The sequence below is a fragment of the Anabrus simplex genome, chromosome 2 (genome assembly GCF_040414725.1).
Source record: "Anabrus simplex isolate iqAnaSimp1 chromosome 2, ASM4041472v1, whole genome shotgun sequence".
Taxonomy (NCBI): Eukaryota; Metazoa; Arthropoda; class Insecta; order Orthoptera; family Tettigoniidae; genus Anabrus; species Anabrus simplex.
In genome coordinates this window covers 88,332,029-88,908,744 of record NC_090266.1, presented here as the reverse complement: position 1 = coordinate 88,908,744, position 576,716 = coordinate 88,332,029, and the positions used below count along the sequence as shown (strand labels likewise).

At 41.6% G+C, this 576,716-nt stretch overlaps 1 protein-coding gene across 2 annotated transcripts; it reads left to right on the top strand.

Annotated features, from left to right (window-relative positions):
- Positions 1 to 102,356: 102,356 nt before the first annotated feature.
- sano (serrano) lies at positions 102,357 to 556,299 on the top strand. Of its 2 annotated transcripts, XM_067140178.2 has the most exons (4): positions 102,357 to 102,491; positions 224,189 to 224,281; positions 429,120 to 431,104; positions 550,380 to 556,299. In XM_067140178.2, exon 3 carries the CDS (start codon positions 429,154 to 429,156, stop codon positions 431,092 to 431,094), a length of 1,941 nt encoding a protein of 646 aa, XP_066996279.1. In that variant the 5' UTR covers positions 102,357 to 102,491; positions 224,189 to 224,281; positions 429,120 to 429,153; the 3' UTR covers positions 431,095 to 431,104; positions 550,380 to 556,299. The 2 variants fall into 2 exon arrangements, with proteins under 2 accessions (XP_066996279.1, XP_066996280.1); XM_067140179.2 differs by lacking the exons at positions 102,357 to 102,491; positions 224,189 to 224,281 and adding an exon at positions 419,353 to 419,488.
- Positions 556,300 to 576,716: the final 20,417 nt, after the last annotated feature.

Below are 576,716 nucleotides of genomic sequence, written 5' to 3'. Positions count from 1 at the left end.
TTCTGACGGTGAGATAGCGGCCTGGGTCTAGAAAGCCAAGAAAAACGGCCGAGAGGATTCGTCGTGTTGACCACACAACACCTCGTAATTTGCAGGTCTACAGGCTGAGCAGCGGTCGCTTGGTAGGCCAAGGCCCTTCAAGCGTTGTAGTGCCATGAGATTTGTTTTGTTTGTTTGCCTTGCCCTAGGAATACTTTGAATCAATTATATTCAAAGTATTGTTTATGTGCCTTGTAATATGCCCAGGGCACCTTGATCAACTGGAACGTTGATCGGAGTGCGTAAAGTCAGTCTGACAACTCCTTGGTGTGTTTGTGTGGTACTGGTGCTTATTTGTAAATGACTGGGTCTAGGACTGAGAAGATAGTGATCGTAGACTATAGGTCAGGTAAGTTACTATCCTCCAGGGACTGAACTATGAAACCACAGACAACTACTTCCAAAATGATCGAGGGTTAAAACTTATAGCATATCTCAGCTTAAAAGAAATAGTTTTTCATGTACAACAATAAAGTAAACTTGCAGTTTAAGTGAATCGAAGAAGAAGAAGAAGAAGAAGAAGAAGAAGAAGGATGGTCACACGATTTGTACCTCATCCTCATCTGCTCCTCCACATTATTAAATCATGAACGCAATTCTTGTCTTGATTCCTCCAACCTACTTGTTTCCCTAAATCGTTCTCTTAGTTACGTGCATTAAAGACAATTATATGGGGCCGATGGCCTAGATGTTTGGCCACTTTAAACAACTAGCATCATCATCAGAGAATTCTATGCGGTTGTTTTCTTAATCGTCGGTCTACGCTACTAATATTGACATCTGTTAAGAAGACCTTCGATTCATCTCCTGCTTATCCAGTCTTTTCTTCCCTTACCCGAACGTCACTATTTCCTAATACATGCAATTTGATACTGCTTTCCTTCTCACTTAGTTCCAGCGTCTTCATTTCAGGAACATCATGGATGTTGATAGCACTTTAAAGTTCGTTTGACTTCTGACCTTACCGAGGAGTTCCTGGTTTGCACAACGGAAGTAAGACTCCGTGACTCTGATAGCGCCAAAGCTAAATGAAGACATTGCTAGTACGCTTCGGTGAATAAAAAATAGGAGAGAAGCCAAGCTTGCTTATTGTTACAGTAAAATTTTACCCACAGCAGTAAGTAGGAGCCAACGGTAGACTAGATAGTCTCACCTGCCTGAGCACAACCAGTAACATGACTCAGAACATGTTCGAGGTACGCCGAACTGAGTGGCTCAGACGGTGGAGCGCGGACGTTCTAGGCTCAAGTTGGCGGGTTCGATCCTGGCTCAGTCCGGTGGTATTTGAAGCTGCTCAAATACGCCAGCCTCCAGTCTTTTCTTCCCTTACCCGAACGTCACTATTTCCTAATACATGCAATTTGATACTGCTTTCCTTCTCACTTAGTTCCAGCGTCTTCATTTCAGGAACATCATGGATGTTGATAGCACTTTAAAGTTCGTTTGACTTCTGACCTTACCGAGGAGAACACCGTAAAAAGTAGTGATTACATGTTCATTTACTCTATTTCTCTAAGTTCTGTTTTCCAGAAATGAATTTCAACCGATCAAAGATGACGTAGACCGCCACATCTCTGATGCAAGGGTTCGGACTCCACCGGTGTTCGGCTGGCCATTTTGGTTCCGAGACGAAACGATCATTGTTAATATCTGCTCGACTGGTAGTGACATCGCGTGGAGAATTCGAAGGCTGCCTTCAGTTGAGGTCACATGTGTGTTGTGAATTAGATTTGCTGTGTTTTATTTTTGAAATGCTTATACATGAAAACGTCGTTCCAAGTTATCTTGATCTTAGGTAAGTGATTGTTTTGCGTTGTGTGTGTGTGAGTGTGTGTGTGTGTGTGTGTGTGTGTGTGTGTGTGTGTGTGTGTGTGTGTGTGTGTGTGTGTGTGTGTGTGACACTGAATGTATTCACGAGTATATAAGTGACTTGAGCATTAAATGCAGATGCTTGCTGACGCTTTTTTCGTCTACACTAGTTGGAATTTAGTCTTATGTATTGTATTTACTGAACTGAACATAACAGGCTTTCGCCAAATTTCAATGTTCCAATATGCAATTCAAAATAAACATTTACAGATTATTTATAGCTAAGCACTAATTACTACTTAACTACCTCTAAATCTACTATGTAGCATCTTGCACATGGGCGGATTGCCAGCTCCACATGCAACACACCACCTCTACTTATAACTAAACTAACTACTTTACTACATTAAATATAACTAACTCTATCCTAAATCTGTCTGGCCGCGACATCATCCCTGGTGAGGAACTCCTACCACCCTTCCCTGGGATGTCACGACCAGACATGTCTCATGAGGCTCGGAAACCGATACCTCATAGACCCCTTAAGCTGTCAATGTGACCGGGCGAGTTGGCCGTGCGCGTAGAGGCGCGCGGCTGTGAGCTTGCATCCGGGAGATAGTAGGTTCGAATCCCACTATCGGCAGCCCTGAAGATGGTTTTCCGTGGTTTCCCATTTTCACACCAGGCAAATGCTGGAGCTGTACCTTAATTAAGGCCACGGCCGCTTCCTTCTAACTCCTAGGCCTTTCCTATCCCATCGTCGCCATAAGATCTATCTGTGTCGGTGCGACGTAAAGCCCCTAGCTGTCAATGTTATTTCCTCACCACTCCTTCATGTAACAGCCCACATGTGTGCGGATTGCCCAGCTATACATGTAGGCTGACACGCCTGTATTCCACTGCCGAGACGGAATCCATAACTCGGCTCATCTTTCACTGTCTCATTGACAACTTACTTCCTCTAACCTAACACTATTCACTATCTTACTCTACTCTACACGTGCAGACGTACCGAATCAACACTCTAGCTTGAGATAGGTCAGGCCTATCTCCTCCTCTTCCAACTGTACTGTGGGTCAGCAGCCAAAACACACAGACTAACAAAACCAAAGTAAAATAAAACAGGCAGACAAACAACAAACAACCTCATTAGAAGGAAGACAGTACGGCTTGCATATCAATGAACTGAATCTACTAATTAGAAATATACAATACCTAAGGAACAAGGGAACAAAACTGAACAAACATAAAAAACGAAAATAATACTAAACTTATAATTATTGTCGCCCTTACTTATTAGTGAGTTAAACTCTATAATGTTCCGTATCTGTGTATCAAAGTTGTTTTATGTACATACATGGTTACAAAACTTCGTTATTATTAACCCATACAGAGATGATACTTCAGAGATAACTAATTTCCGTATGTTTTCTTCTACTGACTATAATCAATTTTAAACTTCTTATTCAGTGTACGGGTAACTGATCGATTTGGAGTCTCCCTTTTCCAACTTCGGTCGTCCGAGCTAGGAGAGCCGAGACTTGGTTCATCCTGAAATACTAGCATGCATTGCTGTATGTGTAGTTTAAGTGTCCCATAATATCCTTTTAACCATGTGTACTCGTGCTGATTTCGCTGTTTCATTTTTTTTCAGCAGCATGTGCCCCTTCCCACATTTACCACTTCCAATTTTTTCTCCCACAAGCTTTTTACAATTGTGAATAATTTTGATACTTTCCCTGGCCTTCTCCATTCCCTGTTTATTAATTTGACAAGAGTATGGTACTCAGATTCTCTTTCCATTTTATTTATCTCTTCCGCTTCCAAGTATTTAACCCGTAATGCTCTTGTACTGTCACACTGTCTCAAGAAATGTGCATTTCCTAACTCCTTTTCACACAATAAACATGTATTTGCAACTTCTGTAAATGCCTTATTTTTATAAACTCCCACCAACCACCATATCATTCCCTTGTATTCTCTTTTGGTTAATTTATCATGTATTATTTTCATACCTGGGTATATATTCATGAATTCCTCCAGAGTTCTCCTATTATTACCCTCAGCTCTTAGCCTTTGTATTTCTATATCTGCTACCCTCTGTGCCACTCTCCCACAGACTTTTCTTTCTTCTAAATCGTTGTCCCAATAGTTCCCCACCCCAATTCCTTCTAGTATTTTCTTTAAGTTGCCCGCCCAGTATCCATCCTGATACCTCATTTGGTGTCGGTAAGCTATATCTAGAATTTCTCCCCCTCCTCCCCTTTTTAACCTAAACCAATATTTTATTAATCTCCTAATTATATCGACTTTTATATTAATGTCAGTACTCATTAATCTTGCTCCACTATTCGCCGTACATATTGGTAAGCCTGTAATTATTTTAATAAATCTACTAGTGACTGAATCGAGCATTACTATTTCCTTTTCTGTGCCCCATACTTCTGAACCGTATAGCATTTTGGATTTAATCACAGCGTTGAACACATTTCTTTGTACCCTAAAATCAATATTAGGCATCCTGTTATCTAATATTCTTATAGTAGCTAGGGCTGCTGCACCAATCAGTTTTGCCCTCTTGACGTGTTCAGACCAATTTCCATTTCCTGACATGATAATTCCTAAACATTCTAACTTGTTAACTACTTCCAGATTTACTCCTTCAAGATACCATTTTTCCTTTTTTGCTAATTTGTTCCCGTTTCTGCACACCATTACTCTTGTTTTCTGTGCGTTAATTTTCATATTCCACTCTTTACAGTACTTCTCGATACCATCAATACTTTTTTGCATTGCAACTGGCGTTAGTGTGAACAGGAGTATGTCGTCAGCAAAGACAAGACCAGGAATATCCTGATTTTCTAAACATGGCAGTGCTAATCTTTCCTCAACTTCAAATTCTAGTATATCGTTAATGAACAACAGAAATAAAATCGGTGACAAATTACACCCCTGTTTCAAACCCATTTTAGAGATAATCTCTCCTACTACTACTCCTTCTTTGACTCTCACAGTACACTTTACTTCAGCATATATCTTTTCTATAGCCCTTATCATTTTACATGACACTCCTACTTGTCTCAATCTAGTAACGACTGCCCCCCTGTTCACAGTATCGAATGCTTCTTCTAAATCTATTGATGTAATATAGAGCTTTCCACCTTTTTTCTTTACATATTTGTCAATAAGAGTTCTCACAATAAAAACATTATCTGGTGTTGTTCTCCCTCTTCTGAAACCACTTTGAAATTTCGACAGGATTGAATGTCTCTCTGCCCAGTTCCTTAGTCTATTTGCTAGTATACCCGTATATACTTTCCCCAATGTATCTAATAAGGTAATTCCCCTATAGTTTCCTGGATTTAATCTATCCCCTTTATTTCTGTATATAGGACATATTATCCCCTCTTTCGAACCTTTTGGAAATATCCCTTTCTCGAAGATTTTATTGAATATCTTTGTCAAAATTTCCAACATGACGCTTCGTTCTCCCACCTCTTTCCAAAATTCATATGTGATACCTGAAATAGCTCCTGATTTTCCTTTTTTGGCTCGTTGTAACAGGTTCCTTATTTCATGAGTCGAAATAGCCTCATCTAATTCAGGCAGAGTGACACTCAAACCCCTCGAAACAGTAATCCCCTCATGCTGAGCTCTCCATTTGTCTTCTTTATTCAATAATTTCTCGAAATACTGGACCCATGTACCATGACTTATATTGGTCCCCCCAGAGCCCGACTTCTTCTTGGTTATTTGATTTATTTTATTCCATACTTTCCTACTGTCATTGTCCTTGCCTTTTTTATTTATGTCTGCAACCATCTTTTGTTGCCATCCCGACTTCGTCTTTCTTAACAATTCTCTGTATTCTTTCCTTTTTGTTTTTTACAAAATTCGTTTCTAGCTACTTGACCACTATCCACCCTGTATCTCCTAAGTGCCTTCATAACTTGTGACTTTTTCTTTACACATTCTGTATTATACCATCCACCTTTTATCTGCGTTTTATTTACGATTTGCCTCATACCTTGTAACCGTACAACAGGGTTACAGATTCCATTCAGTATTTATTATTATTATTATTATTATTATTATTATTATTATTATTATTATTATTAACCCGATTCATTAGATTTTATATATTCTGTTTCTCATCATTTAGACTGTAATAATTAGGTATCACGTATATTATTGTATTTAATCATAGGTTAAGTGAAATTTATTTGTAATTATTCTGTATTGTAGTAAGTGAGATTTGTTGGTTTCATATTGTCATGCTGTGGCTTGTAACTCTGGCTGGATGAGCTGGCATAGTATTTTGCAATCGAGGCTATGTTTAACTGTGCAAGTAGATTTTCCGGTGACGCATACAGCTTAGTCATTCTCAAGCCGCTTGGGTACGCTTAGACAACACTTGACTGATGACATCAGTGCGTGGGCACGTGATTGCGACCAAGTGTCAGTATTCGCCAGCTACTGTATGTTGAAGTGGAAGGGATGGACAGTGAGTAGGGAGAGGAGTCGTCATCGCGAGGTTATGTAAGTCAAGGCGACGGTGGGGAGAGGTATTCTGTTCTTATTCAGTTCATATCTACTCAGTTCATAGTATTCAGATCATATCGTTCAGATCATATCGTTCAGATCATATTGTGCAGATCATATGAAACAGTCAGAGGTATAAAATGGAAGAAGTGGTCTTAGTGTGATGGTCAGAGCTAAGAGTTGTGTTTTCAAGAGGTCTGGTAATAATCGAGGAGGTCTACAAGTGGTGGTTGTATCCGAGCAGAGACGGGTACTATGCTGATAAAGAAACATCATCTTCTTGTGAGGATGGACTTCACAAGATGTTTCAATAATATTTTCAAATTTCTTATTATATATTGAGTGGACGTAATTACATTGGAGCTCCCTACACGCGTACATGGTATGTAGGCCAACTCCTTGTTATATAAGAAGATAACAGCAGACGGCTTCCGACTTCAGCTCAGAGGTTTTCCCAAGAATTTCAAGTTCAACAGCGGTGTATGCCGACATCAGGTAATTAAAGCAGCAGACATGTTTTGCATTCATACCATGAAGAAGAATGTAATCAGCGGCGATATCACATCTCATTTCAAGTTCATGCCAATAGCTTTTTTGTTTAGATTAAATTTTCCTTTTCTTAGTACCGCAAATCTCACGATATATTTCTTTTGTTAAATTAAAAGACGTCAATGATTGTTCATTGTGACGTAAATTATAGTCATAAACTCAGTTTTATTTTAATTATAATAAGTGATTCCAGTTCCATGTACAATCCTCAATTGTGGAAATGCAACAGTAATTTAATATTGTCCTGATCCATATCCCTGTATATTGCCAGATATGTGAGTTTATCACCTCACGCCTTGAGATAATTGATATAAGAGGTATGCTCTACCGAATTTTGTTGTTTTTCTTAAAAAAAGCAACTGGCGCTCAAACAAATGTTATTCATATTGTGTGGAAGATATGAAGGTATACGAGTAGTGGTTGGAGTAGCCACAACGTGTCGCCAGCAACGTGGGACTCGAAAGGTTCAGAAAAAGTGTTTCTGAATGGCAATATACATGGATCAGTTCTTTTAATGAGTACGCACATGTTAAATTCACCGAGTAATGTTAGGAAGGTCATTTTGTTGAAGTTTGTATTTAAGGGGTAATGTCAAAGGAAGTGCAAGGGGAAATAGCTTTGAGATCGCGAAAAATTAGTAGGAAACCGAAGATGGACTAGGATAGCAATATGCAGTCAGGTGATGAGGCTGAGGTTATTGTGTCCAAGGAAATCCAAGGTGGTAACATAAATAGGAAGTTGGTGACTAAGGTGGGACCTGCTGAAAGTCAGAAAATAGTAGAAACTGAGGAAAACGCGGTCACGCAAGATCAAAGTAAAGGGGTGATTGACCTTGGTTTATTTAATTTGCTGATGTCCAAAATGACTGAGCAGAATAATATCATTAGTGAGAAAATTGAATCTCAGAATAATATTATGAGTGAGAAAATTGAATCTCAGAATAATATTATTAGTGAGAAAATTGAATCTCAGAATAATATTATGAGTGAGAAAATTGAAACGGTTATTAGTGAAAAAATTGAATCTCAGAATAATATTATGAGTGAGAAAATTGAATCTCAGAATAATATCATTAGTGAGAAAATTGAAGCTCAGGGTATTAGTATTAATAAGAAGATCGATGATGTTAGTAATAAGATAGATCATAAGGTGTTAGAAATAAGTAAGCAAATTAATAATTTAGAAAGTAAGGTAAATAGGGAGTGTAGTGACATCAGAGCTGAGATGGAATTGGGTCGGAGCATTCTCCATACGGAAATAGAGCAAGTTAGTGAGACATGCATCAAACAAGGGCATAAGATTGATGAATTAGGTGCCAAGATCGAGTCTAATAAAGGAGAAATCAATGAGTTAGTAGAAGAAAGGTTTGAAAAGATAACCAATACAGTGGGGCAAGAAACTAGGAAATGTATTAGTAGGGTAGAACATGTGGAAAGAAAACTTGGAGAAGTAGGTGATCTAGAGAGTGAACAAAAATCATTATCACAGAAGGTGAGAGAATGGGAAGAAAAATTACAGGAGAAGTTAAGAAAAATTGAAGAAAAGGCTGAGGAAACATTGGAAGAAAAATTTCTGAGTTGCCAGAGAGTACTCCAGAAAGAAGTGCGTGATAGTAGAAATGTACGTGAAATAATTGTAAATAATGGTTTAATCACTAGAGATCATGATTTACCTAAGTTTTCTGGGAAAGAATTCAACCCGATGGAATTTATGAGAGTAGTCGAGAAGAAATTTGCTGTTCAATTAAGAGACAATATGATTAGCTGGGAAACTGTATTGGAGATCTTATCTAATGCTTTCGTAGGAGAGACTAAGTCTTGGTTTCAAGTATATAAAAGCTCGATGTCTAGTCTAACTGAATTTAAGGAGAAATTCATGGCTAAATTTTGGAGTGAAGGTGTTCAGAGTAGAGAGAGAGAGAGTAATGTTTGGCAGGTATAATTCTAACGAGGGTGTTAGAATGACTGAATACTTTTTGGCTCATGTTTTGGTGTGGAGAAATTTAGAATGTATTGGACCTGAGGCTGATATAGTTAGACTTATGGCTAAGCACTATCCCGATAGAATAAGAGAAGCTGTTTGTATGCAAAGAGTGGAGACTATTAAGGAAATGGAGATTTTGTTGGAAAGTTTTGATGCCTTAGGTAGTAGCTTGAATAATAGTAGGACACCTAATAGGAATGTAGAAGGAAGGGGTAACCAATCTAATAATCAGGACAGGACTATGAATAATCGTAACTACAGAAGAGAATATCAGGAGAGACCTAATAATAATTTCCACAAGGAGAGAAATTATCAAAATAGTTCGGAAAATTTCAGGACTGGGAGGCGTGATTATGGTAATCAACCAGAAGCTGGGAGGCGGGAGAATACAGGCCATAATAATAATAATAATGAAGCTAGTGGAAATAGGCAACAGGGGAGGCCGACTGAGGTGTGTAACCAACAAGTCGTAACCGAACCAAGTACTTTAAACGCGCAACGGACTGTATAAACAGGTCACTGAGACAGTCCGTAAATGGTGAGTTCACGTATAAGGTAGATAAGTATGTTAATGTCGACCAGCCTATAGTTGTAAGTGAACATGATTGTGACCTAAGTAGCAATAATTCAAATGTTTTAAGTGACGACTTAATCGTAGACAATAAATTTTACAAGTGTAATTTAAATTTAGATATAAGGCAAGATTTGTTAAGTGATCTTATATTATGTAATGAGGATAATTTAAGTAGTGTTACTGTTACACCGACGATTGAACTGCTGATATGGGGCAGAAAAGTTAAGATTTTGTTGGACTCTGGTAGTGAGAAGTCATGTGTAAATTCCAAGCTGTATGAGGAAGTTTTGAGAGAGAAGTATGAGGTAGCGGAAATTCCAGTGAAGAATACGTTCATCGTAACAGCTGTTGGAAACAAGTCTCAAAGGGTGAATAAACAGATAGCTGTCCCCATTAACATAAGTGGAGAATGTATTTTCCAACCATGCTTAGTTGCGCCTAATTTAGTTTATGCCGTTATTTTAGGTACCGACTGGTTAACGTGTCACAAGGCTAAATTAAATTTTGATCTGTGTAATGTTAATCTTATTTGGGGAAAGAGTAGCAGGGAAGTTAGTTTACCATATGATGTTTTGTCAGAAATTAGTGCGAATAAAGTGTGTTCTAGTACGGAAGGGTCTTGTGAAATTCCTAATATTAGGAAAAATATTGATGTCTGCCATGTGTCTATACAGAGAGATTCTAGAGATGAATTGTATGAGACAGTGGAGAAATGTAATTTAGCGGAGAGTCAGAAGGACGAATTGTGTGAATTATTGATATCACATAGTGATGTTTTTAGTGACCGGCCTGGTAGAACACATCTTTACGAACACAAATTTAATGTTCTTGATAACTCAATTTTTGTAAGACTAAATTGGATGAATTTGAGCTTGGTGACAAGGTTTTACTCAGAGTGCCACTCCCGTCATCAGCAGAAGCTGGTCAATTTTCTAAGTTTTTCTTGTTATATCAGGGATACTTCACCGTAGTGAAACGGATTGGGAAATGTGCTTATTCATTAGAAGACAAGGAAGGAAATATCGTAGGCACATACAATATAAGAAATCTTAAGAAATATATCATGTGAGTTTGTTGATTAATTTTCATTATTATGTTAATTCACCATATTTTATGAAGCTGGCATTGCGAACAGGACTTCAGTGAAATTAGCGTGTGTTGTGATATTAAGTGAGCACGGCAGTGCAATAAACTCCAGTGCTTGGAGACAGTGTATATAATGAAATGTCTTCGAGAATTACTTTTGAACACTCAATGAACGTTTGAAACGACAGAAGTGAGAAAGAAATGTAATCTCTGTATGTAAATAATACTGTATAATCAAAGTTAAAATGATAATTGATCAATGTTTTATATGTGTAACAACGAACATACAGATGGATGATACCATGTACCCAATTTGTAAAGGGCATTTTTATACATGTATCTATGGTGTACTCGATTTCAGGTGATTATGTATATATTTCATGAATCAATCGATTCAATTAATCGATTATTTCATGAGGGAGGCGTTCTGTAACCGTACAACAGGGTTACAGATTCCATTCAGTATTTATTATTATTATTATGATTATTATTATTATTATTATTATTATTATTATTATTATTATTATTAACCCGATTCATTAGATTTTATATATTCTGTTTCTCATCATTTAGACTGTAATAATTAGGTATCACGTATATTATTGTATTTAATCATAGGTTAAGTGCAATTTATTTGTAATTATTCTGTATTGTAGTAAGTGAGATTTGTTGGTTTCATATTGTCATGCTGTGGCTTGTAACTCTGGCTGGGTGAGCTGGCATAGTATTTTGCAATCGAGGCTATGTTTAACTGTGCAAGTAGATTTTCCGGTGACGCATACAGCTTAGTCATTCTCAAGCCGCTTGGGTACGCTTAGACAACACTTGACTGATGACATCAGTGCGTGGGCACGTGATTGCGACCAAGTGTCAGTATTCGCCAGCTACTGTATGTTGAAGTGGAAGGGATGGACAGTGAGTAGGGAGAGGAGTCGTCATCGCGAGGTTATGTAAGTCAAGGCGACGGTGGGGAGAGGTATTCTGTTCTTATTCAGTTCATATCTACTCAGTTCATAGTATTCAGATCATATCGTTCAGATCATATCGTTCAGATCATATTGTGCAGATCATATGAAACAGTCAGAGGTATAAAATGGAAGAAGTGGTCTTAGTGTGATGGTCAGAGCTAAGAGTTGTGTTTTCAAGAGGTCTGGTAATAATCGAGGAGGTCTACAAGTGGTGGTTGTATCCGAGCAGAGACGGGTACTATGCTGATAAAGAAACATCATCTTCTTGTGAGGATGGACTTCACAAGATGTTTCAATAATATTTTCAAATTTCTTATTATATATTGAGTGGACGTAATTACATTGGAGCTCCCTACACGCGTACATGGTATGTAGGCCAACTCCTTGTTATATAAGAAGATAACAGCAGACGGCTCCCGACTTCAGCTCAGAGGTTTTCCCAAGAATTTCAAGTTCAACAGCGGTGTATGCCGACATCAGGTAATTAAAGCAGCAGACATGTTTTGCATTCATAACATGAAGAAGAATGTAATCAGCGGCGATATCACATCTCATTTCAAGTTCATGCCAATAGCTTTTTTTGTTTAGATTAAATTTTCCTTTTCTTAATACCGCAAATCTCACGATATATTTTTGTTAAATTAAAAGACGTCAATGATTGTTCATTGTGACGTAAATTATAGTCATAAACTCAGTTTTATTTTAATTATAATAAGTGATTCCAGTTCCATGTACAATCCTCAATTGTGGAAATGCAACAGTAATTTAATATTGTCCTGATCCATATCCCTGTATATTGCCAGATATGTGAGTTTATCACCTCACGCCTTGAGATAATTGATATAAGAGGTATGCTCTACCGAATTTTGTTGTTTTTCTTAAAAAAGCAACTGGCGCTCAAACAAATGTTATTCATATTGTGTGGAAGATATGAAGGTATAAGAGTAGTGGTTGGAGTAGCCACAACCTTTTCCTGCCATTCCTATTAAATTTTCTATCCTGGTTAGGGCTTCCTCCACTCTATTCTCTTCTATCAATTTTACAATACCTATTTTCCAAATCTCAAAATTTTCTCCATTGAAGTACTCTCTGAATTCATTTCCCAATTCTTCTCTCCAACGATACCTAGGTATTTTCCTCTCCTGTACGCTATCGTAAACGATCTCTTGCGCTCTTATATCTTGAATCATTAATTTTATAGATACTGGCGTATGATTTGCCTCTGCCCAATCCTCAATGCTTATCACTTTGATAATTTGCAAACTATCCCCACAATATACAACTAGGTCAATTGTTCTGCCCCATTTTCTACTATATAGGTTAGTTGTCCACTCTCATCTCCAAACCACCACCCATTCAATATATAAAGCTCATCTACCGCGCATAATTCTAGTAGTTTTTCTCCATTTCTGTTACATTCTTTATCCTAGCTTTTTCTATTAACTACTAATACCCCGTCCTCAAGTTGACTGTAAACTGGTTTCTTGTCCCCTATCCTCGCGTTAAGATCGCCCATAATAATAATGCTTTCCTGATCATACGTACTTCTCATTCGTCTAATTTCCGTCGCTAAATTCTCAAAAAAAAATCATTCTGCGGAAATGGGGAGCTCAAAGGTGGATTATATATAAAAGCTATACATATTTCATTCCTCTAATTGACCCTATCTAATATTCTTATCCAGATTAATTCCTTAAACTCAGATTCTAAGAGCTGTATTCTATCTTTTAAGTTGTTTTTGATAACCACTGAAATTCCGCCCGATATCCTTCCTCTATTGGATCTCCTTGATCCATATTGACTCCATACGATACACCCTTCTATCTTTAAGTCTTTCTTGTGATCAGCCCAAGTTTCTACAAGCCCAAGGATGTCCATTTCTTCCAGTAGCTCTTTAAAGTCTTCGTTACCTATTTTGCTCCATACTCCTTCAATGTTAACACATGATACCTTTAACTCTAGTTATTTTTTACTTCTATGTTCTAAACTCCCTGACTTACTTCTAGTCATTCTAGATCTTTCCACTTTCATTATACTTCCCTCCGGAGAGAAAATAACGTCCTTCTCAGATAGTTCTTCTGTGATTTTTAATCTACTACTTGAACCCATCCCCTTCTTCTGAAAAAGTCTTTTAGACTCACTGACCTACGCCTGGAAGTATCCTCAACTCCTCCACGCGGCGCCGCTGTTGAAATCCGGCTCGCCTCGTCGTTCCTCCCACTGTTATTTAACTCCACTGGAAGATCTGACGTAGACTGTTGAATCACCTGTCCAGGGTTATCAACACCAGCACCGCACGTATACTCTGGAATCTCTTGTGTCATCACTCCTTCACCATGCACTTCCGCTGATGACCCAAACTGCTTACTTCGATTTTCTTGCTTGTCGTAAATGGAATTGTAGAACTCTTTGCTCTTGGAGGCTTTTTCTGTCCATATCGCTTTTTATCCAAATTCTGCTGCCCTTCAAGTTCCTCGCACTATTCAAAATTCGGCTTGCCATTAATGAGGAAACAAACTTAATTCTAACAGGTCTTCTTCCCCTATTCTTTCCCATCCTATACACATCATCTATCTCCCTTTCGGTACAATCAATGCCTAATTTCTCACTCATTAGCTTAAAGACTGAGCTCATCAATTCCATCTTAGATTCTCCTTCCGTTTCATCCAGTCCGTAAATAATAATATTTCTTCTCTTCTCCCCCTCCGGTCTTCTGCTATCTCGCCATTAAAGTACCTGTACTTGTTCTTCTAGCGCCTGTATCCTCTGATTTATTATAGCTCTTTCTTCCTTGTCTTCGCTTATCTTCGCCTTTATTTCTGTTAGATCTTTGGTTATGCTGTCCTTCATATCGTTGATTTGTTGGAACTGTGCTTCGAGCATTTCTTTGGTCTGGTCAGCCTGAGAAGCATCGCGGACAACTTCCTTGATTTTCTCCATATCCTCCCATGTCAATGGGCCTGGGTTCATCTCGACCCCTCCGATGACTAATAGAGTAGCCACTATAGCTGCCGCCATCAACAGTTCTGTCAGTCCTATTTCTTTATTATATCCTAATTTACACTTCGTCTTGATCCACTTGACCCGGTTGTGCCATCGCCCTATCGCACTCCTATACTGCTGCACTGTTACGCCCATATTGCTTTTCCTGCACTTCCACACCGTTACCACGCACGTCTGCTCACTAGCTCAGCTCAGCAAAGACTGATGGGAATTTAGTCTTGCACTGTGTTTTCTGTGATAAGAGCAAATTGGGCAAAACGATCGGAGAAAGTGACCACTATACCCCAAGGGGATCATAATGCCCCACGATTATTATTTTTATTCTTTCGCCATGCCTGTTTACAGAGCTTGTTGGAACTTGTTAAATTGATGATGGTTTTCCTTTCTTCTTCTCCCAAAATCTCTTAATGAACTCGCTATGTTGTTTCTTGCGTTCTTCCGTCCATTGTTTCCCCGTGGTTCTTTTAGCCTTTTCCGCGGACTCGTGCTTTGCAACCAGAGTTACAAAAGCCTTGCGATCCCTGATGGTATCTTCTGTGATGTTCATTTAAGTTCTGTTTTATTTCCTCTAACCAGCTGATTTCGACCTTCTTTGAATTATTTATACTATGCATGTTTTTTTTTGCATATCTAGTGTCGTCCATTCTACAGCTGCGGCCATAGGATTTCAATCGTCTCCTGCGTACGGTATCGGTGAACTTGTCGATTGCTTTGTACAAATCTACAGATTTTCTTTTGATCCATATACGATTTACGTGAATGGGGCAATATATTTTCCTAAGAATGTTTCGTTCTTGTTTTTTCAATTTAATCAATTTTACAGTGGCCTCCTGGAGATGTGGTTTCGAAGGCTTTTTTTGAAACAAATAATATTTGTTCGTGGCGTCGACCTCTGTAGATCTGTTGCCACTACTTGCACCGTATGATATTGAGACGTCCCCATCCAAAATATAAACATGACAGGCTAAGTCGGTGAGCTCCGCGGTACGTAGGGTCAAAATTGGGCGTTAAAACTAAAGCTAACTTCCTAAGAAGTAAATACCAATGGTATATGAATGGTAGACAGTATCGTTTATATTGTGAATAACAAGCAAATTCAGTGGTAAAATGGATTTATTTAACTAAGCATACGATAAGTTATCCATACTACTCGAAAAAGAAATATTAGAATAAGTAAAGTTGATTCAAAGTGTCAATAAAATTACAACTATGTGCCGCGCACATCTGAAATTAATTACAAATAAATACAAACAACGTTAGTCGGACCAAATGCCGAACAAATGAAAACAAATGAAAAACATAATTAAATCTTGGCAAGATCTACATCTTTCATTAGAACGACGCCGCTAAGTGAATATGCAGGTACCCCCGAAGGGGTGCTATTACACTATTGTCCGATAAGATGCTTCTCGACAAGAGAAAATCACGCTCGTTTCAATCTATTATTTACATATTTACATAAACAGATCAATTAAACACAACAAGGTATATCCAGGGATCACTACTCTTACAAGCAACACCGCTTCTATTGACAGACCATTCTGCCGCAAGTGGATCAGCACTGACGCTGACTTCCCATAAAAATTAGCTCCGGGCTAAAATTAAATGCAAATAATTTAAACAACGTTGACACAAAGATGTGGACGACGGAAGTAAGCACAGAAACACATAACAAATGAAATAAGCAAACATTAAAAATTCCTGAACAGAAAAGCAAAATCACTGTATACCTGAAATAAAACATACAGGAGAAATAAACTTCTTCATAATTGAGGTCCCGATATCGCCTGTCCCAGTCAGGCCTGGGCTTGGTAGGTTACGTCTTCCTGGCACAGCGGGGATTTCACTTTCATTCTAACTGTACGACAGCTGGAAACATTGCAACAATTCTACCTAGCAGGAAGATAACAGAGCGAGTGGGGTGGGAGGCCATTCTTACGAAGGGTTTCAAGGGCATTTACTTTCATTCACGGCGGTTCCAAACACGCCGGCCGTTCTCATAAGAAGGGAAACTTCAAATGACGTCTTTTTTGCTATTATAGCCGCTTCGCTACACAAAAACATAATTTTTTCTCCCATTCACGAAAATATTATGTCTTAACAGTAACATCAGGCCTCCATATCACAACTTAACATCCGCGCAATTCTCTATCAAAGAAGACGTCACTCAGGTCTTCTTTACTCGCGGCGTAGGAGTTAGAATCTAAACTGTATCACCGAATATCCAGGTGTATTCAAGCCTGTCTCTCAATAAGCAGCTATCACTCATATTTTTTCCTTCACTGAAATTTTCACAGGCCTCTATTCCTGTTTCAATACCCTCATATTCTTAGCCATATCTGCTTTTCTGTGCACTTTTATTGCACTCCTACCCGAATCGTCTGTCTTCTCTGCTCAAATAAAAAGACTCTTACTTCTCAACGTCGCCTCACAGTCCTCCGGCGGACACGACATACCCGAAAACGCGCTCTTGCATAGTAATTAAAGAAACCTACACTGCTTTGAATATTCTTATCCCTCACAACATTAAGGGCGCATAGCCTCGGTAATGAAGAAGCTACCTCCTGATTTTACATGTAAAATACACATATCGGAATACCCTGAAATAAAAACAAATAAGACACACTCCTATCTACACCTAATCACATCCCTTTTTCTCAACACTAAACTAACACAAAAAAATATGGGCACTAGCATGCATTAGCCCTGGATCACCAATTACGAAACCTAAAACAAAGCATAGCTCAGCTCTAGTGGGCTGACATTTAACTTTAACACAAAATCTACATAGGATGAAACTAAGCTGGCTTCTTCTGTCTAAGAACATGCTTATAATATTGGCATTTCACTTAACTTTGTCGATCTCTGCTTCCACACCAGTCACATGACTGCTGCATCTGTAGATTTACTCTGCTATCATAACACACTGGATTTTGTCACAATACACTAGATTAACACTAGATGATGCCATGATAGTCCTTGTGGATAACACTATTAGAATAAATGGATAGTTATTAACTCTTCACTTGCTCTACGTACCCGCGTACTTCACATACGCAAATATCACTCAATACAAATAATTAAACCAATAGAATATTGAGCTTCGTTCAGAGTTAATGTTTAACGGAAGATATCCCGTACCAGTTCGTATGTTAGAGCAATAATAGTATCGAGCGCACACGCTACTCCCGCGATCACGATACGCGGCCCGATGAATGTTTGCATATAACAACTGTTAAATCAGTTCTCGGGAGTGATATAGGTTTATGCCTTTACCGTCTTTTACCGTCTCTCGAATTTTAACATATAGTGTGCTTCGCGCACTTGGCATAACTGTATTTCGTCACACGGGCAGAGGTAACTGCCACAATAACGTACTGTTCACTACCGGATCTATCAGATTTAATTCGCACCAGGATGGTACCCGTTAACACAGTTCTCAAAAATAGATTCGCTGTTCATTACATTCCTTTCTCAAAGTTATATTAGTAATAGCGTCACTGTTGAAACAAAGAACACGGCAATCACGACTAACGTGGGTAACGCCAACCGACTGGGAAACGAATGATCAAGCTTCCCCTGCTGCTCGTGGCTCTATAAATTCACTTGGCTTATTCAAAAGAGGGGTTCCCAGGGGACTATAGCTTCAGGGCTCAACCGCTATCTGAAGAAAAAGCGCACAGCAATTCATCACATTGATTGAAAGTAGCCTAAATATGAACACATATATTGTATCTGTCCAAGCCTTCAGTACATAAACAAATTACCGTTGTTCACTAATATGACATTAGAATGGAGCACCTTCGGTGAGCCTCGAACTCAGCCCGGTTGTCGAAGTCTCACCCTCCCCTACTAGAATGATTCGCTAGCTGAGACGGTGGGCATTACCGGGCTGACTGGACCATCCGATGGGGCGGTGATCTTCTAATAATTTTTATAGCAGGGGAATATTAATTATGAGAGGAATACTAGTTCATTACTAATGAGAAGAGACACAATATCTTGTATAACAATTTTACTATACTAGTGAAACACATCTTATTAACATGGATATGCCATACAACGCACTTCACATATGGCATTTAAGGTGATCTTGACGTTTAAATGTTCGGTAGTCTTTCTCTACACTTCATTATACGTTCAATTATTCAAATTTAAGATGCGTTCCCTCTTAAACTATTTACACTATCTCAGACTTAGAGAGGGGTTTCCCCTCTAATTATTTCACTCTACACTTACACTGATGACTTTACGCACAAATTTTTTATCAGTATGGACATAAACTGCTATAATCCTGCTACTTGCTGAGAATTAATATATTCAAACTATAGCAGGTTATGATATAGGCCTACGAACATTTATGAACTGAAATACACTGACTGACAGTGACAATGCAACACCAAGGAGGAGTGGTTCGAAAGGGATGAAAGTTGGGGAAAAAACAGAGATGGCACGGACGAATAATTGATGTTTATTTCAAACCGATATGCAGGTTACACAATGCGCACGGCATCGACTCAGTAGGATGTAGGACCACCGCGAGCGGCGATGCACGCAGAAACACGTCGAGGTACAGAGTCAATAAGAGTGCGGATGGTGTCCTGAGGGATGGTTCTCCATTCTCTGTCAACCATTTGCCACAGTTGGTCGTCCGTACGAGGCTGGGGCAGAGTTTGTAAACGGCGTCCAATGAGATCCCACACGTGTTCGATTGGTGAGAGATCCGGAGAGTACGCTGGCCACGGAAGCATCTGTACACCTCGTAGAGCCTGTTGGGAGATGCGAGCAGTGTGTGGGCGGGCATTATCCTGCTGAAACAGAGCATTGGGCAGCCCCTGAAGGTACGGGAGTGCCACCGGCCGCAGCACATGCTGCACGTAGCGGTGGGCATTTAACGTGTCTTGAATACGCACTAGAGGTGACGTGGAATCATACGCAATAGCGCCCCAAACCATGATGCCGCGTTGTCTAGCGGTAGGGCGCTCCACAGTTACTGCCGGATTTGACCTTTCTCCACGCCGACGCCACACTCGTCTGCGGTGACTATCACTGACAGAACAGAAGCGTGACTCATCGGAGAACACGACGTTCTGCCATTCCCTCATCCAAGTCGCTCTAGCCCGGCACCATGCCAGGCGTGCACGTCTATGCTGTGGAGTCAATGGTAGTCTTCTGAGCGGACGCCGGGAGTGCAGGCCTCCTTCAACCAATCGACGGGAAATTGTTCTGGTCGATATTGGAACAGCCAGGGTGTCTTGCACATGCTGAAGAATGGCGGTTGACGTGGCGTGCGGGGCTGCCACCGCTTGGCGGCGGATGCGCCGATCCTCGCGTGCTGACGTCACTCGGGCTGCGCCTGGACCCCTCGCACGTGCCACATGTCCCTGTGCCAACCATCTTCGCCACAGGCGCTGCACCGTGGACACATCCCTATGGGTATCGGCTGCGATTTGACGAAGCGACCAACCTGCCCTTCTCAGCCCGATCACCATACCCCTCGTAAAGTCGTCTGTCTGCTGGAAATGCCTCCGTTGACGGCGGCCTGGCATTCTTAGCTATACACGTGTCCTGTGGCACACGACAACACGTTCTACAATGACTGTCGGCTGAGAAATCACGGTACGAAGTGGGCCATTCGCCAACGCCGTGTCCCATTTATCGTTCGCTACGTGCGCAGCACAGCGGCGCATTTCACATCATGAGCATACCTCAGTGACGTCAGTCTACCCTGCAATTGGCATAAAGTTCTGACCACTCATTCTTGGTGTTGCATTTGCTCTGTCAGTCAGTGTATATGAAGATTATTTATGTGTACACTCCCAAGCCTTTGAAAGTCGTACCACAACACTTCCTTAAGTTAATCATTGCTTAATAGGCAATGTAATAAACGCGATCATTTTATTAGGATGTCCATCAATACACATATCAGGACATTATTTACACAACGTTGCTAGCTGTGCACAAGCATAGAGCGACTCGAATACCAGACATCATAGACAGAATATCATAGCACTTCCTGCAAGAAATGGACAAGAACAAATACATTTCACACACACACACACACGATGAGTCACAGATGGTACAAATCATCTGTTGCTCTTAACAGTGAGTAAAAACTTTCATTGTCTCCTGGAATGAACCCAGGATCTTCTGAGACGGGATATATCTAACCTGGAACTCCCTACACGCTGTAAGTAATTAAGAAATAAATTGGAAGGATCCTTCTTTTAATACACATAGGAAACTATGCGACGTTGCCAATACTTAAATTGATGCACGTAATCGCTGTGCCGAGAGGAAAGAAACCAGCTACTTGTATTCTGTTCCCTTTTACTGAAGAAAACACTGTTACTTCGCCCCTATGAATCGGCTCATAAATCTCCCAGCTGTTAGCCTCCCATGACACGCTTCCAGAGAGCGGACCACTGGGTATTCTCTTACAATTGCTTCACGGCAATAATCTCATTCTTTCTTTCCTGGCCACAAGGGCAGTATATTAAATATCGGCTCTCGATCCGGCCGTAATCATCATCTTCGTAGCGCGGTATCCACTTCGCGCTTATTAATAACAGATTCCAAGGGAAACTTTACGTCTTTACTGTATTAGGGCTACAGCCTGCCTAACCATCACGTTCCTCCTCTCAGTACCTCGACTACAATGCTATTTAATGAGGAACCCCTGCCACACGGGTCCAAATTACCTCACGCAGTCATGAGCTAAATAATTTAACAATATATACCCCAATCTCATGTCTTCATCCGTTGTTTCAGCAGCCTTAATTACTAGTTAGGAGGACTCCCTAAGAGCTTGTGAAGTACAAAAAATCAATTACTGAGATATCTTTGATGACTCATATTTGCTATAGAAAAGATGATAACTTGAGTCATTTTTACAGAATATTAAGCCCTCTTTACTTGACAGCACTTCACACTTAATTAACCTAAGGTCCTTAGAATTAAGTCATGCATTATCGAACCGTTATAAAAAGAATGGAAGTAAAATATGGTCGCCCCAAACCATGATGAAAGCATTCCATAAAAGACCCAAAATAAAATGAAATTAGTATTATTATCCCTCTGAAATGGCATGTTAGCTATCTACGTTACGTCTACATGCTAATTTACTCTATATTTACAATGATTAACGACCTTCAAAGATATAAATACTTGGAAATGTACTTAGCCTTCAGGATACCACGTTCACAGCATTATAGGTGGGCACCCCATGAATTTACTCTGCTCTCATAACGACATCAGCGATGTGAAGTCCTTTGATGACCAACTGGCAAATCACGAACATGATGGCTTAATATCGTGCGATGTTCCAGACGTTCTCAGCTACATAGGCGAAATTTCAGCAGACAGCTAGATGTCTCGTTCACTCCGACGTTCTTGTAGATTCCTTATGTAAATGAGGGTAAGTTATCTCTTGTGAATGCGTTAATCTATGTTACACATCACAAATTAAATATATGATTGAATCTGCTCAATGGCACGAACATTCCAACCCAATGTCGGTAATGTCCCTGAAGCCCAACATTATTTCCTTCTCATTTACCTATCTTTTTTACAGACAGCAGACAGTTACTCTGGGCCCTAAATTCCACTGGTTAACTTAGAAACGTCACTGGTTAGGCCACTACTGGGTGAGCACTCTCGTGATTCACTACAATAATTCAGGCGTACTCTATTGCACTTAGTCATACGTAAGTCGAGCTCTCTACTGCATTAGGGATCGATCTAACGTGGCACTGTCCTCAATCATGTCGACAATGAGCCGTTCATTCATTTTCTTTATATTTCTCATTTATATCGAGTACACACACTCCACGCACTTAGTTAGATACGTGCCTATTTATGTTAATTGAGCCGTCTCAGTTTAGGCATATATGAGGCTCGATGCACGACTTCTTCTACACACGGACAGCGGTCATTATGGTTTCGTACCGTTCCTACTATATTAATTAGCGGCACACTGTACGCGCAAACAGCTTACTCAAATTGTGGTTATTTCCACATGTATTCACAAACTTTAATAAGTCACTGCATTACACTGCTCAAATTACAGGATGATTTCTTCATAAACGACTCACACACAAATCACGACGAACTACTAACGAACTGGCGTTGCACTGAAAATGAACTGGTGGTGTCTGATCTTCAGCTCCTTCCTATAGAGGCGAGATGCTCTTGTACTAGCAGTAGAGGAAAAACACAACCCTTTCTCAAGATGTGCTCCGGTAATACGCAACGTAGAGTGTCGAGCAGGGTATCAAACTGTAGCTCCTGTATTCCCATTTTCACTGAGTGAATATTATTGAAATAGCTTCGTAGATTCTCAAGTAATCTTAAAAGCGTCCTTTTGTCTCTGTCGGTGAATGATGACGAGCACTAGGGGAATCCTTCAGTTCACTGCCACGGTTGGGGCTCAACATCTGTTAGCCATTAAGTAGCGCCCCTGTTACGGCGTAGCTACCGTTCTTTCAGTTAAGTAGAGCACTTCTCGGTCTCATAATTATGCGTAAAATTCCCTGATTCGAATGAATGTTTACACGTGATTATCCGTTGAGTATCTTGCGATTTATAAAAATTAACAGGGAAAAAACAATTGAACTCGATGAGTTGGCAGTGGTGAATGAATGAGGGAAATAGGGTATAATGTTTGTTCTCACGTTGGATATACTCCCTGGGCTCGGCTAGTGACCTAGATTCTCTGTCACGTGATAACGCGTCTCTTTCTGTCTTGCTCGTCGTTGGAGTGAGAAAACTTCGAGTACAAGCGCTCTTGCACCGCCTTGCTGCTAATTACCAGCAACTAGATTTGGGTCGCGCGACTCAGGATACTTCCAATCGTATCCCGGAGTGGGTGGAAACATTCTAACTTGGGCAGTTTTTATCGTAGAATGACGCGGAAAAAGGCATATTTCATCTCCTGGGTATCATGACATACTACCTGTATAGGTGACGGTGTGAACGGTCACAATATGTGTCTGTAAATTCAACTACAACTCAGTATTCATATCAAAACCGTGAGCATAGGTTAAATAACAGATTTCTCCCGTAAGATAAGAGTAGGTCAGCACTGCAATAGATGAAATTGGTAGTCCGGAAAAATTTGTCTTGGGGTTCACCATGACCGTAAACCACGCCTTCTAGCACGCGATTAGTTTACTTTGAACACGCCGCGCATCAGATGATACTGCGACACTCCCTACAGACTCGTTCAAACTTTCATATTACTCACGATTTCAAGGCTTGCTACTGACTGTTCTCTAACTCCGCGCGGTCCAGAATGAAACCGTTGGCTAACCGCCTCTCACAAAAAGCTTTCCAACCAATATTCAAAAATATTTTCATGGGGCATATATAATATGTCTCAATACGAACCTGCGTGGAATTGTAATTGCGGAAGTGTAGAGTGTTGAATGCGAGGAAAGAAACGTTAAGAACGACACAAACATCCAGGCCCCAGGCCAAGGATATTAATCATTTACAATTAAAAAAACCCTGACCTGGTCGGGTATCGAAGCCGGGACCGCCGGGTGACAGGCGGACGCATTTCCCCCTACACCGCGGGGCCGGACTTTCGGAGGCATACAAAGTTTCCGGAAGAACAACAGTCTTGCAATGCCGAAGTTTTGATTTTCGTGACATCACTCTTTTATTGTAGTGATTCCATGTTATTCGGTATGCTTTCAGGGGTTTGGTGGCTCTTTCTAAATTAACTTTCCTGTCCAGTCCGGTTTGTACAATGATTTCTCCTAGATATTTGAAGGAAGGGACGTGTGTGATTATTCCATAATTTGTCTCCAGTGGGGATCGTTGGATATTCTTGTGTCCATTGGCCATGATATGAGTCTTTTTATACGATATTTGGAGGCCTGTCTTTGATGCGATCTCATGTAACTTCTCTATGGCATACCTGGTTTCTTCACTAGTCTTGGTAATGATAGGCAGATCATCAGCAAAAGCTAGGCAATTCACGTTAATTCTTTGTCCCCGAGTGCCAATGTTTATACATTCGATTTATTTTCCCCATTCCCTGATAACTTTGTCTAACACTAAGTCAAAAAGAATCGGGGAGAGGCCATCTCCTCTATGCACTTCAAAAGGCTCTGATAGTTCACCTAGAAACTTCACTTGAGATGTTGTGTCTGTGAGAGTCTGGCGGATTAATTCTGTAGTCTTCTTGTCCACACTTAGCTTTCCTAGGATGTCCACAACAGTTTGTCTGTCGATAGAGTCATACGCCTTCTTAAAGTCAACAAAGGTGGCAAATGTGGTCGTACTGTAGCGTGTCCTTAATATCGTCTTCAGGACTCCAAATTTGCTCAGAACACGACCTATCTTTTCTGAAGTCTGTTTGGTATTCACCAATCAAATGATCAGTTTGTTGTTCAACTCGGTTTAATAGCGCTTTAGATAGAACCTTGTATATAACTGGTAAAATGGATATGCCTCTGTAGTTGCTGGGGTCCGCTCTATCGCCTTTCGTATGTAACGAATGGAATCATCATAGTCTCCCATATTTCTGTTAAGAGTATATGAATTCTTCTGATGAGGTCATCTCCTCCTATTTTCAACATCTCTGCAGTTATGCCATCGTTCGCAGGGACTTTATTATTTTTGAGTGATTCGATTATCCCTTTTATTTCTTGAGTTATTGGGGGCTGTGAGCCTGGGTTTGGTGGAGGTTTTTCAAATTGTAGTCTTTCAATTAGTAGATTGCAGTTCAGTAGATTTTGGAAATAGTCAGCCAGTATCTTGCAGTTCACTTTACTGTTTGTCTCAAGTGATCTGCTAGGTCGACGAAAACTTAATGTTGGTAGTTTGTACCCTAATAATTCCTATCGGAATGTCTTGCAGAAATTACGAGTGTTGTTTATCTGGAAATCCTGTTCTATCTCTGCGAGTCTGTTTTACTCGTATGTACGTTTTTTGCGGCGGATTGTTTTTGAGGTCAGTTTTTGAGTCTTCGGGAAATTCTCCCACTGTCGACTGTTCGGTGTCCATTCCATTCATTCCATGCTTTGATTCTGTCATTGATAGCTTCATCACAGGTTGTGTTCCACCATCTGTGTTTACGTTTCCTGGGTGGCTGTCCGAGTTTCATTGCTGATGACTGTAATGTGTTGCGAATGTTTTGCCACACCTTAGGATCTTGATCGTGTATGTCACGTACGAAAACGTCAGCGTTCTTCCTCAGACAGTCCGGATCCACTCTTGGAAATCGTTGCCTTTAGGTCTGGATCTGTTTGGTTGGAACCTAACCTTGATTTGCGTAAGGTAGTGATCCGAATCGACAACTTCCTTCCGTACTTTAACATTCTGAATCTAAAGAATATTCTTTACGGAAATAGCAAAATGATCATTCTGGAATTCCTCTAGTAATTATTATTATTATTATTATTATTATTATTATTATTATTATTATTATTATTATTATTATTATTATTATTATTATTGTTATTATTATTTTATATAAAGGATTTCATCGATTCTATCCTTTTCTCTTCTCCCACTGACTTCAGTGTAAAGATGACTGTAACTAACGCTTCTAAACAATTGCAAATGTTGCTGATTTATCATTTCGACATCTTCTATTCGTAGTCATCACACTGCATAGGAAACAGTTCGACTATTTTTCTATACTGTTTCACTTTCCGGTTTGTCTTTCGTACCATCCACAACCCATCATTTTTAATTTCATGTTTTTAATCTAAATTTTGCCGGTCCTAGGAGTAGCGTGCCAGCTTCTCACATGAAGGCCCCGGGTTCGATTCGGTCAGGTCAGGGTTTTTTAACTGGACATGAGGGCTGTTTCGAGGTTTATTCAACCTACATGATTACTATTGAGCAGGGTTCGTCACACTGACCATGCGTCACCTCGTGAATGCAGGCTTTCGGGCTGAGCAGCGGCCGCTTGGCAGGCCAAGGCCCATCAGAGTTTTAGCGCCTTGGGGTTTGTTTGTTTGTTTGTTTGTTTGTTTGTTTTTGGTAATCCTAATTTTGCAATTTTCATATACTCCTACTTCTGAAATGATGGTTGCCTAGTTGCACTTCCTCTTAAAACGATTGTAGCCACCCCAACCACCACCACTCTAACTGCTGAGATTTCTAAATTTTTATTTTCAGCATTACGGTAGATGTGCAAATCTGATCTTTCTGAGATATTTTCCGTTCATTTCTGTTCCGTGCTGAACTTTCTCAATGGAGACTGTAAAGGAGTGCTCGGTTCACCCGGAAGGACGGGGCTTCGATTCCCCGTTAAGAAGTAAAAAATGAATAAGGAGATTTCCACCTAGCTAGAGGTTAACCCAAAAGGAAACCCTTTCATCTTTAAGTCTCCGATGTGACTGAGATTTTGAACAACGACTTCGGTAGTAATGTTTTGTTCGGCCATTTCAAAATTAGATGTCCGATCGTATATTTAGTACCGGTTTTGGGGTGTCAAAGTTTGCTCGTTGAAGCACTGCATAGACGGGAATGAGCGTCAGCCTCTGCAGGGGTCTGGTGTAGGTATTTTGAGTTGACGCCTTATAGACGACCTGCAAGTCTGTGAGGATGGGGCCCTATCTGTGACGAATTCTAATGCTGCAGACGACACACACACCCAGCCCCCAAGCCATCGGAATTAAACAATGAATGTTAAAATGTCCTTGGATCAAGGGTCCACACGGTAACCATGGAGCTGAACACTCGCAGAGTATAAGGATATATCAAAATATTACTCTATTAATATTTCTGTATCATTTTTCGGCTCTTTCACTAAATGGTCAGCGTAGTGGCCTTCTGTTCAGAGAGTCTTGGGTTCAATTCTCGGCAGGCTGGAGATTTTAACCACGTCAGGTTAATTTCTCTACCTAGGGGCTTGCTATTTATATATATCTGCATTCGCATACAATATATCACCACAGAAACGCGCAGAGGCCTGACTTCAGGAAAGGCACCGTAAAACTGGGCTTAATCTGCGTCTAGTACCGCCGACCTCAAGTATTTATTTTCAATCTTGATTAAATCGGGGATTTTATACATGTCCCGAAAATCACTTTAGCGATAGTGGATCAGATGACTGTAATCCGGCAATCCTACCTGCACGGAGATGAGTTTATCTTTTGCTTTTATTGTTGAACTGTCTCATTAGATTCTTTCATTGTCCCTTCAGTTGTGGGGAGGATTGTTTTACGGAGAAAAACAAAGAGTTTATTAGATACAGCCTCTTCATTATGGTACGATTTTAATGAGTATATAATTACATTTTGCCAGCCCCTTGTTGTAGGGGTAGCGTACCTGCCTCTTACGTGGAGGCTCCGGGTTCGATTGCATGCCAGGTCAGGTATTTTTATCTGGATCTGAGGACTGGTTCGAGGTCCACTCAGCCTACGTGATTAAAATTGAGGATCTATCTGACGGTGAGATAGCGGCCGAGAGGATTCGTCGTGCTGACCACATGACACCTCGTAATCTGCAGACCGTTGGGCTGAGCGGCGGTCGCTTGGCAGGCCAAGGTCCTTCAAGGGCTGTAGTGCAATGGGGTTTGGTTTGGTTTGGTTTTGGTTATCATTACATTTTATAACTGTCAAGCAAAATGTTATGGTGAACTACATTATATCTTTAATGATGAACCGTCCTAGATTAACTACCACTCAGAGGTAATCAGGGGCTGCCTGGCCGAGGCTGTAAAGGCGTGCTCAATTCACCCGGAAGGACGCTGGTTCGATTTTCCATCTGAAAGACAAAAAGTTTAAGAAACGAGATTTCCACTTCCGGAGGTACACATGGCCCTGAGGTTCACTCCGCCTACATCAAAAATGAATACCATGTTAATTCCTGGGAGAAAAGGAGGCCCGGAGTAGAGCTAACCAGTGTCGTGGTCACAGATAGTGAAAGCCTTTGCCTTCGACCCCCTCCAAGCACGTGTACGCAGTTGACTTTGCTCTGCAACATCGAAGGTTCTATGAGTATGAAATATTTGTGTGTCATATTACGATCTCCCTATATACTCTACGTTTCCCTACCTTGCTTGGCGCTGCTTGCTTCAATTCTACGCTCACCGCATGATGTAATCTGCTCACCTACTGTCAACTCGACTGATTACGTCAGCTGTGCTACACTTTGCCGTGCTTGTGTACTGTGCACCACGTGACTTTATTCTTTCTAGAACTCGCTAGTTTCTGGAAACTTCCTTTCCTCTTTAAATTGCTCTCTCCGCCCATCCATCCTTGAGTCGGGCTTTCGTGGCGGAGTGGTGGATTTACACACGCTAACAACTGTGTGCTGTACTATTATGTCAACTTCAGCTGGACATTATCTGCTACAACTCGGTGAGCAAGGCTTATAACACATTTGTTTACATTTGGACTTTACCTTCATTCTGGCATTTGCCTATTATAAATACTTTACTCAGTCGAGTGGCAATGCTTCGCTTTAAAACTTTCACATAGACTCTTTCTACTTATGAACTGCGCTACGGACTATTTGCAAAAAGAAAGCTTCTTCAGTTCTCATTTATGATCTATTGCTACTGCTAAACTATTCAATTACCCGGTGAAGAAGATCCTTTCTCGTCCTAGTCCCCTTTCCCTTCCCATGCGTCCTTTTTCTTTTCAGGGTTCTGGTTTCGATGCATATTGTGTACTTTTGTAAATGTGGCACATCTTTTTTAGATTTTTCTTCCATTTCCAAATTTTTATCTGGTTGTTAACTTATGGTTGTTAAAATATATTTATATATTATTTTGCACTGTTATTCTGGTCATCTTCTTTTGGGCCTAGTTCCTTCCTTACTGCGCGATTTTCCTTATCATAGCCTACTTCTTATTATATTTTATTAAGCACGTTTGATCACCTAACGTTATCTTATCAATTATGGTACATTTTATTTCATTGTGGTATATCAAACTATAAATATTATCATGTCGTCGCCCCGACAGTATTGGTAGCAGATCAACTCGGGTTCGATTCCTGTCTTTTCTTTTTCTTTGCCTTTTGGGTCTTTTTATGATTGCTTGTTTTCCGATAATTTTTCTCCTTATCAATCTGACACGTCTTCTACTTCTTCTTCTGCTCCTCTTAATTTGTCTGCTCCAAACCCTTTTCTTACTTATGATATACTTTCTACTAGTTATTTTTCTTCTTCTACAGATTCTGTTTCGTCTTCTGAGTTATCCTTTGCAACTTCTTCACCAACGAAAGCACCCTTTAGGGATTATACGGCTTTCCTTCCGCCTGACAAAACTTCGCTTTGTCAATCGCCCCCTCCCCCACCTTTCTCTCCCACCGCCTCCCCCTCAGCCTACACCACCACCTACTCCGTCTCCGCAATTTTTGTATGAATCTTCTAATGCTTACTTTAAAATATAATCTGAGAGTCGGGCTCTTTTACCGGTACAATATATTTGCTGTATTTTTTTATATTGTACCTTTTGTAACATGTGTATCTATATCTAAAAATTGTGTTAACTTATGAACCCTTTATTTTTGGACCGGTCCAGTTTCTTGTCATCCTCGTATTCATTTTTCTCATCTTCATCTCCCCCTCCATCCTCCTCGCCATCCTCCTTTGTTCTAGTCCTTCCCATCTCTTCCCGTTTCTTTCTTCATTGCCTCTTTTCTTTATTGGGTACTCTGTCTTTCGCCGTCTGCTTTCTGCTTCTAGCGTACGAACTTCGCTCTTTCGAGTTGGTGCCACTCGTGAAGACCGCTACGCTTTCGTCGCTCTGTCACCTACACGCTGCTACTTCATCTGCATGCTCCGTTTGCTTCCTGGATGCTCTGCTACTCTCCCTACTTCATCTTTGGACGCTTCGCTTTCGCCGGCATGTGGGAATATTATTTCGATCTCCCTATATACTCTACGTTTCCCTACCTTGCTTGGCGCTGCTTGCTTCAATTCTACGCTCGCCGCATGATGTAATCTGCTCACCTACTGTCAACTCGACTGATTACGTCAGCTGTTCTACACTTTGCCGTGCTTGTGTACTGTGCACCACGTGACTTTATTCTTTCTAGAACTCGCTAGTTTCCGGAAACTTCCTTTCCTCTTTAAATTGCTCTCTCCGCCCATCCATCCTTGAGTCGGGCTTTCGTGGCGGAGTGGTGGATTTACACACGCTAACAACTGTGTGCTGTGCTATTATGTCAACTTCAGCTGGACATTATCTGCTACAACTCGGTGAGCAAGGCTTATAACACATTTGTTTACATTTGGACTTTACCTTCATTCTGGCATTTGCCTATTATAAATACTTTACTCAGTCGAGTGGCAATGCTTCGCTTTAAAACTTTCACATAGACTCTTTCTACTTATGAACTGCGCTACGGACTATTTGCAAAAAGAAAGCTTCTTCAGTTCTCATTTATGATCTATTGCTACTGCTAAACTATTCAATTACCCGGTGAAGAAGATCCTTTCTCATCCTAGTCCCCTTTCCCTTCCCATGCGTCCTTTTTCTTTTCAGGGTTCTGGTTTCGATGCATATTGTGTTCTTTTGTAAATGTGGCACATCCTTTTTAGATTTTTCTTCCATTTCCAAATTTTTATCTGGTTGTTAACTTATGGTTGTTAAAATATATTTATATATTATTTTGCACTGTTATTCTGGTCATCTTCTTTTGGGCCTAGTTCCTTCCTTACTGCGCGATTTTCCTCATCATAGCCTACTTCTTATTATATTTTATTAAGCACGTTTGATCACCTAACGTTATCTTATCAATTATGGTACATTTTATTTCATTGTGGTATATCAAACTATAAATATTATCCTGTCGTCGCCCCGACAGTCTATTGCAGGCCTATGTCTACATTTTGGAATAAATAAATAAATAAATAAATAAATAAATAAATACGGGAAAATTAAAGTGGTGTTAATATGAACTCTGTTGCCGTCCAAAAGTTTCGAATAGATGAACTGTTCTATGGGCCAATTCGTTAATTTATATGCCATTCAATCGTAAGCGGATAATAATATGTTAAAGCTGTTCATTACACAATTTTCATTATAGAAACAGACGGTGTCTGAAAGAGTTATTTTGAGCTTAATTAGTATCAGCGGCAATGCTTTAGAACTGCCTGTAGCTAAAGTAAGAGGGAATACATTCTTTACAGATAAGTAAAATATAAAAACAGTTTAAAGTACATCGTATCATTCTGGTGTAAACAGCTGTTATTTTTGGAATTTTCTCCTCAGTGATTCGTTGTCCAAAAAAACACCTCGATCTGCTAAGATATTTATGTTTCCTAGAACTAAAGATGTCAAATCGAGAGGTTTAGTATTAATGGAAGAAGTATGAGAAATAGTAAAATTATACAACTTTCAGGTAAAGTATGAGAAATTGTATTTCTTTATTTGTTTTTTAGAGGATTGAAATCGAGTTGGTTTCAAGTGAGCAGAGGAATTCCAGCGCAAGTAATGTGTTTCGTGTTTGGAATCTGAAAGAGGATATTGTCTGGAAAGTAACCCTACCGCAGATACGTCGCATGATGGAAGATTCATAGCTTGAAGCAGACAGTGTCGGATAGATTCCTCTTGAGATGACAAACGTAAATAATATATGAACTGCATAAACAAATAAACACGTTGTGGCTTTAGGAATTAACGAAGTCAGAACCAAGTAGCGAAATGTTGGAAGAAAGCAAATATCTTTTCTTAAGAAATATCTTCCTTGCTTGTGCTAGTCTGCATTTTATGTCCTCCTCACTTTTGCCATCGTTAGTTATTTTACTACCCAAGTAACAATATTCATCTACTTCCTTTAGAATTAATTTCCTGATCTAATATTTCCTGCATCACCTGCCTTCGTTCGACTGCACTCCATTACCTTTATTTTGGACCCTGGACCATTCAGCAACTTCTCGAGATCCTCCGCAGTCACAGTTAAAATAACAATATCATCAGCAAATCTCAGAGTTACGATTTCCTTTCCTTGGATTGTGATTCCCTTTCCAAATTCCTCTTTGATTTCCTTTACCGAAACAGTAAAACGTTTATCGGTAACATTAAGGTAGTAATTATAATAATGAATCACAAATGTGTTATAGAAATGTTTAAAATATTCTTAAATAAATACTTTTCGTTGTTGAAAACATTGTATAAGCTAAAAACGTTATGAAGGTTAATAATTTATCATCTTTATTATTAATAAATTACAATCTAGAATAAGGAACGCTTCATTTAGGAGCGTTTCCCGCCAAGATTTCCGGGAGATGGATTTCTTCTCCATTTCAGGAGACGAAGACACCCAATATGCTCTGTCAACAGGTGCATGTGTACATTGACGTTGTTTTTGTTACTTCTGTGAGGTTTCCGAATCTGGTTTTGAATATTTAAATAGGGGAAGGCATATTAATAAGTCAGGTTGGGGCCGCACCGATTTTCTGACTTCATGATAAGAAAAAATGACGTTGTTTGCAGACAAGCTTGTAGTTTTACGTGACTATTGATCATAGACATGGAACTTCCAATTTTTCATGGAAACTCAACCACAGAGTAGTGACCATTCATTTCAAACCTGTCACTTTCACTGACTGGGTTCGAACCACAGTCGCCTTAGTGAGAAGCGAGTAACGATGTCATGCGGATGTCACGCCCCCCAAGTTATGCGCTGTTTGAATATGAGTTCTCCATTCTTTTTGTTCTCCTTCTCATTTTTCTTCTCCTTTTCTTCTCCTTTCTGGCGTTTTCCCAATTACGTGGGGTTGGTACTTTGTATGAATTCAGCCCAATTTTAGGGTCGGTTGTCTTTCCTGATTACTGAGGTCGTTAGGTGCAGTCGCTTAAGTGCATCCAGTATCCAGTATTCGGGAGATAGTGGGTTCGAACCCCACTGTCGGAAGCCCTGAAGATGGTTTTCCGTTGTTTCCCATTTTTACACCAGGAAAATGCTAGAGCTGTACCTTAATTAAGACCACGGTCGCTTCCCTCCGACTCCTAGCTCTTTCCTACCCCATCGTCGCCATAACACCTATCTGTGTCGGTGCGACGGAAAGCAACTTGTAAAAAAACATCTTTCCGAACGCCAACCCATGTAAAAGGATGCATTCAGAATTGTGTATTTCTGTGCTGGTTTGTAGTGTGATGTATTGTCTGTAAATGAAAATGAGTATTAAGATGAATACAAACATCCATTCCCCGAGCGAAAGGAATTAATCAGACAAAATTAACATCCCCGGTCCAGACTGGAATCGAATCCGGGGCCCGCTGAACCAAAGGCCACTTAACTGACCAATCATACAAGGAGCTGAACAGTTCTTTTCACCTGTACATACAGCAATAATAAAAAGTATAATAAATAACCAAACCTCAAGACGCTACAGACTTCAAGGGGGCCTTGGCCTACCAGGCAACCTCTGCTCAATCTGCAAGTTATGAGATTACACGTGGTCAGCGTAACATATTCTCTCGGCTGTTATTGATGGCTTTCTAGAACGCGGCCACTATATCGCCGTCAGATAGCTCCTCAACTGTTTCTGAATGGACCTCGAGCCAGCCTTTACATAATAAAGCCAGCTTACTCCTTACAAGTTGCTTTACGTTACACCGACGCAGTTAGGTCTTACGGTGACGATAGGGCAGGAAAGGGCTAGGAGTGGGAAGTAAATGACCGTGGCCCTAAGCTACAGCCCGAGCATTTGCCTGGTGAGAAACCACGGAAACAAACTTTGGGGCTGCTAATTATGGGGGTAATAATAATAATAATAATAATAATAATAATAATAATAATAATAATAATGGCGTGTGGCCTCCGGAGGGAACTGGTGCACGTCTTTTAATTTTTCGCCCGTACGCGACCTGCGCGTCGTGATGAGGGTGAAATGCTGGCAAATACAGTAGAGACAATATACGACACTTACGGATTTAGCCTTGTTAACATGGGAGACAATTCGACGGTGGCGCTCCTAGTGACTTGGCCTGAAAAGTCGCGCTAAATTCAAATATCAACGGAAATGCATATACGAAAATGGATAAATAAATTACGTCTAGAAAGAAAGTATTATTGAGATATTAACTTCGAAGTTGCCATGAAGAATTATTTAAAAGGCTGAAATTAGACATATAAACAAGATGTGAAATGGGCTGCTGCGAAATGGCTTGATCTTTTATTTATGCATTACTTTTTTTGCTTTAGCATTCCTACCTGAACTTTTACGGTTAGATTTGTCTTTTTTCTCATTTAAAAAACATTCTATCATCACATTAAGACACTTGTCAATAAAAATATCGGCACATTCCTTACACACATGATACAATGAATTAACATTTAAAAGCTGAACAATTTTCCTCTTAACATGAAGCCTACTAACAGAAAGAAAATCTATAAAATCCCGGATTTAAACTGAGAAGAGGGATAAAAGGAAGAAAAGTATGAAAATGTTGTCGATAGTGATGCTTTGAGGAATATTTACGTACAATTAGAGTAAAAATGTAACATACCCTTGGCTGTATAGTCGAGGATTTCTAAAGTCGCTGGCCTGGAAATGATCTGAACGGATCTTATAATTCTTATATAAGAATAACGTCCCTTCTTTCTTGTACACCTTATCCAAATCAGTTCTGTGACATGTCAAAACCCACGGATCACACCTACAACACATCGGTATTGAAGGTTAACTGCTGCACTATACAGTTAAAATATGGGTCGAGCAGGTCAGAAAATTATGAAGTACTATAAAAATATCTTTGTCACTGGAAAAATATATATATATACCAACACAATATTACTTACATGTTGTTGTCAGAGGGAAGCGAAAGAGAGACGGCGCATTCTTCTCTACTTCATAATTACTGCAGCCAAACACAGCATTAACCTTTCCCCTCATGATGAGAGAAGATATCAAGGAATGACACACGCTACTATTTAATGAAGTCAACTCACTGAAAACGCATAAATAACACCAAAAACTTCACACACAAATACACGTGCTCTTATGACGGAATCAGTAGTTCTCAGGTCTACCCGCTAGAGAGAGCTCTAATAGCTGTCCCTCGAAATCTCGCTGAGTGTCGCGTATTGTCTCTACTGTATTTGATGCCGGTGAAGACGGCACATACACCCAGTCCCCATGCCACGGAAATTAGCCAATTATGTTTTAAAATTCCCGACACAGCCGGGAATCGAACCCGGTGCCCCTGTGACCAATGGCCAGCACGCTAACCATTTAGCCATGGAGCCGGGCAATATGGGGGTTCGAACGCACTATCTTTCGAATGCAAGCTGTCAGCTACGTGACGCAAATCTCGCAGCCATTATTATTATTATTATTATTATTATTATTATTATTATTATTATTATTATTATTATTATTATTATTATTATTATTATTATTATTATTATTATAACGTGTTAAACGTTTCATCAATAATGCCATAGACCATAAACGATGCTGTTGTGCCGATACTTTCTTCTTAGAAGGAATCCTTTAACAGGCTATTAAATCTACTGACACCAGAATGTCGTTTTTAATCACTCTGTAATGACAACCAACTGCGCTGGGATTCGATCGCACGTACTTAAGTGCGGAAGGCGAACGCGTCAACCAAATACGCTACGTAAGCAGACTAAAATATTAATTGTATTAGCACGCACGGCTATGGACAATATGACGAGGATGGCGCAGTACCGTTCTCACTTACACCTCTATAATAGGAAGGGCTCCGCTAATTTAAAAAATGTCCTCAACTCCATGACCAATTATGGCTTGCGGATAACGTACATTGGAACGTGCAGGAAGCCCACACCGTGCTACAGTACGTGGTTGACTGGGAGGACACTTCTGACGCTATAGTAAACACCGTAAAGCACGACTTGCTGAGCTGGCCGTGGACAGTAGTTAACTTCACAGAACCTCATAACAAATTTGGTCAAAACCCACGAATTAAATATTAGGCTATATACTTACATGGAAAACGTATAATGGACCAATACTGCTATTGATATATATGCTCGGGGCATCTTTGTTATAAGCTCTGTGTATTTGCTGATAACTTGAGATTTTGATGTCTCGGTCTAGATCAGGGCCTCTCAGGGTGCATGCGCCTGGTGCATGCACTGTGCACGGTGCAAAAGACGACGTCGCTTGGTTGACCAGAGTGCAGACCCCCACTCCTGGATTTGGAGCAAGAGCGCTGTCTCTGTCTTTCCCCACGCCTGTCTCGCTCGCTCCCCCTGTCTCCCTCTTCCTCACTTGCTCCGTAGCGCTCCAAATACGAGCTGAGTTGAGCCGAGCTTAGTCGATTAGCCCAGAGACGAAGCGTTGGTCTGAGCCGACCCGAGAGGGACCGATGCACTGTGCACAGCAACTCTGCACCGCTGTTTGCACGCGTGAGATTCTGGGCGTTTGAGAGGCCCTGATCTAGATTATGAAATACTTTGTCAAAATGAGTGTGCAATGAACAGCCACTGTTCAGGATTTTAACTTTAGGTCTTTCACTGTGCAGCCCCTAAGATCTATTGTTGGCGTGGATTGATACATACATCATTATGTATTTCAGTGTTCAGTCTGCAAGCCTACGAAACCCTCAATTAGCACTGTGGCATCCACATTACTTCTACATTTCTTACCCTGAAATTATTAAAAACTGAGTATCACTTTTGTCTCCTTGGTGTCGCTCTGCTTCTCTTGCCCTCCGTGGTCGAATGCATTGTACTCCTAGTAAATTTATCTTCCTACATTGGGCTAAAATGACCCTTCCACTGAAGCTGGTTCATACAAACAGCAGATACTTCAAGTTCACTCCTAACTTAGCCTTCAACTCTTCATCGTGAGTACCCTCTTGCCATTGTACCCAGATGCGTATTATTGGCGCTTCTTTCAATTCTTATGAATAAGATGTTGAATTCATTCAGCTTTCACTCCCGTACAGGGAAGTCGGTCTAAAAAGTCGTCTGAAAAATCTTCTTTCTAACAGAATACAGTTTATCACAACTGTGAGCTCACTGCATTAGCTTTGCTACACCTTGATTCGATTTCACTTAGTGTTCTACCATCCTAGGAAAATACACATTTGAAACACTTGAAATGATCCACCTATTACAGTTACATATCTTCCATCAGACATCGATCCTCTTAGGATTCTTTTCACCGACATCACTCACACAAGAACTAGCAACTGTCGAATATTCGACACTTGGATCTGTGCTGTAGTGCCACTATCGAATATTCGACATGTTCGTCTTGCACCGCTCACCCTCTGAGTCCCAGACTAGCATTAATCTCAGGGGTGATCAGTTCTTAATAAATGTCAAAATTTAATCAATTAACAAATATGGCGCACGAATAAACACAGGGATGAACGGGGCATGCAAATTAAGGTAGGGGAAGGCTCATTCATAGATACAAATTTTAGGACTCCACAATAGGACTGGGAAGTGACAACTTAAATTCCATAGGCATACTAGACTAACTACAATAAAAAGATATGAAAACTGTTTCCTCTTGAATTTGCAATAAGGAGCAATTTATTAACTTAATTCGCAAACTGCAAGTGATGACAATTTTTACACTTTAGAAACTTCCATCCTGAAAGAGAATACATAAATTTGGATTCACCTCACTACTCTGGTAGTGTGAATAACATTTAGTGAATTTGTCCCGCTGATCACTGGGATCGAATTCACGTCCGTATGAGTGGACATTTCACCACTGGATATCTTCCTTCGGAGACGTTGGCATGAGAGTAAACTTGATTTACCATCATCTCCACGTTCCGTGGGATATGAGTCACCTCCGGATATTTACATTCTAGTAGGCCGGATTCCCACCGTGGAAATGTTATCGTATCTAAAACGGGAACTAATTGGACGGACGAACCCTAGCCTAAATAACCAGATTTACAAACATGCCAGACAAGTCATAGCTCGTCAACTCAAAGCTTAACTCAATATTTACATTTGTCAATACAACAATAACGTACGGGAAGGTTACCTATTATGCTCGCACAATTATGACATGTGCCGTCCGTGGGTTATTTCGCACATACTGCCAATTATCTCCCAAGTGGAGTACCAATGATGATACCGACTAATCCGACACAGGACGACTGTCTCTATTATATTATCCTATGATTATTATATAATTATCATTATCTATCTGATTATTATTATTTATTTTGATTATTATCAATTATTTTATTATTATCATTTATTTCGATTATCATCCTGGATGATTATCTGCTACCCTTCGCCGACGTTTCAACGAAGGGTCGTGTTTCCTCGTAATTAATCTGCACAAATTAATGATCAGTTTTGTAATAAATTATTATTATTATTATTAGGGATCATCATCTATTTAATATTTTAATTTCATTTTACCATTATTATTCTCCGAATAATATTGTAAGTTCTTCTTCTTCTTCTTCAAATTATTATTATTATTATTATTATTATTATTATTATTATTATTATTATTATTATTATTATTATTACGATAAATTAATTTTACTTGTTACACCGCAGTGAACTATTATTATGTTTAATGCATAAGCTTTTACAATGTCGATCTAGTTTGGCACTAACCAATCAATTAAGACATTATTATTATTATTATTATTATTATTATTATTATTATTATTATTATTATTATTATTATTTTGAAAATTTTAATTTTCATATTCAAGTCTTTAGAATTTAGTCACATATGTTAAATCCTCATATGAACCACCAAGATCCGATTTCACATCGGTCGGGCACAAAACGGTATTCGTAACCGCAACCTTCATTTTCGTACTGCCGTTAATTTATGGGAACACCATGTCCTCCCAAGACCAATCTCAAATCCCATGGCACCTCGTGGCTGAGAATTTACACCCAGTCGTTGCGAGTGCTAAATTATTCCACCGTTTTCATTTGAAGTCATTTATTCCACTGGAACTCTTCAAACATTTAATTCACTAATTGTCCGACTAGTTGGCTGAACGGTCAGCGTACTGGCCTTCGGTTCAGAGGGTCCCGGGTTCGATTCCCGGCCGGGTCGGTGATTTTAACCTTAATTGGTTAATTCCTACGGCGCGGGGGCTGGGTGTATGTGTAGTCTTCATCATCATTTCATCCTCATCACGACGCGCAGGTCAGCTACGGGAGTCAAATAGAAAGACCTGCACCTTGGCGAGCCGAACCCGTCCTGCGATATCCCGGCACTAAAAGCCATACGACATTTCATTTCATTTTCATTCACTAATTAATCCTCGGTGCGTCGACTCTTCTACCACTCATAACACCGGAATCGGCATATTATATCGACGTAGGCCTCGGGATTAATCTATTTCTTCATCAACATCAGTACGGCTCAATTTTCACCTCATGCCGGATTTTTGTCCCGCACGAATTCCAACATCAAAAATGGGCTCAAACCAGTCTGGGCTTTCAACATAGCGTGACCATCATATACTAGTGCCTCTATCGCTTCTAAACAAATATTTATGATTTTTATGGAGTCCAAAAACGTTAAATCAACAATTAATGTTAAAATCAAATTTACTGCCCAAATTAAAGTCTTCTACGCCACATGTTATCTCCACATTTAAATTACCTTAATTTTCAAACTCACAAAGCGTTATTATTATTATTATTATTATTATTATTATTATTGTTATTATTATTATTATTATTATTATTATTATTATTATTATTATTATTTCACTTTAACTTGCAAAACTCACAAAGCATTATTAGGTCTATTATTCATGACCTTCCGTACGCAAACACATAATTGCACACCCTGGCACTTTCATATATCTGGATGGCTGGTAACAAATATGCCTTAACTATGGTACAAATAATCACCGCAGTGACTGAGAAATCAAAATGAACTGGCTTAGCATAAAGAAAAACCTGACACTTGAAATGAACTTCAATCAATGTATCTACAAACAGCATGCATTATTTGAAAGAAATGACCCATATTTACATTTTATACAACAAACAAATAATCAATTAATTAGTCTAACCCATAATTACGTTAATGTAAATTAGTTCACTATCTAAAGTAAAATCAGGGATTCGTGAAGCGAGCCATGCTTTACGTTAAGTAACCATGATTAATTTACACTTTTCCCCGTCTTATCGCGATAACATCCCCAAATATATCAAATTTGTGTACTCATTCCTGTGTAGAATTCCATTGTCTCGTGGCGGTTGAGAAGCTTCATGGCCCCATATCCGTCTACTCGTCCATCTTGCCGCACTTTATAACATTAATATAAAAAAACACCCCTGGGCGATTACCCATTGTCAGTACCTTAACTATGAAGTTACAATAATGTATACAACAAACACTTATAGGTGCCTAAGACCCATTGCACTTTGACAATTCTTTTCTTCGCTGATGCCCGCACCACAAGCTTTGAAACTTACGACGAAGTGTCGTTTTATTCGCCCGGCGCGTTTCGCGATTTTCAACCAGCACTTCCAGAAAATATTCCTAGGCCGCCTAGTGTTCGCCACGCTCCTACAGTTTCCTGCTCCGGATAATTGTTTTCCCGTCTATCTTGAAACTTATTAATTCAGGCTCCGCACATTGCCTTCATTAAGTACTATCGGCTTTCTGTGGATTATTTATTTTCAATCACATGAAACATTTATAAGTGTATATAATTTATCATATAGTTATACTGATATTAACACTCGGTACTACTAATAATATCACTGTCCGTCTTCACTTCCATAATGACTCATGTACTTTCAGCGTGAAACCGTCTCCATGTACTCGCGGCTCTAACTGACTGACTTAGAATGCGTCTCGAGGTACTGACGTGTCAAAATATCAAACTGTTTTTGTAAGGTTCCAGGCCTTCGTATTTATGGATGATGTGCCGTCCCGCGTGGGTCATTAGCGGTCATTCCAGAGAGAGGGGGTTGGTTTTCATTAATCGGCACTTGCACGTTGATTTGGATCTCTTAACTTATCAAACTTAATAAACTGGCGATAAACAGTCACCTGTCGTGTTCTTATCTCATATCGCTCGGAGATCACGAAGATATTACTCGATTTCTGTCCTCCTCTTTTCGCGCGTTAAGTCGTCGTCTATGTCCGCGTGGAGTTTCTGACCAATAGCGATCCAACGGAGATCTATTCCTGGAATTCTATATTTTAATTCATTAAACTTACAATTAATTAACATGGGGATGATATCTAAAAATTCCCATCTGTTCAATTCGGTTGTTGGAATAATTTAATTTTCATTATCTGAGAAGGTAGCTGGAATTTATATCGTATTCTGTCATGTTGGTGCATCTGTGGGCCCTTTAGAAATTTTGTCATTGGCTGAAACTGCAGAGCGTAGTTTAAATATCTCTCCTCGACAACTTGACAACAATATGCCTGGAGACACGGGAAAATTTATTGCGATATTTCTGAGAAACTGTGTCGTACTGCGAATAGCCTTGTTCAGAAATAAACGCTCCATCACTTCCTTGTAGCAACCAGCCCCTTTGTCATGAATGTCTTCCTTCCCAATTTCGAAACTAATGGATCGGCCATCCGTGCACTTCTTGCTCGACTTAATCCTCTTAACGTTCGACATGGAAATACATCACCCATTATACAGGCTTGAATCTCCTGCTTCCAGCTTGTCGCAAACACGCCTGACAATGTTGAAATCTTTCCGTCCACTCAAGACTGAAAGTGTGTATTTATTTTACAATACCAAATCATATTACCTATAGTCCATTTCACTCGGGTACAGTATTTCTTCTCGTAATTTTCTCATTTCTTCAACAGATGTCATGACAGTCTACTTCTTGTCGTTCTCGATGTCGACTGCAGCCGTGAGTTCAGTTTTATTCGTATTTACAACAACTTTGGGCACAATTGCACAGAAATAAACGAGTGCAGTTTTCTGACAGTCTGCTTGAGCACCATTTCCGTAGTAATTATAAACAAACCTTCACGGGCTCTGCTTTGCTATTCTAGATCATTTTTATTTCGTATTTTTCCGTTCGGTGCGAGTTATTCACTTCTGTATATTGCACCCCATAGCAAAAGGGTGCGATATATATTGTTATTTGAACTATTGTATACATTTTCAGTACAGTGTGCGTCTAAGTATGGCATATTCACTTCATTACAGAAAATTAGTAATGAAATAGTGCGAAATTAGTTGAAAGATGAACGTGACGCACCTCACTTTGAGGTTATTAAGAATAAATCGACAGATTGAGAGTCAATTGGAATCTTTATCAGCTATTTATTCGCATCAAATATCGGAAATTGAAAGTGATGACAAATCTCCCATAAAGCTACCTATCATAACAACGTGCTCTATGGGCACGCCTCCAAATGATTGCATGCCAATACATTTCCACTAATATTTCAAAGAATATATATCTGAGGGTGATGAAACATTTGATAGTGTATTTCAGATATATTGTTTAAAATCTGTATATCTCAGTTTGTTTTTGACATGTTCCAGTTTTGTGTACATGTCTCCAAAATGTTATTATTATTATTTTGAATTTAAGAATGACACTTTTAGAACAGACTGTACATTTTTCTATTCGAAGTATTCATGCAGTATCGTGTCATCACTACTATCTTCTGTATATTAGATTTACGTAGATGTATTTCATACCTTGCGGAGATTTTGTATTTTATGTAGACAAGTAAAGGTTGCCAAATATGGCTGCCACAACAATATTTAACACTGACAGTTCTAAGGTTAAATAATCTTGAAAATTGTAATTTTTATATCATACTAGCTACATTTATTTTCCAGTACCAAGATACTAGATTGCTAGCTGTCAGTACAGTCTGCGATTATGACCAAGTCGTCTAACCTCTGTAACTGCTTTGAATGAGAAGTCATTCTACCATCTATTCTCACTACGGCCTGATTTTCAACACTGATGTATTTCACTGTCTGTAATAACCTTACCCGTGATCCCATCATACTTCAATATCAAAACGACTTCTCCTCTAATTCTATCATTACAGGGATAGGATTCTGAGGTACTAATAAGTTAGAATGCAAACATAAACCAAGGCGCAAGTGTCTCCTACCCGCACAACGGATCTGCAGTGAGAATTACATAAATATTAGCGATCTGAACTATCAGAACCCCTAAAATGTATGCAACTCACCAACATCACTGTAGAGTGTGTGGATGATACTTGCGCCTCGTTGAAATACGTTTGCATTCTACCTTATTAGTGCATAAAATTCCTTTCCCTATCCAAGAAACATTAGCGTACTGCACCTGTCTATTTCACTCGCAACATTTCCCAATTACTTGGTGATTACGGAAAATCTTGTAATTCGACTAGGTAAGATAAATCGCACATCTTAGTGTACTGTATATTATCACCTTATAATATTGTGGCTACTCCAACCACTACTCTTATACCTTCATATCTTCCACACAATATAAATAACATTTGTTTGAGCGCCAGTTGCTTTTTTAAGAAAAACAACAAAATTCGGTAGAGCATACCTCTTATATCAATTATCTCAAGGCGTGAGGTGATAAACTCACATATCTGGCAATATACAGGGATATGGATCAGGACAATATTAAATTACTGTTGCATTTCCACAATTGAGGATTGTACATGGAACTGGAATCACTTATTATAATTAAAAATAAAACTGAGTTTATGACTAAATTTACGTCACAATGAACAATCATTTACGTCTTTTAATTTAACAAAAGAAATATATTGTGAGATTTGCGGTACAAAGAAAAGGAAAATTTAATCTAAACAAAAAAGCTATTGGCATGAACTAGAAGTGAGATGTGATATCGCCGCTGATTACTCTCTTCTTCATGTTATGAATGCATAACATGTCTGATGCTTTAATTACCTGTTGTCTGCATACACCGCTGTTGAACTTGAAATTCTTGGGAAAACCTGTGAGCTGAAGTCGGGAGCCGTCTGTTGTAATCTTCTTATATAACAAGGAGTTGGCCTACATACCATGTACGCGTGTAGGGAGCTCCAATGTAATTACGTCCACTCAATATATTTTAAATAATTGGAAAATATTATTGAAACATCTTGTGAAGTCCATCCTCACAAGAAGATGATGTTTCTTTATCAGCATAGTACCCGTCTCTGCTCGGATACAAGCACCACTTGTACACTTCCTCGATGATTACCTCTTCAATCACAACTCTTAGCTCTGACCATCACATTAAGACCACTTCTTCCATTTGATACATCTGACTGTTACATATGCTCTGCACGATATCAACTGCTTATGAACTGAGTAGATCTGATGAACTGAGTACTATCAACTGATTGATATCATCTGAACTGAGTACCTCTCCCTACCGTAGCATCACCTTATATCTCTCGCGATGACGACTCATCTCCCCACTCACTGTTCATCCCTTCCACATCCACATACAGTAGCTGGCGAATACTGACATTTGGTCGCAATCACGTGTCCACGCACTGATGTCATCAGTCAAGCGTCGTCTAAGCGTACCCAAGCGGTCCGAGAATGACTGTACCGAATGCGTCACCGGGAAATCTCCTTGCACAGTTAAACATAGCCTCGATTGCAAAATACTATGCCAGCTCATCTAGCCAAAGTTACAAGCCACAGCATGACAATATGAAACCAACAAATCTCACTTACTACAATACAGAATAATTACAAATTAATTTCACTTACCCTATGATTAAATACAATAATATACGTGATACCTAATTATTACAGTCTAATTGATGAGAAACAGAATATATAAAATCTAATGAATCAGGTTAATAATAATAATAATAATAATAATAATAATAATAATAATAATAATAATAATAATAATAATAATAATAATAATAATAATAATAATAATAAATACAGAATGGAGTCTGTAACCCTGTTGTACGGTTACAGAACGCCTCCCTCATGAAATAATCGATTAAATTAATCGATTGATTCATGAAATATATACACAATCACCTGAAATCGAGTACACCATAGATACATGTATAAAAATGCCCTTTACAAATTTGGTACATAGTATCATCCATCTGGATGTTCGTTGTTACACATATAAAACATTTATCAATTATCATTTTCACTTTGATTATACAGTATTATTTACATACAGATTACATTTCTTTCTCACTTCTGTCGTTTCAAACGTTCATTGAGTGTTCAAAAGTAATTCTCGAAGACATTTCATTATATACACTGTCTCCAAGCACCTTAGTTTATTGCACTGCCGTGCTTCACTTATTATCACAACACACGCTAATTTCACTGAAGTCCTGTTCGCAATGCCAGCTTCATAAAATATGGTGAATTAACATAATAATGGGAATTAATCAACAAACTCACATGATATATTTCTTAAGATTTCTTATATTGTATGTGCCTACGATATTTCCTTCCTTGTCTTCTAATGAATAAGCACATTTCCCAATCCGTTTCACTACGGTGAAGTATCCCTGATATAACAAGAAAAACTTAGAAAATTGACCAGCTTCTGCTGATGACGGGAGTGGCACTCTGAGTAAAACCTTGTCACCAAGCTCAAATTCATCCAATATAATCTTACAAAAGTTATCATGCACAATCTTACCGTGTTATCCTTCTTAGGTATAATAACAAGTGGATTTAAGTTAGGACTACATAATGGTTCAATTATATTATAATCTAGCATAATGTCAATCTGCTCTTCAACAGCGCTAGCGTATTTTAACGGAATGGGATATTTCGGTCCTACAAAAGTTGAGTTATCAATAACATTAAATTTGTGTTCGTAAAGATGTGTTCTACCAGGCCGATCGCTAAAAACATCACTATGTGATATCAATAGTTCACACAATTCGTCCTTCTGACTTTCCGCTAAATTACATTTCTCCACTGTCTCATACAATTCATCTCTAGAATCTCTCTGTATAGACACATGGCAGACATCAATATTTTTCCTCATATTAGGAATTTCACAAGATCCTTCCGTACTAGAACACACTTTATTCGCACTAATTTCTGACAAAACATCATATGGTAAACTGACTTCCCTGCTACTCTTTCCCCAAATAAGATTGACATTACACAGATCAAAATTTAATTTAGCCTTGTGACACGTTAACCAGTCGGTACCTAAAATAACGGCATAAACTAAATTAGGCACTACTAAGCATGGTTGGAAAATACATTCTCCACTTATGCTAATGGGGACAGCTATTTGTTTATTCACTCTTTGAGACTTGTTTCCAACAGCTGTTACGATGAACGTATTCCTCACTGGAATTTCCGCTACCTCATACTTCTCTCTTAAAACTTCCTCATACAGCTTGGAATTTACACATGACTTCTCACTACCAGAGTCCAACAAAATCTTAACTTTTCTGCCCCATATCAGCAGTTCAATCGTCGGTGTAACAGTAACACTACTTAAATTATCCTCATTACATAATATAAGATCACTTAACAAATCTTGCCTTATATCTAAATTTAAATTACACTTATAAAATTTATTGTCTACGATTAAATCGTCACTTAAAACATTTGAATTATTGCTACTTAGGTCACAATCATGTTCACTTACGACTATAGGCTGGTCGACATTGTCATACTTATCTACCTTATACGTGAACTCACCATTTACGGACTGTCTCAGTGACCTGTTTATACAGTCCGTTGCTCGTTTAAAGTACTTGGTTCGGTTACGACTTGTTGGTTACACACCTCAGTCGGCCTCCCCTGTTGCCTATTTCCTCTAGCGTCACTATTATTATTATTATGGCCTGTATTCTCCCGCCTCCCAGCTTCTGGTTGATTACCATAATCACGCCTCCCAGTCCTGAAATTTTCCGAACTATTTTGATAATTTCTCTCCCTGTGGAAATTAGTATTAGGTCTCTCCTGATATTCTCTTCTGTAGTTACGATTATTCATAGGCCTGTCCTGATTATTAGATTGGTTACCCCTTCCTTCTACATTCCTATTTAGTGTCCTATTATTATTCAAGCTACCACCTAAAGCATCAAAACTTTCCAACAAAATCTCCATTTCCTTAATAGTCTCCACTCTTTGCATACAAACAGCTTCTCTTATTCTATCGGGATAGTGCTTAGCCATAAGTCTAACTATATCAGCCTCAGGTCCAATACATTCTAAATTTCTCCGCACCAAAACATGAGCCAAAAAGTATTCAGTCATTCTAACACCCTCGTTAGAATTATACCTGCCAAACATTACTCTCTCTCTCTCTCTACTCTGAACACCTTCACTCCAAAATTTAGCCATGAATTTCTCCTTAAATTCAGTTAGACTAGACATCGAGCTTTTATATACTTGAAACCAAGACTTAGTCTCTCCTACGAAAGCATTAGATAAGATCTCCAATACAGTTTCCCAGCTAATAATATTGTCTCTTAATTGAACAGCAAATTTCTTCTCTACTACTCTCATAAATTCCATCGGGTTAAATTCTTTCCCAGAAAACTTAGGTAAATCATGATCTCTAGTGATTAAACCATTATTTACAATTATCTCACGTACATTCTTACTATCACGCACTTCTTGCTGGAGTACTCTCTGGCAACTCAGAAATTTTTCTTCCACTGTTTCCTCAGTCTTTTCTTGAATTTTTCTTAATTCCTCCAACTTTTTTTCCGATTCTCTCACCTTCTGTGATAATGATTTCTGCTCACTCCCTAGATCACCTACTTCTCCAAGTTTTCTTTCCACCTGTTCTACCCTACTAATACATTTCTTAGTTTCTTGCCCCACTGTATTGGTTATCTTTTCAAACCTTTCTTCTACTAACTCATTGATTTCTCCTTTATTGGACTCGATCTTGGCGCCTAATTCATCAATCTGTTTGATGCATGTCTCACTAATTTGCTCTATTTCCGTATGGAGATTGCTCCGACCCAATTCCATCTCAGCTCTGATATCACTACACTCCTTATTTACTTTACTTTCTAAATTATTAATTTGCTTACTTATTTCTAACACCTTATAATCTATCTTATTACTAACATCATCAATCTTCTTATTAATACTATTTATGGCATTACTCTGAGCTTCAATTTTTTTACTAATAATATTATTCTGAGATTCAATTTCCTCACTCATAATATTATTCTGAGATTCAATTTTCTCACTCATAATATTATTCTGAGATTCAATTCTCACACTCATAATATTACTCTGAGATTCAATTTTCTCACTAATGGCATTATTCTGCTCAGTCATTTTGGACATCAGCAAATTAAATAAACCCAGGTCAATCACCCCTTTACTTTGATCTTGCGTGACAGCGTTTTCCTCAGTTTCTACTATTTTCTGACTTTCAGCAGGTCCCACCTTAGTCACCAACTTCCTATTTATGTTACCACCTTGGATTTCCTTGGACACAATAACCTCAGCCTCATCACCTGACTGCATATTGCTATCCTTGTCCATCTTCGGTTTCCTACTAATTTTTCGCGATCTCAAAGCTATTTCCCCTTGCACTTCCTTTGACATTACCCCTTAAATACAAACTTCAACAAAATGACCTTCCTAACATTACTCGGTGAATTTAACATGTGCGTACTCATTAAACGAACTGATCCATGTATATTGCCATTCAGAAACACTTTTTCTGAACCTTTCGAGCCCCACGTTGGGCGCCACGTTGTGGCTACTCCAACCACTACTCTTATACCTTCATATCTTCCACACAATATAAATAACATTTGTTTGAGCGCCAGTTGCTTTTTAAGAAAAACAACAAAATTCGGTAGAGCATACCTCTTATATCAATTATCTCAAGGCGTGAGGTGATAAACTCACATATCTGGCAATATACAGGGATATGGATCAGGACAATATTAAATTACTGTTGCATTTCCACAATTGAGGATTGTACATGGAACTGGAATCACTTATTATAATTAAAAATAAAACTGAGTTTATGACTAAATTTACGTCACAATGAACAATCATTTACGTCTTTTAATTTAACAAAAGAAATATATTGTGAGATTTGCGGTACAAAGAAAAGGAAAATTTAATCTAAACAAAAAAGCTATTGGCATGAACTAGAAGTGAGATGTGATATCGCCGCTGATTACTCTCTTCTTCATGTTATGAATGCATAACATGTCTGATGCTTTAATTACCTGTTGTCTGCATACACCGCTGTTGAACTTGAAATTCTTGGGAAAACCTGTGAGCTGAAGTCGGGAGCCGTCTGTTGTAATCTTCTTATATAACAAGGAGTTGGCCTACATACCATGTACGCGTGTAGGGAGCTCCAATGTAATTACGTCCACTCAATATATTTTAAATAATTGGAAAATATTATTGAAACATCTTGTGAAGTCCATCCTCACAAGAAGATGATGTTTCTTTATCAGCATAGTACCCGTCTCTGCTCGGATACAAGCACCACTTGTACACTTCCTCGATGATTACCTCTTCAATCACAACTCTTAGCTCTGACCATCACATTAAGACCACTTCTTCCATTTGATACATCTGACTGTTACATATGCTCTGCACGATATCAACTGCTTATGAACTGAGTAGATCTGATGAACTGAGTACTATCAACTGATTGATATCATCTGAACTGAGTACCTCTCCCTACCGTAGCATCACCTTATATCTCTCGCGATGACGACTCATCTCCCCACTCACTGTTCATCCCTTCCACATCCACATACAGTAGCTGGCGAATACTGACATTTGGTCGCAATCACGTGTCCACGCACTGATGTCATCAGTCAAGCGTCGTCTAAGCGTACCCAAGCGGTCCGAGAATGACTGTACCGAATGCGTCACCGGGAAATCTCCTTGCACAGTTAAACATAGCCTCGATTGCAAAATACTATGCCAGCTCATCTAGCCAAAGTTACAAGCCACAGCATGACAATATGAAACCAACAAATCTCACTTACTACAATACAGAATAATTACAAATTAATTTCACTTACCCTATGATTAAATACAATAATATACGTGATACCTAATTATTACAGTCTAATTGATGAGAAACAGAATATATAAAATCTAATGAATCAGGTTAATAATAATAATAATAATAATAATAATAATAATAATAATAATAATAATAATAATAAATACAGAATGGAGTCTGTAACCCTGTTTTACGGTTACAATATATTGTAAAGTGTGGGTGGGTAGCAGGTAAATAAATACACGACTGGTAGCGTTTACTCTAAGGTGATATAACTAATACCAACTACTATACAATCACACAGGCACAGAGTCACTCTAGTTAGATCTCTCTCTCTCTCTCTCTCTCTCTGGTCTCAATGTTCAAGTCTCACAAGTTATTCTCTCTGACACTTACAAACTAAAACGATTACACTATGGTCATTTCTGCAAATGTCACTCGGTCCCTAGGGCAGTTCGCTGTACACTGCACTCACTGAACTACACTAGCGGCCGCACAATCCAAAACTTATGCGCGCACACGGTCTCATAAATCTGTACGTGGTGCAGAGTTCGCACACTAACGGCAGTCTTCACTCACTATCCCACGTCGCTGAGCTACACTGTTGTCCGTCGTCCCTCAGCTGCACTGTTCCGTCAGTCCTCACGCAGCATTCCGTCGACACTGTAGCACGTCGATACCGTATTCCCAGCATTCCCCACAAATCACAGCACAGACCTCAGCTGTGCTCCACTGAACCCGTAAAGCGCTCATCGCTCTCAGTCGCTCTCTGACTGACAAGGAGACATTCCCTTCTCGTCACCACCGATTTTGCTCAAATTTGTAGAACATGCAGGGCTTAGCTAGAAATGAAAGTACCCAAAGTGGGAACTCCAGATGGCCAAGCGTATAAAAAATAAAAATAAAAATGTTGACGCAGTTCTCGCACCGTATAAGCCACTTACGTTAGTGCGTACGTAGAGCAGTTGTTGGCGTAGCGGTAGGAGCTTGGGCTAGTAATTCGATAGTCGTGGGTTCGACTCCCCGTGTGGTGAATATCTTTCTCAATTTTTGTATTATTCGTTTATTTTAATTTATTTTACTTATTTATATGCAAAAGGCATATAGGACGTCATTTTTTTAATGAGCGCACCATTGTAGAAAATTTGGAGTTGCGAACTTTCCCGACGTGTCCAACAGAAATTCTTTTTTCTCCTTTATTGGCTATTTCTCCTCCTTGGGGAATGTGGCGTAAATGTGAATGGTCGTTTCGCTGTAAGATTCGTTTTCACCTGACAAGATAATGTTGCTCCTGGCGGCTGTACACACACAATAGATTCTTGGCTCAGGTAGACAATGGCAATGAAATCCCAATTTTTACCTTTTCTATTCCTTTTGCGTATAAATAAGTAAATAACATTAATTATTCACCCCTTTGCGTAATTGGAAAATGAATAAAATAAAAGTTGACAGAGGGAATAGTCTCCACACGGGGAGTCTAACTCACGACCATCGAATTACCAGTCCGAGCTCTTACCGCTACGCCAACAACCGCGCGGCGTGCGCGCTAACGTAAGTGGCTTATACGACGCGAGAGCCGCGTCAACATTTTTATTTTTATTTTCTATACGCTTCGCCATCTGGAGTTCCTGCTTCGGGTACTTTCATTTCCAGCCAAGCCCTGCATGTTCTATAAATTTGATCGAAATCGGTGATGACGAGTAGGGAATGCCCCCTTGTGAGCTCAAACTGAACCATCCCAAAATCGTTCGGCTTGCCTTGTATAGGGAGGTTAGCACTTCCAGATATTTCGCGAGAGTAGAAGCCCCTCAAAATCTCTGGAATCAGAAAGATCTGGGTTCCTCTCGCGCTGTCAGGGAGCCCTGCGCTGATACCACGTAGCGACGTCACTCGTGGAGACAAAGGGCTAACCAATGTGCGCTAGACCCATCTCTGACTGGTTGCCTGCAGTAAGGAGAGGGCGGGGACGAATTCAATGATGTTGTCCGCCTTTGGAGCCAGCCAACGTGGAGAACGTCACAATCTATATATATAAAGTAGCTTGTCCTGACTGACTGACTGACTGACTGACTGATTCATCATCGCCGAGCCAAAACTACTGGACATAAAGAAATGAAATTTTGGAGATATATTCATATTAAGATGTAGGTGCTCGCTAAGAGAGGATTTTTGGATATTCCGTCGCTAAGGGGGTGAAAAGGGGGGTGAAATTTTAAAATGAGTGTGTCTATATCTCAAAACTTTAAAAGTTTACAGATGTGAAAATTGGTATTTAGAATCTTCTTTAAAAATAAGGAAACACGTATTTTTTTGTTTTGAGACAATCCCAATATGAGGGGCACAAAAGGGTGAAAAAGGGGTTGAATGCCTTTAATCGGGATACCGGTACTTATATCTCAGAAACTGAAGATATTACAGACATGAAAATTGGTACTTTTGATCTCTTTTAAAAATAAAGAAACACGTATTTTTTTGTTTGGGTGAAATCCAATTAATGGGAGGGTGAAAAGGGGGTGAATTTTTAAAATGGGTGCATCTATATCTCAAAACTCTTAAAGTTTACAGATGTAAAAATTGGTACTTAGAATCTTCATTAAAAACAAAGAAACACGTATTTTTTTGTTTTCGGAAAATCCCAATAGGAGGGGTGAAAAGGGGTGAAAACGTGGTTGAATGACTTTCATGAGGATACTTATATCTCAGAAACTGAAGATATTACAGACCTGAAAATTGGTGTTTAGGATCTCCTTTAAAAATAAAGAAATACATATTTTTTGTTTTTGGAAAATCCAATTAATGGGGGGTGTGAAAAGGGGGTGAATTTTTAAAATGAGTCTATCTATATCTCAAAACTTTTAAAGTTTAAAGATGTAAAAATTGGCATTTAGAATCTCCTTTAAAAATAAAGAAACACGTATTTTTTGTTTTCGGAAAATCCCAATTGGAAGGGTGGAAAAGGGTGAAAAAGCGGTTGAATGCCTTTAATGAGGCTACTTATAATTCAGAACCTGAAGATATTACAGACCTGAAAATTGGTATTTGGGATTTACTTTAATAATAAAGAAACAGGTATTTTTTTGATTTTGGAAAATCCAAATAATGGAGGGTGAAAAGGGGGGTGAATTTTTAAAATGAGTGTGTCTAGATCTTAAAACTTTAAAAGTTTACAGATGTAAAAAAATGGTATTTAGAATCTTCTTTAAAAATACAAGAACTCGTATATTTTGCTTTCTTTAAATCCCAATAGGAGGGGTGCAAATGGGTGAATAATGGGATGAATGCCTTTAACGAGGATACATATATCTCAGAAACTGAAAATATTACGGAACTGAAAATTTGTATATGGGAGCTCCTTTAAAAATAAGGAAACACGTATTTTTTTGTTTTTGGAAAATCCAATTAATGGGGGTTAAACAGGAGTGACAAACTGGGGTGAATTTTTTGAAAGGCTATATCGACAGAATATCTGAGAAACGTAAAATGTTATAGACGTAAAAAGTGGGTATTTGGAATCTCCTGTAAATGTAAAGAAAGATAGGTGATTTGTTTTCGGAAACTCCACGTAAGGGGAAATAAAAAGGGGTGAAATTTTAAAGAGCGAATTTCTACAGTATATCTCAAAAACATAACACGTTACAGAAGTGAAAAATGGTATTTTTATCTCTATTAAAAATAAAGAAACGTGTATTTTCAGCTTTCGGAAATACCACTTGGGTGGAAGGGGGGGGGGTAAAAGTGACTGAAAATGGCGTTGAATTCTTTTAATTAGGCTACTGATATCTCAAAAATGAAAATATTACAGACGTGAAATCTGCTTTGGAATCTGCTTTAAAAGTAAAGAAACACGTATTCTCGGAAAATCCAATGAAGGGGGGGTGGGGGGGGGTGAAAGAATTGAAAAATTAATTGAATTAATTGTATGAGAATACATACATCTAATAGAAACTAAAGTTGTTACGAACGTGAAAATTGGTATTTGAATCTCCTTAAACAAAGAAAAACGCGTTTGGGGGGCGGGAGTGAAAAGGAGTTGAATTCCTTTCATGAAGACACATAAATCAAAAACTGAAGAAGTTAGAGTCGTGATAATTACTATTTAGAAGATCCTTTACTATTAAGGAAACAAGTATATTTTGCCGGAAAATTCACTTACGGGGGGGGGGGAGGGGAGTGTGAAAGGAAGTGAAAATAAAGTGAATTATTTTTATGGGGATACTTATATCTCAAAACTGAATGTAACAGATGTGAACATTGGTGTTTGGAATATCTTTTAAACATAAAGAAACACGTCTTCTATTTTTTTTTTGGGGGGGGGGTGTAAATAAACTTAACGGCGGTGGGGTGTAAAAGGAGGTGAGATCAATTGATTTTACTGTTCATAATGTACTTAAGGAGCCTCCGTTGCTCAGGCGGCAGCGCGCCGGCCTCTCGCAGCTGGGTTCCGTGGTTCAAATCCCGGTCACTCCATGTGACATTCGTGCTGGGCAAAACGGAGGCGGGACAGGTTTTTCTCCGGATACTTCGATTTTCTCTCTCATCATTCATTCCAGCAATACTGTCCAATATTTCATTTCATTTGTCATTCAACGATCATTGCCCCAGAGGTGTGCTTCGGCAGCCGGCACAATTCCTATTGTCGCTGCTAGATGGGGCTTTATTCATTCCATTCCTGACCCTGTCGAATGACTGGAAACAGGCTATATAGTTTCGATGTACTTATTCTGATCATAAACCGATCATTTTTAATCTTTCCTGGGCTGGTTTTCAACAGCCATCTTTTCCTTCGGAGGACGTTCTTAGATTACAGTAGATCCTCCTGGCATGTAAATAAAAATTTAAACACATTTGAAATAAACGATAGGAATGAGATGGACCGTCAAATTGTTCACCTCTATAATAAGGTCAACAATGCACGGAAGTATGTCATTGGTATCGCCAGAAATCCCGCACACTTGCGTACGCGCGACGATGGTGCTGGTCACGTTGTAACAATGACACTGGCAGCAGATGTAATTTACCGCCAAGTAGCGATCTTGCAGCTTGCTGTGGGGTTCAGAACATCTTTTAATAATAATAATAATAATAATAATAATAATAATAATAATAATAATAATAATAATAATAATAATAATAATAATAATAATAATGTTCTGGACCGTTGTCAAATGTGCGGACCCCCCTGGAAAATGGTCCTGGACGGGTAATGACTAAGAATGCAGTCCGGCCGCGGGTTCAGTACCGCCAAGGCACCTAAGACGACACCACGCCGGATCTCCTGAAGGATTTGATCCATATTAAAAACGCTTATAGGAAAAGATGGCAAAGATTTAGGGACCCAACTGACGGGGTGGAATATCTGGACCTAGCCCGGGAAGTACGAAATCGATTGCTGGAAAGAAAGATTGAAAAATGTGAGGAAACATACCGTAATCTATTAGAAAACGAGTCAGATCGCGAATTTTGGCGGATTCTCGCAGAAAACGAGTCAGATCGCGAATTTCGGCGGATTATATATCTAAAACAATTAGCATTCAATTATAAATTTCAGTATAATATCGTAGCGAAGCACGGGTATCTTGCTAGTAACTTATAAACATAAACTAGCATTATCTACCTTAACATATACCATATTACACGTACTGTACATTAATTTCGTAAATTAAACGTAAATCATGCTATCATTTTATTATGGGACAAAGTATTAAGACAGTTATGCTAATACGGCATAATGAATCTCGCGTACCAGGAAGTTATTTCATGGATTGTATTTTTTCAGTGAGAAATGTCTTGGTAATAATATTTCATGTTCTGTATATATTTGTTAAGAATTTTACAAGTTGCTTTACGACGCGACGATGGAATAGGAAAGGGTTGGGAGTGGGAAGGAAGCAACAATGGCCTTAATTAAAGTACCCAGTATCTGCCTGGTCTGAAAATGGGAAACCACGGAAAACCATCTTCAGGGCTGCTGACAGTGAGGTTCGAACTCACTATCTCCCGAATGCAAGCTCACAGTTGAGCGCTTCTGTGTAGAACCGATAGCCGAGAGTTTCCAGCGCATGAACTCAAGTTCAAAACAAAGAGAGAAACGTCAAATCTGCGAACGAAAACTGGTACTGTTATGTAATGAGTTTGGATATATCCAGATAAGTGATGGAAAACGCTCCACATTTAAGGAAACTAAGGTGGGTTACCTATATAAGGGAATTCGTTGAAGTTGACGTTATGATGAAAACAAGGTGGGTTACCTAAAAATGAAATTCAAAGTTGAAGTTAAGATGAAAAAATGGTGGAGTGCCTAACACGGTAAGTGTGGGAGAATGTATCAATTCGGGTGAATATAAAAATGAGGGATTTAGAGAACTACCATACATAAACTCTGTACTATCGTCGTACTGTCATGTTGACGGTCACACATTTTAAATTTGTAGTGAGGAACCTTAGTGCTGAAGTTATGGATTAGCCTTATTTTGATCGAAAGTAGCATTGAAACTATCTATGAGTTGTAGTTAGTTTCCAGATTGTTAGCCTGTGGAACTGCTAGACTGTTAGGCTATGTTGGTGACAGTCTTTCGAGGATCATCAGGTTTACCAGATTGGACGGCACTTTCCTTTATCAACCAATCACCACTGGCCTGCATTTAGGGCAGTCACCCAGGTTTCAGATTCGCTATATGCTTTTACTTAGTCTTTTCTTAAACAATTGCAAGGAATTTGGAAATTTATTGAATATCTCCCTAGGTAAATTATTCCAATCCCTAACTCCTCTTCTTATAAACGAATATTTGCCTCAATTTGTAGCCATGATTTCCAACTTTATCTTATTATTGTCTATAAGCTAAGACTGTACTAACACTCTACCGCGTCAATCGCTATGCCGGCCAGTCGTGGGAAGGACTACTGTAAGGAGATGATGATATTATGCACACCAGCATAACGGAGAATGATTATTGTATAAGCCCCAGCCATGGGAGACAAAGAAGGACAGCATCGGATCATGAGTAATTGATGTCCAAACCAAATAGGGGCGCAACGATCAGCAGGCGTGAGCACTCGCCCATTACTGGATGGGAACTATATTGTTATTTCTAAGGGGAGAAATTACCACGGCTGATGTGATCCCTGTTGTAGTATAATTTTATCCTTCACATATTGCAAGTTTCTTTCTGTGTTAATATACATCTACCGAGCTCGATAGCTGCAGTCGCTTAAGTGCGGCCAGTATCCAGTATTCGGGAGATAGTAGGTTCGAACCCCACTGTCGGCAGCCCTGAAAATGGTTTTCCGTGGTTTCCCATTTTCACACCAGGCAAATGCTGGGGCTGTACCTTAATTAAGGCCACGGCCGCTTCCTTCCCACTCCTAGCCCTTCCCTGTCCCATCGTCGCCAAAAGACCTATCTGTGTCGGCGCGACGTAGAGCAAATAGCAGTAGCAATATACATCTTGTACCCGCTCAAAACCTGAGTCCCAACCAGCATTTATCTCAGGGAGTGTTACGGTCCGAATCCATCGCAACTACTACTCAATAAAAATATAATGTTTTGAGATATAAGATCTCAAACTAAGTGTAAGGGCGCCATCCAATCAGTACTACAGGGTTGAACGGGACACTCTAATCTTTAACTTTAAGGCTCATCATAAAACACACAAATATATATTTAGATCAAAGGGAAATTATGAAGGCTCCGTCCTAGGAATGGGGACGGATATTTAAACGGTCACCAAGGGTTTACTATTCTACAAGAACAAGAACCTGGAGCTGTTTCCTTGCAAATGCTAAAGGAGCATTTATTTAAGTAAACAAATAAATTTTTACACACAATCAAAATCTGTTGACCCTTGATTTGCCGGTAATTTGGCAAATTATTCCTGAAAAATGATTACATAATATTTGTCACTTTTGACCACCCTTCCATTTTGGTGGTAGAACCGTTGATATCTGAAGGTATCAGATTTACCTTCGTTAACACCATGACCCTATTTGATCATGGACCAATAACCTGTTGGCTAAGTAGGCGCGATCACATGGACCATGTTATCGCCTCTACTTTAATTGAGATGAGACCAACCCGGGAAACTACAAACTCTCCCCGGGTTCCTAACCAAGATATGCTAATCGTTAGTTGAAGGAATACGACAAAGGGACTCTAACCTAATGGTCCAGATGTAGGGATTTGCCTTCATTTACACATATTAACTTAACTTATTATTTACAACCAATTGACATTATTCCGTTAATTCGCCAGCTGACTTCCCTAGTATTATCCATCATCAGCCTCCGAAATAATAAGAAAAATAAATAAAATAAAAAATATTTTATTAAATATTATTTTTATTATTATTATTATTATTATTATTATTATTATTATTATTATTATTATTATTATTATTATTATTATTATTATTATTATCTGTGGAGATCATGATTATCGTAACCCGTAATCATCCTCGGACTAATATTTCAACTTTTCGCGATTTTATTTATTTTCATCTGAAATAAATAAAAGTACCTTCGTTGATAATTCTTCTTCTCCTTCTTCAAATATTCTCCTTATTATTATTATTAGTTAAAAATCTCAAATTGTTCATTTCAACTCCCAACATCATAATTATGTTCAAATTTAAAAAAAGTAAATTCTTCTAAAAAAAAGTACTTTTTTATTATTATTATTATTTTTTTTAAAAAATTTATTTCGCCTTTTACACGGTAGTCCACTCTTAATATGTTTAACGCATAACCCCTTTTACAATTTCTATTTATTTTGGCACTAATCAATCCAGATATGATTTACTTGGAATATTATTATTATTATTACTTCTTTCGAGAATCTTTATTTTTATTCCCCATCTTTATAATTTGGTCACATACGTTCTCTCCCAAACAGAAATCACCAAGATCCGAATTCATATCGGTCAGGACATACTAGGGTTCGAATCCGCCACCTCATTTTCGTACTGCCGTTAATTCATGGAGACCATATGCTCCTAAGACAATTCTCAAATCCCATAACACCTTGCAGTTGGGCAAATACCTCCAATCTCTGCAAGTGTTAAATGATTCCTTCCTTTTTCCATTTTGAAGTCCATTTATCCATTGGAACTCTTCAAAACATTTTCACCAATTAACCCTCGGTGTGTGTGGACTCTATTCTGCCCCTCAATACACCGGTATATAAATACAACCTCTATGTGGGCCTTTAAGATCCATCTATTTCTTCATCAACATCAGTACAATTCACTTTCATTTCGGGCCGGATTTCTGTCCCACAAAACTCCAAATCTCAACCTTTGGCTCAAATCCCTCTGGATCTTAAACATAGCGTGACCATATTACAACAGTGCCTATCTCGTTTCTACCAAGATTATATATGGTTATTATGGAGTCCAAAAAAACGTTAAATCAAACATTTTAGTGTTAAAACCGGATTCACTGCACAAATTATAATTATTCACGGCACAGGTGATCTCCACATTTAAATTACTTTAATTTGCAATCATACTATCCAACTAGGCCCGTGCCTTTATTCTCAAAGATTATTATTAAACACGCCTTTACACATTACCAAATTCTAATGTCCTACTTCGACACTTGTACAGACTATTATTATTTTGTCCACTGGCGAACTTCGCGATATTTACACACATATCAATAGACTTCATTCCGTCCCACAACAATTTAAATCACTTGGCAATCCTACCTCTGGATTATCTTAACAACATGCCTTAATATCTATAAAAGTTCCGATAACGGAACCCCACTTTGGAAGCACTTCTAAATGAATATTTACATTATCTTTATGTGAAACGTGCTCCATAATATAGCAAACAACTCAAGCACTTGAATGAACAACTCAACCCTACTATACTCTATTTAATAATCAAAATTATGGTGAGTGCTTGATCTACTCTACATATTAATTTGTCCCTTTGTCTATCTATCATTGAATTTATACGAGCCGTAACGGCTCGTTTCACAATCAAGTTACCATGATAAAATATGATTTCCTCCCCCTAACGATAGCTATCTATTAATACATTAAAAGGTACTCAACTCTGCCATTGTAGTCTGCTAAAACCGGACGAGAAGCCATAGCCCCTCCGGTTTTTAGCAATGCATCTCGCTGGTATTCATGCCAGCTTGAAGAATTAATCCTTGACCCTTTCCAACTTTACACATTCTGAATAAAAACAAATAAATTAACTGTTGCACTTTGGAATAATTTCCACCCTAAATTCTATTCACAAATTTTACACTCTCGGCCTTGTACCTAGCCCACTTAATGTAAATTTACATTCTTCATTCCTTTCCCGGACACTAGGAACGTGGGATACCTCGGGATCCCCTTTACAACGGCCCGTGCGCGCACTTGAATTTCCCGTCTCACGTCCGTGTAGCTGACCAGGTATCAGTTTAGAATCGACTGTTTACTAGGTGACATAAATACTCATGACCGTTCTCATGTAACGCACTTCCTAATCTGTTGGTAGAATCTCACACTCCGTAAGTTATGCTTTACTGAGTCCTGTCTATTTAAAACACTTCATACTAGTAGACTGCTCAAGTCCGTAATATGAGCTACATCACGTCATGAATCACTGCACTATGTAACAATATAATACTTCGAACTCTACTTTGAGTAAGTACACACTCGCACCCCTGGCGTAGTCACTGCTCGAATACACTGTCAAAAGTAGTCACGTACCACGGGCGTGGTATCCGCCCGAACACTTTGTCAGAAGTACTTTTTGCACACCACTGGCGTGGTCACGGGTCGAACACAATATCGGAAGTACTTTCGCAGCCCTGGCGTGGTGTCAGCTCGAACACGATATTAGAAGTACCCTCGTCCTAGTGTACGACCTCATATTTATACTTGTATCCCCTCTCTTCCGAGTTCAACGGAGGTCATCTTGGGGTGCACATTCCCGATCTCTTCATACGACAGTTTGCGGTTTGGCCGGTGGCTTATATATATGATCCAATGATGTAATTATGTTCTCAAATGCTCTATACCAATTCTCAACTATTATCGTTCGCTGGTAATGGATATATTCGCGAATTTAGCTGCCGTAACCCGGCTCGGGGTTTCGCGCTCTATTGTGGCGTCCTTTGCTTTCAGCCAATCAACGAATAGCGTCCATGAATTCTCAGAATTACACCATGCAATCTCCCGCAATTATTAACTTTATATAAGTTTTATGGTATAGTAAGGCTCCTAAATTCCACTTTATTGTGAATCGATACTTGACTGTTTTCTATAAGTTTAATCCACGGAGTTAGCCTCGCTAGTGCTTCTTACAATCCGAAGTTGTCGCCTTGCTTTGGTCAAGTGAATTTTTCCATTGGTCCACCTTACCCACGTGACCGGGAAGGCTCATATTTTTTTCTTCTAGTGCCAACCCCGTGTCCCACTCCGGCTAGTTACATGGAGATACCTCGCCATCATTTCTCAGAATTTTGCACACGGCTCCATGCGCTGTTGCTACTACCAAGACTGCCCCGGGCTAGGAAAACTTTGGCAACAAGCTAGCCTCTCTCTTTCCTTGTTGTGACAAATTCTGAGAAACCTAATTCTGTCCCCCCATTGTGTTTGTTAATCTCACTGGAGACAAGAGTCTGTGGTATGGTGAAACCTGCCATCTCGGCCTGGCCTGTTCTTACTGTCTGTACAGTAAGATACTATTTATTCTGAACATGAAATATATATTCCTCAATAATTCATCATAATTACAATTGCATGACGCTTATCATACCCCCACCAGGGTGCAATCTATATATACAAAATACCTTGTCCTGACTGACTGACTGACTGACTGACTGACTGACTGACTGACTGACTGACTGACTGACTGACTGACTGACTGATTCATCATCGCCGAGCCAAAACTACTGGATATAAAGGAATGAAATTTTGGGGATATATATTCATATTAGAATATAGGTGCTCAGTAAGGGAGTATTTCCGATATTCCGTCGCTAAGGGGGTGAAAAGGGGGGTAAAGTTTTAAAATGAGTGTATCTATATCGCAAAACTGAACAATTTAAAGACATGAAAATTGGCAATCAGAATCTGCTTTAAAAATAAAGAAACACGTATTTTGTTGTTTTCGGAAAATACTGCTAAGGAGGGCGAAAAAAGGAAAAAAAATGTTTGAATACCTTTTATGTGGATACTTATATCTCAAAACCTGAAGATGATACAGTCATGAAAATTGGTATTTGGAATCTCCTTTAAGAAGAAAGAAACACGTATTTCTTGTTTTTGGAAAATCTACTTAAGGGGTGGTGAACAGGAGTGACAAAGGGGGTGAATTCTTAAAATGAGTGTATCTCAAAAAAGTAACATGTTACGGACGTGAGAATGGGTATTTGGAATCTCCTGTAAAAGTAAAGGAATACGCATAATTTGTTTTCTGAAAATCCACTTAAGGGCAAGTGTTAAAGGGGGTAAGTTTTTAAAATGAGCATATATATAGTATATATCAAAAACTTAACACAGAGCAGACGTGAAAACTGGTACTCTTTTAAATATAAAAGTGACACGTATTTGTTTGTTTTTGGAAGAAACACTTCAGTGGGGTGTAAAAAGGACTGAAAAAGGGATTGAATTCCTTTTATGTGGATACTTATATCTCAAAAACTGAAGGTGTTACAGTCATGAAAAGTTTTATTTGAATCTCCTTTAAAAATAAAGAAACGCGTATATTTTGATTTTTGGAAAACCTACTTAAGGGGTGACTGAACAGGACTGACAAATGGGGGAGGGGGGTAAAAATGAGTATATCTCAAAAACGTAACATGTTACAGACATGAAAATTGGTATTTTTAATCTCTTTTAAATATAAATTAACACTTACTTTTTGTTTTCGGAAACCTCACTTGGGGGGGAAGAAGGACTGAAAGAGGGATAGAATTATTTTTATTAGGAAACTGGTATCTCAAAATCTGAAGATTTTACAGACGTTAAAATTGGAATTTGGAATTTCCTTTAAAATAAAGAAACTCTCTTTTTTTCCGTAATATCCACTTAAAGGGGGTGTAAAAAGGACTGAAAAGGGGTTGAATTCTATTCATGAGGATACTTATATCTCAAAAACTGAAGCTGTTACAGACATGAAAACTTGTATTTGGAATCTTCTTTAAAAATAAAGAAACACGCATTCATTTGTTTTCGGAAAATCCAATTAAGGGTTGGTAAATGAATTGAAAAATGAGTTCAATTATTTTTTTACAAGTTGCTTTATATCGTACCGACACAAAAAAGGTTCTATGGCGACGAGAGTTTAATTATTTGCATGAGGATACTTATATCACAAAAACGAAGGATGTTACGGACGTGAAAATTGGTATTTGGAATCTCCTTTAAAAATAAAGAAGCACGCATTTTTGTTGGAGGTGGGAGGGAATCAACTTAGAGGGGTGTAAAAGGAGTTGAATTTTTTTATGAGTATGCAAATAAGAAGTGGACTTAAGCAATACACCGCTAAGGGGTTTTGCCTACGGGATGAGGAACGATGACAAGAAAGTGCTTTAATATGAAACCGTTTGAATTACGAAGTTAAAACGTAAAATGTAGGTGTTAAGTAACAGAAGGTTTGAAGTAAGTGACACCCCTCAGAGAGTTAAACGGGGGCTAAGATCCGAAAAAAAATTGGCGTATATTAATTCCTTCCTCCGAAACGGTTTGACGTACGAAGACAAAATTCCAAATAGCGGTATACATTTTAAATCTTAGGTGTGAAATAGTAAAAATATTTTTAAACTTTCCACCACTAAAGTGTCAAAGGAGGTTAGCTCCGTAAACTAAATTGTCCATCCCTCCAAATCCGTTTGGAATACAAAATTGTAATTTTACGAGAAGGGTCTTCGTTTATGTCCTAGGTGTAAAATACCGTATACATCAACCCATTTCTCCCCTAAGATGTTTAGATGGTAGTTGACTCTCAAAAACACAATATCCATTCTTCCCAAACCGTTTCTGGCACGGACATAACTTTTTTCTATGAAGGATGGTCTTCTATATCCTAGATGTTAATAAATATTTCAACACATTCACCCCTTAAAATGTATTCATTCCTCGATTATTGTTCGACGTAAAATTTCACAGGTTGGTCGCTTTTACGTCCTGGATGTTAATTCAGATAAGGTTTAAAACATTCAAATTCTTCCGTACGAGGTTCGAGTGAGTGGTAGATTAGAAAATAACTAATCATTTCCCCAAAACCGTTTGACGTACGAACTGAGGACGTATTTTACAGACTCAGCTGTCAGTGGACTCCCCAAAATCTACAACTTTGAATAATAACTTTCATTTTAAAGCCGTAGTGAAGCACGGGTATCTTCCTAGATGTAGAATAATACAGCCTGTTAAATTCAGATAGTAACCTGATTGCATACTCACGTATATCGTTTGCAGGGGGTATTAGGTAAAGCCGAGTAAATAATGTACAGTTTTTCAGCTTTTGCGAACACTAACAGAGAGGAATCTTCTACGTTCTACCGATATTTATTGTTATCGTTATTAATATTACAAAAACTGAGGCATTTTGTGGTGTTCTCTGGCGCTCATTTACCTGTACTTTAGGTAGATTACACATTATCATGCATTTATGTGAGATCTTGTTTGCAAAATATATTATTATTAGATGAAATGAAATGTCGTATGGCTTTTAGTGCCGGGATATCCCAGGATGGGTTCGGCTCGCCAGGTGCAGGTCTTTCTATTTGACCACCCGTAGGCGACCTGCGCGTCGTGATGAGGATGAAATGATGATGAAGACAACACATACACCCAGCCCCCGTGCCGTTGGAATTAACGAATTAAGGTTAAAATCCCCGACCCGACCGGGAATCGAACCCGGGCCCCTCTAAACCGAAGGCCAGTACGCTCATCGTTCAGCCAACGAGTCGGACATTATTAGATGAGAGATGCGGAGGAGTTACAATCGTCACCAAACAGTGAGGCAACTAGTTTTGTTAAGTTACATTACTTCACAGTCTGCAGAACATGGAATCTTTCTTCCAATTAATTTTCTGATTCTAATTTCTATTCAGTGCTTTAATGTCACTGTAAAATTATAAGCAAGACAATCAACATATGTTAGAACTGTTGTATTTTTAACGAGCCACCCTCCGAAATTTGAAAAGTGGTACTATGACTGTAATGGAGTACGCCCAGTCGCGGAAGTTCAAGTGAGCAGAGGGGGGTTCGATTTCCACCTCAGCCATCCTCGAAGTGGTTTTCCATGGTTTCCCACTTCTCCTCCAGGCAAATGCCGGGATGGCACCTAATGTTAGGGCCACGGCCGCTTCCTTCGCTCTTCCTTGCCTATCCTTTCCAATTTTCCCATCGCTCACAAGGCCCTGTTCAGCATGGTAGGTGAGGCCACCTGGGCGATGTACTGGTCATCCACCCGAGTTGTATCCCCGACCAAATGTCTCACGCTCCAGGACACTCCCCTTGAGGTGGTAGAGGTGGGATCCCTCACTGAGTCCTGGGGAGAAACCAATCCTGGACTGTAAACTTACCAAATAAAAAATAAACAATACATCATTAAGAAATATAGGAAAGTTTTGTCAAATATCCCTAAGCAAAATCTTTGTGTATGGTATTTAGACAGGCTGTGATTACAGTGAATACATTTGATTCTACCAGTGAATTATACACTGAATTAACACCTTGGTAAATTAAGCCATTATAATCCATAAAATAAATTCATTGATTTCAGATGTATAACCATATCTAGAAAATTTTCTTCAGGCACTTAGCTTTCAGAAGTTAAGTCTTCCATAACTGATTTGCCGCAGATTTTTTCAAATCAAAGATTTTTAACGCTTCCGATTACACGGGCCGAATCTGACACTAGTAAAGAGGTTGTTATGAGGTTGTTATAGTATTTATCATAAGTTGTTACTTAAGTATTGCCGGCCCCACCTTCCAGGATAGCAAGCCTTCCTCTTACCCGGAGGCCCCTAGTTCGATTCCCGGCCAGATTAGGGATTTTTTACCTAATCTCAGGGCTTTTTTGACGCCCACTTATCGTGCGTGAGAACAATAAGGATCTATCCGACGGTGAGTTGGTGGACCCAAAGCCAAGAATAACCGTTGAGAGGATTCGTCGCGCTAATCACATATCACCTCGTGATCTGCAGGCCCTCGAGCTGAGCAGCGGTCACTTGGTAAGCCAAGGCCTGTCAGAGTATAGCACCATGGGGTTTGTTTGTATGAAGGTTAGAAATCTGCCATTGAAACATCCACTAGAAAACCTCTTGCAAAAACACTTTTAAAATATCAAGCAAAGCCATTTCTGTTACAGATCGTATAGATCCAATGAAGAGTGAAAATTGAAAGCTTCTGTTTACTTCTGTGCTTGGCAACCATTTTCCCCTACGAATTATACGTTTGCTCCTTAATAATCCCCACGGTCATCTGCTTCTCCAGAAATATAAGTCCAGTTTCAAAATTTCCCGACTTTCTTCCGATGAGCCAAGCGCCACCTACTGCCTCGGCTGTCCTCTGTTTATGAATAACTTCATTCCGATCTGTGACGGTGGGGGTTGAGGTGGTAGCGATTGTTTTGTAACAACGTATCATCACCATCTCTCATTTAAAAGACCCCATCAAATTGAATTGTTTCCATAAATTTCACTGGTATAGGGCAGGGGTCTTCAAATGCCTATTTTCCCGCTCCTGCATGGTTTATACGAATATGATGACAAGAGTAAGAAAGAAAGGGAAAACAATAGAATTAAAAACACTAAAAATATATAAGATAGTAATGCACCACTTATAGGCCCCTGGCCTAACACAATATTTGCTCCACAAATGGCAATACGAAATTTTGACGATGTGAGAGTGAGCAGGTATTCAATTTGCTCCACAGATGGCAGTGAGTGTTCATTTTGTTTTTCTCTAGTCTGCAGCCTTTTCCCTGCCTCATTAGCTGCTGCTTGCTCCACAAATGAATACAAAAATAACGCTTTGTTTATACACCAGTTTAATCTTTCAATTAGTTCAGACTTTCGCGTCATGAGCGACTACAAGAGACGTAAAGTGGGCTCTGAAAATCACATCTTCACACCTGAATGCGAACTACGATTCTTCTTTGTTTTATCCTGAACGTACAGACCCAAAACTGATAAGTTTAATATGCAGTCGGACAGTGGCTTTGACAGCGGCATTTGAGCGGTAGGCTAAGCATTTCAGATACGACCAATTATTTTCACTCAACAGTGATACATGAAACCGGAAAGTTAAACACTTCAAAAGCTTCATCAGACAATACATGAGGTGAGTTACCACAGAACAAGGAACGGCAACACAGACATCTTCAAATGTATCCTGGATTTTGGATGAAAATGAAGACCTACAACCCGTTTTCCAGTCATTGACCGGGTCAGGGATGGAATGAACGAAGCCCCCAACTTGCGGCGAGGATGGGAATTGTGCCGGCTGCCGAGGCCTGTCGCACTCCTCTGGGGGAATCATTAATGACTGACAGATGAAATGAAATGAAATGATAATGGAGAGTGTTGCTGGAATGAAGGATGACAGAGAAAACCGAAGTACCCGGAGAAAAACCTGTCCCAGCTCCGCTTTGTCCAGCACAAATCTCACACGAAGTGACCGGGATTTGAACCACGGAACGCAGCGGTGAGAGACCGACGCGCTGCCGCCTGAGGCACGGAGGCTTCTCCTGGAGTTTAGATAGGGCAAAAAATTCATTTGTCAGCTCTGAGACTGTAGAAGTGTGCCTTGATGAAACGGTTAGAAGGTTATTTCCAAGTGATGTGAAAGTAATTCGAGCCGCCTCTGTGGTGCAGTGGTTAGTGTGATTAGCTGCCACCCCCTGAGGCCCGGATTCGATTCCTGGCTCTGCCACAAAATTTGAAAAGTGGTACGAGGGCTGGAACGGGGTCCACTCAGCCTCGGGAGGTCAACTGAGCAGAGGTGGGTTCGATTCCCGCCTCAGCCATCCTGGAAGTGGTTTTCCGTGATATCCCACTTCTCCTCCAGGCAAATGCCTGGAAGGTACCTAACTTAAGGCCACGGCCGCTTCCTTCCCTCTTCCTTGTCTATCTCTTCCAATCTTCCCATCCCCCTGCAAGGCCCTTGTTCAGCATAGCAGGTGAGGCCGCCTGGGTGAGGTACTGGTCAACCTCCCTAGTTGTATCCCCCAATCCAGAATCTGAAGCTCCAGAACACTGGCCTTGAGGCGGTAGAGGTGGGATCTCTCACTGAGTCCGAGGGAAAAACCGACCCTGGAGGGTAAACAGATAAAGAAGAAGTGAAAGTAATTCAAGTCTCTGTCTACTGCTACTAAAGTGCGCAGATTAGAATTGTTATCAGTGAATATTCCTAACAATCTCAAGCAGAAAGTAAGAGATATTATGTGCACTATGTGGCTCTGGATGAATTTTCTGAAACCAATCACACTAAGACCAGCACCTGTCTTGTGTTGTTGTTTGGGTAATAGTCCACAGACTGGTTTGATTCAGCTCTCCATACCACCCTATTCTTTGCTAAACTTTTCATTTCTACGTAACTGCTACATCTCACATCTACTCTAATCTGTTTTCCATATTATTAGCTTGGTCTATCATGGCCGTTTTTACCGCTTATACTTCCCTCAAAAACTAACAAAACAAGACCTGGGTGTCTTAAGATGTGCCCTATCATTCTGGCTCTTCTTCTGGTCAATTTTCGCCAAATCGTTGTCCTCTCACCAATTCGATTCAGTATCTCTTAATATGTGATCGATGTATCCATCTCACTTTCCGCATTCTTCTGTAACACCAAGTTTCAAAAACTTCTATTCCCTTTCATTCTGAGCTGGTTATTGTCCATGTTTCACTTCCACACAACGCCACGCTCCAAATGAAAGACCTACAAAACGTATTTCTAATTCCTATAAGGGGCTGCCTGGCCGAGGCGGGAAAGCCGTGCTCGGTTTACCCGGAAGGACATGGGTTCCATTCCCCGTCAGGAAGTCGAAACATTTAACAAACGAGATTTCCACTTTCGGAGGTTTGCATGGCCCTGAGGTTCACTTAGCCTACACCAAAAATGAGTACCAGGGCAAAGGCGGCCGGGCGTAGAGCTAAACACTCTACCCTACCAAGTGCCGAGGTTAGGGGTGGTGGAAGCCTTTACCTTCCACCCCTCCATGGGCCTTCATGGCCTGTACGGAGATGACTTTGCTTTGCTTCTAATTCCTATACCAATGTTCGAAGTGAGCAAATTTCTTCACCTGTCTTACTCAACCAAATATTTAGACCTCGGGGTCCACTTTATTGCAATACTAAGATCAATTCGGACCCCAAGGGAAAAAATTGAAAGCCCTGGTGTAGGGAATGCCAAACATCACTCTCCGAATTTACACAATATAAGTGTCAAATGCTTAATTGGGCTTTCGCCATATTTTTGTGGTATAGCATATTAGCTATCCGTTCGGAAGGCCAGGGCTCGATTTCAAGCTGGAAAGAGAAGTGTCTTCGAACTCTACTTTTTTCATTTCATTTGTAGGAGAATATCGGCGTCGTTCCTAGAACACCGCCATTTCTTTCGTATTTCTAGCCTTAATTAATGAAAATCATCAAATCAGTCAAACAATTATGTTTATTAATTAATTTCTTTTGGCTATTGCTAGCTTGGTGCAGCCCTTGTAAGTCAGACCCTCCGACGAGGGTGGATCGCATCTGCCGTGTATGGGAATTGCGTGTTTTTGTAGGGGATGGTAGTTTTAGATGTGGTATGTGAGTTGCAGGGATGTTCGGGACAGTACATGCACCCAGCCCCCGAGCCAGTTGAATTAACCATTTAAGGTTAAAGTCTCCAGCCGAGACAGGAATCGAATCCGGGTCCTATGAAGCGAAGATGACTACGCTGACCAATCAGCCAAGGATCCAGGCAACAAGTATGTAGTATCACTTAATTGCTGGCAGTGATATTATGATCATAAACACAAGATCTCCAGTTTTTCATGATTTTCAAACTACAGGGAAGGTAATATTCATTTCGAAACTTCCTCAGCCATTGACCGGGATTCAAACGTCTATTGCCTTAGCGATAAGCCATTGACGATGTAACTCAGCTATCATGCCATTCTGGCAGAGACAGAGTTCACACGCACTACGCATACGGAACTCTTGAACACGATGATATATGTCCTTTAAGGAAAGAACAGTGACATTTGAAAGAACTGAAAATATGCTTTTTCTGTTCAGAACTCAATTAAGACAAACAAACAAACAAATCTGTAGCACAAAGAGCCTTGGCCTAACAAGACAACTGCTGCTCAGATAAATGACCTGCAGGTAGTGAAGTGTTACGTGGTCAGCGAGATGCAATCCTCAGCACTATTGCTCGGCTTTCGCGAACGGGTTCGCTACGTTTTATATCAACAGCTCTTCAGATGGTGTCACGAAGCTCAGTTTTCTTCTTTTAGGCATTTTTCTCAATATACTGGGTCGCGACTATATGTGAATTTAACCCTGTTTCGCGGCCGGGTGCCCTTCTTGACGCCAGCACTATGTAAAGGGATGTACTCACCATTGCGTGTCTCTATGGTTGTGGTGTGATGTGTGCAGATGAAGAGATGTGTGTTCAGCCATACACAAATACCCAGTTCCCGAGCCAAATGATTTAACTATATGCAGTTAAAATACCCTCTGAACTGAAGGCTAGTACACTGACCATGCAGCCAAGTAGCTGGACTTCACAAGGCTGAGTGAAAGAATTAAGATCCTTGGCCTGGTCGGGAACTGCACCAGTATCCTCCGAATAAAAGGCAGACGCGCTATCTGTACTACGGGGCTGACTAGAACGCAATCGAGCTTTTAAACAGAAACATCGAGCGTTACTGTAAGACGAGAAGTAGATTTAGCCAGATTTCCTTGTAACATTATAGTGCGCTGCATTTCCTTCGTAGCGGATAATCACGTTGTTTTGTCCTTTCAAACAAACGTCACCACCACAAATTACAGCAATTACCATAATTCGACCCTGAGTATTTCATGGAGTTTGATTTAGCCACTCCGACGTGATTGTGGAACAGACAGATGTCATTTCAACTTAATGAACACAAATAAATTGCTTGTTGAGGAGAGAAGGAAGACTGGTACCTAGATTGTAGTGCAGTTTTGACACCGGTAGCAATTTTATGGCATTATTGTTGCGCGATTTTTATTGTAATCCAGAACCCTGGTCGGTGGGCGTGTCGGCGGATCCTTCTCATATTCCAATAGTATTGATGCTGTTTGTAATGTCAAAGACTGCATGAGAATGGAGAGACGGTTAGCCGGAGCTGTTGCCTGGCAAGTTTCCAGAACGAAATTGCGCCGGATTCGTCCCAATGTTCAAATAACTGCCAAAACTTCACAAGTAAAACAACTATTTAGCAACTGCAATGTACAAGAATAAGATTTGCATATAAAGGATATAACAAAAAAGCGACAAAATATCAGAAACGAATTACTCAAGAAAAACAGTGTTACGAAAGCGAGTTGGCCACGCAGTAAGGATCGCGTGGCTGTGGGCTTGCCTTCGGGAGGTCGTGGGTTCGAATCCCACCATCGACATCCCTGAACATGGTTTTCCGTGGTTTCCCATTTTCACACTAGGCAAATGCTGAAGCTGTACTTTAATAAAGGCCATGGCTACTACCTTCCCAGTCCTAGCCCTTTCCCATCCTTGCTTCTCCGAAAAGTCTCAATGTGTTAGTGCGACCTTAAACCACTAGCAAAAACAGAAATTATCATCAATCATCATTGATCTCCAATCAGAGCTGTCATCCAGGTGGCAGCTTCTCTCTTACCTATGCTTTTCTAAAATGAATTTCTTCCAAAATGAACCAGCGTCAAATTTTGTGTACCTTATACTTCCGTAACAAAATATTAAATTTATTGTCTTATTCTTTGTTATAAACTTGTCCAATAAACATTTTGCCAATAAACTTGCGTAGTTCAATTACGTTAGGAAAATGAAAAGCAGCGCTTAGGTCAATTGTAGGGAATGTTAGCCTATCGTTTCAGCTCGTAGACTACTAGAAGCATACATTACTTGTGTGAAGAAACGGATGTTAGTTTATTTTAAGGGGGATGTAACCGAGAATGCATTGCTGGTTTTAAACGTTCACTGAGTCCACAATATAAGACATAGAAAGCGGAAACTTTGCAGAGTTGATTAAAAATGACTGGGCTGTTACACAACAAGCAATAGCTATCTCAGTTTTTTTAAAATGGCACCAGTACAGTCAGTTCAAAAAGTTTGTTACATACCCTTGTTTAGGTACACTTTACAACAAAACTACAAAATATATTAGGTTGATTGTTTAAAACATTTATGTATATATCATTATCTCTAACTTTATGAAGAATTATGTAAATACAATGAGAAATGTATTTTTAATGGCAATTTGAATTTAGGATGTTGTAAACGATAGTAAAAAAAATCAATGTAAATGCTTGCAAATTGTACAGATGATTAAATAGGAGCAAAATTCTTCATAAATACGTGTACTGTCACTCAATAAACAGTGTCTGAAAATTTCAGTACTTTAGTTCTTGTGGTTTAGAGAACATCGTACCTATGCGGTGGAAATACTGAAGTCAAGAAAACAACACTTCAAAGTTAGTAATGTACTGTTACTCATATCTGAGGTACTTTGCCTCTCAAAAACTACCACAATGATAACCCTGGTCTTCATCTTCTTATGCTCTCTTTCTGGACCTTTTCTCCATTTTGCTCTGTTTTTCCTGATGAGTTTGGGATACTTCAGCCTTGTCAATACTCCGGTTGTCAATTTCTTGGAGGGAGTGTGTAGTGAAAACACCAGGATCAATTCTAGCCCTCTTTAGGACTTCAATTCTATCACTGTTCCCTTCGTTAAAATACAGAACAGCATCATACACTGCTATATTCAACACCTTCAAACCACAAAATGTTGTTTTTGGGCATCTCAACCAAACCAGATTATTAAAACTCTTATTGTTGTTCTGAGTTTTGCCATGCAAACAACATTTCAGGAGTTCTGGATCAGCAAGAGACCTAAATCAGCGCAGGGCTCCCTGATAGCGCTAGAGGAACCCAGATCTTTCTGATTCCAGAGATTTCGAGGGGCTTCTACTCTCGCGAAATATCTGGAAGTGCTAGCCTCCCTATATAAGGCTAGCATCACAGCCTCTGGAAGTGAATTATTGTGCTTGTAGGTATGGCTATCTCTGCTGAACTTGTTTCAGGAGTTCTGGATCAGCAAGAGACCTAAATATGGGCTTGATGTCTAGCATCACAGCCTCTGGAAGTGAATTATTGTGCTTGTAGGTATGGCTATCTCTGTTGAACTTGTTTCAGGAGTTCTGGATCAGCAAGAGACCTAAATATGGGCTTGATGGCTAGCGTCAGAGCCTCTGGAAGTGAATTATTGTGCTTGTAGGTATGGCTATTTCTGTTGAACTTGTACCACCCTTCTTTGGGGCACAGATTATGCACTTGATTTTTGTCAGTGAATAGTTTGTGAAAAAAGGTAGCCCAAACATCAGTTTTCATAGCATCAACACTGCTGTTGTTTTCTCTAATTGCCTTTCCATAATAAACCTGAAAAGAGTCAATTTCCTTCTGGGTAAGTCCCCCTCTCCCACCAAGAGGTTTTCCTTCTTCTAATTTTTGGCCTTTACTTTCCTTCAGTAAATGACACAGCCTGGTTCCAACACGTTTCTGGACATGACCCACACATTCTAACTTGGTCACCTGACAGTCATATGGTTTAGTGTCAACTACAGATTTAAAAGATTTAGAATTGCCATCACCTAGGTAGTAAGTATATCTAACACCATACATATTTTGTGAGCGACAGAACATTTTCACTACAGAAGGTGGCTGGCTCCATACCACCACTTGATCCACTATAATTTTTGTAACAAACATGAGAGAGTTTTTCATGCCATTCATTCTCTAATTCAGTATTTTCTTGTTTCTTCCTAACAGAACTCTCATGAAAATATTTAGACATTGTCTCAACATCTATAACTTTCCCTGAATCAATGCTGATTATGGATGACACTCCATAGAGAGAAGTGTGCCCCAGCTTCATCCATGAACCATCGACTGAAACACAGAGATCTTTTGGAACCTCAGTCTTCTCCTCCAATGCCTGTAGTTCAATTTCTCTGTCTTTTATAATTTGCTCCACAGCCACTGCCAAGCTTTCCTTGGCTACATCACTGACATATTTCAAAACATGTTTGTTTATTTTATCAAACATTGCAGTGGTTGGTGGCATATTCATCACATCACAAAATATATTGCAAGCTTCTCTACCTTTCCCTATACATCTCATACCATAAGTAAATCTGTAATTACAGTCATAAATACCAGAGGATATCTTTGAAGATGTCTCAAGTGATGATCTTTTATTGCACAATTCACAAAAAATTGTCAGTTCACATGCTAAACCTACTCTCTTCTCTACTACAACACTGAGGCACATTGATTTCTTACAATTCGCACACAAACATGAAACACTAATAGCCTGTGACAACAATTTAAGATCAACCCGTCTATAACCAGAGGTAGAAAATTGTTCACTTTCAACACTTTCAACTTGTACCTGTCCAAGAAAATCAGAGCGAACTTTTGTAAATGAAGTTGATAGGTTATGTTCTTGAGCTGATAGTTCTTATGGCTGAATTAACTTCCTGGTATGAACATTGACTTGAATTTCTGTTTCTTGAAATAGTATTTGACTCTTGGCATGTTTAATAATTACTTCACAACTGCAGAACACAGATCATAGTTCACCAAAACCTCTTGTAGGACTAAATATCAACACATCTGTAGCGTAGAAGATTCCAAAACAAAACACACTGCTACCTAGTGCCAAAACTACACATCATATTCCAAAGAGAACCCATCTATGGAAATATTCCACAGAGAAAAATAAATGTATGACTAGTGAGTAGGATATATAATAAATATAAGATTCCGATGTGCGTTTTACCATCATGGTAGATTGTGTGAATCATTTCACATGAGAGTGGAACACGTAGATCCCACAAAAATTAGAACCAGATTGGTAAGATCTGGAGCATGCGTAAACAGCCGACCCTGACCTGGATACACACGCTGACCACAACACCGCCCACTGCGGAATCAGACATGTGTGGATTTACAATTCAAAAGATAGTTCTTCCACCTTCTTCACCGTTGGGATCCAAATTCCTCATCCGCTTCTCAAGCTGTTGACTATCTTCGTGAATGCTTTTTATTACTATGCCAAAATGCAAGGATGCCTCTTCCGCCAGTTCCACTGTACCAATGATCTTCATCAACGCCTTCACAGCCGTTGAAGTCTTCAATCGTAACCCTGAGCTGGGACCCTTACCAGACGATACACACCGGGTCAGTGTGCTCCGTGACTCACATATAGTACGTTTACATGGGGATTGAGATCGATTTGAGTACACCTACCGTATTGAATACGATCTCCGTTTACATGTAGTATTTGAGTATCGTATTGAATCCGCCAGGCAACATCGACGTATACAGACGATGCAGAAGTGTAGTAAAATCGATATCACCTCTTAGAATTTAAAAATGCCAAATGAAGTAGAAGCCCAGGAGATAACTTCCAGTTTTGAAAGTATGTGTGGTATTCTAAATGTAATTGGTGCAATAGATAGAACGCACATTCCAATTTTACCCCCAACAGAAGGTTATCGTGATTTTCCTAATCGCCAGGGCTGGCCGTCATATAATATGATTGCAGTTGCTGATCATTTATACAGGTAAATATACCGGTATTTACTGGCTTATATTTCGACAGAACTTTAATGATGATGATTTTGTCAGAACAAACATGGACTGTGTACGCAGTCGTTTTCAATACGATCTCAGTACGATCCGCGTTTACATGGAACTGAATTCGAACTGATCCCAGATTTTACCGTTTCGACCTTGAGACTCAATCCGAATTGAGTCCCCGTTTACATGGCGTTTTCAATACGGGAAGTGTACTCAGATTGATCTGAATCCTGCATGTAAACGTACTAATAGGCATGGGCGCCACTACCTGGCAAGGACTGCTTCCAAAGAGGGTCCTACCAGTATGCGTGACAGAAGGAGGATTGCGTAAACGTGGCCCACAGATGGCCGTATCGATGAATAATAATAAATATAGCATTATTGAATGACATAAAATGGGGTGGATGCAATGAATGCAATATCAGATACAAATTATTTAAAAAAATACTTCTAGTTGAGTTATGAGCTTGAAACTTTTACACAATATATACACTGACTGACAGAGCAAATGCAACACCAAGAAGGAGTGGTTCGAAAGGGATGAAAGTTGGGGAAAAAACAGAAACGGCACGGACGAATAATTGATGTTTATTTCAAACCGATATGCAGGTTACACAATGCGCACGGCATCGACTCAGTAGGATGTAGGACCACCGCGAGCGGCGATGCACGCAGAAACACGTCGAGGTACAGAGTCAATAAGAGTGCGGATGGTGTCCTGAGGGATGGTTCTCCATTCTCTGTCAACCATTTGCCACAGTTGGTCGTCCGTACGAGGCTGGGGCAGAGTTTGCAAACGGCGTCCAATGAGATCCCACACGTGTTCGATTGGTGAGAGATACGGAGAGTACGCTGGCCACGGAAGCATCTGTACACCTCGTAGAGCCTGTTGGGAGATGCGAGCAGTGTGTGGGCGGGCATTATCCTGCTGAAACAGAGCATTGGGCAGCCCCTGAAGGTACGGGAGTGCCACCGGCCGCAGCACATGCTGCACGTAGCGGTGGGCATTTAACGTGCCTTGAATACGCACTAGAGGTGACGTGGGATCATACGCAATAGCGCCCCAAACCATGATGCCGCGTTGTCTAGCGGTAGGGCGCTCCACAGTTACTGCCGGATTTGACCTTTCTCCACGCCGACGCCACACTCGTCTGCTGTGACTATCACTGACAGAACAGAAGCGTGACTCATCGGAGAACACGACGTTCCGCCATTCCCTCATCCAAGTCGCTCTAGCCCGGCACCATGCCAGGCGTGCACGTCTATGCTGTGGAGTCAATGGTAGTCTTCTGAGCGGACGCCGGGAGTGCAGGCCTCCTTCAACCAATCGACGGGAAATTGTTCTGGTCGATATTGGAACAGCCAGGGTGTCTTGCACATGCTGAAGAATGGCGGTTGACGTGGCGTGCGGGGCTGCCACCGCTTGGCGGCGGAGGCGCCGATCCTCGCGTGCTGACGTCACTCGGGCTGCGCCTGGACCCCTCGCACGTGCCACATGTCCCTGCGCCAACCATCTTCGCCACAGGCGCTGCACCGTGGACACATCCCTATGGGTATCGGCTGCGATTTGACGAAGCGACCAACCTGCCCTTCTCAACCCGATCACCATACCCCTCGTAAAGTCGTCTGTCTGCTGGAAATGCCTCCGTTGACGGCGGCCTGGCATTCTTAGCTATACACGTGTCCTGTGGCACACGACAACACGTTCTACAATGACTGTCGGCTGAGAAATCACGGTACGAAGTGGGCCATTCGCCAACGCCGTGTCCCATTTATCGTTCGCTACGTGCGCAGCACAGCGGCGCATTTCACATTATGAGCATACCTCAGTGACGTCAGTCCACCCTGCAATTGGCATAAAGTTCTGACCACTCCTTCTTGGTGTTGCATTTGCTCTGTCAGTCAGTGTATATAAGACCATACATACGGAAAGAAAGATATATTTGAAAATTTCGATTCTTTGATCCCTCTTCGGTTACATCCCCCCGTCTGTATGTTATAATAGGGGCCGCCTAGTTGTGGCGGAGAGAGCGTGCTCGGTCCACTAGGAAGGACGTGGGTTATATTTCGATTTGTGGAAAGATACGTGTCCGCCTCTGTGGTGTAGTGGTTAGTGTAATTAGCTGCCACCCCCGGAAGACCGGGTTCGATTCCCGGCTCTGCCAAGAAATTTGAAAAGTGGTACGAGGGCTGGAACGGGGTCCACTCACCCTCGGGAGGTCAACTGAGTAGCGCTGGGTTCGATTCCCACCTCAGTCATCCTCGAAGTGGTTTACCGTGGTTTCCCACTTCTCCTCAAAGCAAATGCCGGGATGGAACCTAACTTAAGGCCACGGCAGCTTACTTCCGTCTTCCTTGTCTATCCCTTCCAATCTCCCCCCCCCCCCTCTCCCCGAAAGGCCACTGTTCAGCATAGCAGGTGAGGCCGCCTGGGCAAGGTACTGGTCATCCTTCCCAGAGTTTAAGCTCCAGGACACTGCCCTTGAGGCGGTAGAGGTGGGATCCCTCGCTGAGTCCGAGGGAAAAACAGACCGGGGGGATAAACAGATAAAGAAGAAGAGGAATGATGCGTAACTAACTACTAAGTAGAACTACATACCGCAATGTATTTATTTAATTTACATTCATACAGATATTCAAGTGTTGTCATATGCAATTTCTATTATTATTATTATTTTTTTTTTTTTTTTTTTTTTTGCTAGTTGCTTTACGTCGCACCGACACAGATATGTCTTATGGCGACGATGGGATAGGAAAGGCCTAGGAGTTGGAAGGAATCGGCCGTGGCCTTAATTAAGGTACAGCCCCAGCATTTGCCTGGTGTGAAAATGGGAAACCACGGAAAACCATCTTCAGGGCTGCCGATAGTGGGATTCGAACCTACTATCTCCCGGATGCAAGCTCACAGCCGCACGCCTCTACGCGCACGGCCAACTCGCCCGGTATATTATTATTATTATTATTATTATTATTATTATTATTATTATTATTATTATTATTATTATTATTATTATTATTATTATATAATTCGCTGGGGCCCGCTGCGGGATCAGACATGTGTGGATTTACATTTCAAAGATAGTTCATCCACCTTCTTCACCGTTGGGATTCAAATTTCTCATTAAGACGTTAAATCACCGGGCGAGTTGGCCGTGCGCGTAGAGGCGCGCGGCTGTGAGCTTGCATCCGGGAGATAGTAGGTTCGAATCCCACTATCGGCAGCCCTGAAAATGGTTTTCCGTGGTTTCCCATTTTCACACCAGGCAAATGCTGGGGCTGTACCTTAATTAAGGCCACGGCCGCTTCCTTCCAACTCCTAAGCCTTTCCTATCCCATCGTCGCCATAAGACCTATCTGTGTCGGTGAGAAGTAAAGCCCCTAGCAAAAAAAAAGACGTTAAATCTTGCATTTGACACTGAACTTGGCCTTCCTTGGAGCCCAAATTGCCCTCATTCTTTGTGAGTGGCCCTGCATACGCTCCTTTGTCCAAGGGGCACCGGGTCTTCTCTTCGGTTGCTCGTCTCGGTTTAGCCGGTTCGTCAATATTTTCATGCGGAAGCGATCTCTATTAAAGGCGTCGTCAGCTGAGGTTTGTAGCATTTGCAGGTCTTCTTTGGTATGTCTAAACCAGGGAAATGTAATTTTGGGGTTTGAATCAAAAAAAGTGAAAGATCTCTTTAGTTAACTTTCTTCCGTCCATTCTTTTCAGATGACCGTAAAATCTTTTTAGGTTCGTGTCGGTAATTTTCTCTATTATGCTGTAGACTTCCTCATTGGATCTGTTTTGATGGATTCCATTTCCGTACTTTGATCCCAAGGTTCCCTTTACAATTTTGCGCTCTTTTTTCTCCTGTTCTTCAAGGAGTCATTTATTGGCATTTAGAGATAGGGTTTCGGCTGCATATAGAATTACTGGCTTCAGAACTGTTTCATAGTGACGTATCTTGGTGTTTTGGGAAAGGCATTTTTTTTTTGTAGATGTGCGGGATGTTTGGTAGGCTGTTTTCAGTTTGCGTACTCGCTCCTGAAGTGCTTCTTTGTCCAGTCCATTTTTCATGATGATCTCACCCAGGTATTTGAATTTGTCTACTCGGGTGATGTCCCCGTATTTTGTATGGAGTTTTGGTGGGGCCTCTTTGATGTTAGTTATTACTTCTGTTTTCTCAAACGATATCTGCAGACCAGTTTGTTCGGAAATTTCCTTTAACATTTCAACTTGAGCTCTAGCGGTTTCTACGGCGTTTTAGAGAACAGCAATATCATCGGCAAATGCCAAGCAGTCTGTTGTGATCCCCTTGGATTTGGTTCCTGTTCTTAGTGGAATGTAGTTGGTTTCCTGTAATCTCACCCGCCAGGTTCTGATGATGTTTTCAAGAAAGCAGTTGAAGAGTATTGGGGATAGCCCGTCACCTTGTCGTTATCCTGTTTTGATGTCAAAGGAATGCGAGGGACATCCGTGGAACTTCACCATAGATTTTGTATCGGTCAGGGTGGCTCTAATTAATGCCAACAGTTTCAAATCAACTCCAAATTCATTGAAGATGTATAGCAGGACTTCCCCGTTAATGGAGTCGTACGCTTTCTTGAAGTCCACAAAGACAGACACATACTGCTTGGACCTTAGTGTACAATATCTGATGATCGTTTTGAGATTTTGGATCTGTTCGGCTGTTGAGCGACTTTTTCTGAACCCTCCTTGGTATTCGCCTAATGGATATTCGACTTGTGCTTCCATACGCTCCAGGATGTCAAGTGATAGAATTTTGTAAGTCACGGGTAGCAAATATATTACTCTGTAGTTGTTGATGTTCTTCATGCTGCCTTTTTTGTGTAGTGGATGGGTCAAAGCTATTTTACAATCTTCGGCTAGGGTCTCCTTGTTCCAAATTTCTTCTGTTTTCTTTTGCAAGATATCAAGTGATTCCTCTGGGGCATATTTCCATAGTTCTGCTACTACTGAGTCTTCCCCCGGTGTTTTGTTACTTTTGAGACGAGCAATGTGGCGCTTGATTTCATCTCTGTCGGTTGGTCTGGAATCTGGGTACCTGAGTAAGGGTTTCTTGGTCTTAATGGGGCTTTGCGATTTAGAGCAATTAAGTAAATTCTTGAAGTAGTCTGCCAGAATGCTGCAATTTTCTTCATTTGACGTCGCCAGTGTGCCGTCCTTTCACTCAAAGCATAGAGATGGTGGTTTATAGCCAGTGAGTTTGCGTTTGAAGACTCTGTAGAACTCTCTGCTTCCATTCTTCCTACAGTGTTGTTCTACCTTTTCAATGAGAGATTTTTCGTATTTACGTTTCTCAGTTCTGAACATCCTAGCTGCTTGGGCACGTTGGGGTTTGTAGGATTCCTAATCAGTTTCTGATTACGTAGAGTAGTACTGTTTCCGCGCATTTGGGTCTTTCTTTGAGGACTGATTCGCAGGTATCATTCCACCAGGCATGCTTTTTGCTTCTCTTGATTTCTGCAACGTCTTTGGCGGCCTCAACAAGGAGAATTTTGGTGTTGTTAAAGTCACAGTCATTTGATCTAGCCTTCTCCTGGAACTCCTCGACCCTTTGCCGAAGTTTATCGTTGTCGAAGCGTGTGATCTGTTTGGTTGTCTTCCTTGTGTTTGCAGGAATTGGTTTGAATTTGATCAGAGACATATAGTGATCTGAGGCCACATTGATGCCTTTCTTTACTTTTACATTCATAATCTCAGGGCTCTTTCTTCTGGAGATTGCAACATGATCTATTTGGAACTCTCCAAGAGTTTGGACGCGAGAACGCCAAGTCATTTGCTTTCTGGGTAGGTGGCGAAAGTAGGTCGACGTGACCTGCAGGTTGTGATTTTCGCAAATGGACACCAGTCTTTTGCCGTTGGGATTGGTTCTTTTGTGAGCAGGGTAGTTTCCTATAACTTTCTTGTACTTCTGTTCACGACCTAGTTGGGCATTGAAGTCACCCAAAAGAATTTTTTTTAATTTTTCATCCAGTAGGTCCCAGAAATTATCAACTTCGTCTGGATCAGACTTGTTCTTATCGTTTGTAGGAGCATGTGCGTTAACTAGGTTTTGTTGGCGCATTTAATTGTTAGGATAAACAATATGTCATTCACAGGTTCGAAATTTGTAACCGATGTAAGGATCTTGCTTCTAACAGCAAACGCGTTTCCAAGCGTCACAGCTCCATTGAGGATTCCTCTTTGCGCTTTGCTCTTGAAAAATCGGCAGCCTTCGGATTCAAAAATCTCTTCATCTGGGTACCTTGTTTCTTGAAGGGCCATTATGGATATCTGGTTTTCGTGAAGAGTTTTGGTGAGGGTTTTCAGCTTGCCAGTTCGTGTAGGTGAATTTATGTTGAAAGTTGCTAGAAAAGTTTTGGATTTTGGCCTGAGTTTTCGACTCTTCGGGGTACACCGAGACGCTCCGACTTGTCTCTTGCATGATGTCGAGTCCCCCCCAGAATCTGAACGAGACTCGTGCGCCGTGGAGTTCCCGTCGAGGGATTTATCCGAAGACTTACCGCCTGGGGTATGTTTCGTGAAACGTTTTGCCATCATGCTTCTTGATTTGACTTTGTTTTGGACGGGTACCCATCCTTTTACAACTAGGGTTGTTAGTCCTAGAGGTTGCCTCAAGATTTTCTCTGGCTTCTGGTCATTTACCAGTCTTCGCCGTAACCCTGGCGAGGGACCGGTTTTTATTTTCACGGTGGTATTTTATTTCCCCACTATTCTCTGACTCTGCGGGTGGCAGAGCCAGCGAGCTTCCCCAGTTCCAATGGGACGCGCCCGATGGAGGTAACTGGTATATTATTATTATTATTATTATTATTATTATTATTATTATTATTATTATTATTATTATTATTATTATTATTATTATTATTATTATTATTATTATTATTATTATTATTATTATTATTATTATTTCCCACTGAGGAACGTGCTTTAACTCATTTAGCACACAGTTTCTTACTTCCTTTCTAACATCTCTTCATTCGCCCGGTGCCATGGCTAAATGGTTACCGTGCTGACCATTGGTCACAGGGATTCCGGGTTCGATTCCCGGCAGGGTCCTAAATTTTAACCATATATGGTTAATTTCTCTGCTACGGGAGCTGGGTGTATGTGTCGTCTTCATCATCATTTTATCTTCATTACGACGCGCAGGTTGCCTATGGGAATCATATCAAAAGACCTGCATCTGGCGGGCCGAACACCCGGACTCTCCCGGCACTAAAAGCCATACGTCGTTTCATTATTTTTTTCCATTCCTAAACTGAGCTTAATTTTGCGTTCTTCTGCTAATTCGATTCCTTTAGATTTCTTTCGAAATGTACGTGTGCTTATTAGGCTTCTAAATTTTGTTCTGTCTTGAATTAATTACAGCAACCATGCGGTATATTCAGAACATCACCAAGACGACTGCTGAGCCACATAATCTGCAGATACTGGAGTATCAGATGTAGAGTGCGACTTCCTCAGCTCTATAATCTGAATTTCTTGGCCGGTTCACTACTTATCTTACCAAACATCCCCTCGGTTGAAATCGTGACACAGACTGAACCCATCTCTAGCCCTAAGTCTGGGATTAAAATACTTGGACAAGCCGGAAATCGAACCCGGACTCACCAAGTAAGAGAAAGACACGCTACGCTACACCATGAAGAAGCTGACAAATAATAATAATAATAATAATAATAATAATAATAATAATAATAATAATAATAATAATAATAATAATAATAATAGCGAGCGAGTTGGATGTGCAGTTAGGGGCCCGCAGCTGTTAGCTTGCGTTCTGAAGATAGTGAGTTCGAACCCCAATGTCGGCAACCCTGAAGTTGCTTTTCCGTGGTTTCCCATGTTCACACCACTAAATGCTGTCCCTTAATTAAGGCCTCGGCCGCGTCCTTTCCAGTTCCAGCACTTTCCTATCCCATCGTCGCCATAAGACCTATCAGTGTCGGTGCGACACAAGGCAAGTTGAAAAAATATAATAAAAGCAAACCCCATGTTACAACAGCCCCTAAGGGCCTTGGCCTATCAAGTTGCTCTGCCCGAAGGCCTGCAGATTACGAGGTGTCGTGTGGTCAACACGACGAATTCTCCCGATCGTTATTTCTGGCTTTCTAGACTGGGGCCGCTACCTTATCGTCTGACAGCTCCTCAACTATAATCACGTAGGCTGAGTGGACCTCCATCCAGCCCTCAGATCCAGGTAAAAATCCCATCTGGCCGGGAATCGAACCCGGGGCCTCCGGGTAAGAGGCAAGCACGCTACTGCCACACCACGTTCGGCAATAGAAGGAGAAGAAGAAGAAGAAGAAGGAGAAGATGAAGGCGAAGCAAGTTTGCCGTGCAGTTGTTGTCACGTTGATGTGGACTTGCATTCGGAAGATGGTTGGTTCGAACCCCACCGCCTTTTGCTCTGAAGATGGTTTTCCGTGGTTGCTCATTTTCACATTAGGCAAATTCTGGGCTGAGGCCAACCCCTTAATTAAAAGTGTGGCTGCTTCCTTCTCAACCCTATCCTTTACTCATCAATGCATCGGTACATTAGTGTATTAGTTAGACGTTAAAAGAAATCTTCAACGTGTTTTCTAACTGTTAACTGTCCTAAGAAATGTCAGGGCCTCTGTATTTTGTCCCCGCAGGATGTCGTTAACGTGCCGGAAGCCAGGGACTTGCAGTTGTAGTCATATACCTCCGAATACTGCCAATCGAACCAGCCATCGCGGGGACGAAAACCCAATGGCTAACTGATAGATAAAAACGCATGTATGTGGTGATCATATTTAGCCTATTTTCGTTATTTAAAAAAAGTTATTTCGGCATATTTTTTGCTATGTTTATTTTATTTAGTCAGTAATATCGCCAAAATTAATTTCCACTTTTCAGCATAAAGATAAACAAAAGGTATTTGCAAGCATATTTGCAGTAAAACATCATATTTTATTTTTATCTATGTACAAGTAACAGAAACATGAGAGATATGCTTCTGCTGAAAACGCATGTTATGTATATCAAAGTAAGGATGTTTGAAAAAAAAAGTATCCTGCCTACGTAGTTCATACATATCAGTCTGAAAAATAGGGAAATTCATTATTTTAAAATCACATTTCATTATGCTTCTTGAATCAAAGAGTGGTTTCACATTATTTCGCCAATTGCTTAGGGATTTTGTTTAAAGGTAAATTAGTTTAGCTGGGCTCAGTGACTAGACGGTTAAGGCCCTTCAGCCGCAATTTGGCAGGTCGATCCTGACTCACTCCGATGGTATTTGAAGGTGCTCAAATACGTCAGCCTCGTGTCAGTATATTAATAATGTTATTAGCTTTACGTACCACAAACTACTTTTACGGTTTTTGGAGACGCCGAGGTGCCGGAATTTTGCCCCCGTATTATTTTACGTGCCAATAAATCTACCGACACGAGGCTAACGTGTTTGAACATCAAATACCACCGGACTAAGCCATGATCGACCTACCAAGCTGGAGTCAAAAGCAAATAATATTATCATCAGTTTCGCAATTTGAGTCAAATTTGCAAAATTCTTCAAAAACAGGTGCCTCTACTAATAGAGTGCCTTCCTTTAAAGATCATTCGCAGTGTCGGCCTTCGGTTTCCAAGATGAAAATGAAAATCCACAGCCTGTTTCTGGTCATTTGACCGGGTCAGGAATGTAATGAATGAAGCTCTCATCTAGCGGCGAGGACAGAAAATGTGCCGGCTGCCGACGTCTGTCGCACTCCTCTAGGGCAATGATTAATGACTGGCGGATCAAATGAAATGATATCGGAAAGTGTCGCTGGAATGAAAGATGACAGGGAAAACTGAAATACCCGGAGAAAATCCTCTCTCGCCTCCGTTTTGTTCAGCACAAATCTCTCATGGAGTGACCGAGATTTGAACTACAGAACCCAAAGTAAAGAGGCCGGCGCGCTGCCGTCTGAGCCACGAAGGCTCACTGGGTCCCAGGATCGTAGGTAGTCGGATTTGTGAAGGGCGAAAAGTAGTACATTCGACACTCCATGTAGTACGAGGTTGTCATGTAAAAGATCTCTGGTGACACATTTGGTATTTTTTAAACCAAACGTCATGGCACTACAGCCCTTAAAGGTCCTTGGCCTACCAGGCGACCGCTGCTCAGCCCGAAGGCCTGCAGATTACGAGGTGTCGTGTGGTCAGCAAGAAGAATCCTCTCGGCCGTTATTCTTGGCTTTCTAGACCGGGGTCGCTATTTCACCGTCAGATAGCTCCTCAATTCTAATCACGTAGGCTGAGTGGATATCGAACCAGCCCTTAGGTCCAGGTAAAATCCCTGACCTGGCCGGGAATCGAACCCGGAGCCTCCGAGTAAGACGCAGGCACGCTGCACCTACACCACGGGGCCGGCTACATTTGGTATTTACCGGACAAAATTAATTAAAACTTCGTCACAGATCACCCAACAGAGCTCCGTTTTTCTACCATCTCATAGATTAAAACGGAACGTTACAATTGGGCACACAGACAGCTTAAATGGCGTCACATATAACTGCCTGCACACAGTAGTTGAGATCATATTATTATTATTATTATTATTATTATTATTATTATTATTATTATTATTATTATTATTAATCCGCCCCTCTAGTGTAGTGGTTAGTGTGATTAGCTTCCAGCCTCGGAGGCCCGGGTTCGATTCCCGACCCTGCCATGAAACTTGAAAAGTGGTACGAGGGCTGGAATGGTGTCCACTCAGCCTCGGGAGATCAACTGAGTAGAGGTGGGTTCGGATCCCACCTCAGCCATCCTCGAGGTGGTTTTCCGTGGTTTCCCACCACTCCTCAAGGCAAATGCCAAGATGGTACATAACTTAAGGCCACGGCCCCTTCCTTCCCTCTTCCTTCACTATCCCCCCAATCTTCCCATCCTCGCATAAGGCTCCTGTTCAGCTTATCAGGTGAGGCCGCCTGGGGGAGGTACTGGTCCTCCACTCCAGTTGTACCCCTTTGACCCAAAGTCTCACGCTCCAGGACACTGCCCTTGAGGTGGTAGAGTCCGAAGGGAAAACCAACCCTGGAGGGTAAAATGATTAAGAAGAAGATAATTAGTAGTAGTTATACCGAACTAGGAGCTCGTTTGAATTTAACATACTGTTCCTTCTTTTCTTCCCAATATCTCTTAATTCGTTTATTGAATTCGTTTTTGCGTTCTTCTCTCCATCCAGTATATTTTCTTTTAGGCTTCTCTGCAAATATATGTTTGCTTATTAGGGTTCTAAACTTGATTCCTTCAAGGATGTTTTTTTCAGTAATCCTAAATTCTTCTAGGTCTTTGTTTGTGGTTTTCAGGTTTAGGTGCTTCTTTGTCAGCCAATTGTTTTCTAATTGTATCCGTTATTTGAGAAATTTCCTGTGGGTTCCTTTTCATCCTAATTCCTTTTCCGTACTTTACGTATTCCTGAGAATTTTCCTGTCTTGTTTTCGATGTTCTGTACTTGTGACTGTGTTGTTAGTGTTGTAATTTTACAAAAATTTTAATAGGCCTATAGATTTGTTGTGTATGTTCCATGCATTTTCGTAAGCTCTTTTTAATTTTGGACCTCTTTCTTTGCTTCTTGATTTATCCCTGATGGTTGAATAATGTATTCTAGACACTTGAGTTTACCACTTAGAAGTTGTTTTTTTCCAATTTGGTGATTGATGGCTGCTTGTTGAATCTTGATTTAGTTCAGTCCATGTACCGGGTATTTGCAAACAAAATTGGAGTCCGGTTTTCGCCGCCGTTTCATTAAGGTTTCTCTTTAGACTAGATTGCTTATTGTAGCTACGCGGTGTAGGTAACGTAGCTCTCAGCTTACATTCCGAGGATAGTGGATTCGAACCCTACTGTTGGCAGCCCAGAAGATGGTGTTAGGTGGTTTCTCCATTTTCATTCCAGGCAGTACCTTAATAAAGGTTGTCGGGCTGAGTGGCTCAGATGATTGAAGCGCTGGCCTTCTGACCCCAACTTGGCATGTTCGATCCTGGCTCAGTCCGGTGGTATTTGAAGGTGCTCAAATACGTCAGCCTCGTGTCGGTACATTTACTGGCACGTAAAAGAACTCCTGCGGGACAAAATTCCGGCACCTCGGCGTCTCCGAAAACCGTAAAAGAGTAGTTAGTGGGACGTGAAGCAAATAACATTATTATTATTATTATTGTTATTATTATTATTATTATTATTATTATTATTATTATTATTATTATTAATGAAGGTTACGGTCACTTCCTTAGCAGTTCTAGCCCATTCCTATCCCATCTATACCCGTCTGTTTCGCTGCGAAAGCTGACCAATGAAGGTGAATTTTGTTTTTAAGAAGTTTGCCAGTATTTATCCCTATTTTTTCTATTCATGAAGTACTTCTTCCGAACCTAGATTGAGTAGTAGGTGGGATAATCCATCTCCGTGTCCGCCACCAGTTCTGGTTCGAAACGTTTGGAAATTTACCCTACAAATTTAACAATTGATATTGTGATGACCGGAGTGGCCGCGCGTGTTAACACGCTACGGCTATGGAGCCAAATATTCGGCATTCGAAAGATTAGTGGGTTCTAACCCCACCGTCGAATATCCTAAGGATGGTTTTCTGTAATTTCCCATTTCCACCAACAAGCGAATGCAGAAGACAGTTCCTCTTCAGAGATCATCATCGATTCCTTCCACTTCTTTATCCAATTTCATTCAACATTGTTCATATTATCTTCATTAACTTCTCAACTGAGGTTGGCGACAGTAATGGCACCCGGCCGTAAAATCACGCCATATAATTTCATTTTACCTCATTCCCGAGCGCGTACCAGGAAACGGAACTAAAGTGTTGGTTAGAGTTTTTTTGATCAGTTCCCTTGTTTTTCGTTGACTTGAAATCCCTCTAGAGCAGTGGTCCGCAAAGCGGTGGGTCATATGAAGATATGAAGATACACACTTCATCTCAATTTTTGAACAATTTTTGTTATCCTCGATTTCACAGTACAGTAAGCCAGGCAAGAATCTCTTCAAAATTAATATACTTCCACGGAAATACACTAACTTGCCTTACCTAAACTATCCCAAGCGTTGACCAGAAAGGCTGTCTGACTCGTTGGCTGAATGGTCAGCGTACTGGCCTTCAGTTCAGAGGGTCCCGGGTTCGATTACCGGTCGGGTAGGGGATTCTAACCTTCATTGGTTAATTCCAGTTGCTCGGGGGCTGGGTGTTTGTGCTGTCCCTAACATCCCTGCAACTCACACACCACACACAACACTATCCTCCAGCACAATAACACTCAGTTACCTACACATGGCCGATGCCACCCACCATCGTCGGAGGGTCTTCCTTACAAGGGCTGCACTCGGCTAGAAATAGCCACATGAAATTATCATATTATTACCAGAAAGGCTGGCAATTGAACCCTGCCACCCCGAATTCGGAGATTAGTGGTTGTGACATGTTTTTGACTACAGAGAATACCCCAGCGCCCTTTCAGATCCGAACCAACAGCCACCCATTGTAGCTTAATAACAATAAGCCATTTGACAATGTTCCCGCACTACCTCGCTACGGTACAAGAATGCATTCTTCTTCCTCAGCGTGAAACTCGTTGTCAGTCAATACAAAGACTACAAGTTATTATTATTATTATTATTATTATTATTATTATTATTATTATTATTATTATTATTATTATTATTATTATTATTATTATTATTATTGCACCGGGAGGTACACCACAATGCCCCGCATTTAAAACTAGCGCCTAAATGAACTCCTCTATTAGTGAAACTGTGAAACTGAAACTACACCAACTTGGATCTTTAATCAGAAGATGTCACCACCTAAATATTGAGTAATTTTGTTATTGTGAAGTTTCCTGAACTGACTGAATTTCTACTAGTTTTGTTTGTTATCCATCAAGAAGTTTGGACATTCTTCCACAGGTGACACTACTAAAAACTATGAACATGCGCCCTGGTGCGAGGTTTAAGAACTTATGATTCAAAGAAGTTTTGTATTCATAAGTTTTTTTTATTGATTGATGTTCATTTATTTTTGGGTTGGCGGTATTTCCTTTTTATTTCCGACAGTTTTGAATCTAGCCAATCCCTAATTTCTGTAATTAATTTTCCACCTATCGCTGGCTTCTTCTTCGATTCTGAGTGTAACTTTGAAATTAACCAATAAACTTGAGAGGGTGTGGCTAGTTTAATCTTGAATGGTCTCGAACTTCCCTGCGGGTTTATAAACTGCGGATTTTCACGTTTCTTGGCGAATTGATCGTCATCTTACCGAGTGTGTGTGTCAAAGCAAGAGGCGGGCGGCCTTTTCGTCGGCAGCTAGAACTGCTACCAGGTATGGCCACATAATTCCATCTTTCTTGTTGTAGCTATCTCCGCAGTTTAACCCGAGGGAAAGGTCCGAATCGTTAACTATGTGACCTTCTTTTCTAAAAATGTAACTTTCTGCTGGCAAATGTAAAAACTTCATAAATTTTTAACTGTAAATCGGGGATAGAGAGTGGTGTACCCTGTCGAGCTCCCCCATCATCTTGGTTTGAGGTGACTACGTTTTGTAACTGTTTTTCTTCCTTTCCGTAATGCATTAATTTATCCTTATACGAGTCACCTCAGTAGTGTTTAATCGGCCTAGTGCCCTTTAGGTTTTAAGTGTTCATATCTAGGAGTGCAAGTATTCGCCTCCATTCATTTTTGTGTTCAGGCCATTAATTTAACCTGTTATTCCTATCCCACGAAGGCCCAGTAGGTTGGGTATTCAATACCCCTGTAAAAATAAGTTCCATTTGTAAATAGTGCCTTGTGAGGCCTGTAATTGTAAGATGAGGTTGCCTCGAGTAGGCTGGGAAAACTGAGAGCCTGTTCGCTTTTTTAAAAAGTTTTGTAAGATTTATGAATGCCTCTTGAAGGCTAGATGTTGTAATTTTGGGAGCAAGTGCTCTTTGAATTAGGGTATTTCTGCCCTTGTATAAATTTGTGCTCTTTTGTAAATTTGAGCTAGGAGCTCAGGAAATGTAAAGCAAGAGCTTGAAGCCCAGGATTTGTTAAGACCGCTAATCTTGTCTTTTCCTAGACTTGTTTATGATTATCACTGTACCTGATGTTTCATTTTTTATGATGAAAAATTGTTAAGTTTGAAATTCTGAAAATATAACCTTCAGTTTAAGTTTTAAACTAAATTTGATTTTGTAGTTAGACCCATTCCAGCCCGCACCTTCTTTAACCTCTTTCTGCTCCACGGGTAACCCCGTAACAATTATTATTATTATTATTATTATTATTATTATTATTATTATTATTATTATTATTATTATTATTATTATTATTATTATTAAGCTTTTCTTACCTCCCCTGATGGCTTGGGGCAGGCCATTTAAGGGGCAATACCCTCTCCCTGGCCAAGAGATGCGGGTGGGTTAAGGAGATGTGGTGGAGAAGGTATATGGCTAAAGGGATGTGAAAGATGAAGGAGATGGCTACTTTTATTTTTATTTTATGTTTATTTTATTATCTTTTTCTTTATTTTTAAATGTATTTATTTTTAATCATTTTATTTTGTTTTTATTTGTATTTTTTCCTGCGAGTTAACAGTCACTCTTTTGTACACATGAATTTCTGCGCGTTCTAAGTAGATAGTTAACCTTATTTTAGTGGTAAATGTATTGTTATAATCGAGGACAAGTAACTGATTCTCAGTGGTAATTAGCGATCCCATGAAAGTGTTCCGTCGAGTGCCTGTTCTCCCACGAAAATACCAAATAAGAACAGGATGCGAATTTAGTTGTATATTCACTTTCCACATCTACTTCAGCTCTTGCCGGTAAGTTCAATTTATTCGATAAAACAGAAGTCCACATGCATCAATATGACTATCTAATGTTAAGTTTTACTAACAATCTTGTGAATATTAGGAATGGCCGTAGTGTGTTCGTTGCTCGAATAGTTTTTTATACAATTTTGCTTTACGACGCACCGACACAGATAGGCCTTATGGAAACGATGGGATAGGAAAGGCCTAGGAGTGGGAAGAAAGCAGCCGTGGCCTTAATTCAAGTACAGCCCCAACATTTGCCTGGTATGAAAATGACAAACCACGGAAAACCATCTTCATCGTTGCCGACAGTGCGGCTCGAACACACTCTCTCCCGGATGGCTCGGATAGTTTAGCCGTCGATAGTTTGAAATCTGTAACAATTTCAAGACGCCTCCGGTCGAAACATCTACAGCATTTGAGATAACCTGTCGATATATTTAAACGTCACGAGCAACTACTGAAAGTAAATGTCACATTCCTAGAAAAGCATGCTACAGTTCTCAAGAGAGCATTATGAGCATCGAAGACGCTGCGCATCATTGGTGGGAAATTGCTTCTTCCTGCAGTCGTAAAGTAGTTCGCGATCCTGCATGGAGAGAGTCTGAAGACGATACAGCTGTCACCAGACACCAACAGTTACAAGAGTGTGAGCAACTGCAAAATGACCTCGATACTGTTGTGAGATGGATAGTAGGCAATGGTATGATTATAAACGGGGTAAAATGTCAGGTTGTGAGTTTCACTAATAGGAAAAGTTCTTTCAGTATTAATTACTACCTTGATGGGGTGAAAATTCGTTATGGGGATCATTGTAAGTACCTCGGTGTTAGTATAAGGAAAGACCTTCGTTGGGGTAATCACGTAAATGGGATTGTAAATATAGGGTACAAATCTCTGCACAGGGTTATGAGGGTATTTAGGGGTTGTAGTAAGGATGTAAAGGAGAGGGCATATAAGTCTCTGGTAAGACCCCAACTAGAGTATAGTTCCATTGTATGGGACCCTCTCCAGGATTACTGGATTCAAGAACTGGAAAAAAACCAAAGAAAAGCAGCTTGATTTGTTCTGGGCGATTTACGACAAAAGAGTAGCGTTACAAAAATGTTGCAAAGTTTGGGCTGGGATTATTTGGGAAAAGGAGACAAGCTGCTCGACTAAGTGGTATGTTCCGAGCTGTCAGTGGAGAGATGCCGTGGAATGATATTAATAGACGAATAAGTTTGAGTGGTTTCTTTCAAAGTAGGAAATATCACAATATGAATGTAAAGTTGGAATTCAAGACAACAAATTGGGGCAAATATTGGTTCATAGGAAGGAGAGTTAGGGATTGGAACAACTTACCACGGGAGATGATCAATAAATTTCCAATTTCTTTGAAATCATTTAATAAAGGCTAGGAAAACAACAGATAGGGAATCTGCCACCTGGGTAACTGCATTAAATGCAGATCAGCAGTGATTTGATTTGATTTTGATTTCCGTGTTACAATAGTCGTAATATTAAATCGTCTTCAGTGTCATCCTTAAGCAATAATAATACAGGGCCGTTTTTCACAAAGTTATTGGAATTTCATGTGCTTTATGTATTATTTAGTTTTAGTGTAAGTGAAGTGTCTGGATTTGCCCTTTTCTTCGAAGAATGCTTTATTTTGTGATCACACATAAACGTGTACTTATTAAGTTGCAATAAATATATGAATTAACACTTTATTATTTCCATTTATTAATTCTTTTGAAACTTTTAAACTAGTACAATTCACTGTTACAGGCCATAAATTATTATTATTATTATTATTATTATTATTATTATTATTATTATTATTATTATTATTATTATTATTATTATTATTATTATTATTATTATTATTATTATTCTGTTTCCCCTCCATGGCTGTTTTTCCCTCGGACTCAACGAGGGGTCCCACCTCCACCGCTTCAAGGGCAGTATCCTTGAGCGTGAGACTTTGGGGTCGGAGGATACAATCGGGAAGGAGGAGCAGGCCCAGGCCCAGGCCCAGGCGACCTCACCTGCTATGCTGAGCAGGAACCTTGTAGGGGGATGGGAAGACTGGAAGGGATAGACAGGGAAGGAGCGGCCGTGGCCTTAAGTTAGGTGCCATCCAGGCATTTGCCTGAACAAGGAGTGGAAAACCACGGAAAACCACCTCGAGGATGGCTGAGGAGGGAATCGACCCCTCCTCTACTCAGTTGGCCTCCCTAGGCTGAGTGGACCCCGTTCCATCCCTCGTACCATTTTTCAAATTTCGTGGCAGAGCCGGGAATCGAACCCGAGCCTGCTGACGTGGCAGCTAATCACACTAACCACTACACCACAGAGGCGGAAATTATTATTATAATAATAATAATAATAATTATTATTATTATTATTATTATTATTATTATTACGGGGGTACCCGTGTAACAGAAAGAAGTTAAAGAAGGTGCTGGGGTCTGGGGTGAATGGGTCTATCTACAGTATCAAAATTAATTTAAAACTTGAAATGAAGGTTGTATTTCTTCAAAAATAACAAATTTAACAAATTTTCACTTGGTGAAAATAACAATTATATCTCAGGTACAATGCCAAATAAGGGTGGAACACCCCAAGAATAGGGAATTTAACAAGTTAGGGCTTCAAGTCCTCGATTTACAATTTCTGAGCTACAAGCTCAAGTTTACAAAATTTACAATTCAAAAAGAGGGATAATTTACTCAAGGGCATAAATCCCCTAATTCAAGAGCACTTGCTCACAAAATTATAATATCTAGCCTTCCAGAGGCACCTTTCATTATTACGAAACTTTGAAATGAGCTTACATGCTCTCGATTTCTTACAGCACACTCAAAGCAACATCACATCACAATCTGGCCTCACAAGGCACAAATTACAAATGGAAATAATTTTACACAGGGGTATCTAGTACCCAACCTACTGAGGTGGCTCGCATGGAAATCACTTTAATACATTACAGGAAAAAACAGTTACTAAATCGTAGTCACCTCAAACCAAGATGAAGGGGAGCTCGAGAGGGTAACTCACTCTCTATCCCCGATTTACAGTTATAGATTTTATGAAAATTTACATGAAAAAGAAGTTTACATTAAAATGATTACATAGTTAGAAATTCGGACCTTCCCCTCGGATTAGAATGCAGAAACGGCAATAAAGATTGAATTTATGTTTATGTGGTCATTACCTGGCTGATGTTCTGCCTGCCGAAGAAAGAAGCGCCCCGCCTCCTGCCTTAACACACACACTCAGAAAGACAACGATCAATAGACAAGGACACTCAAAATCCGCAACTATATACCCTCAGGGAAGGTTCGAGATAATTCAGGACTAATCCGGACACACCCTCTCAATTTCTATTGGCTAATTCAAAGTGAGCAAGAAATGTGGGATTGGTTAAAAATGAATTACAGTAATTCATGATTGGCCAGATTCGAAACTGACGGAACGAAAAAGAAGTGTTGCCAATCCAAAAATAAATGAACATAGATTCAGTTATGAAAATCTAGAAATACGAAACTTCCTTAAGCTATAAGTTCTTCCACCTTGCACCAGAGTGCATGATCAGAGTTTTTGGTAGTGTCATCTGTGGAAAAATGTCCAAACTTCTTGATGTATAGCAAAACAAAACAAGGAGTAATTCAATCAGTTTAGGAAACTTCACAATAACACAATTACTTAATATTTCAGTAGTGACATCTTCCGATTCAAGTTCCAACTTCATGTGGTATCATTTTCACCTCTTGATCGATAGAGGAGTTTATTAAGGCACTTATTTGGAATGAGCGGAGTTGAGGTTTATCTCCCGGTACAATTATTATTATTATTATTATTATTATTATTATTATTATTATTATTATTATTATTATTATTATTATTATTATTAACAGAATATCTCGTGAGCCGGATTTTTGTGCAATGTAATGAGTAGTGAGAGGGAGGAAAGGAAGGAAGTGTAAAGTTTGGTGCAAGGAATTGTATTTTCCAAAGGGGGAGTGATATACCGTTTGCGGAAAGCTGCTCTTGTGTGTTGAACAGTGTCTGTCTATCTACGAAGTCATACTCCTTTTTGAAATCAATAAAGCCGATTACTGTTTGTTTGTTTTTTGCGTTTTTGTAGGATGACTTTTACGTTTTGAATTTGTTCTGTGGAGGATCTTTTTTCTTCGGAATTCTGCCTGGTGGTCTCTAGTTGGGTGGTTTTGTTTCCTTCTGTAATCTATTCACACTTAGTGTTTTAGAGAAGATTTTGTAGAAGACAGAATGGAGAGAATAATACTATTTGCTTAAGACCCACTCACTCTTTTTACGGTTTTTGAAGACGCCGAGGTACCGGAATTTAGTCCCGCAGGAGTGTTTTATTGTCAGTGAATCAACTGACACGAGGCTGACGTTTTTGAGCACCTTCAAATACCACCGTACTGAGCCAGGATCGGACCTGCCAAGTTGGGATCAGATGGTCAGCGCCTCAACCGTCTGCGCCACTCAGACCGGCAGAATGGGGAGAAATTCCACCGTTATTTATTCTGATTCCCCCCCTTTCTTGTCAAGTGAATTACGCACATTTATCCGTCCTGGGGAATAGCCTAAGTATGTAAGATGTAGGGCCTATTCTAAAATTTCTTGATACTTGAGGGGCCGGTTTATCATCACCTATTTTCAACATTTTGGCAATTATTCCATCTTCTCCTGAAACTTTTTTGTATTTTAGTTCTCGGATTATTTGTTTGGCGTCTTCCAGTATGGGGGTACTGAGTTTGTGTAGGTTCTCAAAGGTGAGGCGTCGTCGGAGATCATAAAAATGTAGTTAGTGGTACGTAAAACCAATAAAATTATTTTTATTATAATTATAATAATAATAATAATAATAATAATAATAATTATTATTATTATTATTATTATTATTATTATTATTATTATTATTATTATTATTATTATTATTATTATTCAAATGGGAGTTCGTTCTTTGTCGAATTAGTTTGACAGTTCCTTGAAATAATTTGTTATAAATTTAAAATTTATCTTACTATTTGTTTTCTAAAGTCCATTCCGGACGTTTGAAAGGGAGACTAGGTGCCCGGTAAATTGACAGTTCTCTGAATGTTCTGTAGACGTCCAGTGTGTTGTTACTCTTGAAATCTTGTTCAGTTTCTGCCATTCGGTTTTGATTATATTTTCTTTTATCCGATCTCATGACTATTGAGGTTTGTTTCTGGATTTTGATGAATTCATGCCAATTTTGGTCAGTTTTGTGGGAGTTCCATTTTGGCCAGGCTCTAAGTCTAACTTATGTGGCCTTGTCGCAGGTATTTTTCCACCATTTGTATCTGCGTTTCTTGGAGGGGGGGGGGGGGGATATACCAATTTTGGGTACACTTCAAGAGTGTGTTTTTGAGATCTAGACATTTGGAAGGAGAGTGGTTGGATTTAATAACAAAGAAGCTGTTTCGCTTAAGAAATTTTGAGTGGATTCGTGCTTTTCTCATTGTATTGGGTCTGTGTCTATTGGATTAGAACTTCACTTTGATAAGAGATGGGTAGTTATTGGACAAAAGATTCCATTTTCTTACTCTAACATTCATACTTTATTTTCGTTTTTACTTGGAAACGACCACATTGTCTCGTCTCCTACATGTATGTTCGGGGATCTCCACGTTTCGTTCTTCTTGTGTGAAAATGCCAGGACATGGGTTGATATTAATTTGAGATCGAAATTCTCTCAGAAGCTAATACAACTTTCCCCGTTTTTATCGGTTCATTTGTGAGCAGGATAGAGTTTCTACGGTGGTCCTGAATTTCTCTTATTTACCAATTTGGGCACTGAAGTCACCCGGACATTGAAGTCCCATAGCAGAATTTTGATACGTTATTTTAGAAGTTAAGCTGTAGTTTCTTCTGGTATTTCTCAGATATCCTTGACATGTTGGGTGTGAGTCTTTTTTGGTTGTAACTGTTTGTAGATGCATGTGCATTTATTAGGGTATAACCTCTGTTTCCTGATATGATTGATAACAGTGAAGTTCTTTCAAACGGAGATGTGAAATTTAATAGTTAGCGATATTTCTTCTGAATGAAAATCCGGGGTCGAATTGTAATGGTTTTGTTAGGGAGGAAAATAGCTGGTTTGCCTTTGTAGGTTCTACAGCTTTCTGATTCAGAGTGATTTCCATCAGTGTACCTGGTTTCTTGGGGTGCTAAAATTTGGATGTTGAGTTTGTCTAATGTGTCAGGTAGGTACTTTAGCTTGCCAATATTGAGAAGTGTATTGATGTTTAAAGTGCCAATAAAATGCTTGCACTTCAGACGAAGAGATTTGGGAAGCTCCGACACATTTTCGCATGATGTTCTCGGTCTACCAGAATCCACTGACAGACAACGTAATGTATCGACTAGTGTCTGGGGTAGCTGCTTTGTTAACTGCCCTTGCTCTCACTTTGCTAGTAAGTTAAGAGAATAGGGAGATCATCTTCGACTTCAGTGTTACAACTAAGGGCTTGAACATGACAGGTGGATTACTCCTCACTTAGCGTTCATCTCTTCTTTCTCTTAACACAGGAAGCTGAGAGATAAGAAAAACAGTGGCCGGCGTTCATGCCGGCACTTCACTCATCCCTCTGTCCGACTCGTTGGCTGAATGGTCAGCGTACTGGCCTTCGGTTCAGAGGGTCCCGAGTTCGATTCCCGGCCGGGTCGGGGATTTTAACCTTCATTGGTTAATTCCAATGGCCCGGGGACTGGGAGTTTGTGCTGTCCCCAACATCCCTGCAACTCACACACCACACATAACACTATTCTCCACCACAATAACACGCAGTTACCTACACATGGCAGATGCCGCCCACCCTCATCGGAGGGTCTGCCTTACAAGGGCTGCACTCGGCTAGAAATAGCCACACGAAATTAAATTTAAAAAAACTCATCCCTCTTCTCTCCGATGCTTCCTCAAGAACCAAATCGGTTTGATTTTGGAGCGATGTGCTTCTTGAGTGCTGTTTTGTGATTGGATGGCTCAAGACCAAGACTGCCTACTCATAATATTATCGGCCTTTGTTCACTGAAGGTAAAATATCAATATTTAATTAGTAGGCTACTTGTTTAATGTTTTCTTTATACTCCACAAATTTAATCTTTCGCTAACGTACGTGTTAATTTATTGAAATGGAGTATATATTACGTTTCTATTGCTTACGTTATTGTAATGACCAGCTTTTCTTCAGTGGAAATAGGGTTGACATGGTAGTTGCTGTACTTCCGTGGTCTCATATTGCCTTCAATTCTTTTTACCAAATAAGAATAAAGCCAGCAGTATCCCCTGCTTGTCGTAAGAGGCGACTACAAGGGCCCCCAGTGACTCTTAACTTGGCAGCGTGGGTTGGCGACCACGGAGCCCTCATCTGATTCCTGACATTGATTCCACTTACTTGTGCCAGAGTTCCCACTTCCATCTATACTATCCGACATCCGTTGGTCAATTCTTGTTCTTTTTTCGACCCCGGTCTTAGACATTCGAGGCCAAGGGAGTCTTACATTTTGACCCCCTTCGTGGCCCTTTCTTTGGACGTTACCTTCATTTTCTGAAGTGTCGGATCCCTTCCATGTTTTCTCTCAGATCAGCGTTGTATAGAGGATGGTTGCCTTGTTGCATTCCTCTTAAAACAATAATCACCACAACCACCACCTTTTAGCAAATATTGAAATGTCTGCATTCTTCTTCTTTTTTCACTTTTCTCACACTTTTGGGGGTGACGGGTGCGAACTGTGTCGCACATGTTGATTTGACCCTATTTTACGGCCAGAGGTCCTTCCCGACGCCAACCCTATGTGGAGGGATGTAACCACTATTGCGTGTTTTTCTGTTGGTTGGTAGTGTAGTGTGTTGTCTGAATATGAAGAGGAAAGTGTTGGGACAAACACAAACAACCAGTCCCCGAGCAAGAAGAATGAATCACACGCGATTAAAATCCCCGACCCTGTCTGGGATCGAGCCCGGGACCCTCTGAACCGAAGATCTCAACGTTGGCCATTCAACTAAGGAGTCGGACATTGAAAAGTCTGCAATGACATTCTTAAATAGTCGTGGAATTTCTGTGGGTCTTTCTTCACTTCCTGGTGTAAATGGTGGAATTCTCAGAAATTCTGCCTTCTCATATTAATCGGATGTGCACTGTATCTTCTGTCAGAACTTGAAATCAAGTACAATTTGCTAGCTACTGAAAGTTCATCACTAATACTACTGTATTTAGCCATTATATACACAGATAACTACGAACAGTTGCATAAAAACAAAATTACATTTAAAGAACACGTGAATAACTGGATGGAAAACGTTTTCTCTTTAATGAAGAAAGAGCGAGGGTCTCCCACCCGGTATGCGCGCCTCTGAATGAAGAGAGATAAGTGAAGAGCACTGCTATGAGCATTGAGTGAGGAGTAATCCACTCGGCATGTTCTTACCCTAAGGTAATGAGCCTTAGAGGTTGCTTCAAGATGCTTTGTGGCTGTGCCTGTTTTAGGTCCGCGAGAAGTATTTTATTTCCGTCAGATCCTCCGGAGGAATCCGATGAGGCCTACTGTCCACCAACTGCGACGCGCCCGATAGTGGAATATGCAAATCCCCCCACGGGTATTATTGTTTTTGTTGTTGTTGTTATTTAACTAACAGTGCCCCGAGGAGAGCTTTACATGTCATCTGATTATTATTATTATTATTATTATTATTATTATTATTATTATTATTATTATTATTATTATTATTATTATATAATGTGTTTTGACCTCTAAGGAGCACGTAGAACCATTATTTAGCACTGGAATTCTTGTTCCTCTTACCTTTCCAAAACTTCTTCATCTTTTCACTATGGGCTTGTCCTCTCTCTAGTGTCCAAGCATTTTTGAGTTTCAAGTTCCTGGCTGTTGGGTTCTTGGATGTGAACTTACGTGAATTGATTTTCTGTCTGAATGTGTTCACACTCCAGGGTAGGTTTCTCCCTCGGACTCAGCGAGGGATCCCACCTCTACCGCCTCAAGGACAGTGTCCTGGAGCGTTGGACTTTGACTCGGGGATACAACTGGGAAGGAGGACCAGTACCTCGCCCAGGCTGCCTCACCTGGAATGCTGAACATGGCCCTTGTGGAGGAATGAGAAGATTTGAAGGGACAGACAAGGAAGAGGGCCTTAAGTTAGGTACCATCCCGACATTTGCCTGGAGGAGAAGTGGGAAACCACGGAAAACCACTTCGAGGATGGCTGAGGTAGGAATCGAAACCACCTCTACACAGTTCACCTCCGAGGCTGAATGAACCCCGTTCCAGCCCTCGTACCAATGTTTTCAAATTTCGTGGCAGAGCCGGGAATCGAACCCGGGCCTCCGAGGGTGGCAGCTAATCGCGCTAACCACTACACCACAGAGGCGGACATTATTATTATTATTATTATTATTATTATTATTATTATTATTATTATTATTATTACGATTCTTTGGCTAATTGCTAATTTTTATATACGTTTATACACTGTAACTCAGAAGCGCAGCAGTGATATCTAAGCACTTTTAAATGCCACCCGACTGTACTGGAGTTTGATCTCGCAACCTTGAATACGGGTGGCGTGCGTCTATCAAACTGGGAGTTACATATGTAGCTGCTTGATATTTTGATGAGTAGTGCTGGGATCCGTTGTGTATTCCGGAACATTACTTTTATTTACAAAGGGTTTGGGCAAGAGATATTAGAATGAAGTGTGTGGTGTTAATTGAAGGTAAGCTGATATTTTCTTAATAAATTTAAGTACCGTAAGTCTGACCCTGACTATGATAAAGAAGAAGGAAAAGTTGACGTCCGGCGTGTACCGTTTAGAAATTTATAACATGGTACAGTAACTCCTGTGACACCTTGTAGAAGTTAAATAACTACAAAAGTCTGCAGATCTCTATATCTCTGTAAAGGAATCGAAGGTATACGGTGCATTTAAACCCTGTTTTCAAACATCGCAACACCAAACGATGATATTAAGTTTTCCCTCGTCATGACACGATAGTAACCCCGCCTGTTTGATCAATGCACTTCTTTTTTGTCATAAATAGGAGGCGTCGGCTGATGTTCAACGGTGATGCTGACATTTAAGATTATGCAAAGAGAAGCCGTTGAGCGAAACCTGGGTGACCCTTGACCTTTGATAATTATCCACGTGACATTTGCAATTCTCGCCAGGTGGCGGGGCGATCTGCGAGGTTGTAAGAGTGGCCGTCTGATGACGCTAGCTTCGCGTGGCAAGCGAGCGCAGCTGTGGCCAGGTGAACTCGCCTCGCAGTGTATCTGTAAGCGGCTAGACAGTGGGGTTGTGTTGTGGCACAGTGCGTGACCAGTGCTAGTGAGTGACAGTCGAGTGAGTGACACTTGAAGTGATTGTTTACGCCCCGTCCCAGGATTATTTTATCTCCCGGCATAAAGGTAAGTTTGTCATTTTAATATTTGGTCAATCAAATATTTTGGATCGTTATTTTCGGGACGCATAAATGTCACACCTTCGTTTACCACATTTAAGTAAGAAGCTTTTTTCCCTGTAAATTATCATGGTGTCTAAGTATTTCTCAGCAAATGAAGTGATGGACATTCTCATTCTACGAATGACTTTGTTGATTGTATTATTCTAAGAATATTTTTGCCTGAAGTTGTTGTTTATATTAATAGAATATTTGAAATAGTTTATGCTAACTAATACAGATGTACGAGGACGTAATACGAACATCGCGGTATGATTGTTGAAGCACGGTAACCCATGCAGTCGACGAGTCACGGCGGGCATTGCCCACGCGAACAGGTTGTACGGCAGTCAGTCGCATAAAAAGCTTCTTCCCGATGGCTCAAAATTACAGCGGATGTGTTAGAAACTAGTCTTACAGCCGTCGAAGAAATGCCGTAGGTTTAAACTCTGGGCCTAATAATGTAATGTGGAGGGCGGGAACGAGAAGCGATAATTCCAGTTTTCTCTTATTGTCGGTCACACACGTATAGCGGTTCTTTAAAACATGTCCTTTGTCCTGAAAAGAAGCTCAGCAAAGCACCGCTAAGTTAACTTTGATGTCCTAGTTAATTCGAGAAACTAGTATTGCAGTTAAAGACCATTTCTTTTCATTTGATGGTATTCTAGTGTATTCTAGTTAGGAACTGACAACCAGTCAACCCCAAACCCGAAGCTTCTTTGGCCTATCTTCCTGGTTCTCAAACGTGCACTGAGAAGTATCGTGGGTTCTGACAATCGATCCGGGTCGGGGATTTTAACCTTAATTGGTTAATTCCATTGGCACGGGGGCTGGGTGTATGTGTTGTCGTCATCATCATTTCATCCTCATCACGACGCGCAGGTCGCTTACGGGAGTCAAATCAAAATACCTGCACCTGGCGAGCCGAACCCGTCCTGGGATATCCCGGCACTAAAAACCATACGACATTTCATTTCAACTGACGTCGAAAATAACGCTCATGTCCGGCCATTCGAGTTAGGACAGCAGGAGATTTCCGATATGCTATGACAACATTATGTCAGAAATGTAAGCATTCTTCCGTGTAGCGGGAACGACATACCACAAAATATTGTGGTGTTTTTAGATTTTTTATACAATAATATTTTCCTTTTGTGGGCACTAGTTCGTAATACCCTTGAGCACCAGGTTCGATTTCCAACCGGTCTTGTTCTGCAGTAACAGGTTTTCTCAAGGTACTCCTGTTTTCTTTAAGCTTTTACTTATGCTACTCGGTATTCATACGTGTAGGAAATATTGGCCTGATGTCACGTGATTGACTGTGGTCCTGAGATCTTTGTTTATGCTTTCTTGTCGTTTATGAGGGTTTTTTTACAACTTGCTTTACGTCGCACCGACACAGGTAGATCTTATGGCGACGATGGGATAGGAAAGGGCGAGGAGTGGGAAGGAAGCTCCGTGGCCTTAATTAAGGTAAAAATGAGAAGCCACGGAAAACCGTCTTCAGGGCTGCCGACCGCGGGGCTCGAACCCACTATCTCCCGGATGCAAGCTCACAGCTGCGCGCCCCTAACCGTACGGCCAACTCGCCTGGTCGCGTATGAGTTATTAATCCCTTAAGATGCACGTGTTTTAACTCAAAACGTCTAATTCTCCACTACATAACGGCTATTTTAAAGAACTTCAATATACTTTTAATTATTTAAAGTTCGCACTCAATTCCGTGGATTACCGAAGTTAGAGCATTGAAGTCTCCACTGTTATATCTGGAGCATACGCTACACTATGTTTTGAAGCGTGGCAGCATCAAGCTGTTCTTTTGCAATGTTCCTCTCGTTCAAAGAGCTGGTTATTGTTAAGTACTGAGTGGAATTCATTAATAATAATAATAATAATAATAATAATAATAATAATAATAGCATTGGCGATATACATCTACGATCGAGAGACTGATAAGGTTATTCAATTTACTGCCCGACGAGAGAAAACATTAATTTACGATTTACAAGATTTTAAAACGTGTGATCATAGTCTATAGCACCTTATAGATATAACTCTTCGCGGAATTGGACTGTACGGATGCGGTTTTCTGTTGTGAAAAAAGTCACATACGTTGACCGGCCACCTTTGGGGAAGCTAGCAGGGATGTCACTTAACTATCACATCCGCTGAGAATTAATTATTAGTCATTCCTCATTTGTTTTGGAACCTGCCTATATAACCATGGGCACTAGTCAGGTTACGAGAAAATATTAGGAAATCAAAGTTAAATGGTTTGACGGCAGCGTTCGGAGACTTTTAGAGCTTATCTTAAGATGTTCATGTTTCTTCCTGTTTCATGTACCGGTGCACATTTTAGCCCTTAGCTCAGTTAAGTAAGTATACATGTTTCAGGATAGTCAACACAGTAACACAGGTTATCTGGTTTGAAACTACACATTCACTGTAATTACAGAAGACTGTGTGTACCTGGATGGCCTCACCTTTAAATGGAACGGCCACGAACAATTGCAGTACTGTATTGCACTTTCAAAATGACAAGATTGAATCAAGTAGAACATGGTTGGAATAAATAGTTTTAAGTTCCCATTGTCACGTTTCCTTGTAAAACATAGATCGTAAACATAAACAAAAATAATTCATTTTTTATTTTTAGAATTTATACCGTTCACATACTTTCTCGTTGGTATTTTTGACATCTACGTCTTTATGGAACTGAAACATGTTTAATTACTATTACATAGTCACAATAACGAACAACTGCATTAACTCGAACTGATATTTCTTATTTCGTTTAGGGTCCTACTAGCCTCTTGTGGAGATTGGTAATATTTCAGTCATACAGTTCTTACGGAATCGCTGGCGTTTGTGGATTTAGTTGCCTGAAGGTATGCAGGGCATTTGTCATATTTGTTAAGGTACAAGGAATATGTTTTCGTTTAATAACTCGGCAAAATGGTTAATCCCAGCATCAGCATGCCGCGAGTGACCGAAATCTCAACTATTGGTGGCTGTTGTAAGTTACAGTAAACTGGTTTCGAATCACAGTTCGATTGTAGCTTCGGAGTCCATTTGTCATACACAATAATACTCCTAGTTTTTCTTCTTAACAGTGATACTACCGTGAATTGTAAATGAGTAACCCCTGTCACGGAAGTAATGTTGAAACATACGGCAAACTCGTGTCGGTAGATTTACTGGCACGTAAATGAGCTCCTGTGGGACAAAATCCCGGCACCTCGGCATCTCCAAAAACCGTAAAAGTTGTTAGTGCGACGTAGAACCAATAACGTTATTGTTTATTATTGACTCTAGTTCTGAAAACGAATAGATTGTTCGACTTTGCTTTTTATGACTTGCCTTTAAGCGAAGAACGAAATGTTCCGTTAGACATTTTTAACAAGGATCATTTCCTTCTCTATAAGAAATGAATACCACCCTTCAGGAAGCTGTTTTGCACGACCATTGTTTCTTGATTAGCTCCGGCGAGCTGCCGATTGGCTTGTTTGTTCCACACTTTGGCAAACGCCATGCATGGTGTTACGATAAAGGCTGGTGCAACTTTCACGGCCTTTCGGTCGCGCATTATCTGTTATCCTTCTTTAACTATGTAGTATTTTGCACTCTTTGCCTGGACATTATTTAGCACCAACATAATACATGGCGTCATTTTATAAACATGACTTTACTGCTTTGTAACACTTTTCCTGCAGTGAAATTTATTTGTATCCAACTCCTGTTCTTGTGCTTGTACTTTCTAGATCCAGGGAGTCCTCTTTGGAGAAAAGGATTTCCATTCTCGAGGCTGTTTAACTTGCTGGTGATCACCTGACGTAATTTAGATATTCCGGACATTGTCCCTAGAACCTCTCAAACCGGATGGATGTACAGCAATAATATTCTGATCTCGTAGTTGTTTCTCCAAATTGTGATTCATTTCCTAAAATTCAGTTTGTACAAGACAGTGCAGATCTCTCTTTAGTTCGTGTCTAACACAGGTTTGCAAATCCTTTAAGTACCTACCGAGTTCTGTTAAGGTGTATGTTATCTCTCATTCTATGGTCCGCAGGGTGGCTAATTGCTGTGGATGTGTGGAATCTCCATTGTTACTCCTATAGTCGTGTTTGTTCTCTTCCGTGTTCAGATTATCTGTACTTCCGCTCCTCAAACCATTTCTGCTAGTTCTCTCTCTGTAACATTTAGCAGTTACGCAAAGTTTTGTCTCTATCCTATATTTCACATCTTCCTGGTTGTATTCATGACAGCGGACTGTTATGGGCAATACGAATGAAGTTGGAGATTGACATGTTACTAACTAGATTCAGAAGAACGAGAATCCTTCAGATGACCCAGAACTTCCCACTCCATTAAAAATATACATAGTAGTTGTTAAAACGTGGCCGAGGTAATGATAAAATTTCTTCAGTATTATGGAGTAAATCCTCTCTTCAAAGAGAGGAATATTGTGGTACCATAAAGCAACAAACGAACCTGACCCGTTCATTCATGATCTTCTATTTGGTGATTCGGTGACTAGAAACTGGACGACACTTCTTTTTCTTCGTTTTACCCTAGATTGGTTGAACTTTCGCTCAGAGTCTTAATGTACGGTGTGGTTCATTATTCGTAATGTTCTGGAAATTGTTCACCGTGATGGTTCTCTTAAAGGTAGTTCCTGCTTTCCAAGCGAATACTGGGATTGTAAGTATTAAAGGCCCCAGGTCCGCCACGTACGAAATAGTGAAGTGGAATATCCTTCAACCGTCAGTGAAATGCATAATTGTTAAGAGAATGGTAAACACAACGATAGAAACTAAGATTCTGTGGCTGCCCCAAAGTGCCTCGAAGCAGGAAGATAATTCATGAGCCCTGCTTATCATAACTAAACATGAAAGGCGGAATACGCAGCCAATAGGGTTTCGTAAATATACGTCCAGTGAAACGTTATTCTATATGCAACAGTTACTATACGTTGGGGCAGCCCTGTGTTCCCAGTACAGGAGTATAATTTGTATCTTCTTACCAAATGAAATACGCTCTTCGGCCGATTGAACAAAACGTGAAATAAGCTATACGGGTGACTAAAACGTTAGCAATCTGATCCATCAACTGCATTCATTTACAAATACTAATAGTCATGTTTGGCGATCGGTTAAACTCAGACGGCCCAGAGACGAAGTAGCTGGACTGTTTGGAAAATATAAGTTCGAATTCCGACGCTGCAGTGGTTACCTAGGAATTCTTATTTCCTTGAAGTTTCTTCGGTCGCACAAAAAAGTGTTAATAGAGGGCTTTGTTTCAAGTTCTGGGCCACCTGGCCTAATCCTGGCTGAGGTAATTTTTAAGATTCTACCGGCTCCCTCGTAGTTGGCTAGGTGCTCGTTTTCTCTAATCATAGTTTCGGAATAAGATACTAGCGCTGTAGGTGGATTTTTAAGAGATCTTAAATGTCTGAGGCCGGTGTCGGTAAATTCATGCTTAGCCTATTTCAGGACGAAATCCTGGCATTAAGGCGTCTTCTGAAATCTTTAGCAGTGGAGAGAACGTTGATCACAAGTTAAAATAATAACTTCAGCTACGCAACTCTGAAAATTACTACTTCTAAGCAAGCTATGTTAAACATATTATTATTATTATTATTATTATTATTATTATTATTATTATTATTATTATAAGAAGGAAAGTTCTTTAATGCTCCATATCCTGCAGTAGCACATGACATCAGACATGTTTTACACACGCAAGTATCCGAAGCCGATGGTCAAAGATATTGCAATCCTCTTAATCAACTGAGTGAATGAATACTGTACGTTTGTATGCACTCTACGACTTACATCACAGTAACGCAAGTTAAGTGAAAACACAGAGTTCTGAGAGCCTGATAACCAAGTAATCTCCTGCTTCTGATAAAAGCAGGGATGAATGGCAACTGTTGATATCGTTATCATAGCCACGAGACCTCCAGATTTACGTAGAATCTGAACCACAGGAATGTGACTGTCCATTTCAAAAAACCCTCATGCATTGGCTAGGTGAGAAGCCAATGAGTATACACTCGGCTATCGCACCCCTGTCTGTTTGTATGGATTGGTATTTCGTTGTCGTAAGGATTCCTATCGACTATTACTGGAATATGGCATATTTGTATTCACTTCGGGTTTTATAAAAAAAGCCTTGATAGGTCAGTGGTGTTATCGTTTGCTTTCCATCACGGCAGCTGCAGAGTTTGAATCTCATCCAAGGCTTTTGATATTTTAGAAGTGGAAATCCGCGATCTTAGGATCCAGATTACACATAAAACTACAGTGGCTAATAATTTCAGGATTTTTAGTTTTTTAAATTTACAATTGATTTACGTCGCACCGAGATAGGCCCTATGGCGATAGTGGGACAGGAAAGGGCTAGGAGAGGGAAGGAAACGGCCGTGGTTATCATTAAGTTACAGCCCTAGAATTTGCTTGGTATGAAAATGGGAAACCACGGAAAACCATTTTCAGGGCTGCCGACAGTGTGATTCGAAACTACTATTTCCCGAATGTAAGCTGATACCTACGTGACCTAAACCGCACAGTCACTTGCTCAATATTTCAAGATTTAAATTCATGTAAGGAGTCTTTTTCTTCTTTTACCGCTTTTCCCACACTTGTGAGGTCGCGGGTGCGAAACTGTGGAAGGATGTAATCACTATTGCGTGCTTCTGTGGTAGTTGATAATGTGGTGTGTTTTCTGAATATGAAGAGTATAGAATGTTGGGAAAAGCACAAATCCCAGTCCCCGAGCCAGAAGAATTGAAGAGATGCGTTTACCATAATATCCCCGACCCGGAAGGGAATCGAAACCCGAGACCCTCCGAATCGAAGGCGCTGAAGATTCAGCCAAGCAGTCGGACGAAGTTCATGTAAGACTACAGCGTATTGTTTAACTGTTACCTTTGTGACAAGTAGTCTTCTTTATACACAATAAAACTTGGGCTGGAGTATCAGCACGCAAAATTAGATTAATCCTGCACACATCATTACTCAATAGTCTAATTTTCCAATTAGTGGCTGTTTACAGTTTACAGCAATGGACACACATTTTTTGGCGTGATGGAAGTGTTCAACTTCGTTATATAGGCTACATGTAAAGATGGTTACTCTTAATTTCGGTGCATTAGACGAATGCATCCGAAGGAAACTAGCCTGTTGGCGTGATTCGAACTTTGGATTTCCTAGCAATACAGTTTCCAAGATCTGTGATAGAAAGTGAATCTTCTAAACTGAGGATTACGAGTTAGATCCTGGTTAAGGGATTTTAGGATAATATATATATATTTTTGCTAGTTGCTTTACGTCGCACCGACACAGATAGGTCTTATGGCGACGATGGGACAGGAAAGGGCTAGGAGTGGGAAGGAAGCGGCCGTGGCCTTAATTAAGGTACAGCCCCAGCATTTGCCTGGTGTGAAAATGGGAAACCACGGAAAACCATGTTCAGGGCTGCCGACAGTGGGGTTCGAACATACTATCTCCCGAATACTGGATACTGGCCGCATTTAAGCGACTGCAGCTATCGAGCTCGGTGATAATATTTTTAACGATGCCCGAAAGGCATATTATCTGCAATTACTGTCCTTTAAGTGAAAGGACTGTTGTTGAACAAGAATCCATCTTTTCCTTGTCCGTGTAAACAGCCGTTAGAAGAAACGTAAAACTGGTCACCTGCTGAAACTGAATTCAGGCTCTGGAAGCCTATTCAGTAATTGAACCATGACTTGTTAAAAGGGCTTAAGTTCAGTTTCTAGCGATTTTGAGTTAAGTATCAATACAAGGTCTACAGACCTCAATACACAATGTTATGCTAAAACAACTTTAGTTCTGGAATCCTGCAGCATAATATTGAAGATGATTTTCTGAGATGAAGTGTTAACGGGATTTAAGAAAATAACAATATCAATGGAAACCATGAAACGTTATGTCCCTAATTCTGAGAAGATAAGTTTCAAAACCTACAGAGTACATGGAGTTCAAATACTCTGCAGATATGAAAGGTTGCGTATTTACTTCTCCATACATCAGCGGTCCTGTTTGCCATACTTTCAGACTTGCACATCCAGGAGTACAGGCAAAGACTTCTGCATACCGACAGGGTAGTGTTTCCATCAACACACAAAAAAACTAGCTGATATTCAACAGGTGCTACAGAGGGGGTGATGTTAGTGACGAAGACTAATGCAATAATATTGTCACACTCATAACATCTCAAGTAGTTAGCCTTTGATGTCTTAATACCTTGCAAATGACAACATTTTATACGAACCTAATAAGGTCTTTTACCATTTGTCACATGTCTGTAAGTCTAATGAAACTATTTATATGGGTATGGTTTTAAACTATGTCATATGCTAACAATATTCAAAAATGAATTGTTAAAAGGACTTAAGTCCATGTACTTTAAACACCTTGATTGGTATGTAAAATTGCATTAGAATTAAAGAACTTATATCCTACATGTTATACATTACAGGTTGAATCATGAGAATAGTGCAATTTACAAGAACAAAATTAACCGGTTGATAAATAACGTGTTTTTAAGTCTCTTAAAATTAGGTTCTTTGGTCTTACGCCCTTTTAACAAGTCATGATTCAATTTCTGTTTTGACTGAGTTCCCTCTATGGAAGGGTGATATAGATCCCGAGACCGCCAGTTTAGATCTGACGGAGGTAGGCCCACGTGGCTCATCATTCAAACAGTTGACGCTATCCATGAAAGAATCAATATCATTTATTCTAATAGTAGTCTTTTCTTCTTCTTCTTCTTAATCTGTTTACCCTCCAGGATTGGTTTTTCCCTCGGACTCAACGAGAAATCCTACCTCTACCGCCTCAAAGGCAGTGTTCTGGAGCGTGAGACTTTGGGTCTGGGGATACAACTGGGAATGATGACCAGTACCCCGCCCGGGCTGCCTCACCTGCTATGCTGAACAGGGGCCTTGTGGGGTGGGGTGGGGTTGAGAAGATTAGAAGGGATAGACATGGGAGAGGGAAGGAAGCGGCCGTGACCTTAAGTTAGGCACCAACGCGTCATTTTGCCTGAATGAGAAGTTGGAAACCACTGAAAACCTCTTTGAGGATGGCTGAGGTGGGAATCGAACTCATCTCTACTCAGCTCACCTCCCGGGGCTGAGTGGACCCCGTTCCAGCCCATGTACCACTTTCAAAATTCCGTGGCAGAGCCGGGAATCGAAACGGGGCCTGTGGGTTTGGCAGCTAATCACGCTAACCACTACACTACAGAGGCGGACATTTAATAGTAATAATAATCCGGATAAGCTTGGTGCGTGTCTTTCGATCTGACGTCCTATAGGCGACCTGTGCGTCTGTGAGGTGGGGCGCTTCCTATGATGAGTTTTAATGTTGAAGACGGCCAAATACCCAGCCCTCCAGCAAGGGGAATTAACCAATGAAAGTTAAAATCCCCCACCCGACCGAGAATTGTACTTGGGACCCCATGGACCTTGCTAACCATTTAGCCACGGAGCCGGTCAAGGTTTCTGATGATAGGTTTTTATGTTGGAAGAAGTTGACTGCTGTAAGTAACTACAGTATCGTATAGCTCTCTTCCACATTCTTTTGAAGATCCGTAAACATCTGCAATTCGATATTATATGAAATCAAATGTATTTGTTCTCATTTATAGGGCTTTAGCTTGAAATGTCAGAGAAATATTTACTATGATATATTAAAGCCATTGTGTTAAAAACAGTGCAGTTGGTTGTATTATTATTATTATTATTATTATTATTATTATTATTACTGTATTAGCAATACTTATGTGCTAATGTAGTAATAATAATATCAATAACAACCATCCTCTAATCACTAGATATGGGAAAATCTCCCTAGGCGACATTATACAACCAAACGGGATACATCAGTAAGCAAACAAAGAAATACAGTAATTACAAAATTACAAAAAGCAAACAAAATTGTCTGGAGTAGGTACAACAAAACATCTATATCCCAAAACGCAAAGTTGCGACACTACAACACAGTTGTCAAACCAGAAGTCTTTTATGCATCAGAAACTCTGATAATTGGTGGCAGATCACAAATGAAAATCATCGAAAAACAAGAGAGGAAAACTCTCGGGAAAATCCTAGGACCTAAATGCGAAAATCGCATTTGGATAAAAAGAAAATCACAGGTAATCTATCAAGTAACAGGTAAAATTACAGCCACCATTAGAAAAGAAGATTAAAATTATATGGTCACCTGATCAGGATGGATAATAATATGCTAACAAAGAAAATACTAAATATCGCAGTATCTCTAAAAAATCACAACTGGCTTCCAGAAATAAACAAAGATCTTCAGGAAATTTTTATAAATGAAGAAATCATGCAAGACAGAAAAAAAATTGAGACATCTCATAAACAAACACAAATTTGCTGATCAACCTAAAAGACAAGCTACAGGATGGACGAAAGAACGCAAAAAGAAACACAGCGAAAGGTTGAAGAGATTCTGGGAAGACAAGAAGAAACTTTGTGCTAATTAAGTTCACACGGGCTCCTCAATTGGGCATAACGAATCAAAAAATATCAAAGAAAAGTAATATTTACTGCGAGATACGATTCTCACATCGAATCGAACTGAAAGAGTAATTATTTTACTCGTGTATCATACAGTCTTTGTATTGCTCTTGCCTTTCGGAAGGTTGCACTTTGAAGTGCATGTAGCATTATCCTTACTTGTTCGGTATGATATTGGCTGAGGGTAGGCTAAAACAGACTTAAAAGTATACATGAGGCCACACGTTCCTTGAATTAGAATTCTCCCTCCTGCTACAATGGCATGCATGCCTTGAACTTTCTTTAAGGTACATCTAAACAATTTCTAAATAAGAAGCTCCCTAGATGACAGTTCAAAGTCAGGATCATGTTTACCATATTCAATTGTACCACCACTGCATGCTCGAAGAAGGACGCTTGCTCGACTGAAGCGTTTGCTCATAGTAGCGTAGATCCGGGACACACATGGTGTACTGTGTTCATGAGGGACAGCATCGACTTCCTCTCATTTGAGATGATTTAGCTGAATTACGAACAAAAGCTTTTTCTCATTTAATTTCCCGTGGTACGAAAAAGATAGAACGTCGTAAAGTTCAGTAGGAAGGGAATGGCAGAAGGGAATATATGTATACTCCTGATAATAATGAAGGTATTTCGTTAGGACCTCAGTGGTTCATCTGAGCAAATTCGTTTCCCACTGAGATCGACCTCGTTTGAGGGTGTTTAAAAGCAACAACTCCGTTTCTTTAGGTCCGGTACATTACCGAGTTTCTGCGGGACGAACTTCCAACACTCTGACGTCTGTTAAAAATCTTTAGCATCTGATGGGCCGTTAAACAATTATTATTATTATTATTATTATTATTATTATTATTATTATTATTACAATTTGTTTTACGTTGCACCGAAACAGACAGGTCTTATGGCGACGATGGGATAGGAAAGGCCTAGGAATGGGAAGGAAGTGGCCATGACCTTAATTAAGGTACATCCCCAGCATTTCCCTGGTGTGAAAATGGGAAACCACGGAGGAAACCATCTTCAGGGCTGCCAACAATGGGGTTCGAACCCAATATCTCCCGGATGCAAGCTCACACCTGTGAATATTATTATTATTATTATTATTATTATTATTATTATTATTATTATTATTATTATTATTATTATTATTATTATTATTATTATTATTTCCGATGAGGCCTGCTAAGGACCACGTGCCAATTTCAATTCAGTTCTTCATACCTTGTTTTCTCTTCCGTTCCTTCCAATATTTTTTCATCCTTTCACTATGCTCTTTCTTTCTCTCCTCAGACCACTTCGCACCAGGCTTCTTGTTCAATCTTCCTTGGAATCCTTCCATACTTACTACCCTCTTTCTAAAAATTTCTCTGTCCATAGTTTCTTCTTCTCTCATGTTATTTCTTTCTAAATCTTTCTTTACTTCTTGAATCCAGTTAGTTGTTGCCCTTTTGTCCCAAATGTACTTGAAAATCCTTTTAGCCTTTATCTCATATAACCTCATGCCATTGTCGCTACCTGTTTGCAGCAGCAATGATTTTCGCTACTTTCAGTCTGATATTTTCAACTGAGTCTACCCAACTTTCACTTTCTGTTCATAAGTTGAAAATAACAGACTGAAAGTAGCGAAAATCATTGCTGGTGAAAACAGGTAGGGACAATGGCAAGAGGTTATAGGAGATAAAGGCTAACTTAGATGAAACTATATGCATAAAGCGGCTTCGATGGTGGGGTCATGTGTAGCGAATGGGGGAGGATAGATTACGGTACTCAGAAAAATAATGCACTCGACCATGGAGGGTGAGAGAACTAGAGGGAGACCGAGGTGACTGTGGTCAGACTCCGTTTACAGTTATTTAATAGCGAGAGGTGTGGGACTAAAGCACTAAATGAAGCCACGGAGCTACCTGCAAATTGAGGATTATGAAGGGATTTAGTTAATTCGCAGAGACTTGCAGACTGAATGCTGAAAAGTATAAAAGCCCGTAGTGAAAACATATGACGTATATTATTATTATTATTATTACGTTTGGACAGCTGACCCTGCTCCACTGCGAGACAAACGCTAAGGAGGTGATAAGAAAATCATCGAAAATGAAATAGCGTATAGCTTTTAGTGCCGGGATGTGTCCGAGGACTTCAGCTCACCAGGTGCAGGTCTTTTGATTTGTCTCCCGTAGGCGACCTGCGCGTCGTGATAAGGATGAAATTATGATGATGAAGATGACACATACACCCAGTCCCCGTGCCAGGGGAATTAACCAGTTATGGTTAAAATTCCCGACCCTGCCGGGAATCGAACCCGGGAGCACTGTGACCAAAGGCCACCAAGCTAACCATTTAACCATTAGGCCAGACAAGAAAATCATTATTATTTCGTTACGAGACTTCATTCCTTGATTATGACGTTCACGAACTATCCACGAAGCAATTCCAACGTGCATTTTAGTAATTAGGCCTACTACGTACACTAGGTGTATCATGATTTCAAACTGTATTTTTTATCAGTAAGGGTAACTCCTACGTAGAATAGCCATAAAAGGTTTATTTTAAGTATCCCCGTTTTTATCTTAAAAGATAAGATAAGCTAATTTTGGATCTTTAAGTATCGTTGCCGTTGTGAGTATTTTCACCCGGTTTTTATCCTTTATGTTCGCTGCAGGTAACGCTTGACATAGTCCATATACCATTTCTTGGTAAATTTGTTTCGTTGATTCTAAGATTCAAAGTTCGAATCACAAAAACACTCAGTTCCATAGGCAGTGGAATTAACCAGACGTGGCTACAAATCCCTGGCACGGCCGAGAATTGAACCCGGGACCCTCTGAACCGAACGTGGCTGTGCTGACCTTTCAGTCAAGGATGCAAACACTCTGGTATAATAATAATAATAATAATAATAATAATAATAATAATAATAATAATAATAATGTCCGCCTGTGTAGTGTAGTGGTTAGTGTTATTAGCTGCCACCCCCGGAGGCCCGGGTTCGATTCCCGGCTCTGCCACGAAATTTGAAAAGGGTACGAGGACTGGAACGGGATCCACTCAGCCTCGGGAGGTCAACTGAGTACCGGTGAGTTCCATTCCCACCTCAGCCATCTTGGAAGTGGTTTTTCGTGCTTTCCCACTTCTCTTTCAGGCAAATGCCGGGATGGTACCTAACTTAAGGCCACGGCCGCTTCCTTCCCTCTTCCTTGTCTATACCTTCCAATCATCCTATCCCCCACCAAGGCCCCTGTTCAGCATAGCAGGTGAGGCCGCCTGGGCGAGGTACTGGCCATGCTCCCCAGTTGTATCCCTCGACGAAATGTCTCACGCTCCAGGACACTGCTCTTGAGGCTGTGGAGGTGGGATCCCTCGCTGAATCCGAGGGAAAAACAAACCCTGCAGGGTAAACAGATTAAGAAATAATAATAATAATAATAATAATAGTAATAATTATTATTATTATTTTACGTTCCACCAACTGCTTTTACGGTTTTCGGAGACACCGAGCTGTCGGAATTTTGTCCCGCGGGAATTTTTTTTTTTGCTTTCCAGTAAATCTACCGACACGAGGGTGAAGTATTTGAGCACCTTCGAGACTGAGCCAGAGTCGAACCCGTTATCTTGGGATTAGAAGCCAGTGCTCTAACCGTCAGCCACTCATACGCAGTCCAGTTGCAGTCGTTGTTCAGTGATTTTGTGTAAATGTCGAAGGACATGACAAGACTGTGACTGTATCGATCTGAATCTTGCCTTTTACCTTCAACACGAGATAATGAAGCTCGTATTTCCGCATTGAATATGCAAATGGTATTGCGAGGATGTGGGCTAGACAAAGCCCTCCATACGTTGATTCAAGGTGCCGCTTCAAATCCGCCTAGCACATCCGTAATTCATTCACGTAAAGAACAGTTACCACATGTTGCGACATTGCTGGAAGATCTTTGGTTTGATTCCAGGAATGTTTCACAATCAGTACATTCGAGTTTGCGTAGCTCATCTCACGGCTTGACAAAGGTGCTGGGTGGGAGTGTATTACAGTAATTAGCTCAGTTCCCTGTATCAGGTCTGTGGTTCTGCTTATCGGTAACGTGGTCTAAAGCACGGTCTCGTAGTGAAATTCTCCCTGCGGGCTCTTGTTCCAACTCACTCTCTTTTCCATTAACCTGATTTGCTCTGCACTATGCGGTAGACAGAACAGTAGTTGTGCAAGTTTTAGAATACTATCTTTACTGATACTTGCATGAACTAAATACCATGTCTGCGGGCAGGAACTGTGGCTACAGGCCTTCATGAACGTGCCGATTAATGACAAAATTGACGTGTATTTACTTCCAGTGGCGTACGCAGAATTTCGCCCTGGGGAGAGGGTTTCCTTTTTAAAACTTCCTATTCAAATGCAATTTACCTGTGTTTAAATTACACTTATTATTATTGCTGATACCATTATTATTTATGGTCACAGGTGAGAAACGAATAAACAGATTCAGTTAATTATATATTATTATATAACTGGGCTGAGTGGCTTAGACTGTAGAAACACTGGCTTTCCGAGCCCAAGTAAGAATGTTCGAACCTCCATTTTTTTTTTTTTTTTTGGTAGTTGCTTTACGTCGCACCGACACAGATAGATCTTATGGCGACGATGGGACAGGAAATGGCTAGGAGTGGGAAGGAAGAGGCCGTGGCCTTAATTAAGGCACAGCCCCAGCATTTGCCTGGTGTGAAAATGGGAAACCACGGAAAACCATTTTCAGGGCTGCCGATAGTGGGGTTCGAACCTGCTATCTCCCGAATACTGGATACTGGCCGCAATTAAGCGACTGCAGCTATCGAGCTCGGTGGATCCTCCATTAGTCCCGTGATATTTCAAAAATATTAGTCTCGTGTCGATAGATCTACCGGCTCTTAAAAGAATACCTGCGGAACAACATTGCGGCGTCCGGCTCCATGGCTAAATGGTTAGCGTGCTGGCCTTTGGCCACTGGGGTCCCGGGTTCGATTCCCGGCAGGGTCGGGAATTTTAACCATCATTGGTTAATTTCGCTTTCACGGGGACTGGGAGAATGTGTCGTCTTCATCATTCATTTCATCCTCATCACGACGCGCAGGTCGCCTACGGGCTCCTGGTGAGCCGAACTTGTCTTCGGACACTCCCGGCACTAAAAAAGCCATACGCTATTTCAACATTGCGGCACTTCGGAGTCTCCGCAAACCGTTAACGTAGTTAGTAGTACGTGAAAACAATGTTATTATTATTATTATTATTATTACTATTATTATTATTATTATTACTAGTTGTTTTACGTCGCACCGACACAGATAGGTCCTTTTTTTTGCAAGTTGCTTTACGCCGCACCGACACAGATAGGTCTTATGGTGACGATGGGACAGGAAAGGGCTAGGAATGGGAAGTAAGCGGCCGTGACTTTGATTAAGGTACAGCCCCAGCATGTGCCTGGTGTGAAAATGGGAAACCACGGAAAACCATTTTCAGGGCTCCCGACAGTGTTATTATTATTATTTTTATCATTATTATTATTATTATTATTATTATTATTATTATACTGTTTTGTGTTTCAGTCAAAAAAGTCATTATTTAAAATGTTCAAGGAGTTTAAACCCGGTAATCCGTTTGCGTACGCCACTCTTTAACTGCATCTATTCCGATATGGAATATGATAGCGTCATGGCGTGAAATACACTGACTGACAGTGACAATGCAACACCAAGGAGGAGTGGTTCGAAAGGGATGAAAGTTGGGGAAAAAACAGAGACGGCACGGATGAATAATTGATGTTTATTTCAAACCGATATGCAGGTTACACAATGCGCACGGCATCGACTCAGTAGGATGTAGGACCACCGCGAGCGGCGATGCACGCAGAAACACGTCGAGGTACAGAGTCAATAAGAGTGCGGATGGTGTCCTGAGGGATGGTTCTCCATTCTCTGTGAACCATTTGCCACAGTTGGTCGTCCGTACGAGGCTGGGGCAGAGTTTGCAAACGGCGTCCAATGAGATCCCACACGTGTTCGATTGGTGAGAGATCCGGAGAGTACGCTGGCCACGGAAGCATCTGTACACCTCGTAGAGCCTGTTGGGAGATGCGAGCAGTGTGTGGGCGGGCATTATCCTGCTGAAACAGAGCATTGGGCAGCCCCTGAAGGTACGGGAGTGCCACCGGCCGCAGCACATGCTGCACGTAGCGGTGGGCATTTAACGTGCCTTGAATACGCACTAGAGGTGACGTGGAATCATACGCAATAGCGCCCCAAACCATGATGCCGCGTTGTCTAGCGGTAGGGCGCTCCACAGTTACTGCCGGATTTGACCTTTCTCCACGCCGACGCCACACTCGTCTGCAGTGACTATCACTGACAGAACAGAAGCGTGACTCATCGGAGAACACGACGTTCCGCCAATCCCTCATCCAAGTCGCTCTAGCCCGGCACCATGCCAGGCGTGCACGTCTATGCTGTGGAGTCAATGGTAGTCTTCTGAGCGGACGCCGGGAGTGCAGGCCTCCTTCAACCAATCGACGGGAAATTGTTCTGGTCGATATTGGAACAGCCAGGGTGTCTTGCACATGCTGAAGAATGGCGGTTGACGTGGCGTGCGGGGCTGCCACCGCTTGGCGGCGGATGCGCCGATCCTCGCGTGCTGACGTCACTCGGGCTGCGCCTGGACCCCTCGCACGTGCCACATGTCCCTGCGCCAACCATCTTCGCCACAGGCGCTGCACCGTGGACACATCCCTATGGGTATCGGCTGCGATTTGACGAAGCGACCAACCTGCCCTTCTCAGCCCGATCACCATACCCCTCGTAAAGTCGTCTGTCTGCTGGAAATGCCTCCGTTGAAGGCGGCCTGGCATTCTTAGCTATACACGTGTCCTGTGGCACACGACAACACGTTCTACAATGACTGTCGGCTGAGAAATCACGGTACGAAGTGGGCCATTCGCCAACGCCGTGTCCCATTTATCGTTCGCTACGTGCGCAGCACAGCGGCGCATTTCACATCATGAGCATACCTCAGTGACGCCAATCTACCCTGCAATTGGCATAAAGTTCTGACCACTCCTTCTTGGTGTTGCATTTGCTCTGTCAGTCAGTGTACTTAGCTTTGAATGAATGCTCTTGCAAACTGTTGAACTTTTTCCTGAAAACTAGAGGTGCATAAGAGGTTAGACCTTCAACATATTATAGAAATGGAAGTGGTTGTGAGAGAAATATTTACTATTGATTTTCTCTGATTTATGGTAAGGCTACACCCTACAGACCGGGCGAGTTGGCCGTGCGGTTAGGGGCGCGCACCTTTGATCTTGCATCCGGGAGATAGTGGGTTCGAACCCTACTGTCGGCAGCTCTGAAGATGGTTTTCCGTGGTTTCCTCAGATTTCTATTAGACATTTACTTCTTCCTGGCCTCTTCCCATTACTTGGGGTCGGCAATACATGCCGATTAAGCCTAGGTTGACGGGGGGCCTTTCCTGACGCCAACCCTATGAGGATCCTGACGAAGTTAAAATCCTCGTCCCGGCCGGGAATCGAACAGAAGGCCATCGAACTCTCACCATTCAGCCAAGGAGCCGAACCAAATTTTCATTGAGTAATCATGAATAACTAGGAAAATTTTATTTAATTTCTTCGTATTTTCCTTTATAGATACACACTTACTCCAGGACACTGCCCTTGAGGCGGTAGAGGTGGGATCCCTCGCTAAGTCCGAGGGAAAAACCGACCCTGGAGGGTAAAAAAGATCAAGAAGAAGAAGATACACACTTTGTGATGCGGGAGCGTGAAGGCAAATGAGCGATTTACATTAGCTACTCCTGCTACTTCCTACTATACACTCCTTTTTTCTGTTACTATTACGTGATGAACATTCTCTTTCTCCTCTTGCTAACCTCTTTAAACTCCCATTATTTCTAACACACCCGACGTCTTTATGGTCGTTAGTTAAATACAGCGTGCGCATTAGGCTCTGAAATGCAACATGGTCATAATGTGGAGAGGAATACGCTCTGCCCGCGAGGATTAACTTGTAACATCTTTAGTGAAGATTTAAATAACATCATTTCCAGTATACCGTACAATTTGAAGTATTTATGGTTAATGTCTTTGTTTTCTACTCGTGGAGAATGTAAGTTTTCTTGCTTTACTTGCCACCTCCATTCTCAGCGGTCGTTACCACTATGCATTTAAGATTAGATCCAGAATTCACAGATGTCGGAGTAATTATTGTTTAGTCAATTTCCATTTCAAAATATACTACCTGCGGGTAAGTAGTAATATTTAAATTATAGAATTCATAAGTAGGTAATTATTAGAATACCGTATTGTAATTGAAAATCCTGCAGTTTGATCAAAATAATACATAAATAATAAATAATACACAGCTAAATAGTTTTTGTGTATGTGCAACGTCCTTTAGACAGTTTCTTCGGATAAAGGGGAGAAATGAGGTGCAACAAACTATGATTGTGTGCACATGTCATCTTTAGCTTCAACATATTGTAAGAATTTAACCAGTAGCACTTTCTCGAAAATGTATTTGAATTTCTAGCTTTATCAGATTGAAATAACTTATTATGCAACAGTCCCATTGATTTCACTGAAACCCCCTGCGGGTGGGGGACGCACATATAGAATACACCCGCGGTATCCCCTGCCTGTCGTAAGAGGCGACTAAAAGGAGCGACCAAGGGCTGACTGAATTAGAACCATGAAACTAATTTTGAATCGTACCATCACGCGGGGAACACCATAGGTTGCCTGTACTTGCGAGTAGTACCACTAAATTTGGTACGAAATAGGTTTGTGATTAGTAGCAGTAAAAGCCTGGCCTGGTGGATTCCAGTACCCGTGTGTCGTACCCATGTGAGCAACACCGCGGGTCTGGGCGTAGCCTGTGAGTTGTACCACTATATGAGCAGCAGCGTGGGTCTGCGTTGCCTGTGATTAGTACCCACTATGTGAGGAACACCACGGGAATACCGGCGCCCGTGTTTAGTACACCTAGGTGGGGAACCTTCTCTTTTTGCGTTGGCTATGAGTTGCGCCATTGTGTGAGACACACCATAGGTCTGCGTTACTTGTACGTATTGCAATACTTGTGAGTAGTACCATCTTTTGTGGAACACCGTGAGTCTTCGCTACTTCTGATTAATACCCCAACATGACACATACCATGGTTCTATTTTACTCGCGACATGTACCATTCTGTGGGGCCTTAGACATGGATTTTGCACCCCCTTTAGACACCAAGCATCATTGTGCTTTATAAGTGGTTCCTTGGTCGGTAATAATGTTATTTTCGATCTGTATTGAGTCCGATCCACTGGTTTTTGTTTGTTTTGTGTTTTGTTGGGTTCCTGTCCATCCATTCATTCTTCATGACATATTTTATTTTTATTTTGGTCAGTGGATGCCTTTGAAATTTTTGTTCTTTCATTTCGTACCATTAGGGGCCGATGACCTTCGATGTTAGGCCCCTTAAAACAACAAGCATCATCATCATCTTCATCATCAGATTTCACTGAAGGTTATGGAATACTATGGACATAGAACTTGTTTTACTTTGAAGAAGTAGTCCAGTCCACCATAAGATACTTAGCCAAGAGGTTATGATTTAATCTGTTAAAGATATCAGATTTTTTCTCTGTTTCCGCAGTACTACTGTTAAATGCGGTACCACGTTTCAGGACAAATGAACATCTTCGGAGATCTACTGAATGTGAAATCTTTCTGTCTGTTCATTTCGTTCACTTTTTTTTTAACCCGAATGATCATCATCATCATCATCTGTTTACCCTCCAGGTTCGGCTTTTCCCTCGGACTCAGCGAGGGATCCCACCTCTACCGCCTCAAGGGCAGTGTCCTGGAGCTTCAGACTCTTGGTCAGGGGATACAACTGGGGAGAATGACCAGTACCTCGCCCAGGCGGCCTCACGTGCTATGCTGAACAGGGGCCTTGTGGAGGGATGGGAAGATTGGAAGGGATAGACAAGGAAGAGGGAAGGAAGCGGCCATGGCCTTAAGTGAGGTACCATCCCGGCATTCGCCTGGAGGAGAAGTGGGAAACCACGGAAAACCACTTCGAGGATGGCTGAGGTGGGAATCGAACCCACCTCTACTCAGTTGACCTCCCGAGGCTGAGTGGACCCCGGTCCAGCCCTCGTACCACTTTTCAAATTTTCGTGGCAGAGCCGGGAATCGAACCCGGACCTCCGGGGGATCCCGAATGATAATCAATAATAATAGCCTAATAATAATCTTATTTGCTTTAAGTCCCTCTAACTACTTTTATGGTTTTCGGAGACGCCGAGGTGCTGTAATTTAGTCCCGTAGGAGTTATTTTACGTGCTAATAAATCTACCGACACGAGGCTGACGTATTTGAGCACCTTCAAATACCACGGGACTGAGCTAGGATCGCATCTGCCAGGTTGGCGTCAGAAAGTTGGTGTTGGAGTAGGAGGCAGACTACCGAGGAAGTGGCTGCGAGCTTTGCGTCACGTAGCTATCAGCGTGCATTCCGGAGATAGTGGGTTCGAGCCCCGCTGGCGGCAGCACTGAAGATGGTTTTTTTCGTGGTTTCCCATTTTTTTCTTGCTAGTTGCTTTACTCGTACGTCGCACCGACCCGGATATCCCAAGATAGCGGGTTCAAACCCGGCAGAGGTAGTCGGATTTTTGAAGGGCGGAAAAAAGTCCATTCGACACTCCATATCGTACGATGTCGGCATGTAAAAGAACTCTGGTGACACATTTGGTGTTTACCCGACAAAATTCATTAGATCTCAGCCATAGACGCCCAAGAGAGTTTCGGTTTACTCGGTCTGCCATCTAGTGGGGGCCCAGAGTAAAACGGAACGTCGAAATTGACGAGCAGGCAGCCAGATGGCGTCAAATTGAAATGTCTGCACACGGTAGCTGAGGCCATACGATTATTATTATTATTATTATTATTATTATTATTATTATTACCGACCCGGATAGGTCTTATGGCGACGATGGGACAGGAAAGGCCTAGGGATGGGAAGGAAGCGGCTGTGGCCTTAATTAAGGTACAGCCCCAGCATTAGCCTGGTGTGAATATGGGAAACCACGGAAAACCATATTCAGGGCTGCCGACAGTGGGGTTCGAACCCACTACCTCCCGGACGCGAGCTCACAGCTGCACGCTCCTAACCGCACGGCCAACTTGCACGTTTCCCATTTTTGCACCAGTCAAATGCTGGGGCTGTACCTTAATTAAGGCCACGGTCGCCTCCTTCCCACTCCCAGCTCTTTCCTATCCCGATGTCGCTGTAATAGCTATCTGTGTCTATGCGACGTAAAAAATATGGTATACTAGAAAGAAACTTTGGACAAAAATTATTACAATATTCCTCATATTAAGGGGATTTAATTCTTTTTACATATTTCCACCACGATTAAATTTCCCGAAAAAATTGCTCGTAACAACAATTGTAAGGAAAAGATATTGCAAAAATTTTTTGTTCAATTAATTTTCTGATAGGACGAACCATGGCTGATATGTCCGCGTAGAACTGTTTTTATACTTCACACATTTTAAACCGAAAATAAAAATACTGGTCCGCCTCTGTGGTGTAGTGGTTACTGTGATTAGCTGCTACTCCCGGAGGCCCGGGTTCGATTCCCTGCTCTGCCACGAAATTTTGGAAAGTGGTACGAGGGCTGGAATGGGGTCCACTCAGCCTCGGGAGGTCAACTGAGTAGAGGGGGGTCCGATTCCCTCCTCAGCAATCCTCGAAGTGGTTTTCCGTGGTTTCCCACTCCTCCAGATAAATGCCGAGATGGTACCTTACTTAAGGTCACGGCCGCTTCCTTCCCTCTTCCTTGTCTATCCCTTCCAATCTTCCCATCCCCCGACAAGGCCCCTGTTCAGCATAGCAGGTAAGGCCGCCTGGGCAAGGTACCGGTCATTCTCCCCAGTTGTATCCCCCGACCCAAAGTCTCATGTTCCAGGAGACTGCCCTTGAGGCGGTAGAGTTGGGATCCCTCGCTGAGTCCGAGGGAAAAATCAACCCTGGAGGGCAAACAGATTAAGAAGAAGAAGAAATAAAAATACTGTTCTTAATTATACAGTTCGTATTCTTCTTATTCTACTTCTGCTGATGCTGCTTCCTGTTCTTTTCCCAATTACTTGGTGTCGGCATTTTGATTGGATTTAGCCTAGTTTCACGGTCGGATGCCTTTCCTGACGCCAGCCGTATGTGGAGAGATTTACTCACTATTGCGTTTATCTGTGCTGGTTTGTCGTGTGATGCGTGGTAAGTATTTGAGAATGTATATTGAGATGAATAAAGATACCCAGCTCCCGAGTAAAAGGAAACCTGGCGAGTTGTCCGTGCGGTTATGGTCGTGCAGCTGTGAGCTTACATTCGGGGGATTGTGGGTTCGATTCCCACGTTTGTCAGCCTTGAAGATTTCCTTCGTTTCCCATTTCCCATTTTTACGCCAGGTAAATACTGGGGCTGTACTTTAATAAAATTAAGGCAACGGCCACTGCCACCTCAGTCTTAGCGCTTTCCTATCCCTCCGTTGCCGAAAATGTTCGATGTGTTATTTCGACGTTAAACGAGTAAAAAATGAAAAGAAAGAAAGTAGAAGGAATTAACCAAACGCGATTAAAATCCCCGACCCGACTGGGAATTGAACCCGAGGCATTCTGAACGGAAAGCCAGTACGCTGGCCACTTAGCCACAACGCCGGGCTAATAATAACAATTCCTCCCTTGCCTATTTCATAGTTTTGGGGGTAGGCTCTGGTGCGAATGAATCCTAATTTGATGGCAGGATGCCCTTCCTGACGCCAACCCTATATGGAGGTGTTCATTTCTGCAGTGGTTGGTAGCGTGATATGATGTCTGTACTTGAAGATATGTGTTGACAATCACAAACATCCAGTGCCGTAGCTTGGTGAATAACCAAACTTAGTTAAATCTCCAACCCCGCCATGAATCGAACCCGGAGCCCTACGAACCGAAGGCTACTACGCTGACCATTCATCCAAGGAGCCGTACAATAATAATAATAATAATAATAATAATAATAATAATAATGCACAAAGCGTGGTTTCTTCCTGGGGTATTCCACTCTCCAGGTAAATGCTAGATTATTACCTTATATTACGGTACCTACGAAATATTTTAGTCCTAGTAACTACAGTTGTACCATCCACACTTCCACAACCACAAGTAGAAGTATATTTGACTTTCTCTTAATTTTAGACCTTTTATCTGTGGCTTCCGGACATTACCTGTACTGTACTCTCTTCTGTTTAGATCTAAGAGTAAATAAAACACGCGAGAGAGTAAATAACGTTTGCTTGGTGGTAGTTCGACGTCACGTCCTAACAGAGTCATCCTTCAAGCTCCGTTCCGGTCTAATTGCAGCCCTCTCTTAGTCTGTCCCAGGCAGTGTAGTCGGAATCTGGGTAGTAATTATGTTATCATTACTGTTCTGTAAAGTGATAAATTGATTGTGACAGCACGATAAGGAAGAGTCTAGTTTGAGGAGGAGCGGAAGTGGGTCGAGGTGACGCTCATGGCCCGGTTAGTGTGTGTGTTCTTCCTGTTGTAGGTTAACGTTTTGATGGGCACTAAATTGTGTGTTGTGGAGAATGATGACGGTTTATATATCCCCCTAGAGACAGATGGCTCCGTGTCTTCACTTGCTAGAGAGCAGCTCTTGAATTTCTTGAAACTTTTTCTGTGACGTTCATTATAGAACATAGCCCAACTCACGACGTTGACTTTCACCGATTTCCTGATTTCGACTGCGACGCTATTTCTGAGGAGAACAACAGAGAACAGTCTGTGAATTAGCTTGTTTGTTACACATCATGAAGGATGCGAGTTCGATTCCCCTTAGAAAATTGAAAATAATAGATACGAGACAGCCGATGCCAGAAATGAGTACCCGGTTCATTTCTGAGGCCAATGGTGGCGGGGCATAGCGCTAATCACCTTATCCCACTTAGTCAATGGTACACTTTCGGTGCACTCTTGCAGGGGCTTTACTGGCCTGTGCGGAGATAATTTTCTTCGGTCAAAGAAGTTAAGCAATACTCCTAACAAGTCATCACGCTGACACTGCGTTATCTATAGGCCATCTCACCAGGCAGCAGTCGTCTTCAGTTAGTCACAGGGTGGTTTTGTTGTTTTTATTTTTAATACGTAAGGAATAATGGTATGGGTTCAACGTTACTTTAACTCCAGATGAACTTTAGACGCGTCCGCCTCTGTGGTGTAGTGGTTAGTGTGGTTAGCTCCCACCCTCGGAGGCCCGGGTTCGATTCCCGATTCTGCCACGAAATTTTTGAAAAGTCGTACGAGGGCTGGAGCGGTGTCCACTCAGCCTCGGGAGGTCAACTGAGTAGAGAGGGGGTTCGATTCCCACCTCGGCCATCCTCGAAGTGCTTTTCCGTGGTTTCCCACTTCTCCTCCAGGCAAATGCCGGGATGCTACCTAACTTAAGGCCACGCCCGCTTCCTTTCCTCTTCCTTGTCTCTCCCTTCCAAATTCCCATCCCCCCACAAGGCCCCTTTTCAGCCTAGCAGGTGAGGCTACCTGGGTGGGGTACTGGTCATCCTCCCCCATTTTATCCCCAACCCAGAGTCTGATGCTCCAGAACACTGCTCTTGAGGCGGTAGAGTTGGGATCCCTCGCTGAGTCCGAGGGGAAAACCGACCCTGGAGGGTAACCAGATAAGGAAGGAGAAGAAGAACTTTAGACGCCGCAGTTCTGAAATTCTGACCGGGATAGTTTATTAAACTTGCTAAGAAGTCTAACAACACTGGTTTCTTGTATTTGAGCACCCGTAAATGCCACCCTTCTCTACCAGAATTAAATCACACAACGCCAGACACATAAGACATGTGCCTAACCAGCAGCACGTAGCCGATCTGTGGTGACAGATGGAGCAAAACGTCTAGAGGAAACGTTTCTCAAGAGTAAACATACCAATGAAATGTGCACCAGGGTTTTTACCTGGCTAGAAGGGAAGGAACTAGAGAATTTCGAAGGAGATCGTATCATTGACTCAGAATGTTAAGATTCCACGTGTGAGTTCTGCCACGGACTATGAAAGAGTAAAGCAATGCACTCTACACGATTGTACGAATTCAAAGTGCTTGGGAAGGGAATGAATTTAACCGAGCTTCTGAGCAAAGTTGTGTCAAAAGTGGACATATTTAAATTGTAGGCAAGTTGCTTCGTATTGTGACAGTGTTATCTGCGTCATGTGTTTCTTGTGAGAGGGAGTTCAGTTTAATGAACCTAATAAAGAACAATTTGAGGTCATCAATGGGGTCGGAGAGCCTTGATAATTTAATGTTTATTAACATGAATGGACCATCATTAGAGAATATTCATCCATCCAGAACAGTGGAAAATGGGTATTTCAGTGTTCAAATTACAAGACAAATGCATGAACATAAAGCACACTAAACACACACTGCTGCTTTGTAAAACTTCACTTTTATTGACTTCCTTTGCTATTATATTCGAGGGATACCCTGTACACAAAGGCAAGCGTATACTTTATACGAGTACAGCCTGCTTGTTTCTTTCGTAATCTGTTTACCTTCCAGGGTTGGCTTCTCCCTCGGGCTCAGCGAGGGAGCCCGCCTCTACCGCCTCAAGGGCAGTGTCCTGGAGCGTGAGATTTTGGGTCGGGGGATACGACTGGGGAGGATGACCAGTACCTCACCCAGGTGGTCTCACCTGCTCTGCTGAACAGGGGCTTTGTTGAGGGATGGGAAGATTGGAATGGATAGACAAGGAAGTGGGAAGGAAGCGACCGTGCCCTTAAGTTAGGTACCATCCCGGCATTTGCCTGGAGGAGAAGTGGGAAACCACGGAAAAGCACTTCGAGGATGACTGAGGTTGAAATCGAACCCTCCTCTACTCTGTTGACCTCCCTAGGCTGAGTGGACCCCGTTCCAGTCCTGGTATCACTTTTCAAATTCCGTGACAGAGCCGAGAATCGAACCCCGGCCTCCAGGGGTGGCAGCTAATCACGCTGACTACTACACCAAAGAGGCGAACACTTTATATACAAGTAACTATAATTTCTGTGGTGCTAAATCAGAACCCGTCATATCAAAGAACTTGATTTTTCAGGAGACGCTTTTAAAAGTTGGCAAACTCACTGGAATTCATGTTGCATTTCAATGACCTCTAAATTGATGTGGCGTAGATTTGTGAACGTAATAAAAAGAAGGAACAAGTTTTATTCAGAAATTTCAGGGAACAAATCACTCATGGCTCAATATCTATTTTGTACTGAACATAGGCCTATCGGATTCGTTATTTTGGGAACAGCGTATTCTGTGCGCATCAGAATCATATCGGGATTTGTCATTATACTCTTTGTCGCAAAATCTACTATATGGGCATTAAAACCGAGAATGTTTTTTTACCAAATCGGGTTCTGCCTTAGTACCATTCCCGGTCAGGTCAGGGATTTTTACCTGGATCTGTGGGCTGGCTCGAAGTCCACTCAGCCTACGTGATTACATTTGAGGAGCTACCTGACGGTGAGATGACGGCCCCGGTCTAGAAAGCCAAGAATAACGGCCGAGAGAATTCGTCGTGCTGACACACGACACCTCGTAATCTGCAGACCTTCGGGCTGAGCAGCGGTCGCTGGGTAGGCCATAGCCCCATTTTTTTCAGAACTGGCGCTAAGGTCAGAAGAATTTATTTGCAGCCCTGCCTGTGAATAATAGCCACATGACCAGCGCTCGAATGAACTATCCTGAATGATGGTTAGTTACTTTTGGGTTACTGGAAGACAAGGTAGGACGCGGTCGTCCGAGGTGCCCCAGATTCACGCCACGGCAGGTGAAACAGTGGGTGTACAACGAGTTGGCTAACGGGACACCATGCCGGTCTGCTCCTGAGGAGTGAGGACGAGGTGAAACTCATCTTCTCTATCAAGTGACGGCCAAAGCGTTGGTGGTGGCGTTCCATTCCAAATAACTGGTCACCGGTTGCAGTAATGACTGCAGGTATGTACTAGACCAGCTTACGTGGGAAGTGCTCACACCTACAAAACGTTTACATTTAAGGTCTGATGATCCAGTTATTGCCGTCTTTCATTGGATATCCAGGAAGACGGGCCGACAAGTTCATTCTTTGTAGGACAACGCAGTAATGCGAAATATTCACGGGTTAAACTGTTTTATTTTTCTTGCTGCTGTTCCAATTTCTTTGGTTTGGGACATAACTGCGTAGGCTACTTAAACTGCGCTGGAAATCTATGTAGCTATAGTATATTTGTGATAATTTTGGTCCTCAGAATGGGATTGTGACCTTGAGAAAAGGATTTTCTCAACAGTTTCAATTACAGTTGGAGAATCACGGTAAAATCATTTCAGATCCGGTTCTGGGAACGTTGTTGAAACCTATTTGCCCCAAGAGTTCATGAGAAGTCGGCTTAATCGATTCGCACTTATTAGTTTAAATGAGAGCTCTATATCAGGATATGGATTAGAATACCACGTTAACAAATTCCCTTTCAGTACAAAATTCCGTTACACCGCCGTGTAGTACCGTTAATCACTTAACATTATTATTATTATTATTATTATTATTATTATTATTATTCATTAGTTTTACATACCATTGTCTACTTTGTATGGTTCCCGGTGACGGCGAAGTACTGGAATTACTGTCGCAGGAGGAGTTGTTTTTCGTACCGGTAAATCTGCCTATATGGAACTAGCGAATTTGAGCACGTTCTGATGTCTACCAGCAGACTGAGGTGTTAGCAAAACCCGTCACCTTGGACTGAAAAAAGAAAACGGTGTTCTATCGTCTGAGCCTCTCAGTTCGCCCATTATTATTATTATTATTATTATTATTATTATTATTATTATTATTATTATTATTATTACTATAGGTGGTCTCTGTAGCAGGCAATGCTTTTAAGTGATAATCTGTTCATTTTTATTAGAGCAACGCACACTTAAATATTTCAGGCCTACATACGATAGGTACAAAAAGAATGCATAGGCCTTGAATCAGCATCTCGAGGGGTTAGAGCTTGATTTACCGGGCGAGTTGGCCGTGCGCGTAGAGGCGCGCGGCTGTGAGCTTGCATCCGGGAGATAGTAGGTTCGAATCCCACTATCGGCAGCCCTGAAGATGGTTTTCCGTGGTTTCCCATTTTCACACCAGGCAAATGCTGGGGCTGTACCTTAATTAAGGCCACGGCCGCTTCCTTCCAACTCCTAGGCCTTTCCTATCCCATCGTCGCCATAAGACCTATCTGTGTCGGTGCGACGTAAAGCCCCTAGCAAAAAAAAAAAGAGCTTGATTTGCGAAATTCTTCGTCCATTTGCTGGTGACATCATTCGCATTTTAACTGTCGTAAAATAGCGATAGAGTGATTTTTTTAGTAATTTAGTCAACTCACCGTAAGTACAGAGATTACTTTTTTCAATAGGCGTTGGCGTAACTTTACAGTAATGGCTATAACCTGCCAGCATAAACGAGTTGTTCTGTTGTAGGTGGGCCCTACAACCAACAGAAGGTTTCTTCGATTAAGAGTACCCGTGTCCTCAATCTTGAGCACCCAGAACCATGTCATCTGCAAGAATTCCGTTACTCACTTCTTAACATCCGTGTGACTCGCCGTTGAAGGTGAGGCTGTGTCAACAAAAGAATATCACTGTGAGACCTTGAGCGATGGATGTTCGTTACTATGTGGCTTTGAAGAAACCGTTGCTTCATTAAGGAGAGTTTCCTTAAAACACGAGAAAATTAAAAAAAGAAAGACTACAGAGTTATATTTTTCCCGACTCTCACCCAAAGTGCCTGACCGATCTCTTTCGGAGCCCCCGCCTTATGGTTATGCTTATAAGAACATTGTTTCTAGGGATAAGCCACTCCGCGGGTGCACCGGTATGCACTCCCGTGATATTTGTTAACCGCATATTGCAACAAAGTAGTAATATATAATAATAATAATAATAATAATAATAATAATAATAATAATAATAATAATAATAATAATAATAATAATGTTTCAGACCAGACTGTCAGGATGAAATTTTCAATATGCGGTAAGTAATTGAAAAATGCGGATATTTATGTTTGTGTTCCGTAGATCTAGAGAAGGCATATGGCAGATTACCGAGGAAAAAGATGTTCGCCGTACTAGGGAACTATGGGATTAAGGGTAGATTATTCAAATCAAGCAAAGGCATTTATGTTGACAATTGGGCTGCAGTGAGAATTGACAGTATAATGAGTTCTTGGTTTAAGGTGCCTACAGGGGTTAAACAAGGCTGTAATATTTCACCGTTTTTATTCATAGTTTTCATGGATCATCTGCTGAAATGTATTAATGGCAGGGAGGGATTCACTTCGGTGAGAATGTAGTAAGCAGTCTGACCTATGCTGACGACCTGGTCTTAATGGCAGATTGTGCCGAAGGCCTGGAGTTTAATATCTTGGAACTTGAAAATAGGTGCAATGAGTATGGTATGAAAATTAGCCTTTCGAAGACTAAATTGTCAGTAGGTAAGAAATCCAAGAGAATTGAATTTCAGATTGGGAATACAAAGCTGGAACAGGTAGATTGGGAATACAAAGCTGGAACAGGTAGATAATTTCAAGTATTTAGGATGTGTGTTCTCCCACGATGGTAGTATAGTAAGTGAAATTGATTCAAGATGCAGTAAAGCTAATGCAGTGAGCTCGCAGTTGCGATTAACAGTGTTCTGTAAGAAGGAAGTCAGCTCGCGGACTAAACTATCTTTTTGGGAGTGAAAGCTGGGTGTACTCAGGATATCTCATTGCTAAGTTAGAAGTAACCGACATGAAAGTAGCGAAAATGATTGCTGGTACAAACAGGGGGAACAATGGCAGGAGGGTACTCAGAATAAGGAAATAAAGGCTAAATTAGGAATTAACTTGATGGATGAAGTTGTTCGCATAAACCGTCTTCGGTGGTTTGGTCACGTGAGGCGAATTGAGGAGGATAGGTTACCTAGGAGAATAGTGGACTCTGCTATGGAGGGTAAGAGGGTAGAGAAAGACCAAGACGACGATGGTTAGACTCAGTTTCCAACGATTTAAAGATAAGAGATATGGAGCTAAACGAGGCCACAGAACTCGTTACAAATAGAGGATTGTGGCGGCGATTAGTAAATCACAGAGACTTGCAGACTGAACACTGTAAGGTATAGCAGTCTATAACGATGATGTATGTACGTATAATAATATTAATAAAATAATAATAATAATAATAATAATAATAATAATAATAATAATAATAATAATAATATACGTGCATCTTCTTAAAGACTTTTATGTCATTCAACGCTCATCCTGCAAGCCTCTGTGAATTAACTAAGCTCCTGTACAATCCTTCTTTTGGATGGCGTAAAGGGATCCGTGGTGCCCTCCTGCAAATTTTAGTTTTGGGCTCCCTAATAAATCTGATTTTCAAGACGAACATGTCCCCTTTGTACAAGACGTATGGGTCCAGACTTCATTCGTCATTTACCACGGGAAATGCTGAATGCTAAAGACTGAGCAGCATTCGAGGGCTTGGAAGTTTTGGTGTCGAGGAGCAAAGGAATGTAAATAAACCAGATGTAAGCCTGCGAACATCCCCTGCAGTGTTTCTATTCGTTCAGTTAGGTACCTAGCTGACACACCTCCACGACCTCTACTGCTACTACTACTAATTGGAAGCGGCGAAGGCGTCTAGCCTTTTTTTGCAGCAACAATATTCTACGACTTCCAATGGGAATGAGCCGGGCCGGGCCGAAGGTATAGGGGTAGCATGACTGCCTCTCAACCGGAGGCCCCAGGTTCGATCCCCGGTCAGGTCGGGATTTTTACCTTGATCTGAGGGCTTATTCGAGGTCCAATCTGCCTACGTGATTACAGTTGGGGAGCTATCTGACTATGAGATGGCGGGTCCAGTCCAGAATGCCATGAGTAACGGCCGAGAGTATTCGTCACACTGACCATGCGTCTCATAATCTGCAGACCGCCGGGCTGAGTGGCTCAGACGGTTAAGGCGCTGGCCTTCTAACCCCAATTTGGCAGGTTCGATCCTGGCTCAGTCCGGTGGTATTTGAAGGTGCTCAAATACGACAGCCTCGTGTCGGTAGATTTACTGGCACGTAAAAGAACTCCTACGGGACTAAATTCCGGCACCTCGGCGTCTCCGAAGACCGTAAAAGTAGTTAGTGGGACGTAAAGCAGATAACATTAAAAAATTATTATTATTAATCTGCAGACATTCGGGCTGAGCAGCGGTCGCTTGGTAGACCAAAGCCCACCAGGTCTGTAGCGCCAACGTGCGGGGTGGGGGTGGGGGTGTGACGTGGCGGAATTTCCTCTAAGAAAAAGTAAAAGGGAGGCCGGGGCTTGTTGCAACAGGCGTAGGTTGCAACACTTACGTTTTATTCGGAAATTTTCAATCAAGTGCTGCCACACTGTGACATTTCGTGCAACTGCTCTAGGCCTTCAGTTTGAGTACGAATGTCAGGAATATAGGTCGTTTTTTGTTGTGTTCTGAGACTTTGTTCATTTTTCTGCCTGGCGAGTAACTTTTTTTGACTTTGTTATTGTATTTAGTACATAAAACCATTTAGAGTTATTGTCGTAGTATTATATGAAGATGAAGGGAAAGTTATTTTAGTTCAAATCTGCTATAAGTGCTTTAGCCTCAGTTTTGTTATTTGTGAATGACCGCCAATTATGTCAAAGAATGCGTGGTGGGGCATTTTGTAACAGATGTTGCAATTAACCCCAGCAGGTGTTTCAACTAACCCCGACTTATGATATATGCTGCTTATGATATAATAATAGTTCTCATATAATCGCATTTATGGGCGTGATAGCTGCTGGCTTCTCACCAAGACGGGCTCGATTCGAATCCCGGCCAATGCATGTGGGAATTTTGAAATGAAATGCCTCGTCCCTGTCGTTCAGGTTCCACGTAAAACTGGAGGTACCATAGCTATGATCACGATATCAACAGTCAAAAACTAGAATCTGAGCTTGAGCTTAATCGTATTTCCTGATAGCAGGGTAATATTTAATTTAAAGGCTATTTATAGAGTTGTATGAATGTTTTGGCAAGTAACGTGAGAAAATATAAGCGGAAAACAGAAAAAGATTTGATACCATTGTATGTGATAGAGAGAACTGCAAAATTCGTTCTTGATAATAAAGGAGACGGTGATATTTCAATTAGAAAAAAAAATCAATACTATTCAATATCCACTATTCCATAATAGACGACGAAAACCAAAACGTTGTGCTACGGACACTCCAGAAAAACAGTATATTGAGATAGATTCAGGAAAAAAGGCAAAGCAGGAAGAAAAATAATGATGTGGCAAACATCGGCTCAACGAAAAGAAAAGCTATGGACTCCTGTACAGAAGAAGACAACTGTTATTGACTGAATTGCGTGAACGTGTATAAAAACGGGGAGGAATTGGTCCAGTGTGTAAAGTGTAAACAGTAGTCGTATTGGGTGTGCACTAAAAACAATCCATACTATATCTGTGCAGACTGTTCTAACAATAATGAAGACTCACATTGAGTGTTTCAGCATCTTACATGCACTGTTGCAACTTACCCCTCAAGCGGGGTACATTGCAACAGGTGACACTGATTTTACAATTGTCATTTTGAGACACATTATTACTTTCAAATTATTTTTAAAATTACGTTTTTGATAGATAAAAATATAAAGCATCTCCCGATTGTTTTTAGTATCAATACGAATATATATATATATATATATATATATATATATATATTATTATCTTAATAAAAATGAATTCAAATTATTGTTGCAACATGCCCGTGCTTCCCCAATGTTTTGTTATTCACTCAGTAAAACGTAATACTTTTACATAATTCAGCAAATTTAATGCTTGATTTTGTACAGTGTTGTAGTGTTATGTGAATTTCCGTATTCATTAAGTTTCTGAAGACACTATTTAAATTATGATCAGACATCCTATAACAATAGCTAGCCTCTAAATGGCGAGAGAGTTGCGTCATTAATGCAGACAGATATTTTATATCCAAGATTAATGTAAAACACAACCGTAAACGCACTACCAAGTGGATATACAGTATGTCCTGTGAGCTTGCATCCGGGAGATAGTAGGTTCGAATCCCACTATCGGCAGCCCTGAAAATGGTTTTCCGTGGTTTCCCATTTTCACACCAGGCAAATGCTGGGGCTGTACCTTAATTAAGGCCACGGCCGCTTCCTTCCAACTCCTAAGCCTTTCCTATCCCATCGTCGCCATAAGACCTATCTGTGTCGGTGCGACGTAAAGCCCCTAGCAAAAAAAAAAGCAAATACATAACCTAACTAACGTTGTTTCCGGTAAACATTATTTGATTGTTGATGAGCTTATCTTATACTCAAGCAAACACAAGCCGCAGTTTATCCGCTTAACTGCTTATTATGCTGGAAATGTTTGTAAGGCACTAATATTGAATAGCCGGGCTGAGTAGCTCAGACGTTAGAGCGCTGGCCTTCTGAGCCCAACATGGCAGGTTTAACCTGGCTCAGTCCGATGGCCTCGTATCGGTAGATTTACTGGTACATAAAGAACATCTGTGGGACAAAATTGCGGCGCTTCCACGTCTCCGAAAACCGAAAAAATAGTTAGTGGGCCGTAAAAACAATAACATCATTATTAATATGGAATAAACCGAGTTTTACAACCGGATGCCCCTCCTGACGCCATATCCTACGTGAAGGGATGTGTTCATTACTGCATTTTTCTGCGGTGGTTGGTAGTGTGATGTGTTGTATGTATATAAGGGCGTGTATTAAAGACGATAAAAACACCCAGTCCCCGAACTAGAGGAATTAATTATACGCAGTTGAAATCCTTAGTCCGGTCGGGAATCGAACCCGGAGCCCTCTGAACCGTAGGCCAGTATGCTTACTATTCAGAGAAGGTGTCGGACTTTATAAAATATACCCCACTTAAATATAGTAGTGAAGATTGTAATCCATAGTGCATAGTACAAAAATACTTTGAGGTTATAATTCTTTATTTTATGCGGCCAATAAACAGAAACTGCAATGAAGTGAAGTAACTACTTTCTCATAACGTAAATTATATTGAAAAATGCCGGGATTTCTGTCCTTTTGAAATAAGAATGATAACACTATTCCATTAATAAAAAAATGAACGTTCACCGTCTATACCTTCATGGCCTGTGACGCAACTAAATCACTGTGGCTGAAACGCACACACCGATATCCTGTCCGCTCGCCCGCGGGACGGCGATCCTAGAGTGAGGGAAAACTTTAAGTGTATTCATTGAGTTAAATCTCGTTGCTCAACAAGTAGTATAACGGTGTTCTTTATAAAGCCAATGACATTCCCCACCTCTTTGTACAGTACTTTGACTGAAAGCGACATTTAAAATTAAATCCAAATTATGTAGGCCATTCAGAAATTATATTTCCCTATTTCTTTTCTTGTAAAGTAAACGTATTTAGCCGGGAAATATGAGCATGCGCGACAGATCTATGACGTAGCAATCATACACCGGCCGGACAAGTCCTTCCTGGTGTCAGTAGCGCAGCAGCAGTGGCTCAAAATGGCGGCTCGTATTCTTTCTCCCACCGCCTGCGAGGTTCGGTCTGTGATAAAGTTTCTACGGAAATTGCGATGGACCAGTCAAAACAAGAGGCGTTGAATGCTCAGCGAAAGTGTTGTGCTGATCCATGGCAATGCTCGCCCACATACGGCTCGGCGCTCTGCAGCTGTTCTGCAGGAGTTCGGCTGGGAGGTGTTTGATCACCCACTGTACAGTCCTGATCTTGCTCCCAGTGATTTTCATCTCTCCTTGCACCTCAAGAAATTCCTGTCCTCCAGTCAGCATTTTCACACGGACGAGGAGCTGAAAACAAATGTCACGCTCTGGTTCCATTCCCAGGCGGCAGACTTCTAAAATGCCGGCATACAAAATTTTATCCCACGATATGACAAGTGTGTCAGTGTTGGTGATTGTGTGGAAAAATAGCTCCATCGTTGCTGTATCGGGTGCCAATAAAGTTTTTCATGTAACTATGTTGATTTTTTAAAAATAGGGAAACTTAATTTCTGTATGGCCCTCGTATATGCTGCGGTTAATAGTCCCGTGATACACACGTACTTCCCTTTCATTAACACTCATTGTACCAATACCACATGGACTAGCATCATTTCTATTAATTGTTCTTGTAGAAACAGTAGATTCGCTGGAACATGGGCTGTTATTGTCACAGTGTTCATCTGCTGTAATTCTGAAACTGATTTTCAATTGGTCCCTTTTTATTTTTTCGTTTCTGCGCACCATTCACGTGCTCATTAGTTGATTTAAGTTGCTTCATTTTGAATGCAAACAATATTAAACGCAAGGTTTTCGGAGATGGCCTGGTGCTAGAATTTTATCCCGCAGTAGTACTTTTGCGTGTCAGGAAATCTACCGACACGAGACTGACGTATCTGAGCAACTTCAGATACCACCTGACTGGCCGGTATAGAACCCTTCTGAGCTACTGATCCTAGAATGTACTGAGTCATTGAAAGTGATATTTGATCGATTTTCACAGTTTTGCGTGATGTCATATTACAAAGTGCTAACAGAGAATGGACGCAAGTTTTATCGATCATGAATATTTAGGTTTACATTCTGATCTTGTTAAATTATTGGAAAAAGGATTTCTTATCCGAAAAACCTGAAGGCCAACAGTTGTTCCTTATCTGAAGACAACGTGTTTGCCATCATCCAATGAATCGGTAGAGAGAATGTTTAGTTAGATAAAGCTAGTAAAAATTACTGCATGAATCACCTAGAAACAGATTCGATAAATGTAATTGTGTTTGCCAAACATGGTGTTTAGGACTGTGTTAACATTGAACACTCAAGAAATGTGTTACAGCGGAACTGGAAATAAGACTGGTATAGTTTAGCATTTTTAGTTTTAAAAAATGCATTGTACCGACGACGATAGAACCTTTCTAGAGATTTATAGATAAAAGATATAGATGGAAAAAAAAATGAAATGGCGTATGGCTTTTAGTGCCGGGAGTGTCCAAAGACATGTTCGGCTCGCCAGGTGCAGGTCTTTTGATTTGACTCCCGTAGGCGACCTGCGCGTCGTGATGAGGATGAAATGATGATGAAGACAACACATACACCCAGTCCCCGTGCCATTGGAATTAACCAATTAAGGTTAAAATCCCCGATCCGGCCGGGAATCGAACCCGGGACCTTCTGATCTGAAGGCCAGTACGCTGACCGTTCAGCCAACGAGTCGGACCAAGATATAGATGTATTAAATGATGTAAGCTATTTCTTTTTCTACATTCATCGTCGTGTTGGTCTCCCTCTACTTGTCTTACCCTCCATGACAGGGTACATTATCCTCCTATGTAACCTATCCTATCCATTCGCCTCACATGACACCGGTTTATGCGTATCGCTCCGTCCAACGCGCTTTCTTCCTAAGTTAGCCTTTATTTCCTCGTTCCAAATACTCTCCTTCCATTGTTCCCACCTCTTTATACCAGCGACCATTCTCGCTACTTTCAAGTCTGTTACTTCTAACGAATAACATATTAGCAGTCCACCCAGCTTGCACTGCGGTACAGCAAAGTTGGTCTAAAAACAGACCTGTGTAAAGATGGTTTCGTCCGCGAGCTGACTTCTTTCTTAGAGAATACTGTTGATCGCAACTCCGAGTTCGCTAGCTTTGCTGTACCTTAATTTAGTTTCACTTACTCTACTACCATCCTCGGAGAATACAAATACAAATTCCAAGAACTTGAAATGATCTACCTGTTCTAGTTGTGTATTTCTATTGGGATGTACAACCTATATTATTATTATTATTATTATTATTATTATTATTATTATTATTATTATTATTATTATTATTATTATTTTACGGTTCATTATTGAACTCCTTCGAGACAAATTCCCGACATCCCAAAGTCTATTTAGACCTTTAGATTATTACCAAGCGTGTCTCTAGGCTCCGGTATGAGCTACCGTCTACAAACGCCAGTACGTGGCTATTGACTATATTTGGCGTGTCCAGAGTAACACTATTTTTCGTTCATTCAAGGTTCTTTCTACGCCGCGTGGTTTGATGGTGAAGGCCACTGCGCGTCGAGACTCTCAGTGTGTTGAGCATGACATTACCATACAATTAGTGTTTTCGAACAAGCTCGACCTTGCATACGGATATTAAATGTGCAATAGTTTACAGACTGTCAGCTGATAAAAAAATTAACGCCAGCACCTGGATAATTTTCATTTCCAGGAAATTGTTTGTTGAATTATGTTTAAATGAGATAATTTTGCCGTTTCAAAATGTTACGTACGTAACAGAACCGTACAGTGCATTTCTGCTACGAAACAGTAAAACCTATGTAAACTAGTTTCTAATGAGCATTACAAATTACACTTGTATTAACGACAGCTTGTATCTGATTTCAACATCGCTGTTCTTCGTTAAAGTGGACATGATGAACCTAACGCATGCGGGAAGTTTTTTCTGGTATTATATTACTTTTACGTCATGGATAGCCTCGGTCGTGTGAAGGGAATGTGGGAGGTAGATTATCTATGAGCCGTAGAAAGTAAGAGAAAATTATGTAGATGAAACAATATTTGTGAGTTTCCTATGATTTCAAACTAAGAACCTCGACCGAGCGAGTTGGCCGTGCGGTTAGGGCCGCGCAGCTGTGAGCTTGCAACCGGGAGATAGTGTGTTCGAACTCCACTGTCGGCAGCCCTGAAGATGGTTTTCCGTGTTTTCCCATTTCCACACCAGGCAAATGCTGGGGCTGTACTTTAATTAAAGCCATGACCGCTTCCTTCCTACTCCTAGGCCTTTCCTATCCCATCGTCGCACTAAGACCTATCTGTGTCCGTGCGACGTAAAGCAAATTGCTAAAAAGCAAGAACTTCGAAACCAAAAGAGCCCACAAAGATGGCTGAAGATAGCTAATTGTGCAACCTGTAGTAATAGTGTACGCGTGAAGCAATATACTATATATGAATTTTTTTGCTATTTGCTTTACGTCGCACCGACACAGATAGGTCTTATGGCGACGATGGGATAGGGAAGGCCTAGGAGTGGGAAGGATGCGGCCGTGGCCTTAATTAAGGTACAGCCCCAGCATTTGCCTGGTGTGAAAATGGGAAACCAGGGAAAAACATTTTCAGGGCTGCCGACAGTGGAAACGATGTGAGTGAGTGGGTTACAGGGTGAACTACACTCAGCATAACCAACGAATTTCACCGTAATCCGGAATCGAACTTCTCAACTTTGACTTCCGAGTTCTATTATAAGACACTCGGCTATTAATATAAGAATTTTGGTAAGTGATAAACTATCTCATAATCATAACATTTTTGCTCTGCAAGACACCGTTTGACAATTTTAATGTTATTCTTTCAAGTAATATATTTGTAACTTTTCCTGATTTCTTTACTTTCGAAGAGTTCATTTAACGAATTTTATTATTATTATTATTATTATACATACATACACACACACATTATCATTATATACTGTTATGCCTCTCAGCGTTCAGTTTGCAAGCCTCTGTGAATTTACTAAACGTCGCCACAATCCTCTATTTGCAACTAGTGCTGTGGCCTCATTTAGTTTCTACATCTTATCTTTAAATCGTTAGAAACTGAGTCTAACCATCGTCGTCTTGGTCTCCCTGTACTTCTCTTACCCTTCATAGCAGAGTCCATTACTCTCCTAGGTACCCTATCCTCCTCCATTCGCCTCACATGCCCCCCCACCGAAGCCGGTTTATGCGTACAGCTTCATCCATCGAGTTCATTCCTAACTTAGCCTTTATCTCATCATTCCAAGTACCCACCTGTTTGTACCAGCAATCATTCTCGCTATTTTCATGTCTGTTACTTCTAACTTATGAAAAAGATATCCTGAGTCCACCCAGCTTTCGCTCCCGTAAAGCAAAGTTGGTCTGAAAACAGACCGATGTAGAAATAGTTTCATCTGGGAGCTGATTTCTTTCTTACAGAATACTACTGATCGCAACTACGAGCCCATTAGCTGCATTAGCTTTTTTTTTTTTTTTTTTTGCTAGTTGTTTTACGTCGCACCGACACAGATAGGTCTTACGGCGACGATGGGACAGAAAAGGGCTAGGAGAGGGAAGGAGGCGGCCGTGGCCTTAATGAAAGGACAGCCCCAGCATTTTCCTGGTGTGAAAATGGGAAACCACGGAAAACCATTTTCAGGGCTGCCGACAGTGGGGTTCGAACCTACTATCTCCCGAATACTGGATACTGGCAGCACTTAAGCGACTGCAGCTATCGAGCTCGGTGTGCATTAGCTTTACTACACCTTGATTCAATCTCACTTACTATCTTACCATTATTATGATTATGATGATTATGATTATTATTATTATTATTATTTACAGCCGGTGATGAACTCCCTGGTATCTTTTAACGGTATTCAAAGAAGCATGTCTGTTTCGTGGCAGTTATTATCTTGCTAACGATCATTTTCTCACCTAACCAAACATATTACAGGTTATAAGAGTTTGATTGATGATTCTGGGTGTGTTCAAAGGTATGTTTATGTTTATTTCACATTAATTTTAATATCGATAATGAAAGAGATATTAATCACACACTTTTTATAACTATACTTCATGTTACGAGTTAGTGTTTTAGGATGTTTGGATATATAGACTTATTTATTTTAAAGGAACAGCACAGGAGATTGCTTTTACCAGGTGTATGCATAAATCTTTCGCGGTTTCGCTAAGAGATGGCGCCAGCAAACAGGACGCAGCGTATGTATTTGACACATAGGCTACGTCAGTTTGTTCGTGTGACATTAACCTACCCCACACGCACGTTGAGTCCGCCAAACACTAGCGTCTGTGTTGTATCGTTCAGTAATCATGTTGACGTTTGTGCCTGTAAAAGAACATTTGCGAAACGCATTGCTTTTCTTATTTCATCAAAAGAAAAAGCTGTCGAAAGACATATTTTGCTGGTAGAAACATACGATGAACACGCTCCATCGATTAGAACATGTGAGACATGGTGTCGACAATTTAAACGCGGTGGTTTCAATGTTAAAGTAAAGTGCGCGATCTGGTAGATCAAAAACGTGGGAAGATGAGCAAAACCGGGGAAACCTTTAATGCACAACGCTGTCGCCAACAAATGATTAATTTAAATCACGCATTGATCGAAAGACGACCGGAATGGGCCAGAAGACATGACAGAGTGATTTTGTTACACGACAATGCGCTATCTCACAGAGCAAAAACTGTGAAAGACACCTTGAAATCGCTTGGATGGAACTTCCTTCCTCATCCGTAGTACTCTCTCGACCTGGCGCCATCTATCACCTATTCGCATCAATGGGGCACAAGCTCACAGAGCAGCACATCAGCAATTTCGAGGAAGTTGGAAAATGGCTCGACGAATGGTTTGCCGCAAAAGATATGCATTTTTTCTGGCATAGTATTCATAACTAACCTGAAAGATGGGCGAATTGTGTAGAAGCCGATGGCCAATATTTTGAATAAACAAAAAATCAATTTCCCTTGAAAATTACGTGTTTTTCTTTACCATAAAACCCGGAAAAAACTATGCATACACATGGTATGTGGAATCGTCTTTATCATAGGGTCTGTTTTTCAGTCTATAATAGTCGCGTCGAAAGAGTTTTTGTTTTTCGGACCGAAATTAGCATTCTCTAAGTCGATGTACTTCATGAAGAACAAGTTCTAACTCACGGATGTTCACCTCCACAACTTTATGACAATCAGCGCCACCAAGTTGAATGGAGGACAGCAGCTGCGTGCTACAGACTCCTGCAGTTCGATGCTCTTTTGTTGCTAGCGGATTAGTTAGTTACACGTTTATCAGTCATGATATCGTAGTGACACTTAATTGATCTAAATCGTCAGTGGTGCATAGTAAAGAGCCGCTCGTGTGATTGAGGGGAAGGTGACTCTCATTTTAATAAGGGCATTGGCCAATGCATCTCTGACAATTGGCAATCACATACATCTATATTGAATTCTGGGAGCGGTGCCATTGTGTTATCAATTTCAGACAGTAGCAGCGACTGTTGACACGGGTTGAATGAAACATGTCTCACGATTTACGGCATTTTCTTATAAACGTGAATATATTTCTAGGGGCCAGTTCTTGGGATCCTAGCCTTCGAAAAGAACACATAATTCTCCTACAGGTAATTCGAGGTGAGACTGATATGAATGACCTTTCGAAATAATTTAATTTATTCTGAAGTGCATATTGCATAGTTTTACCCCTGCATGAATCGAAATTTTAGGCAGGTCATTCAGAGTAAAAAATTACCATTTCTCATATTGGATTTTGACTCTATTGACCTTTTATATAATGTTCGTTTTGACTTGTAGTCTATATTTTCTTGTCTCGGATCAACTTGTAAATCAAAAACAAGGAGGGTCTCGTTCTGTCTTCATGTTTTATTTATCAGATTTTATTTTGTTCATTTATAGCTCACAAGTTCTTTGAAAATAACTTAATTGTTTGGGTTCGTTCAATGAACTCATGGATATGAACATAGTTTTTTTCATGCTGCGAGGAGGAAATTAAACATTATGTTTTCCATACAAATGGTTCGGCATTATTGCCGCCGAGAATTTTACAGTTGTAACAGTTTTGTCTTGCATATTTCGGTACATTCTGTACGATTGCCGCCATTCGATGAAAGTTCTGGGGATTGTTCCTCTAGCCCCCACAATCAGTCTTCTTTTTGTTCATGTGTATGGAAAATAACTATAAAGAAGAAATTTAAGTGAATCGTCGTAGTCCACAGACGTCCAGAGGTTGACGAAGTTGTGTGTCTTCGAAACTCTGGCAAGTTCTTAAAATAGACTTCCACAAATTGATGAACCTCCCTCCGTAGATCATAGATGCCGTCGATGATGTGTCCAAACCTTTCCAAAGGGTCGTCAGTGGACATGAACGCACTACTTGCAGGCTTTGCTTGTTACATAGGCACGGGGCGCATGACCCGAGAGACACAGCATCCAGATTTATTTTATGATGGCTCCAAATATACGGGAGATTCTACATTTCTGTGAGGTTGTGGAGGAACCCAAAGCATTTTATCTCTGTCTTTTTCAAGAGTTATGTTTTCTTGTAAGTCAATGAGTGAACGTGCATGTTAATGCCAGAGCAGAATAATTACCTGCCGTAGCAGAGAAAAAGAGCAAGGTTTAACGCTTGTCGTCGTGTGAGTGCGCGCGGCAAGCGAACACGTTCTGGTGCAGTGGCCTTGGGAGACAGCCGCCTCAAAGCACGCTAGCGAAAGTGCACTTATTAAATCCTTGGTCCATACTTCACTTTCTACCTCAAGAAACTCTTGATCCCCAGAGATTTCCCCGCAGTCGTTGGTGACCCTTACCAACCTCAACTTCGCAAGAATTATGGATATAGAAAGTTTTCATGATGTAAAACACATCTTGGATGCCTTCCGTAAATGTGTCTGTTGCCACCACTTCTAAGCCGTTACCAAGTGTAGTGCCATTAGTTTTCAGATAACATCGACTTGTGGGAAGCGTTCTCTTTCTCTAAACATCTGCAATGTAAACTGCACAGTATATTGCGCGCGTTGGGGGGTATCATCATAAGCTGTCTTCGTCGTCAAAACTGTGGGTTCCAGCACTTGTTGTGGTCGTCATTCTTCTATCCTCTTCGACGTACAGGAGCCTCATCCATATAACGATCGAGGCACTCTAATCTGGGCAGGCCATCTGGCTGAGCAGCATTCCTACGCTCCTAATGAGCTGCGCCACTGAGTTGGTTTGGAATATAACGATACTAGTGTTTGATACATTTATTATTTTAATTTTTAAATTTTTTTCCTGGTTTTCTATGCATTTAAACTATTGTAAATCCTTCAAAAATACATGGTTTCCACACACACCTCATTATATAAAGGGCAGATAACCCAAATCGCTCACAACTACAACAGTCCACCGAATTTCACCGTAAATTGTTTTTGGGTCTTTTGTTAATTTCCATTGTACTATTTGTTATTAGTAAGCAATAGTCCTCACCGTCGGCTCTCCTAAGAATGGGCGGGCCGATGACCTTCGATGTTAGACCCCTTAAAACAACAAGCATTATCATCATCATCATCATCATCATCCTAAGAATGGTTTTCCGTGGTTTTACATTCTTCTGCACTAAGGCGAATGCCGGGACAGTTCCTAGTATAGACCACGGCCGCCGACCCCCTCACCTTCACCGAACATCTTCACCGTATCATATCTCTTTGGCCCGAGAGACGAAGTTTCCGTCTAGGAGGCCCGCCTCCCCTTCAGGGATGGAATGAAAAAACTTTAGTAGAAGTAGTTGTGTCTAATCTTCCTATCACGAGGCTGGTGCTTTACAGTTGTGTATTGCATGATTTTTTAAGTAATTACAACAGTTCCTATTTAATCGAGTAACTGTTCTCAACGAGGTATCAAGTTTACTCTCTTTTTAACATTATATGCCATGAAATTTCCCATTCTTTATCCGATCTGCATCATTGTAACGAGCCACGACTTTCACTTAGGACAACTTTTATTACACAATTTATTCATTAAAACGTGTCATGATTAAAGCGTGAAGGAACGGGATTTTTAATTGAATGAATATCTCGTGGAGTTTTGCTTCTTGCGTCTCAGTGCAATCACAATGATGGATTCAAGAACTCTTCGCTTATTTCCCTACGAGCACAGAACAACACCCACTGTAAAGATGTTCGGCTCCATGCCTAAATGTTTTGCATACTGGCCTTTTGTCCAAGGGATTCCGGGTTCGATTCCCGGCTGGGTCGGGAAAATTAATCCTCATTGGTTAAATACGATGATTTGGGGGCTGGCTTCATTATTAGAATTCGTCATAGGTGGGCTCCATTCTCACAGACGCGCAGGTCACCTAACAGGCGTCAAATCGAAAGACCTGCACCAGACCTCTCCGGAGGCAACACGCCATTAAACATTAACTGTAAAGACTTTTCGTGGTTTTCAATTTCCCAGTCCTTGTCATTCACCTCATTATTCAAGCCGTTAAGACCACAAAAAATATCGGAATAATCTACATTGGTCGGAGATGCGAGGCTGGCCTATACCCTAAGGTTGCTTCACCTCAAATACACTCCATTCTTACAAATCAGGGATGTCGTCCAATTCTGGCCCCGAGTAACTTATCCCTTCGTAAGTCTAAACAGTTACCATTACCGGCACTCAAATTACCACTGACCCACTAGAACACAGATCATCAGGCATTTCCTTTCATCTTCTGTCGATCCTAAGGGTATGTCGTTGAACCTGATTTTTTTCCTTTTAAAAAAGTTCTTCAACTTTAACGTTTTACTGAAACGAGCCTGTGGCATTTAAGCACACACAAGACGTGTCAACCGACTCTGCTGGTATTCGCTCCTACAAACTTGACCATAGGAGGCGAGCGCTAAGTTGAGTAACAACAATTCTAGTTCCATTTTATCATAAATTTACTCTTACTGTTAGATTAATAAGTTGTAACGACAAAGCATTTGCTTCAGAAATATTGTGAAGAGATGGGGCGAATGGCTGGTTATTATGATTATCATTATGAATGATTTCCGACTCGTTGGCTGAATGGTCAGCGTACTGGCCTTCGGTTCAGAGGGTCCCGGGTTCGATTCCCGGCCGGGCCGGGGATTTTAACCTTCATTGGTTAATTCCAATAGCCCGGGGTCTGGGTGTTTGTGTTGTCCCCAACATCCCTGCAACTCACACACCACACATAACACTATCCTCCACTACAATAACACGCAGTTACCTACACATGGCCTGCCTTACAAGGGCTGCACTCGGCTAGAAACAGCCACACGAAATTATATATTATTATGAATGATACTGAATTAATCTGGTAATCAGTATTGTACGAACCCACCAAGAATGCTGAGGACATTTACGCCTTTCTCCTCGGTCTCGGCAACTTCCTTCGCAAACCTATCCCAGTTAATGTGATTAAACTGCATTACAGAATAGTATTATCCATTCGTTGCTTCGCTGTCACTTACTCTCTGAAGAAAGACGGAATCTCACCTCACCTCAGCGATGCAGTACAGCAGTGTTTCAGAGCTGGACACCTACAATCTGACTACATCTGGAAAGGTATCGCACAGGACCTATCCGAGATAGAAAATAGACGTTAGCGAGCGTGACTAGCTACCATCGTGACATTTTCATGGAATTGAATTGGGAATGAGGCTGATAGCCGCGTGGTATATTTACTGTCTTCACACCAAGGTGGCCGCGGTTGGAATCCCGGTCAGTGCATGTATAAGATTTGAAAAGAAAGACAACTTCCTTTTGTGGTCCAGATTCCATGCAGAACTGAAGGTTACAATGCTCTGATGACGATACCAACGTCACATAAAAATACAAGCTTGCTTTGAGACGGAAAAACCAATTGGAAGATGGCAAAGGACTGCGATATCGCACGAGGACCTTTCCGAGATAGAAAACAGGCGTTAGCAGCCGTGATATTCGCCTGGAATTGAAGTGAGAATGAGGCTGGCTCAAACACGAACCAGAGGCTAACAAGAATATGTTATTATTATTATTATTATTATTATTATTATTATTATTATTATTATTATTATTATTATTATTATTATTATTATCTAGCTAGCTAGTTAGCTAACTACTTAACACCACAGTAACTCTGGTGCCGGGCTGAGTTGCTCAGACGGTAGAGCACTGGCCTTCTGAGCCCAATTTGGCAGGTTCGATCCTGGCTCAGTCCGGTGGTGTTTGAAGGTGCTAAAAATCGTCAGTCTCGTGTCGGCAGATTTTACTGGCACGTACAAGAACATCCGCTGGACTAAAGTCCGACACCTCGGTGTCTCCGAAGACAGTAAAAGTAAATAGTGGGACGTAAAATCAATAACATTTATTTATTATTAGTCACTCTAGTAAATTATAGCTACACTAGGTATGAAAGATCCGTTTATCGGAGGGTAACGGCCGTGGCCTTTGCCCCAGAATTTTCTTTTAGTGAAAGTGGGCAACTAGAAAAAGAAATCAAGGTTACCGGTGATGAATTTCGAACCCGCCATCCTTTGGGTGCAAGCTTACAGCTACACGAAGTGAAACGTTGACAATGCTCGAATGAGACCACGTCCTAATAGCTGTTCATTTAGTTCCGGCCGTGGTAGACTTGTCACGCATCGTGTCCACGTGGAAATTTGATTTTCGGGTAGCACGGGGATTGGACTAGAATTAGAGTTGTTCCCTGCCCTCTGGATGGGATTCTACATAATGGTGGTAAGGAAATGGGAAACCTGGTAGCGCGAATGTTCTCTATTAAGTATGTGTTCGATAGCGTGGTCTATAGCACACCTTGGAGGAGGTGAATAATTAATTATGATGGAGCGTTACTGGAATCAGAATGTACGGCTGCTTGAGTGGATGATCAGCGTGATGGCCTTCGTTCAAAGGGCTCAAGGTTCTATTTCCGGCCGAGGTTTTTAGCCGCGTCTGGTTGATTCCTCTGCTTTCGACGCTGGGTGTTCGTGTTAGTATTAATGGACACATTTGTATTTGTATAAAACTTATCACACTACCTAAAAAGCAAAGCAAAGTCATCTTCGTACAGACCATGGAGGCCCTTGGAGGGGTGGAAAATAAAGACTTCCACTATCCGAAATCTCGGCACATGGTGCGGTACAGTGGTTAGCTCTGTGCCCGGCCGCCTTTGCCCCTAGGAATAAACGTGGTACTCCGGAAGTGGACATCTTGTTTCTTAAACTTTTCGACTTCCTGACGGGGAGTCGAACTCATGTCCTTCTGGATGAACCGAGCGCGCCTTTACCGCCTTGGCCAGGCAGCTCTTCTGCACACTACTTACCACTATGGAAATAGGCAACAGTGAATACATCCTATCACATAGGGTTGGCATCAATAAGGGCACCCGACCGTAAGATTTCACTTAATCATCTTGTAATGCCTACCCCAATTAGTAGGGAAATATACAGGAGGAAAAGGGAGAAAATGATTACTGGAATGAAAGTGGCAGGAGAAGAAGAAAATCATCGGAAAACCCGGTTTCTCCACCGTCGCAACCAGTTCATATTTTGTATGCAGTGGTCAATGTCTCTACCTCTGAATGTCTAACGGACCCATCGAGAATATCTTGAGGTAAATATCGTCGCCGCGCCTGCAAAAAATGCTGTTTGATAATATTGTAAGAGAAATACTGATCCGCAGCACATACACATAAGAGCGAACATTCTTTGAAATTTCTCGCTCCGGGCCGCGCAGACTGGTTGAGTTGGTTGAGGCGTTGACAGGTCCGGTGGTATTTGAAAGTGCTCAAATATGTCAGCCTCGTGTCGATAGATTTACTGGCACGTAAAAGAACTCCTGCGGGACTAAATTCCGGCCCCTCGACGTCTCTGTAAACCGTAAAAGTAGTTAATGGGGCGTAAAGCCAATAATATTATTATTAATCTTACTGGCCAAGGTTCTAAGCTGAGATATTTCACATATCAGTTTTCACTGGTGCAACGGCGATATGAGATACGATGTTCAGTGATGTCGTGATCAACTCAAATATCTCACTCACTACGATATGTTTGCCGGAAAGGACCAAAATGAGGTTATGAATTGTCATGTTCCGTGTAATGATCCGTGGTGGTAACCGTACACCCACTCATGACATTGCTAAATCAACAGTAATATGTCATGGAACGTTATAGCTCCGCTTTCAACTTCAAAATTTATTTCTGCTAAACACGTTTATCCACGGAGACTAGTGGGGTAATGCCACTACAAAGTAATGGACAGATGGCGTGACTGCATGCTGTGCGTTCATACAGCGAGCTAAGTTCGTTTCTAGGGCACTGAGGATTTCAGAAACATGGTCATGGTCTTTGTAATTACGTACAAAAGAAAGAATACAGGGCATTTTTAAAGAATAGCGAGATAAAGCAGTCACTGTAATAGTCACGGAGGGAGGTCGTTTGAACGCCAGCGTGTTTAGTGAGTATTTCATTGGTGTATAGTGTTTGGTTATCTCGTTGATATCCTGACCTTTGGTAGTTCTTCCTGGTGTTTTCCTAATTGCTTATAACTGGCAACAATGCGGGTTAATCCCATTTTTACGGCCGGATGCCCTTCCTGACGCCGACCGTTTGCCGATGGATGTATTCGCTATTGCATGTTTTTGTAGTGGTTCAAAGTGTAACGTGTGGTGTGTATGTATTAAGACGAAGGAAACATTCAGCCTCCGAGCCAGCGGAATTAAGCAGAGGCGGCTAAAATCCCCGGCCCGGCCGGGAATCGTATCCGGGATCCTCCGAACCGAATGTCCGTACGCTGGCCACTCAGCCAAACAGCCGGACATATCCTGATCTCTGGAACAATTCTAGATTAAATTCGCTACATTATCACATCTACTTTTTCTGGGCTTATTAGCTCAATCGGTACGAGCGTTGGCCTTCTGAGCTCAAGATGGTAGATTCGATCCTGGCTCAGTCCAGTGGTATTTGAACTTGCTCAAATACGTCAGCCTCGTGTCGATAGATTTACTGGTTCGCAAGAGAACTCCTGCGGGACTACATTCCGGCACCTCGGCGTCTCCGAAAACCTTCAATAGTAGTTAGTAGGACGTAAAAACAAATAGCATTATTATTTGTTCTGAGACTTCGGTATCTGCCATAAAAAACTATTCCTTTCTTCTTCTTCTTCTTCTTCTTCTTCTTCTTCTTCTTCTTTATCTGTTTACCCTCCAGGGTCGGCTTTTCCCTCGGACTCAGCGAGGGATCCCACTTCTACCGCCTCAAGGGCAGTGTCCTGGAGCTTCAGACTCTGGGTCGGTGATACAACTGGAGAGGATGATCAGTACCTCGCCCAGGCAGCCTCGCCTGCTATGCTGAACAGGGGCCTTGAGGGGCGTTGGGAAAATTAGAAGGGATAAACAAGGAAGAGGGAAGGAAGTGGGCGTGGCCTTAAGTTAGGTACCATCCCGTCATTTGCCTGGAGGTGAAGTGGAAAACCACGAAAAACCACTTCCAGGATGGCTGAGGTGGGAATCGAACCCACCTCTACTCAGTTGACGTCCCGAGACTGAGTGGACCCCGTTCCAGCCCTCGTACCACTTTATGAAATTTCGTGGCAGAGCCGGGAATCGAACCCGGACCTCCGGGGGTGGCAGCTAATCACACTAACCACTACACCATAGAGGCGAACAACTACTGAATGAAAAAAGGCAAACATTACCGCAAGATTTGGGAATTATTTTTATTGATAATCTCTCCTTTACAGAAAAAACGAACCCCATGGCACTACAGCCCTAAATGGCCATGACCTGCCAAGCGACCGCTGCTCAGCCTGAAGGCCTGCAGGTTACGATCTCCTTTATAGGAATACAGAAAATCTTTCAGGTGAAAGATATATATGTTTAGGTTTTAAAATACAAAATTCCTAAGATTTAACTTATTTAGTTGCTTAAAATAATTATTCAGGTGCCTCATTCGTAGGAAGTTTAAAATATGCTGCGGTAGTTTGGATGGCGTATCATCAAACAAGTCTAAAGGATGTTTGATATACAGTACAGCAACATTCTACGTTATCTGCATTATTAGAAGTACAAACTGTCATTGTACCGCGGAGGAATTCCTTATACAAAGTTTTTGAGGAAATTTCAATACGAAACTTTAAGTCCTCATAGGCAGTTATTGCAGCAGATTCCTTAAAACGTCACTGTATTACAATCTCTGGATCCATCTTCTACTTATCTATCTTTTAGAATCTGCTCTACGTCGCACCAACACAGATATGTTTTATGAGACGATGGGATAGGAAAGGGCTAGGAATGGGAAGGAAGTGACCGTGGCCTTAATTAAGGTACAGCCCCGGTATTTGCCTGCTGTGAAACGGGGAAACCACGGAAAACCATATTCAGGGCTGCCGACGGTGGAGTTCGAAACCACTATCTCCCGAATGCAAGGTGATAGCTACGTGACCCAAACCGTTAAGCCACTTGCTTGGTACTTATATATCTTATTAGAAAACTAGTTGTATTTTGCAACAGTAGAAGTCATTTGTAATCCATTGTTGGCAGTGTTGACAGTGATGTGCATGCTTGTGGCAAAGCGTAGTCGTCTAATGAAATGCTTCATGCTCGTGAATGAGGTATCAGATTTATCGGAATGTATTTCGAAGAAATTTGATCTATTTTTTTTTAACAAGTTGCTTTACGTCACACCGACACAGGTTTTGTCTTACGGCGACGGTGGGGGATAGGAAAGGGCTAGAAGTGGAAAGGAAGCGGCCGTGGCCTAAATGAAGGTACAACCCCTGCATTTGCTTGGTGTGAAAATGGGAAACCACGTTTGATCAGTACTGTAATTAGGTGTACGTCATCCAATACACAATGCTTTTAATTGATCTACCTTATTGAAGATTCAATTATTAAACGAAATAAAAACGTAAATTAAAATAATGGCCTAAGTGCACTACGTAATAATGGATAGATTCTAGGCCTTTCTTTGTCAATGTTGTTGTATAATATAAAATGGCCTTGGTCCTCTGGAGTTAAGCTGTGATAACTTATTTTCTGGAGTGTTGTTCGATACCTAAGTTGTTTATTATATATTTCGTCTAAGACGACAGTGGTGGGAATTTTAGTGAAATTCTTAGGTGGTGGAGGTACTGTACGAGGACGAAGTGCTATCTAAGTCGAACCGTTTCTGTTTTTATCTCCAGCTGCATTTTAAACCGTACGAAGCTTGAATTGTAAGTACTCTTTAATGCATTAACGGCGAGTTATTTAAGATATGTTTTTGTGTTGCTCCTGTAACTGGTCTTGGAACGTTGTCAACGACCGTGGTCGTGTGAAGGCCTGGTGTTATGCGACCTTCGGGCTCGTTTTGCGCTGGTCTCCGCTCTCTTGCATTATTTCCGGGGCTTTGCTTGCTTAATTCTAGGAAGCATAGTGATATATGGTCCCTTTACGTAGCCTCATCATGTCTGAATTATATATAGATCCCTTTCCCCAGCTTTCTTCTGCTGGCCTTCTTTCCGTTCAGCTGTGACGAAGTAGCTCGGTTTTCTCTCCCGCATGTTGTACCCACGTGTATTATGCTAACCTTTAACCCCTGAATACAAACGATTACGACCTTTTTTACCTTAACATGAAATCAGCACAGACGCCCATCCATGACGTTCCTTTTTCAGTTTTCAGTCATATTTGACCATCAACCCGTATACTTGTGTTTTGAAGCTCAACCTTGAACTTCAGTATTGTCGAGTCCTTGTAATGTGCTTTAATTATTTCGTCCAAAGTGCAAATGAAAACGTATCAGGGAAAATGTATCCCGAAAGAAATCACCATAACTGTTAATAAATAAATAAATAAATAAATAAATAAATAAATAAATAAATAAATAAATAAATAAATAAATAAATAAATACTTTTCTCTCCTAGCGACCGATGACCACCAACTGCGGAGAGAGTGTTCGTTTATTGTAATCTAAATTATTACACGGAGTTAGTTTTTATAGAACTACAAAATACCAAAGATATTCCAATTCGCGAAATGTTACCAGAATGTTTGAAATATATGTTACAGTACAGACCCAATGCATATGTTACAACCTTGTTTATACTACATATGAATGAACAGAGACAATGGACAGCAGCAACCCGCCCCACCCCCCCACCCCCAGTAACAGATGACCACCAACCGAGGAAGAGAACATCCGTCCATCGCAATCATTGCAGTCACATGCAGCCAGTATTGTTATTTTTAGAACGTATCAAACATATTCCTAACATACATGAATGAAAGAAAACCACGGTCATATCCCCACCCCCAGTCACGGATAACCACCATCCAGGGTAGAGAACATTGCCCGCCGCAATCCTTGAACTCGCATGCAACCTCACTGGGTGATGAGACGGATAATCCCATCCTGTATAAGTTGGCTGACTCTTGGCGAAACTACTGTATGCCTGTACCCAGTCACATTCGTAATCGTCCAACGTTTATGTTACCGTAATTTTGAATGAATTGCAGATTTCCTCTGTGGATTTCTTGACGAAATTCACTGTGACTGTTATTTCTTCTTTTTAAAAAAATAGAAATTTACTTTAAGTTACTTTTAATTGCGTTACTCAACAGAACAGAACCTGAAGGTCATATTAGCACGCAAGCGCGATTCTCGTGCCGTACATTCATCACTGGATATCAGACATTCAATAATTTCAGTGCAAGTGCCTAGAATAATGTCTCTCAATTTCCAGATGAACTATAAGGATTAAAAATAGGGCCTCTTAAATACGTTTACATTATATCTCCAATAAAATATGTCCGCTTAACTGGCACAGTATAAAAGGGAAATAGTTTTGAACAATCCAAAGAGGAAAATTTATGTTTTGGAAAATGTTCGTTCGCGTATTCCTCATAAGTCATTTTATGGAGATGTTTCATTTTTTCATGTTATATGAAAACTATATTTCTCGAGGGTCAACGGAGTTTACATGTATTTCTACATTGTCATATCTCTCGCACGCACCAATTTCCAGTTAAGCATAGAACGATCCAACAATTGAAGTATATCAGAAATATGTTTATATTGCATGAGACTTTTTGAGTATTCACTGTTTCTTCTAAACCATCGGTTGTCTGGAGTATGGCTTCGTACATTTCCATTTAGTAGCCGGGCTGAGTGGCTCAGATGGTTAAGGAGCTGGGTTTCTGAGCCCGAGTTGGCAGGTTCAATCCTGCCTCAGTGCTCAAGTACGTCAGCCCCCTGTGGGTAGATTTATCACCACGTAAAATAAGGCATGCGGGACAAAATTCCGGCACCTTGGCGTCTCCCAAAACCTTAGAAGTAGCTATTGGGACGTAAAACCAGTAATATTATTATTTCCATTTATCCGGCTACGCGGTCTATGGGTAGCGTGCCTGCCTTTCATCCGTAGGTGGCGGATTCGATTCCGGGCACATGAGGGATTTTCACTTGGACATGAAGATTGGTTCAAGGTTCACTCAGCCTACAATTGAGGGCCTATCTGGCGGTGAGATGGTGACCACGGTCTAGAAAATCAAAACTAACGGTGGAGAGGATTCGCCGCACTGTGCCTGCTTCACATCGTACTATGCAGACCTTTGGGTTGAGCTGCGGTCGCTTGATAAGCAAAGAGCCATCAGGGCTTTAGCTCCAAGTTTTTGATTTCCATTTACTTTCATGACAGATTGACAGATGGTGTGCATGGATTGGTGGTTTCTGTTATAAACACCAATAAAACGGTAACCCTAGAGGTTGTACAGAAGACATTTTTCAGTGTTGCCTAGCCGAACGTTCAGTTCAAGAAAAACTTTCCGGTCGGTCATCACTTGGTAATATTACTATAGTACTTGAAATCGAAATACTTTTGACAGATAATGCAATCGTTTTTGTAGTAGAAGTGTGTACAATTTGTTGCAAACGTTTGTTAAGCAAGTTTGTAAATCAAAAATCGTTAAGTCATTGTAACCGTGAAGCATACTAAATTCTATTGTTTACGGATTTGAAAAACAAATAAAGATAAGTACTGTACTTCTTACCTCCTTTCGTAAGATTATTAGCAGGTAAAGAGACTTTAAGCGCTTCGTACCCTCTTCGCTGCAATGTTTTTCTTTCTCCGAGACGTGACAAATCAGTGACATCATCCCTGGATACTCTCCAAGTTGTGTTTCGTATCCTAGTCAACTGATCCGAGATTTTCGGCGGAACTTATGTTCCTATGGTTCAGATTCTGTATAGGAATTTGTCTCCTGGTTATGACTATCTTAAGTTCCCGTGAGTATTGATACCTGTTGCCTCAATAGAAAGGACCTGTCTGTATTTCGATTACATATTGGTTAGCCTCGAATTCTTCGATTATCTCTTGGTCCAGAACACAAGTTAATCAGAGCCTAACTCTCATAGGACCAGGGCCGCTTTATATTATGCATTTTTTTTTTTTTTTTTTTTTTTTTTTTTTTTTTTTTTTTTTTTTTTTTTTTTTTTACCTTTAGAATATACTGATTACTCTAAACTGTTACCACATAGCACTTGCGATACATTTTGTTGCAACGAGACCTCGATGTATGAGTTAGAAACGTGAAGCTGATTGATGCAAGTAGTCGAAGAATCACTGAGCGATTGACAGGTCACGACTTCATGTTCCCTTTTCCTGCAGTCAGCTCATTGCTTGAGGAAAGTCGGTTGACGTGTCTCTACAATGGTAGTTGTATCTTGCTATGATATGGTTCTTTAATGCAGCTTTACCGGGCGAGTTGGCCGTGCGCGTAGAGGCGCGCGGCTGTGAGCTTGCATCCGGGAGATAGTAGGTTCGAATCCCACTATCGGCAGCCCTGAAAATGGTTTTCCGTGGTTTCCCATTTTCACACCAGGCAAATGCTGGGGCTGTACCTTAATTAAGGCCACGGCCGCTTCCTTCCAACTCCTAGGCCTTTCCTATCCCATCGTCGCCATAAGACCTATCTGTGTTGGTGCGACGTAAAGCCCCTAGCAAAAAAAAAATTAATGCAGCTTTTGTTCGACCTTGTTTTGCATTTCATGTTAGATGAATGTGTCTGATATAATCTTCTTGTCTATTGATTATCGTGCCCAATAGGCAGTTATTTTACAGTATTCTTAATACTATGACGTCACCATTAATCTGTGATTCTAAACCCTACCAATATAACTTTTTAAGTGCCATAATATCACAAAAGTAGTTTGTGTGTGAGACCACATATTTCCCCACCAGTGTCTGTTAGGTTGAGGTTGACAGAGTGAGTTGGCCACGCGGATAGGTTCGTGTAGTTCTGAGTTTGCATACGGAAGAATACCACCATCGGCAGCCCTGAAAATGATCTTCCTTGGGTCCCCATTTTCACACCAGGCGAATGCTGGGGCTGTACCTTAATTAAGGCCACGGCCGCTTCGATTATCTCTTGGTCCAGAACACAAGTTAATCAGAGCCTTCCTTCCCACTCCGAGTCCTTTCCTATCTCATCGTCGCCAAAAGACCTGTCTGTGTCGGTGCGACGTAAAGTCACTAGCAAAAGGAAGTCGGTGCTGGATGCAAACTACGGATCTTTAGGAACAATATAAAATCTACCTTTGTATATGCCTGTGAATCTTGGAAGATAACTGACAAAAAAAGTTCTGACATTCGTCAGCAAATGTTAGGCTTACACCGGCCAGACACAATATCCATTGAGTAACTTTGGGAGAGATCGCACCAGTTAACGATCAACTAGCAGATGATGATAGAAGTAAATGGCAACGGATTTGACATGGATTGAGATTACCTGGCGACAACATCGCCAAACAAACTCTTCAGTTGAATCCGCAGAAGAGGAAGACCTAAGAGGTCGTGGAGGAGAATGAGCAGCTGGGTTAGGGTTGGGGAGAGTTCAATCGTATAGCTCACCATGGTACCAGGTAGCGAAACCTGATTTTAGCTGGATGCTCCTCTTCAGGAATGTAAGGAAATTATGAGGACGAAATCACCGCCGCTAGATGGGGCTTCATTCACTCCATTCCTGTCCCGGTCGAACGACAGGAAACAGGTTGTGGATTTTTGTTTTGAGGGCTAATGACGTAAAAGTTAGGCCCCCTTTAAACAAAAAGCATCATCAGATTTTTTGAAGAGGAAGAATAATGTATTATATACGTGTTACACTAGAGAAAGTAGTGGTAGCAGTAGAGGTGGTCGTAATCGACCGAGCGAACTCCCCAGGATGTGAATGTCTGCATCAAAATTACTATAATTACCACTGGAAATTATGCCTTTACCTATACTTTTTCGCCTTGATCGAATGGGGCATTGGCTCCTCGATACGTAATTTAAGAAGTTAAATATAAGTAAGAGCATGACGGATTGGTAGATCTGTAGAGGAAACATATCTGTTTCGCGCAGTGCGGGTGGGTCTGAAATCTTGCAGTACCACAGCAGCGCGAAAATGGGCATCTTAACTTCTTACGCTCATTCGAATGCAGGCTTTTATATTCTGGTTAGTTGGCTCGTTTCCGACCACATTGTATATTGCTGATTCCCATCCAGATAGTCTGACGTCTCGGTAAACACATCAGTCGTGCACACAGTGCTCCTCAGCAACCGTGAGCTTTCAGGGGAGAAAGAAAATATTGTCCCGTACATTAACGCAGAAATGTGTCACTCAGTTTGTGGGTGATATTGTTATACCAGGAAGTATCTGACAGCAGCCTGTATCAGGTGAATTCGACCACGTACCAAATATATGGAGCTTAAAAATACCTTAAAAGCTTCCCATCCGCAGGCAAATAACTTGATCAGGCCATAGTGATAAGAGATTCAGTTTCCCCTAATGCTCTCGATATTTTGTAAATTTCAGCACAGTTCCGATCATCCGAGGTAGGAGGTTATCCGAGCTACCTTTTTACCCCTTTTTCTTAAGTTAAAAACTGTATAGTACCTTAAGGTATTAAGTAATTGTAAACTTAATGCATTGGACTGAGTGTCTCAGACGGTAGAGCATACGCTGTGTGAGTTTAATAATAATAATAATAATAATAATAATAATAATAATAATAATAATAATAATAATAATAATAATAATAATCCCAAAAACACAAATTCGATTCTTCATCGTAAAACAAGATATAGCTGAGATGGGTATCACAAGAAACGAGATATTAGATAGGGTTCCGGAGAAAGACAAAAAAGCAAAGGAAATGTATCCGGACGGAGAAAAGAATGGAATATAATGCAAAAATGAAGAAATACTGGAAAGACAGGAAGTCAAGGAGAGAAAGAAAATCATGAAGTAACTTCGCGTGGTCCACGGCTGGCCAAGGTCGAAAAAAGAAGAAATAATAATATTATTATTTTATTTTATTTTATTTTATTTTATTTTATTTATTTAATAATAATGATTTTCGTTTTATCTCTCTATTATTGGCCGGGCTGTGTGGTTCAGACGGTTGAGGTGCTGGCCTTCTTTTCCCAACTTGGCATGTTCGATCCTGGCTCAGTCCGGTGGTATTTGAAGGCGTTCATATACGTCAGCCTCGTGTCGGTAGATTTACTGGCACGTAAAAGAACTCCTACGGGACAAAATTCCGGCACCTCAGTGTCTCAAAAAACCGTTAAAGTAGTTCGTGGGACGTAAAGCAAATAACATTAAAAATGATTATCTCTATCTTTGTGTGACTAAGCTGTCCTAGCTTCCATATGGTGAAGAAAAGTAAGTCAGCGTGTAAGGAGATGATAATTGACCTGCCCCTCAGCTGTATGGCATGTTAGAAATCGAAGAGTAGCACCTGAATTGGTCCTGACTTAATAAGTAGACCACATTCGATTTCACTCGGTGTTCTGTTGACGCTACGTGGTGGGTGGAATGCCGTCACGTCAGTGTGTAGTACAGTATAAGAACCTGCAGCAGCATATGCTGACCTAGTCTCTCGAACAGCGATACAAGAGTGCCAGCTACGAGGCCACCCTCATGCGTACACCTACCGATACAATAAGTGATCGGCTGAAAACGCTTACTCCCCGAGTACAAGCACGACCGAAATGAAAGAGCAAATTATCATTGCTATTTATTTTCTAATGAATACGTGAAGTATAATAAAAGGGTACTTTTAGAACGAGTTTAAGTTATAACATTCGTTACTTTCTTACTGTAATAGAACGTCACATGTTACGGTATTGGCAAAGTGTAGACCTATACGGAAATGAGTTTTTGTGTCAAGTAAGTTTACATATAACCTCAGTTAGATTATTTTTATTATTATTATTATTATTATTATTATTATTATTATTATTATTATTATTATTATTATTATTATTATTATTGAACGAAGTCATGTTGTTCCTTGGGTAGTATAATAGCTAATGATGGCAGAGTTAGGGAGGACATAAAATGCAGACTGACACAAGCAAGGAAGGCCTTTTTTAAGAAATGAAATTTGCTCCCTTCGAACATTGATGTAGGAATTAGAAAGACGTTTATGAAGAGTTTCGTCAAGAGCGTTGCATTGTATAGTAGTGAATCATTGATGAAACCTAGCTCAGAAAGAAAGAGAAAATAAGCTTTGAAATGTGGTGTTACAGAAGAATGCTAAAGGTGAGATGGGAAGATCTCACGAATGAAGAGATACTGAATCGAATTTGTGAGAGGTGAACGATTTGGCGAAATTTGACGAAAAGAAGAGATGGAATTATAGGACTCGCCTTAAGAGAGGCAGGACGTGAAGTGTATTTAGTAAAACCGGCAAAGGTAGACCAAGGTATGAATATGTCAAACAGATTAGAATAGATGTAGCTTATAGTAGTTACGCAGAAATGAAAAGGTTGACACAGGATAGGGTGGCATGGTGAGTTTCATCAAACTAGCCTATGGACTGATGACCCAAACAATAACAGTAGTAGTAGTAGTAGTAGTAGTAGTAGTAGTAGTAGTAGTAGTAGTAGTAGTACCTCATTTTATCATCACCACTACGTAACTTAATATCAGTGATTGATAATTTTCTACTATGTACTATATATCACTAAAAATTACTAATAAAAATGAGTACAATTGAACTAGACAAGAATGACTGAATACATGGCTATATTTCTAGAAAATATAGCTCAAGAGGGTTAGAGAGGGTAGTCCTGTAATCATTAAGACGGGAATTCCTTACAGCAGTATTACTAGACCTTTGTTTCCTTATACACGTAAATGATATGTGTAAAAAACCGGATTGTTAGATAAGGCTTTTTGCGGATGATGCTATCCTGTATAGAGTAGTAAATTAGTTACAGGATTCTGAGCGACAACTAAAAGACCTTGACAACGTTGTGAGATGGAGAGCAGGTGAATTATTACTCATTTCATGAAATTATTTATTTTCAAGATGGTAAACGGGGTGAAAAGTCAGGTTGTGAGTTTCACAAAGAGGAGAAGTCCTCCTAGTTTTCATTACTGTGTTGATGTGGAAGTTCCTCGTGGGGATCTTCTTTGGGGTTGTAAGTACATATTACAGATCTCTTCATGTGATTATGAGGGTATTTAAGGGTTGTAGTAAGGATGTAAAAGAGGGAGCATATACGTTTCTGACAGGACCAAAATTAGTTTGTATCCGGGAGACAGTGGGTTCGAATCCCAATGTTGGCAGCCCTGAAGATGGTTTTCCGTGGTTTCCCATTTTCACACCAGGAAAATGCTGGGGATATGCCTTAATTAAAGCCACGGCCGCTTCCTTCCCACTCCTAGCCCTTTCCTAACCCATCGTCGCCATAAGACCTGTCTGTGTCAGTGCGACGTAAAGCCACTAGCAAAAAGAAACAATTAGGATATGGTTCCAGTGTATGGGAACTCGCCAGGATTTCTTGATTTGAGAACTGGAAAAATCCAAAGTGAAGGGGCTCTTTTTTGGGTGATTTCCAGTAAAAGAGTATCGTTACGAATACGTTGCAAAGTTTAGGCTGGGAAGACTACGGAGAAAGGAGATGAGCTGCTCGACTAAAGCTGTTCCGAGCTGTCTGTGGAGAGATGTCCGCCGCCGTTGCGTAACGGTTAGCTCCTTCAATTACCGTCCTTGGAGGCCCGGGTTCGATTCCCGGTACTGCCAGAAATGTAAGAGTGGCAGGAGGGCTGGTATGTGTTTAAAATGTTACATACAGCTCACCTCCATTGGGGTGTGTCTGAAAAAGAGCTGCACTACCCCAGGACGAGGACACGAGTTTACTTTACTTTTTCGGAGAGATGGCGTGGAATGACATTAGTAGGTAAATAAGTTTGAGTGGTGTTTTTAAAAGCAGGAAAGATCACTATATGAAGATATAGTTGGAATTCAAGATGGCAAATTCGTTTATAGGGAGAGAAATTTGGAGGGAGAGGAATTTGGGATAGGCGTAATTTACCAAGGAAAGTGTTCGACAAATTTCCATTATTTTGAAATTATTTAAGAAAAGTCTCGGTAAACAACTGATAGGGAATCTGCCACCTGGGCGACTGCCCTAAATGCAGATCAGCGGTGACTGATTGATAAATTACTAAATATGGGCAAAAGCTTTTAAAGTGTAAGACAGGAACAAATGTTCATAACTTTGTCCGAGTAACTCAATCATCTGTCTATCCACCCCGATTTTCTAGTTGTCGGCAATAGCGTGAATTAAGTCCGGTTTTACAGGTGGATGCCCTTTCTGACGCCAGCACAATGTGGAGGGTTGTATTCACGGTTGTATTTTTGTACAGAAGTTGGTAGTGTGACGGATATTAATGATCGTGTATATTAAAATAATCACAATAATCCAGGCTTGGAGTTGAGGAATTAACCAAACGTGGCTGAAATCTCCGTCCAGGTCCGGAATCGAACTCGGCGTCCTGTGAACGGAAGGCCACTACGGTTCAGTACAACTCACTGCTGCGTCCTTTATTCGCCTACGCCTTTCCAGTCTGGGGAGGGGCGGAGGTAGACGACTACAGTCATTCCTAAGTAACGTTTACCTTATCTTGATGCTCCTTGGTACGTTCGAAATACTTAATTACACCGCGAACTTCAGTTAGACACACTGAAAAACTTGATCTCAGCGTAAACTAAGACTTTCTTCAGGAAGTTAGAATATCCTGGTGATGTGTTCTTCACCCTTAACTATCATCGCTTCCACGCTGATTTAAAGTAGACTTCCTCGTGATCTTTTACTTCCGCCATGAGAAGTATCTGGAAATGTGTAGCGCACGCTCTTATGAATCAGTTTATTTATTTCAACTCGTGACAGTTTTAGTCAACTACCAAGTGAATTATTTCTCTTCTTCTTAATCTGTTTACTCTCCAGGGTACGTTCATCCCTCGGACTCAGCGGAGGATCCCACATCTACCGCCTCAAAGGCAGTGTCCTGGAGCTTCAGACTCTGGGTCGGGAATACAACTGGGGAGGATGACCAGTACCTCGTCCGGGCTGCCTCACCTGCTATGCCGAACAGGGGCCTTGAGGGGGGGGATAGGAAGAGGGAAGGAAGCGGCCATGGCCTTAAGTTAGGTACCATATCCCGGCATTTGCCTGGAGGAGAAGTGGGAAACCACGGAAAACCTCTTCTAGGATGGTTGACGTGGGAATCGAGCCAACCTTTACTCAGTTGACCTCCCGAGGCTGAGTAGAGCCCGTTCCATCCCTTGTACCACTTTTCAAATTCAGTGGCAGAGCCGGGAATCGAACCCGGGCCTCCGGGGGTGGCAGCTAATCACACTAACCACTACACCATAGAGGCGGACGAATTATTTCTCAGAAATAATAATATTTGCTTTACGTCCCACTATCTAGTTTTACGGTTTTCGGAGACGCCGAAGTCCCGAAATTTAGTCCCGCATGAGTTCGTTTACGTGCCAGTAAATCTACCAACACGAGCCTGACGTATTTGAGCACCTTCAAATACCACCAGACTGAGCCAGGATCGAACCTGCCAACTTGGGATCAGAGGGCCAGCGCCTCAGCCGTCTGAGCCACTCAGCCCGGCAATGAGTACTCATTTCGTGTAATTATTTATTTTCAACGTAACATTTATTACAGGAAAACTGCTAACTGGAATATGAGAATTGATTGTTATCTCTGTGTGTGTATTTTTACAATTTGCTTTACGTTGCACCGACACAGATATATCTTACAGTGGCGATGGGATAGGAAAATGCTAGTAGTGAAAAGGCAGCGACCGTGGCCCCAGCATTTGTCTGGTGTGTATGTGGGAAACCACTGAAAAATATCTTCAGGGCTGTCGACACTGGGGTTCGAACCCACTATCTCCCGAATACAAGCTGATAGCTACGTGACCCAAACCGCGCAGTCACTTGTTCGGTGTATGTGTGTGTTGTGTGTGTGTGTGCGTGTGTGAGCACGCGCGAAGAATTGTAATTTACCGAGCTCGATAGCTGCAGTCGCTTAAGTGCGGCCAGTATCCAGTATTTGGGAGATAGTAGGTTCGAACCCCACTGTCGGCAGCCCTGAAAATGGTTTCCCGTGGTTTCCCATTTTCACACCAGGCAAATGCTGGGGCTGTACCTTAACTAAGGCCACGGCCGCTTCCTTCCCACTCCTAGCCCTTTCCTGTCCCATCGTCGCCATAAGACGTATCTGTGTCGGTGCGACGTAAAACAATTAGCAAAAAAAAAAAAGAATTGTAATTTGTTCAGCTTATTTTCTGTTATTAAACTGTGTTCTATTTTATCGTTGCAGAAGGGCCTATAGGAGTTTGACTTGATATCAGATCACTAGAAAAAATGTAGCTTAGTTTTGTCTTGTATTTTTATGGTACTAGATTTTTGTTTCTCTTTCCTGTTTTGTATTTCTTGTCAGCGTTATTCTGAGATAGCAGCTGCCTATGCTGAACGATTAAATACTCTCAAAAAATTCTTCTGACTTCCCTCATAGGACTGTTGACCTCGATGTCGCAAGGTACAATGTGATGCTATGGGTTTGTCCTTGGAGACCAAAGTTTTACAAAGATCTGATTATTTGAATAGGACGAAATGCTTGCAGTATGTACCTTCACTCTATCAGGGCTCTCGATGTTCCACGAAGTACATATTACCAGACATTCAGGTAGAACTTCGGACGTGCACAGCGCCGCAAGTTAATGAAATACAGACAGCGCTCGCCGCACGTGCTTTGCATTTCAAAACCGAATAGATTGTTCATAACCGTCTTCCTGCAGCGTTTGAAGATTTGAAAACATCAACGTTCAATTGCACGAAGAAAAGCAGTAAAACAGAGACATTCAGAATGTTTTCTTCTTCCAAACGCCTGTAAAGTTTACAGAAAAAAAATAGTTTATATCGGTTCAACGTCGCGCTGTTCTGGTAGGTTTCCGGTGACGGTAGGATAGGAAAGGGCTTAGAACTGGGGAGGAAGCGACCGTGGCTTTCATTAAGGCACATCACCTGCATTCGACTGGAGGAAAAGGTGAAAAGTACGTCCCAAGTCGCTTGATGCAAAATTTACTTTCACAGTGATTACTCTCTAAAGTACCGGGCGAGTTGGCCGTGCGCGTAGAGGTGCGCGGCTGTAAGCTTGCATCCGGGAGATAGTAGGTTCGCATCCCACTATCGGCAGCCCTGAAAATGGTTTTCCGTGGTTTCCCATTTTCACACCAGGCAAATGCTGGGACTGTACCTTCATTAAGGCCACGGCCGCTTCCTTCCCACTCCTAGGCCTTTCCTGTCCCATCGTCGCCATAAGACCTATCTGTGTCGGTGCGACGTAAAGCCACCAGCAAAAAAAAAAAAAACTCTCTAAAATGGCGTTCTAAGGAACATTCCCTTAACTGAGAGAAAATTAGATTTTGTGGTCTTCCTCTCATTGGTTCGTTTTCGATGTAAATAACCATTCTTGCATAATGATCAAATGTCTTCGACAAGAGTTTATGGTCATGCAATTGGGACATTTTCGGGTCCTGAACGTCATGAATTAACACGTAGCTTGCTGAGCATTATGAAGAAACTACCGGGCGAGTTGGCCGTGCGCGTAGAGGCGCGCGACTGTGAGCTTGCATCCGGGAGATAGTAGGTTCGAATCCCACTATCGGCAGCCCTGAAAATGGTTTTCCGTGGTTTCCAATTTTCACACCAGGCAAATGCTGGGACTGTACCTTCATTAAGGCCACGGCCGCTTCCTTCCAACTCCTAGGCCTTTCCTATCCCATCGTCGCCATAAGACCTATCTGTGTCGGTGCGACGTAAAGCCCCTAGCAAAAAAAAAATGAAGCAACTACTGCACTTACGATGATTCGATCCGTAATTAACTCAAGAAGTGTGTAAAAGTGCTCACAACTCGAAATGTTTTCTTAGGAATTAAAAAAATGAAAATCTTTAATGTTTAGGGTAAACATGTATTGGCAGTTGGGATTACGAGGATACGAGCTGTTTTGTTCGTAGCCATTTGCGTTCAGCAGTGAACATAACATCCCAGTCCGCAACGTGAATTACTTAAATATTTTTGATGTGATTCCCACTTACAGCGCTCGATTTCTCTATAATAGCACTGCAGTGCATAGTGAGTGATGAGAATAGCGTTTTTAATAAACGACTTTGGCAATAGTGACCACGTGGATCCGTTCGTAATGGCCCGAATCGTTGTTCAAACCGGAGTGTATGCAAACAATAAATCTGACAACCAAGTTCGCGTCGTGCATTAGTGAAATAAAGTAAAAATATGTTGTTGGTTTATGCGATTCTCTGCCGCCAGTGATTTTTTTTCGCAACAAGAGTTGTGCAGTACATATTACATGCGGTTGTATAAAGATGAGACCGCGTGTTTTCAAATGAACCGATAACATTTTGGGAACAGACTAAAAGGTCGAGCAGGCAATTTAAAGTTCTGACAAATTTATTCCATTTTTTCTTTGTATTTCAAACAATATTGAGAAACATTACTCTAACATTATTTCACATGGTTGTACATATAATGTGCGATATGGGCAGGAAGAGTGTGGGTGTAGTTATGTGTAAACGGTGCTCTGTGTGTAGTTGCATTATGACTGATTCTAATTGTTTTGTCTTGCAAGCAGTTTTGTGTTTGAATCAACTGCTGCCTTCAGGGACATAACCAGAAAGATATTCTCTTCCATATTAAGCCTATTTCTTTATTTTTTGCTAGTTGCTTTACGTCGCACCGACACAGATAGGTCTTATGGAGACGATGGGACAGGAAAGGGCTAGGAGTGGGAAGGAAGCGGCCTTGGCCTTAATTAAGGTACAGCTCCAGCATTTGCCTGGTGTGAAAATGGGAAACCACGGAAAACCATCTTCAGGGCTGCCGATAGTGTGGTTCGAACCTACTATCTCCCGAATCCTGGATACTGGCCGCACTTAAGCGACTACAGCTATCGAGTTCGGTCTTTATTTTTCTTTGGTCTGATTAATGTATTAAAAATTTTGCCCAGCCATCCACTATGCAAGTAGGCGCAGGCTCTCTATAAATTTGGCATCAATCTTCCTAAGCCTGTTTTACTCTCGGGCCGCTGTAGGTTTTACAGAGTTGTATCCGGAAGATTTGCAAGTAGTCATTCAAAATAAACTCAAAAAAGGCCAATGGCAAACACAAAAAACATTGTTTACAGATAAATAGTATTGTAAAATAATTAAATAATGCAAGTTATCGACAGTATAGGCAGAAAGAATACAGAAACAGTGAATTCCTATCCTGATTGTTTCGTATTTCGAAGATTATTGATAAATATTATTGGAACATTGTTAATAATCGTTTCTTTCCTACTTAAAGCAAAGTTGGGAAATATTATTATTACATTATTTTACTCTGGTGGTTCTGCATGTTATGTATGACATTGATAGAAATAATAAGGGTGTGGGGTGTGTTTCAGTATAAGTAGAACTGCTCATTGGTTAATTGTGCTAGTCTACCGGGCGAGTAGGCCGTGCGGTTAGGGGCGCGGAGCTGTAAGCGTGCATCCGGAAGATAGAGGGTTCGAGCCCCACTGTCGGCAGCCCTGAATATGGTTTCCGTGGTTTCCCATTTTCACATCAGGCAAATATTGGGTCTGTACCTTAATTAAGGTCACGGCCACTTCCTTCCCCCTCCAAGACCTTTCCTAACCCATCGTCGCCATAAGACCTATCCGTGTCGGTGCGACGTAAAAGCAAATTGTTATTGTGCTAGGTCTGATTCTAAGTTTGTTATGTATTTCAAGTAGTTTTGTGTTTGAATCTACTGCTGTCTTCAGCTGAAAGATATTTTGTTCCGTACTTGACCTATACCTTAATTTTTCTTTGTTCTAATTAATTTATTACATTTTCAAAAATTCGTCCAATAGGGAAGCAGCTATTGCTGCTCCTGGCCACTAGTTGTAATATACTAGGATTATCTACACTTGATTCTGTATATCAAAGAAGTATGAAGTAAAAATCATTACAAATGAGTCTAGGTCCATGGCTGAATTGTCAGCGTAGAGGCCTTCGGTTCAGAGGGCTCCGGACGCGATTCCCGCCCGGCTAATTCCTCTGATTCTGGAGCTGGGTGTTTGTATTCGTCTTAATATAGCCTACGTCTTCATTTACATAGAATGCATCACACTACAAACCACCACAGAAATACACAATATGGAATACATGTCTCCACATGGGGATGGGGACGGGAAAGGCATCCGGTCGTAAAACTTGGCCAAATCCGTACAAGTTCTGACTCCGAGGAATTTGGAAAATTTAAAGAAGACTCCTTGCACACGTGTCCATTCAACATAAATGCTGACAAGGTGGGTGGCGAAATTGTTTCTGACGATCGAACTGCGTGTATTCGTTGGTATAAAGTGATAGTGCGAGAGACCCATGTCTGTATATTTTCCAGCACCACACCGCACGGAATCCCTTTGCAGAGCAAAATTTGAATATTTAGCGACCAAATGGATGTTTAACCATTTTTCCTTCAATATTTGAAAGCGGTTGAACTAATCAAAGCATTCCACTTCACTTTTGAGAGCTAGTGTTTTGCATTGCCGATACACTGTCATAAATCTGTGTTTTCATTATCTCTTGTTGATTTCATACTTAATTTGACAATTGCTAATGCAGTTCCTCAACTGCGCTATGGCTAACAATACAATATGAGTATCATTCATTCTCATCACCTAATGCAAAGGAAACAGGGTGATGTCATCGACTGTGTAGTGTAGTGCTATCAGGTTGAGGAATTCGGTTGTTGGCGCCAGGAAGCACATTCAAAGCGAGCCTTTGAACCTCCATGTTAAAATGCATTTGTCAGAAATCTTTGTTACATTGGAATGTAGACGATGGCTTTACCTACGTGCCTCTCCACTAAGATAGCATTTATGAATTCGGTTTGTTGTTATTGCCTGTAACACTCTGGAAGACCAATAAATATGGATATGTCGTAGCCGATAAAAAGTGGCTTTTATTGCTTGAAATCTTGAAAGAAAGAGTGGGCCAGAGTGAGTGCCTCTGTGGAGAGGAATCCGGTTGATAACCTCCGGTCATCGTTACGTAAGTTACACGTTCTGTTAGAGATCACAGTGCATTGACTTCTGTGGTGGAGAGTGCGCCATGGAGGATCAGGGTAGGGTGGTCAGTCGTGTACCTCGACCACCGAGGAAATCTACCAATACAAGACATGTTTCCGGAATCTCTTTCGGATAGCTGGTCAGAAATCTCTTTGAAGGTGGAAATAAATACTTAATTGCCTTGACCAGGAATTAAATTTCAGCCTTCCGGTTGGAAAACTAACTCCTTACCTGTTGAGTCAGTTCGACTCAAGAACTTTTCCATCATTTGACAATAGTGAGCGTTAGTTGGTCTTCGTGCAGCCATGCGTCTCATGATCCTGGCCTACGTTGACTGTACGTGGGACAGTAATCAATTCATTCTCAAAGACTTTCTGAGTTACTGTGAATCTGAATAGAGTTCCTAGTTCCTCTCACCTGTGCCTTTTTCATGCACACCAGCGAATTTTATCTTTAAAAATCTCTGTCTTGGCCGTCATGGCTTGAGCCTCTGACCTTTAGCATCCCCACCCCCCGACTGAATTCACCAGATTTGATAATGGTGTCTTCGAATAACCATGCGGTATTTCAGCAGGCGCGGTTCCAAATATGCACTTTTTAACTGTTGTTCGTTCTCTACTCCTTGAGTTATCATTCTGTACCTTGGAGAATAACACTCCATTAGTTTTGATTAGTATCGGATCAACGTCCATTCGGAGCTAATTTTCTAATTTGTTGTTCGATCGTCAGACGCCATGTTAATTAAATCATGAGTGCACAGTGCTGACTGTCTTTATACTTCAAAGTGTAGCCATCGCCTCTCCCTTCCACATCACCACCACCACCTTCCCAGTTCTTCCCATGCTCCTTTATCATCTTCTACCCATTAGTCCATTAGTCTCCTTGGTAATGTCTCCTTACCCATCCGCTTCAAATGGCCATACCTGTTACATCAGTTAGTAGACTAAAGTGATGTATACATACTCAATGTTGGTCCTTTAGAAAAGAATTTGTCTGAGCATTGATCTGTCTGTTGTTAATTTGATCTGCGAACTTTAAATGATCCACCTGCCTCCTACTTGACATGTGATCTTCTTACGTCTTTCTCCGACAACTTCCTGGATTTCTTTTCGGTCATTTAGACGCGATAATGGGAGAGCTGTATTGACAGATAGATTGCCACTTCATTACACGGTTCTGTGTGATATAGTCAGGCCCATATTTATGCACGGGCCACGTGGGCCCAGGCCCAGGGCGACAAAATTTTTAAATTAAAAAAAAAGGTGATTGAAGTAAATCCAAGTGCAGAGAGAGGCAAGAGGGTGAGGATTCGCTGCTGTAGCATGATATAACTTCAAAAAGAAATTAGGAGAATTTAATTGAAAACAACGTTGGTACTACTACTATTCTTTAATCTCATGTTTCGGAAGAGCTTGTAATATACTGTCCCCTTTGTCTGTTTCACCGGCTCTTTTATTTCTCCTCATTCTTTGATCTCATTAGCTGTGAACAGGCAGACTATACAGTCAATAGAAAAGTAGCCTACTTGACTGAAAAGCTGAATTTTGAAACTGCTCTAAGTCTGATCGCTACGAGAAAATCATTTGCCTAGTGGAATTCCATGTTGTTGCAGTAATCAGTTGGACTTGGAAGCTTGGTACCAATATTGTAGTGTACTTCTTTCTTTGTTGTTGTTGCTGTTGTTGTATTTCGTTGTTTTAATGGTTTGCGTCTTTATTTTGTTTCCCAAACCCCTTGTCATGTTTTGGTATGTAACAGCCTTTTATATTGTGTTTGCTGAGTTTATATCTGCAGGCATGTACAAATGATTGGGGACGGAACATTTTATCTGGTCCAGGGGTGGCAAATACCTATATACGGGGCTGGCCACAGATATGATATTACTTTGAGTACATGACGTACACTAGCAGTTTATGGAATCTCAACAATTCTTGCGACAATAATGTCGCCACCGGGCGAGTTGGCCGTGCGGTTAGGCGCGCGCAGCTGTGAGCTCGCATCCGGGAGATAGTGGGTTCGAACCCCACTGTCGGCAGCCCTGAAGATGGTTTTCCGTGGTTTCCCATTTTCACACTAGGCAAATGCTTGGGCTGTACCTTAATTGAGGCCACGGCCGCTTCCTTCCCATTCCTAGGCCTTTCCTGTCCCATCGTCGCCATAGGCCGCTTGAGTGGCTCAGACGGTTGAGGCATTGGCCTTCTGACACCAACTTGGCAAGTTCTATCTTGACTCAGTGCGGTGGTATTTGAAGGTGGTCAAATACGTCAGCCTCGTGTCAGTAGATTTACTGGTACGTAAATGAACTCCTGCGGAACTAAACTCCGGCACCTCGGCGTCTCCGAAAACCTTAAAAAGTAGTTAGTGCGACGTAAATCCAATAACATTATCATTACTATTATTATTATTATTATTATTATTATTATTATTATTATTATTATTATTATTATTAAAAGGTCAGCACCCTACCGCCTGAGCTACCCAGTCCAGCCATAATTTTTCTACATATATCTCCTAATTAGTCTGAAAGGATAAAAATAGGCTGAACAGGTCTAAGTAAAAGAATCTTCACTTCCGTCATTTGTACGGAAAGGAATGAGTAGACTAGCTTCTATTATACTGATAATTTAAGCAACATTCAGTAGTTACTGTAATATAGTCAAAAGCAGACTGAAGCCTCCGGGAACCGCATGTGAGGTGCACAGACAGTACATATCAAAAGTTGTTATCTAAAGCATTCTTGATCCACGTTCGTTGCGACTGGCTAATAAACCTCATAAAGAAGAGAAAAAGAAAAACGGACATGGCATTTTAAACGTTTCGTGATTAGCCAACCGATTTGAGTGAAGAAACGTAAGCCATGGGCGGGTGGATCATCTTGCTGATTGCACGTTCACTTTACATTCCACTGGTGACGCAAGTGAACTAGCACCTTTTGTCTAACCGGGGATTTGAATGTGAGTCATATTACCATGTTCGTTGCATCGGAAACCGGTTTGGTCGGTGAAAACAATGGATGCCAAAAGGTGTGCAGTAACCTAGCGGCTTCTTGCCTGCTGGGTTCTGGACGGAACCCGTCCTTATCTTCCAGCGAGGGAGAGGTAGCAATTTACGAATACCTACTGTAGAAAGTTCTGTGTTAAAAAAATTTCCTTGTCCTTTTCAACCTCAGAATGAGTGTATTCTGCTGTAATGAACGTACAGAGAATAAATATGGAATCAACATTTGGACTTTAGAAATGACAACTTTTCTAAATCTGTTTTGGTAAATCGACAGTAGCGAAACAAATGACGTCATCCTAATATTCATAATTTAGTTGGTTTACCGCTGGTTCCGATACTCAGACCTAACACAAATATATTTTAAAGCATGGAGTTCCCGTGACATACGGTACAGTTTGTACTGATTTATTTACTTAGCATTATGAAGGATGCAATCAATATAGACGACGCTCTCTGCCGATATTCCCGCATGCTGGTGGTATCGCGTGAGCGACTGTATCTAGTGTTGTCGCACATGTGGTCTGGATGCTCTTCGTGAAGGTCGCATTCGTTTGCTGCGTGTTTCTGTGGTACTTGGCACAGTTGGTGTGTTGTGTGCAAACGAAGACGTGTGTATAAAGAAAAATGCGCTGTCCTCGAGCACAGCTAAAATCACCAGCTAAGCTGGGAATCAAAACCGGCACCCTCTAAACCAAAGGCCTTTCAGCAGAGGAATCACACAATAGTAGTACAAATAAGATTTAAAGTTAGCATATTCAAATTTTAAATGCAGCATTAATGTTTGGTACAAGGTGAGGTATGTTTGGAAATAACTTTTTTTTTTTTTTTTTTTTTTTTTTTTGCTAGTTACTTTACGTCGCACCGGCACAGATAGGTCTTATGGCAACGATGGGACAGGAAAGGCCTAGGAATGGGAGGAAGCGGCCGTGGCCTTAATTACGGTACACCCCCAGCATTTGTCTGGTGTGAAAATGGGAAACCACGGAAACCCATTTTCAGGGATGCCGACAGTGGGAATCGAACCCACTATCTCCTGGATGCGAGCTCACAGCTGCGCGCTCGGAACCGCACTGCCAACTCGCCCGGTTTTGGAAATGATTCCCTGTGTGTTAAATCATTGTGTGCTGGCTGATAGCCTACCTGAAATCACTAACAGTTATTATCCTATAACTCAGATATTGTCGTTGTGTTTCTTCTGATGTGTCAAATGTATTCTGGTACCAAAATGTGCGAAGTGACTCTGTATAAACCAAATGGAAATCATTGGTGTTTTTATTCGGATCGGGATAGATGGTGGTGTTCTTCCCACTTACATATTTCGTAACGTACAGCCAGCGAGTGAGTTGGCATTGCGGCGAGGGTCGCGTAGCTGGTGATGATGATGATGATGCCTGTTGTTTAAAGGGGCCTAACATCGAAGGTCATCGGATCAATCGAAAACTGAGTAAATGCCAGAATGTATAATGAAACGTATCGTGGTCCCTAGTTGACCGATTAGTGAATAATACATAAATCAATGATAATAATAGCGATGACAATGACGGCAAGTAAACTGAAGGATTAATTTAGAGCTAGCAAAATGCTTGTCCACTCATATAGCCTAGAAATTAGCTTAACTTCCGCTCGCTCGGCTGGCCCGAGTTCGATTCCCGCCTCTGCCATGAATTTGAATATGGTTTATGATCCTCGAACATGGTGCTGCCAGCCTCAGGCAACAAAATAGTGAGTAGTAGTGGGATTATTATTATTATTATTATTATTATTATTATTATTATTATTATTATTAGTTGATATCCCTTCGATTACTGTAGATTGTAAGATGCACGCCAATGACAGGGAGAAGTCTCATTTAAGCTTGGACTGCGCAACTGAAATCCATGTTTCCTACTTCAGCTGCAGACGAATGTGGGTTTGGTGTCCAACAAATAAGCTAAAACCAGCTACTTTCCAAACCTAGCCCCAATTAATTACACTGTGTACACTCAAGTACAGGAATCACTATACACACGTTATGTGATTTACCTTACACACAGTTCTTGACAAAGATCTAATATAATTGACTTCTGACGTGCAGCAACAGCAGCAACAATATACCAATCTAGTTCTCCATGATAATAGATTTAAAATCACTGTTCCTAGGAAATAATAAGATAAGCCAAAAAATTAAAGTCTCAGGGGAAGCATTTTTTAAACAATACGAAATCACTGATTGTCACCAAATGTCGCTAAAATATTCTGTGTATTCGGGAGATAGTAGGTTCGAACCCCACTGTCGGCAGCCCTGAAAATGGTTTTCCGTGGTTTCCCATGTTCACACCAGGCAAATGCTGGGGCTGTACCTTAATTAAGGCCACGGCCACTTCCTTCCCACTCCTAGCCCTTTCCTGTCCCGTCGTCGCCGTAAGACCTATCTGTGTCGATGCGACGTAAAGCAACTAGCAAAAAAATATATATTCTGCGTTATATGAAACAGCTTTTTGAATAATGGTTGGGTTTGATTTCATTTAATTTCAAAAATTAATTACTTATTTGCTTTGGATCGTGACCGAAACTGACTTCTATAATGACCAGGCATTATGTTCTCATGTGGACCAGTCAAAACAAAAGCGGCGTAAGTCACGTTTTTGTATTGTTAGCTAGCAAGATTTAACAGTTTTCATTAACAAACACAGCTGTGTAAATTCACTACCAGTAATAAATTTACAATATTTTAATGTCCACATCCACCATAACAACAGGAAAATATTATTACACACAAAACGCACTGACGTATCTACCTCAGCCATTTTCATTAACGACATTCAGAAAAAAAGCAAGATAACTTATCTGGTTCTTATCGGTGGCTGTTTTGTACTGTGGAAGTAAAATTAGGCTATTTATTCAATACTAGCAAGATACCCGTGCTTCGCTACGGTATTATACTGAAATTTATAATTGAATGCTTATTGTTTTAGATATATAAACCGCCGAAATTCACGGTCTGACTCGTTTTCTGCGAGAATCCACCAAAATTCCCGATCTGACTGGTTTTCTATTATTTTACGGCACGTTTCCTCCCATTTTTCAATCTTCCTTTCCAGCAATCGATTTCGTACTTCCCGGGCTAGGCTCAGGTATTCCTCCCGGTCAGTTGGGCCCGTAAATCTTTGCCATATTTTGCTATAATATTTTTAATATGGATAAAATAATTTAGGAGATCCGGCGTGCTGTCATATTGGGTGCCTTGGCGGCACTGAACCCGCGGCCGGACTGCATTCTTAGTCATTACCCGTCCAGGAGCCGTTTCCAGCGCGGTCCTCACATTTGACGACGGTCCGGAATATTATTATTATTATTATTATTATTATTATTATTATTATTACTATTATGTGTTGCTGGAATGGCTGATGACAGGGAAAACCGGAGTATCCGGAGAAAAACCTGTCCCGCATCCGTTTTGTCCAGCACGAATGCCACATGGAGTGACCGGGATTTGAACCACGGAACCCAGCTGTGAGAGACCGGCGCGCTGCCGCCTGAGCAACGGAGGATCCTTATAAGTACATTAATAACAGTAAAATCAATTGGTCTCACCTCCTTCTACACCCCACCGCCGTTAAGTTTATTTACCGCCATCCCCCCCCCCCCCCAAAAAAAATAAAAGAATGCTTGTTTCTTTATGTTTAAGGGAGATTCCGAACACCAATGTTCACGTCTATTACCTTCAGTTTTGAGATATAAGTATCCCCATAAAAATAATTTAATTTTTTTCACTTCATTTCACAATAATCCCCCCCCCCCCTAAGTGAATTTTCCCGCAAAAAATACTTGTTTCTTTAATAGTAAAGGATCTTCTAAATACCAATTATCACGACTCTAACTTCTTCAGTTTTTGATTTATGTGTACTCATGAAAGGAATTCAACTCCTTTACACTCCCGCCCTCCAAGATGGTTTCCCCACCAAAACGCGTTTTTCTTTGTTTTTAAAGGAGATCCAAATACGAATTTTCATGTCTGTAAAAACTTTAGTTTTTATTAGATGTATGCATTCTCATACGATTAAGTCAATTAATTTCTCAATTCATTCACCCCCCCCCCCCCCCACCTTCATTGGATTTTCCGAGAATACATGTTTCTTTACTTTTAAAGCAGATTGCAAATATCAAATTTCACGTCTGCAACATCTTCACTTTGAGATATCAGTAGCCTAATTAAAAGAATTCATCACCATTTTCAGTCACTCATACCCCCCTCCTCCACCCAAGTGGTAATTCCGAAAACTAAAAACACACTTTTCTTTATGTTTAATAGAGATAAAAAAATACCATTTTTCACTTCTGTAACATGTTAAGTTTTTTTTAGATATACTGTAAAAATTCTCATTTTAAAATTTCACCCCTTTTGAGTTCCCCTTAAGTGGAGTTTCCAAAAACAAATCACCTATATTTCTTTACATTTACAGGAGATTTACACTCACTTTTTACGTCTGTAACATTTTACGTTTCCAAGATATTCTGTAGATATTGTCTTTCAAAAAATTCACCCCAATTTGTCACTCCTGTTTAACCGCCATTAATTGGCTTTTCCAAAAACTAAAAAATACGTGTTTCTTTATTTTTAAAGGAGATCCCATATGCGAATTATCAGTTATGTAATATCTTTCGTTTATGAGATATGTGTATCCTCATTAAAGGCATTCAACCCATTTTTCACCCTTTTACACCCCTCCTATTAGGATTTACTGGAAACAGAAACAATACGTGTTCCTTTATTTTTAGAGGAGATTCTAACTACCAATTTTTACATCTGTAAATTTTAAAGTTTTAAGATGTAGACACACTCATTTTAAAATGTTAACCCCCCTTTTCACCCCCCCCCCAATATTTGGATTTTTCAAAAACGAAAAAATACGTGTTCCTTTACTTTTAAAGTAGACCCAAAATACCAATTTTCAGGTCTGTAATATCTTCAGGTTCTGAAATATAAGTAGCCTCACGAAAGGCATTCAACCAGATATTCACCCTTTTACACCCTTCCTATTGGGATTTTCCGAAAACAAAAGAATGCGTGTTTTTTTATATTTAAAGGAGATTCTAAATACCAATTTTTACATCTATAAACTTGAAAAGTTTTGAGATATAGATACACTCATTTTAAAAAATCACCCCCTTTTCACCCCCCCCCCCATCAATTGCATTTTCCACAAACAAAATATACGTGTTTCTTTATTTTTAATGGAGATTCTAAATACCAATTTTTACATCTATAACCTTTAAAAGTTTTGAGATATAGATACACTCATTTTAAAATATTATCCCCTTTTCACCCCCCCTTTATTGGGTTTTCCAGAAACAAAAAATACGTGTTTCTTTATTTTTAAAGGAGATCCCAAACACCAATTTTCAGGTCTATAATATCTTCAGTTTCTGAGATATAAGTATCCTCATGAAAGTCATTCAACCACGTTTTCACCCCTTTTCACCCCTCCTATTGGGATTTTCCGAAAACAAAAAAATACGTGTTTCTTTGTTTTTAATGAAGATTCTAAGTACCAATTTTTACATCTGTAAACTTTACGAGTTTTGAGATATAGATGCACCCATTTTAAAAATTCACCCCCTTTTCACCCTCCCATTAATTGGATTTCCCCCAAACAAAAAAATAAGTGTTTCTTTATTTTTAAAAGAGATCAAAAGTACCAATTTTCATGTCTGTAATATCTTCAGTTTCTGAGATATAAGTACCGGTATCCCGATTAAAGGCATTCAACCCCTTTATCACCCTTTTGTGCCCCTCCTATTGCGATTGTCTCAATACAAAAAAATTTGTGTTTCCTTATTTTTAAAGAAGATTCTAAATACCAATTTTCACATCTGTAAACTTTTAACGTTTTGAGATATAGACACACTCATTTTGAAATTTCACCCCCTTTTCACCCCCTTAGCGACGGAATATCCAAAAATCCTCTCTTAGCGAGCACCTACATCTTAATATGAATATATCTCCAAAATTTCATTTCTTTATGTCCAGTAGTTTTGGCTCGGCGATGATGAATCAGTCAGTCAGTCAGTCAGGACAAGCTACTTTATATATATAGATTATGAAGAAATGACTTGTCTTGTTAGTGTCAAAGGATGGAGAGTACTGAACATAGTAGGTTACCGCAAAAATAAACAAATCGGGGGGGGGGGGAGATTGGGGGACTTACTCGGTTTTTCCGTGGGGTGAGTAAAATAATCTTGAAGTTTATACACTGACTTACAGAGCAAATGCAACACCAAGAAGGAGTGGTTCGAAAGGGATGAAAGTTGGGGAAAAAACAGAGACGGCACGGACGAATAATTGATGTTTATTTCAAACCGATATGCAAGTTACACAATGCGCACGGCATCGACTCAGTAGGATGTAGGACCACCGCGAGCGGCGATGCACGCAGAAACACGTCGAGGTACAGAGTCAATAAGAGTGCGGATGGTGTCCTGAGGGATGGTTCTCCATTCTCTGTCAACCATTTGCCACAGTTGGTCGTCCGTACGAGGCTGGGGCAGAGTTTGCAAACGGCGTCCAATGAGATCCCACACGTGTTCGATTGGTGAGAGATCCGGAGAGTACGCTGGCCACGGAAGCATCTGTACACCTCGTAGAGCCTGTTGGGAGATGCGAGCAGTGTGTGGGCGGGCATTATCCTGCTGAAACAGAGCATTGGGCAGCCCCTGAAGGTACGGGAGTGCCACCGGCCGCAGCACATGCTGCACGTAGCGGTGGGCATTTAACGTGCCTTGAATACGCACTAGAGGTGACGTGGAATCATACGCAATAGCGCCCCAAACCATGATGCCGCGTTGTCTAGCGGTACGGCGCTCCACAGTTACTGCCGGATTTGACCTTTCTCCACGCCGACGCCACACTCGTCTGCGGTGACTATCACTGACAGAACAGAAGCGTGACTCATCGGAGAACACGACGTTCCGCCATTCCCTCATCCAAGTCGCTCTAGCCCGGCACCATGCCAGGCGTGCACGTCTATGCTGTGGAGTCAATGGTAGTCTTCTGAGCGGACGCCGGGAGTGCAGGCCTCCTTCAACCAATCGACGGGAAATTGTTCTGGTCGATATTGGAACAGCCAGGGTGTCTTGCACATGCTGAAGAATGGCGGTTGACGTGGCGTGCGGGGCTGCCACCGCTTGGCGGCGGATGCGCCGTTCCTCGCGTGCTGACGTCACTCGGGCTGCGCCTGGACCCCTCGCACGTGCCACATGTCCCTGTGCCAACCATCTTCGCCACAGGCGCTGCACCGTGGACACATCCCTATGGGTATCGGCTGCGATTTGACGAAGCGACCAACCTGCCCTTCTCAGCCCGATCACCATACCCCTCGTAAAGTTGTCTGTCTGCTGGAAATGCCTCCGTTGACGGCGGCCTGGCATTCTTAGCTATACACGTGTCCTGTGGCACACGACAACACGTTCTACAATGACTGTCGGCTGAGAAATCACGGTACGAATTGGGCCATTCGCCAACGCCGTGTCCCATTTATCGTTCGCTACGTGCGCAGCATAGCGGCGCATTTCACATCATGAGCATACCTCAGTGACGTCAGTCTACCCTGCAATTGGCATAAAGTTCTGACCACTCCTTCTTGGTGTTGCATTTGCTCTGTCAGTCAGTGTATTTAGGGCTCATGAAAATATTCAGAGAGAAGCTTTCATTGACTGAGCTCTTCATCTGCTTTTGCAGTATCATTCATATAATCCATTTTATTGTTGTTCAGTTACCACAACTAGGGATGCTAGTTAAAAAAAAAACACCATAGACCTACAGGATTAAATATGCTGGATGGAATAATGGTATATCATTATACCTAATTTATGCCTTTTATGCGCACTAAACAATGGTTTTGTGTTTCAGGGACATTAAAACTGCTTTCTAAGAAGTAATGATATAAAGGATGGGTAAACAAAGCAAATAGGAAACAGGCTGTTCTCCACCATCACTGTGCATTGTGCTAATGTAGGATTATAAGATTTTTTATTAAGTGACCTCATATATATTGAACTCCAAACTCAGTTTACCCGGGTCCAATTCCCGGCTCCCGCACGAATTTAAAACTGAGCTGAAGGACTGAGGTAAGTGCAATCAGCCTCATTTGTTTTCTTTCCATTTCCAGCTCAGTGTAAAAACACTAATAATGACTAGAGAGTGGTAGGTGTCCCGCTTATCTTTTTATTCCTATGTTTATAAAGTTATAAACTCGTTTCTGCTATCACAAATCTAAAACCATACTTTTTTTGCTAGTTGTTTTACGTCGCAGCGACACAGATAGGTCTTACGGCGACGATGGGACAGGAAAGGGCTAGGAGTGGGAATGAAGCGGCCGTGGCCTTAATTAAGGTACAGCCCCAGCATTTACGTGGTGTGAAAATGGGAAACCACGGAAAACCATTTTCAGGGCTGCCGACAGTGGGGTTCGAACCTACTATCTCCCGAATACTGGATACTAGCCGCACTTAAGCGACTGTAGCTATCGAGCTCAGTACCATACTTTTTAGAGCGCCTGTAATTGCCTGTTTCATGCTTTTGGGCCTATTATGCTTGTTGATGGCTAAAAAACTGTCCTTACCGGGCGAGTTGGCCGTGCGCGTAGAGGCGTGCGGCTGTGAGCTTGCATCCGGGAGATAGTAGGTTCGAATCCCACTATCGGCAGCCCTGAAGATGGTTTTCCGTGGTTTCCCATTTTCACACCAGGCAAATGCTGGGGCTGTACCTTAATTAAGGCCACGGCCGCTTCCTTCCAACTCCTAGACCTTTCCTATCCCATCGTCGCCATAAGACCTATCTGTGTCGGTGCGACGTAAAGCCCCTAGCAAAAAAAAAAAAAAAACTGTCCTTTGTTAGGCAATTTCTCTCCTTTTTGCCTTACAGTCAGTGATGGGAGGAGGACAAGAAAAAGGTATTTGGGCTGTATTACAGTTACTTGAGGAACATTTTACTCAATTACGATTACAAATTACTTTTTCAACAAGTTATCATTAAAATTACAATTATATTACAGAATGCTAGTCTTTTTTTTTTTTTTTTTTTTTTGCTATGGGCTTTACGTCTCACCGACACAGATAGGTCTTATGGCGACGATGGGATAGGAAAGGCCTAGGAGTTGGAAGGAAGCGGCCGTGGCCTTAATTAAGGTACAGCCCCAGCATTTGCCTGGTGTGAAAATGGGAAACCACGGAAAACCATTTTCAGGGCTGCCGATAGTGGGATTCGAACCTACTATCTCCCGGATAATGCTAGTCTTAAGGAAATCACTGCTTTTTTCCACTTGGGGCTAGAATAATATAAAAGCTTGCAAGGAAAAGAAATATATTACTTAATTTTGTGTGGGTTTTTTCCATAGAGGCATTAAGTGGCTATCATGTCTTGGTGAGACTATACATGATACCTTGGAATTTTCGAAATGATTTCTTCCATCTATATGTTTACAACATTAGGCTGATGCCGCGAGTTTGAGAGAATGGCTGAGCCGATTAACATCGTAAAGCATTCTGGTGAAAGCTCTTGGCCTTTAGATTTGCAGTGTGTCTTTAAAAGCATTTCTTGCCATATATTGTTAAACTATTCAAGAAAAGTTTTGCATTCTGATTGGCCAAAGCGCTCGCCAGTACTCAAAGGCCACCTACTTGTCCACTGACGGCCATGTACGTGACGGGAATTCTAAAGGACGCAAACGCATGCGCCGTCTGGTGTGACGTCTCCTCGCTGTAGTCTACATAACTGAGCGGCGAGTCGTGGACTCGTAATTTGCAGAGAGTATTTCATGTTGACTACCCAAACATTCATCATCATCATCATCATCATCATCATCATCATCATCATCATCATCATCATCATCATCATCATCATTTTCCAGCTCCAGTTTTCCGCGTGATGTGTACAAGTGCTCGCCATTTCTTTCTGTCATAGAGTTTATTTTCCTCTGCATCTTCCCATTTCACATTTTGGTCTTTCTACTGGTCTTTTCCCTCTCACTTCGCTGTCACAAATATTGTCCATCTAATTTACTGTCATGGAAACACGAAAGACTATACTTATAATAGGTGATGCAAATTCCTTACTTAGAGCAGTTTCGTACTGTTTATATCAACGAAGAACGTCATTGTGAGCTGCGTTTGCACACTTGCAAAAATTTGTTGCTGACTGGGATAATTGTAAGGATCAGTCTTATCGCCTTCTCCTCAAAAACCAACGAGAGTATGAAAGTACCACATTTATGGACGGTGAATACGCTAATTATTATTATTATATACACAAAACTCATCATACTACTAACCACCACAGAAGCACGCAAAAGTGAATACATCCCCTCCACTTGGGGTCCTCATCCCGAGGTGATGCAGATCTGTACAGGCACACCCCCAATAGAGGTGAGCTGAATGTACCATTTCGACCACATACCAGCCCTCCTGCCATTCTTAAATTTCTGATAGTGCCGGGAATCGAACCCGGGCCCCTGAGGACGGCAGCTAACAACACTAACCGTTACGTTACGGAGGAGGGCAAACTCGTGTCCACGTTCCGAGGTGGTCTAGCTCTTTTCAGGAACAGCCCATTGGAGGTGAGCTGCATCCACATGGGGTTAGAATATATGTCGAAATACTTTAGTTATATGTTAGTAATAATTATTATCTGTATATTAGAAATATTTAATATAAACAGCTTTGTCGACTCTGTTCCACCGTTATACTGGACCGGATTTCTCTCCGGAATTTTCCGTCTGTGAATCATCAGGTCTCTAATTTCAGTCAACTTTGTGTAATCCGAAAATTAAAACACTAAATGAACACTCCAATAATTGCAGGCGAAGGATTTTCCTAGCCCGCAATACATTCTGTACTTAGCGGGTTTCACAGAGTTAAGGTGCAACATATTTATGTAAAAATTATCGGCGAAGCTAAACGATTAAAAATGGCAGGTTTCTGTAGCCATGGTACTGTATAGGTTCCTCGCAGGTCCACGCTTTTCAGAAACAATCGACCTTATTGACGTAATGCTTGTTGTCGTATCCACGGGGAGGTAAAAATGAAATGTCGTATGGCTTTTAGTGCCGGGAGTGTCCGAGGACATGTTCGGCTCGCCAGGTGCAGGTCGTTTGATTTGACTCCCATAGGCGACCTGCGCGTCGTGATGAGGATGAAATGATGATGAAGACGACACATATACCCAGCCCTCGTGCCAGCGAAATTAACCGATGATGGTTAAATATCCCGACCCTGCCGGGAATCGAACCCGTGACCCCTGTGGCCAAAGGCCAGCACGCTAGCCACTTAGCCATGGAGCACGGGGAGGTGAATTATAGTTTGATAAAACATTAAATGCCAGGAACATACAGTACCACTCTTTTTTGAATTCGGCTCCTTGGCTAAATAGTCAACATAGTGCTGTTCGGTTCAGAGGGCCTCGGGCTCGATTCCCGCCCGGGTTGGAGATTTTAACCTTAAAATGCTCAATTCCATTGGCCCCAGGACTGGGGTGTTTGTGCTGTCCCCAAAATCCTTGCAGTCGGAAAAGCATATGGAGTATTTATCCTTCAGTACTATCGGTGTTATTGTATTTTCTCTATCATGCACCTACAGCAGAACATGCAGCTCAACAGTTAGGATATTGAACTAAAGGAACTTGGCGAGTCACCAGATCTCCATTTTGCACATCAGATCGTCGCAAATCCCGGTCGGGCAAACGGAACGCCTCCGAAAAGCAGTATACTGCTTTGATGCAATAGTGACAGAGTAAATCGCGCATAAAATTGGGTGCTGTGTAATAGTTAATGGGTACCTACTTTCTTTATGCAAAGGAAGAGAACTTGGTAATCATGGGAGCTTCAGGAACTTGTGTTGGTTTTGCGTAATTGCATTGACTGCATATTCACTAGTTAACTATCGTGGAGGAAATGATTAACTATGGCTTGAGTGTTTGTAAATCGGTCGCGTTAATATAGCTGGTTTTCGGTAACACTGACATTGAAAAGGTTTTGGACGGGTAAGGTAGCGACCGTGGCCTTAACTAAGGCACAATACCGGCATTTGCATGGCGTGAAATTGGGAAACAATGGAAAACCATCGTCAGGGCTGTTGACGGTGAATTTCGAACCCACCAGTTCTTGGACCCAAACTTAGGGTTATATGCCCGGATTGCTTTACCAGCTCGCTCAGCGAAAATCCTACAACCTGTTTTCCAGTCAGTGACCGGGTCAGGGATGAAATGAATGAAGCCCCCTTCTTGCGGCGAGGATAGGAATTGTGCCGGTTGCCGAAGACTGTCGCACTCCCCTGCGGCAATGATTAATGGTTGACAGATGAAATGAAATGATAGTGGAGAGTGTTGCTGGAATGAAAGATGAAAGGGAAAACCTGAGTACCCGGAGAAAAACCTGTCCCGCCTCCGCTTTGTGCAGCACAAATCTAACATGGAGTGACTGGGATTTGAACTACGGAACCCAGCGGTGAGAGGTCGACGCGCTACCGCCTGAGCCACGGAGGCTTCCAGCTCGCTCAGCAAAATGATTAATTATTTAATAGGCCAGGAGATACGGTAAATACTTATAGTTGGATACTGTAGATTTGCTTTTTTTTTAATGAGGTGGAATACGACAATAACGTCCATTCAAGTTCTGTCGGCCTTGAGATTTTGGAGTTCCGGTATTTTGCGACAAAAGACTTCATTTCATTGGCTGAGCAATTGATCATCGCTAGATATGAGATTTTCCGGCCCCGTTGTGTAGTGGTAGCGTACCTACCTCTTACCCGGAGGCCCCAGGTTCGATTCCCGGCCAGGTCAGGAATTTTCACCTGGACCTGAGGGCTGGTTCGAGGTCCACTCAGCCTACGTGATTAGAATTGAGGAGCTAACCGACGGTGAGATAGCGACCCCGGTCTCGAAAGCCAAGAATAACGGCCAAGAGGGTTCGTCGTGCTGACCACACGACACCTCGCAATCTGCAGGCCTTCGGGCTGAGCAGCGGTCGCTTGGTAGGCCAAGGGCCTTCAAGGGCTGTAGTACCATGGGGGGGGGGGTTAGATATGAGATTTATCTCACAATTTTGTACCCATCTCTATTATGATTATGAAAATGACGACTTCCCTCTGCGTTATTCCATTCCTTGTAGATATGCTAAAGAAGAAAATTGGTATTCGGTAACTCTCTAACCCTCGATCACTCGCGTTGGCGCACTGAACGCATGTACATTGTTGTGCCAGCAATCTGCTGACCTGTGTTCCTTCAGTACAGTTCTAGCTCTCTGTGTGAGAAGTTAAATGAATATTTTTCCAACAGAAGTGACTTAAACGGCGTTTACAGTGTCAAACTGGCGCACACAGTACACCCCACGTGTCATTCTGTAAGTGTATTTTTATATATTAAATATTTTGTTTTTTTACTAGAATTGTGTTCCATTAACCTTTTGTGCACTGTTTGTTACCTTATACGGGAAGGCTCCCATAATCGTTCCGTTTATTTAGGGCTGGAATAAATCTGCCTAGTCCACTGCTGCGCTGGTTGAAGGATTATGATCCAGATTTAGACACAGCAGACGACTGAAAAATGAAAATGACAATTCTGAAAGTAAAAATTAGCAAATAATTTACAGTGAGCATAACTCAGAAAAGGTGCAGCTGCCAGTGATGCAGAATAGACGGGACAAAACTGAACTGCGCTGATGCCAGATTTAAATTCACGCGCTTCAATATGCCGCAGTAATTATACTTCTGATAGTTGACAGTAAAAAGACTGCACTGACGTGAGATTTGAATGTACTCATTGCCTTAATAAATACACTTCATGCCGGGCTGAGTGGCTCAGATGGTTAAGGCGCTGGCCTTCTAGCCCCAACTTGGCAGATTCGATCCTGGGTCAGTCCGGTGGTATTTGAAGGTGCTCAAATACGACAGCCTCGTGTCGGTAGATTTACTGGCACGTAAAAGAACTCCTGCGGGACTAAATTCCGGGACCTCGGCGTCTCCGAAGACCGTAAACGTAGTTAGTGGGACGTAAAGCAAATAACATTAATTAATTAATTAATACACTTCTTAATGTTAGTTCAGGAGGTAAACTTAAGGTTTAAGTAGAAGCTTAGTGAATTCCCATGATTTAATATTACATTCTAATGTAATATAGCAAGTCCGCCTCTGTGGTGTAGTGGTTAGTGTGATTAGCAGCCCCGACCCGAGGCCCGGGTTCGATTCCCGGCTCTGCCACGAAATTTAAAAGTCGTGTGAGGGCTGTAACCGGATCACTCAGCCTCGGAAGGTCAACTGAGTAGAGGTGGGTTCGATTCCCACCTCAGCCATTCTGGGAGTGGTTTTCCGTGGTTTCCCACTTCTCCTACAGGCAAATGCCGGGATGATACCTAACTTAAGGCAACGGCCGCTTCGTTCCCTCTTCCTTGTCTATCCCTTCCAATCTTCCCATCTCCCGCCGCAAGGCCCCTGTTCAGCATAGCAGGTGAGGCTGCCTGTGCGAGGTACTGGTCATCCTCCCCAGTTGTATCTCCCGACCTAGAGTCTGAAGCTCCAGGACTCTGGCCTTGAGGCGGTAGAGGTGGGATCCCTCGCTGAGTCTGAGGGAAGAACCGACCCTGGAGGGTAAACAGATAAAGAAGCAGAAGAAGAAGAAGAAGTAATATAGCAAGGTAAAATAAAGTTAATATTATGTAAAATGTTTCAAGAATTAATTGATCAACGATATAATATAGAATTTAAGCATTCAATTTAATTAACTTCGAAGGATACATTAAAATACGTAATGGAGCACACAAAGCGCCACGCGAGTGTATTGTCGTTGCGCCTATAAAAACCACGCTGTGATAATATTCCAGCTTAGAACTCTGACCGCAAAGGTTCGGTAATGCATGGACTGTATCAACGGATTTTCATTCTAACTAATACATGTGCTGCGGGTCAGTATTTCTCAGTATTTCGAGGCGGTGCGACGATATGGACACATATCAGCCGTTGACTATTGGGCTGCTCTGTTTTTAAGAGCGACTAATTGTCCTCCAAATGTGCGTGGGTTCTGTTCCAGGTTCGGCCTTCATTATGGATTAGGTTCGGTTCGTGGTTATCCCAGTTTCTTGCGAAAGAAATGAATAATTTCATATGAAAGGTAGAATGAATTCCTCAAACATTAAAATCTCTTTCATCCCATGCATCCCATTAAAGGTAGGCTTGCAGAGACTTGGAGTTAATTGGCAAGAATACTTTCTCAGTCGTATTGCTGAGCCTTTTTGACTGGCTCCACTCTCTTTTACGTCAGACAACATTTCAGTTTAACTCACTGAACGAATTGGCGGTTTGAATTAGGTAGCTCTGAACTTACCTTTCGGAGATAATGGGTTCGAGCCTCACCATCGGCAGCTCTAAAGATAGTTATCATGGTTGTTCATTTTCACACCAGACAAATGTTTATTCATCAAGAACACGGCTGTTCTGTTCCCACCTGGCCCTTTCCCACCGTTACGTTGCCGAAAAGCGTCCATGTATTAGCGCGAAATTAATCCAATAATAGAATCCATCTTTTGGACTCATGAGGTTACTGAAACCTGTTGCAGCATTCAGTCCAGAAATGAAATCCTAGAATGAGCCAGGAATCGAAATCAGGGCCTCCATCTAAGAGACAGACATAGTGCCCCTACACCGCGCGGCTGGTTCCTTGGTAAAAATACCCGAAATAAATAAATAAATAAATAAATAAATAAATAAATAAATAAATAAATAAATAAATAAATAAATAAATAAATAAATAAATAAATAAATAAATTGACCCCTTAAGAGCCAGTAAATTTTAGTGGGTCGGTACAGTAAACCTCACGGAGTGCTATCTCCAACATTTAATTTTAAACTCCCCTGTACGGTTTTAGCTGAAGTGTCCTTTATTTTTAATGTTGTGATTTTCCACGCAGAAGTTCTATGCGTGACTCAACGACTTAACTTCGTTTACAGCAGAAGTTGGAACTTGGAAATTGAACTGCTATATCGATTGGTCGATATCGTACCTTAGAATGTATCATAACGAAATGCTGGACTATATACAAAGGAGGTTAGAGCCATGAGCAAGTGGTAGCGAGGTTCGGGTCACTTAGCTATTAGCCTGTATTTGGGAGATAGTGTGTTCGAACCCCACTCTCGGCAGCCGAGAAGATGGTTCTCCGTGGTTTCCCATTTTCAAACCAGGCACATGCTCGGTCTGTACCTTAACTAAGGTTATGGCTGCTTCCTTTCCATTCCTAGCCCTCTCCTATCCCATCGTCGCCATACGACCTATCTGTGTCGGTGCGACGTAAAGTAAATAGTCAAAAAAAATGTTAGGGACAACTCTTTAAACCGTTGATTTCTTTACTATTCTTCAGTATATCTATTTATTTCAAGGGCGAAATTATACAATTACGATACATGATTACATTGGTTTGCATGTTACTGTAGAGAAAACATGAAGTACAATATATTCGTAAAGGCAACTGAGAGATACTATGCCTGAATGGATAAGTGGCTGTTTGTTCTCAAAGCTGGTTGGTGGTAGCATCCATTACTCCATCTAACGGCTGTCCGAGATAATAACGGATTGTCGTCGGCCTAGTTCCTTCAGCTGACACAAAGCCGGCTTTAACCTGCTTCTATGAGGAACACACTTCCTTCACCGAGGTGTAGAATACTCATTATTGTCACTCCATTTAAGGATGTTGTTGTCAGCAGCCCCGATTACTTATTGGATGTACGGTAATATCCAATAATTCACTGTGATGGCCAAAAGTGCTGCCCTTTACGGGGCTTAAACCTCACCATTGAAAGTTCGTACTTGGCAGGTTCGATCCTGGCCCACTCTGTTGGTATTTGAAGTTGCGCAAATACGTCAGTCTCGTGTCGATAGATTTACTGGCACGTAAGGGAACTCCTGTGGGACAAAATTCCGGCACCTCTGCGTTTCCGAAAAGCGTAAAAGTAGTTGGTGGGATGTAATGCAAAATAACTTTATTATTATTATTATTATTATTATTATTATTATTATTATTATTATTATTATTATTATTATTATTATTATTATTATTATTATTATTATTCTAAAAATCAGCCCTATATCAACATATGGCTTGGAAAACATTTGGGAACATTTGAGTATGAAACAGTTAGAAAAATCGAGAAGTTGAAGGCAAACTACTTGAAACGGGCCCTGTGCCTCTCCTTCCCGACTCGTGTATGAGCTATGCAGAGAGGGATTTTATGTGGAAGAGCTAAGGCTACAGTTGTTACTTCCAGCAACAACACCCTATATACATCTGCTTCGAGACCTGCGATCGAAGAAGGCTGCCATCTGAGAAGAGTTCTACTCTACCGATGCCATGCTAAATCGCGAGTGGGTTCAAGGTGGATATGAACTGCGACACTTGCTGATAAGGTTCTCCGTTCATGGGTTCCATTATAAACTACGTAACATAAAGCATTATCATGAACCAGGTTTGAACTGTGTATGTTCAAGATGTGGTGCACACTGTACTAGGTACCATGTTTTAAGTTGTAAACAGGGATCGGAATCACTGGTGAAATTTTGTAACGAAGATTAATATTTTGTATATCAATTCTTTGCACATTGTGCGCATTAAATAAATTATTATTATTATTATTATTATTATTATTACTATTATTTTCCTCCGGTCGGGGCTGCTAATCACACTAACCACTACACCACAGAGGCGGACTTGCTATATTACATTAGAATGTAATATTAAATCATGGAAATTCACTAAGCTTCTACTTAAACCTTATGTTTACCTCCTGAACTAACATTAAGAAGTGTATTAATTAATTAATGTTATTTGCTTTACGTCCCACTAATTACGTTTATGGTCTTCGGAGACGCCAAGGTCCCGGAATTTGGTCCCGCAGGAGTTCTTTTACGTGCCAGTAAATCTACCGACACGAGGCTGTACGTATTTGAGCACCTTCAAATACCACCGGACTGAGCCAGGATCGAATCTGCCAAGTTGGGGCTAGAAGGCCAGCGCCTGAACCATCTGAGCCACTCAGCCCGGCATGAAGTGTATTTATTAAGGCAGTGAGTACATTCAAATCTCACGTCAGTGCAGTCTTTTTACTGTCAACTATCAGAAGTATAATTACTGCGGCATATTGAAGCGCGTGAATTTAAATCTGGCATCAGCCCAGTTCGGTTTTGTCCCGTCTATTCTGCATCACTGGCAGCTGCACTTTTTCTGAGTTATGCTCACTGTAAATTTTAATAAAGATAGGATAATAAGACAACAAGAATAAAACACTCTACAAGAAAATTAAAACCTCTCAGATACTATGTGTAAAAGGATCAATTTTTACGTTCATCTTCTTAGAATGAACTCTATGAACCAAACAAATCTTTGACTTCTTCCGTAACCGCACAACAAAACCCAACTGGCTTAAAGAAACTGTAAAAGACCTAGTAGAATAAAAAATTACAGAAAATTCACTATTCGATCGAACAGCTGAAGTAATAACTAAAGACGAAAATATGAGGTTCAAAGACAAACCAACGTTAAAAGCGAAATCTATTATTTCGGAAGATGAGAGGAAACAAAGATCAGAAAGAATGATGAAATACTGGGCAACAACTCACAACGTACCCCAAAGAGGGTGAAACGAAAGAAGAAGAAGGAGGAGGAGGAGATTCTAATACCTGCTGTTTTCTTCGTTGCTCTGTGTGGACTTGCGTTTACCAGCACGGGCCAGCGCCCTCCGCGTCTTAATGCATTACGTGGTATTTAAGAACGATTGCTCGACCTTTCCGTTTGACCTTACACGGTAAGGTGATGCTCATAGTTTGTTCATGATCCTTGGGGCGGAATGCAGCTCTGAGTTATTCACGGGCGTGTTTCATATGTAAACAGCCAGAATGTGTCTAGCGAGACAGATCCTTCATTTGAGTGAAGTGTACGCACGTGTCGGTTTTAATTTCATGAGGAATGCGATGGGCGCGAGGACGTGATTTCTTGTGCAGTCCCGCCCCTCGTACCTTTCATACTATAAACATAAATTAAAACAAGCCTAACCAAAAAAAACCCCATGGCACTACAGCCCTTGAAGGGCCTTGGCCTACCAAGCGACCGCTGCTCAGCCCGAAGGCCTGCAGATTACGAGGTGTCGTGTGGTCAGCACGACGAATCCCCTCGGCCGTTATTCTTGGCTTTATAGACCGGGGCCGCTATCTCACCCGCAGATAGCTCTTCAATTCTAATCACATAGGCTGAGTGGACCTCGTACCAGCCCTCAGGTCCAGGTAAAAATCCCTGACCTGGCCGGGAATCGAACCCGGGGCCTCCGGGTAAGAGGCAGGCACGCTACCCCTACACCACGGGGCCGGCAAAACAAGCCTAACATAGACTGAAAATCTAATTACACACTGTGTTATTATTTATTAATAATAATAATAATAATAATAATAATAATAATAATAATAACAACAATAATTTATACTGAAATGTATTCCCATGAAACTATTTGTTTCAGTGGTCTGTGAGGGGGCATTTTACAGTTCTGTTGGCTATCTACGTTCAAAGCATTTCTAGACGACATTGCCGTCTGAAAAATTCCTTCATAATTATTCTAATTCATTTGATATCACTCATCAGCAATTCTAGAATGTTAAGAGGGTCTTATCTCTGGGCATGACAGTTTGTATTTCCAAGTTGATTCAAGAGAAATAGTTCTACAAATCCCAGACTGTGTTTCGTACTCACCACGTACAACTTCGCAATGCCAGCTGCGAGTAGATGATGATTTATCTGTTTAGTGTATTCATAGCGGCTTAAAGGAAGAACGCTAAAACGTATACTAGGTTTTTTTTTTTACAATTGGCTTTACGGTGCACTGACAGGTCTTGTGGCGACGATGGGATAGGAAGGGGCTAGGAGTGGAAAAAAGCGGCTGTGGCCTAAATTAAGTTACAGCCTGGTCTGAAAATAGGAAACCACGGAAAACCATCTTCAGGGATGCCGACAGAGGATTTCGAACCCACTTTATCCCGAATGCAAGCTCACGGCTGAGTGCCCCTAACCGCACGGCCAACTCGTTCGGTCATAAGAGTAGTGAATATAGTAGTACAGTATATAGTTTGTGTAATATACCTAATAAACTACTACTCTGATCAGTACCTGTAAGGTAGTCACATTTTTATAACCTACTTTATAACTGTGTAGGCCTCCTGCTTAATACGTATAAAAATCCTTTTGTTATTTCGAATGTCTATTTCCTTTATAGTGTCCGATGACGTCAATGTTAATTAGTATTGTTACTTTTTATGTCCCAGTAACTACTTTGACGGTTTTCGGAGACGCCAAGGTGCCGGAATTTTGTCCCGTGGGAGTTGTTCTACGAGCCAGTAAATCTACCGACACGAGACTGGCGTATTTGAGCACCTTCAAATGCCACCGGACTGAGCCGGGATCGAACTTGCCAAGCTGGGGTCAGAAGACCAGCGCCTCAACCGTCTGAGCCACTCAACCCGGCAGACGTCGATTCTTGGTCCTTGAAAGCAATAATAATAATTATGACAATAATACCGGCGAGTTTGCCGTGCGGTTAGGGGCGCGCAGCTGTGAGTTTGCATCCGGGATATAGGGGTTCGAACCCCACTGTCGGCAGCCCTGAAGATGGTTTTCCGTGTTTTTCAATTTTCACACCAGGCAAATGCTGGGGCTGTACCTTAATTAAGGCCACGGCCGTTTCCTTCCCAATCCTAATCCCTTCCTAACCAATCGTCGCTATAAGCCCTATCTGTGTCGGTGCGACGTAAAGCAAATTCAAAACAAAAAATCTCTTAATGATAGATCATTGACAACTCAGCCAGTCAGGCATCATAAATAACGCCTTGATTCGTCGAAAAGTTTCCTTTTTTTAATCAGAAGATCTAGATAGACTACAGTAGATAATAGACTTTAAAACAAACCATCTAAATGGTCTCTGCTTCTCTACTTACCAACATGTAAGATGCTTTGTTACTGTGAGGTTTCGTTCTTCGACAATGTTATGCTAGATCTCTCATTTCACTCCAGATGCTGTTATTTTTCTCGATCGTCACCCAAATTTATTTTCATCTGCTTACTCTGTTTGCGAAATTCCGAATTGTAATGTTGATGGGGAATGACCGGCGCACCACGCGGAGCGAGACATGTGGTGGGATCAATACGCTCACCGCCAAGCCACACCGCCCATCTCTCAGTGCCCTATCACCTGATTAGTCTGCAAGGAGGCGGCATTCATCCTTGGGATATTGTATCTATCAGACCTTGAGGTCCATTGGGCGCATTCGAAAATTGTGCTGACGTAATTGCTATGCCATCATCAGCATTATTACTTCTAATAATGACAGGCATAATTATTTTTACTCTTTATTGGTTTCGCATTGTTGCCTGTAATAATAATAATACCTACTACACTCGGACTAGGAATGTACGTGGGTTCGAATTCTATCTACGGATATCCTTCACGTCTGTTTCTGTATTTCAGCATTCAAATTGCTCTTTACGCTCGGTTTCGAACACCGGCTCTGTTAAGAATTGAAGGACTGGTTTAATGGGCTGACGTAAAGTCAGGTAGGTGGTCTTAACGCAGCCTACACCGGTAAGGAGCTCCTGGTAATTCCTGGGAACAAAGTTGTGACCATTCGTTATGTTGATCTGCCCAGAACAAAACATTGAAGATGACAGTGAATCAATCAATCCATCAATCAGTCACTACTGATCTGCATTTAGGGCAGTCGCCCAGGTGGGAGATTCCCTATCTGTTGTTTTCCTAGCCTTTTCTTAAACGATTACAGAGATATTGGAAATTTACTGAACATCTCCCTTATTAAGTTATTCCAATCCCTAACTCCCCTTCCTATAAACGAATATTTTCCCCAATTTGTCTTCTTGAATTCCAACTTTATCTTCATATTGTGATCTTTCCTACTTTTAAAGACACCACTCAAACTTATTCGTCTACTGATGTCATTCCGCGCCATCTCTCCACTGACAGCTCGGAACATACCACTTAGTCCAGCAGCTGATCTCCTTTCTCCCAAGTCTTCCCGGCCCAAACTTTGTAACATTTTTGTAACGCTACTCTCTTGTCGGAAATCACCCAGAACAAATCGAGCTGCCTTTCTTTGGATTTTTTCCAGTTCTTGAATCAAGTAATCCTGGTGAGGGTCCCATACACTAGAACCATACTCTAGACTTGTATGCCCTCTCCTTTACATCCTTACTACAACCCCTAAATACCCTCATAATCATGTGCAGAGATCTGTACGCTTTGTTTACAATCATATTTATGTGATTACCCCAATGAAGATCTGTCCTTATATTAAGACCTAGGTACTTACACTGATCCCCAAAGGGAACTTCACCCCATCAACGGAGTAATTAAAACAGAGGACTTTTCCTATTTGTGAAACTTACGACCTGATTTTTAACTCCGTTTATCATCATACCATTGCCTACTGACCATCTCACAACATTATCGAGGTCATTTTGCAGTTGCTCACATTCTTGTAACTTATTTATTACTCCGTACAGAATAACATCATCTGCAAAAAGCCTTATCTCTGATTCCACTTCTTTACACATATCATTGATATATATAAGAAAACATAAAGGTCCAATATTACTGCCCTGAGGATTTTCCCTCTTAATTATTACAGGGACAGATAAAGCTTCACCTTCTATTTTCTAGTAACATAGCCACCCATTCAGTCACTCTTTTGTCAAGTCCAATTGCACTCATTTTTGCCAGTAGTCTCCCTTGATCTACCCTGTCAAATGCCTTAGAAAGGTCAATTGCGACACAGTCCAATTGACCTCCTGAATCCAAGATATCTGCTATATCTTGCTGGAATCCTACAAGTTGAGCTTCAGTGGAATAACCTTTCCTAAACCCAAACTGCCTTCTATCAAACCAGTTATTAATTTCGCAAACATGTCTGATATAATCAGAAAGAATGCTTTCCCAAAGCTTACATGCAATGCATGTCAAAGTGACTGGCCTGTCATTTTCAGCTTTATGTCCACCACCTTTTCCTTTATACACAGGGGCTACTATTGCAACTCTCCATTCATTTGGTATAGCTCCTTCTACCAAACAATAATCAAATAAGTACTGCAGATATGGTACTATATCCCAACCCATTGTCTTTAGTATATCCCCCGAAACCTTATCAATTCTAGCTGCTTTTCTAGTTTTCAAATTTTGTAGCTTACTGTAAATGTCATTGTTGTCATAGGTAAATGTTAATGCTTCTTTAGCATCAATCCCTCCTGTCTCTATCTGGGCATTATCCTTGTAACCCACAATCTTTACATACTGCTGAAATCCCTGACCTGGCCGGGAATTGAACCTGGGGCCTACGGCTAAAAGGCAGGCAAGCTATCTCTCTACACCACGGGGTCTACGGAGAATAACAGAAATATATCAAATTAATATTTAAAGAAAACACTTCTCCGGACAACCTCGAAATCGTGATTCAGTCCGATATTACTTTAATTCAGAATTGGCTTCTTGTAAATTTTCTAACCGTTAATCTGACTAAAATAAATTATATCATCTTTCATAAAGCTTCCTCTGTGGATCAGTGGTAGAGTGTCGGCCTCCGGATCCCAAGATAGCGGGTTCAAAACCGGCAGAGGTAGTCGGATTTTTGAAGGGCGGAAAAAAGTCATTCGACACTCCATGCTGTACGATGTCGGCGTGTAAAAGATCTCTGGTGACACTTTTGGTGTGTACCCGACAATATTCATTAAATCTCAGCCATAGACGCCCAAGAGAGCTTCGGTTTACTCGGTCTGCCATCTAGTAGGCCTAGCGTAAAACGGAACGTCGAAATTGACGAGCAAACAGCCAGATGGCGTCAAATTGAAATTTCTGCACACGGTAGCTGAGGCCATACGATTATTATTATTATTATTATTATTATTATTATTATTATTATTATTATTATTATTATTATTATTATTATTATTATTATTATCTTTCATAAAGCATCATGCAGGCTTTCTCTGGATATTACACTCAACATTTTTAACTGCAAAATACCTAGAGCTAGGGCGACAAAGTTCCTATGATTAATTCTTGACGAATTCCTCTCTGGCGATTTGTAATAAAATTACACCAGCAAAGTCATACATAATGTTCTTCCACTTGAGGCTTTACGCCAGAATGCTTCAGCTGTGTTGGTTTATAAATTGATAAACAATCTGGCTCACTCCAATACTTTATGTATAATAAATTCTGACGTACAATACAAGAGGAATAAATAAAATTCACATTGAATTATTTAACTCAACTAAATATGGCAACAAATCTGTATGGTACTACTCAGCACAGTTATATAACTCACTTTCTGAACATATTCGACAGGCTGCTTCATTTATTGTATTTAAGCAGAAACTTGTAAGATATTTACATAAGATGCTATGAACATGTGAGATATCTTGACTATGTAATATGTATACGTTAAATGTATCGTACCTCTATAATGAGTTTAACTCACTTTCCGTTTATTCTCATGTAAAACATTTAAGACTGTGTTATCTCCTAATTCTGCTACATGTATATCAGATATGTATTGCACCTATATGAGCCATTGCTCAGGTGCACTTTAAGAAAATCTTAATATTGGTTTACAAGACCAGTGTTTTTATTAAACTACTAAAACAATGGTAATAAATATAAGTTGAGTTGTCTTGATTCTAGTATTTTTAATAGGAGCGTGAACTTTTTGTTCTAAACGTAAGCACTTATTGTCTATATTGTTGAGTTTGGAATTTATTGTGTTGAGTTTATTTGGGTTACTTTATTTATATTTGAATTTTTTTGATTATGAATTGTATTTTAGTATAGTTTTTTTAACATGAAGTGTTGAGGAAAGAATGTTAGGTTTACTCCTACAAACATAGTTGTAAATTGAATTTTTAATCATTTAGGGTTTAGGGTTAAACCTGTAAATAATGGATATCATTGAATGAATCCAGCCATAATTGCAAATACTGCTCCTATAGATAAAACATAGTGGAAGTGGGCAACGACATAGTATGTGTCGTGTAAAATAATGTCAATTGAGGAATTGGCTAATACAACTCCTGTTAGCCCTCCGATAGTGAAGAAGAAAACAAATCCTAATACTCAAAGTAAATAAAAAATTTAAAAACTTTGCCTTTGCTGGCAAGACCCAGTGTTTACAGTGCAATATGTCTTCTGGTATGGGCCAGAGCAATTTTGTTACTTTCTTTTGATCTGTCTGTCTTATGCAGTAATGCAATTCCCTATGCAGCCAATCCCTGCTATGAATGCTGTGTGTTGTTAGGAGCGTGCAGCTGTGAGCTCGCATCCGGGAGATAGTGGGTTCGAACCCCACTGTCGGCAGCCCTGAGGATGGTTCTCCGTAGTTTCCCATTTTCACACCAGAAAAATGCTGGGGCTGTACCTTAATTAAGGTCATGGCCGCTTCCTTCCCACTCCCCTAGGCCTTTCCTGTCCCATCGTCACCATAAGACCTATCTGTGTCATAACAACATAAAGCAACTAGCAAAAAAAATGAATGTTGTGAAAATGTTGCTCATAGGGTCGCTTGGTGCATGCATATTAGTGAGATTGGCAGACTGATATGTAATAGTAACTTCTGGTTCGGTGAGGAAAGCAACGGGAAACTGCCTCACTCCTGATTTACCTAGTACGCCTCTTCAGTGATGCCCAGGCCATATGTGACAGCTGATATAGGAGCTGTTGAGGATCCAACCGGCCTTAGGGCTGCGGACTGAACAAACACATATATCTACTGACTAGCTTAAAGGAAAACTTATTCTAATATAAGGCCAAAAGAAATGAACTGAATATTACTTGAAGTAGCGACACAGACGCACACTAAATGCTGTCAACTTCCGTACACGGATTTATTTACAATTGTTTACAAATTAAACATACATAACCTTAATCACTGTACCACAAACAAAACACTTCACTCCCAGAACATCAGCAAACCACCATTTTTAACAACTACCTATCACGAACACATGAAGACTGCAACCACTGCATGTCAACTACCAACTTTACTAAACCAATTCACATACTTCAAACACTCGTTAGCACGACGCACGTCTGATCAGAACAACTCCTGTTAAACAATGACTCTTACTAAACAATAACTCGTCTCTACTATCAAGACCATCTCTTTATATATGTGACGTCATTCTGGATCTTACAGTATGTTTCACAATACTCTAGTGGATTACACATCATATAGACAGGTAATAATAAATTATATACAGGTCCTTACATTGACTGAACTCATATAAATATCTATATGCAGTACATGTTTCAGGACATAACCTCACAAACAATGCGATCATCCGATCACGTAAATAATAATAATAATAATAATAATAATAATAATAATAATAATAATAATAATAATAATAATAATAATAATAATAATAATAATAATAATAATAATAATAATAATAAATGGATGTAAACACATAGCCACACAAGTCTTAATAATAATAATAATAATAATAATAATAATAATAATAATAATAATAATCGTACAATGTTATCTATTTCTAGGAACAGTGTATAGTCTTAAATGAGGAGAGTTAAAACGTAAATGGGATAGCCTAAGATACTTACAACTAGTTTGTAGTTTTTAGTTTCATCCACACGTTTTGAACATGCCATGTAAGAGCTTCATGTGGTATGCTGATACTTTCTGTTCCTGTTTGTTTCCCATCATTAATGTATTATGTAGAGTTGTAGAAAATGAGTTCTAACTTGGAAATAAATCCTTTCGGGACCCATGTCCATATAACAAACACATTTACTTCTACGTGTGAAAACGTGGCAATGTTGTTCTGGTGTGGTCAAGCTCACCTTGTGTCAGTGCGTAAGTGTGGTATCACTACTTCAGACTGCTTCTTCAGTCATTGTGTTAATCCTGTTTTTCACAGCTTTCTTCACTTTCAGCATGGAAACCATGGGGTTATGCTCTTAAATTAGCCTCATTTTGTCGTTTCTACTTTCCTAGCCTTCAGAAATGAGTTAATGCACATTTCAATGTAACGACATTACTACTGTATGTCACACTAAAAGAGGGGGAGATTGCGAGGAAAATTCATTATTTATGATTACCATGCAAAGGTAAGGGATTTGTTACGGCCTTTCTTCTAGTTATGTGGTGGATTATTACATAATGATACCGAGTCTGACAAGGTGGGAAATGTAGACATCACCCGACTGGCTGGGCACAATGAGAACGACGTACAGTATTTGCTGGCGGAATGAATTGACTCATGGTGGGATAGTCAGCTCGTTGTCTTCCGTTTCCTAACTGTTCGCGTGGGTGAACGAGTTCTCTCAGCTACACATACCGAACTAGCTGGCCTTACTCGACTAACTTTGTGGCTTTTCTTTTATTCGCATTGTCCGTAACGGACTGGCTGTACGCAATGCCCTGTTTCTTTCAGAGCTAATGTTACATCAGCGAACTATCGAATTAGAACATGAGTAGCAGCATGTAGACGTATTGAAAAGTGGGTTATTTAAACGAACTAACTTCATTATTGTACAAAGACATTGCTTCCATCTAATGATTTCTTGCACGACTATGATTAGTACTTATTGGCATGTGCCTCTAAGAAGGTGTCTCATTTAAACTGGTGTTCTAGCGGTGTCATGAAGAGGTACGTGACGGAGTTGTTCTTATTGTTTCATGTAAGGGGTTCAGGACATCGCAGGCAACAGCCCCTGTACTTTGGCTGTCACTGAATCTAGGCAGCAAAATTCAAATGATCTTAGTAGAGTATTTTGCTTGGTGATAAAGTTCTTATCTTTAGCAGTGAAAATCCTCAGCCGATTTCCAGTCATTTGGCCGGCTCAGGAATGGAATGAATGAAGCCCCATATAGCGGCAAGGATAGAAATTGTGCCGGCTGCCGAATCCTGTCGCACTCCTCTGGGGCAATGATTAATGGCTGACAGGTGAAATGAAATGATAGTGGAGAGTGTTGCTGGACTGAAAGATGACAAGGGGAAAACGGAGTACCCGGAGAAAAACCTGTCCCACCTCCGCTTTGTCCAGCAGAAATCTCACGTGGAGTGACCGGGATTTGAAGTACGGAATCCAGCGGTGAGAGGCTGGCGCGCTGCCGCCTGAGCCACGGAGGCTCGTATTTAAGCAGTAGTTACGAAAATAAATTGGACTCCTCCTCGTTCGTCATTAACATAGTTCGTTATTGCTAACAAGTTGAGTGAAATATCAACAAGTAACTCTTTCGTAATTTTATATCGTCGTTGCGCCAAAAAAAGCCGCTATGTGATAATAGTTCAGCTTAGAATCCTGACCAGAAAGGTTCTGTCTTCTTAAGGTTCAGTATTGCACGAAATATATCAACAAATTTTCGTCCCAAGTGATACATGTGCTGCGGGTCAGTATTTCTCCCCTCAACATTATCACATAGGGGTATTCCGAGGCGCAACAACGATATGGAATGTAACAAAGTTTGTCTCGTGCTTACTCACATATAAAGTCTGTGGATATGGTTAGAGAAATAAAGAAATCAAACAGGAAGTAAAGCATAAGTATCTTAATATGTTAGAGTTGTTCTATAAACGCGTTGAAGTTTTCTAGCAATGTAGAACATGGAGTGGAAAGAGTTATGGCTATTAATGAGTGTTAGTGAGATGTGTGTCTTCTCTGGATATGATGTTGGGGTATTTCTTCTAAACACCTCAGTGGTACGGTCAGCTAGATGGTGTTCATCTATTCTCTATGCCTTGGGTCCGGTCTTAGCTGATATCGGTGGCCCTTGTGAGTGTTTAAATCCAACATATCGTTGGCTTCTTGAAAGTTAATGAACTCTTTAAGGACAAAATTCCGACCCCATGACGCCCCTTGAAATCTATAGTAATTGAAAGGACGTTAACAGAAATGGCATAAAAATGCCGTACTTTTAAAGATAATGGAATTCACGCTTTTGAAATGAAAGGAGTTAGTGTTGTACTATTGATAATTTCCACCACCACCGCCTAACCGTAGTTAAGTTCCTTTCTGCCCGGTTCGTCTGAGTTTGATCCTGAATCTGTTACTACGAATTTTAGACCAATCTTTTATGTCTGCAACAAGGGATGGGTACTTAGGCACAAGGGATTTGAACCCACTCTCCACTATTATGAAAGACATTTCCCCTACTTTCCCATCTTTCTACTCCAATCGGATATGCTGGTGGTACCAAACATATAAAACCGAGCTCGATAGCTGCAGTCGCTTAAATGCGGGCAGTATCCAGTAATCGGGAGATAGAGGGTTCGAGCCCCACTGTCGGCAGCCCTGAAGATGGTTTTCCGTGGTTTCCCATTTTCACACCAGGCAAATGCCGGGGCTGTACCTCAATTAAGGCCACGGCCGCTTCCTTCCACTTCCTAGGCCTTTCCTATCCCACCGTCGCCATAAGATGTATCTATGTCGGTGCGACGTAAAGCAAAATAGAAAAAAAACATATAAAGACCGTGGCCGCAGTAATCTCTTCTGTAACATGGGCACACTTTACACTCACGAACTACACGAGACTGTGACCACGATGTTCCTAGTTATTCTTTACGGGGAAGCACCAACAACGGGGAAAGGTGCTCCTTGATAAGACATGACGTAGAGATGGGAACTATAGGCACGAATAGGTTAGAATGCAAATGTATTTGAACAAGGCGCAAGTGTATGTTACCCGCATGACGGTTCTGCGGTGAGATTTGCATAAATATTATCGATCTGAATTATCAGAACCCCTAAAATTTATGCAACTCCCCGACATATCTGTAGAGTGGCTAGATTTCACTTGCGCCTTGTTCAAATACGTTTGCATTCTAACCTATTCGTGCCTATAATTCCCATCTCTAGTGAGGCATTGACTGGAATAGTTCAAGAAACCATCCTAATATGGAAGCCGAAGGACGTCATTATTTCCGGTTTCCCTCATCACGCCATCTGCAATGACTCCCGGTACCATGGGTGTCGGACACCATCCTCTGATCTGTCACATTTTCGTCATTAATTCGAATACTACGAGATAATGCTATTACAAAATAACGTTATCTCTTCGCTCGTGATCCCATCCAACTCTATTATTGTTCAGTGTTTAGAAATAAAGTGTGTAATCTTTATAGATACGTTATCGGAAAGTTCTACTTACTGTCCTGCAAGAAAATGTGATATTTAAGAAAATGGGGACGTGCTCTCATGTCCTGCTTCTCACTATGTTGGTTTTCGTAACTGCCAGAAACGCGATCAGCACTGAACAGTGAGCAGAAGTTCCCGGGCCTGTGAACTGTTTCGTAAGCCTGTGAACCACCTTTTGTTCTGATGAAAGACCTCACGTGATCATTGTTCGTGGTGGACTACTTGGTGAGAACGCCCTTTGTCCATTACGCAAAGTAAGTATTTCTCACATGAGTTTGATTTTTAAAATCGCCTTCTTCATTGTTTTCTGGGATGTTGATATTTTGTGGTTTTATCCACGTTTGATTTCCTCGTTCTTAATATTATTGTTTGTATTCTACTCTTACCCTTACCTCTTACCTGGTACTCGTAAACTGGGCTTTCCCTGATAGAGAATTTTAGTCTGTACCCTCTATCTTCTCTCCACTTATCCTCTTGAAACTGATGATGATACGGAATCGTGTGTTTTTTTCATATTCTATCCTGAATGGATTTTGTTTTTAGATTTCTCTCTTTTATTGCATGAACCAACCAGCAAACCAACCAGAGAGGATTAGGGTCTCAAAATGACTCACCAGTGTGACGCCTACTCTCGACTTGAAAGTCACTGGGGTTGAGTCTCGCTGTTGGTCATCTTTGAAATAAATACGATAGGTGCATCTTTCATCTCCCCAAAAATGTTGGGTTGGTACCTGTGTCAAAGGGCAGAATAAAATATACTTGGGGACAAAACCTGACGGCCTGAGTGCCTGGAAGTGAGCTGGAAACCAGCACTCAATCACACCCTCCACCCTGCTGAGTTGACGAGTTCTAAGTGATCCCCTGTTTGGTGTGGAGAGGTTGCCAAACTACTTTCTCCTACACTCTCTTCAGTCTTTACCTTTTCTTTGTGTCGAGTGCAGTAGACGATTTGGCAACTGCGGCTACAGTAGACGTAGTAAATCCCATAAGCCGCTAATAGACACCGGGCTGCTGCTGGAGAGTAGTGGTGTGAGGCGAGGTCATCAAATTTTGTCCCCGAGTGTACTATTACTTTTAGTTGGGATTTAAGAGTGCATAAATATTATGAATGTCATATTTTACTGCACTTCTCCTGGCCCTTCAAGGAGAAGTTCGAACACTCAGACGTCTCTTTCAAAGATCGATAGAGCCGGGCTGAGTGGCTCAGACGGTTGAGGCGCTGACCTTCTGAACCCAACTTGGCAGGTTCGATCCTGGCCCAGTCCGGTGGTATTTGAAGGCGCTCAAATACGTCAGCCTCGTGACGGTAGATTTACTGACACGCAAAAGAACTCCTGCGGGACTAAATTCCGGCACCTCGGTGTCTCCGAAAACCGTAAAAGTGGGACTAAAGCAAATATTATTACTATTTCAAAGATCGATAATAATGTAATGAACGTGTAGCACATCATTATGAAATAAAATTGGGAGGGTTGCATACCCTGTGTCACTGACGCTGGATTACCACTAAATTACATTACGAAAACTCTAATGATTGAACTTAAATTGTTACGTTCTTTATTATAGGTTTACAGTTCACCAAGTATAATGAAGATCAGCCGCTAATGAGGACATACCACGAGGTGTTTGCGCTAATACAGTATTATCTCTAATGATAAAGTGGAACAGTCAAGAGAGAGAGAGAGAGAGAGAGAGAGAGTGAGAGAGAGAGAGTGTGTGTGTGTGTGTGTGTGTGTGTGTGTGTGTGTGTGTGTGTGAAAAGAAATTTAAAAAAATCCCTTTGAAATGTCTTTGCAATAATCATCTGTTATCAGTCTCGCGTTAAGAATGAACTTTAAATAAGTTTGTTAGCTATCGTGCTGGTAAACATTGTTATTACAGCTTTTGTACTTTCACCTCAATGAGTGGAGTGAAACTTTTGTTAAGTAACAGAACAGGTGAAGTCAATGCTAACACTTTGTCTGTCTACTGGAAAGTATTTCCCTTGACAATGTACTCAATGCCATTACTAAAAGTATATATAGACGATTAATACTGAAGGTCATCATACAAATTAGAAAAGATTTTGTTTTAAAACATAGCCTACATTATTTTAATTTTTCATAGTACTCTTTAGTTTTACCATATCGGCCGTGTAACGCAGCTGATGAAGTTATCATTTCCTGTGCTCAAGGTTACGGGATCGAATCCCGGCTCTGTCGGTTGGCAGATAGAAATCATATTCCAGGTAAAACTAGAGGTTCTATGGCTACGATCACGATATCAATTGTCAGATAAAGCTACAGGTCTTGCTTGCCTTTTTGCACGATTTTGTACAATTTTGCACATTGACAACATATTCACTTCGCTGTGAAAAGGCGTCTAGTTGCCAGAAAGAAGTCGTTATTACAAGTCTTATATGGCATTTCATTGAGTTCTGTAGACAAATACAAGACGTTCCAAGAGGAGATATCTACTTTCTAGGGTTTAGTAGCATTAGTTAGTTCTTAGTTATTTCAACAGGAAGAGCTCACTTAAAAGATATTGCCTTGTTCCGAGACTTTTCTGATGTAGAGTTGTTTGAATTTACACGTACTCGCTTTCCGCTTTTACAGTTGGTACAATAGAATTTCATAAATACCACCGTTAACATTTGTGTATTTTGCAATTCCTAGGAGACTACTTCTTCCTCCTGGGCTTTTCCGAGTTACCTGGTGTCGGCAGCTGGAATGGATCTGGCCCAGTTTTATTGCGTGTTTTGTTAACTATACGCAGTTAAAATCCCCGACCCAGCTGGGAATCGAACCCAGGGCCCTCTAAACCGGAGGTTTACATGCCGACTATTCACAAACGAGCCGGCTTTGCATTTCCTAGGACACCATGGTACATTATTCGCCTAACGTGAGCACACCTCAACCAGTGTTTTTCACGTACTCATATCAATACAGATACCACAGTTGCACCAAGTACACGGGCCTGTTTACCACAGTGTCCCCTGCTTCTCAATGCTGCAACATCAATAACAGCGATTATAGTTGTATGGACTACGTTACAGTATATGAACACCCATCCGGGAATTGTGTATTTTACATATTTACAGTAATGAAATGGCGTTTGGCTTTTAGTGCCGGGAATGCCCGAGGACATGTTTTGCTCGCCAGATCCAGGTCATTTGATTTGACTCCCATAGGCGACCTGCGCGTCGTGATGAGGATGAAATGAGGATGAAGACGACAAATACACCCAGCCCCCGTCTCAGCGAAATTAACCAATTATGGTTAAAATTCCCAACTCCGCCGGGAATCGAACCCGGGACTCCTTTGACTAAAGGCCAGCACGATAACCATTTAGCCGTGGAGCCGGATATATTTACAGTGAAAAAATGTGATCGCAGCAGGAGAATATACCTTGAGGTGGAAAAAAGAGACACAATAATCTCCGCAATCAATTCGTGAGTTTTCGTTCAAAATATCACAAAAAGGTTAAATTGGAAAATTTTGCGCCTGACTAGTGCTCGGAATATCTGATCAAAGGAGAGAACAAGCTGAAGTTTCCACGCTGTTGCGCTTACATGGCGTACAAAGGTGAAATGCTGTGTGCTGCGGTTCATTGACAGCCCTGCTGCCTGTACAGTGTACACTGATGAGGAAGTAGTTGACATGACTCGTGGCTCGGTGAACAATCCGACTACTGTGATAGCGCTAAAGCCGACGACCTGAACAGGAGTTCATTTTATCAGAAAAATATTTAGGCACATTTTTGTGAGTTAAAGGATGGATACTTGTGTGGATTTAGAGCTAGGCTTGGCTGTTTAATACAGAATAAGTGGTACGTGTAAAGGATAACCGGTTCCTTTTTAATATTTAGTAGCTGTAAAAAAGAAATATAGCCTTGCAACATGCGAATTGCTGTTGTCGGTGTCGATAAATTTTGACATCAAACAGAAACTTCTGTTTCTCAAGAAAGCTGTTAATGTTGACGTGTACTCCATAATGAGAGAAGGTTGACAAGATCGGACAAAATTCATTCAACAAGATATTGAAATCTGTCTTAAAATTACAATAATTAATATAAGAATTTATACTCTAACTCGGCCAAAGCGGAAGCCAAATTTGAAACATCGTGAATCTACCAAGTTAAGCAACATAGATTGTAGTAACAATGCGGATGGTCAGCCTATTTGTTGTTAGCTAGAAGGGGAATGGGAGAGAACTGGACACCTTAATGCGACTAAACTCATGCTCAGAATGCCTGTTTAGTGATCCCATGACTTACCTGAGGGCACAGACTCTGTCTTCAGCTCCAGGTTTCGATGAGACATTGTGTTTTTTTTAAAATACGCTAATTCATTGTTTCCTAAGATGTAGATTTCTGTTCAACTCTTTAATTACTACGCAGGTAGCAGTACGTTCGCTACCATCTGGCATATGGTATATGGACGTACAGGTACGTTTCTGTGGATTTTGCCTCAGTTATTATTATTATTATTATTATTATTATTATTATTATTATTATTATTTTACAATCTGCTTCACGTCGCGCCCACACAGATATCTCTTGTAGAGATGAGGAAGGAAGCGACCACGGCCTTATTCTGAAGGTAGAACCCCAGAATTTGTCTGATGTTAAAATGGGAAACCACGGAAAACCATCTTCAGGGCTGCCGACAGTGGGGTTCGAACCGACTATCTCCAGAATGAAAACTTATAGCTACGTAACCCAAACCGCATAGCCTCCTGCTCGGTGCGTCAGTTATTATGCACGTACATGTACGATCCCTTCCATAATATGACATCTTTCTGCTTTGGATGTACCTCGAGTTGATGTTATTCATCGATACATCTCTCATGTATCTCAAGCATTTAGGTAGGGCCCGAACCTTATAGACTCGTAGATCGACCATGGGCGTCAACTCGAAAGACTTACACCAGGACGTTTCCGGCCACGCGACATTATTATTAGACCATTATTATTTTTTATTTTGCTATTTGCTGTACATCTCACCGACACAATTAGGTCTTATGGCGACGATGGGACAGGAACGGCCTAGTAGTGGGAAGGAAGCGGCCGTGGCCTTAATTAAGGTACAGTCCCAGCATTTGCCTGGTGTGAAAATGGGAAACCACGGAAAACCATCTTCAGGGCTGCCGACAGTGGGATTCGAACCCACTATCTCCCGGATGCAAGCTCACAGCTGCGCGCCCCGAACCGCACGGCCAACTCGCCCGGTGACCATTATTATTATTATTATTATTATTATTATTATTATTATTATTATTATTATTATTATTATTATTATAGGTAGGCCTACCCTGTAAGGGAATATTTCAAATAGTGAGCAATGTATGTTGAAAGTTCATTTATATAAACTGTTTGTAACTAATTTAATTGTTTTATTTAACCTGTTTTAAGTATCTTAGATCTATTTTGTTTCTGCTACTTGTTTTACGTCGCACCGATACAGATAGGTCTTACGGCGACGATGGGACAAGGAAAGGGCTAGGAGTGGGAAGGAATCGCCCGTGGCCTTAATTAAGGTACAGCCCCAGCATTTGCCTGGTGTGAAAATGGGAAACCACGGAACACCATTTTCAGGGCTGCCGACAGTGGGGTTCGAACCTACTATCTCCCGAATACTGAATACTGGCCGTACTTAAGCGACTGCAGCTATCGAGCTCCGTAGATCTAATTTTAGGGGTAAAGTAGTGAACACTAGTTATGTCGCTACTTGAATGCTCATACAGTACCTCTTGAAATGTGTGTGTGTGTGTGTGTGTGTGTGTGTGTGTGTGTGTGTGTGTGTGTGTGTGTGTGTGTGTGTGTGTGTGTGTGTGTGTGTGTGTGTGTGTGTGTGTGTGTGTGTGTGTGTGTGTGTGTGTGTGTGTGTGTGTGTGTGTGTGTGTGTGTGTGTGTGTGTGTGTGTGTGTGTGTGTGTGTGTGTGTGTGTGTGTGTGTGTGTGTGTGTGTGTGTGTGTGTGTGTGTGTGTGTGTGTGTGTGTGTGTGTGTGGATGAAATTTCAAGGAAGTATCTACTTCCTTCCTGCTTTCATTGGTCCAACGTTAACATTAACATCCATCTGAATGCCCTTCACCTCCCCGCCATTCTCTTGTAACCGGAACCTTACGCCCATTCGCCTTGGAGCCTCTTCAAGAACAAGTTTTTACGTCACCGCGGGATGAGCTGCAACAGTAACCTACCATCTGGTCCAGATTTGTGAGAAGAGGTCTGTGTATTTGAAATGATGATTGATCTTCCTTTCATATTGTCTGGCACACTGGCTAAATACTATCATAAATTACATCACGTGTAAATGAAGGCCAAATGGCAGCGCCAAAGGCTCTTTGTCATAGTTGACATCTCGTGATTGTACCACTGAAGTTCTCGTGGATGTTTACGAATTCATCCAGAAATTCTAATTCTAAAATACTCTTTCTGTGTATTATGTTTCAATCTGTCTGTGGAAGGATCGTTTGTAGATCTCGAAGCTCCTTGATAATTGACTAGTAAGCCGTTAGTCTGTTTTTTTTTTTTTAGAAGTTGCTTTACGTCGCACCGACACAGATAGGTCTTATGGCTACGATGGGACAGGAAAGAGCTAGGAGTGGGAACGAAGCGGCCGTGGTCTTAATTAAGGTACAGCCCCAGTATTTGCCTGGTGTGAAAATGGTAAACCACGGAAAACCATCTTCAGGCCTGCTGACAGTGGGGTTCGAACCTCTTGAATACTGGATACTGGCCGCACTTAAGCGACTGCAGCTATCGAGCTCGGTAATCGTTCTTTGGACGGCTAGGAATAGGGTATAGGATCGATTGGTATTTAAACGATCTCCTTGCTACCCACTTTGCCAATTAGATTTATTGATATAAAAAATCATTCCTCACGCCACACACTCCTTAGCTAACGAACGGGATATTAAAAGGAACGTCAAACAGGAATCTTTTTGCAAATATGTGGATATTAAGATTGAATCAGACAGTTGAAGCTTAGCGAAGAACGAGTTTATTTGTATGAAGGCCTAGGTGTGTTATTTACTCAGTTACTTCATTGCCAAATTCTCATCGTTGCAGCCACGTTTTAAACCACGATCAATGCATTTACGAGTTTCAAAAAGGGACTTTATATCCTTGTACCTCAGATACTTACGGCCACTAGATTAAAAACTCCATCGAAGGAGTTGGCTGCGCGAGTTAGCTCACGTAGCTGTGAACATGCATTCGGGAGATGGTGGGTTCGAACCCCACCATCGGCAGCCCCGATTATGTTTCCCCGTGGTTTCCCATTTTCACGCCAGGCGAATCCTGTCGTTGTACCTTAACTAGGACCGCGGTCGCTTCCTGCCTGATGATAGCCTCTTCCCATTCTTGCGTCGCTGTAAGCCTCCGATGTGTTAGTGCGACGGTAAATCAATAGAAAAATAAAATCCCCTTAAAGTTTCAAGCTCGCTCAGGTCTACCGTCTAGATCTGAACTTGTGGGCTGGGCTGAGTAGCTCAGGCGGTAGAGCTCTGGCCTTCTGAGCCCAACTTGCCGGGGTTCGGTCCCAGCTCAATCCGATGGTACTTGGTGCTCCGTTACACCACTATCTTGTGGACAGATTTACCGGCACTTTGGTGGAAAGCTCTTCTGCAGAAATAATAATATTATAATAATAAACCCTTGGTGGTCAAGGTCATGGGTTCAATAGTAATAATAATAATAATAATAATATTGGTTAATTAAGAATGGTAAAAGTGATTAATGTTTTCAGAAAGGCATATGAAATCAGTCTGTACAACAACTCATGATGAACGTGAAGTAGATGGTGAGTTACACGTGTAATTTAAATGGAAAATATCACTTTGTTGTGTCATGTGGCCTCCGAAAAGTTTTGGTGCAAGTCTTTCGAGTTGACGCCGTTTCTAGGCGACCTGCGCGTCTACGAGGATGGCGCCCGACCTACGATGAATTCTAATGATGTATATGACATACCCACCCAGACCCCCGGGACCCCCTGGACCAAATGCCAGCACGCTAGCCATTTAGCCATGGAGCCGCACAAAGGTATCACTGATAGTAGAAGCAACCTCTTTATTCACTGAATCTCATTAACGTTGATACTTCTGAATTCTTTGATGTTAGACATAAGGCGGATGTGCATTCACTCCGGCGAATTTCGTAGTTAATAATTTATTTTGACATTTCTACTCCGCAATTCCGTTAACGCTCGAGGCAGATTGCAAGCAAAGCAGAAGAAGCGAGCTGTGCGCGCAGCTCATATTCATGTGCTAACGGTCCTTAAGAGACTATTTCTATTTAGAATTCACGAACATTTTATCCCTGGCAACTGGTATTTCAAAGGAAATACTTCGCCTTCAATGACTCCCTCCTGTTTCGAAGCAGGTTCATAGTTGGTCAGTCCTCTGATGAAATACGTTTAATTAGGTGTTATTTTTCATCATCTTCGTTAGAAATTTGACCAACAGAATCATGATCGTTGTTCTAAAAGGCCTAACATACAGGTCATCGGCCCGTGTTCTCGAACTTTGCGTTGCTTTGGCTTCCCTCAATTAAGTGTTTTGCACTTTGTTTTACGTCGCGCCGACACAGATAGGTTTTATGGCGACGACGGGAGAGGAAAGGGATAGGAACGGGAAGGAAGCGGCCGTGGCCTTAATTCATGCTGGGATGGTACCTAACTTAAGGCCATGGCCGCTCCCTTCCCTCTTCCTTGTCTATCCCTTCCAATCTTCGCATCTCCTACAAGGCTCCTCTTCAGCATTCGTCTGGTGTGAAAATGGGAAAACCACGGAAAACCATCTTCAGGGCTGCCGACAGGTGGGTTTGAACCCACTATCTCCCGTATGCAAGCTCACAGCTGCGCGCCCCTAACCGCACGGCCAACTCGCCAGGTCTTTGGCTTCCCGAAAAGGGTGTATAAAATGATAGTATTAATAAAATAACTTGATCTTTTCAGTCGAAAAACACGCGGTAAACTGGCAAATTAATTTTGGGTGAGTAATCAGTTTAAACCATGAATATTTCTCGTTAGATGAAAATTAAACTAAATCAGTAAAATCGATTGTTTAGATCAGTGTTTCTCTATCACCGGGCCGCAAGATATTCTCCCGGAATTAGTTATTTTACTTTTCTAAGCATATTTCACGAATTAAAAATATTATTGAGTGAAAATACGCAAGGACCGCCTCTGTGATGTAGTGGTTAGTGTGATTAGCTGCAACCTGAAGCCCCGGGTTCGATTCCCGGCTTTGCCACGGAATTTGAAAAGTCGTTCGAGTGCTGGAACGGGTCCACTCAACCTCGGGAGGTCAGCTTAGTGGAGGGGGGTCGATTTGCACATCAACCATCCTGGAAGTGGTTTTCCGTGCTCTCCCACTTCTCCTCGGGGCAAATGTCGGGATGGTACATAACTTAAGGCCGTGGCCGCTTCTTTCCCTCTTCCTTGTCTATCCCTTCCAATGTTCCCATCCCCCACAAGGCTCCTTTTCAGCACAGCAGGTGAGGCCGCCTGAACGAGGTACTGGTCCTCCTTTCCAGTTGTATCCCCCGACCCTAAGTCTCACGCGCCAGGGCATTGCCCCTGGGGCGGTAGAGGTGGGATCCCTCGCTGAGCCCGAGGGGAAAACCGACTCTGGAGAGTAAACGGATTAAGAAAGAAAGAAAGAAATTATGATGATGATGATGCTTGTTGTTTTAAGGGGCCTAACATCGAGGATCATCGGCCCAGAAAGAAATTAAAGAAAAAGAAAGAAAGAAAGAAAGAAGGAAAGAAAGAAAATTACAAGGTAGCTCCAAGAAATAAGGTAACAAATACTCGACGAATAAACTTTATTTTCAGACATACATTCGCGTTACTATTCAACATAATTAGCAATCTTGTCCAAGCACTTATTGCAGCGGTACAGCAAGGCATCGATGCCGGCATGGAAGCAACCTCCCTCCAGCCCCGAAGATACGTCATGACGATATGCTGAGAGGTCGAATCGTCCGTGAATCGCTTATCACACAGATGCCTCTTCAACGATCCGAAGAGCTGGAAATCGATGGGTGCCACGTCCCGGATGTATGGAGGATGATGTCTATCGAATGCCCTGAAATAGAGTATGAAAGAATCTTAGTAGTGTCTATGGGGTCTGGATTAATTTCCTAATTCATCCAAGGATTTTAATGTCTTGGTATGATAAGAGATCCCTGAACATATTGAAGACAGTTGAAAGCATGCCGTATGAGGACACCATATATGGGGCCCAATCACACATGAGCTTCGATATAGGACAACTGTCAAGTGCCCTTCTGCGTCAGTAATCAAGATTCCACGTCTTCAGTAAAATGCATGTTTCCATTTGTCCAGCTGTGTGGCTGGTTGGTCAGCGTCTTGGCCTTGGTTTGCAGACCGTGGAGTCCTGTGTTCGTTTACTGGCCGAGCCAGAGAATTATAATCTGGAACGGTTATTACTCATGGCTTGGAGACTCTTCCCAATATTCGTACAACTCACGCAACACTACCATCCAACACACTAACTAGCAGTTTACTACACATGGCAGACACAGCCCACTCTTGTCCGAGGGTGTGGTCCGACTCGTTGGCTGAACGGTTAGCGTACTGGCCTTCGGCTCAGAGGGTCCCAGGTTCGATTCCCGGCCGGGTCGGGGATTTTAACCTTAATTGGTTAATTCCTACGCCAGGGGGCCAGGGTGTATGTGTTGTCTTCATCCTCATTTCATCCTCATCACGACGCGCAGGTCGCCTACGGGTGTCGAATAGAAAGACCTGCACCTGGCGAGCCGAACCCGTCCTGCGATATCCCGGTACTAAAAGCCATTCGACATTTCATTTCCGAGGGTGTGCCTTACAAGGCTAGAAATAGGCACGAAATTATTATTATTATTATTATATTCCATTTAAAGTCACACCTTGTTGCTGCCTAGTTTCTAGCAATATCCAGCAGGTGTATGGTAACGTCAAACACTGCCCCAGCGTTCTCAGCGGACGGAGGCTACCAACAATCGCCTAATGAGACTTCGGTTCGCGGTTCACGGTATGGAGAATTGCTGGGTCCGTTGGGCGTTTTCCTCGGTGGGTCAACGCGACATTTGCATACAAGTAATTTTTGAGGTTGTTGATGACTAGTATTAAAGGCTATAATGTAAGAAGAAAAGTCCCACATGGACGTCACATTGGGTGTATGCACATGAGTTATGCAAATGTATGGTAATCTGCTAAACCGAGGCTTGGAGCGGGAGCCGGAGCACATCGTAACGATTTCCACGTTGACTGTCTGGTAAAGATCATTTTTCAACTAAATACATTTTCTTGGGATATTTTACACACAGTAAAATTGAGTACGTACATTTTAGAGCGTTGCCATTGCAATAACGTCTCTGTAGATGGTACAGGTAACAGACCGCCTCAGTGTACTTGTTAACTGTAAGTAGAACATACATAATGAAATAGAACTGATACAATGACAGGAAGAATATTTAGTTTTACAGGTTATAAAATGTCTTCAAGGGATGCTCAGTCCGGTGGTATTTGAAGGTGCTCAAATACGCCAGCCCCGTGTTGGTAGATTTGCAGGCACAATTCTTGCAGGACAAATTAATTTCACCTCGACGGCTCCGCAAAAATGTAAACGTAGTATTGGGACGTAAGACCAATAACATATTATTGTAAATACGTCCTTCCAGCTTTTCTTTAAATCTATGGAGGGAAATTCAAACCCATAATGTTGGAAATAAATAAGAATAAAGAAAATTCTGTTTATTGTTTGGGTATAGAGATTCTCCTGTGTGCACAGGTAAACCTCTCTTGTGAAATTACTCCGTATTTGTTTGTTACCTACTGATATTCCTTTGTAAATACATCTGCCTGTGTGGAGCTAATCGTGCAGGTGTAGTTTCAATTTAATACCTTGTCCTTCAGCTGTAAAGCGAGTGAAGTTACCAAACAAAAAGTCTTGTGAATGTAATATGATTTTGCTACGTGTCCAGCGCCTGTTTGGAGATGAGATGGCTTTTGGCAGGTGATCTCATTACGTGAAGAACGTTGTCTGTAGCCTTGGCGGTTAAAGAAATGCTAGCTGCATGTTACATAAAAATACCACTTGACAGCTTCTATATAGTTTGTATGTGTTGCTTGTTTTGTAGAAGATTGGTCCGTCTATAGACCTACAATACCAATTGTTATCCGAGAAAAGTCGTTTTCTTACTTGATCAGAAAGTTCTCCGTGATGACTCAACCATCTTCTGGTCTTTAATTTGTTTCCTTAAAAAAGATCTTGTCAGCAAAGAAGAGAGCAAGCTACGTAGGTTGGCTGAAGCTGCACATGCTTTATACTGGCAAAAGAGATACGAAACGATAAAATTAATCAGGGTTATGTTATCAACCATCGAGTGCTTTAAATGAACAGTGGTACAGATGTAAACTTTTGCAGCTGTTGATGGACGGTATCATGACGGCTGTAACAGCGTGATAATGATCGTTGATTTTATCTTCCTGATAAGAGATGGTTAAGTTTGCTACGTCGCTCTTGCGATAACGATGAAGAAATTGAATATTTCTCCCTGGAGATGAACAGATTGTAACAAAATATTTGCACAGCTTCAGGCATGTATTCTAATAAAACTTGGGCCGGCGTCTACGCAAAACGTAGAAATGGTTCTAGATTATTATTATTATTATTATTATTATTATTATTATTATTATTATTATTATTATTATTATTATTTTACATCGCTCTAACTAATTGTACGGTTTTCGGAGACGCCTATCTGGTTGTTTAATGTCGGACTAACTCAGATAGGTGTTTTGGCGACGCTGGGATAGAAAAAATTGCTAGTTGCTAGTTGCTTTACGTCGCACCGACTCAGATAGGTCTTACGGCGACGATGGGACAGGGAAGGGCTAGGAGTGGGAAGGAAGCGGCCGTGGCCTTAATTAAGGTACAGCCCCAGCATTTGCCTGGTGTGAAAATGGGAAACCACGGAAAACCATTTTCAGGGCTGCCGACAGTGGGGTTCGAACCTACTATCTCCCGAATACTGGACACTGGCCGCACTTAAGCGACTGCAGCTATCGAAGATAGAAAAAAGGGGAGGACTGGAAAGGAAGCGGCTATGGACTTAATTAAGGTGCTTGGTGTGAAAAATAGCCACTGAAAACCCTCTTTAGGGCTGCCAATGGTGGGCTTCGAACCCACCATCTCCCAAATGTAAGCTTTTAGCTACGTGGTCCGAACCACGCAGCCACCTCGGTCGGTATAATAATAATAATAATAATAATAATAATAATAATAATAATAATAATAATACATTTCGACTAGTTATCTGGAATTCGGTTCCCGGCTCTACACGAGTCAACACAGACTTTAGCCTCAGGTAATATAGTTGAGAAAATGAATGTATTGAAAATCTAATCTCAGACGTTCTAAAAGTGTTCATTTGTAGTTTCCATTTCACATTCAGCCGTATGTCCGAATAGTATCCAACTTACGGGCCTCTGTATATTCCTTCCCAGTTCTTGCCGAGACTAATTTCATGTATACACACCAGAAAAGAGACCACTACTAGACAGATTACTATTAGATTTTATATGCAGAAATATACGGGTTGTTGTCGAACCGAACAACCATAACAGAAACAAGTTTGAATCCATCTTGACGTCACATGTGAGTAGTACAACAGATGCCGAGCGGGTACGGGTTGTCTAGCTGTAATACTGTATCTTCAGATTATGATTCTAACCCTGCTATCAGAGCCTTGAAGATGGTCTTCGGTGGTTTCCATTTTAATAACAATGTTATTGGTTTTACGTTCGACTAACTACTTTTACGGTTTTCGGAGACGCCGAGATGCCATAATTTTGTCCCGAAGGAGTTCTTTTACGAGCCAGTAAAAATATCGACGTACTTGAGCACCTTCAAATACCACCGGACTGAGGCAGGAATCTGCCAAGTTGGACTCAGAACACCACCTCTTTACCGTCTGAGCTACACTGCTCAGAATTTTCCGTTGTCATACCAGATAAATACCAGTGCAGTATCTTAGTTTAGGCCAAGACCGTTACCTTCCCAGTCCTGGTTCTTCCCCATCCCAGCGTCGCCAAAACACTATATGTGTTAGAACGACATTAAACCGCTAACAAGGAAAAGAAAACTCTTCAATTCGTGAGGAAGCTCCCCTTCTTTCTTCTGTGTTGCTGAATCAAATCCCGGAACAATTGGTTGGCATTTAACAGTGATTAAATGCTGGAAGCCTATGCCAGCAAATTTACTGTCATGTTAAAGTGCTTCCTGATAACAATATCCCCTTATTCAGACGTCTCTTAAAACCGCCTGAGTACTTAGTTTAAGGAATGTCAAGAAAGAATAGCATTTTCTGCCAGATGTCTTCTTTCGACAGCTGGCCTGAACATGAATTTCACCACGCATACAATAGTATAACAGATTTTTTTTTTTTTTTGCTAGGGGCTTTACGTCGCACCGACACAGATAGGTCTTATGGCGACGATGGGATAGGAAAGGCCTAGGAGTTGGAAGGAAGTGGCCGTGGCCTTAATTAAGGTACAGCCCCAGCATTTGCCTGGTGTGAAAATGGGAAACCACGGAAAACCATCTTCAGGGCTGCCGATAGTGGGATTCGAACCTACAATCTCCCGGATGCAAGCTCATAGCCGCGCGCCTCTACGCGCACGGCCAACTCGCCCGGTAATATAACAGATTTAAAACTATCCTAAATTCATATAAAGTACCGAGCGAGTTGGCCACGCGGATAGGATCGCGAAGCTATGAAATTGGGTTTGGGGAAATGGTAGGTTCGAATCCCACGGTCGGAAACCCTGAAGATGGCGTTCCGTGGTTTCCAATTTTCACACCAGACAAATGCTCTACCTTATTTAAGGCCGCGGTTGCTACCTTATAATCCTAGCCCTTTCCCATCCTTGCGTCGCCGAAAACCTTCAGTGCGTTTGTGCGACGTTAAATAAAAATGAAAAAAAAAAAAAAAAAAAAAGTTGGCTAACGACCCAGACAAATGATTTGTGTTCACATACGTTTAATATGAGTTATTTTGCTTTCGAAATATTGATCTGGATATATCTCTTATTATTATTAATAATAATAATAATAATAATAATAATAATAATAATAATAATAATAGTAATAATAATAATGGCGTATGGCCTCCGGAGAGGCCTGGTGCAGGTATTTTTCTAGTAGACGGCGTATTAGGCGACCTGCATGTCTGTGAAGATGAGGGCCCTACCTAGGATGATTTCTGATGTTGAATACACCACACACACCCAGCCCCTGAGCCATTTGAATTAACCAATTAAGGTTAAAATCCCCGACCTGGCCAGGAATCGAACCCGGGACCCTCTGACCCGAAGGCCAGTACGCTGACCGTTCAGCCAACGAGTCGGATAATAATAATAATAATAATAATAATAATAATAATCCTTAAATTCAAACCCTCATTATTGTAGAAGTATTTCTTGTGAACAGTCGATATTTTCTTCTGAAGACGCAGAGCAAAGTTCTCTGCGAAACGTAGAGCGTTTCACTTTGTTTTCTTGACACGGCGTAAGCACAAACGCCCATATCATGTCTACAAGTACGGGCCGTGAAAGCATCAATGTTAATAATTTAATTTCGTGTGGCTATTTTTATCCGAGTGCAGCCGTTGTAAGGCAGACCCTCCGATGAGGGTGGGCGGCATCTGCCATTTGTAGGTTACTGCATGTTATTGTGGTGGAGGATAGTGTTATGTGTGGTGTGTGAGTTGCAGGGATGTTGGGGACAGCACAAACACCCAGCCCCCGGGCCATTTGAATTAACCAATTAAGGTTCAAATCCCCGACTTGGCCGGGAATCGAACCCGGGATCCACTGAACCGAAAGCCAGTACGCTGGCCATTCAGCAAACGAGTCGGACAGTGTTAATAATAATAATAAAAACACATTGTCAAGTTCAGTGGAAAACTGCTTTTTTAAATCATTTCCATCCTTTCAAAATCACTCCCCCGTCTGTCCTTTACTGCTATCTAAAGGCGTCGGTGTTGCAAAATAAACGTACAATATCTCTTTTGGATTTTTTTTTGTAAAGGAAGCCTTGAAACACACTTGCAATCCTTAAAAATGAGTTAACGGACACTTAAGCATGAGGACACAAGAAGTACATTAATTTAGTGTCCTTTGCGATGGTTAGTGAAGTAGGTTAATGTTCAGCAGTCGCGGAATTCCCAGATACTGAACTTCACAATTGGGAGTCATCGGTTCCTTTGAAACGTTTTCCGTGTAAGAGATCATTACTCATGTTTCGTGAAGAGTTACTAGCCCTCTCTTGCCAAGGTTGACTTCACTCTTTGTCGTCGCCACAGATCATGCATGATAGTGTTCTATTCGATGTTGAGATCACCATTTCTTGCAGCCTTGTAACGCTGTAAGGGGCCAACGTGTCGTAATTTCCAAGACGACGTCTGTACTTTCTAGTATAATTTAGTGCCGCATACGGTATAGTAGGAGTAAATACATTAAGGTTTTCCTGCGGTTTATTACTAAGTAATGTGGCTGTCTCTCAAAATAACCGTGAACTTATAATCAAAAAATATGATTATTGCGTTTTACAGCAAACTGCTGTAGTTCGGCTTTGTGAAAGCACGTTCCGAACCTGCAGTAGGCCTATAAATGTCGCGGTAGATAAATGCTTTACAAAGTAATTTCATAACAAATTTCTGAAATATATGTAAGGAGATGGTAGGTTCGAATTCTACGGTCGGCAGCCCTGAAGATGGTTTTCCTTGGTTACCCATTTTCACACGAGGCAAATGTTGTACCTCACTAAAGGCCACGGTCGTTGCCTTCCTAGCCCTAGCCTTTTCCCATCCTTGTGTCGCCGATAACCTTTAATGCATTGGTGCGACGTGGCCCATGATGTGGGCCGTTGAGCCGTATCCATAAAGATTACAACATATCAAGATATACAATATATCGACATTTACAAGCACATTGAGCTATTTGTCTCGTTGGTTTCAAGCATGCTCCTAAAGCTAGCCATACACGAGCCATCCATCCATCCATCCAAACGGCTCTATGCCACTCCAAAATCCTGCCGTGTGTGATGGATTTGTGTGGCTCGACAGGCTCTGCTGGATTTTCGATCGGTCAAAAATTCACTGCTCCGAGCAGTTAAGGCGCTGCCGGTAATGCTCGAGCCATCTGTTGGCCGCATCGTATGTGTGGAATCCGCGATCCGAACTGCTGTCGATGTTCAGGGAGACACCAGGTCGTCAACATATCTCCTATAAGAGGTCTGATACTACCTGCGGACGTGATTTCGTACTTGAGGTGATTGAGATATTATTATTATTATTATTATTATTATTATTATTATTATTATTATTATTATTATTATTATTATTATTATTATTATTCGTACATGATAAAATAGTTATGTATGGTAGTATCTGTGTATATGCTGTGTACACATTGTCTGCCAGCTACGTAATATAAAATAATGTTTTATTGAATTCTTGTAGTGATATTTCTTACCACTCAGGCAACATCGTGATGGGTTTGAGGAATATATTTCCGAAAATAATGTGGTCCACTCAGGCTTCGATGGCACCTTCTTGTTAAAAAAAATCAATGACGCTATTTTTTTACGCTCAAATTGGAGTGCCTAACGCCACTTCCAAAATCGTCGCATATGAAGGGCGTCTGCCTCCTTCTTCCTTAGAAGGGCATGATCTCATAATGAGGGCCTACTTCAGTGCCGTTGATCCGTATCCATAACGAATACAACATATCGACATACACAAGCAATTCATCTCTAGATTTCTTGAAAAAATAAAACCTATAGTTTCTTCCCGTAAGATGCAGTGTTTTTTAATTTTATAATTTTCTTGCCTTTCGCTCTCCAGATTCCGCTTAATTATTTTTGTGAAAATAAATCAATCAACCAATCAATGAATCAATCAATCAGTAGCATGCAGAAATAATGTAATCCAATTATTATTATTATTATTATTATTATTATTATTATTATTATTATTATTATTATTATTATTACTTCTGTAATTATTATTATTATTGTCCGACTCGTTGGCTGAATGTTCAACGTACTGGCCTTCGGTCCAGACGGTCCCGGGTTCGATTCCCGGCTGGGTCGGGGATTTTAATCTTCATTGGTTACTTCCAAAGGCCCGGGGGCTGGGTGTTTGTGCTCTCCCCAACATCCCTGCAACTCACACACCACACATAACACTATCCTCCACCACAATAACGCGCAGTTACCTACATATGGCAGATGCCGCCCACATCGGAGGGTCTGCCTTACAAGGGCTGCACTTGGTTAGAAATAGCCACACGAAATTATTATTATTATTATTATTATTATTATTATTATTATTATTATTATTATTATTATTATTATTATTATTATTATTATTATTATTATTATTTAGCCTGGAGCGCGGCGCGGAGCGTATGGGCGTGCCGACCTAATTTTGAGCGCTGCCAAACAGATTCGATTTAAGTGGACGAGAGTGAAATGGATCGCTCGTGTGTGGCCGGTTTTAGGGAGTTAAATGTGGTCACGAAGAGGGATAAAATTTGACCAGATATATGAATGTACTCATTCCGTTTATTACATTTTTATATATGTTTTTTTTTTACATCATTAGCAGTGTGGATTTCAACAGCAAGGTAACATGCCTCATAATCGAGTGAGTTGGCCATGTGGTTAGGGTCGCGTAGTTGTGAGCTTGTATTCGGGAGGCAGTGGATTTGAATCCCACCGTCGGCTGTCCTGAAAATGGTTTTCCTTGGTTTCCCATTTTCACACCAGACAAATGTTTTACCTTAATAAAGGCCACGGCCGCTACTTTCGATTTGTTAGTGCGACGTTAAACAAGTACTGCAAAAAACGGCCTCATTATTAGGGTCCGGCTTTTTATGCACTAATAGGTTAGAACGGCCGGACCCGTAGTGTACGGGTAGCATGCCTGACTATTACCCCGAGGCCGCGGGTTCGATTCCCGGCCAGGTCAGGGATTTTTAACTGGATCTGAAGGCTGGTTCGAGGTCCACTCAGCCTACGTGATTAGAATTGAGGAGCTATCTGACGGTGAGATAGCGACCCCGGTCTAGAAAGCCAAGAATAACGGCTGGGAGAATTCGTCGTGCTGACCACACTACACCTCGTAACCTGCAGGCCTTCGGGCTGGGCAGCGGTCGGGTAGTAGGCCAAGGCCCTTCAGGGCTGAAGTGCCGTGGGGTTAGGTTAGGTTAGAATGCAAACCTAATATAGCGGGTAACTAATATAGTCTATCCTGCACAACACTTATGCTATGAGTTTTGCATGAACGGTAGTTGTGCGGCCCATCAGAACCCCGCCCCTAAAATTTATGTTGCTTTCGCCACATAATGGAAGAACGTTCTAGGCTACATTTGCTAATAACCAAATTAGTTTGCATTCTGACCTATTACTGCCTAAAAATTCGGGGTCTTCTCAGAAAGAATTCATTCCATTTCGAAGCCGGGAAAGCATGTTGTTGTTGATATCTTTGAAAGCGCCGCACAAAGTCTAGTTCACACCGTCGTACACCTTGGATACCAACTTGAGGGGTGTTGACTGCCCAGCGGTATACCGACGACATTCTTCGAGCATCTGTAAAATCTTTTAGGGATGAATATGGTGCTGAATTAATTTTGGTTGACGACAATGCTCGCCCTCATCGAGGTGCATCAGTGTGGAACTTCATGAGAGCGGTGGGTATCAACCGTACGAATTGGCAAGCTAATTTATCGGACATGAACTGCATTAAGTATGCATGGGGCAGGTTTAGATCGTCCGCAACTCCATGGGCACTCCCAGACTTCATTAGTGTTACTCAGATGGAATGGGACTTTCTTCCTCAAGAAGACTTCAATGTACTGATCGCAAGCATGTCACAGCGTGTCAGAGACGTGCACGATGCTAGAGGAAGCCATACACGGCGCTAAGGCTCAATGAAGGAGAGACAGCCTTCACTAAACATATTTAAAATAAAGACAGATTGTAACCTCTTCATTATTATTGTTTATTTGCATTTGATACACCGAAAAACACCTGAGTTTGTAAATGTTTACATTTCCAGACTGTGTGCCCCCGTGTTACAATAAACATTCGTTAATATTATTGCATTGCATCCTTGATATTCTCCTTGATATTTTCTCTGGATGTTCTAACGAAAATGTGATATCACATATCTTGTTGCAAAGAACAGCAGGCAGCGATTAGTAATTGAGATTGCGTCGTTCAATATTTTCAGTCTAAACTACCCTAACATTGTGTTATGTTGATCACCTTATACACCCTGCTTTTTGGTGCCTCTATGCCTATCAGGAATATTTACAGCATCATTGTAAGTGTATCATTTGTTTAGTCAGCAAGATACTTGTGTTGCTGTGTGGATTTTGATAACAGTCCGGTTATCGAAAATTGATGGAATTCTGTCGTTTTAGTATATCATCTTTGGAATCTCCTGTTGATACGTTGAAATGTTACACGTGATACTTATTTCCTGGTTTTACAACTGATTATGACAATATTTTTGTGTCATTGTTAAAGTGTCTTTGGTTGATCGTGTTTTGGTTGATCGTGGTAAATTAACAAGCAATCTGTACCATCAAGGAATGAGGTATTTGCTGTGGGAAGTTTCTAGTTGTGTGAAGGAAAGTCGAATGTTCCAACTGCTTCCCTTACAACTGCTTGTAGCTCCAGGACATAAAGTTCTTAGTACTAACGGAATGCTTTCTTTTTCTCTTGCAGATCATCGTCTTTGTCGGTGGGAGGAACGACTTATCTTGGGCACAACATTTCAAGTATCAGCACGCTTGGTTTTGGATTGGAGAAACACTTAAGGTGTGTACACTTTTACTGTCTTTCTTTTTTCTTCCTGAAATTCTCAGTCATGACTGGGGTAATAGAAACGACATCACGACTAATCATGGCTATTCAGTCTAACCGTTGCTTTCATGTGAAAGCAGTTTTGTATCAACATATTGCATGTTTTCTTGAAACGTTGACTTTAGACTAGAGCTTTAATTTATTTAGGTTGAGGAATAACCTTCAGAAGTTGTTTCATGTCTTGTGTAGCCCGTATATTTGTGGACAGTGTTCCGGCTTCGCAGAATGTCCGCATTACATTGATGAAATTCGCGTGCTGTAATATTGTATCGCCTTGTCTCGAACAACCCTCACGAAATTAAAGTGTGACCCAGTTTGGATAATCTGGCATTCCCTTTGTGAACACTCCTAATTCTCCGCCCTGCCAGTCACTTTAGAAACGTATCGCTCCTTTACGCCTGGGTAAGCAGTGGGTAGTAATCAGTAGTCTTCTGTTGAAACCTGCCGTGGTACAGATCATCTTAATTATGTTCTTGTGATCACTATTCTGCTGGTGGGTGCAGTGAGTGATGTTCCAGTGTGGGACATTAAAAGATGTAGAGAAAATATGAAGTGAAAAAATCTGGTCAAACAATTTTTGTTATAAAAGAAAATTTAAAAGATGAAATATAAACATGTTTCAGCACTCAATTCTGTGATCACTCAAGTGGATATTAAAGAAATATTTTCTCTACTGCTTTTCCCACTCCTTGATAGTGTTGCGGATCCGAAATAATAATAATAATAATAATAATAATAATAATAATAATAATAATAATAGAGAGAAGAGCGCAACATTCTGAAAGAATGAAGGCACTGTATGATAAGAAGGAAGTGAAGTGGTATTGGCGTGGTCCTAAGTTTGGCCGGTTCGCAAGAAAGAAAAGAATAATAATATATAATGATTATATGATATATTATTATTATTTTACTTCCCATTAATTACTCTTAGGTTTTCGGATACTCCTAGGTGCCAAAATTTTGTCCCACACAAGTGCTTTTACGTCGTGTTAAATCTACTTTCATGATGATGGTGAATCTGAATACCTTCAAACACCACCGGACTGAGCCGGGATCGAATCCGCTAACATTGACTCAGAAGGCGAGCGCTCTACCATCCGAGTCATTCAGCCCGGGACGGCCCAGTTTTATGGCCTGGTGCCCTACCTGACACCAGTCCTGTATTGATGTGTTGTACATTATTCAGTTCAATTATTAGGCCTCCCTGTTTCTGTGTTGCCAGGCTAAGTGGATCAGATGGTTCTCTGAAAACAAGTTGGCAGGTTCGATCCTGGCTCAGTCCAGTGGTATTTGAAGGTGCTGAAATACGTCAGCCCCGTGTCGGTAGATTTACAGGCATATAAAGGAACTCTTGCGGGACTCAATTCCGGCACCTCGGCGTCTCCGAAAACCGTGTAAGTAGTTAGTGGGACGTAAAATCATTATTATTATTATTATTATTATTATTATTATTATTATTATTATTATTATTATTATTATTATTGTTATTATTACCGGTATATTTTCGCTTGGGTCACCGAATACTACGTTAAGTTTCGTTACATTTGGCAGTGAACGGTGTCTTCCTTTCAGCGCAGAATTCCCTCATTCTTTCTGAGTGGGCATGCTTGCGTTCGTCTGTCCAAGGAACACCGTGTCCTCCTGTGTGTTGATCGTCTCCGTTTAGCTCGTTCGTCACTGCCTTTCGTCAGAAAAGGTCCCTCTCAAAGACGTCTTCCGGTTTAATTTTGTACTATACGACGGTCTTCCTTAGTGTTTCTAAACCAAGGCATCGTGGTTTTAGGTTTTGAATCAAGCAAGTGACATATCTCTTTGGTCAACCTGTTTCCTTCCATTCGTTTGAAGTGGCCGTAAAATCATTCCCGTCTTTTACGGATCGTGTCGGTAATTTTCTCTATTTGTCATAGACTTCCTCATTGGATCTTTTTTGGTAGATGCCGTTCCTGTAATTGGATCCCGTGATTCTCGTAATTATTCTGCGCTCCTTTTTCTCCAGTTCTTCGAGGAGTCCTTTATTGGCATTTAGGGGAAGGGTTTCGGCTGCATAGATAACTACTGGCTTCAGAACCGTTTCATAGTGATGTATTTTAGTGTTTTTGGAAAGGAATTTTTCGTTGTAGATCGTGCGTGACGTTCGATAGGCTATTTCAAGTGCGCATATTCGTTCCCTAGGTGTTTCAGTCTCCAGTCCATTTTTCATGACAATCTCACCCAGGTACTTAATTTTTTCTACTAAAATTTTCAAGTCGAGAAGCATGATGGCTCAACCGTTCAAGAAAGTTACCCTCAGGGGATATTTCTTTGGACGAATCCCTCGTAGTGAAATCCACGGCGCTCGAGCCTCCTTTGGATTCTGGGGGAGACTCAACATCATGCAAGAGACGAGTCGGAGCGCCACGGTTTTTCCCTAACACTCAAAAACTAAGAGCTATTGTTATTATTATTATTATTATTATTTCTGTGGGGGGTGTGTGTGTGTAAATGAGCTTTGTATATTTAAGACGAACACTAAAACCCAGTCCAGCCTGGAACCCTCTGAACCGAAGGCCGCTACGTTGATCATTTAGCCAAACAGCCGTACGGATATTTTTAAAAAAGTACTATTACTTTGGAAACAATTACTTGTACACACTATTATATTAAGGTTTTCACGGTGCTGTAAAAGTAGGTTTACATAAATGCAAGTTAAATTTTGCGTACGTTTTCTTCCAGTGCTGTAACAAGTTAACACTTCGTAAACAAATCTGTTTATAATACTTGGAATATTATTTCCATGACGATTTCGTTGTGCCGACCTCAGCGGCGCAGTCGGTTAGTCGGTGCCCTTATATTCCCACGACAGCGATGTACGGTGTTCTTTTACTTGTCAGTAAATTTATCATACGAGGCGTCGTTTCTGGGCACTTCCAAATAACGCGGGGTTCAGCTAGGATCAAACCTGCCATCTTGGGCTCTAGTTTCTGAGTCACTCGTTTCGATTTTGTTGAACTTTGCACTAACCTCTTCTCTTCGGTTAGAAAGTCGCGACTGTGACCTTTATTATGGTAGAGCCCCGACATTTGCCAGGGTGAAAATGGGAAGCTACTGAAAACCAGCGTCTGGGCTACTGACGTTGAGGCTCGAATCCGCCATCCCCAGAATGAAAACTTACAGGCACAGCTACACGATCCACGGCGAAGCCAACCTGCCCGGTATATATTCAGATCCATGACGCTGTCTTCTCATCTATCCCTCTCAGATTACGGTACTTCGATGATGTCGGGATAAGAGGATACGGGGTTCTTCGGTTGGAGGGTAGGCAAAACGGAATTTTGTATTAGTTTTGTGTACAGATGATTGAATTCCTTACTTCAAACAGATCTTTAAGGAAGTTGATCTATGCCATACAGGAAAAAAAGTACAAACTTTGGGGCTGTTGTATGTTACGATCTATGTTTTCTTGATGTAAATGAGGAAGTGTGAGGAAATTCCTAAAAAAGTCGTCCACGAGGAATTACCATTATCCACCTTGGCTGAGGCTGTGGTGATTGCAACACGCTCTAACCGACGGATCATTGAGCAGTGAAAATCAGGGCCGATAATTTATCCTCCCTGTTTATACTATGGATAGCTGATGTCTGATCAACTAGGACGTGAAAGAATATAGAGAAAGAAGATCCGCCCATTTTTTAAATTAAACCACAAAATATGGACAGAAGTTCCCAGCCTGCATCATAAGATTATAGCACAAATTTTGTGTTTGGTGCAGAGACTCTTGGGCTGCTCAAGAATTTGGCTTATTACAGGCAATTAGAGATAACGGATGCAAACCAGAGAGAAGTAAAAATACTACTCCTTAATACTTGACGCACAATACACGGAAATCTGCCCATTCAGCCCACTCGCAAACTCTCCCGTCTTATTCATAACTTTGACCGCGTCGTGTCCAACTCACTTTCGAGGACGACTCAACGTAACTGAAATCATTGATCAGTTTGACAGACCAGTTTTAGGAAGTCGAGAGTAACTTGATAAAGAATGTTGTGGTATCTCTGACCGTGTATGACTGTAGAACGTGAATGTAAGATGTAGGAGGAAATTGTCTAATAAATGACAGTGTATATCTACCTCGTTGTACCGTTTCCTGATACGTGGTCAGGGATGAGCCTGGAAGGGGAAAATGGGAAAACACAGAAAACCATTCACTGGACAGCCGACGGTGGGTTTCGAACCCACGCGTCTCCCGAATGTAGGGCTTGAGTCCATAGCTGTAGCGCGTTAACACCATTCCGCTCTTCTTCTTATAAATGACAGTAATATTACAATTGTTCAAGCTGAAACGGAACGAGGCTGCCTCGAAGTCTTGGAAACTGGTACTCGATGATAACGGTGGAGGAGAACGATATAGTGAAATATGATCATATGGAGAGACAGGACAGATCTTGAGATATCCAGCACTTTTTGAGTAGTTTTGAAGGGAAGTGTAGAGGGTAAGAACGGTAGGGGTAGACTAAGGCATGAATATGGCAAACAGATTAGAGGAGATGTAGTTATGTAGAAATGAAACGTTTAGCAGATAATAGGATAGTATGAAGAGCTGCATCAAACCAGTCCGTGGATTGGCTTTCTTCTGCTGTGGTGTCTTCCAAGCGTTCGATGAGAAGAGCATCTGATAAGGATGCCTCATCCCGCTGCTCTAGCGTGGTCGAGCAGTTTATCATCCACTAGAAAATATATTTTTCTCACTTTCTCTTTTTTTCTTTAGCGCTATCAGTGTCCTCCAACTTATAAGCAGTTATAATTTGCTCTTGGATAATACCTGAGTCCACTTTAATGTATTTCCCAATCTAACCAACCACATTTAAAAGACACGACAAAACTTAATCTTTGTTAATGGTATTTTTATCTATTGTGGCTAATAAAATGAAACGTTGATTAATGATCGAAATTCTGCATAATACTGGTTATAACATTGTCATTCCCACGTGGGAAAAGTATGTTAAAAGTTTCTGAATTTCTCATCCTGTGCTCCACCGGCTGATCTACGATTGCTCTCTCAGTTATTTGGTCACCGGGCTGAGTGGCTCAGATGGTTGAGGCCCTGGCTTTCTGACCCCAACGTGGCAGGTACGATCCTGGCTCAGTTCGGTGGTATTTGAAGGTGCTCAAATACGTCAGCCTCGTGTCGGTAGATTTACTGGCACATAAAAGAACTCTTGCGGAACGAAATTCCTGCACCTCGGCGTCTCAGAAAACCGTAAAAGCAGTTAGTGGGACGTAAAGCAAATAACATTATTATTATTATTATTATTATTATTATTATTATTATTAGTTATATTGTCAGTTCTATATGGATGTACTCGACACACGACCTAATACGTGAAAAATTATTTGAAGTACGAGTACAATTCTGTCGTGAAATGGTAATATTCAATGTTAAAAGTATTTGTATCCCTGATTCAATTAGAGATCATAAATCATGAGAAAAGGAAGATCATTTTTCCTCTTAGAAGTTTTATCGGTTAGCAGGGTGTCCAACAAACTGGGCTTTGGGTCATAATTATTGTTGAAAATATACACCTAAAGGAGCTTAAAATCTTATTCGTTCGTTATGTGCTCATCTCAAGTGAGAACGGTATGAATATTTTATGCGTACAGCCAATTTTAGAAGTATAAAATCCATTAGTAAAGATTCAATGAGTGAAAAGTGCATGTACATCCGAGGAGTGAGTTTGTAAGGGATAATAATGTTTTCTTGCGGGAGTAATTGAAGTTAAACTTACGAAGTCTTCGATCGGATATTGGCCGCTCAACACTTGTTTAGAAGTACACTCATGTGCACTTTTAGATGCTGGCACTGGTAAGTGTGAAGGCATCCAAAGGTTGTATTGAGCCAGTTCTTCTCTTTCTAGCATTTATTTAACATTACGTCTGAAACGTTCCCGTGTTTGACAGTGCAATGAGGAAGGAAATGTTCAGCTAAATAACTACATCTGTAAGCTACTTGGGGATGTATAGTATCAACAATGTGGCATGAAATAAAGTAAGGAAGAGCCAGGAAGATTTCCTAGTGTCGATCTCTGGATTTTGAAGAATTCGCAGGATACATAAACTAAACTCTTCCGACCTGCTAGTTTTTCCGTTGTCCTAAAGGGGTCACGTGGCTACATTATAGACATTTAAAATATTCTTATAATTCTTAGCAGAGCTGGAAACCTGCGGTCTCTTAGACAGCAGTTTGTAATGGTAAAAACTAAACGAATGAGATGATCTCAACAAAATTTCACGCACAGGAGAAGTATAATTTCAAGATTTTCAGTTATAATGTGCTGTGTTGTAACTAGAGAGGTATCATTAGTAAATGAATTAATTCACATCGCTTTATTTGTGTCCCACTGGCACATTCTCTCAGTAAGACAGCTCGCAGTTCCAGAAACATAAATCTGGGAAGAACGGCACAATATCATTGGCAGACGGCTGGTTCGAAATTTCTGGAGGCCAAGGCATTATGACCGATTTTAATTAACCTCACCGACTGAAAAGCACGTCACGTAAGTTTGGGCATGTGAAATTAAATTATCAATTATAGTAATCTCTACACAAGTTCACGGCGGTTTAGCGCTCTCATGACCCGGCCTCGTCAGTTCGCTTTAATGCCTTTCCGTATCGGTTATTGGTTAAGCAGATGTTGGGTTGGCACCCATGGTAGAGCTTGTGGAACGAGCCTCTCTTTCTTTTTTATCATCCCTCGCAGACACTGCGACGCTCTCTGTTACCCAGCTCTGTTGTCAGCTGGTCGCTCAGCAATCTGTTATTATGGAAATGATTTACGGTGGTGTCCAACTTGATATTCATAAAATGGTTTACGATACTCATAGGGAGTACTGCTGCACAACCCCTAAATCGCATGCAAAATTTATTTACAAATCAGATCCATGATAACCGGTAATTCGAGATCAGAATAACGCTATTTATTTCTTTGTTGATGGTCAATATACATTTAGGGTGAGCTCTTTGAGTTTCACTATGGTACTGCACTTGGCTATCCTGGAAATTGAAGCTGTAGTCCAGGATAATAACTGTGTACGACTCGTGGTGGCACACAGACCAACAGTACCTTAGATTAGAAACTACCCTGATTGAGGTACAAAGTTCTGTACAAAGAATACATTTCAAAATTACCTTTTGTTTTTCATTACCTTCACGATTAAAGAAATTGCCGTGCTGAGTGTTCTAAGCCCTAATTAGTGGGTTTGATCGTTGTTCAGTTCGGTAGCATTTAATGGTGGGCCCTACTCGCATACTCCAGCTTCCTGTTGCTAGATTTATTTGCACGTAAAGGAAATCTTGTGGGTCAAGTTTCTGGCAACTTGGCGTCTCCGAAAACGATAATGTAGTGGGCAGTACGTAAGATGAAATTATTATTATTATTATGATTATTATATTATTATTATTATTATTATTATTATTATTATTATTATTATTATTATTATTATTATTATAAGGCCGGCCCCGCGGTGTAGGTGTTGCGTGCCTGCCTCTTATCCGAAGGACTCGGGTTCAATTCCCGGCCAGGTCAGGGATTTTTACCTGCATTTGACGGCTGGTTCAAGGTCCACTCAGCCTACGTGATTACAATTGAGGAGCTATCGGACGGTGAGGTAGCGGCTCCGGTCTAGAATGCCAAGAATAACGGCCAAGAAAATCCTTCGTGCTGTCCACACGACACCTCGTAGTCTGCAGGCCTTCGGGCTGAGCAGCAGTCGCTTGGTAGGTCATGGCTCTTCGCGGCTGTTGCGGCATGGGTTATTATTATTATTTAACATATTTCCACTTTTTAACAGATCCAGACTGGCAGAATTTTCCCTTGAATATGTTTTTTAAAGTACCATATCCGGCCAGGAGAGTCAAGCAGCATGGCTGAGGATGTTGTTACGCCGACCACGTGCTCTCCATTATCTGTAGGCCATCTGACTGGGAAGCAGATTTTCTGACAGGCCAGCCCCTAATGGGTTGTTGCATCATAGTTTTATTTTGTTTTTGAAGTGTCAGTGAACCTGTTGACATGGATATTTCACATTTATTCCATTTTGCATGCCACCTTACTGCGTTCGGATTGGATCTCGTGATCTTGAACGTAGAAAGCGAGGGCCTCAGCCGGTCCTGAGATCCCATCAGTGTTTCCTAATGTGTGCAAGCGTTCCTGTTGTATTTAAAATGAAAGAAGGAACTAGCTTGTCTTGAGTCATACAGTAATAAGCCACATGACATGCCATTTTACAAAGAATGCGACCCACTCATACGTGATTATTTCGTTTCGAAAATCTCGGTCGTATTGGGTAGCAACCTTGATGAGAAATTAGCGACTGAGTCATTCAGTTACCACGATCTATAATTCAAATGTTGTTAGCGAATGAGAACGTTGGATGGAGGAAGAGGGGGGGGGGGGGGGTGCACCTAGGTACTTGTTACTAAATACTTTACCAATCGAAAGTGATTATCCAATTCTGAGAACACAGAAAATGAGACATGTGCATTTTAAATGCAATATTTGCTGAAGACTATGCGAAATACCATGAAGAAACTCACCGGAATCTGGAAGAACAAACAAAGATCTGCCTTGTCGAAGCTCTTTTTTTTTCACCATCTTTCTTTATGGCTGTGAGACATGCCGGTAACGCATTGAGATGTGGCGTTGGCGCAGAATGCGCCGTGTACAATTGACTGAAAAAGAAAAACACCTTTCAGACTATGCCTCTCGGTCATGGCATCTGGTTTCAGATAGCCCACACGGTTGCTAGGGTTACACTTCCGTCACACATTTTATGACGCTAACTTCCGTAACGCAAGTTTTCAGGCGATCCCCAGCCATAAGACATATTGATGTCAAAATGAACCACTATGTCCATCATGGAGCACCTTCACATCTTTCTTCCCGTTTCACTCAAATATTACTCCAGTTGTCCGGCTCTATCCCTAAATGGTTAGCGTGCTGGCCTTTGTTCGCAGGGCTCCCGGGTTCGATTCCCGGCAGGGTCGGGAATTTTAACCATCATTGGTTATTTTGGCTGTATGTGTCGTCTTCATCATAATTTCATCCTCATCAGGACGCGCAAGTCACCTACGGGTGTCAAATCAAAAGACCTGCATCTGGCGAGCCGAACATGTTTTCGGACATTCTCGGCAATAAATGCCATACGCCATTTCCTTTCCTCCAGTCCTTCGAGTACATGACGATAAGAGGTGGAGCAAATCGTGAAAAATGCATCATGCAAGGGATGGTCGAAGGTACAAGACCACAAGGAAGGAGAACGTGCTAATGGACTAACCAAGTTAAGAAACTCGCTGGTTTACCTCTTCGGCAGACCGTAAGATGAGCTAAAAAACTGGCATAGTTAATAGGGTCACGACGTTCAGAAATGAGTTAAACGACTTGTAATTATACAAAACACGCATAGAAATCGGAGCCAAATATTCTTGACAAAACTCTCTCCAAGCTAAAGATGATACTTAAAAGAATAGCAAATTACTGATATGTCTCCGAATAATATCGTTGTTGCTCCCTCGCGTTAGGTGTATGGTGGCCAGTAACCTCGTGATATTAGTGCTAGGGAGACTGCTTGATTACTAGTGTGGGTGTAATTATTACTGGCGAGTGTAGCCTACTTATAATTTACTTTTAGGCGACTAATAGGGAAGAAGTGGCTATAGCCTACATGTTTGATACAATACTCGCATTCATCTGGAGTTGAAGTGGTAATAACACCGAATTCCACTTGTAAAATTGTTGAACATGGGACTGTAAACTGTTGATCTTCTATTATATTTTTCTTTACACTGATTTACTAAAACCAGTTTGAAATTCTTGGTAGAAACGGACGGGATGCTACAAAAATAGTACGGGGACTTTCATATTAGCAATTCCCGGAGTATGAGCTCTCAACTGCTAGAAAAATGGTTATTCAGGGACGTATGGAGCGCTCGCCCAATCTCTCCGTCAAGGGCACTCAGTATTTAGTTTTTCTTCTTTGCTAGTGGTTTTACTGAGGTTTCCTTCGATGATGGGAAAGGAAATCTTTGGGCTGGGATGGAAGGGACAGTGTCCTTAATTGAAGTACACCCCAGCCTCAATTTCCTGCTGTGTAAATGTGAAATGCGGGAAATCATCTTCAGGGCTGCCGACGGTGGGTTCGAGCTCACCATCTTCCGAATGCAAGCTAATTAGCTGTGCAGCTCGTACCGTGCAGCCAACTCGCTTGGTAGAAACTTTTCTCTTAAATTCGTAGATCCTCCTTGAATTTATGATACTGTAGCCTATTCGGGTCTTTTTGCTCATGTCGATTGGTCGTCGTATTGAAGTTATTCGAACGCCCATGCAACAAACGGTGCTGTAGGGTAGTCGACACAATGCATGAGATAGCACGTCGCGCAGACAGTTGCGGCAAAACTTGTTTCGCTTGCGTCACTCTTCTGTCGAGAATCGTGTTCGATTGTCGCAACCACCACACTACATTAATGTAAGTGTGTTAAGAAACGAAGCCTGTAGTTATGTCTAAGAAGGGACATTGACGCTGTAATCCTATCATCTCTGAAATGTCCGACTCGTTGGCTGAATGGTCAGCGTACTGGCCTTCGGTTCAGAGGGTCGGGGATTTTAACCTTCATTGGTTAATTCCAATGGCCCGGGGGCTGGGTGTTTGTGCTGTCCCCAACATCCATGCAACTCACACACCACATATAACACTATCCTCCACCACAATAACACGCAGTTACCTACACATGGCAGATGCCGCCCACCCTCATCGGAGGGTCTGCCTTACAAGGGCTGCACCCGGCTAGAAATAGCCATACGAAATTTAAAAAAAAATCTCTGAAATGTTGCTCTGCACTGCACCGCTGTGAGAGGGTTTTTGTTAAGAATTGCTCTCCTTGTGTTTCAGATTCAGACGGTCTGTCTCCACGCTATATAGTGCATGTCTACAGCGACAGTACAGCTTAAATAATGACGTATATCTACCCCTTAGAGCCGTTCCTGATACGGGGTCAGGGATGGAGTGAAGTAAAATTATATATCTAAAGTCCACCTATTCAATACAAGTTTGCCATTTAATAAGTGGTCTGCCTGAAAAGCTATATAGGATATGTTTCGACCTAGTCTGGAGGTCATCTCGAGCTTAAAATAACACAAGGATGAAAAACATACACAAAAACAGTGATAAATAAAAAACTTGATGAGATAAAATTCAGTCAACAATTGCAGTAAAAATCTATGTTTAGAATGCTCATAGCTTCATAGCTTGGAGTGTGAAGGTCAACGCCGACTCGTCTTGAACTATACAAGCACGGCTGGAGGAAAGAGGAAATCCTGGCTATACTTTTATTCTCCGTGAAGCAGTTTACGGATTTCAAAACTACACTGCGTTCCAGAAGCATGACAAACAGATAACATTTGGCAGTATTCCTAATTGTAAAGTATTCCTCCAGCCAATCAATAGTTGTGGTAAACACGGTTGGACCCACACCTGTTGCAATTAGATTCATCTACAACAAGATGATATCTAGGCTAGGTCGAAACATGTCCTATGTAGCTTTTTAGACAGACCATTTAATAAATGGCAAACTTGTATTGAATAGGTGGACTGTATACAGTTAAATTATTTTATAATTGTATCTTAGATATTTAAAGTCTCTACGGAACCGGAATGAAGTTAATTCCTTGTATTAACACCATATGGCATGCTTTAAGGCCGAATGCCGTTCCTGAGGCCAACCTCATTTGAGGACCTAATGAATATGAAATGAATGATTGTGAATGAAATTGGGTAAAGAGGTGGCTGTGGCTACGCATATGAAAAGTCCCGGCATTTTCCTAGAAGCGAACATAGGAAACCAAAGAAAATCCTTCTCAGGACAGCCGGCGGTAGGTTACGAACTCACTCTTCTCCCGAATGCAGATATAATAATGTCCTGCTCCTTGGCTCATTTGTCAGTGAGCATAGTGGCCTTCTGTTCTGAGTGCCTTGGATTCGATTCCCGGCCAGACCAAGGGATTTAGCTGTACCGGTATCTGCTTATTTTCTCTGGCTTGGGAGTTGGATGTTTGTGTTCGTCCCAATAAATATCTTCATTTACATACAACACAACACACTATGAACACCACAGAAACACACAGTAGTGAAGACAAGGCCCGATGACCTAGATGTTAGGTCCCTTTAAACAGCTATTACCATCGATAGTTCAGACATTCCTTCACATACGGTTGTCGTCTGGAAAGGCAACTGGCCGTAAAACTGGGCTTGTATGTATGTATGTATGTATGTATGTATGTATGTATGTATGTATGTATGTATGTATGTATGTATGTATGTATGTATGTAGGTAGGTAGGTAGGTAGGTAGGTAGGTAGGTATCAAATGTTTCCAAATGTGAGTGGGTTCAGTTCCACGTTAAAGCTGAGAGTCGAAACAGGACTGACCGGGTAGAAAATTACTTTCGAGGCTCCGCATATAAACCGGCCTCGCCATATTACTGTTTGGACACCCCCTAGGGGGTGACGTTTGCGGTGCCAGTACCGGTGCGCTATGCCGCGCTCCTCACCTGGCCTGTTGTAGAAAAATAAGTATAAAAAGAATAAAATATATTAGAGTGATAATGATAATAATAATAATAATAATAATAATAATAAAATGGTGAAATTTGAAACTGTTGAGTGAGTGCTGTTATATGGAAAATATGGTGAATCGCAACGTTATTCTTTACGTGCCATGACTGGATATTATTAATGGTTTCTAAATTGCTTTTTGGGCCAGCGGCAAGGGCTAGGCCTGGGTGGTCACCCATCCAAACGTTAGCCACGCCCGATGTTGCTTGGTTAATCGGGCCTTGCCGCTGGATTTTTTGCTAGAATACGTTTGTATTCATGAGTATTCGGTGTTTGTAATACTATTAATTTAGAAGTACAGCATATGTGTTTGCAGCTTAATTAAAGTCCCGCCTCGGCGTCGGTTTTGTTTCCAGTGCTTTTTGGTTGTGGTGGTCTGACTTTTGGTGGTGGTGGTGGTTTTGATTGGGTATTTTGGCTGTATTATGGTATAGGTGGGCTTGGTAGGCTAGAAGGTCGCTTTTTAGGAAGTGAGAGATTTCATGGTTCTTGCTCTTGTCTTGGTGGGGAAAAATGACTTGGTGGGGGCGGTTACTGGGGGGTGGTGTGGTTTTGCGGGATAGGCGTGGGTAGTGATCCGGCCTGGGTGGAAATGAGGTTGAGTAGGAAGAGCTGTAAGAGCGCGGTTATGTCTGGAGTGGGCGGTGCTGGGTGGGTAGTCATGGGTCCTGGGTTCGGGTGCTTAGGTGGTGGGGTCGGTTGGATGAGTGGTGGGGGTGGTTGATTGGTAGGATGCAAGTGTCTGGAGCGTCTGTAGTGTGCTTTAATTGCGCGCTTGATGTAAGGGCAGCCAGGAAACGAGGCGGCATGACTGCCTTGGCAGTTGGCACACCTCGCCTGCTCTCGTGGTACCTTGCAATCTGTGTGATGGTGAGAACCGCCACACCTATTGCATCTGGTAGGTTTAGCGCAGGAATTTGCTACGTGGTTTAATTCCAGGCAATTAAAGCACTGTGTGATGAGGGATGAGTGTGTAGGTGCCTGGGTTCGGTGGTGAGGTGGTGCTGTGTGAGGTGGTTTTCTGTGTCTGTTTTTTGTTTGTGTGTGAGTGTCTTTGAGTGGTGGCTGTGGGTTTGTTTGGGATTCTGTGGATTGGGTAGGCGGTGGTGGTGGCGGTGATGGAACTGGTTCGGTTTGGACGGGTGGTTCGGGGTCGGTTATGGTACTGACGTCTTGTGTTTCTGGATAGGGTGCGGGGGTGTAACTTGGGTTTGATGTACAGTGGATGGGGTTGATCATGATGGGTGGCGGGAGTCCTGAGTTCTGGATGGTTTTCATGATAATGGAGGTGAATTTATTTTTGATAGGAGTGATCAGGAGAAGGTTGTTATGAGTTTCTTCTGCCACTGCTATGTAGTCTTCCAGGATGGGTTTGATGGATTGTAAAACTGCTTTTCTGGTAAGTGGTACTGGTCCGGCTGTTTGGAGTGGAATTATTAGGACGTCGCATTTTTCAGAGGTAGGAAATGGAGAATCAAAACGTATGTAATGGAACGGGATTTCGTAATCTTCTTCGGTGATGGGAGTTTCAGTTTTTGGATTGCTAGGAGATTTCCAGGACCAGTTGCTGTAGTCAAAGCTGGAGTCTGTGGACATGGCTGGATGGGAGGGGCCGGGGTTCTGGCTACTCAATCCACCAGAATTGACCCGACTCAGGGTTAGGGAATGTGCTTGGTGGGTTCTGGGGTGCTATAAAGCACTGGAAACGGTCAAACTCTTTCGAGGACCGGCGCGCTGTTTAGGTGCTCACTCAGTGGGCACGGTCGGAACAAGTGTAGTTTTACCGTGTCGCAACGGGACGAGTTCCGAACCAGTGACCACACTGAGGGCTCTGACAAATTGCTTGGCTCTGACAAGTTGCTTGGGCCTGCCGTGAACTTGGCGAGCAGGCGATTGCTGTTTCTGCCTATTGTTGGTGGCAGTTGGCAATTGTTGGTTTGAAATAGGCAGTATTGCAGGTGGCCTATTCCCGTGGTGAAGGGGCTCCTGTGACTTGGCTGGAGCGTAGGTATCGCAGCTGGCGACTGGATGACTAGCGTTCTGGGTGCTCGGTTCTTGGTAGCTGGAGCTTAGTGCTTACAGGACTGCACTGCACGAGCGCTGAGCTGCTGTGTGTGTGTTGTGTTCCTGTGTTCATGTGTGTCTGTTATAAACCGGCCTTGTGAAGAGGAGGGCGCCTAAACAGCTGCGTAGTGTAACCGATGAGAACTTTGTTTTGTCGAATGGGAATTGTCTGGTTTTTTAATGTTATCACAAAGGTTTTATTGTTCTTTCATGCATGGAGCTTGGGACCCCGTGCACAGCAGTGTCACTTACAGGTTGAGCATGAAAACTATAAGACAGCTTGTGTATCTCTGCTAGTGCATACGCAATAAGTTGAGGCTACGGCAGACCAAGTGGCGCCCTCTCTAAACATACTTCAGAGAGCTCAGAAGGCTTGTGTCGGCTTTATAATGAACATTCCAATATTTCATTATATAACTCGTGCATTCCGTGAGCTAAATTGGCTTAACCAAACCATCATCATAGCTATCACTCCTTGTTTCTGCTCCACAAATTAATACATAAGCAGATCCCCTCTCATCAACAGCTTTTTTCCCGTTGCTCTCAGCCATTTATAACATCCCGACCAGAGATGGAACTAATCTTATCCTCAAAACACCAAATCGCAGCTCCACCCTCTACAATAATCATTTTGTTGTTAGTCCAATTTGAACATGGAATTCGTTGCCCAATGATCTTTTTTACAACTGGTTTTACGTCGCACCGACACAAATAGGTCTTATGGTGACGATGGGACAGGAAAGGGCTAGGAGTAGGAAGAAAGCGGCCGTGGCCGTAATTAAGGTACAGTCTCAGCATTTGCCTGGTGTGACAAATGGGAAACCACGGAAAACCATCTTCAGGGCTGCCGACATTGGGGGTCGAACCCACTATCTCCCGGATGCTAACTCACAGCTTCGCGCCTCTAACCGCACAGCCAACTTGCCCGGTGCCCAGTGGTCTAAGGGATACCATATGTGAATCGCATTTAAAAATGAATGTTGTCAGCGGTACTTGGACGAATTAAGCAGAGTGTAAATTCATGGATTCTGTTTTCCTGTGTTGTTATTTCATTCCATGGATTGCTAAGTTTCATGCTAAAGTTGTTTTTAATGACAGATTTAAGACATATTTCTACATCCTGGGTTATTTTATATAGATTTATTTACCTCTGTTTTCCTTTCTTATAATATGAGTTTATATCTATGTACAGTTTAGTGTTAAAGCGTGTATAAATAAGTGTAATAGGGCCTATATTGTTAAACTGTATGTAAATTGTAAGACATGGTTTGGTAGAATAGCAGATTTCATAACCACAGTCACGCCATGGAAATAAAGAACTAATAATAATAATAATAATAATAATAATAATAATAATAATAATAATAATAATAATAATAATAATAATGGTTTTGCGTCCCACGAAATACTTTTACAGTTTTCGGAGGCACGGAGGTGCCGGATTTTTGTCACGCAGGATTCCTTTCACGTGCCTGTTAATATACACACAAGGAGCTGACGTATTGGAGCATCTTCAAATACCACCAGACTAAGCCAGGATCTAACCTGCAAACTTGGGTTCCGAAAGCAGCGCATTAACCGTCTGTGCTACTCAGCCCATCCTGAAACTACCGGAAAACACTTCGAGGATACACAAGATTGGGTTTTTAAAAAACTGTATTTTCTTTCTTTACACTGGTCTGTTTTCAGACTGACTTTGCTGTACGGGAGTGAAAGTGCGTTGACTCAGAATATTTTCGTCATAATTTGGAGTTTTTAAAATTGTTTATTTATAAAATGTTTTGTTTTCGAAGTATTTTCTAGTATTTCTTAATCTTGTGTTAGTTTCAGGTTATACTGTACATTAGGTTGGAGGTGACAGACGTGAAAGAGCGAGAATGATTGTTGCTGCGAACAGGTTTCAACAATGGCAGGAGGGTACTCGGGTTGATAAAATTGACCCATTTTTAGGGGTTAGAAGCTAAGTTAGGAATGAACTCGAGGTATGAAGCTCTGCATATAAACTGGCTTCCGTGGTGGGGTCGTGTTAGGAGAATGGAGGATAGGTTACCTAGGGGAATAGTGGACTTGGCCGTTGAGGGTACGAGAAGTAGGGGGAGTCCAAGTCGGTGATGGTTAGATTGGGTTTGTAATTATGTAAGGTAACTAGACTACAGCCGCCTCTGTGGTGTAGTGGTTAGTGTGATTAGCTGCCACCCCCGGAGGCCCGGGTTCGATTCCCGGCTCTGCCACGAAATTTGAAAAGTGGTACGAGGGCTGGAACGGGGTCTACTCAGCCTCGGGAGGTCAACTGAGTGTAGGTGGGTTCGATTCCCACCTCAGCCATCCTGGAAGTGGATTTCCGTGGTTTCCCTCTTCTCCTCCAGGCAAATGCCGGGATGGTACCTAACTTAAGGCCACGGCCGCTTCCTTCCCTCTTCCTTGTCTATCCCTTCCAGTCTTCCCATCCCCCCGCAAGGCCCCTGTTCAGCATAGCAGGTGTGGCCGCCTGGGCGAGGCACTGGTCATCCTCCCCAGTTGTATCCCCGACCCAGAGTCTGAAGCTCCAGGACATTGCCCTTGAGGCGGTAGAGGTGGGATCCCTCGCTGAGTCCGAGGGAAAAGCCAACCCTGGAGGGTAAACAGAAACTAGACTGCAGAGCTAGTTACAAATTCAGAGTTATGAAGGTGCTTAGTTAATTCATTGCAGACTGAACGCCTGAAGGGCACAACAGACATTGAAGATGTATTATTTCCTGTTATTTGTGACCTTTATTCTCCTAGGTAAGTTATCCTTCACCATTCGGCGCTCATGAAGGAACCACGAAGCCTTCATCGCTTCATTATGGGTATCACCCTGTTATTGTCCCAGCTGTTGTGACTAGGTTTTTTGTCTGTTACCTCCAGTTTATAAATTAGCACTTGACAGTGGAGGATGAGAGAAGCAGAGGGAGAACTAGGAGACGATAATCAGACTAGGCTTCAATGATTTCAAGGTAAGAGGTGTGGGAGGGAAAAGAGGATTGTGTAGGCGCTTAGTTCACTCACTGAGCCTTGCATTTGATCGGTATAAGGCATAACAGTCTGTAAAAATAAGCTGCACCACCTCGGGTTGAGGACACGAGTTCACTTTCACTTCACTCACCTAACAGTCTGTAATATATGTATGTATGTATGTATGTATGTATGTATGTATGTATGTATGTATGTATGTATGTATGTATGTATGTATGTATGTATGTATCAGTTGTTTCCAAATCTCGGTGGGTTTAGTTCCACGTTAAAGCTGAGAGTCGAAACAGGACCAGCCGAGTAGAAAGCTACTTTCATCATAGGCAAACCACGGTGGTGAGCCTGGCCTTTCCTCGTTTCCTGGGATCAGCGTTTTGTCTGGATTTAGCCCATTTTTACGGCCCGATGCTTTTCCTGGCGCCCACCGTTTATGGAGGGAAGTATCCACAATAGCATTTTTCTGTGGTGTTTTGTAGTGTATTGTGTTGTATATAAGTGAGGATGTGTTTTAGGAGGAACACAAACACCCAGCCTTCCAGCTAGAGGAATTAATTTAAGAACTTCGTCCCCACTGGGAATCGAACCTGGGGTCCTGTAAACCAAAGGCCACTACGCTGACCATTCAGCCAAGGTGTCGAGCTTTAGAAACGATGTCACCGTAACGCAATAATAATATAGATTAGTCTATGGCTACATGGTTTGCGTGCTGGCCTTAGGTCACAGGGATCCCGGGTTCGATTCCCGGCAGGGTCGGGAATCTTAACCATAATTGGTTAATTCCGCTGGCACGGAGGCTGGGTGTATGTGTCGTCTTCATTGTCATTTCATCCTCATCACGACGCGCAGTTCGCCTACGGACGTCATATCAAAAGACCTACAGCTGGCGAGCCAAACTTTTCCTTGGCCTTACGCCATTTCGTTTTTTAAATTTAGTATATCTGTTCTTCTGTGAGGGCAGTTCAAATGTATTTTAGTTTGTTTCATACGCCTGGCGAATAGTTCATTTTATTTTTATCATATGTATCCAAATACGAAGCGAATGCGTAACCATGAACACTAATTTATACACTGTCATTGGTCTGTAATAATAGTAATAATGTTATTGGTTTTACGTCCCACTAACTAGTGTCATTGGTCTGGAAGACAAACTTGAGTGCTTTTGAATTCAGGCCATAACAACACTCCGTGGCATCCCAAGTCCTAAATTACTAATACTTTTTACTGCGTGACCTCAACCGAATAGTTTAGCCTCAGTACTTCTTGCATTACTATATTGTAGACCAATCTGGCTACTTTCTCGTTTCTAGAAAGCAAACCACGTACACTGTAGTTCACTGACAGTTAGTTATGTGGGGATTAGTCTTAGACCACACGACTACCGGATTACAAGGTCACGGGTTTATTAATAAGCCACTGCTTGAGACTTAAACCGCAACGTGTACTTCAGAAGTGAGAGCTTGTAGTATCGGCTTGGAGAAATTGATCTGCGAACGATCCTCGGTTTCCTAGAGCGATAAAACTTAGCAGTTTCTCCTCTTTCATGTGTATATGATAGCATCGTTAACATAGGGTGTGAGGAGATTACTCGGTAACGAATACTCTTTCTGGTTAGAGCGACACCCGTAAATTATCCAAGGTCTCATGACTACCGAATGTCTGGGTAATGGTGACTTCGATGTACCAGTAATTGACAACATTTCATCCACTTATCGTTACGTTAGCCGTTTTGTTCTCAGTGCCACAGTTGATCAGCAGAAACAATACAGTCTGACATATTTTGAAAGATATGCACGCTTCTGTTACTTTCCAGTTTCATAAATATTTCGCTACAAATGAAGAAATACGAAGACTAAAGTACAAATATTCAATATATGTATCTCTCTTTGTAACTTATTTAATACTTTAATCCGCCGTTTTATTGGAAAGATTGGTCGATTCACTGTATTGCATCCTATATTTTTTATACCGTTATCATTCAGTAGAAATGCATGATAGTTGCCTGCATAATGGACACCTTGACTTATCAAGACGTGTGGTGTCTTCTCAGATGGCCTGAAGGTACTGGATTGTCACATGGTCAGGATGTCACCATCCTCAGGCTGGTACACTGACTCTCGTACTAGGCAGCTCCCACGAGGGTTGGTGTTCCATGTTCTAGCCCTTAGCTAGAAATGAAATACCTGGAGTGATCTGGAATCGAATCCCAGACCACCGGTTATGAAACAATTATGCTACATCTACACCACGGGTTTGGCTATAGCAATGATAATGTAATATTATTCGAGCACATCAGCAATTTCCCGTTTTTTTAATCCTCTGGTCATGGATTACAGGATCTGCAGTCTTCCGTGGAATTCGAACTGATATTGAATGTAATTTGCACGTCAAAATTCTAGCATTCTCTGACCAGGATAAGAACTTCGGCACAGCAATGTCACTGAGGTGTCGCCCAATTGTTCTGCTAATGGGGGCAGCTGTGCAATTTTAATTTGGGGATTGATTTTGGAATAGTTCTCGAACCTTGAATTTTTTTTTACATTTTCATGGATTAAAAATTAGAATTAATCACTTTGAGGATAGCCAATACCCTCAATGGGATTTAAACTATAATCTTCTGAAACATAAGCTTTCTAGTTTCTTCGTTGAGTAGCGTCGGCGATTGGTCGATGTATAATGCATTATCTTCTGAAATATCTTCTCTAAGGTAACATTTTATCGTTTTTCTGGTATCATTTTATCGGAATATCGATTCAGATGACTGATCTTCCTAAGTAAAGAACCCTCAATCCTTCGGTTTGCTGATCCCCTTATGCTTTTATACCTAGAATACCACAACATTATAGTAAGATTCATTGATGTCTCCAAACAAGTGGTTATTACTCAGTAGGGAGGTGTCTAAATTTCAACCCCCATCGTGGTCTAGGTGTCAGCATAATAGCTTCTCCATCGGTGAACTCGGATTCGACGTCCAGCTCTGTCACGTTTTGATCCACACCTGGACCTCTCACAAATTAAGTGGACAAGGCATTGCAGTATATGCAGATCATCTCAAAGCGAACTTTTAGGTGAGCAATCGAACGGGATTATCAAACTCTGAATGGACAAACGCCATGAAAATGACTTGCAACTTTTCGGCGGTTCCAGCAGTACCCGGCAGGTGCCCAAGCACAACCCACTGCCATCATACAGATTGTGATGAGATCGAAATTAAAGGACATGTGCTTGAATTCTGTTGTAAGGGAGAACTGCAAAGGAACGCTCGCCACCACAAACTGAGAACAGCTTTGGCCTTTGCGGTGCGAGAATTAGGTTGACAAGTCCATGAAGAAGCTCACAGTATATCTTCTACCGGATCTGTGAGAAGAGCAGCCATCGTTGTGATCCATGGTCAATCGCATCGAACCGTGGGGGTATATCCAACTGTCCGTTTTGAGATAGATGTTAAACAAGCTAGTGAATTTGACTCTGAAACGAACATCTACGAAACGTGCATCCCGCTCCTACACTACAATATCCGTTCAGAAAGATGGTCTGTTGTAGGCTTGTTTGCATTCCGGAGATAGTGGGTTCTAACACACTGTCGGCAGCCATGGAAGATGGTTCTCCGTGGTTTTCCAATTTCGTACCAGGCAAATGCTGGGGCTGTACCTTAATTAAGGCCACGGCTGCTCCTAGCTCTTTCCTATCCCATCGCCGCTGTAAGATCTATCTGTGCCGGTGCGACGTAAAACATTAATAATAATAATAATAATAATAATAATAATAATAATAATAATAATAATAATAATAAAGGCGTTTATTCGGTCGCAGAAGTAGGGTAACCAAGTACACATGGAGTTTCATAAAGGGGTTTGACCGGCCGAGTTGCCCGTGCGGTTAGGGGCATGCAGCTGTGAGTTCACATCCGGGAGATAGTGGGTTCGAACCCCACTGTCGGCAGCCCTGAAGCTGGTTTTCCGTGGTTTCCCATTTTCACACCAGGCAAATGCTGGGGCTGTACCTTAATTAAGGCCACCGCTGGTACCTTCCCATCCCTAGGCCTTTCCTGTCCCATCGTCGCCATAAGACCTATCTGTGTCGGTGCGACGTAAAGCAAATAGCAAAAAAAAAAAAAAAAAAAAAAAAAGGTTGGATATTCTTCATCTTACGTTAGTGAACATCACAGTAAATATTACATGGCTAAATGGGTAGCGTGCTGGCCTTTGGTCACAGGGGTCCCGGGTTCAATTCCCGGCAGGGTCGGGAATTTTAACCATCATTGGTTAATTCCGTTGGCACGGGGCTGGGTGTATGTGTCGTCTTCATCATCATTTCATCCTCATCACGACGCGCAGGTCACCTACGAGCGTCAAATCCAAAGACCTGCACCTGGCCAGCCGAACATGTCCTCGGACACTCCCGGCACTAAAAGTCATACGCCATTTTTTATATTGAATATCATAAAAGATTCAGACAGAATCCTAAATCACCGTTTCTGTTACGCGTAGGTCACGCCATTTTGCAGATTTTTATTTGTGCCATTCACAATATTGTTGTGGATAATTTCGTTCTATAGAGTAGTATGTACCATTGTAATTCATTTAGAAATCAGGATCCCCGTGGTCACTCACAATTTGTGAACTGATACCATCTTGGTATATATGTAGTCTATATATGAGTGTAGTAGCGGCGATTGCGAATTAGAGTGGTGGGGGCGATTTACGGACAACACAAAGTACCCTGGTTTACGAGGTCGGGATACACACACACACACACACACACACACACACACACACACACACACACACACACACACACACGTGTAAGTTTTTCTGATGCTCTCTGAGCGAATTTCGACAGAGAGGTAAAGTTTGACAGTTTACCAACTTAACTGCGGTAATAATAGTTTCTTGAGATTTTGATTCAATATCATACAGTAGCACTTTCACTAAAGGAACAATATTACACAAGTATTACAATGAAATAGAAGTACGGCGTGATTGTACAAATAAAAATAATTTATTATTTGACTACACACTAAGAAGCTAACTGAAACTAAAGAGACTGCTAGACTAACGAATACCGAGCTCGATAGCTGCAGTCGCTTAAGTGCGGCCAGTATCCAGTATTCGGGAGATAGTAGGTTCGAACCCCAATATCGGCAGCCCTGAAAATGGTTTTCCGTGGTTTCCCATTTTCACACCAGGCAAATGCTGGGGCTGTACCTTAATTAAGGCCACGGCCGCTTCCTTCCCACTCCTAGCCCTTTCCTGTCCCATCGTCGCCGTAAGACCTATCTGTGTCGGTGCGACGTAAAACAACTGGCAAAAAAAAGACTAACGAATGTGTTTAACAAGCAGATGAATTATACCTCAGTGTCCATGACCATGGCCAAAAATATACCCCTGCTACCCTTCCTCACAACACGTGGTATACGCTGCTTCGCGAGTCTCCACTACTTGCTGTGGTGCTCTGCCGATCGGTTAGCCGCGACGAATGATATTTTGCGCGTATTTCCGCTAATAATTTTGTCAATAATCAAATAAATTAAACGAAAGAATTACCTGATAGGACAACAGGGGTTGTACACATTGCCTTTACCCCCTGTGGGTGAGGGACGCAGACGAAAAATACACCCACGGTATCCCCTGCCTGTCGTAAGAGGCGACTAAAAGGGGCGACCAAGGGATGATCGAATCAGAATTATGAAACTACTTGTGATTAGTACATCACGCGGGGAAGCCATGGGTCGCCTTTACTTGCGAGTAGTACAACAATGTTAGGTACACAATAGGTTTGTGATTAGTAGCAGCAGAGAGCGGTTCACTGTGGGTTTCCAGTACCTGTGATTAGTACCACTATATACGGAACATTACGGGCTTACGTTGCCTGTAATTTGTACCCACTATATGAGGAACATCACGGAATAGTACGAGTCCTTGTGATTAGTACACCTATGAGAGGTGCTCCATGGGTTTGCGTTGCCTACGAGTGGCGCCATTATGTGAGAAACACCATATGTCTGCGTTACCTGTACGACGTACAATACTTGTGAGTAATACCATAATTTTTGGAACACCGCGAATTTACGCTACCTTTGATTAGTACCGCAACTTGAGAAATAGCATGGTTTTACTTTACTAGCAATAAGTGCCATTATGAGGGACCGTTTACCTGGATATTGAACCCCTTTAGACAGCAAGCATCATCGATTCAGGATTGTGCTTTGGAAGCAGTCCCTTGGTCAGTAATATTGCTTCTGGGAAGGTGAGGGGGGCATTGTGGGTCGGATCCACAGATTGTTTTAAATTCATATTCATTCATTCATTCTACATCATCACGTTTTGTATCCTGGTCAGTGGATGAATTTTGTACTTTTAAATTGTCATTGCATTTGGTCTCATTTCGTACCATTAGGGGCCGATGACCTGGATGTTAGGCCCCTTTAAGCAACAAGCATCATCATCATCATCATCATCATCATCATCATCATCATCACAAATTGTCGTTTTTAATAATTCCTAGTTTCAGCTGACTAAAATGGTATAAAATGGAAGGTTTTTTTCCACAAAGTGGAGGGGCGACTGCACCCACTAGCCTCCCCTAATCGCCGCCACAGGAACTGGTAATGAGTTAAAAGTGTTACCCTCGGCCAGGCTGGAAGTAGTTTTCCCTTTTTTTTCTTTTTTTAAGACTCCATGCGACTGCTGTGATGGTGCCTAACGGGACAGGCTACGATCATTTCTTTCACGATCATAGCCCCAGTCACACATGTCCTTCACTTGCACTGCACACAAGGGACTGAATATAATATCCTTAGCCCGTTGTCATAAGTATGTAGTTGTAAGAGGTACTACAACAACCACGTCATCCATTTAATGAGATACGCTGTGTACAGTCCACCGTGTCTGTTGGTATGAGTTATAGTAAGGTTTGCCCAGCAGGAGATCTTTTACATACCAGTAAATCTACTGACACGAGGCAGACGTATTTGGCCTGTCTGATTTGTGCCTAGGTATTAGCATAACATATTCTCCATAGGCGAACCCGAATTCGACGTCCAGATCCGTCACGTTTTCTTCCACACCTGTTTTTTAAAATACGAAATTTTTGTGGAAATCTACGCTATAGCAGTGATTGTGAGTCTAATTTTTGGTTTGTGGACGAATATAACAGCGCCAGTATTTCATGTCCGGAACTACGTAACCTAGTATTTCTCTAGTGTGAATAGGGAGGAAATCACATCTAGGACAGTCAGCGAAAATCGCTGTGATCAGTGATCATAACACTCACGATGGACCCCGTTATTATTCCCTGATATGTCTCCTAGCGCACACGGGTATGAATGTAGTTTCAGATGAGCTATTCAGGCCAGATCTCATGAGACCTTCAGTTTTAAAAGTGCATTGGCATTGGATTTGGATGAGCTTCTCTCGCCTGACAAACCGCTTTAAGAACGCATCTCACGTAGATTAAGGAATTGGCAATGGACAGCTTACACCAGGTTCATGGCACCGTAGCAACGCAGTACATCAGGCAAGTAGTCTATCCGTAATGAAGCAACAAACAGCGTGACGGGAAGCCTCTACTTGTGTCATGTTTCTGTTTGGTCAAAAATTATAAAGTGATGAAACATTGAACCTCAAGCAAAAGAAGTACATTATTTATTGTTATAGCCGGAGCACGACTTGCTGACGTCATGGTGTAATACTTCGAGGGACGCTATGCATCATGTACCACTTGCCCTATGCTCTTCGAATGTTCCTCTGCCGATAGGTTATTTCAACGATGCCATACATATAATTTGTCATCTTTATAACTGGTGTTCCTCGGAAATACATCAACATGCATGTGCTTAACTATTTAATAAATTACTATCCCCTTCTCAAATTATAAAGATCTTCAACTATTGTTGGGCTATAACTGTCGTTAACCATGTTGTTTTATTTTGCGATAGCAATCGAAGAGACTGTTCATAGGTACAGTCTGTTGAGCGACACTGATCGAAAGCGATAGTTAAAATCCTTTCCAGTGTTTTCAGCAGAAGAATTCTGATTCATAATCTTCCTGCTGTCATAAATTTCAATTATTAATTACAGAATTATAGAATATGTGAAATCTTACTTAGTGTATAAAAGAGTTAAGAAGAAGAAGAAGAATAATAAGAAGTAGAAGAAGAAGACGAAGAAGAAGAAGAAGAAGAAGAAGAAGAAGACGCCGCCTTCGTCGTCGTCCTCGATTCTATTCTCGAATCTGCTATAAGTTTTCGGTAGCACGTAATAGGTTAACATCCACATGCTTCTCAGTCCTACTTTCCAGTTGATTTAAAATACACTACACATTACGCGCACTATATCGGAGCCTACGTATGTACACGAGGCTGTTGACCACAATGTTCCACACCACTTATACGATGCAACAACATAAATATTTCCTTCCTCCATCATTCTTTTATTTATTTTTTAACTTCCGTGCGGCGGTTTACGTGATGGGAATGAAGTCTGCTCTTCATGTTATTTTTTGTCCCTTAAACTTCAGGTGTCCTTGCGAACTTCGATACCATTTCATACCTATCCGTATATGGAAATGCATTCACAATGCATTCGTATATGACGGTGTGATAGCGACTCCTGCCCTGGATTCGTCCCGCTGACCACGCGTCGCCTCGTAATCTGCAGGCCTTCAAGACGAGCAGCGGTCGTATGGTAGGCCAAGGTCCATTCGGGCTTTTTTGTCATGTGGTTTGTCGTTTTGGAATCCTTAGTGGGTCAGCGCGTTGTAATGATGATAATAATGATAATAATAATAATAATAATAATAATAATAATAATAATAATAATAATAATAATAATAATAATAATAATAATACTGATTTTATGTACTGTACCACCAAATAAAATACCTGGATGTTTTTTCGGAAATGTGTTGTAAATTTTGTCCCGCCGGTGTTCGATTACGTGTAGTTAAATCTACCGACGCGAGCCTGGCGTACATAAGCATTTTGAAATTACCACAGGACTGAGCCAGAATCGAAATAACCATCTTCGGCTCAGAAAGCCCATGCTCTGCCGTCTGAGCCACTCAGCCTGAGAGATAGAATAAAGTGTGAGAAATAAAACATATTACAGAGAAATAATAAGCGCCAGTATTAGAGGATAAACATTAAATGGGAATTAGAATTATTCCCACCGAGCTCGATAGCTGCAGTCGCTTAAGTGCGGCCAGTATCCAGTAATCGGGAGATAGTGGGTTCGAACCCCACTGTCGGCAGCCCTGAAGATGGTTTTCCGTGGTTTTCCATATGCTGGGGCTGTACCTTAATTAAGGCCTCGGCCGCTTCCTTCCCATTCCTAGGCCTTTCCTATGCCATCGTCGCCATAAGACCTATCTGTGTCGGTCCGACGTAAAGCAAAATAGCAAAAAAAAAAAGAATTATTCCCTGGACTAAAGGTGATTGCTTGAAGACTGACTCATTTCAAATGGTTCGAGTCACATTAACGTAAGATTGTTATGTGTGTGTGTGTGTGTGTGTGTGTGTGTGTGTGTGTGTGTGTGTGTGTGTGTGTGTGTGTATCTTCCACTACCACACGCTTTTTTATTTATTTTCTATCGCATTTTATTTTATTGTGTGTTGTTTTAACAGTCACTTTCATCGCTATTTTTCTGTTTTATTTCTGTCTAATAGTTGCTTTCTATTCGTTACTCAACAAAATTAATTTGGAGCAGTTCTATGGTATGGCAGACTGAGCATTTATTTTGTTACCTCTAACTCAGCAACACTGAAAATTAGAGATTCTAAAATTATAATAAACGGCGAATTAACCTCTAGCAATTAGGCAGTCCAGTCGCGTGTTAACTGACCTATCGGAAACGTTAATTCACTCGTCTGCAAAGTGGAACACTCATGTTCACTTCCCGGGAGTGGTCAAATTGTCTTCTCTTTAGCATTCGATAAAGGACGCTTTACGAGACCAATCCTGTAAAACCATTTCCAATTTTCCTGTTCATTAGTGTGGATAAATTTTCTGAGAAAAATTGGAATTCTTGGTGTCTTCAAGTGTAATTGAATATCAGACAGATTATCGTATTCAGTGAAACACATTATGAGATTAGGTGTGACGGTTGGGATTTGCCTATATCTTCATTTGTTCCTGGTAGAATGCAATATCTAATCTAGGTGACGCCTTTGTCAAGGAAGTGGGCGGTCTGTGCAGGGGAATTGTGGTGAATCGCATCACGTTGGACGTCAGTGTTAGCCTGAATAATATAAACGAAGTAAATGTGAAAATCATCGTTTTAATTATGTCTTGGTAGTGAGTCATCCCATGTACTGAGTGCAGTTGATTGGAGTCGAGCTGTTAGGACCGTGACTGGTTTTCGATTACGTCACTTGCAACGAGGGAAACATCAAACAATTAAACATGATTAAGGTTTGGGTGTGGTTCTCCTGCCACTGCGGTCTGTCAAGCCTGGTCTCAAGTGGAAGAATTCAATTCTTGTAGATCCAGTTTCGATGATCATCAGATGTCTTGTGAATTGCACTTCACTCTTGTACAAACACTGTTACGGTAAATGCGCATTTTGTTACGGTAAAGTTTTATTTTTCTAATTTAGACCTGCCTTAAAATAATTTACTTAATGTTTATTTATTAGTTATTGCATTTATTTTATGATTAATTTTCACATATTTGATATGTGCTTACGTAATAATTTCGTGTGGCTATTTCTAGCCTTATGCAGCCCATGTAAGGCAGACCCTCCAGCGAGGGTGGGTGGTATCTGCTGTGTGTGGGAACTGCGTGTTTTTGTAGTGGAGGGTAGTGTTAAGCGTGAGTTACAGGAATGAGAATTGAATACTGCTCTGTATCTTTTTTTTAAAACTTGCTTTACGTCGCACCGACACAGGTCTTACGGCGACGATGGGATAGGGAAGGGTTAGGGGTGGGAAGGAAGCGGCCGTGGCCTTAATTAAGGTACAGCATTTGCCTGGTGTGAACATGGGAAACCACCTTCATTGCTGCCGACGGTGGTGTTCGAACTCACTATCTCCCGAATACTGGATACTGGCTGCAATTTAGCGACTGCAGCTATCGAGCTCGGTGATGCTGTATCACAAGGGAACATACTTGTTCCATTCCAGAAATCGAGACATAAAGCGATGCTGTTTCAGTGGAAATTGGCTTACTGAATCCGGATACCTGCCATTTCAAGCCTCAGTGCCTAAAACTTTACACTTACAATAGGTATAGAGTAATTAATATTTCGGCGTAGGATGTTAAAAAGACGTCTGGTACGTGTTTAAATGTCTGTCTTCTTGAAAGGTTTCTGCATTGAAGAACACAAGGGTTTATTAAAGCTGAAAAATATTCACTGTTACGTTCTGGCTAACTCAATTGGAAGTGTCAAGACTGACCCTTAGGCCGTCTTTATCTATTCGGACAACATGGCCTTTTCGTATTAGGGACATCGAGGTTTACGCGAGGAGCCTCATTTCGAGCCTGAGTCTATAGTTCAGCAAACATGTTCATTCTAATCAGCTGACTGTTATATTTGGATCACAGGTAAGTAGTTTGTACTCCAGAACATTATAATGGTGCGTAATTTTCAGAATAATATTTCTACACAACGTAGGCATAGGCCTACCTAATTTTCCAGAATAGAACCAGCGGCTAAGCACCAGATTCCTGCGCGCAGTGATCATTGCGTGGAGGACCCACTATCCATATTACAGTTTATTCTTTAGAAATTACCAAGTTCCTTCCAGGAGTCATCACTGCAGGAGGGAGCTATTATCTTTATTATTATAAATTCTTACTATTATCGTGAGAAGCCTCGCGATTCTATGGCAACCGCCGAATACAACAGGCTCCACCGGGCAGTGATCCGTGATTTATTCCCAGGGCTAACGGCTCTCCGGAAGAGAGTTGACCGTGGGCCATTTGTTTCCAAATAATATATTGTTTTGTTTAATCGAATAACTAGTCTGTCATTGTTCTTAAGCAGGGAAGTTTATACATTCTGTATTTGCTTAGGCTATTATGGATTTGAACACTGTATTGGGCAAAGGCCTGTAAGGTTCAATAAATCCAAATTAGAATAGAACCAGCGAGAGAATAAGCTCACCGGACAAAATGTATAACACCCCGCCCCCGAGATGACATTTTAATAACGTGTAACACCGCCTCCAGCTTTGATAACCTCTTTGAGCCGGTGAGGAAGGGTGTCCAAACGTTTCTGCCATATCCACTCACTGATGATGTGATTCCGTAGGGCAACCAAACGGGGTTGCTGATATCTGCATTTCTCCCGCTGTTCGAAAATGTCCCACGCATTTTCTATGGGATCGTGGGATTTAGTGGTCCAGTGAGTTCGTCAAACCAGTTACGTATGGGCCGTGAACACGGCTGTTGTCATCTTGGAAAATTGGAGTGTCCACAGCATACTCAGCATGAAGATGTTGAAATACAGTGAACATCCTGGTTCATATTCATGGTGGTACCAATGTGTGGGCCCAAGTTATAGTACGAAAAACGCCACTGAAATATCACAGAACCACCTCCGGCCTGAACTATACTCCCCATACACTGCGGGTTAAACGATTCATTGGTCCATCGGTGCACTTGTGTCATTTGAAAACAGGCAACATCACGACACTTCGAACCACACTACACACCTCCAGTCAGCTAATGTCCACGATCAGTGCTGTATGGCCCATCGAAGACGTTCAACTCTGTGCCGCTCTATGTCTTGGCCTCTTACGAGGTGCCCGACTCGAAATGTTCTTTGCATGCAGTTCCCTTCGCAATGTTCGCACGGAAAGTGGTTGGAATAGACATTCATTCACTGACAGTAGGAATTCTTGTCGGGTTTGAAACCGATTTTCATTGGCAAGGAGAGACACTCGTCGATTAGGTTATTTTTATGACCACTGTTTGTACGCCGTGCTTCATGGCCGCGAGTATTACGCTACCCTCGGTAGACACGTCCAAACACTATAGCCTCCTTTTGCCAATCTGTCATGTCCTAGCTTCGACCCATCTCAACGGTGCTGTTTCTGTACGACTGGTAAGCACACACCACTTCACTGCCGTGTCAGCAGTGAAGGTTCAAATAACCGCTTGGTACCAGTGCAACACCTACATCGCTCCAAAACGACCAATGTGTTCTTTAAAGGAGATTTTTTAGAAATTGTATCCTCTCAGAGATTATTTTTAATATTAAAGCGTTATTCATCACTCTCCAGAATATGACCGGGAAGTTACACCTCTTAAATGTCCGTGATTCAAATCGCAGCGTTGACGATTATCGCTATTTTGCTCGCACTGCAGATAAATGTAGTGTTTAAACCTGATTACAGTTCCTGGTCCCGAGTGAATTAGTCACATAACTATAAACTATTGATTGCTTTCTGTGCCCGAAGTTGTGCGATCGAATCCCATTTTAGTTTTTTAAGTTTTTTTTTAAAAAATTTGCTTTACGTCGTACCGACACAGACAGATCCTATGGCGGCGATGGGATAGCAAAGGGCTAGGAGTGGAAAGGAAGTGGCCGTGGCTTTAATTAAGGTAATTAAGGCTTGCCTGGTGTGAAAATGAGAAACCACGGATAATCATCTTCAGGGCTGCCGACAGTGGAGGTTCGAACCCACTATCTCCCGAATGCAAGCTTACAGCTGCGCAACCGTAACCGCACGGCCAACTCACTCGGAGGAGCGCCTGCATGAACGTGACCCGTGTCGGAAGAAATACGTATGTACTGACATGTTAAATAACTCCCTTTCATTGGTGCTCCAGCGTCCTTTAAAACCGATGGCAGTTTTAATATTATTTATTTATTTATTTATTTATTTATTTATTTATTTATTTATGTATTTATTTATTTATTTATTTATTTATTTATTTATTTATTTATTTATTTATTTATTTATTTATTTATTTATTTATTTATTTATTTATTTATTTATTTATTTATTTACTTATTTTTCTGTTTACCGTACAGGGTTGGTTTCTCCCTCGGACTCAGCGAGGTATCACAACTTTACCGCCTCAAAGGCAGTGTCCTGGAGCGTGAAACATTGAGTCGGGGGATACAGCTGGGGAGGAGGACCAGTACCTCACCCAGACGGCCTGACCTGCTATGCTAAACAGGGGCCTTGTGGGAGGATGGGGAGATTGGAAAGGATAGATAAGGAAGAGGGAAGGAAGCGGCCGTGGCCTTAAGTTAGGTACCATCCCGGCATTTGCCTGCATGGGAAGTGGGAAACCGCGGAAAACTACTTCGAGGATGGCTGAGGTGGGAATAGAACCCACTCTACTCAGTTGACCTCCCGAGACTGATTGGACCCCGTTCCAGCTCTCGTACCACTTTTCAAATTTCGTGGCAGAGCCGGGAATCGAACCCGGGCCTCCGGGGATGGCAGCTAATCACACTAACCACTACACCGCAGAGGCAGACTCTGTTATTATTATTATTATTATTATTATTATTATTATTATTATTATTATTATTATTATTAACAAACGAATAAATAAAGAAGAGAATACTCCATTACACTGATTCATGTGACAGAGGCGGCTAATAACATTCTTAGACTACTGTAAACATGATCCAGCTTCAGGTGAAGTGTGTCTTCTTCAATATAGCTGCCTCTTGGGATAATTTGGATAAGAACGATCTTACCGCAGAGAGAATATTTACTGTTTTCGTCCGATACAGAAGAGCACAGTGGACACTTTCTCTCCGTCTGGGATGCTGATGCTAAATACCAAGGCCAAGCTGGCCGGGCCCGTCTGGCCTCATTCCTGGACCAGTTCTGCGTCTGCGAGGGTGGCGCCTCGCACTGCATGTCCGTGTCTTTGTTTTTGTAAGCTTTGACACTTCCCGCCGAATAGAAGGAAGAGTTATAAGTGGCGGGGGAGGAGGAAAGAACCTTAATGAAATCCACGTCTTCATTCCGTCAGGATATTCCGTGGTTGATTAACGCTAAGTCTTAGCAATAAGAAATGTGCACTGGGTGTACTGTTTGCTGAAATTCTTATGAAATGTGGCGAGCTACAAATCTGATGCGATTGTGAGGAGAAAATCATCTGCATTAACTGCCCCTATGTTTGCTCTTCTCTGATACTGTATAACGAAATTTCTTACGGCATCATAGGCAAGGGGACGGAGTAGCCCGGTCGGTTGAAGGTCTCTCATAATTTGACAACACGTTTTCTCAATACTACCAATACTGTCACGTTGGACCTGTACTGATTGTGACATTTTAAATACCACTTGTTTTTCTCGTAAATGTCACCGTGATTATTTTCCATATAAACATTTTTTTCAACTCCAACTTCTCATCTTAAGATGGGGGTCAGAAGAGTCTCGGGCTCAGTTTGGAGTCTAGCCCGCGGTTGAAGGCCGAATGTACTTCTTGTTGCCACATGATTTTCCACTTGAAAATTCCATCTGAATCGCCTGGATTCGAACGCAGAACATTCGGATTGGTAGTTGAGTGTCCAGACCAGTCATCACTGTTGTCTGAGGAACCATCCTGAATCAGTTTGAGTGTTGGGGGGCCGGGGGGGGGGGTGGCGAGATATTTTTTCTTGATGGATGTGATTTTACACATGAGAATCCTGCCGCATATTCTTTTGGGATTCGAACTTTATAGCCATCGGATTAGAAAGCCAGTAACTAAGCGCTAATCACTTAACATCGACTTGAAATATTGTGAGTAGATGTTTATCTCGAGGATCTCAGCAGAGTACAATAAAAATATCCGGCTCACAGCCAATCAGAAATGGCCGTTTACAGTAACGAAGCTTATCCTCTTCTATACGTATCTACTTTCTGGCTGATAACTTCTATTGCAGTTGAGTTTGTACTACTACTTGTATCTGTAATGTGTGCTGTTGGGACTGGAAAATATGCATGTCCTAAACACAGCATTTATCCTAACTGTTTACGGAAAACACAGGGTTAAATGTTGGTAGAATTTCCAGTATCGAAATCAGAACTTGAACCTAGAGAATGGAGTATTATCCAGTGCATCACTAGCACTTTCACTCTGTTGTTTTGATTAACACATATCTTAAGTTACCATTTGAAAAATAATATTTAAAGACATTACATATCAGTGAGATATTACCTTAAAGTTTCTCCACAAATGCATTACGTTCCAAATACTCAACAATACAAGGTTTGAGTACAGAACAAGGCAGAAGTGACCTGTTTGTACGCTTACAGTAATGTTTATCCATATGATGTAAAAATTATTAAAATTACTTTTGTGAATGGATGTAATTCGGTGGCCTAATTGTAAAATTTAAAGAAAGATAAATCAAGCATTGAAGAACATACTCCCCTAATTCTGGATTGTTAAGGTGATCTGTGTAGGAGGTGATGAAGATGTGATTAGCTCGTTGGCTTCGCTACTGGCTTTCCACCCAGGAGCCGGAGGTGTGAATATGAATAACTACGAGGCAAAATTCTCCTCTGTTGAATTATGCAGATTTTAAATCTTTTGCCAAAACCGAAAAGGAACCACATTGAATCCATTTTTCTCCTTAATAGCTGAGATGAGCTGAAGATTCTCCCTTGCCATTACGCTGGACTACAGGGCAGAATTTGGGACCGTGTCATAATTAAGGCTACGATTGGTATCATTCCAATCCTGGCCCTCGGGAAACAGTGTTCACAAGTGCAGAACGAAACACTTCTGTAGATACGCGTAGCCTACTGTAATTTATTATTTTTTTTTTTTTTGCTATTTGCTTTACGTCGCATCGACACAGATAGGTCTTATTGCGACGATGGGATAGGAAAGGCCTAGGAAGTGGAAGGAAGTGGCCGTGGCCTTAATTAAGGTACATCCCCAACATTTGCCTGGTGTGAAAATGGGAAACCACGGAAAACCATCTTCAGGGCTGCCGATAGTGGGGCTCGAACCCACTATCTTCCGATTACTGGATACTGGCCGCACTTAAGCGACTGCAGCTATCGAGCTCGGTACTATTAAAAAAATTTAAAAAATAAAAACAAGGTGGGGTACACTTGTGAGTGAGGTAAGTTGTATAAATGACAGATAGTAGGAGAGAACAGTTATTTTCCCTTTTAATTCATTTCCATTTGAATTTCTCGTGGTGAAACGAAACATCCACTCATAAGAGAACAATGAAGTTAGTTGATATCTGTCTGACTCGTTGGTTGAATGGTCAGCGTACTGGCTTTCGGTTCGGAGGGTCCCGGGTTCGATTCCTGGCTGGTTAATTCTAATGGCCCCGGGGCTGGATGTTTGTGCTGTCCCCAACATCCCGGAAACTTACACACCACACATAACACCATCCTCTACCACAATAACACGCAGTTACCTACACATGGAAGATGCCGCCCACCCTCATCGGAGGGTCTGCCTTACAAGGAATGCACTTGGCCAGAAATAGCCACACGAAATTATTATTATAGTTGATATCTGACCCTTATCTCACAAATGACTGTTTGGTGTACAGGGGCCGATGACCTGCGATGTTAGGCCCCTTAAAACAACAAGCAAGCAAGTTTGGTGTACATTATGAGATTCAGTTGGACGTCGTTTGACCCATTTCGTGACTCTGGAGAGTCCATCCGTGCTTTCCTCCAGCTAAAGATGTCGTAAGTGGGTCTGTATCGTTTCCTATAATCATCAATTTTCACTCTCTTTGTTGCAAAAAACACGGTGGAACAAAGGAAACTATTCTGAAGAAATATATATTTCGTTTTGAAATGCATCTTTCGTGTTGACTGTGATTATATTAATACACAGAGACATTAATTGCAAAGTTTTAAGATTTCTTCAAAGGGTTCATCGAAAGTGTTGTGTGGGAATCTTGATAAGATTCGAGATTACTTCTTGCTTTGAGCTGAATTTACTTTTTAGTTCTGGTCAGAAGAAGGTTTCTCCGTATGGCTTTACTCTCCTTCCGTTTCTTTCTTCCCACGTCGGTGACTTCTCACGTGCCTCTTGATCTACAGACCGGTTTTCAGTCCACTATTCACTATTTTATAGCTTTTCGTCGTAACCATTACACATTTATAGACCGATCTTTTTTCTTTCTTTCATTCTTTCTTTCCTTCTTTCTTTCTTGCGTTCTTTCTCTTTTCCTTCCTTCCCTCGCTTTACCTCCTATCCAGGAGTATTTCTTTGTTACCGTATTTTGCTCTCCTTGAACTCCTTAGATCACCGTTCCTTGAAGTTAAATCTGTCTGGTTTTACCAAAGCTTCATATGTGCGTTTCATCTGCGCCGCTATATAGTTTTTGTATTTTTCTACATGCTTTTGATTAAGCAGCAAGTTTTTTAAATAACTGATACTGTGATTGTTAATGTTTCTAAGAATATATAAACATTGTTTCCTCAGTCAGCTACCTGGAGTGAAGGAGAAAATTAGGATTTCTTCTATTTTCAAACCGAATATCTAACACTTTCAAACATTAACGCACATTATCGATAACCTCATCATAGGATGTATGCGAATCATATGTTCACTAGAGAGAATTCACTTGATGTTCATGCACTGCTCTCCGACTCACGTTTGTATAGTTCGTGGTTAAGTATAATTAACATAGATCTCAGTTGGTAATAAAGAAACTGCTGAAAAATGACCTGATTGGAGATAGAACTCGAACTTCTGGTGTATCCAGTCCCCTGTCTGATTTGATGGCTACTCTCTCATCAAATACACCCTCACCTTTCTTGTACACCAGTAGCTCAGATTTATTTATCAGATTAGCTTCTGCGTTACAGAGTATTACTGCAATTACACCATAATTATAATATTTCCGTGCTTTCTGGATGAGCACTGTCGGAAATCCACCCAGAATTCCGGGAACTTTGATGCGATGTGCATTGAAATGACTTGTTAAATCATTATGAAATTCTCCGACATATGTGACAAATTACGATGCATATCTAAATACCTCTGCTCTGGGCACATTCGTGTGTTACATCATTTCAAAGCAATGAAAATTACTACGTTACGTGCCCCTTGTTCAAATGCTCACGAGACGTTAGGTAGTATTTCGCTGTCCTCAGAGAAGCACAATTTGAGACAGTGATGCTATGCTCCAGTATATAACCTTAATTGTGATTATCCTCTGCCAATAATATTTAAGACGAGTGTGTCACTGAACAATAATATGAATAATAGGTTGCATTTTTATCTAATTTACACATTTAAAAAATTAAGTACTGTATAGTTGCTCGAAAAAGAGAGCGTATAGAATTGTATGTTCCTTGCATTTCGTATTTTATCACACTTAATTTTAATTATCAAAATATATTTGTGCCTGAAAAGAGCTGCACGACCTCGGAATGAGGACACGAATTTATTTTACTTACCGCGATCGGTTGGAGTTGATCAGAAATTACTGCTATTACGAATGAATGTGACGTCGGTCCGCGGTCTAGGGGTAGCGAGCCTTTGAATACAGGAGAGACCCAGAGACCCAAGGTTCGATTTTCGGCCTGTCAGGGCGTTTTACTGGGATCTGAGGGCTGGTTCGAGGTCCACTCATCCCACGTAAGAATAACTGAAGTGCTCTCCGATGGTGAGCAAGTCTAGAAAGCCTATAATAACGGCCTAGAGAATCCGTTACGCTGATCGCAAATCACCTCGTAATCTGCAGGTCTTCAATCTGAACAGTGGTCACATGGCAGGCCAAGGCTCATGAGAGCCATAGCGCCAGCGGGGTGGGGGAAGAAATGAATAAGACATCATAAATACAGTAGATATGAGTTTTATTGGAAAAGGAATGGTATTTTTTTAATTAAAAAGTCATATACTGTAGGTTATTTAAAATACTGGAAACTTCCATTGAGCCATTGGACCGAGCTGGCATCTTTTGATGTAGCGTATATCTTCTTGTAATAATTATCCTCATTTCGATGTCTACTTTTGCATCCTGGCGAGTTTGCTCTGTCGATTCAGGCCATTGTAAATTTCTATATTCATAGACTGTAAGGCAACAGAAAATAGCTTGAACGAATTCACGCTCTTACGTAGGAGGAAAATAAACGTATTTCCAGAGTGATGAGAGGTGATTTCTCCAGGTACAACATACAAATTTTCTACAGTATGAGAAGAGGTTATTAGTTGAATTAAACAGTTAATTTCCTAGACAGAATGGTGTTGCATAAGACTTCTTCACGGTCTGAGCATGGTCTTTACTCTCCTGAAGCTGCGAATCGTCACTTATTATTTGTAATAAGAATCACACGCTGAGAAGTAGTAAGAGGGCGTTATTTAATCATTCACCAAATCTTGCGCAAGATCCGTTTGTAGTTCTTGTTGTTGACTTGGGGATAGAGAGTGGCAACTTATTATCTTCTCTTATTTTTACATTTTTAATGTTGATTTCACTTTTTTCGGCCTTGGTGGCTTAATGAAGACATGTGTTTGAATATAAGATGCGATAATCCTATGTACATTAGATTCTAGAATGTGTCATATATTCTACTTGATCGACGGTGGACGAGTGCAAACCTGTGCCTGGCATTACTCTGGTCCTTGAAGATATGACGATAAAAAGAAAAACAATTAATGTACAGTAAATCTATGTCAGGAGACGCAGCCTCCGTCAGTCTGGCTTTCTGAACCCCCAGGTTTATGGTTCGATCCTAGCTCAGTTCGGTGGTATTTGAAGGTGCTCAAATACTTCAGGACCGCTTAGGTATATTTACCGACACGTAAAACGAAATCTGTGGGGCAAAATTCCGACACCTCGATATCTCCGTAAACCTTAAAAGTGTTTAGTAGGTCGTAACACTAATAAAATAATAATAATAATAATAATAATAATAATAATAATAATAATAATAATAATAATATTTACAATGAACACTGTTACGACCTGGTGTCTAATGAAGATGGGGTTATAAATAGCCTCATTCAATGAAATGTGCTTTTCTAATTACTTTGACAATTTTCTTTACGTTGCACCGACACACACAGGTCTAATTGCGACGATGGTATAGGAATGGGAAGGAAGCGCCTATGACCTTAATTAAGGTACAGCCACAACATTTTCCAGGTGTGAACATTTGGAAAACACGGAAAACCATCTTCAGGGCTGGTGACAGTGGGATTCGAACCCACAATCTACTGGTGGCAGCTCTGAAGATGGTCTTCCGTATTTTCCCATTTTCACACCAGGCAAATACTGGGGCTGTACCTTAATCACGGCCATGGCTGCTACTTTCCCAATCCTAGACCTTTCCCATTCTTTCGTCGCCGAAAACCTTCGATGTATTAGTGCGACGTTAAGCCAGTGGCAAATTAAGAAAAATCAACGGTATTTTGTGAGAAGGAAGTGTATTCGCAGGCGAAATTATCATTACTTCACCTGCTTTCAGACTGCCTTCGCTGTGTGAATTGAAAGCTGGGTGGTTTCAGGATTCTTATGCATGACATAACTGGCGAGACATTTTTAAGAATAACGGTTGATGCAATCAGGTGAGAACAATGGCAGGAGGCTACTATAATGAAGAGAGAAAGGCTAAATCAAGAGCAAACGCTTTCGATGAATTTTTATGCACGGAACATTTTCGAGTGTGGTGTCTTTTAACTCAATTTTCGATAGCAGTCTGTATAGGAGACCAACTCGCTTTACAGTCAAGGATTAGAGAAATAGGGGAAATTGTAGGAAATGGTAGCCAGACTTAATTATTTTAAGGCGAGAATCGCAAAGCAGCTCGATCAAGAAAACTAAGAAATACGACTAAGGGTGTAATAACGCTGACCACGTAGCACTCCAGTATATGCAGGTGATCTGTGATTTAAAGGTACGTTTAACACTAGGTTGCTTAATAGATTATCTGCCCCCTTGCACTGGGGTTCGAACCTCGGATATCCGTACTTCCCGCCCTATCTTGAGGCTCGATTTAATTTGGGCAGCCACGAACGTGGACGAAAGGAATATACACACAGTATTGATTTATTGCTTGTGCAGAATGAAGATTCCATCAACAATATTTGACACAAGGTTGGTGGCCATAAGGAATGCACAAGTGGTAATTACTGATTTATTGCTTCTGCAGAATAATGTTTTTATTAACAATATTTGACACATGGTAGAAGTCCATAAGGAAAGTACACATGGTATTGATTTATTGCTTCTGTAGAATAATGTTTTTATCAACTATACTTGGCACAAGGTAGGTGGCCGTAAGCCACTCGGTCTAGACGGTTGTGGGTGTTAATCTAATTACCCATAAATTCTATGGTCGACACAATGTGGCTGCGTATATAGCCCTGGAGAGAACAAACGAAATAAAAACGAATGGTTTGTGTGAACGTGGTTATCGTCAAGCTCGTAAACGTGTTTATGCATTTCTCTGAGCTCCACGGCCCAGTGTGAGGTCATGGCCTTTGCATCCAGCTTCCCTCCTAATTCCAATTTAATTCCGACTGACAAAGTCAGTGCGTTAAATTGTAGGTTCCAGTACCAATGTATAACGCGGACACAGTACCGATCGTAAAGAAGAGTGAGTTACACAATTGAGGATACTGTACAAGCACGGAGGTGCAGCAAAGAATGTGAACGAAACTTGAAAAAAAGCGTTTAGCATACGTATGATTAAACATAAATCTCTAAAGATGATACGTGTGATTTATCTTTTGGAGGTACACGTTTGTTTGATGAATTTATGAATATGAAATTAATCCTCCGTTACTCAGACAGTTTTAGAAATTTCAACATTGCAACTCATGTGCGTCCGCCTCTGTGGTGTAGCGGTTGGCGTGATTAGCAGATACCCCCGGAGGCCCGGGTTCGATTCCCGGCTCTGCCACAAAAAATGTGAAAAGTAGTACGAGGGCTGGAACGGGGTCCACTCAGCCTCGGGAGGTCAACTGAGTAGAGGTGGATTCGATCCCCACCTCAGCCATCCTCGAAGTGGTTTTCTGTGGTTTCCCACTTCTTCTCCATGCAAATGCCGGGATGGTACCTAACCTATGACCACGGCCGCTTCCTTTCCCCTTCCTTGGTGTCCCTTCCAATCTTCCCATCCCCAGAAAGCCCTGCTCAGCATAGCAGTGGGGGCCGCCTGGGCGAAGTACTGGTCCTCCGTCCCAGTTGTATCCCTCGACCCAAATTCTGACGCTCAAAGACACTGCCCTTGAGGCGTTAAAAGTGGGATCCCTCGCTGAGTATTAGGGAAAAACCAACTTTGCAGTGTAAACGAATTAAGAAATGAAGAAAGAAAGATAGTTCTTAGCCTTTCTTGAATCTTGATATTACTTGAAGCTTTCATCATATGATATGACAATTGATTAAAACACAGTTAGGTGGGTTATTGTATGTAATGTTACAATTTGATATTAGTAACACTCTTATTTATTCGAATCAATTGTACGTAATGTTCAGAAATGAACTGTGCTCCTATTGTGGGATCTGATAGAATTCCATGTGCGTTCCTGATTGGCATGGCACTTTTATTGTCAAATCTGCTTTCTAGTCGTTTCAAAGAATAAAATCATTTACACGAATAAAAATCACGCGTAAAGTGTGGGAGGTCCCAGGGACCTTACGACGCTTGCTAAGGGTTAATTTATGGGAAGTAACTCGGCGTGTAAGACGGGTAGGGGAGCTTTGTGAAATTATTGATTGCGTTAGTACATGTAGGTCGGAAGCGATTGTCTTGAAATCTATTGTCATATATGACGTTTTCAAGAAGGCTTCACTTTTAGCATTGGACGTGTACCCTATCACTGTAAACTATTCGATACGACGATTGTTAACCTACAGTACAACTAACACCCCTAATTTTAACTAGCAATCCTACGCATAACACAAAATAAGATGTGAAAATCTCTTCTTTCCCCATTCACCTCAATCGAAAGCTAAAACGTCGTTTACTTTGATGACCTATAAGTCTGAACTTTGTAGGTAATCACTATCGTCACGGCAGAACCCTCTACGCCACTGGTGCATCATCCAATCTCGCTAACAAATCTCCTTCAAGAGAAGCGTTGCAAATACACAACTTGGATGGTCCTGGTTTAGCCGTTGTTGTTGTTGTTTGAGCCATCAGTTCACACACTGGTTTGATGCAGAACTCCATGCCACACTATCCTGTGCTAACTTTTCATTTCTACGTAACTGCTGCTTCCTACATCTGCTCTAATCTGCTTGTCATATTCATACCTTGGTCTACCCCCACCGTTCTTACCCCCTACACTTCCCTCGAAGGGCCGATGACCTCGATGTTAGGCCCCTTTAAACAACAAGCATCATCATCATCATCATCACTTCCCTCGAAAACCAACTAAACAAGTCCTTGGTGTCTTATGATGTGTCCTATCATTCTATCTATTCTTCTCGTCAAATTTAGCCAAATCGATCTCCTCTCACCAATTAGCTTCAGTATATCTTCATTCGTGATTCGATCTATCCATCTCACCTTCAGCATTATTCTGTAATACCACCTTTCAAAAGCTTCTATTCTCTTCCTCTTTGGATTAGTTATCGTCCGTGTTCGACTTCCATACAATGCCACACCCCAGCCGAAAGTCTTCAGAATCATCTTTCTAACTCCTGTATCAATGTTCGAAGTGAGCAAATATCTTTTCTTAAGAAAGACCTTCCTTGCTTGTGCTAGTCTGCATTTTATGTCCTCCTTACTTCTAGCATCATTAGTTAATTTACCACCCAAGTAACAATATTCATCTACTTCCTTTGAAACTTCATTTCCTAATCTAATATTACCTGTATCACCTGACTTCTTTCGACTGCACTCCATTGCTTTTGTTTTGGACTTATTTATTTTCATGTTGTACTGTACTCCTTTCCCAATATTATCATACATCATTATCCAGCAATTCCTCGAGATCCTCTCCAGACTCAGATAAAATAACAATATCATCGGCAAATTTCAGGGTTGTGATTTCCTTTCCTTGGATTGTGATTCCCTTTCCAAATTCCTCTTTACTTTCCTTTACTGCCTGCTGTATGTAGTTATAGTTGTTGTTATAACTTTAAAATGTTTTTCGCACAACAATAAAGAAAGTCGCACCAGAACAGAAAAAAATGTAACCAGCGTTGTGAGGTCCAGCGGACAACTCGACTTAATCGCAACAGCTGCCTGGAACGTACTAAGTAGCTTGAAGGTACTGGGACTGCCAAAATCATTGCGTGAAAGGAATAGTAGACCTACAGAGCAAACAAACAAAGGTGTGGGAGGTCCCAGGGACCTTACGACGCTTGCTAAGGGTTAATTTATGGGAAGTAACTCGGCGTGTAAGACGGGTAGGGGACCTGTTGGGGTGAGCGCGGCTGAGTCCTGCCTGGTCTGTTTCCGGGAGCTGCAGACAGGCAGAACAGTACAGCGATCTTTGCGCACCCAGGCAGCTGTAAAGTGAGTGCATAGCTCATACTCGCATTGCAGCCGAAGCTGAATTTATGAAAAGGAATTAGCTGTGAAATTCTCTGGTTTTCACTGGAGTTATTGCGCGGTTTACGCATATACTCTACCCTTTTCCGGAAAAAATGTCAGTTTCCCAGAACAGTAGGAGACAATATACACTTAGTGTGCTGAAATGAAATGGCGTATGGCTTTTAGTGCCGGGAGTTTCCGAGGACAAGTTCGGCTCACCAGTTGCAGGTCTTTTGATTTGACGCCCGTAGGCAACCTGTGCGTCGTGATGAGAATGAAATGATGATGAAGACGACACATACACCCAGCCCCCGTGCCAGCGAAATTGACCAATGATGGTTAAAATTCCCGACCCTGCCGGGAATAGAATCCGGACCCCTGTGACCAAAGGCCAGCACGCTAACCATTTAGCCATGGAGCCGGACAAAAGTAAACATTTGTCCTCATCCCGAGGTGGTGCAGCTCTTTTCAGGCACACTCCCATTGGAGGTGAGCTGCATGTGCTATTTCAACCACATACCAGCCCTCCTACCATTCTTAAATTTCTGGTAGTACCGGGAAACGAACCCGGGCCCCCGAGGACGGCAGCTAATTACACTAACCATTACGCTACGGAGGCGGGCATTGGGCTTATTATGCCGTATGGCATTACATGATTGCCAAAAGAGACATAAGTGATTATTTCTACGATATCGTTAATTAATTGATTTACCGAGCTCGATAGCTGCAGTCGCTTAAGTGCGGTCAGTATCCAGTATTCGGGAGATAGTAGGTTCGAACCCCACTGTCGGCAGCCCTGAAAATGGTTTTCCGTGGTTTCCCTTTTTCACACCAGGCTGTACCTTAATTAAGGCCACGGCCGCTTCCTTCCCACTCCTAGCCCCTTCCTGTCCCATCGTCGCCGTAAGACCTTTCTGTGTCGGTGCGACGTAAAACAACTAGCAAAAAAATAATTTAGTAATAATACTGTGAATAGTAATGTAATTGGTTTGAAGTCTCACTAACTATTTTGACGGTTTTCAAAGACTCCGAGATGTGGAATCTCTTCCTGCAGGAGTTGCATTACGTGGCAGTAAATCTACCAACACCAGCCTGACGTATTTGAACACCTTCAAATTCCAGTGGACTGAGCCAGGATCGACCCTAGCAACTTGAGCACAGAAAGCTAGCGATCCTACCCATCTGAGCCACCCATCTCGGCTCCTTATAATAGTGTGAAAGGAACTAATGTCATGATAGGTTTCATTGACACACTATTGCGCTCTTTTATTTACGTCGCACCGACGCAGATAGGTCTTGTGGCAATGATAGGACAGGAAAGGGCTGTGATGTGAAAATGGGAAGCCACGGAAAACTATCTTCATGGCTGTCGACATTGGGGTTCGGACCCGCTATCTCCCGAATGCAAGCTAACAGCTACGTGACTGAAACCGCGCAGCAACCCGCTCGGTACTATTGAGTTCATCGATTGCAAGTTTCCCTGGATAAACTCCTGCTACTTGCATAATCACTTACATTACAGAAAATAATCAGGTATAGAGTCTCATTGGAAGGTAAATTAATTAATACATAATACATGTAGGAGCAGTCCCGTTGGCTGAATGGTCTGTGGCCTGGCCTTCGGTTTAGAGGGTCCCGGGTTCGATTTCCGGCCGGGTCGGGGATTTTAATCGCTTCTGATTAATTCTTCTGGCTCGGGGACTGGTGTATATGTCCGTCCCAACACTTTCCTTATCATATTCAGGCAACATACCACACTACCAACCACCACAGAAGCATGCAATAGTGTTTACATCCCTCCATGTAGGGTTGGCGTCAGGAAGGACATCCCGCCGTAAAACAGGGCCAAATATACATACATACATACATACATACATACATACATACATACATACATACATACATACATACATACATACATATATATATATGTGTGCGTGACGCAGTTTGCACAAGCGATCCCACAGGTGTGAGAAAAGCGGTAAGTAAAGAAGAAGAAGAAGAAAAGACATGTAGGAACATTCCAGCCTCTTGGCTGAATTGTCAATTCAGGGAGCTCCAGGTTCGATTCCCGACCGGGTCGAGAATTTAATTCCTCTGGTTCGGGGCCTGGGATTTTTGTTCATTTTATTACACATCTTTATTTACATACAACACATCACACTCCAAGCAACCACAGAAACGCTTAATAGCGAATGCATCTCTGTTGGTGGCAGCCCTACTGCGCGAAGTACAGATACCACGTCAGGAAATCGGTGACCTTGGAGGGGTTCCTTCAATTTCGAAAAGGGGCCGATGACCTTCTATGTTAGGCCCCTTTAAACAACAAGCATCATCAGCATCAAGCAACTTCGAAAACAGGTCGAATTCACAGTCTGGTGAGTACGGACAGTGTTCAAGGACCTTCCAGTACCACCGTTGCAATAAGACCTTGACATTGTACTGCCATGAAACACGATAGGGCGATCGTAATAAACGTGGACGCTTGCGCCGCTTAGCCGGACGGAGATGTCGCTCCAGTAGTAGTCACTGTTGTCGGTTTGTCCCTCAGGCACACCATGCGTAAGAATAACTCCATCGTAGTCGTATGTCACAATCAGCATAAGCATCACCCGACTGCGTTCGTTTCGAAATTTCTGTGGACGTGGCGAACCAGCGTGACGCCATTAATTCGACTGACGCTTTTATTCAGGCTCGTAGGGTCGTGCCCACGTCTCATCAATGACCACAGTACGCTGCAGAAATGAGTCTCCTTCGTTGCGGTGTCTGTCCCGGTGGATGCCGATGCCATTTCTGTACGTTGGTTAGATGATGTGGAACCCAACGGGACGCAATTTTCCTCATGTTCAGACAGTTCTTCAGTATGTGCCACACCATTCATTGACTAAGACCAGCCTCTACAGATAATTGCCGGACAATCCATAGATGATCTACGGAAAGGAGACCACTCAAAATGTCAATCTGATCTTGAGTAATGGACGGCCGACTTGTGCGGTGCAAATCCGCAGTCTCATTATGACCCACACGAAACGCCTTGACCCGTCGTGCAACCGTCCTATACGTAATGCATTCTCGCTACAGGCTTCACGTAATCCTCAGTGCATTTTGCATTTTAGGCGCTGGCAACCTCTCCTTTAATCCACGAATGCTAGTCACCTTCTGAAAACCTGCTTTAGAGCGGCGAAATCGCCACTCTTCACTTCAACGCCACACAGCAACACTCCCGACTGGATGCCCATCACATCGACAACAGAGCCACCTAACCGCACCCATATCCTATTTGCGCACGCCCGATCTCCTGCAAGTGTCTGGACTACGTGCCACTATTTTATTTGCAACCCTCGTATTTTGATTTCCTGTCATGGAATCGAACGCACGTCCTTCCGTGTAAACCGACCACGCCTTTGCCGCCTCGTCTTGGCAGCCCCCCCCCCCCCCCCGGTGATACTGAGGACGAATACTACTGGTGTCCCTTCGTTGGGAGCTGCAGATGGTCTGGACATTCCAAGTTCTAATCCAGGCACCACACTTACGCGACTTGGCTCCTTTGGTAAGCCTAGTCCCAAACAATAACGGTTAAACAAATGAACGCAAAGACGACAGGAGCTCAGGTTATCCGGGGATTGCCGGGCTGAGTGGCTCAGACGGTTAAGGCGCTGGCCTTCTAACCCCAACTTGGCAGGTTCGATCCTGGCTCAGTCCGGTGGTATTTGAAGGTGCTCAAATACGACAGCCCCGTGTCGGTAGATTTACTGGCACGTTAAAGAACTCCTGCGGGACTAAATTCCGGCACCTCGGCGTCTCCGAAGACCTTAAAAAGTAGTTAGTGGGACGTAAAGCAAATAACATTATTATTATTATTATCCGGGGATTTTCAGATCCATTAGAACTAGTTTATTACAATGAGCTATAACATTAAGGAAGAGTATTTGCCATGTTGCACCCCTTGTCTCAGAGCACTGTGTGTAATCTCTGACTGTAAAACCTGGATTTGAAGCTAGATATACGTTTGGAGATGTGAGGTGCTTTCAAAACAAACTTCTCATGATGGACTTCGAAGTACTTGAAAGGGAAGAGAAACAATGAGCTCTCACATTCTTCGACTCTTCTTTTTTAGTTCAACTTCCGGGATAGGAAGTTCGTGCTTCATAAACGTGTGTCATATCCGTGCATGTAATCGTCGGCAGAAATGTGTGAATGTACGGTTGTGTCGCAATCTATTTACTTCCATGCGGAACAAAGCGACACGACTTCGCCACTCTACTTGCGAGAAACTCGATAGTCGTGAAATACAGCTGCAGATAAGAATAGAGAGAACTGAAGAAAATGGCGACGGTTAATCCTTAAGTTCAGTAGTTAGATGATTCTGATAATGTGATTATTAGATAGATAGACGACTTTTACGATAGAAAGGTGAAGGTATGGTGCTGTACGGTATAATAATAATAATAATAATAATAATAATAATAATAATAATAATAATAATAATTCAGCCTGATACGCTGAGACCCGAAGGTCGAGAGACTGACCATTCTGCCATGGATTCTGGCAGTACAGTTAAGGTATTGATGTACGGTATAAAAAGGCTCTTTATAATATAAATTGGACAATTCTAGTTAACAGATCGTTCTTTCGAATCCAGGTGCAAGCGTTTTCAGGGCGAAATTCTATCACTTCGGCGTATCCTAGCCTGTGATAACAGTTAATGGGACGTTAAACGCACAGCATCATTATGGAGTTAAAGTGCATTCATTCATCCCAGGAGTGTGCGTTATTGGAGCCATTGGTGTGGTGTAGGGATTAGCATATTAGCTTCCCAGTCAGTTTTATTTGATTCTAACTCCGCCCTGGAGGATTGAAATTAAGGTCTGTGGGTTGGAAAGGGTTGCATGCAACCCCGTTAGAGCCCCTGGAAAGAGAATGAGTTTAAAATCTCGGTTTCCGTCATCTTAAATTTGGCATGGTTTCCCTGTTCAACTTCCGGAGAATTACGAGTGCGGTCCCTAGTATTAAAGAGCATTCCCATTATTCGGCTCAATTAGTTACAAATCATTGAAAATCCGAGATCAGGCAGACTTCACGGGAGTGATGATCTCTATGTCTCGAAACTCAATTATCGGGGTGAGTGGCTTAGACGGTAGGGGCTAGCCTTCTGAGCCATGTTGTCGGGTTCAATCCCGGGTCAGTCCCGTCGTATTTGAAGGTGTTCAAATAAGCCAGCCTCGTGTCGGTAGGTTTATTGCTACGTAACCGCGTAATTGCGACTGTAGCCGCGCGGCCAACTCGCTCGGTTCGTGTTATTGCGGGAGGATAGTGCCGTGTATAAATTACAGGAATTTTGAAGACGGCCCTAATACAGTCCCTCGACCCAGCACAGTAGATGTGGGACAAATTTCCGGCACCTCGTCGTCTCCAAAAACCGAAAAGGTAGTTAATGGGCCATAAAACCGTTATTATTATTATTATTATTATTATTATTATTATTATTATTATTATTATTATTATTATTATTATAAAATCATAATAAAATGAAACAATTTATAAAATTATTGAAATGATGGCTAATTTAAAACCTACAATTTTTAATACGCTTACAATAATTATAATTACTATTCCAAAGCTTATCCCTTAAAAAAATGTATTTAATCAATAACCAGTGCATAAATCCGCAAGTTACTGCTAAATATTGAATTGAATTCATTTCTAAGACTAGCAGATACAGTGGAACCTCGATATATCGAATCACCTCGGGAACTAAATTTTATTTCGAATTATCGACATTTCGAGATGTAGAGAATACAGTTTTTGGACGTGTATAACAGATAATTGAATCATACATATCTATCTATGGGCTTATACTGAATACGCTATTTTCAACAGTATTTACAAATATACAAACTCTATTTTACGACATCACTTTAATTATAATCATTACTACAGTAACTTTTAGAAGACAGGATACAGGAAATACAGTAAAGCAAAGTTATCTCCGCACAGACCATGAAGGCCCTTGGAGACGTGGAAGGTAAAGGCTTCCACTATCCGTAACCTCGGCACTTGGTGGATGAGAATGGTTAGCTTTTCGCCCGGCCGCCTTTCCCGCAGGAATTACCTGGTACTCATTTTTGATGTAGGCTGAGTGAACCTCAGGGCCATGTGCACGTCCAGAAGTAGAAATCTCGTTTCTTAAATTTTATGACTTCCTGACGGGGATTCGAACCCACGTCCTTCCGGGCAAGCCGATCACGCCTTTACCGCCTCGGCCAGGCAGCCCCTAGTAAATACAGTAGTGAAACGAAAAACATACCTCCGTTAACACCTTTGGAAAAATCCGTAAATCTCTTTTGTTTGTTACTGTTAACCCTTCCTCCCTTCACGTTAAAACTTATCGTCAATACCACGCAGCCGAGATTCGTAAATGGAATTTGTCATCCGCGACTTCAGGGGTTGCTTTCGTACGTGACCGCTAATTAAGTCACACCCGAGAAACAACGAGGCTTCGCCGATTTTCCAATCACTAGAAGTTTAATTTTTTCCCTTCCCCTCATATTAGCTCCCAGCACCATTACAACCCTTTCTTTACTTGATAACTCTTCCTCACAAACCACAAATGCCGTATTGCACAGTTAGTGTTGCACAAGATTTGATTTACAGAGCATGTTTTGCTTGAAGGGAGGAAATGTTTGCTTCGAGAAATCGAGAAATTCGTGTGAATTTCGAATAATAGAGAAATGAATACAAGTGAAGGATATGACAAACGGCCGGAAAATTTCATATACTTCGAGATACTGATAATTCGATTAATGGAAGTTCGAGATATCGAGGTTCGACTGTATCCTAAAAAACGACTGGCATTGCATTACAAACTTGCTAATATTGATAATGATAACACACTAACCAACATAACAAATTAGCTCTTTTCACTTCGAGAAAAGTAGTACCTCTCTTCCAATTTTAATAAACTCTGACCCAAACGTACCAATTCTGTAGCTTCCACTCTTTTTCTTGTAATAGTAGGATGACGAAGTTTCGGTCTTTTAACCTTCCTTTTGTTTTGTTTTTTCATGAACTTCAGTTGAAGTAGAGAAAGTCATACGTTGTATAATATCATTGTGTCAGAACATGCATGATTCTGCAAATACTCCTGGACTTCAGGTGAAGTTCAAGTGGAATGTCCTACGTTTCCCCACTATTCTTCATCATTGCTCTCCTGAATATATCCAAGGAAAACGCACCTCTTTTATCCATGACGTTCATATGTTAATTAGTACATCTCTTTCTTTGAATGGAGGGGCGTGATAGTCGAGTGGCGTCACTCGCTTCGTACCAAGGCGGCAGCGGATCAAATCCCTGTTAATGAACATTGAATTTTAAAATGAACTGTCACGTCCCTATGGATGTGAAAATTGAGGTGCCATGATCATGATCACGAAATCACAGTCACGTAAAGTAACACGCTTCCTTGTTCCTTAACTAAAAATGCAGGGCTACTAGATAGAGGATTTGGTTAGATTCTCTCCTGGTGCTTTCAAAGTTGCAGTATTGAATCCCAACAGAGTTAGCTGGTAATGTTTGCTTATTCTTCTTCGTCTGGTGCCTTCTCCTCCACCATCATGGTGTAATATTTCCGGTTTCGTGTTTCTCGTATTAGACTCCAACTTGGCATATTGGATTCTGGCTCAGTTTGATTGTATTTGAAGGTGCTCAAATACGTCAGCCTCGTTTCGATATATTTAATGGCACGTAAAAGAACTTCTGCGGAACAAAATTGTGCAACCTCGGCGTCTATGAAAACCGAAAGAGTAGTTAGTGAGACTTAAAACCATTATTATTATTATTATTATTATTATTATTATTATTATTATTATTATTATTATTATACATACACACATTATCATTATATACTGTTATGCCTTTCAGCGTTCAGTCTGCATGCCTCTGTGAATTTACTAAACGTCGCCACAATCCTCGATTTGCAACTAGTGTTATGGCCTCATTTAGTTCTATACCTCTTATCTTTAAATCGTTAGAAGCTGAGTCTAACCATCGTCGTCTTGGTCTACCTCTACTTCTCTTATCCTCAATAACAGACTCCATTATTCTCCTAGATAACCTATCCTCCTCCATTCCCCTTACATGACCCCACCACTGAAGTCGGTTTATGCGTACAGCTTCATCCATCGAGTTCATTCCTAAATTAGCCTTTATCTCCTAATTCGAGTACCCTCCTGCCATTGTTCCCACCTGTTTGTACCAACAATCATTCTTGCTACTTTCATATCTGTTACTTCTAACTTACGAATCATATATCTTGAGTCCACCCAGCTTTCGCTCCCGTAAAGCAAAGTTGGTCTGAAAACAGACCGATGTAAAGATAGTTTCGTCTGGGAGCTGACTTCCTTCTTACAGAATACTGTTGATCGCAACTGCGAGCACACTGCATTAGCTTTACGACACCTTGATTCAATCTCACTTACTATATTACCATCCAGGGAGAACACACAACGTAAATACTTGAAATTATCGACCTATTCTAGCTTTGTATCACCAATCTGACATTCAAATCTGTTGAATTTCTTACCAACTGACATCAATTTAGTCTTCGAGAGGCTAATTTTCATACCATACTCATTACATCTCTTTTCAAGTTCCAAGATATTAGACTGCAGGCTTTCGGCACAATCTGCCATTAAGACCAAGTCGTCAGCATAGGCCAGACTGCTTACTACATTTCCACCTAACTGAATCCCTCCCTGTCATTTTATACCTTTCAGCAGATGATCCATGTAAAAAACGAACAGCAAAGGTGAAAGATTATAGCCTTGTCTAACCCCGGTAAGTACCCTGAACAAAGAACTCATTCTACCATCAATTCTTACTGAAGCCCAATTGTCAACATAAATGCCTTTGATTGATTTTAATAATCTACTTTTAATTCCACAGTCCAACAGTATAGCGAACATCTTTTCCCTCGGTACCCTGTCATATGCTTTCTCTAGATCTACGAAACATAAACAAAAAAAAACCCATGGCACTACAGCCCTTGAAGGGCCTTGGCCTACCAAGCGACCGCTGCTCAGCCCGAAGGCCTGCAGATTACGAGGTGTCGTGTGGTCAGCACGACGAATCCTCTCGGCCGTTATTCTTGGCTTTCTAGACCGGGGCCGCCATCTCACCGTCAGATAGCTCCTCAATTCTAATCACGTAGGCTGAGTGGACCTCGAACCAGCCCTCAGGTCCAGGTAAAAATCCCTGACCTGGCCGGGAATCGAACCCGGGGCTGCCGGGTAAGAGGCAGGCACGCTACCCCTACACCACGGACGAAACATAAACACAACTGTCTCTTCCTTTCGTAGCATTTTTCAATTACCTGGCGCATACTGAAAATCTGATCCTGAAAATCTGTGGTCTGAAACCACACTGGTTTTCATCCAACTTCCTCTCAACGACTGTCCCTTCCAAGATGCCAGTGAATACTTTGCCTGGTATATTAATCAATGAGATACCTCGATAGTTGTTGCAATCCTTTCTGTTCCCTTGCTTATAGATAGGTGCAATTACTGCTTTTGTCCAATCTGAAGGTACCTTAGACAGATAGATAGATAGATAAAGAATGGGTGAACCCTGCCTTCGCAGGGCTCCACACGTAGGTCTGTGAAGACCCTTTGTGTCCCTTAAACGGGTTTGCCTAGTCCAGACCTAGTGCTCCTTTAAAGGATACCAGTGTCCGGATGTTGGCATTCCTGATGTCTTCCAGGCTCACGAAATGTGAGCCAAGGTATCGATGTCTAGTGCTTGCAAGAGCCTCACACTGACATAACACATGCGCGGAGGTCTCCTCCTCCCTACCGCATCTTCTACACATCGGATCCTGACTGATTTTCATGATGTGTACGTGTCTCTGTAAGGTATTGTGGCCTGTCAACAGTCCAACTACCATTCGCATTCTGGTCCTATTCAAATTTATCATGACCTTTTTATAACTTTGGCTAGGCCCTTTGATAAGTTCACGTGCCTGCCTTGCTATAGTTAACCTCTTCCAAATGTCTAAGTGAGACTGGTTTGGCCACTGGGATATTACCAGTTTCACGCTTCGGAGTGACACTCCCAGGAAGGGCTCTGGTCCTATAAAAGGACCTCTGAAGGTACCTTACCAACACTCCATGCTAATCTTACTATTCTATGAAGCCATTTCATCCCTGCCTTCCCACTATACTTCACCATTTCAGGTCTAATTTCATCTATTCCTGCTGCCTTATGACAATGGAGTTTATTTACCGTCCTTTCCACTTCCTCAAGCATCATTTCACCAACATCATTTTCCTCCTCTCCATGAGCTTGGCTGTTCGCAACACCACCAGGATGATTTCCTTTTACATTGAGAAGATGTTCAAAATATTCCCTCCACCTCTCTAGTGATTTCCTGGGATCTATTATGAGTTCACCTGAATTACTCAAAACACTGTTCATTTCCTTTTTCCCTCCCTTCCTAAGATTCTTTATTACAGTCCAGAAAGGTTTCCCTGCTGCTGACCTAGCCTTTCCAGGTTATTACAAAAATCTTCCCACGACTTCTTTTTGGATTTAACAACTATTTGTTTCGCTCTGTTTCTTTCATCTACGTACAAATCCCTGTCTGCCTCGGCCCTTGTTTGGAGCCATTTCTGATAAGCCTTCTTTTTACGTTTACAAGCTGCTCTCACTTCATCATTCCACCAAGATGTTCGCCTTTTCCCCATCTTTACACACAGTTGTTCCTAGGCATTCACTTGCTGTTTCTATTACAGCATTCCTGTATGCCACCCATTCACTTTCTATATCCTGAACCTGCTTACTGTCTACTGTTCGAAACTTCTCACTAATCATATCCATGTATTTCTGTCTAATTTCCTCGTCCTGGAGATTTTCTACCCTTATTCGTTTGCAGACAGATTTCACTTTCTCTACCCTAGGCCTAGAGACACTTAGTTCACTACAGATCAGATAGTGATCTGTATAATCGAAAAATCCCCGGAAAACTCGTACATTCCTAACAGATTTCCTGAATTCGAAGTCGGTTAAGATATAGTCTATTATGGATCTGGTACCCCTAGCCTCCCGTGTGTGGCGGTGAATAGCCTTATGCTTAAAGAATGTATTCGTAACAGCTAAACCCATACTAGCACAGAACTCCAGCAAACGCTTCCCATTCCCATTAGCTTCCATATCTTCCCCACATTTACCAATCACCCTTTCGTATCCTTCAGTTCTATTCCTAACTCTCGCATTGCAAACGCCCATTAGCACTATTCTATCCTTGCTGTTGATCCTTACCACGATGTCACTCAATGCTTCATAAAACTTGTCAACTTCATCCTCATCTGCACCCTCACATGGTGAATACACGGAGACAATTCTAGTCCTAATTCCTCCAACTGACAAACCTACCCACATCATTCACTCACTTATGTGCCTAACAGAAACTATGTTGCGTGCAGTGGTATTCCTGATAAAGAGCCCTACCCCAGACTCTGCCCTTCCCTTTCTAACACCCGTCAAGTACACTTTATAATCTCCTATCTCTTCCTCGTTATCTCCCCTTACCCGAATATCACTTACTCCCAGCACATCCAGATGAATCCTCTTTGCTGATTCAGCCAATTCTACTTTCTTTCTTCCATAAGCCCCATTAATATTGATAGCTCCGCATCGAATTCCATTTCGTTCGCCAAGTTGTTTCCAAGGAGTCCCTCACCTGTCAATTGGGAGTGGGACTCCGTTACTCCCATAGGTCCAAGGCTTGCTTAAAATGTTCTGAGCTCGGTAAATTCATGAAGCAGGATGCTACCCTACTTGCACATAGTCCAAGTGAGGATCTCTCCTCTAACGGGTTATGGACCACCGGTGAATTGTATAGTCCTAGCCGCCTGAGGACAAGGAGGGCCAGGACTCAGAAAATGTCCGAGATGCCACTCCCATTCCATAGCAACTGGTATCCCGACTCTCAGGACCACTTACTAGGCCACTCAGCCGTTGCCCATGGTTCACGAACTAGGACGTGACTACAGTAACCCACACCATGAACTATTATTATTATTATTATTATTATTATTATTATTATTATTATTATTATTATTATTATTATTATCATCATCATCAGTTGCCGTGTTGTGGATATTGAACTATTGTCAAGGGCTCCGCGTCCAAGATAAATGTCTCCGACCACATCCACACATGGAGCCTCCGTGGCTCAGGCGGCAATGCACCGGCCTCTCAGCGCTGGATTCCGTGGTTCAAATCCCGGTCACTCCGTGTGTGATTTATGCTGTACAAAGCGGAGGCGGGACGGGTTTTCCTCCGGGTTCCCCGGTTTTTCCTGTCATTTTCATTCTAGCAGCACTCTCTAATATCATTTCATTTCATCTGTCATTCATTAATAATTGCCCCAAAGGAGTGTGACAGGCTTCGGCAGCCGGCACAATTCCTATCCTCGCCGCTAGGTTGGGTCTTCACTCATTCCATTCCTGATCCAGTCGAATGACTGAAACAGGGTGTGGGTTTTCACATCCACATATCCCTTCTATATTGCCTTCTCTGATCCTATTGTTTTAAGGTGAAATACATCGAGGTACTGAGAGAGTAAGTCATACCGTTGTGTCCCATGTACATACAATGATGTTATTTGCTTAACGTCCCACTACCTACATTTATGGTTTTCGGAGATGCTGAGGTGTCGGAATTTAGTCCTGCAGTAGTTCTTTTACGTGATGTACATCTACCGATACGAGGCTGACGTATTTGAGCTCCTTCAAATACCATCGGGCTGAGCCAGGATCGAACCTGCCAAGTTGGGGTCCTTCCGAGCCACTCAGCTCTCCTACATAAAATGAAGCTATATCACCAACAGCTACAAAGTGGAGGTGGGGCAGGTTTTTCTCCGGGGACTCCGGTTTTCCCTGTCATAATTCATTCCAGCAGCACTCTCCAATATCATTTCATTTCATCTGACATTCATTAATCACTGCCCCAGATTAATGCGACAGGCTTCGGCAGCCGGCACAATTCATATCGTCGCCGCTTGATGGGGGCTTCATTCATTCCATTCCAGACCCGGTCGAATGACTGGAAAACAGGCTGTGGATTTTCATTTTTCACCAATAGCTATAGCAACAACAATAGATGTCATTTAGATATTAGTCAACACTGTTGGGGAGCTCAAACTGATCAAACAAGAACGAATGACCATTTTATTTTAACCCGGCTATTATGTTGTCGTCTAATTTATTGCATTCTGTTAGAAATATGAGGTAGTGTAGGAGATATACTCCATTGGTTTTTCTCATAATTTCTAATTGACCGCGTTTAACTGGATAAACGTTTATAAGACGTAATTGACCTGCAAGTCTAACATCTTTCGTCTAGTGTCAATGAAGAGGATGTACTAAGACTATTTGCCCCCAGGCTGTCATCAGCTCTGAGTACCGCCTGGATGGGGACAATGGATCTATGTGCAGACACGGTGCAGTCCTGTCCAACAGTATCAAGGGGTCAGTGGCCGAAGTGCGGCATAGCCTCGGAAAGCGCAGCTGTCTCTTCTCTCCTCCTATCTTTCTTTCTTCCTTTCTTCGTCCGATCCGGTTGGACCGGAGAAGGCTTGTCGAACAATTTAGACGATGGTCCTCTGGCAGCTCTTACACTCGTTCGAACTCACGACCTGTAGCTGTAGCTCTCGGATAACGACTCAATCATCAGTACTCTCGTTCCTTTGATGGTAGCAAGAGAGGGTTCTGATACATTTAATAAATATTGCGAGAGCTAGGATTTCAGTGCTATTATAGGTAGATCGCAGTGTCATGTAGATCACTTGATGATATATATCTAAAGGATGCAGATTAAAATCGTCACTACTTCTTGTCAAGATTACTGTAGTTCGAATCCCGTTCAGTAGACGTGACATTTTTCACTTAAAAAGTCATGCATCAGCTTTATTTTCAATTGGCTTTTACATCGCATCGACAAGAGCCTCCTTGGCTCAGGCGGCAGCGCGCCGACCTCTCACCGCTCGGTTCCGTTTTTTATATCCCGCTCACTCCATGTGAGAATTGTGGTGGACAAAGTGGAAGCGGGACAGTTTTTTTCTCATGGTACTCTGGTTTTCCCTGTCATCTTTCATTCCAGCGTCATTCTACAATACATTTTCCATTCATTCGTCAGTCATTAATCATTGCCCCAGTAGTGTGCGACCGGCTTCGGCAGTCGGCACAATTCCTATCCTCGCCGCTAGATGGGGCTTAATTCATTCCATTCTTGATCCGATCGAATGACTGGAAACAGGTATAGGATTTTCATTTTCATCGCATAGACACAAAAAGGTCTTATGGCGACGATGGGGTAGGAAACTGCTAGGAGCGGGGAAGAAGCGACCTGAGCTTAATTAAGGTACATTCCCAGCATTTTCCTGGTGTGAAAGTGAGAAACCACGGAAAACTGGCTACCGACAATGGGGCTTAAACCCACCATCCTACAGTATACAATATGAAATAATCGTAGGCATAGTCTTATTTTCAAATTTCTTATCGAAGAGGTTGAGGATGTTAGGTATTAATATCGAGAGCAGTGTTTTTGCATCAATCAGTTCATTCCTTAGTTTATAAGATTGCCGTAAGTCTCCATGAATTGATTTAATTAATTTTCTTCAGCTGCCCTTCTATGTTATACAGCGAACTAAAATAATACATATCAATTCAGTTACTGTTTCGTCTAAGGACTAAAATCATCGCGGTATCCGTATAGGCCTACTTATTACGTTAAGAAAGCAAAGAAGGCTCTTGGACTTCAGATGGGAAGACTCGGAAAGCTAATTCAAATACGCGATTCTGTGTTCCAGATCAACGATGGATGACTAATATGGCTACTGGTTAGACGTGCATATTACTCAATATTTTTAAAGGTACCGCTGTCACTAGCTTCGAACTAAGGCAGACGAAGTACGAATCCTGACCAGTGCTAGTGGAACTGTAAAATTGAATTTCACATCTCTGGTGCTTGGATTCTACTTAAAATTGCAGGTCTCCTGGCTTATAATCACAAGATTGGTAGTCATGTAAAACCGCAAGCCAGCTTCCTTGACATTTATGAAGACAATTCTCTGGAACGCAGTATTGTATGGAAGTGAAACGTAGACAGTGACTGGTGCGGGAATAAAGGGAATGGAGACCTTTGAAATAACTTGTTAAAGAAGAATAAGGATATATCGGATCATATATGAAGTGACACTGAATGAAGCTGCGGATAGGAGTTGGTGACCGGGCGAGTTGGCCGTGCGTCAGAGGTGCGCGTCTGTAAGCGTGCATCCGGGAGGTGGTGGGTTTGAATCCCACTGTCGGCAGCCCTGAATATGGTTTTCCGTGGTTTCCCATTTTCACACCAGGTAAATTCAGCCCACGGCCGATTCCTTCCAACTCCTAGACCTTTCTTATCCCATCGTCACCATAAGACCTATTTGTGTCGGCGCGACGTAAGGCCACTAGCAAAAAAAGGAGTGGGTGAAATTTGACCGATATGATACAGTATATCCTGAGTCATTCAAGTTTCATTTCAAATAGTTAAGTTCAGATCATTGGGAGAGGTAGTACAGAGAGTTGAGTTAAATTACTCTATGAACTGATGGCCCAAACAACGACAAGAAACCGAAGCAAACTTAACCCTTTGGCATATACAGCCTCCTAAGACGAATACTGCCAGCCATATGACCTGCAGATATTGGAGTGTCACGTGGCTTCCTTGAACGAGGAACGAAATGTACCGAGTGGTCGAAAACAACAAGAACCGGGTATATGAGCGTTATAGGGTTGGTCATACTGATAAGCAATTTGAAAATATTACGCCGATATCTCGCGCCGTTGTGATTTTATCAGCTGCTTCGCGGGCGACTTCAGATGGGCTTTCTGAGGCGGCGTTGCTAAATCTACACTTGGCTTATGACTGGCTTGAGAGCGCCAATAGAAGAAATAAACTTCTCCAGGGGCGGAACTTGAACAAGGACCTCGCTACTGATGGGAGGCCTAAGATTCACCGCCATCTAGCACCACGTGTGACGTCACGCAAAGCCGAACATAGCCGACTCCGCTCCGCTCCTACTGCAGCACCCGACAGGGGCCAGCGGCTGCGCGCGCCCTGGGACTCGCATTAATATAATAATTTAAGACAATTCTGAAATATACACTATCACTGTAGTACGCATGATGCCATGAGATCATCCCCAGTAGTCATTATTAAAAGTAACTTGAAGTATACTTTAAAATTCGAAGTTCTTTTTCTTTTCAAAAATATAAATACAAAGTACACAATAAATTTGTTATTAAATATCACTTTGTCATAAACAAAATGCTGAACTTCAGCGGGACAAGAATATATCATAAAATAATTTTATTCAGAACTGTTCTGTTAGTTTTGTGTCTTCAGTTAGAATCCTTGGAAAACTCTCTGTAAATAAAGAATAGTCCGCCTCTGTGGTGTAGTGGTTAGCGTGATTAGCTGCCACCCCCGGAGGCCCGGGTTCGATTCCCGGCTCTGCCACGAAATTTGAAAAGTGGTACGAGGGCTGGAACGAGGTCCACTCAGCCTCGGGAGGTCAACTGAGTAGAGGTGGGTTCGATTCCCACCTCAGCCATCCTGGAAGTGGTTTTCCGTGGTTTCCCACTTCTCCGGGATGGTACCTAACTTAAGACCACGGCCGCTTCCTTCCCTCTTCCTTGCCTATCCCTTCCAATCTTCCCATCCCTCCACAAGGCCCCTGTTCAGCATAGCAGGTGAGGCCGCCTGGGCGAGGTACTGGTCATACTCCCCAGTTGTATTCCCCGACCATGAGTCTGAAGCTCCAGGACACTGCCCTTGAGGCGGTAGAGGTGGGATCCCTCGCTAAGTCCGAGGGAAAAACCGAACCTGGAGGGTAAACAGATGATGATGATGAAATAAAGAATAGTTGTTCACTGTTTCAAAAAGAATATTTTCATGGCAGCAAACGATACGTTTAAAATTCAGTGTAACTTTATTATTAATGTAAAACGAAGAGTCGTTTAGATACCAGTTCTCAAGAAATAATAAAATTGTACAATAAAATACAGTTTTTAATCGTGAATAGCTAGTTATCTCCCTAGAAATGATGTCTTTAGTTAATCTCCGTTTCAACCCTAACCTCGTAATTATCTCTATTTCTGTTTATAACTCCACGACAGTGAGAAGGTGGTGGTGATTAGTGTGAAAATGAAAGACTCCGTAGCATTCGCAGATGTAATACCGCCGGGGTCGGAAGTGAGCAAGTGTTAACTAAGAGAGGTTCGACGGAACTGATGAAAGTGTGGAGCCTGGCACAACTAAGTGGAAGCAATGCCAGGACTCAGCTATGGGCCTCGTGGTCGCAACCACGCCCCCAAGTTGAAAACCCCAGATACCCCTTTTAGCCTCCTCTTACTAGCAAGGGATGCCGTGGATATTATGTTCTACAGACCCTGCAACCTCAGAGGGTACCGGGCGAGTTAGCCGTGCGGTTACGGGCGCGCAGCTGTGAGCTTGCATCCGGGAGATAATGGGTTCAGCCCCACTGTCGGCACACCTGAAGATGGTTTTCCGTGGTTTCTCATTTTCATATTAGGCTGTACCTTAATTAAGGCCACGGCCGCTTCCTTCCCATTCCTAGGTGTTTCCTATCCCATCGTCGCCATAAGACCTATCTGTGTCGGTGCGACGTAAAGCAAGTTGTAAAAAACCTCAGAGGGCTTCGTGAAAACGTTACCTATTACCAACAATAAGCCTATACAGTACTTCAGTGAAAATTTAATATTAAAGATTTCTACATTGGATATATAATTTTGAATTTTAAAAAATAATGTGCATAGCTATAACACATAAAAATGTTTATTTAACACGTATTATTCTACGCTGTTATTAGCTCCGTAGCTTAATGGTCAGCGTCAAGGCCTCCATATCAGAACGTCATAGGTTCGATTCCCGGTCGCTTTTTAACTGCGTCTAGTTAATTTAATTCGGGGACTGGGTGGATTATTTTGCTAGTGGTTTAACGTCTTATTACGCAATTTCAGGGTTGTCGACGGTGGGCTTCAAACCCACCATCCGCCGCATGCAAGCTAACAGCTGCGCGAACCTAACCGCATGGCCAACTAACTCGGTACTCGTAATATTGAATACATCCCTCCACATATATTTGGCGTTAGGAAGGGCATCCGGTCGTAAAGCAGCTCCAGTCCACATGTGTTACACAGTTGGCACCCGACTTCACAAGATGTGGGTAAAACGGAAGAATAGAAAAATTCTATGGCACTATTGGTTTCCTATTGCATCTGTTATAGCTATGCACATTATATTTAAAAATTCAGAAATATTTGTTTGTTTCTTTGTTGTTTAAAGGGGCCTAACAGCTAGGTCATCGGTCAAATTCAGAATTAGTATCCAATCTAGAAATCATTAATATTAAATTTTCGCTGAAGTACTGTATAGGCTTATTGTTGGTAATATGTAACAGCTTTCATGGAGTCCTCTGAGATTTTGGGGTCTGTAGAATATAATATCCACGGTATCTCCTGCTTGTCGTAGGAGGCGGCTAAAAGGGGTCCCTGGGGCTTTCATCTTTGAAGAGTGGGTTGGCGACCACGAGGCCCTTAGCTGAGTCCTGGCATTGCTTCCACTTAGTTGTGCCAGACTCCAAAATTTCATCAGTCCCGTCCAACCTCTCTTGATCAACTCTTGTTCATTTCCGACCCCGGCGGTATTACATCTGCGAATGCTACGAAGTATTTCATTTTCACGCCCTTTGTGACCCTTGATTTCTTTGACCGATTCCTTCATTTGTTGAAGTGTCGGACCTCTTGCTGTAATCAGTTTGTTAGGCGTTGATGGTTGCCCAGTTGTATTTTCTCTTAAAGCAGTGATCACCACCACCTTCTCACTGTCATGGAGATATAAACAGAAATAGAGATAATTACGAAGTTTGGGTTGAAACCGAGATTAACTAAAGACATCATTTCTAGGGAGATAACTAGCTATTCACGAATAAAAACTGTGTAAATGTTATTTGTACAGTTTTATTATTTACTGAGAACTGATTCAGAAAATTATAGAATCTTTAAGGGTAAACCTGGACGAAAAATTGGAAGAAATCTGCAGCAACTTGGCACAGCATTTTGTGTAAACAAAAGGGTTATTGACTCCGTAACGGACTTCTCTTCTCCTTCTGATAGACTCTCCACTCTAACACTGAAATGTGCAAACAAGAGATACACACTATTCAATGCACACGCCCCCATAAATGAAGACAACAGAAACAATCCTGATAAGGTGAAAATATTCTGGGATCAATTGGAGAATGAATTGCTAAAGACGCCAAGCAATCATGTCAAAATTCTGATGGGTGATTTCAACGCGCAGGTTGGGAAAGAACGAGAGTTCCGAAAAATAGTAGGTGGTTATCCAGCTCACACCAGAACAAATACGAATGGGAAGAGACTTATTGACTTATGTGAGACATTCGATCTTAAATTAATGTCCACGTACTTCAAAAGACTGCCAAGGAAAAAGAAAACGTGGTGCGCTCCACGGAAAGACCTAGGTGAATATCAACTGGACCATGTTGCAATTTCAAGGAGAAACACTAAAGAAATTATGAATGTGGTAGTACGGAAAGAAGCCAATCTTGACTCTGATCACTTCTTGACCCGCATAAAATTCAAGCCGTTACCGCTAAACAAGAAGAGACTCTCTCCGAATGCGTCAATAAAAGTAAACCATGAAAAACTTCAAGAAAACAGAAACGACTTTCAAAGACATATGCGGGAGAAGAAAATGGAGACTTGTGAGGATATTCGAGAGAATATGGCTAATATAGCTAAGGATGTTGCACCATTGCGACGAACTCGCAGACACCGATGGTGGACTACAGACTGTGATGTAGCAATTGATAGGAGAGCTGCAGCCTATAAAGCATGGTACGCAGATAAAACAGAAGATAAATTTGAGACATACAAAGAGGTACGCAAACAGACAGCAAAGATCCTCCGGCAAGCCAAAAGGAATCAAATATCTGAAGAAATTCGAAGTATTGACACGGAATTTAAGAAGAACAATACTAGAAACTTTTATAGGACCTTTAAAGAGCACATACATGGATATCAACCATCTACCATGGGATTTCGAAGGGAAGATGGAAAATTGGCAGTGAATAAGAATGAAAATTGTGAGATATTAGCTACATATTTTGAGAAATTGTTGAACTGTGAAAAACCTAAAAATAAATGGCCAAAAGAGGATCCAAAGCAACGGAATGAAAACTCAATACCCCCTGACGAAAAAGAACTCTGTGAAATAATTACAGACTTAAAGAACAACAAAGCTGCAGGGGAAGACTCTGTCACTGCAGAGATGCTGAAAAGTGGTGGAGAAATCGCAATAACAATTTTAAGGCGAGAAATGGAAAAGATATGGGAAATGGAGGTAATCCCTGAAGATTGGAAAAATGCTATCATTCATCCTCTACACAAAAAAGGTGATAGAGCAGATCCTAACAACTACCGCGGTATTTCCATCACATCTGTAACGTATAAGACACTCTCTAAAGCACTACAGAGGAGACTTGTGGAACAAGTGGATCATCAACTAGGCGAGTATCAAGCGGGATTTAGGAAGGGAAGATCGTGCGTTGATCAAATCTGGAGTCTGAAACGTGTACTAGAGAATCATCTCTCAAAGGATCTGGTAGTCATTTTTGTAGACTTTAAAAAGGCGTATGATTCAGTCGACAGGGAAGTGCTATTCAATATATTAGTGGAATTTGGAATTGACGCCAAAACAACAGCAATTATTAAGCAGACTTTAACTGGGACACATTCGAAAGTTAAGTTCATGGGAGAGAACTCCAAGCAGTTCGAAATTAAAACAGGAGTCAGGCAGGGTGATGGATTGTCTCCAATTCTTTTCAACTGTGTGTTGGAGAAGATTATCCGGGAGTGGGGAAAAGAACTGGACAGAAAAGGATTACTTAACCAAGTATACATTGGAGGGTCAAAAAGTGGTGTCATGATTAATTGCCTTGCCTTTGCTGATGACGTTGCGCTGCTATCTAGGAATACTGACACAGCAATAGAACAGCTGAATGTACTAAAACTACAAGCAGAAAAAGCAGGACTACAGATTTCTTTCGAAAAAACTAAATATATAACAAACATCAAAACAGCCCCTCGGTACCTGAAGACAGAACACGGTAAAATAGAAAGAGTTGATAGCTTTAAGTATTTGGGTGAAATAGTGCAATTGAAAACAAATGAAAGAGAAGCAAACAACACCAGACGGGAGAAAATGGCTGCGGCTTTTCGTAGGACATATCCTATATACAAGAAGAAAACCATCTCCAGACGAGCCAAACTAAGGCACTACAACACAGTGATTAAAACGGAATGTCTTTATGCTAGTGAATGCCTCCAAATGACAGGAAAAGCGGGACTGAGAGAAGCTGAGAAATTTGAAAGAAAGATCCTTCGCAAAATAATGGGTCCAAAGATTGTGGATGGACAGTATAGGCTGCGAGGAAGGGAAGAACTTTACCGAGACAATGAAAGGCTAACTGAGTCCATGAGAAAACGGAGACTTAAATTCTATGGGCATTTATTTAGAATGGATGAGAAGAGACTAACGAAAAGGATTTTCACAATACTAGACAGCAGACCTAAAGTGTCGGACAAATGGTTCAGGGAGGTAAGAAAGGATCTCAGACAGGTGGGACTAAATTCGGAAGACATCTCAAACCGAACAAAGTTTAGGTCAGTGATCGACAGATTTCAGGGATTCCATGACGAACCAAAACTTAACCGTGGGTGGACGGACGAAAGAAGACAGGCTGCCAGAGAGAGGATGCTGAAGTTCTGGGCTGTGAGGAAGGCTTCCAGAAACATGTAATTGTTATCTAACGTGGTCTCTAATGGCCGTAAACGAATATATATATATATATATACTGAGAACTGATATCTAATCGAATATTCGTTTTATTTTAACAATAAAGTTACACAGAATTTTAAACATATCGTTTGCATATTCTTTATTTACAGAGATTTTTCCAGGGATTCTGACCGAAGACACAAAACTAACAGAACAGTTCTCAATACAATTATTTTATGGCATATTCCTATCCCGCTGAAGTTGAGCATTGTGTTTATGACAAAGTGATATTTACAGTAATATCAAAATACTGTGTAGGCGTACTTTATAGGTATTTCTGAAGAAAAAACTTCGAATTTTAAAATATACTTCCAGTCATTTTCAACCATTTTCAATAATTATTACTACTGGGGATGATCTAATTTCATCATTTGTAAAATGCATACTATAGTGAAAGTGCACTTGTCACTATTTTCGTAAATTATGACATTAATGCGAGTCCCATTGTGCGCGCAACTTCTGGCCTCTATCGGGTGCTGGTGCTGGAGTGAGATATTATTTCTTGTCGGAGCGGAGTCGGCTATGTTCGGCTTTGCGTGACGTCACGCGTGGTGCTAGATGGCGGTGAATCTTAGGCCTCCCCGCTACTGATAGGCTCGCCCCACTGCAAGCACGCTACGGTGGCAATGGCTGAAACCCACTGTGTGTTTGATGCTCATTTCTCCGCATGACTCTCAAGCCCGACCAAGCCACGTGCAGATATAGCAACATTGCATCGTTAAGCCCGTTTGAATTCCCCCGGCGAAGCTATCTGATTGGCTAACTTCAGCAATTTGTAAAACGACAACGGCGCGAATTATCGAATTATTTTTCACATTATTTGTCAGTATGACCAACGCTGTAACGCTCATATACTCGGATCACGTTATTTCCGGCCACCCTGTAGCCTACTGTATATATGCCTCATTCTGTGTTTAGCTAAAGTGTTGCGAAACGTTCGTAGTCTTTCAGAAGACTGTTCAAACAGCTGATCATGACCATGAGCTGTTCTCTCACATGGTCAGAGAAAATTCCCTTAAAATAATAATCCCGCGGTCATCCCATACTTCCTCGATGCACACAGCTTACTAGCACAGATGTGATATTAAGAAAAATCGGAACGCAACCGACATGACCTGAATCTGGTTTCTGACCGATTAAATACACTTTCACGTTCTCAAGTGGCACTTCCATAGCATAGCTCTCTCTGCACTTTTCTTCTATGGAAGTGAAATCACTTCCTCATTTCATTTCCATGGACATCTTAAAATTTGAATTTTAATAATAATAATAATAATAATAATAATAATAATAATAATAATAATAATAATAATAATAATAATGTTGTAAGCCGTAGTGTTAAGCACAGGAAATACTTACGTTGTGTGTGAATTTGTATATGATGATGCTGGAGTTAGAATGTTAAACTACTGTAGTAGTATTTCTTGTAATATTTTCTTTCCTTGGAATTGTTTGTAGTACTCTTATTGTTGTTGTTGGGTAATTATGTTTTAACTTCATTGTCACATTACTGTAATTGATCATTAGCAAAGGGATATTTCTCAATTGCTGTGTATTTGACAACAACAATAATAATAATAATAATAATAATAATAATAATAATAATAATAATAATAATAATAATAATAACGTGATTAACACACAAGCTAAACTTCTGGCTTTCCAACTGCATGACCGAGGTTCGAATCCTTGGTTAAAATTGTCACATGAAAAATTACGTGGCGTCAGGAAATGCATCCAATCTTAAACCCTGGACAAAGCTCAAAATCAGTCAGCGTGACTCATACGACCTCAAAATAAGAGTTATATGTTGAAGAAAGTGTTATATTATAAGTAGCAAGATACCAGTGCTTCGCTATGGTTTGGAACTAAAAATGATTATTCGAAGTTTTACATTTTGGAAAGTCCACTGTCAGCTAAGTTGGTAAAATACGCCCTCAGTTCGTACGTAAAGCGGTTTTGGGGCAATGATTATTTATTTTCTGATCTAACACTCATTTGAACACCACACGGAAAAAATTGAATGTTTTAAGCCCAATCTTATTTAAAATCTGTACGACTCGTCGGCTGAATGGTCAGCGTCCTGGCCTTCGGTTCAGAGGGTCCCGGGTTCGATTCCCGTCCGGGTCGGGGATTTTAACCATCATTGGTTAATTCCAATGGCTCGGGGGCTGGGTGTTTGTGCTGTCCCTAACATCCCTGCAACTCACACACCACACATAACACTATCCTCCACCACAATAACACGCAGTTACCTACACATGGCAGATGCCGCCCACCCTCATCGGAGGGTCTGCTTTACAAGGGCTGCACTCGGCTAGAAATAGCCACACGAAATTATTATTATTATTATTTAAAATCTGGGATATAAAAGCGACTAATCTGTGAAATTTTGAATTTGTACATCTAACAGCAATGGAGGAATGAATACTTCTTTAAGTAATGAATGTTTTATAATATTTATTAACATCTAGGATATAGAAGACCAACCTTCATAAAAAATAAGTTCGTGCCTGAAACGGTTTCGGAAGAATGGATGTTATGTTTTTGAGAGTCAACCATCATCTAAACCACTTAGGGGAGAAATATATTGAAGTATATGATACACCTAAGTCATAAAAGAACACATTTCTCGTAAAATTACAACTTTATACGTCAAACGCTTTTGGAGGGATGAATAATTTCGTTTACGGAGGTAATCTCATTTAACACTTTAGGGTTGGATCGTTAAAAAATATTTTCTATCTCACACCCAGGATTTGGAATTGGAATTTTGTCTTCGCACGTTAAACCGTTTTGGAGGAAGGAATTAAGATATTTGTTTTCGGACCTTAACCCCCATTTAACTCTCCGAGCGATTAATTTTTTCCAAACATTCTGTTATTTATCACCTGAAATTTTAATTTCATTATCAAACGGTTTCATATACATGCATATTTTTGTCATCATCCTTCACCCCCCCTAGTCAAAACCCCCTTAGGGGTGTATTTTTGTAAGTCCACTTCTTATTTGTATCCTCATGAAAATAATTCAACTCCTTTTACACCCCCTTAAGTTGATTCCAGCCCCTCCCCCACCACAAAATAAATGTGTATTTATTTTTAAAGGAGATTACAAATACCAATCTTTTCGTCTATAACATACTTCGTTTTCGAGATATAGTGTCATCAAAAAAAGAATTCAACTTATTTTTCAATTCATTTATCTCCCACTCCCTAATTGGATTTTCCTAAAACAAAAGAATAAATATTTCTTAATTTTTAAAGGAGATTCCAAATACAAATTTTCATGTCTGTATCATCTTCATTTTTTGAGACATAAGTATTCTCATAAAAAGAATTCGACCACTTTTACAGTCCTTTTTTAGAGCCCCCACCCCTTAAGTGTTCTTTCCAAAACAAAAATACGTGTTACTTTATTTTTAAAAGAGATTACAAATCCCAATTTTCACGTCTCTAAAAGTTAGGTTTTTTAGATATAGGCCTAACATAGATATGCTCACTTTCAGGATTCACCCACTTTAACACATCCCCTTAAGTGGATTTTCAGAAAACAAATTATGTGTGCTCCTTTACTTTTACAGGAGATTCCAAATACCAATTCTCACGACTGTAAAATTTTACGTATTTGAGATATATCGTAGATATACATATTTTAAATATTCACCCCCTTTTTCACTCCTGTTTACCCCCTCTTAAGAAGATTTTCCAAAAACAAAAAAATACATGTTTCTTTATTTTTAAGGAAGATTTCAAGTACTAATTTTCAAGAATGTAGCATCTTCAGTCTTTGAGATATAAGTATCCTCATAAAAGGTATACAATCCCTAGTTCAACTTTTTTTCATCCCCCGTTAGGAGGATTTTTCGAAAACAAAAAAAATACATGTTTCCTTATTTTTAAAGATTCCAATTACCAAATTTCATGGCTTTAAACTGTTAAGTTTTTGAGATATAGATACACTCATTTTAAAAATTCATCCCCCTTTTCACTCCCTTAGCGACGGAATATCCAAAAATCCTCCCTTAGTGAGCACCTACATTGTAATATAAATGTATCCTCAAAATTTCATTTTTTTATGTCCAGTAGTTTTGGCTCGGCGATGATGAATCAGTCAGTCAGTCAGTCAGTCAGTCAGTCAGTCAGTCAGTCAGTCAGTCAGTCAGTCAGGACATGTTATTTTATATAGAGAGATAGTGTTGAAAACTAAACTAAAAAAACCAAACCAAAACCCATGGCACTATAGCCCTTGAATGGCTTTGGCCTACAAAGCGACCGCTGCTCAGCCCGAAGGCCTGCAGATTACGAGGTGTCGTGTGGTCAGCACGACGAATCCTCTGGGCAGTTATTCTTGGCTTTCTAGACGGGGTCGCTATCTCACCGTCAGATAGCTCCTCAATTTTAATCACGTAGGCTGAGTGGACCTCGAACCAGCACTCAGGTCCAGGTAAAAATCCCTGACCTGGGCGGAAATCGAACCCACGGCCTCTGGGTAAGAGGCAGGCACGCTACTCCTACACCACAGGTAGAGTGGATAAATCGTAGTTATACATGGTGGTCGTAAACAACGTGAGCCGGGTACATGAGCTTTAGAGGGTTGCTCATACTGATAAATAATATGAAATAAATAAGTCGATATCTCACACCGTTGTCATTTTATCAGCTGCTGAAGTTGGCCAATCAGATCGCTTCGCATGCGAATTCAAATGGCCATGGCGCGACACTGTTGCTAAATCTGCACGGCTTGAGAGCTATGCCGAGAAATCAGCAACAAACACAAGCACACGATGGCGCGAGCCTAGCTCAGAGGTCTGTATTGAAGCCTTCCCCCGGCGAAATTATATTCTTTATCTGGTGCTCTCACCCCGTACAGATTTAGCAACGTCGCCCGGGAAAACCCGTTTGAATTCGCCCGCGAAATGATCTGATTGGCTTATTTCAGTAGCCTATAAAATGACAACTAAGGGAAATATCGAATTATTTTTTCAAATTATTTATCAGTATGACCAACCCTCTAACGTTCATATACCCGGTTCACGTTGTTTCCGACCACCCTGTACATGCGTTTAATGTTCTTTCAAACCAGAAGGTTTTAAGAGGCGCCGCCGAAGTGTTGGAATTTTGCCCCAACAGGCAGTTTTAACGTGCTGATAAATTTGTTGACACTAGTCTCTCATACCTGAACACAGATAAATGCCAGCCGATTGAACAGCGATTCAAGACATTTAAGGAACTGCTCCCACTCTCTTTGTATGTTGTGTGTTAATTTGGACAACGCTTTCGAGTAGTCCTCGAAGACATTGCTTGCCTAGAATCCAGGAAAACCGTACTTCGTATGAATATCGGAAGTTCCTGCAACGCAAGAATGTAGCATTGAACGTTATCTTCCAGTTCTCTATAAGAGTCACCTGCCTTGCCGACCTGGGTTTGATTCCAGTCCATGGTAAGAATTTAAGACCGATTTTTTAATGCCCGCAATGGATTGTACTGTATCTTGGGCCATGATGTCCCAAGCCTCCCAAACGAAACAGCAACATACCTTGGTATGAGATAATACTTCCAGAAATAAGGGAGTGAATAGCTGCGGCCGGGACATTCAATCATATTATAGTACGCAGCATAAAACCCATGGTACCTGTGGAATGTTGCACGAGGCTACTAAAAAGACAGCTCGGGTGTAAGCGTGCAGGGTCTCACGGTACGTTAGTTCGGATTACGGATATCCCGAGAAAATTTGAGATGGAATCGTATTTCATTGTTTATAAGGTGGAGCTTCTAAGAGTTTGCTTTCCTGTCTGCCCATTAGGGTTCTTATCTTCACAGATTCTGAGTATTTTGTTTCTCTCTATCTTTTCGCCACATTTAAGATTTTTAATAGCTGTACGTCGCACCAACACAGATAGGTCTTATGGCGACGATCGGATGGGAAATTTCTAGGAGTGGGAAGGAAGCGGCTGTGGCCTTAATTAAGGTACAGCTCTAGCAATTGCCTGGTGTGGAAATGGGAAAGCACATAAAACCTTCTTCAGTTCGAACTCACTATCTTCCGAATGCAAACTCTTAGTAACGTGACCCAGACTGCGTGGCCACTTACTCCTATAAGTAAGTCTGTGTACACATCTTGCTATTGTCAAGGACCCATAACAGAGCAGTTAACCTCTTCAATCAAAAATACATTGTCAATTCAACTGGTGCGTGATAACCATCGTAGTCCTTTGTCAACATATGAGAAGTTTATATACAGAAATTACCAAGAAAGGAACGTTTACCTTCCATTCAATCAGAAGAAATAGCTCTTCAACCATTGAAAAGTTCCTTGCTTCACGCTAAATTGACAAGATCTCCAAATATGTCACGTTGCGGTTAGATCTCCGCTCTGATAAATCACAACGAACTTTCCCCGTGACCGATATCGCAAAGGATGCAGCAATTCATAACGCAGTTTTTCGTTTACCACACAATACCGTTCCTTACTGATCAGAACGGAGGACTTCTCATATTTGGCTCTCAGACATGTGATAAAAATAGCGTCTGAAGAAAGTTGTCCATTTTAATAGGCCGGCTCTCATTCGCTCAGAATTAAGTGTGGAATCTCGGCGCAGTCTGTTGGTATTCAAAAAGTGCTTCAAGATCAAAGGAATATCATATTCCGATTTATATTTTGTTTCGTAGATTAACCTTTGCTCTTCAATTCACTGCTATACATTTCTGTGCGATCTACAGTAGGAGAACTTTAGACATTATAACTTAAAATATGCGAGAGAGTTTTATGAACTCTCCAACGCATCAGTAAGTTAAGTGTATTGTCTGTTTTCTCAAATGTTTATCATGACCATTTGCCTGACTGCCTTTAAATTATTGAGGTGGAGTGTAGCCAGTTTATGTATTTAATACAGAAGAACGAATTATACTAAAATTATTAATTCAGTCTGTTTATTGAAATTCCTGACAAAAATGTTCTGCCTGTAACTATGGTGATAGGGCCGATGGCCTAGATGTTAGGCCCCTTTAAACAACCAGCTTTGAACATCAAGCATAAATGTCGTGATAAACATGGCTCCAAAATTCCTGGATAAGGATCGTACAAAATGAGCAAGGTACAGCGTTCCTAAGTTTCGTTTCGTGTTCAAGTCGTCTGAAGCTTAACCTTAACTTGACCTAGTTACTTGGTGTTTCAAATGAAATTTTCAACATTTTAAAATTGAACATACCGGGCGAGTTGGCCGTGCGGTTGGGGGCGCGCATCTGTGAGCTTGCATCCGGGAGATAGTGGGTTCGAGCCCTGAAAATGGTTTTCCGTGGTTTCCCATTTTCACATCAGGCTGTATCTTAATTGAGGCCGCGGCCGCTTCCTTCCCACTCCTAGGTCTTCCCCATCCCATCGTCTCCATAAGACTTATCTGTGTCGGTGCGACGTAAAGCCAATTCTTTAAAGAAATGAGCATATCCCCTGATGACCATCCCCAAGGTGTGTGGGCAACGTGTGGTTCTCTTATCCTGGGATTCGGGTTCGATTCTCGGATAGACTAAGAATTTAAATTCTGGATTGAGGGCTTGAACGAGGTTCATTTAGCTTCGTGAGACCAATTGAAGCGCTGTCTGATATGAGAGGCAGCGGAGCCCGGCTAGAAGTCCTAGCAATAAGGCTGTGGATGTCATTTTCACATTGTGATATCTGCAGGCTAACAACCGAAAACCGACGGTTTGCCAGGCCAAGGCTCATTACGAACTCCACAACTTCCTACTGAGATGTCTTCACATATCCCTCCTCTCTCTCTCATGTTGACTATTCAAGCACATGATCGAAAGGAAGACTTTTTCTCTTGGCTTACACAGCATTACTCTAAACTGTGCCCGTTTAGAACGTACTTAGTGGGAGTATTCTGCTGTGGCTGTCGCAGACTGTTAATTGAAATATTAGTTGCGGATGAAACAAATTGTGTTAAATGTGTGATGTCCAGTTATGCCGAGAAATATAGCGGAATGATTAATTCCTTTTTTCGTTGTTGTTGTTGTCATTTTCTACTTCCGCTAATCACAGATTAACTTGAATATTTATGGCACATTGCCCAGTATGTTAACTGGTTCGACCAAAACAAACGAGGCGCTTGAATTCACAACGCGGAGCCATTGCCAGGGTGTCTCGGTATTACTAAGATAATTGCTACAATTACATTATCATACTTCTCTGTGCGAGTGACGACCGAAAATAATTCATTTTACTCTTTCTCTCTAAATTGATTTCTCAATTCACATTTTAATCTGCTTAAAATTGATAAAGTAAAGAAAGCCGTAGAGGAATGTTAATGGACATTTCGAGCATTATGGAAGCTAGTGCTATTGTACTTAATTTTTTAGGGAACTTCTGCTCATCAATCACGGTACTTAATTAATTAATGTATTTATTTATTTATTTATTTATTTATTTATTTATTTATTTATTTATTTATTTATTTATTTATTTATTTATTAGTTAGTTAGTTAGTTAATTAGTTAGTTTTTTGTGCAAATGTAGTGATGAGAGAAATTTGCATACCGTACTTCAGCATTATCCTTAAACTAGATCCTGGAAAAAATCAATGATTTATATATAATCATTATTATTATTATTATTATTATTATTATTATTATTAGTAGTAGTATTATTATTATTTAATGAACAGTACCGTCTTCTTTAGTGGCACAACGAAAAATTGAAAGTGTTAGCAATACACCAAATCCAAACCACATGGCGCATCAGCCCCGAAGGGACATGGCCTACCAAAGCGACCCCTGCTCAGCCTGAAGGCCTGCAGATTACGAGGTGTCGTGTGGTCGGCACGACGAATCTCCTCGGCCATTATTCTTGGCTTTCTAGACCGGGGCCGTAATCTCACCGTCAGGTGGCTCTTCAATTGTAAATCAAGTAAGGCCGAGTGGACCTCGAACCAGCCTTCAGATCCAGGTAAATTTCCCTGACCTGGGTGGGAATCGAACTCGGGACCTGTGGGTAAGAGGCAGGCACGCTACCCCTACACCGCGGGGCCGGCACAAATCTAGCTCAATTGGGCTAATCATGTCTATCATTGCCCTCGACCATCTGAGCCATTCAGCCCGGCAATTTCATTATTATTGTATGAGTGCTTCATAAACTTGTGCAGAGGGAAGGTCAAATATCTTTGCCTCCTGTAACTTCATCCTACACATTTGTTTAGCAGGGTGTTTGTGTTGACAGTGTTCGTGAGCAGCATCTGTATGCTGGCCTGCTAGCTTCCTGATCTTGAGCGGCGAGCTATATATGGAGCATGACCCCAACTACCTCAAGTCTCTAAATCAAACACCAGTACTGTATTTCAAGAAGAACTTACTTCGTATAGTTTAGGGAGTGTTATGACAAACCGGCTTTGTTGTGAATACAGGATACATGATGTCATTCCTTCTTTTTATTTCCTTACATTAAGTTTACAAAGTGCATCTGTGGACGGGAAAAGGAACCTGTTTTCAAAACTGGCGATGCTCTTTAACGTGACTTGCCAGCAATGGGTCATTCGCTTCTGGGGAAGTGAAGAACAAATAAGAAGTGACATTGAGTACAGGGACTAGCTCCAATCAATCAATCAATCAATCAATCAATCAATCAATCAATCAATCAATCAATCACTCAATCAATCACTGTCTCCACGGATCTGTTACCTATCAATTGTATATCTAGTCTTTTCTCAAATGGTTTCAGAGAAGTTGGAAATCTGTCGAACATCTCCCTTGGTAAATTATTCAAATCCCTAATTTCTCTTCCTATAAACGAATATTTGCCCTAATTTGTCCTCTTCAAATACAACTTTATCTTCAATAATATTATGATCTCTCTTAATTTTAAGCTCTTGTTGTGATTTCTCTTGATGTTGGCATCCAACTAGGAAGGTTATCAATCTGCAGTATCTTCTCATCATAAAACTGTCCACCTCCTTAGCGTAACGGTCCTCGTAGGCCTGGGTTCGATTCCCGGTATTGCTAGAAATGTAAGAATGGCAGGAGGGCTGATACGTGACTAATATGGTACATGCAGCTCACCTCCATTGGGGGTGTGCCTGCAGACTGTACCACCTCGGGGTGAGGACACGAGTTTACTTTTGTTCGTACTTTCGTCCGGCTCCTTGCCTGAATGGTCAGCGTAGTCGCCCTCGAATCAGAGGATCCCGGCCGGGTTGGAGATCTTAAATGGTTATTTCCCCTGGCTCGGGGACTGGGTGCTTGTACTGTCCCCAACATCCCTGCAACTCACACACAACACTATCCTCCACTACTAAAACACACAGTTCCCGTACATGGCAGTTGCCGCCCACCCTTGTTGGAGGGTCTGCCTTACACGGGCTTCAACAGGCTTAGAATAGCCACACAAACTTTATTTCATAATGAAAGTCACGTGGCTTTAAATGGAATCGGGCCATGCAGAAATCGTGTCGCAAGTTCCCAGCCCGAGTGTTGGTCTGATCCTCAAATAGCAGCATCAAAGGTTGTACGGTTTTAGGAAACCTTAAATACTGATGGCGGCGCTGTAGGAGGCGTACAAGGTATGGGATAGTTTATCATTGTTGTCTTCAGTGACCAGAAAGTGAAGGTGACATCGCGTAACCCAGTCCATTATGATGACATGCCTCTTTCAGGCAGGAAAGAAGAGGCCATCCCTGTAATTTCGTAGAATGAACGTGGAAACATACAGGCGAAGAACACACAAAATGGTCACCAATGCAATGTCAGCGTGGGTTGGGATCGAACCACATCTAGCCTTGATCAAGTATCTAGGGTCATCGTGGTCAACTGCCCCGTGTACTTGTATGTATTAAATCGTGTCTAATAACCTGAGTAGAGTTTATGTGGTACTGTACTTGTTCGTTTGAGTATTTTTTCAAATTACTTAGGTTAAAACTATACAGCTACAGTATCATCATCATCATCATCATCATCATCATCATCATCATCATCATCATCATCATCATCTGTTTACCCTCCAGGTTCGGCTTTTCCCTCGGACTTAGCGAGGGATCCCACCTCTACCGCCTCAAGGGCAGTGTCCTGGAGCTTCAGACTCTTGGTCGGGGATACAACTGGGGAGTATGACCAGTACCTCGCCCAGGCGGCCTCACCTGCTATGCTGAACAGGGGCCTTGTGGAGGGATGGGAAGATTGGAAGGGATAGGCAAGGAAGAGGGAAGGAAGCGGCCGTGGCCTTAAGTTAGGTACCATCCCGGCATTCGCCTGGAGGAGAAGTGGGAAACCACGGAAAACCACTTCCAGGATGGCTGAGGTGGGAATCGAACCCACCTCTACTCAGTTGACCTCCCGAGGCTGAGTGGACCCCGTTCCAGCCCTCGTACCACTTTTCAAATTTCGTAGCAGAGCCGGGAATCGAACCCGGACCTCCGGGGGTGGCAGGTAATCACACTAACCACTACACCACAGAGGCGGACCAGCTACAGTATACAGGCAAAATAGCTGCAGCGAACTACAGCTCCTGCAGCCGCATGCTCTTTTGTTGCTGCCTACAGGATTATGAGGGGCTGCCTGGCCGAGGCGGTAAAGGCGTGCTCGGTTCGCCCGAAAGGACGTGGGTTCGAATCCCCGTCAGGCAGTCGTAAAAATTTAATAAACGAGATTTCCACTTCCGGAGGTGCACATGGCCCTGAGGTTCAATCAGCCTACACCAAGAATGAGTACCAGGTTAATTCCTGGGGGCAAAGGTGGCCGGGCGTAAAGCTAACCACTCTACCCCATCACGTGCCGAGGTTAACAATGGTGGAAGCCTTTACCTTCCACTCCTTCAAGGGCCTTCATGGCCTGTACGGAGGTTACTTTGCTTTGCTTTGCTACAGAATTATGGGTCATGATACCTACTACAGATGAAATTTCGGCGGGAAAACCTGACTCGTAGTGACACTCCATTGATTTAAATCATTAGGATATCATAATAACGAGCCGACCCAGCAACTGAAGGGAGTAAGAGGTGCGGCGCGCATTTCAAGTGCCTTGGTGCTTGTCCTGTTGCGCAGTTGGTAATCACATCTATCTGTGTTGAATTCTGGGAGTGACGCTACATTTTGTAATAATGGCAGTGGCTGTTGACGCAAGTGGTGTGGAATTTATCGCAAAATATGTGTTTTTTTCTAAGGGTGGTTTGGTGGGTCCACTACCCTTGGCAATGAACCCATCACTCTCTTACAAATAATTCGAGACTTAAGTTGTGTATGGTTTACTTTTTTCAAAATAATGTATTTTACGCTGGGACTCCGTATTATATAATTTTGCATCCGGTAGATAGGGGGTTCGAGCCCCACTGTCGGCAGCCCTGAAGATGGTTTTCCGTGGTTTCCCATGTTCACACCAGGCATATGCTGGGGCTGTACCTTAATTAACGCCACGGCCGCTTCCTTACCACTCCTAGCCCTTTCCTATCCCGTTGTCGCAATAAAAACTGTCTGTGTCGGTGAGACGTAAAGCCATTTGTAAAAAGGGAATTTTATAATTTTACCTTATTTTGGACTACGATTGGCAAGGTAGCGGCCTGGGCTATTTTCTAAACGTCATCCTTGGATTCGTCTGGAGTTGAAGAGGGAAACTACTTCCAAAATGACCTAGTGTGCGATTTCAACAGCGCCGGAAATTGAACCTGGGCTAGCCGGGCGGTGGATGCTCTATCATTAATTATGAGGTTACCAATAATAAGTTGTTCATGTTTCCATTCAGAGAAATACTGTGTTGTAAATTCAACTAAAATTCTTTGGTTAGCTCACGTTTATGTTTCATGCATTCCCTTGTCACCCTGGTAGTTAAATTCGATCCACGTCTTAATGGTTTGCCTAGTTCTTTTTTCTTCTTTCCGTGGCTGGTGCGAATGAACATGCTTCAAGGCGAAACGAATGTGTCAGCATTTAATGCCATATAGCGTATCGTGTTTATTGGACCCCTATGGACCCACGAAAATCATCACAGAGGTAATACACCTAAGTCGAAGTGTCCAGAGAAAGATATTTATTTATTTATTTATTTATTTATTTATTTATTTATTTATTTATTTATTTATTTATTTATTTAAAACTTGCCTGTCTGCGAGGTGATATGATAGGTGAGTGATTAATCGCTAGCTTTTCATTAAGTGGTTCGAATACCTGTGGATGCAAAACATATTTTCGAAATATGTCATTGTTCCTGTTGTTCGATATCGACGTAAACATGTAGATGTTTGGCGTATGGTTGAAGATTGATAAAAATAAACCAAAGTCGTCTCCGTAGGCCACTAAGGCCCTTGGTTGAGTAAAGGCTAACACTCTTTATAATCTCGGCAGTGTGATAGAGAAGAACTCCAGGCCGCTTTTGCTCCAGGATTGAACCTAGTACTCATTTTTTGCTGTAGTCTGAGTGAACCGCGGATTGATGTGTTTCCCCAGAATGGGAAATCTAGTTTCTAAACTTTTCGACTTACTGACATGAATTCGAACCTCCGTCCTTCCAGGTGATGGTAAGTGAGGCCATTGCCACCTCGGCTAGGCAGCCCCTGTTGTATACATTTCGTAGAAACCCAAGCCTTGTCAGAACACTCTAAGTAAATTATGCGCCTCAGTAAACTTCTGCTGGCTAACATCCCGGGCTGAGTAGCTCAGGCGGTAAGAGCTTCTGAGCCCAACTTTGTACGTTCGATCCTCGCTCACTCTGGAGGTGTATAAAACCAGCTTCGTGTCGCTGGATTTATTGGCACGTAAAAGAAATCCTGCACAAAAAATCCGGCAACTCGGCGTCTCCAAAAGCCATAAACATGTGGTTGTGTCCCATTTGCGATCACTCCTATTATAGTGGAAAACAAGAATGTGAAGAAAGACCAGTTCGTGTCCCATTTGCGACCACTGTAAAATTATCAGCAGCCTATCGAGGTTTTCCAACGTCCATGCAGCAGGGGGACTGCTAATTCGGGCGTACTCCACACAACCTCTCTCTTGAAGGTTTTTTTGAGATAATTGAGACGAATAAAGTCAAGCCTTGTGCTTTATATAATGGATATTCTTAAAGAAATTTACGGAAAAGTCAGGGATGTTTGGTGACATGGGTTTTTTATTGGCGGCTTTACATCGCACCGACACACGTAGGTCTTATGGCGACAATGGGATAGGAAAGGGCTAGGAGTGGGAAGGAAGCGACCTTGGCCTTAATTAAGGTACAGCCCCAGCATTTTTCTGCTTGTTGTGAAAATAGGAAACCACGGAAAACCATCTTCAGGGCTGCAGACAGTGGGATTCGAACCCACTATTTCCCGAATGCAATCTCATCTTTTCGCGCTATCGATATAGAATTATCATTTCTTCAACTTATTTTAATTAAATATTTTCTTAACATTAAGTTCTTGATGATGATGATGCTTGTTGTTTAAAGGGGCCTAACATCTAAGGTCATCGGCCCCAACATTAAGTTCTAAAATCTTGTACATCTAATCCGAGCGTACAGACAAAAATTATCATTTATTTATATAGGTGAAAGTAGGCTGAGTGGCCGCGCGTTTTAACGCGATACGGCTATGGAGCCAAGCTCTGCATTCGGGAAACATGTGGGTTCCAACCCCACCGTCGGCTGTTCTCAGAGTGGTTTTCTGTGGTTTAATATGTTCACTTCCATGCAAATGTCTGTACAGTTCCTATCCATAGACCAGAGCTGAGTTCTCGCACCCCTTACCCAATTTCATTCACCATAACACATTTCATCTTCATTCACTATTCAACTGAGGTTGGTGCCAGGAAGGGCATCCGGTCGTAGAAACATCCCGTATATGTTAATCTCATCTCATCTCGACCCGATATGAAGGAACGAGACTAAGGGGTAGACAGACATAAGTTACATACGATAGATGAAAGTAGGCTAATTATATTTTGAGCAGCTGCTTACCTAACGTTTCAGTATGATGTTTGAGCATTTTGAGTATTATTTAAGCAGTAATTTAATCGTGTCCCCTATTGTATAAGAACGTGTGGGTTAACTGTTAAGTTTGAAATCAGCTCCAGTTGCTTCAAAAGGGTAGAACTATCGAAGAATCCTTTGTTTTGAAATTGGAAAGTGTAAAATTCATCATCATCATCATCATCATCATCTGTTTACCCTCCAGGGTCGGCTTTTCCCTCGAACACAGTGAGGGATCCCACCTCTACCGCCTCAAGGGCAGTGTCCTGGAGCTTCAGACTCTTGGGCGGGGATACAGCTGGGGAGAATGACCAGTACCTCGCCCAGGCGGCCTCACCTGCTATGCTGAACAGGGGCCTTGTGGAGGGATGGGAAGATTGGAAGGGATAGGCAAGGAAGAGGGAAGGAAGCGGCCGTGGCCTTATGTTAGGTACCATCCCGGCATTCGCCTGGAGGAGAAGTGGAAACCACGGAAAACCACTTCCAGGATGGCTGAGGTGGGAATCGAACCCACCTCTACTCAGTTGACCTCCCGAGGCTGAGTGGACCCCGTTCCAGCCCTCATACCACTTTTCAAATTTCGTGGCAGAGCCGGGAATCGAACCCGGGCCTCCGGGGGTGGCAGCTAATCACGCTAACCACTACACCACAGAGGCGGACAAGTGTAAAATTCAACGGTTTTAATACGCCCATCGTTTGTCCTACTTCTTAAAACTCATTTAACCGCCTTTGCACCCGCAGTCCTTTGGTCACTGGGGTCCCGGGTTCGATTCCCGGCAGGGTCAGGAATTTTAACCATAATTGGTTAATTTCGCTAGCACAGGGGCTGGGTGAATGTGTTGCCTTCATCATCATTTCATCCTAATCACGACGCGCAGGTAGCCTACGGGCGTCAAATCGAAAGACCTGCACCTGGCGAGCCGAACATGTCTTCGGACACTCCCGGCACTAAAAGCCATACATTTCATTTCATTGCACCCGCAACCATTTAGTAACTCTAAATAAAAGGTCCATTTGAGTCCTTTTTATTCTCTGTCAGTCCCAATATTAACGCATCGGTTTAAAACGGTAAATATAAGTAATTTAATGAGTTTCAACATACGATGCGTAAGAATCCTAGTATGCAGTTTCGCCAGTTACTTGAGGGATGTCTTCATGTACCAGTTCTTCAGTAGGGAATTCCCTCACAGCAATCTGACTGTTCATATGTCACTGATAAGAGTGATCGCAAATGGGACTGATCGTAAATGAGACTGATCGCAAATGGGACGACACCTGGACGTAAAACCAGAATCATTGCTAACATTTCTACCTTTTAGCTGGAAACATTAATCTGAAACAACTTTTCACCGTATTATTCTTGTGTGAAGCCTCCATGGCTCCGACGGCAGCGCGTCGGCCTCTCACCGCTGGGTTCCGTGGTTCAAATTCCGGTCACTCCACGTGAGACTTGTGCTGGACAAAGTGGAGGTGGGGCAGTTTTTTCTCCGGATACTCCGGTTTTCCCCTGTCATCTTTCATTCCAGCAACACACTCCTCTATCGTTTCATTTCATCTGTCAGTTATTAATCATTGCCCCGGAGGAGTGCGACAGGCTTCGGCAGCCGGCACAATTCCTATCCTCGCCGCAAGATTGAGGCTTCATTCATTCCATCCCTGACTCGGTCATTGACTGGAAAACAGGTTGTAGGTTTTCGTTTAAGTTTTCGTATTCTTGCGTGTGAAGGGGGAAAGCCTCCAATGAAATCATTCACCCTCCTGTTTAACCCGGCTTGGGCTCTACACCAAAAAGAGAGAAATTCTCCCTGGTTGACTTAGTTTCTTCTTAACTTACTTCAAGCTATCCAATTGATTTTTTGACGTTTCCTTTAAAACGACTGGAGCACTCTGTGGATCATTATACTGCTCATAAAACCTTAATTACAATCCATGGCGTGCTTCCAGTAAGTTTACTACCCTGTTATAGTTTTCAACTCTGTTAATTTCCCAGCTAGGAAGCCGGTATTAACAGACTGGTGGGTATAATGGAAAACCCAAGTTCGTCTAATAGCAAGCGCAGCCGCAGGATCGTTAATGCGCTGCCTTCAAGTTATACTCACGAATCAACAGCCCGGTATTTCTCTTTGGCTGTAATGTCATGTTAACACACCATGAATTGTCTCGTTCATGTGGCACAAGGGGCATGGTGTAATGACCAGATGGTAATTAGTTATCTCTTTTGTGCAAGATTACGGCAGTAAATTCAATTCTTATGGATTGTATTATTCTTTAGCCTTACTTCTTAGAGGTCCGGAAGTATGAGACAATCACGAAGTAGGGATCAGCATAACAGACCACTTAATTTCTCATCAAAGTTTGTGATTCAGAGCCATTGTGCATTATATCTGTAACGTTAATTTACTTGACAGCTTGAATTCGGGAAATAATGTGTTCGAACCCCACTGTCGGTAGCCTTGAAGATGGTGTCTGTGGTTTCCCATTTTCACACCGGGCAAATACTGTACTGGAGCTGTAAATTCATTGAGGCCCTGGCCGTTTCCATCCCACTCCTAGCCCTTTCTTATGTAATCGTCGTCTTAAAACCTGTCTGTGTTGGTGCGACATAAAGCAAAACTGAAAATAAAAAATAAAAATAACTTGAGCCGGCCGTGTGGTGTTGAATATTTGATGAAGCCAGTGTTTTAGATCATAAGCAATAAAGGGATGCTTTCTCCCTTTGATGGATAACGGGAACAGTTTAAACATTGCAGTTTTTTTGTTCTTTTGCTAATTGTTTAACGTCGCACTAACACATCGAAGGTTTTCTGCTTCTCTTCAAGCAATCGAAATTCTGTGACGGGAGAGCTGAAAGTGTGAGCCCGGCTCCTTGAATGAATGGTCAGCGTGTGGTCTTCGGTTCAGAGTGCCCTGAGTTCGATTCCAGGCCGGGTCAGGGATTTTAACTGCATGTATTTAATTCAACTATATATCGGGGAAATGATGTTTGTGTTCGTCTTGATACGCTTCACCTCATTTACATACAACACACCACAGAAGCACGCAGTGGTGTATGAGTACATCCCTCCACCCGGGGTTGGTGCCAGGAAGGGCATCTGGCTGTAAAATATGCTACATACATATCAAGTGCCATCCACAATAAGTTGAGTAAAGGCAACAAAAACAAAAAGAAGAAGAAGGACCGAAAATGTAACCCGTTCGTGACTTGGACCCGATTTTATTTTCTGGAGTATGGTAGCCAAAAATGTTCAGTTCGCAATCATAGATTGCTTTCATTTATTTTTCCACGTATTTCCATGCTAACCCTTTAAAAAAGAACTTCAGCAGTTGATTACCCTTTCTTTTCTGTCGCACCGACACAAATAGGTCTCATGGTGACGACGGGAAAGGGCTAGGACTTGGAAAGAAGCGACCGTGGCCTTAATTATAGTACAGCCCCAATATTTGCCTGATGTTAAAAATGGTAACACACCAGGGCTGCCGACAGTGTGGTTCGAACCCACTCTCTCCTTTATGTAAGCTGACAGCTACGTGAACCAAACCACGCAGTTATCACTCGGTCGTGTAAGTTGTACTCTCCGGAAAATACGTAGTCAGCCACCACTGATCTGCATTTTGGACTGTCGCCCGCGTGGCAGAAACCTTATCAGTTGTTTACTTAGTCTTTTATTAAATGATTTAAAAAGAGTTGGAAATTCATGGGGGCCGATGACCTTCGACGTTGGGCCCCTTAAAACAACAAGCATCAAGCAGCAAAATTCATGGAACATATCCCTCGGTAAATTATTCCAGTCCTTAATTCTTCTTCCTATAAACCAATATTTGCCCCAATGAGTCCCCTTAAATTCCAACTTTATCTTCATATCTTATTTCCTACATTTAAAAACTCCGTTGAAGCTCATTCGTCTACCATTTCTCCTCTGACAGCTCGGAACATTCGGCTTAGTCGAGCAGCTTGTCTCCTTAATCCCAAGTCTTCCCAGTCCAAAGTTTACAATATTTCCGTAACACTACTCTTTTGTCTGAATCACAAACAACAAACCGTGCTTCCTTCGTTTGGATCTTTTCCATTTCTCGAATCAAGTAATCTTGGTCTCCTATACACTCGCACCATATATTGGTCTTACCAGTGACTTAAATTCCATCTCCTGTACATTCTTACTACAACCCCTAAATACCCTCATAACCATAGCTATGAAGAGATCTGTCACGCCTGATTACAACCTCCTTAATACCCCAATGAAGATCTTTCCTTATATTAACACTTAGACACTTTCAGTGCTCCCCATGAGTTACTTTTCACTCCATCAGCACAGTAATTAGAACTGAAACGACTTTTCCTCTTGGTCAAACTTACAGCCTGACTTTTCACCCAGTTTACCGTCTTCTCGTTGCCTATTATCCATTTCACAACGTTGTCTAAGTATTCTTGTAGTCGCTCACAATCCTGTGTTATTTATTAGTCATTACAATTTGGACATATACGCCAGCTGGCAATTTTAGAATGGATATTTCCTTGAACAGTACGATTTCCTTAGCGATACTGATTGTGATTATTGAATTACTATAACTATTTAGAGAGACATTGAATTTAAGCTACTTGCTGGCATTTATAAATTAACGTTTCAAGATAAAAATTAGGAAGCATGAAGATAAAATAATGTCCAATGTTGCTTTGATCACCGAAAGTCGCAAAATATGTAATTTTTGGCTTCATTTCAATGCTATAATAAAACTACTATGATTTTGGCCGTCCATTGTGTCGACCTCCTACGGTACATTTATTTAGTTAAAAATAAACATCTAATCTAAGCGCACGTACTTTCAGTATATACGCGGCCTTGTGGTAGCTTTTTGAGCTTTGCTGTCTATTTTCTTCGGGAATGCTGTGGCCCTGAGTATTCTGGGAGTGAAGCAACTGTATTGTAGTGACGCACGTCACTGGCACAGCTGTAGCCTACCGCATTATAATTTCGTGCTATAATTAATTAAGTGAATCATGTTGTTTGTTGCAGTTGGTTATGTCCTTTATAATCATAAAATAGTCACAGTATATTTTTCTTGTGCAGGCGTCGGAGCATCCTTTTGTTTTAGTCAGAGGTTTAAGACCGATTCTCTTTCCTGCCACTATACACCGGTTCTGTTGAAAATTCCACTCAAGGACGCCAGTATTTGAACCCAGGACACACAGTCGAGAACTGAGTGATTACACTACTGAGCCAATGACCCCTCTTCCACCCTCGCCTCGCCACGTTTACAGTTTCTTAGTATATATTTTAGTTTTTTCCGTGTATTTTCCATGCTAATCATACAAGTTCTAACATAATGCCCTATAACACAATGGCGTATGGCCTCCATAGAATTCTGGTGCAGGTCTTCTGAGTTGACACCCGTAGGCGATCTGCGCGTCGTGATGAGGATGAAATGATGATGAAGACGGCACATACACCCAGTCCCTGTGCCAGGGGAATTAACCAATTATGGTTAAAATTCCCGACCCTGCCGGAAATCGAACCCGGGACCCCTATGACCAACGGCCAGCACGCTAACCATCTAGCCATGGGGCCGGACATTTCTAATGTTGAAGACAGCACAACCACCCAGTCACTGAGCAAATGAAGGTTAAAATCCCCGACCCGTCTGGTGATTGAACCTGGGACCCCTTGGACCATAGCCCAGCACGCAAATATTTAGCCGTGGAGCCGGACAGTTCTAACATTAGAAGGTGCCTACTATGAACCATCACACAATTCTCGTACGGGCATTTTAAATTTTCGTTTCGTTATCTCCTACTCTATAGTATTATACATTTCCTGACCAAAAAATGATCGGCTGAAATTTGTATGTCCCTGGATAGAAGCGCCAAGGACTACATTAGCACTGAGATTTTTTGACCAGTCGATTCACCTTGAATTTAGGAGTGAACAAATTTCCCCAAGCTTTGTTTGTCACTTCTCTAACATAAAAGAAATCCGTAGTACGCGCGTTTATTGGCAAATGGAGTATTTGGACAAAATTATATTAAACAGTAAGGCAAGGAAAAAATATTTCGGAAATCTATAGCATGGGACGAGGTAATAAACGTTTGACTCTGGTTCTTCCACGCAAGGGTTCGTCAGTTGTTGTATCAGGCTTAGACGCAGAGATCTAAACTTAAAACCTTGTTCCACCTTCGTCTGCTGCCGTGATCTTGAGGTTATTTTATTAATCGTATGATTGTTTTTGCCGGTAATGTTCGAGGACTTTCTTCCCGGTTAGTCTTGAGTTTAATTCCTGGCTCTGGTGCTCTTAAAAGTAGGAAAGGTCACACTATGAAGATAAAGTTGGAATTAGAGGACAAGTTGGGGCAAGTATTCCTTTACAGGAAGAGGAGTTAGGGATTGGAATAATTTACCACGAGAGATGTTCGATAAATTCCAACTTATTGAATTTATTTAGGAAAAGTCTAGGTAAACAACTGGTAGGGAATCTGCCACCTAAACGACTGCCCTAAATGCAGATTTTTGATTGATTGATTGATTGATTGATTGATTGATTGATTGATTGATTGATTGATTGATTGATTGATTGATTGATTGATTGATTGATTATAATGGTGGCAGCACTCCGAAGATGCCTGATGCAGGTCTTTCCATGTACACGGCCTTGTAGACGACCTGCATGTCTGTGAGGATGGGGCACTATCTAAGATGATTTCTAATAGTGAAGACGGTACACACACACCCAGCCCCAAGCATGACGAATTAACCAATTCAAGTTATAATTCCCAACCCGGCCGGCAATCGAACCTGGGTCCCTCTGGGCCTAAGGCCAGAATGCTAACCATTTAGCCATGAAGCCGGGCATTGATTGATTGAATGATTGATTTCTGCTATGAAATAATCATAACCACCACCACCTTTTATATCCGAGTTGCCTTCCTTCTCACACGTGACTGTAACATTATCTAGTGCTCACAGCCTAAAACTTCTGGATCGAATAATAATAATAATAATAATAATAATAATAATAATAATAATAATAATAATAATAATAATATATTTAATGTCCTTTCAATTGCTATTCATTTAAGAAGCCACCAGAGTTCCGGAATTTCGTCCTGAAGAATGTTTCTAAGTACCCGTAAATTTACTAAGAAGGATAGAAAATGAGTCTGGACACAGCTGAGTACATCACTCCGCGTTCTCCCTGAAGCAGAACGTACCAACTCAACTGTTCTTGCGGTAGGTCGCTTAGTCTCGTTCTTTTCTTCACCCCGTGCGAAATCTTCACCCCCCCAACGCCCCCCCACCCCCAACCCCACCCCCACCCCACCGTTTACATTTCATTTGAGGAATGCATCGCAAGGCAGAAATGTTGCGCAAAATTTTGTATGCACCCACCCTTTTCACACCCCACCCCGTTGCAAAACAGGCTCGCGTTGTGATCTTGCATACGTATAACATGCCACTATGTGACATTTGTTAGTTATCCATCTCCGTACATAAAGACCCCTGGTGGAGTGGAAGGTAAAGGCTTTCACTATTCGTAGCCCCGGCACTTACGTTTTCTTTTTTTCCCCGTAACTTCGCAGTAACCTAGATAGTTTTTTGGCAACCAGTGGATAGAAAAGGTCTAGGACTGGGAAAGAAGCTGTCTTGTCGCCTGAATTCCTCAATTAAGATAACCGCATGTGATCATGGAAACCACGGAATACCATCTTCAGGGCTGCCGATGATAGGGCTCGTACCTACCATCTCCAGAATGCAAGCTTACAGCTACGCGGCCCATACCCGCGAAGCCACCTCTCTCGGTTCAGTACTGAGATGGATAGAGTGAACACTCCTGTGCTCAAGCAGCCTTTGCCCCAGGAATTAACCTGGTACTGTATTTATGTCTCATAAGTTTAGTGAAATCCAGGTCAATGTGTCCCTCTAAAAGTGAAAATCTCGCTTTTAAAATTTCTGGACGGGGAATCTAACTCACGTCCTTCTAAATGATTCGAACACACCTTTCCTCCCTCAGCTAAACACCCTCCGTTATATATTGTTACGTGCCAGCCATCTAGTAGCCTCTTTCGGTACTTCATGGAAGGGACCAGTGGGTTAGCCGATCGGAGAGCTCCCAGCCGACCTGCAGGGCATGGGTGGCCTCTCCGTGTATTGTTCTCTTCGTCTGGTTTCCCCGTGAGACTCTGTGAGTTGCATCGAGAATGTTCCGTATCTAGCCACATCGCGAATATTCCGGTACACAACACCCGAACTATAAAAATGAGCCGTAGAGTTCTCTGTGTGTGTGCGCGCGCGTGTGTGTGCTGAGGACCGTCGTCGAGTCCGCAACTGGAGCAACTGTCACTAGTATAGTTGGGAGAGTGTTAATTCTCATTGTTGTGGGGAGTATTGTCCTGCTGTTTAACACTGTTGAGCTGTTTCTATTTTGTTGTTCACAGTGTTTGACTGTGAATTACTGAGCTGTTTCTGGAATAGCCCTGTGTTCAGATCTAGCTGTCCGCACGCAGTTGCTGTGTGGGGTGACGAATTGGAAAAGTGAAATTAAGGGGAGCCTGTGAATAGGATTATAGCCCTTTCAGCTAATTCCGACGAGCCATGACTCCTTGCTGTGTAAAAAGAACGGAGACTTTTAAATAGACCAGCTATTAGTAAGTGTGGCCATTTATGGTAGAATAGGATTGTGTGTGTATATGTGTGTGAACATTTATTGGGTCATCCTGAAATAAATGAGAGTAATAAAACAAACGGTTTTTATTCGCAACAAGATATATACACACCCAGCATCGTGGAGTCTGAGTAGTGTACCTGTCTGATACCCGGACGCCCCGGTTTCATTCCCGGCCAGTCCAAGGATTTTAGTTCTAGACACAGTGTTGGAACAGGGTTCACTTAGCCTCGTGAAACCAACTGAGGAACTGGCTGATATGAGGGACAGTGGACCTGGTCATGAAAGCGAAGCAATAGGCCTACCGCTAAAGATGTTAGGCTGACCAAGTGGCACTTCAGTATCCAATACCTATAGGCCATCCGACTGGGAAAAGCCGAGAGAGAGAAACGTGAGTGCCATTGATAGTATATAAAATAGTGTTTGCGTTTTTATTACTTTTTACCTCCAGTTGAAAATGACACGGCCCGAAGGACTCTGTTCCGTATTCTACATTGTTGCTGTAACAGACCCCACTAGGACAGTCTGTACGCGAGGAAATCAATGACCCAACCCTTTCAAGATGAAAAGGTAATTATTTCTTGTTTGCTGTTTTCCAACGTGATCGTAAAGAAGAATGATGGATCATTACTTTACACATTGATTTAATGATCATCTTTTCCCTTCATATTCTTCGAGTTTTTTCCTTTGATACTGATATTCTTCTTCTTATCCTTATTATTATTATTATTATTATTATTATTATTATTATTATTATTATTATTATTATTAACAGCAAATACATAGCAATTGGGAAATATCCCGGTGGCAATTATCGCTTACAGTAATGTGACAATAAAGTAAAGTTAAAACATAATTATACAACAACAACAACAACAAACCACAACAAGAGTATAACAAGCAATTCCATGGAAAGAAAATATTACAAGAAATACTACCAGTTTAACACTCTAAATCATCATATACAAATTCTTAAAAACTTAAGTATTTCTTGTGATTAATACTACGGCTTTCAATACTATAGGCTGAGCTTAACATCACAACAGCGTCATATACAAATTCACACATACCTTAAATAATTCAGATGCCATAATACTACAATGCTGGCAGCGTCCTTGTAAACGTCATTCTACGTCGTTGTGGGTGTTTCTTTCCTTTTCACAGACCTGTTTCTATAACAAAGATCAATACTTTCTTTTGAAAAGCGTTGCTGTTTCATATTAATGAACGAGCCCACAGCGCCTGCGAAAACCGCTATGTGATAATATTGTGGGAGAAATACTGACCCGCAGCACATATCATCATAAAGAGCGAGAATTGTTTGAAATTACTCTTGAACCTTAGATGACAGAACCTTACCAGCCGATGTTCTAAGCTGAAATATTTCACATAGCGGTTTTCTCAGGTGCAGCGACGAAATGTCATAGCCTACATTTACTACGTGTGTAGAACTGCTTCGATTTCCTGTTTTCTCATTGTATCTGATCTAGTACATTGATCTGCAATGGACTGTGGTATGGTTTGGAAGATTGCCTTGAGCGCTGTTTTAAAGTGTAAAAATATGACTGAAAAGTCGGCTAATAAATCTACTGACTCAGGAATTGTAAGCAAACGACCGAATCTGGTTTCGACCTCATAATCTTTAGCTCGGGAGGTTAACGCGTGACCAACCGCTCTACTCAGCTGGTCAGCTACGGTTTATTTTGGCTTTCTAATTGTGTCACAGAACATAATTCCACCGTTTTATGTCTCCTAAGATAAACCCTATGGTAAAATCGTAGTGATTATCTTTTTTTTTTTTTTTTTCATTATCTCTTAATTTTGAAATCTGGAAGGAGATGTCTTCCCGGTCTTTTGCGAAATTAAACATACACAGTTAAAATCCTAGGCCCTGTCTGGAATCAAACCAGGGACCCTCTGAATTGAGGACCAGTTCGCTGGCCATTCAACGAAGGAGCACAACTGAAATCTGAAAAGAGTTTTGCAAACGAAAAATAAAATCTCGAAAGAAGGATCTGGTAGGGGTTTTTTAATGTTCTAGGTCATAAGTACCATCACGTAATTCTACTTATTTGAAATATTCTTCTTTGTAATCATATTACTGCTCCGATGGAACTCAGAAAATAAGGGCTGGAGACGTGGAGCCAGTTCTGTTAAGTCTTAGGCGTCTCTGTTTTACCACACCATTTGTCTTTGTGACATGCTGGCTCACATTTACTGCGACTAATATTTTAATTAGGTTGGAGTCTGGAGAAGGAAAAAGGACACAGCATTAATTTAATTACGTTATTTCTCCTTTTATAAATCACTTGCTTGGGGTTACATACGCTTTCTTGTTAATAGATTCGATTCTTCTACATATAACTGTTTGTTACTTGATACCGCAGAGTTCGTGGGCGAGGAACGACTGTTATTTGGATCCGGTCCATAATGTACTTGTATAGGGTGAACCTAAAGTACATACACTGGTGGTTCTAAAGGACACTTACCTAATAGGAGGCGAAAACTAGTTGGCCGAACAATGCTGAGTGTTAATATCGTTATTCCAAAACGATTTACTCTATCCTTAAATGAGCTAAAAGGAACATGAAAACTGGGTATATTGTTGTGGGGCTGTGTATGAATATACTGTGCATTGTCAGTTATCGGAAGTAACATATGAATCCGGCGGGATGGCCAGTGAGAGTTTTGTCACTTTCAAGAGTTTTGGTCTTACTCCACCGATAAATGTATTTCCTTTTTCAAGATTTACATTATCTGATCCAGAGAATTTGAGCACCTTTTGGAAACTGTAGACAGACCGTCTCTGTGACATGCTTCCCAGTTGTGGACTTGACCATTTGCCTTCACGATAGTACAAGTTCTGCTGAGGAGTTTTACTACGTAGTGTCTGGACATCTTTTGAGTTACAGACCCCATTTCTCTTATAGCCATAGTAGTTCTTTATGTCCTTCGTTGGAATATGGTGCCACGTCGATGTTCTAATTCATTTCAAAGGTGATCTATAGAATTCAGGTCAAAGTTTGTCATAGAAGTCCATTTCCGAAATCTTAATATCCACGAACCAAAGTTGCATAGACCTTGGCTTTATTATTATTATTATTATTATTATTATTATTATTATTATTATTATTATTTGCTAGTTGTTTTACGTCGCACCGACACGGATAGGTCTTATGGCGACGATGGGACAAGGAAGGGCTAGGAGTGGGAAGGAAGCGGCCGTGGCCTTGATTAAGGTACAGCCCCAGCATTTGCCTGGTGTGAAAATGGGAAACCACGGAAAACCATTTTCAGGGCTGCCGACAGTGGGGTTCGAACCTATTATCTCCCGAATACTGGATACTGGCCGCACTTAAGCGACTGCAGCTATCAAGCTCGGTAGACCTTGGCTTTATTGCTGGAAGCATTGACATGCTGATGCCATCACCGAACTGGTGTTCTGTCATATAATAAATGAAACTTGTCAAAATTTTCTCTTACACTTTTAGATTTTTGGGCAATATTACGAGAGCCAATCATCCACACGAAAAGCGTCCCTATACTGTCAAAGCACCTCCTCCAAATTTCACTGTTGACACTACATATGCTGACAGGTATCGTTGTGATTATTATGATGATGATGATGATGATGATGATGATGATGATGATAATTGTTATTTTAAAGTGTCTAATGTCTAGGTCGTCAGCCTCCGAGATATTGTTCTCCAGACATTCGACACACTTAAACCCTTCCATCGAACAGTCCCGTGTTATAGCATGATTCATCGATCGAAGTCATGTGTCTCCAATAATCCACTGCTCAATGGCGTCACCGTGTACAACATTTCAGGCGGCGCTAGCATTCACTTGCGTATAGGGTGGCTCCTTGGCGATGTGACAGCATTCCTGTTAACTCGCGATGCACAATCATGGCGCTGGCTGGACAGTTGATAGTATTACAGATACTCACGGCAGATGAACCACCACTTTCGACGCTCGATGGTTCCTATCCATCGTCCGGCTCCATGGCTAAATGGTTAGCGTTGCGGCCTTTGGTCACAGGGGTCCCGGTTTCGATTCTCGGCAGGGTCGGGAATTTTAACCATCATTGGTTAATTCTGCTGGCGCAGGGGCTGGTTGTATGTATCGCATTAATCATCATATCATCCTCATCACGACGCGCAGGTCGCCTGCGGGGTTCAAATCAAAAGACCTGCACCTGGCGAGCCGAACGAATCCTTGAACACTCCCGGCACTAAAAGCCATACGCCATTTCATTTCCCCATCCATTATTGCAAACGGCCTGTCCAGTGGTGACTTTGCCACCACCGTTCTACTACACACTAGCGTCAACTTGGGATGAGAATGATTGAAACGTCCTGACAGACTTATTACTGAAGTCGTGACTGGCCCCGCGGTCTAGGGCTAGTGCTCCTGCCTCTTACCCGAAGGCCCTGGGTTCGCTATCCCGCTAAGTCAGGGATTTTACCTGGATCAGAGGGAGGGTTCGAGGTCTACTCTGTCCCCTTGAGAACAATTGAGTAGCTATATAAGGATAAGAAAGCGGACCCGGTCCAGAGAGAGCCAATAATACCGGCCGAAGAGATTCGTCGCGCTGACCACGCATCACCTCGCAATGTACAGGGCTACGAGGCATTATTTAACAAGAAAACGTAAATGCCTTTGTAATGGCACCCTATTTTCTATCATTCATACTTTTCTTTATAGTTTCTTAAGAAACTCGTGAAAAGTTTCGGAACATTTCGTTTGTAATTATTACAGTCATATGGCTACAAATGAAAGGGAAAAACAAGTAATCCTATCCATTTCATTTGTATCTAGGACTACAACCTGATATATCAAATAAAAGGTAGTTTTAATGCCCGAGATAATAAGAATGGCGTGTGGCCTCCGAAGAGGCCTGGTGCAGGTCTTTCGAGTTGACGGCGTACAGGCGACCTGCGCGTCTATGGGAATGGGCCCTACCTATGCTAAATTCTAATGATGAAGATTGCTCACATACCCAGTCCCCGAGCCATCTGAATTAAGCAATGAAGGTTAAAGTCTCCGACCCCGCGGAGAATCAAACCTGGGAACTTCTGGACCTGAGGCCAGCACGTTAAGCATTTAGCCATGGAACCGGACAAAGCCCCAGATGTAAACAGCTGATCACTCCAGTTTTAGTTACTACTCCAACCCGTACGAGGTGATAGTGGGCATTGACGCGACTTTTAGGAAATTTCTTCCCCTTGTTAACTTTATACCGTACTAGCTGATGTACCCGTGCTTCGCTACGGAATTCTACACTGTATACAGAATTGTTAGGTAGAATACACGTTGTGAGCAAGACTGTATTAAATTGCATAGCTCTAAACGTTACCCTGGAAACACGACGGAGAAATCACCAAACATGAGGACTGCGTTAGGGAATTTTCATTGTAATGGTAGGCCCGCTTGCCTACCATCAGTCACAATCAGGTTGGGGAATTGCATTATAATGGCAGACACTCACTCTCCACCTGCCTTTTTACATCCTCAGAAAGACTGTCTTAGTGGTTTTCCCAACTGAAATGAACATAGGTCATTACAATGACGTCAGTAGGAATGGCGCCAGTAAAAGCAATGATTTCACATGAAATACTCGATCAAATGAAAAACCACACATTTTCTCTCTTTTAATGAACAGTACTACGCTGCCGATCTAACAGTCCAAAGTTCCAGAGCAGGAATGACCAGGCCGCAGACAGCCGTGATCCGTGAACACTGTTATTTTTCGGAGTGCGGGTATGTCGAATAGTGGTGAGTCCCAGGGCAAAATCTATGCCCTTTTTCTAATCTGTTTCCTAGGAGTACCCGTTGAATCGAAAAATCGCAATTCACTACACGGGCGGTAGAAAAATTTCTCTGACTTGGAGGCAATTTTTTCCTCCAAGCCAGAGGAGAAGCCCCCTCTTCACTGCTAATTTTGAATAAAATGAATGTAGAATTTAATAAAAGTGAAGAGGAAAAAGCTCTTTTTAAGAAACGGCTCTTTTCAGGGTTGAATTTTGATTTATTTAGTGAATTGTGGTGCTATAATTTGGAATATGTCTAAATTGTAATTCTAGACCAGGCCATTCTACTACTACTACTACTACTACTGCTACTAATACTAAATGACTCTCTGCATTAAGAGTGCACACTGCTCGTTCAAAACAGCGCGTCAGAGTAGGGATCGAATAACTGGAATACTATGATGAACCGTACCAGCAGTACGGTATCAGAAAATGTATGAACCAGAGGAATGACATGCTAAAGAAGAAAGTTTTCTAACTCCCAAGCTATTTCCCGCCAATGTTCAGTCAGGTTGTTATACTCGGTACGCAGCAGTAATCCCATCTATCGGAGTTGAGCGGCAGCATAAGAGACAAAGAACATCACCACAAACAATGGTCAATGTAATGTTATTGTTGATCAATGTTATGCGCTTTCAATATAGTAGGCCTTCACATTTAGTTTTCTTCCGACTCTGAAATACCACTCTTATCATAGTTGGTACAGTAAAATTGAATAAAACATAAATGGTCGGAAATTGTATTCTCTATAACTTTTGTTATGTAGTACTTTTCGATAGGACCAATAATATAGGTATTTAAAAATTATATTTTAGGCGAATTCCTCTAAACTACAATTTCGTACAGGGCGAATAAAATTGTTTATAACTTAGACTATAGTTTCTTATTCCCCGACTCTATATACCGACTTTCATTAAATTCTGTTCACCCATTTTCTCGTGGCTCGGCGTTGATATGGACTTGGCAACAAGATACAAATTCATGAATATCTGTGTTATCATAGCCGGTAAGGTAACAATTTATGACGTAAATGATCGAAAATTAAATTATATATACCTTTAGTTATGTAGTATTTGTCGATAGGACCACTACTAATATAAATATTTGAGAATTCAATTTTAGGTCTTCCCCTAAACTACCATTTCACTCAGCGTGAGTAAAACGACTTGTAGCCTAAATTGTAGAGGCTCATCCTCCGACTTCACATACCGATTTTCATTAAATTCTCTTCAGCCGTTCTCTCGTGATGCGTGTACATACAGACAGACAGAAATTACGGAAAAGTAAAAAAGTGCATTTCCGTGTTCCTATGGACATGACCGATACATAAATACCATTTTTTTTCAAATTCTGAGCAATGTACAGACAAAACTCTTATTTTATATATATAAAAGATTTAGCAGAACCTCCCTCTGCTACACCCCTCCTGTTAATCTCTCCGGGACTCCTCTTCCTAGATGAGAGTTCTGATTACACAGAACGTCATGAACAGGAGGTTGAAAGCCCGAGGGTTGTTTGTTACACTTTAAAGAAATTTCCATGACGAGTTCTATGACAGTAACTGCTAAACATTTATGTGCTGTTGCTTCTCCTTTACATGAGATTTATGTGGACGTAACAGACGTGCATTTCCCCCTTATTGTGGAATTATGGCTCGTATTTCTAGGACTTCAGTTTCTGCGCGCATTGCATACTCCTGCTGTATTGATAAATAATATAGTTGCGTGTCATAGAAATTCTAGAAGATGTACTTATAAATTTGGTATCACATCTATAAAAGTATCTTTAAGGCAAATTGTTCCTTAATTATGGTCACGAAATATCCTGGTTCAAGGTCTGTTATTTATAAACTTGTCATCGACTCGGCCTTTTGGGAAACAAGTGGCGTTGGATTAGCCGTTTACCCACGTTGTATTCCTTCGTCTCGGAGTAAAGTCACATCTGTTAAGAACACGATCACCCTCCGAGGAATGGAAGGCACATGTTTCCACTGTTCTGTTCTTTTTTTTTCTGTTTAATATTGCATTAACATCTGGTTCCATGGCTGAGTGGTCAGCGTCTTCGCAGCCGGTCCTCCGGGCCCTGAGTTCGACTTCCGATCGAAGGATGTTAATATTAAACATTTAGTTCCTTTGGCTCAGGGACTTGCTGGTTTCAAGATTCTCGCACCTCACACATACCATTAGCTCCCACCACACTAACACACAATTTCCCATACAGGGCAGACGCCGCCCACCGTCCTCGGTGAGTCTGCCTTACAAGGGCAGCACTAGGCCAGCATTATGAAAATCCACAGTCTGTTTCCAGTTCCATCCGGGTCAGGAATGGAATGAACGAAGCCCCCATCTAGCGGCGAGGATAGGATCTGTGCCGGCTGCCGAAGTCTGTCGCACTCCTCTGGGGCAGTGATTAATGACTGACAGATGAAACAAAATGCTATTGAAGAGTGTTGCTGGAATGAAAGATGACAGAGAAAACCGGAATTCTTGGAGGAAAACCTGTCCCCGCCCCAGCTTTGTCAGTACAAATCGCACATGGAGTGCCCGGGATTTGAACCATGGAACCCAGCAATGAGAGGCCGGCGCGCTGCCACCTGAGGCACGGAAGCTCTTCTAGGCTAGCATTAGCCACACGAAATTATTATATCACGCTAACACCGGCATGATAAGGGAACAGGTTACCTCAGTGCATTGAGGCATTGACAGGTATGGTTGCTAGCTCTGTGTTGGTTCGAATCCCCCATCGGTAATCCCCGAAATGGTTTTCCGTGGTTTCCCATTCAACTCCATGCAAATGCCGGGATGGTAAAGGCCACGGCGCTTTCCTCTCATTCCTAGCCCGTGCACTATTTACTAATGTTATTGGCTTTACGTCCCACAAACTACTTTTACGGTTTTCGGGGACGCCGAGATGCTGGAATTTAGTCCCGCAGGAGTTCTTTAACGTGCCAGTAAATGAACCGACACGAGGCTGACGTATTTGAGCACCTTCAAATACCACCGGACTAAGCCAGGTTCAAACCTGCGAAGTTGGTGTCATAAGTCCAGCGCCTACACCGTCTGAGCCACTCAGCCCGGCTCCGTGCATTATTACACACCTACACCCACAGACAACAGCCTCACACCCCGTGTGGTGTACAGGAAAAGCAGCTACAGAACTAGTGAGGCGAACATGTCCCCAGACACTCCCGGTACTAAAAGCTATGCACTAAAAAGGAAAAAAAAGAAAATATCCGGGTATGATTCTGGAGAGTCTGACAGGAAAGGGTTAGTTCTGGAAGGATATCGATCGTGACCTTAATAAAGGTAAAGCCCACAGAATGTTTCTAATATGAAAATGAGAAGTCATATGGCGAAGATGGGATAGGAAAGGGCTTGGAGTGAAAAGGAAGCAGCCGTGTTACTCGCATTTGCCTGGTGTGAAAATGGGAAATCACGGAAAACCATCTTCAGGGCTGCACACGGTAGAATTCGAACCTACCGTCCTCTGAATAGAATTTTTTTGTTTTTTTGCAAACGCACTTGCCTGTAAGGATAGTTTTTTCTTTTGTTCCGTTTTACATCCATTCTCCGTCTTATAACTGGCCACACTAAAACTTCGTTTGATGCAGAGTTAGTGGCTTAATGGCAACGAGCGCTTGGCATACTTCATTACGTTAGAATCTGCTGTAATGGGGGAGTTATCTCGCTTTCTCTATTATCTCACCCAACTTACCAAGTTTAGAAAGTGCGCACCGCTAAACTACATACATAATGAATGAAGTAAGCCCGTAAAGTCATGGACTTGTTTGTTATGTTCAGCAAAGCTGTTCAGTCCTGTCAACAACCACCTCCTAGACACTTGTCGCCATGGCCTTTAATATCGGCTAGTTAAAATTGCAGAAAATAAATCAAAATTGAAGTTTGGTTTATCGGTTATATGATTCCTCGTTTTCTCACAATCGGTACATTTGAGAAACTATAATAGGTTTAGGCTTTTCAGTCGATCCACACATGATAAAATTACGTTTGGGAGCAAAACGATTGCAGGATAAACCAATCGCAAATAATGATACACACTTTTATGCACGGCCATTGGTGTCCTTGACCAAGATGTCCCAAACTCCTTTCGATGCAACAACAAAAACATGGCCGACTGAGTTGCACTGTACCGAGCTCGATAGCTGCACTCGCTTAAGTGCGGCCAGTATCCAGTAATCGGGAGATAGTCGGTCCGAACCCCACTGTCGGCAGCCCTGAATATGGTTTTCCGTGGTTTCCCATTTTCACACCAGGCAAATGCTGGGGCTGCACCTTAATTAAGGCCACGGCCGCTCCCTTCCCATTCCCAGGCCTTTGCTATCCCTTCGTCGCCATAAGACATATCTGTGTCGGTGCGACGTAAAGCAAATAGCGAAAAAAAAAAAAAAAAAAAAACAAAAAAAAAAAACAGGGAGAGTTGCACTGTTTGTTAGACAGTTACCTCCTGTGCTCAAGCTTACGAGATCGAATCCCGGCAGAGTTGATTACTATTTATGAATGTGTAAATGTGAGAGACTTGCGTCCGTAGATGTATTAGCAAGTTAGAGAACTAATTGTAGGAGTAAAACTCTCGTTCTCTCTCGTCTCTTCGATGTTAATTAATTAAAGGAACATTAGAGAAATAATAAGAATAAAATTATAATAATAAGTTAATTATAATAATATTATAATTTATTATTATCAGGAACGTTAAACAAATAATAATAATAGGTTAATAGTAGATTATTATTATTATTATTATTATTATTATTATTATTATTATTATTATTATTATTATTATTATTATTCGACGCCATGGCCTTTAATATCGGTTAGTTACGATTGCAGACAATAAAATCAAAATTGAAATTTGGTTTTATTATGATGATGATTATTATTATTATTATTATTATTATTATTATTATTATTATTATTATTATTATTATTATTATTATTATTATTATTTCTCTAGTGCGCCTCTTCAGTGAACCCCAGGGCTGTTTATGACAGCTGTTGGCGGAGCTGTGGAGGATCAAACGAGCCTTAGGGCTTAGGACTAACTGACTGACTACTGGATTCACTGGAGCAGGTTATATTTCATGAATCTTATCTTCGTGGTTTTTAATGGCGGTTAACGGCAGCGGTGTACTGTAGCTCCCTGTCCTATCAGTAACGACCTCTACTGTTCTGAAGAGGCTGAATGAACCGCAAGGCAAGGCTGGAAATTGAACTCGGAGTCACATAGAAAGCCCTGCAAACTCGTGTCCTCATCCCGAGGTGGTGCAGCTCTTTTCAGGCACACCCCCATTGGAGGTGAGCTGCATGTACCATTTGAACCACATACCAGCCCTCCTGCCATTCTTAAATGTCTGGCAGTACCGGGAATCGAACCCGGGCCCCGAGGACGGCAGCTATTAACACTAACCATTACACAGAGTAAATGCGTGGAGTAGTTGCAATGCAATGCTCTGGGAAGCGGGATCCAATTCCAGTACTGTTCGTTGATATTTAAACGTACTCAAAAACGTGAGGCCCATGTCAGCAGATTTATTGACTCGGTTTCAGGGCAAAATTACGTCCTTTTAAGGTTGGTAGGAGCCGCAGCGACGTAAAATATACTATATTATTTATATTATTATTACTGTTGCTATTATTACAATTATTTATATAATAATTAATACTACTGTTTGTCTAACGTCCTTTCAAGTGTTATGTATTTTAAGGGAGGCTGAAGTGCCGGAAGTTGGGCCCAAGGACGGTTTTGTTTTGAACAGCGTGTCAGTAAACCTACTGAGACTGGTATCTCGCATTTCATCGTTCCTAAATTCCAGCGGACTGCGTCAGTATTTGATCCAGTAACCTGTATCTCAACAGTACGATAACCACAGAATACTGTTTATTCCTTTACGTACCTCGTTTGGTGATAATACTGGTAACTATACGGTCAGTATCAAGAAGTGAGGACTTACGGAACAACCATTGTCACTATTATCAGTTGTTGGCCTGGAATTACGCACACCTCGGTGACTTAGTTAGCAAAGAAAAAACGCCTTTAATGTAATCTAAGGCGATCTCCATTATTGTATCTTTTAGTCTTGAGTTTTTCAAGAATAACTTTTAATTTGAAACTTGTAAGAAAAGTATATTTATTTTAGCATCAAACTTTGTAAACCTATCTCGTGCTTCCGTAATAAAATAATACTTATTTTACTCTCAAATACGCATTTGCACAATACACACTTTGCCAATAAACTAAAGTAATTCTAATTTATATTTTAATAATAATCACAATAATAATAATAATAATAATAATAATAATAATAATAATAATAATAATAATAATAATAATAATAATAATAACTACTATTAACTACTTTTACGATTTTCGGAGACGCCGAGGTACCGTAAACCAGTCCCGCAGGATTTCTTTTACGTGCCAAAAATCGACTGACACCAGGCTGACGTATTTGAGCACCTTCGAATACCACCGGACTGAGCCAGGATCGAACCTGCAAGTTGGAGTCGGAAGACCAGCGCCTCAAACGTCTGAACCACTCGGCCCGGCAATACGTTAAGAAAATGACAAAGGAGTGTTTAGGGTAATTTGTAGCGAATGTTAGTTATCATTTAAACTCGTAATAAACGCATGAAGAACAGGCTTTCATTGGTGAAATGTAATGTATTAAATAAACTAAGGAGTCTCTGTGATAATGTGCTCCTTCCTTTCGGTTGTGTTTCTACTCGGGGACTTAGTAATTTTATGATGATGGTTGTTTGAAGGGAACTAACATCCAGATCATTGGCCCCTTAAGCCGATTACTTTTTGTGTAAGGAAGTGTGCAGAATGTAATAAAATACCAACTTGTAACTGAGGATGCTGTCAGTAGACAGACAGAAGTATCGTGCATTATCTTGCGATATTGCCAGCATCTGCGGTACGGTAAATGTAGGCGGTGTCGCTATCAAAGGACAAGGTTTCGCTCAATTGAATCCCAGGTTCCGGGTTTCTGCAAGGCCTGTACGGGTTCTCCTTACGTACAAGGTAAGTATAACTAAGGAACGGTCATGTGTATCTGAAGCAAGGTTTCAATCGTGATTAGACACATTTGGTGTTGTTCAAGATTATCAACAATTGTTTTGATGTAAACCTTCAGTCTAAATGCTTCGAATTGCGACAAGCAAGTTGTGCACGAAGATGTGGGCTGGCGCAATTAATTGTGACATAAGCAGCTGGTCTTTTCGTTCGTTTCCTTCCAACGTGAATTTGTCCGATGGTAATGTATGGACTTGATAGCCTGCTAGCTCACGAATCTCCATCTGTAATCCCCGTCTCCTCAGCACGATCGGTGATTAAGCTGAAGAAACGATACGTTGAATCAATTTACTTCGTGACTCCGCCATTCTGGCCACCGAGCTAGTCATTGATTGGCTTCTTGGACTCATGTGGACATTATCATATTAGTAAGGCTTGCATCACTACGGAACCCAAGGAGGATGGTACGGTATAGTCTTCTCCACCTCATATTGTCAGGCTGTTGCTACTTACCCCTTTCGTTGCCTGCTTTGAAATTCGTGGAACGTCTTGCAATGCAGTTGAAGGAAAATCTCATTTTCATTCCACATTCAGGTCTTGTTATTTTAGGACTAATCCTGTCATCTGTCCGATCCAATCAGCACACTTCAAACAATTGTTTTACAGTCCCTCCACACACCATTTGTGTACCCAATCCCGCCCACTCCACACTCTTGTTTTTTCACTATTAACGATAGGTTGTAGAGAAAAGTGTAATTCATTGGTTTAAATTTATCATCACATCACCGGTTTTTTGTGTGTCTGCAACCTTCCAGTGCGTCATTTTCTGTCATCATAAGTACTAAAATGTTGTCGAACGAAATTTCAGTAGGACAATACTGTATGGCAGATATTATGGAACTGCTTAACACATTACGTTAGATTTTTCAAGGTTTTCTTTTAAACTGATGTCCTGAACTCTGTTTTTGCCTAAGATTAGTGTGCATTGGTGAAGGTTGTATGTACGACGTCTTGAATCCTTTGTATAGACTAATGATTTAGGATACCCACAGTTTAATCTCTTGTATAAAAGAAAACCCCATAGCATACACAGGCCTTATTTAGACCTTAGCTTTCCAACCAGCTGATCTTCAGATAGCCGAGTGCCAGGTCGTCAGTGCGGTGATACCCTCAGCCGTATTGCTTGGCTTTCGTCACCGGGTCCAATCCCTCTCTTATCATCAGCTTCTCAGCTAGTCTCACGAGGCTGAGTGAACCTCGTTCGGGGCCAAATTTCGGAATGAAAATTCCTGGACCGGCAGGAATTGAACCCGAGGCACATTATTCCTACGCCTGGCATATATGAAATATGTAGCTTAAAGGGCTAAGTACCGCATTTGGTGAGACTTTCACCATCAATGCTCAAAGTTTCGGAACAATATCCTTGTACATTCGGTTGGCATTTCTGTGAACCCCCTCTAATGCCATATGACAAATAGTAGTTGAAGAATTTTAAATTAATAGTATTGCGGTAGAACATTAAGAACATTTTACAATAATTAACACCGAAGAAGTGGCCGTGCGGTTAAGGTCGCGCAGCTGTGAGCTTGCATTAGGGAGATAGTGGGTTCGAACCTCTTGTCGGCAGACCTGAATACGGTTTTCCGTGGTTTCCCATTTTCACACCAGGCAAATTAAGGCCACGGCCGCTTCCTTCCCACTCCTAGCCCATCGTCGCCATAAGACCTATCAGTGCCGGTGGGACGTAAAGCAAATTGTAAAGAAAGCAATAATTAAAAACAACTGAGAAAAAAGGGGTGAAATCAATTATGTTTAACTGTGTTATTCATTTCCTCTTGCTCTTTGACAGACGTAATGGGATAAGAGGGAGAGAATCTTACAGTGAGCATCATGTTTCTCACATTACATTAATGTGAGAGCCTCGCAATACTTCATTACGCAAAGCAATTTCCTTCTATCCACCCATTTTTGCACAACCGACTAATGAAGGACATTTCACATGTGTACATGAAACAGTTTTCTTTTGACTTTCATCCTAAATACGTTGATGGCATACTTGTACACGAATTCGATATTGCATAAACCATGACTAAACAGACCCGGAGTATTAAACGCAATACGCTGCTCCCTGCTGTAGAAGCGTGAATAATTTAACCTCCTTACTATCATTGTTCCTGTGATATGACGCGTAATAAATATTATTTATTTATTTATTTATTTATTTATTTATTTATTTATTTATTTATTTATTTATTTATTTATTTATTTATTTATTTATTTATTTATTTATTTATTTCTCAATCCGTTTACCCTCCAGGGTTGGTTTTTCCCTCGTATTCAGCGACGAATCCCACCTCTGCCGCCGCAAGCACAGTGTCCTAGAGCGTGAGACATTGGGTCGGGGAATACAGCTGGGGAGGAAGACCGGTACCTCGCCCAGGTGGCCTGACAGGGACCTTGTAAGGAGATGGGGAGTTTGGAAGGGATAGACAAGGACGAGGGAAGGAAGCGGCCGTGGCCTTAAGTTAGGTACCATCCCGGCATTTGATGGAGGAAAGTGGGAAACCACGAAAAACCACTTCGAGGATGGCTGAGATGGGAATCGAAACCACCCGCACTCGGTTGACCTCCCGAGGCTGAGCGTACCCCGTTCCAGCCCTCGTGCCACTTTTCCAAATTTCGTGGCAGAGCCGGGAATCGAATTATTATTATTATTATTATTATTATTATTATTATTATTATTATTATTATTATTATTATTATTATTATTATTATTATTATGCCTTTGCTGGCGGTACCTAGTGTTTACAGTGCTCTATGTCTTCTGGTATAGGCTAGAGCAATTTTGTTACTTTCATTGATCTGTCTCAGTCTTATCCTCTGCTTTGACAATATGAAAATGACTGAGGTATGAGCGATGGTAGTAATGCCATTCCTTATGCCGCCAGTCCCTGCTATGAATAGTGTGAAAATGTTGCTCATAGGATCGGTTGGTGCATGCGTTTCAGTGGGCTTGGCACACTGATATGTAATAGCAACTTCTGACTCAGTGAGGAAGGCAACGGGAAACTACCTCACTCCTCATTTCCACAGTACGCCTCTTCAGTGCGGCCTAGGCCATCCATGGCAGCTGATGGCATAGCTGTTGAGGATCCAACCAGCCTTAGGGCTGAGGACTGAACATACATTATTATTATTATTATTATTATTATTATTATTATTATTATTATTATTATTATTATTATTATTATTATTATTATTTCAACCTAACTTGGATTGTGTTTTAAATTTTATTCTCAGTTTATGTATAATGGTTCATGTTTGTGGGTTACTGTAGTCACGTCCTAGTTCGTGAACCATGGGCAACGGCTGAGTGGCCTAGTAAGTGGTCCTGAGAGTCGGGATACCAGTTGCTATGGAATGGGAGTGGGCATCTCGGACATATTCTGAGTCGTGGCCCTCCTTGTGCTCAGGCGGCTAGGACTATACAATTCACCGGTGGTCCATAACCCGTTAGAGAAGAGATCCTCACTTGGACTATGTGCAAGTAGGGCAGCATCCTGCTTCATGGATTTACCGAGCTCAGAACACTTTAAGCAAGCCTCGGACCTATGGGAGTAATGGAGTCCCACTCCCATTTGACAGGCGAGGGACTCCTTGGAAACAACTTGGCGAACGAAATGGAATTCGATGGGGAGCTATCAATATTAATGGGGCTTATGGAAGAAAGAAGGTAGAACTGGCTGAGTCAGCAAAGAGGATGCATCTGGATGTGCTAGGAGTAAGTGATATTCGGGTAAGGAGAGATAATGAGGAAGAGATAGGAGATTATAAAGTGTACTTGACAGGTGTTAGAAAGAGAAGGGCAGAGTCTGGGGTAGAGCTCTTTATCAGGAATACCATTGCACACAAAATAGTTTCTGTTAGGCACGTAAACGAGCGAATGATGTGGGTAGATTTGTCAGTGGGAGGAATTAGGACAAGAATTGTGTCCGTGTATTCACCATGTTAGGGTGCAGATGAGGATGAAATTGACAAGTTTTATGAAGCATTGAGTGACATCGTGGTCAGGGTCAACAGCAAGAATAGAATAGTGCTAATGGGCGATTTCAATGCGAGAGTTGGGAATAGAACTGAAGGATACGAAAAGGTGATTGGTAAATGTGGGGAAGATATGGAAGCTAATGGGAATGGGAAGCGTTTGCTGGACTTGTGTGCTAGTATGGGTTTAGCTGTTACGAATAGGCTACATTCTTCAAGCATAAGGCTATTCACCGCTACACATGGGAGGCTAGGGGTACCAGATCCATAATAGACTATATCTTAACAGACTTTGAATTCAGGAAATCTGTTAGGAATGTACGAGGTTTTCGCGGATTTTTCGATGATACAGACCACTATCTGATCTGTAGTGAACTAAGTATCTCTAGGCCTAGGGTAGAGAAAGTGAAATCTGTCTGCAAACGAATAAGGGTAGAAAATCTCCAGGACGAGGAAATTAGACAGAAGTACATGGATATGATTAGTGAGAAGTTTCGAACAGTAGACAGTAAGCAGGTTCAGGATATAGAAAGTGAATGGGTGGCATACAGGGATGCTGTAGTAGAAACAGCAAGGGAATGCCTAGGAACAACTGTGTGTAAAGATGGGAAAAGGCGAACATCTTGGTGGAATGATGAAGTGAGAGCAGTCTGTAAACGTAAAAAGAAGGCTTATCAGAAATGGCTCCAAACAAGGGCCGAGGCAGACAGGGATTTGTACGTAGATGAAAGAAACAGAGCGAAACGAATAGTTTTTGAATCCAAAAAGAAGGCATGGGAAGATTTCGGTAATAACCTGGAAAGGCTAGGTCAAGCAGCAGGGAAACCTTTCTGGACAGTCATAAAGAATCTTAGGAAGGGAGGGAAAAAGGAAATGAACAGTGTTTTGAGTAATTCAGGTGAACTCATAATAGATCCCAGGGAATCACTGGAGAGGTGGAGGGAATATTTTGAACATCTTCTCAGTGTAAAAGGAAATCATCATGGTGGTGTTGCAAACAGCCAAGCTCATGAGGAGGAGGAAAATGATGTTGGTGAAATGATGCTTGAGGAAGTGGAAAGGATGGTAAATAAACTCCATTGTCATAAGGCAGCAGGAGTAGATGATATTAGACCTGAAATGGTGAGGTATAGTGGGAAGGCAGGGATGAAATGGCTTCATAGAGTAGTAAAATTAGCATGGAGTGTTGGTAAGGTACCTTCAGATTGGACAAAAGCAGTAATTGCACCTATCTATAAGCAAGGGAACAGGAAGGATTGCAACAACTATCGAGGTATCTCATTGATTAGTATACCAGGCAAAGTATTCACTGGCATCTTGGAAGGGAGGGTGCGATCAGTCGTTGAGAGGAAGTTGGATGAAAACCAGTGTGGTTTCAGACCACAGAGAGGCTGTCAGGATCAGATTTTCAGTATGCGCCAGGTAATTGAAAAATGCTACGAGAGGAATAGGCAGTTGTGTTTATGTTTCGTAGATCTAGAGAAAGCATATGACAGGGTACCGAGGGAAAAGATGTTCGCCATACTGGGGGACTATGGAATTAAAGGTAGATTATTAAAATCAATCAAAGGCATTTATGTTGACAATTGGGCTTCACTGAGAATTGATGGTAGAATGAGTTCTTGGTTCAGGGTACTTACAGGAGTTAGACAAGGCTGTTCGTAGTTTACATGGATCATCTGCTGAAAGGTATAAAATGGCAGGGAGGGATTCAGATAGGTGGAAATGTAGTAAGCAGTTTGGCCTATGCTGACGACTTGGTTTTAATGGCAGACTGTGCCGAAAGCCTGCAGTCTAATATCTTGGAACTTGAAAATAGGTGCAATGAGTATGGTATGAAAATTAGCCTCTCGAAGACTAAATTGATGTCAGTAGGTAAGAAATTCAACAGAATTGAATGTCAGATTGGTGATACAAAGCTAGAACAGATCGATAATTTCAAGTATTTAGGTTGTGTGTTCTCCCAGGATGGTAATATAGTAAGCGAGATTGAATCAAGGTGTAGTAAAGCTAATGCAGTGAGCTCGCAGTTGCGATCAGCAGTATTCTGTAAGAAGGAAGTCAGCTCCCAGACGAAACTATCTTTACATCGCTCTGTTTTCAGACCGACGTTGCTTTACGGGAGCGAAAGCTGGGTGGACTCAGGATATGTTATTCATAAGTTAGAAGTAACAGACATGAAAGTAGCAAGAATGATTGTCGGTACAAACAGGTGGGAACAATGGCAGGAGGGTACTCGGAATGAGGAGATAAAAGCTAATTTAGGAATGAACTCGATGGATGAAGCTGTACGCATAAACCGACTTCGGTGGTGGGGTCATGTGAGGCGAATGGAGGAGGATAGGTTACCTAGGAGAATAATGGACTCTGTTATGGAGGATAAGAGAAGTAGAGGGAGACCAAGATGACGATGGTTAGACTCGGTTCCTAACGATTTAAAGATAAGAGGTATAGAACTAAATGAGGCCACAGCACTAGTTGCAAATCGAGGATTGTGGCGACGTTTTTTAAATTCTCAGAGGCTTGCAGACTGAACGCTGAAAGGCATAACGGTCTATAATGATAATGTATGTATGTATGTATGTATGTATGTATGTATGTATGTATGTATGTATGTATGTAGTTTATGTATAATATTGCGGCACCTTCAGGGAGATGGCGTCATCGTGCATATCTGTCCCATTCGCTTCATTTATGACTATGAGAGAGAAGGGAGATTGAACTGGGTTGAATTTATTAGTAGATTACTACAAATGTGGCCAACAGTCAGCTTTACATAGCGTTTACACGAGCTCCTCGCCAAGGCCGCTGCGATTCGAATCCCAACCAACGCACAAGGGATTTCTTAACACTTTCAACACTACCATATTTTAACATGGATCCTGGCTGTGAACTGGGTCTTTTTGCTAATTTTTAACACGTTATTATGGAACAGCGGAACATATTAGATGCCTGATTTTTGTACCGTATGAAGGTGTCAACCATCCCAAATGAAGATGTTAATCAACAAGTGAATATCTGAAGTAATTTAATTATACTAGTCTTATGAAAAACATGAAAAAAAATACTACGGATTTTTTTTTACATTGAGGTTATACCACTAAGCTTGCTCAAACAATAAAAAATAATCATTTAATGCGACTACTTAGGCCACAAATAAACACAAATGTGGTGGAATAAAATATTTACCTATTTAGGAATAGTTTGTTTTTGTATGGTAGTCCTGAAAACATTGGACTATACACAGTCCTACTTTGCACTCCTTGCACCACCATCTACTCTCTTTTCTGATGCGCATACCACTTTCAGTAGACCAATAATCACTAAGTTTGGGTAGCTTCACCACACACATATGCAAAATTGTTGAAAAAAAACAATAAATTTCGTGAAGTTTTACTGCAGACCACCGGTGCCACATGGAATTTTCCTTCAGTTTGCCCTGACGTTTCATTGCAGCAATTGTCGTACCTGCATATCTGTTAGTTTCTGTTTTTATATTTTTGATTACATCGTCACTAAACAAATTACTGAAACAATCCATTTCGTCACTCCCCGCGCAAAACTGAGTAGAACCAGATGCCGACTGGAAGACAGGTAGCTGTGGTTGGTCATCTGTTTCTGACTATTCATCATCAGGCTTAGATGATTTAGCAGATGTTCACGGCACAGGTGAATCAGCAGCCTGCATCTCTTCGTCTAAACGAAAAAATTAAACCCAAATTTCTATAGGCGAAGTATTTCTATCATTTGTAATCGGAGTAAAATAATACAACTAAACACTTACGTTCCAAAGCGACGTAATAAATAAAAATCTTACCTGAACTATCGCTTGATACGTTATCCGGTTCGTAAGCAGGGTCGTTGTCACTTTCATCCATCTCTGAACCCGCTTCTCCCGATAAAATATCCAAAATATCACTATCATTGAGCTGGCGTGAAGACATGTTTACACAGTAACACAGCTGACAGCGTGACAGATTTGGCGCGCGCAGCACACGGCACACCGAGAGCTTCGGTAGAGGTCACGGCAAGGAGAAAATACCCTGTTTATCGTTTCAGTTCGAAATACCCGATAACTGCTGCATTCTATTGGTCACTAGATGAACTATTACCTCCAACCAAGGGACGGGAACCGTACGTGATACGTGCAGCTGGATATAAACACACGAGAAAATCACGCCCGTATCACATACGGGCGCCGTCCAGAAGCAGGAAAGCAGCGCGCCCGTATCCCGTACGGGCATAGTGTTGAAAGTGTTAAATGCCCGTGGTTTGGATTTCACGTAAATCTGGAGGCCTCTTGGCTGTGATGATGATATCGACAGTTACGTAAAAATTACAAGCTTGCTTGCATCGCAACCATAACGATAGACTTTTGTCGATGTTGCGAACGAAAGTTTTAGCGGCCATGGCCTTAATTGCAGTATAGCCCTAGCATGGAAAACCACGTTACATCCTCAGCACTGCCCGATAATAGATTTAGAACCCACTCACTCTATAATTCATCCTTCTCGCTTGATGTATGTATGTATGTATGTATGTATATATGTATGTATGTATGTATGTATGTATGTATGTATGTATGTAATGTATTTATGTATGTATGTATGTATGTATGTATGTATGTATGTATGTATGTATGTATGTATGTAATGTATGTATGTATGGTCGTTCGTGAGCGTGGTTTCCCCATGGATATCGTTTACCTTATCGCCACACCTGTTCATCGTTGTCATCACCTTCACATCATTTCAATGATTAGCCTATTCTGTCCTTCCGTAAAAAATCGTACTCCTCGTGTCATGGAACTAAAAGACTGATATTGATTGCTGTGAAGTGGGAGAGAAATAATTGCCCCTAGCAAATGACGGAGCGTGTGATTGCAAAAGAGATTTCATTGAATGTAACGGATCGCGCTACTGTATAAGCTGATCTCTACCGCCCACAGCTTGAAACAATCCTGTTACTAGTCTCACACATAATTCGCATAGCGCATGTTTAGCCGCCATTTCTGTGCGAAAATTGCCATATAGTTCAGTTGTTATAATAGAGACCGCTGGGCTGAGTGGCTCAGACGGTTGAGGCGCTGGCCTTCTGACCCATCTTGGCAGATTCGATCCTGGCTCAGTCCGGTGGTGTTTGAAAGTGCTCAGATACGTCCGCCTCTGTGTCGGTAGATTTACTGGCACGTGAAAGTACTCCTGCGGGACTAAATTTCGGCACCTCGGCGTCTCCGAAAATCGTAGAAGTAGTTAGTGGGACTTTAAGCCTATAACATTATTATTATTATTATTATTATTATTATTATTCATTCATTCATACATTCATTCATTCATTCATTCATTCATTCATTCATTCAACTTCGCTAATCGGTCAACTAGGGACCACGATAAGCCTCACTTTACATTCTGGCATTTGTTCATTTTTCGCTTGATCCACATCGTCTCCATTAGCTGACTGCGTTTAGCACGACGTTCTTCTGTCCATTTAGAACCAGTTGCCTGTTTTTCGTCCCGGAAAGTCCCAAAAGTCTTGATGGCTGCTCTGAAAAGATTTCGGTCTTGTGCATTTTCTGCTTGTAGGCCCAGTTCTTGAATATCTTTCTTGACATTAACGTACCACGCCATTGCCGTTTTTGGTTTTGAGTCAAATATACTGAAGATACGTTTCGTCCATCGAGAGTCGATCATCCGTCGTATATGACCGTAGAAGCGAACTCTGCCTTTACGCATTGTGTCCGTGATCTTCTCTATCTTACAGTATATTATTATTATTATTATTATTATTATTATTATTATTATTATTATTATTATTATTATTATTATAGAGACCTGTCTCTACCAGTGGTATTCAATCTTTTCGCGTACCCCAGTCAGAATAATTTATTTTTAACTGTGTAGGTACCCTCTGGATTCTAACTAGGCCTAAATCTGTAATAAATAGTCAGTCGTATTCCAACACAAAAGTGCAAATATCAATTACAATACTATAATGACAGTGTGTGGCCTCCGGAGAGGCCTGGTGCAGGTCATTCGATTTGACGCCGTATAGGCGACCTGTGCGTCTGTGAGGATGGGGCCCTACCTGTGATGAATTCTAATGCTGAAGACGGCACACACACCCAGTCCTCGAACCATTGGAATTAACCAATGAAGGTTACAATCCCCGACCTGACCGGGAATCGAACCCGGGACGCTTTGGAGCAAGTAATTATCATCGCTAAGCCTCGACGTCTTTGGGGAAAAGTACATCTTTGCATTTGCTGGAAATACATTCCACAGGGACACACGAAGGAATCAGTTTCAGCTTCCATGTATGTCGATTATTGGAATATAACGATTACAACTTTATTTCAGTAAGTAACTTACGAGCAGTCCGCCTCTGTAGTGTAGTGGTTAGCGTGATTAGCTGCCACCCCTGTAGGCCCGGGTTCGGTTCTAGACTCTGCCACACAATTTGAAAAGTGGTACGAGGCTTTAGGTAACTTATCAGTGAAATAATTTCTAAGACGTTATAAAACACTTCCGATTATTTCGTAAACGAGTGAGTTAACTTCGTGGTTGGAGGCATTTAGCTGTTGGCGTGTATTCGGAAGATAATGAGTTCGAATCCGACTGTCGACAACCCTGAAGATGGTTTTCTGTGGTTATCCAATTTCAAGTCAGGCTTTAACGAAGGCCACGGTTGCGTCCTTCCCAGTCCAAGCCTTGTCCAGTCCCACCGTCGTCAAAAGACCTGTCTGAGTCGGTGCGACATAAATAAAGAAAATAGTGATTATGCCTTACGGTACAATAGCAGTTTTAACAGCACGGTTTCGTGTTGTTCAGAAGTAAATACTGTGAATCAATATGCATGCCAACATCTGTGTACTTTGTCATTTCTCAGAAAAGAATCACAATTATCGGAATATTACTGAAGGTGATAATGATAACGATTAATATTTTCTCTTATCAAAAATTAAGCTCGCGGAAGGGAGCCATAAATTAATTTTACCGATTGTGAATCTTAACGTATTCAAACTCTTTAGACCTTTTCAATCGTGAAATTACCAGCGTTTCGCCACAGTGTGGCCGGGGGCTCATTAGCTGGATTGCCACTCCCATCTAAAACACCACTGTAAGCCTCCTTTGTACTAGGCTACTATAGCTCAGTAGGGCAATGCAATGGTAGTGGACTAGGTGACGTATTTACGTCCACTTGTCTAAAAGCCTGCCTTTGGCTTTCATACCCGAAATTAAGTTCCTAGAAGGAAAACATCCTTTAATTTCATCGATTGTGAATATTAAAATATTCAAGGTTTTCCAATCTAGGAACTTAATTTCAATCGTAAAATTGCGAGCCCTCTGCTGGTCTGGGGCGGAACGCTGGTAATTTCACCACTGGAAAGCCCTTAGGAGCTCGATACCGGTACTTTCATATTTCTTTTTCTCTACCTACAGGATAATGTCCTTTAGGATATATTTCATACAGGTTTATTTCTAAAATCAATGGATAACTGCTGTCTGCAGACGTCATTGCGTATGGGATCCAGGCTTGTTCACGTAGCACACAACAGTTCGTGTAGCATTTTAAAAATTGTGGAGGAGAACGTAAGAACTGAGTCTCATTGTAACTTCCCACCAAGGTGGACGCGGTTTGAATCGTGGCAAATGCAAGTGAGGTTACTGAAGTGAAAAGTGCTTCCATTTCCGAGTAAGACCAAAGGTGTCGTGGCCAATGTAAACAGCCATTTAAAACCATAAACTACAAATTTGCTAGTATTTGTATAGATTGTTTTTGTAAATTTTGCGAACATTAAAATTTTTAGTGCTAAATAAGGAAAGCTCAGTCTTAGAGCAAGTATTTCTGGTATAAAAGCCGGGCCGAGTGGCTCAGACGGTTGAGGCACTGGCCTTCTGACCCCAACTTAGCAGGTTCGGTCCTGCTTCAGTCCGGTGGTATTTGAAGGTGCAAAGAACTCCTGCGGGACTAAATTCCGGCACCTCGGCATATCTGAAAATCAGAAAAGTAGTTAGTGGGACATAAAGCCAATAACATTATTATTATTATTATGATTATTATTATTATTATTATTATTATTATTATTATTATTATTATTAATATTAATATTCTGGTATTAAATAACATTGCGAAATATAATGGTACCGAAATATCCTTCGTGATTCGTATAGACAGCCGGTACTTTTTTCTCCATCACCATAGATTGTTCACTCTTTTGTTAATAAGAGACAGAATAGATGACTTAAGAGATAATATTTACAGCGTATTGGTGAAAATATATTGTTTGCCTTCTAGCTGAGAATTGCATTGGTATGTGTTAATAATGTGCGGGGACTCCACTCTCCACTGCCGCAGGGTGTCATGTCGTGTGGTCGTACAGAGGAACACCTTCGTGTCAAACAAACCATATAAAAAGTGGTTTCACCTGCATGGAACTATAATTATTCTCCAGCCTTTCTGTTGCACGGAATTCGCAGTTGATATTCTCCAGCATATGATGACCCCAGGTGAAGTAATTGTTGTGACAGGGGAGAGACTTGAACGCTAGGTCAGTAATGAAGCATCGACTAATATAAGATAGAATTTTACCATCATTCCCTACTGCCCTTAACTGTTACACGATTTTGATATTGATCGAAAGTCAATTTACGGTATTTGTTTTCTCATTTGAAAGAGTTTTGTAATCAGCTGAGTTACGTCAGCGTGATATTTCATTCTCGTAAATATTAACGAGCCCAAATTTACGGAGAGAAATTAGGGACCTGTGGTACAATTTTCAGTAGAGGTCTGATTCTTAAATATTTGCCGTCTTGTATTTCTATAGGCCTAGTAATAATGGTAATGATCCCTTGTTTGAAATTGATATAAGAGATGTTTCCAATAATACAGAGTGTATCCGTGATGATGTTACAAACTGTTAGTAATGATGGAGGACGGCAAATGGATCAATTTGAGATTAGGAACCGTAGTTCGGAAACGTTGTTTTACGTAGTAGGCCCGTTTCTTCTTCCTCCCCGCCTAAATGCAGCAGTGTGCACAGTGGTGTTCGGAGATGTACTACCCACATCGCGATTACTTGATCCAAGCCGCGCAGCCAACTCGTTCGGTTTTTTTTTTTATACTGTTGCCGGCACAACACACCGGCTAACCTTTACCTTAGTAAGTTGAATACCTTGATGTAGGCCTATGTACCGTGTAAGGGGAGGTGAGAACTGTTATTTGAACCATGTAGGCCTATGAGTTACATCAGAACCGGTAAGAACAAGGGGTAATTTTAATGAACTCAGTTCAGTGACAACAGATGATGGTTTCATTATTGCGTTCTTAATACTTCGTACCGTATATTGTATAGGCTTCTTTCAGTACTGAACAACTGCTCTACATTGGAAGAAGAATGGTTATTGATTCATGAGCTAAACTTGGCAGTAGAAATCTTGGAAGGGTAAAGTACAGAAACAGCGAACGGACTTCAGCAAGAAAACGATCATAGTAAGAAAGCCAAAACCATGAAACCATAAAATCCGGAGGTAGAGATTGGTAGGATCGACATTGACGTTTAGGGTAGAGGTCAGTGGGAAAGCAGTCTCTTCAATAACCACCTGTGCTAATGGGTGGCTTTAAGAACTTACGATTGGAGAGTAGATCGTTTCACTGACGTTGACGTATTTCTTCTGCGGCTTGCTAGAGTCCTTTACAATTAAAATTAATTTAAAAATTAACACACTTAACTCATTGTTGTTAGGTCGATCGTCTGCATTAAACATCAAACTGTAGTCTACATAAGGAGTATATAAAACATGGATAATTTACGCAAACCACAAAAGTATATAAGTGGTTCATGCCAAGGATCAGGGGGTTTGTCTACTTACATTGGGTACTTTTGCATATTACCATCCCGTTGTCATCGTTTAGGGACCTGCAGTTTTCCAGATTATCGTTCCCATGCATTTACGAGGGATAGCTAGTGTTACTTTGGTGTCTGCATTGGTAATACATATATGAAGAATTTGATCTAGAATAGAGAGGTAAATCGTCTTTGAGAATGAGGCCATCTTTTCATTTACTGGAACTGAAATGAGGAAATCACAGAAACTACCTTACGACATGGTTACGCTTAAAGTATAGCCTATTAAGTGTTGGGAAGTAATTGAGAACTAATGGATGACTTAAGGTGTATGAGACAAAATAATGTTCGAAGTAGAATTTTGTGTCAAGCTCTAGTCGATTACTTGGCAATTATCCCCAACTTATGGATGAAAATAAAAAATTATATTGCATTTTGACCGCAGTGGGAGAAGGTGAATGCTGTGAAATGCGGAATGGAAAGAACATTTACTTCATGGATTTCTGTCTATTTTACTTCGGCCATTGTTGCAAGAACATAGAGCTGAAATATTGTTTCTCAATCGGAAAATATACTGCGAAAAGTTTTCGAAGTTAACAGACAGATGTCTATTTATTGGAACAGACTTTTCATCAGTTTGAATGTTTGTTTTAGGTCGCTCCGACACAGACAGATATTACGCCGACGATGGGTTAGGACAGGGCTAGAATTGGGAAGGAAGCGACCATGGCCTTAATTAAGGTACAGTCTCAGGGTTCGTATCGTATGAACATGGCAAGCGGGCTGCCGACATTTGGGCTCGAACCAACCATCTCCCGAATGTAAGTTCATGGGTGGGTGACGCAAACTGCTTGATAGTTTGAAAGGCGCCTTTGTCACGGGAAAGAATGCAATTTTAATTGTATTTAAAATAACACTTGACTTACGATTTATCAACGAATATTACTGCCTTCCTTTTGGTCAGAGGGGTCCCGGATTTGATTCCCGGCAGGGTCGGGAATTTTAACCATAATTTGTTAATTTCGCTGGCACAGGAGCTGGGTGTTTGTGTCGTCTTCATGATCATTTCCTACTCATCACGACGCGCAGGTCGCCTACGGTAGTCAAATCAAAAGACCTGCATCTGGCGAGCTGAACTTACCCTCGGACACTCCCGGCATTAAAAGCGATACGCCATTCTTGTACTGCCTTCCTGCTCTGATAACTGAATTTTGGAGTTGTGGATATGAACTGTACATTTTGAGAGAGAGAGAGAGAGAGAGAGAGAGAGAGAGAGAGAGAGAGGAGAACAATTGCCCACACAAGTATTGACCGCGCTACATAAACACTGTTGAGCCTGAAGCGTCGTAACTACAGGAATGTGTCGGATCACCGGTTCTACACTCGATAATTCCCAAGGGTAACCTTGATGAATTCTTAGACATAACTGATTCACCACGCACACACCCTATCCTTTACACTGTAAGATGTTATTCATGTTGAGGTCAAAGGGAAATTGGCCATACATATAACGTTTTAGGAATCCATTCTTGTTTATGCTTTAACAAACGTTTTCCTTCACCACAGGATATTTTTCCGGAGTTCACGTTATATTGTTTATCTGTTTTATAAAATAGCAAAAACCTGGACTTGTGAAGATGAAGGTGTGGAACTAACACATTCACTATTTTGTATCGTTACACGTAAATCCTGACGTAGGCTACATGCAAATATTTCTGCAAATGCTCATTTTGATATTAAACAGCATTTGCCGTGTGAAAATGGGCTACGATAAGGGTGTATACAGAGGTATGCCTAAGCCGGAGTTTACGTACGGTAGGGTGGCCAGTTCTTTTCCGCTCCTACATTCCCTTACCCCCCACCAAGAGCGCGTGGCAACCCATCCAAATCATGACCACGCCAAATGTTGCTTAACTTCGGAGATCTCTTCGGGATCCGGTGTTACAACACGGCTACCGCCGTTGGCTGTGAATATGGGCAACCATGGAAATCCTTGTTCAGTTCTGCGGACAGTGGTGTTCGAACCCACTATCTCCCGAATGCAAGCTGATAAGCTGCGTGACTCAAGCTGCGCGGCCACTTGTTCCGTGTAGTGTTATAATTATTTGCTGAAGAATAGCTGGACAACTCGAATCACTTAGCTGATGAATTAGAATTACCTCTGCGTATCCGATGTAGTTCTATTTTGAAGTTACATTCACATTTTTAGCCGAAAATTAGATTTTGAGAACACGAACAGAATTCTACGCACTATAAACGTATCTCACTAACATTTACAGTACATGAATATATCAAAATATTGTGGTTTTAATACTTCTGCATCGTTTATAATGGAAGCTAAAATATTATTTAATATGAAATCTTGGTCTTCTATGTACAAACGTGCATGCTGTTAATGTATAGTTATATTTTATTAGTGCAGGGCTGACTGGCTCAGACGGTTGAGTTCATGCTTTTCTGACCCCAACTTGGCAGGTTTGATCCTGGCTCAGTCCGCTGGTATTTGAAGATGTTCAAATGCGTCAGCCTCATGTCGCTAGATTTACTGGCACGTAAAAGAACTCCTGCGGGACAAAATTCCAGCACGTCGGCGTCTTCGAAAACCATCAAAAGCAATTCGTCGGATTTAAAACCAATTGCATTATTAACCTTTATTAACACAAACGAGGTCCGACTCGTTGGCTGAACGGTCAGCGTATTGGCCTTCAGTTCAGAGGGTCCCGGGTTCGATTCCCGGCTGGGTCGGGGATTTTAACCTTAATTGGTTAATTCCAATGGCACGGGGGCTGGGTGTATGTGTTGTCTTAATCATCATTTCATCCTCATCACGACGCGCAGGTCGCCTACGGACATCAAATAGAAATACCTGCACCTGGTGAGCCGAACCCGTCCTGGGATATCCCGGCACTTAAAGCCATACATTTCAACACAAACGAGAAAACTGTCGGATTCCTGTGCACAATCACCCATGCTGTCATGCCGTAGACTGCGTACGGTACAACTGCAGGCATACAGCGATGTTTTCATGTCTTAATTGATCATCCTAAAAAGTTCGGTTGTAATCGATGCCTTTTTTACACAACGCCGCATTTGAAACTGCAGGATAAGTTACTATTTTTACGTCTGAAATATTATTTTTCGGCAGAATGACTGTTACAGGCCCGTATTTATGCACGGAGCACATGTGTCCGGCCCCGTTGCGACAAATAACGAAAAAGTGTATGAAGTTAATCCAAATGCGGAGAGAGAAAGGCAAAATCATTGCTGTATCGTGATGCAACTTAAAAAAAGAATTCGGATAATTTAATTGAAAACAACGTTGGTACTACTGTTCTTTAATGTAATGTTTCGGAAGAGCTTCTAGTATAGTGTTTGTTTAACTCTCCTCATTTTTTGATCTCATTAGCTGTGAACAGGCTGACTATACAGTCAATAGAAAAGTAGCCTACTTGACTGTAAAGCTGGATTTTGAAAATGCTGTTAATCTGATTTTTCTTTTTTCTTTCTTTCTTTCTTAATCCGTTTAACCTCTAGGATTGGATTTTCCCGCGGACTCAACGAGACATCCCACCTCTATCGCTTCAAGGGCAGTGTCCTGGATCGTGAGCCTTGGGGTCGGGATACAACTGTGAAGGAGGACTAGTACCTTGCTCAGGAGGCCTCACCTGTTGTGCTGAACTGGGGCCTATTGGGAGAATGGGAAGACTGGAAGGGAAAGACAAGGAAGAGGAAAGGAAGCGACCTTGGCCTTAAGTCAGTTACCATCCTGGCATTTGCCTGGAGAATAAGTGTGAAACAACGGAAAACCCCTTCGAGGATGTCTGAGGCGGGAATCGAACCCCCTCTACTCAGTTGACCTCCCGAGGCTGAGTGCACCCCATTATACCCTCGTACCACTTTTCAGATTTCGTGGTAGAGCCGGTAATCGAACCCGAATCATCGAATCACATGAACCACTACACCACAGAGGTGGTATAGTCTGATCGTTAGAGGAAAATCATTTGCCTAGTTGAATTCCATGTTGCTGCACTAATCAGTTGGACTTGGAAGCTTTGTACCGACATTGTAGCCGGGCTGAATGGCCAGACGGTGTAGGCGCTGGCCCTCTGACCCCAACTTGGCAGGTTCGATCCTGGCTCGGTCCAGTGGTGTTTGAAGGTACTCAGATACGTCAGCCTCATGTCGGTAGATTTACTGGCACGTAAAAGATATCCAGTGGGACTAAATTCTGGTACCTCGGCGTCTCCGAAAATCGTAAGTAGTTAGTGGGACGTAAACAAATAACATTCTTCTTCTTCTTCTTCTTCTTCTTCTTACTCTGTTTACCCTGCAGGGTTGGTTTTTCCCTCGGCCTCAGCGAGGGATCCCACCTCTACCGCCACAAGGGCAGTGTCCTGGAGCGCGAGACATTGGGTCGGGGGATACGACTGGGGAGGATGACCAGTACCTCGCCCAGGTGGCCTCATCTGCTATGCTGAACAGGGGCCTTGTGGGGGAATGGGAAGATTGGAAGGGAGAGACAAGGAAGAGGGAAGGAAGCGGCCGTGGCCTTAAGTTAGGTACCATGGCGGCATTTGTTTGGAAGAGAAGTGGGAAACCACGGAAAACCACTTCTAAGATGGCTAAGGTGGGAATCGAACCCACCTCTACTCATTTGACCTCCCGAGGCTCAGTGGACCCCGTTCCAGCCCTCGTACCACTTTTCAAATTTTGTGGCAGAACCGGGAATCGAATCCGGGCCTTCGGGGGTGGCAGCTAATCGCACTAACCACTACACCACAGAGGCGGACACAATAACATTATTACTAACCAATATTGTAGTGCATTTCTTTTTATCTTCTTTTGGTAGTATTTAGTATTTGCGCCGTTATTTTGTTTCCCAAACACATTATGTTTTGTTGTGTATCAGCTTTTTATATTATGCTTGCTGAATACATATCTTCAGGCATGAACAACAAATGGGGGTTGGAATCTTTTGTCGGGGAGTGGAAAATACCTAAATACGGGGGTACTATTACAGTTAACTTTAGGATATTTTAATGTATCACCCTACCAAATTGCAGTGCAGTCGGTCGGGTCCAACCCAGACAGGTGCTGATCACCTTAAAGCTCGCGATGTTGGGCCATGATGGCAAGTTCGATTCTGGTTCAGGTCGGTAGTATTTGAGTGACACCTAGAAGAACTTTTGCAATACAAACTTCGGCCAAGCAGTTGACTGAACACTCGCCTCTTAATATTATTACTTCCTTGCCAGGAGCAGGAGTGTAGTGATCCAAACAATTAGTTTTGTGTATCAATATTGAATGCAGGGCTGGTGATATGCCTTACCTTGGGCGCGGTCGCTGGCTGCAGCTCTTCAAGGGCAGGGCAGGGACCTGGCGGGCTGGCGGCTTGAGTACAGCGTTGCCAAGCGCCTCGTGGTCCTATACGGAACACACATGCCCTCACTTCCTGTGGGCATAACGGCACCGTCCCAAACTCACTCAACCACATGTACTTCACCATACCGGGTAGGAAGGATACTTCCTCATGCTTCTCTCTGCCGCTGTATGGCTCCCACTTATCGGGTGCTGGACAGTTACCGGCTGAAGCCAAGGGGAACGAGCAACTCCAGAGACATGTAAGCCAGGCTTTCTTTTTATATATCCTACCCATTCTCAGAACTTCTCCATTATTCTCTGAAGATCATATCGATTAACTCCTGTAGAACAGTAACACCTTTCCTAGTAAATATTTTTCTTTGCCGTCTCTACGCAGGCCACGAAGGCCCCTGGTTGAATGGTAGTTATATACTTCCACATCGGTACTAATGTCCGGCTCCATGGCTAAATGGTTAGCGTGCTGGCCTTTGGTCACAGGGTTCCCGGGTTCGATTTCTGGCAGGGTAGGGAATTTTAACCATAATTGGTTAATTCCCCTGACACGGGGACTGGCTGTATGTGTCGTCTTCATCATCATTTCTTCCTCATCACGACGCGCAGGTCGCCTACGGGTGTCAAATCAAAAGACCTGCACCTGGCGATCCGAAGTCCTCGGACACCTCCCGGCACTAAAGGCCATACGCCATTTTTTTATCGGTACTAATTAATTAAATGTAAGTGACATAGAGTAGTTTAACTTGTGCCTGGCCATGTTGGCACCGAAAAACAATTGACCTGGTACTCGTTTCTGGTCTAGGCTCAGTGAACTGCAGGCCATGTTCCTGACCAGTGATATAGTAGAACTTATATAATTATTTCAAAGTTTGAGGAACATTTAAACTATAAATATTCTATATTAATCCTTGAGTGCTTAGCCACCCGGTCTAGGAAGCCAAGACTAGCGACCGAGAGAATTGGTCGTGCTAACCACTCGACACCTCATAATCTGCAGGCCTTAGGGCTGAGCAGTGGACGCTTGGTAGGCCGTGGCCCTTCGGGGCTGTTGCGTCATGGAGTTTGGTTTTGGAGTGTTTAATCGTGTTATACAGAGTAGGACCTAAATGAATAATTACCCGGAGAGTTGGCCGTGCGGTTAGAGGCGCGCGGCTGTGAGCTTGCATCTGGGAGATAGTGGGTTCGAATCCCACTGTCGGCAGCCCTGAAGATGGTTTTCTGTGGTTTCCCATTTTCACAACACGGCCGCTTCCTTCCAACTCCTAGGCCTTTCCTATCCCATCGTCGCCATAAGACCTACCTGTGTCGGTGCGACGTAAAGCCACTAGCAAAAAAAAAAATCAATAATTGTCTCAAACTATGCTACAGAACTCTGATTAATGAAGGCAAATTACTGAGTTTATTGTTTCTTATCCACTTAGTGGTTCCAAATGTTCATAAGACACACAGAAATAGACTAATGACTGCATTAAAAAGATTATAATAATGGCGTATGGCCTCCGGAGAGGCCTGGTGCAGGTCTTTTTCTAGCAGACGGCCTATTAGGCGACCTGCATGTCTGTGAAGATCAGGGCCCTACCTAGGATGATTTCTAATGTTGAATACGCCACACACACCCAGTCCCCGAGCCATTGTAATTAACCACTTAAGGTTAAAATCCCCGACCCGGCCTGGAATCGAAACCGGGACCCTCTGAACCGAAGACCAGTACGCTGACCGTTCAGCCAACAGGTGGGACATTAAGAAGATTAAAAGGAAATTATCAATGAAATGTAAGAAGTTGAAAGGGAAACGAACCGAAAAATATTCTATATAAAAGTTAGTTCTTGCACTCCAACGACATTGCGTTGAAATGAAAAGTGACTTGAATTTTATTTCGTCCTGAGCTTCCAGCTCGCCTAAATTTTCGTACACTGGGGTGCTGACTGTCCCCTTTCGTACTCTTTTGCTTAATAGTGACAAGTTTGTTACGTTCATTGACCTGTCTTAGTCTGACCATTGGATTTTATAATATGAAAGAAAAATGAAATGTCGTATGGCTTTTACTGCCGGGATATCCCAGGACGGGTTCGGCTCGCCAGGTGCAGGTCTTTCTATTTGACACCCGTAGGTGACCTGCGCGTCGTGATGAGGATGAAATGATGATAAAGACAACACATACACACAGCCCCCGTGCCATGGGAATTAACCAATTAAGGTTAAAATCCCCGACCCGGCCGGGAATCGAACCCGGGACCCTCTGAACCGAAGGCCAGTACGCTGACCGTTCAGCAAACGAGTCGGACAATATGAAAGAGATAAGGTACGACTGAAGCTTGTAACGCTATTCCTTATGCAGTTTGCTCGTGTGATAAATGGTGTAAAAGTATGGATTACAAGGTTGGTGAGTGTTTACATTTCAGTCGGCTTTGCTCTTCTGGATTACTGAGGAAGACAGCAGAAAACTACTTTATTCCTCAATTTTCCCAGTACGCATCTCCAGTGACGCCTGGGATTTAAATGGCAGCTGATGTGTGCAATTGAAGGCTGTAAGGAACACCACTTTCTCATGTATTTGGCAGAGGAAGGAGGCAGGTCCTAGAGCAGACTGGTTTCTCATCAATTACAGTGGACGTTTACCATAGGTTACAACACGTGATTAATGGTCCCCGGCATTCTCGTACAAATGTTAACAAGATATATCTCGTATTGTTTGTAAACATACCTAACATGGGGGACGAACAGTTGTGTGTTAAAACGTTATCGCTATTTGCTTTACGTCGCACCGACACAGATAGGTCTTATGGCGACGATTTGATAGAAAATGCCTAGAAATTGGAAGGAAGCGGCCTTGGCCTTAATTAAGGTACAGCCCCGGCATTTGCCTGGTGTGAAAATGGGAAACCACGGAAAACCATCTTCAGGGCTGCCGACAGTGGGGCTCGAACCCACTATCTCTCGATTACTGGATACTGGCCGCACTTACGCGACTGCAGCTATCGAGCTCGGTTTAAACGTTATCAGAATGAAAGATGTCTTAGATGTTAAGTAGTGTTATTCTGTATATTCTAGTGCAGTCATGTATCCTGCCCTTCGTTTTACGTTCCTTTATTTTCTTTGCCACATATTTTAATATTCGAACAATTTTATATTTCCCGATGCGATCCTACTCTTTGTTTTATAGTTTGATAATTGTGTGGAATTCTTTCTCTATATTTATTTTAACCTTCGACTCAGTATCAGAATATTTAATTCTAATTCTGTCTTTCTGCAGACCCTTAATAGGTTGCAACTATAGTACGCGAACCTTTTCTTGAGCCCTATTTTCCATTCAGCACTATGGAGCTCAGGGAGCTCGCGTACATACAGTATTAGAATTAAACTGAAGTCGACTGCATGACAATCAAAACATGGGACACTTCCCCCGTAATGTAAGATGTAACGTATATCCCTTAATATCGATCTTTCTCTTCCAAAACATTCTTTGTGTGCTATTTCGTATCTTATCTTCTATACACGTTTGTACCTTCCAGTGTAGTTATATTATGCATTTACCTCTTACATAAAACGGAGATATTTATTTCTGTTTTGTTTTTATCTAACTAGTGTTTTTAACGTTGTTCCTTTAAACATCCATCCAAATTAATTTGTACCTTTTTGCATGGATCGACCAAGCTATTATTTTATCTCTGAACAGTCCGGCTCCACGGCTAAATGGTTAGCGTGCTGGGCTTTGGTCACAGGGGTTCCGGGTTCTCTTCCCAGCAAGGTCGGGAATTTTAACCATCATTGGTTAATTTCCCTGGCACGGGGCTGGGTGTATGTGTTGTCTTCACCATCCTTTCATCCTCATCACGATGCGCAGGTCGCCTACGGGAGTCAAAACAAAAGACCTGCACCTGGCGAGCCGAACCCGTCCTGGAATCTCCCGGCACTAAAAGCCATACGCCATTTCAATTTCATCTCTGAACAAAGTATCACAGAAAATTATGGTCTAACAAATCTTACAACACTTCATCCTGTGCAATTAATTTTTCTTAAACAGAACAAGTATTTTTACATATAGGGTTATTATGCAGTTCGTACGTCCATTTTTCGACCTTCGAGTTCCCATGAAAGTAGGTTGTTAATTTATTCTATAAAAGTGAAAAATCCCATTGCCTAATATTTTGCAGTTAGTCTGGTTTGCACATCTGAATTTTGTAAGTCAGTGTCCTTTAGCTAGGAAACATGAAGCGAATGTTGTGATGGTAGACACAAAGGACTTCTGCGAACACTATTTCGTAAGTGAACACCGTGATCACTCAGACAGATGTGTGCGTGTCTGCAGCAAGTATGGAAATAAGATATCCATGCACCTCTCTGAATCGGATGTTGAGGCAGTGTCCTCTTGGTAGACACGCGGAATGTTAGTTTTGAGAGATGATAGAGGTTTGAGTATCCGTCCATATTTTGAAAACTTGTATTGGTATTTTGTGCATTCGTTGTTGTTTTTGGTTGGTTTAATTAGTGCCGACTGTCTCCTGGAATATGATATCAGTGAATCTCGGATTGTGGCCACCGACTTCACTCCCAATTCAGTGCCGAGTGAATTATTCCCGAAGAGTTTGCTGGATCATCAGAATAGTGAGCGGCGTATGATTGAAATGATTTTTGTGTTTATGGAGGTGGAGGAGATAGATATACATTGCATGAGGCAATTCACATTATCATCTCGAATATCTCCCAAGTGATTATCGCACTTTGTAGCTTTCACTGAAATGAAGAGTAATGCGTAACAGTGACTGGTGTGAGAGCTTCAAGAATCTCATAACAGACAGTTCCGCAGTCCAGACAGACCGAGCAAGTGGGCGCGCAGTTTGGGTCACGTAGCTTGCAGTGGATTCGAATCCCACTGTCGGCAGTCCTGAAGACGGTTTTCCGTGGTTTCCCATATTCACACCAAGCAAATGCTTGGACTGGGCCTTATATTAAGGCCACGGTCGCTTCCTGCCCACTCCTAGCCCTTTCCTATTCCATCGTCGCCATAAGACCTGTCAGTGTCCGTGCGACGTAAAGCAAATTGTAAAAAAAAAAAAAAAAAAAAAAAAAAAAAAAAAAAAAAAAAAAAAAAGGAAAAAAAAATTCGCGACAGAAGTATTTCAAACACCAAAACACCTAGGAATTGCAGTTTGCTTGCAGGTAACCCGTAACCCGAAAGGGTTTAGGGATAAAGGATGACCGAAAATTCCCAGGAGATTCCCAAATAACAGAAATAATCTAAAGTTCTTACTGTTATCGTAAAGAGTGCATGCTTTTTATTCATCGACTCTATTCTAAAAACCTGTCCGGGCATTTTGTCATCGATAATTTAGTAGGGTGGGAGGAGAAGTGGAGGAAGGAAAGCAGATCTTTTAATCTCGCAAACTAGAAGTCCTAGGTCCAAAGGGTCCCAGTTCGACTCTCGGCTGGGTCGGGGATTTTAACCTTCATTGGTAATTCGTCTGGCTCGGGAAATAGGGCTTTGTTTCGTTTTCAGCATTACATTTCATCCCAGGTAGGTCTCCATCATCACAAACGCGCAGGTTGCCCATAGGTGTCAACTCGAAAGAGCTGCGCCAGTCCTCTGGGGAGACCATGCGTTGTTATTATTATATGTACTTCATCTTCATCCGACGGAACGCCTTTTTCCTCTCAGTGCCTCCTTGAATGGCCCAAACATTGCTAGAGGCGAGGTCTTGTAAATGTGGTGGATGTGGAAGACATTTTCATGTTGCTGCTGTGACAAACGTGCTTCGCCATACTGAAGGCCATTCGTCGATTGATTTCAATGAATTTCGATAGATGTTACACCATCGCTACTCAAAAATAGAACAATAGACCGCTGTTCCTCTTTCGTTCATGTCTCAGATGGGATGGCCATTGTTACACTGGTACATTGTTGGTGCTTGCTTGACTGCATGGTGCTGCTGCCTATGGGATATTTATCAAAGCTTTTGTAACAGTCCTGCCAACGGAAAGAACCGTGGCGTGATATTTCGAATTCTTATTGCACTTCTAAGGTTTTCATTTCATTCGCCCTCCTGTGTCAAGAAACCTTACAAAACGCAGAAGTATTAGCTACTCTTACTTAGCGAACAATAGTTCTATCAAGTCCGCCTGGCAACTAACTTTAACAAGCTTTTATTCTCTAGTGGTCTTATCGTCTTACTAACTCGTATAGTTTTGGGGCGCTGCTGTGATAGGAAAATTTTAGGGCTGGGAAGGTCGCGACTTCGTTCTTAATTAACGTAAACCACGGAAGACCATCTCCAGGCTGCCGCGTGTTCGTACCAATCATCTCGAGGATGCAAACTCGCAATTGCGCGATCACCTCTGTGTTGCCTTCTCGCTGAGTGTTAGCAATATTAATAACAAATACAAGCTTGACAAATACTCAAGTAAACGTATATTTCAGGACGGGATGAATGAAACGTCAAATAGCAAATTATTATGAAGTGCTTTGCCACCAACCTGATCTACGACGTCCTAGCCATAGATAAGGACTTTGTCACGGTTTTTCGGTTTGGACATATGTTTCTTATATGTACCTGATCTTGGTATTCGTTTATTATATTTTATTATCAGAATACAGTACATCTATTATTGAGCGATGTGGCCGCGGGTGTTAATGTGCTACGGCTATGGGGCCAAGTTCTGCATTCAGGAGACGAGTGGGTTCGAACCCCGCCGTCAGCTGTCCTGGGAATGGTTTTCTGTGGTTTGCCGTTTTCACTTCCAGGCAAATGCTGGGACAGTTCCTATTCACAGGCTACAGCCAATTCCGTCCCCCTCCTTAATCAATTTTATTCATCTTTATTAGCACCGACTCGTTGGCTGAATGGTCAGTGTGCTGACCTTCGGTTCAGAGGGTCCCGGGTTCGATTCCCGGCCGGGTCGGGGATTTTAACCTTCATTGGTTAATTCCAATGGCCCGGGGGCTGGGTGTTTGTGCTGTCCGCAACATCCCTGCAACTCACACACCATACATAACGCTATCCTCCACCACAATAACACGCAGTTACCTACACATGGCAGATGCCGCCCACCCTCATCGGAGGGTCTGCCTTACAAGGGCTGCACTTGGCTAGAAATAGCCACACGAAATTAATCTTCATTAGCTCCTCAGCTGAGGTTGGCTTCAGGAAGGGCATCCGGCCGTAAAACATGCTATATAGTTTTATCTCCTCTTCCCCCCCCCGACCCCGTTTCAGGAAGCGGGAATTGGGTAAAGAAACATCAGAATACATCTGTTGGCAATACAAGTCAGAAGTCGTCAGTGTAGCTCTATCTTGTGCTTTGTAAATAAATGAAAAATTTCTTGATCTGTGCTCTGATCCTTGGCTGAAGATTCGCCGTAGTGGCCTTCCGTTGAGAGGGCTTTGGGTTTGATTCCAGGCCGGGCCGATGTTTTTAACCGCCTCTGGTTAATTTCTTTAGCTCGGGGAGTTTGTTGTAATGTTCCCATGAAATTGGTCCTAACGTTGGTTTTTCTTGTGTTGTATGTGTGTGTGTTTAGTCATCAACCCGAAGGCTGGTCGGATCCTCAACAGCTCCGCCACCAGCTGTCATAGATGGCCTAGGCATCACTGAAGAGGCGTACAAGGGAAATGAGGAGTGAGGTAGTTTCCCGTTGCTTTCTTCACTGAGCCAGACGTTGCTATTACATATCAGTCTGCCAAGCCCACTGAAATGCATGCACCAACCGACCCTATGAGCAACATTTTCACACCATTCCTAGCAGGGACTGGCTACATAAGGAATGGAATTACTAGCATCGCTCATACCTCAGTCACTTTCATACTGTCAAAGCAGGTACAAGACAGAGACAGATCAATGAAAGTAACAAAATTGCTCTAGCCTATACCAGAAGACATAGTGCACTGTAAACACTAGGTCCCGCCAGCAAAGGCACTTTATTGCGAAGATATTCTGATACTGGCAGTGTGTTATAACACAACCTAAATGTCGTTAATTTACTGCATAAGGATCGCTATCGTATATGGCTGCGGAGTACTAGATCAAAAACTAAGGTGTTAACGTATTCTTAATTATCAATGAAAGTAACAAGAAAAGGAACTGGGAGAGCTGCATGTGGGGAGCAGGTGAGGCCACAACAACGCCTATACATCCTACTTGATATTCTGTTGGAGCTTGTATGTACCGTTCTGAAACACACCCACCCATGACGCGAACAAAGAAACACAGGGGAAACAATCAAGTGTGTTGACATTAATGAGTGACATTGTTACACGATAGTCTACTGCACCAGTCTTTCTGATCATTATCATATAAAGGACTTTTCATAAGCATACAATTCGAAACAAATGCACTCTCCCACCACAAGCAATATCTGACAAAAGGATGTACAGTACCCAAAATAGAAAGCATCACGTGTAAACTTTATAACAATTATTTCTCTATATCTGAAATGGCTATCGCGGTAAATAGTCTGAACATTTAGGATGAATTTCAGCGTGTACTATTGTCAGCCATGTTGGTCCAGCATCCAGCTGCATATCACCTACTTCGCTTTACCTGAAAGACAGTAAAAGCCAAACTCTCCTGTTTCTTGACGTCTAATGCCACCTAGTGCGCAGGAAGTAGGCTACAAATCCGTCTCGCAACTTACTTTAACAAGCTTTTATTCTCTAGTGGTCTTATCGTCTTACTTTAGGGCGCTGCTGGGATAGGAAAATTCTAGGGCTGGGAAGCTCACGACTTCGTCCTTAATTAACGTAAACCACAGAAGAACATCTCCAGGCTGCCGCGTGTTCGTAACAATCATCTCGAGGATGCAAACTCGCAATTGCGCAATCAGTTCTGTGTTGCCTTCTTGCTGAGTGCTGTGGTGCTTCTAAGCGATAATAAACCGGGCGAGTTAGTCGTGCGGTTAGAGGCGCGCGGCTGTGAGCTTGCATCCGGGAGACAGTGGGTTCGATTCCCACTGTCGGCAGTCCTGAAGATGGCTTGCCGTAGTTTCCCATTTTCACACCAGGCAAATGCTGGTGCCGTATCTTAGTTAAGACCACGGCCGCTTCCTTCCAACTCCTAGGCCTTTCCTATCCCATCGTCGCCATAAGACCTATCTATGTCGGTGCGACGTAAAGCCACTAGCAAAAATGGGCGATAATAACCTAACACCAGCATGAATGACAGCATTCAGCTTACGATAGCCAATGTATATTTACCTTTCCTTTAGAATTAATCTTCACATGGTCACTTCTATTTCCGAACGTCACTAAGCACTTCCCACATTGGGAATACAGAGAAGTGCACACGAACCGGGCGAGTTGTCCGTGTGGTGAGGGGCGCGTAGCTGCATCCGGGAGATAGGAGGTTCGAACCCAACTGTCGGCAGCCCTGAAGATGGTTTTCCGTAGTTTCCAATTCTCACACCAGGTAAATGCTGGGACTGTACCTTAATTAAGGCCACGGCCGCTTCCTTCCCACTCCTAGGCCTTTCCTATCCCATCGTCGCCATAAGACCTATCTGTGTCGGTGCGACGTAAAACAAATAGTAAAAAAAAGTGCACACGGAGCTTAAAATCTACAATACAAGATGTGTTGTACGAAAAGGTGAGATATGCTGTTCAGAGATGACGATCATTTATTGACTGGATTCACTGATCGATTGGTATATATTAAAAAAACTGAGGCTAAGTGAGAAATGGAACCATCACTCACCGAGTCAAGTATTATTTCATTTTGAGATATGAGAATAAATAAAACATATAATATATATATTTCAGATTATGTCCTTATACGAGAATAGTGTGATTCAGTAAATGATCTAGGAGTACTGTGGTTTTTTTTATATGAGTTAACTTGTCTTCAGGAAAATCACTTGATATTCGTATTCCTTCCCAGTCTTCAATTTTACTGCTGGCCCTTTCCTGTCCCGTCGTCGCCACTAGACCTACCTGTGTGGGTGTGACGTAAAGCATTTTTACTGTTGTAGTTATCTGCTTGCAATGCCATTAATTGTTATTTTTGTTTTACAGGTTCGTACATGATCTGGTCATCATCTGGAGTAACGAAGTTATCTTATGACATTCAGGTATTTCTTCTCATTTCTTTGCTTTTCCTAATGAGTCTGGCGTTTTAACTGATCACTTGATGTAGTTCATCTGTCCTGTGCCAATGTGCAGGTTTCTTTGTAAGAACAAGACTTGTAACACCGATATTTGGCTCAGTTATCTGCTTGATGGTGAAGTTCGAACTGATGTATTATGTTCTAGTTTTTGCTGCTTCGATTTGTTTATCACCGCTGTGGTTGAATACGAAGACAAAGACGTTAGGTATGTAATTTTAGATCTCTTGCGGTCGTCAGAATAATAATAATAATAATAATAATAATAATAATAATAATAATAATAATAATAATAATAATAATAATAATAATAATAATAATCGTTTTACGTCCCACTAACTATTTCTACGATTATCGTTGACGCCGAGATGTCGGAATTTTGTTCTGCAGGATTTTTTTACGTGCCAGTCAATTTACCGATAAGAGACTGGCGTACTTGAGTACCTTCAAATACCACCGGACTGAGTCAGGATTGAACCTGCGAAGTTGGAGACAGAAAGCCAACGCTCTACCGTCTGAGCTATTCAACCCGGCGCAAAATAACTGAATCGTTATTGGCCAATCTGGTTGGATTTCAGAATTTTTGTGGCTGTCACATAATGTTTATGCAAGGGCAAAATGTTGGCCCTCCGGCGTCTCTTAAGATTGATAGTTGTCGTAGTGACATTAAATATATAGCATGATTAAGGTCGGTTTGGCTCTGTACATTGAACTGCAAAGACATTTTGCCCCGAGCAATATCACAAGAGAGGTCCTCGTTAAAGGATAATATTGCGAATCTTGTTAAGAGTGAATATAACTCCCAGTAATACTCAGAGGAAGTTCAGGCCACGTGTTCGAGCAGGTGGATTAAATAGTTTTGGAAAACCGAGGAAGGTTACTTCTAAATATTTGAGCGTACAACTTAATGACATGTAACGATAATATTCCTCCACTCGTTCACTCGAAGCAATCATCCGACAAAAAATGTCCCATTTAAAGAAAAGACGTTTCCCTGTCTGGGAGAACATTTTAAACACCGTGTGTTTTCATTGCCCTTTAAATTCTACCGGTGAAAAATATGACATCACACACTCACGCGCGCAGTGAGAGAGAGAGAGAGAACTGTTGGGGTAAAATGGAAGAATTCTGATTAAGGAGGTAACTCTGATCACAACTTACATTCAAAAGTGAGAATGAGAAGCGTGTTCCGTTTAGTGCCGACATCAACGCGTTTGAAGACACCTGTAGAGCAGCTTGTTTACCAGTGTGGCGACGTTCTGTTAGTGCGTGTACATGCAGGATCCGTATTGAAAACGCCATGTAAACGCGGTCTCAGTCCGGATTGAGTCTCAAGGTCCATACGGTAAAATTTGGCATCGCATCGTACTCAGTCCGAATTGAGTTCCATGTACTGAGATCGTATTGACAACGACCGCGCATACACTCCATGTTTGTCTTATCGAAAATCATTTCCATAATCGAATCTGTGATATTCATCTTCATTCATAATCGGCCGATTGAATATTTACACGTAACATAATCACGAGAAAATTACGAATTATTATCCAGAGTAGTGCTTTTAATACATCCATAAAGGTTAATTGGCTACATCTCTTCGCTAGGCTATTTAAACCAAACCCAACCCCATGGCACTACAGCCCTTGAAGGGCCTTGGCCTACCAAGCGACCGCTGCTCAGCCCGAAGGCCTGCAGATTACGAGGTGTCGTGTGATCAGCACGACGAATCCTCTCGGCTGTTATTCTTGGCTTTCTAGACCGGGGCCGCTGTATCACCCTCAGTTAGCTCCTCAATTCTAATCACATAGGCTGAGTGGACCTCGAACCAGCCCTCAGGTCCAGGTAAAAATCCCTGATCTGGCCGGGAATCGAACCCGGGGCCTCCGGGTAAGAGGCAGGCACGCTACATCACGGGGCCGGCAGGCTATTTAAACACTTACGAAAATATAAAACTTACAGGTGATCACGTCGCGACAGGTTATGCTGATCAAAGAATATAGCTGACATCGATATTACTGCGATTCTGTATCGTTTATTTATGTCGATCATTCTTGTCGGATTCAATACGATAGTCAATATTTAGGCCTAAGCGGGGATTACGTTCAGTAACTTATGTGTACTCAAATCGATTTCAATCCCCATGTAAACGTAGTATGTGTTTTGTGACATTTTCTTTTGGGGAAGCTGAGTCGATATTTGCTAAGTAAACTACGCATATTCGTGAATTATTTCAATAATAATTTTACAGAATGTGCTCCCAGGAAAAGTAATTCATATTTGTTACAGTTTTAATATTTAACTTTATTAAATGATGGAGATGTGTAATTTCCAATATGACAAGTCCGATCATCAATGATAGTTCGTCCGAGGAATACTGTATATTGCATCCTATGTGGTGATAAAGGCCAGGCCAAGGAACTACTGTATAGGTGCATTCTATACTCATATTGGGTCCATGCAGTGTGCAGTGGCACACAAAACAGTGCGATTCTTGTTTTAAGTTACTGATAAACTATTGCTTATTTATTTATTTATTTATTTATTTATTTATTTATTTATTTATTTATTTATTTATTTATTTATTTATTTATTTATTTATTTATTTATTTATTTTTCCTCTAGTTCTAAATAGCTATTTGGAATCACCCATATGTTGGGGCACTCGGATCTATTGTAGGTAGTTTAATAATCTCTATATTCTCTGTTAAAATTACCATGTTTTCTGACTTCCAAGTATAATCAAGAAGATGTCAGTTAAGAATTATTCATTTTGCTTGATTTTCTTCTTTCTTTCTTTCTTTCTTTCTTAATCTGTTTACCCTCCAGGGTTGGCTTTTCCCTCGGACTCAGTGAGGGATCCCACCTCTACCGCCACAAGGGCAGTGTCCTGGAGCGTGAGACGTTGGGTCGGGGAAACAACCGGGGAGGAGGACCAGTACCTCGCCAGGCGGCCTCATCTGCTATGCCGAACAGGGGCTTTGTGAGGGGATGGGAAGATCCGGTGGGATGGACAAGGAAGAGGGAAGGAAGCCGTCATGGCTTCCTCTTTCGAAGGTGACATTCTGTTTTTTTTAGCTAGTGTTTCACAAACATACAGCAAGTTTTCGGTGACACTGGAAAGGGAAATTACTGGGGAAGGAGCGGCCCTATTCATAATTAAACAACTGGCACAGCATGTGCCTGGTGTGATAATGGAAAACCAACAGAAACCATCTTCAGAGCTGCCGGTAGAGGCTCAAACAGCGTAGCCTAATCGCCCGGTTTTAAAGTGATTTCGAAGATGGTTGCCTACATTTTGATAACAACAATTTTGTGTCCAAATATGTATTACTAAATTCTTGCATTAACTTGGAACCTTTTTCGAACGAAAGTGCGAGCCCAATCAGTCCCTCTTTGACGCCCATGCCCTCAGATATATTTTAACACTCAGCTCACTTTTTCTTCACGGGAATTCAGTTTTCTCGCACGCTTTATTAAATGACTTGAGACGTTACATTTCGTGAAACCACAGCAGCGCTGAGGCGTAAAAGTGCCAGCAGGCAGACGCGAAATTCCTACCGGACTGGAACAAGTACCCTGTATCGCTGGATAAATGTGACCTTTGAATAGGATAACAACCCGCAGGTTGGATAGTGATAGAGATTGAACTTACACTCGGCGAGGATTTCAAGAGGAAGCCCCGGAAACCCTTCCATTCTCAGGTGCACTGTGAGGTGTCCATGTTACAGTAATTGTAGGTTAATGTTTTAATATGTATGTAATCCGACACATGTCTGTTCTATCTCTGACTACGATTTAAACTACCGAATTTATACAGAAGTGTACACATTATTGAGCCGAGCTGAGTGGCTCAGACGGTTGAGGCGCTGGCCTTCTGACCCCAACTTGGCAGGTTCGATCCTGTCTCAGTCCGGTGGTATTTGAAGGTGCTCAAATACGACAGCCCCGTGTCGGTAGATTTACTGGAACGTAAAAGAACTCCTGCGGGACTAAATTCCGGCACCTCGGCGTCTCCGAAGACCTTAAAAAGTAGTTAGTGGGACGTAAAGCAAATAACATTATTATTATTATTATTATTATTATGATTATTATTAAAAACGAACGAACTCTTCTTTTGCGGGCGTCCAGCGTGTAATATTAATACAAAATGTGGAAAATAGATTGTTAGAAATACTTTGTTGGTAATTTATGGAAGTAATTTGGATATTCCGTTATACACTTATATTGTAAGTTCACGGAATGAAACATTGCCTCTATTCCTCAAAATGATAAAAAAATTACGAGTATTGGTTGTAGTTTTGTGGGACGGAACAACTACATTAGATCATAATCATAGAAGAAAGAGTCTCAGCTACTTTAGAATGTATGTTTCGGGTAAGTAAAGGAATGAAACATGAAAGGCGGGAAAATTGAATTCTCCCTAGATCTCACTAACGTAATACCGTCGGGAGTCTGAAAGAGAGACAAGTGTTGGTTAGAGGAGAGTGGACAGGAAAGATCACTTACGGGGAGTATGAATGGCCTATCCCGCTAATGTTAAATTTGCTAACTTCATTGCCCATTTTCTCAAGATCTTCTTAATGAAATTTTTGTAGGCCGCTAATAAATGATTCTTGTACTTACTCCTCTAGTTTGATTGAAGTACATATTCTAAGATTCAGGACAGACATATTTTTCTCTTGTATTTTTTTTTTACATTTTTCTTTCATTTTTTGTGCATTTGACTGCAAATATACAAGCTATCTCTACCATTATAGAGATATATTATCAGAGGAGAATTATACATGAACTGTGAAATAATCAGGAGTCATATCTTTTTTATAGTTCCTGAGAAATTAAGCATTTTGCAAAAAAAAAAAAAAAAAAAAAAAGAGCCATTATTTCTCCCCTTAAGGGGTAGTTATTAACCACTGGAAGCAATGCTAGGTTTAGCTGAGATCACATATTATGAACTCTGTGGGGTTATTCCCCGCGACTCCATTTGTTTTACGCATTTGTACTATACGCCCTCAATCCAATCCATGGCTGACGTCAAGTTGTCCATCGAAGTGACTAGATTACGTTTGTGAAGATGAACTACAATTTAGCGGTGTCCAGGTTTGTCATCACTGAATGAAGGAACGTGAGGAACGTGACAGGATATCAGCTATGTGTAAACAGTTACAAGTTCTGAGCATGCACCTTAAAAACGAATGCTCAAGAGAACCACCTGAGCAGGAAGATTGTCCGGTTTGGCTGCCGACTCTCTCGAGTTACTGTGACCGGAAGTACAGTATACCATGGGAAGAATTTCTACCGTCTTGAGTTACGGTTCTTTCGTTTGAGATACAGTTGTACTTCCATCGGTTCTTAAGCATTCTAAAGAGACATATTTGTGAAATATTATCGTTACAGAAAAGTAGATGGTGAATGTCTAGATTGGCTCCAAGTGGTTCACGTTCGATTACGTAATCGATAAATGGATAGCATGTTAAAACTTTATGAAGGCTGATATCCTTGACTTGTTTTCATGTGAGAATTTCTGGATTTACGCTGTCAGTTCCAAGCTTGTGTTAAGTACTCCGTAATTATATTCAAATTACCGGGGGTTTCTGGATATAGTGCACTACACTTGGGACTGGTCAAGGTCGCGTACTTCACGCCACCCCACTTTTAACACAACATACCTTAGTGCACCGTAAAACTCCTTCTCAATTAATTATGTACTTTCTTGTTTGACAGAATCCGGTTCTCGTAATCACAGATACTCAATCCTGGTTTCAGTGACTTTTAAAACATGCTGATCTAAGGTTTTTCTCAAAGGGAGAAACATAGATGATTTCATTGCAAGAACGCCGTAACTCTGATTAGGGCTCTTTTTTCGATCTTTCGTAACTGACGACCTCTTATCTACTATTATGTGCGTAAAAAATTAGAATATTCTACTTCTAATATACCGGTAGGCCGCGGAGTGGAACGTTGTAGTTTGCCGGTCATTTAGGGCAGGGGTCTTCAACATGCGGCCCACGGGCTACACTCAGCCCGCGAAGGAATTTTATGTTTTGATGATGAGCTTAAGCTTGAGCGTATGATTTTCGTAGTGACCGTAAAACCTAGCGAACAAGAACGGTGTTTTAATTTCTAGAGAAAGGTGTTAAACCTATGAGAACAACGTCATGTTTTCATATTTTCACATGGTTCATACTCAAAGACAGGGGAAGAATGGCCTGCACCGGCTCGGGGACGCACTCCCAGCCTTTCAGTTTATGAGCACATGGGGATAACCGGGTGTGTCGCTGTATTTGTGTGTTCGTGGTGGAGGCGAGGTGAAACGGGTGTATAGTACGCGCACTTTTTCTTGAGCCCTAGTTCCCATTCGTTACTATGGAGATCCGGGCTCAAGATAAAGTGCGCGTATAGTAATGTGGCCCGCCGTTCGTTGAGAAATCTGACATCCGGCCCGCCCGCAAATTAGGTTGAGCAACCCTGATTAGGGTGTTATTGCGTGTAGTGGTTAGCGAGAGATATTTGTTTAAAGCATGAGTCCGTTTTGAAACTGATTTAGCTTGGGATCATGATGTTTACATCATTTAGACATCGAGAAAAATTCATGTTTGTGAAATATTATCTGAAGTAGATTAAGATCATTTTATTTTACATTATATTACATTTTCTTTTGTGAAATATTAGCTGAAATTGCTTGGAACCATTATTAAAATTTCTTTCGCATATCCAGTTAAATTTGCGTTTGTTAAATAATAGATGAATTAGCGTGGAACCATCTTACTTATTTATGTTTAAATTTTAGTTAATTTTTATATTCAATAAACCGAAAATGAAAAGATATGACGATTTGATTGGAATGATTAATTTAATTCTATATATGTCTATTTAAGAACCCCTTACCGCTCTCATTCTGATTCGTTAGTGCCTTTTAGAAATGAACAGAGAAAGTAGCAATTAATTTGTGTCATTATCTTCCCTGTTTCTTTGTTTATGTTTGTTACTAATTTGAGAGTTATAGCAGGCCTCTGTATAACATATTTTGTTTGTATCTGAAATCTTTAAACGTCAGTATCTCTATTACATTTTTACGAGGTCCGACTCCGTGGCTAACTGGTTAGCACTATTGCCTTTGATCCAAGGGACCCCGGATTCGGCGAATTTAACCTTCATTCTCTGGCTCGGATAATGAGTGTGTGCTGTCTTCAGCATTAGATCTCATTGTTACAGGTGCGCAGGTAGCCCAAGGCGTCAACTTTAAAGACCTAAAGTAAGACTCTCAGGAGAATAAACGCCAAAGGAATTATTTTGATGTTAGGGGGTTATTGTAGAGAACTCCTCCATTACTTTCTAAGAAACTTGGAGTCCTGAATTGAGATTTGTTTTACAATTGGCTTTACGTCGGACCGACACATGTTGGTATTGTCGTCTTTATGGCGACGATGGGACAGGAGAGGGCTAGGAGTGACAAGGAAGCGACCGTGGTCTTCATTAAGGTACAGCCCCAGAATTTGTCTTCAGGTCTACCGACAGTGGAGTTCGAACCCAGTATCCAACACCTGCGCACCCCTAACCGCACGGTCAGCTCGCTCGGTGAAGTGGCAAAAGGGGAGTGCCAAACTCAAAAACAAATATATTTCCTTTATGGACATTCGTCATTTTCATGTTTATTTCTGAACGGTCACTGCGTATTTTTTACTACTTATGACTGAATGAGTGAATGATACTCAAAAGGTAAATTATATCAGAGACATGTATCTGTTCTAGAATCTCAAATAACATTTATTTACTCATAATGTCGAAGAGACTGGGATTGCCGTACCTGGAGCATGTTCAGTCGTGCTTGCAAGCTATAGTCCATTCAGTCTTCAACTTTCACCACGGCCTAGTTATATGCCACAATGTTTACAAGAGTTGAAGTTGAGGAATCAATGAATACGTGGAAAAGTTGTGAACTGTGATGAGGCACTAGAAAAGAAAAATTAATACAAATGTCTATATACTTTATAATGCACACAAGGTCTGAATGGGTTAAACATTTAAAATTGCATTTCTAAACTTCTCCACACATAAACACTAAAATTAAGAAAACTCACAGTGAACACTAAAATTTCAAACTAGAATTAGATTCATTAGAATATTTTTTTTTTCTAGTTGCTTTACGTCGCACCGACTCAGATAGGTCTTATGGCGACGATGGGATAGGAAAATGGCTAGGAGTGGGAAGGAAACGGCCGTGGCCTTAATTAAGGTACAGCCCCAGCATTTGCCTGGTGTGAAAATGGAAAACCACGGAAAACCATTTTCAGGGCTGCCGATAGTGGGGTTCGAACCTACTATCTCCCGAATACTGGACACTGGCCGCAATTAAGCGACTGCAGCTATCGAGCTCGGTAGAGAATTATTTTATTGTCGTCAGTGTTACAGCATACAGATTTAATTTTGGGTTCCGTATTGACGTATAACGTTGATGAACTCTATTTTTTTTTGCTTTACGTCGCGCCGACACAGATAGATCTTATGGCGACGATGGGGCAGGGAAGGGCAGGGAGTGGGAAGGAAGCGGCCGTGGCCTTAATTAAGGTACAGCCCCAGCATTTGCCTGGTGTGAAAATGGGAAACCACGGAAAACCATTTTCAGGGCTGCCGACAGTGGGGTTCGAACCTACTGTGTCCCGAATACTGGATACTGGCCGCACTTAAGCGACTGCAGCTATCGAGCTCGGTGTTTATTGTTTATTATTTTATGACTATATTAAAAATAATCTTAGGGATCTAGGATATGTTTCGGCACTTTTGTGGCCATCTTCGGCTAAAATCAGAATTATTTGATCACTTGGAAATGTGATACGTTACGAATAAAAACACACATTATAATACACACTGAAAACCCACATAATTACAAATTAAAATAATGTGCCACATTTAAGACGTTACTTGAAATGGTTGTTGACTTAAAATGTTCTAGTATAGTCTGTGGTGAAATAAAATTGATGTGTAGACGCTACCCTTTATTTGTGGCATTTGTTGTGGTGAATGCTGGTCAAAAGGTGCTGGAAGTAGTTCACTTGGTTGAAATGCTGTCACTCTTGTGTATGACAATGTATGTTATTTTGGTTGTCAATATGGAACTTGTGGAAGTTGAGATCGTAAAAATCTTTGTATTGAAGTTGCCAAGATGTTCTGTCTTCCAGCCCCTGATGTTGATTTTGTCAGGTGAAGTGGTCGACCACTGGAACTGTATAATAAATTCTTTTAAAGAATTGAGTTGATCAACAGTCGTTGTTGTTGTTGTTGTTTTTATTGTTATTGTTGCCGCATGTAATACCGTAAATTCGCCATTCGCCTGGAGTTGACGTGAGAAGCCACAGAAAACTATTACTAGTGTGACTTTTAGTAGGCTTTCGTTCTCAGGGGTGTTACCTGTGGCTTAGTCCCTCAATTAGTTATTATCTATAATAGAGTGTCTAATTGCGAAAAACTTCGCTAAATATGTGAGCATTTCTGAAATTTTTGAGAAAGTTGTGGAAACTGCGTCTGTATCTATAGACTATCTTTATCTAAAGTGTAATAGTCAATATGATAAATATTCGAGAATTTTCTGAAAATTCTGTGAATATCAATAATAATTTTGTGAAAAATTCTCTATGTGCGTTCTTGGTGGTATTTCGAGTCACCCTGTATATGAGTGCACCTCAGGAATTGTTATAAATGCAGCTGATGTGCCGTTTTCCTCTGGGGATACATGTGGGATGGCCAGCATCTCGTCTTGAAGGAAGTATATAATGAATCTAGCCGGCAGCTCCTTTTCTTCATGCTGAGCTCATGGACCGAGTCGGAGCGACTTACATAACGGCGCATGAAAGTGCAGCAAATTCAGGTGTTTAGAGAAACCGCGCAATAAAGCTGTATAACACCGATCGCCACCACTGCTTGTTGCGTGACGCGGGTTACATCTAAAATAAAGCAAGTAGCTGTGCTCCAAAGTCAGAATTTCAACAGATGACCTGCTTTTTTTCCATTGCGTTATATTTATTGGCAATTGACGTTTATCGTATGTTGTTGTTTGAGTCATCAGTCCATAGACTGGTTTGATGCAGCTTTGCATGCTACCCTAGCCTGTGCTAACCTTTTCATTTCTGCATAGCTGCTGCATCCTACATCTGCTCTAATCTGCTTGTCATATTCATAGATTAGCGTACCCCTACCGTTCTTACCGCTACACTTACCTCAAAAACCATCTGTACAAGTCCTGGGTGTCTTAAGATGTGCCCTATCGCTTGATCTCTTCTTCTCGTTAAATTTAGTCACAACGATCTCGTCTCACCAATTCGATTCAGTATATCTCCATTCGTGATTCGATTTATCTATTTCACCGTCAGCAATCTTCTGTAACACTACCTTTCAAAAGCTTCTATTCTCTTCCTTTCTGTGCTAGTTATCGTCCATGTTTCACTTCCATACAATGCCACGCTCCAGACGAAAGTGTTCAAAAACATCTTTCTAATTCCTATAACAATGTTCGAAGAAAGCAAATTTCTTTTCTTAAGAATAGGTCTTCCTTGCTTGTGCTAGCCTGCATCTTTTGTCCTCCTTAATTCTGCCATCGTTAGTTATTTTACTACCCAAGTAACAATATTTATCTACTTCTTTTAAAACTTCATTTCCTAATCTGTTTAAGATTTACATTTCCATAATTCGACTACATGATTGTAGTCTTCATGTCCGTGATATCTTGTAGAATTAAAAGATTCCCAATCTCAAAGTGAAAAATGAATGTACGAATATTCACTTGTTCCTGTAAAAGAAAGCACCCATCCAAGGTTAAACAACATAGCGGAATGCTAAATAAAAAGTACCGTAGGTTTGCGGCTTAGTGCCAGTAAAATTAAACATACACTAATTATTATTTACATGTGGACGTCACCTGTTCTAGTGCTGTTCAGAACTTATAGTACACAGGAACGCTCTGGAGAGTGGATTTAGAGAACTATAAACTACATTCTGCGCGATGATCTTCCTCTTCGCCTTTTTTTCCAATTTTTGGGGGTCGGTACTTGATATAGATATGGCCCGGTTTTACGTCAGGATGCACTTCCTAACACCAATCCTGTGTAGAGGGATGTGTTCACTATTACTGTGATGGTTGGTAGTTTAATGTGTTGAATTAGATGACGAGAAGTGTATTGAGGCCATTATAAACACTCAGGCCCCGAGCCGTAGGAAATAACCATACGCAGTTAAAAACCCTACTCCGGCCGGGAATCGAAACCAAGGACCTCTGAATTAAAGGTCAGTACGCTTACCATTCAGCCATTATTGTTCAACGTCGAGATAGATTTGAAGATGAATGAACAGAACTAAGCGAAGTACTGTACATTACTACTATATTAGGGAATAACGCATCATTTATCACGACTGAAGATTGTATCAGCAGTGTTACAGTTTCTTATTCCTGAATTACCATTTGCTTCGCCTTCTCTGGCTACTAACCAACTAATTGACTTGTCTAAACTTAAGACTGTGTACATTTCTAGAAAATGTAAGACATAAATCTAGACAAAACGCGTTATAACTTCAGAATGGAATGTTTCGTCCAACCAGTAGGCACTTTCAGACTCGTCAAAAATTACGCTGTGTTACGTGGTGCACATCCCGAGGACATGCAGCGGGGGCAATAAAATAAGTATTCGGATAACGATGGCATGGATTCGATTCCTGGCTCTACCGCGAAATACAACGACTGGAACGGGGTCCACTCAGTCTCGGGAGGTCAGCTGAGTAGCGGGGGGTGTTCGATTCCCACCTCAGCCATCCCTGAAGTGGTTTCCGAAGTTTCCCACTTCTCTTGCGGGCAATTGCCGGGATGGTACCTAACTTAAGGCCATGGCCGCGTCCTTCCGTCTTCGTTGCCTATGGCTTCCAATCTTACCACCCCTCACAAGGCCTCTATTAAGCATAGCAGGTGAGGCCGTCTGGGTGAGGCACTAGTCCTCCACCCCAGTTGTATCCCCGACCAAATATCTCACGTTCTAGGACACTGACCTTGAGGCGGTGAAGGTGGGATCCCTCGCTGAGTTCGAAGGAAAAGCCAGCCCTGGGCGGTAAAATGACTAAGAAAGGAAGGTAAGAGGGGCTCCGGCAAGCACACTCCTTACTTCACTTCGTTGCTGTAGATTACCCGTTGGACTTTAACGTTGTCTCTACATCACGCCAGAAGAAGTCACATTCTAGCTGTTACTCAATATCTTGTTCCCACAGTCTGTTAGGAAACGAGTAGCATTTGTTGCAAGACGCTGACCTTTGACTGACATCTTGAGAAAAAGTGCAGAAAGTGTTATAATTTGACAGCGCTGTGTAGTCAGGTGCACTGAGATGAATGGGACTAACTGTGCCCTCCGATTTTCATCCACTCCGTGTGTACTCCACGTAAATCCTTAGAACTCGGTTTATGTCTGGATCTTTCGACTGATATCAGTTTTCCTCCTTTTTGGATCAGTGGTACAGTTTCAGTTTTCGGACCCCAAGAGCGCGGTTACAAACCCGGCAGAGGTTGTCGGGTTATTGGAGGGTTGAAAAAGTTATAATTCGTGACTCCATGTTGTACGGTGTTGTTATGTAGAAGATCTCTGGTGATACATTTAATGTCTACCCGACTGTGTTCATTAAAACTCACCAGTAAGGAGATGGTTTCTATACTTTTTGGTAGAGTAATACGGAACGTCGAAATTGACATGGAGGCATCCCATATAACATCAAATTAAACTGTCTACACACGATAGCTGAGGCCATACGATTGTTATTAATATTACGAAATTTATGTGGGAACCAAACCTCTGGGCGTGAATTTCAGTTCACTTCAGGAAATCTCACTAAATTGGCTGGGACTCGAATCACATTTGCCATAAAACAAATTTCTAGTATTTTGAAATCTGCCTGAGCTATGGGTTGTGCTCAATTTATCACGTTGGGTACAGTGTTAAGTTTATGCACAACGTAATAAAACTCCTGCAATCCTAAGTTCTTGTGATTTTATTGAAACTATTCTCTTATTTATTTATTTATTTATTTATTTATTTATTTATTTATTTATTTATTTATTTATTTATTTATTTATTTATTTATTTATTCACCGAGAGAAGTGGCCACGCATGTCAACGCGCTACGGATATGAATCTAAGCTGTGCATTCGGGAGACGCGTGGGTTCGAATCCTCTCATCGCCTGTTCTGGAATTTGTTTCTGTGGTTTCCAATTTTCACCTCCGGGTAAATGCCGGAGCAGTTCCAATTCATAGGCCATAGCCGATTCCTTCCACTTCGTTACCTAGTTTCATTCACCTCCATTGATTACATCTTCATTAGCTCCTTAACTGAGGTTGGTGTTAGGAAGAGCATTGGGCCATAAAACGTCTCATGTAAATTCATATCACCAACCCTGTATCAATAAGCGGGACTAAGGAGTAGCATAAAACTTATTTATTAATTAATTAGTTAATTAATTAATTTATTTATTTATTTATCAGACTGCGATTTTCAGTTGATGGCTACTCCACTTACAGTGAAACACTCTGAAAAAACAGATTATGAAAATCAGGATGGATTCGGATTGAAGCCACAACATAGGGGTGCCAGAGGTACATGACCTACGAAAAATAAATGAGATGAAAGATCTTGGAATATTATTTGACAGAGAACTAACCGTTACTCTTGATTTACAAAAGATGGTTAATGGAGGAAAGAGGACCCGGGTTTTGTACTTAGGAACAAAAACAAATTAAACGATGCCAATACGTACATTGCCATCTAATAAATCGTAAAATCATTTCATCCAGTCATGATGTGCGAACTACAGAATTGTAAATAAGTATACATCCTCTACATTTCCCTCATAATGTGTTCAGAATGTAAACTATTATTATTTTGGTAAAAGTTGTTGTTCCATTTGTTCATTAATGAAATTTAATTGTATACATTCAACTCTAAAACGTGTTTATCAGCATTGCTTGTTTAATTATTACTATTATTAGTTTGGTAAATTATTATAATATAGTGTATTATTAGTGCTGTTGTCATGCATTTTTATTAACGTAGGAGTGGCGCACTGTAAATCGAGTAAAGAAACCCTGTAGTGTGTACTAAATAAATAAATAAATAAATAAATAAATACCCCCCTGTTTTTAAGATATCGTATTCCTCGCTCCATAGACTCGTATGCTCGCTCTTGGTCTGTTCTTCTAAAGTAAATTCTAATAAGGTAATACTCCTAGCATCGCGGAACATGGTTGGACAACTGGGTTAATAGAGAATGTGTTATTGTAGAATTGGCGTAGCAGTGGAGAGAGACAGACAATAGGGAACATGCATGATCCGGGGTTTTAATTAAAAATATGCTAATCTGATTCAAAATTTCGTGCAGAATTCAAAAATGTGATCAGAATGTACAAATAATAACTCCAAACATGATAAAAATCTACGAAAATGTCACGTCACGCAAGTACGCGATCTCATTGGTCTGACGTCATCGTACAGGTTGACTGAATTAGCAGACGAAATAACGCATAGTGCGCTGTGAGAAGCAGGATACACTTCGCGTATTTCTACTTTACGTTAGTGTCTAGTATGATTAAATTCGAGGTCTATACATCGGATAATAATCTGAGTGGTATATTTTAGACTTAAAATGAATCCTGCGCAAACAGTGACGCAGAAAACTTATACATGGTGTAGAGTTCCGATGTGCAATAGCACATCGCATACCATACCAAACAAATTTTTTATACATGTTCCAAAGACGCTAAAACTAGGGAGAAATGGATTTTGGCGAGCCGGAAAAATGCTGGTGATATATCGGAAAAGTCTACAGTTTATTTTTTTGAAGATTTTAACGTAAGATGAATTTGTTTGAATTTTCAAATCATTTTTCCATGTCAGCTGTTCTAGTGGTAAAACTTTAAATTTTAATGTATGATGCTTTATTCAAATGCTTCAATTACATCTTGGAATATGAAAGTAATAAACAGTGCATTAAATAATGCTGATTATTAAAGTATTCTCCAAACCTAACCTATGTTTTGGGTGATCCATGTCAAGATAATAAATCAAAGGGGTTGTGAACCATTTTGACAGCTCTAATTCTACCAATATATCTTAGCATGGGACAGTTATGTATGTCTTTATTGAAGAGCTTAATTGGTAAAGAAATTTAGGCTATATCTAAATAGTCTATAATGTAACAAAGAATAGGCGTGTACATCACGAAAGGAAACAACGTGAATTTAACAAATGTATAACTCTACACAAAACCAATGCTTGTTTGTTGGGGTCTTATAAGTTAACAATGCTCAATTATAATAATTATCATAATATTAATGAAATAAATAACATAATTGCACACAGGTGAAAATAGTGATGTAGGTGTTTAAAATATTATCCAACTTAGCCTAAGTTTTCGGTTATACAAGCCAAGTCAATAAACCGAAGGGTAAAAATACCGCGCGAGTTGGCCGTGCGGTTAGGAGCGCGCAGCTGTGAGCTCGCATCCGGGAGATAGAAGGTTTTGAACCCCACTACTGGCAGCCCTGAAGATGTTTTTCCGTGGTTTCCCATTTTCACACCAGGCAAATGCTGAGGCTGTACCTAAGGCCACGGCTGCTTTGTTCCCATTCCTAGGCCTTTCCTGTCCCATCGTCGCCATAAGACCTATATGTGACGGTGTGACGTAAAGAAAAAAACAGCAAAAACAAAAAAAAAAGTAAAAGTCACAGCACCCAAAGACATTCCTGTATTGAACTACTAAAATGTCACCAGGACACTTTTCTTTCCTGATATGCTCAGCTTGTTAAAAGCCAAATGTAATTAATGTTATTGGCTTCACGCCCCGCTAACTACTTCTACGATTTTCGGAGACGCCGATGTGCAGGAATTTAGTCCTGCAGGAGTTCTTTTACGTGCCAGTAAATCTACCGACACGAGGCTGACGTATTTGAGCACCTTCAACTACCACCGGACTGAACCAGGATCGAACCTGCCAAGTTGGGGTCAGAAGGCCAGCACCTCAACCGTCTGAACCACTCAGCCCAACTTGTGAAAACTAGATGAAGTCATATTTATCTTTATCATGTTTAACTTTTTCCCTCCACCAAGATATTTAATTCTCTTTCATGGGCCCCGGAAGTGGGTAGGCCAGTTGCCCCAACCATAAATATATATTTTTTTAGAAATGATAGGTTATAGACCTACAGTACTATGATCTTTCTTTCTTTCTTTCTTTCTTTCTTTCTTTCTTAATCAGTTTATCCTTCAGGGTCGGTTTTCTCTCGGACTCAGCGAGGGATTTCACCTCTACCACTTCAAGGGCAGTGTCCTGGAACGTGAGACTTTGAGTATGGTGATGAAACTGGTGAGGAGGGCCATTACCTCGCCCAGGCGGCCTCACCTGTTATGCTCAACAGGGGCCTTGTTGGAGGATGGGAGGATCGGAAGGGATAGACAAGGAAGAGGGAAGGAAACGGCCGTGGCCTTAGGTGCCTGGAGGAGAAGTAGGAAAATACGAAAAACCACTTCAAGGATGGCTGAGGTGGGATTCGAAACCCTTCTACTCAGTTGACCTCCCGAGGCTGAGTAGACCCCGTTCCAGCCCTCGTACTATTTGTTTTCAACTTTCATGGCAGAGCCGGGAATCGAAACCGGGCCTCCGGAAGTGGCACACATTAACCACTACACCACAGAAGCGGACTAGTACTATAATGCTACCTATATGTTTATGTTAGTGCTGAAATCCGATTTCTTACTTTACTAATGCTCAAAGCCCGAAAATGTAATGTTATTCTTTAATAGGGGAATCAGTCCAGAAGGAAATATTGAAAGTGATGTGATATCTATCCAGGTTCGTTGTTATCCTAATACTATGGGTTACAGTACATTGCACATATATAAAAGACGCCACTTACAAACTTGCTTGTTATCCGCTAATTTCTGCGGCCACAAAAGTCACATTTTTCAAGAATGATGACATCTACACATGGTAGATTGACTGTGCTGTTTTGAACCTTTCTTCTGTCATTTCGAAGTTATTCGCGATCATGAATAATAAACGATCGGCTTTTAGCAACGGCTGATGCACAAAGGCTGGTAGAGCTCCATGCGGTACTGGATCGTGACGTCACAGCGCGCCGCTTACGTCAGAGGCCGTTTCACTCGCCTTGCGGAAAGGCACTATTAAATATTTTTTTAATGGTAGAAAACAAGGCAATATACCACAATGTAATACGTTTACGTACTATTTCATTGGTGTACTTTTCAAAAAAAATATTTTTGAAAATGATGCATGTTCCCAATTGTATAAAATTCAGGGATGGCAAACCTATGCCACGCGTGTCACTAGGTGACACGCGAACACGATTTCGGTGGCACACCACATGAACATAATAATATTTTATATATACGTCTTGCACTGCAGACAATACATATAAAGTTTCACGTGTAAGAAATAAATATCAAAAATCTAAATACTAGTTCCATTCGGACGTGCAATATGGCAACACTGCTACACTGATAGGTCGGAAAGTCAAGTGAGATAGTGTCGTTTTCTGTTGGTTTTGTATACGGACATCGCAAACATGTTTTCGGTGCTGAAAAGAGCAGAAACTTAACAAAGGTGGTGACCGTATTTTTCAAGAACTCTGGCCAAGGGAATTCGGACTCATAAAAAGATGTGTTTCCTGTGTTCGAAAACAATTTTATCCCCCACATTTAATGTAAAGCGCAACTTCGAGACTGATCATTCGAATATTTGTTCCATTTCAAATGAAGAAAAAAGAGAGTTCGTTTAACAAAATATCGAACACTGACAAAACAAGCTAATTCTTTTGTATCATCTTTTCGGCCAAGGAATAATATCACTGCGGCTGTTTCCATCTGTCTCACTGCATAGTACAGCATGCATGGGAAACCGATTTCTGACGGTGAGTTGTTGAAACAAAGTTTCTTATTGACGTCCGACACAATTTGAAAACTTCCCTAACAAACAACTAATAATTAACATAATTAAAGGAATGCCAGCCAGCCAAACTGCTGTCAAGGATAGAATATTAAAAATAAGTGAAGAAGTTTCGGAGCAGTTGAAAGCTAATTTGGATTACTCCCACATTATGCAGTATGTTTTGATGAAAGCAGAATGTGACCTTACAAAAAAAGGATACCTGTTTTTTTTAAATTTTCCATTTCGTTATGGAAATGTGATGAGGGAGAAATTAGTTTAATTGTTGAGCATACAAATTACAACATGGAATGATAATGAAGCTAATGGAGGAAGTTAAGTCTATTCGAAATATTAGTACTTTTGAATTTTGTATCTAATAACTATTTTTTTTACAATTTGTTTTACGTCGCACCGACATAGATAGGCCTTGCGGCGAAAATGGGATTGGCGTAAAAGTGGGAAGGAAACCGCCGTGGCCATAATTAAGGCACAGCCCCACGGAACATGCAATCAAATGTATTTACCAGATATATGTATAATAAATAAATACATAAATGAATCTGTAAATGAATAAATAAATGACATATTATGAAACATAATCGGGAATTTATAAAGGAAGTTCCGGGGGGGGGGGGGGGGTTGTAGACATCCCCTAATGGAAAATAACAAGTGGCACAGTCAACAGATGATAGTAATAAACCAAACTTAAAATGGCACACTAGTTGGAAAAGGTTCGCCATCCCTGGTATAAATCATACAGCGTAACATCAGTTGGTTTACTGGTACTCCATTTCACTCTCACGAACAATGCGCGATAAACGGCTCGTTTGTATCTTTGATATATCAATCAATCAATCAATCAATCAATCAATCAATCAATCAATCAATCAATCAATCAATCAATCAATCAATCAATCAATCAATCAATCAATCATCATTGATCTTCATTTAGGGCTGTTGCCCGGGTGGCAGATTCTCTATTAATTACCTAGTCTTTTCTTAAATGATTTCAAAGAACTTGGAAATGTATCGCTTAGTCGAGCAGCTCGTCTCTTTACCCCCAATTCTTCCTAGCCCAAAGTTTGCAGTTTGCAACATTTTTGTAACAATTTTTTGTCGGAAATCATCCAAAAATTCGTGCTATTTTCCTTTGGATCTTTTCCAGTTCGCGTGAATCAAGTAATCCTGATGTGCGTCCCATGGAACCATACTCTAATTGGTGTCTTACCATACTTGTACGCCCTCTCTTTTACATCCTTACTACAACCCCTAAATACCACCATAACCACATTAATGCCCGGTTTCCGGAACGTGAGATATCGAACCTATAGCGGCATCGAATGGTTAACTTGTGTTTTGGCGTTGCACGAACGTAAGATACATCTATCGGTTCGATAAATCGCTTGCTAATTATGCCCGGTTTCTGGAATGGTGAGATATCTTTCCGATAGCTATTGCATTGTTAGAGCTGTCGACTCGATAAATCTTCGCTGCGTTGCACAGCGGAACAACAGCTAACTTATCGAACAGTCAACTGTTGGCTCGTTGATCAAGTTTCATAAATACACACTAGATGCCACCCCTCGTACTGGTCTGTTTTTGTGCATTAGGTGTGTTCCCTAGATTGTCAGGCGCATGCACACAAGTAATGCAAGTAAGTTAGCAAGCGATTTATCGAACCGATAGATGTATCTCACGTTCGTGCAACGCTAAAACACAAGTTAACCATTCGATTAGAGGGCCCTGAGCAGGAGATATCTATTTGTTAACTTGCTGGGCGCGTGCGCAGTACTTGAGTATCAGCAGCTAACATTGTGTTTGTTAAAATTTTCTATGGCTTCCTCATCTTCTTCCGACGAAGAAATTATAGAAATGGTCAACATTCTAGAACGACCACGGTTATATCATTGTCGGCCTAATGTCCTAATGAAGTATACAGTAGTGAAAATGAATTCAAAGATAGATTGAGGCTAAACAAATTACTGTCATAGGTTTGGTAGAGGTTACAGGCGACAATTTGTGTCCTGTGACAAATAATTTTCCATTGTCCCCTGTTGATCAATTATTAATTATGATACCCTTTAAGATTCAGTACTACCGAACTGAGTCTTATCATATTTGTATCTGTGACTGCATTCGTGTCCATGAAAGCATTGGTACTAGTAACTGAGTATAATCGATAATTGCACATTTATCGTAGTAGGCCTACTGCAGGCCTACTTGCATTGGCAGTGAGCATATACTTTTATCGTGGGATTGTTTTTAATTAACGATATTACATTACAAGGAACTAACAGGTTATGTAATTATGTTAATTACCCGATATATATCGTTATGCTGTGATCAAACACTGTTCATATTTTGTAATAACAGGAAAGATATACGGTGTACTTATAAGGCTCAGTGCAAACTGGATTGCGCGTGACATGTGTCACTCGTGTGCATATTTCATTAGAAATCCTCAAACAATGTCAAATTCTTCTGACAGTCCATAAATACCACGAAACTGATACCCACGTCTGCAAGAACTAGTTGAATACCCATTTCTCGCTGCATGGCAAAGATGGGATAATAGGAGCTGCACAGAAAGCTCAAATGCGATGCATTACTTGTGCACATGGGCCTGACAATCTAGGGAACACACCTAATGCACAAAAACAAAGCAGTACGAGGGGTGGCATCTAGTGTGTATTTATGAAACTCGATCAACGAGCCAATAGTTGACAGTTCGATAAGTTAGCTGTTGTTCCGCTGTGCAACACAGCGAAGATTTATCGAGTCGACAGCTCTAACAAAGCAATAGTTATCGGAAAGATATCTCACCATTCCAGAAACCGGGCATAAGAGATCTGCAACCTTTATTTACAAACTCGTTAATGAAGATTATTTCTTATATTAACACATACAAAATACATACTTAAAATGATCCCCGTGAGGAACTATCACCGCATCAAGACAGTAATTAAAACTCAGAGGACTTTTGCTCTTGGTGTAACATACAATCTGACTTATCATACCATTGTCTGCCGTCTATCTCACAACATTGTCGAGGTCCTTTTGTAGCCAGCCGGGCTGAGTGGCTCAGACGGTTGAGGCGCGGGCCGTCTGACCCCAACTTAGCAGGTTCGATCCTGGCTCAGTCCGGTGGTTTTTGTAGGTGCTCAAATACGTCAGCCTCGTGTCGGTAGATTTACTGGCACGTAGAAGAACTCCCGCGGGACTAAATTCCGGCACATCAGCGTCTCCGAAAACCGTAAAAGTAGTTAGTGGGGCGTAAAGCCAATAACATTATTACTTTTGTAGCCGCTCACAATCTTGTAACGTATTTACTACTCTGTACAGTATTAACATCATCCACACAAAACCTTATCTGTGGTTCCAATTCTTTACTCATACTATTTATATAGGCCTACATACGAAAACATAATGTTCCAATAATCCTGCGTTGCGGGGCCCTTTTCTTAATCATTACACACCGAGCTCGATAGCTGCAGTCGCTTAAGTGCGGCCAGTATCCAGTATTCGGGAGATAGTGCGTTGAAACCCCACTGCGGCAACTCTGAAGATGGTTTTCCGTGGTTTCCCATTTTCACATCAGGCAAATGCTGGGGCTGTACCTTAATTAAGGCCACGGCCGCTTCCTTCCCAGTCCTAGCCCTTTCCTCTCCCATCATCGCCGTAAGGCCTATTTCTGTCGGTGCGACGTAAAAGCAATAGCAAAAAAAAGTAACAATAATTACAGGATCAGAATGCTTTAATTTCCTGAGTTCTATTTTTCTAGAAATTTAGCCACCAATTTAACCACTCTTTTATCTAGTCCAATAGCCCTCATTTTCGTCAGTAGTCTCCCATGATCTACATATGAAAAGCCTTGGATAGGTCAATAGTCCATTTGACCTAATTATAATAACCTCCCCTGTAACGTTTCGCTGTAACATTTTCAATGTTCTTCATTATTAGTTAAGATTATTTCAGCCTATATGCAGATCTGCCATGTCAAAGGAGTCTTTTCTCAATCGGGAGAGTGAACGTGGAACGTCCTGTGTGCCCACTCACTGATGATTGTTTCAGTCCTGGTATCTAATAGGTTTAATTGACGTCTAAAGGCAATAAACTCGTGTTCATTCTGCTGCTAAACGGCATTAGGTATGCTAACGTTACTTTTGTCCGGATAAGTGGCTTAAAGACACTGGAGTAACACGTGGTCAGCTTGACGACTTCATCTGTATTGATTTCATACTTTCATGAACGGATTTGGTTCCTTTGGTATAAGATAGGTCCTCGATTAAACACTGTATGCAACTCTCTAACGGGGCTTACATGCTCAAAGCAAGTTTTCTAGATATAGCCTAAAGTCTTGAATTCTTCAATTTTATTATTTGTTTTAACATGCGTTCTAACTGCTAACAGGCTTAAAAGAAGCCTGAGTGTCGGAATTTTAACGCCCTTAATTTCTATCGACCGCAATTGGGATCAAACCTGCTATTTTATGAAGAGAAGGATAACAACCACGATCTTCAACTTTTTATAGTCTGTAGTCGTTTGTACACCATAACACGCTACTTCGCTTGTTGTATCAAGTCGCCTTCACAGTAATAACAGCATGTTTAAGTATCGTATACGCTGCAGCCTTAGAAGAAAAAGAGTTCGAAACATTGCTTGCCTGTTGGTTGTACTTCAGTTAAAACAATTTCCTTGTGGAATACCAAATTACCCTTGCAGTATCATGTGCTAAAGTGGAAATGGACTTTACAGGTAGTATTGGCCAGTTTTTGGCGTCGAAGCCTTTTGCTGTTTTAGAAAGTTATAACTTACGTTGAACCCACGACGCCGAGTGAGCCAGTCAGTAAATAAAGTACGATATCTTTATTTCAAATCAACGACTGTCGTTGCGCAGTAATCTCTCTCGATTAATCAGAGGTAATCATGATCTAAAGATCACGGGCTCGACTCTCGACGAGGTAGTCGACTTTTAAGAGTGTAAAAAAATTCTTGGCATTCGGTATTATAATTATTTTGGCTTGTAAATTCAACGTCCACCCGACAAGTTTTTATTCATACTTACACACTGTTCTGTTGTAGAGCTCCAATTTCGCTGCTTAATGCTGTAGGAAAGTTGAAATCTGTGCCAGGCAGTCCTAATGTCATTGTTTCAGTAGGACTGCAACCTAGTATTTGAGGCCATTTCATGGAAGGTACGCACAGTACCATAGCTCGCACAATAACACTTGCGTGTACGCTAAGAACCTAATTCCTTCATATGAATCAACAACACGCACACATTGTGAACTCATTTCTAACAAAATGAAACCGCAGGTCTTCTTGGGTATTCTTGCATCATAGAAGAGAAATTTAGAAAGTAACGCATGTTCGGCAGTCGAAGTCTCAAGATCAATCCCGAGACAATGATAACGCCCCGTACTGCTGTTTGCGTGTCTGGCCAATCGCTTGCTTTCTCCGTTCGGCTCTTCTCTTCCGTAGCGATATTTCAACGTACATTCTTCACAATTAAGCGCATTGTTCAGAACATCAGTAAGGAAACGTCGAGTCACACGTCGGCACTTTCTATTGGTGCCGTGGTGAAATGATTTTCAAGGGTACTTAATTAAAATATGACATACCTTATAAATGCACCGAGAAGTATCTGGTTTTGACCAATATTTAAAAACAATCTACTATCGTTTCCTAGGCTAGGGTTAATACATTTTTAGGTATTGGCTTTTAAATTATTTTCATTTATGGCCTCACCTGGACTGGCACTATGGTAGTGAAATAGGTCATTTTCAGTGAGTCCCCAGTTTCAGTATTTAGTGTTCTGTAAACGTTAAAGGATTTTGCGCGACCGCAGTTCGCTTCCTGGTCAATGGATGTGAGAATTCTGAAAAGAAATATCAACTCTTTGTGGCCCTGATTCCACGTAAAACTGAACGTTCCGTGGCTATGCCGGAGCCATACTGGCCTACGTTTCAGAGACCCTCGGATTCGATTCCCCACAGAGCGAAAGATCTTAACTGTGTATGGTTAATTCGCCTGGCTTGGGGACTGGATGTGTCTTAATATATTTCTCTTCATCTGCATAGGCTACCACACTACCAACACTACAGGAACACTCAATAGTGAATACATTCCTCCTCGTAGTTTGCGTCAGGAAGGGCATCCGGCCGTAAAACTGAGTCAAATCCATGTTACGTACGACGCAATAAATTGTGATAAAGGCTAAGAAGAAGAAGAATTCTTGCGTTGTCCGCTCCTATAAATGTTGTTATTCATGATAATCCATTCTTTTTAAATATAGTCGACAGCTTCCTAACTTTCATTTCCTGATGCCCATCGTCTGTTGGTCATTTTTAAAAAGTTTTTTTGTGGCGATTTAACGTCACACTAACCTGCATGCAGGATTTTGGTGGCGGTAGGATGGGCATCATCTAGGTACAGTTCCAGCATTTGTCTCGTGTGAAAATGAGAAACCACGGAAAAGATATTCTCAAGGACCGAGTAAGTGGCCGCATGGTTTGGGTCACGTAGCTGCCTGTCCCAGGCGGTAGAGGCGTGCTCAGTTTGCCCGGAAGGACGTGGGTTCGAATCTCTGTTAGGAAGTCGTAAAATTTAAGAAACGAGATTTACATTTCCGGAGGCCCTATGGCCCTAGGTTCACTCAGCCTACACCAAAAATGAGTACCAGGTTAATTCCTGGGGGCAAAGGCGGCCGGGCGTAGAGCTAACCACTCTACCCCATCACATGCCGCGGTTAACAATGGTGGAAGCCTTTACCTTCCACTCCTCCAAGGGCCTTCATGGCCTGTACGGAGGTGACTTTTTCTTTAACTACCTTTTCGATTTTCCGAGACAACGAGATGCCGGAGTTTTGTCGCGAAGGAGTTCTTTTACGTGCCAGTAAATCTACCAGCACGAGGCTGACGTATTTGAGCACCTTCAAATACCACCGGACTGAGCCAGGATCGAACCTGCAAAGTTGAGTTTAGTACCGCCCGAGGTACTAAGCCCGGCTAAGCAGGGAAACATTTAATTATTATTATTATAGTGAAGTCGAATGAAATGGAGATTGTTTTGTTTCGAAGGGACAATATAAACGTGCAGTCTGTGGAAAAGTGATGTGCCTGTTTCCTCAGTGTCTTTTTGGGCTGAGCAGCGGTCGCTTTGTAAGCGTTGCAGTGCCATTCGTTGGTACGTTTCCTCAGTGAATTTTACATTTGATATTCTTCTCTCCAGCCGAAGTATGTAATTCTCTGCTTATTTTCTACCGGTGCATTTTCCCATTTTTTCATTGCGGTGTAGTGAAGGAGCTTCATTTGGTGCCAGGGAAACCCTCCTTCAAGCAACCTAGGTCCTGCCTTGATATGTTGAGCCTTACACTAAAGAATATACAACACATCCTTACAGATTTTGAAAGATTGATTACATATTCTGAGTAACCATTTGAATGCACCTTTTTAGCCTGTCATTTTAGGGAACCCTATAGCTTTAGTAGTTACGTAACGTTACATTAGAAAAGAAAAAGTGTTGTATTGCTTCCAGGACTCTTGTGGTCACCGTAATTGCGGTCAAACTTATTTTGTTGTTGTTGAGAATGCATTACATAAATAAATAAATAAATAAATAAATAAATAAATAAATAAATAAATAAATAAATAAATAAATAAATAAAATAGTACTATAAAACGAAATGTACAAATGTCATCATGCGAGTTACTGGATAAGCCTATCGTGTTGATTTTAGGTTAGTAGCAAAATTGCTGCTTTAGATTCCTTTTTGTACCTAAGTATTAATCGTAAACCTTGGGGCAGGAATATTACATTCTTGACCCATAAAGGTTGGGTAACTCATGGGTTCAAAGGACGTCGGTATTAGATATTGTCTTTCTTTCTTTCTTTCTTTCTTTCTTTCTTTCTTTCTTTCTTTCTTTCTTTATCCGTTTACCCTCCAGGGTTAGTTTTCCCTCGGACTCAGCGAGGGATCCCACCTCTACCGCCTCAAGGGCAGTGTCGTGGAGCGTGAGACTTTGGGTCAGGGGATACAATTGGGAAGGATGACCAGAATCTCGCCCAGGTGGCCTCACCTGCTATGCTGTACAGGGGCCTTGTGGGGGGATGGGAAGGTTGGAAGGGATAGATAAGGAAGAGGGAAGGAAGCGGACGTGGCCTTTAATTAGGTACCATCCCGCCATTTGCCTGGAGGAAAAGTGGGATTAGACATCGTCATGGATGTAAAACTGTCGAATGGTTTCACTAAGTTATCAAACCAAGCTGGGGCAATTCCTTGATTAACGCCACGGCCGCTTCTTTTCCACCCCTAACCCTGTCCTATCCCATCGTCACCATAAGACCTATCAGCGTCGGTGCGACGTAAAACCAATTGTAAAAATAATGTTTCAAACTGAGGGCTGCTATTTATCATTAGGCCTTCACTCACTGACTTATATGAAGACTGTGCATAGAAGATAGATAACACAAGGATTTTTTTTTCTATTTGCTTTACATCGCACCGACACAGATAGGTCTTATCGCATCGATAGGATAGGAAAGCCTGGTATGAAAATGGGTAACCACGGAAAACCATCTTCAGGGCTGCCGACAGTGGGGTTCGAACCCACTATCTCCCGGATGCAAGCTCACAGCCTCGCGTCCCTAACCGCACGGCCAACTCGCCCGGTAATATACAAGGATACATCATGTGTGAAAGGAGATTTGCGGCACGACATGGGTAGAAATATTTGAGGTTATTAAACGAAGCACATAGGCTATATGCCAGCACTTGTCCGACTCCTTCGTTGAATGCTTAGCGTTGAGATCTTCGATTCAGAGGGTCACGGATTCGATTCCCGGCCGGGTCGGTGATTTTAATCACGTGTGATTAATTCTTCTGGCTCGGGGACTTGTTGTTTGTGTTTGTCCCAACACTCTCCTCTTCATATTCAGGCAGCACACTACACAACTAACCACCACAGAAACACGCAGTAGTGATTACATCCCTCCACATGGGGTTGGCGTCAGGAAAACAGGGCCAAATCCACACGTGCCACACACTTCGCACCCGCGACCCCACAACGTATGGGAAAAGCTGTAGAATAGGAAGACATACATATCAGCACTTCAAACGACTCCTTTGCACTTAGATGTTGCCGGCTACGTGACTGAACGGATGCGTCCGGTCCGGTCCGCTAGAAGAACTGCTTTAACTCGAAGATACTATTACGGGATTCGGTGGTATGTTTCAGAAGAAATTATTCTTCAAAACTGTGCGTGCTGTAGAAGGCTCAGTGTGGGAACCAACAAGAACTGCACGCATTTCGGTCCCTGAGGGAGACCGACTTGTTCCTGCTCTAGCCTAACAAGATCGTCATCATGTAAACGAGATCTGGAGAATACTGACAGTTAATTGCAAAATGAAGTCGTTAAATAGGAACATTTTGAAGATTCCCGGTACACATGAGTGGCAATAAGTTGGAGATACTCAGCATCCATATACTGTTATACTCAATTGGACGGATGTTGTAGGATGTCTTTAGGACTCGAGACAAGATACGGTACTTTCTTCATATCACTCTTCCCTGGCGAAATACCTTGAATAATTAAGACGAGTCTGCTAGGAAGAATTGTTGTTATTTGAAAGTTCTACTCTCTCCGCCTTCCTCCTTGAATCCTGTTTAGCTCTCTGCAGAATTCGTAACTTATTTTCACTTGCATGTCTGTTAGTGAAAACCGTTAATGTGGCAATATTTCGTATAGTCGATTTGAGATACAGCAGTGAAATCTTGTAATTCTATTTCTTGTTCCCAGTATTCCGTTAAAGACTGGTTTTTATCGTCACATATCGACTCATCGACTACCAAGGCTTAGTCACATGACCGCTTGCTCCACTTGATGGTTTTTTTTTTTTTGCTAGGGGCTTTACGTCGCACCGACACAGATAGGTCTTATGGTGACGATGGGACAGGAAAGGCCTAGGAGTTGGAAGGAAGCGGCCGTGGCCTTAATTAAGGTACAGCCCCAGCATTTGCCTGGTGTGAAAATGGGAAACCACGGAAAACCATTTTCAGGGCTGCCGATAGTGGGATTCGAACTTACTATCTCCCGGATGCAAGCTCACAGCCGCGCGCCTCTACGCGCACGGCCAACTCGCCCGGTACTTGATGGTTAAAACACTGCATGACGTCTCTGGATCACGAACTTAACGATTTGAATACGAATACATAATTTTATGCAGAAATGTGCTGTAAAATAGAGTTAGGCGTATTTCGCACTAAATGGTTGTGAAGACAAAATACAATGAACGTTCTGAAGAATTAAGTCGTCAAATGGTGTAAATATCTGTAACAAACTAATTACAGAAATACTTTCCTGTAGATTTCATGTTACTAAACTATTATTCAATGATATATATAATTTCGTGTGGCTATTTCTAGCCGAGTGCAGCCCTTGTAAGGCACACCCTCCGATGAGGGTGGCGGCATCTGCCATGTGTAGGTAACTGCGTGTAATTGTGGTGGAGGATAGTGTTATGTGTGGTGTGTGAGTTGCAGGGATGTTGGGGACAGCACATACACCCAGCCTCTGAGCCATTGGAATTAACCACCGGCCGGTAATCGAACCCGGGACCCCTGTGACCAAAGTCCAGCCATGGAGCCGGACGTTCAGAAAGTGCTACTGTAGAACGACCTCCCCCCACTCCCTGCACCTTTCATCGCACTCAGACGCGCTAATTGTGCTCCACTTGTGAGACTGGATTTTTGTGTTTGTCCCAACACACTCCGCTTCATATACACACAACATAACACACCACACCACCGACCACTACAGAAACACGCAATAGTGAATACATCCCTCCATGTGGAGTGATCGCCAGGAAGGGCACCAGGCCGTAAAACTGTGCCAAGTCCACATGTGCGGCACAGTTCGCACCCGCAACTCCACCAGGATATGAGAAAAGCGACGGAAGGAGAAGATCATATTTTTTCTTGTACCAATCCTTCCTTAACATATTCAACGGGAATTTGTACTCTTGATCCTGCGGTTTACGAGAAATGCCTTCCACTTTCTACCTGTGCGCTAACTACTGTGTCTTTCTCTTCAATTTGCTGACAACGAGTTATTTATCATTTCCTTCCTTCCTTCCTTCCTATATTATATCAAACACATGGTGCAACAGCCCCGAAGGGCCTTGGCCTACCAAGCGACACCAAGTGTCGTGTGGTCAGCACGACGAATCCTCTCGGCCGTTATTCTTGTTTCTTTAGACCGATGCCGCCATCTCACAGTCAGAGAGCTCCTCAGTTATAATCACGTAGGCTGAGTGGATCTCGAACCAGCGCTCAGATCCAACATTAACAAAACATTTCATTACAAATAGTGTAGGCCTACCACAGTAATAGTCACAAGGCAGCACATAGTTTTCCCATGGTGTCGTTTCCAAGGTCTACTTAGTCGTAGGAATTCTCACCCCTAATAGGTAGTGACTTCCTTACAGAATCAGTGCAATTAGCAGATTTATATGTTCAACCATCATATATATATCGCAGGAACCCGTAGCCTGAACGCAAGGATGAGAGAGATCTAGTGAGTGTGCCAGTCTTAAGTAATTTCAGTTACAAAGTGAACCTGCTTGGTTTTTGAGTCAGTCGCTCTTAATATACTGTATATAAGGACACGGCTGTATTAAGACATCCCGAGGGCTCAGGTTGGAGATCAGGACAGACCATTTGGCATCACATAAGGTGCGAAGACAGGCAGTGTTCTAAAGCTTGACATGCTCAAAATTGTTTACGATTGAAGAGGAGAATGGTCGTTCACCCAAGCGGCTGCGGATAAGGATATGCTAGGAGGATAATTAAAATGTTATTGATTTTACGCCCCACTAACGGCTTCTACACTTTTCGGAGAAGCCGATGTGCCGGAATTTTGCCTCGGAGTTCTTTTACCTGTTATTAAATCTACAGACATGAGACTGGCTTGTTTGAGCACCTTCAAGTACCACCGGACCAAGCCGGTGTCGAACCTGCCAATTTGGACTCAGAAGGTCTGCGTTCTGCTGTCTGAGCTACTCAGCCGTTAACGCAGGGAGGCAGCGTGGCCTTACGTTAGGTACCATCCCGATACTTGCCTAGAGATGAACTGGGAAACCTCGGAAAACTACTCCATGGACTATGGAAGATAAGAATAGTAACCCACTTCTCAGCTGCCTTCACGGGAATGAGCACGCCCGTTCCAGCCGTCTGTTAAATTTTAAACTTCTCTGTAGACACGGGAACCGAACCTGAACTAAGAGTAACACAACATTTTCTTTGGTCAACTGCTAACAGACAACAGTGTGTCGGAAACTGGTCCCTTAGGAATTCTGTAATGTGCCGGAAGCCAGTGACTCGCAGCTGTTGCATTGAACTCCTTTAAGTTCTTCCGGCATTAACCGAGCCCGTATACGCTATGTTTGGAACAGAAGGCCATCAACTAACGGACGGCGCCATTGAGGTCGACGTACAGTTTGGAGAATCTCGTTTTATACGGTATTGCAGTAGTGACTTGGGGACTTAAGAACTTAGTCTACATTATTGATGGCTTCCCACCGAGGCAAGCGTGGTTCCAAACTCTCCCAGTGCATACGCTGTTTTCGAAATGGTAACTCATATCCCTGTGATTCCACTACCAAACGGCGCTGTAGTTCCCAACGCTTGTTATATCAGTATACCGAGTTAAATTATTTGTACCGAGTGAGTTTGTCTGCGCGGTTCGGGCCATGCAGCTGTAAGGTTCTTGTCGGGAGATGGTGGGTTCGAACCCTTGAAGGTGAATTTTCGTGGTGTCCCATTTTTACAACTGGAAAATGCTGGGGCTGTACCTTATTAAAGGCCGTGGCTGCTTCCTTCCCAGCCGTATGACTTTCCTATACTATCGTTGCCGAAAACCTATCAGAGTTAGGCCTAAACCACGGCAAAATATATACTATTTAAAAATTCTCTTTGCTTGCTTTTAATAACAACTTGGAATCGTGGAACATTTCCGAGTCTAGACAACGCTGCTGCTTACCACAACATACCAGCAACATATTTTGCCAGTTTCTGTCCGATAAGTCGGCAGGACAATTACTTTGGTGTAGGGGCAGCGTGCCTGCTTATTGCCCATCGGCGACGGATTCGATTCCTGGCTTGCTCAAGGATTTTAATCAGCGAGAGACCAACTTGATGAGCTGGCTGATATAACAGGCAGCGGATCTGGTCATGAAGACCAAGAAATACGGGTGAGGCTGTTGTCTCTCTGGCCACATGCAACTCCAATATCTGCAGATCATCCGGCGGGCAGCAGTCGTCTCGGCAGGCCAAGGCCCGTAATGGAATTAATGATTTTTTCAATTTGCCTTACGTCGCACCGACGCAGATAGGCCTTATGGCGACTATAGGATAGGAACGAACTTGGAATGGGAATGAAGTGACAGCGGCCTTAATTAAGGTACACCGGGCGAGTTCGTCGTGCGGTCAGGGGCGCGCAGCTGTGAGCTTGCATCCGGGAGATAGTGGGTTCGAACCCCACTGTCGGCAGCCCTGAAGATGATTTTCCGTGGTTTACCATTTTCACACCAGGCAAATGCCTGTACCTTAATTAAGGCCACGGCCGCTTCCTTCCCACTCCTAGGCCTTTCCTATCCCATCGTCGCCATAAGACCTCTCTTTGTCGGTGCGACGTAAAGCAAATAGCAAAAAATAATAAGTTGTGAAAATGGGAAGCCGTTGTCAGGGCTGCCTATAGTGCGGTTCGAACCCACTATCTCCACTATCTCCACAGTGCAAGCTGATAGTTACGTGATCAAATCCGCGCAGCCACTTGCTTGGTGGAAAGTATGTACCGCGGTATCTGTAAAGTCATGAGTTCAGATGCTTTTTGGATCCTCAAATAGCACCACTGAAAGCAGTGGTTATGCGGGAACTGCAAAAAACCGATGGTGGTGCTATAATCAGGCGTACTAGGCGAGAGGAGGTACGAGATCGTTTGCAGTTACTTTCCTCGTTTGGCTAGATAGTGTTATTGCAGCACTATTCGGGCTCAGAATATCATTACGCAGCACCACCCATACTTCAGCAGCTTCCGTACTATGAAAGCCACAAGAGAGTGATACTTCAGTGGAAGGTACATTTTTCTTCGGCCCGTGCCAAAAAGCAGATGAAAACATATTGCATCAATCAATCCAGAATAGTAACAAATCGGTGTACGTGTTTAATTTGTATCCTTTCACCTCGTCACTTGGTTGTTTGCTCTAGCTTCCTGTGACATTTTAAAAACCATTGGACACTTTTAATGTCACCCCGCGATCGTTTTATTGCAACTTCTGATCTGTTCCTTCCATTCCGGTTTATATGATTACAGTGTACTGTGACCTTTATCTAAAATGTTCATCTATATTGTTTTAGGCCTTGAATAAGGTTTGTTGAAAAGAAAGTTGATAAAGCAAAGAAACAAAATGAAAGAAATTTCTTAAGAAGATAGCTTCTCTTAAACTGATCGTTATACTGCCCTTCATGTGACTAACCTTAGAATTCGAACCTGAAATCCTCTCTCCATGGACGGATGCGTAAATCGAGTTTTCTAGTACGCTCGACACACGGGAGTCCCCTGAATAGCTGTCAGTAGATTGACCTAGTGAACTACCACCGGCTTACTGACAGTCGGGAAACGTGGCAACAGTTAGACCCATCGGTATAAAATTGTTTAAATATAGGGGAAAGTAGAAGCAGAAGAGCTCTCTCTTCTGATACAGATGATGATATAAGGGGCCTAACTTCAGGGTCATCAGAGTATCTTCACTAAGTCAGATGATGCGTCCTTGTGGTTGGAAATTTCGTGGCAATGATGATGTTATCAACAATAAGGTAAAAGTACAAATTTTCTTGCCAGAACATACCATTACATACTAGCCTATAAAGTCCAGTGAAATGCGTACCCTGACTGTCCCTAAAATCGACAGTCACGCCCATATTTGGTATGTGACAGTATAATTAAGCTCTGAGATATCGAACATTTGTGTTCCAGAAAATCACATTAAAGAAGGAAAGAAAAGTGTTCGAAAATTAAAGGAAGTTCATGCGGGATGTATACATTATTACGGGTTGTCGAAAATATGAGTAAAGGTGATTAGATTTGGCATGTAAAGCTCCTGTAAACTGAGGAAGTATAGCTAATGTCCTTGTTCTCCTCAAGGCAGAAGAACTTCTTTCTTAAAGGACATGTTAGGGGACTATGCCCTTGGAGGCATTAGCTACGGAAATGTTCACGAATGGTCATGGCGCAAGTTAGTACTATAGAAAATAAAAATGACAGCCTTTTATGGGAGGTGATAATTGAGTTCCGCTCAGGTATTCGTTATTAGAAGACAGGAATAACTCTGCTGGCTGCCAGTGATAATGGAGGCGGCTGATAATCACAGCCTTCCTGCAGTGCGTTTGAGGAAGTGAACTTCGCACAGTGAGGCCTCCGTGTGTTACTCTGCCTTCCCTTTTAATCCCGGAGGCTGTGGGCTGGATCTCACGATTTCTGCGATTTTCCCTTCTACTTTCTCACCTGGTAGCGTATTCCTCAGCCAACTGATCGTTCCTGCCCATTAATAGTGGGTCAAACAGGTTACTGGAACTATTATGTAATCACCCCTAGGGGCCATGAAATGCTTTCTAGGCGGCAAAATTAATTCCATTATGGGTGTATTAATTTAATGATTCAGGAAGTGTAATATTGGGAATAGAACTAAATTTGTGCCAGATCTTTTGTTATAAGAGCACTTTCGCATTTGCATTCAAGTATAAGGTCTAGTGTTTGGAGCAGGTGGCTGCATCGTAGCGGTGTCACATTGATTGCCAGGCCCTTGTATAAAGTTGACTCAGCGTGTGGGGAAAATGATCGGATTCAACATGTGAAAGGAAGTAACCCGGTGGCCGCCAACTCCTGACGTTACGATAATAATGACTGTGCCTGCGTGATATCAGTACAGATCCAAGAATGGAAATTTTGGTCAGTACGTCAGATACAGCTGTTGTGACGCGAGTTTTATTTATTTATTTATTTATTTATTTATTTATTTATTTATTTATTTATTTATTTATTTACATCTGCTGACCTGAACGGAGCAGTCGGTTAGTCGCTGGCTTTCCGTTCTCAAGGTAGCGATGATAGAAAGTGATGAATACGAGAGTCAAATATGAATTACGAACAGTTTAGGCACACGTAACTCAATAATATATTTAAACAATAATAATGAAAATCGTAGCGTTGGGGTCACACTTGAACAATTGCAATCCCAAAATATTACCATTGTCGATATTACTCTCCAATATTTAAAAAAAAATTAAAAAGACTTGCAGGAAAGGCAACTTCTAAGAATATTGGAACTTTATATATCTGAATATTTGCTTCCCGCTAGCGCCCGGCTCCTTGGCTGGATGGTCACTGGAGTGGCCTTCAATTCAGATCGGGGATTTTATCCACTTATGGTTAATTCCTCTAGCTCGGGGACTAGGTGTTTGTATTATTCTCAGTGTACATCTCTTTTACAGACAACACTCCACAGTGGTTTGGAGTCAGGAAGGGTATCTGGCCGTAAAAAAACTGGGCTAAATACAAGCATGCCGGTAAACCTACCGACACGACGCTGACGTACTTGATTATCTTCAAATAACATCGGACTGGGCCTGGCTCGATCCCGCCGATTTGAACTCAGAAGGCCAGCGCTCTACTGTCTGAGCTACTTAGCCGCGCTGATTATTATTATTATTATTATTATTATTATCATCATCATCATCATCACCTGAAGATACTGTACTAGCATCCTGGTGCATCAAGTAATGGCGACTAAACCGTGCTACTAACATAGAACTCAAACTGCAGTGGACAGCTTTCAAAAAATATGGGTCTTTTACAAAGATATTTTGTAAGTGGGGATTTATTCTATCTGTCTAACACTCCAGGAAAATGCTGGAGTAGTACCTGAAGGCTGTGGGACACCGCAGTCTGGCCGTTCAAGTTGCCTACTGCTGTCCCAGTAATCCTGGATTCATTTCACGTTTCTGATTAAAGATTAACGACCGTTGTGTGGAATGAAATAGGATTGACCTTCCTCTTGGGGACAAATGGAAACTTACATGACCGTAATTGGTAGACCGTGGTACCTACTGACAATAGCCGCTTGTAGGGGTAAAATGCCGCAAGATTTACAGAGCCGCTAATTTGAACACTTGAACTATAATACGGACGTATATTATCTACTCCAATATTCAAGAGCCCAGTCAGAACAGTTTCTGTCGATATTATAAAAAGTCAGAATCACTCAGTTAATCTAAAAACCATTCACAAATTCAGGAATATCAACAAGTTTGCGGTTTTACGCAATTTTTAATATAGCAGTCATTAACCTCGGACCTACAATTTAACGGGAAATCCAAACTGCTGGGGAGTCACAATTAATTTACTTGGTGTCATACTCTAGTGAACCTACAATTCAGAACATATTCAATATCTCTACTATTATTTGAGAATTTCCTTGAAATGTGACTCAAGTGTACAATGTTATTAAGTGGGAATATAATGATTTTGTGTGATACGATAGGTTATTAACGTTTTTTTCGAAATTTTGCTCCCGTATTTTCCAAAACCACAATATCCCCATACGTAAAGCAAATATGGGCAATTTTTCACTCCTTTTAAAAGAAGAGGATTTCTTCTAGATGATGCACCACTATGAAATTAGCAAGTACATTTATGTTGATTTTTGAACAAATCAATTTTTAATTTTGAAGAGCAAGTTTTTTGGTGTTTTATTTCGTCTGAAACCCGTGTGGATTGTTAATCAAATGTGATATTTTTGGTTTATCCTCGAGAATAGCTACATACTACAACATGTTAAGTTATAATTATGAGATCAACTCAAATATGCAACTCAAACGACAAAAGTTATCCGAGGTACATAGCAAAATTGTGTTCATACGCAGCGTCACTATTTTGATTCTAGCATACACCTATTCACTAAAATGCAAATATCTAGAAAAACAAGAACAAAAGAAAATTAAAAGAAACTGCTGTAGTGGAAATTTTTACACAAGCATTCGGAGACGAAGAAGGAAGTGATGTGTCAGAAGAACCTAAAGAATAGTAGCAAAGATTATTTTAGTATGGAGAATCCCTTAAATAATCCCATTTGCATAGCCTTTGATTCGAAAAGCAGACGCGTAGGTTAGAGTGACTATATGAATCACTGATGTAAGTACACGGATCTAATGACACACCGGGCGAGTTGGCCGTGCGGTTAGAGGCGCGCGGCTGTGAGCTTGCAGCCGAGAGATAGTGGGTTCGAATCCCATTGTCGGCAGTCCTGAAGATGGTTTTCCGTGATTTCCCATTTTCACACCAGGCAAATGCTGCGGCTGTACCTTAATGAAGGCCACGGCCGCTTCCTTCCTACTCCGAGGCCTTTCCTGTCCCATCGTCGCCGTAAGACCTATCTGTGTCGGTGCGACGTAAAGCCAATAGCAAAAAAAAAAAAAATCGAATGACAATGTCCCTAGCCCCTAAAATAAAACACTAACAACATCATCCTTGTTCTTAACAAGACAAGCGTTTCACTACACACTGTGCCCCATCACAAGAATTCTTGGTAATTTGAAAAAGTAGGAGGACCTCCTTACCTCGCAAGCTCATCAGCTACATTTCCAATTAAGCTACCTCCGGATGGACAATAAACGGAAATGTTGTTGTTTACCTGGTCGTCGTCACGCTTTGATGAGTGCCGTCTTACACTTTAAGGGGAAGGATACCAATCAGACCACAAATTCGTTCAACCGAAATTAATTGTTATGTGCGAGTGACCTTGGGCATATTGTGTGGAATGTCACTGCTCCTGAGCGTGAATCACGGCCTTGAGGCTCCTGTGCTGGAGGAATGAACTAGAGTATGGGTTCAAGGTCAAGCCGAGTACAGCCGAGTGCAGCCGAGCGAGGCCGAAACGGTTAACAGTGACATCATGATGGCGTGAGTGGGCAGCTGTGACGGCGGCATTCTTCTCATTATTGCCTCGGTTTCGGTCCACGAACCAATTTCAGAAACAGGCAAAAAAATGCCTGCAATATATTTAAGGCCAATTATTAAGGATCACCCTCTGTCAACGAAGTGAAAACAGAAATAAGATGTGTGGTGAGTAGAAGCGTTCACGCAGTTACTGAAGAGCAATTTCCAGCAGCTTTCCTTGAACGAACCTCTCATCTTTAGTGGTAAATAATTTCAAGTGTCATGTTTTAAGAAATCGTTTGAGTGATACAGAAGCGGTGATAGTATCTATATACTACAGCACACAATTTTATACTTCCAGCTTCCATATCTTTATTGAATAATTTACTAATCCACAACTGCTCTACTAATGTGAAATGCGGCCTTCAGAGAATTGTCGTGATTGGTGTTCTTTAAGTATCCTGTCTTGACTGCTTGTATCAGAATTTAATCATCTTGTAAGAACCAACGCTGCATAATTATACAAAACATATGCAGTGGTGTTCTGCAACATTAAGTTGAAATGTTACGCTTAAAAGAATTGAATAAAGACATTTTACTAAAGCCTTGTGTGTACTGTACTTTCTTTGCAAGTGTTCCACCTTAATACAATAATTAATGAGTTTAAACATAATCTGTGGTTTTAATGGATCGTACAATCATAAAAGTTATACCTATCATATTAACTCTATTAAATTTACTTCTATTATATTCAGTTGAATTTCAACATTCGACCAGTTACCTTGTCACATATAATAATAATAATAATAATAATAATAATAATAATAATAATAATAATAATAATAATAATAATAATAATAATGATAATAATAATAATCTTTCTTTCTTAATCTGTTTACCCTCTAGGGTCGGTTTTTCTTTTCTCTCGGGCACAGCGAGGAATCCCACTTTTACCACCTCGAGGTCAGTGTCCTGGAGCGTCAGACATTGGGTCGTGGGATACAACTGAGGAGGAGGACCAGTCCCTCGCCCAGGCGGCCACATCTGCTATGCTAAACATGGTCCCTGTGGAGGTATGGGAAGATTGGAAGGGACAGGCAAGGAAGAGGGAAATAAGCGGCCGTGGCCATAAGTTAAGTACCATCCCGGCATTTGCCTGGAGGAGAAATGGGAAACCAAGGAAAGCCACTTTGAGGATGGCTGAGGTGGGAATCGAACCTACCACTACTCAGTTCACGTCCCGAGACTGAGTGGACCACGTTCCATCCCTCATGCCACTTTTCAAATTTCGTGGCAGAGCTGGGCCTCCGAGGGTGGCAGCTAATCACGCTAACCACTACATCACAGAGGCGGACAATAATAATAATAATAATAATAATAATAATAATAATAATAATAATAATAATAATAATAATAATAATAATAATAATAATAATAATTTTAACCGGTCGATTTGGCCGTGCGATCAGGGGCGCGCAGCTTCGACTTGCATCCGGGAGAAAGTGGGTTCGAACCCCACTGTCCGCAGGCCTGAAGATGGTTTTTCTTAATTAAGGTCACAACCGCTTCTTTCCCACTCCTAGCCCTTTCCTATCCCTTCATCGCCGTAAGACCTATTTGTGTCGGTCTGACGTAAAGCAAATGATGATAATAGTAATTGTATTTGTTTTTACGTCCCGCTGACTACATTTACGGTTTCCGGAGACGCCGAGGTGCCGGAATTTAGTCCCGTGGGAGTTCCTTTACCTGCCAGTAAATCTGTCGACACGAGGCTGACGTATTTGAGCATCTTCAAATACCACCGGACTGAGCTAGGATAGAACCAGCCAAGTTGGGGCCAGAAGGCCAGCTCTGTCTGTTTCGCACTTACCGATTTGGCTCTGCTTTATTGCCGGATGCCCTTCCTGTCCCCAATCCTATTTGAAGGGATGTAATCACTATTGCGTGTTTCTTTGGTGGTGGTGTGGTGTGTTGTTTGAATATGAAGAGGAGTCTGTTGGGACAAACACATAGACGCAGTCCCCGAGACAGAATAATTAATCAGACGCGATTAATACCCGACCCGACCGGGAACCGAAGGTCTCAGCGCTGACCATTCAGCCAAGGAGTGGGACATGGATCATAAGAGATAATCGCTATTTATTAGATTTACGTCCTTTCACGATTATTTAATTACATTGTTATTGTTCCACTGTCAGGTTCAATCTTCCCATACGCCCTAGGTAATTTTTGTTTTAGGAGATTTGGACCTTGTACCGAAGGTGATATCTTCTATAGTCGACATTTTTGGTCCTAGTTGAAAGTACAACATTCCGAAATTCCTGCGTCTCTTATAACCTGACTGAACTATTCTTCTTCTTATTATTATTATTATTGCTATTGGCTTTACGTCGCACCGACACAGATATGTCTTATGGCTACGATGGGACAGGAAAGGGCTAGAACTGGGAAGGAAGCGGCCGTGGCCTTAATTAAGGTACAGCCCCAGCATTTGCCTGGTGTGAAAATGGGGAAACCACGGAAAACCATCTTCAGGGCTGCCGACAGTGGGGTTCGAACCTACTATCTCCCGAATACTGGATATTGGCCGCACTTAAGCGACTGCAGCTATTGAGCTCGGTCCTGACTGAATTAAAGGCTCGTTGAATACATAGCATTATTAACTTTTGACACCAACATAAGTATGGAAATCAAAATAACACCGATTTTCAGACAGAAAAATTAAGCAGGGTTTGCGGTAAAAGATAGTCGTCGCCTTAGGAGCGACTCAACAACTCGAAAATATATTCAGAATTTGGAAATATATTCATTAGGCATCTAGCGATTTACTGATGCTGTGAAATACTTTCTAGTGGGATTCTGGTGGTTACTGAACGCTGATTTGGTGGAATATGATGCTTATTTCTTGACAGCATAATGATTGTGCATCACCGTCTGGAGTAGTAAGCCGCTATACGTGTGAAGAAAGTCTGTGTGCAACCTCGAGAAGGGTTTATTTTATTGTTGTGTGTGTTAAATACACCTCTTCCGTGTGATGCTTTTGCGTGCTTTACAATCAAACTGGTTCATATTATGTTATCTCTGTTACCGCATTATGCGGTCTCCGCCACATGAGATTAAAACAGTTTTAGAGTAATAGAAACCAGTAGCCATATACCATATGCGTTTCTTGTGTATACATGTCACTTTCGAGTTCCCAAACATATATCGCTATTGTAAATAATCTATTCGATAGTTGGCTGTGTACATCATTGGCGCCGATCGCTGCAGTTGGAGTTAGGGGCAGTTGCGAAATGTATTACGTTACGCATACATCCCTGGAAGCATTGATGTTCTAAACTAAAAGGTTCGTGGAGATTCTCCTCGTAACTCTCCCTTGTTAGAGTGATTAAACGTAATGTACTGTGTCGGTTGTTTACTTGCTCGTTAAAGGAAAAAGTACAGCATTCCGGAATTTCTGCGTCTCTTTAAAACCTGAATAAATTAAAGGGTCGTTGAATATGTAACATTATTAACTTACGGTACCTACATAAGTATGGAAATCATAATAACACCGATTTTCAGACAGAAAATTAAGCAGGATTTGTGGTAAAAGGTAGTCGTCGCCTCAGGAGCGACTCAACAAAAAACTGCTCCCGTAACTCAAGTATTGCCTTCGAGTGTTTTTACTCTGTGTGCATTTCCTTTTGATGAAGAAATTTTATTTTTATACTGATGGATTCATTTTTGTAATTCATTTCTTGTAACCTTCTCATTCTTGTTTATTTGTCTTGCACTCACGAGCCTACCACCTTAGATGAGCACACTCCACGCTTGGACTAGGAAGCCAGAAAGATTCAATCTCAGACCACGGTGACTTTCGATTATTTCACTCGTGGCTTTTACATACTCTAGAAAATACTGAGTTTGAAGCTCACTGCAAAGCTTCCAATCCTAAATGCCAGTAATTACAGACACATGTCTCACGCTCACGTGTAGACGTTGCTGATTTTCTTAGATTTTTTTAAACGAACATTTTACTGTATCTCCTATCACCGACTGTCTGGAAAGCTGGGTAAGTTTTAGTTAGCAGGGCGAGTTTCTCAGCCGGTAGAGCCCAAGTTCATGGGTTCGATCCCTGCTTAGTTCAATGTTACTTGTAAATCCTCAGATACGTCACCCTCATATGAGTAGATTTACCGGCACCTAACGAAAAGCTCGTACAGTCCAAGATTGCGGTATCTCGGCGTCTCCAAAACGTAAAAGAAGTTTGTGGGACGTAAAACCATTATTATTATTATTATTATTATTATTATTATTATTATTATTATTATTATTATTATTATTATTATTATTATTATTTCAGTTAGCAAATACATTTCTTTTAAAGTTTTCGTGTTATAGTCTATGGCGTATTCTTGAAACTCAGTTTTCTCCGATGCGTTGTGTTGAAGTGCGTATCCGGAGGCCCCGGGTTGGATTCCCGCCCAGTCCAAGGATTTCAATTCTGGATTGTGAGCTGAAGTGGGATGCACTAGGCCTCGTGAGACAAACTGAGGAGCTGTCTGATTTGTGAGGCAGCGGATCCGGTCGCTGAAGGCAAGTAATATGGAGGATGATGTCGTTACGCTGACCACGTGAAACTCCAATATCTGCCTGTCATCTGGCTGGGTAGCAGTCGTCTTGGCAGGATGAGGGACTTTGTGGGCTGTGTTTGCTATGGGTTGTCTTTATTTTGTTTGTTATGTTGAGTCTGTGTATGTTTTCCGACTCCATGGCTAAATGGTTAATGTGCTGGCCTTTGCTCGCAGGGGCCTCGGGTTCGATTCCCGGCAGGGTAGGGAATTTTAACAATTATTGGTTAATTCTGCTGGCACGGGGGCTGGGTGTAGGTGTCGTCTTCATCATATTTTCATCGTCATCACGACGCGCAGGTCGCCTACGGGAATCAAATAAAAAGACCTGCACCTGGCGAGCCGAACATGTCATCGGACACTCCCGGCACAAAAGCCATACGCCATTTCATGTGTCTGTTATTCATGTTCATAGAATATTCTTGGTCAGTTTGCTAATATGTTTTGGCAAATAATGCCATTGTCCGTGTATGCCTAATATCCTTACAACTCTCGCTCAATAGCAGAAGAATAGGCCTACACTTACAAGACTATTTTCATTATGCATTCTTTCACTTTGACTAATTAAACGTTCCTTTGAAAGGATATCAGAAGAAACCATGCTCATGGAGAGTAGCAAAGTGACATCGTCACTGGCTCCTCACCAAGGACTCCACGGTTCGATTATCGGCCAGTGTGAGATTTTCGAAACGCAATGTCACGTCCTTGTGGTTCGAATTGTCAATAAAACTGTAAGCATCGTGGCTACGATCACTATATGAACAGTCACGTAGAACTGTAAAATTCCCCTGGTGGCGTGTCTGCAGTCGTAGATATGATGGATCCGGTTTGATATGAGAAACACCAACGTTGATGGTATCGTCACATTTACGAGGAATCTTTCTTTTCTTTGAATCGTGATAAATCATTTCCTGTTAAGTTATAATATTCCATAAAGGAATCCTTTTGGTCCTGCTTTGATAGAAAAGGCCCTGAAGGAGTTGAACTTCTCATAAGCAGACCACTCTATACACGAGAGGCCCTTGTGACTGGCAGACACCTGGGAGAGCTTGGTAATTGTGTGTCTGATGTCAAAACAGCAGGCGCGCCGACTTCGGTAATTATTGGGGGCGGAGGGGGGGGGGGCGCATGATTAACATGAACTCACGCATGTGAAATGGGGAGCAACTATTAGTGCAAGCATTCCTATATAATAACAATATTCACAAAAAACAAACAAAAAAACCAACAATAATAGAGCTTGTTTCTCAAATACATTTTTGAACGGGCGTTATCCACGGAGTTTTCAATAATATTCACAAGTAAACGGAAAAATAGAACTTGAAATTAGAACTTTCTTCATGAATACAGTGTCTTAATAAATGTCCTATTACTACATTTTACCTATTACATTTCATGATAGGAAATGTGAAAAGCTCTACCAGAAGATGTACCACCTGAGCAGTCTGCATCTCTTGAAATGTAGTTCTCTGAAGTAATGCCCGCTTTCTGATCTCATTTCTTGATATAAAACCATCTACCGCCTTCTTCAGATGTAACGCCTTAACAGCCTCCGAAAACTACCGAGGGAACTTAACATCTAGGAGGAGAAATTTTATAGGGGGGCCAAATGGCACTCTGGCCCCTAAGATAATTTGGGAGAGGGGGAGAGGCAGAAAACACCTTGAATTCACCCCAACTCTCGGCACCACTGCAAAACAGTAAGATCAAATTGCTGCAAACAAGATGTCGTTTCACAATGCATTAATTTCCTTGTAGAGCAATAGATGACACACCTTTAGCTATTGCGTAGTGTATGTAGTCAGTTGTGTGCCCTAGTGCCCCCTAACAGCATGCCTCATTGGTTGTAGAATGCATGGCGAGTAGTTTACATCGGTAATTTCGAAACACGTGAAAAAGATTGTTGATGTGGTTTTCACTTTCTGTTCGTTTTACATTTCTGTGTTTTTTACTCTTGATGATGGGAAAGAAGGGATTGGACGCTTGTGACGGAGCCTCACGGTCCAGCGACCACAGGTGCTGAGGTTCTTGTGTCGATGAGTCATGCTTTGGTCTTTCATTCAAATGAAGTAATTCCAACCCAAGGCAAGCAAAGGTACTAATACAGATATCAATAATCTCTATCCCTGAATATTTAATCGGGCCCAACATTGGCGTGTTGGTGGTTCCATACGAATACTCGAAAGATTAATTGGAATGCAACAATGACGTTTGTTGTATGCATCACCCGAAGACTTCGTTGTAGGGTAGTTTATTTGGTGTTCGCTTTGTATGCTAGAGGTTGTGGGATCGAATACTGTCATTGGCATTTGAAAGTGGTAAAATGCCCAGACCAGGGTTGTTAGATTTAATAACTGGTTTTTAAGGCGAAATTCCGATACTCATGTACCTCTTGAAATCTCTTGGAATTCTTCAACGTTCAACACATAACATTAAAGTAATCGTGTGTTAAGGCAAATTACAACGAGAACAAGGGCAATACCAACAGAACTCCAGGCCTATCTCATCCTCTATTCATCGTTTTATTTATTTATTTATTTATTTATTTATTTATTTATTTATTCCGTCGTTTTAATTATAAGTACTCTGTGTAATATGATGAAAAAGAGGGCGTTGGAGCGTAGGCCTACCTACTCTTCCCAAACACAAAGAAATATTGTTAGAATCTTCCAGTAACGACAATGAGATTTAAGAAATGTTTTCAGTGCTTCTTTACCAATGCAACCGGAAACGATTCACCTTAGGCCCTGATGTGTATAGGAAACTAATTAAGAAATCGAACCAAATGTTAAAATGATGTATGAATTATCAACGTTTAACGGATATTGAATGTTAATTTAAATTTCAGTATTGGGTTATCGTACAGTGAAGTGAAAAATGTAGATTTGAGTGGAATGGTATTGACTATATAGATGATGATGATATTAATAATAATTGAATTACCGGGCGAGTTGGCCGTGCGGGTAGGAGCGCGCAGCTGTGAGCTCGCATCTGGGAGATAGTGGGTTCGAACCCCACTGTCGGCAGCCCTGAAGGTGGTTTTCCGTGGTTTCCCATTTTCACACCAGGCTGTACCTTAATGAAGGCCATGCCGCTTCCTTCCCATTCCTAGGCCTTTCCTGTCCTGTCGTCGCCATAAGACCTATCTGTGTCGGTACGACGTAAAATAACTAGCATCCTTTATTGACCTCGGTTTTGAATGACGATGAAGTCGTAGATAACTTGTCGTATAGCAGCAAACTACTTCAGGAAATTACAACCTGGGTTGTGAAGCTAATTGCATTTTGAACTCACTATATTTCGAAGGACTAGAAGCAAGCAACAAACTAGTGCGCGGGTTAACAGCTGAAGTGAAACGATGGAAAGAAGAAAAAAACTGCAATTCATTCATCTCAATCTGATTAGCAAAATTCACGATCTAGAAAAAGACTTGTAGAAATGACTTTTATAAATGAGTGGTCTACCGAAACAAAAGAGAGGGAAAAGTACGAAATAGTTCATAAACTATCTGATGACCCGGACGTTGACCTCGATATGTTTGATTTGAAGGAAGTATATCGCATTCTCTTTCACGCCTTTTTAAAAATAGAGAATTGTTGTGGAAAACTAAAGGGAAAGCAAGAGAAATAGGTTGGAAATGTTTATGGTTTCTGAACGGGAGTGATCTCGCTTCTGAACGGGTCTCCTTAAGGACGGTGCAGTGTTGCAAATGAATTGAACTGGAGATGTAGCGTAAATGTGTGACATTACGTGTCATTTCTTGCTCGGTACGTAATAACAGGCGCCTATAATGCCTACGACCAGTTACCGAAATGAACAGGAAGCATTTGTTCAGATGTAAGAATAACGTAATTTTTAAGTGCATTCATACCTGGGAGCATATGTGCAAAAACATAGTTCATTCTCAAAATGACAGTATGTAGACGATTTTATCAGGGATGGAAGACGTGCTTTGTAGCCCGCGATTAGTGGTGACAGTCACCAACATCTACCCAAAATTAGCTATAGTTTTCAGAATAGGCAGATCTATTGGCAGCGGACGAATTATACTCTTCTGTACATCACATTCTCATACACTTCCTATGCGGTAGAATTAATATCAGGTCTTTTAAAATAGGGAGTTTCTGTGCTGTTTTGAATAATATATTGTTTTTTAATGATCTGCAGTATTATGAACAACATCGAGTGGTTAAGCTCTATACCGTACTGTACTAATGTAATGTAATACACCTTACCGACCTCGTTGACCTTCTGACCCAAAGATAGCGGGTACATTCTCGAATGAGATCGGTGCTATTTAAGGGTGTTCAAATGCGACAACTCCTTGTCGTTGGCTTCCAGCATGGTAAAGAACGTCTACGGGTCAAGATACAACCCCTAGGCGTCTGTTATGATTATTAGCACTATTCTACGCATTGATTTACACACAGGGTCGAAGCCATTGGCATCGAGCGGGTTGCCCGTGCTGTTAGGATCGTGTAGCTGTGAGCTTGCTTTCGGGAAATGGTGGGTTCGAATCCCACCGTCGGCAGCCCCGAAGATGGTTTTCCTTGGTTTCCTATATTCTCGTCAGACAAATACTAAGGCAACGAGCGCTATTTTCCCAGACGTAGCCCTTTCCCATCCTTGTGTTTCCAAATAATATTCATTTTGTTAAAGCGACGTAAAACCATTAAAAAAGGAAATAAGTCATTGGCAGGTGATCTTTTCCATTAAAGATGGAACATAATCAGCTTGCAATCAGTATGTACGATATCTAACACCCTAGATTATTTCACTATATCTCAGTGAATGACAGATTGTATGATAGTGAGGTTTTGAGAAGTACGGTATGTCAGCTATTGAACTTAGTGGTTAATGAGGTGTACAAGAATAAAAGTGCAAGGAGAATTCATCATCATCATCATCATCATCATCATCTGTTTACCCTCCAGGTTCGGCTTTTCCCTCGGACTCAGCGAGGGATCCCACCTCTACCGCCTCAAGGGCAGTGTCCTGGAGCTTCAGACTCTTGGTTGGGGATACAACTGGGGAGAATGACCAGTACCTCGCCCAGGCGGCCTCACCTGCTATGCTGAACAGGGGCCTTGTGGAGGGATGGGAAGATTGGAAGGGACAGGCAAGGAAGAGGGAAGGAAGCGGCCGTGGCCTTAAGTTAGGTACCATCCCGGCATTCGCCTGGAGGAGAAGTGGGAAACCACGGAAAACCACTTCCAGGATGGCTGAGGTAGGAATAGAACCCACCTCTACTCAGTTGACCTCCCGAGGCTGAGTGGACCCCGTTCCAGCCCTCGTACCACTTTTCAAATTTCGTGGCAGAGCCGGGAATCGAACCCGGACCTCCGGGGGTGGCAGTTAATCACACTAACCACTACACCACAGAGGCGGACGCAAGGAGAATTAATTAGGAAAATCAATACACTTTTTGCAGCAAATACATGGAAATGGTAAACTCAGTCAAAGACTGTGAGGAGACGTGTACAATCAGAGAATTCGTACATAAGGAAGATATTTTGTAGACTGAAAAAAATGACTTTTATTTATTTGACTTTAGCAGTGGCGAAGTTAGGGCTTACGGTCTTCTCTTACACTTAACCACGTAAATTACAAGATGAAACATATATAAAGGAAATGTACTATTCTATTATAAAATCAAAGATAACTGAACGAAAAACAGATTTGGAGAGTGAGTAATGAAGGAAGAAAGTAAAGCTCAACAAACAAAATAAAATAAAATAAAAATAAATCCAGACCATAAAAGTAAAAAAAAAAGAAAGAGGAAAAATATCATAATGAAAAAGTAACATACAAACTGAAAAATATAAGCAACGCATGAACAGAACACAATATATAATGAAGTAACGGAAATACAAGTATGGCCATAAACAATGATGTATGTACATGATTTAACAGCAAAGTAGTATGTAGATTCATACTATAATAAGAAACATAATAATAAACTAATATTAATTATAAGAAACAACAGTGTTCTTCAACTGGACAGTAAAATGGCAATATTACTAGCCTACCTCCCACAGTCACACAACCCATCATACGTCACCAATCACGCGAAAGAATCAACGGTGTTCAACAGATAACTTCTGCACACAATCTTACATTTCTATATTGACTTAGAGTTCCTGACAGTAGCTGGAAGTGCATTCCAAAGTCGAGACCAAGCCACAACGAAGGATCTATTATACATTGAAGAGTGGCTGACGGGAATAGCGAGGGAAGTGCCAGATCTAGTGTTACTATTACGGAATGAGGTTAATGCAAGGTGGGTAAATCGAATCACAGATTAAGAAATACTGAATCAAGTTGGTGAAATGAGAAACATTTGGTGAAATTTGATCAGAAGGTGAGGCGGATGAATAGGACATTCAGACACTTTTACAGGAAATGAAGGTAGTAAGAATCGTAGACGCAGGCCAAGACACGAATATCAAACATATTAGAAGAGGCTGCAATAGTTATATAGAGATTAAGAAGTTAGCACGAGATAGTGTAGCATGAAGTTCTGTATCAAAGTAGCCTATTGACTGGTGAAAAGAGCAAAAAAACAAAGCAACGTCATTTCCGTACCGGCCATGAAGGCCCTTGGAGGGGTGAAAGGTAAAGGCTTCCATTAACTGAAACCTCGGCACTTGATGGGGTAGAGTGGTTAGCTGTACGCCCGGCCGCCTTTGCCCCCAGTAATTAACCTGGTACTCATTTTTAGTGTAGGCTGAGTGAACCTCAGGGCCATATGCACCTCCCGAAGTGGAAAAAATGAAATGAAATGGCGTACCTATGGCTTTTAGTGCCGGGAGTGTCCGAGGACATATTCGGCTCGCCAGGTGCAGGTCTTTTGATTTGATTCCCGCTGGCGACCTGCGTGCAGTGATGAAGATGAAGTGATGATGAAGACGACACGTACACCCAGCCCTCGTACCAGCGAAATTAACCAATGATGGTTAAAATTCCCGACCCTACCGGGAATCGAACCCGGGACCCGTGTGGCCAAAGGCCAGCACGCTAACCATTTAGCCATGGAGCCGGACTCCGGAAGTGGAAATCTCGTTTCTTAAATTTTACGACTTCCTGGTGGGGATTCGAACTCCGTCCTCCGGGGCGAACCGAGCACGCCTTTACCGCCTCGACCAGGCAGCCCCTTATTGACTGGCGACCCCCCAAAATTAGAAATACAGCATTAGGGAAATGTGAGAAAATCAAATCAAAGGAAGGCAGAGACCATATGGTCTACTTGATAGGTAGTAGGGAAATATATGAGCCGGTGTCTGACATTTTTATTCAGTAGAAGTCTGGCGGGTCTGTAGCGTAGTTGGTTAGATGCTCTCCTTCTGTAGTCGAATTCGAACAGTTGAATCGCAGCACACTTATATGGCACTGAAGTGTGCTTATATATGAGAGACCTGTGTTGGTAGAATTGATTGCACGTTTATGAACCCCCTTCTTCTCGACAAAATCTCAAGACTTTGTGTCTGTTAAAATGATCAAACTATTATTATTATTATTATTATTATTATTATTATTATTATTATTATTATTATTATAGTTTTCACAATGTGTTTTACCGAGCTCGATAGCTGCAGTCGTGTAAGTGCGGCCAGTATCCAGTAATCGGGAGATAGTGGGTTCGAGCCCCACTGTTGGCAGCTCTGAAGATGGTTTTCCGTGGTTTCCCATTTTCACACCAGGCAAATGCCGGGGCTGTACTTTAATTAAGGCCACGGCCGCTTCCTTCCACTTCCTAGGCCTCTCCTATCCCATCGTCGCCATAAGACCTATCTGTGTCGGTACGACCTAAAGCAAATAGCAAAAAAAAAAGCACAATGTGTTTTACGGTGCACTGACACAGACAGGTCTTATAACGACGATGGGATAGGAAATGGCTAGGAGTGGGAAGGAAGCGACCGTGGCATTAATTAAGGTTCACGTTTGCCTAGTGTAAAAATGAGAAACCATGGAAAACCATCTTCATGCTGCGACATTGGGGTTCGAACCCATTATCTCCCGAATGCAATCTGGTAGTTACGTGACGCAAACCGCGCAGCCACTTGCTCGGTATTCTTCTTCTTCTTCTTCTTCTTCTTTTTCTTATATCGTGTTAAGGAGACATATTGTTCAAGTTTCAAAGCACGCTGACATATTTCGCTACGAGATCTTCACGTTCTTTTATGGAAGGATTTCGTGTGCTTCACATGGAATTCCTGAAGTTGTAACTGCGCTAGCAAAGCACTCTGCCACAGTGTCTGTGCTTCATTGTATGGTATGCGACTCCCTTGTTGTTCGTTCTCTCTGTGTGAATACCCATTTTCCTTTCTGGAAGTTCTCGCGCTCGCAAAACGATACCCAGTTTCATGACCAAGCAGTTCTAAATATGACCGGCTTGTTGTATCAATTCTCTGAAATTCTTGGTGCTTCCTTGAGGATGCTCTAATGAAGCAACTCTTCTCGCATAATAACCACTGATGAGCAATCAGGGAGAACATGGTTTCAGGTATTATACTTTCAAAGACTTGGCTTACTCGTTGTCCCGTGCTTTATAATGAGCTGTTGAGGTTTATAGACTACATATATATCAAATAATCTTGTAATTTGTGAAACAATATGTTCAAGAGCTTTCCAGAACAAAGGTCTTATTCTGGTTCTTGAATTCTCAAATGCGCAGATGTTCTTGTAATTAAGTTGATGGAGATTGCTTAAGATGTGCCTTCCAGCGTTCATAAAGAGAATCATAGCCCATGCTTCCTTTAATGTTTACGTGCTGTATGTCAGTGATACATACAAAGGACATACAAAAACCGTAAGACCTCCGAAGGGCTTGTTCAGATGACTATTACCGAGTGATTTGGTTAAGGAGTTCAGGTCGGGTGGGTCTATAGCCCTGAGGATGGCCTTTGCGTGGTTTGCCATTTTTACACCTGGATTTTCAGGCAAATACTACAACCCTGGTCTTCCGAATCTTAGACCATTCCTACCCCGGCGTCACCGAGAATATTTAGTGCCTCTATTGAAACAGATAAAGATAATGAAATAAAGACATATATTGTCCAGCCTGATGGCCAGCACATACTACCAACATCATGTGGTCAGTGCGCCATCTTTCTCTTTCGTCACTAGGTTTGCAGCCTTTCATATCAGCCAACACCTCTGTTGGCTTCACGATCCTGATTGAATTCTGTTTCAATCCTAGACCTCTCGATAAGAGGCAGAGAAGTCGCTTATTCACCATGGGACTGACTCTAATTATAATACGATTCTTCTTCTTCTTCTACCGCTTTTTCCCAGACCTGTGGGGTCACGATTGCAAAATGTGTCAGGCATATGAGGATTTGTACCTGTTTCACGGCCGGATCCCCTTCCTGACGCCAACCCTATGGGGAGGGATGTATCACTGTTTCTGTGGTGGTTGGTAGTGCGGTGTGTTGAGTGAATATGAAGAGGAGAGTTTTGGGAGAAACACGAACACCCAGTCCATGAATCAGAGGAATTAACCAGACACTATTAAAATCTCCGACCCAGCTTGGAATAGAATCTAGAACTCGCTCAACCGACGATCTCGATGGCGATCGTTCAGGTAAGGAGTGAATATTTGTAAATACTGTACCATATTTAACTCTTGGCCTCTCCAGTAATGTTATTAAAATTTATCTTGGATGTCACTGTTATTCAGTCGTAACGTTCGACTTCTTGTCTAAATGGTCAGCATTTCAGAGGGCTGTGGCGTTCGATTCCCAGTTCGGGGTCTGGGTTTTTATGGTCATCTTAATATGTCCCTTTTATAAACACAGAGAAAAGTCACAGTTCTAGCCCTTCTGGCAAGCAACTCTTTGTTGAAAAACGTCCTAGGGATATAAGCTACGAATTTTAGGTACATAAAATATATTTAAATATGATAATATATTCTTTATTCCTAAAAATTACAATCCTTTTCTTAATCATCGTTATCCGGCCGATTATATTAGCAGTGCAGTGTGAGTCAGTGCATTGTTTCACTCAAGCACCACAACGATCGCTAACATGAGTTAATGCAGAGTTACACTTAAGCCCTTATAACTACATTCGGTGTGGACATTTTTCAAGAAATCAAGAAACACCTGAGGGTATTGAAACAAGGAACACGTTACAGAAAGAATTATGTAAATAAGTTAATTTGGCTAGGATTTGAATGAAAAAGAAGACGAGTAAAGAAGCAAGATATTTTAGGCCGTTTTCCCGTAACTGCATTTAGGCCGGAAGTGATTTTCCACATTTTAGTTTGATAGAGCTATCCAAGACTCCTAATTTGAAATTTTTCCGGGCCCCTTATTTTTTTTTTTTTTTTTTTGGCTATTTGCTTTACGTCGCACCGACACAGATAGGTCTTATGGCGACGATGGGACAGGGAAGGGCTAGGAGTGGGTAGGAAGCGGCCGTGGCCTTAATTAAGGTACAGCCCCAGCATTTGCCTGGTGTGAAAATGGGAAACCACGGAAAACCATCTTCAGGGCTGTCGACAGTGGGGGTCGAACGTACTGTCTCCCGAATACTGGATACTGGCGGCACGTAAGCGACTGCAGCTATCGAGCTCCGGGCCCTTTAGCCCTCCAACTTTCAGTACAATTGTGGAAATTGCTTAATATTACGCGTTTTGTAGTATGGGGACCCTTAATTTGTCTGCTAAAATGTTTTCAGCATGAAAAACAAGCCATTCTGCCAACTACCACAGGAACACTCAACGGTGTATACATCCCTCCACATAGGTGTGGCGTCAGGAAGGGCGCACAGCCGTAAATCTGGACCCAATCCATGTGTAGTGCCGACTCCAAAAGAACTGATAAAGGCTAGGAGGAAATTGACTGTTAGGACCTATTCATAACATCGTGTCAACTCAGCTATCTCCAAGCTTAGCTTACACACATCCATGCTAATGAAGCCGATCAGTGCTGACCCGATGCATGTATGTTTCGTTCAAGGTCCTCCACTTTGTCTTGTTCTAGTACAGTTATAATAAATACGTAACTTCCTGTATACAATCTCGTATTAATAGCAACTTGCAAATGGCTTGCGACTGCACCATTTGTGCAGGCTTCGACCAGTTATACGTGTATTGCAAGTTATTTATGTGACTTTATAGGTTGCTCCATAGGCAGCTGTGAGGTGAAATGTGTTGTCTTAGAAACTGAGAACTTTAAATTATGAAATAAAAAATAACAAGTTGGAACGAAAGAAAGCAGATTGTTGTTCATCCACCATACTCATATCTTTGTTATTATAGTTATATATGTTGTGTCACGGTATTCTTCAGTATGGAATTCTACCCTGGGGAAACTGCAGCCAGATTTCTGAAGTGTTGCTTCTCCATGGCAAGGCGTAACATCTTATAACATAATATCCTATAACTCAATACTGCAGACCTTTTTTTTTAGTATCCGTCATGACTATTGTGAATACGAATATTTATAATGCACTTCTTAAGGTATATTGAGAAACCGATACAATCAAATTCTGAAGTGATGTTCACAAATATAATACTAGGTCACTTAAGTAAGTCGATGTACCTCGTTTAGGCTACAGAAGACAGGTTTAAGCCGTTTCATTATCCCCTTAAACTATTTATTAAAATTCCAGTAGATATAAAAGAACTACATTAGGATATACACTGAATTAAGATCTTAAAATGCATCATTTATAAAAGCAGGACGCTTTGAAACTGAATGAGCTGCATATTGAAATTATTTATTATTCTGAGTATGTGTATGTACATTTATGGTTTTCTTTTCCTGGAAAATGTCTATTGATTGCGACATACTTAATGCCTAAATACATTATAAATCATTCTTAATATCTAACTGTGCTTCACCTTCGTTCATAACAAGCTGTTCCTCGAGGAGTTATGGCCAGTTAAGGATCTCATTTCTGAAAAATGGAAAGCCAATTGACAGTCTCCGTATTGATAAATAATTTTAGGAGTAAATGAAAAAGAGAATAAAACATAACTAAAAAACAAACCCCATGACACTACAGCCCTGAAGGGTCTTGGCCTACCAAGCGATCGCTGCTCAACCCGAATGCCTGAAGATTACGAGGTGTTGTGTGGTCAGCACGACGAATCCTCTTGGCCGTTATTCTTGCTTTCTAGACCGTGGCCGCTATCTCACCGTCAGATAGCTCCTCAATTCTAATCACGTAGGTTGAGTGGACTTCGAACCAGCCCTCAGATCCAGGTAAAAATCCCTGATAGACTCTAAGACACCTTATGAAACTAATTTTATCGAAATTATGACACATAGAAAAACTTACAAATTATTATTATACAAATGATTGCTTAAAATACGAACAGACGTACAGAATCCTTCAAGATTTCTCTTAGAATGTCCTTGTATTGCTTACGACACACAGTCATTCGACGCAGATGCTTCCTAGTCCATAGAAATAAATAATTTTCTCTTTACTTGGGTGGTATTTTAAAGCTGAAAATGTGTTTCAAATTCCTTGATTGCTTTGTACAGACATTTACAGAACGTATAACCACCTAATTACATCATTATAATAATTAATTTGTCCAGTGATTAAACAATGTCATACCATTCATAAGTTCGGATGAAATATGGAATTAATCACCTTGAAAGACATAAAAGGTTATGAGGGATTAAATGAGGAATACAAATATACAAGCACCTGGAAGATAATGATTTACCATTTATCCTGTACTGTCAATATTTACTGAAAAGCAATGCAAGCTTGTACTTTTACGTGACTGATGATATCGCGATCATTGCCACAGTACCTCCAGTTTTTACATATAAACGGACCAACAGTAACGTGACTTTCAATTTCAAAAATCCCACATGCGTTGACCTGGATTCTAACCACGGTCGCCTCGTATTAGAGTTTACTATCCATATTGTCAATTCGTTAACATTCAATAGATCGATGCAATTGCGTTATTTAAGAGTACTTAAAATCTACACATTCCATTTTTCGTACAGACCATGAAGGCTCTTGTGGATAGAAAACAGAGGAACCGATATCACAAACACCCCACTAAGGGCGATAGAGACATCAGCCTTATACCCGGCCACCTTTGCTCCCAGTAATTTACCTGTTACTAGTTTTTAGTGTAGGGTGAGTGAACATCAGGGCCATGTGACTCCCAGAAGTGGAAATCTCGTTTTTAAATGTTTCGGCTTCCGGACGGAGAATCGAATCTACCTCCTCCTGGATGAGCCGAACTCGCTTTTACCGCCTTGGTAAGGTAGCCTGTTCTATGCTTACTATAGATAATTTTAAATACTACTACTACTACTACTACTACTACTACTACTACTACTAATAATAATAATAATAATCATAATCATAATCATAATACGACTTATTTCATGACTAATTCTGTAAAGAATTTCTCTGGATATAAAGATGATATTGTCTGATACTGCCTTGTAATAATATTTAACATGGCTTTGCTATGTTTATATTGCAACGGGAAACTACACCTGTAACTACCTCCCGAGTACATACGGCTTTATCTGTACGAATGAATGATGTACTGATGATGGCTTCCTCTCAGGTAAAATATTCCGGAGGTAAAAGAGTACCCCATTCCGATCTGCGGGTGGGTCTACGGTAGATGGGGGGGGGGGGGGATCATCAGGAAGATGGATACTGACATACTGCGAGTCGAAGTGTGGAACGTTAGAATCGTTGTGGTAGGTTAGAGAATCTGAAAAGGGAAACTGGATAAACTGAAGTCAGAAGTGAATTTAGATGAAGTACGTTGCGAGGAAGAGTAGGATTTTTGGTCGAGAGACTACAGAATTGACAACATAAAATCAAACAGGGGAAATGCAGGAGTTGGTTTAATAATGAATAAGAACATAGAACAGCGGGTAAGCTACTACGTCCAGCATAGATTTTTCTCCTTGCTAGTGGTTTAACGTCATACTGACACATCAAAGGTCTTCAGCGGCAGAAGGATGGGAAAGGGCTAAGATTGGGAAGGTAGCGGTTGTGGCCTTAATTAAGATACCGAACGGCGGAGGTACAAAAATGCAAAAAGAACAGGTGAGCAGAAAAGAATACAAGCGATTAAAGAATGAAGTAAACAGAAAGTGCAGGACAGTTAAGGAAGAATAGTTCAAAGAGAAGTGCAAGGATGTTGAATGTTGTATTGTTGCATTAAAGGGCTTTATATAGGAAAGTCAACGAAACCTATGGAGAAAGATAAAATAATAATATTAAGAACTCAGATGGAAAACCGCTTCCAGGGAAAGAAGATAAGGCAGAAAGATGGCAGGAACATATTCAACAATAATCAACGGGAAGAGTACATGATGATTTCTGATGCTGATGAAATGGGAGACCGAATTTTAAGATCAGAATTCGACAGAGCTTTGAGAGACTTAAATAGGAACAAGGCATCTGAAATTGAAAACATGCCCTCATAATTACTGACATCCTTAAGAGAAACCGGCATGGCGAGGTTATTTCATTTAGTGTGCAAGATGTATGATGCAGGAGAAGAGCCATCCGATTCTAGACAGAAAGTTGTTATATCTATTTCCAAGAAAGCAAGTGCTGACAAGTGTGGAAATTACCACACTATTAATTTAGTATCTAATGCTTGCAAAATGTTAACTCGTGCCATTTACGAAAGGATGGAGGCATAAGTTGAAGCTTAGTTGAGAGATCACTCTGGCTTCAGAGGAAATGTAGGAACACGTGATGAAATTCTGACTTTCAGTTTGATCGAGGATCGTACATGGCATTCGTATATCTAGAAAATACATTTTATAATGTTGTTGTACCAGGCTATTTGAGTTTTTATTTACATTTGTTTACTATTTGCTTTACGTCGCACCGACACAGATAGGTCTCATGCCGACGATAATTGAGTTTCTGAAGGAAATCGGGGTCAGATTCCGAGAGTAAAGAATTATCTACAGCCTGTACATACAAATATCACTCTGCAGTGATAAGAATCGAAAACTATGAAAAAGAAGCATCAATCCAGAAAGAAGTGAGACAAGGCTGCAATTTTCCCCCTCTCCTTTTCAATGTTTATATAGAACATGTGGTGAGGGAAATCAACGAGGGATTTGAAAATAGAATCACACTCCAAGCAGAGAATTATATTGCTATCTTAGTCTACAGAAGATCTGGGGAAATCGCTGTGTGGTATGAACACAGTCTTGGAGAAGGAGAAGATGAAAATAAATACATCGAAAACGAAAGCTGTCGAACGAAGCCAGATGATGCCAGAAAAGTTAGACAAGGGAATTGAGTCTCAAAGGACGTAGATGAATATTGTTACTTGGGCTGTAGAGTAGCTAACTATGACAGTAAGGCGGACATAAAACGCAGGCTGGCCTTTCGTAAGAATATAAGTGTGATCACTTCGAACATTGATTTATAAGAATTAGAAATATGTTTTTGAAGACTTTCGTCTGGAGCGTAGCATTGTATGGAAGTGAAACCTGGACAATAAGTTGCTCAGAAAGAAAGAGAATAGATAGTTTTGAAATGTTGTGTCACAGAAGAATGCTGAAAGTGAGGTCAATAGATCGAATCACGAATGAAGTGATACTGACTCGAATTGTTGAGAGGAAGAGGATTTGGTGAAACTTGACCAGAAGAAGGGAAGGAATGATAGGACATATCTTAAGACACCCAGGACTTTTCAGTTAGTTTTCTAAGGAAGAGTAAATGGTATGAACGGTAGGGATAGACCAAATGACGAACAGATAAGAGTTGATGTAGGATATACTAGTTACGTTAGCACAGGATAGGGTGGCACTGAGAGCTGCATGGAACCAATCTATCGATTAATGACCCAAACAACAAAAAAACATCAGAGATGATTGTTTTACAATCGGAACATGTAAACCATTTAAGATGACAGTATATGGTACTTCATCTATTATACGATTTATCTTGCAGGTGCTTGTCATTTTTGTTTTATTGATTGCCTTAATACCGATGTCAGCCAACCCATCAGAATCCTTGACCAAAATAGTAAGGAAAACACCAGCAATAACGTTACTATCGATCTTACTACTCCGTTACGAAACAGGAAACATAAGCAGAACTGTTTATTTCCGTTAGTGTCTTGTCTTTAAAGGATACAAATTACTTCTAGGGACTGAAATAGTTTCTTGCATTTGTGTTCTCTGTAATTTTCATAAACTTCACTTCTATGTTTAATAGTTATATTCTAAAATTAGATATATAATTCGTAATCGAAGTGTGCTAATTCATTCCCGAGGACATTAATGGCGGACCGGTTTCTAACTATGCAGCAATCGCCGTTCTGCATACAAAGTAGGTATTGAAGAAGTTCACCACCAGTAGTGTGTTCTGGTTATCTACGTGTTACGTGGCGGGTTTCTGGTGATTATAAACTTGAAGTGGTTCAGTGACCAGACCTGTATCTACCTATGTATTTATTTATTTATATATATAATTATTTTTTAAATGGGAGAGGTGTGGGCTGACGACCTAGATGTTAATAATAATAATAATAATAACAATAATAATAATAATAATAATAATAATAATAATAATAATAATAATAATAATAATAGTTTTACGTTCCGCTAACTGCTTTTACGGTTTTCGGAGACGCTGAGGTACCGAAAGTTTGTCCCTTGGGCGTTCTTTTACGTACCGGTAAATCAACTGACTTGGAGCTGACGTAGTTGAGCACTTTCGAATACCGCCGGTCTTCAGCCAGGATTGAACCTGCCTACTTGGGCTCAGAAAGCCAGTGCCTTATACGTCTGAGCCACTCAGCCCGGCGACCTAGATGTTAGTCCCCTTTAAACAACAATAATAACAATAATCATCACCATCATCGTAGGGGAGGCGGACCTTTTAGACGGTTACGCCGACTCTCAGGCCGGGAGATTTGGTACGGTTAAGGCGATACTCGGAGAAGGTGAGGGGATTGGCGGCCGTGGCCCATACCAGGAACTGTCCCGGCATTCGCCTTAGTGCAGGAGAATGGAAAACCACGAAAAACCATTCTCGGGACAGCCGGCGGTTGGGGCCAGCCATGAGGTCCATCACTGTCTGTCTCCCGAATGCAAAGGCGTAGAGCCACGGTTGAGCCGCGGCCACCCCTCCTCTGCTCGGTTGGTCGCTCAGAGTGCAGAGCTCTTGGACCGCGGACCAGCCGTGGCCACTTAAGGGCCGAGACCCACTCTGCGACTCCATTGCAAGCTTTCCTGTGATAAGCGCAACGCAGTGCCGTTGTTCTAGGGGAGAATTACACTGACTTAACAAATGTCATGTGATCGTCACCTAATAGCGTGTGGGGCCTCCTCTGGCCCTGCGAACTGCAGTGAGACTCCGTGGAAGTAAGTCGACAAGTCCCTGGTAGTCCTCTGGATGCAGTTGACGCCAAATCGTTTGCAGAGCGGCTGCCAATGCTGGTCTGTTCGTGGGTGCAGGATCCATAGCACGGAGCCTGCGTTCCAGGACATCCCATATATGCTCGATAGGGTTCATATCGGGGCTCCTGGGTGGCCATGACAGTCGTTGGATCTCCACTGCATGTTCCTGGAACCATTCCCGGGCGACGTGGGAGCGATGTGGCGGCGCGTTATCATCTTGAAACACCGCAGATCCGTCTGGGCGCTGGAAGGCCAAAAATGGGTGGAGATGGTCTCCGAGCAGCTCAACATACCGCGTACCATTCAAAGTATCTTCCAGAACAACTAGGGGGCCCATTCCATATCAGGAAAATGCACTCCAGACCATAAGAGACACCAGCGCCCTGGACCACACCTACGAGGCAGGCGGGATCCACCGCTTCATGTTGTCTGAGCCATACACGGTGCCTCCCATCGTAATGGTGCAGTTGAAATCGTGATTCGACCGACCATATCACGTTACGCCATTGTTCCAGCGTCCATTCTGGTGACTGGCGATAAATGCGCGTCGTTGTGCCTGATAACGTTGGGTTAACAGTGGCACTCGTGTGCGGCGCCGGCTCCCATACCCCATAGAACCCATGTTCCTACGGATTGTCCACTGGGAGATGTGTCTAGCACGGCCTGTGTTGAATTGAGCCGTGATTTGTTGCACGGTTTCCCGCCTGTCACTATTGACAATCCGCCTCAGATGTCACCGGTCACGGTCATCGAGGGTGGCTGGACGGCCGGTCGTTCGTCTGTTGTGAACGGTGACACCCGCATTCAACCAATCACGATATACCCTGGACACGGTTGATCGTGTGAAGCCGAATTCCCGCACAACTTCCGAAATCGCACTTCCTATCCGTCGGGCACCGACCACCATACCCCTTTCGAACGGTGTCAGCTCACGACGACGTTTCATGTTACACCTGTCACATGCACAGCCACTGCTCACAAGGTCTCCTATACAACTGCCCCTGGCAGAGGGGGCGTGTGGTGCGCAGACAACACACCTGCGCATCAGTGCTCCGCTATCCCATGATATTTGCTATATATGCCCTACCGGTCTAGCATGACCAGTTCCCTGAATTTTATTTAGCTATTTCAGTCGGAAGCCATATGTTTGGCTACATAACGGAAAAACGGGCTAGTCATACACTCCCTAATAACCAAATTAGTTGGCAGTCTAACCTATTACTGCCTCAAACTCCGGGGTCGAACTATAATATCTTTCTTTCTTCCTTTGCCCTCCAGGGTCAGTTTTTCCCGCGGACTCAGCGAGGGATTCCACCTCTACCGCCTCAAGGGCAGTGTCCTGGAGCGTGAAACTTTGGGTTGCGGGGAGGGGGGTACAACTTTAAAGGAGGACCAGTACCTCGCCCAGGCGGCCTCACGTGCTAGGCTGAGCAGGGGCCTTATGGAGGGATGGGATGATAGGAACGGACAGACAAGGAAGATGGAAGGGAGCCGCCGTAGCCTTAGGTTAGGTACCATCCCGGCATTTGCCTCGAGGCGAAGTGGGAAACCACGGAAAACCACTTCGAGGATGGTTGAGGTGGGAATCGAACACCCCCTTCTTTCCTCTCTCTACTCAGTTGACCTCCCGAGGCTGAGTGGACCCCGTTCCAGCCTTCGTACGACTTTTCAAATTTCGTAGCAGAGTCGGGAATCGAACCCGGGCCTCCGGGGGTGCTAGCTAATCACGCTAACCACTGCACCACAGAGGTGGACCTAACTATAATATACCTGTCAAAAAACACATTATTAAACAAGGAATAAACATGCACACTATTAAACAAATAATGACACGTTCGTTCTCAGAAGAACATCATCATATTCTATCAAGTCTCACTCATTTTTTGGAAATAGTTTTGTTTATTTCTGTCCAAACACCTAGGAAATTTGGAACATATCTTAATGAAGTCCTGCTTTGTCTCCACTCCAGCATACAAAGACAAATATTTTATATCGAACTTGTTTGTTCGAAGGACTGAAAAGCTTTTAAGTTACAAATATCACCCTGGTCAAACCACTCGCCATGCATATTTTTACCTGCGAGTACTTGGATGCATACTTGGAAATGAGGACAGTGTGCACATTCCGACAACAAATATGTGGAGGGAGCTGAATGAATGCTTACGTTTTCGTTTAGTATTCGACGCGTAGGTAGTTTTAACTTCCTGTGTAGTCGACCATCATTGCGAAAATGGGACATGGTTGTCTACTCTCTAATTCAGTAATATTAAAGTGCGATTACATTTGTTGAATACTCAAATATAACATATTAAGCACCAGATGTTTCGTCATAAAACCTACTTTTACAACAAAATGATGAGGCTTTGACTACATGCATCCGCTAACCAGAAATTGTGGAAACGATCGCGCGTTCACAGCGTGACGTCATGAACTACATGCTTTCCTGCTAATGGAAACGAGAGTTTTGACTGATTCACCTGAATAACCACACTGCCGGATTTCTGCTTGAGTGATCGCCACAGAGTATTTCATTTATCATTCCTCAAATTAGCAGCTTATTTATTAAATAATGTTTTCTATTTATATCACGCTTATTAAGCGTAACACTTTCTTTGGCCTTGGACTGAGAACACGGATTTTGGTCAAGTTCGATATCCCGAGGGGTTATGTAAACTGCACTTCCAGGATTCGTATTTATAAATGCAAGGTAGTGTGTAGTGCGCTGTCGCTATTGTTGAAATAATCTAGATTAGAAAGTGAGCAAGTTTTAAGTTTTAAGTGGCTGCTGATATTGTGATCATAGCTTGGGGATCACTAGTTTTACGTGAAATACGAACCACAGAGACTTGACTTTCCATTTAAAATCTTTCCCTGCATTGACAAGGATTCGAACCGCAGTAGCCTTGGGTAGATGCTAGTGATGATGTAACTTATTTATCAGGCTTACATCTCCACCTGTATTAGGGTCTATACACAGGATTATTCGCCCAAGGTGTTCAACGAAATAACTTCCAATACATTGAAGATATCAGTGTCCTGAGTGAGTTAGCCATGCGGTTAGAGTCGCTCAGCTGTGAGCCTGCATTCGGGAGATTTTGGGTTCGAATCCAACCGTCGGCAGCCCTGAACATGTTTTTCCGTTGTTTCCCATTTTCACAACAGGAAAATGCTGGGGCTGTACCTTAATTAAGGCCACGGACGCTTTTCCCACTCCTAGCTCTTTCTTATCCCATCGTCGCCATAGGACCTATCTGTGTCTGTGCGACGTAAAGCCAACTGTAAAAAAACTCCACAAGAACTTCGTTTTCTAAATAGAACTATAGGTCTTGTATTTTCTAACACCAGTAGAGAAGATCGAGCTGTCACAAATCCAAACAAGTGATTAATTCGTACATCGGACAATTACTTGTTGAAATACCAATAATACTTCAACTTGCGATATTAGTGGCTTAGAGCGGGCGCTAATCTTGCCGTATCAAATAGCATTTGCATGGACGTGTTGATCTGCAAACTGTTTCCTTGTTGTGATCCCAACCACACAACTCGTATATCGTCGTTGCGCCTAGAAAAACCGCTATGTGGCTATATTTCAGCCCAGAAAGGTTCTGTCATCTGCTGTTCAGTATTGCAAGGAATTTCCGTTCTGTGATAAATGCGCTGCGGGTCAGTATTTTTCCCCTGAACATTGTCACGTAACGACGATATTCAATACAGTACAGAACGTACAAGCTTGTCTCGTGAATACAGTGTGATGAATCCTTGGGGTTTGCAACTTCTGTAGACCAGCGAACTAAAGACGAGAAATGCAGGTTTATATTTTAAAAAGGAATCGAGCTCGGTCGCAAGAATTCTAACACAAGATGTAACTAACTTGCATGTGATACAGGGAGCCCTCTATTCTACCACATGTAGAAAGAAATTGACTGTAAATACTGAATATGGGCTGGAGATATAGTTTTGCGTATATTAGGCCTACATTATTTCACTGCAGCACAGTTTTTCCGACATGTTTATGTAAGTGCTTGACATTTGCAATATGCATGACCGTTATTTCTCAGAAATATATGAGGACTTGTATACTGCATTTTGAAACATATCCCGTTAACCAAATACCACATAAATCATGTGGAGGGGAACTGAGCCATCCCTGATTCAGATCTAATGAGGAGTATCGTTCACAAGCCTTTCCTCCATCGTTATTTCCTAGTACCGGCATTAAATATGTACATGTAATTTTGTACATACACTTTCTTCCTTTCTTAATCTGTTTACCCTCCAAGGTAGGTTTTTCCCTCGGACTCAGTGAGGGATCCTATCTCGGCCGCCTCAAGGGCAGTGCTGCACATACACTTGAGTGAAATTTTGTCAGAATTGTTAGGGAGTGGTCACAAAACGATGTTCAAAATCGGTTTACTATCAATTTTCTTAATTTGTATGAACGTCCTGTCGTCTTGTATTCTTTGTTAATCAAGATTTCCTCAATAGCAATAATTTTCAATGTCCCCTAGTTAGAAACTCCGGTTCTTTAGTCGAAAATATGAAAGATTTCCTGACTGTCGAAAACGATGTATTGGGCGAGTTGGCCGTGCGGAAAGGGCCACCCATCTGTGGGCTTGTATCCGGAAGATAGTGGGTTCGAATCCCACTGTCGGCAGCCCTGAAGATGGTTTTCCGTGTTTTCCTATTTCCACAACAGGCAAATGCTGGGGCTGTACCTTAATTAAGGCCACGGCTGCTTCCTTCCTATTCCTAGGCCTTTCCTATCCCATCGTCGCTATAAGACCTATCTGTGACGGTGCGACGTAAAGCAAATTGTAGAAAAACAAACATGATGTATTGTACGAACAGTAAAGTAATCCTGTTAAAAGCGTTGGGGGAAAATATGAAGGATAAAACTTGTGCTGTATCCATTTTCTGGCAAATCATTCCGCCTACTGACGGCTCACTGCCCTACGGTATTACGGCTGCGGCATTGACGCACACGCGTGGTGTAACTGTATCTGATGGTTGCATCTCATGGAACAAATAATTGAACGAGGTAACAGGCTGTAGTGATCACTGTTTAAAGGGATATCCCCTAACAGGCTGTCCTGCCGATACATCCGCAGTAAAGAGGAAATGTAACCCTGAAATGTTTGATTGGAGCAGGTGACCGGGAAAGGCAGCTGTACGTCACATCTAGCGTAGTGTTCGGCATTTCCTAATGACCCTCTCGCATTACTAAGAAACACAACGCGAGCAGCTCTCAGTAGAGTGTTAGCTGCTTCAAGAGACTGATCAATTCAACGATTGGAGGTGCGGAAGGCGGCTGCTGTTGTAGTTGATTTTTCTTCTATTCACGTCTATAGTGAAGGCTACATTTCGACATTATCTTCATGAAGTTCATATCTTCAAATGTTCTTCCAGTGAGTAAATTTAATTTTATTACATTAAGTTTTTTTTTTTGCTAGGGGCTTTACGTCGCACCGACACAGATAGGTCTTATGGCGACGATGGGATAGGAAAGGCCTAGGAGTTGGAAGGAAGCGGCCGTGGCCTTAATTAAGGTACAGCCCCAGCATTTGCCTGGTGCGAAAATGGGAAACCACGGAAAACCATTTTCAGGGCTGCCGATAGTGGGATTCGAACCTACTATCTCCCGGATGCAAGCTCACAGCCGCGCGCCTCTACGCGCACGGCCAACTCGCCCGGTATTACATTAACTTATAAAGTTGTCCAGCCCCGCGGTGTAGTGGGCACTGCGTCCGCCTGTCAAATGGCTGCAGCGGTTTCGATTCCCGGCCGGGTCAGGGATTTTTAATAGTAAATGATAAATAGTCCGCCTCTGTGGTGTAGTGGTTAGCGTGATTAGCTGCCACCCCCGGAGGCCTGGGTTTGATTCCCGGCTCTACCACGAAATTTGAAAAGTGGTACGACGGCTGGAACGGGGTCCACTCAGCCTCGGGAGGTCAAGTGAGTAGAGGTGGGTTCGATTCCCACCTCAGCCATCCTGGAAGTGGTTTTACGTGGTTTCGCACTTCCCCTCCAGGCAAATGCTGGGATGGTACCTAACTTAAGGTCACGGCCGCTTCCTTCCCTCTTCCTTGTCTATCCCTTCCGATCTTCCCATGCCCCACCAAGGCCCCTGTTCAGCATAGCAGATCAGGCCGCCTGGATGAGGTACTGGTCATCCTCCCCAGCTGTATCCCCCGGCCCAATGTCTCACGCTCCAGGACACTGCCCTTGAGGTGGTAGAGGTGGGATCCCTCGCTGAGTCCGAGGGAAAAACCAACCCTGGAGGGTAAGCAGATTAAGAAAGAAAGAAATGATAAATATCCCTGGCCTGGGGACTGGGTGTTTGTGTCGTCCTTAACATTCCTTTCCTCACATTCAGCACTCTACACTTCCGCAATTACAATTACACGCAGGTTCATATCATATGGTGCAAGTAGTGGCAAAAGATCTACAGAGGTCGACGCCGCGAACAAATATAATTTTATAAAAATAAGAAAAAAGTTATGAAGTTACCGTTTCCATGGACTAACTAACACTTTTTATGTATGACTTGTATGTACGGTATATGATGCAATTCTCTTTTTGATATCACTAGGTTAATTATTTTAATATTATTAATATTATATTATGTTTATTTATTATTTATTTATTTATTTATTTATTTATTTATTTATTTATTTATTTATTTATTTATTTATGTATTTATTTATGTATTATTTATTTATTATTTTATTATATTATTTTAATATTTTAATATTTCTTCTTCTTCTTCTTCTATTTGCATTGTTTAAGGTTAGTTGTTACTAGTCATAGTTAATTAGGTTAGGTCTGGTTATGTGTAAGAAAGGTAATATATCCCTAACTTTGCCAGGATAAACTTCCTCGTTTTTACACTTCTTTGCGTAGAAACTACCATTTGCAAGTTGCTTTACGTCGCACCGACGCAGATAGGTTTTATGGTGACGTTGGGCAGGGAAGGGCTAGGAATGGGAAGGAATCAGCCACGGCCTTAACTAAGGTACAGCCCCAGCATTTATCTGGTGTGAAAATGGGTAACCACGGAAAACCATCTTCAGGGCTGCTGACAGTGGGGTTCGAACCCACTATCTCCCGAATACTGGATACTGACCGCACTTACGCGACTGCAGCTATTGAGCTCGGTATAAACTCACGGATTCTGTGGAAATACTGAACCGTAATTACTCGGGTTTTCAACTGGGATAGGTGCGTTAGAACTTAAAATAGTACTGTAATATAGCAGTGCTCTATATTATTCCTGGAGTGAATGTTGAAGAAATTAGGTAGACTAAAGTCAACGTTGGAGCGAGATTTGAGGCACTCTGTTTCGAAAGTGTTCAGTGAAGATTTGTTAAAAGTTTATGATGATTTTAAGTCGAGACTTTTGAAATCGTCGTGCTAGAAGTACAATGTTTACTACGTAATTCTTACGATATACTCGTACATGACGGGGGGAAACATAGCGGACTGAACTATATATTATTTTGCCTGCTGACACCCTAAATAGTAGAGTTCTTTAGTTACTCGTCTGTTGTGCTCAAGATTGGTACAGCCATTGGTATATGAGTGTGCATAAATGTAAGAAATTTATGTCGCTATATTTGCTGGCATTTTAATTAACTCCTTATCAGAGCAATAAACTCGATAGGAGTTTAATTTAGTGGCAGTCATAATGTTATTGGTTTTCACGTCTCAATAACTACTTTTACGATTTTTAGAGACGCCAAATGCCGGAATTGCATCCCACATGATTTTTTAACGTGCCGGTAAATTGCCAACACGAGGCTGGCGTATTTGAGCACTTTCATATACTACCGGACTAAGCCGGGATCAGGCTTGAGCTTTCATAGTCGGAAACACTTAGCTGGCTTGAAATTAGAAATAGTATACTATTATTGTTATTATTATTATTATTATTATTATTATTATTATTATTATTATTATTATTATTATTATTATTATTATTATTATTATTTTCTGACCTAGCCAGTCACCTGGTGTAGGGGTACACGGGTTCATTTCCCGGCCAGTCGAAAGACTTATGGGATATACTAAGCATCATGAGAGAAACTGACGAGCTGTTTTATATGAGAGGTAGCGGACGTGGTCATGATAATTAAAGCTGTATGGCAAGGGATGACATCACACTGACGACCTGAACTCCATTTTCTGTAGGCCGTCTGGCTGGGCAGCAGTTATCATGGCCGGCTAAAGCCCTATTATAAGCTGTACGTGCCACTGGGGACGGACTTACAAAATCAGCGTTGAGGCCTTCAGTTCTGAGGGTCCCGGGTTCAATTCACGGCCTGGTCGTGGATGTTAATCGCATCTGATTAATTCTTCTGGCTCGGGTATTGGATTTTTTGTTTGTCTCAACACTCTCCTTTTCATATTCACACAACACAACACACCACACTGCCAACCACCATAGAAACACGCAATAGTGATTACATACCTCCACATATGGTTGCTTCAGGAAGGGCATCCGCTTGTAAAACAGGGCCAAATCCACGCGCGCGCGTGTGTGTGTGTGTGTGACACAGTTCGCATCCATGATCCCACAGGTGTGGGATAAGTGGTAGAATAAGAATAAGAACCAGAGTAGTAGTATAAAGAAGAGTCCAGTATTCGGGGGATAGTGGGTTCGAACCCCACTGTCGGCAGCCCTGAAGATGGTTTTCCGTGGTTTCCCATTTTCGCACTGGGCTAATGCTGGGGTTGTACCTTAATTAAGGACACGGCCGCTTTCTTCCCGCTCCTAGCCTTTTCTTGTCCCATCGTCGCAATAAGACCTGTGTCGGTGCGACGTAAAGCAACTTGCAAAAAATAATAAGAAGAAGTAAACGAATTGAAATAGAAAATTAAACGAATTTGGTGGAGGCGAAATGTTTGGAAATGCCCCCTTCTGGATGAACTGGCATGGAAAAAAATATTATCGTGGACGTAAACAAATGGATGAAATGCCAGTAACCGATAAGTTAGTGAACGGGAAGTCCTGGAAGTGGTATATTTACGTGTCTTGTTATTGTTACCCGTTCCATGTAATTTAGACCGTGTACACTAATTGAGGAGTGTCTGTTCAAAAGATGCTATTTCCACTCTTTTTCAATGTTTTTCTTTTTCTTTCTTAAAAGTTGCTTTACGCCGCACCGACACAGACAGTTCTTATGGTGACGATGGGACAAAGAAGGGCTAGGAGTGGGAAGGCAGCGGCCCTGGTCTTAATTAAGGTACAGCCCCAGCATTTGTCTGATGTGAAACCGGGAAACCATGGAAAACCATATTCAGGGCTGCCGACTGTGGGGTTCGAACCCCCTATCTCCCGAATACTGGATACTGGCCGCACTTAAGCGACTGCAGCTATCGAGCTCGGTCCTTTTAAAGTCAGTATTTCGTCCACATGCATTACATTAGTCGAATACCGCAGAATGATGTGAGCAATTCAGACCAGAAAGATGTAATTCCTTAAAATTTGTACCATACTTGATCATGTGCACGTTCCATGAGCATTTTATTATACATTTCTAACATTTTCTCACAACTTTCTTATGGTGGAAACAGCGCCTCCTCAATTGCGAGTTAGGGTGCCTTGAAAAGTGGGCCTTAAAACATTTCAAGTGTCAAGATTTAGTGGTTTTACTTGTTTACTGGCGGTAGAGTGCCCAGATGATGTGTAGTGGCAAATGTGTAGCCTGTGAGGACCCATTAAAAAAGCAGCAGTGGAGAGAGGAAGAACGTTTTATGTGCCTATAACTCTAGTGTTAGTTATTTAGAAGATCCCTTCCCGTTCTTAAAAGTTGGAGAAACTTGGACCAAGCGCCTACTATGTCGTAATATTACACAGTACGTTACTTACTATCATGCTGACAGTAATTTTTCTTTTAACGAAATGAAGCAGGCCTACGTATTTTGCCTTCTCTTCACAAGGGCGTTAATTATTACTTACAAAGAAATTGTAATTGCGATTGTCTGAAATCTCTCTCGGTTTTTCCCAATATTTGCTTTCTTTTCTTTTTAAATTTTTACTACGTATTTTATTTGGGCTATTACTGATAGATTTTCGGCGAAGGGTATAAGTAAGGGTAAGAACTGGCAAGCTAGAGGCCATGACATTAAGGTACAGCCTCTGCATTTGTCTAATGTGAAGATGAGAAACCGTACAAACAAGTTTGAGGGCTACAAACTCTCTCTCTCTCTCTCTCTCTCTCTCTCTCGATGGTGATGATGATGATGACGACGCCTGTTGTTTAAAGGGGCCTAACATTTGGGTCATCGGCCCCACTATCTCCCGAATGCAACTTTTGAGGTACACAACTCGTACTGCGTGGACAACTCGCTGCCTTCAGTTTCTTTCGCGAATGTTAATTAACTAAGATACGGACTTACAGTGGATACTATTGGAACTAGACAATGCCTGCTGTTATTTGCAAGAAACGGAGCGAGTTGGCTGCGCGGTTCGGCCGTGTAGCTGTGATTTTATATTACGAAGATATTGGATTCGAATCCCAATGTCGGCAATCCTAACTTGTTTTTTCTGTGGTTTCTAATTTTCTCATCGGACAAATTCTATTTAAAGTCACAGTTGCTTCCTTCCTATTCCTATCCCATCGTCGCAGAAACGTGTCCGTGTTGTGACGTTAAGCCACTAGGAAAAAGAAATCACTGCAAGAAATGGTCTCATGGTTTCTGTTTCTCCTCCTCGCAGTTCGAATGACTGTTGTTAACGGTCGGCTAAGTACTGCATTTGATTAGGCACGCACCTCCCGTGCTCGCCATGGTCTTCAGATAAGCATGGTAGCTGCTGATCCTCGACTGGTTTCAGGAACTCGAATGGGATGCACTCAGACTCAGGTAACATATTTGGGTAGAGAAGTGGATTAACGGGTTACTCACGATCATCCTACAAGTGTTCTTCCATGGCTACTCTCTTTAATTTGACATAGGCACCGCCTCCTTCCTTCCTTTCTTCCTTCCTTCCTTCTTTCTTTCCTTCCTTCCTACCTTCCTTCCTTCCTTGTCCAAATATTTACAACTATACAAACCACATTTACGTTATCTTCCACAAAATGAAGCAACAACCGCAAATAAATCTAGAATTTTAGGAAATTCTGCTGAGATTTAAGGGATCCCATATGCGTAAGTTCATTTATTGAGACGCTAAGGTACTCCTTTTCAGAGTAAAAGGTCAGCGCTCGGTCGTGTATAACGAACAAATAAATAGCGCTTCGAAAGGATGTGAAACACGCAAAATGTTAATAATAATAATAATAATAATAATAATAATAATAATAATAATAATAATAATAATTTGTGCTGGACAAAGCGGAGGCGGGACAGGTTTTTCCCCGGGTACTCCGGTTTTCCCTGTCATCTTTCATTCCAGCAACACTCTCCATTCTCACTTCATAGCATTTATCACTCATTAATATATCACTTTGGGAGTGGTGACCCCATCGTACTAATAGCCTGTATATGGTTCATTCATCACATCCCTGACCCGGTCAAAGACTGGACAGGTTGTAGGTTTTCATTCAATAATAATAATAATAATAATAATAATAATAATAATAATAATAATAATAATAATGTCCTTGGCTGAGTGATCAGCGTAGTTTTCTTCTGTTCAGAGGGCCCCGTGTTCGATTCCCGGCTGGGTCAGAGATTTCAACCTTAAATGGTTAATTCCCATGGCTCGGGGGGCTGGGTGTTTGTACTGTCCCCAACATCCCTGCAACTCATACACCACACATAATACTATAATCCATTACAATATCACGCAGTTTCCAATACACGGCAGATGCCGCCGACCCTCGTTGGAGGGTCTGCCTTACAAGGCCTGCACCAGGTTTGTAATAGCCACAGGAATATTAAGAAAATATCGTCATTACAAGACGTAATTTTCAGTGTTGCCTAGCCTGAGTTAATGTGACAACTTGGGCATTTCAGTCGATCAGCACATCATAAATTCCGAAATTAATTCTGGTAATCAAAAATAAAACAGAACAAGTGTACGCGTTAAGCAGAAAAGAAACAGAATTGATAATGAAATTTAACGTATGAACGTTTATGTTTTATTTTGATCCAGCAAGTATATTGATACTGAAATTGATGCACCGATCGAAAAACTAATGGTGTTAAATTATTATTATTATTATTATTATTATTATTATTATTATTATTATTATTATTATTATTATTATTATTATTATTATTATTATTACACTGACCGGAAAAATTAATGGATCACTTGAATTTACAAAGGAAAAGCATGTTAAATTGTGAAACATTTGTTTTAATATTTACATTGATTATTTTCATGGAGAAATGATCTAAGTAATATTATGTCTGTTATTAGTTACTTAGACCATTTTTCATGAAAATAATCAATGTAAATAATTAAACAAATGTTTCAAAATGTAACATGCATTTTTCTTTGTAAATTCAAGTCACCCATTAATTTTTCCGGGCAATGTATTATTATTATTATTATTATTATTATTATTATTATTATTATTATTAGAATTATCATCATCATCATCATCATCATAATAGGGTGTACGCCTGTGAATAAGCCTATAATAATACCCATAATATTGTTATACAGTTATTACATTTTTATTATTTCAGCGGCTTTTATGTTCTGTTCCGGCATTTTAGTGTGTCTATTTACAATCATTAGTAATGCCTTAATAATTGCTTCGTAATGCATGTAGTTGTTGGCTGAACGCTTGGACCGTGGAAGCTTCAAGAGTGCTAATCTATCATGTCTGGTGAGGTAACATACCGCACGTGAAAGTCAGTGCGGGACGTCGCTAAATGTATTGCATAAGCATACGCAAGCTCTGTTCGTAGGATAGACTTTAAATCCATTAGTTTAAAAGGAAGTAAAGATGGAATAGCGGGCGTGGATGCTAGTGTGTCTGTCTGGTCACGACTACATTCAAGCAAGCGATGAACCAATATCTCTATTATATCTCATCGTATCACTTAACTTCCGTGATGAAGTGAAACTGTTGCTTCAACTGAGTCTCTGTAATAAAGTTTGGCATAAAATGGAGGGGGATGGTCTCACTGACGTCAAGGGGGGTTAGCACAATAGTTTCCCTCCAGATTGGCCCATATTTGATTCCTGGTTCTGCCATGAATTTAAGACTGGTTTCATGCTGTGGAAAAATATATGCTCAGTATTGTTAATACGTAAAGCCTCCGTGGCTTAGGCGGCAGCGCGATGGCCTTTCACTCCTGGGTTCTTTTGGTTCAAATTCCGGCCATCCCATGTGAAATTTGTGCTAGACAATGTGGAGGCCGGACAGGTTTTACCCCGGGTACTCCGGTTTTCCCTGTCATTTTTTTTTGCTAGTTGCTTTACGTCGCACCGACACAGATAGGTCTTATGGCGACGATGGGACATGAAAGGCCTAGGAATGGGAAGGAAGTGGGCGTGGCCTTAATTAAGGTGCAGCCCCAGCATTTGCCTGGTGTAAAAATGCGAAACCACGGAAAACCATCTTCAGGACTGCCGACAGTGGGGTTCGAACCCACTATCTCCCGGATGCGAGCTCACAGCTGCGCGATCCTAACCGCACGGTCAACTCGCCCGGTCTGTCATCTTTCATTCCAGCAATACTCTCCAATATAATTTCATCTGTCAGTCATGAATGATTGACCGAGCTCGATAGCTGTAGTCGCTTAAGTGCGGCCAGTATCCAGTATTCGAGAGATAGTAGATTCGAACCCCACTGTCGGCAGCCCTGAAAATGGTTTTCCGTTGTTTCCCATTTTCACACCAGGCAAATGCTGGGGCTGTACCTTAATTAAGGCCACGGCCGCTTCCTTCCCACTCCTAGCCCTTTCCTGTCCCATCGTCGCAATAAGACCTATCTGTGTCGGTGCGATGTAAAGCAAGTAGCATGAATGATTGCTTCTGCAGCCGGCACAGTTCCTATCCTCGCCGCTAGAGGGGCTTCAATTCATTCAATTCCTGACCTGGTCAAATGACTGGAAATATGCTGTGGATGTTAATTTTCATCGTTAATATGGTAGCTAGAACTCTTTAGTCTTTAAATAGGCTACGTGATTCGTTTTAAAATAAATTGGGTGGTTTTTGAAATTAAACAAAGTAAACACCCTTGAAATAAAATACAAACCTCATAGCATCGATTATTTAAATACATGACAAGAAGTTGAACACTTGTAGTGTGAGAGGTGATTATTATATATATTTACAATTTTCTTTACGTCACGCCGATACAGTTAGGAAACTGTCCTCAGGGCTGCCGACAGTGGGGCTCGAATCCACTACCTCTTGAATGCAAGCTGGTAGCTGCATGAACCAAACGGCGCGTCCACTTGCTCGTTAGAGCTGAAATAAATGAGTATGAAAATGACAAGCGCCTGCAAGAGGAAGACGTACTTCGTTAGAGGATATACACTGCTATCTCACGTAAGATGGAGTTATTTTGCATGTCCGTCAATCTACAGACATATTTGACCATCTTCAAGTACCACCGGTCTGAGCTGAGCTCGAACCCTCCAATTTGGACTCTGAAGTCCAGCTCTATTCCGCCTGAGCCATTCAACCGTGCCAGTCTCCTACACCATAAGATTGAAAAATTGCCTTTGAGCGGGAAACTTTTGTGCGATCCGCTAGGCACGTTAAAGTGGAACTTGGAATCTATAGAGGGCGGATTCAAGTTTCCTTGCTGGTACATTATTTGATATCAATATTATTTGTACACCAAAAAAAAAAAAACATTCATATTATGACTAAATATGATATATTGCGTTACAAAGTTGCTGTAATTCTCTATTCGAAAATATCGAGACATTGAAGTCCGGCTCTCTTTTGACATGGTTAATAACATTGTATTTTGTTGACTTTCTTTTGTGATATTGTGCTGAATACTTTTGTTAATTTTCTTGGAAAAGCTAAATTAAACTTTGATTGCTTTTTAACTTTATGACAAATTCTATTGATTTCTTTCAATTCCAGCCTAATATATGGGATGTTTTCTTTTGTTGTAGATGTGGCTGCAGGTGAGCTGAGAGGCGACCCGACATGGCGGCCACGGACGGGCAGATCGTGGTGGCCGCTGCTCGGTGGGCCGATGAAGGCCATTATCTGCGTGAATTCATCACCAAGAACAAACTACCTGCCGTGGTGAAGATCATCAAGGGCCAATATGGCGGTCTAGGAGTACCAACTCTCCCTAGCCCTGGCTTGCAGTCAACGGCACTCCTGGTATCTGCCGGTCGCCGCCACAAGATTGTTGCTCAAGCTGTGAAGCTGAAGGAAGGACGCCGCATTGTGGGTGTCGGTCCACGTTTGGCCATTCCCGACACCTACCCTGGTTACTTCGAGCTGCTCAGCGAAGAAGGCCGAGCGGTGCGCTGCATTGAGAGCGTCGCGGAGCTAGCGCGCCGGCGACTTGAAGGGGGCTGTTTGGTGCGCGAGCCACTCAGGGCCATCGTAGCGCGGTGCGACGAGGATGGTGGAGTCACCGCAGACGGGGCACGCACCGTGGCGGCAGGCGAGACGCTGATACCGGCGGGTGAGGTGCAGCTGGGTGGTGCTAAAGGCCGATACTTGCGGTGCACAGATTCTCGAGGGGACACCGTACTGCTGGGCCTGGAACAACGTGGCCGCTTCAGTGCTTTGGCTCGTGAGGATAACATCAGTGGCGTGCACACTGCCCGAAATCTACTTAGCAAACGTATGCCAATCACAGTTCGCTTGGTGCACGGAGCGCCCCCACGAGGACTGAAGAGCCCTAGCCACTTCGTGCCTGAACTACGCTTGTTATCCACGTTCGAGGAAGAGCACGTGTTTGCTCTACCACTACAGAAGGAAGCAGGAGCCGTAGTTGCCCTACCGCTCGCAGCGCCTCTCAAGCTACAGAAGACTCGCAATGACGAGCAACTCCGTTCAATGCGGGAGTTTCAACGGCTCGTCGAGAAATGCAGCAAACTAGTGTCTGACGTGGCAGATCGTGTACACGTCCTCGACGGCAAGCTGGGAGACTCGAAAGCCCTGCGGGCAATGGCTGGGAACCATCATCACAGCTCTGGTGTGAAGGCGGGATACTTCTTGCGAAGAAGCGCCTCGTCGGACTCAGCCAATCATGGACATCATGGCCATACCCATCGCGATGAAAATCGCGTGCCGGTATCGCACATCGACGACTACGACGAGATTGACCAGATTTACGACTACGTTCGTGGCTTTGCACCTCTGCCCAAAAATATTCGCTCTCCGTTCGCCGACACTCAACCACTGACTCCCGAGCCTGCCAGTTCCTCGCCGCCTTTGTCTCCAAATTCCACTCCAGGACATGTTGCACTTCTTCCTCCGACTGCAGACGACGACGATAAACCGGAACCACCACCCATAGAGACTATTCCTACCAAGAAGCTACAACAGCAAGCAGCAGGTAAAGCAGAGAAACGTAGCAGACGTGTAGCGGCCTCGTGTACCAAGGAGCCGATCCCTGTTTGCAAGGAAAAACCAGGAAAGGCCAACACTGGCCTCTCTAAACTCTACATCAAGAATGGCAACACGCAACGAGGCCGGCTCTTTCGACAAAAGAGTGCATCGCCAATCAAAGAATCCCCACCCCCGCCTCCTGCAGGCCAAGTAGTCAGCCCAGGGAGCGCACCGAAGAGTGGTTCCCCGCTCTTCAACCTTCGTTACAAGTCGCTCACAAATCTGCAGCAAGCCATGGAACTCGACGGCACACTTGATTCAAGTCATTCAGGAGGACGAACATCCGGTGATTCGGGGGCCGGCGCAAAGCTTCCCGAGAAACGGTCGCGTCGTCTCAGTCGGCCGCGTTCACTGACCAACTTGGTGTGGGAAATTCGAACGGGACCAATACCACCTCCTCCGGAGACTGATATGAAGTACAAGCCTCCAAAATTAGAGCCCGGCGTTCATCGTAAGACTTCTACACACAAACTCACTATAAGCGGACAGAAGCGCATAGGCACACTGTACCTGTGATCCACCTCAGGTAAGAAAATAATCCGGAACTGTTCTTCATACCATGCAATTCTATGTTGGATGAGCTTATGTGTTTAATTCTCTCTGTGTTGTCTTGCAGTTCTCTTGATACGCAGTGAGTAAGAACAGTGTAAGTGATAAGAGATAGTGTAAGGAGATATAGCTCAGCATTTAACGCCACTATTTTGTTGAACGTTCATTATGTTGGTAAGGCCATCCTTTGACATATGATTGAAGAACTAATTGTGAATATTTTGAACTTGCCTTCATTGAAACTATTTTACATTACATAAAAAAACACAGAATTACCTGGACTATGTTGACTGTGTTTGATTATTTTAAGGTCGTTCTATTTATTTTGGTGTAAATACTTGACATAATTGAGAATTAAATGCTACGTGTTGACCATTTGCGATCATAATGTGTTTTGTACTTGCTAGTATGTATGGCTACTCCATTTGATGTAAATATTGTGATAGAATAAGAAGTAAAGTAAATACTACGTATTGATCATTATCGATTATCTTTTTTTTATTACTAGGTTGTGTGACTAATCCACTTAGTTTTTAAAAATTACACAGTTCTAGTGGCATAAAGAATACAAAGTATAGCACATTATTCCAGTTGCTAACAAATGCATGGATTGAATAAGAGGTAGAACACGTGAATAGCTGCACATCATCTACCGAAAGCCTATAAAAATTATATTATACTTAGAATGAAAATCTACCGAGCTGCAGTCGCTTAAGTGCGGCCAATATCCAGTATTCGGGAGATAGTAGGTTCGAACCCCACTGTTGGCAGCCCTGAAGATGGTTTTCCGTGGTTTCCCATTTTCACACCAGGCAAATGCTGGGGCTGTACCTTAATTAAGGCCACGACCGCTTCCTTCCCCTTCCTAGCCCTTCCCTGTCCCATCGTCGCCATAAGACCTATCTGCGTCGGTGCGACGTAAAGCAACTAGCAAGGGAAAAAAATGAAAATCTAACAAAATGGAAAGATTTCGTGGCTAGATACTGTCCAATCCGCTTAGTATGTCCGGGCCACGTAACACAACGTACGATCTTCCTGTCTATTCTTGTTCTGGATTCGAGTTAGAAAAAAATACAAATTCCTGTGGAACTCGCGCATAACTGCAATATACCTATTTCTGAAAATAAAGATGTCTGGTTGGTTGTTACCGAGTCCTGCTATTCTACTGAAACTCTAATCTTCTCTCATTCTGAACTTTTAATTTATATTATTTTTCCTTCGCCCATACACCGTACGAATCCTGATTGGATTAATCTGACAGTAATTCCCCTAATATTGTGTAAAATGTAATATTTTACCCTTGCTAGTTGTTTGCCAGAACCATGGTGTACGAGTAACGTCTCTTTCTCTTACCTTAGAGGACTCAAATTCGACTCCCGACTCATCCAACAGTATTTATCCCGATTTACGAGTTTAACGGCGTTCACTCACACTCCATTAGAATAATCGAGAATATAAGGTCGAATCCTACTTTTGGTAATGGTATACATGGTTTTCCGTATATTCCAACTTTTGACTCCTGGCAATTGCCGGGATGATACCTGGTAAGTAAGCTACAGATATATAAGCATTAGAACTGACAACTCATCATAACAGGTTATCTAACTGACCTCTCACAGATTGGTTGTTGTTCAAGATGTCTCAAGACTCTTATATGTAGCACAGAAAAAAGAACTTTCTTTTCTTTCGTCTACATTTGCCATTCTTTTTTTTTTTTTTTTTTTTTTTGCTAGGGGCTTTACGTCGCACCGACACAGATAGGTCTTATGGCGACGATGGAGAGGAAAGGCCTAGGAGTTGGAAGGAAGCGGCCGTGGCCTTAATTAAGGTACAGCCCCAGCATTTGCCTGGTGTGAAAATGGGAAACCACGGAAAACCATCTTCAGGGCTGCCGATAGTGGGATTCGAACCTACTATCTCCCGGATGCAAGCTCACAGCCGCGCGCCTCTACGAGCACGGCCAACTCGCCCGGTTTTGCCATTCTTAATGCCTGGACTGTTACTTTAAAATGGACACTCCAGTGTCTCTTACTATCTTCAGCAACAGACGGGTCAAAAACCATGGTAATGTGATTATTATTATTATTATTATTATTATTATTATTATTATTATTATTATTATTATTATTATTATTATTATTATTATTATCATCATCATCAAAGCCACCTCCGAATAGGCCATAAAGGAGATGCGTGTTATCGTTAAATCATTAAATAATTAAAAACTGGGTCTCACCATCGTCGCCTTTGTCTCCGCTTACACTGTTCATTATTCTCCTAGTTAATCTCTTCTCCTCACTTCATATCACCCCACCACCGAAGTTCGTTTGTGTGTACATCGAGTTTATTCCTTACTTGGCCGTTATCTCCTCATTCCGTGTACCCTATGGCCACTGTTCCCATTAGTTTGTACCAGCAATCATTCTCGCTACTTTAATGTCTGCTACATCTGACGTATGAGTAAGATATCTTTAGCCCACCCAGCTTTCTATCCCTTACAGAAGAGTTAGTCTGAATACAGATCAGTGTAAAGATAGAGTGGCTCAGACGGTTGAGGCGCTGGTCTTATTATCCCAACTTGGCAGGTCGATCCTGGCTCAGTTCGGTGGTATTTGAAGGTGCTCAAATACGTCAGATTCGTGTAGGTAGATTTACTGGCACGTAAAGGAACTCCTGCGGGAATAACTTCCGGCACCTCGGCCTCTCCGAAACCCGTATAAGTAGTTAGTTGGACGTAAAGCAAATAATAGTATTAATTGTATAGGCTTTTGGGCTTATGCCGTGTTTTAAGAAGCCTTTCTCGCGGACAGTCGAGATTTTCTTCTGATGACGCAGAGCACAGTTCTCTGCGAAACGTAAAGAATTTCACCTTACGGGCCGTGAAATCATCAATGGCAACAATATTATTAATTATTATGAAATGTAGTTTCGTCCGCGAGCTGACTTCCTTCTTACAGCATACCGTTGATTGCAAAACTGCAAGCTCATTGCATTACCTTTGCTGCACCTTGATTCAATTTCATTTAATTTGCTGCCATCCCGAGAGAATACACGTACTAAATAGGCCTACACGAAATGATCTACCTGTTCCAGTTTTGTTTTCCCTACATGACATTCAATTCTCTTATTATCTTCCTTGCTTACATCACTTTAGTTTGGGGAATGCTAATTTTTACATCATATCCACTGCACCTACTTTCAAGTTCCAAGATATTAGATTGCAAGCTTTCCGCGCAGTATGCCATGAAGACCAAGTCGTCGACATAGGCCATACTGCTTACGACATTTTCATCTCACTGAATCCCTCCCTGCCACTTTATACCTTTCAGTAAATTATCCATGTAAACTATGAACCACAAAGGTGAAAGATTACAGTTTTGTCTAATCCCTGTAGGGAGCTTGAGCCAAGAACTCATTCTACCTTCAATTCTCACTGCAGCCCAATTGTCAACTTAAATGCCTTCGATTGCTTGTAAAAATCTACACTTAATCCCTTAGTATGGCTTACATTTTTCTCTTGGTACTCAGTCATATGCCTTCCCTATATCTACGAACCATAATATATATACAGTGCTCTCATTTTACGGGGAAACATCGCAGCACTCCGCCGCCGGCAGACTTCCTCGAAGTGTTGGAAGTCAGGTGTACACAATATCCTAGCAGTTAGGTGCTTCTGATAATTGTACGGAATGGTGTGTGTAACTCTTTCTTATATATTATCATGTATATGACTTATCTATTAAGTAATCGATTGGCAAATTAAGTACAAGTTGAACAGCGAATTTATTTGGTAGAATGTTACGTGAAAAACGATGACTCTAGAAGATGCGTTCGGAGATTTGCTCGTAAAATCCTGACTCTAACTTTCCTACAAAATCTTACGTTTCGAAGTTGATGAAATGGTAGCGTGCAACAGGTTCAGTGTTTAATATACAAAGAAAGCGGAATACACCTGCTCCTGCGGTGGACTGATGCGGGATTTCCCCGTAAAATGACATCACTGTATTTAAGATTCGTAGATCTAGAGAAGGCATATGACTGAGTACCAAGAGAAAGAATGTAAGCCATACTGAGATATTAAGGTTAGAGTTTTACAAGCATTGTATAACTGTCTATTCTTTTCGTACCATTTTTTCATTTTCTTTGCGCGTATTGAAAAAATTGGTCCTGACAGCCCCTCTGTGGTCGGAAACCTCACTGGTTTTCGTCCAACTTACTCTCAACCATCGATCGCACCTTCCCCTCCAAAATGCCAAAAACCACCTTGCCTGTTATAAGAATTGCTCAAATATTTCCCCCCTGTAACACTAACTGATTCAATATAATCAGACCTATTTTGTTACGCAGTTCTCATTTAGAAAGCTCTAGTACAACAATTATCCAATCAGATCAACTTAAAATAATACTCGTCTCAGGAAGTGTGACATATTAACTTCGCATAAACTTGCAACCAGGATTTCTCAAACTGGTGGATTATGTAACCTTATTTAAGGCCTCCGTTTTGTAGATGCACCTTGGTAATCTACTCGTGCTACGAGACACCGGAGGAGGTTAATAAAGAAGAGGACAGTTGATCGTCTTCTTCTAGGACTTGGGCCGATGACCTTCGATGTTAGGCCCCTTAAAACAACAAGCATCATCATCACAACTTCTAGGACTTAGAGACAAACAGATGACAGTTACCTATACGAGATGCGTAATAATTATTTCCAACTATGTCCGACTCGTTGGCTGAACGGTCAGCGTACTGGCCTTCGGTTCAGAGGGTCCCGGGTTCGATTCCCGGCTGGGCCGGGGATTTTAACCTTAATTGGTTAATTCCAATGGCACGGGGGCTGGGTGTATGTGTTGTCTTCATCATCATTTTCATCCTCATCACGACGCGCAGGTCGCCTACGGGAGTCAAATAGAAAGACCTGCACCTGGCGAGTCGAACCCCTCCTGGGATATCCCGGCACTAAAAGCCATACGACATTTCATTTCATTTCCAACTATATCTGACAATGATTGATTTTTACAGGATTTTACTTCCTCAAGGTTGACGACATTCATCTAACGAATGCAAACCACGTACCGGTTCCCGTTTAGTGCATTAATTCCTTGCCTTCCATTGTTTCTTCAGCAAGTCTAAACGTGAACAGAAGTACAGTCTGAGGGCAGAGAACTGACAAGTAGCCTACTTGCCCGGAAACTAAACATTCTTTCCTCAAGTATCAGCTCCTCCTTCGCATTGCATCGACATTAAGGAAACACCTCTCAGCACATTGCAGAGATCACAGTTGCAACCGAGATGCAGCTTATTATGGGGCTCTTCCCCTACTTAGAAGAACGAGAGGAGTTACAGCGCAACATCTTCAACCATTTAAAATATGAAAGTAGTATAACAACAGATGTATGCGTTAAATTATTAAGGTAGTCTAGTAATATGTTTAACACATGTTTACTTTACAGTATAAACCATTCAAACCCATGTCGCTACAGCCTTGAAAGGCCTAGGCCTACCAAGCGACTGCTGCTCAGCCTGAAGATCTCCAGATTACGAAGTGACACGTGGTCAACTTGACGAATACTCTCGGCGTTTATTCTTAGCTTTCTAGACCGGAGCTTCTATCTCACCGTCAGATTGCTCCTCAGTTGTAATCACTTAGGCCCACTGGACTTCGAACAGCCCTCAGATCCAAGTAAAAATCCCTTATATGTTCGGAATGTAACCAGGGCCCTCCGGATAAGAGGCGCGCTCTCTACCTCTTGGCCGTGGGGACAGCAATACTGTAAAATTCAACGATGATATCAAGAAAACCTCCAAACAAGAATTTAAAACAGGATTTGACATTGTGGAAACACATTTTGCTTAGATCAAATTTTCTTCATATTTTCTCTTTGTGGTGCATTCATAAACCGGCTTCGGCGGTGGTGTCATGTGAGGCGAATGGAGGAGTATAGGTTACCTAGGAAAATAAAGAAGTAGAGTGAGAACGAGGCAAGGATGGTTAGAGTCAGATTTTAACGATTTAAATAATAATAATAATAATAATAATAATAATAATAATAATAATAATAATAATAATAATAATAATAATAATAATAATGTCATATGGTGTTTACGTCCCTCTAACTACTTTTGACCGTTTGCGGAGAGTCCGAGGTGCCAGGATTTTTCCCACTGGAGTTCTTTTATCTGCCAGTAAATCTCTCGACACGAGGCTGATGTATTTGAGCACCTTCAAAATACCACCGGACTGAGCCAGGATCGAACCTCCCAAGTTGAAGTGTGCAACTGAACGGGGTCACAGAGCCAATTGAAAATAGAGGAATATGGAGGTGCTTAGTTAGTTCACAGAGGCTTGCAGACTGAACGCTGACGTGCATAACCATTTATAATGAAGATATATGTATGTATGTATGTATGTATGTATGTATGTATGTATGTATGTATTATTTTTGCTAGTGTTCAAACGCCGCAGTAAGATGGGCTTTATTGGCGACGATGTGTTTGGAAAGGGTAACGGTTGGAAGGGAAGCAATCCTCGCCTTAATTAAGGTACAGTCCGAGTATTTGCCAGGTGTGAAAATGGGAAACCACGAAAAAACATTCTCAGGTGTGGCGCCGCCCATCACTCGATTCTCTTCACATGGATAGCGCCAATTGTACACAATTGACTCATTCGATTTAAAGATGATATTTTAAACTAAATGTACGAGATAAGGGCTAAACCACTTAATAATAATAATAATAATAATAATAATAACAATAATTATAATAATAATAATAATAATAATAATAATAATAATAATAATAATAATAATAATAATAATGTTATAAGTCTGGCTAACCGAGGCGTATTCGGTTCGTCCAGAAGGATGTGAGCTCGAGTCCTGACCAGGAGGTCGAGAAATTTAGGAAAGCTTTTTTTTTTTTTTTTTTTGCTATTTGCTTTATGTCTTATGGCGACGATGGGACAGGAAAGGTCTAGGAATGGAAAGGAAGCGGCCGTGGCCTTAATTAAGGTACAGCCCCCAGCATTTGCTTGGTGTGAAAATGGGAAACCACGGAAAACCATCTTCAGGGCTGCCGACAGTGGGGTTCGAACTCACTATCTCCCAGATGCGAGCTCACAGCTACGCGCCCCTAACCGAACTGCCAACTCGCCCGGTAATTTAGGAATGAGACTTCCACTTGTAGAGAGGCACATGACCCTGCAGTTCACCCAGCCTACAGCTGAAATTAATACTCTAATAGCAGCAAGTTAATTCCTGGGGGCAAATTTGGATGGGCATAGTACTAACCACTGAAATGAAATGGCGTATGGCTTTTAGTGCCGGGAGTGTCCGAGGACAAATTCGGCTCGCCAGGTGCAGGTCTTTTGAATTGATTCCCGTAGGCGACCTGCGCGTCGTGATGAGGATGAAGTGATGACGAAGACGACACGTACACCCAGCCCCCGCGCCAGCGAAATTAACCAATTATGGTTAAAATACCCGACCCTGCCGGGAATCGAACCCGGGACCCCTGTGACCAAAGGCCAGCAGGCTAACCATTTAGCCATGGAGCCAGACACTAACAGCTGTATCCCAACTTAGTGCCGAGGTTAAGGTTCCAGAGGTATGAAGCTAAACGTGGCCACGGACCTGGTTACAAATGGAGGATTGTGGGGGCGTTTAGTTAATTCAGAGAGGAATGCAGACTGAACGCTGAAAGACCAGTCTATAATGAAAAGTATTTTAAAAGAATAATGTTATTGTTTTACTTTTTAAGCGTTTTTGGAGATGCTGAGGTGCCGGAATTTCGTCCCACAGAAATTCCTTAATGTGCCATTAAATCTACCGTTCAAATGCTACCGGACTGAGCGGGAAACGAATCCGCCAACTTGGGCTCAGAGTCACTGAACCCGGCAGTTTTAATATTATAGTGATTTGTTCTTGTCTTTCTGCAGACCACAAATCCATTAATACGCTCTTCGTCAAAATCATAATTGGCATTATCACACAAAGGAAAGAGGAATGCAAACTAAAACAGTTACGGACAAGTCAATTTAAGTTGCCGCATCTAGAGATGCACACGGCCGTATGCCCTCGGGTACTGCAGGCTCAAGAAACAATGGCCAGCAATTTATGTGTAAAGTAGGAACCGGTATAGGAGGTGCAGTGCTGCCACCTACACGTATGATTTTAAAACTTCCAGCTCCCGGCCAGCTGATTGAAAAAATGATATTGATAATTTATTTGATTTTCTTGTTGTTCCTTCATATAAATGGCCTGAAATGTCCGTAGCGATTTAGCCTGTTGTGTCGATCCCCGAGTTTTGCCATGGCCAATGTTTCGCCATCCTCCAAGTTGGGGTTTTTAAGGCTGGTTTTGTCTCCGACCTAGAGAGGTTTACTGGCCATCCTGAAAGTGAAAAATGCCAAGATGCTGGGCTTTCTATAAAACTGTATTGTATGTAGGCCTATAACTCTTTGGGGATCCAGCCATCCTTCGCGCTGTCACATACATACATACATACATACATACATACATACATACATACATACATACATACATACATACATACATACATACATACATACATACATACATACCCTTGCACGGTCATATGGGTGCAGTAGCTCTGAGCTTGCATCCGGGAGATAGTGCGTTCGAATCCCACTGCCGGCAGCCCTGAAGATGGTTTCCCGTGGTTTCCCATTTTCACATCAGGCAAATGCTGGAGCTGTACCTTAATTAAGGCCACGGCCGCTTCCTTCCAACTCCTATTTTTTTCCTATCCCATCGTCGCTGTAAGACCTACCTGTGTCGGTGCGACGTAAAGCCACTAGCAAAAAAAAAAAAAAAAAAAAGGATGAAACACACAACTTCAGGAGTATTCGTATTTGCTGATTATGTACATTTCACAGCATCTTCGTTAAGGTTTTGGTAGCACTGAAATTCACGCTTCGGTGTGATCTAACCAGTGATGGGAAGGATACAGTAAAATAGTAATTCGGCTGAATAAAAGTATTTTACTTTATTACAATTACAAATTACTTTTTCAACAAATAATGTATAAAAATATAATTACTATAATTTACAGAACGTTTGTCATAGGGAAATCTCTCATTTCTTTCGTATTTGGTCGTAATAATGCACACATTTGCAAGGAAAAGATGATAGGGACTAGGCCTTCATTTTTTCTGTTTTTGCTTTTTGCTTAGAAACATTAAATTGCAGTCATCACTGGATGAGACTTAAACAGTATACCTTGGAACATTCGAAATCATGTTTTCTCATCATTTTTAATTTCGTTAATGACTTCTAGCGTTTCAAGTAATTTGCTATTTACATTGCAAATAAATTAATTGGTTCTTAATATTCTCATCGCTGCGCCTAGATGTCTTTGGCGGAAAGTACATCTTTGCATTTACTGAAAAGACGCCCTTCAGGGGCACTTGAAGAAATGGCGACTTGCTTTAAGTCATGCTGACACAGGTAGGTTTTGTGGCGACGATGGGACAGGAAAGGGATAGGAGTTGGAGAGAAGCGGCCGTGGCTTTAATATACAGCCCCGCCATTTGTCTGGTATGAAAATGGAAAATCACGGAAAACCGTCTTCAGGGCTGCCGACAGTGGGGTTCGAGCCCACTATCTCCCGAATGCAACTTCACAGCTTCACGCCCTTAACCGGATGGTCAACTCACTCGGTACTTAAAGAAATACTTGTGTTTAATTGTAAGACCATCACTGGTATGTTGTTATACGCGTGATGTTTTTGGAAGTACTGGAAAGGTAAGAAAGCATCTCATCCAGAACTGGTGAAGCTACTGGTTCTGCTGTATTAGAACTAAGAAAGTTATCTTCAGCGTCATGTATTCTTTCCCCGTTTCTGCTTCTGTACAATGTGAACCTCTTACTAGAATATAATTATTACCCTTTTATTTCAAGGAATAAATTACAAATAAAAACATTTTGTAAAAAGTAACGATTACAAGTAAAAAATGGCCAAGAATGTGCTTCCCAACTCTGGATGTAACACACGACTAACGCGCAAATTTTTTGATAACTGTTCCAAAATTCCTGACTGATATTGACTCCATGAGGTACTGAGCTTAGCAGTCATCTACATCTGGTGCTCAGGCCGTATAATATCCGTCGATCCAATAGCTACAATGAAACTTTCACTTAGCAAATATTAATTTTTATCAACGGAAGTGAGTGTGGGTTCTGCAGGTCGAAGTCTCCTCCTGCTATCAGTTAACCATTTGCTTTATGCAACCATTGTCTAATTATGCATAAATACCAACAATAAAGTTATGACCTAATCATAACAAAAGCCGACTAACTTTCTCTGAGTTCGTGAAGAAGAGATTAACCTCGCCATCCCGTTCTCTAGTCAAGTTTCATGGAGTATTTACTCGCACGGAATGGAGTGTCGTATTTCGTGGTCATCAGTAATGTTTGTATGATCATTGATTGATGATTGATGATTGTTGTTTAAAGGGGCCTAACATCTAGGTCATCGGCCCCTAATGGTACGAAATGAGACGAAATGGAATGACATATTAAAAGTCTAAAATTCTCCACAGACCAGAATTTAAAAATGTGACAACGAAGAATGAATGGATGGACATGAATTTAAAAACAATCAGTGGTTGCGACCCGCAATGTCTCACATGCACATAAACAGACGTGACAATATCGTATTACTGACCAAGGGACTACTGCTATAGCATAACACGGAATCGATTATGCGTGCAGTCAAAAGGGGGTCCTAAATCGAAGTTATCGGCCCCTCATGACGGTACTGATCGCTATCAAAATAGAACCATGGTAGCTGTCCTGTTACGGTACTAATCAAAAGTAGCAGAGACTTGCGGCATTCCACACATTATTGTACTACTCAGAGCTTATGAAATTCGACATTTAATACAGACCTATGTTTTCCCACTTTGCGGCGCCATTTACAGGCAACGCAAACCTATGGTGTTCATCACAGAAGAGTACTAACCACAGGGACCTCTCCCTATCCCGTGGTGTTCCTCATATAGTGGGTACTAATCATAGGCAAGGCAGAGCCATGGTAGCTATCATCCCATGGTCCTGCTCATATGGTGGTACTAATCACAGGTACTGCAAAAGCCGACCGCGCGGTGCTCCTGTGTGCTACTAATCACAAACCAATTTCGTACCTAATGTAGTGGTACTACGCACAAGTAAAAGCAACCCTTGGTGTTCCCCGCGTGATGGCACGAATCAAAAGCAGTTTCATGGTTCCAATTTAAACATCCCTTGGTCGCCCCTTTTAGTCGCCTCTCACGACAGGCAGGGGATACCGTGGGTGTATTATTCGTCTGCCTCCCCCACCCACAGGGGGTGTGTGTTTGGTCCGCGAGAGGTATTTTATTTCCCTCAAGTCCGCCGGCAAGCCGGTTAGGACCCCCCTATCCGCCACCTGGGATGCGCCACGTGGGAGTATCACCTCTCTCCCTGCTACGCCTGCGTAGCAGGTTCGTGGTGTATGATCATTTAATCCCTAGTTCATTCATTTTACCTTTAATGTCAGTGATTTGAAAACACGATTGCTTCCTTAGTAGCCAGCTGCGTGAAGTAATGATCACGAAAGGACTGAGAAGCTACACCATTCACAGATCCGAGGATCTATTCCGGCGTTGACAACGCGCATCCTGAATATGACTCCACCTCCACCTGTTCTTTTCCGGTTTTCCGTAAACTTTTACCCACGGCATATCTCAAATCCCAAGCAAAATATCCCAGACTGAGGGAGTTGGCTGCGGAGCTCTGGTGGGTTCAAATCCCACCGCCGGCAGCCCTGAATAATTTTTTTCCATGGTTTCCCTTTTACACACCAGGCAAATTCTGGGGCTGTACTTAATAAAGACCACGGCCGCTACCTTCCTAGTCTTAGCCCTTTCCCATCCTTGCGTCGTCAAAATCCTTCTAGGTGTTAATGCGACTTTAAACCATTAGAAGGAACGTAAATGGTACTGGTAGAGCAGCTGCTCAAACCTTGCATTAACCCCACTGTCAGCAGCCCTGAAAATATTTATCCGTGGTTTTCATTTTCACACAAGTTAAATGTTCGGGCTGTACCGTAATTAAGGACACGGCTGCTATCTTCCAGATCCTTGCCCTTTCCCATCCTTCCTTCGCCGAAAACCTTTGGTGTACAAGTGCGATGTTAAACCACTAGCAAACAGACAAAAAACTACGTCTTTAAATCAGACATCAGCGAGAAAAATGTGCTCAGTCTTCCTTTCTTCAATCTCTTGGCATTTGCTTCATTCAATTCAAATTCTGAAATAAAGCTAGGCATTTTACATGCACCTATTTATTTTCCATTATAAAATATGCACAGTAATATTAAAGTCATTAAATTTCCTTAAATAAAACGAATACGCAATTTTTTTGTTTAATCCCTTTACACTCCAGGCTTGGTTTTTCTTTCCGATTTAGTGGGATATCCCACTGCCTCAGGGGAAGTGTTTTAGAGCAGTGGAATTCAAGCTATTTAGTTGACATACCCCCAAAACCCAGTTGTTTTACTTGGTTGTTCCCGAAGTACGAGTATAATGCGATTATACCAGCAATAACAAGTGATTGTTGCTCAGTACCTAACAACACTAACTATACTCATCATCATCATCATCATCATCATCATCATCATTATCATCTTTCGCAGCTTATCCCGCTTGCTCAGGGCCCCTACTCGCACTGAGGCATGAAAGATTTGGATTTAAGGTGGCATGCCTTTCCTGACACCAGTTGAAAATCTCACTCCAGTAACACCAGGAATCAAGCCACGGTCACCGGGATGACGGGGAAGCAGCTATGCCTCTACAACATCCTGTTCCCCAATAATAACAATAATGTGTTGTGCATATCGTCGCTATGCAAAGGAAAGCTCGTAACTCTTTCGGAGTAAAGTTTAGAGAAGAAGCCCAAAACTGAGCGGTCAACAATGGCCAGAGAACTGTTTCTGGCATTTTCATTGCTTAACGATAGCCCAGTTATTCGACCATTGAAGTCTTCTGTTACCTTCTCAGGCAACGTGCCAAGCCTTCACAAGACAGGTGGAGGAACGTGGTTTTCTCGTGAGTGAAATTACGAGGTCTTCATTGCCTAACTACAATGCAACAATTACTATTGTACTATACATGATGCCACTGAAAAAATTCAAGTGAATGAGTGGATTTCGAAATGAAAAGTTAAAAAAGAGCATTGCGGCGTAAGTAAGCATTTTACCTACCTAATGATGATGATGATGATGATGATGATAATGATGATGATGATGCTTGTTGTTTAAAGGGGCCTAATATCGAGGTCATCGGCCCCACGTACCTACTCAGTGGGCGGTACAACCTGACACATATTTTACAATGAATAGTTCGGAAAGGGAACTCTGTGTACTAAATAAAGACAAAACTCTTTTCTGAATTACTCACTGAAAACAGTTAGAAGCTACGAGGAATTTACGCACCCCTTCAAACAACCCAGCGTACTCCTGGTGGTACGCGTACCACATTTTGAAAACCACTTTCCTAGACCGTGAGATATTTGGTCGGGGATACATCTGGGGAAGAGGACCAGTAACTTGCCCAAGCGGCCTCACCTACTATGCTGAACAGGGGCCTTGACAAGGAAGAGGGAAGGAAGCGGCCGTGGCCTTCAGTTAGGTACCATCCCAGCATTTGCCTGGAGAAGAGGTGGTGAAACCACGGAAAACCCCTTCGAAGATGGCTGCGTTGGGAATTGAACACCCCTCTACACAGCTGACCTCCCGAGGCTGAGTGGACCCGGTTCCAGTCCTCGTACCACTTCAAATTTCGTGGCAGAGCCTGGGTTTTCAGCTAATCACACTAACCATTACACCACAGAGGCGGACACAAATACGCAGTACGGCTTATTATATTACTGGGATTTGAATTCCACATTTGCCTGTACTGTACAACTCGATCACTAAACACACTGAAAGCGATAGCCACACGTTGAAAAATATCGTAATGTGTGTGTGTTATGGGCATATTAATGTTCCTACATACCATTAGACATGCTATAAATGAAAGTATGGAGAATAACTTTGACGCTTCAGATTACAATGCGTCCTGTTACTAATGCTTTGAATGTAACAACGCAAAACACTTGACATACGTGTAAGGTAGGAAGTTGAGTCAGCTGTAATTGACTGAATATGTCTCGAGAAGTATTGCTTGCGCTGTCTTAGGCTGGTATTACACTGTCAAAGAAATTTGCCAACGATCCTTTGTAAAATAGTTTGTGCAAGTTAACTTTTATAAAAGATTATAACATTAATCCATTGCACCATTGAAAATCCGCAGCCTGTTTCCAGTCATTCGACCGGCTCAGGAATGGAATGAAGCCCCATCTAGCGACGAGGATAGGAATTGTACCGGCTGTCGAAGCCTGTCGCAGTCCTCTGGGGCAATGATTAATGCCTGACAGATGAAATGAAATGATATTGAAGAGTGTTGCTCTAAAGAAAGATGACAGGGAAGACCGGAGTACCCGGAGAAAAACCTGGCCCGCCTCCGCTTTGTCTAGCACAAATCTCACATGGAGCGACCGGGATTTGAATCACGGAGCCCAGCGGTGAGAGGCCGGCTCGCTGCCGCCTGAGCCACGGATGCTCCTATCCGTTGCACCATTACACTACATAAAATATTTTATCATAGTTCGGCAAAAATTGATGTAGGACAGTTGTGTGTTATGTTTGGCCACTATTAGTTTTTACTAGTATTGTCCATGACAAAAATTATCATAAAATGCACCGGTATGTTTTAAATGTAACTATCACAGGAGAATACACAACAAGTTCAACATCTATCTGCTGGTCCACACTACAAGTTTAAAACCCACAAGACTTTGGGTTAACTCACGTGGCTTATCCGAAAAATAAAAGAAGTTGCTTACAATAATCAAAATTAAATGAACGGAATAAATATAATTTATAATGTATACATCATAATGAAGTTCAGTTTCCCAGCCAAATACTGGCTACGTAATCCATTCAATTTCTTTTATCACCTCCAAAACTGTGTGTTCTTACTGTGTAGTATTTATCGCCTACGTTATTTTTAAATACACTTGTTGTTTTAAATTTTGTATTCCTGGTGTCTTGTGTTGTGCAACATTTCATACTCGGAAGTAGGCAGTTTTGTTGAAGCAACATTCCAATTGAAGTTACGATCCGCCATTTTGGATTTAACAAGTCAAATCTTTTGCAATAGATAGAACTATGCTAATACCTTTTATCAAATACATTTTATAAAAATGACATTTGATAAAATATTCCTGCAGTACACTGTCATATATTTCATAAATGATATTTTACAAATAATATTTGACATATTTTTTGATAGTGTAATACCAGCCTTAGGAGAATACAGTAAAACCTGTCAAGTTGACCACCTGCGTAAAATCCACTTCATGATATTGTCCACATTTTCATGGAACCAGCAAATTCCCATTGGTTTGTATGTATAATTTGTTCTGTAAGTTGGCCACCTGTCTAACGTGAAGTCTGGCCACTATCTAACAATATTTCAAGTATTTTTCACCTGTATAGGTTGAGCAATGTAGTTAAAACGTAGTTTGGCAGTATGCACATATTCCTCATATTCCATGCCCCTGAAGTGGCTGCGTGGCGTCTGAGAGACACCACACTAGTTTATTTCTGTCATTGGGAGGCCACTGACCGAAAATGCCATCTACCTTTCAAGTAACTATTCACAGCCAACATTATAAAGTGTCAGCCTTCCAGTGTTAGTCTAACTCGTATGGTGGAGAATCACTGTTAAACAAGTGTAAACAGTGCCTGATAGACGCCACGCTAACTTCACCACTAGAAAGTACGTTCCCGTTTTGAAGTATTACCTTCAATATTATTGCAGCAGTTATTCTTCAGAGCGTCTCGGATTATGTGGTTTCTTGCTAAAACGTAAATTTCTCATATTTTAGGGCTGAAAATGAGCGGAAACTTATCGAAAGAAGGGTTGTGCAGAGTTTGCTTGAGGATCACGACGATGAAGAAGGTGAATTGTGCAGTGATGAGGAGGAAGATGTACTAGAAACCAGAAGAAAAATGTAGACACTGAAAAAGACGCAGACAGTAGTAATGAAACTGGAATAAAATGACAGTGATTATTTCCTAGGGCGAAGTGGAGTTTTTATGTGGAGTAATGTTAATCCTCTTAGAAATGTTCAGATCCAGCGAAAAAATATCGTCACGCATTTACCTGGTGTGAAAGGTGTTTCAAAGTTTACTATAACTTCTGAAGAATGCTGGGAAGTATTCTTTATTGACACAATGCTATCTTCTATAGTGGAGTGCACAAACGGGAAAATTGAAGAGGTTGAAACGAACTACAGCAGAGAAAGGGACGTTCGGCTATCGACATATGTGAAATAAAGCCCCTAGTTGGCATTCTGTGCTTTTATGCTGCAAGGTAAGATAACCACACGAATACCAATGTCATTTGGCCTAGCAATAAGACGGATGTAGAGCTGTGCAGCTTGGACATGTCAGAGAGATATTTTAGGTGTCTACCCTATTGCCGAATGTCCATCGTTAGTTGCTTTTAAATCAATAAATTAGATTTAGTAATGTATATTCATCCTTTCGAAATCTCCTGAAATTAATGTAAATCCTTGCTGATGATGATGATGATGATGATGATGATGATGATGATGATGATGATGATGATGATGATGATGATGCTTGTTGTTTTAAGGGGCCTAACATCGAAGGTCATCGGCTCCTGATGTAAATCCTTATTCGAAACATGGGACAGCATAATTGCCTCAGACACGAAATGACGTATTTCGGATGCCACGCGACCTTATATTACATAAAATTGAATGCGACCACTGTAAGGCTAAATGCAAGTTGACACTGGTTTGTTTCTAAACTTAGAAGTGGTCTGGGCTCGGGAGATTTCAAGGTGTTATCAACCAAAATAATTACTATACGACTTGTCAAAGGACAGACGGGTCAATCCAAAATGACCATGAAGTAAAGACTTTTTCTGAATGGGAATTAAATTCTCAAATTTAGTGTTGTAGAGTACTGTAAGTCAAGGTGTAATAGAAACGGATATGTTAATTAAGGCCGCATTTGAATTGGATAATGTTATGAATATATGTACATATTGTAGTACAGTACAATATTGCTACTGTTATGTCCTCACTTGCTTTTAAGAATGCTATAGAGGTTTTTTTTTTTTTTTTTGGTGCGACATGTCTGTCTATGTTTACCAGGTGTGACCGGATCCAAATCTGGTCACAGTTTTTACTCTACTTAGAGTAAAATGGCATCACCATCGAAAAGACATCAATATCTTCGAAGAGGCCAATACCACGAGCATTGACTTTATGATTTATCAAACATCAACTTCGATGGGCCCAGCACAAGCCTTCCAAAGCAAGAGATGTATTCGCAGTGGAGGAATGATCGACACAATCAAAGGGGTACAAGGTACAAGGACGTTCTGAAGTTCAGTATCAGGAACTTCAACAACTGGGAAGATGTAGCCGATGTGCTCTCCTCGCGAGTGGCGATGAAATGACGGAAACTGTCAAATATATGACTAAATCAGGAAGGTTTCCCGCTACAAAATGCCAAATAAACATATCGAACTTATTTTCCTTGATGAAATTTGTTTATTGCTGTCATGTTTGACGGGAAAATTGGATCTGTGTAAGGAGCCTTCACGAGTTTTTCGTGCGCAAGTTGCTCTGTTATACTGTATAATTGCATGCATCCATCACCGGTTACACGCACCATGCAAGAGTCCACGCATTTTATTTCCCCCACAGTAATATGTTTCTATTTAGTTATCTGGGCATTGGGTCTTGGTTGCACGCATTTTGTCAGGATTTCAAAGATGCTGGAACTTGTTCTTTATTACAAATACATTATACAAATACCTTAATTCTTACTTGATACACAAAGAAGCACAAGAAAAAGTATAAGAGGTGGGAAGTTGCCTTAAGAGTTCTTTCGAACTGTAAAAGACTTTTAAAGAGTGTTGCAAGTAGCGGCCAAGATCCTGCTAACCTCTTCTGACCTCAGATTCATGTAGACTAGACAACGGAACTAGTTTTCAAGAGTGTAGGATGACGCAGACCTCAAATATGAAGCAACTTCTTGTATTTGCAATGAGGTTGTTTTCGGAGGCATTCCTTCATTTGTCATCGTGTGGTCCTGAAACACGACGGATTACCGAGAATGCCGTCTCATGGCAGTCTGCTCGTTATGTTAGTGGCAGAATCAGATGCCGGTTCAGATAGGCATGAAGTATGGTTGCACTGTTGCTCTAAGGAGATGGAATGTAACTAATAGGGTAACTCCACTACTTGGAATCTTAATACGTTATTTTTTCACTTGGACTTACTGTAGGCAATGCAACAGCATGTAACAAATATCACACTATGTATTACATCCAATTTGATGTTCTTCGCTCTATGATCAATTATAATTAACCACTTGCTTCTATTTATTGTTTATTAATGCCGGTGTATTTCATAGTTGCATACAGTATAATATTAGCTATAGTTTCCCTGTAGTCTTGTTCCCGTTTTGCTGTTGTAAATAATTATATAATTTAACATGGTGAAGAAAATGTTAACCAAAATATTTCTAATATATCGTTGTTTCGCCAAGAAAGACTGCTGTGTGATAACATTTCCGCTCAGAATTCTGACCAGAAAGGTTCTGTATCTATGGTTCAGTATTGCATGAACGATATCAACGAAGTTTCGTTGTAAGTGATACATGTGTCGCGGGTCAGTATTTCTCCCCTCAAAATTGCCAAGTAAAGGTATCTCGAGGTACAACGACGATATGAAATGCCACTCACTCACTCGCTAATCACGATTGGAACTAGCGAACCTATGAGAGTGAAATTTGGCATAGTGGTTTTCTTAGGTCACTGGTAAATACGTAAGAGCTATGAAAGCATTTTTAGAAACATTAATTTTCACACTAGGCTGCATCTTAATTAAGGCCACGGTCGCTTCCTAGCTCTTCCCTACTCCATCGTCGCCATAAGATCTGTCTGTGTCGGACGTCGACATAAAGCAAACTGTAAAAAAAAAAAAAAAAAAAAGTCAATTCCTTACGGGTGAAAGTAGAGGAATAAAAACACGAAAAATGGGCAGTGTCTTGTAGCTGTTTTGTCGTGGGATGCTATGATGGTTAATTTTTATGGCGCTTGGTAGCGTTTATACTCCTTGGCGTGGCGTTATCTGTGTTGTGACAGGTAGATCGTATTTTGAGATGGAGCTCTGCTTCTTGTTTTTGTTATGTTGGTTGAAAGTGCGTTTGATGTTATAATCCGTTATTTGAACTTGCTCGTGGAATATTTATTTATTGACAGAGTAGTGGTTCCTCACTATGTGGTAGGTCTTTTCTCCACACTTAATACTAGCTACTGCGCTGTTATCGTTAGTTGATGTTTGCTGTGTCTCTTTTGTTGCCACTGATATCCGTTAGATGGCATTGCTATTGCAGTTGAACAAAACAAACCCGTCAACGACAACTTTTAGGTTTCTGAATTGTAACTTGTCATGTGAAATATTTATGAACCCCTGAAGAAAGGCATTCGCTTATTTCAGAGAATTAAATAAGCCCTTTAGAAGCAACTCTTTTCCGAGAAATGTAGTTAACACTTACGTAACAGCTTCTTTAACATCAGGAAAAAAATAAAACCGATGTTCCTAGAACTGTTCGCGTGAACATTAACAATGCAGTTACCTGTAAACAAGCTGAGGAGGTAGCAGACTTCATCCAGCTATGAGAACAGGAAGATTTGTTTATGTTTCCTCGCCCAGTTTCGAGATACCCTACTCTTTTGCTTGTTTACAGGGCGCAGCCTGGTGGAAACAGCTGTATTCGCAGGGTGCGTATTAGGAGTGAGGCTAATGACGATCGTCATATTTACCCTACCAAGTCGAACATTAATTGAATGCTTTACCTGGTACCGGTTCGGCCAGACTTGCAAACTGTTGTTCATTTAGTATCTTACTCTAACCAAATCCTGATATTATATGGTAGTACAAAGACACCTCCGTACAGGCCATGAAGGCCCTTGGAGGAGTGGAAGGTAAAGGCTTCCACCATTGTTAACCGCGGCATGTGATGGGGTAGAGTGGTTAGCTCTACGCCCGGGCCCCCAGGAATTAACCTGGCACTCATTTTTGGTGTAGGCTGAGTGAACCTCAGGCCATATGCACCTCCGGAAGTGGAAATCTCGTTTCTTAAATTTTACGACTTCCTGACGGGGATACGAACCCACGTCCTTCCGGGCGGAACGAGCACGCCTTTAACGCCTCGGCCAGGCAGCCCCTATTATATGGTACTATGTAAGCAAAATACGACGCAGAGAAGTCACTGAGCACGTACAAGCCACTTCTCAAGTCGTAAAATGAGGCTAAGTATCAGGGAAAATTATATTTGTGTATACAGTATTATGATAGACACTGGATCTGAATGAATTAAATGGACCCCCTTAGCTGATGTGACCGTGAAATACATGTGCTTTATATGTATATAATAAAAGTTTTGTCTGTACATTGCTCATAATTTAAAAAGAATGACTTTTCTGAATCGGTCGTGTCCACAGTAACAAGGAAACGCACTTTTTATTTTTCCGTCATGTCTGTCTGTCTGTCTGTCTGTCTGTCTGTCTGTCTGTCTGTCTGTCTGTATGCATGCATGCATCCACAGGCATCACGAGAAAATGGGTGAAGAGAATTTAAAGAAATTGGTATGTAAAGTGGGGGAATAAGGTAGTAAAATCTAGGCCATAACTATTTTTATTCAAGCTGAGTGAAATGGTAGTTTAGTGGAAGGCCTAAAATTGAATCCTCAAACATTTATGTTATTAGTGGTCCTATTGATCGTTTCAAGGAACATGCTGCACAAGGACTAAATGAAAAGGCTGAAGGAAACACAATAGAGCAAGAATGGATAGTCATGAAAAATGAAGTCAGTACAGTAGGGCTGCTGAAGAAATGTTAGGAAGGAAGAAAAGATCAACTAAGAATCAGTGGATAACTCGTGAGATACTAGACCTGTTTGATATACGACGAAAATACAAGAATGCTAGAAATGAATAGGGCAGAAAAGCATACAGACGATTAAAGAATGAATTGGATAGAAAGTGTAAGGTAGCTAAGGAAGAATGGCTGCAGGATAAGTGCAAAGATGTCGAAGGTTGTATGGTCCTAGGAAAGGTGGATGCTGCATGCAGGAAAATCAAGGAAACCTTTGGATAAAGGAAATATAGGTGTATGAATATTAAAAGCTCATATGGAAAGCCACTCCTGGGGGAAGAAGACAAAGCAGAAAGATGGCAGGAACATATCCAACAGTTTTATCAAGGCAAAGAACTAGATGATTTAGTTCTGGAACAAGAAGAGGCTGTTGATTCTGATGAAATGGGAGACCCAGTTTTGAGTTCAGAGTTTGACAGAACTGTGAGAGGCCTAAATATGAATAAGGCATCTGAAATGGATGATATTTACTCTGAATTACTGACTGCCTTAGGAGAAACCAGCATGGCAAGGTTATTCCGTTTAGTGTGTAATTCAGCGATGCCTAGACTATCTGTGACAGCTGATGGCGGAGCTGTTGAGGATCCAACTAGCCTTCGGGCTGAGGACTAAACATACACATACCGAGAACGAAGAATTATCTACAATCTTTATAAAAATCAGTCTACAGTGATAAGAATCGAGGGCTTTGAAAAAAGAAGCAGCAATCCAGAAAGGAGTGAGGCAAGGCTGCAGTTTGTTACCTACATCCTTTTCAATGTTTACATAGAACAGGCAGTAAGGGAAATAAAAGAATAATTTGGAAAGGGAATCAAAATCCAAGTAGAGAAATTCAAAACCTTGAGATTTGCCGATGATATTGTTCCTACATTTACAAAGCAGAGGCGGGACAGGTTTTTCGCCGGGTACTCCGGTTTTCGCTGTCATCTTTCATTCCAGCAACACTATCCACTATCATTTCATTTCAACTGTCAGTCATTAATCATTGCCCCAGGGGAGTGCGACAGGCCTCGGCAGCCGGCACAATTCCTATCCTCGCCGCAAGATGGGGGCTTCATTCATTCCATCCCTGACCCAGTCAATGATTGGAAAACAGGTTGTAGAATTTCGTTGTTCCTACATTTCTTCTGAGACTGCAGAAGATCTCGAGAAGTTGCTGAATGGAATGGGCGATGTCTTGGGTAAGGAGTAGCCTACATGATGAAAATCAATATCTCCAAAACAAAAGTAATCGACTGCAGTCGAACGATGGCAGGTGATGCAGGAAATATTAGATTAGGAAATGTGGAGTCTTAAAGGAAGTAGATGAATATTGCTACTTGGGTAGTAAAATAACTAACTACCGAGCTCGATAGCTGCAGTCGCTTAAGTGCGGTCAGTATCCAGTATTCGGGAGATAGTGGGTTCGAACCCCACTGTCGGCAGCCCCGAAGATGGTTTTCCGTGGTTTCCCATTTTCACACCAGGCAAATGCTGGGGCTGTACCTTAGTTAAGGCCATGGCCGCTTCCTTCCCACTCCTAGACTTCTCCTATCCCATCGTCGCCATAAGACCTATCTGTGTCGGTGCGACGTAAGGCAAAAGAAAAAAAAACAAAACAAAAAAAAAACACTAACGATGGCAGAAGTAAGGAAGACATAAAAAGCAGACTAGCACAAGCAAGGAAGAGCTTTCTTACTAAAAGAAATTTGCTCACTTGAAACATTTATATAGGAATAAGAAAGATATTTCTGAAGCGCGGCATTGTATGCAAGTGAAACATGGACTATAACTAGCTCAGAAAGAAAGAGAATAAAGCTTTTGAAATCTGGTGTTACAGAAGAATGCTGAAGGTGAGATGGATAGATCTAATCACGAATGAAGAGGTACTGAATCGAATTGGTGAGAGGAGATCGGTTTGGCTAAATTTGACGAGAAGAGATAGAATGATAGGACACATCTTAAGACGCCCAAGACTTGTTCAGTTGGTTTTTGAAGGAAGTGTAGGCGGTACGAACGGTAGGGGTAGATCAAGGTATGAATATGACAAGCATATTAGAGCAGATGTAAAATGCAATAGCTACGTAGAAATGAAAAGGTTAGTACATGGTAGGGTGGCATGGAACGCTGCATTAAACCAGTATATGGAATGTTGACTCAAACAACAACAACAACAACAACATCGATAAATACTACATCACAAAAGTTATAGAGAATTAAATTTACGATCATGTATGTCTTATATATATTTTTATCGTACCGGCTATGATAACGGAGATATTCCTGAAATTGGATTTTTGTTGCCAAGTCCATTTCAGCGCCGAACCAGGAGAAAATTGGTGAAAGGGATTTAATGAAAATCGGTATGTAAAGTCTGGGAATAAACTACTACAGTCAAGGCTATAAATAATTATTTTCACGCCTGATGAAATGGTAGTTTAGGGGAACGTGCCTACATTTTTAAAAAATATCCCTGTTATTGGTCCTATCGAAAAGTGTTACATACCGAAGGTTATAGGGAATAAAGACAAGAAGGAGTCACGAAAGATGGAAGGACTGCCTTTACAATAGATGCTCTAATATTCCAGAGTCGGAAGAAAATTAAATGTGAAGGCCTACAATATCGAAAGCTCACAAAAATGATCAACAATAACATTACATTGGCCACTGTTGTGATGTGATTTTTCTCTTCTGCTTCGATTCATGTCCGATTGATTAGGATTACTGCAGCGTCCTGAGTAAAACAGCTGCCTGAATATTGGCGGATAGTAGCTGGGGAGTTAGATAACTTTGTCCCGTCAGCAATGGGCTCTACAACTAGTTCATTGTAGTATTGTATATCAAACGTAAACAAGAATTGTTACTCACGACGTAGTGAAATTGTTCAAGTGATCAGAGGAATGGAGGGTTTACGGGAGCTATAGACGTAGTTTTATTATACCGAGTGCATTAAAGTACAAGGCTGGCATCATATCTCGTCCATCACTACCGGCAAGTGCTGTTACACAAGTAATTGTTCGCAGAGAGTACGTAGCAGCTGTCAGATTATAGTGGGAAGTGGATTTAAGCAAGTAGAACCATGTTATGCTCATTGTTGTGTTGTTGAGATGTGAGAATCAGGAAACTGGAGTAGCATTCTTCCCGCCACATGTCACGAGGCTCGCCCTTCAGCGACAATTCCCACATTTCTCTAACACGTAGTGTTTCAAAACTCAGGTTTGCTAATTCCTTCCTACATTCTGCAAGATAAGGACAATGTAATGCCACATGTTTGGAGCCATTCAATCTCGGTAGCCAATATTTAACACTTCGAACGCCAGGATCCATAGGGTACCTTTCCCCAACTTTGTTTTGGCCATATTCTTTCTTATTGAATGTTTCGCTGTAAATTAATGGGGAGATTAAGGAAATTACCGCCTCCTTTGACAAAATCTATCAAAGATGTTAAAAAGTCGCGTGACTGAATGTAATGCCACGTGGCTGAGATTGGTTAACGTACGTATCAGCTGTGATGCACAGCCATCTTTTGGGAGGATGGGATTTAATAGTTAATTGTGTAAAAATACGATTTAGATGTTATCAAACAAGGTATATCATAAGTTACTACCGGGCTGAGTGGTTCAGACGGGTGAGGCACTGTCCTTCTGACCCCAACTTGGCAGGTTCGATCCTGGCTCAGTACGGTGGTATTTTGAAGGTGCTCAAATACGTCAGCCTCATATCTGTATATTTACTGGCACGTAATAGAACTCCTGCGGGACTAAATTCTGGCACCTCGGCGTATCCGAAAACCTTCTTTTTTGCTATTGGCTTTACGTCGCACCGACATAGTAGGTCTTATGGCGACGATGGGACAGGAAAGGGATAGGAGTGGGAAAGAAGTGGCCGTGGCCTTAATTAAGATACAGCCCCAGCATTTGTCTGGTGTGAAAATGGGCAACCACGGAAAACCATCTTCAGGGCTGCCGACAGTGGGGTTCGAACCCACTATCTCCCGAATACTGGATACTGGCCGCACTTAAGCGACTGCAGCTATCGAGCTCGGTCTCTCCGAAAACCGTAGTAGTAGTAGTTAGTGGGACGTGAAGTCAGTATCATTATTATTATTAGTTACTTGAGGTAAAAGAATGTCGTTATACTATTATCAATGGGAGCAAATCAATGCCTTCTCGTCGTAAAATAGTAATGTTAGATGAACATATTTCCATAGATATTCTGGACTGATTAAAGAGAGAGTTCGCGGTGCGGTTAGGGTCGCGCAACTGTGAGCTTCCATTCGGGAGATTGTGTGTTCGAACCCCACTGTCGGCAGCCCTGAAGATGGTTTTCCGTGGTTTCCCATTTTCACACCAGGCAAACACTGGGACTGTGCCTTAATTAAGGCCCCGGTCTCTTCCTTCCCATTCCTAGCCCTTTCCTATCCCATCGTCGCCGTAAGACCTATTTGTGTCGCAGATACAGAACTTTAAAAAAATAAAATCCATTGTATGCCTCAGAAGTAAATAAATATCCTCAAGAATGTTGTTTCGGTGGCCCACAGCCATATCTCTGTGGCTCAGACGGGAAATTCCCTGCCTTTCTGAGGCCTAGTTGGCAGAATCGATCCTGTCTCAGCCTGGTGGTATTTGCAGGTGCTCAAGTACGTCAGCCCTGTGTTGACAGATTTACCGGAACGTAAAAGAGCTCTTGCGGGACAAAATTCCGGCACCTCGGCGACGCCGAAAACAGTAAAAGTAGTTAATGGGATATAAAAAACCAATAACATTATAAAATAGCAACACATACAATAATATATCTGGTAAAACCAAGCGGCCAGCGGTGTTGAATACAGCGTGAAAGCACATGATACACACACCAATTTCCGCCGGTGCTGCGTGTGATTGTATATGATGCACATGACGATCAAAATGCTAAGGTTACGTTAAATAGATTCTAGGATCTCCTTAAGTGCAGTACTGAGTGAGGAAGACGAGAGAATGGTAAAATCACAATGAAAAAGTAGATTTCATGGCCTTGTCGTCCAGGGTAATCTCCGTTTAATTGGCGAGCCGTCTACTCTTCATAGACTACTGATAACCTAACAATATGTTAAGAGGAGACCGGCTGAAATTCAGTTACTTAAATCGGTAATTTCTCAATGATACGTCCGTTTAAGTCTTACTGAATTCTATATATATACACGTGCCATCAGTTTGCGATCAAACGTGCCTCCTTGTTTATTTTGACACAAGACACTTTCCAGGAAGAAAGACGAAGATTTTGATGGTTGAGTGGTTTGGTCTTACGCCGGACCCGTGGGATAAGGGTAGAGGGCTGCTTCGAGGTCCACTTAGCCGACGTGATTACAGTTGAGGAGTTATGTGATGGTGAGATGGCAACCCCGGTCTAGAAAGCTAAGAATAACGGCCGTCAGGATTCGTCTTGCTGACCACAGGGCACTTCGTAATCTGCAGGCCTTCGGGCTGAACAGCGGTCGGTGTTGCACCATGGGGTTTTGTTGGGGATTTTTGGTTTGATAATATGTTGTACAGACCACTCACACGTCAATCAGAGGAATAAATAACATCCTTTCACTGGCTACAGTCTTAGTGAATCCGGAGTGCTGAAATTTTGCCCTGAAAGAGGGAGAGAGAGAGGAAGAGAACAAGGGGACTGGGTAACTTACTTCAGGACATGTTTGTTTTTTGCTTGTGGTTTAACGTCGCACTAACACATGGAAGGTTTTCGGTGACTCAAGGATGGGAAACGGTAGCGGACGTGACCTTCAGTAAGGTAAAGCCCCAGCATTTGCTTGATGTGATAGTGGAAAACCACAGAAAACTGTCTTTAGGGCTGCCGACGGTGTGATTCGAACCCACGGTTTCTAGACGCACGGCGAACTCACATGTTCCAGCTGTCCGCGGTCGCTTGGAGGGCGGGAGCAGGTGGGTAAGCGTTTACTCTGAAGGATTACTTTTACTTACAGATATGGTCTATGATTTATGTGTCCTTAAATGCCGATAAACCGTGGCAAGTATGACCTCACAAGCTCAGGAATAAGAACGCTTAACCTGCTTTGCCACAGAGCTTCGCAACGAAACAGGAATGCATTATAAGTTGGCGAAGAAAGATAAGAAAATATATATATGTGAAATACTACATTCATTGGCCGGGATTCAAATCACGGCCACCTTAATGAAAAACCCATTGTGTTATTAAGTTTGTCGCTCTTTTCGTCGGAGTAAATGTTGTGTGTGATAGAGCTACAGTTCTTTAGTTCCCTTAACTGACGTCCGGCTCCATGGCTAAATGCGCTTCGTCCAGGGGTCCCGGGTTCTATTCCCAGCCAGTTCGGAGACTTTAACCTCCATTGGATAAATACGATGGCTTGTGGGATGGGTATGTGTGCTGTCTTCATTATTCGAATTCATCATAGGTAGGGCCACATCCCCATAGACGCGCAGGTCAGCTCGAAATACCTGCACCAGGCCACACGACATTATTATTATTATTATTATTATTATTATTATTATTATTATTATTATTATTATTATTATTATTATTATTATTATTATTATTATTATTATGTAGTTTATTAACGTGGAATTTCACAGTATACAGGGTTCTATTAAAGCTGATAGTAACTTACTGCGCTCTCGGAAATAAATGAAAAATTGACTGTTTTTTAATTATTACCGTTAAATCCAAATTCTTGGTAAAACGTTTCTTCGAATGGGCAACAGAAGTTTCGCGTTAATGTAAGGAACAACTTTTACGTTTTGTTTGGCTGTGAGGTGAGCTGGCCTTGTACCCTCAGCCATAAAACTGAAGCCTTTGTCTTCTATAGAATCCCCTGTCGTTGCGGTATTTGCTGATTGGTTAGATAGCCCATTCAGAAAAGGGGTCTTTTATGACGCGGCCCGGCCCTTGAGCTAACTTCGGAGAGCACACACTTCTTTGGAATAAAAAAAGAAACGAAATTTCCAGTTTCTGAATCTTCCTCCTTTTATAATGTTAATGGATCCAGTAGAAGTACCGTATGTACTACAATCTCCTTACTTACACCATGGAGTAGTTGAGTATGTAGTTTGGCTGGGCGTCGCTATGCGCATTGCTCGTGTTGTTTTAGACATCACGGAGGCATGGCTCTTGTCGTAAGTGCGCGCTCGTATATCCGGATGCTGCGAGGCTATGATCAGGACCTCTTGTTTCTCCTTTAATATTGATTTTTTACTTCCCACGCATACGGTGGTTGGAAGCAAAGCGCCAGCTTCCCGATATACTGTTTGTGGTAGGGTTTGTACTGGCTCATACCTTTGAGAAAGTTATTGCACTGCTATTTTAACTTCCTTATTTGTTGACCTTTGTCTGTCCATCCCAACAGCTCTTCACAGAGTTTATTTCCCTGTTTCGTGATGAATTTGCAATGATTAATGATTAATGGCTGACAGATGAAATGATATTGGATTGTGTTGCTGGAATGAAAGATGACAGGAAAAACTGGAGTACTCGCAGAAAAACCCGTCCCACCTCAACCTTGTCCAGCACAATTCTCACATGGAGTGACCGCGATTTGTACCACGGAACCCAGCGGTGAGAGGCCGGCGCGCTGCCGCCTGAGCCACGGAGGCTCTTATTATTATTATTATTATTATTATTATTATTATTATTATTATTATTATTATTATTATTATTATTATTATTATTATTATTATTGCTAAGTGCGGCCAGTATCCAGCATTCGGGATATAATGGTTTCGAACCGCACTGTCGGCAGCCCTGAAGATGTTTTTCCGTGGTTTCCCATTTTCACACCAGGCAAATGCTGGGGCTGTACCTTAATTAAGGCCACGGCTGCTTCTTTCCCACTCGTAGTCCTTTCCTGTCCCATCGTCGCCATAAGACCTATCTGTGTCGGTGCGACGTAAAGCAGCTTGTATTCGGGTGCTAGTGGGTTCGAACCCTACTGGCGGTAGCCCTGAAGGTGGTTTTCCGTGGTTTCCTATTTTCACACCAGGCAAATGCCGGGGCTTATATACACTGTATAAATATGCTGTACTGTAATTATTTATATTGCAGGGCTGAGGTTCGATCCTGGCGCAGTCCGATGGTATTTGAAAGCGCTCAAATACATTAGCGTCATGTCGGTATATCTACCATCACGTGAAATATATTTTACACGGCGATATTGTACAATATCGTTTGTCGAGTGGAATAATTTCCTTACTTCAAAAATCCGGCTACCTTGTTTGAATCTTGGGATTCGAAGGCCAGCAGATTGCCACTAATCAACGGAGGAAGCTCCTCTCCGGACATCCGGTTGGCATGATAGAGTTTCTAGTCAGGTCCTCCCTTGTTTAGGAAGGCAAGTGGAGATTATTACAGACATGGAATTTGGAACCCTTATTTGTCAAGTCTCTGTTTATACAGAACATGAACATAAAAGACGACAAAGAACGCTCCTTGATATACACACGAACTTTGTGTTGCTTCCCGGTAAAGTTCCTGGGCAATTCAGCATCCATAACATCCGGAGAGAAACGGCCTCTTCTGCTGATATATTTTACTGTAATGCTACTTGTAACTGATTATTACCATTTTCTCCTATTGAGCTGTTCTTCTAATATCCCTGGGAGAATGGGATGTGAATTTTAATTGTATCGTGTATGGTTTCCCGTGCTGTCCCAGGCATATTGTGAAATCACTTTAATAATAATAATAAAAATAATAATAATAATAAAAATAATAATAATAATAATAATAATAATAATAATAATAATAATAATAATAATAATGTTATTTTGCTTTACGTCCCACTAACTACGTTTACGGTCTTCGGAGACGCCGAGGTGCCGGTATTAAGTTCCGCAGGAGTTCTTTTACGTGCCAGTAAGTCTACCGACACGAGGCTGTCTTATTTGAGGCACCTTCAAATACCACCGGACTGAGCCAGGATCGAACCGCCCAAGTTGGGGTTAGGCCAGCACCTTAACCGTCTGAGTCACTCAACCCGGCGAAATCACTTTCTTTTCCAATGAATCTGTTCGCATGTAATGATCTAAAGATGTTCTCCAACGTAACTTGTAATTGCGCTTTAAACGTTCTGACCAATTAATTGAGTGCTATTGTTCTCGAAATTGCTTAATACGGTAAGAATATAGTCTGCCTCTGTGGTGTAGTGGTTAGTGTGGTTAGCTGCTACCCGCTGAGGCACGGGTTCGATTCCCAACTCTCCCACGAAATTTGAAAAGTGTTACGAGGGCTGAAACGGGGTGCGCCTCATGAGGTCAACGTAGTAGAGAGGGAGGGTTCGATTCCCACTTCAGCCATCTTCGAAGTGGTTTCCGTGGTTTCCCACTTGTCCTCCAGGTAAATGCCAGGATGGTACCTAACTTAAGCGTTTGGGTCACGTAGCTGTCAGCTTGCATTCGGGAAATAGTGGGTTCGAACCCCAGTGTCAACAGACCTGAGGAGGATTTTCCGTGGTTTCTCATTTTCACACCAGACAAGGCTGGGGCTGTACCTTAATTAAGGCCACGGACGCTTCCTTCCCACTCTAAACTTTTTCTATCCCATCGCTGCCAAAAGACCTATATCTGTGTCCATGCGACGTAAAAAGAAAGGAGTTCCGGGTGTCTCAAGATGTGTTCTATCAAATCATCTCTTCTTCTGGTGAGATTCCATCAAGTCGTTCTCCTTACACCACCTCGATTCCAGTATCCCTCCCTTTGTGATCAAGTGATCAAGTATTCTTATGGAACTCCTCACTCCAAGAGCTTCCGTTCTCCCTATTTCTGTTCTAGTCATTGTTTGTTTCCCTACCATGCAATGCTACACCTCACACAAAAGTCTTAAAAATATCTTGCTAATTTGCATACATTTTATTAATTTAATACTAATAATAATAATAATAATAATAATAATAATAATAATAATAATAATAATAATAATAATGCTATAGATTTTACGTCCCACTAACTACTTTGACGGTTTCTTGGGACGTCGAGGTGCCGGAATTTTGTCCCGCGGGAGTTCTACCGACACGAGGCTGACGTATTTGAGCACCTTCAAGTACCACTGTACTGAGCCAGGTTACGTCCCACTAACTACTTTGACGGTTTCTTGAGACGTCGAGGTGCCGGAATTTTGTCCCGCGGGAGTTCTACCGACACGAGGCTGACGTATTTGAGCACCTTCAAGTACCACTGTACTGAGCCAGGAACGAACCTGCCATTTGGGGTCAGCAGGCCAGCGCCTCAACCGTCTGAGCCACTCATCCCGACTATTTATTTATTTATTTATTTATTTATTTATTTATTTATTTATTTATTTATTTATTTATTTATTTATTTATTTATTTATTTATTTATTTAAATTACCAAAACTGGAACAGCTAGGATTATTCATAAGTTAGAAGTAATAGACATGAAAGTAGCAAGAATGATAGCTGGTACAAACAGGTGGGAACAATGTCAAGAGGGTACTCTGAATGAGGAAGCTGGGAATGAACTTGATTGATGAAGCTGTACCCATCAGCCGTCTTCGGAGGTGGGGTCATGTGAGGTGAATGGAGGAAGATAGGTTACCTAGGAGAATAACGGACTCGGTCATGGAGATAAGAGAAGTAATACCAAGACGACGATGGTTAGACTCAGTTTCTTATGATTTAAAGATAAGAGGTAGAGAACTAAACGAGGCCACAGAGAGGAAATTGTGGGGAAGTTTAGTAAAATCACGAGGCGTGCAGACTGAACGATGAAAGGCGTAACAGTCTATCATTAAGATGTATGTGTGTCTCGTAGGACACGTAATACTCAGTAATAAAACAAATATGTAACCGCTATAGGAAATCGTACTCAAATGTTTGGATTGAGAGGGTGATTTAAGATTTGGCAGGATTTCTTCGGCACCATCACTAGAATTTCATTCCTAAAACAGCCGAAATCACTTTCTAAAATCTTCAAAAAAACTTCGTATGGCACCTATCGCTAACAGTAAAACACCATAAACCTCGACTGATTCCAAGTAATATTTATCTTTGAAAAAATTCACTGTGAGTTCTTACGTCCTCTTCTTTATTTGGTGTACTTCTGTGTCCGTTTATTTCAGAACTCGAATGTTATTGTACTTGAAGTGTGCAAGGTTCTTTTCTTAAGAAAGGCTTTCTTTGCTTGTGTTAGTCTGCATTTTATGCCATTCTTACTTTTGATACCGTTAGTTATTCCAGTACCCAAGTATCAATATCCGTGTACCTCCTGATCTGATATTTCCTATATCACCCTGACCTTTTTCGACTGCATTCCATTACTTTCGTTTGTGGATTAATTTATTTTCATCATCTTTTACTACTCCAAGTTTGTGTCCGTATTGCTGCCGAAGTGTAAGAGAAAATGAAGACCTAATGGTCTATAATACAGCAGGCCTAAAAATAGGAAAATTTTGTTGTGTTGACCTTGATTACTGTCACTGTGCTGAATAACTTTCTAGTATTTGAAGGAGTGTACTGTATGAGATGGTTTGAAATTATACTTTAGTAGGGACGTGGGTTTGCCAGGCTTATTGTCTAATTCACTTCAAGGACATTTTGTCGATACTGGCAATTTGGCCGTATGCCATTATTGGTTTCTTCTGGCTCCCTGTGCGTGAAACCTCGGAGGGTCAGGGAACGTGTAGGCGTGTTCTGCCCCCTCCCTTCCTTTGCAGTAGATACCAAGCAGAATAAATCGTTATCGAGAGCACATGTAAAAACTGCGGGCAAAATCAGTCTACACACTTCTGTAGTCCTAAACATCTTCTTCCGTAGTTTGCTACACTGGCTTCAGCGAATTCCTGCGTCCTGCGAGTCATTCACACTTGCCGTATTATTATTATTATTATTATTATTATTATTATTATTATTATTATTATTATTATTATTATTATTATTATTATTATTATTATTATTATTGAAAATGAAAATCCACAGCCTTTTTCCAGTCGTTCGATCGGGTCAGGAATGGAATGAATGAAGCCCCATCTAGCGGCGAGGATAGGATTTGCGCCGGCTGCAGAAGCCTGTTGCACTCCTCTAAGGCAGTGGTTAATGACTGAAAAATGAACTGAAATGATACTGGAGAGTTGCTGGAGTGAAAGATGACAGGGAAAACCAGAGTACCCGGAGGAAAACCTGTCTCGCCTCCGCTTTGTCCAGCACAAATCTCACATGGAGTGACCGGGATTTGATCCACGGAATCCAGGGACGAGAGGCCGGCACGGTGACGCTTGAGCCACGGAGATTATTATTATTATTATTATTATTATTATTATTATTATTATTATTATTATTATTATTATTATTATTATTATTATTATTATTATTGACAAAACCGTTGCAATAGGGGGGCATCCATGTCTAGTTACCATACTATTGCAACGAAATTAAATTAAAAGAATCTCTTTTTTCTTACAATGTTCTTTACGTCGCACCGACACAGATAGGCCTTCTGGCGAAGAGGGGAGAGGAACGGGCTGAGAATGGGGAAGACGCACCCGTGGCTTTAATTAAGCTAGAGCTTGGTGTTAAAATGGGAAACCACAGAAAACGATTTTCAGAGCTGCCGACAGTGGGGTTCGAACCCACTATATCCTGAATGCAAGTTGACAGCAACGTGACCCAAACCGTGCAGCCACCCTCTTGGTCTTTTGTTTTGTTTCACGTCTCACCTACTCAGGGTTTGTAGTAAGGATGTAAAGAAGCGGGCATATAAATCTTTACTAAGACCCCAGCTAGAGTATGGTTCCAGTGTATGAGACCCTAACCAGGATTATTCGATTCGAGAACTGGAAAAATCCAAAGAAAAGCAGATTGCTTTGTTCTAGGTGATTTCCGACAAAAGAGTAACGTTACGAAAAAGTTGCATAGTTTGGGCTGCGAAGACTTGGGACAAAGGAGACGAGCTGCTCGACTAAGAGGTATGTTCCAAGTTGTCATTGGAGATAAGGCGTGGAATGACATTAGTAGATGAATAATTCTGAGTGGTGTTTTTAAAAGTAAAGTTGGAATTCATGAGGACAAATTGGAGATAATATACATTTACAGGATGAGGAAAGTTGGAATTCAAGAGGACAAATTGGGATTAATATTCATTTATAGGAAGAGGAGTTAGGGATTGGAATAATTAACCAAGGGAGACGTTCAATGAATTTCCAGATTCTTTAGAATTGTTTAAGAAAAGACTAGGTATACAACAGATACGGAATCTGCCACCTGTACGACTGCATACATCATAATAGGACTGGAATGGTATCATAAAAACATGTCTGGTTGTGCTTAGTTCTACCCCAACTCTTACTACGAGTCCTTAATATGAAAGATAATGAAAGCTGTCAAAGAAGCCAAACAGTACAGACAAGTAAGTCGTCACGCTGGTTGTATGACGCTGTAATGTCTACAGGCCCTGGGCAGCAGTCGTCTTAATAACCCCAAAGCTATTAATGGCCTGTTTTAATTTTTTAAGCAATGTTTAGTGTTTCTATGCTTGTTCGTGTGGTGAGATACGACCACCTTATCTTAGTTTCTTGGAAGACTGACCTTGCTCTGTATTATATTATCGCCTGTCGCGTGAAGCCTGACCTGACGACAATGCTTTGTGGCGTTTTGTAAATAACAGAATAGGCTGTTGTTGCATGGCCGTGGTCCAGAAGCCCGGAATTAACGACCTGTTTGCGTGTGTAGAGGAAGATCCATATCTCGAGAAATGACGAAGTGGAGCATGAGCGCGAAGTGCAAAATATCATTAGGGTAAATGTGTTTCACTTTGCCATTGCTCGCCCCTCAAATTAACCTTACGTGCTGCTCAACATTAAGTTAATTGTGATTAATGTCAACGTTCGTCTTTTTTTTTTTTTGCAAGTTGCTTGACATCGCACCGACACAAATAGGTCTTACGGCGACGATGGGACAGGAAAGGGCTAGAAGTGGGAAGGAAGCGACCGTGGCGTTATTTAAGGTACAGCCCCAGCATTTGCCTGTTGTGAAAATGGGGAAACCACGGAAAACCATCTTCAGGGCTGCCGACAATGGGGCTCGAACCTACTATCTCCCGAATACTGGGTACTGGCCGCACTTAAGCGACTGCAGGTATCGAGCTCGGTGTTCATCTTTCTTCCGTCAACATGTCCTCTGTGGATGAAGATGGAAAAAGTTCCTGATACCTGGACGCTGGCGAGCTTGAAAGTGATAACCAGAATAGAATGTTTTACCCACGAGATTTTCTGTCTAGAGTTTAGAGAATCATTTATCACGCGAGGATATTGTTCTGTTCGAACTTATTCTGAGAATCAGTTCCTTACGTTCACCAGGGGATGAAAGCATTAGGAATTATACTCTGACGTTGGTTGTTCGGAAGCATTCATTTCCAATGTTGTGTATTAGGATTAAAAATGATAATTTGGGCTTTCATTCGGTCATCATTAAGTTCCAAGTTAATTTCCGCGAGTAAAATAATACACATAAACGTTTATTTTTGGTGAAAATAAAATAAAAACAAAGGCAATTGTTTAAGTAAATAGCAAGAATCTAAGATTAAAACCATGGAGGGTAATACTGTGCTTCAGGAATGTTGGGGAAGCACAATCAGCCAGTCCCCGAGCCAAGGGAATGAGCTGTTTACGATTAAAATCCCTCTACCCGGCCAGGAATTGAACCTGGAGCCCCAAGAACTGAAGCCCAATACGCTGACCAGTCAGCCATGAGCCGATCTGATCTAAAGACGAGTACTTCCCAATCGGAACATGTATACTCTTGGAGTTTCAGGTGATAGCATGCACCACACAGCTACTGAGGCAACCAGTTCCCTACTCAAACTGGACCGGGGTACAGGAAGGTAAGGGAATTCAACGGAAGTACAGGGAAAGTTTACCACTTGTTGTGTTCATTTATTTACGCTCAGTAGTTTAAAGTTAGTTTGACATTTAAAAATGCTTAGAATATACACAACATTGCCTTCAGTCGTATAGACATCGTATAAAGTTGTAAAAGAGTTATTTTATACCTAATATTAGAATTGATTCCATTGGGTCTGGAACGATTCCTAGTCATGTCATATCATATGGAGTAGGAGCATCAGAAATTCGAAAAATTGCACTATCAGAAACGTACTTAGAATGTGTTTTTCCCTGTTTTCTTACACTTGACTTACCTTTCCGGATCTGTGTTCCAGAGTACGAGATAGCATTTGCAAGGACCGATTATCTCGATATTTGGACCCTAAGAGCAACAACCCTCATCATCATCATCATCATCAGCATCGTCGTCGTCGTCGTCGTCGTGCTTCAATACGACGCATCAGTTTGTTTTACATCACGATTAGTGTTAGGGTAGAAACGTTTTTGATTTATCTACGGAGGGCTTGGTAGCTTCTCACGAAGGCAGACATACTTCGAATTCTGGGCAATACATGTGGGATATTGAAATGAAAATCACGTCTCCATAGTTCGGATTTCATGTCAAACTGGAAGTCCCGTTACTTTGGTGACAATAGTAACTGTCGCGTAAAACTACAAACTTGCTTGCCTTGTTCTCATTTTTCTACCAATTCAGAAAGTCAATTAATTTTAAAGTAATCGTACAGATAAATTGCTCACTTCATATCTCTCAAATATACCGTTGTGTAGCTTGATCAAATTTGAAAAATAATGTAGTGTGGTATGTAATCTCTTTTTTCTGGTTCTTCAGTGTTTCGACCTTTCAAAAATATTCCGTTATGGTATGAAATTATGATGTGGATAGCATTGTAACTCGGAAGATGAGTTATCCCCTCCAGTCCCACCTCCTACGTTTGGCTAGAAATACAATGCTATCACTTTCTGGAACAGCAATGCTTCCATTATGACCATCTATAGCAGTAACTCATCTTTTCTCTGCTGCCACAGTTCGTAGATATAATTTGTCCACATGCATGGTCCGTGCTGTTTCTGGCCTAAAAGATAAATGTTTTGCATTCTTCATCAAGAGACTCGGTCGTTAAGCGATTTCCATCTTAAAATTGCTCAAAAACAAATCTCGATTTGTTAAACTTGTAGGGTCAAAAAAGCCTATGAAGGGTTATGCTGTGGGATGCAGCTTCTACCAGGAGTTGTAAGGGACATCATCACTGCTCACTCACGATCCCAGTTTAATGGTAACAAAAGCGATTACAGAATGTTACTAGCAAGTGAGATTATATAATCAAATTTTGGGATCACATCCTAAATAAAATTGTTGGAAAATTTGAATTACATTGATATTTAGAGCTCTATTTATCCTCTTGTATGTGAAAATTGGGTGTGAAGAGATTATTCCGGTGAAGGTGGATGGCCGCCTCTGTGGTGTGGGGGTTAGTGTGATTAGCTGCCATCCCCGGAGGCCCGGGGTCGATTCCCGGCTCTGCCACGGAATTTGAAAAGTGGTACGACTGCTGGAACGGGGTCTACTCAGCCTAGGGAGGTAAACTGAGTAGAGGTGGGTTCGATTCCCACCTCAGCCATCCTGGAAGTGGTTTTCCGTGGTTTCCCACTTCTCCTTCAGGCAAATGTCGGGATGTTACCTAACTTAAGGCCACGGTCGCTTCCTTCCCTCTTCCTTGTCTATCCCTTCCAATCTTCCCATCCCCCACCAAGGCCCCTGTTCAACGTAGCAGGTGAGCCCGCCTGGGCGAGGTACTGGTCATTCTCCATGGTTGTATCCCCCGACCCAATGTCTCACGTTCCAGGACACTGCCCTTGAGGCGGTAGAGGTGGGATCCCTCGCTGAGTCCGAGGGAAAAACCAACCCTGGAAGGTAAACAGATTAAGAAAGAAAGAAAGAAAGAAAGAAAGAAAGAAAGAAAGAAAGAAAGAAAGAAAGAAGGTGGATGACCAAATGGTTTTGCAGCACTGGTACTTGGTAATTTCCGTTCATATCCTTGATGTACTTTAGACCATTCTTTTCTCTGTATATGTATTTTCTTCCTCTTTTCATTTGTCTTCGTCGTCCTTATTTTCATTATTTTTATATTGTATTTATTTTTACTTACATAGGCCTATGAATTATAAGTATTGGTGTGTTAAGAAGGTACTGCATTGGGCCTACTGCGTGTGTACATTCAACAAGATAAATAAATAAATAAATAAATAAATAAATAAATAAATAAATAAATATTTTCATCCATCTGTAAATGTTGTGGTTGAGATTTGTCATGACGTGACTTCAAAAGCGAAATGTGCATCTGTGAAATTACCTAATCGGGGATATGTTGGTTGTATGGTTGATGAACCCCTGATCCCACTGAGCCACTCTGCCCTACGAAAGTAGGACAAGCCTCTCCTCCTCAGGAATCGTTACATATGATTGAGAATTGTTGAACAATGAAGTGGTGACTTGAGGATTTGGATTCTGTACGCTACAATGCACAATAGCACCAACTTTCCCAAACAAGGCTCGTTACAGCAATTTAAATGAGATCTAGTTGTATCAAGTCGCTGAGAGTGACATTAGATTCCAGTTAATGCCGCGCCTTTTTTCGTCACTTTATTGCTCAGAGAAATTAGTTACGCTTTCACAAAAATGATTCAAATTTTCTTTTCCATATCAGTATTGTGACCATGAACCATGTTCTTGTGGCCTTGGACACAATGCACACTTACAGGCGATTCCAAGGCCCTTTGCTGGTGTATGTAGAGAAAAGAAAATTAGAACAACAAGGACAGACCACACGCCATTCTTCTTGGAGGCTCTTTGGTTGAAGATCTATGACGGATACACTGAGATTAGTTTTAAATTGGTAGAAGTTTTCGCCTGTGATTTACTCACTGTTCACTCACGAAGTGTTTAGCTCTGGCGTCACAGACGTCGACTTAACACTACTTCATACAAGGTACACACTTTAGTGGTTACATGTAGAATTTGTAATGAAGATTGCAGCAGCAGAATCATTTCTCTTCGGACTCCGGTTTTCCCAGGCGCATTCATGCCGAAAATTCCCTTTAATCATTCATCACCCAGTAAGTATGTGATAGGTGTTTACGGATGACAAAATGTTATCAACGCCCTTTGTGTGCTGATTTTATAGAAACTGCACACAATCGCTCTCCATTGTTTCGTCAATCTTTAATTTTTTTGGTACCTGTTTAACATCACTGGGTTCGATTCCCCGTCAGGAAGTCGAAAAATTTAAGAATCGAGATTTACATATTCGGAGGTGTACATGGTCCTGAGGTTTACTCAGCCTACACCAAAACTGAGTACCATATTAATTCCTAGGGGCAAAAGAGGCCCGCCGTAGAGCTAACTATTCTACCCCGCTAAGTGCCGAAATTACGGATAGTGGAACCCTTTACCTTCCACCCCTCCCAGGGCCTTCATGACCTGTACGGAGATGACTTTGCTTTGCTTTGCTTTGTTTAACGTCGCACTAACACATCGGCGACGGAAAGGATTGGGAATGTAGTGGCCGTGGCCTTAAGATGCATCCCCAGCATTTGCCTGGTATGAAAATGACAAACCACGGAAAACCATCGTTAGGTCTTCCGACCGTCGGATTCGAACCCACTACCTTCCGAATGTCCATCCTCAATGTAACTTATCGTCTGGAGCAATGCTTGGTGCTGTTTTTAAAGAGGAGAGATCTTGATTGATTTTTTGTTGGTGTTACTAGTACACTAGTGTCCAAAAGTTAAGTATAAGTTACGAGTAGGCAGGGCAATAGGAAATAGACCGCAAATCGCACGACATATGCACCTACCAACCTTACGTGTTCGCTCTGTATAGGAAAGGAGTGTTCCATGCTTTGAGTAGCGGCGTAACCACAAGGTAAACACAGCCAGTGCCTGCGCCCCATATTCCCTCAGTCGTTTTTGCCATGTTATAGTGTGCGGAATGTAGCCTCGTGGTGAACGTGACAACATAATGGCACAACGACGCCATTTCGACCCCGTCTTGCAAGGTAGAATACTCGGCCGCCTGGAAGCAGAGCAGACACAGACCGAAGTCACCGTATCCTTGAATGTGCCACAAAGTATCATTTCCAGGCTTTGGAGACGATTTCGAGACACAGGAGATGTTAGTTGTAGCCCAGTACCTGGTGGGGTAACTACCCCACAGCAGGACCGATATCTGGCCTTAACCGCCCGACGAAATTGGAGTGCACCTGCAAGACAATTGTCGGCGGAGCTTGCAGCTGTCTCAGGGGTTGCCGTTTCCCGGCAAACTGTGTAAAGGAGGCTCAGAACAGCTGGGCTGTTTGCCCGACGTCCAGCGATGTGCATCCCGCTCACTCCAGCACAGAAATGAAATGGCGCATGGCTTTTAATGCCGGGAGTGTCCGAGGACATGTTCGGCTCGCCAGGTACAGGTATTTTGATTTGACGCCCGTATGCGACCTACGCGTCATGATGAGGATGAAATGATGATGAAGACGACACATACACCCAGCCCCCGTGCTAGCGAAATTAACCAATGATGGTTAAAATTCCCGACCCTGCCGGGAATCGAACCCGGGACTCCTGTGACCAAAGGCCAGCACGCTATCCATTTAGCCATGGAGCCGGACTCCAGCACAGGGACGGGCCCGTTTACTGTGGAGCCGTCAACATCGGAACTGGACCATGAATGAATGGAGGCATGTGCTCTTCACAGGTAAATCCCGCTTCAGTTTGCAGAACGATTCCCGTTGCACATTAATATGGAGAGAACCGGATAGCCAGTACAACCTCAGGAACATCGTGGAACGGGACCGGTATGGTGGTGGTAGCGTCATCGTGTGGAGCGGCATCATGTTGAATGGCCGTTTGGACCTGCACATCTTCATGGGTGGTCCGTGGAACACTGTTAACACTCGGAGGTACAGGGATGAGGTAGTGAGACCACATGTTCGACTCTTCACAGGTGCGGTTGGTCCAGACTTCCTTTTAATGGACGATAATGCCCGACCGTACCGCGCTGCTCTGGTGGATGAATTTCTGGCTGGGGAAGACATTCATCGCATGGACTGGCCAGCGAGGTCTGTGGATCTAAATCATATAGAACATGCCTGGGATGCATTGGCGAGGCGAATTGCATCCCGTCAGCCTCCACCAAGGACCCTCCAAGACCTTCGCATTGCCCTTTCGGAGGAATGGGATCGACTGCCACAAGAGCTCTTGGACCATCTGATAGAGAGCATACCTCGTCGCTGCGAAGCATGTGTGGCCGTTAGGGTTAACCGTACACCCTATTAACAGCATGTTTTGTTGTGGAAGACATTGCAAAGTTTTGTTAGTTGTTGTCAAAGGTGTACATTAGCTATCAGAACCTTTCTGACACATTGTTTTGGACAAGTTGTGTGACATATGGTGTGTGAGTCAACTTTCGTTTGTTCAGCAATCCTTCTGACATTCCTATCAGGCGGCATGGCCTCGTTTAGTGATTATGCTTAACTTTTGGACACTAGTGTATATTAAGCGAGTTTGATTACGGTACGGCTCTTGTAGCTGTAATCTTGCATTCAGGAGGTTGTAGGCTCGGACTATACCGTCGGCAACACTAACGATGGTTTCCCATAATTTCCCATATTCACACCATGCAAATGCCAGGATTTTACCTCAATTAAGACCACGCCCGGTACCTTCTCAGTCCTAACCCATCGCCGCAGTTAACCGATATAAGTTAGTGTGACGCTAGGCACATAGAAAGAAAATATTCTAGGTGTGAGGCCATTCGCTCACTCTGGCATTAAAGGCCTTCATGTATATTTTTTTAGTATTTCTGAGGAGAAAATTGTTGGAATGATATTGATGGTTGTTCCATTTTAGGGATTTGGGGACATCATGCATCGTCAGCAGACTCGTGGACATGATGTGTGCGTGAGGCCTGTCTCGAAAACTATATTTACATTTTATATGTCACCAGGATATGCATGAAGAATGGTCAACAACCTTACATCCATTCGTCTCCGAAATCCTGCCCTCTAGAACTAGCTCTTCGACACAATCGTTAGCCTTGTCCGTATGCTGGAAGCCTTGGCTTTTACTTATCACATACTGATGTTCATTTTTCGTTTTATGAAGTAGATGGTTAGATTTCCTATGGATAAAAACTCACAATCATTAAGAACGTTTTCATTCCCCTCCCTGAGGGGGAGGAGCGGGCCACCTAGAGGGTAACGCCCATTCTCTGGCCAGGAGATTCAGGAAGGGTCTGAATGGGTAAAAATTTCCAGAGGTGGGTAATTGGATGTGGGGATATAAGAGCGGGAAGACCATTCGAGCACATGCCAGAATGTTAGGTGTCTATTAAATTTCAAACACCTTTTATTTTGGTTTTATTCATTTTTTAAGTATGCCATTCCAGTGTATGGGCTGCGAATTAATTGAGATGGGGAGTATCGGTGAATGTATGACTTGATGTGGCTGGGGGTGTTCGATTATTTGTTTTAATACACAGTGTTGCTGGATGGGTGGTGCAGAGGGAGAACACACGATGTGTGGGAAGTGATCTTAATTATGTTTCACGGATTGATGATATGCTTCACTAAGCCAAAACAGCATTGAAGTTAGTTTCAAATTTCTTTTAAATTGAAGTACGATGATTTCTATTTTACCCTGTTTGAACTCTCAGGTTTCCTCTCGTCCGTGAGGAAAATAGCTGCTTCAGTTAGCGCTAATGGTAGGCAGTGAAGCTATCGGAGTTGGCTACGCCCGCAAAGCCAGTGCACATGCTGCGTTTCAAACTGGCTGTTCTGCAGTTCCCTCCTCTATCACCAGGCGGAAGCAGGTTGCGGTCATAGGAGAAGGGGATGGAGTAGCAAAGAAACGTTCGCTTTGTGTCTGGATCTCAATGATACTGAACAGGGAGGGACACAACAACAACAACAACAACAACAACAACAACAACAACAACAACAACAACAACAACATGTTCTTACAGTGAATAATAACAAGTATATTACTAGTTTAATAAATTAATTAATTAATTTATTTATTTATTTATTTATTTATTTATTTATTTATTTATTTATTTATTTATTTATTTATTTATTTGACTTCAGCAGTGGCGAAGTTAACACGTAAATTACAAGTTAATACATATATAAAATAGATTTACTATTCTATTATGAGAAAATGAAGGATAATCACGCTAAATAACATATATGAAGAACACATAGAGAAGAATGAAAGCAAAGCTCCACAAATAAAAACAAGATAAAAATAAATCCGGAGCGTAAAAGTAAAGAAAAATGTGAAAAAGTCATAATGAAAAAAGTTACATACAAACTGAAAAATATAAGTAATGCATGAACAGAACACAATACATAATAAAATAACGGAAATACAAATATGGGCCTAAACAGTGATATATATACATGAGTTAAAAGCTAAATATTATGTACATTTACTCTATAACAATAAAATATAATACAAAATTGATAGGAATATACACTATAGTTTATCATTGATTTCTTTAGATTTGCATTGAGTTCATTTTTTAGCCACTGGCTTTACGTCGCACCGACACAGATTGGTCTTACGGCGACGAGAATTGAGTTCTTTATTTCCATTATAGCGCGCAGTTGGTTTTGATAATTTGTACTTCGATCGCATTTCTGCCAGACTCCTTGGCTGAATGGTCAGCGTACTGCCTTTTGGTTCAGAGGATCCGGGTTGTGGATTTTAATCACTTCTGACTAACATTCTGACTCGGGGACTGGGTGCATATGTTTATCCTAACACTCTCCTCTTCATACTCAGACAACATACCACACTACCGACCACCACAGAAAGACGTAAGAGTGATTATACCCTCTATATAGCGTTGGCGTCAGGACAGGCATCCGGCCGTAAAACTGGTCCAAAACAATATGTGCTATTCAGTTCGAACCCGCGATACCATAGTTGTGCGAAAAGTTTTTGAAAATGGAGAAGAAGAAGACCAAGCTTGTTGGCCGTGCGGTTAGGGGCGCGCAAATATCAGCTTGCATTTGGGAGACAGTGGGTCCGAACCACCCCGTCGGTAGCCCTGAATATGGTTTTCCGTGGTTTCCCATTTTCACATCAGGCAAATGCTGGGGCTGTATCTTAATTAAGGTCACGTTCGCTTCTTTCTCACTTCTAGCACTTTCCTATCCTATCGTAACCATAAGACGTATCTGTGTCGTTGCGACGTAAAGCCAGTTATTAAAACAAGAGACCTAGATCACACTTCTGTCCGCCTTCATAGCGGTTAGCACTATGGGCTGCCGTCTTCGGACGCCTGGGTTCGATTCCCGGTACTGCCAGAGGTTTAAGAATTGCAGGAGGGCTGATATATGGCTAAAATTGTTCATGCAGCCCACCGCCATTGGTAGGGTTACCTGAAAAAGAGCTGCGCAACGTCGGGATGAGGACACGAGTTTACTTTGTTGGACTTCGCTTTCCATTAACGTTTCTTGCTATTTATCACTTACAGAGATTCTCCGAAAACCAGCACATCGAAGGAGGCATTATTACGTACATTAGTTGAGCGGTCGATGTTGCTCACTCCCTGAATAAAACTACTTCTTTCATAGTGATTGAAATACTTGATTGAGTTGACCAGCTGCGGATTTGAGGTGGTTAGGCGTTCATTTGCTGCGCTACTACTAACATGTTTTCATTCCTCCCCTGAAGGGGGAAGCGGGCCTCTCAGACGGTGACGCCGTCTCTTACGCCGGGAGATTTGTTACGGTGAACGCTACTGCTATTTTTTTTGTTTGCTATTTGCTTTACGTCGCACCGACACAGATATGTCTTACGGCGACGATGGGATAGGAAAGGCCTAGGAATTGGAAGGAAGCGGCCGTGGCCTTGATTAAGGTACAGCCCCGGCATTTGCCTGGTGTGAAAATGGGAAACCACACAAAACCATCTTCAGGGCTGCCGACAGTAGGGCTCGAACCTACGGTGAACGAGATGCTCGCATAAGGTGAGGGGTTTGGCGGCAGTCGCCTATACTAGGAACTGTCCCGGCATTCGCCTTAGTGAAAAAGAATGGAAAACCACGGAAAACCATTCTCGGGTCAGCCGACGGTTGGGGCCAACTGTGAGGTCCGGCCCTTTCCCGTCTCCCGAATACAGAGGCGTAGAGCCACGGTAGAACAGTGACCACTTGCAGGCCGACACCCACTCTTGAATCCACCGACGACGAGCTGTGCTGAAGGTAGTGGAACAGAGTCTCAGCGCAGTCTATTAGCATCTACGAGTGCTTAAATTTGAAAGACCTATGTTAGTAGATTTGTTTATATGTTAAAGAGCTCCGTTGCAGGGCTAAATTCCCACATTCTGATGTCCTTCGAAACCGATTGTAATTGGAGGAATGTCGAGCTCATTTTATTATTATTATTATTATTATTATTATTATTATTATTATTATTATTATTATTATTATTACTAAGTGTTTTACGTCCTACCAACACAGATAGGTCTTACGGAGACGCAAGTCTTGGGAAGCTCCTTAGTATGATATTTTGTAGAGTGGTAATGTAAGATTGGTTATACTTTTGGTCTCGTTGTTAAACTCCAGAATAGCCGGGCTGAGTGGCTCAGATGGTTGAAGCGCTGGCCTTCTGATCGCAACTTGGCAGGTTCGATCCTGGCTCAGTCCGGTGGTATTTGAAGGTGCTCAAATATGTCAGCCTCGTTTCGATAGATTTGCTGGTACGTAGGAGAACTCCACGGTACTAAATTCTAGCACCTCGGCATCCCCGAAAACCGCAAAGCAAATGGCATTATTATTAAACTTCATAATAATCACTAGTTACTCAGTCGGTGATAAAATGAAACTAGGCTTCTTTGGACCTCACAGAACTTATTTTTCGTAACAGTGTTTCTGTGATTGTGCTATTGTTTTATAATAAGCAAGCGGTACGTAATCGTCGGAAAGTTGAGGATTTTGAGCTCTATCAACTTTTTTAGGGGTTAGGATAGTTGCTCTTGCACGCTTACATTTCCACTCGACGGGTTTGCGCGTCGTGAATACTTGTAGAACCATATCTTCGGTTTATGTGGTATCAGTGAAGTGTATGAAGCAGTTATATTACAGTGTAGGGTAATTAAACTGGACTTAAACCTTCGTAATATTGTACAATTCTAAGTTGCGGAAGAGCACGAGAATATTATGGTTAGTTGCGTTTTGTTTCTTCTTCTTCTTAATCTGTTTGCCCTCCAGGGTCAGTTTTTCCCTCGGACTCAGCGAGGGATCCCACCTCTACCGCCTCAAGGGCAGTGTCCAGGAGCTCCCGACTTTGGGTCGGGGGATACAACTGGGGAGAATGACCAGTACCTCGCCCAGGCGGCCTCACCTGCTATGCTGAACAGGGGCCTTGTGGAGGGATGGGAAGATTGGATGGGACAGGCAAGGAAGAGGGAAGGAAGCGGCCGTGGCCTTGAGGTAGGTACCATCCCGGCATTTACCTGGAGGAGAAGTGGGAAACCACGGAAAACCACTTCCAGGATGGCTGAGGTGGGAATCGAACCCACCTCTACTCAGTTGACCTCCCGAGGCTGAGTGGACCCCGTTTCAGCCCTCGTACCACTTTTCAAATTTCGTGGCAGAGCCGGGAATCGAACCCGGACCTCTGGGGGTGGCAGCTAATCACGCTAACCATTACACCACGGAGGCGGACTGCGTTCTGTTTACGGTAGAAAACCAGTCGATTGATGCCTGTTGTTTGTGTTAGGATCTCAATGCCCTTCATCGTAAACCAAGGTCTGTGCGGGAATATGTGGAGATAGCGAGGACTGATCAGCACTGAGGCCTGACGTTAATCCCATATAACACCTTTGGGACGAACTAGAACGCAAACGTCTCTCAGACCCCAACGACCCCCATCGCGATCTAGTCTGGCTATACCTCTTTTGGAAGAATGCAGCAGTCATAAAGGAAATAGTAATATTCGTGTTTGTTTGTTCAACCCTTGTCCCGTTTCCTTACGGGGTCGGGTATGAGGTGAGATGAATCTGTTGTGGCGGGTGTTTATGACCGGATGCCCTTCCTGACGTCAACTTCATCAGAGGAGTTAATGGCATGAAATGAATGACGTGATATATGATAGTAGCGAGAGGGTGAAACCCGGTGCCGGCACATAGCATACTCCTGTCGAATAGCACCAAGGGGTCTGCTCAAGGCTGGTCCCCATCCGACGGACGAATCACCATCAACAGCGTCATATGCCCTCACTCCATATGAGCACTGCGGAGAGGTTTGGAATTTAATCCAGGGCTTTGATACGCAATCTTGTTATTAGAAATTGTATACCACCACCTCCCCTACCCTACCGGCCAACATTCTGATGGTGAAATTTTTTCGACCAACGGGACTCAAACCGGCTAAACTCGGTGTCGGACCGTTTAGACTTCAGCGCCTTAGCGATCATGGCCACCATGCGGGCTAACTGAGAAGTGTTTCACAGGGTCAAGTTAATTACAGTGTCCGAATACTTTGGATCTGATGGTGCATATTTTAATGCCCGTATACTTCCCGTAAAAATACAGGTGAGAATTGACGAAATCCAAGTGTCACACAGCATTGAGCCACATTTGCAAATGTTGCATCGTCATTGGTATTATAAGATTGCATAATGGTATCTCAAAGATCTCATCGATTTCACTTTCAAATGTCAATACAACATTCGTAGACGTTTATCCCGGGGCAGAAAGATGATTGTGGACTGGTTGTTTATCGATCAAGCAATCTCAGACGTATTCATCTCAAGTTATAACCCCAGAGGGTGTAATATAATACTCGTTCCCTTGCCTTTGTTGGAAGTACGGTATGTTCAGGTAAGGAAATATTCCAAGGGAACGATTTGGTCATTAACTGAAACAACACCTGTGAACGTTATTTCCTGTAACAGAATAAGTTTTAGTATTTTTGTTACATTTATTATCAAGAAAATTACTGTTCAGAAAACTGTCCATAGCTTGACTTAAAAGCAAGTTATCCGTACACATTCATGTACCTGTTCATGATGATAGCATTTGAATAGGTTTTGTTTATAATGGTAAAGAGACTGGAGGCAGACCTAGCAGATGATAGATCAGTTGATCATAGTCCGCCTCCATGGCTAAATGGTTAGCATGCTGACCTTTGATCACAGGGATCCCGGGTTCGATTCCCGGCAGGGTCGATAATTTTAACCGTCATTGGTTAACTCCGCTAGCACGGGGGTTGGGTGTATGTGCCGTCTTCGTCATAATTTCGTTCTCATCATGACGCGCAAGTCGCTTACGGGAGTCATGTCAAAAGACCAGCACCTGATGAGCCGAAGTCCTCGGACACATCCCGGTACCAATAGCCATACGCCATTTTTTAAGCTGATCATATTCCTAACAGAGAACGCACGGACACACTAACTCCTATCGTATTTATACCCTCACTAGAATAGAATACTTCCATTCCCTTGCTCCGGATCGGGGAGAAAGCAATCATTTATTGCAATCCAAATTATTTTTTATACATTCATGATTTTCTTGTCACAATTAACTTATCTATTACTACATTAAACATTACAGTTGTGCCTAATCGCTATTTACACCCAATCTCTAAATGGTAGTTTTTAAAATTGAAGCCATGAATTCCAAACCAGCACAAGTCCACATTTTGACGCTATATGAGCTATGGGCATCGTTGGAATCGTGTCGTCATAAGCTTTCACTTGGCAATCCACAAAATATCCGTTTTGTGCTCATCTATTTCGAGTAATGATAATCAAAATATCACAAGTGCATGAACAAATGCTGTTCTGACTCTAAACGCATATACTTGTACTGAGTTGAAGAGTTGAAGAAGAGGAAGCAGGACGCTGTGTGCACTCCTCAACAATGGATAGACATCATGGAGAACGGTGCTTGGAATGTATACATTGTTCACGTTGATCAATCCATGAAAAAAATGAAATGGCCTATGGCTTTTAGTGCCGGGAGTGTCCGAGGACAAGTTCTGCTCACCAGATGCAGGTCTTTTTATTTGACTCCCGTAGGCGACTTGCGCGTCGTAATGAGGATTAAATGATGATGGAGACAACACACACACTCAGTCCCCGTGCCAGCGAAATTAACCAATTATGGTTAAAATTCCCGACCCTGCCGGGAATCGAACCCGAGACCCCTGTGACCAAAGACCAGCACGCTAACCATTTAGCCACGGAGCCGGATGATCAGTCCATGATTATGGATTACAAAACCTTCTTTGCAAAAGTAAAAGACCCTGTGCCACTGTCTAAACGTGACGGACAGTGGAAAGTCACATCATACAAGATTATTCAGTATCGCAGCAATGATGTGACTGTAAGCACATCAGCTAGTAGACTAGCGACACAGATATTTCAATTTAAAGAAAAGCGTGTTTGTAATTTGGCAGCTTCAACGAAGGCCTACAACAATGAAGTAAAGTTGAAACCAGCGAAAGCAAGAGACGTTTCGAAGTATATACTATCCATTGGCGCATATCGGCCAGACGTTGAGCGTCTACTACATTGCGGAACCTCTGACAATGATAATACTGCCTCAGAAAGTGATGCCTGGGATTCAGGCTGAACATTTCTTAGGGTCATGTATTTACTGATATCTCTGTGAATATGTGTTCACCAAAATTAAACTCTTACCATGTATTTGTATGCAATTAAACAGACGTTAAAAGTAACATTAAGAATAAATCCAGTGATTTCCAAAACAGCACAAAAATCCCTTTCTTATTTATTTTTAGCCTAAAACCGTTCATAGTTTTGATGTAATATTTTGCAAGACACATGCGCCTTGTAATATCTGTGCAAAGAAAAAATTCAAAGGAATAGCTTTAGTAGTTTTAGAGATATGCAAGAAAACATGTTTATCTCAAAACTTTGATGAGTGGACTTGTGCTGTTATGGAATTCATGACTTCAATTTTATTTATTTTTGTCCTAGACGTTAACAGTACACCCTCACTATTCTTATGCATATTTTAACCTAGTAACAACTTTGTAGTAATCCTCCGTGGCTTATGTGGCAGCGCATCGGCCACTCATTGCAGTATACCATGGTCCAAATCCCGGCCATTCCATGTGAGATTTGTGTTGGACAAAGCGGAGCTGGGACTGGTTTTCCCCGGGTACTCCGATTTTCCCTGTCATCTCTCATTCCAGCAACACTATTCAGTATCATTTCATTTCATCTGTCAGTCATTTATCATTGCCCCAGAAGAGTGCGACAGACTTCGGCAGTCGGCACAGTTCCTATCCACGCCGCTAGATGGGGGCTTCATTCATTCCATTCCTGACCCGGTCAAAAGACTGGAGACAGGCTGTAGATTTTCATTTTCAACAATTTTGTAAATTAATTTTTAGAAAGTATAATTTAAATTTACAGACATATGTAAACTATCCGAGTCTCGCGAACTTAAAACAGCACAGTTTGGAAACTTATTGTTCAGTGTTGGTCAGTTAGAGTTAAAATGATAACTTTGGCTTTTCATTGGGTCATCACATGACACAGTTTCACGTTACCGGTAGCGATTGTTGTTCTCTTTGTGTTTAGATGCTCCTCTCAACCACCTCTCCCTTAACATAAATGGCAAAATGAGTAGTTAAGAGTCTAATTGCTCTTAACTACCAAATATCGTGCCGTTTCGCCCCATAGTGGCCACTTCTTGCCCTGTCCAATATAAAAACTAAGGTTTGTAGATACAGTAAATATAAAAGGATACTTGTTTAGTGAAATTGTGTTCAACAAGAAACAAAATGTGTGTGTGTGGTGGGGGAGGGTGGTGCATGGTAAATAAACACCTCATATTTACGAATAAATGTGTGGTCACAGAGCTAGTTACAAATGCGCATAAGGGAACACGACCGCGCATAGAAGATTTGTTTTCGTTATTTTAAAATTTAGCTGGGCTGAGTGGCTCAGATGGTTGAAGCACTGGCCTTCTGGCCCCAACTTGGCAAGTTCGATCCTGGCTCAGTCCGGTCGTATTTGAAGTTGGTCAAATACGTCAGTCTCGTGTCGGTAGATTTATTATTACGTAACCGAACTCCTACGTGACTAAATTCCGGCACCTCGGCGTCTCCGAAAAACCGTAAAAGTAGTTAGTGGGACGTGAAACAAATAAAATAATATATATAATTAATTATTATTCATTATATTAATTATTATTATTATTATTATTATTATTATTATTATTATTATTATTATTATTATTATTATTATTACTATTTGTTATTTGCTTTACGTCGCACTGACACGAATAGGTCTTTTGGCGACGATGAGGGAGGAAGGGGCTAGGAGTGGGAAGGAAGCGGCCGTGGCCTTAATTAAGGTACAGCTCCAGCATTTGCCTGGTATGAAAATGGGAAAACCATCTTCAGGGCTGCCGACAGTGGGGTTCGAACCCACGATCTCCCGAATACTGGATACTGGCCGCAATTAAGCGACTGCAGCTATCGAGCTCGGTATTATTATTATTATTATTATTATTATTATTATTATTATTATTATTATTATTATTATTATTTTACAGCATGCCAAGCCGTCACTTCGCAGACCATGAAGACCCTTGGAGTGGTGGAAGCTGCCTTATTCCTAACCTCCACACTAAAAGTGACGTAGAGTTAGCCTTTTGTTCGCACGCCTTTGCTCCCAGGAATTGACTTGATTCTCATTTCTATACATTTCGATTTCCTGACGAAGAAGAGAACCAGATTCCTACCAGGTGAACCGAGCATGCCTTTCGGCTAGCCATCCTGAAAACCACATATACACATTTTAAGCCATTAGGCCCTACATGCAATAACATATAATTTTCAGGTCAGTTCTCTTAACGATTTTCTTCGTTGTTTATTATTATCGTAGGTTAATCATGGCTTAAACCATTAGAAGAAAAGGGATGTAATTCAATGGTATGTTTTCAAATTTAGAATGAATGTGGTTTATACTGTGTTAGGAAGTTTCATGGTGGGTTGGGCAGTCTTGTTATATATAGACCTCCGTAAAGACTGATAAAGACTATGTGGAGGTTACGTAATATATTATCCCTGTCAAGTTTTAGATTCTGCGTATGCAGAATAAAAAATAAACACTTATGAGTGACTCAGCGGATGTAAAGTAGAGCATAAAACACACAACATCTACGTTTGCTGTGGTATTGCTGACACATGCTGGACTGAAAAGGAAGAATAATGAATGAGCCTACTTTGACATTCGTCCCACCCTTGTGTGTGTAGGACGTATGTAGGTCGGAAGTAAGACTAGTCACATGCATGCTTTTAAATGTGGTTTCAAGATTGTCACATGTTGTCTTAGAACATAGCTTCCCAAGCTTTTCAAGCAAGTGAACTGTGAACGACGATGAAAATTTGTGTTAATTTGCGTTCTTGTTCTGTTACTACTACTACTACTAAGGTTTCAAGCACAATGTGTATCATAATTTTTCAAACCATACTGCAAATGGTAATTTTCAAATTCAGTACTGTGCACACTGGACATGTTGGTGATATGGCGGAGAGGAACTTTGTTTTGACCGCGGTTTGGTAATAATTCTACGAAATGTTCTGATTTTTAAAACCCTATTTTCTGTGAGGAACTCCCGACGTACTGAGCAAGATGTCGCGATGTACCAGTCACAATATTTGCCTACTTTCTATTGAGAAACGTCTCCCCCAAATAGGCAGACTGCACGAGTATATAAATCTTTTTTTTTTGCTATTGGCTTTACGTCGCACCGACACAAATATGTTTTATGGCGACGGTGGGACAGGAAAGGGCTAGGGCTGGGAAGGAAGCAGCCGTGGGCTTAATTAAGGTACAGCCCCAGCATTTGCCTGGTGTGAAAATGGGAAACCACGGAAAACCATCTTCAGGGTTGCCGATAGCGGGATTCGAACCTACTATCTCTCGAATACTGGATACTGGCCGCACTTAAGCGACTGCAGCTATCAAGCTCGGTAGTATATAAATCTCTCAGCTAACGTTTGGGGGTAATCCGTATTTGTGTTGAGGCATATCTCTCTCTTTCTCTATCTATCTACGGGCGTATATATACTGAATTCTCAAAACAAAAATAAAAACAAGGCATTTTTGCAGAAGCCATGGAGACTCCTGGAGGAATAGAAGATAAAATCTCGGAGTTCAGTAAGTAATCTCAGGACACAGCAATCACACTAAATGGGCTCTCGATTGACATTCAATTTCTCTAATGGGATCTAATTATTCAAGCCAACATAATATCTCACAGTGGGATATTGCGTTCTCTCTCCTTCAGACGATCGCCTGCTATTAACTAGTCGAGAAAAATGTCGAGGGTTAAATAACTTGTCTTAATTCCTGGTGAACAATCAGCCACTAACATTTTTGTCACGTTATACAGTAGTAAATCCCACAGCAATGTGGCTCTCCAGAAATTCTAAATGTTTCAACTTCCAGACGGAAAATCGAACCCACATCCTTCCGAATGAACCGGAAACATATTTACCACTAATGTTAGGCCGTGATATGTTCTAGAGGTCAGATCTTTAGTGTGCTACAGTTACAGCGGACATCATCTCTCAGACCTATGTCGGTGTCCCCTTGGTTGGCCTGTTGTGGCAAGATCTAGCCGATAGAGAACTGGTGTAATCATGTCTCTCAGACACATGTCAGACTTACCTTGGTTAACCTGTTGCGGACAGGATTAGCCGTTACAGGACTGTAATCTCCGCGATACTGGGGGTAATTAGTTCCCTCTATTGTTGGCTCTTGGTGGCAAGAAAGGAGCCATTGTGGGCAGCGTCATGCAAGAAACAGGTCCTGTGGTAATTGCAGTTTGTGAGGAATGTGTGACCCTCAAGCGCCAGAAGTGCTGAGTGCTGGACATGACTGAGAGACTACTTATGCATTTCTGCATTGTCTCTACGTGTACGTGTTGTCTAGATTCACAGAACGCAGAGCCGCGGCCGGGGAGAAAATGAACTCGGCCTATACAGAGAAAGCGAAATTAAACTAGGAAGACGGAGAATTGATTGATATCAGAATATATTCCAACCCATCTGCGTCCCGTGTTATTAAATTACAAGTCATGGAATTTAATAGTTCAAAGCCTGGGTTCTCACCAAGGTGGCCACGGTTCGAGTCACGGTCAGTGCATGTGGGATTTTTGAAATGAAAAGTCATGACCCTATTATTAGTATTCCACTCAAAACTTAAAGGCCCATAGCTATGATCGCATCAACAGTCACCGAAAACTGTCAGCTTGCTTTTACAATGGAACCTCGTTATTTCGAATCACCTCGGGAGCTAAATTTTATTTCGAGTTTTCAAAATTTCGAGATAAAGAGAATACCGTTTTTGAGCATGTTTAGTACATAATTGAATTATATGTATCTACGAGCTTATGCTGAATACATTGTTTCTAACAGCATGTAAAAATATATAAACAAAACTCTGTTTTACGGCATCACTTTAATTATTACTCTTATTATACTAACTTTCTAGAAGACAGGATACAGTACATACAGTCGTGAAACAAGAAACATACCTCCGTTAACACCTTTGGAAAAAAAAATCCGTTAGTCTCTTCTGTTTGTTACTGTTAACCTTACCTCCCTTCACGTTGAAACTTCTCGTCAACACCACGCAGCCGAGATTCGTAAATGGAGCTTGTCATCCGCGACTTCAGGGGTTGCTTTCGTACGCGACCCGTAATTAATTCACACCCGAGAAACAGCGAGGCTTCGCCGATTTTCCAGTTCCCGTCATATCAGCTCCCAGCGTCACTGTAACCCTTTCGTTATTTGTTAACTGTTCCTCACAAACCACAAATGCCGTATTGCACAGTTAAGGGGTTATTCTGCCCGAAGGCAGGTCCGAACCTCCGCAGAGGTGTTCCTGAGCCAGTTCCTTTCCGCTCCTCCATTCCCTTACCCCCCACCAACAGCGCGTGGCAACCCATCCAACTCCTGACCACGCCCAATGTTGCTTAACTTCGGAGATCTCACGGGATCCGGTGTTTCAACACGGCTACGGCCGTTGGCATTGCACAGTTAATGTTGCATAAAATTAAGAGTTACAGAGTATTTTTTGCTTCAAGGGTGGAAATGTTTGCTTCGACAAGTCGAGAAATAAATGCTCGTGAAGAATAAAACAAACGGCCTGTAAATTTAAGTTACTTAGTGATACTGAAAATTCGAGTAATGTAGGCTCGATATACCGAGGTTCGACTGTACTTTGTTTCTGCTTACCTCACCAGGGGCGTGCTCGGTTTACCCGAACATGCATCCGGCTCTTAGATTCACTGAACCTGCACCTTAAATGAGTGAGTACTAGGTTAATTCTGGGAGACAAAGGCGGCCGGGCCTAGAGCTAACCATTCAACCCCACCAAGAGCTGAGGTTTAGTGAAAGCCTTTGGCTTCCACCCATCCAAGGGCCACCATGGCCTATACGGAGATGACTTTGCAGTGTGGTTCCAGAATGTTTAGATTGCTCTTTACTTGAAGACAGCAAGTTCCGTTTGTCCATATTCTTTTTCATGAAACGAAGGCAACCGAGTAATGATTCCTAATCGTTCGCCTCGTGACCGTAACTATGGAATATCCAGCTTTACATGGAATCAGGGAGCCACGACTACCTTAATCAGAATCCCCTGTTTGAACGTGGGTATTTCTTTAGGTTCACGCGCCTCTTATTTGTTCAAACATTTCTACTGGCCAATGCACCCCTAAATGGATCATTATTTTGGAATTCCCTAGAAAGTTTTAAGAAGGCTAAATCATTAAAAAATGCCAGTAGTAGATTTTTTGTGTGCTGCGTCAAGAATATCCATAACTATAAAGGAAAGCTATTTCCGATATAGATCGTGGGGGCCTACGGAGGAGTGGAAGATGAACTTTCCTCTGAATATATTCTCGACACTACGATAGCGGGATGGAGAGATTAGCTCAATATTCGGCCTCCATTACTTCCAGAAAAATATGGTAGCCATTGTTGCTGAAGGTTAAGTGAACCCAGGGTCATGTGCCTCGCTTCTAAATACCTTTACTTCCTAACAGGGAATCGAACCTATGTGTTTCCGGACGTAATAACCTCGATTTAACTCCTAGGCTGTCAGAGTCTTGGCTTTCGGTCCTTGGGGCTCCAAATTCGATTCCCGGCTGTGTCGAAGAATTTTAATCATATACTGTTAATTTTCTTGGCTCGGGAACTCGGTATTTGTACTGTCCTCAAAATACCTGCAACTCATACACCAAACTCTGAACACTTCCTTCCACCACACTAACATACACTTTTCCGTAATCGGCAGATGCTGCTCACCGTCGTCGGAGGTACTGCCTTAGGATTGCTGCATCAGGCCAACAATAGCCACACGAAGTGATTATTATTATTATTATTATTTACTTTACGTCGCTCCGACACAGATAAGTCTTATGGCGACGATGGCACAGGAAAGGCCTAGGAGTAGAAAGGAAGCGGGCGTGGCCTTGATTAAGGTACAGCCCCAGCATTTGCCTGGTATGAAAATGGGAAACCAGAGAAAACCATATTCAGGGCTGCCGACAGTGGGATTCGAACCCACTATCTCCTGGATGCAAGCTCAAAGCTGCGCGCCCCTAATCGCACGGCCAATTCGCCCGGTACACGAAGTGTTGATGATGATGATGACTCCTAGGCTAGACTGCGCTATGAATATGTATAAACTGAGGAACTGCAGGGCCATGAGTGGTCATTTTAGAAATCCCATATTAGATTTTCCTTCGATGTAGGCTAATGATATGCTGTAAGGTACTACTTTGTGTCCTTTTCTCTAAAAACTTGCAAATTCAACTGTTTATCCTATACGGATTACACATCTGTTATTACTCGAGGGAAAAATGGAGATGGAGACCCAGTGATACAAAATTCTAAGGAGTCCTTAAAATTTGATCAACAGATTTTTCACTTCCAGTGTCCTTCTGGTGAATCCGAAGAAAACAAATATAAAGAACTTTGAACTGAAAAGGAATTTCTGTGAAGGTATAAACATTCATGTGAATGACACACCTTCAAACGGCTGATTCCGCCAACATGTTGATTATTTGTGTAAAAAGCAATAACAACTCTTATAATTTTACTTCGTAGGCTATCAAACATTATTGATATCAGTATTTTAATGAAAGTATACCTAATTTGAGCTATGGTATAGTTGTCTGAGAATGTGTGACAAAGGAATATTTTCAACGATTAGCTGTATTTATTTTAAAAAAGCCCAAAAATACTGTTTCACTCCGAATCTAAGTACTTTTATCATAATGCTACTTAGTTCGATATATATTCATAAATACCTAATTCTGTTTATTAAGAACAAACATGACTGATTACTAGTAAGTAAAATTCACAACTTTAATACGAGGAACAGAAATTATCATAAGAATTTTCACAGCGCGGACTAAAATGATGGACCATTGCTCATATGTAAGGGCTGTATTACTCTCTAATTAGTTACCTAAGCATATCGAAAGTCTGAATGTTAATAGTTTTCATTGAATGTTAAAACGTTTCTTAATTAGCAGACTCCTGTATTCGTTTCATATATTTCCTTTAGGAGGTTGTACAGTACAACAATCAATCACTACTGATCTGCATTTAGGGCAGTCGCCCACGTGGCAGATTCCGTATCTGTTGTTTTCCTAGCATTTTCTTAAATGATTGCAAATGAATTTGTAAACGTTTAACTTATGTTACTGGCATAAGTTCTATGGATAAACATTTGAAACTGGAGCGTGCCCATCTCTGCGAGAAGCCATAGGATTCGTAATTGCAGCTGTTGGTAATGGCGGTGGTGGAAAAGTAATACGTGTTATGCGTCAAGTAAACTGACTTAATATGGAGCATGGTGTTTCTATGCCTTACATAGGAATAGTGGTGGAGGTCTCGGTTCTGAAGGAACTAAATACGACAATAACATTCAGTTGTTTCATAGTATGAGTCCGGCTCCATGGCTAAATGGTTAGCGTGCTGGCCTTTGGTCACAGGGGTCCCGGGTTCGATTCCCGGCCGGGTCGGGGATTTTAACCTTAATTGGTTAATTCCTACGGCACGGGGGCTGGGTGTATGTGTTGTCTTCATCATCATTTCATCCTCATCACGACGCGCAGGTCGCCTACGGGAGTCAAATAGAAAGACCTGCACCTGGCGAGACGAACCCGTCCTGGGATATCCCGGCACTAAAAGCCATACAACATTTCATTTTCATAGTATGAGTCACTCCATATCAGGTCTGCGGTTTAAGTTTCACTCCTGCCTCGTTCGTTTCATTAATTTCTTGCTCGTTGTATTCTTGGCCAGCTGTTTTGTACGAGTTAGCTTGCGAATTCACGAACCACCGGGAGAATCTAAGGGCCAAAGTCGAATTGTTTAAATTTAGGTAGCCCTTCTTAATCGTATCTCTAGATAATCACTGTTACGTGCTACAATGGACACATCGCTATAGCTATACGTATCAGCTGACGTACGTTTAGCGGAAGTTTCCTGAATATCACGGTCTCGGTCCATAGCTGCTAGTGAGCTCCATGTGACTGCGGTACGTTCTCGTATTTTCTCCTAGCCGAAAAATTTTAAATGTCATAACAATGTACTAGTGACTCAGAAAACACAATTTATAGACGTAACATAGTTACATAGCTTACGGCCGCTTGCCTAACACACTTCAAGCAAAGCAGTACCCATTAAGTACGAAGAGCTGAGGGCCGCTTTGATCCTTACTCCAGGCAATTAAATGCTCAGTCAGTTTCGACTGGGGAACAGTAAGATGGTTAACAAACTGATCCTCTGTTAGCCTTGGACTCGGTAATTACTTGCCGATATCTCTTCAGCTCAAACACACCGTTTTCTTGTTAAGAAAGCCTGGCGTCCATACTTCTTACATCCTCTGGTTTGGTAAATTTGAGACTTATTAACGATTAGCGATAGAAGTACATGGTAATAGTTGTGTTACTTAAGATGCTTGCTGGAGACGATACGTGTACTTGTACATGTCCAATTATATCATTAGCTGGAAATTACGCAGCAGGTTTGCTAGTATTAAATCATAATTGTACTTCCAAAAATTGCGTTAAAAATTACTGCTTCCAATTTGAACTGGTAGTACGTAGCACGTCTACGCTATTAGGAAAGCTCGCATATGCCCGAGGTGAACATGCCCCATGCAGCCGGTTTTTCGTGTGAAGGACCTCGTGCAGCTTCCTGGAGCAGTTCCTGGGACGCAGGAGCTTGTAGGGAATCGCAGTCATCATCCCGAACAACCTTAGACACTTGCATGATGTGTAAAATGTAGAGATATGAAACATACTTCTTCAGATTATCTTAATTATTTATGGAATTCTTCATGCCACGGGACTATTCGTGTGAAAATTACACCATGGGGATTCACCCAGATTCGTACTTGATCGTCAGGTGCACAATTAGCAGCTTAATCACGATGCTATTCCTACCCCATACAGTCGGCTAGGACTAAATCATGCTTTGATATCGCACTGCCTTTGTCGAATTCACATAATAATTATATATGCATTTGCGGAATAAACATCAGCACAATAGGTCATTTGTCCTTCCAGCGCACATAATGACCCGGAAAGAAATATATTTTTAAAATAAACTTTTCATATTGGTTCATCCTGCTAAGTGTTTCCTGTTTGTTACATGAACCTGCCTTCGTACTACTAAGTGAGTTGGCCGTGCAATTAGGGGCACGCAGCTGTGAGTTTTCATTCGGGAGATAGTGGGTTCCAACCCCACTGTCGGCAGCCCTGAACATGGTTTTCGGTGGTTTCCCATTTTCGCACCATGCAAATGCTGGAGCTGTGCCTTTATTAAGGTCACGGCCGCTTTCTTCCCACTCCTATCCCTTTCCTTTCCCGTCGTCGCCGTAAGACTTATCTGGATCGGTGCGACGTAAATCCAATTGTTAAGTACTATTACTACCACTACTACTACTACTACTGCATGATAGTAACCAGCTTCACGTTACATGTCCAACAACTATCTGATGCAGTTGATGGTATGATTGAGCACCAGGTAGTACGAATCAATGAGGTGAGAAGCAGGACGATGATCGTGGAAAGAGGAGAGAAAGCCCTCGGAATATTGGAGATCTTCTAGAATTAAGGAAGTACATTAATGGAGAATTCAAGACTATAAATGGAAATAAGGAAAAAAATATATTACAGGCTAACAGAATCTACTATCTAACAAAGTTGTACCCATAAAATTTAAAGAAAATACAACAACTTCAGTGAACATGAGGAAGCGGCGAAATCTATTTCGGATATAGTCAAGCCTGTAATGAAAATTCTGTCTCGGGAAAGCGAGTGTACTAAATTTATGCCTTGTCCCATTGAAATGTTCAGATATGCAGTAGCATGTCTGAATAAGGTATCGTAATTTTATTAGTTCCTTAGCAACTGAAATATCAGAAATATTTCACTCTTACAGAGAAATAAGGGAAATCTTTATCCCAGCAGTTTGTACACAGAACGTCGTCCAGTGTTGCAATAAGGAGCTCAATATGCTATTCGCTGCTCATGGTTGAATGAGAGATCACGCAAGGTGGATTGTTGCTGAAACTCAATGGACAGTTCAAAGCTATCTGAACATATTTATGGTTTACAAACGTCAGCTTACTCTCACGTGAATGTGCATGCTCAATACAGTATGAATGGCTAGACGTAATTTTACTCCAGCTGATTTACTGACTCGTGTAGCCTCTATCTGCTGACCTGGTTATTTTGTTCGCGACAAGGCGTGTCACATAGCGTAGCTCACTTTCTCACTGCTACGATAATTTCATTATTTCTAAACGTGAACTTCAGCAGTGGGAACAGAAATGATTCTGTTTGGTAAGGAAGTTTTTAGGAACCATTCAGGAAACACCTATTTACTGTTCTGTATATCTAGGGGCATGATTTTTTCGCATTAATTTATGTTCGATTTCGCGAAAAGGAAACAAATTTTCGCGTTATTCCGCGAAATAGCGCTGATCCCATCGCTTTAATTTCGCTTTAATAATTTCCGAAAATTATTCGTAATAAGTTTAATTCGTGAGATTTGTGAATTATTTAAGTGAAAGAGATAAATAAAGAGAAACAATATTGATAATAATTCATTATGTAATCTTGATTAGAACTATAGTATAGCCGTAATCAAGATTAACAATCAATTACCCTTTCACTCTACATAGCCGTAAGTTTCACCCTATATGGCCACACCATTAAGGGATTCTATAGAATTTTAATACGAAGAGATACTTCTGTCGAAATGAGAAATCCTTATTCTGTCTTCTGTTTCCCTTCACACTCGTGATGTTGGAACACATTTTCAAGATCGTTATTTTCCATGAATTTCGCTGCTTTTCGCAATTATCGCAAAATAAGTAAATTTCGCTTTAAACTGGCCTTATCGCTTTAATTATCAGTAATTCGCGACCGAGCTCGATAGCTGCAGTCGCTTAGGTGCGGCCAGTATCCACTAATCGGGAGATAGTGGGTTCGAGCCCCACTGTCGGCAGCAATGAAGATGGTTTTCCGTGGTTTCCCATTTTCACACCAGGCAAATGCCGGGGCTGTACCTTAATTAAGGCCACGGCCGCTTCCTTCCAATTCCTAGGCCTTTCCTATCCCATCGTCGCCATAAGACCTATCTGTGTCGGTGCGACGTAAAGCAAATAGCAAAAAAAAAAGTAATTCGCGAAAACAACATCACTAATTTCTCAACCAGAATCATATAATTCGTTGAGATACCTCAAAATCGCTTCAAAATATTTGTTGTCGTCCTTATCGTTAATGCGAAAAAATCATGCCTCTATGTATATCGTATAGTCTCAATAAACAGATATGTGTGGTATACAAGGTACAGCCTGAATAAACATACCACATTACTCTTAGGAAGTACCTCTACTTATCGTAATTTCTATGTATGATTTTGTTTTATCTTCATTGCGAATTCAGTTTTATATTTTAAATTACATCCTTCACTCGTAGCAAAGTAGGCTCTATTGCAAGATTGCAGTACAACCAACCAATGTGCGGCACAAGTGTTTAATAGGTTTTTTCAAAACCTTTTGAATATGTGCAGCATACATTGGCGCACGTGGTAATAACTTCCAGTGGCGTGAAAAATGATGATTCAAACCTATAGTGGAAATATGTGTGTATATGTCGAGTTTCCTAATACGGGGTCGGGGGTGAGGTGAGACGAAATTATACGGTATGTTGTTTTACGGCCGGATGTTGTTCTTTACGCCAATCTCAGTTGAAGGGCTAATGGATATGAAATAAATGAAGGAAATCGGGTTAGGATGGAGAAGGAATCGGCTGTGACTGTGAACAGAAACTGTCCCGGCTTCTTGCCTGGTTGTGAAAATGAGAAGCAACAAAATCTCAGGACAGCCAATTCGAGTAATAATAATAATAATAATAATAATAATAATAATAATAATAATAATAATAATAATAATAATAACGTCTGATTCATTAGTGACATGGTGAGCGGAATGGCGTTCGGTTTCGAAACCTTCTGGTTCGATTCGCGACAGGTCGAGGACTTTATAACTTCCAATAGACCATCCATAAACTCTGTATGATTTATGACAAATAAATAAATAAATAAATAAATAAATAAATAAATAAATAAATAAATAAATAAATAAATAAATAAATAAATAATACTAATATAGTTAATTTCTGTGGCTTAATGCACATGTTAATTTACACACAACACGACCAATAACCACGGGAACGCGTAATAGTGAATACATTCCTCAACCTTCGACGTGGGGTTGCGAAGGGCACCCGGCCGTAAAACTGGGCCATATAAAATATACACACACAATAAGTACGTAAATAAATACATAAATTCGAATCCTCCACAGTCATTCAGTCCTATTTTTGACTCGCTCTGCAACAAAGGTGAGAGCAGACATGGTCGGACGTGTCCTCACTAGCCGTTAGTTCACATTATTATGTTCATTATCAACACTTCAAGGAATGATACGAGTAGAAGTGCGTTAATATACTTTGTTCCAAAGAAAATCAAAAATGGTTGTGTAGGTAATTATGGCCTAAAACCAAATAACACAGCGTTTCCCATGTAACATTGCACTCTGCTGTAAAGTATAAAAAGGCTACTCTAATGTAGCTTAGCGGAAGTTAAACTGAAGACACAATGTTTTGCTCGGGCATCATTTCTGACTTGTCTAACCGCGTCGAGAGCATGAATGTTGCTCACCTGACAAACAGAATGCTTGTTTGTTGACTTAGGCTTAATTGAGTGTTTTGGGGATTGGAGGACTGGTGAAGTTGAACTTTGAATTACAGAGCAAAATAAGTAGATTCCGTGGAGATATGTTATCAGTGTGCATATATATTCGCTCCCATGATATCGCTGGATGATATCGAAAATTTAAGACTATGTTTCGACAGTATAACCGGATTCGAACCTCGATCGTTAGGGTGAAACGTCTGGAATTCAGCCACTGTGACAATATGTGATTCCCATTAACTAAAAACTGAGAAAATGAGGAAAATTGTAAAACAACGCAGCTGATGACGGCTATCTCGATAATACCCCTCAAATACCCCCATGCAGGAACAACATAAAATTAACAGGAGGTGCGGAAATATCAGCATTATTAAGGAGAATATTTTCAATTTGCACACTCAAGTACCAATAGAAAATAGTTTACGATTTTATGTCATTTAAAACAGCCGAGTGCTCTAGTTAAAAAAAAGTTGAATCCAAGAAGGCCGTCTGCTAGTTATTATATAAAGGTAACCTTTTTGGTTTTCTAGTCATTAAAATACGTTTTTAAAATAAAATGATTCACTTTGATTGCAAGTATCTTAACAAGATATGAGGTTATACAATGATATACAGGAAAATATTCATACATGAATAAATGTGTTTAACAACAATCACTTGCGCGCTGCAAATATACAGCTATGGATTGTTCAAAATTCCAAAGAATATACTGCATTGAACAAGATTTTTCACACATTCTTTATTATAAATCCTAATACCATAGAAAGCAGAATCTAAATTCCTATCAGACACTTTGACGGCTTGTAGGGGTGACCGACTAGATAACATTTTGAACAGGAACCCATGTCGGGAAATCTACAGTTTCCCCACTACAAGAGAAAACATGCAAAGTGGATAGGCCATGTGGCCCAACGTTCAGTGGATTTGACGCCACTGGGTTATTTCCCGTGGAGCCACATGAAACACACCCCGGTGGAGTCAGAGGAAGATCTGCTTGCGCCGTTTATGGCAGCAGCCGATGTTCGACTAACAAGTGTTTGTGAGTGAGTGTACCGGAACATGATACGCAGGTATAATGTTTGTATCGAAGTGGGTGGTCGCCACGCCCAGCCGTTCTTGTTAAGTGGACGCAGAAGCACTCCGATAACAACGTACGTACTCCACTCCGCTCATTGACGCAGCAGACGTGGTGCATTTAAACGTGTGGTTGTGATTACCTTGTAGAGGGGAAACGGTACGTTTCCGGACATAGGTTCGCATACAAAATATTATCTACGAGGTCCCCTCTACACGTTCTAGAAGTGTGTAATAGGAATTTATTTACATTCTGTACATGCAATAAAAGGTCATATTTTCGTAGTATCTTGAAACACACTTCAATATCCTCCTCAGTTAGTTTATAGGGGGTTCGAATACAGGCTATGCCACCAGTTTAAGACTGATCTGAGAGACGGGATGAACGCGGACTGAATTCATTGTGATACAATAAGAGTGGACTAATGTCCAGATATCACAGGATAAGTGCTCCAGTAAATGACCAGTCAAAAACCAGAAAATTGCACATTTATATTTAATCAGTGAAATTTATTAATGATACAAGAATACTAAATTTTGCTCATTTTATGTCTGAAGAACGGGGTCATTGAATTACATGGAATACAGTGGCCGCACGTTTCAACGCACTGCGGCTATGGATCCAAGCTCTGCATTCCGGAAACGCGTGGGCTCAGCTGTCCTAGGAATTGTTTTCAGTGGTTTCCCATTTTCACTTCCAGGCAAATGCTGGGACAGTTCCATTTCATAGGTCACAGTCAATTCCTTCCATTTTTAATTGGCTTTACGTCGTACCGACGCAGATAGGTCTTACGGCGACGAAGGGACAGGTGAGGGAAGGAAGTTGCCGTGGCCTTAATTAAGGTACAACCCCAGCATTTGCCTGGTGTGAAAATGGGAAACCTCGGCAAACCATATTTAGGGCTGCCGACAATGGGGTTCGAACCCACTATCTCCCGGATGCAAGCTCACAGCCGCGCGCCCCTAACCGCACGGCCAAATAGCCCGCTGATTCCTTCCACCTCCGTACCCAATTTCATTCACCATCATTCAGCTTCATTAGCTCCTCAGATGATGTTGGCGTCGGGAAGGGCATCCGGTCGTAACAAAACATGCCATATAAGTTCATCTCACCTCATCCCCGACCCCGTATTAAAAAAGCTTGCCTAAGGAGTGGACAAACAAGTACTACTAAATGCAGCAACAGATACAAGAAATATGGTGGCAAATTTCTCATTTGCTTGAACATTAAAGAATGACCATCTCGTTCACTTCCTTCATTACCCTTGCGCCGGTAAATGATCAGAAACAGAACCAAGTGTAAGGACTTCATTCTATATTTTTAATATATTCTACAACAGTTTGCAAGTATATAGGGGTGGGGGTGGTGGGGGTGTTGCAGTATTTTTATACATAGAGGTATAAATAAGTTTGTATTCATCTTGAAATATCAACAAGGCATTTTATGTTTTACCAATCGTTGAGTTTTTAAACTAGTGGAAAACAAAACATGAACTACCTATTGGCCTACACATGATCTGTGATAGTATAGAGGTTTGATGGAACTTATTCAAAATGTTTAAAGTTATATCTGCTCATTTATTGGTTTCAGTCATTCACTAGCACACTTGTCCTGTAACGAGAAGTTGGAATTGAATAAAATATCTATGAGAAAACTGTCTACCTTTGACGAAAATGTCCAGGAACAGCGATGATCTTACGAGTGTCAATCACTACATTCACTGGAATATATTATCAATCAATCAATCAATCAATCAATCAATCAATCAATCAATCAATCAATCAATCAATCACTACTGATCTGCATTTAGGGCAGTCGCCCAGGTGGCAGATTCCCTATCTGTTGTTTTCCTAGCCTTTTCTTAAATGATTGCAAAGAAATTGGAAATTTATTGAACATCTCCCTTGGTAAGTTATTCCAATCCCTAACTCCCCTTCCTATAAACGAATATTTGCCCCAATTTGTCATCTTGAATTCCAAATTTATCTTCATATTGTGATCTTTCCTACTTTTAAAGACACCATATACTAAATGAAAGAGTGAGAAATGAAGACATATCGATGGAAATAAAGTGAAAATTGAGTGTTGAAAAGGAGAAAGTGAGATGATTTGAATATATTATCACTGTCGTCAAACACATGACGTCTGTAGACTAATTTCCCAGTCAGAAGGATGAGTAAAATTCTTCTTCTTATTCATATTCATATTATTATTATTATTATTATTATTATTATTATTATTATTATTATGGGTTGGTAATTAAGGCAGATGTCTTTTCTCTCCTACGGGTGAGATTCAAATCTCGATGGGTCCTGGGTTGAAATTATCACCCCAAAAATCACGCGGCATCAGGAAACGTATATGATCTTAAATCCCGTGCCAAAACACAAAGTGACCGTGCTGAGTGGATTAGTCGGTAGACGCACTGGCCTGAGTGGGACAAAATTCCGGCATTTCGGTGCATCTGAAAACCGTAAAACCAGTTGGTGGGACGTAAAACGATAACGTTATTACTAAAATTCCAAAATAAGCCAGAGTGGTTCCATTGACACCGGAAATGTATCTGGCATTAAAATATGAATTTAAAAATAAATTACAATTATTATTACCGAGAAAGTGGCCACGTGGTTTGGGTCACGTAATTATCCGCTTTCATTCGGGAGATAATAGGTTCGAACCCTAGTGTCGGCAGCCCTGAGATTTTTATGGTTCCCTATTTTCACATCAAGCGAATGCTGGGACTGCACCTAAATCAAGGCCACGGTCGCTTCCTTTCCACTCCTAGCCCTTCCCTAGACCATCGTCATCATAAGGCGTATCTGTGTCGGTGTGACGTAAAGCAAATTATTATTATGTAGTTTTTTGGGACTGAGATTGAGAAATTGACCTGCAAGTTGAAGTTAACTTCTATACTGTTCGTGAGTAGGAAAAGTGAATCATTCAGGATGGCTGTTGCCAATGTTGAGCTTCAGTTATCGGAGTACTTCCTAGGTATCCTCAGTAGAGGTTATTATTGAAGAAAGATGATGAGGTAGCGGCGATAAGAGTGACTTGTGCAATTCTCTCTCCACTGAACAAAGCATTCGCCGTGTTTCACCATTTCATTATTGAAAGGGAATGTATCCAATACAGGAACACATTCCACAGACCAAGTGGACGTCCTTTCCCAGATTCGAACCGGTATACCCACCTATTAACACGAATACTATCAAGCAAACTGGTAGAATGTTATCACACAATCTAATAATTTAGTGACATGACAGGGACGCCATCTGTCGATGTCTGAACGAAGCACCAAGTCATGATAACTACGGCCGACGTCTGAGTCGAGAACACCGATTGGGTGGTTGTGGTGCTGGTGGTAGTGGTGCCGTGCTGCTCACATGGCGGCAAAGAACATCGTGGTGAATAGCTCCGTGTATTTATGTAACGTCAGTCCTACAACCTTCGTGGTGTCTGTCTGGGTTTCTTGTTGTTGCAAAGTAGGCTGTCGTAACGTAGACGTCCGCAGATTCAACAATAAGAACCATCATTCATTAATGTATATCTGCTCACTTTGCTGTGAAATGACAAAAACAACAGTTGAACAATTGATCCTAGACAGCAGTGCTGCAGTTAGATCGCCTCGCGTTCCTACCGTATGTTGTGAGGAGATCTCTTAAATTTAAAATACATTCAGTAATGCACACATGTCCGAAGTGTCTTATTTTGCAGCTTTACGTACGATTGAGCTTGTTTTAAACAAAAATGCTGATACTGGATCCCTATTCAGTTGCCCAACAACATCGTTCATGGACAGAATGTCTCTTTGAACATGTCTGACAAAGCATTATTGTACGAGCATTGGTCATACCGATACACAATTGCCGGCCCCGAGGTTTAGAGGTAACGTGCCTGTCTCTCACTCGGGAGACCCCCGGTTCGATTACCATTCTGCTCAGGAATTAGTACCTGGATCTGAGGACTCGTTCGAGGTCAACACCGCCTACGTGATTACGACTGAAGAGTAATCTGGAGGTGAGATGGCAGCCCCGGTCTAAAATGCCAAGAATAACGGCCATGAGGATTCGTCGCGCTGAACACGCGCCACCTCGTAATCTGTAGGCCTTCGGGTTGAGCAGTGGTCATTTGGTAGGCCAAGAACTATCAGGGATTTAGTGCCATTGGGTTTGTTTTTGTTATTAGAACCGAATTGCAGAGCATTTAACATTTGTAATACTTCGGCCATATTCATATTTACCCCTAACTTGTACACGTAAAACATGTAACACACAAAGTACACAATGGTTCACTGGATCCCCTTACCTTTTTGTTTTGTGTAGTATAAAAGGAAACCACTAGGTGAGATTTATACATTGTGCATTTAAGAATGTTGTTTTTATTACTTTCCAACATTCATTATTTTTGGTTAGCTGTCGGTTATAACTACAGAATTTATATAAAAATATAGTAAAGAACGGTGAACGTAAAATGTGAAAAACATACATACACAAAATACTAGGCCTATTTATCAAGTATACAACTGAAAATGTTCATTTAAACTCACAATTTTTTTTCAAATATATAAATCAAATCTACTGCTAAATTTCAGCCAAAAAGTATCTGCGAGCATTTATGACGAGAGGTCCGACTCGTTGGCTGAACGGTCAGCGTACTGGCCTTCGTTTCAGAGGGTTCCGGGTTCGATTCCCGGCCGGGTCGGGGATTTTAACCTTAATTGGTTAATTCCAATGGCACGGGGGCTGGGTGTATGTGTTGTCTTCATCTTCATTTCATCCTCATTACGACGCGCAGGTCACCTACGGGTATCAAATAGAAAGACCTGCACCTGGCGAGCCGAACCCGTCCTGGGATATCCCGGCACTAAAAGCCATACGACATTTCATTATGACGAGAGATCCAACTGTATTGTCTTTACCGAACATTATACTCAATATGATGGAAGGGCTGATGATGATATTGGTGATGGACAACCTCCTGTTACTCATCTTCATGGCAGGAACAGATTCAAGTTGTCAAAGACACCTAGCGTACTTAGAAGAAAAGCAGAAGACAATATTATTGGTCCAATTCATCTTCCAGGAATAGGAGGTGGCTCTGCTAGGCATGTAACCAATAACTTAACACACAGTCCAAAGTTTTACAGTATCTGAAATATCAGGGTAACAAGAGACACTGTAATAGGGAACTTTATTTGAATAGTAGTGACCAAAGTAGTGCCTATAATCTAAGGATGATTCTTATAATTCGTAGGGGTATTAATTACCAACTTTGAATCTGAAAGTGACCGCCGACCTGAGTGGCGTACTCTGTTTGTCCTTGGCCTTCTGTTCCCAAGATAGAGGGTTCGATTCAATGGTTGAGTTCGGTGGTATTTGAGTATTTTTGAATGCGACAGCTCTAATGGCTTCTGGCGCGTCGAAGAACTCCGGCGGTGCAAAATTTCGTTACCTCGTTGTCTCTTAAAATCTGTAGTAATTGAAGAGACATCTATTAAGCAGTGTCATCACCCAGGAGGCTCGTGTGCTCCTGAAAGAACACCACTAAAATTTACGCGATTATAGGGAAACCGTAGAGTCGCAAGGAGGCGCACTAGAGATGATGGGAAGTGAGGTAGTTTGCTGTTGATTTCCTGGCTGGGCCAGAAAGAGGTACATAATCTTTACGTAGCTTAAGTGTGACACTTTCGTAGCATCCAGGTTCACTAGTCATGGCCAGAATGTGCATCACTCATGGCTTGTGGCGGAGAGTAGCTCAGACGGCAGAGCGTTGGCCTTCTGAGCCCAACTTGGCAGGTTCGATCCTTGCTCAGTGCGGTGGTCTTTGAAGGTCCGCAAATAAGTCAGCCCCGTATCGGTAGATTTACTGGCACGTGAAAGATCTCCTGCGGGACAACATTCCGGCAACGCGGCGTCTCCGGAAATCGTAAAAGTAGTTAGTGGGCCGTTAAACCAATGACATTATCACCCATAGTTCAGCTGTTTCCACTCTGTTGAAGCCTAGTGGCGTAAGGAGCGCCTGCCCAGACTGTGGGTCCGGCAGATGACTCACTCAGTACGGACTATTGTAATAGAAGTAGTACCTGGCATCATATTAACTCAGAAGTCTGATGTTAGTAAGTTAAGGAAGCAGCAAGGTCGTCCGACTGATAAAAGAGGGGGAAATTCATGAAAAATAGAAATCTAGCAATTAATCATCTTTGTTTTCTAGCTAGTCTCGTTTTACACTGTATAAACCCAAAAGAACATCAGATCTAGTAGGGGCATCATAGCCAAATGGCATGGTCACTAGCATTTCATTATGGCAGCCACGGCTCGAATCCCGGCTAATGCAGGCTGAGTGGCTCAGATGGTTGAGGCGCTGGCCTTCTGACCCGAACTTGGTAGGTTCGATTTTTGGTCAGTCCGGTGATATTTGAAGGTGCTTGTGTCGGTAGATTTACTGGCCTGTGAAATAATTCTTGTGGGGCATAATTCCGGCAACTCGGCGTCTTCGAAAACCGCAAAAGTATTTAGTGGGAAGTAAAATAAATGATTATTATTTTTTAAATATCCCGGATTTCGCGTCGAAGTTAAGGTCCCATGGTTATGATCGCGTTATCAACGGGCACTTATAACTACAAGCTTGTTCTTTTTTGAAATATTGTATATCATAGTGGGTCATGAAAGCATACAGAAGATTCCTGACAGTGTGACTTGAAGAACTTGCTGGTGCTCTTGAAGTTAAAGAACATCCTGTGACATGCTAAACGTCGGTGTGATTGATAAGTCGTGAGAAGGGGTGCGACGCTGTACGAAGAACGTCTTGCGTGGTTCTTGAAAGTTAATCACACTGGATAGGAGAGTCTGTGCGTGACATCTTAAGAAGCCAAGTTAGTTGTTGAGACAAAACGTATAGCAAACCGAATCTGGATCCGTTTACTTGATATTAGAACATAAATCATTGTGTTGTTGGGGACGTGTTGTTGTTTATCTGACATGCGGATGGCTGAGATTCGAATACCGATCGATTTCGGGTTGGAATTTTCACCCGAAATATCACGCGGTATGAGTAACGTCAGTCGCCTCTGTGGTGTAGTGGTTAGCGTGATTAGCTGCCACCCCCGGAGGTCCGGGTTCGATTCCCGGCTCTGCCACGAAATTTGAAAAGTGGTACGAGGGCTGGAACGGGGTCCACTCAGCCTCGGGAGGTCAACTGAGTAGAGGTGGGTTCGATTCCCACCTCAGCCATCCTGGAAGTGGTTTTCCGTGGTTTCCCACTTCTCCTCCAGGCAAATGCCGGGATGGTACCTCACTTAAGGCCACGGCCGCTTCCTTCCCTCTTCCTTGCCTGTCCCATCCAATCTCCCCATCCCTCTACAAGGCCCCTGTTCAGCATAGCAGGTGAGGCCGCCTGGGCGAGGTACTGGTCATTCTCCCCAGTTGTATCCCCGACCCAAAGTCTGAAGCTCCAGGACACTGCCCTTGAGGCGGTAGAGGTGGGATCCCTCGCTGAGTCCGAGGGAAAAGCCAACCCTGGAGGGTAAACAGATTAAGATAAGATGAGTAACGTCAACGGTCTTTAACCCCGGCCAGAACCAAAATGAGTCCGGTGTTTAAGAAACGTTGTTGTTGTTATTGTGTCGGTCATCAGTCCATAGAACATGTTAACGGAGCTCTCAGTGTCACTCTTTCTCTATGCCACTGTCTTCATCTCCCCGTAAATATTGTAATCCCGGTCTCTCCCTAAAACTCCAATCCCCTTACGAAACCAAGTGAACAACATCTAGGAGTCTCAAAACGTGTCATTTGTGATCCGACTTAATAACTTTAACTTCAACATTTTGCTGTAACACCATATTTCAAAGACTTCGTTTCTATATCTGCACATATTATTGTATATATGTTATTTCTATACAGTATGGTTCTATGACTAATTGGTTAGCGAGCTCGCCTTTGGTCACAAGCGGCCCGTGATCGATTCTCGGCAGGATCGGGAAAGTTAACAATAATCAGTTAATTCTAATGGCACGGAGGCTGGGAGTATGTGTCTTCTTCATCATCATTTCATCCTCAAATCAACGGGCATCAAATCAAAAGACCTGCATCTGGCGAGCCGAACTTGTCCTCGGACACTCCCGGTACTAAAAGCCATACGCCATTTAAATTTTTCACTTGAATACAATGCTACGCTCCACATAAATGTATCCAGAAACATTTTTAATACGCATTCCTATGTTTGAAATTAACAAATGTCTTTCCTTCGAAAATGCCTTGCTTACCTGGCCTAGTTTACATTTCATGTTCTTCTTACATCTATCATCGTAGGTTATTCTGCTACCAAAATAACATTATTCTGCCTCCTTTAAGCTGCCTGGCCGAGGCGGTAAAGGCGTGCTCGGTTCGCCCGGAAGGACGTGGGTTCGAATCCCCGTCAGGAAGTCGTAAAATTTAAGAAACGAAATTTCTACTTCCGGAGGTGCATATGGCCCTGAGGTTCACTCAGCCTACACCAAAAATGAGTACCAGGTTAATTCCTGGGGGCAAAGGCGGCCGGGCGTAGAGCTAACCACTCTACCCCATCACGTGCCGAGGTTAACAATGGTGGAAGCCTTCACCTTCCACTCCTCCAAGGGCCTTCATGGCCTGTACGGAGGTGACTTTGCTTTGCTTTGCCTCCTTTAAGACTTCATTTCCCTACGTGACATTCCCCGCATCGCCCTACTTTGATCAAGTATATTTCGTTCCATTTCGTTTCAGACTCAGTTTCATATTGTGTTCCAAGGCTGTGTCCATAACAATCAGCAACTATTCTAGATCCTCTGCAGTCTCTGATAGTTTTTTTTCTTTCTCCACGCCACCTGTGCTGTATAAACATTAGAGAATATAGGGGACTCACCTTTTTCCTCTCCGGCTCCATGGCTAAATGGTTAGCCTGCTGGCCTTTGGTCAGAGGGGTTCCGGGTTCGATTCCCGACAGGGTCGGGAATTTTAACCATCATTTGTTAATTTCGCTGGCACGGGGACTGGGGATATGTGTCGTCTTCATCATCATTTCATCCTCATCATGATGCGCAGGTCGCCTATAGGAGTCAAATCAAAAGACCTGCACCTGGCGAACCGAACATGCTCTCGCACACTCCCGGCACTAAAAGCCATACTCCATTTCATTTCATACCTTTTTCCTGGATGTTTACTTGTCCTTCAAATCCCACGAGGCTTAACATTGTAGGTCGACTATTATATAGAAGGTAGATAACCGTTCGTTCCCTGAAATTATTGCAATTACCTACAGAGTCAATGTTATCTAACGCCTTCTCCGTTCTACAGATGTCACATACGTACGTCGGCTTGCTCTCCTTTATTCGATCTTCTAAGATCAGATGTAGGATAAGTATTACTTCGTGTTTTCCTATATTTCTTTGCAAGCCAAACTGTTCTTCTTCTAATTCAATTTATGTTTGATTTCTGTTTTTTGTTAATAATGTTAATAATTAACTGCCACCCGCGGAAGCCCAGGTTCGATTCCCGGCTCTGCCGCGAAATTTGAAAAGTGGTACGAGGACTAGAACGGGGTCCACTCAGCCTCGGAAGGTCAACTGAGTAGAGAGAGAGAGAGAGAGAGAGAGAGAGAGAGAGGGGGGGGATTGTTCGATTCCCCCCTCAGCCATCCTCGAAGTGGTTTTCCGTGGTTTACCACTTATCCTCCAGGCAAATGACGGGGTGGTATCTAATTTAAGGCCACGGCCGCTTCTATGCCTCTTCCTTGACTATCCCCTCCGATCTTCCCATCCCCCACAAGGCCCGTGTTCAGCATAGCAGATGAGGTCACCTGGGCGAGGTACTGGTCATCCTCCTCAGTAGTATCCTCCGACCCAAGGTTTCACGCTCCAGGGCACTGCCTTTGAGGCGGTAGAGGTGGGACCCCTCGCTGAGTCCGAGAGAAAACCAACCCTGGAGGATAAACGGTTTGAGAAAGGAAGCCAGACAGAAAGAAAGAAAGAAAGTAAGGAAGGAAGGAAGGAAAGAAGGAAGGAAGGAAGGAAGGAAGGAAGGAAGGAAGGAAGGAAGGAAGGAAGGAAGGAAGATGTTTAATTAGACATTTTAAACGTTTCATTCGCTTGATATACTTAATGAATAATGCGGTAGTTTTCATTGCCTGTTACTTTAATAGAATAACAACTTCATTGTTTGAATCCAACTGCACTTCTCTCCAGTATACCTTACCGTGCATTTTCTCTCAGAGGGTACGTCATGAAGTCCAGGTGTCTTGTTCCCGCTTCGATCCCTTTATGATCTGCCAAATTCCAACCTCAGAATTTGATTTTTATATGACCTGCGCCGACATAAGTCACACTAAAACGAAACAACTGAAGAGGTGGGGGCTATATATTTATTGTCATGAAACAAGAGACCATGTCTACTAGTGAATAAACCTGCCGCTCACATTTTGCTGCCACAGAGGTATATTTTGTTGCTAATGTTGTACTGCTGCTGTGTCATATTTGGAAACTTAAGATGCAGTGCCATATGCACCATATGTTGCCTTGTACAAAACTTACGAGACTTTGTAAGCCGCAAGTTCGCTAAGAGTTGTTCATTAAAAGATGAAATCTTGTAATAACGAAATAGCTTAATTAATCTGATGATACATTTCTTGGTACTTGTTCCAGTAAATCATGTGGCACCTCGTGGAAAAGTTCAGCCTTTTGAAGCGGCCATAATTAATTTAATCTAACAGAAGGTGGTAAGATGTATCCACTGTGACATGGTCTGTTAAACAAAGTTTGAGTTCAGAGCTACATAGCACTCTCAAGTACCAGGACAAATGTTTTTTTTTTTTTTTTTTTTACAAATTGTTTTACGTCGCACCGACATAGATAGGTCTTATGGCGACAATGGGAGAGGAAAGGGCTAGAAATGGGAAGGAAGCCGCAGTGGCCTTAATTAAGGTACAGCCCCAGCATTTGCCTGTTGTGAAAGTGAGAAACCACGGAAAACCATCTTCAGGGCTACCGACAGTGGGGTTCAAACCCACTATCTTCCGGATGCAAGCTCACAGCTGCGCCGCCCTAACCGCACGGTCAACTCGCCCGGTCCAGCACAAATGAGGATGAATCCGTTTGTTTTGTGTTGTGATAATAAAGTGAGAGATTTTTGCCTAGTCAATGTGGTAAGGGAGTGCTCAGTTCGCTTCCCAGTCAGAAAGCCGCAAAATTTAGAAACAAGAAATTTGGAAACTCAACCTACACCACAAATGAGTACCAGGTTAAATCCTGGGGAAAAAGCGATCGGGCATAGGACTGACCACTGTATCCCTCTTAGTGTCGAGGTTACGACTAAGTGAAGTGGCGTATGGCTTTTAGTGCCGGGAGAGTCCGAAGACAGGTTCGGCTCCCCAGATGCAGGTCTCTTTTGATTTGACGGCCATAAGCGACCTGCGCTTCGTGATGAGGATGAAATGATGATGAAGACGACACATACATCCTGCCCCCATGCCAGCGGAATGGTTAAAATTTCCGACTTTGCCGGAAAGTGAATAAAGTCTCAAATCAAAGGTTGATTAAGAAATAATACGAAATATTTTATTTTAGAGAATACATACTTTACTGCCTTACAACTACTATTTCTGCTACGTCGCAGCGCTTCTGTGAGTGTTTTGTTTGTCCAACACTGTCGTCTGTGATGTCTTTGCTCACTGAAGTTCTTTGGTGTCGTTTTATTGATTTTTCTCATTCGATGTAATTTGATGGGCTGTCACTTCATGTGCACTAACTGATTCTTTGAACGATTTATTGGTCCAGGGATCATGTTATTTTCCTTTTAAATATATATATGTATTGGTCCAGGTATCATGCTATTTTTCTTTCAACAAAATACCCGCACTCCCATTCATCGGTGCCAGCCCTGGACCTCAAAAAAGAAACAAAAGACGGCCCAAGCAGCGAAATGAAACATGCAACATTATGGATTCCTGTTTACAGCCAGTGAATACGTATACATATTTCTTGCTAGTTACGACGGTATTTCTCAATCAACCTCCGATTTGAGACTTTATTTGAGTAAAATCAATTATTATCTTCCATTTGTGACGAATATTACAGTGATAATCGTGGATCAACATCATTCACATAACCGTGTGTTTGTATTTGAAGCTGATTTCTCGGCATCGGTAACTTAGGTGATCGATCATTACCGAAAATGGTCGTTAAGCAGCCATGTGGCATGCGTACATCGCATCGCAAGCCTTCTTCGATTGATGCTGTCATTCAGATTTAGCAACACCTTCTCGCAAAGCTTATTTTAATTCACCGGCGGAACGATCTCATTGGCTAAGTTCAGTAGCTCATAAAATGACAACGGTGTGAAATATTGAATTACTTCTTTCAAATTATTTGTCGGTATGACGAACCTCTAACAGTTAGTACGTTTACATGGGGATTGAAATCGATTTGAGTACACTTACCGTATTGAATACGATCCCCGTTTACATGTGGTATTTGAGTATCGTATTGAATCCGCCAGGCAACATCGGCGATGCAGAATTGTTGTAAAATCGGTATCACCTCTTAGAATTAAAAAAAAAGCCAAATGAAATAGAAGCCTAGGAGATAACTTTCAGTTTTGAAAGTATGTGTGGTATTCCAAATGTAATTGGTGCAATAGATAGAACGCACATTCCAATTTTACCCCCAACAGAAGGTTATCGTGATTTTCTTAATCGCCAGGGCTGGCCGTCTTATAATATGATTGCAGTTGCTGATCATTTATACAGGTAATATATTTACTGGCTTATTATATTTGTCATTTCGACAGAACTTTAATGATGATGATTTTGTCAGAACAAACATGGAGTGTGTGCGCAGTCGTTTTCAATACGATCTCAGTACGATCCGCGTTTACATGGAACTCAATTCGAACTGAGTACGATACGATCCCAGATTTTACCGTATCGACCTTGAGACTCAATCCGAACTGAGTCCCCGTTTACATAGCGTTTTCAATACGGGAAGTGTACTCAGATCGATCAGAATCCTGCATGTAAACGCAGTAAGTTATATAGCCGGATCACGTTGCTCCCGAGCACCCTGTAGCCTATGTTTACACCAGTAATTGGAGTACAACAAAAATAAAAGATTAATTAGAATTATGTGAAATATGTGTCTCAATTACAATATTACATATCACTTCTTCAACGAGTAATCATTAATATTACAGTTACAATTACTTCGCAGATCGCTTGTCTTAAGGACATCATCGACATTCTTTTAGCACGGGACTGGAACAACACCACAGAATAATATGTTACTTCATTTTGTGTTTCTTTCTTAGCATAGAGGCATGAAGTGGTTAGAAAATTGGTTAGAAAAATTCACATCGCGGAATAAAAGTACATCTTCGCATTTGCTGAAATGAAGCTATACAGGGGCACTTGAATGAATAACTGTGTACAGTTTTCAGAACATTTCAATCAATGATGGATATTCTACGATAAGTTTGATGTCTTTTGAAAGTACTGGAAAGGTAAGAAAGTACCACATCCAGCACTGATGAAGCTACTGGTTGTGCTCAAGTAATTTTTCCCATTTCTACCTCCATGCGACGTATAGATTGCTAGAATGTGATGATTAAAATTATATTTCAAGAAGTCAATTACTATTAAATCAGTTTACCGTCCAGGGTTTTTTTCCTTCGGACTCAGTGAAGGATCCCGCCTCTACAACCTCAAGGGCACTGTAGTGGAGCGTGAGACATTTGGTCGGGTGGATACAACTGGGGAGGAGGACCAGTACCACGCCCAGGCGGTCTCACCTGCTGTGCTGAACAGGGCCTTGTGGAGGATGGGGAGCTAGGAAGGGATAGACAAAGAAAAAGGAAGGAAGCGGCCGTGGCCTTAAGTTAATGAGCATTCCGGCACTTGCCTTGAGAAGATGTGAGTAAATCACGGAAAACCACTTCGAGGATGGCTGAGGCGGGAATCGACCCTCTACTCAGTTGACCTTCCGAGGCTGAGTGGACCCCGTTTCAGCCCTCGTTCCCCTTTTCAAATTTCAAACCCGAGCCTTCGGGGTGGCAGCTAATCATACTAACCACCACACCACAGAGGCGGACAAGAAGTAAATTACGCATGAAAATCACATTTTGTAAAAATTAACGATTATAAGTAGAAATTACTAAAATGTATTCGTGCAAGGTGCGACAATTTTGCTTTACGTCGCACCGACACAGATGGGTTTAACGACGACCATGGGGTAGGACAGGCTGCATGGGAAACCACGGAAAATTATCTTCAGGGCTGCCGACAGTGGGGTTCGAACGCACTATCTCTTGGATGCAAGCTCACAGCTGCGCGGCCCTAAAAGCACGGCCAACTCATCCGGTAAAATTCTGATTCGGTAGTTTTCTCATGAACCTTGATATAGAAGATCCACTTTACGAGTGCGTCAACATCCATTTATTACCGATATTCAAATGTTGTATTTGATAGGAACTCTCTATCAAGTAATAATAATTTCGAACGGTTATTGCTGGCCTGGTACAGCCCTTGTAAAACAAACCCTCCGTCGAGGTTGGGCGGCACCTGTCGCGTATACGAAACCGCGTGCTTTTGTGGTGGTGTGTTGTATGCGGTCAGGAATTGCAGGGATGTTGGGGACGACACAAATACCCAGTCCTCGAGCCAAGGAAATTAGCCATTTAAGATATAAATCCCCTACCCGACCGGGAATCGAGCCACGGACCTTCTGAACCGAAGACCTCTACGCTGACCATTCAGCCAAGGAGCCTGAAAAATTCGTCCTGAGGTGGAGATGAGGTGCGCGTACCATTTTAATCACATACCATTCTTAGATCTCTGGTAGTACCGGGGATCGAACTCTGGCCCCTGAGGACAGCATCTAATAACACTGACCGTTACGCTAAGAGACAGGTTCTGTTAATTAAAACGTGCAAAAATTAGCCGACCTCCAGACCAAAGTTTACAAATAAGTAAACGTTGAGAGTTTTAATTTCATTGTGAATATTAGTTACGGGAAGTAATAATTATGTAATTACTGTTTATAGAAAGAGGCGTCGTTAGTAAATTAGGATATGCAATATTTAAAACGTTCCAGTTGAGAAATGTTCGTATGTTGGAAGCTTTAATAACTGAGAAGTTTCGCTGTACGCTTTTTGCACTTTCCGTTGGTCACTTCATATTTGAGATAGTTCCTATTTCTTTTCCTTCTAGCAATTCTGGTTTTCTTTTCATTTCTCTGAATTATGCTGTGTTTCTTGAAAATAAATGTTAAAATTTATTTATTGTGTCCATTGAAATTGAGACTAGTATTTACCTATGCATAAATTCATTTAAAGAGTGTGGGATAGGAGAGGTGACATTGTTAGTCATATTCGACTTTGATTTCTTTGCGGACGAGGTGATAATTTTCCAAAACTGAAGCCCAAATGAACTTACGTCGCTAATCCTGAGAATGATATAGCTGTTTGCTTGTTTCCTACTGTTCTCGACACTGGTACTTCATTGTACAAAAGCAACGTCTTTCATGGGACACAACAATGTAACACGACATCAGCGTGGTACATTTGCAAGGTAGCACGTACAGAGAGTTCTTTAACACATCTTTTTCTAAGCCTCTGAGTCAGACTTCGTGAGGTGGCAACGTGAAGACATACCCTCACAGTACACAAAACCCTCTTGTAGTGTAATGCCCTCTTCATGCATTCCACTCATTATTCAGTAAGTTGTAGCTGTCAAAGCCTTTCTTGTGGTCATCAATTTCAGTATAGTGTAGCTTACCACTCTATTGCCATTGATTTGTGGATTTGGTAGAGGTAAGACGTTTTGTTGTTACAATAAAGAACTTTCGCGTTGTTAAAGTGGTCGCTCACCTAAATAAGGCTTGTCAGGTCATGTTTATATTCAATATTCACGGTTGTCTGGTGCTTGGCTAACCTCACTTTAACCCTCTCGTGTATAAGGACCTCATACGACGTCGTTAGAGTTCTCATGCATTTCTATGCGTTATTTGTTAAATCTCAGCAGTACATTTTCCCTATCACGTATTCAACTTCACAGTCAATCTAACACACATAAGGTAGGGGCCCATATTTCGTCCCCTTAGCAGATTTGGAAGAGTAGAAATTCAGGAATATTATAGAAAAGTTCAGAAATTAGTATATACCGGTATATTACTGAATATATTCTCCACTTACGGGGAAGTTACAATGAAACTGTCATAACGTAAGTCAGACATTATTTGACATAAACACTACGAAAACTAAACTACCAAAAACATTTTTTTTTTTTTTGCTATTTGCTTTACGTCGCACCGACACAGATATGTCTTATGGCGACGACGGGATAGGAGAGGCCTAGGAATGGGAAGGAAGCGGCCGTGGCCTTAATTAAGGTACAGCCCCGGCATTTGCCTGGTGTGAAAATGGGAAACCACGGAAAACCATCTTCAGGGCTGCCGACAGTGGGGCTCGAACCCACTATCTCCCGATTATTGGATACTGGCCGCACTTAAGCGACTGCAGCTATCGAGCTCGGTACCAAAAACATATTAGTAATTTCTTCCCCCACTAAATTTATGAAAACTAGAATTAATTTTAATATATTTTCCCTTCCTAACCTTGCGAAACACTTTCCCGATAATGAATTACTTGAAGGCCGTTTATGAAAAATGTTTCCTTGGTATTCTTTTTAACACAGTCTTTCAGCATTGCGCGTGGAATGTCGAGCGCTTTAATTGCATGTTTGTAACCCATTATCTTGTCCCTCACTGCCTTAATAGCCTTTTTCATAGCCTCCTCATCCCACTGCTTGGGTTTTCCAATTTTAAAATAATAATAAACTTTATAAATACGAAATGAAATGAAGGGGGACGAAATTACGAACATTCCGTGATTTATTATAATGGCCGCTCCAGTAACTCACGCCAACCACCTGACTGTAGCGATTACACGGCAGGAACTACACCACACGACTGAAATGCAGTCCGGTATTTCATACACATATCAGTGCTCACTCTAAGAATAACAGGCTCTTAATTTGAATGCTGCACTAACTCAGCTCAGCTTGGAAAACGAATCTTCCTTGTAAACGGAAAATAAACGTGGTCCAACTCTCACAACAAGACAACGGGATGAGGCTGAGCGTGTGCGCGTGGCTAAACATTGGGTACCAACCGTGCAAACTGGAAATCCCTAGGGGGTGAAATTAGGTGCGGGGACGGAATTGTCTCCTCCTACCCTACCAGTCATGCCAGCCTCACGCCTGCAGGTACTCCTTCCACCCCGTCAACATCCACGCGTACGAACCACAGTTTATTTTCCGTGGGCCCTCTCGTCCAGTTACCACAGGCTTCAAGAGTACCTCTGACGTCAACCTCAACTTGTGCAGTGCAAGACGTACCCAATGCCAGTAGGCAATAATGATCGATTTTTGAACGTTAGAAGCTTAGAACAGTATTCACTAAAAATTCCATTGTGGTAAACCATTGTGGTGATTTTCGTCTCCACACGCAAACGAAAAATAATTCATGCACGAGAGGGTTATTACACACGACGCTATTCAGTTAAGAATCCATCCATCAGATGACAGCCCGTCTACTGTTCTTTATAAATGCGGCTTCCTCGTAAATTATGCAATGAAAAAAATATTTAATTAATCTTACACTTTAAGGTAAGATCTCGCACTTGAAAAGTCAGGGGTTACTTTTGATAAAATTAGTAACTTCTTCAAATCCGTGGGATTGAACGAACACAATGGTGAGACTTCTTCACTGTTATGTGTTCTCTGTTCTTTTTCTGTTGTTGATGTTTGAACATTGGCAGAAGTAGGTTGCGGGAAGTTAGAGGCTCTTGGAATGTGGCTGTATATGAGGATGTTAAAGGTATCGTGGACGGACCGAGTGACATACGAGATTCGACGGAGAATGGAGGACAAATGCATTAACGGTGAAAACAAGGAAGCACCAGTACTTCGGCCACATTATGGCGAACACAAGCAGATACTAGCTATTGCAATCAATTTTACAAGGGAAAATAGTGCACAGCCGGGAAATCGTGGCACTTGCGCATGGGCTTAATTTTGGTCTGCGGAATGGATTCGTCCGTCATAGTCCCCTGGAGGGGTGTCAGTTTAGTAGTTTGTAACAAGCTCTCCAGCTGGTAACTTCACGGTGGAATGTGGAGTTCGCTATCTCATTCTCTCCGGTAACACTCTGGTGTAAACCCCCACTCTTCCCTGCTAGCCTGACTCGTACCGCACGCTTTTTGGAGTCACGATATTCTGGCCGTGCTCTATCAGCAAGGAGAAGTGCTAGTTAAAAAAGTCGGAGGACCTGGACATCGACAGCAACCACAGACATATTCCGAGCCGCGGTCGCCAGTAAAGACCTAGCTACTACAGTTGCCAGCAGGTACCACCACCACCACCACCACCACCACCACCAGAAGAAGAACAAGTTGCTTTACGTCGCACCGACATAGATAGGTCTTACGGCGACGATGGGATAAGAAAGGCATAGGAGTGGGAAGAAATTGACCATAGCATTTGCCTAGTGTGAAAATGAGAAACCACCGAAAACCATTCTCAGGGCTGCCGACGGTGGAGCTCGAACCCACTATCTCCCGAATTCAAGTTCAAAGCTGCGCGCCCCTAACCACACGGCTATCTCACTCGATATACATCGGCTTGCGTGACAGTAAAATAACATTTGAGACTTTTTCAGTGTGTGCACTAAACGCATAGCATTGATCTTCTGGAAGTTTCCGTCCTTCAGCGAATGGAAACGTCCATATTTCGACATTTTCATGGGCGAAACTTCTTTGTAGTTATGTTTTCCTTCTGTCTCAAGGAACTTGTCCCACACTGAGGTCAGATGCACAATGGTGTTATCATTGAAAGTGCCACACGATGTCCAGTTCGCATGCGCAATATTAGCGCGTTGTGTACAGGAGAACAATGGAAAGCTCACATTCTGAAAAGTATATGCCTCCGAATACGAGAATGATCTCTAGGAGATACGAGATGTTCCACAAAGTGGTCATTGTCAGAGTTCACAAAATGATGAAACCAGACGTTTAACTTCCTCTATGAGCAGCGAATGAAGAACAAGTCCCTGTAATGATCACAGAAATCCACTCCGAACTCCTGCGGTGTGGTAAGCCATTGCGGACAATCATATTTGTGTAGCATGATGCTTCAATATGCGTTCTTCAGGAGTGGTTGGCTCCAAAATAGCGTATTCGAACCCGGCCGAGATCAGAGGTATTTGATGTTGTTTAAATGTGTCAACTATGTGTTGTTGGCTTCCGGGATGTTAAAGAACTCCTGCGGAACAACATTCCTGGGGTCTCTTAAAATCTGTAGCAAAGGGAGGTTAAACAGTTATTATTATTATTATTATTATTATTATTATTATTATTATTATTATTATTATTATTATTATTATTATTATTTCACAAGTTGCTTTACGTCGCACCGACACAGATAGGTCTTATGGCGACGATGGGCAGGGAAGGATAGGCGTGGGATAGAAGCGGCTGTGGCCTTAATTAAGGTGTGACAATGGGAAACCACGGAAAACCTTTAGGGCTGCCAACAGTGGGGTTCGAACCTACTGTCTCCCGAATACAGGATACTTATTATTATTATTATTATTATTATTATTATTATTATTATTATTATTGTTGTTGCTTACCCCAGTGGCGTAGTCGGTTAATCATCGTCCTTCTTTTCCGCAAGATAGTGGTTTGGATCCCTGTTCAGGTCGGTGGTGTTTGTCTTGAAGGTGTTTAAATGTGACAGCTCCATGTAAACCTCTGGCTTGTTAAAGAACTCCTCCAGGAAAGGAGTCCTAGTGTATCTTAAACTCCATAGCAACTGAAGGGAAGTTAACTTCTTCACCAACTCACGCTCTCAAGTTAAGAACCCCTGGGGCCCCATTTAGTCGCTTTTTACGACAGGCAGGGGATACCATGGGTGATTTTCTACTGCTCCCTCCCACAGGGGAGGTGGTTACCCAGTCCCCGAATCAGAGGAACGAACCATTCGCAATTAAATTCCGCGGTCCGGTCGGGAATCGAACCCGCTGCTCTGAAACGAATAGCAGTTCGCTGACTATTCATCCAAGAAGCCGGACAGCTGAAGGGAAGTTAAATAATAAATTATTATTATTATTATTATTATTATTATTATTATTATTATTATTATTATTATTAGAGAAACGTGGAGATCTAATTTGTGGCAGCATGGGAAGTGGTAGTCTATATGCGAAAGATGATAAGGTGATTTTTTTGCAATAACTCTTAATTTTCTAGTGCAAATTAGTTAAGATGATTTTGATGCAGTCACGTGAATACTTGAACAGGCACTATTAACGCACCTTTATGTGGCAACATGCTTCGGCTCGAAACGTTGAGCTTAGGGGGTCAATGTCTGACGGACTACGCTACTTAGGCAGCTTGGTTCAGTGTTCTGCGAGTTAGTAAGATACGTGTTCTGGTATACGGAGAAATAGTCAGGAATTCCTGTAGCCTGTGGAGGATTTTGTCGTGTTGAGAGCTTCTGCCGTGGTTTTGTGCTGCTAAATTACGCGTGAAATTCTAGAAATAGTACGTTTCACACCTGTAAGTGCTCCTGTTCCCAAAGGTACGTGTTCGTGACCTCTTCGCGCAAACAAACCTCGTTAACCAAGGATGTTACGCTTCACAAGGCTAAACTGTCCGTAATGCTTCAATCAGTCATGTCTGCATGCCGATCCTAGGTAGAAATTAAACTGCTATCTAGTTTGAACGTGAGCTCATGCTAAACGCGGATCGTCAGCGTCACCTATCAAAGGACAATCTTATCAATAAAGGGACAGAACACGCTTCGTATAGTATATCTTATCATATCATGTAATGTCATATCGTGGTAGGAGATTACACTTACTTACACTCTAGAATTCAGATTACGTCAAACTACAGGTCTGCCAATAGCATAAGATACTAATCGATATAAACGTTCTTCATTGTGTTTGAGTTTTAGGAATTGTAACCATAAAATTCAGTTGTCAGTTAGGTAATACCTTTGGCGCCTTCGAAAACCTTAAAAGTAAGTAGTGGTTTCCGATTTTCACACCAGGCAAATGCTGGGGCTGTGCTTTAATTAAGGCCACGGCCGCTTCCATCCCACTCCTAGCCCTTTCCTGTCCCATCGTCGCTATAAGACCTATCTGTGTCGGTGCGACATAAAGCAACTTGCAAAAAAAAAAAAAAAAAAGTAGTTAGTAAGATGTAAAACCAATAACATTTACTTTTAGATCTGACCTTCGCTGCTTCCATCCATTTTTCAAAGTTCAATGTGCCTGTTTACAGTGTGACATATGAAGCAGTGTATACTATATTACTACTACTAATACTAATGTTATTAACTCTACGTCCCACTAACTACTTTTGCGGTTTTCGGAGACGCCGAGGGGCCGGAGTTTAGTCCCGCAGGAGTTCTTTAATATGCCAGTAAATCTATCGACACGAGGCTGGCATATTTGAGCACCTTCAAATACAATCGGACTGAGCCAGGATCGAACCTGCCAGGTTGGGGCAGAAGGCCAGCGGCTCAACCGTTTGAGACAACTATAGGCCCTATTTCTAGGACACCAAATAACTTGATCTATTTCCATTTTTACTGGTGACTTGATTACTTTCTTTCATCCCATAATTTTGTACCTGTCCCTTTTGTCTTTCGCCCATACTGTATAGCCAATTTTCCTTCTTTATCCCGATACTGATTCTGTTCTTCCTGTCTTACTCCTCTACGTTTCACTTCATTGTTCATGGTGCTGCAAATTACTCCCTATTTTATTATCTGATGGCGGGGCTGAGTGGCTCAAGCGGTAGGAGCCCTGGCCTCCGAGCGCAATTTGGCGGGTTCAGTCAATCAGTCACTACTTATCTGCATTTAGGGCAGTCGCCCAGGTGGCAGATTCCCTATGTGTTGTATTCCTAGCCTTTTCTTAAATTATTTTAAAGACATTTATTGAACATCTCCCTTGGTAAGTTATTCCAATCCCTAACTCCCCTTTCTATAAACGAATACTTGTCCGAGTTTGTCCTATTGAATTCCAGCTTTATCTTCATATTGTGATCTTTCCTACTTTTGAAGACACCGCTCAAACTTATTCGTCTACTAATGTCATTCCACGCCATCTCTCCGCTGACAGCTCAGAACATACCACTTACTCAAGCAGGTCGTCGTCTCCTTTTTCCCAGGTTTTCCCAGCCCAAACTTCGCAACATATTTGTAATGCTACTCTTTTGTCGGAAGTCACTCAGAACAAATCGAGCTGCTTTTCTTTGGATTTTTCCACTTCTTGAATCAAGTAATCCTGGTGAGGGTCCCATACACTGGAACCATACTCTAGTTGGGGTCTTACCAGAGACTTATATGCCTTCTCTTTTACATCCTTACTACAACCCTAAACACCCTCACAACCATGTGCAGAAATAACTACCCTTTATTTACAATCCCATTTATGTGATTATCCCAATGAAGGTCTTTCCTTATAAGAACACATAGGCTTACAATGATCCCCATAAGTAGAGGCATGATTTTTTCGCATTAACGATAAACGCGACAAAACATATTTTGAAGCGATTTTGCGATATATTTACGAATCATATGTTTCTGGTTAAGAAAATATGGATATTGTGTTCGCGAATTAAAGCGTATTAAAGCGATAAGGCCATTTTAAAGCGAAATTCAATTATTTCGCGATAAGGGCGATATTACAGCGAAATCTATAGTGAATAACGAACTTGACATTTTGTTCCAAGATTATGTATGAAGAGAAAAGGAAGAACGAACAAAGATTCATCGACAGGAAAGAAATATGTTATCAATCATATCATTAATGTTCTGGAAAATCTCTTTAAGACATGGCATCAAAGAAAATGGGTTGGCATCAGGCTTCTTTCCAAACGAAATGTTTGGAATGTTGTTCTTGTGGTGGCTGGTAATCCCACCCCAGTCTGTCTCCTCACGGCATTGTGCAATCCTTGAATCCCTAATGACGTCTACAAGCAGCACAGTTGACTGGTGTATTTCGGCTTCGTGGTCAGGTAAAATTAAGAAAGTGTTCACAAACAGTAGCGAAGATGGGTCGCTCGACAAGTGTTACGGTGCACAGCAGAGCTAAACAGTTTGCGAGTGAAGGTTTATACGTTTCGGAAAGCAATATTTTAATGTGTAAATTTTTTAATGTTCGTATCGAGTGGGAGAAAAACATTACTGTCTCAAAACATTGTTTTAAAAATAAGGAACATTCAGAACGTAAATTTAGCACTCGAACAGTGAAACAGCAGACAACAATAGAACTCTCATTAGATATGCAAAAGAAAGCTAAGAGTGAAAAAATAGAATTTATTCACGAAACAACAGCGATGCTACTCAAAGCCAACATCCCGCTGGAGAAGGTAGACGACCCTGCAGTCCGGAAATGGCTTCAAAAGTATGTACCAGGTATATATAGTCCATCAATTAAACTTCCACAATCAACGATCAGTGAAAGTAATGAAACATTTAAAGATTAATTTTAGAATTTCATTAAAGCGAAGTTAAAGCGATACGGCAATATCTAATTCGCGAAATAACGCGAACATATTAGTATCCTTCTCGCGAAATCGTTCAAAAATTAATGCGAAAAAATCACGCCTCTACCCATAAGGAATTTTCAAGCCATCAACGCAGTAATTAAAACTGAGAGGAATTTTCCTATTTGTGAAACCTACAACCTGATTTTTAATCCCGCTTATCATCATACCATTGCCTGCTGTCCATTTTACATTTTACAGTTGCTCACAATCTTGTAACTTATTTATTACTCCATACAGAACAACATCATCCGCAAAAAGGCTTATATCTGATTCCACTTCTTTACTCATATCATTTATAGAGTTCGATCCTCGCTCAGTCCGATGGTATTTGAAGGTGCTGAAGTACGCCAAACTAGTGGTGGTAGATTTGCTGATGCGTCAATGAACTTCTGTAGGATAATATTCTGGCAACTCGGCGACTCCGGAAACCGTAAGAGAGCCATGCCGAGACTTCAGCATCAAACAGAAACTTGCCTTCGGTTTCAACCGATATCAACGTAGCGTATGGGGACGGTACTATCAGCACGGAGGTACGTGTTAAATCTCTCCCCTGGAGAAGTTCATTTTTCCTATTGGCATTCTCCAGCCAGTCTTCAGCCACGTGCAGATTTAGCAACACCGCCTCACAAAGCTCATTTGAAGTCGGCCGTGAAGCGATCTGATTGGCTAACTTCAGCAGCTGATAAAATGACAATGGCGCCAGATATCGAATTATTGTTTTCAAATTATTTATCAGTATGACAAACACACTAACGCTCATACCCTCGGTTCACGTTGTTTGCCTAGTGCACACTCCGGCTGTCCCTGAAGTATGTATGTCTACCCCTTGTCCCGTTTCTTGATTCGGGGTCGGGTATGAGATGAGATGAATTAACATGGCATGTTTTACAGCCGGATGCCCTTCCTGACGCCAATCCCATTTGTGAGGAGCTAATGAAGATTAAATTTATGGTGGTGAATGAAACTACTCAAGCAGATGGAAGGAATCTGCTGTGGTCTATGAATAAGAAGTGCCCCGGCATTTTCCTGGAAGTGAAAATGGGAAACCACAGAAAACCATTCTCAGCAAAGCCGACGGTGGGGCTCGAAACCACGCGTCTCCCGAATGCAGAGCTGGATCCCTTAACACGCGTGGACACTCCACTCGGTAGATTTAAAAAACGAAGTATGAGGCAGAAATTTGAAGTGTACATACAAAGTTATAATTTTGTATATAAAGATGTGTGTGAAATCTGTCTCATAATCTGTGTCTGTAACATATTTTAATCAGTGTGTAACATATTTAAGGAAGGAAATGGCATTCAGGAGATGCTTGTTTCGTCGGCAGCCCTGAAAATTTTTCATGGTTTCATGGTTTCCTGTTTTCACACCATACAAATACCGGAACTTCATCGCCACTTCCATCCCTACCCCGCCCCAGCGTTGCCAACAACCTATTTGTGTTAGTGTGACGTTAAACAGTTGGTAAGATAGAAAGAGCAACTTATATTCATGACAGGACTGGGAATCGAACCCATGTCTGTAGTTTGGTGACAAGTGAAAGAGGCTGCTTGAAGGCAGCTTTTCGAAATCCCTTTTCATAGTAAAACGTCGTAGCTATAGCATTGGCTTGCACATACCTTGGGTGAGTGTCCTGGAATTCAAGACACGGGTGTCCGAACAGTACAGCTGCCCACTTACCGATCTTTCCATCTCCGTCACGAAACTGTGTTACCTTGTTCGTGTTTACAGTCTAGATTGGAGTGCTAGAAAAGCGGATGCCTTTTCATATGTGCGTTCCACGCTCCAGTTATAAAATATCCGTGCTAGCAACATATTTAATTAGTTAATGAATTAAAACTGCTTCTGTCGTCTTCTCCGAAATCCCTCTGAACCACTCGTACGTGGGAACGGAAGTCTGTCTGCCTGTTTTCTGTACTTCCCTTGTTAGCGGGTTAATAATTGATTGTGAACAACTCCGAGCATTTGACATAGCGGTTTATTTCTGAATACAGCCACCTACAGAACCAGTGGGTGGAATGTCTTTCCTAGAAAAGCTTCTTCTTCTTCCTCCGCTTTTCCCACATCTGTGGGGTCGCGGATACGAACTGTATCGCGCACATATGTGGATTTGGCCATGTTTTACGGCCGGATGTCCTTCTTTCCTAAAAAATCTATTTCCACATATTTAACAGAAGTTCTGGACGCCTTTCAGGAGCTAACGAACACCCTTCCTGCCTGCCAGAGAATTCATATTCGACCGTTCTTCATCTGGGATACGGACTCATTTCTTTTAACGGACGTTGTAATATTCTTCGTTTAACGCCAAACCAAGCTGCTAAAGATCTCACCCATATACGCCCGACTTCTTGTATAGAACACGATATGTATTAAAGAATTCACATCGTTTGAACTTTTCCGTATTGATGGAACTTACCTGCAGTAGTTGCGTCCGTGGCTCAGGTGGCAGCACGCCGGCCTCTCACCGCTGGGTTCCGTGATTCAAATCCCAACCACTCCATGTGAGATGTATGCTGGACAAAGCGGAGGAGGGACAGGTTCTCCCTGTCATTTTTCATTCCAGCAAAACTCTCCAATATCATTTCATAACTCAGTCATTAATCATTCCCCCATAGCAGTGCGATAGGCTTGCGCAGCCGGCACAATTCATATCCTCGCCTCTAGATGGGGGATTCATTTATTCCATTCCTGACCCGGTCAAATGACTGGAAACAGGTTGTGGATTTACATTTACCTGTAGTGATTGTGAATGCTTGATGATGGCCTCAATTTTTGTGTAGTCTTCTGTGAATCGAGTCAAACTTTTAATCTGCTTTTCTGTATGGTGGTTATTAATGAGCTTTTACAATGTATGAATAAGTGGTGGTGTTGTTTTTTACAAGTTGCTGTACGTTGCACCGACACAGATAGGTCTTATGGCGACGATGGGTCAGGAAGAGGCTAGGAGTAGGAAGGATGCGGCCGTGGTCTTTATTAAGGTACAGTCCCAGCATTTTCTTGGTGTGAAAATGGGAATCCACGGAAAACCATCTTCAGGACTGTCGACAGTGAGATTCGAACCCACCATCTCCCGAATACTGTATACCGGCAGCACTTAAGCGACTGCAGCTATCGTGCTCGGTATGAATAAGTGTAATTTCGAAGATGGAATTTAATATCTCACTTAATCATTTAGAAAGTGTAACGCCGTATAATTTGCCGAACAACATGTATCTTGTAACCCCTAAGTGTTCTGTTCTTCCACTACTACGTTCGTGATCTGAACGGTGAGCGCACTGGCATTCAGTTCAGAAGACTTCTGGTTCGATTTCCGCCCGGGCCGGGAATTCTAACTGCATTTTGTTAATTTCCCTAGCCCGGCGACTGAGTGTTTGTGTTCGTCTGAATATACTTCCTTTCATGAATATAAAACACACCAACGACCAGTCTGGCCGTAAAACTGGGCCTAATCCACATGCAGTAGTGACCCCAATAAATAGAGAAAAAGGCCTGCACATTTTATAATCACTGAGCCAGTCAAGTAAATCACGTGTCCCGCTAGCACAAGTACAGAGCTTTCTGCTAAAGACTAAGCCTTACAGGACAGAGGATGGGAACAAAGAAACTATTGACTGCCACCGGATAGCTCCTTGTTCATCCCTTAGATAGGGGAACACAACCCGTCCTTCCCGTCAACTGGCTATGCGCACCTCTCTTGAGTTTGCCGTCAACTCTTCTTTGATTATCAATGTATAACTCCTTAATCTGAACGAGAATTCGCATCGCTTAGTTTTCATACGGTACGGACCTGAAGTTTAAGACCACCATACAAAATTATAGGAATTTTGTTTACTCGATACTTAATACCGTAATCCCTAACAACTTATCCCTATAAATAAATAAATAAATAAATAAATAAATAAATAAATAAATAAATAAATAAATAAATAGTTCGCCTCTGTGGTGTACTGGTTAGTGTGATTAGCTGCTACTTCCGGAGGCCCGGGTTCGATTCCCCGCTCTGCCACGAAATTTGAAACGTGGTACGAGGACTGAAACGGTTTCCCCTCAGCCTCGAGAGGTCAACTGAATAGAGGGGTTCCGATCCCCACCTCAGCCATCTTCGAAGTGGTTTTCCGTGGTTTCCTACTACTTCTCCAGGCAGATGCCGAGATGGTACCTAACTTAAGGCCACGGCCGGTTCCTTTCCTCTTCCTGGCTGGGGTACTGTCCTCCTCCCCAGTTGTATCCCCGATCCGAAATTTCACGCTCAAGGACACTGCCCTTGAGGCGGTAGAGGTGGGATCCCTCGCTGAGTCCGAGGGAGAAACCAATCCTGGATATTAAGCGAATTAAGAAAGAAAAATACTTAATAAATAAATAAATAAATAAATAGAATTTAAAAATGTAAATAAATAGCGAAATAGTTGCGACGTGGTAAATAAATCACGGCTATAACGGAGGTGCAACGTAACTCTCGATAGACCTGTGTGGGGCTGGTTATTCCTAGCGTTTTATTGTCTTATTAGGCACCTCATTTCAGTGTTGTGTTAACCCTCTATGATCGCACCTCTTGATCCCTGCAATGCTTTGACACACTTGTGCGCTGTTGTCAACCGACTAATCTCGAGGCCGAGTGCAATGCTACAGAAATTACATTTTTGTGCTATATTCAGAGTAAAATTAAAACTACCCTCACGGAAGAAGCTGAATCCGACAGCACGCTCGGTGAGGAAGACGAGGAAAAAATAGCCCATTTCAGCTAAGCTTTGAGATATATAAAAGCACAAAGAGAAATAGGTATGGGATTTTATATTTTATCTCAGAGACGGAGAGGCGCACCTAATTTTACATTTGAAAAAAGTCAACGTGGTTTTACTTTACTTCTCTTTTGTTGTAGTTTTCTAATATTTAACTCGTACAGTACCTGGGCAAACTCAATGAAATCTGGCGAAATACAGTATATGGGATTAGTTGCAAGTGTTCAGAGAAAATAAAATATCAGTGAGTTTTCAGGTAGATATGGTTGTAGGTATGGTGTTCGAATAGGGTCGCAAGCTTTTTACTTCTGCATTAGTTCTTCAGAACTCTAGCGATCTTGGGCGTCAATGAGGGATACATTTTCCCCTGTGGCCTATGCTTCAAATTTTATTGCAATTACTGTGATATACAGTACACTGCAATGTTGCAACAAACGGAAATAATCAGTTGATACTCCTTACTCTCCCCAATCCACACACACTCCCTCTTAAATCGCTCTCATCCTTTTAATGCCTTTTTACAGGTTGTGTCAGTAAATTAAACATTCAATGTGATTTGTTTTATGTCTTATTTCTACCCAACGAGTGCTTTCACGTTGCTTAAATTGATCACCGAGCAGTCAATTTGAATATTTATCACTTGTTGATCGCCAAATGTGACTCCTTGGCGGAATGGTTCAGAGGACCCCGGCCGGGTCTCGGAAATCAACTGCATATGCTGAATTCTTCTGGTGTGAGGACTGGATGTTTCTGTTGTATAAATACATAACGCTGCCTAGCTGAGACGCTCAGACGGTTAAGGCGCTGGCTTTCTGAACCCAAACTGACAGGTTCGATCCTATCTCAGTCCGGTGGTATTTGAAGGTGCTCAAATACGTCAGCCCCAGGACGGTGTGTTTACTGGCAAGTAAACGAACTCCTGCGGGGCAAAATTCCAGAACCCCGGCTTATCCGAAAACCGTAAAAGTAGTTAGTAGGACGTAAAGGCAATAAAATTGTTATTATTGTTATTATTATAGGCACAAAGAACACACCACACTACTAATAACCGCAGAAACATGCAATAGTGAATATATCCCTCCAGATAAGGTTGACGTCGGAAGGGCTTCCAGGCATAAAACGGAGCCAAATCTATACATAGTGACGACCCCGAAATAATTGGAAAAAGGTTAGGAAGAAGTGCGCAACTCTAAATGGTATGTATGTTGGGTAGTCAGCCCGAAGGCTGGTTTGATCCTCTGTAGCTCCGCCAACAGCTGTCATAAACAGCCTAGGCGTCACTGAAGAGGCGTACTAGGGAAATGAGGAGTGAGGTAGTTTCCCGTTGCTTTCCTCACCGAGCCAGCCGTTGCTATTACATATCAGTCTGCCAAGCCCACTGAAATGCATGCACCAACCGACCCTATGAGCGATATTTTCACACCATTCATAACAGGGACTGGCTGCATAAGGAATGGTATTACTAGCATCACTCGTACCTCAGTCACTTTCATATTGTCAAAGCCAAGGATGAGACTGAGACAGGTCAATGAAAGTAACAAATTTGATATAGCCCATACCAGAAGACATAGTGCACTGTAAACACTACATCTCGCCAGCAAAGGCATACTCTAAATGGTAACACCCCTTAAAAATACACATGAATAGAATGCTACTCTCATTGGAGAGATACCAGACCCCATGGTACAACAGCCCCGTAGGGTCATGGCCTACCAAACGACCGCTGCTCGGCCCGAAGGCCTGATGATTTTGAAATGTCGTGTGATCAGCACGACGAATCCTCTTGGCCGGCTTCCTAGACCCATTGGATAAATAGACAGATAGATAGATAGATACGATAGAGTTGTTTATCATCTACAGGATATTTACCCAATTATAGATGATTCAATAAGAACATTATTTACAACAAATAAACCTTAAATAAAAACGAACCTCCTAAAATATTTACCATGTTTAAACTAAATCTAGATACGTTTATTTGCACACATTTTCAACACCTTAAATTTAAAAGACCGGATCTCCCAAAATAATTTACATGGTTAAAATAAATAAAAATTAGAGACATTTATATACACATATTTACATATTTTTACAGAGAGCACTTTAAGTTCTTGAGGTCGTTAGGCACGTCTAAGTTTAGAGGGTGGTGACTGAAGAAGGTCCACTGATTCACCCACCTCACTCAATGACTTGAATGCCCTCAGCAGCCATGCGTTTGCCTGAGCCAGAGTTCTCGTTTTAGACAGATGGTATTGTGGCGAGGAACATGTAATGGAATCAACTCCGACAATGTCTATTCGTCTGGCACTTGTTAAGGAAGAGATCAGCTCATATTTCTTTTGGAATTCGTGACTTCAGTTCTTCATTTGTAGAATTAAACTGATTAGAAGCTGTATTTACCGTCTCTGTGGTGTAGTGGTTAGCGTGATTAGCTGCCACCCCCGGAGGCCCGGGTTCGATTCCAGGCTCTGCCACGAAATTTGAAAAGTGGTACGAGGGCTGGAACGGGGTCCACTCAGCCTCGGGAGGTCAACTGAGTAGAGGTGGGTTCGATTCCCACCTCAGCCATCCTGGAAGTGGTTTTCCGTGGTTTCCCACTTCTCCTCCAGGCGAATGCCGGGATGGTACCTAACTTAAGGCCATGGCCGCTTCCTTCCCTCTTCCTTGCCTATATCTTCCAATCTTCCCATCCCCCCACAAGGCCCCTGTTCAGCATAGCAGGTGATGCAGCCTGGGCGAGGTACTGGTCAAACTCCCCAGTTGTATCCCCCGACCAAGAGTCTGAAGCTCCAGGACACTGCCCTTGAGGCGGTAGAGGTGGGATCCCTCGCTAAGTCCGAGGGAAAAACCGAACCTGGAGTGTAAACAGATGATGATGATGATGATGATGATGAGAAGCTGTATTTAAACATTATGCTGACAATAATATTGATTTGCACACACGGTATAATTATTAAGAAGTTAGGAATGATACGCATTTCCCAGCTGGTCACTTGGAATGGCGAGGAAACAAAGCAACAGGTGGGTGCTTCCTGTCCACGTCACTCGGGAGGAAATGGACGGTCACTCAACTTGGGGGACAATGACGATCATGCATGTAATGTATGTGCGCACAATGGTCGCCACCTGGTTGTGCTTTTCAAGACAACATACTCGTACTCGACGAGAGTAGCTCAGTGCGAGTCAATTTATTCCTGCCTTGTTTTTCCCCCTAGAACTGAAATAGGTAACGCACCCTTGGGTTTCTTGTTGTGATGTATGACCCGGGACCCCCTGAACCGAAGGCCAGTACGCTGACCATTCAGCCAACGAGTCGGACACCAATTTACACTGAGAACTGCAGAGTAAGCTCGGCCGATGGGGGTCGTTACAGTTACAAGATGATGATAGAACACAATGAAGGTCCGTGTGCGTGTGTGGTGCGTGCACGCAAGATTTGTCATTATAAGGACAATAATATAAGTGCAAGATTGCTTTACGTTGCACCGACAGAGATAGGTCTTACGACGACGGTGGGATAGGAAAGGCCTAGGAGTGGGAAGGAAGCGGCCGTGGTCTTAATTAAGGTACAGCCCCAGCATTTGCCTAATCAAAGTGAATTATGTTGCTATTCAGATTGCGGCAGACTACAAAATCGTACATTAAAAAACACAGAACAAGACCAATACGATCAATGTCAACAGTTTTACAGCGAATTTTACGTTCAGTTTACAATAAAAGTCCAACTTTCGAGGCTTCTTAGAAAATAGATTCAACTGACCTGTTGGTTCTACACTTATGTCAATTTCTGTTTATACTTTATTTGTATAAAATTTTCATGATTCGGGAGATAGTAGGTTCGAACCCCACTGTCGACAGCCCTGAAAATGGTTTTCCATGGTTTCCCATTTTCACACCAGGCAAATGCTAGGGCTGTACCTTAGTTAAGGCCACGGCCGCTTCTTTCCCACTCCTAGCCCTTTCCTGTTCCATCGTCGCCATATGACCTATCTGTGTCGGTGCGACGTAGGCCCTAAAGCAACTAGCAAAAATTTCCATGTGTGGGGTGGGAGGGTCTCCTCTCCCCTGCAGAGTAAGGGTGGTATTGTAAAAATTGCCGCACATTTTTAGTCATTTTCACGTTGCCTGTTGCAGGAATACAACATTTAATGCAAAAACATTAAAGATACATTTTTTTTTACAATTTTCTTTACGTCGCACCGACAGAGAGAGGTCGTACGGCGACGATGTGACAAGAAAGGGTAAAAGAGGAAAGGAAGCGGACGTGGCCATAATTAAAGTACAGCCCCAGCATTTGCTTGGTGTGGAAATTGGAAACCACTGAAAACCATCTTCAGGGCTGCCGACAATGGGATTCGAACCCACTATCTCCCGAATAATGGACACTGGCCGCACTTAAGCTACTGCAGCTATCGAGCTTGGTCATCAAATATACGGACTTGTAGGTAACTTGTAGGGAAAATGGGGAAACAGTAGTTGGCATTTACTTTCTGGCAAGGTGTTGAAGGTCCTATTCACTGGACGATTTATTGCTGTAGTGTATCAGGCAGCATACCTTTGGCGTGACTTCTTACTTTCTCTTTCAGGACTACTGGCAAAATTTATCTCATGTTCCTTAGCTTCTCAAGACAGCCAAGCAGATGTCGCTGATGCTCATCAGGTCGTGAGTTTGGCGCGTGTATTTATACAATTGCGTTGTTATTATTATTAGAAAGCTGAAAACGGAGAAATTAAAATCTACACAGTAATGAAGTGTGTGTACACATAAATACTGCAGTGTATTTTGATTAGTATTTGCAGTAAAACTACTACTAATTAATGGACTTATGAATGAGCGCGTTCTTTTATAATACAGGCTACCTTCTTTAAAAACGTATTGAGGCTCTTTTTACTTCAGAAATTCTCACATTGTCGACGCTTTAATTACAGTACCTAACACTTGAACAGGCTTCAATTTACATTTCCGGTTCAAAGAGTGGAACAATGGATAACTTGGTGTCCAAAGAGCAGCCGTGACCAAGAATATCCGTCATGATGCACAACAAAATGTTTGAAGTGCATCCCGCAAGAAATCTCGCATTTTGGCGGTGAATCATCACGTAAGTGGCACGCACCTAACTCTAGTGGCTAATCCAAAGATAAATGAGAATTGGTAAATTCTCTCTTTTAATACTGAAAACATTTCTTGCCAAAGTAGGGTCCCCATACTCTGAAAAACGTACAATTAAGCAATTTCTTCAATTGTGCCGAAAGTCGAAGGGCTAAAGGGCAGGAAAGATTTCAGATTGTGAGTCTTGGATAGCTCTATCATACTAAAAACAACAAATTTTGAAAATCACTTCCGGCCTAAATACTGTTCCGGAAAAACAGTAGACATTGCTTTTTTTCTTTTCTCGCTTCCTTTTGATTCAAATCCTAGCCAAATAAACTTATTTACATAATTCTTTCTGTATTGTGTTCCTTGGTTCAATACTCTCAGGCCTTTTTTTTTTGATTTTTTGAAAAATTTCCACACCAAATGGAGTTATAATGGTTTAAGTGTAACTCTGCATTGACTCACATTAGCGTTCGTAGTGGTAGATAAAGGCAAACTGCTAATCTAATCTACCGGATAACTATAATTAAGAAAAGGATTGTAATTTTTTGGAATACGTAAAGAATATATTCTCATACTTAATTATATTTTATTTACCTAACATTCGTAGCTCACATCCCTAGGATGTTTTCAACATTGAGTTACTTGACTAAGGTGTCAGAACTGTAGATTTTTGGTTCAAAAGCTTGATTTTCTGTGACAAAAATATTTATTATTATTATCATCATCATTATTAGTCAATATATTTAAAGTCCACAGATCCGTGGCTCAGACGGCAGCGTGTCAGCCTCTCACCGCTGGATACCGTGGTTCAAATCCCGGCCATTCCATGTGAGATTTGTGCTGGACAAAGCAGAGGTGGGTCAGGTTTTTTTCCGGGTACTCCGGTTTTCCCTGTCATCTTTCATTCCAGCAACACTCTCCATTCTCATTTCGTACCATCTATCAGTCATTAATATCCATCACTTTGGGAGTGGCGACCCCATCGTAATAATAGCCTATATATGATTCATTCATTGCATCCCTGACCCGGTCAATGACTGGAAAACAGGTTGTAGGTTTTCATTTTCATTTCATATTTAAAGTCCATTCTACTGCCATCTACTTTGAAAGACTCTGGAATACTGGATTTCGACCTGACTGTCACGAATTTCTCACATTTAAGCGGTTGCGCCTGGGCTCAAACTGGCTACATAGTTGGTAGCATCTAACCAACTGCACCAACCTTGGTACAAAAAGTCATTGACACCCATGCCTGTGTGTGGATTTGAACCGACCTGTTATAAATAATTCATTAACTTGATTTGTATTCATTGCTGATTGTCCACACAATCATTTTATATCTTCTTTCCTGTGACCGATATCGAATTATTGTGGATTACGGGCTACCAGTGAGTTGTGTGTCCTGTAACGTCTCACAAATAACATTGTGTGCCATGAGCTTAGAGGTTTAAGGAACATCTCATTATCGAAAAACCTCTGACCATCTCTCTTGGCTTCCATCCTCGTTTGAAAAATGACGTCATGGTCTGAGGAGGGGAGTACTTGGAAACTATGTGTGTTGCAGCTCTCTTCTCTTTTATAAACTCTCCAATTCACGAACAATCATATCTGTGGTATCTCGATGCGCTATCTGTGTTGTCTGTCTGTCAGGTCAACAGCCCACAGGCTGGTTGGATCCTCAAATAGCACCACCAAAGGTTATGCGGTTATAAGGAAACCCCAAAAACCAATGGCAGCACCAAAATGAGGCGTACTAGGCAAGATGAGGAGTGAGGTAGTTTGCCATTGCTTTCCTCACTGGGTCAGAAAGTACTATTGCAGCACGACTAACCCTGTGAGCAGCACCTTTCATGCACTAGTTGTGCTCTGAATGTCATTACTCAACACTACCCATACCCCAGCAGCTTCCATATTGTCACAGCCATGGATGTTGACTGGGACTTCGGTGGAAGCCATACTTTACTCTGGCCTGTGCCAAGAGATGGATGTAAAAGTACTGTATCCATCAAGAAAAGACAGCAGGCAGCTATCTGTGTTATCATTTAATAAATGAAGAGTCCAGTGGGAAGACTTCGTAAGTCATATTTTTTTATTGGTACAGAAATGCAGAAATAACAATTAAGGTCTCTGAAATATATTTTCTTTATTTTCTATTTTTAATAGTTTTATGAGCTACGTTGGAAAAATTCTTCTTGTTTTCTTAATCCGTTTTTTCTCCAGTTTTGGCTTTTCCCTCGGACTCAGCGAGGTATCCCACCTCTACCGCCCCAAGGGCCGTGTCCTGGAGAGTGAGAATTTGGGTCGATCGGATACAACTGGGGATGATGACGAGTACCTCGCCCAGGCAGCCTCACGTGCTATGCTGAATCAGGTGCCTTGTGGGGGTGGGAAGATTGGAATGGATGGGATAGAAACGGGGAAGAAAGCGGCCGTGGCCTTAAGTTAGGTACCATCCCGGCATTTGCCTGGAGGAGAAGTGGGAAACCACGGAAAACCAATTCATGGATGGCTGAGAATGTGTAACCGAAATTATTTGGTTTTCGGGTTGCAAACCTCCTCCACTCAGTTGACCTCCCGAGGCTGAGTGGAGCCTGTTCCAGCCCTCGTACCACTTTTCAAATTTCGTGGCAGAGCCGGGAATCGAACCCAGGCCTCCGGGGTTGGCAGCTAATCGCACTAACTACTACATCACAGAGGTGGACTGAAAAAAAAAAACGTTATATCATGTTTTAACTTTTAATATCAGTATACGGTGGGGTTCAGGAAACTGATAGGTTCAAACCTTACCTTCGTTCATTATTGGAATTCCCATTTTAGTTCCTGGAAAATGGCGCTTTTTAAAATTTAAATCCCGTGGCTATAATATATATATGCTTAAGTAATGTGCGTTAGGCTTCAGCAAGTACAGATACTGATGATTGCAATGTCCCTAACCACTTAAATTCAAAAACTGTAATAACAAAGTGATCACATTACACGTGTCCTGAAGACGAGACTGGGAGAGGCTGTGTGAGCAAGCCTTGATTGCCAGCTATAATATTTTAAGTAAGGCTATATGGCTTTGTGAAGTAGCTCTCTACACGATGTCGTGCGGTTATTGCTCCCAGAATCTTTAAGTTGGGTGGTCCTGCGGGGAAACACGTCACCACATTGACGTTTCTAGTAATAACCTAGAATATACAAAGCGCGGGCGAGTTTTAGATGCCAGGGTGTAGCAGCAAGTACCTAACGTTCGCCACACAGCTAGAATGACACATCACAACCGTTGGCCACCAAGGTCACAATACGACCAATGAATGTCTGTTTCAACGTTGTTTACTCATTTTCTCTTCTTCCACCTGGAAGTTTTTGTAAATACGTGTGTATTGTATAACGCTTTCTTGCCCATTATTACATAATCTGTTATTGGAGTAGTATTCATTCTCTTGGTAATAAAAAACAAATGAAATCAGATCATTACTGCTAGAGACTAAACAAAAGATATTGTTATGTTCTTGCAGGTTCATTATACGTACCAACGACATCTTTAGTCTTCAGTGGTGCTGGTACTAGAATGTGTAACCGAAATTATTTGGTTTTCGGGTTAAGATAGGATATAATTGCAAATTCCCTTGACCTGATAATGATGATGATGATAATAGCCGGCCGAGTGGCTCGGACGATTGAGACGCTTGTCTTCTGATTCCAACTTGGCAGGTTCGATCCTGGCTAAGTCCGGTGGTATTTGTAGGTGCTCAAATACGTCAGCCTTGTGCCGGTAGATTTACTGGCACGTAAAAGAAATCCTGCGGGACTAAGTTCCGGCACCTAGGCGTCTCCTAAAACCGTCAAAAAGTAGCTAGTGGGACGTTAAAACAACAACAACAATAATAATAATAATAATAATAATAATAATAATAATAATAATAATAATAATAGGTTCACCGAGCTCGATAGCTGCAGTCGCTTAAGTGCGGCCAGTATCCAGTATTCGGGAGATAGTAGGCTGTACCTTAATTAAGGCCACGGCCGCTTCCTTCCCACTCCTAGCCCTTTCCTGTCCCATCGTCGCCATAAGACCTATCTGTGTCGGTGCGACGTAAAGCAACTAGCAAAAAAAAAAATAATAGGACCGAATCCTTACCTGAATGGTCAGAATAGTGGCTTTCGGTTCAGAGGGTTCTAGGTTTGATTCCTGGTAGGGCTAGGGATTTTAGCCGCGTCTGATGAATTTCCCTGGCTCGGGGACTGTGCGTTTTGCTCGTTTTAATAAAAGACTTTTCATATACATATCATACTACCAACCACCGCAGAGTAACGCGATAGTAAATGAATCCCTCCACGTAGGGTTGGCGCGAAGAAGGCATCCTACCGTGTTTTTTTTGTTTGCTATATTGCTTTACGTCGCACCGACACAGATAGGTCTTATGGCGACGATGGGATAGGAAAGGCTTAGGAATGGGAATGAAGCGGCCATGGCCTTCATTAAGGTACAGCCCCAGTATTTGCCTGGTGTGAAAATGGGAAACCACGGAAAACCAACTTCAGGGCTGCCGACAGCGGGGTTCGAACCCACTATCTCCCGGATGCAAGCTCACAGCTGCGCGCTCCTAACCGCACGGCCAACTCGCCCGGTCATCCTAACGTAGATCTAGACCAAATCCATTTAGACTGCCGTCGAAAATAATTGGAAAATGACCTGGGATATAGTAATAATAATAATAATAATAATCAAAATATGAATAATCATGGTGGGAAGAAGAAGAAGAAGTGTTTTTACATCACTAACAAATTTTACTCTCTTTGGAGTATGAGGTTTACATAGTTGATCAAATACCACCAGATTCAGCCGGAATCAAACCCGCCAACTGGGACTCAGAAAACCAGTGCTCTACGGACTGAGCCACTCATGCCGGGGTTGAATAAATAAAAACCACTTAGACTGTGGCGATTGTGATGAATGGAGCAAAACATATTCCCTTCCTGATGCCAACCTAATCTGAAGAGCTAATGTAAATAGAATTAATGATGGAGAACGAAATTTTGTAAGGAGGTGGAAGGAATCGACTGTGGCCTATGAATCGGAACTGTCCCATTTGCCTGGAAGTGAGAATGGGAAACCACAGAATACCATTATCAAGATGGCTGACGGTGGGGTTCGAATCCACTCATCTCTCGAATGCTCCACAGCCTTAGCGCGTTAACACGTGCGGAGTCTCCGCTGGGTATTGGTCTGTTTATAACACACTAATATTCCATTCATTAATCATAATAATAATAATAATGTCTTGGAAAGAATCACCAGCAGAACTGGCTTAAGAATTTCTGCAGAAAAAACAAAATTTTTAACAAATATTTGGGATGCACCAAAATTTCTGAAAACAGATATTGGCCAAATAGAGAGGGTAAAAAAATTCAAATATCTAGGGGAAATAATCCAAGAAAATGGTTTAGAAAAATCTGCAGTAGATGAGAGGGTACATAAAATGGAGAGAGCTTATGGTGTCACCAAAGATATCTACAATAAAAGATGCCTATCCAAAAATGCAAAAATAAGGCATTACAACACAGTAGTGAAGCCAGAATGCCTATATGCAAGCGAGTGTCTGGCATTAAACTATAATTTAGATAAGCTAGAAATACTAGAAAGGCGAATCATGAGGAAAATATTAGGCCCACAAAACACAGCAGAAGGTTGGAAATTACGAAGTAATGCTGAAATATATCAAAAAATAGAAAATATATCAGATGTAATGAGGAAAAGGAGACTTATGTTTTTTGGACATTTATATCGAATGCAAGATAGTAGATTAACCAGTAAGATTTTCAGATATTTGTGGAGTAAGAAATCAACGACAAGCTGGGTCAATGAAGTAAGAAAGGATTTAGAAAAAAAAAACAATATAACAACAGAAGAAATAAATAATAGAGAAGGCTTTCGGGAAAAGTATTGAAAATAGAAGGATTCCAAGGTAGGAAAGTAAAAAAGACTGGTTCAAAGTGGTCTGAAGACAGAAAGAAGAAACATAGTGAACAGATGAAAGCGTACTGGAAGAAAAGGAAAGAACAAAGAAGAAGGAATTGAAATTGGCACGTGGTCCTCTGGTGGCCCATTCGAAAGAATAATAATAATAATAATAATAATAATAATAATAATAATATCGAGCGAGTTGGATATGCGGTTCGAGGCGTGCAGCTGTTAGCTTGCATTCGGGACACAGTGGATTAGGATACCAATGTCGGAAGCCCTGAAGATTGTATTCCTTGGTTTCCAATTTTCACATCAGGCAAATGCTGGAACTGTACCTTAATTAAGACCACGTAGCCATACGACCTGTCTGTGTCGGTGCGTAGTAAAACAAATAGAACAAAAAATGTTGGCTAGTACCTCCCACTAACTACAGTACATTACCAACTACACAAAGCCGCGCTCTGCTGTCTAATCCGCTCATCCCGGCAATGCTCCATTTGGTTAACTTCAAGGTGTCCATGACCTCGATGTTAAGCCCCCTAAAACGGCAGTTATCATCATGATCATGGCCATAATCATCCATCAATAACTTGCGAAAAAGACGCGATCATCTATGGATTCTTAGGGCTCAGTAATGAATTGTGGAGAATAAGTAACGAAATTTCCAAACAGGAATTGATGTACTTACGTATTCTAAGAAATGGTGACTCAAGAGTTGGGATCGTGTCTCTAATTCGTAGCATTTTTCGTAGCAAGGTTAAGGTTTAAACGAATAATATCGTGGCCACAAAAGTTTGTTCTAGAATGATGTGTGCGTGATTCAGTTTCTAAACATGTCTCATTTGGTAGGTTTGTTATGTCAAAATAGCATTTACAAAAGTAGGACACCAGGAGTTGTGTGTCGCGGTAGGAGGAGCTTCACCACAATGACACGGTTAGACTCTCATTCCGAGAGCCTGATGATTTCCTTGTTTTGGCCCTTGGAACGCTAGTCACCAACAGCACGGTCATCAGGCTCTCACGAGAAGAAAATATTTGTTGCTATTTTTGCTTCATGTTGTTTGTGACAGAGAAGTTAGTGAAAATGACGGTGTTACTGTTTGTACGTCCCACTGACTACTTTTGACGTTTCTGGGAGACGCCGAGGTATCGGAATTTGATCCCGCAGGAGTTCATTTACGTGCCAGTAAATTTACCAACACGAGGCTGACGTATTTGAGCACCTTCAAATACCACCGGACTGACCCAGGATCGAGCCTGCCAAGTTTGGGTCAGAAGGGCAGCACGTTATGAACTCTTGAGGGACCAAGTTCCGAAATTCAGGCTTGTGTTAAGACCGTTGGCAATTTGAATGGATCTGAACTTAATAACGTTACTGAACATTACACAGCTGAACTGAGTGGCTCAGGCGGCATAGCGCTGGTCTTCTTAGAGTCCGAGTTGGTGATTTAATCCCGGCTCAGTCTGGTGGTATTTGAAGGCATTCAGATATCAATCAATCAATCAATCAATCAATCAATCAATCAATCAATCAATCAATCAATCAATCAATCAATCAATCAATCAATCAATCAATCAATCAATCAATCAATCAGTGATTTGCACTTAGGGCTGTCCCCCAGGTGGCCTTTCCCTGGATGTTGTCAAAGAACTTGCAAATTTATCGAACATTTCCCTTGATAACTTATTCCAGTCCCTTACTCCTCATTCTGTAAATGATTATTTGCCCCAATCTTGAATTCCAACTTTGCCTTCATATTATGCTCTTTCCTACTTTTAAAAGCTCCGTTCAAGCTTACTCGTCTACTTATGTCAGTCCACGCCATTTCTCCACTGACAGCTCGGAACATACCACTTAGTCGAGCAGCTCGTCTCCTTATTCCCAAGTCTTCCCAGCCCAAGGTTTGCAACATTTTCGTAACCTTTGTCGGAAATCACCCAGAACAAATCTTGCTGCTTTCCTTTGGATGTTTTCTAGTTTTGGTATCAAGGAGTTCTGATGTGGATCCCATAAACCGGAACCTACTCTAATTGGGATCTTACGTTGACTTATACGTCCTCTTCTTTACATCGTTACTGCAGGCCCTAAATACCCTCATACGCATGTGAAGAGGTCTGTAAGTCTGTAACTTTTCTTAACAACCTCGTTAATGCGGTATGATTACCCCAATGCAGACCATTCCTTATATAAACACCTAGGAACGTACAGTGATGATCCTAGGAGAAGTCGCCAGGATTCTAATTAAGTGTCGTGTTGAGATTCGAGTGGCTAGAACACTGCACTAGCGCGTCCTCATTATTAATGTTGACGGGCTGAGTGGCTCAGACTGTTGAGGGGCTAGCCTTCTGACTCCAACTTGGCAGGTTCGATCAAGACTTGTCAGCCTCGTGTCAGTACATTTATCGGCACGTAAAAGACCACTTCCGGGGCAAAATTCGGACACCTCAGGGTCCTCGAGAATCGTGAAAGTGGTTAGTGAGACAAATAGTCTATAACAATACTTTTGTTATTAATCATTGTAAATATTATTAAGTTTCTTGTAAGCTGAATATGGTGCAATTATTTTCGTTATCTATACGAATTTTCCCTTGGATTCTGTTCGAAATCAAATAAAAGTTCGACGCTTCGGTCACACTTTACAAGAAAGCTGTCTCAAGGTTTAGTAAGGCAGTTTGATGTAGTAATCGGTCATCGTCCTGTACCTGTGTGGTGTCATTATGCTAACACGTGCAGTGTGAGTCATGTTCAATTGTTGCTACTAGGTATTTCCTTCTCCATTCCCATGTTCCTTCTCTAGAATATTAATCGCTCGCTTCTGGTATGTGCCATAGCCTGTCTACGATGGTCTTCCTAGATTACGCATAACATACATACATATATGCATACATACAACCGAGCAAGTAGCTATCAGCTTGCATACGCGAGATAGTGGGTTCGAACCCCACTGTCGGCAACCCTGTGGTTTCCTATTTTCACACCAGACAAATGCTGGGGTTGTAACTTAAGGCCACGGTCGCTTCCTTCCCGCTCCTAGCCCTTGCCTGTCCCATCGTCGCCATAAGCGTGTTGGTGCTACGTGAAGCGACTTGTTATACCTACATTACTGGCGTAGTTAGTTAGTCGTCCAATTCCCAAGATAGCGGGGCGATCCCGATTGAGGTCGGTGGGATTTGAATTTTTTAAAATGTGATGACTTCCGGCACGATAGCGATCTCCTGTGAGACAACATTCTGGCCTCTGGTTGTTTGTTTACAAAGTAATCTCGTGTCCTCGTCTCGAGGTGGTGCAGCTCATTTCAGGTACACCTCTAATGGAGGCTAGCGTAGAAAGAAAGGACCACGGCAGTAAGTTTAGAGATCACCTTTTGAGAAAGCGGTGATAACAGTATTTGCGTCCAAGTAACCACATTCTAAATTCTCTGGCAGTACCGGGAATCTAACCCGTTCCTCCGAGGAGGGCACTTAATTACTGCGAACCGTTACGCTACGGAGGCGAAAGGATGTCTGTTAGAACCTGTAGAAATTAAAGGGACCATGATCAAGTAACATCATCATTATCTGAGTATAATGAATACGTAATTGAAGGTGGGTCATCATAAAAGTGTACGCACTCGTGTGGAATGATTTTCGGCTTACTTACTTACATCGAGGAAGTTGGCTGTGCGGTTCGGGCCGTGAAGCTTTTAGATTGCATTCGGAGGGTGATGGCTTCCAACTCCATTGTCGTCTACTCTGAAGATGGTTTTCCGTGGTTTCTCCATTTTTCTTAAGGCCACAGTCGCTTCTTTCCCAGTCCTAGGGCTGTCGCCACAAGACCTCTCTTAGTCGGTGCGACATAAAACCAAAAGATAAGAACGTACTACTTCTTGCACTGAGAGTATCTACAGAGATTTCCACGCTTGTCGGTCCTTTACTATTGTGGTTACTTGGACTCAAATGCTGTTATCACCGCTTTCTCAAAACGTGATCTCTAAACTTTCTGCTGTGGTACTTTTCTTTCTACGCTAGCTTTGGCTATCTATCCGTTTCCATCCGCTTTATCCTGTAGGTTGGGATTTCTACTTTCAGTTGCCCTTGTTGAATACTAAGCATCTTAAAAGTGAGATCTTGAGTTGTAAAAAAGGATATATGGCATGGTTCTTGCTCTATCTGGTTCCATACGAAGATATCTTGTATTTCAGTTTGTTCACACTTCGAAAACGATGTCTTAGTGTTTCTTCAATTATAGCATAGAAACTAAATGTTTATTTGCTCTTGTATCAAAACAACCACTTTCAGATGCCTTACAAGGAGACACCACGAATTTGATATCTGGGATTTGGTTCTTTTTTGGTAGGGTTATAGAGCATAGTCAGAAGAGTTACAGGTCAAAATATTAAGATGCAAATATCCCTCCCCCACCCCCAATTTCGAGAAATATCGATTTAAACATTTCGCTTTGGTTTAACTAGACTGAGTGTTACACGTATGTGTTATGCGTCTTAATATTTTGAGGTATAACTCTTCAACTATGCCCTGTAACTCCACCAAGAATGAATTGAATCCCAAATGAAACGTGCGTTGTGTCCCCTTGTTAAAATTGAAATGGGGCGGCTATGTAATGTTCCAATCGTAGAAGTTATCACTTGTGACTCTAGTACATAAGTTATCTCTACTTGCCAATATATCAACTCCTATCGCAAGGGACCCAACGCTTATGTAAATACACTGCATCACAATAGAAAATTAAATAAAAAGTAAATTTCTAGAATGATATGACGCTGTATTTTTAGTTACAGATCTGACTAACCAGCAGACGTAAAGGTCAGCCGCTATAATACTCCCACTGCCGCACCGGGGTGTAAACAAGCCAGCGCTAATGGAAATTATATTGGACTTTTGAGGGAAATATTTAAGGTTCTTGGAACATTCATTACCTTCGTCGAATTAACTCAACATGATTCTGTCTAAAGTTACAGATTTGAGAAACATGACGGAATCAAATAATGATTATTACCATAAACACCAACTGTGCTGTGATCTCATTAAGAAAAGTAAAGAAAATTAATAATAATAATAATAATAATAATAATAATAATAATAATAATAATAATAATAATAATGTCCGCCTCCCTGGTGTAGTGGTTAGTGTGATTAGCTGCCAACCTCAGGAGTTCAACTGAGTAGAAGGGGATTCAGTTCCCACCTCAGCCATCCTCGAAGTGGTTTTCCGTGGTTTCCCGCTTCTCCTCCAGGCCAATGCCGGGATGGTACCTAACTTAAGGCCAGGCTGCTTCCTTCCCTCTTCCTTGTCTATCCCTACCGATCTTCCCATCTCTTCCCCCCCACCCACAAGTCCTCTGCTCAGCATTGCAGGTGAGGCCGCCTGGGCGAGGTACTGGTCCTCCTTCCCAGATGTATCCCCTGACCCAAATTCTCCCGCTCCAGGACACTGCCCTTGAGGCGTTAGAGGTGGGATCCCTCGCTGAGTCCGAGGACGCAGACCAACCTTGGAGGGTAAACGGATTGAGAAAGAAAGAAAGAAAGAAAGAAAGAAAGAAATAATAATAATGTTATTGGCTTTACGTTCAACTGCCTACTATTTTAGGTCTTCGGAGACGCCGAGGTACCGGAATTTTGCCCCGCAGGAGTTCTTTTACGTGACAATAAATCTACCGACACGAGGCTGACGTATTTGAGCAAGCGGACTAAGCCGTTATCGAACCTGCCAAGTTGGGGTCAGAAGGCCAGCGCCTCAACCGTCTGAACCACTCAGCCGGGCAACAATAATGAGGGCGTGCTAGTGCAGTGTTCTAGCCACTCGAATCCCAACACGATAGTCCTGAATTAGAATCCCGGTGACCTCTCCTAGGATTCTCAGTAGGATCGTTGCGCATATATTCAGCCTTCAAATCCACGGCTAATTCCTGATTTTTTTTCCCTGTAAGTTAATATCTGTATTTAAAGACACCAGTGTGCGCGAATTTCGCTCCGAAATAGGGGTCGTTTATGTTTCAATAAATCTGCATAAAATGAACTGGAACGCATTTCTACTGTTTATCCATAGTTCCTTTCACATTTCCAGATTGACACCTCTTTATATTGGAATATGCATGATTTAATGGATAAAGAATGATGTAAGGCACTTTTTCATGAAAATCTGTACATTCTTCCAGTGGGACCTCTGGAGAGTGCTCAAGACGTTCGCTGTTCGAATTCCGGCCAATGCATAGGGTATATTTGAAATGGATAGTCATATATGTGTAGTTCGGATTCTGTATAAAACGGCAGACGCTGCGGCAGTGATCAAATATCAATAGTCGCTTAAGAAAGCTTGTTGTTTTGTGAAAACTTTTAACGCTTCACGAACGTTTTGTTTTATTATTATTATTATTATTATTATTATTATTATTATTATTATTATTATTATTATTATTATTATTATTATTATCCGCTTTCAGGTTTTGGTAAATTTCCAATATCTGTACAATATCCTAAGTTGAATAATCATGTCAATTTCGGTTTTACGTACATTCACTAACCTTTTGTAATTATGGTGTTAGAATTCTTGTGGGGAAATAATAGATCTACATTCTGGGAGCCTATTTTAGCGTAATGTTGTAATATTTATGGGACTTACTGATTATTTCTTCATTATGTGAATTATAGTAATCAGAAAGTATTGTTTGAGATATGAAGTCCTGTGAAGTCTGATATGGTGTAATGTTGTTGTTAGTTCATTTTAGATCCGATGAATCTAACTAGTAACTTTTTATTGTTGAGCCTGGACTTGAAATAAGATACCACCGCAAAATGCTGGGGTAGTGTGTGCATGTGAAAACCTACTAGCGAAATCGTGCATAGCGAGGCAGCTTTCTCATGTGTACCGACTCCTTAAGCTCTTTGCAGTCTACGTATTCTGTTTCACGCAACATCCGGTGGTATAGCAATTTCATGACTTTCTGGCCAGATTGTGTGATACTGCACATATCAAGCTGTAAAGGAAGTGAAATCACTACCACCTAGACCTGTGGACATACCTGCTAAGGGATATCTGTTCTCAGCTACGCATCTAGCGTCCTGCGAGTCGGAGTGGCTAGATATCGGAACTCAAAACACGATGACGGCAATTTATAGGACAACTGTGGTGTGGCGGTCCCTTTACCGGTCTTCACGGAGAGAGGCTATAGTTTTGCCGTGTGGTTAGGGGCGTGCAGCTGTAAGATTGCATCCTCGAGATTGTGGGTTCGAACCCCACTGTCGGCAGCCCTGATATGGTTTTCCGTGGTTTCCTATTTTCACATCTATCTGTGCAGGTGTGACGTAAAGAAAAATTGTAAAAAAAGTATAGTTTTATGGAGGGTGAGGACAGATCATGGAAGGTCTACTCTCTTTTATCTTCTAAGGAGCGAAGATCCCATCCTATGTGTTTGTATGAATCCAATTTCGCCCTGGACAATTTGCTCACTGAGTACGTGGATCTCCCTGACCTTAGAGGAAACCTTACCTTACCATGACACTCGACCTCATGCTAGCCGATGATGAGACAACTACTGATCTCATCATTCACTTCATGGGTGAGAGTGCACTAATTTAGTAAGCTATTTCCAAATTTCAAGTGTAGTATTTCTCAGGGAACTTACTGTACATTAACTTTTGATGAGCTGAATTCTTCTTCGGCTTCTTAATATTTCTTTCTTCCACTCTTCCGAATACATTCTTTGATATGCCGTATGTATTTGATAGACATTATATAATTTGCTTTCTATCCATGTGAAAGAGACAAACTGCTTGGGAATTTTTAACATTTCACGAAGACTTTGCTCCACGTTCTCAGAAAAAAATTTCGACTGACCACGGCAAGGACTGTTCCAACAGTTTCTAAGGATTTGAATTCGATTAACCACTGCTCTATAGGTTAATGGCGTGTGGCCTGCAAAGAGGACTGGTGCAAGTATTTCGAGTTGATTTGTATAGGGGACCTGCGCGTCTGTGAGGATGGGGCCCCACCTATAATGATTTAATGATGAAGACGGCATACACACACCCAGCCCCCGAGCTATAGGAATTAACCAATTAAGGTTAAAATCCCCGACCCGGCCGAGAATCGAACTCGGGACCCCCTGGACCAACGGCTAGCACGCTAACCATTTAGCCATGGAGCCGGACACTCTATAGATGAAATGGTACTTTCGTTCGTCGCTAGATGGTGCTGTTATATTCCGTGAAGGAATTCGTGTCGCCGTTTCTGTTCCATGTCTGATGTTCTCTCGCCCGTGGATTAGAAAACAGATTATAGAAGGGCGGGGTGAGTAATATTATTTTAAAAATAAATTTAAATATGAGGAACGGTGGCAGTCGTGGTCGGCCGAGTTTCTCTTATGAGGACGCCGAACGACGTTTTCGCGAAATGTAAAGATTACATGCAGTTTCTCTCTTTCAAACTACAAAACCCAAAATATATATGTCTGATAAGCTGGGCCTTGAAAGCATCAATATGCATAAAGGCGTACTTTCTTCACCCGGAAGTCGAAAAATTTAAGATACGATATTTCCACTAGGTGCACATGGCTCTGAGGTTCACTCAGCCTACCCCCAAAAATAAGTTCCAGGTTAATTCCTGGGGGCTAAGGCGGCCGGCATAGGAGCTAACCACTCTAACCACCAAGTGTCGAGGTTACGGATAGTGGAAACCATAACCTTCCACCCATCCAAGGGCCTGTGCGGAGATGAATTTGCTTTATTTTCGATAGGGTAAAAGGAGGTGTATTTTAAGTTCGTGATAAACCTTTGAATAAGTATCGTGAACTTCCCTACTGCTGACTAAGAATTTGATCTTTATTTCTAGTTCGCTGAGTTCGCAACAGATATCTCTAGCTACTTGCATTGCTCTTTGACGTTCTAGTGGACACGTGATACTTACCACGAACTTACTTGTATAACGAACATACCTCCCTTTGCCTACATCTGATGTTATTTTTTCTTCTTTTTAAAATTTAATTTGCTAATTTTGTTGTTATCAGCCCGATAATAACTTTGTTTTGCCCCTTGAAACGACCACCATCACCACCACGACCACCGAGAATAACCAAATGTGACTTCTCAGTCCTGTAACAGCTCTCGGCTGTGGAGGTGCCGATAGTGAACACAATTCACCATCACGTTCAGTATTGTTTCCACGTCTACCCAGCTGCTCAGTCACAGTGATGCAATGTTGCGGCAATGAATAATGAATACAACATGCGACATGCAAACCCCCTTGCAGCAGTAATAATGAGTTCATCTTCAATTCCTTTGTGGTCTTGTAGTAATTACATCTGAGCCTGACTGATTACTCATTCTGGACGAGCAGTTCTGGGTCGTGCCGTATTTCCTTGATATCTATCCGGCTGCTTTATCTCCACGGGGAGCTGCCAGCAAGTTTTCGTGTAATTCGGCTTGAAAGTAGCCAGGCATATGATTTGCTTGTCAAGGACAAGTTTCATTTCCTTCCTTCAGTATGAGAAGCTTTCTCGTTCAACAAGAGTAATTAATTTGGAAGTGGTGTGTCACGTATTTCTTGTGAAGAAGTTGCGCCAAACCCGTGACTCACACAGCCCTGCCAAGTTGACAGCCAAATGGCCTGCAGGTATATGGAGTTATTCGTGGTCAGCTAGATGCCCTCCTCAGCCGTATGTTTGGGTATCTTGGCGAAGATCAGACAGCTCCTCATTTGATGTCGTGAAGCTGACACGGGAACATTTTGAATTTGATTTCAATAGGACTTTATTTTACAAGTTGCTTTACATCGCACCGACACAGATAGGTCATTTGGCGACGATGGGACAGGAAAGGGCTAAGTGTGGGAGGGAAACGGCCGTGGCCATAATTAAGGTACAGCCCCACGGAAAACCATCTTCAGGGCTGCCGACAGTGGGGTTCGTACCCACTATCTGCCGAGTGAATGCTCTCAGCTGCGCGCCCCTAACCGCATGGCCAACTCGCTCTTTCAATAAAAACTTGGGTGAAAAATCAGTTAACATATCCTAAATTTAAAGTTAGTTACTATGTTGCTGGGCCAAGCGAGTTGGCCATGCGGTTAGGTTCGCGCAGCTATGAGCTCGTATTCCGCAGCCCTGAGGATGCTATTCCGTGTTTTCCAATTTGTACACCTGGCAAATGCAGAGGCTGTACCTTAATTAATGCCACGACTACATACTTCCCAGTCCTACATCTTTCCTACCCTTCCGTCGCCGAAAACCTTCGATGTGTTAGTGCGACGTTAACCAAGTAAGACAAGAAGAAACAGTTGGGCGGCTCAGAGCAGTTAACTGATGATGACCTTGCAATACACTGTAGAAATAAACCGATAGGTCTATTTTTTTTCTTTTGCTAGTTGCTTTACGTCGCTCCGACACAGATAGGTCTTATGGCGACGATGGGGCAGGAAATGGCTAGGAGTGGGAAGGAAGCGGCCGTGGCCTTTATTAAGGTACAACCCCAGCATTTGCCTGGTGTGAAAATGGGAAACCACGGAAAACCATTTTCAGGGCTGCCGACAGTGGGGTTCGAACCTACTATCTCCCGAATACTGGATACTGGCCGCACTTAAGCGACTGCAGCTATCGAGCTCGGTTAGGTCTGTTTTAAAGTTCCATAAAATACTTTACACTTCTTTCCTAACCAATCCAAACCCCACGGCGCAAGAGCTCCGGAGGGCTTTGGCGTACCAAACAGCCGCTGCTCAGCCCAAAGGCCTGCAGATTATGAGGTGTCGTGTCGTCAGCACAAGGAATCCTTTCAGCCGTTATTCTTGGCTCTCTCAACGGGGGCCTCTATCTCACCGTCAGATAGTTCCTCAATTGTAGACGAGTGGACCTCGAGCCCGCCCTCAGATCCAGGTAAAAATCCCTGATCTGGCCAGGAATCCAACCCGGGTCCTCCGGGTAAGAGGCAGGCGAACTACCCGTACACCGAGGGGTAGTACACGTACAGCATATCAAAATATTAGGGTTTTAATATTTCTTGAAGGGCCTTGGCCTATCAAGCGACCGCTGCTCAGCCAGAAGGCCTGCAGATTACGAGGTGTCGTGTGGTCAGCACGAGGAGACCTCTCAGCCGTTATTCTTGGCTTTCTAGACCGGGGCCGCTATCTCACCGTCAGAGAGCTCCTCAATTCTAATCACGTAGGCTGAGTTGACCTCGAACCAGCCCTCAGGTCCAGGTAAAAATCCCTGACCTGGCCGGGAATCGAACCCGGGGCCTCCGGGTGAGAGGCAGGCACGCTACCCCTACACCACGGGGTATAGCTAATCACGGAAGATAATTTTTTTTAATTTTTAATTTCGTTGGCTATTTCTAGCCGAGTGCAGCCCTTGTAAGGCAGACCCTCCGACGAGGGTGGGCGGCATGTGCCATTTGTAGGACACTGCGTGTTATTGTGATGGAGGTTAGTGTTATGTGTGGTGTGTGGGTTGCAGGGATGTTAGGGACAGCACGAACACCCAGCCCCCGGGATATTGGAATTAACCAATGAAGGTTAAAATCCCCGCCCCGGCCGGGAATCGAACCCGGGACCCTCTGAACCGAAGGCCAATACGCTGACCATTCAGCCAACGAGTCGGACACGGAAGATAAAATATTATGTACTATGAACTCTTGGTCATTTGTATATAAACTTCAATGCTATTAATGTAATCCTTACCGGGCGAGTTGGCCGTGCGGTTAGGGCCACGCAGCTGTGAGCTTGCATCCGGGAGATAGTGAGTTCGATCCCCACTGTGGGCAGCCCTGAAAATGGTTTTCCGAGGTTTCGCATTTCCACACCGGGCAAATGCTGGGGCTATACCTTTATTAAGGTCACGGCCGCTTCCTTCCTACTGCTAGGCCTTTCCTATCCCATCGTCGCCATAAGACTTAACTGTGGCGGTGCGACGTAAAGCCAATTGTACAACAATGTAATCCTTCATTATTATCTTACAAACGAGGGAACTGCCGGGTTCCTGTTCTGAATGACTCATTTGATCGTGCTCTCGGCAGCCTGGATGTAACAACGGAAGGCTTGTAACGATGTTCTGATGTCTTCATTGAGCATTCTACCCAAGTAGTATCGCAGTTCATTTGATCCAACCCAAATAGTTACCTCGTGAGTGAACCTTATTCCAACCCTCAGATGAGGATTAATATTTTTGTGCCGCCTAGGAATTGAACCTAGTATTTTGGCAAGTGCCAGAGATTATGTGAGCCAGACATTTCAGTTCACTCTCGTTCCTGGAGTCTTTGATTCTTTTCTAGGAGATAACTAGATGAAGTGGTAAATACATGCTTGATTCACCCGGAAGAACATGAATTCGTTTTTCCTATGGCAGTGATCACTATATCCTTTAACATCGTACTACACATCACAGGTTTACAGTGACGGAAGGATGGAAAAGGGCTAGGAATAGGAAGGTAGCGGCCGTGTCCCCAATTAAGATACAGCCTCGGCATTTGCCAGGTGTGAAGATGGGAAACCACCCAAAACAATCTTCAGGGCTGCCAGTGGTGGGATTCGAACCCGCCATCTTGCGAATGCATGGTCACAGCCACACATGACCCTAATCGCACGGTCAACTCGCTGATGACATTATAAATAATCACCTTATTATTATTATTATTATTATTATTATTATTATTATTATTATTATTATTATTATTATTATTATTATTATTATTATTATTATTATTATTATATTTAGATCCTCCGTGGCTCAGACGGCAGCGCGTCGGCCTCTCACCGCTGGATACTGTGGTTCAAATCCCGGTCACTCCATGTGAGATTTGTGCTGGACAAAGCGGAGGCGGGACAGGTTTTTCTCCGGGTTCTCCGGTTTTCCCTGTCATCTTTCATTCCAGCAACACTCTCCATTATCATTTCATAGCATTTATCACTCATTAATAAATCACCTTGGGAGTGGCGACCCCATTGTAATAAAAACCTATATGTGTTTCATTCATTACATCCCTGACCCGGTCAATGACTGGAAAACAGGTTGTAGGTTTTCATTATTATTATTATTATTATTATTATTATTATTATTATTATTATTATTCAGTTTCAGGTTTCGGTAAATTTTCAATATCTTTACATTATCCTAAGTTGGCTTATCATGTGGGTTTTCGTTTTATAAATCTTTTGTGAAAAGTCTATGGTGTTACAATTCTTGTGGGAAATAATAGGTCCACACTCTGGAAGCCTACTTTAACAAAATGTTGTAATAGTCGTGGGACATACTGATCATTTTTCCATTATGTGAATTACCGACACAGATAGGTCTTATGGGGACGATGGGATAGGAAAGGTTTAGGAGTGAGAAAGGAGCAGTCGTGGCCGAAATTAAGGTACAACCCCAGCATTTACCTGGTGTGAAAATGGGAAACCACGGAAAACCATCAGGGCTGCCGACAGTGGGGTTCGAACCCACTATCTCCCGGATCCAAGCTCACAGCTGAGCATTCTGCTCAACAGTATTGTTTTACTGTCGGGAAATTTTAGAAATGTGAATACTCCTTTTGCAGAGAGACCTGCCTATGGAGTTCACTCAATCTACTGAGAGCAAAGCCAGTCGGGCATAGAACTAATTACTCCAGCTCCCTTAGTGTCGAGGTTAAGAATTGTTTAGGCCTTCGTAAAAATAACTTACGCGGGACAAAATTCTGACACCTCCGTAAACCATAAAAGTGGTTCGTGGGATGTAAACATTATTATTATTATTATTATTATTATTATTATTATTATTATTATTATTATTATTATTATTATTATTATTATTATTAAGCTGAATGGCCGCACGTGGTAACGCGCTACGGCTATGGAGCCACGCTCTCCATTTGGAAGACGCGTAGGTTCGAACCCCACTATCAGCTGTTCTGACAATCGTTTTCTGTGATTTCCCATTTTCACTTCCAGTCAAATGCCGGGACAGTTCCCATTCACAGACTGCAGCCGATTCCTTCCATATTCTTACTCAGTTTCAACTCATTTTTATTCATTTCATCTCCATTAGCTCCTCGGTGAATTTAGCGTCAGGAAGGGCATCCGGCCGTAAAACTCGTGATATACATTCATATCGCTTCATCCCCAATCCCGTATCAAGAAATGGAACTGAGGGAGAGACATTGTTATTGTTATTATTATTATTATTATTATTATTATTATTATTATTATTATTATTATTATTATTATTATTATTATGCGTGAATGGTCCCTTTCGGAACACACGAAGCTTTATTTATGATTTCGTTTGCGGAGGATCCAGGATGCTTTCATCTGTTGACTAAAGATCCTTTTCCTTTCTTCCGTCCACTTGGTACCTGCTCTTTTTGGTACTTCATTCTCTGGAGTAACTTCCCAATTGTCAATTTTCTTTCTATATATATTTCGATTCAAAATGTCTTCATAGAGAATTTGTGCGTTCTTCATGTCTGCTTTTGTTTGTTGTATCCAAGGAAAATTCTTCAGTTTGTCAACTCTTTCAAGAACTTGGTGGGTTAGTCTAGTTTCTGGAAGCCTCTTAACATGTCCATAAAATTTTAGCCTTTTTTTCCTGAGGTCTGCCGCAATATTAGATAATTTTTCTGTGGATTTCTGGGTTTTGAGGCGGTACCCTTCTCCCGTGTGTCTTGGTCCTAAAATTTTCCTCATGATTTTTCGCTCTCCTTTTAGGATATTTTCCAGTTCGCCCTTTCTATGAAGCGTTAGAGTTTCCCCTGCATATAAAGCCTCCGGTTTGATTACAGTATTGTAATGTTTAATCTTAACGTGGAGAGACATACATTTTTTGTTGTAGATTTCTCTTGTACGCCCATAAGCTCTTCTGAGTTTTTGGACACGGTTGTTTTGGGCTATTTTCTCTTGTCCGGTTGGTTCGAGGATTTCGCCCAGGTATTTGAAGTGAGGGGCTCTGTTGATTTGTCCGTATTTTGTATTGAGACTATGGATGTCTAGTTTTGCACAGAAAAATTCAGTTTTCTGGAAGGAGATATGAAGTCCGACCTTTCTGGCACATTCTTGGAGAATTTCAACTTGCTTTATTGCTGTGACTTCATCGCTGGACAAAAGGGCCAGGTCATCCGCGAAGGCTAAGCATGGAATTTCAAGCTTGTTTTTTTTTTGTCCCGATGTTTACTGGGTTCCAGCTATTTTGTGCTTTCAGTTCGTTTTCCCATTCCCTCATCACCTTATCTAGTACGAGGTTGAAGAGGAGGGGTGATAGTCCATCTCCTTGCCGGACACCAGTTTTTATCAGGAATTCGTCTGAGATTTCTCCCATGAATTTCATTATTATTATTATTATTATTATTATTATTATTATTATTATTATTATTATTATTATTCATTGAAACGTGATAATATATAATCTGAAATTTTGTGGCTATACTGAGTATCGCTTTTTTCTCCTGGTGAATTTTATACTTATTTCAAGTGTTGGTAATTCCTGATGTGGATATAATATTTATGATTATTCATGTGCAATAAACCCGTATGTATGAACGTCGTTAACAGTATCTTATTATTTGTTTCAGATTGGAGATTGTCACCATAGCTGGCTAGCAAGAAGATGATTAACTCTGTGTGGGCAGCGTTAGGAACTGAAGATGATGTATTTTGTATGAAGACTTATGATTGACGATTGATCACCGCAGCGTGAATGAAATTGTGCCAGATTCTTGATAGGTTTTGAGGTTTGTCAGAAATTCAGTGTGCCCTTTGTAGAGATGACCGAATATTTTCCATGATGTGAGGAATACTGGATGTGAAAGTGCCTATAGCTGGCTCATCTCTCGTTGGGTATACCGAATCTTCTATTTGAGGACATTTTTGAGCAGGAGAAGTGAATGGCACGTTTATTTTAAGAAGGAAGTGTATATGATTTGTTGATTATATCAGTCCGCTTTATGCATTATTACCTTCATCGGTGCTTTTAACAGTTGTATGACCATCAGTCGATTATTTCTTAATGTTTACAAAGTAGAACTTTTATGGATAAAATATGTACCAACCATGGGGGCATTCAAACGTGGTGACCTGCTTGTGTGACTTCTAGCTGGGTACCGATGCTTATAACTGATTCTGATTCCAGGATCTATTTTATTAGAACACTGTGAGTGCAGCAGTGTGGCTACACAGTATGTTGTGAAGCTATTACTCTGTTAGAGATGTTGAGGAACATGTTGACTGGCAGGATTCTGAGTACTTGTCTCTATATGTGTCAGTGTTCCATCAAGATGACCCGCGTAGCAATTTTTTCTCGCATTGGCCAGTTTGTGAACGCAACTTGTGGTGAATGCATTTGTGGGTTACGACACAAATATCTCTCTTTTATGTACAATTTAAGTATATCTGGTACCCAGCTGTGGTCTTGTAGTCGCTTACAGCTTCAGAATCCAGTAAAATGAATTCGTGAACTGAGAAACTAGAGCACTGGTCGAATTAACATCATTTGGATTCGGTTATGGCTCTATAAGATTTAGACATTTCAGAATACCTTCTGGAAACTGAATTATTGTATGTGAAATGTGCTTTGTTGTCTCTTGTGCATAAATATTACTTTGTTGTACTTAATTCAGTTGTGGCGATCTCTCAACTAGCCAAGCGACGCCCTGCCTCTCAGTTAAGTGTACATGATTGCCATTATCATTGCCAAGTTTTATATTTATAATATTATTGTAATTGCTTCGAAAAGGTACATTCCCAACTTATGTATTATTTCTTGTATTATAGTGTAGCAATGAAGGCTTGAAATCCCCTTTACGCTGCTTTACTTTGGTCATTCTCTTGGTCGGCGTCCAAGTAAATGCAAAAATAATAGCTTGATTGTCATCAAAATTGGGCACTGACCACAGTGTTCCTACTTGTTTCACAGAAAATTCGGTTTATGGACATCTATTGGTGGTTATCACTGGTATTAGGTAAAAAATACTTCCTCGCGTTAGGAATTTGATATGAGCTCAGGTGACCACATCACGCAGAACGGGGAACTGATTTGCAATTCTGAAATGAGGACTTAAATTTTTCTTTATGCTCTCCAACTTGATGTTCTCTGCATCAGAAATGAATGTTTTCTATGGGATTGTAGTGAGGCAGTACTGTGACAAATGTATCATTTTTCAAACCTGTCTGAATAAATGACGGCAGAGGAATTAGAATTTCCCGTGAAGACCGTCACATCCTGGGTGGCGAGGCTTTGCTGTTCAGCTTTCCAAATCTGAACTTTTTGGTGTATAATACTTGAGTTAACAAATTTGTGCAATGAATGATTGTGTCGTCCGAAGTTGGTCTAAATTTAGTGGTCCTATAAACTAACTTTGTTTTCACCATGGTGTATGCCTGTTGGAGCAGTCATATTGGATCAGCCAAGGAGATGTCTGATACTAGAAACAGCGATCCCGCTCAAGAAAGCCAAATAATACGGGTGAAGAGTCGTCACACTATCCACGTACTCTCCAGTACCTACAGGCTATTTAGCCAAGCATCAATTGTCTTTGCAGACCTGAGACCCTTAATGGACTCATATTTGCTTCGGGTTTTATTTATTTATCATTAATTTAAACATAGCATCACTTACAGTTCTTCTGGATACCATTCCTCTTTAATATCTCAGTATTTAACTTTAAACATGTACCTGCTTTCAACTTGTGCTCAGTATATAATGAAATATACTCATGGACTGGACTACTCGTTTCAAATATCAAGCTCTTAGTTTGGCGGAGAATTATGTATGGTTTGATATTACACCTCGGTGAAACAGGGAATATCGTTAAACTGACAGAGAAGGAGAAAATTGAAGCGGCTGGTAGAAAAGAAGCTCAACTTATAATATCTATTATTAGATTAAACAGAACAATGTTCGTTTATAAACCGTAATGTTCATTTTCCCAATTGAAGTTATTATTTCCTTTTATGCTATCACTTCAAAACCGACTAAATATAGTAAGATTAATTACGTCCCTCAGATTTCCTACACTAATTAGTTGAGGTTTCCTGTGTAGATGTTAAGAAGTCAGTGTTACGTGTCCTGAGTCAGGTTTCAAAATTTCAGAAAAGAATAATTCCTTATTATTTAGCCACTTAACTTTTAGATCATTCCGTCTGGTTGATATTCCCTGCCATTCGGACATTCTCTTTCCAAACAGGATTGTGATATTCAATCTAAAATAAAAGAATAACTGTCAAAAGTTGCTATTTGGGTGGATGTGTCTTTGTAATTTGAGTTTATCCCAGACACTTTCTGTTAGTCTGTTTAGCCTAACTGTGCTTCATTGGCGAATTGGGTATGACGTGTGGATGAGTGATGAGATATGTACAGGGTGTTTACAAATGAACATCGGAGTTTTAACGCCTTATAATATTGAATACGTTAAACTTACAGTTATACATTATATGTCAAATGAAAGAGCAACTCAAACAGTTTTGTTTGTTGGCACCATTGCGCATGTACGTGCAATGGTTTCACCGCAATCCGCTAGACAGCGGTAGTAGCAAAGATGGCGACTAGTAAACAGAAAGCTTTTTGTGTTTTGCTGTTTGCAAAGACAGAATCTGTAGTTACTGTGCAACGTGCGTTCCGCATTAAGTTCGGTTGTGATCCTCCAAGTGATAATAACATTCGCTGATGGTATCATACGTTTGAAGACACCGGTTGCCTTTGTAAAGGGAAGAGCAAGGGACGACCAAGATTAAGTGAAGAGACTGTTGAGCGAGTGAGAGAGTCATTCACTCGTAGCCCAAAGAAATCAGTCCGGAAGGCTAGTCGTGAATTACAACTTCCTGCGTCGACCGTTTGGAAGTTGTAAGAAAACGCTTACAGCTACGTCCTTACCGTTTACAGTTATTACAGGTTCTAAAGCCGGCAGACCACAGATTACGTGCCAACTTCGCAAACTACATGTTGTTACATGATTATGAGTTTATGAATCGTGTTGTTTTCAGTGATGAATCGGTCTTTCACCTTAGTGGACATGTAAACACTCATAATGTGCGCATCTGGGGCTCAGAAAATCCTCACGAGTTGGTACAAATGCAACGAGATTCCCCTAAACTGAATGTTTTTTGTGCCGTATCCCGGCGAAAGGTTTATGGGCCTTTCATTTATGGTGAACGTACTGTAACTGGTACTTCTTACCTCGATACACTAGAGCAATGGCTCTTCCCTCAGTTGGAAGAAAATGAGCCAGAGAACTTCATTTTCCAACAAGATGGTGCGCCACCTCACTGGCATTACGACGTACGCGATTGGTTGAACGTCACTGTACCCGAGCGCTAGATAGGCCGCAAGGGCCCCAATGACAGGACTTGCTTGGCATGGCCTCCACATTCTCCCGACCTAACGCCATGCGATTTTTTCCTTTGGGGCTTCATCAAGGATCGTGTGTACGTGCCTCCGCTACCAGCTGACCTTCCTGAATTAAGAAACCGGATTGAAGCAGCTGTTGCTGAGATTACTGAAGACACACTTAATAACGTTTGGGAAGAACTCGACTATAGACTTGATGTATGTCATGTAGCAAATGGTAGTCACGTTGAACATTTGTAAAGTTCGTAATAAAACTGTTTGAGTTGTTCTTTCATTTGACATTTAATTTATAACTGTAAGTTGAATGTATTCCATATTATAAGGCGTTAAAACTCCGATATTCATTTGTAAACACTTCACTCATGTTACTATGGTTATCCACAGTCAGAACATCTTGACATATGACGATACTAGTCTCTGTGTCGTGTGGATTTCCTACAGTAGCTAATTGATATTTATATGTTCGAGGATTACTTCTATGTATATTTAGATAAGTCTGTGATGGAGTCTTTAGAAATTGATTTTGTGTTAATGTTTAGTCTCATTTTATGTCTATAGTCATTTCCATCATTGTGCCGTTCGTTAACCATTTTAAGCCTAAATCCAGATTTGGAGAATGTACTACCCTCTGTATCTCATCTAATGCATGTCACTATTCGTGTTTGCTCTGTGAATACGAATTAAATATGAATCATCAGCTGTGTGTGACGTTGTAGAGATAAATAAAATCAGCAAACATGTATGAAATACATCGACGCTTGAAGTTATTTATCATATTGCTTATTAAAAATTGCTGTGAAACGAACACTGGAGATGCTTGCTTACAACTTCTTTCTTGGTAGCGCTGGTCCAACATCCCCAATAACACACATCCTGAAGCTTGTTCAGAATTGCACAAAATCAAATCTAGCCGAGATCATAAATTTTTTTAATCTATTCTTAGTGATTACTGAGCTTATGTTCTGCACAATTCTTATTTGGACTATTTAGAAACTATAACTTTCAGTGTTGCCTTGTTGGAGTTAAAATGATAATGTGGGCCCTTAGTCGGTCGACGTGTGATGAAGTTCCAAATTAATTTGGTCGAGTTATCAAATTAAACAATAGTAAAAATACTCGTTTGGTAGAAATACAAATAATCAAGGAGTTGATTTAATAATTGGTAAGAGGTACTGAGACATGACAGTTAATGACAACAACGATAATCAATTGGAAAAGGAAGCTATACAATACAATACCCATTTACCCTACCCTCTCTCCCTTCTTCATTTAACTTATGAGTTTCTGTATGTGCTCCGGTATATATCTTTTTCTTCTAGACTATTTCTTTTTTGCAGACATTATTTTATTTCTTACACTCTTCAGTATCATTAATTATAGTTTCTTGGCAATGACCTTATATGGTATTTCTTTCCTTCTTTCTTTGGTTTTTATATCTGAGTGATTTTCACCATCGTTTAACTTGATCACCCGTCCAAATTAATTTGGATCTTTTCTACGTGTTGACAGACTGAAAGGCTCAAGTTATTATTAGATCTCATTTAAATTTTCATCTAATTATAGGGAGAACTATCAGGTTGTATCGCCTCCAGAACATATTTGTGGTCATGTGTACTGCTATTGTTGTTGCTGTGCTGTAAAGGTTGTGGATCTCGAGCCTTCAAGTGTTGAACGTCTCATAGTGTGAACAGATCAGTGTAATTCTTTCACTGTTCATCCACAACAACCCTAGAACAATTATAAGGGACAATCCGACATCTCCAACTCTGAAGGAGGTCTTGATTGTTGTATGCCATGTTTTTTGTGCTACATAGAAGTAAGTCATTATACCACATTACAGTCTCTTTATGTAGGTAGATATAGTGTACTGTATGTCATGTATTATATATATACTCATTGATATATTATGTTTACAAATGTAAGTTTACCTTAGATTTTCTTTGGAAAGCTAAGGAAATTTCAGTCATTTTTGCTTGGATATGAATGTTTGATAGGGATTCTAGTACTAACAGAGATATGATATGTGTGAATGTTATATTTCATTATTTTGCTCATGTATAAATGATTTATGTTTTATAATCGTGCAAAATGTTGTGACATGATGTACAGGATATTTGTTATAAATAAATGTGTGTAATGTAAGTCAAAACATATAATATTTGGCTTGTTTTTCTGTGTTTCCTTCAACCATACCTCATTTTCTAGCAAGGATACACTCCCTCCAGTGAACAAGTATAGTTGATCACTCAACGCTGACAATATCTTGAATTTTTAGTTTCCTGATGTTTTACATCCAAACAGCAGTTTGGAACCTTACGGGCTGCAGAGGTACAGCATTTATCACACCATACTCTAAATAAAATCACAACTCTATATGTCGTATGATCGTGACCCTGCGGATTGTTAGGAAAGCAAACCTGCAACCCTTAGTTACCCATCACTTCTTCCGTGCCCCCGGATGTTAAGAGATCCTTAACTTCTTGCCTAATGGCTCGGGTTTGATTCCTGGTTTTGTTGTGATTTAAAGCCCAATTTAATATTTATAACAGAAGATGGCCATTGACTTCGTCATATGAAGTTCCTAAAAGCACTTCTCAAGAATGAAAGAGGATTAAAGCGAAGTCACATATAATTAGCACAGAGTTCATATTCAGACTGTTAATGGTCTCTTCGTTCACAGAGGACGGTGATTTAGCACGTTTTCGAATATCAATGGACATCAATAAACAAGATAACTTCTTGCCCCCAAGATTTGCGACCCGGGATCTCCGCTGTGGAAATCCGTTGTGATAACTGTCACGGCACTTTGATAACTGAGTGACGTAGCAATTGGATCTCGATAACGTTGCAGCGGTTCAAATCCCGGCCAATGCATGTGTGATATTTGGAATGAACATCTACGTTCCTCTCATTGAAATCCCACGTAAATGTAAAGGTCCAGTGGCTATGACACGATATCAACAGTCGTATAAAACTACCAACTTGCTTATTAACTTTTGCCTGATTTCTGTTAATGCGGCTTATTAACATTGGAAAACGCCGTGTATGTCTTTTAACTGTGTCCAAGGGAGAGAAAATGAATATATAGCACACTGTGGTCGCTTTGGATCGATATAGATGGTGGTGTACTGGTACGAGGTGGCCATGTGACACTTCACCGCTGCCATGGTAGTGAAGTGCGTGTTTCGGACAGTTGTATGGAAACAGTTCATCAAGATGGGTAGAAGAAAAGATGGACTACTGGGGCTATCGTGTTTGGAGGTTCCCAGGACCACACAGTGAATAAAGATGCCCGATTTGTTGATGTATCAACGTGGACTGTTCAGTGTGTCTACCAGAAATAATTTGCCACTCGTGGCCATGGAATACCGCGTGACAACTGTGGTCGTAGAAAGATCCTGACCGACAGGGACCGGAGATGATTGTCACGCCTTGTCAATGAAAATCAGTTTAAATCTAACAGGAATTGCTACTGTTAGTTAATGAAGGTCCATCCCAACCAGTTACTGAGCGAACATTCCGAAGTGAACTGCATAAAGTGAATATTTGGAGTCGGGTACCTCGTAAAAGGCACATTAAGCTGAACGCCTTCGGTGGCCAAATAACACCGGACGTTGACAGCAGCTGACTGGAAGTGTGTAGTATATTCAAACGCGTCGCGATCTTGCCTGTTTTAAATGATGCAACGCGTCGAGTGCACCGACGGCCCAATGAAGCGTTTAACACGCAGTGGTGGAGGGTGTAGTTCAGGCCGGAAGTGGTTCTGTGATGTCCGGGGGTGGTGTTCATACTATGACTTGGGCTCTCTCATTCAGGCCACCGTGAACATAAACCAGGATGTTTATTTCAACTTTCTCGGTGACCAAGTGTTGCCCTTCCTCTGCGGACACTCCCATTTTCCAGGATGATAACAGCTGTGTTCACAGGGCTGAACGCATAGGTGACTGACTTGACGAACACACTAACACCCTGTCACGTCTCAACTGGCCCGCTAAATACTCCCATCCTTATCCCATAGAAAATGTGTGGGTCTATTTGGAACAACGAGTGAAACTCGGATATCAACATCTCCGCAATTTGGTGACTCTCTAGGATCCCATCATAAGCGTGTTTCTACAATCGGATATGGTACACCTACAGAAACTTGTGGACTCTCTTCCTCGCGAAATCAAGGCGGTTACCAATGCTGGAGGCGGTGATACACGGTATCAGAAATATGTCTTCGGTAATACACACCACTATCTGATCTGTAGTGAACCAAGTATCTTTAGGCCTAGGATAGAGAACGTAAAATCTGTTTGCAGACGAAGAAGGGTAGAAAATTACAAGGACAAGGATATTAGACAGAAGTAGACTACATGGTTATGATTAGTGAAAAGTTCCAAACAATAGATAGTATGCAGGAAGGGAATGCCTAGGAACAACTGCGCGTAAAGATGAACATCTTGGTAGAACGCAACTTATAGATTGATAATGCTTGTTGTTTAAAGGGCCCTATCTTAAATAACTCCAAACAAGGACTGATGAAGACAGGTACGTAGATGAATGAAACAGAGTGAAAGAAATAATCGTTGAATCCCAGAAGAAGATATGGTAAGATTTCGATAATAATCTGGAAAAGCTTGGTAAATCGCTAGGGAAACTTTTCTGGTCAGTGATAAAGTATCTTAGAAAGGGAGAAGTAAAGAAAATGAATAGTATTTTGGGTTAATCAGGTGAACTCATAATATATCCCTGGGAATCACTGGACAGGTGGGATAAATGTTTTGAAAATCTTCTCAACGTTAAAGGACATCTTCCCGGTGACGTCACCAACAACCGAGCTCATGGGAAGCAGGACAGTGATGATAGTGAAATTACGCTTGAGGAAGTGGAAAGGATGATAAATAATAAACTCCATTGTATTAAAGCAGCAGCAATAGATAAACTTAGACCTGAAATGGTGAGGTATAGCGGGAAGGCAGGGATGAAATGGCTTCACAGAGTAACAAGATTAGCATGTAGTGTTAATAAGCTATCTTCTGATTGGACAGAAGCAGTAATTGCACCTATTTACAAGGAAGAGAACAGAAAGGATTGCAACAACTATTGATGTATCTCATTGATCTGTATACTAGGCAAGGTGTTCACCAGCATCTTGGGAAAGGGAGGGTGTGATCAGCTGTTGAGAAGAAGTTGGATGAAAACCAGTGTGGTTTCAGACCACAGAGGGGCTGTAGGATCAGGTTTTCAGTACTCGTCAGGAAACTGAAAAATGCTACGAGAGGAACAGACAGTTGTTTATGTTTCGTAGAGCTTGAGAAGGCATACGACAGAGTACCGAGGGAAAATATGTTCGATGTGCTGGGGGACTGTGGGTTTAATGGTAGATTTATTAAAATCAATCAAAGGCATCTATGTTGACAATTGGGCTGCAGTGAGAATTGATGGCAGAATGAGTAGTAGGTTCAGGGTACTTACATTGGTTAGGCAAGGCTGTAATATTTCACCTTCGTTTTTCACAGATTACATGGATCATCTGCTTAAAGGTATTAAGTGGTAGGGAGGGATTCAGTTAGGTGAAATGAAATGAAATTAAATTAAATGAAATGGCGTATGGCTTTTAGTGTCGGGAGTGTCCGAGGACATGTTCGGCTCACCAGGTACAGGTCCTTTGGTTTGACGCTCGTAGGCGACCTGGGCGTGATGATGAGGATGAACTGATGATGAAGACCACACATACACCAAATCCCCGTGCCAGCGAAATTAACCAAAGATGGTTTAAATTCCCGACCCTGCCGGGAATCGAACCCGGGAACCCTGTGACGCTAACCACTTAGCCATGGAGCCGGACAGTTAGGTGAAAATGTAGTAAGCAGTCTGGCCTATGCTGACGACTTGGTCTTAATGGCAGATTGTGCCGAAAGTCTGCAGTTTAATATTTTGGAACTTGAAAATGGGTGCATTGAGTATGGTATGAAAATTAGCCTTTCGAGGACTAAAATGATGCCAGTAGGTAAGAAATCCAAGAGTATTGAATGTCAGAGTGGGGATAGGAAGCTGGAACATGCGATTAATGTCATGTATTTAAGATATACTGTATGTTCTCCCAGGCTGGTAGTATAGTAAGTGAGATTAACTGAGGTGCAGTAAAGCTAATGCAGTGAGCTCGCAGTTGCTATCAACAGTATTCTGTAAGAAGGAAATCAGCTCCCGGTGGAAACTATCTTTACATCTGTGTGTTTTCAGACCGACTTTGATTTACGGGAGTGAAAGCTGGATGGACACAGGACATCTTATTCATAAGCTGGAAGTAACAGACATGAATGTAGCGAGAACGTTTGCTGTTACAAACAGATGGAGACAGTGCCAGGAGGGTACTTGGAATGAGGAGATAAAGGCTAAGGTAGGAATGAGCTCAATAGATGAAAGGAGTAGAGGGAGACCTAGACGACAATGGTTAGACTCTGCTTCTAACAATTTAAATATAAGAGGTGTAGAACGAAACGAGACCACAGAACTAGTTATAAACAGAGGATTGTGGAGGCAAATAAGTTTCGCAGCAGCTTGCAGACTGAACGCTGAAAGGCAAAACAGTCTATAATGAAGATGTATGTACGTAAAGAAAAGAATGGTTTTAGGTCCCACCAGCTACCTTTACAGTTTTCGGAGGCGACAAAGCGCCGTAATTTTATCCCACAGTAGGCCTGCTTCATTTACGTGCTGGTTAATCTGCCAACGCGATGCTGACGCATTTGAGCACCTTTAAATACCACTGGACTGAGCCGGCATTGAACCCGCCAATTTGAGCTCAGAAGACCAGCGCTTAACCGTCTGAGCCACTCAGCTAGATTACTTTTCTGTGTCAGGAAGTTTATATAATATTGCATTTTTGGTTGTTCTCTTCATAGATCAGCATTCACTTTCTTCAGTAGGCCTACTCTTGTTCTGTTCTTTGCTACATCTTCAATATTCTCGGTCATGCTAGTTCAACACATTTCCGAGTTGAGACAGATAAATATTACTGTATAATTCGCATTATTGTTGAGTATATTTACATTTTCATAAGTGATGTAGTTAAAAATCTTTAACAGCTCTAACAACGTATTTATTTTGAAGGAATGCTTGCCTCTTTGTCCTCTTCTTAATACAAAGAATTGAGCGGATATTTGTGTGGAAGAATCAGCATAAGTTAATGTATACCTAGTCCCATGCTAAGGTGTCGCACTCATAAATACACATTAATTTTCCAGCACCCACGTTGATAACAAACATGTCCAGTTCTTATTCATAAGCTGCATTTAGGACAATAATTTGAGGCGAATATTATCAGTTAAATACGTTCAAATGGTACTGAAGTGAACCATTTTATTGACAAAGTATAGGTGAACCTTTTCCTGTACTGACAAGCCAAGAAAACTCTAAAACAACGTGCCCCTTCTTTTCATTCATGCTTGTACTCGGGGACTTGCCCACTTTCTGTCAACAACCTTTTGTATCCGGGACTGCATTTATATTTCATTTTTGGTTATTTACATATACAATAGAGTCCACTTATAAGTTTTCTCAGTATTGTAGTTCTCCCACCTTGTTATATTTTCAATCTGTTTAGTCGCGTTAGTTATTAAGTCAAGACATTTTCTAGTTGAGGCCAGATAAATTATTGCATAGTTTACGATAGTGAAAGCGAAAATCCACAACCTGTTTCCAGTCAGTGACCGGGTCAAGAATGGAATGAATGAAGCCCCCATCTAGCTGCGAGGATAGGAATTGTGCCGGCTGCTGAAGCCTGTCGCATTCTTCTGGGACAATGGTTGATGACTGACAGATGAAATGAAATAATATTGGTGACTGTTGCTGGAATTAAAGATGACAGGGAAACCGGAGTACCCGTAGAGATACCCGTTCCGCCTCCTCTTTGTCCAGCACAAACCTCACATGGAGTTACCGGGATTTGAACCACGGAACCCAGGGATGAGAGGGCGGCGCGCTGCCGGCCGCCTGAGTCACGGAGGCTCCAGTTTACATTAGTATTGAATATACTTAATCTTCTGTAAGTAAGTGATGTAATCTAATAACGCATTTCTTTAATAACATATTTTAAACATAGGCCTGCTGCATCTTGTACCTTTACGTCTAAAATGTAACGTTCTAGAAGTAAATTACGATGCGACGTTTTTCCTGAATCCTCTTTTAACGGAAAATATTTTTCCTAATTTTGATGTACATGATGAGGTCGACCTAGAGCCTGTGATGGTAACTTACATATATTCTTCTCGAGATGAGTAATTCGTTCTCATTATGCCCTGTTCTCTACCACTTGAAGTAGTCTAGAGGGTAAGCTGTATGCTGTAATGTGTGAGTTATAGCATCGCCGTGCTGACAGGCTTTATAACTCTTCTTAAGGGTCGCAGAAATAAAAGATATCAAGAACCGTAGCTGACGACAAATATCATGAATGAATATTTTCCACCCTAGAAAAGATTTATATTAGCGGGATATTTTTAAGTCATGAGATACCTATCTTAACGCAAGGTTAGGGTATAGCTACATACGTCACCAGACGGTTTCCACATATACAAGGCTAGGGAAGATAAAAATGCCAAGGAAATTTTTTTCTTCGGTGAAATATTTTATGGAAATAATAATAATGTTACAATAATATATTGAACCATTTTGTTCATTGAAGCAATTGTATTAATTTGAGTATTGGATATTGGAATCATACTAGGCCACCCACGAAGCCGATGTCATACAGTATATGTCATAAAGGGGTCCAGAAGAAGCGTTCTTATGTGAAGTGAGCGCGATTATGGGAAATCTCCAGAACTCATTAAAAGAAGTTATGTCCCAAGCCAAGCCTCTTGATGAAGTTTGGGGACGCTTTCCAGTTCGCGGCTAAACTTATTCTAGGAGGGAAGAATGAAATAAATTAATATCTTTGGTTACAGAAGAGTTGCATTAGATTTGAGACAAGAATTGCAACCTGTATTATTTCCGCTTTATTTTGATAGGCATTAGGGCTGCATTAATTAATGCATTCGCTAATTTGAGCTCATGGTATAATTAATGCGGGAAATTTTCCCGGGCACGCTAAGATTGCACGCAGCCAAGCGGCTTGATGACGCGACCCGGAATTATAAATTAAGGCCGCCAGGGCATATCAGAGTCATTCTTGGACTGAGAAGCTGCGGGAACGAGTCGTCATACTGCGTGTTGGTGCTGAGAACGACGCTTTGTCTTCAAGCTACATCGACTGCCTGTACTGCTATTTCTGCAAAGATGTAAGTAATCAACTTGAATATTCAGAGGAATTGAAGATTTTACCTGTGAGATTATGCTATGGGGAGATGAGGTACTGCTTACATGAGACTAATAACTAGTAGCTCCATATTTCTGTGAGGTCAAGGGTTGCAGACGGAATGCTAGAATTATTATTGGCTCAGGTTAGGAATTCTAAAACTATATGTTGTCCATGTGATAGGGTGATAGAACAGTGACGGAGAGTAGTGAAGAAACTATTGGGTACCAGGTTAAAACTCTGAACGAGACTTGGTCAGTGTGACGTGTGAGACACGCTAACAGTGAAGACAGGCATCGAGTTTGAACAGTCTGTAATCTATGAATTTATTTTCAGTTACCCCAGCATCAAGTCAGAACGAGTGTTTGACAGCATCATTGCACAGAAGCCACAACCAGGAGCTGAAGCCAACACAACAACGGGCATCGATCCAGGAACGTTGGGAGCACCTGACCAGCCCAACATCGAAGAGGACACCTTCCGACTACAGAGGGAGCTGTACGAAGACGCCACACCAGCAAGAATGTCTCCAAGTGGTCAACAGTCTCTGATGACAGCTCTGCAGTATATCAGAATGTGGTAGATCCAGTGGTCCACAGGGATGGCCGCTCCGCTATGTTCTCAAATTTAAGGTCAGAGCTTTCCAATTCTGTTTCAAGCATGTCATTTAAATTTAGATAGGAATATGGGGGCCGTCAGTCAACTAATTTGTGGTAATAGGAGAAGTTCCCTTGTAATATAGAGCTAGGCCTCAAACTCGAACCCCGTACTTTAAGGTAGATGTTATTTGTAAAGTCCTTGTTAGTGAAGTTATGGTTCATTGTAATTGCGTTATTTGATTGTACGTGTTTTTGTAAGGGTCTGATTGAACTCATTTGGGCATAGGAGGTTAGTCTACAGATAGGTATTTTTTTTGTGAGATCACATTCAGGCATTTGTTTCTGCAGACGTAGAAGTGTATAGTTATGACCAGATGGTGACCAAGTCGTGACCAGGAATTCACCCAGATTCACTGATAGTGTGCGCGAGTCCAATATTTAAGAGATTTGAGCCCATAAGAGGCAGAAGTTGAATTTGCAGTTGGTATGAGAGAGCCCAACCATTGAGAGTTTATTGAATATATTTTGGAAATGCCTAGGATGGCCATGTGACGATCGCTTAATGATTAGTGTTTTGTAGCACTTGGATTTAGCCCATGAGAGGCATAAGTAAGATGAGCGAGATTGCTAAAGGTATCGAGACGAGGGCAGATCGCCCAGGTATATTTAAATGATGGCTTTAACAGCTGACTACGTGAAATGTTCTTTTGAAAGGCAAGACTTTAGCCTGTCTCCTCGGTGGAGCTCATAAATTAGGGGGACTGCTGCAAGTGGTGGGGTGAGAATGGAGGTCATTGAGCTTGACGTCACAGGCTGGTGTGTTGGTCGTCTGCAGTATTTCAAGTATGCTAGGAGGGGAAGAAACGACCTTCTTGTTTTGAAAGCAGAGAGAGAGATTTGTTTTATGTCCCATTTGTTTTACGTAATATTTTAACACTGGCCCGTTTTATACTGACACCCTTGTATGTGTTGATTGGATTCGTTCATATTGTTTGCATAGGTATCTTGGACACCTTACCTGTTATAGGACTAGGGTTCGTGACCAAGTCAGGTCATTGTAAATTTTTGTGGTGATTTTGTTAGCACCGGGGTTCGACGGCGCGAGGCATTGTAAATTTTTATGGGAATCATTGTTTTGTGTAATTAAGCAGATATCCATCTCCAAAACTTCGTTACTTACACCATTGTAACATGCTTGTTGCAGCTCACGAGTTATTGTGAAGGCAGTGAACTGATAGTCATCGGCTCAGCGTCATTTTCCCATCTCATATTGAAATGATCTTTTATTTGTAAATAATTCAATTTTATGTAATAAATCCCTATTTGTTAAACTTGGAATGCAGCGGTGTTTTCTGTTAGATATTTTATTTTAATTTTTTTTAAATTTAGTCGAATTCTTACCTGAGTAGGCACATGTCCTAGTGTTTTATCTTTATATTGCCCCGTTATACCCATGTTATCCCTGAGAAGAGCGTTCTACCGGCTGATTGAAGAGGACAGTGTTCAGGTAAGACTATGTGCACCAGCTCACGTCTGTGAGAGTTTGTTCACTACTGTACTTTAGGTTCGAGACCGGCCTTCGCCTGGACGGAACTTTATAGTGCAGTAGGGCACATAGTTTACTTGGCGCAAGCCAATCGTGGGGCTCGATATTGCTGTAATGAGGGCTACCCAGACAGTGTAAACAGAGCGCCATAGTTTAATTGCCGAGCTACGTGGTGGCCGAAATTCCGTAAAAGGGGCCATAGCGCCATAGTTTAATTGGTGCCCAATACTCCTGGAGCTCGATAACTTTGAAAAAAAGGGCTAACCATAGCGCCATGGTATTAATGACGACGAGTAACGAATGGCCCGATATTTCAGTAAAAGGGACCATAGCGCCTTTGTCTTCATTGTGTACTTGGTGTGGCTAACTGAGGACCTGATATTGCAGTAAGGAGGGTCATACAGCTTATTTTATTATGCCGTCAGGTGATGCTTGATATTTGTGTAAACGAGCTCACATAACCAAGTGGTATTTTGCTGATTTTCCCCATAAAATAGGGCTATAGGTCATAATATGTGTCTATAAAGGCAGGACCTGATATTTTGGTAAATAAAGGTCGTGCAAGGCGTGATTTCAGGCATATGTTATGACAGCTGCATTCGATTAGGTGTTATGCAGGTATACCAAGTTTGGTCGGTGATTTGTACTGTTAGCTTGGTGATATATTTGGAGTAGGTTGTTAAACTTGTGAGGTTGAATGACTGCCAGTTCAGAGAGGTATTTTGTGAGGTTCTGTCTTTGATCTTACCATTTGTTTATGGAGATTGCTGGTGATGGTGTTTAGCGAGGATGTGCTGATTTTGTGGTTTCATTGAAGTGATGGAGGATATTCGTGCGGGGATTTGACCTGCAAGGTGTTATGTTTTACAGGTGTATAATCGGATAGCTTGGATTTTGCATGTGGTAGTTTTAGCTGTTTTTTATGTCATGTGTTGGAGAATTTTATGTTTGTGTTGTGTATATATGTTTTGTATCATAGTGTTGTACTGACGGTTACCCTATGTTTGAATGACATGATATTAGAATGAGGTAGCCAATTTAGGCTTTGAAAGTTCGAGAGTTTAGCAGTAGGAATATTTTGATAAATTAGAAAGTGTAGGAAATTTAGAGTATTTGAAATTTAGTCGAGAACATACGGAGCGGTGTTTCCCGTCGGACTTTATAACCAGTGAGTTGAATGTCGGTAGACATGGGAGAGGTGCTGAGGCACCTGAGCGAACAGCTTGTGGCGCTTAGAGAGTATGTAGGAGCTATTAAAGGACAACAGACTAGGGATAGTGAGCGATTCAATGAACAGTTTGTGACGCTTAAAGAGGAACTTAAAGAGGAGGTAGGAGCTATTAAAGGACAAACGGATAGGAATAGTGAGCTGTTCACGGAACAGTGTGCCAAAAGCGAGGTACAAGTTGTGGCGCTGAGTGAACGTTTGAACGACCAAGTCAGTGCTCAATTTAAAGAACAGGAAATTAGGAACGCGGATCAGATAAAAGAACTGAAAGTACACTTAACCGAGCAACTTACGGAAAAATTCGCGGAGTCCGAAGAGAAGGTTACCGAACGATTAGTACTCACCGAAACACGGGTAGCTAACCAAATAACCGAGCTAAGGGAACACACTAGCATTCGTTTGGAGCAATTGGCCTCTGAAAATGAAGCGACTAGGGAAACCATAGCAGAATTAGATACCAAAATAGAAAATGTACGGCTGTGCTGTGTTACCACGACCGAAAAGTTAAGTCAACAGATGGAAGAATCGCACAGAACGGTAGAGAAGCAAATTCAGGAAGTAAAGAATAGTATCGAGGGGATAGAACAGCGCATGGAAGAAAAAGATAAGGAGACTCAGTCCGAACTAGGAACATTTAGAGAAAACTTGGTGGCAGTCGTAGTCCGCATGGATCATACTCAAGAAGAACTTGTCAGAATAGAAGGAAAACTAGAGGCTAGGACTCAAGAAGTGGAAGACAAATATGAAAGGACGACCGAGAAAAATAAGGCTAAAATTGCTGGACTAGAACTGGATTTACGACAGACTAGGAAGGAAGTCAGCGCGGAGGTCCAGGGTTTGAAGAAGTGCCGTGAGCAGGAACAACGGACAACCGAGAAACGTATACTAGGGTTAGAACATGAAATGGAGAATATACGTGATAAGTTGGACCAGTTAAAAATTGAGGAAGACAACGGAGTAAAGAAGCGGAAGCTGAGTAGAACTCATAGCCCGATGGAACACCAGTATGGAGATGACAGCCTGAATGAAAGTCAGGAAGAGGGACATGAGATACTAGGAGAATCATTTAGGGCTAAGCTAAGGATGGGAAATTCAACCCTATTCAGTCAAGACAGTGTATTCCCGGGTTACCATTGGATTAGGGCACCCGAGGAGAAACCGAAGAAATTTGAGGGGAATGGAGAGGTCACACCCCGTTCATTCCTGAAAGAGTTAGAGACCTACATGGACGAAGGACAGATACCACCGGAATGCAGACTACGCACGGCAGAAAAGTATCTTGGAGGGATTGCTGGAGCTTGGTTTAAAGCGTTTGGGCAATCATTTAAGACTTATGATGAGTTTAAACGGGCATTCCTGAATAAATTCTGGAATCAGGGACATCAGTTGGCACTCAGAATGGAACTCTACGCACGAAGATATGCGAATAGTACTCCAACTAGACTAAGCGAGTTCTTCATTTCCCAATATTTACGATTGCAAGAGCTAGATCATCAGCCTGAAGAGTTGGAAATCGTCACAACCATTATCAGACAGCTGCCTGTAGAGGTACAGAGGGCTCTTATCGCGGCTAATGTAACGACGGCGGTAGCAGCAGAAGAAATGCTTAGGCTTTGGGACCAAACATCTGCAATGCATCAACCACGTATACGGGCCATAGAGACTGTCCATAATGTGAACATACAGGCAGAAGAGCAGATGGAAGAAAGAGGCCACAAGGAATGTCAAAATTCCGGCACTCAAACACCTACCCGGAGGGAGCGAGATGAAGAAAATCCGAAACCCAGAGGAGATACGAACTGGCGACCTCGAAGATGGAGTACATGGCAGGAGGAACCGGACCGATGGAAAGGGCAAGAACACCGAAGAAATTCGTTCGAACAACGGCGGAATGACCGGCCGTACTGGAGACGAGACGGTGAACGTTACAACTCTAGAAGCAACCGCCAGCGATGGAATGGGAACCGAGCTAGATACGACAGGCAGAGGGAGAGTTCACAGCGCCCGAGGAATGGTGAGAGACAAGACGGCGCCTACCACTCAAGAGGGAGAGAGTCGGGGGAGATGTCAACACGCGACACATGGCAGGAAGCAATACGGAATCACAGTGCTGCCAACTCTCCGGGAGCTGCGAGCTTGGCATACCAAGAATTTCATAATGGCGCCAGGCCAAAAGGTCTCAACCCAAATGCACCTAGCTTTGCCGAGATCGAGAGAGAGGATAAAAAAAACGAGAAATTTAGTGCCAGGAGATAGAATATTTTGCGAGGATGCCGGTTGGATGACTATAGCTATACATAATTGGGTTATCACTCCTGATGATCTATTAGAGGATCCCAATAAAAGTAATTTGCCCAGACCGAAAGAATTACCTGTAATTTATACCAGAATTCACGGTTTAAACGTACGCTGTCTGGCCGACACTGGAGCCACGGTCAGTGTAGTATCACAGGCCTTAGTTTCGGACATTCAAAGTAGAGTTCGTATCCCGTCTATACCAATTTCAAAGGTAAAAATTAAAGGGATTATACCTGACAAAGTAACGTCCTGTAAGGAGCAGGTATTACTCGACATCCAGATTGGAGATTTACTGGTGTCACATCCATGTATTGTGCTGCCTAAAATGGAATACAATCTTATATTAGGAGCCGATTTCTTAAGAGAATACGAAGCTGTAATTGACATGGGTACGAACTCTATCATGTTAAAATTAAATGGTAACCAGGAACGAGTAGAATTAAACCAGAACCAGGGTTACCAACCCGGGGAACGGATTTGGACAATGGACATGCAGACGGAAGAACTTGATTCAGAAAAATGGCTACAGGATCACGAAGAAATTATTCCAGAGTTCGAAATTATGGTATCCGAATTGGAAGAACAGCGAGAGAAAGAAAAATTTCTAGAACTGTTGCCGAGTAAAATCGAAGAAGCAAAGATTAGTCCGGAAGACAAGGGACGGCTACAGGAGTTATTGATGAGGCATGAGACGGTCTTTGGTTCGAGGCCTGGAAAGATCCCGAATTACCAATACAAATTATGTGTAAATAACTGGGAGCCTTTCAAACAGCGACCATATCCAATTCCAGAGAAGATGTTACCCCAGGTCCGGGAGGTAATCGAAGACATGGAGAGGAACGGGATAATCGCCAAGTCCCCGAGTCCGTTTTTGAATCCGTTATGTGCAGTGCCCAAGGCGAATGGAACGGTGCGCGTGTGCCTTGACGCACGATCCTTGAACCAACGCCTAGTCCCCGAGTATGAGAGACCTCCAAACCTTAAGGATATTCTCAAGAAGTTCGGAGATATGGAATTTTTCAGTACGGTAGACATGACTTCAAGCTTTCACCATATCGTCTTGGATCCAAGTACAAATATGCTTACTGGATTTTTATTTGACAACCAGACGTATATTTTCCTACGTCTTCCATTTGGCCTAGTCTCAAGTTGCGCTGCTTTGATAAGGGCACTGGAATCGAACCTCAGTCCCGAGGTAAAAGAGTTTACGATTCGGTATATCGACGATATTTTAATCTGCACAAAAACCCTGGAAGAACACATGGAAAAATTGAATTTACTATTTCAGGACCTCGAGAGATGCAATTTCAAGGTTAATTTTGAAAAATCACACTTCTGTCAGCGCAGGGTATTGTTCCTGGGGCATGTTGTCGATGGTCAAGGTATCCGGCCCAACCCAGCTAAAATTGCGGCGATACAAAATTTTCCTAGGCCGAGCAAGATTAAACATGTTAGGCAGTTCTTGGGCCTAACGAACTTTTTCTCCAATCATTGTCCCGGTTACACGGATACAGTGGCGCCTCTTCAAGATATGTTGAAAACCAATAATAGATGGAAATGGGGAGAAGAGCAAGAAAAAGCTTTTGTAAACACTAAGGTACTTTTAGAAAATTCTGTAAAATTGGGGTACCCTAGCTTCGATAGGAAGTTCATCATACAGACGGACGCTTCTGCAGTTGGAGTCGGAGCAGTGCTGTACCAGGAAACACCTGAGAGGGAGCATAAAATCTCATATTTGGCTTTCATGAGTAGAAAATTACGCGGACACGAGTTGAAATACACGACCACCGAGTTGGAGATGTTAGCCATAGTTACGGCTTTAGCTCACTGGAGAAAGTATGTGTACGGATTCCCAGTAGTGATTAGAACTGATCATAAAGCACTTACCTTCATTCTTAAGACGGACATGGCTAATGCACGGGTCAGTAGATGGGCACTTTACGTCCAGCAGTTCGACCTCACGGTAGAACATTGCCCAGGGAAACTGAACATACTAGCTGACGCGTTGAGCAGAAATCCTAATCCGGAGGGACTTACAATACACCTAACTCTGTTAGACCAAGAGGATCAAAATATACTGGAGAGACTGCGGAATATTCATGAGGAGCAGGAAAATTACCCAGAGACCGGACGGCTAATCCAGTACTTTCGGAAAGAACTCCAACCCGGGACTCCACAGTACGCTGAAGCGGAGCGCAAAGCGGTAAATTACCACTACTTTAACAACATTTTGCATAAATTTGTGGATGAAAATCATACGAAATTTAGAATTGTGGTACCTCCGCGATTACAGATTGACTTGATATGGATAGCTCATCACTCGACAGGACATTCAGGAATTGATAAAGTGGTAGCAACACTGCAGGAAACTTTCGTGTGGCCTAAAATGAGATCGATGGTACAGAAAATCCTGCGTACCTGTGACATTTGTCAGAGGGTGAAACCAAATCCGTACCTTTTAAAACAACCGCCACGACCACTGATACCTACGGGACCACGTAAATTATTCGCAATAGACTTCTTCGGTCCCTTACCCTCTGCTACTAGGGGCTTAAAGTACATCCTTGTCTGTATGGACGTCTTCAGTAAATTTGTTACATTATGCCCTATTCAAAAGGCGAATACTCGTTCAACGCTATCGCAGATCAAAAGAAAGATAATACCTATTATGGGTAAGCCTGAGAGCATATTAAGTGATCATGGGAGTCAATTCACTGCTGCAGGGTTTAAGCGTGAACTAGAAAGACTAGGGATCAAGCATGTCTTATCCAGCATCAGACATCCGCAAGCTAACCCGAGTGAACGTATCATGAGGGAGATATCCAAATATTGCAGGATATACTGCCCTAGAGAACATTATAAGTGGAACACTGTAGTGCCCATTATTACAGAGTGTATTAACACAACTAGACACGAATCGACCGGTATGATTCCAGCATGGATTCACAATAATGAGCTGCCTAAACGTCCTTGGGAAAATGTAATTCCGTGCCCTAGGGATCCTCAACTAGCTCAAGAGATTTGTGTTAATAACGTTGCAGAACACTTAAAAGCACAGGCTGAGAAGCGGCTGCGGAGATCTAGGAATAAAAGATTTCATAGACCTTTACAAGTGGGCGAGTTAGTGTTAGTTAAGACACCCACTGTCTCTAACCCTACAGAGAGATACTACCACAAGTTCGCTGAGCTATACACTGGACCGTATAGAATAATTCATAGTTATGAAAATAACTCATACAAGGTACAAAGCTTGGATGCTACAGTGACTAAGGTCTTTAACTCATCAAACCTTAAGCCCTTTTTCCAACCCGGCCAATATCAACTAGATAATCTGGAAGAAGAAGAAGAAGAAGAAGGAGGCGAAGAAGAGGAAGAAGAACCTGAGGACGAAGAGACCGAAAATCTTGCCAGAGAGGAGGTTATCATTCCGGAAGAAGATGAAAATGACAGCGAAGAAGAGCAACCAGAGGTACCCAATGGAGAAGAAGAAGTAGAAGAAGAAGTGAATATGATTTCTCCAGGTGACCAGAAACAGATATCTGAGCAGCGCAAAGAAACGGAGTGTCATGACTGCGAGAGTAACCACCGGAGATTTCTAGCTCTGCTGGATGCCTATTACCAAGTTAGGAAGGATAGGGAGGCTATCATGTCTGTAGCTGAAGATAGTCCCATGCCCTGAAGTTTTGAATATTGACAGCAGATATGATTGCAATGAGAAAATGATCTTGGAATTTGGAAAATAAAATTCTTAACAAAATTTTATTTTGTCGTTCACGGGGGGCTATGAACCATTCTGTTCATTGAAGCAATTGTATTAATTTGAGTATTGGATATTGGAATCATACTAGGCCACCCACGAAGCCGATGTCATACAGTATATGTCATAAAGGGGTCCAGAAGAAGCGTTCTTATGTGAAGTGAGCGCGAGCGTCATTATGAGAAATCTCCAGAACTCATTAAAAGAAGTTATGTCCCAAGCCAAGCCTCTTGATGAAGTTTGGGGACGCTTTCCAGTTCGCGGCTAAACTTATTCTAGGAGGGAAGAATGAAATAAATTAATATCTTTGGTTACAGAAGAGTTGCATTAGATTTGAGACAAGAATTGCAACCTGTATTATTTCCGCTTTATTTTGATAGGCATTAGAGCTGCATTAATTAATGCATTCGCTAATTTGAGCTCATGGTATAATTAATGCGGGAAATTTTCCCGGGCACGCTAAGATTGCACGCAGCCAAGCGGCTTGATGACGCGACCCGGAATTATAAATTAAGGCCGCCAGGGCATATCAGAGTCATTCTTGGACTGAGAAGCTGCGGGAACGAGTCGTCATACTGCGTGTTGGTGCTGAGAACGACGCTTTGTCTTCAAGCTACATCGACTGCCTGTACTGCTATTTCTGCAAAGATGTAAGTAATCAACTTGAATATTCAGAGGAATTGAAGATTTTACCTGTGAGATTATGCTATGGGGAGATGAGGTACTGCTTACATGAGACTAATAACTAGTAGCTCCATATTTCTGTGAGGTCAAGGGTTGCAGACGGAATGCTAGAATTATTATTGGCTCAGGTTAGGAATTCTAAAACTATATGTTGTCCATGTGATAGGGTGATAGAACAGTGACGGAGAGTAGTGAAGAAACTATTGGGTACCAGGTTAAAACTCTGAACGAGACTTGGTCAGTGTGACGTGTGAGACACGCTAACAGTGAAGACAGGCATCGAGTTTGAACAGTCTGTAATCTATGAATTTATTTTCAGTTACCCCAGCATCAAGTCAGAACGAGTGTTTGACAGCATCATTGCACAGAAGCCACAACCAGGAGCTGAAGCCAACACAACAACGGGCATCGATCCAGGAACGTTGGGAGCACCTGACCAGCCCAACATCGAAGAGGACACCTTCCGACTACAGAGGGAGCTGTACGAAGACGCCACACCAGCAAGAATGTCTCCAAGTGGTCAACAGTCTCTGATGACAGCTCTGCAGTATATCAGAATGTGGTAGATCCAGTGGTCCACAGGGATGGCCGCTCCGCTATGTTCTCAAATTTAAGGTCAGAGCTTTCCAATTCTGTTTCAAGCATGTCATTTAAATTTAGATAGGAATATGGGGGCCGTCAGTCAACTAATTTGTGGTAATAGGAGAAGTTCCCTTGTAATATAGAGCTAGGCCTCAAACTCGAACCCCGTACTTTAAGGTAGATGTTATTTGTAAAGTCCTTGTTAGTGAAGTTATGGTTCATTGTAATTGCGTTATTTGATTGTACGTGTTTTTGTAAGGGTCTGATTGAACTCATTTGGGCATAGGAGGTTAGTCTACAGATAGGTATTTTTTTTGTGAGATCACATTCAGGCATTTGTTTCTGCAGACGTAGAAGTGTATAGTTATGACCAGATGGTGACCAAGTCGTGACCAGGAATTCACCCAGATTCACTGATAGTGTGCGCGAGTCCAATATTTAAGAGATTTGAGCCCATAAGAGGCAGAAGTTGAATTTGCAGTTGGTATGAGAGAGCCCAACCATTGAGAGTTTATTGAATATATTTTGGAAATGCCTAGGATGGCCATGTGACGATCGCTTAATGATTAGTGTTTTGTAGCACTTGGATTTAGCCCATGAGAGGCATAAGTAAGATGAGCGAGATTGCTAAAGGTATCGAGACGAGGGCAGATCGCCCAGGTATATTTAAATGATGGCTTTAACAGCTGACTACGTGAAATGTTCTTTTGAAAGGCAAGACTTTAGCCTGTCTCCTCGGTGGAGCTCATAAATTAGGGGGACTGCTGCAAGTGGTGGGGTGAGAATGGAGGTCATTGAGCTTGACGTCACAGGCTGGTGTGTTGGTCGTCTGCAGTATTTCAAGTATGCTAGGAGGGGAAGAAACGACCTTCTTGTTTTGAAAGCAGAGAGAGAGATTTGTTTTATGTCCCATTTGTTTTACGTAATATTTTAACACTGGCCCGTTTTATACTGACACCCTTGTATGTGTTGATTGGATTCGTTCATATTGTTTGCATAGGTATCTTGGACACCTTACCTGTTATAGGACTAGGGTTCGTGACCAAGTCAGGTCATTGTAAATTTTTGTGGTGATTTTGTTAGCACCGGGGTTCGACGGCGCGAGGCATTGTAAATTTTTATGGGAATCATTGTTTTGTGTAATTAAGCAGATATCCATCTCCAAAACTTCGTTACTTACACCATTGTAACATGCTTGTTGCAGCTCACGAGTTATTGTGAAGGCAGTGAACTGATAGTCATCGGCTCAGCGTCATTTTCCCATCTCATATTGAAATGATCTTTTATTTGTAAATAATTCAATTTTATGTAATAAATCCCTATTTGTTAAACTTGGAATGCAGCGGTGTTTTCTGTTAGATATTTTATTTTAATTTTTTTTTAATTTAGTCGAATTCTTACCTGAGTAGGCACATGTCCTAGTGTTTTATCTTTATATTGCCCCGTTATACCCATGTTATCCCTGAGAAGAGCGTTCTACCGGCTGATTGAAGAGGACAGTGTTCAGGTAAGACTATGTGCACCAGCTCACGTCTGTGAGAGTTTGTTCACTACTGTACTCTAGGTTCGAGACCGGCCTTCGCCTGGACGGAACTTTATAGTGCAGTAGGGCACAATATAGTTAGTCTTTATTTCTAGCCCATAATATGAATACTACACGTTATGCGTTTTAATTCCTCTTCCGTCAAGTTCAATGGTTAAATGGTTAGCGTGCTGGTGCTGTGTTCGAATCCACGCCGGCTCGGGAATTTAAATCATGATTTAATTCCTCGGGCTAGGGGACTACAAGTTTGTACCATCTGCAGCATTAGAATTCATCCTCCTCCTCCTCCTCCTCCTCCTCCTCCTCCTCCTCCTCACAGAAATGCAGGTCGCCTATAAGCGTCAGTTGAAAGACATACAGCAGGCCTCTCCAGAGGCCATACGCTGTTATTATTATTATTATGATTATTATTATATAGGCCCCACTACCGGGCGAGTTGGTCGTGCGGTTAGGGGCGGGAGGATGTGAGCTTGTATCCGGGAGATAGCGGGCTCATACCCAATTTTCGGCAGCCCTGAAGATGGTTTTCAGTGTTTACCCTTTTTCACACCAGGCAAATGCTGGGGCTGTACCTTAATTATGGCCGCGGCCACTTCCTTCCCACTCCTAGGCCTTTCCTATCCCATCGTCGCCAGAAGACCTATCTGTGTCGGCGCGACGTAAAGCAATTAAAATGATTTACTATTATTATTCCTGCTTTAAAACATAAAAGAGGGAACTAGGCATTGTTTGGGGTCGGCAGTATTCAATGTAAGTTATACATATACAAATTATCTTTCTGTCTATGCATTTCAAATTTTGTGGGCATTGCCTATACTTCGTTTCTATCACTGACGAGGTGTATAATTATCTGTTTTTCCTTCCGTTTCATTATTTTTCGTTTCTGGAAATAATAATAATAATAATAATAATAATAATAATAATAATAATAATAATAATAATAATAATAATAATTTCGTGTGGCTATTTCTAGCCGAGTGCAGCCCTTGTATGGCAGACCCTCCGATGAGAGTGGGCGGCATCTGCCATGTGTAGGTACCTGCGTGTTAT

Excerpts from the sequence above, each read along its gene's own strand:
- sano (XM_067140178.2), top strand. The coding sequence starts at position 429,154 with ATGGCGGCCACGGACGGGCAGATCGTGGTGGCCGCTGCTCGGTGGGCC.